Raw genomic sequence first — 468,401 nt, 5'->3', positions numbered from 1 at the left:
GCCGTGCCGGGCCGTGCTGTGCCGTGCCGTGCTGTGCCGTGCCGTGCTGTGCCGTGCCGTGCCGTGCCGTGCCGGGCCGTGCTGTGCCGGGCCGTGCCGTGCTGTGCCGGGCCGTGCTGTGCCGGGCCGTGCTGTGCCGGGCCGTGCCGTGCCGTGCCGGGCCGTGCCGTGCCGGGCTGTACCGTGCCGTGCCGTGCTGTGCCGTGCCGGGCTGTGCCGTGCCGTGCCGGGCTGTGCCGTGCTGTGCCGTGCCGTGCCGTGCTGGGCTGTGCCGTGCTGTGCCGTGCCGTGCCGTGCTGTGCCGTGCCGGGCTGTGCCGTGCCGTGCCGGGCTGTGCCGTGCCGTGCCGTGCGAGGGCGAGGAGCTGCGCTTTGGAGCAGGGAAAGCGTTGTCCGAGATGGTGCTGTTCGACAGGGCAAGTTTGGGCTGTGGGTGTCTTAAGTGCGAAGGTAGAAGCGGCATGGAAGCACGAGGAAGGCGGCTGTGGGGCGTTTGTGTCGCTGCTCCGAAAGTAATGCCTCCTGTTTTATTGCGTTGGCACAGTGCTAGAGGTGGATGTTGGTGAGATGGCAGCAGAGGCTTGAACCTTCCTCCCAATCAATACCCCTTGCCATGTTGTTGCTGTGGGGCAGATAGCAGCGGAGGAGCCCCTCTGTCTGGCTGAATGGTGTTGGATGTGGGAGTGCGAATGGAGGGAAGAGCTGGGTTTGAATTCCTCCGTGCAAGAACAGAAAGAACAAATGGCACTCGTTGATGCTTTTGAACATTTATGGAGTGGCTGTGAGCACAGGGAGGGCTGCAGGTGCTTTTCAGCAGCGGTGACAGTAGCTGTGTGTCCCCTCCCATGGCACAGACCTCCATGAGCTCAGCATGCAGCTCTGGTTCACCTGTTCACCCCTGGTGAAAATGCAGGGCTCAGGGTGGTGCGTGTTGAAAAGCAGCGTTTAGTAGCTGAGAATTTGCTCTATCCAGCAGTATTATTGTGCCCCTTGTTGTTTCCATGGCAATAAACAAAATGCCTTACTTCCTGAGCAACATACTCATTTCCTCTGTATACTGTTCACTAAGGCCACTCGCTTTTAGTATCTCAGGGCCTGTTTGAGCATCAAGCCCTCATACTGGGCATAGGGAACATCTGCATGTTCCTTTCAGGCCTCTCTAGGTTATGTGAGCAACCTGTGGGTGTGGAAAGTCCCATCCAGTTCTGGTGGGGCTCTGTGTCAGCCCAGTGCACACACCTAGTTCCACGTTGTTCTCAGGCTTTCAGGGGACAGGGCTGGGAACCCCCGGAGCGTGGGCTGTGGGTTGTGTCACAAGGTGTGGTGCACATGAGATATAAATGGTGAGTGGGGCTGTCAGCTCCCTGTCCTTGGAGCAGGTAGGTCTCGAAGGGGTATGTGGGGCTACGGGCTTCTTGTGTCCCTGCCTGTGGTGGGAGGGTGTAGGGGAAGGGAATGCATGGGGAAGGGGCAGCTTTCACCCTCTGTCTTTGAGGACAGTTTGAGGAGCCCTAGGAAAGCAGTGCTGAAGGATGATTTGTGTGCACTTTACTGGACTTCAGTAAAGCCTTTGCCACTCTCCTTCACAACATCCTTGTGAGAAGCTGGCTGCCCATGCTTTGGGTGGGTGTTCACTCTGCTGGGTGAAGCACTGGCTGGATGGCTGGGCCCAAAGAGTTGTGGTCAGTGGAGTTAAATCCAGTTGGCGGCCGGTCATGAGCAGCATCCCCCAGGGCTCGGTACTGGTGCCACTTCTAATTACCATCTTTGTCAGTGATCTTGATGAGGGGTTTGAGTGCAGCCTTGGTAAGTTTGCAGACAGCACCAAGTTCGGAGGGAGTGTCGATCTGCCAGACGGGAGAAAGGCACTGCAGAGGGACCTGCATAGACTGGATCAGTTGGCTGGGGTAGAGTGTATGAGTTTCAGTAGAGCCAATTGTGGGGTCCTGCATTTTGGTCACAACTCCAGATAACCCTACAGGCTTGGGGAGGAGCTGCTGGAAAGCTGCCTAATAGAAAGGGACCTTGGTGTGCTGATGGACAGTCAGCTGAATATGGGCCAGCAGTGTGCCCAGGTGGCCAAGAGGGCCAATGGCATCCTGGCTTGGATCAGGAATGGTGTGGTGAGCAGGACTAGGGAAGTCATCCTGCCCCTGTACTCGGCATTGGTGAGGCCTCACCTCAAGTACTGTGTTCAGTTTTGGGCACCTCAGTACAGAAAGGACATGGAGGTGCTGGAGCAGGTCCAAAGAAGGGCAGCAAGGAAGGGCTTGGAGAATGTGCCCCACAAGAAGAGACTGAAGAAACTGGGGCTATTTAGCCTGGGGTAGAGGAGGCTGAGGGGAGACCTTACTGGTCTCTTCAAATACCTGAAAGTTGGTTGCAGCAGAGCGGGGTTGGTCTCTTCTCACTGTTAACAGGTGACAGGATGAGGGGTAATGACCTCACATTGCACCAGGGAAGTTTAGGTTGGGTATCACGAAGAACTTCTTTACAGAAAGGGCTGTTAAGCTCTGGAATGTGGTGCCCAGGGAGGTTGAGTCACCATCCCTGGATGTGTTTAAAAACCGTCTGGCTGTGGTGCTCAGGGCCGTGATTTAGCAGAGGGCTGTTACGGTAGGATGGTGGGTTGTGGTTGGACTTGATCTTGAAGGTCTTTTCCAACCTGAGCAACACTGTGATTCCATGTGTATACTCTTCTGGTGAGGCAGCCTCATCCTGAGGACACAAGGTAAGTGAGTGTCTGGTGGTCTTTCTCTGAAGAACAACAGAGATCTACATGTGATTTAATGCTTGAGTGATCAGTTGCACCAGGACCAAGCCCAAAGCTGTCGGTGTTCCCAGAGGTGGGGTGAAACCCGGTGTGTGTGGTGCATCAGACAGGACCTGCCTGCCCTCATAGCACCTACCTGCAGCACCGCGCTGCCTGGGATCGCCTCCTGCAGGCAGGTCCTGTGCTGCAGAGCTGTGCCGGCACTGTGCAGTTCAGCCTTGCTTGAGAGGCTTTTCTGGAGCAGAAAATCACACTGGGCCATGTTCTTGTGGACGATGTTTGCGTGCGTGCAGTGTAAGCAGAACAGATTCGTTTTTTCTCTGCTTTTCCTATAGTTGCAGCCATTGGTAATTTTTCAAGGTGCTTTCATGCTATCCTCTGTGCAAGCCTGATTGTTTTCCAGTTAACTTGCTCCTTGCTCCCGAGTTTCTGTTGCATTTAGAAGTGTAAGCAGGTGCTTGCAGCCAACAGGCTGCGCTCTCCGCTCTGTGCTGGGAGTTTCTAGCTGTGCTTAATGCTGTGTGCTTTGCATTGCCTTGGGAACCTTGTGGGCTTTGTGTGACTCTGATGTCCTTTGGAGCGGTCCTTGTCTGATGGTCCTTGTCTGATGGCTGGGCTGCTGGTGGTGTCACTGCCTCCTGCAGCACTGCAGCTCTTTCGGAAGCATACCTGTGTGTTTTGGACTCTGTTAGTGTGCTTTTAGGTCATATTCGCTGAGACTTGTGCTGGAACTGGTAACTTGGGTGCCATCCCTTTACATCCAGTTGGGGTGCTTTTAAAGTCTGCTGGAATCTTTCTCTGCTTTCATCCAAAAGTGATTCAACATCTTAGAAAAGAGTCTGGAGAAAAATCATCTCTGCGGAAGTGAAGTGAATGTAGATGGCTGGAGGCAAATAGCTTCTGACGTGGCTCTCCCTGAGTGCTCTTAGGACAGCTTGTCAGCTTATCACAGCACAGAAGGACAGGCAGATATAATGGACCTCATGTTTTCACTTTTAGCTGCTTTCTATTGCCCTGGTTCAGGAGCTCCCTTGTAAGCACCTGAGGATTAGTGACTGCCCCATACAGATTGAGGTGCATGCAGTACAAAACGATGCAGCAGTCTGAGCAGCGCTGCTGTGCTTCTCAGTGTTTGCAGGCAGAGGCAGCAGAAGGTTTGCAGTGACAGCAGTAGAGACTGAAGCTTGAGGCCTCCCCTGCTGGGGGAAGGTGAACTGGTTAAGTTGGAGAATCCCCCCAGCAGCTCAGACATCACTTACATTTACTATTTTTATGGACCGTGAACTATTACATGATTTGGCTGAAAATATGTGGTGTATTTAGTGGTATTTGTCTTTGCTAATAGCTGACATTTTACAGTACTAATTTCTGTTAAATTCAAAGGCTGGGGTAATGCTGGACTCGCAGTGGTTAATTGCTAAGAAGTGTGAAAGGTTCTGAATTGTATTCTCATAGTGTTTGCTGCTGTACTGAGGATGAAACCAGTTTGCTCAAGGACAAAGTCTGCAGACAGTTAATAAAAGTGGGTGTAAGGAGGTGTATTATCTCTCCCTCCAGAGTTTTTTTAAGGCTGTGTGGCTGCAGCATAGTAGCTCTGCTGGGAGCTTAGTGAGCTTGTGGGGGTGCTGGGGCTTTTCCTCTTCCGTTTGCTTGCAGAGGGCTAAATGCTTTCAGTGTTTTTTGAAAAAGCCATGGAACCATTTCTATGAAAGAATCGATGAGCATCAGAGTCACGTGAACTTGCACAAGCAGATATGCAGCTTGTGAAGGAGTGAGCTTTATTTTCAAATAATTTGTTCTTGTTGTCTTATTCCTAGCCTTCCAGAGGAGAGACTGAAAGTGCTCGCCTGCCTGAACCAGCTGAGACAGACAGTGGACATCATGAAGGTAACAGCAGTGCTGTGTGGGCTCTTCTCCCAGTGCCCTGCTGGCACATGCAGCCATGTCTCTCTCCTTATCTCTTTCCCTTCCTTCCTGCTCAGTCCCAGCAGCTGGTGCTACCGCTGTGCTTTTCCCTTGCAGAGCAGGAAGCTCCAAGCCCTCCTCAATAGCTGGTGGTCTGAAAACCACGTTAACCAGAACAATTGTTAAGATCAGCAGTTAAGAGCTTGATGTGGGCACCTGGCGGTTGTGGGAGACTGGATAAGAAATGAGCTGCTGTTTGAAATGTGAGAAGCTCCCTTTTCACATCTTCTGTCTTGTAGAGCCTCTGCTTTTTGTGCTTTGCTACTTCAGCCTCTGGTCTCTGTTAACAGCTCGCCTTTCCCTTACACTGTTTGTGATGTCCAGCAGCTTCTCACAGCTGGAGAAGCTGTGTTGGCTTAACCCGATCCCAGGCTGCCCATCAGACAACACGGCTCTGTTGTCTGTGTGTCTGATGCAGCTCTACCAGTTTGGTGGCAGGGAGGAGAGAGAAGACAGAAAAGCCTTAATTACTTTAGCGTTTTACTGAGATACTTCAATTGTGAAATGGCTTCTTTATCTTCTATTTTGATGCAAGGATTAAATGTGTGTGTTCTCATCCCCAGTAAGTGACTGTGGTTACTTGGGTGTCTTCCAAACTGCATATCTAGAGGTGATTAAGGAGTGCTTCAGATTTCAGTTGTCTTGAGTTTTCGCTTCTGTTCTGTGAAGAAGGTTACAGTTACCATTTCCATTCTTTGATCTTTTGCTTGGATTTAAAAAAGAAAACATGCAGTGTCAAACCAAACGCCTCTTAGTGGATATCAAGATCAGTCCTGCACTGCATCCAGCCCTGGGTCCCCAGCACAAGATATGGACCTTTTGGGGAGGGTGTAGAGGGGGATACAGAGGTGCTCAGAGGGCTGAAGCACCTCTACCATTGAGACAGGTTGAGGGAGCTGGGGGTGATCAGCTTGGAGAAGAGAGGGCTCTGGGGAGACATTACAGTAGCCTTCCAGTATTTAAAGGGAGCTACAGGAGAGATGGGGAGGGACCCTTTGTGAGAGAGAGTAGTGACAGGATGAGGAATAGCATCCTTGAGCTAACAGAGAAGAGATCTAGATTAAATATTCAAAAGAAATTTTCACTCGGGGGGGGAGGGGGAACTGGAAGAAGTTGCTCAGAGAAGCTGTGGAGGTGTTCATGGGCAGGTTGGATCCCTGGGCAGCCCGACTGAGGGGATCCCTGCAAACAGTGTGTGTTGGAAGCAGATGGGCTTTAAAGTCCCTTCCAGCCCAGGCCATTCTGATTCTATGATCTCTGACACTGCAGTATTCTCCTTTAAGTGGAGGAGCAGATATCATTGATAAAGACAGCAGTTTTCTCAAGTGTTAAGAACTGGAATTGAACAGAAGAGATTCTAGAGGTTGTCTGGGATTGCTGTGCCTCTGAGGAGCACAGCTCTGTCTTCTCTGATGCCATGCCTAAGTAACTCTCCAGGATAAATCTGAAGTTAAACCAAATATGTCAATTTTAAAGGTCAAGCCAAGCACTCATTTATACCAGTACTGCCTCTCCCACCAAATCCCTCACCCTTCTCAATGTCCTTTACCTTAGCCCTGTTAACTTTCAAAGTCAAATAAACATTGATTGCATTATTGTTTGACTTTTGTAGGTTTTTAATGATCCAGTTCATGGGCACATTGAGATACACCCTCTTCTTGTTCGCATCATTGACACACCTCAATTTCAGCGCCTGCGATACATTAAGCAGCTGGGTGGCACCTACTTTGTTTTTCCAGGAGCCTCTCACAACCGCTTTGAACACTCATTAGGGTAAGCTGGTGTAGCCTTGTATGCATGTCTCTTTTGCATTTGAACATCTCTGAGATTGGTTCCACAGATGTGGAGTACCATCATTGCTGCCATTGAAGATTTGTGACAACTGTTGTCATGGCATTTTCTGTCACCTGAATCTTCCTCTCTTGCCTGTGTTATTGTGGACTTTTTAGTAAACAAAGGTAGACAGAAGAAGAAACCTGCAGGGTGGATCAGTGCTGTCCCCTCTTCTTTACCTTGTGGTAAGAATAATGGCAGTCAGAGACAGTGAGTGCTTTATGTTCTCCCTGGTCAAAATTTGAGTTTGAAAGCATGAAGTGAAGGGTGGTGAGACTGCTCCGAATGACATGTCAGACAACTGTAATCCCCTTAGATTGCCTAGCACAGATGATTTTAGTTGTAATGTTTGCATTTGTAGTTATGCAATCAGGGTCAAGTTGTCAGGCTGTTAGCAGTGCTATAAGTTAAAGAAACAGACTGTGGACATAAGAATTTCCAGGGTGTTGCTAAATCTGCGGAGCGTGAACAAGAAGAATGATACGTTTAAGCTTGTTTTGAAGGTATATCCTGAGGTGCAGAGGGGCTAAACTAGTCAATGTTTTCATTCAGGTCACCTGGCCAGCTTGCTTTTGTAGTGCTCAAATAGAGCACGGCTGACCACTGCCCACTGTGAAGCTAACAGAATGCAAAAGACTTGCAAAAGATTCACATTAGTGAGGGGAGCTTGAATTGATTGCATCTGATGAGCCTGAAAAGAGCAAAAACACAAGGAATGTAAACAAGCTCTCATATAAACAAACTTTCGAGCAAGAGTTTGAAAACTCCAATGGCAGCAGCAGCCTTTTCTTCCAAACAGTTCTGTTAATCCATACAGTTAAACCTGGGACAGTTATTCTCAACTCACTTTGGAGATTTCCACAGGTTTAAAATAGAGGAGGTGAACTTTGTGTATATTGGTAGAGTAGAAAAAAAATAAAAGCAGTCAATAAAGTTGTGTCCAGTGAAAGACAGAACAGCACACTGAGTTGGAATGGACCTTCAAAGGCCGCCTGGTGCAATGCCTGACCACGTCAGGGCTAACCAGAAGTTAAAGTAGGTAATAAGGAATTGTCCAAACGCCCCTTGAACATGGCCAGGCACAGGCCATCCACCACTTCACAAGGAGCCTGCTGACTGCCATCATGGTAAGCGAACATTTCCTAACACCTGCTCTGATCCTCTCCTGGCACAGCTGCTCCTGGGGACAGTGCTAGTCACCAGCCACAGGCAGATGTAGCCCCATTGCTGGCAGTCCTCAGAGCTTTGCCACAGAGACAGATCAGCACGCAGTGCAGCACAGACCTGTTTGTCACACAGCTGCACAGTCTGTCAAGGGATGCTGTGAGTGACAACCACTAAAGCCTCACTGAAATCCAGAGAAACTGCCTCCGCTGCCTTCCCTTCATCCACCACACGGGTGACTTTGTCATGGAGGGAGACCAAATAACTAAGGCAGGACTTTCTCCCTCATGATCACCTGCAGACTGTGCCTGATACCGGCTTTGTTCTCTAAGTGCCCTCAGTATCCCCCAGGACAGCCTTCTCCATCACTTCTCCCTGGACTGACAGGTCTGGAGGATCCTGGCTCTTCCCTCGTGTCCTTCTGGTGGATGGCTGTGACACTGGCTGCCTTTCACCACAGTCCCCACGGTCTCAAGACCTTTGGTAAATTGTTGGAGGATCCCAGCAATAACACCCCTGAGCTCCCTCACCCCTCTGGGCTCACTCCAGGCAGACCCTGCAGACTTGTACTGCTGCTAAAACCTGCTCTTGCTTTAAGATGTTCAGCAACCCTGAAGATAAATTGATAAAGGAAGTGAAATAATTACAATAAGCTGTTGTTAAAATCGGAATTCAAAAGAACAAAATGCTTTTGTGGCTGTTGTAGAGCTCTGGCTGGAAGTAGGAGAGTTATCTGTAAGCTATGATGCTTCAAGAATCACACTGCCAGTAATGTAATCTGCTCATGCAGGGATATCTGCCTGTTATGAAATACTGGAGCTGCTGATGCATCTTTGCCTCCTGTTGAGTGATGGGGCAGGGCTTGGTGGATCTGTGGGGGTGTTTGTTTTCCTGTGGGTTTGTGAGGCAGTATTGGCTACATGAAAACAAAAGTCTGCAAGGATTTCAAAATCAGAAGCTTTGCTTTAATTGAGAGGAGAATTGAAACTGGAACTGAAACCAAAGGCTGATGGTAACTTATTAATTTATGGGAAGGAGGAAGATGTAGAATCTGCTTAGTTAGCAGAATACTGTATTAGGGTGTTGTTCTTTCCAAATAAATTTGGGTGCAGCATCTCATACTTTCTTCTTTCAAATGTGTTGCTGTTGTCTAAAGCTCTATGACAGGAAATAGGTTTCCTGTGCTTATCTTACAGGTCAGGGCTTGAGTATCTGCGGTGTGCTGTGTTTCAGATGAAGGCTGTGACTTAAAGCAGCAAAACAGAATAGGTGAACTGCTCTTTTTCTGTTCAAGGTAAAATACTGTTGTATTCACTTCCTGTGTCTGTGGCTTTTTCTCTGCCACAGGGTGGGCTACCTTGCAGGATGTCTGGTTCGTGAACTGAAGGAGCGGCAACCAGAACTGGATATAACCCAGCGAGACATCCTCTGTGTGGAGATTGCTGGGCTTTGTCATGATTTGGGTGAGCAAGAGTTGAATGGTTTGTTTCTCTCTGAAAGCTGACCTGCAGGAAGAGGTTGCTGTGAGATCAGAATGTGTGAGCTCTCTCAGGCCGCTCATGGTCACTTTCCGAGATGGGAGCTGTCTGTTGCTGTTTGGTGCAGAGTATCTCTGTGGAGGCAAGTCAACCTGATGAGCGTGTTGCCACTTTTCACAGTTTTTCAGTGTTGTTTTCTTATGGTGTTTTAGAGTCTGTAGATGCGTTTTCCTCGTGGATGATGCTGAGATCAAATCAAACAGGAGAGAATCCAGGCCCTTAGTTTGCTCAAGATATTTCTGCTGGCAGCTGCATCTCAGATTAAACCCGCATCATCTTTATTTTTAAGGTCATGGGCCATTTTCACACATGTTTGATGGAAGATTTATTCCTCTTGCTCGTGAAGGTTTGAAGTGGAAGGTAGGTGCTTCAGTACTCCAGTAAAATGAAAGACTCAAATTTTTAAAGGGAAAGTTAATTCATCTGTAACAGTTGCTAGCACTTGTGAGCATGTAGTCATCATCTGGCCTTATTGAGTCATTTTGATGGCATAATTAAAGTTGTATCATGATCTTCTCATGATTTTTCTTGTTCTTTTTAAATGTCTGGAGAATATCTACCCCCTTAGTGTTGCTGTGAGCAGATACAGCCTCACCAGTGAAATAGAAAGAGGTGTGAGGGAGTGGTGGGGGCAGATGTTTGTCACCAGTGTTCCCTAAGGATCAGTACTGTGTCCAGTCTTATTGAACAACCATATGAAGAGATGGAGTCCATCCTCAGCAAGTTTGGTGATGATACAAAGCTGGGAAGAGTGTCTGATGCACCAGAATGTCGTGCTGCCGTTCAGCAAGAGCTTGGCAGGCTGAGAGCTGGGCAGGGAGAAATCTACAAGGGCAAATGTAGAGTCTTGCACTGGGGGAGGAATAACCACATATACCAGTACAGGATGGGGCAGCTGGAGAGGAGCTCTGCAGAGAAGGCTCTGGGTGTCCTGTGGGTAACAGTTCAGCCGTGAGCCAGCAGTGTGCCCTGGTGGCCAAGAAGGCCAGCGGTGCATTACAAAGAGCATGGCCAGCAGGGTGAGGGAGGTGGTCCTCCCCCTCTGCTCTGTCCTGCATAGGCCGCATCTGGAGCACCGTGCCCAGTTCTGGACTCCCCAGCTCAAAAGTAAACAGGGATCTCTTAGAGACAGACCAGCAGAAGGCCACAAAGATGATACAGGGCCTGGAGCATCTCCTGTGTGAGGGAAGGCTGGGAGCCCTGGGGCTGTTCAGCCTGGGGAAAAGAAGGTTGAAAGGGGATCCGATCAGTGCTTATAAATGTCTAAAGAGTGGGAGGCAATTGAATGAGGCTGGGCTCTTTTCAGTGGTGTATAGTGATAGGACAAGGAGTGCTTCCCAAAACAAGAACATAGGAAGTTTCATCCAAATGTATGGAAGAGCTTTGGTACAGAGTGCTGGCACAGGCTGTGCAGAGAGGTGCTGGAGTCTTCTCTGGAGATATCCAAACCTGCCTGGACACTTTCTGTGCAGCCTGCTCTGGGGAACCCGCTTTAGAGGTTGAGATTGAGGAGCTCCAGAGGTGCCTTCCAACCCCTATGATTCTGTGATCTCCACAGAAGTGCAAGTGCTATTGAGCTTTGATGCAATACCTTGAGGTACTTGTGTATGCATGTCCTCTTGCAGATCTCATTGTATGGCACTGGAAAATTAAATGGCTGGGTCTTGCAGTACCCATGGTCAGGTTCTGAAGAGGCAGAACTCAATGCAACTACACCCATCATTTTCAGAGCGTTTCTTGACACTATGCACTATGCACTGGTTTCCTGTTTGGGTAGATAAAAAATGATCAGAAAATGAGCCAAGTGTTACCCTTGCACATCGCTGGCAGCACACCAGGCATTGCTGCTGTGTTAGGAGAAAGCTGTGGCACTTCAGTAATGGTGCTTGGACTCAGTAATGTGATGTTTAGTTATCTTTTTTCATTTCTTCACAGCATGAAACTGCTTCTGTTGAAATGTTTGCGCACCTGATTGCATCCAATAAACTGGAAGAAGTCATGGAATCGTACGGTCTCATCCTGGAGGAAGACATGGTCTTCATTAAGGAGCAGATAGGAGGGCCTATAGATGAGACAGCTTGTGAGGAATCGGTGAGTTGCTGTATTGCTGCTGTGGTTGTTTGAACAAACACGTTGAATTTTTCTGAGAGTCAGTTTTACCAAGAGACTGGATCATTTTTCCATCTCTTCTGCTTTATTCTCTCTGTTTTTGGAGACTGTGTTTTTAATTGGCCAGGTGTAGAAAATGTGGAGATGGTTTATGTTAACAATCCAGTACCCGATAACAGAGCTGCCAGCTGGCAGATGTGAGGCAGATGTGATGACTGTAGCAGTCATCAAAGTGTATCCCAGTGACGCATACAGAGGTGCAGGGATAAGACTTGGAGAAATGCCTTGATTCAGGAGGCAAGGAAGAAGACATCGTAATTATTATTGTTTGCAACTCTATGAAAGAATCAGGCCCTCCCTCTTTTTCCTGCCCTTGTTTTCTCATCAAAGGTATCTGTCCACTTAATACTCTTATCAGTAGGAGATCTGTTGTGATCGTCTGGTCCCAAACAAGTCACCCATAAATGTTAGCACTTACCCATTATTTTCTGTTGCATTAGCACGTGGTGCTGCCAAATATACTATAGGCCTCTGAAGACAGAACACTCAGCATAACAGAGCTCAGTACAAGATCTTTGGGAAGGCAGTAGTCATTTACAAAGTCTGCAGATTGATTTTACCCACTTGCAGCGGCTCAAACACAGGTCTTGCTGTCTGCTGCTTCTAATGGTCTTGGGCCAAGTTCTTGCCTGTTCTCTGTTCCTTGTTTGGACTTTGTGCCTGTTTTCCAGCAGGATAACAGGAAAAGCAGTGTTACATGTGACAGCTGCCAACCTTCTTGACATCTTCCCAGTCTTCTGCCAGAAGTCATTTATGTTTTGCTTGTTTAGCAGAGCAGGGGCTCTTCTGCTGATGAGTGCCTGTGCTGTGACGCTGTCACCCCGCAGTCCTTCAGGTTCTGGCATAAATAACACATTCTTCCATCTTACTGCTGCCAGCTGCACTCCTGATCATCATCCCCATGACAGCTCTTTGTTGTCAGCCTGGGATGGTTTTATCCTTGATGTGCTCTCCTCCCACTGTTCACACCGGTTTCCCTTCTCCTTTGCATCCAAGTTAATACCTCTGTAATGCTAATGTTAGCATTAGATTCATATATCTCAAGTAATTTTCCCCCCAGAATTTCAAGGCAATGTTTATTTAACTGAAGAATGATTAAATGTTTAAGAGAAGTTTATGTGCAATTTGTATTTTATGTTCTGGCATTGATTTACTGTTTGCCTCCTGGCTGAGTCACTCCTCAGTTGTGGGTTAAGAGTTCAAGTCAGCTGTCAGAGCAGTCATTGTTTAACATACCTAAACAGTTGTTTTAAGTGATGTTGTAGAGCTGATTGCAGAAGACTGCAAGGGAGTGACTTGTGGGTTTAATTCATTCCCCTCGGGGTTAAATAATTCCAACCTCTTCCTTTTCTTGTTGCTACAGATTGTTTGCACTTCAAAGCTGCATGCTTCACGTTGGTAGAATAGGGAAGTAGATGTTCATAGCACGTGTGGATTTTGTTCTTCCTGGAATTCTAGGAATTCATCAGCTTAGTTGTTGTTCTGGGTTTGTAATGCACAGTGCAGCCTTTGAATCTCTTCTGTTGTCTTTGTGTTCTTTGTTACCTCAGTGTAAGATTTTTATCATAGCTAAAGTGGAAGTGCTTCAAAAGTAGTTCAAAAGTTGTGGGGTGTTCCAAAAGGAATGCCTCCAACTTATTTCTGTGGAAACTACAACAGATACAAAGAGCACAATAATACTGTTTGATAGGACAGATTTGCAGCTACAAAACACTGTTTTTCAGTGTACTCACCACCATTAGCTGTGCATTTTCAGCAGTGATGAACAGGAGCTGCATGCCAAACTTGTACAGATCTGCAGCAGCAGAGGTGACCCACTGAATAGGAGGCACTGCTTTTGGAGCAACCCTCTTACCATTGGTTTAACCATAGTTAAATTTCTTACTGTTTCTCCTTTTTCTTCTTGGCTCCTCTGTCGTTAGTGGCCCTACCGAGGACGACCAAAGGAGAAGAGTTTCCTATACGAGATAGTGGCAAACAAGAAAAACGGCATCGATGTGGACAAATGGGATTATTTTGCAAGGTATGGATCTTACAGCTTCTGCTCTTGTTCAATCACTACTGAAACAGCACTGCTTTACCTACAAGTGTGACCTCACTGTTAAGCACTCGCTGTGGAATATTTTCAGGGATTGCCACCATCTAGGGATCCAGAATAATTTTGATTATAGGCGCTTTATTAAATTCACTCGTGTTTGCGAAGCAGGAAACCAGAAGCATATCTGTACCCGTGATAAGGTAAGCAGTGTGTGTGAGCTGGGGGAGCGTCAGCAGCCACGTGTCTGCAAGGTGTGTGAGCAGGGGGGAAGCAAATGATTGTTTTCTGTGGTTGTTTTTGGTTCAGGAAGTTGGAAATTTATATGATATGTTCCACACTCGGAATTGCCTGCACCGACGAGCCTACCAGCATAAGGTTGGCAACATCATTGAAATAATGCAAGTATTACACTTCTTTTGTCTTGCACATCTTTTATTTTATTTTATATTTGGAATTGTAAATCCATTTGGAATCGTCACCAAATCAATAAGCTTTGACATGCAATGAAAGCCACTTGGCTGTGTAACCAAATTCCGGATGTTTTAAAGGTTCAAAATATGGGCCTGTTGGAGTGAGCCCAGCAGAGGGCCACGGGGATGCTCAGAGCATGCAGCACCTCTGCTGGGGGTGTGGGAGGTTGGCCGGTTCTCTCAGGAAAGGAAAGGATCTGGTAGACCTCACTGAGGCCTTTCAGTAGCTAGATGGGCCCCCAGGGAAGCTGGGGAGGAACTTTTCATCAGGGAGCTTTGTGATGGGACAAGAGATAACAGCTTTAGGCTGGAAGAGAGCAGACTTAGATATTTGGAAGAAATTCTTCATGCAGAGGCAGTGCTGCTCAGAGTTGTGGGTGCCACAACCCTCCAGGTGCCCAAAGCCATGACTGGGCCCTGGGCAGCCTGGAGCTGGAGGGGCTGTGAACCCCCCCCAAAAAAAAGGTGAAGGGACAGACAACAGCATCTTTCTGCATTAAATCCAATTAGAAGCAGATTACAAAAGCCCTGAAGGAGTTCTGGATGGGGATGTTGTTATGCTGTTTTAACTGCTGACAGCAGGAGCTGAATCTTTATCTGCACGTTAGAGATAGCTTGAGTGCTTAGAGGAGCAAGATTACTCACAGGTGGAAGTAATGAGTGGGCTTACTATGGCGTGGCTGAGGCTCATCTGTAAAGCTGCAGCAGGAGGAGTTCAGGACCAGCTTGGTTGCCTTCCTATGTTCCTACTTCGCTTGATACCTGTAGAAGTTTCCTGGTAACACCACTTCTCTTCGGAAGTATCCCCAGATGTTTTTTTAATACAGATCTTGGCTGCCAAGTAACTCTGTTGTGTTTGGAAAAAGCAACACAGAGGATTGCGTGGCACAAGGAGAACTGGGGGCTTTGGAAGAACTTACCTTTAGAAAATGTTTTTCCACTAGGACAAGATTTTGCACATATCTGGTGCTTCAGCTCTTCACAGCTTGGTGTTCTCTCAGTTAACTGCGTCTGTAAAAGGATGTGGTCTTCTGAGGGTGTCACTGCAGCTGGCTGACCATGTTAATGTCTTGCAGGGTCCTGCAGCCATCTGAGCGCTGTTAAACCCATAGTCTGAAGCAGAACAAAGCAGACTTCCACCTTTCTTGAAATAAAGTTCAGGTCTGATCTGGGCCTATTTTCAGAACATAAAAAAGGCTCTGTTCAAATGTGAAGTGACAGCACGGAGATGGGATGTGCTGCAGTGCAGCTCTGCTGCATGTTTAGGGCACAATTTGTCTTCTCTTTATAGTGTAACCAAAGTTATTTTTTGACTCTGAAGTATCACCTAGAAACATCTCATTGCTTAATTGTTTGTTTTGCTTCCATCTAGGATTACAGAAGCCTTTCAAAAAGCAGACCGTTTTTTTCAGATAGAAGGCTCTAAGGGGAAATTGTACCGGATCTCTACAGCGATGGAGGACATGGAAGCCTACACTAAGCTAACTGGTATGAGCTCTCAGAATTCCTTTTAGAGTTGAACAACATGAGTGCCTCTTAGGGTAGGACTCTTTGTACAAGGCGAGGAGATGTTTGCCTGCGACTAGGACCCTTCAAGTACTGCTTTTGTGCACAGGTGGTGGTTTAGACCTGGAGCATCCATTCAATCTCTGTGCTTTCACATCTTACTGGGAGAGAAAAACCTCCTAGTTGAAATTAATTTTATGGAGAGGGAGGAACACCAACTTCTGGTTTTCTGCATGCATTAAAGGCCAGGTCATTGTGCGGTCAAGCAGTCGTAGCTGTGCCCCAGTTTTGTTGTACTTGTCACAGATGGTTTGTGAGTTAGCTCAGAGCAATGCTGCGTCTCACTACATCAGGTAGAGGAGCACTGCATGTGCGTTGTGTGGAACTAACCCTGAGACAGATTTTGGAGGGCTCTGATAAGACCTAATTTAATTTGCTTGAGGCATCACAACCCTTCTCGCAAATGCAACAGAAGAAAACAGTACATAAATTAATTTATTCCTGGATGTTTCTAGTTTCTTTGGCAAGGTCTTGTAAACATTGTTCTTTGGGGTAAACAAAAGGAGTGGCAATCTGCTTAAAGACCTTTAGGGGAACTCCAGTGTGATTACATAGTGAAACAATTGAGATGAGACTTGTGATTGTTTCCTAGACAAACAGTCTGACTGCTGGCAGCCACTTCCCCCAGGTCTGGTTCAGCGCCGCCAGGAGGAAAAACTTGGAGAAATCATAAATTCCCAAAAAAACTGACTTGTGTTTTCTGTCACACAGTTCAGTCTTTTCATCACTTCTGTGTCTTGGTTTTGGCTGTCCCTCCTGACCTTCACTGCACGGCACACCAGCACTCCTTGTTGGTGGTCAGTGCTGGTCTTGAGCAGCAGCATGGGGAGTAGAGGCCAGTGTGGGCATGGCAAACCCTGATGCACTGAGGGGCTTGTGGCTGGAGTGGCTGCAGGACAGAGGATGCTTCAGTCCTTGCAGAACTACTGCTCTGTGCATTTAGCTGGTAAACTCATTTGTTTGTGTATTCTGTTTTCTTCTTGTTGTGATTACAAGCAGACTGGCAGTGTTCCCAAGGAGTGGCAGCTCTTGCTGTGCCTGGGAGCTGCTGCTCACGAGAGTTTCCAAAACATTCCTGAGTGGAATGGCAACTTTCCCAAGCCTCCACTATCAAACTTTGGCTGGCCACCAGAGGGGCTCAGGAATTCTTTCTTTGGCCTATGGGCAAGATGCTGGAGGCTGAGGGCGCTGTTGCAGAGGATCTGCTTGCTGTTATCTGTGTTAAGTTGAGGATCTTCTGTTGGTGACCTTTCATCTGCTGTGGCCACGTACAGCCTGATTAAGACTAAATTCTGTGTGGGTTAGGACCTGTCCCAGGGGCTGTGTGGTCTGTAGGAGCAGCAGTGCAGGAGCACCAGAGTCCTGTTGTAGCTGAGCTGTGACATCTGATGAGCTCAGAGCAAGGAGGGTGTCTGTCCCCTGCCTCTTACAGTCAGCAGCAGAGAGGAGCTAAACATCAGGCTGGGGTGTTCCTGATCCAGAGGGAGAGTTGGTCAGCAAGGAGAAGGATGGGGGGAGTATGTCAGCGTCAGATGTAACGGTGGAAGGGCATGTGTTTTCTCATCCTAAACCAAGATACTCCCTTCCCTGCATCCAGTGGAAGCTGGGGATTCTGTGAGGACAGCAGGCTTGTTTTCATTAGTCCATGGTGAGTGATGCTTCTGGGAAACTGTCCAGCTGCCATCTGGATCTTTGCTGACACTCAACCTCTTGTGAGGTTCTGCAGTAGCAGGTTCTCCAGCTTCTCTCCATGATGGATGAATTGAACCACCTTTTTGTAGCCTTCTGATCTTGACAGCAAATCCTAATTTTTGTAATGATGACACAGAAAGCAGTTCCTTGCTAATACTCTACACACGTATGTGTTCATGGCTTTCCTGTTTTCCCTGGGTTATCTCTCAAGCTGAAGAGACAGTCTGCTGTTCCTTGGAGGGAGTTTCACACTCCTATTAACCTTAGTAAAGGTGTTCTGGTCATCATGGTTCATAGTTTACCTGGTTGTTGTGGGGGGAGCTTCTTGCTGCATTAGGTGGGGTGTTGCAGAGTTGTACCTGCATGGATGCATGGCTGATTCTGGCTGGGGAATGCGAACAGATGCACAGAGTGCAGCTGTGTTGGCTGTGTGATGGGTGAGCAGCATCCAGATCCCAGCAGTTTCAGGACAGCCAAAATTAACCCTTCTGCTGTGAAGCCGTAGCAAAAGAAACCTGGGGATGTTTGAGATCATATTACAGGTGGTTTCTCAGCATCTACAATGTTCAACCATTCTCTCAAAGTGTCCCTTTTTCCTGGATTTTCAGTTTTTCCTATTGGTTTAAGCCTCTGTCTCTCTACGTGCGTTTTTCTGTCGTAATGGATTTTGACTGAAATCTCTACAACTCTGGCAGATAATATCTACCTGGAAATTCTGCACTCAAGTCGTCCAGAACTGAGAGAGGCACGAGAAATCTTGCATAAGATAGAACGGCGTGAATTGTACAAGTTTTTAGGAGAGACTCAACCCGAAGAACAGTGTGAAATTCCAAAGGTAATTCCCATCTCTGGGAGACTCTGAATCCTGTCCTTCTAAGAATGTTCTCTGAGTCACTGACCACCTTTTTCCTCTTTCTTTTTTTTTTTTTTTTTTGCTGTTGTTGTTGATAGTGATTAGTTTTGTTTTGTTTCTAAAGCTGAAACAATACTCTAAAAATCATAGAGCTACAGAATGTCTCAGATTGGAGGGGCCTTAGTGATCACTTCATGCCAACCCCCTGCCACAGGCAGCATTGCCAGCCACCAGACCAGGCTGCCCAGGATCCCACTCACCCTGGCCCTGAATGCCTCCAGAGATGGGGCATCCGCAACCTCCCAGGGCAACACATTCCAGCACCTCATCACCCTCTGAGTAAAATATTTCCCCAGAATCTAAATCTAATCTAAATCTTCCCTCTTTTAATTTAAAACCAGTCCTGTCACTATCAGAACACAAAAAATTTGGTCCCCCTCCTGCTCATAAGTTCCCTTCTAGCAATGGAAGGCCACGATGCCATCTCCCTGAAGCCCTCTCTTCCCCAAGTTAAACCAGCCCAACTCCCTCGGCCTGTCTTTATAGGAGATGTGCTCCAGCCTGCCGACCATCTTCATGGCCCTCCTTGGGACCTGTTCCAACAGCTCACGGCCCTTCTGTGCCAGAGGCCCCACAACTGAGCACGGTGTTCTGGATCTCTCGAGAGCAAAGCAGAGGGGACAACCTCCTCTGTTGATGCAAGCGCACACTGTTGGCTCATGTCGTGACTTTCTGTCCACTAGCACCCCCAAGTCTTTCTCTGCAGTGCTGCTCTCAATGAGTTCTTCTCCCAGACTGTGCACATACCTGGCAGTGCTTTGAACCAAGCGCAGTGCTCTGCACTTGGCCTTGTTGAACCTCATTAGGTTCTTGAGGCACCACTTCTTGAGCTTGTCCAGGTTCACTGGATGCTTTCTCTTTTGTCAGCTGCACCACTTGGCTCAGTGTCACCCACAGACTACTGAGGGTGCACTCAATCCCACTGTCTATGTTGTCAATAAAGATGTTGAAGAGCACCGGTCCCAGGATGGACCCCTGAGGGGCACCACTCATAATTTGTCTCTATTTGGATATAGAGCCATTGACCACAACCCTCTGTCTGTGACCATCCAACCAATTCCTTATCCATCAAACAGTCCAGCCTTCAAGTTCATCTCTGTCCAATTTAGAGATAAGGCTGTGGTGCAGGACCATGCCAAAGACCTTGCAGAAGTCCAGGTAGATGATATCAGCTGCCAAATAGGATCAGGAGTTCTCTCCCACCCATCCTTGTCCTTATGTTGCTGGGTTATGGAATATTTTAAAGAAAATTGGGAAGATTTTTATGTACAGACAGCCAGAAGAATAGAAAAAAGATAGAAAATCAGAAGTTGATTATTGCAGAAATGTTTGCAGAAGAAAAAACACTGCAGTGTGATGGGAGGCTGACTCACTGGTGGTGCTCTCATTGTTCCCAGCTGGGTTCTGCACTGGTCTGCACCACGTAGGGGTCACTCAAGAGGTTGGTGGGTAGGACTTGCTCTCAGTCTAAACCTAAACCTTTCCTTGGCTTCTGGAGTCACTGCAGGCTGCATGTACACATCATGGTAATCCCTGTTCCTCTCAGCAGTACTTCTGTATTTGCAATGGACAAATCTGCTGCTTGCTGCATTCCTTCCCTGCTGGACCTGTCTGCTCTGTGCTCAAAGCTTCTCTTTGCTCTCTCTGGAGTCTCAGGTGCTCCTGGGAAATCTTCATCAAATTTCACATCTTGTACTGGCCATTGCTAAGCAGGCAATGTTCTCTCTCCTGCACAGCCACAGCCTTTTAAAGAGAGCGCACACCTGTCCATAAATAACAGTTCACCACACCGTGTACGCTCAGCGTTAGTCCAGCTATTGGCAGGGAATGTTCTCCTGGCTCCAAAACCAGACGAGGCCCTTTGTGGGTTTCTGCTTTGGAGGTGGGAGCAGTTCCCTCTGAAGCTGACAACCTTGTTTTGCCTACTTTTCTGCACTGATTAGTGATGTTACTGATGCTGACTGTCTCTTCATTATGTTCTAGTGGTTTTTTTTTTCTAGTAAAAACTATGAGAGGGTGACAACCTGCAGCACTTAATTAAATATAAAAAGCTCAGTAAAGATATTTAGTATTCAGCTTTGGGGAGCTGAACTGCATAACGCATTTGTGCTAGCGAACAACTTGCTTGGAAGTTCTTTCTTTTCTTCTGAAACTTTCCATTTTCATGAAATATCCTGGCAGGGCTGTCCTTGCTTCCTGCTGCCAGGTGTAAAGTTCTTTGGATCTTTGTGTTTTGTTATGGTTGGTTTGGTTTTGTTTCTGGAATCTAGCAGCAGGGCTCTGGCTGTCTGAGGTATACAAGGGTTCTGATAGCCAGATTGCTGTAGGAAATCTGTAGGACTCGACCTGATGATGCAAATATGCAGTGAGAGCTGTTTTCTTTCTCAGGATGAATACGATGGCCTGGCAGGTGACATTGCTAACTCCAAGCCAGAAAAGGATCCTCCAAATGTGGAGCTGAAGGCTGAAGACTTCATAGTTGATGTAAGTGTCCTTCCAGAGCGAGCTTAGCACTAATCCTGCTCAGTTGCACACAGACATTGGTCTGTGTTGTCCCATAGGCTGAAGGTGTGGGGAGGTGGGCTCTTCTCTCCAGCCACACCGATGATGGTGTGTCAAACAGATGCTGACGCTGTTTAAACTTCATCAAGTTTTATTAAGTAATCAGTTGTTAATTACTCTTCTATTTGACTACTCTCATTTAAAGAAGTACTGTGAGCATCTGCTTGTATTTATTGTTAGAAAACAAATGACAGAAGTTAACGAACGTCCTTTTTATTTGTTTTGTGTGCAAGGTTGTTAATATGGATTATGGAATGAAAGATCAGAACCCCATCGATAATGTTCTCTTCTACTGCAAGGCTGATCCTTCCAAGGCCATCAAGATCAGTAAAGAACAGGTAGACTCTTATCCTCCTCAGTTTCACAGCTGACAGTGGGCGCCATCGTGGAGCTTCGTGGTGGTTCTGGCAGTTTTTGTGCATGAGAGTGGTGAAATCTGTGTCCTGCATGGACGGCTGGACTGGATGGTCTTGGAGGTCTTTTCTAACCTCAATGATTCTATAGTTCTGTGTGAAGTCCCGATGGCCTTTACATATGAACAGCCTTTCACTTGTTCTGAGGAAAATACAGTTTTTGGGTAAAACTCAAGGATTATAGGGAGGTGGTTCCTTATTGCTTTCAGTTTGTTTGAGAATGAGTTGCATGGACTCTTAAGTTCAAAGAAGGACTAAAGCTTATTTATTTGTGCTTTTTTTATTTATTCCAAAGGTTTCAAGGCTTTTACCCGGGACCTTTTCAGAGCAGGTTATCCGGGTTTACTGCAAGAGTCAGGATCCAGTCATTGTTTCTGCTGCAAAGCAGTATTTTGTTCAGTGGTGCATTAAGAGGAATTTCACCAAACCACAGGTAATGAATTTAGGTATTATTTTCTAGAAGTTCTTGTATTAAAAGTCTTGGGACTCAGACCTTGTCTCTGGGGCAGCGCTGCTTCCAGTAACCCAGCTTCTGTTTTCCTTGTGGGCCACATCTGGTTGTGCTCTGGTTTCACTGAAATGCTGACAGATTTCCACTGGTTTAACTCAAGTACTGGGACAGTCATGTTTAGTTAAAAATAGCTGACATCCACATGGATACTCACTGATGCAGGTTTCCTCATACAAAAGCTTGAAATGCCACAAGGATTGAAAGATCCAGAGATGTGATCAGATCAGTTTTTCCTATTCCTTTGCCTCTCTTTCTTCCCTGCTCATCAGCTATTCAATCACTGCTCCCACCGAATATCTGTGGTCAGTCCATTGAGTCTGAGAGTGCAAAATCCCCAGGGCAACACAATTACAAACCTGTACTCTTACGGCAACCATTGTGCAGGCTGAGTGCTTGGAAGGCCTTTCCTGTGCTGTGTCCCTTTCCTGCCACATCTCAGACATACAAGTTTCCAGCTCCAAGGCAGGAGGAGAGGCATGTTACTGCTTATCTGAAGTTTTGTTTTGTGCTGGGTCAGTGTCAGAACTAGCATGGCAATTAAAAGGGAAAGCCTGAAGCAGAACCTGGGTCCGCATGCCTTGCCTTGTGTTCCTCCTGCCAAAAGTGATGGAGAAGCCTGTAATAACTCTGACTGTAAAGTGATTCGTGATGTAGCTTCCCCATTGCATCTCCTTTGCAGGAAGGTTGATGTCTTTTTCTAATAAAATTACTGTGTGTTGATGCTTCCAGCATTATCCGTCATTGTAAGGAAGCAGTTATGACATTACCAAGTATGTTTTTCTCACTAGAATATGTAATGGAACCATTCCACTGTGTGTGTGAGGGGTCAGGCTGGAAGCCTGATGAGCTGGCAAATGCATTGCTGAATTTCTCTCCCAATTATTCACATTGGTTTTAGTCTAATTGTCACACCACGGGAAGGAACAGCCTTTCTTTGTTTCCTTGTTTGTTTGCTTTTCTTTTTTTGGGGTCTATTTTCCTTTCCCTGGGATCAAATCTCAAAGTGAAACCTGCAAGTTGCTTCAGAAGTGCAACATAAACACTTTGTTCTGTGACCCTCGCATTTCTGCTGTTCATTGCGTGTGTTAACATCCCTGACCTTGCATCTTCTTTCCTAGGTACAGCTGCAAATGTCATTCAAGGAAAGAGCTATGTTCTCTGCAATGGCAGATCAGGCAGTAGATTAGTGTTCTCCTGTGCTAGAGCTGCAGCTAGAGGCATGAACAGTTTTGTGTCAGGGTTCATTCATATGTGGTACTTCTGGTGTCTATCTCATGGGAGCAGTTACTTTCTGAAGGGCATTTTGCAAAGCCATTGGATAACGGGCTGCCTTTATCCTGCAGCCACATTTCTGTCATTCAGGGGTGTCCATCTGACTGCAGCGTGGCAGTCCCAGCTTATTTCTGCTTGTTCTGCCCTGTCCTTGCAGTGTTTAATCATGAGATTAATGTATGTGTCTGACAAGTGTGAGCACAATGCCTAGGCCATACTGGTTGCTGTATGGGATGTACCTTAAGGTGGTGAAGGCACCTCCAAGCAACTGCACTTGGTAGGTGCAAAGGTTTAAATGCGAGGCTGGGGAATTCAGAGCAAAAACTTAGTGTTATAGAAACTTACAATAATGTTTCCAAGCTGTGTACCAGTGCTCATAATAGGAGCCTTTTGAGCTTCCTGAATTTGCTGCTATCAGTTTAGGAAGAGGTGAACTATGAATAGTGAAGGTTTCTCACAAGCATGGGGAGTTGTTTCTCCCCGCCCTGGTTTCTACCACTGACTGACAGCAGTTTCCATCTCTGCAGTGCAGTGCCTTCCATACTCACTGATGTGCAGTGCCTGTGGGACCTTGTGTTTAGTTTTGCTCCATCTGGTGGCGAGCTGCTTTCCCCTGCTTTAGCACAGCGAGTGAAAATGAACACATTGTCACGAATGTTCTCTGACTTTCAATAACAGGATGGTGATGTGGTTGCCCCTCATCTAACTCCACTGAAACAAAGCTGGAATAACAGAAGCAGGGATGAATGCAAGACAGCTTCTGAACCCAGCTGCAAGCAGAAGCTTTCCTTCAATTAGTAACGCATCTCCTTTTGCACTGTCCACCCACCTGCTCAGAAGATGGGGAGCTCTGAGCAGCGGCTCTTTTAAAATGCAATCCAATATACTGTAAAAGAAAGAAAAAAAAAAGATAGAGCAATGCAGCAGTGCATTTTACAATACAGGATGCTTTTATGTGTGCACTCAGACTAAGTGCACGTTTGGGTTGAACTGCTACAGAGCTAACAGATAACCTGCTACGGCAAAGCAAGCTCAGTTCTCACTTATTTTTTGAATGTATCGGTGCTGCTGTAGCAGGAGGAGCTTCATTTTAAACAGAAAACAACCATTGATTGTAATGGCCAGAAGTGCAGTAGGTTTGTTACTGCTCCTTCCGGTCCTGATCCCTTCTGGAGACTATCGCAATGTTGCTGGAGCTGTTAGAAAAGCTTCTGTTTCTATTTTAAACTTTATGATTCCACCTCGTCTTATTTTCTGTAATGACCTTTTTATTAAAGATGGCTGTTCTGCTGTTCAGGAAGCTGACTGGATGCAGGCCTCTTGCTATGAAAGTGACCTCACGACTTGTATTGAAGTAGCACAGCCCTGCAGCGACACGCAGCATTTTACTGGTTTTGTAGCATTTGTGATACATTAAATGTAACTTTTGTTTTTTCTTTTTTTAAACTGCTACACTGAACTGTACAAACTCCTCGACAGCTCCATGTTTGGGGTGCTTGCAGGAAAGCAGAGCAGATGCTGCGTGTGGCGGTGCTTCTCCTTGCACCCAGCGCACACTGTTCTGCATTTCGCTGCACTGGGTGGTCAGGCTGGTCAGGAACCCTTCCATGACTGCATCCCGTCCCTGTTTTTCTGGTTCAGTGGTTGCTGCTCTGGTGCATTTTTTATCTCCCTTATAGACAATAAGGGCTCTTATAATCTCCACTGTGGACACTGCTGGTGCAAGCATCTGTCCCATCAAAAAGCAAACAAGGAAGACTTTGTTCCCTGTTTTACTCAGGTTTAAGGTGTTCTCTTTGAAGGCTGCTTTCATTAAATGAAGCTAACTAATAAAATATCACCCATCAAGCCTACAAAGTAAAGTGCTCTTTAATACTCAGAAATTGGAAAAGAGCTTTGGATCTTTGTATCTGAAGTGAGAAAAGAGAAGCCGAGTCTTAACAGCCCAGCTTTTGAAACAAGGGGTTGCCGCGTAAGAAGGTGTTGTCACTTCTCCTGTCTGATTGTTTCCTTGGTCTGGAAGCTGATGGCTGTGATGTAAGAAGGGCCACTCACCTGCTGTACAGATGTGGTCTGAAACAGCCAGAAATTGTTCTGCGCTCAGCTGCTTGTTGAACCTGTGTTTAATGGTGATGCAGCACCAACTCTGCTGTTGCTGGTAAGAGCATTTCACACCTGCAGTGTACCAGGTAACTGCTGGAAGGTGGAGGGACCTTTATAGAAGCTTTTGAAGTACTTGTTTTATGGTTCGGGGAATCACATTGTAGAGTGAAGGCATTTATCCCCATTATCTACGTGAAATCAAGCACTGTGCCATCATAACATAATTCTATCACTGTTCCTTGGGTTTGTTTTGATGCTGTTATAAAAGGTGCACTTTATATTTGGGAAAGGCTTTCAAATTTAAGCAAAAATGTTGTACATGGAACTTTAACACCTGGTAGTTGAGGCAGCGTTTCTTTTTCTCAGACATAATCTGAGCCTTTCTGTGATAAAAATAATAAACAGCGATTTTAATTGCAGTGTGTGAACTTTATTGAAAGCAGCAGTCTCACTGTGCAGGGCTTAACAGCCAAATGAACTTCTGAAGGTCCCTAGAAATGATTAGGGCAAGCTGGGAGGATTGAAGTCCTTGTGCGTGTTGGTCATTATGTGCAGGTGGAGCTGATGGCTGAAGCTCAGTGCTGCTCCATTCAAAAAGGCTTGGTCCTCCTTCCCAGCGCTTCCACTTCAAGCAGGGCAGTGTGGGGCTGTCAGGGATGCCTCGGTGTGGTCAGAGCAGAGGCTGCTGCTGCAGGGCAATGTAAAGGGAGGGCTGCAGAAGGCAGGTGAGCAGCCCAGGGAGAATGCAGAGCTGGTACACGTGGCGGCTGGTGGAGAAATGCAGGAAGGGCCAGCACTGATGGGAGATGTGTGAGGTGTGATCCTGGTATTAGACCAACTGGTTACTGGACACAGTGCTCACCGATGAGGATGAGCTCATTAAAGAAGTTCTGATTAGAGTTGTTCTGAACTGTCATGGAGCAGCTTCATCTGCAGCAGTCAGGATGTGCTCTCAGCTCACCTGCAGATGATATGAAGCTGAGATGCCTATGGCCCCTTTGTTCCCCTGCTGATCTGTTGAAGCTGGGACAAGTCACAGCCATCTTGTGGATCGTTCCAGGGGTCAGCAGTGGGTCCAGGCCTATATCACAGCCTTGCAAATGATCTGGTGCTGGGGCTGATTGTGCCCTGTGCCAGTGTGCTGAGGATCCCAAAGTGGGAGGAGTGCCTGATGGAGCTGAAGGCTGTGCAGCCCTTCAGAGGGACCTGGGCAGGCTGAGGAAATAACTTGATGGGCAGCTTGTGGATTTTAACAAGGGGAAGTACACACTCCTGCCTCTGGGGAGGAACAGTAGGAGGTACCAGGGCATGCAGGGAGCACCCAGCTGGAGAACCACTGCAGAAAAGACCCTGGTGAGACCACAGTGCCCAGGTGTGGGCTCCCCAGTAACACAGAAATGGAGCCAGGGAACAGCTGCCAGGCTGCTGGGAGCATCTTCCCTACAAGGAGAGCGCAGGGATGGTCTTCCTGCCAAAGAGAAGGCTCCAGGGGATCATATCGTTGTCAGTACATTGTGGAATAGCCTCAAATCGGTGGTAGAGCAGTTGCTTCTATTTCCTTTTGAGAGATGAACTGGAAACTCAGTCTGGGATCCCGCTGTAAGAAAAGGACAGGAGCAGGAAAAAGGTTGCTGGTCAAACAGCAGCCGGGCTGCAGGTGCTGCATGGTGTCCCTTCCCACTGCTGCACACCGAGAGCACAGGGATGGAGAATTAAGGCTTTGAGCTGCTGAAGGCAAACGTGCCCTTTGAAAAGTTCAATCAGAACATTTACGGCCAACCCCATCTACTCTGTTCTTAAGGCGTGTTTCATTTGGACTCCCATCCCTCCCAGCAGCACTCTGGGGCTGGTTGATGTGCACAGCAGCTGCTGCAGGATCCGTGTCACCTTCAGCCTGGAGCGGGTGAGGCAGGCAGGTCAGAGGGCGGCTGCACTTTGTTCCCTCTGTGCAGGTGGAACTTGGCGTGCTGTTGGATTCAGAAGCTCATGGGAGGCCTCTCCTTCCCAGCACTTCCTGTTGGAACACCGTGACACCACACAGTGTTTCCCCGCCCGCCGTCCCAGCAGACATAACGCGCACACAGTTGGCCTTTACCCTGCGCTCTTGGGGAAAGGTAGGGGAGGAGATGGTCTGTCTGAGCGCTCAGCAGCATCCCCAGCTTCTCCTTTAGCCCAGAGGGGAAGCAGTGAGCAGAGACTATCGTGTTTATCTCCTCCAAGGAGAATGGAGTCAGAGCAGGTGGAGCTGGCTCCCTCTGCAGGACCCTTCCATGTCCGAGCCCAGCCAGGCCCAGTCCTGCCAGCTGCAAGCAGAAGCTGATGGCATTGACTGGGGGATCCCAATAGGAGATGCCCCAATGTCCCCATGATGCCCATGTGTCGCGGTGGTGGTGATCTCCCAGTGTGGTTGTCCAGAGCTTTCCCTGCACAGGAGAACATGAAGCATGAGGGCACCGTGCTATGAGCCAAACGTATGAGTGGGCATTGGGGCAGGGCAAGGAGGGGCCTTGGTCTACAGGGGTAAGGGTTTGTGCAGAGGGGATAAACAGCTCTGCGCGACCAGGCCAAGCACAGGCAGCTGGAACCACAGCACGTCCTGCAGAACAGGGAAAAAAAACAGCTGTTGCCACCAAGTCCCAGCAGCTCTGGGCTGGTCAAGCTTTGCTAAAACCCATCACTCAGATTTGAGCCCATTAGAGCAACAGGAAGGTCTAAGCAATGGGCTGTTTTATTTCATGGGGATTCCGAACTCTTCACTTCTGTCTTTGGCCACAGGAGACCAAAGAGGCTGGTGAAGTCCAGTGCGTTTGTATACAGGGTGAAGTAAAGCAGTGCAGTTTGGTGATGGCTGGGATCCATGCTCCACCGAACATATGGGGTGACAGTGGGAGCTCCAGCCCCATGCCCAGCCACAACCCTCCCCTGAGAAAAGTAAAAGGAGTGTCAGACATCACAAAGGAGGTGTGCGGGGCCAAAGCAGGAAGGATTTGTGTGGTGGGGAAGGGCTGTGTGTTCTGCCTGAGTGCTTGGGGGGGAAGCTCTGTTTGGATGCACCAGAGGCCATCCCCCATTGCTCTGCTCTTTTGCACGAAGCTGAGGGCTCAGCTCTGGGCCCCTGCTCAGGGACTCTCACTGCTTTCTGTATATAGCTTCACGGCGATAAGGACAAGGCTCAGAGCACAGCTCTTCCCATTTATTGGTGGCCAGCAGCCTTTCACACACCAGCCCTGTTCCCACTGTCCCGAGGGCAGCAGCTGTTGGACAGGGCCTTCCAGGTTCTCCCTGCTCCCGGAGCACACATGGCTCCCGACTGGCACACCCTGCTGCAGGGGCAGCATCCCGCAGGGTTACATCCAGCACTGCCATTCCTGGTGCCTGCAGGACGGGGCCCAGTGGCGGTCGGCTCTGAGAACTGGAGCTTCAGCTGCATCCTGTGGTTGCGGTGTCAGTCCAGACCCCACAGCTCCAGGTCCTGGACGCAGAACTCCCCCCGCGGCGACAGGCTCTCATTATTGAAGGTCTCACAGGGGCAGCTCCCCCCGTGGTGCAGATCCCCATCCAGCCACAGCCCAAACTTGCCGCTGGGACACACACAGGCTGTGCTCAGTCAGGGCCCTCCTGCTGTGTCTGCTCAGCAATGTCAGCTCCGTGGCTGCCCCTACCTGCCTCCACCGACCATCAGCAGGTCCACATCTCCCTTCAGGAAGAAGCTGTTTCTGCCCGTCCACCTGAACACCTGTGGGGACAGCAGTCATGTCTGGCTGTCCCCGTCCTGCCCACATGAAGGGCCCTGCACCCGCTGGTCATGGCTGGAAGCCACAGAGTCCATAGGGAGGCCTGCACAAGGTGCAGGTGCCATTTTGCTGTTGTCCTGCCCCCTCTGGGGAATGGCTGCCACCCGCTGATGCAACCAGTCCCAGCAGGACACACAAACTCCATATTGGCTGCAAGTTGGGGCAGGCTGGCCTGGTGGCTTTGCTTGTGGACAGACCAGTGCAGCTGCGTTACTCTGCACCATTCCCCAGACCCTGCAGTACTTCAGGGTCCTTCCAGCAGGGCAGGCCATGGAGCACTGCTGGTCCCCAACTTCCCCTTTCCTCTGGCCTTGCAGATCCTACCTTCAGCTCCGGGGAGAAGGAGAAGAGGAATGTCTCCCCCGTGCCATAAAAGCATTTGCTCACGTGAATGGGGCTGGTGGAGAAGGCACCAAAGACCTGGCAAAGGGAGAGGAGAGAGATGCCAGCGTTACGGGGTGCGGAGCACGAACTGCACCAGGAGTCCCTGGCACATTCCCATCCAGTGAGCAACAAGGACAGAGCCAGGCGCAGGTAAATCCACTTCTGGTGGCTACCAGGAGACATGTCCCCGCCATACCTGTGCTTCAGTGTCACGGATGAGCAGCAGAGCTGGGGAGCTCAGCTGGTTGGTGCAGCGATACAGGGTCCTCAGGCTGAAGCCATCCCGCGCGGTGCAGTATAGCAGGCTCCAGGGCTGCTGCCGCAGACGGGTGGGCAGGTGGGTGCCCAGCTGGGGCAGAATGGGCTCTGAGGGGCTGGCAGGCAGCTCTCTGCTCAATGCTGCTGTTTGCAGGGAGGCCTGGCCTGGGCAGCAGCCCCTGCTTGTCCCCCAGCCCTGCTTCCCCACCCCTCCCTGCCCACCTGCAGCAGGAAAGCAGGGATGAACCCCACTGCCTTCACCCCTAGCACCCTCCCCACACAAAGCAGTCTTACCCTGTAGCATCTTCACCCATACACATGTGCCCTAATGGTGCCCCTGACTGTTCTCCCAACACCAGCCATGCTTCCCAGACAACTCCTAGGGCATTTGTTCCCAAGAAAGGATGTTCTGAGCATCCTTCCACCCTCCCAGCATCCTCCTGAGGCCTCCCCAAACATCCCCACCCTGAGCCCACCGGCTGGCTGCCTCTGCTCCCTGGGGATAGAGGGGATGTCACCCTCCAGTCTTACGCTGAACCAGTTCCTGGCATGCGAGGGCCCCTCACCTCCTCAATCTCCCTGTCCTGCAGGATGCTGCTTGGTGTGCTCAGCACCAGCCTGCACGGCTCCTCTGGGGCTGGAGGTGTCACTGGGGCTCCCTCCCAGCCCAGCTGCCCCTCGCTGTCTGGCTCTGTGCAGTCTATGGGCTGGTCTTCGTCCTGGTCAGGCTGGGGGTGGATGGAGGTGATTAGTCCCCTGGGACCCCACGGGGCAGCGTCCCCAAACCAGCACCATGTGGGACTCTCCCAGCCTGTGCAGTGGACAAGGGTGGGGTGAAGGGGCTCGAAGGCCGTGCAGACCTGGAGCCCCGGGGGTGGACAGTCAGCTGAGCCTCCTGCCCTGCTCCCAACACACACTCCATGGGGTGCCCTGGCTCCCTGCTAGGTAGTCCCACCATTGCACAGCTCAAGGGTGCGGGCTGCAATGGGAGGAGATGGGGAGAGGAGGAGGACATGGAGGCAGCAGAGGCTTCCACAGCCTACAAGCTCAGCCCCAGTGGAAGGGTTCACCGCAGTGAACCTCAGTGGCATTTTCCCCTGCCGGGGCAGTGCACACTAGGACACAGATGTACTTTGGGCCAGGGTGCAGCTGGTGACAAGCCTCAGCCATCCACAGCTGTGTGTGCAGCCCACAGCCCCGCTTGAATGTAGAAGGGCAGCAGGGCAGAAGCAAGCAGCTGTTCCCAACTCCCCACAGTGGGGTCAGGCAGGAAACACCCCAGGGGAGCAGCGGACAAGGGGGAGAGGTAGGAGTGGCCCTGCAATATCCAACCATGTGTCTCAGCCCCACACGAGCGCCCTCAGAGTCAGACCTACCAGGAGGTGGTAGTGGGCACGGAGTCCCCTCATCCCGTGTGCTCCCGGGTGCTGTGCTGTCGGGGACACCTCACCACCGCCCCAGGTTAATGTTCACCTGCTCTGGCCCCTCCCCAGCCCCTGGTGCCTCCACCAGCCCCAAGTGTGTCAGTGTGACGCAGGGTTGGGTGTGGAGCCTGCGGCCTCGTGGAGCTGGGATGAATGGGCGAGTGCCTGCTGCCTCCAGCCCAGTGGCTGTCACTGCCTCTGCACCCTGCCCACAACGTGGGCTCAACTGGCCACCAACAGCATGAGGATCCCTTGTTTTGGGATCAACAAACAGGTCGTGCTCTATGTTGCTCTTTGCAACACAACTGTTGCAATAGTTGTGTTGTGTCAACACTGCGCACCAGGGGTGGCACAGCTGCAGAGTGGCACAGGGCACTCTGCCCCACTGGGGGATGCACGGCCTTGGGCTGCACACAGTGGATGGGCAGCTGGGAGATGTGGTGCTCCATGAGAGCTGGGATTGATGGCTGCAGGAAGAGGGAAACGCTGGGCTGTGGTGTCCCTGCCCTTGGGGCTACTGTAGAACACTGAGGGACTGCAGTGAACCTGTGGTGCCTCCTGCTGCTGTCCCATACTCCCAAACAGCCAGCACCAAGTGGGCCTGTGCTGGTGGAAGGACTCTCCATTTATTCCAGTATCAGATGTGGCAGTTGAAGGCACAAGGCAGCACCCTGCATGGTAGCAAGATGGCATGATGGCTTCTTTCTGTCTGGCTGCACAGAGCCTGGTCCCACAGCACTCTATGGGGGGATTTCAGGGTTTGCTTCCTTACCCACTGCAGATCCATGGGTCCTGGCTGCTCTCAGCATCCATTGACCCCCCCCCAGGCTCTGTCAGCAGGAGTCCCATCTGAGTGTCCCAGCACTCCCCATGGCTGGCACTGGGTCACCATCAAGGAGCTGTGGACAGGAGGGCCTGGCAGCCTCAGCAGGCTCATCTGGCACCTTGTACCAGAAGCATCATTAAAGCTCAGGACCGGGCATCCTGTCTCTGCTTCCTCCCATAGAGTCCTTGTCTCTGTCCTTGCCTCTGGCCCCATCTCCTGCCCGGTTCCATGATAACACCAGCAACTTATTTTCTATTCTGGGGAAGGAAGGGAGCTGCAAAACGGGTGCTGTGTGGAGGGCACGTTTGCAATTACCTCTGTCTCTCCTCTCCATAACCACAGGACACCAGAGTCAGACCAGTTTGGTGCTGGCAGTCCCACACCTTCCTTGGTTACCCCACGGTGATGCCCATGGAGTGCCCTCCTTTGGGCAGTGACTGCTTCCTGAGCCGGGCTGTAAGCATCTGGGCAGACCAACCTGCAGCTCTGCTGTTCCCAGTGCCCTCCGGGTATTTCTCAGTAGCCACTCTTGCATTCCTGTTTGCCCTTTGGTGTTGCTCAGAGCCTGCTACTCACTTTGTAACTGACCCTGGCCATCAGCATGAGACTATTTTTTCTCCTTTAAAACACAATGTGCCCTGCACTTTCCCCTCCCTGTACAAAAGTAAAACAAACCCCGGGGTTCTCCCACAGCACAAATCACACCTTGAACGCCAGGTGATGGATTGTGCTCCTCCCTCCACTCCTGTTCCAGCACAGAGCACACAAGAGACACCTAAAACTTGCACAGTTTATTGTGCTCTTTGCCATGCCACACGGGGCAGCCCAGAGCAGCCCTGCCTACGTGACCCCCAGCCCAGGACTGCAGAGTGGGGTGGGCTGAGCTGGGCTCCCAGTAACACCCCCTGGGCAAAAGCGCTAATAGCAGTGCAGTAAGGCAAAAGTTTTAAGTGTTAAAAAAAAATGGAGTTGTTCGTAAAACCGCCTGGGGAAGGTCTGGGCACGTTGGTCTCTCCATTGCTCTGGGCCATACAGTTCTGTTTCCATGCTGACAAATTACCAGCCTTTCCACTTTTTTCTTGGGATGAGTGGGGAGCAGCGGCTGCTCCCTGCCCCGGCACTGCAGAAGGCCTTCAACACTGTGGTTAACAACTCCCAGTGCCACATGCAACCAGCAGAGCCCTGTGGATTCCCTCGGTGGGTCACATTCATGGGGTCAGCAGCAGCAGAAGCTCTAGAGGAAGGGTCTGAACACAAAGAAAGCAGCAGGGGAGCTGAGGGACGGCATGTTACAGAGCCCTCTACGCACAGCAACACAATGCCATCGCTGTATATGCAAAAGAGTCACACTGCAGAGTGACTATCCTGTGTGACTGTCCTGCTGTGAAACACCAGGAGCCCATCAACTCCACAACAGTGGAGTCCAAGGCACCTTATGAATTTGGTCTGTGGGGAGATTTTGACACCTCCTGGTCCCCAGCCCAGGCAGGCAGCTTGCTCATTTCATGTCTGAGCTGCTGCCCCAAGCTATCACAACAGTGTAGTGCAAGTCCTGCATTGCCAAGCTTTGTTAACGTACAGAAATAAGGAGCAGTAGGAGATTGCCTGCACAGTAGTGTTTCTTCTTCTGAGACCCTGTCATGCTTTTGTACAGCTCCTCACAGGGAAACATCCATTCAACAGGATAGAGCAGTTACCCACTACCCACACTGGAGCAGTATGAGATTACTTGCACAGTAGTGTTTCTTCCGCTGACACCCTGTTGTGGTTCTGTGCAGCTCCTCACAAGGGAGCATCCATCCCTCACAGGAGACCATTCATAAAGGGATGGAACAGTTACACACTACCCATCCTGCTCCTGCTTTCTCCTAGTTCCAGTACTCAGTAGAGGTGTGAGCACCAAGAGCTCCCACAGCAGCAGCTCCTCCTTCCAGCAGTTCATCCATGCTTGCTCACCTGCACGCATCAAAAACTGCCACTGTGTCTGAGCACGTGGTTCTTCCAGGATCTACAACAGCAGACAGCCTTCGGCACCACGTACCCAGACGTTGTCTTGTGTCAAACAGAAGCATTAGCAGTAAAAGCTGTGACAGGGGAATTTCCAGGAGAAGCAAACATTTCAAGAAGCAGTGATGTAAAGTAAACAGTTAATGGTCTGAGCAGCTCCTGGGCCAGAGACTGAGTCCTGTTTTTAGCTCCAGTGCATACTCCAGTTCCTGCTGGACTGCTCAGAGTTGATGGCTGAGGTTTCAGTGAAAAGCACAGCTGAAGGAAGAAGGGAGATTCTCCAGTGAAGGTTCTACTTGTAGCTCTCAGCCTGCACTGAGTCCATTGCTGCAGAAGGTACTCCCAGAAGAAGCTCAGCCCATTCTTTCAGTAGGTATCATCCCCAAAGCTAGACCTCATCCAGGGAACCTTCCCCACCCACCCAATATACACCAAGCTTCACACGTTCCTTAGAGTAGTCCATGGCCCAAGAAATGGTGGATTCAACCATTACTTCAAAACAAGCATGGCCTCTGTCCCATCTTGCCTCGTCAAATGGAGTCCATGAGTGAGGTAGTATTCCCGCCGGAGGAAGGCATAGAAGTAATCCGAAATGAGCAGGATCTGCAGAAGTGAGATCAGACACATCAGTGATGTGACAAATGGGGATGTGTTTGTCACAAAGGGGTTTATGAAGTTCTACTTAGAAAGAGTAAGAATCTTCCAGACAGCAGCAGAGATACCACAGCTTCAGAGGTTAGCCTCAGCAAACTGAGAAGTTTCAATAGCCCAGTGATCTACACCAGGCCAAATGCTGAAGGGAAGAACTGAAAGGTCAAGGCTATGGCTTCACAGAACAGTATCCAGGAGCATCATTAGGTAAGAGTGGCTCCATCACCTTCTGTCCCTCTGCTGTACTGTCCTCTCTGTGGGGCAGACAATCCTGCATATACTCACTAACAGCTGGCTGAACATGAGCCAGCAGCATGCCAAGGTGGACAAGTAAGCCAAGAGCATCCTGGCTTGTGTCAGAAATAATGCAACCAGCAGCAGTGGGAGGTGATCGATCCTCTGTACTCAGCTCTGGTGGGGCCACACCTGGAGTACTGGGCTCTTCGTTGGGCTCTTCACTACAAGGATACCCTGGAGAGTACCCAGAGAAGGGCAGCAAAACTGTGAGGAGTCTGGAGCAAAAGTGTTATGGGGAGCAGCTAAGGGAACTGAGACTGTTCAGTCTGCAGAAGAGGAGGTCTGCTTTATACTACGACTGACTACATGACATGCTCTATTAATACAGTTGATTTTGTTTTTGATTAAATATTTCTGCACATGTCATAATGGAAAAGGAAGGACCTGGGGTTGGCAGGGACGAAGGCTTGTTCTTTCTCACAAGCAAATCAGGAGAGAGACTTTTGCACTGCCTGCACTGACACAAAGCACAAGACCTTGCAGGACCTGCTATGATCTTCTCAGGTAGGAAATACAATCCTTTTAGGTCAAATGCCATGGAAATTTTACCATTCCTTTCATTCCTCAGCAGGACATATGGTTAGAGAGCTAATAAACCACTAGTTTCCTAAGAGCCCTTCTTACTAGCATCTCCATCTCCATCTTCCGGCTGGATGTGGCTCTGGACAGCCTGGTCTGGTGGTTGGCAACCCCACAGCAGTGGGTTGAAACTAGATGATCATTATGGTCCTTTTCAACCCAGGCCATTCTATGATTCTATGATCTCTTTTTTACAGAACAGAGGGTTTTACAGCAGTGTTCACTCCCATTTATCGAAGTGTTGGGGGATTTTCAGCCTCCAGCAAAACTGTTCCTTTAGTTTTAGAAGACATAAGAGACAAAGATAAACATGAATGGCTGAGGTACATAAAAAAATCAACTTTAAAATGAAGTGAACATTCTCTTCATCCACATGTCAAAATGTTTCAGGACATGGTGAGTATCTGCAGCCCTCAACAACTAGCAGAAAAGAGGAAGGGCTTGGAAGAGGTCATAGCAACTGGGTATATCAGACCTCATCCTCCAGGACTGCTAAGATCTGTTTTTCCTGAGGCCAGTGGAAGTCACACAACTGGAAGGACACAGCCTTGAGAGGAGGAGGGAGTGCCATGACCGAGGCCCTGCACGTGCCCAAAGCCCTTTCACCGGTGAAGTGAAAAACTGGTGCCTTGCCCCAGTGTTTGAGCAGTTCCCATCTGTCTCTTGTGGGGATCCACTGCTGTTGCCCTATGACATTTTCCATTTTCTCTTCTCCACTTTCTTCATCACAAGTGCTATTTACCCTGCCATACTGAAATGCTTTTCCTTTGCTATCAAGCACTGGATTGTGTAAATTGTAGCATAAGTTGGATTGCTAAGATGTAGTTTAAATACCACATGGGTTCTCTCCCAGTAGGGTGCAAGGTGAGGACTAGGCAGATTTCAGCCAAGACAGACAGAAGCAGGAAGCTGCTATGCAAGCTTATAAGGGGTGCAAAAAGAGGCACATCCTGCAGTATTATTCACTGGTTTCCCTCGTTCTACTCACCTGCCCTATGTTGAAGGTCAATGTGATGGCATAATAAAAATTGGAATTGGCACTTCCTGCAAAAATCCAGAGATGCCACAAAACAGGGAACAGGAGGGAGCAGGCAATGAGCATACATGACAGGATGAAGATGTTCCGAAGGACTGCAAAAGAAAAAAACCAAAGCTGTTAACATTATGCATTATTGAACCGCCAGGCTCATACAACAAGCATGGGCATTTCAGCTATCTGTGGTGAGGAGAGGCATTTGCCAACACACACTTCTCTCCAGCAAACTTTTACAGTTTGGACAATTCCCTGGGAAGCTTTTATAGGACATACAGTGTATTATTTTCTCTTTATAATAAACAATTCTGCCTTTGCTTGACTGTGGCCCCTTCATTTGTAGCTCTTTCCTTCTAGGTTCTGCACTTCCAAAGATCAACTCTTCCACCAAGGACTTTTGGTTTGTGTCTACATCACAGACAACATCTAGTAGTTTGGAGAAGGGCCTTTCCACCAGCATCAGGATTCAGAATACAGAGCATGCCATTCCCTAGCATCATCAAGCTGACCACCTAGAGATTAAGCAAATCCACAGACCACAAGAAAAAGACACACTGTCTCTGGAGATGGTAAGGAAATTAAAGCACCATCAAGGAGAACATTCATATAAGTCTGAGAAGCCCTTGGGAGGTGAAAGTGCGGCCAGGATCCATTAGCCTGCATGAGGATTTATGTATCAAATGGCCAAAAAACAAGCCCAATTTTGCTTAAAAGAGCTAGGACCTACTAAGCCAGAGATTTTGTTTCCTTTATAGCTTGCCCTGATGATTGTCTTGCTGTGCTTGGCTATAGCTCAGCCAACATTCCCAAAGTTAACAAAAAGAATCTGGATCATTCTGCAGCTGAAGGAAGCTGTCTGACACTCGATGAGCAGTGCCACAGCCAAAAGTGCTCACATCCATCTTTTTAAACTTCTTGTTCCACGGCTCTATTCACTCACCATGTTATAGATGACTGTTCCTCTCACTCTCATACTCCCCTTCTTCTGTACGCTTGGAACATGCAGCTCACTTAAGCTGAACTAGGATTTCCCAGAAGTGTGCCACCTCGTTTGGCTGCAACACACTCAGGGCTAACCTGAGGCTCCCTGTCCTAACTCATTACAGCTGCTTTGGCCTTAACTTTATTAGTCTGAAACCAATGGAGTAGGTGGTCTCCAAGTCAGACAATGCTGCACTTACTCCCTACTACTGATGCTACACAGAGGACAAGCATAAAACCCAACATACCCAAACTACTGTGGTCTCTTGACTCCTGATTATGTCTCCTGCCACCAGGCAGACTGGCTGCCTTACACCAACTCGACCCTGGTTTGAGAAGGCTGCAGTAAAAGCCCAGGGCAGGCTGACAGTGCTGGTGAAAGCTGTTTGTTTAAGCTGACTTTGGCAAGCAACACCAGGAAAACCCAATGCTTCCAGAAGAACTACACTTGGTGAGCTTGCAGCAGGTTCTACAGTCAGAGTCTGAAAATGATCAGGTAGCTCTGTGGTGACTTACAGAAATAAAGAGGTTTCTCGTTAAGCATTTAAAAAAAAAAAAAAAGAATTTAAAAAAAGGACAAATTAAACAGAAGAAATTCAGTTACTTTCACTTTAAGCAGATGCAAAGCAAAGAACTGCTGCAAAGTGTGGGGGCCTGGGGACTCATCAGATGCAGGAGCAGCACTAAAGTTACATACCCTTAGTTGGGCAGCATACAGGACTTTAAAATTTTCTTAGAAAAATATCTTAATTCAACTTAGTGAGAAGGAGAAGTTAATGCACAAGGAAAACTCCCTCTGTGACTTCCTTCAACCCTAGTCCCAAACATAAGTTAGAGAATTTATCACCAGCAATTGAGGTTTCCTCCACAGAGCCCAAAGAGGCTACAAGAACCTATGGGTTTGGATTTGGGTCAGTTGTGGCAGTTACTGGACAGACATCTTCCCATTCCAGAGGAGAAAGATCTAACACAAAGAACTTACACCTGTAAAGGTGGCTCCAGACTGGGAGGAAGGCCATGTACAGTGCAACATCTCCCACCGTGGGATAGGACTTGAAGATAGAAATGATTGCGAGCTGCACAAACATGAAGAACACAGGGTGTTCCCTGGAAGAGAAAGACAAAAGGGTTAAGAGGATGCAGTAGGTTCTCTGGAATGGAAATAAAGATCAGCAAGGGCACAAATATACTGTGGGTCAGGCTCTAAAGACTCTGTTACTCTGTTCTCTGCAAACAAGCCTCTCAGTGCTGGGTGGGACAGACTGAGCTGCTCTGCAGGGAAGCAACTGTTAGAAGCCTGTTAGAAAACTCAGTTTTCTAACAGAAAACTCAATTTTGGGGGAAAAGAGGGAAAGAGTGAAACTTCGAGAAATGAGGGAAAATTAAAAAAAAAACAAAACATTTTCATGCTCATAGATTTAAACTACAATGTAAGCTTTACAGCCACTGCACAACTGTGAGAATTAGAAAGCTAATGAAGAAATATACTTACTTTAGCTTTACTGCCAAGGGAATGGTGTAGAAGAACACATTGATTTGAAACACACATACAAAGAAAAGACTAAAGTGTTCAAACATCTCTGCAAAGAAGTACCAGAAAAGGCCAATATTGGGCGTGAGATCTGGAACGGAAAGGCTGAAATTGAACAGAAATGTTATTTTTAATTGGCTGTTCTCCATGTAACTGCTTCTGTAGCATTAATTGTTAGGTGGTACTGAGAGGGGGACCTAGACTTTAATGCACCAAAGAGGTGAAAATTTGGAGACAAAAGGGATTAGCCCTTTCCTATGCCCCAGCAGGACTTAAACCACTCCTGAGCAGACGTTACTCCAGAGATGAAAATTTCAGCAGGTCAGTAATCAATTTCATTTCTTATCTCCCTGGGGGAGAACATCTCCTATTTTCTCTGATCTTGCCGTTGCTTAATTATCAGAATCTGGCTAATGGCAGATCTTCTCCACACATACTGTTACTTTTCTTGTGTTGCCAGTAAAATCACAGATCACATATTCCTTAGGGCAGGGAGGAGGACATGAGTGTGATGCACACAAAACAAAATAAAAGTAGTAAGAATTCTTATACTTACATAAACCCGTAAACAGATGGGATAAAATCCCATGAGTTGAGGAGGAAGAAAGAGAGGCAGATGACCACCACCAGGCTGCACAGGTACAAGGCTGCATACTGCATGGTGAAGAGCCAGAAGCTTTTACTTTTTGGTTTTATTGGTATGAACTGACGCTGAAAACAAAACACAAGGAGGCAGATATTCCACATCAGTTGGAAAGCCACAAGAAAGCCTAGGAGTTCAGAACATCAATTGAAACTAATAGAAGAAAGCATCAAACACTGGCACTGCTGCACTGGGACCAGCAGCTTTCAAGTACAATCTGCTCTCCAATTAAGTCCCATTTCTAGAACTGTGCTTGAAACTCAAGTGGCTAAGCTGGCAGTTTCTGCTTACAATACCACAAATGAATCAAGTCTCAGGCATTCAATCCATGCACACTCTCACAGGTACAACCGATTTTAAATGCTTACAATATGGTATCACTGCCTGCTTTCTCTTCCATGAACCTTTATTGACTGAGATGACCAAGAGGTAGTGCTCCATGACCAATTGTCCTGTGATGTCAGCTCCCTACCATATAGGCTGCGCTCATGTTCTGCTGAAATTAGGGAAAGAGGAGAGCTGATGGGTTCCTAAGCACAAAAGAGCCACTGTAAAAGGCTGTTCCTTGAAGACAACTGCTACAGTCTAACCACCGCCACATACCCTGAAAGGTCAGCAACAAGCCCTTGTCACACAGTGTGACACCCTTGTATCTCACTCTAATAGGCCTAAGGTCCCAACTGCATTTATAAAGACAAGTATATACACAGAGCCAGTGCCTTGGGATCTGCTCAGCTTTCTCCAGCCCCAAGGCAGTGATGCCGCTTTTCCATTTGGCACTGGGGTTTGCAGTGGCAGAAGATGCACTGGCCAACTCTAATTGGCACGGGCTCTGTGGAAAGCATGCTTTGTTTCCTCAGTTAGAGTGCATTTAACACAATTTGTCGGAAAGATCTAAGCAAATTTACCAAGGATTTTTGGCAGGACAGATTGGAAAGGGCTGCAGAAACACAATTTAACTCTGTACAAAGAATTCACAAAACATCATTTACAAATCCACACAGTAGCCTGCTCCCCTTTAAAGTCAGTCTCAGATCACTCAGTCAAACACCAAAGCACTTGTTGCTGCCTGCAGACACAACATTTGTACTGTTCTAGTGCCATGAGGGAATGCAGCTCACACTAAATTTAGAAAAAAAATGGTAGCAACATATAAAATAAATGCTCCTGAAAATTAACTGACAGGAAAAGCAATGTTGGCTCTTCATCCTCAGCCCTGTTAATGGGGAGCAAGAACACACAAGGACAATAAGTAGAAAATTTCAGAGCTTGAGTTTTTTGAACACACAACTCTTCATTCAGATGCAGTGAGCCACATCAGAGGAAACTCCAGACCTAAAATCCTTGTTGCTATTCATGTGACATAAAGAGTAGCAAATATTTCAGGCAAGCTACAGGCAATCTGTAGACTACTTCCCACTTCCTTTTCTCTACACACAGGCATTCCCAGGACTTAAACCCTCAATGGTGTGAGGAGAGAGTTACTTTTTCTAAGGCTGTCCTCCCAACACAAAGAACTGTAGCTGCACACCTGCAGTAAGACAACAGACATCAACAGTTAGAAATCATCTACCTGCAGAAGGTAAAGGAGTGCTGGAGCAAACAAAGTGATGGGGTAGAGTGACTGGTATGTTGCTAAGGCCAGGAACACTGCACTGAGGAAGGCACTACCTACAAAGAGAACAAAATAAGTTTATTGGTAAGGGATATTTAACATAAACAAATATGCAGATAGGATCCAAATGGCTTGTAAATATCAGAACACCTCATGAAGGCTAGCAGAATGTGTGCTGGAGAGTGGACTTTTATCTGCATTTTGAAGAGACAATGATGTGTACCAGTAAGAACCACAGACTGGTTTGTATCTCCTATAATTCATACACAGAAAGAGATTTGTATTATTCAGTCTACATATAAGTCTATATTTAAGTTAAGTTGGCTGCTGTTTATCTGTGGGAATGCATTCATTAAGTCATATCTGCAAGAAACAGCTCCCTGGTGTGTGCCACTGAGCACGCTGGATGCCCTCATCACCAGAATGTGTCAGGGACCTCAGCAAAACACCATGGAAGAGTGCAATGAAAGTCCGCAGCTGAAGGAATGAAGGGACATTGGCCCTATTTTACAGATACCAGAACACATAGAGATGCAGAAAACACTGGCACAGGTTTCCCAAGTGGCCTTAAAACTAGTGGTGACTTTACAAAGGAAGGTTTTTATGAGGTGTGACAGGTGGAGCTAACTGCTGAATGCACTCATTGCCCAACTGCCAAAGCCAGAAACCAAGTCCAAAAGGCCCCAGGTACATAATAAAGAATACAAGCACCCAGTGCAGTAGCCTGGTTATAGCTTTCCCCCTTGGAACACTTTATGAAAGTTACCTGTAAAAATGTAGCCTGAAAAACAAGAACCCTGACGGAGTGTGTTCGGCTAATTGTCAGCATGTGCCCACTCACTGACATCAACACTCAGTAGCTTTTCTCTGCTTCCACCTTGCAGAAGTACAGCGTCACCTGGCAGTGAATTGCCTCCGCTCTACAGTTCCAGCTTTCTAGACACAAACCACCCAATTAATATTTTTAAATTATTTTTTAATTAAACTCAGTATTCTATTGTGAAATTCGGCATGCATCTAAAGATATTAGTCATAATCTGATATTCCCCCTTTGCTCAGCTTGAACACTAGAGGCTGCCACACTCCCACTGATGGAGGAAACACAGGGGACAGGAACTACAGGTCTGTATATGATGCAACTATTTGTCCTACAGTACCAGTGAACTAAAAATCAGGTTAACTAAGTGGATCCTGCACATTTGCTTCTGCAAATGGTTCTAAATGGAAACCCCTCCTGCCTCAATGACTTAATAACTGGAGGAAATCTCCCTTCTGGAAATACTCCTAATGACAATCTAGCAGTTTCCTCTGTGATGTCTGGTTCTGGGCACTTCTGGAGACCACAAAAGAGATCAGATCCACCTTTCATGTGATCCTAATGTACTCCTAAAACTTATGAGCCTAGTACAAATCACATATGCTAAAATACTCCAGCAGAGAAGGTTCACAAAAGAAACAGAAGCCTCACTTAACACGCTTGAACAAAATGAAAGAGCCATTCTGCCACAATCTATTCAATGGAGCTCCCATCAGTCTTTGGTTACTGTTTCCGTCTCCCCAAAGCTCAGTTAGCTGGTTTCAAACCAAGGTTACAATTGCAAATAGAAGCCAGGCAGTAACAACTTTTCAAATACAAGCTCATGGCATAGATGCTGCAGGTGCATATTCATAAGCAAAAGAAAGAGTAGCAGAGCATTACATGCTCCTGTGCACAGAGAGATTTCTTCATAAACAGAAAACCATGTGAAGTCATCCAGGAAATGGGATCAGCTTTTAGAGGAGAGACTCCTAGTTACACTGGGATGAAGGAAAGCTTTGACTTACAGCCCCTTGGGCCCTTGTGGCTTCAGGTAGAACTGAGACACTGCTCCCACCAGGACCTGATGTGTCCCCCTCTTACACCTGCAGTAATAATTTTTGTACAGTTCTACACTGATGGTATTTTCACCACTTTACAGAAAGACATAAATAAATCCTTTTTGTTGTGTTACCTCTTATTGTAGCCAGAATGAAGAATGCAATGACAGTATTGCTGATGGCGCAGGTGGACTTTGCCACGCAAGACATCACAGTGTAGGGGTTTAACAGATAGCTGAAAAGGGACAAAGCTCAAGTTACATTCAGATCATTCAAAGGAGGTAACTAAAGAGACACTGAAATAAAAACCAGATGCAGTTTGCAACTTCTTTTTGTCTATTTACATGCTATGGGTTCCTCTTACCACCAAAACAACTCAGGTGAACAGGTGGTTCTACCTGGAGCAAAACCCAGATCTCTGCAGTGCAGCCTGAGGCACAATGGCCACAAAGGGCACACTGCAAAAAAAGGAGATGGGAAGATTTCTAAAATGCCAAACTCTGTCTTACAAAATGACCACCAGAAACATTCCTTGCTTTTCATAAACACTTCATTTATCCAGCCAGACCCAGAAACAACCAGCTCTGAAACTTTCTGCTCTCACAGCTACTGGCTCTGAGGAATTAACAGAAGGAAGAAGAGAGCAGGGTGGACACAAATTCTTCCAGTGCATGATCAGGGATTTTCCCTCAAACCAACTGCACCCGTGCACTCCCACTCTGGCAGAGCAATCACACAGGCTCACTGTGGCACAACCAGAGCACAAAAGCTGCCAACCATGAGATCCGGCCCATTTTAACAGCAGTTATGGAAAGACAGCAAGCCCTGAAAGCCTTTACCTCCCAGAATGCAGCCACACTGTAAGGAAGCCAGCTTCTTCTGGGACTGGTTTACACTGATTTCCATTAGCTAGCTTCAAAGCCCAGAAATATGCTCTGTAGGCTCAGCGATACAATAAGCATGATAATGGGATGCTCCCCCTTGGTAACAACTACATCAGTTACATTAGCAAGTGGACAAGGCTGATGACTTCCTAATTACCCTCTTACATAAACCTTACTCCTACCTCTCTGAGTGCCAGCCTGTGTTTCTGTTCCTCTTTTTGCCTGTGTTCCCAAAGACAGACTGGCCACAGCAAGAGATGCTACTTAATGACAGCTTTCCTGTGCGACTTTGCAACAATCTTACGGACAAATACATAGCAACCTGCAGGTTACAAATGAGAAAGGCAAAACTCTACCTTCCTCACCCTGGAAAATTTACCATTTTACAACATTCACATAAGAAAAAACAACTTTTCTTATGGAAAACTTTCTCTGACAGAATAATTTAAGACAAGGATTTACTTAGGTCAAAGCACTAATGAAAAAAAAATCTTTTATATTATATATCTTGCTTGTATATTATGTTTTTTAATTGAAGCTTTCTGAGATCTGAACACATTTAAAATACAGAAGAATATCAAGACATGGCATCACTAATCTGACAGCCTAGAATGTCCTTGAATATTATACACAGTTTTGGGAAATGCAATTGAAACATTAGAAAACATTTTGTTTGAGTGCACCCAAACCCTCCTGACTGAAAAGACACCTGAAATATTTGACATAGAATGAATGCTGATTATATTAGTGTAGTGACAAAATAAATGTCAGTGTCATCTATGGAGGCACAAGGGTCTTCACACCGAATTACTGACCTCATGCTGTTGAGTGGACTGAGTAAATCTGTTTGCTGGCACCATACAGTCATAAAAGCATTCACTTTAAAATGAAGTATTTGTGAATTTTAAGTGGAATAGGAAATGCAAGAATTTATGAGAGGAAAAAAAAAACAACCTTCAGCAAACATGGAATTGGAAAAAAATATCCAAGGAGAGCAGAAGAATCAAAGCAGCCCACTGCAATCGGAAAGAAACAATACTTACACCAGTGCTACCTTGAGGGGGATGTAGTGCATTTCCATGGGTGTCCGGATGAGCTCAGCCACATCTGGTGCATATTTATCCAGCTCTATTAGGAGCTTTTGCTTTTTGAACTGAACAAGGGAGAATAACCAAAGACTGTCAGGTGAGGAAAGTAATGGTTTCTTATTACTTAGGATTTCCATTACTATAGAACATATATGACTTTGTAAACTCACTGCTCAACACACAAGCCCCAGTGGAAACAAGACAAATAACCAAGCCATCCTCATTATTTCAAAGATAGATATCTCTATGTCAAACCTCCTTTAGAGATCCCAAAGCTCTCTCTTTAATACACTTTGTCTTCTGATGCTCTCAATGGAGACAAAGGAGAAATCTGAATTATGAGCTTACTGAACTATGTCACAGTGAGACAAAAGGAGAGAGAGCACTGGCAATAAATTCTCAACAAGTGAAATAACTCACATGGGATTTTTACATGTCAGCAGTTCTATCGTGTTATCTCTTCAACATCAGAGGACAAAGAACAGGCACCGAACTGGATGGGAGACCACATAGTGTTGTGGAAAATGAAGCCTCCCTGTTCATGTTAGTGCTCTACCACTGCTCCTCTGGGAACACAAGGAGCACAGCACTGCTTACACAGTAAGAGAAAGCTGGGAGAAATCATTCACCCCCAAAAATATGTAAGAGAAAAACAGAAAAATAACTAAGTGAGCAAGTCATGTTTGGCACTGAACTTTCATCTCACTCTGAAGAATCACATATGCCTCCTCAGCATCCTTTGAAAGTTTGGTCCTTTACGCTTCTCCAGTCTGTCCATTAACTCATGCTGAGTGCAAACACAAGCCATTTTTATCCTGAAGGCAAGTTCAGGATAAAACATTCCATTTTCTAGCTACAAAATACATGGAAGATTGTGGCAGAGGTTGAAAAGGGGACTGCCAAGTCTCAACAAATCAATAGTTCAGCAATTAAATTCCACACACTTCAAACTGCCACAACAACCAAAGGTGAGTTTTCAGTACATTTTACACTCTCACAGCCCTCTTAGGTATCACAACCCTGGAGAAATCTGCATTTCATTGGATACTGTATTCTGAGGAATTGTTAAATTATTTTAATTCCTTTCAGATTAAAGAATTAATACTGCAGCACTCATTATTCACATACTGTGCAATAGCTATGGACACTAATTTGCTTCAGCATGTAATATGCACACAACAGAATTTAAAGTATTTTAGCTGGTTTACCACACTCAGTCCCTGTGTGGTTTTGGTTTTTTTTTTTATCAAACAGATGTGCTCAGATTTACTGCTAAGTAAGTAGATGTGCTTGGTGCAAGTTCTCTCTAGCACAAGATATTTGTACTTGTTTGAGAAGAGGACCAGCAACAATGGCAAGTCAGCTTACCACAACTTTGTTGTAGTCCTGGATGGCCAAGTAAAGGGCAACAGCTGTTAGTACATCAGTTATCTAAAAAAGCAAAGCAAAACACAACAACTGAATGGAGAAAAACATATTGGACGCTACTGCATACTTGAGTAAGGGCTTTGATCTGACTTGATTAATGGATAAAAAAGCTTTAAAAACACCAACTAGCTTGCTGATCTGTACACTGTATTCACACACCACCAATGAACACAGAAGCCATGGGATGTATCAGACATTAATAATTGCAGAACAAGAAAATGGGGAATTAAGGTGAAAGAAACGGCAGGGATAACAGAGAACTCACTGGTATTATCAGTGCACAGGCAACAACAGGGCAGTGCCCAGCTGGCTAAATCCACGTGCCATTAATCCAGAACAACAGTGCCTTGAGCTGCCCCACACTTCACAGGCAGCAGTACTGAAGTATTGGTGCAAGCACAACCCAGATGGCTGCTACCCCTGTTAGAGACCTGCCAGCAGGGAGCTGGGGAGAGAGGCTCCACCAGGTGGTATGTGCAGCCAGCTATATGATTTCTGTCCCTCTGAATTACACAGAACTCACAGATTAGCTTACAACAAGGGACATTTGGATTACTGAACCGTTTGTGTTCTCTTTACGGCCCTGGAGTTTGGCAGTGGGTTTTGACGAGAAACACGGCAATACAGGGATTGACCTGTAAGAGGTAAACTTTGAAATCTGAAACCAAATGTCAACGTTCTGTCCCATCAAGGGAACGTTTAACTAGCCAAGAAATAACAAACAAAAAAGGAAAAAAGAAAAAAAGAAAGAAATCGTAGAGCAAGGGAAAAGCCTGAACTTGGGGTTGTGCATGCAAAGCTGCCTTTATAATCAAACCATGAGGTCAGCAGGAATTTGGACTCCAGGGAGCCTGAAGATCCCTGATTCTTGCAGGAGTGAAAGGAAAGTCATGCTCATCATTTCACAGAATGGGACCCTTCAAGAGGAACTTTCCAGGAGCACTTACCATGAAGACCAATTCAGCATATTCAATCAGGAAGTGAAAGAGATATATTATCAGCGGGGTCTACGAGAGAGCAGAAGAGAAATCTGTGTCAAATAGTGCACATCCCCATTTGGAAAAAGCAACCAGCAATTCAAGGAGAAAAACAGAGTAGCACTGTGAGAGACTGCAAAAGGTAACCTTCCTCAACGCTGTTACTTTGGATAACAAAACCGAAGTGATAACCAAACCACAATTCACTGAATCTTTTTCTTTGCAAAGTTCTCAGTACATTTCATAAAAGCATTTCATAAAAGACACATCAATTTGGAAAATGACATTCTATTCCAACCTTGCCATTCTACCAGCACGGTGGTAGAACCACAACAGAACTACAAACAGAAAAGCCTCAGAAAGTGGGGTTTGTTTTTTGTTTTTTTTTCCTTCCTTGAGAATCTCTTTTTCTTTCAGGTTGTTTGCATGTCTCTTGAAAGCATTTCCTACACAGCTGGTCCCCCTGCTCAGCCTGTTGGTTAGGCAAATTACCTATAGAGTAAAAAGAAGCCATGGGAAAACAAAGCGGTGGTCCTGTTATTCTCATAGCCCTGTAAGGTAACTGCCTCTGGGCTTCTGAATTATTCCTTTGACAGAAAAGCTTAACCTGGAACGAAGGTATTACATTCACAGGGTAAAAAATTCAGGCTTTACTGTCAGAAAACATATTTCTTTTAAAATACTTTGAACATAACATGATGGTATAACTAAGCATTCATATATGCTTCATGGTCTGGGAGAAAATTGTTTCAGGAAGAATTTATTGAAAAGAAACAAATTTTCAGAGATGCCCAAAGTGTGAGACACACCAAGATGACGCTGCGTATAAGCCTACATTCGTATCAATAAGGCCATTCAAGGGCACAAAAACCTCTGGAGGAACAACGAGGTTTCCAAAATGAGGAACAAACACGCTGCATGACTGTGCTCTAACCCAAGATGCTGCTATTCAGCACAACTGCATTACAGCGGCCAGCAGCACTGTCTCTCCCCGCTCCTGCCTCTACTCACAGGAAATGTGGATGTGAACAAAGCATTTTATTTCTTAGAGATTTCCCCTATTCCGGACTCTCCTTATGCACTACAAGCACCACAGTGTCTATCATCCGCTCTCAACTAGTTGTTCTGAGGAATACGAGCTGCATTTCCTCGCTGGTCACTGTGTGGAACTCTCGCACAAACACAACTCTTCATTTTCTGAAATGTTTGGGACAAAACAAGTTCACCAACCTTTGCCAATCCACACGTAATAGGACTAAGAAATGTGCTGCTGGAATATCATGTTTAAAACAAAGCACTGCATACCAACCTCATGAAAAATAGCTCCAGAATATGGTGAGACCCCTAAATCCAGCAGAGCTAATCCTTCAACCACTGAAACACAAAACAAATCCACATTAGAATCCTGCAGTGCTGGAAGAGAAAAACATGTGGTGGCAATGAAACAATAGTTCTCAAAACACCCGAGCTCATAAAAATCTCACACAATCACCATCTGAATTGGAGACACAGAATCTCACACAAGCAGCTATCAGCCAGAATTGAATGCTCTCAAACATCCTGTCATTTGTTTCAGACAACTTGAGATGCTGTAGATGAAATGTTCTGCAGTTACCTGTATTTATGAATCACATGTATTTACTGATTTTAAGTCTCCTATCATGTGACACGTGGTATCTACAGTATCTACACTGGAGGAATAATTCTGACTGAAAACTTGGAAGAGTACAAGAGTTCAGGTGGAAGAGACCTACAGTTATCACTGAGTCCAACAGCCTGGTTCCTTGTGCTGGGCCCAGCAGGGAGGGGCTCACTGCCCCCAGCAGCCATGCAGCACTGCGCTCTGCACTTGCCACTAGAACAGTGCTGATGCAGCACTGGCATTTTGCTCTTGTTGAGTAGCACTGGCACAGCATCAACTCTGCAGCTCCCAGAGGCAGCAGGCCAGGGGTGGGCAAAATGTGGAGTGGACATCTCTGGGACACTGACCTCAGCTGAAAGGATATTGCACATTGTGTGATGCTACACACGGTGACAGGAGCTGGGGAAGGGAAAAAGGAGGGCTCTCATCAAGAAAATGTCTGTTCACCTGAACAGCCACTATGCACATTGAGCACCTGGTTCCCAAGATGTGGTTGAACTCAGCTTGCTGACGGAAATAGGGAACAAGGCACAGTGCTGGCTCCTGCTGCACCTACCGCCAGTGACAGGTCTGGAGGGTCCTGTCTCTCCCCTCATGTCCTTCTGGTGGATGGCTGTGACACTGGCTGCCTTTGGCCGCAGACCCCACCCTCACAGTATCTTTGGTGAACTGTTGGGATGAGTCCCATGACCTCCCTCAGCTCTCTGGGCTCACTCCTGGCCCCACGGACTTGTAAACATTCTGATACAAGTGCTCCCTTTTAGTCATCACAGATGGAAACCAATGTTTCCACAGCATTAAATGCCTCCACCTTTTCCATGCATACTCATTAAGTGACCATCTTCATCACGTATCAGTCCAGCATTTTCTTTAGATCTCCTCTTGCTGCTGATAAACATAAAAGCCTTTCAGTTGTCTGACACAACACCGGCCAACATCACCTCAAGCTGAGCTTTGTTCTTCCTCATTTTCTCTCTGCAGATGTGAACCGCAGCTCTGTATTCTCCCTGTGAAGCCAAACTTTTTCCCAGAGGTTGTGTACTTTCTCTTCCTGCCCTGTTCCAGGAGCCCCGTTCAGGCAGGCTGCTCCTGCTGCACCTCCCTGACTTGTCACACAGTGGGACTGCCTGCACCTGTGTTTTTAAAAGGTGGGACTTGAGGGGCACCCAGCTCTGGTCGGCACCTGGGCCCTCAAGAGTGGATTCTCAGGAGACACTGCTAACTAACTATGTGAGAAGCTCCATATACAGTGTGATTTGAACCATGCTGCCTTGTTACATGTAGAGGCCTCAAACGAACAAAACTAGATGGAGAAATGAAACAGATAACAGGAAGCAACCAGAGGCTTTTGAATCAGCAGTGTGCTCAAGAAGCAGATTCCACTTCTACCCTGAAGTTACCCTTCAGCCCAGGCCTCTTCCTGGCTGGAGGCACAGCCTGAAGCTCTAAAGTGGGATTTAGAAGGAATCCATTGCTGCAAGGGTATCCTGTGGGGCTGTGTTTTGAACCTGTGAAGCACCTTATTAATTATCAAATGCATTCATGCTTTCTGGCCTTTATTACACTGTGTGACTGTGTTCTGCCCCAAACCTGCAGTGATTGCACCTGCACGGTACCCAGGTATTATGTTCCCATAGAGCAATCTGTGCTTCGCAGCGGGCTCAGGTGCCACGATGAAGCATGTCACAGAGCAGCCCTGGTTACACCCCGTGTCTGTGCACAGGATCTGGACCCGGTGTCGGTAACAACGTGAGGCCACGAGCGAGCACAAAATGGAACACGAGCAGCAGTGCCGGAGCAGCGCGGCTCACGGCAGCACAGCGCCCGGGGTCACAGCGCGACGGGAGCGACTCGACACCGCCGCCGACGGCCCCTCACACCCCGGCGCAATGCGGACCGCCCTGCCCCGCTCCGAGCTCCGGGCCCCGCTTCCCGAGAGGCGCCCGCGGAGCCCGAGAGGCCTCGGCCCGTTGATCCGCCCTTGGAGCCCGGCGCGGGGCCTCACCTCGCTTCCAGGCGTTCAGCGGCGACGCCACCTCGACCCGCTCCGCGATGAAGGCGGCGAGGCTGGAGCGGTACAGCGCGGCGCGCACCGTCACGGCCGCCAGCACCGCCAGCACCAGCGGAGCCGCCATCCTCGCGGGCACACGCCGGCCCGACGCCGCCTGTAGTTCGCGGGCGGTGCCGGACAACGGGGCGGCAATGCGGCGGCACGGCCGGGCGGACTACGCGTCCCACAAGGAACCGCGACGCCGCCGCTCCCGACAGCGCCCGGGAACTACGGCGAGTCCGGGGAACCGCTGCTCGGCGCGCGGACGCTGCCCGGCCGGCTGTGCTGGGGCCGCTGAGCCGGGCGGGCCTTCGCCGGAGCTGTGCCAAACAGAACGTTGCTTCTGGCATAGCGATACCAGGCCGAGGAGATGCACCCGAGGAATCAATACCGACAAGCTGCGGCTCGTGGCCCAGCTTAAAGAACAGAAGATCTGCGTTCTGCTTGAGTAGCATCGGGAAACGTATTGGGGCGGATCGGTTCTGCGGGAGGAACGGCGGGCAGAGGGGGAGTTAAAGAGTGGGCCGGGAGTGCTCAGCCAGGAGGGAACGAGACGCTGTGCCGGGCAGTAGGAAAGAGGAGCTGCTATGTCGTTCTGGTCAGGTGTGTCTGCAGGAAGGAGGGTCAGGAGAGCGGCTGTGAGCTGTGAGCTGGGTGAGGGAGGCTCTGGTGTGAGAGTGATTGAGACGTACTACGTACAAAGGGAGCCTGGACCTGTGATCCCGTTACCCTGCGAGGGGCACGGCCACAGAAGGGTGAAGTGTTAGGCCTGGGTGGAGAAAGAAGTGTGGGGAGTTACGGGGAGTGATAATGCTGGGCCTCGGGAGAGGGGAGGAAAAGCCCCAGAAAATGTTCCCCTGGACAGCCAGGGGATGCAGAGATTCGTGTGAAAGGACATCAGAAGGGGAAGCTGGTCCTTGTCCTAGGGAATCTACTAGCAGATAAAGGTGCCCAAGAAGCACCCTTGCAGCCACAAGTCACAGTGAATCATTTCACACTTGAGATACTCTCTCCTCCAGAAAGATGGGGAGGCTCTTAAAGGGTTGGGAGCAAAGGAGTCTGAAGGAAGGTGGATACTCCCTGATGGAAGAGAGGTGCTGAATAAAAAAGTGATGAGGGAAATTGTAGCCATCCTTACATCCAGGAAGTCACTGGGGGGTTCAGATGATGCGTGGTGCTGTACTGCTAAAGTATGGGTGTATAGACATTTTTACAGTAGCCAAACAAGTCTGTGAGAGGTGTGTGGTTAGTAAAACATATTCATAAGAAAGCTCTTTGGAACCAACCCAGGGCCATTTTAAAGACCATTCCAAAGTGTTCAGGTCAACTTCATGCCCCTGGTGGACCATGGAATTCTGTGCCCCATGGCACCCCGTCATCATCAGTGTGGTGGGCTACCACCTATAATGGATGGATTTACTCAACAAGTTCAACTATACCGAAGCTTTGAAAAATCAAGTCAGTGTATTTTAAGGGGTTGCTCAGCCAAATTGCCAGCCCCTGCAGTGTAATCCAGTAATGATAATGATTAGAAAGGCTGATAAATTTTTCAGCCACACTTATAGTTTCGGAGCAGATGGGACTGGTAATGACCCAGTGGCGAGATTCAGAACAGCAGAGGAACCACAACCCAATGTTACTAACATTATGTGGGAGGAGAAAGACCTTGCAGAAAGGGAGAGGAGTCATCTGGATTACCCTATTGTAATTGTTAAGGAAATGAAAGATCTCTGACAGATGTTTGAGGTAGAAATGGGATATGGGGACCTGAATGCCTGGATAGAATGGGTAAAATGTACCATCCAGAGTCTCAGTCATAGCAAGTGTTATGCTTGCGGCTCGGGGCACCCAACTGCCCGGGTGGTACCTAAAGGAATCCCTGATGAACATAAAGTAAAGAACCAGATCACAGCCAGGTTTGAGTCTTCTCTATTTTGGTAGATAACTATTAATAAGAATGTAGCCTGGATCAATTATATTTACCATAATCAGCAGGGCTTCGTAAATTATAGAAGGGATTGCCTAACTATTAAGTGCCACTGGTAGGATGACATGGGAAAATAGGATAGTGTTAGACATGATGTTGGCTGAAAAGGGTCAAGTATGTGTAAATGATGGGCATTCACTATTTCACCTTTATACCCAATAATACAGCCCCAAATTGCACCATAGCCTGGGCACTTACTTCACTTACTAGGTGGTTCAGTAAATGGAAGGGAGTGCTGGTATCAGTACTTACATCTTTAATTGTAATAGCAGGAGTTCTGACAGCAGCCAGCTGTTGTATTATCCCCTGTGTTAGAGGGTTGGTCCAGCATTTAATCAAAACCATCCCATCTAAGCAGATGCTGTAGGGCTACCACTATATTCAGACAAGGCATAGGCTGTAAGGGAAGATGTAGGAGATGGTGGTGATTGGGATGATGTGTCTTCAAAAGAGACAATTGTGTAAACAGAAAGGGGGAACTGTGGGAAAGGGAATGTTGTTTTCTCAGAATGACACCAGAAAGAAGCTTGTGCAACCAAAGAGATGTACCTGAGGACTCATAATGCTGACAAGTTCCTGCTTGTGGCTGAGCTTAAAGAATAGAAGGTCTGCTGCATTCTTGAGTAACATCAGGAAATGTACTGGAGCAGATCTGTTCTGTAGGATGAATGGTAGTCAGAGGGCAGGGTTAACTACGAGAGGGTTATCTCAGTGTACCATAACAGGGAAAAGCTAAACACTAGTAGGAGGGGAACAGGGAGGAGGTAACCAAGCAGTAAACAGGGGTGGGACATGTAATAAGAAAATGAGAAGTATGGGATAGGCTGTAAGCCCTGGAGTGCTCAGCCAGTGAGGAAATGAGAACTTGTGCAGGGCAGTAGGAAATAGAAGCTGTTGTGTCTTTCCAATCAAGTGTGCCTGCCCTGTTGGTTATCTGCTCTTGCAATAGCGTAGAGTAAAATGTGATTGATAACAAATTCCACTTGAGTCTGGACTATTGGGCACCAGCATTTCTCACAGAGCCTCTGGCATGGAGCCTGCCCCAGCTCCTCATGGGGAAAGGCTGCTCCTGGCACCTGGTGCAGGTGCTCCGCTTCGCACCCTGTGCCCTGTACCCATTCCCTACCACCCACCTGGGAAGAGCCAGGAACTATCTCCTCCATGGTTGCCTCCAAGGGGTTGCTGTGCTGCCATGATGCCATCTCTCCTCCTGTTGTGACCATGTCTGAGCTCAGTGTGGTGTTGGTGGCCCTGCACTGAGCTCAGCCAGCTGTGCTGCAGAACATTGCACTGCACTTTCTGGGTTCACGATGGCAGTGGGTGGTTGTGGTATCAGCAGGATCATCAGTCTCCAGTGCTTACAACTTCCAGGCAGACTTTAGCACACTGCCTTCTCTGTTCATTCTTTGCTTTCCTCAGCCTGCATGGCGACTGTTTTGCTGTCCGCATCCATAGCAACATCTGCCTCCCTTTCACACAAACTCTCACAAAGCAGGTTCTACAACCCTTGGTCCAGAGTGATGAAGATTGGAAGGAAGACCTGTTCGTGTCTTAAAAAAATGACGAATAGAATGACAGCACACACTTCATATCATAATCTATCATTACAACATTACAACCCTTACTTTCCTGTAAGAAACATAATGGATTTACTGACACTATGAGGCTGCCACTGGGGAGAGTTTGTTAATGTCCAGGCCACAGTGTTTGCATTGGATCCATGCAACTTCTGCACCAGATGGAATGGAGAAGTCTGAATGTCTCGTGGACGTAGTTCCTAAAGGCCCCAGTAGCCCAGTGTACTCCATCCCTATGATTTGCTGGACTTAGATGGTTAACTCATGCACTTTCTGGACCAAGATCATTGCTCCAAGTTTTTCCAGCACTTAGAACAGACTTGTTGCCTTCATGCTGCAGAAGCAGCATCAGATGGCCCAAGGAGTGTTTCTTGCTGCTCTTCCCCACCCGCCCTGCTCTGGGGTGAAGCAGCACATCCATCTGCTGCTGCCTGTTCAAGGGGCTACTTAAGTATGGTCATATCTGCTGCCACAGGACAACAGATCTCCTTCTCAAACAATAAGGGGAACTTTAGAAATCAGCCTATCAAGTGGGACCTCTTCTGCTCTCAGGCCACTGTCTGAAAACAACACAGTTCTATTGAGGTGGTAAAACGAATTTCCTATTAGCACAAACATTAGCTGACCATGGGATTTGATGGCCGCAGGACTGACTGGGCTCTGCACCTCTTCTGATCAGTCAGAGTGGATTTGTTCAAGTTAAATTGTGCAGACATCTGTAAATAAGAAGACAGAAATGCTGATATTTTTTCCTGTAGCTGTTAATGCTGTCTTCAGCTTTCTGACCAGAAATGCTTTTTTGTCAGCACTTACTGCCCTCCAAGTGGCAGCTCTGTAATAGACAGCAGTTGCCTGAGAGCATGATTCTATTGAATAATTGGAGTACAGTTGTGTGGTTAAAGCTGCCCTGCTCTCTATGCTGGTTTTGCTGATGTGATCCATGCCATCTGCTTTCCAGCACCATCTGACCAGAAATGGGAACCCTGGGGAAATTCAGATAACCTCAGATGGCACCATGAATCATTTGTAAAATCATTCCACTGTGGTTTCTTTGTGTCTAATTGGTGTGCAAAAGCAAAAACAAGAACAGAAACAAGCAAACAAACAAAAACAACAAAACCAAACCAAACCCAGAACTTTCAGAAGAGCAATTTGTGACAAATGCAGCAGTTTTATCTGGGTGTGGGATTGCTCCGGTGTTTCTCCGGTGGGAGATCTGAGGTTAGCAGCAGAGGGAAGTTCACAGGCTAAACATACACGTTTGAGCCTCATCAAAGCATCAGATGCCTAAAACAAACATGTATGTACTAAATGCCAGAGTTGTGAAATCTGTTTGCAGGTTGACACTGATTTGGGGGTGAGATCAGGGACTTGAGGGAGTTGTGTTAAGTAAACACACACTGTGCAGCTGCCTTTTGTCTATCAGAAACTTTGGCAACTACTTTCAGCCAAATGATGCGGAGGAGGAGACCTCTAAAAGTCGTGGTGTTCTTGACAGGTTTATGAAGATCACAGAGTTGGGTAATGGGAAAGAAACCCAAAGTGGTGACGGGACTTCCCCCCACTGCCTACCCAGATGCCTCCAGCTTTTGTTGCCAAAGTACAGATCCAGATGGAGCCAACTCGAGAGCTGCTGCTGGAAACTTCCTTCTCTTCGTCCATTGCTTTGCCTACACAGGACACCCAAAGTGGTACTTAGCTGATAACGCAACCTGATGATGTTGCATCATAGGGGGACTTTCACAAAACACTCTGTTGAAGATTGGGCCAGTTCAGGGGTGATTCATCTTTGGTCCTGCACACAGTTGCTGGTTTGGGCACTTCTTCTCTGCCCCTCTGGCATTACGCAATGCTGACATTCTGCTGGGTAAACAAGCCACTCCTTTTCTAGGTTCACGGTATAAAACAGGTGTTACGATTCCTGCGGCAACCTACAGCCCTTCCTTGCAGCTCTCCCTGTCTGAATCAATCTCTTCCTACTTGTGTCCCCACAAGTCAGTGTACTGTTCTGACTGAGATCTCCTCACAGCTGTGTGCAGTGGTGTTAGCAGGTCAGGGCTGCTTCCTGTTCCTGTGGGATCCATTCCTCCCATCTCCATTCCCCAGAGCTACTTTTCCACAGTTTTTTATTTTCCCCATGCTGTCACGATCTGTTTAGTTCCAGACAAGCACTCCAACACTACACTGTGTTCTCCTCTCTTGTTCTTAGCAAAGACCTTACAGAACAAGAGTTGCATTGCAGTCATTACTGTTCCCTGGTGGTTTGGGCTTTCCTGCGAAGCCCACTCCAATGTTCTCTATCATAAATACCAGGATTCTTCATCAATAGACCACCTCAGCTGATTTGTCCTTTTCCAAGTTGTCTCATGTTGCATAACAACGCATGTTGGTTAAAACACCTGCCAGCTTTTGCTTTTACCACCTCCCAGTTCGATTTCATTTTCCTTTATGCAGGCTACACGAGTTCTCTTTATATCTGCTCTTCAGACCTTTGGATAAAAAGTGCTGTAAAAATGAAGAGTATTGAGATTTGGATGAATCACTCAGAGAAAAGTGCTTGCTTCGTTGATTCACTGTCTCAGAAAAGAGCATATTTTCCCATGCAGCATCATGGGTATATTGCAGCCATTCTGATTAGCAGAAGGCAGCATGGCCTCGTCTTTAATAGAGGTGAGAAGATGTCTGTACAAAAAGTGGACTCTGACTGTTCAGCTCTTCTTTGGCTTCAGGGAGAAAAACAAACAATTCAAGTTTCAGATTTCTCCAAGTGGTTTCCTATGCCAGGAACTTCCTGTACATAAAAGACAAATCTCTTTGTTGTAAGACAAGATCAGATGTCCTCAGTTCTCAGAAAGACTGTATTTCTGGTACCACGTTGAACATTTTCCAGAGTGAGATTTTAAGAAGTAACCAGAAGAGGAAAGCTGCAGTTCCTGCCAAAAAACTCAACCCAGCTCATCTTCTGGTGGAATTTCATTATTGATGCTGTGGAGAGGTGGGCTTGTCCAGAGCACCAAAAACTTGCTCTAGGCATCTCTCCTAGGTCGGAAAGGGCCACATTAATGATGGGAACTGAACACCAACCTTCCAGACAGCCAGAGTTAGGCAAGATGAATCTAAAGGACTTGACAAGGAAACGCTGTTCAGTTTGGGGCATTATTTAAACAAAGCACGAGCAACTACCCACCCTGACAGCGGCATCTCAGACAAGCAGGCTGTCTCATCAGCTGATGTGGGCTTTGCCATCATTCTAGTTGTCCTACTCAGGGTTGCACCACCCAGGTGCATAATGGGCTCCCAGCAACGACACCCTTCTTCTGGCTGAAATTCCTTGCTGAACTACAGGAATCACTGTTTGTGTCAGATAGGTGGAGGTCTGTGGGTTTGACTGTTGGATTCCCTTCTTACCCTGGTTATGAGGAATGACTTGAGCAGAAATAGGCAGGAGGTGGAGCAGCCAGCTCACCCCAGTCTTGTGGACCAGTGGCTATTTTTGGTCAATTGTGATATGCTCAGAAGCACTTCAGGTATGATGAACTCATAGGTCACTGGTGTAACAGCTCAGAGCACTTCCATAACAGCATTCTAGCAGTGCTTTACTTGCCCACAGGATTATTCATTGTGGGACTTCAGAATGGTCTGTAGCTGCCTCTGACAGAGCAGCTAAGAGCTACATTTATGGTCTGTAACACTAAGAGTCACATACGTGGTTTGTGACGGTCTGTGCTATGATCTCTAACACATACTGTGCTTGTCTTGAGCCAGAGGTGTGTGCAGATACCCTACTGCCATGGGACGTTGTCTGGACTGAAGAAAAGGAAAAGCAAAAGCGAGGAGAGGAGAAAATGTGTAGGATATGTGCAGTAACAGACTGACAATATATACTTGGAAATCAATGTGATTTTCTTCATTTGTAGGGAAGTCAATAGAAGAATCAAGGCAACATAATGGTATAATGGATGGAAAAGCAGTTGTTAAAACTAGATATCTGTTGTCCTTTGCCTTGCTCTCTAGACTACGGCAATGAAAACAGGCAGATGAGGGAACTCGAAGAAAGTGCTGTGCACATGAGAGATTGTCACCTTTTCCTGATAGCACTGTTAGGTACAATCAAACACACCCCCACCTGTGACCTGGCACAGACAGATGGGAAAGAAGCAAAAAGGGATCTGTACCTTATGAAGACCCTCTGCAAAACAGCCTTTGCACAGGCTGCTCCTCCCCCTCTTCCCTGTGTTTCTCTTCTGCTCTCACTTGATCATTCCCAGGCCATGTCACCAGCAGATGCAGCGGCTTTCAGCTCTGAGATGGGTGCAGCTGGTGTAGGTGTAGTTCACCTGTTCTGACTGCAGCAGTAGGTTGGAGCCCAAGGTTTGCTAGCTACTGTCAGCAAGGTTTGCATAATTCTTCATAGTTGTTCTGTCTCATTTCAGCTTTGGGAACAGTCCGTCCAGAAGGAATTTGTTAAGTGTTGGGAAAAGGAATGTCAAGTGTTTAAAATTTGGCTGTTTGCTGCATTAAGCTGTCTGTAACACTAGCTGATGAGGCTGGAGGCTCTTGTGGAGACACTTGCATCTCAACCTTCCTTGAGACGTGTTTTCATGGCAAGCTGCCTGAGATGTGTATTTCAGCCATGACCTGTCAAAGAGGCAGGGGTCAACATGTGAGCTGTATAGAAAGCAATGCACTGGAGTGAGTCCAGAGCAGCTAGTGCTGTGCTCCCAGGCTGTGTGTCTGGAGCAACGTCACATCCTCCAAAGCAGATGGAGCAGAGCCATCTGAGGTCTTGAGGCTTGGATACACTGGGCTTCATTGAGCTAGTCTATATGACTGCTGCTCCAGAGACTGTGTGAGTGCCAAATGACTGCACTGTAAACAATTACATTTGCACATAAATCCCAACAATTAAATATTTTATTTTAAACAAACACAGCTTGGGTTTTGAGTCCACAGACCTCAGCTCTACTGTCTCCCTGGCTAGGAAAGGCCTTGCTGGATAGGGGCCCATTTTACATATCATCTTTCAAAACCTTCACTTCACCTCTGCTTCAGTCTTGAAGTCTAAAGGAAAGTAACAAGGACAGAGCAGGACTCCTAGAACAGCAGGGGAGATACCAAACTCAGATACTCAGTTTCTTGTGGTTAAGGGAAATAAATAAATAAATAAGATACTTTTCCAGAGAGGAATTTCAGTGGGCCAAGGTACCACGTTACCAGGGTGTTCACACTGCCCAGGCTGGGGAGCATGGTCAGCAATGAGGAGCCTGTCAGTGAATGGATTTATTTCTGTCTGCCCTTCTTTGCATGGAGACACTGACTCAGTAAAGCCAGTGAGAAGCTGTCCAACAGAGGTGCTGCCCCAGCTGCCCAGCAGTTACTGCCCAGGTCACCTGCCCAGCACTCAGCAGGTCAGAACCACACTGACTGCTCCTTCTAAGTGTGCTATTGACAGAAGCCAAACTTAAGAGACTCAGGCTCTTCAAATTCTCAGACTGCAGCCAAAAATAAAAGCAACTTATACTTAATGATCCACCCCTGGCAAAGCTATATTTGGAACAAGGCTTGGTTAATGCATCATTGCTGTAATAGCAACCTAGAGCTGAGATTGACTGAAGCACTCAGTGTAGAGGCAGTAGTCCAAACACAACAGCCATACGTTGTCAGGAGCCCCAGGCTGAGGCAGAGTCCAGCTGTAGACAACTCAGTCCTTTACTTCAAGATTCGGGGCTCAAACCTTTCAAGACAAAGCTGCTCTTCAGGCCAGAACTGCCCACTCACAGAGCAGTGAGCAGCTGAGCTTCCTGAAGACACACAATGTCTTGCTATGGCTATAAGAAGAAGGAAGAAAAAAATGGTACAAAAAGAAATAAAGAGTGTGGATCCTATGGATGTAGGTGGGTATGAGAGGCAACTGTGCAGCTGTTGGAAAGGCTTTCCAGCAAAGCAGGGGCCCAGCGCAGCCTTTGCCCCTTTACCATCACCAGAGGTCCCATGTGCCCTGTAGCACTGCAGCACTGGACCCATCTCAACTGTGAGGTGATCTAAAATAACTCACTCAGGCTCATGGAGTTCTTGATCAGCTGTCACTTCAACATTTTTTTACATGGCCACTCTTACTGTATTTAGATAAGTCCATGAGTTGTCAGTGCCTTCCCCAACAACAGGATCACACATTTGGACACGGTGTTGGTTTCACTCTGGTGGTAGGTGAAGCTGTCTAATGAAACAGCAACGAAATGTGTTGATTCTCTCCCATCTCCCTGAGGATAATCACTTTGTGTTTGCTCTGCTGAAAGCATTCAGCACTTTGATTTCTGCATCTCTGTAACTTTAAAATAACAACAAGCCCAAAGGCAGTTAGTTCTAAAGGGGCAGCAAAATTACAGCCAGACCTGCAGTATTTCAGATGCTTCTCACACCTCACGTTGTCTGTGGATCTTCTAGATTCACTCACTTCGAGAGCAGGGACCCGATCCAAAGTATTGTTGGCTTTCATGCCCCATTATAACAAATGGCTGAGTTGGAATCCTGAGCCATTCAGGATTCAGAATGGCTGAATCCTGAGGATACAGACTGAGCCTTCCCAGCCAGCCCCCCTGCTTCCCTGCACGAGGACTCCCCCAGTGCCCCTTTGCAGCTGCTCCATGTCCCCCCACTGTGCTCCTTCTGGCTCAGGAGACAACCACAGCTGGGGCTGGAAAATGCTTTTTGCTTAAGACTTCAGACAGCAGCCCTTCCCTCTCCTTCACCCTCTTACCTTCCCTCTTCTTTCCCAAAGGCACATTTTGATTGATTGGTTCAAAGCTTTCCCATGGAGAGGTCAGTTTTGCAATGAAGCCTCTCTGAGAAATGGAAAAAAGGCATTACCCCTCTCTACAAACTGCACCTGCTTCCATCTGTGCTTATAAATTTCCAGTGGCTATATCATCATCATAGTATCATAGTCTCGTGCAGGTTGGAAGGGACCTTAGAGATCATCAAGTCCAACCCCCCGGGATTCGAGCCTCCTGTGTAGCAGAGCGGCACTTCTACCACTTGCGCCACAGGGAGGATTCCAACCCAGGGCCTCCAGTGTTGCAACGTGGCATTCCCACCACTTGCACCACCGGGGCACACTATATACCTGTCATAACCCTTCACATATTTTATGGCTAAAACATGCTTTGAATCTCTTTCACACTACAATACCACCAGACATGAGAGAGAAGCAAACGTTCTCTTTCAAAGCATCCCAAAGATGAGATACTTGCAAGGAGCACTGAGACAACTGAGCTTTTCTTTGCAAGGGAAGGCGGTGCCAAAATAATCCTGCCTGCCTTCTTTCATGCAGTTCAAACCTGGCGTATGTATGATGAGATTAATTGCACCCCTTGATTACCCTCCTTGCATGGAATGGTGTTTCTTGTACTGAAGTACTCCATTACATACACATTCACTCTGAAGCCCAAAACATGGGCACATATGAGAGCACAGGTTTTTGTATCTCTCCAACAGATGTTTTAGGTCAGACCTTTCGAAACCCGGTTGCTTTCTATTTGTATATCTATTAGTGTGAAAATCACACTTGAGAAACCCCCTCTCCTCCTTCCCCCCCCGTGTGGGTGGCTGCCAGGTGTGAGGGATTTGGGTGCAGAAATCTTTGGGCTCAGTGCTTTCTGCAGTTCCCAGGCTTGAGGGTCAGGCTAAAGTGCCCATTTCTTCCTGCAGTCTAGTGAACTGAAGGAAAAGGTGCTTTCTGCTTGTGGTCTGCAGATAACCGTGAGGGAACAGGTTGATTTGGGAAGAAGGACTCTGCTCTGCTCACCTCGTTCTTGCCCAGAGCTGGGCACAGACTGCTGCTCTTTGGGGTTCTTGGTCACCCGCAGTGTTCTGTTCCCACCATCAGCCCCATTTTTGTGCTCTCTGGGGACACAAACGCCTAGCGACGCTCCTCCTGCATGAGCAGGATGTGCGGGAAGCGCTGCGTTCCCCCCGGCAGGAGGGAGAGGGTGACGCGCATCCTCCGAGGACAGGAGAGGACTTCAGCTCTCTCTCCTTGTTCCGGCCAGCGCTGGGCTCTTTCCAGGGGCTGAGGGTGATGCTGCTGCCCGGGTGCAGGTTACTTCGGGAGCGTTCCCATCGTACCGGCACGGTGAGGCAGGGTCCCGTCACCCCGTGGGGTGGCTGGGAAGAAGAGGGGACAGCCGTTCGCAGGGAGAGGCTGGTCCGGGTGGACGGTGCCATTACGAGGCCCTGGGAACTGCTCTGGGCAGCGGGGATGAAGGCGGGGGGGGCTCAGAACCAGCGACCTCTGGTTCCCGTCCGTCCCCACCCGGCCCTCGGGGCTATCGCTGCCCCGCACCCAGCCTTCCTGCTGCGTGACTCTGAGCACCGCATCGCTGCCGGGTGCTGCACCCGCTGAGTGGCTCGCAGGAAGAGTCACTGCCCCGTGGCTGTTTTGTCCCGTGGGACGCGGCCCTTTGAAGTCCATGCCCGTCTGTCCCATGGTTATGTGAGTCGCTGCTGTGCACCCGGGGGGACCTGGGAGGAAACTCCAAAATCTTTCCCCTTCCCTCGTGCCCTCACTTGAGCCTCACCACAGAGCAGTGCCGGGCACGCAGCGCTGTGCTGCCTCTTGAGCGGAGCGACTCCTGGGCTGTCTGTCACACCTGGCAGCTCCGGAGTCTGAGCTCTGGGGAAACTATGGGGAACTTCTGTGAAGGCACAAATGCTGGAATTTTGCCTTGGTCTTAATGCAGCATTTCTGAGCCTGAACCAGGTGCCCTGTATCACAACCAAAAGCCTTATTTCCACCTTACACATGGGGGGGTGGGCTCTTCAGACTGGTTTTGCACCTGCTCATCATTGCCCCTTGTGCAACCCTTGGTGCCTGGGGCACAGCTGTGCTGCAATCACAGCCAGCTCTTGCATCACCTGCACGGTGGCCTTTGGCAGCGGAAGAGCAGGAAGTAAAGGGTGGTTTTTTCAACAACCTGAGTTACACAAAGAATCAAATTGAGGCAAAATGGGTTTTGTGGGAGAAGCAGTTCTGTAAGAGCCTTTTATCTAAGTGTGTGAAGGGTGAGAGGTGAAGAGGTTTGCAGACAGAACAGCATGAGCTCTCCAAAATGTGCTCTCCCTGCCAGCGCCCTGGTGTCATTGGCACCACTTGGGTGGGACTGGGGGAGAGTTCACTGTCATGTAAGCCCTGTGCACAGACCACCTGCAAGAGAAGAGCTGCCTGGGAGATGGTGCCAGGATGTGGGGATGGCAGCATGGGGATGGCTGCATCCAGCTGCCACGGACCGACCCCTGACAGCCCTGCTGCTCAGCTGAGCTCACAGGGCACAGGAATCTGCTGCTGCCAGCCCATGTTCAGCCACCCGCCCTGCCTAACTCCCTCCTGGCCCCCAGTCTTCCTTGGGCCCAAGACAACACTGGGCTTTGGCAGTGCATGCACAGGTGAGGACAGGAGAGCCGGGCGCTGTCTGTGAGCGCTTATCTACAACACAATGACACATGAAAGAAATGATGAGCCCATGGGCTGTGGCCCAGCAGGTCAGGGAAGGTCTGTCTGCTGACCTCAACAGTGTGTTTGTGTTTCTGACCTTACAAAACCCGTTCCCTCTGTGGTTAAAACCGCAGGTGGAAATGAGGAATAGGTGGGGAGCAGTGGTGCAGGAGGTGTGTGTGCTCTCAGGTGCCTCTGTGCAGCCCTGTGTGGCTGTGTCAGACATGCCTGGGGAGGAATTTACCCAAATCCATGAACCAAGCACATGGCCAGGCCCCTGCTGATGGAGTGAGTGGCTCATGCTCTGGCTGTGACTGCCAGGGCTGCTGTGTGGGCCTCGGGGGTTTTGGACCTGTTAGGGAGTTTGCCTAGAACAATTCAGCCCCCTGAGCCAAGACCTGGTCCTATCCAACATATTTCCCGCCGTTATCTCGATCCTCATCCTTAGGGGAGTTTTGATTTTAATCCTGGTAACTCAGAAATCAGTGAACACCGGAGGTGTGAGGAGCTGCAGGATGCTGGTTCCCACCTGGGCTGTGTGGGCAGCACTGTGAGGCATGGGGTGTGAGCCAGCCCCAGCGGGGACTGTGGTGGCACATGGGCTGTGAGGGGCTGCCACATGCCGGGCTGTCTGTGCAGTGCTGGGCCCTGAGCTGGCTTTGTCTATATTTAGTGCATTTTTCAGATAACCCTCTTGTGCTATTTTTGGGCCAAGTGCTGACTTAAGGCCCCTTCTTGCCCTTGTGCCTGGCTGCGTCATGGCTTCCAAGCCTCCCAGTTTTCAGCGTCCTCCAATATCCAGATGTTTAGAAAGGTGCTGAGAAGAAAATGAGCTTTTTGGGTTATTAGCACTGCAAAAATGAGAGAAAGTAATGTCCTAAACTCCTTTTCCTTCTTCCTTAGGCCCTGTAGGAGGACTGTGAGGGCCAGGATCCAGGCTCTGCAGGGCTGAGCAGGGACACGGGGACAGCTCTGCAGCACCCAGTGGAAGACAGACCCAACGCTGTCACCGCAGCACAATGCACCGCAGTGCTCAATGCACTGCAGGTTCAGCGCTCAGCCCCGGCATGGTGAACCTGTGAGAGCCAGGTGAGCTCTCAAGGCTGTGCCCTGCTGTGCCCTGAGCTCAGCCTGCAGCCAGAACATGGGCTGTGTGAGCCAGGGAGCCATGCTGCCTTCAGGGCTGCACATGTTCATTTAAAGATTCCTGTATGTGCCAGAGGTCTCAGGATGGTGCACAGATAGCACCTGCCCTCTGCTCCACAGCCCCATTGCCAGCACTGCTGTGACTTGCAGCTCTCTGCAGCCAGGTGCCAAGGTCAGAGGATTTTTTCAGGATGCTCAGGAACATGTTTTTCAGGTCCCTGAGGTGGGTGTGGGGAGAACAAGATGGTGGGAGCAGGGATGTGAGCATGTAAAATCTTGAGGAGGCAGCTGGGGATCTATTCCCATCATCTCAGCACAAAAACAGACTGTGGATTAAGGGAAGACTTTAGTGTTCCCTTCAATATAGCAGAAGCTGCTCGGGGCAGGACATTTATAGCTGCCCTTCCGTACCAGGAGCTCTCTTGGGTTTCAGAGCTGGGTGACAACAGGAACGTGGCTCTGAGCCTCCCCAATGCTCTGCCAGTAACAGGCAGAGATCTCCTGTCCCGGTGCCGCGTGGCTCTGTGGGTGGCTGTGCCACGAGGCTCCATGGGCTTCTCTCTATGCTGCCATACAGCCAAGGGGCTCAGTGAGGAGGAAAGTGTAAAGGAGGAGCCTGCTCTGGGATCTCCATCAGCACCCCAGATCCATCTCCCATTTTTTATACCTGGTTATGCCATCTTGATCATAAAGGGCATAAAGAACTGCTAAGTAGAATATCCAGACCAATGCAGCTCATGGCAGCTTGTGAAAAGCACCGCCTCATGGCTGCTCCCCCTTGTAGCCTCCTTTGTGCCCCTAACCCATGTGTGTTGCCACCGACAGCAGCACTCTGCAATGTCACAGGCTGAAGATAACATCAGTGCAGGTGAAGTCACTGCAAGGACAGACACCGGCGCAGACGAGGAGCCTGCAACCCAGGCTGAGCCTGGTGGGAGCCAGCCCTGACATCAGGAAGGCCCTGCAGGCTGAGCAATGCTGAACCCCAGGTGAGCTGGGACAGAGCCCCCGCCCTGAGCACAGCAGCGCCTGGAGCTGCTGACCTCCCAGACACAGCTATGTTCCCCACAGGGACGGCAGCTCGCAGCTCCAGTGTTGCCTTCCAGACAGGGAAATGTCAGCAGCACAGCTCCGGTTGCAGGCAGCCTGGCCTTCGTCCCCTCTGGTGCTGTGCAGTGACACAGAGCTGGGTGGCCTGACAGCTTCCCCTCATCCTTGTCCCCCCAGTTTTCTCCCCAGAAAGGACTAGGGAGGTTGGGAGGTGAATTTTCCAACCGCTTCCTGCCACTCAACATGATTTTTCAAGGCTGGAGGGAACATATTGTTTGCTTTCCCTCTGGGCCACCGCTGTTACAAAGCCACCTGTTATGGTTTTGCAATTTGGTTGGTGTTGGTATGTGGACATCAGAACACCATGCCTAATAATGGGAGTAAAGGGGACAAGTTTTTTTTTTCTGTGGACTGTCTTAAATGTTCATGTGGGGAGGGGCACCGGAAGGGAAGTGAGGAAGGGGACGGGGTTGCTGGACCGGCTCCCTGCGAGGAGACAACGTGGTCAGACCTTCCTGCCTTCCACAGCTCCATCGGTGAGATTGGGGACTTGGTATTCTCTTTGTTGAAACTCTCTTGTTGTTGTTCAGCGTTATTAGGTTATTAAACTGCCGTTCGTTCTCAGATCACCTTTTTTTTTTCTCCTTCATTTTTTGTTAGACATAATCGCAATCTCCCTTCCCTTCCCCTCTCCCTAAACGCACGTGGCCGGGCCGGGCCGCGCCGTGCCATACAGTGCCGCTAGAGAAAAGGGGGGGGACTTTTGTTCCTGCTCCCCCGGGTTTGTTCCCACTGTCCCGGAGTGAGCTCTAGAGAGAACTCCGTGACATCACCTTACCTGAGCACATGGCCATCAGACACCGTGACCTCACAGGCAGCCCCTGGATGAGGCACACACCCCAAAACCACCCTGGGGAGGATGACTGAGCACACCCCAGCAGCTCCCGTTTCCTCCTGTCCCCGAGCCAAGCCAGGAGCTGGTAGAAAACAAGATGTCAGTCAAAGAGGCACTGAGTCAGAGCACTCTGGCCGGGTCAGGCGAGGATGCTGGCAGGGTGCCCTGCAGGGGCTGGGCAGAGAAAATCAAAACTCCCCCGGGGGGGATCGTGCGTCCCACTCCTGCCTCACACACCTGCCTTGGGCAGCCCCCCTAAGTCCACGTGCTTTGCAGTCCTTGCTTCAAGGGGTGCTTGGCTTTGTTTGGCAGCCAGTTGGTGATTTTCTTGCACAAACAGTTATTTAGGGACAATTGACCCTAATTTGAAATAGAGTGCAAGTCTGCTTACTTGTTTTAATGAATGGAGAATGCCTCTACTGTGTTCATCTTTGCAAATAAAGTCTTTTTTATTATTATTTTCTTTTTTTCTTTTCAGAGAAGTGTAAATTTAACACCCAGATTTATGTCAAGTGAGGTCACCACCTGATGTTCAGCATTTTCTGAGTGCTCTTCATTGTTTGCTGTAGGTAAACTCCTTTGCTGCTGGAAGGCCGTGTTGGCTGCAGTTCCCAGCACCTCAGACTGTCTCAGTCCTGTGCCCTGGGTACAGCTTCCCCACATCCCCAGGTGCCGTGCTCAGGGCTGCTCCTTGGGGCTGCTGTGGCTGCAATCACTGGGGGTTCACAGCTGAGCAACTGGAGGTGTCCCCAGAGAAGGATCCATCCCCAGCCCTGAAACAGCCACACATTCCCAAATGGTCGGTTCCTTGCAGAGCTGAGCAGCCCCAGTGGAAACCTCCAGCACGGGCAGAGCGGGTGTCCCCATGCTCACCATAAGCTGAGGGAGCTGGCATTGTTCAGTCTGGAAATGAGAAGGCTCAGGGGGGACCTCATTGCTCTCTACAACTACCTAAAGGGAGGATGTGGCTGGTAGGGGGGGAGGGGTGGTGTCGGCCTCTGCTCCTGCATAACTAGTGACAGGACTGGAGGGAATGGCCTCAAGTTGCTCCAGGGGGGTTCAGGCTGGATGTTAGGAATAACGTCTTCTCCAAAGAGTGGTCAGGCAGCGGAACGGGCTGCACGAGGAGGTGGTGGAGTCACCGTCCCTGCAGTGTTGGGAACCATTCAGGAGTTGTACTGAGGGAGGTGGGTTGGCGGTAGGTGGATACCCCACACAGTCCGCCAGCCCGGCCTGCGCTCAGCACGGGGCCCCGGTGCTGCAGGCGGTGCTGAGACGGCTCAGAGGTCCTGCCACGCTCCTATTTCCCAGCGTCTCGTTTCTCCAGGAGCTGTGGATAGCTGGACCCAACGTTCTGCTTTGAACAAAGGCAGAGAAATGAGAGCCGCCGTGCTGCCCGCTGGCGTCAGCGCCGAAGCGGAGCACTTACGTTACATGCCGGCCGTGCTCCCCGCCAGCAGCTCCGGGTGCTGCAGCTCACGAGCAGCCGGTGAAGCCGCCCTGGCAGCCGTGCGGTTTGTAGCGGTCACCCAAACACGGCGCAGCCACTTGGGCAGCTCCGAGCGGCATCGCGCCATCACGGCCCGCGCTCAGCTCCGCACAGCCCCGCACAGCTCCGTACAGCTCCGTACAGCCCCGTACAGCTCCGCACAGCCCCGCACAGCCCCGCACAGCTCCGTACACCTCCGCACAGCTCCGCACAGCTTCCGCACAGCCCGCCGCCACAGCTCCGTACACCGACCTCCGCACAGCTCCGTACAGCCCCGCACAGCTCCGCACAGCTCCGTACAGCTCCGCACAGCTCCGTACAGCTCCGTACAGCTCCGCACAGCCCCGTACAGATCCGTACAGCCCCGTACAGCTCCGTACAGCCCGTACAGCCCCACAGCCCCCTCTCAGCCCCGCACAGCTCCGTACAGCCCCGCACAGCCCCGCACAGCTCCGTACACCTCCGTACAGCCCCGCACAGCCCCGCACAGCCCCGCACAGCTCCGTACAGCTCCGCACAGCCCCGCACAGCCCCGCACAGCTCCGTACACCTCCGCACAGCTCCGCACAGCCCCGCACAGCTCCGTACACCTCCGCACAGCTCCGTACAGCCCCGCACAGCTCCGCACAGCTCCGTACAGCTCCGCACAGCTCCGTACAGCTCCGTACAGCTCCGCACAGCCCGTCAGATCCGTACAGCCCCGTACAGCTCCGTACAGCCCCGTACAGCCCCGCACAGCCCCTCTCAGCCCCGCACAGCTCCGTACAGCCCCGCACAGCCCCGCACAGCTCCGTACAGCCCCGCACAGCTCCGTACAGCCCCGCACAGCTCCGTACAGCTCCGTACAGCCCCGTACAGATCCGTACAGCCCCGTACAGCTCCGTACAGCTCCGTACAGCCCCGCACAGCCCCGCACAGCCCCGCACAGCTCCGTACAGCCGCCGTTCCTGCGGGCGCTGCTGGCGGGACTGCCGCCGTAACGTTACTTAATGGAGAAGCGCGGGTTTGAACGAGTCGCCATTAAATTCCGCCCGCCGTCAGTCGGTGACGGGGCGTTGCGGCTCGCGGTGCCGTGAGTCCGGGCCGTGTCGCGTGACGCGGACACGCCGCCCCGTTAATGACTGTGCCCGGAACGCTCCATCCACGCGCGGACCGTTTCCTGCCTCCCGGCGCCACGTGACGGGCTCTGCACGGGATCCGCCCGCCCCGCTCCGTGCCGAGCGCGCAGGGGAAGGGCCCGGCACCGCCCAACGGCCCGGAGCGCTGCGGGCCGAGGGCTCCGGAGCAACACGGGTGTCCGACACCGCCGGTCCCCGCGGACACGGGGCACACGGACACGCGAACCTCCCACGTTCCGCCCCGCCCCCCGCGGCGCCGCCTCCCATTGGCCGAGGGGCGGGGGCGGGCGGGCCGCTTTGTGACGTCACGCTCAGCTGTCGGAAGGTCCCGATTAGTGCGGGGCAGCGGCGGGCGCGGGGCACAACGCGGAGCGACACCGGGACGGGCCTGACGGGCCGCTCCCAACACAACTCCGCGCCCGCCGGTGCCGCATCGCCGACAGCGACCGGTACCGATACCGGCAGGTGAGTGCGCGCTGCGGGGAACGGGGGGGGGGTCCGGGGTTTCCGGGAGCGGCGGGGCGTCGGGCGGTGCCGGCCGTAGGGCGGGGGGCTCCGGGCCGGGCCGTGCGGGGGCTTTGGACCGGGCCGGGCCGGGGCCGCCCCCCCCCCCCCCCGCGCTGTTGTTTGTTTCGGCTCCGCCGGATTAAGCCCCGCGCCTGCGCCCCGCTCCCATTGGCCGCGCCGGGTTGGAAGCTGCGGTGACGTCACTTCATTTCCATATGACATTGAGACGTCACCGGGCCGCATCCCCCCCGCAATGTCCTCCCGCGACCCCGCGCGGCCCGGCCCGGCACCGGCACCGCCCGGCGGTCACTGATACCGGCACGGCCCGGCGGTCACTGATACCGGCACCGCCCGGCGGTCACTGATACCGGCGGTCCCGGCGCCGTGTGGGCCGCGCGGGCTCAGCGGGGGGGGCGGTTGGTTTGGAAATGGCGGCTGTGCGGGCTGCCATCCCGGTGTGCCATCCCGGCAGCCCCGCTCTCGTTCCCGCGGCCTCACGCGTGGCGCCGCGTGTCCCGTTCCCGCGGGCTCCGTGCTGCTGTCACCGCCGCCCCCGGGACGCCCTCGTGCTGCGGGACGCGGCCTCGGCTGCGGTTCCGTTACGGGCACGGGCGTCGGTCGGTCGGGCGGGCGCTGCGCAGCTCCGGCAGCAGCCGCTGTTTTCTTTCTTTAACCCCGAAGAATAAATGCTGTTATTTTTAATCCTCCAAAATACCGCTCCGCTTCCTCCCGCTCCGCGCTGTCGCCGTTTCTGCTGCTCGTGTGGTCGGGTGCGACGGGAAGAGCGCGGGGGGAGCGTTTCCCTCGAGGATGAGCCCGTGCCGCCTCGTGGGCAGCGCTGGGGGTGCCCGGCTGTGGGCCCGGCCCTGCTCGGTGGCTGCGGGGCTGCGCGTGGGGCCGCCGGGAGCTGCGAGACGCGGGGTCACCCCGCAGGGCAGCGGGCGGCCGGGGGGGGAGGGGAGCGGGGCCGCCCCCGTGTCGCGGTGCCGGAGTGTTGTCTAATTTAGGTGAGGTGAGCCACAAATAGCGCTTCCCACGTGTGCTGGGACGCGCACCTGATCCGTACCGCTGCGCTGAGCGTCAGCAGCTCCCGCTGTGCCGGGACGGACGGCAGGGCTCGGCGGTGCCGCTTCCCGGCGCTGCTGTCCTCAAAGGGCGGAGCTGCCGGGGGTTTCCTCGCGGCCCTGGAGCTCGCTGGGCGCACAGCTGGGGCCGCTCCGTGTGGGCAGCGGGGACATCCCAGCCGTGGTCGGCGCCTGGGTGAGCCCGGGGGTGCGTCGCTCTTGTTTGCCTCCACGATGGTGAATCTATAATTTTATTGTTAGGATTCGATGCTCCAGGAAATGGGGCTGCCCGGTGCTTTGGTGATGAGCGCGTGGATGGGCGGTGCTGAGATGCCGTGCTTGTGGCCGAGGTCCCGGGGCACAGCGCTGCCGTGGCCGCGTCTCCGAGCGGGGAAGCTCCTCCGCTGCGCTTCAGTGCTGGCAGAGGGAACCCTCCCGGGATGATGGACGGGGGGGATCCCGTCTGCCGTCAGCGTGGGGGCTTTGCTGTTCTCTATGTCCAGCCACGGTGGCGTTTTCGTGTCCTTTTTTTGTCTCTGGACCAAATGCGTTTTCTGAGCGCGGTTAATGCTCTGCCCCTCGTGTCTGCCATCTGTCTGCTCTGAGGGCTCTGCAGCCATGAATGAAATCGGAGCGCTGGCCCCACGCTGAGCTGTGGGGCTCTTCCCCTGCAGGAAGCTGGAGCAGTAACGAGGTCCGGCTGGAGGAGGGCACAGCCCAGGGCAGAGGTGACACAGCCCTCGCCCTGCCTGGACTGTGGGCCGTGGTGTGCTTAATCCTGCTGCGTGTAGCCCTGGCTCTGCCCCTGTTCCCTCAGCTCGGGTGCACCAGGCACACATGGCAGTGAGTGGGTGTCTGCTGGGAGTGCCCACCCAGTGGGTGCAGTTGGGGTGGCTGTCTCTATGCGTGGCTGTGTGTGTGTGTGCCCTGCGGCGCTGGGTTTGGAGGCCTGGCTGGTACAGGTTTGGGGCATCATTGACAAGTAGCAGTGGTGGTGTGTGTGACATGGTCACCTCCCAGAGCCAGAGGGTGGCAATGAAATGCACGCAGGTGCTTGAGGAGAGCATCTCTGCAAATGACGCACAGAGAATCTAACAGTGACATCTTTCAGAATTAAGCCAGCCCAGAACAGGTTACAGCACTAGTGAGGCTTCTGGAGGTGAGAGTGCTCCCCTTGGAGCCCTTTTAGCCCTTGGAGCCCATCCCCAGCGAGTGCACATTTCTAACATGTCACGTGCAGCGCATCCTTTGCTGCAGCAGGGGCTGGGACCACCTTCCTGCTGTGCCCACTGGCACCATTCCTCTGGCCTGAATGCCCCTGTTCCCTTTTGCAGGCCTTTGCACTAAAGCCAAGTGAAGAACCTCATAACTGCACTGCACTCCCTGTAACTCAGCAAAGACTTCAGCAAAGCACTCCTGCCACAAGGAAGGACCTGCAGCAACAGAGCTCTGTGCCCTTCCTTGTCTGCCCATCCCCGCATTGAGGCGGGCACTTAGCAGCCGCTTTTCTCCTGTCCCACCTGACTGCTCCCCACCATGTTCCAGCGTCTCACCAGCCTCTTCTTCAGTGACAGCAGCGCACCAGAGGGCCTGGAGGAGCCCAAGCCCTTTGTCTCCGAGGAGGAGGAGGAGGATGGATGGCTCATAATCGAGCTTGGAGGTGAGAGAAGTAAGGTTTCACACAGCTGCTGAAGGGACTTGTCTCTCCAGTGCCGGGCAAGTGCTGTCAGGTGATGGCATAGCTTGCCCCGCAGTGGAGATGCTGCCCTGGGGCTCCCAGGCTCTTGGTGCCAGGATGGGACTCCTGCACAGTTCTGGGTCAGGAGGAGAATTGGGCTTTGGGGTGGTCCCACCTGCTCACTGGGTGGGGGGCAGAGCAGCGTGGCCTTGGCTAAGCCAAGGGCAGGTAGGGATGACAGCCACATCCCCTGCACTGTATTGGGACCGTGTTCTCACGGCCACCCCCCCTGCAGCCATCTTCAGCTCTGCAACACATTGGAGTCTTCTGAAGCCACCCAAGGGGGGAAATCTCCTCTCCAAAAGCCTTTGTGAGGGTTTATCTACCCAAGGCATGCCCTGCACGTTTGACAGGAGCAGGTGAGGTCTGCTGCTGTGATGTCACTGTGTCTGGGGAGCCCCTCCATGCTCTCTCCTCCAGGGCTGGCTGTGCCCCTCTGACAGCAGCCAGGCCGTATGCATTCCTTGTGCATGAGGGCTTCTCCAGCTCCATTATGATCATTGGGTTGCTATTGTAGGGTCGATGATTCAGCTGATTGCAATGATCATTTTGTGACCTCTTGCTTGCACAGGCACACACAAACAGCTGGCTGCACTGCAGGCCGTGGGCTGCTGCTCCTCACTGCCCACCACTGCAGCCTGCTCAGCAGGGCTCCAAGGCTGGCTGTTTTTCTAGGTGACTTTTGTTTTGTTTTTTAACTGAAGCAGCCAGGCCCTTGATGCACAGCCAGCACTTCCAGCAGGGAGCTTGCGTGGACCTGGCACCCCACTGCTAATCCCTGTCGGCACCACGGCTGCCTAAGCATTCCCCAACCAGCGAGGGATCAATATAGTTCAGTCCTATTTTGGAGCCCAGAGTTATGTAAAGCACTTCCAAACCAAAGACTCTTGGCTTCAGCCCTGGCCTCTGTGCTGTGGCAGATGAGTGCCTTACAGCCCGGCTCTCCCCCAGTGGCCTCCAGGTCTCTGACCCATGTAGCACAAAGTGCACCTGACTGCATGGTCCCACGGGACACATCTCCAGGGCTCCATGTGCAGGCTCCCAGCTGCAAGTCCCCAGCTGCTGTGGGCAGCCCCTGTGACATCCAGGGCCCTCATTGGGATGGATGGGGATAATTTAGCACGTGTGGCCCCGTGTCCTGGGAGCATGCTTGACCCTGGGGAGCAGCGCTGAGTCTAAGCTCTGTGTCTGCTATTGGCAAGCAGTCTGCAGCCTGCTACAGTCACAGCTGTTCCTTGCCTGCTGCCCACTGGCCTGAAGCAAGGTGCTCTCTGCCTGTGAGGCTAATTGTGGCCGGCCCTGTTCCCAGGCAGGAGGAGCAAACACCTGCCCTGTGCTTTGTATTTTTTCCAGGCTGTTTAGGCAGCACAGGCTCATGTTTGCCTCCGATTTCTCCTGCACCTTCACCCTGTCTATATAGTCTGCACTGAGCCCACCCCAAGCAGGGCATGGCCCTGGTGGCTGCGTGGCAGTGCAGGAGGAGGCAGCCAGCAGGTTGCAGTCAGAGGTGATGTGAAAACATCTGGTGGAGCTCTGATATTCCATGGGAAAGATTTTTTTCCAGGGAAGAGGTGTGCACTGTGTGTGTTTGGCTTCCCCGTGTGCACAGTGTAGTTTGCTGCCCTTCTTCAATGGTGCAGTTCAGGTGATCTAGGAAAGCTTGCAGACAAAAGCAAGGATTCTTGACTGATTGATTGATTTAGCCAAATTTCTTTCTCTGCTTCAAGAAAGAAAAGAATTTCTGCCAGGATCCCCAACTTTTGGTGAAACCCCCCAGCAGGACCCATTACAGGGTCAGCACACAGGGCACGGGGGCTCCCTGTGCCCATCTGCGGCGGCAGTGCCGTGGGTTCATCACACACTAATGATGCCCCTTTCTCTCCCCCCTTTCCCCACTGTACATGGTGTGTGTGTGTCCCCGCTGCGCCCCGCATGGCTCTGCACCCCGCTTGCTCCCCAGGCGGTGCTGCCTGCCCCGGTGCACAGCGGCGGGCAGGGGCCGGTGGCCACGGGTGCTCGGTGCGGCCCCATCCGGCACCACCACCTGCCTCGCCGCCGGCCCCGGTCCCAGCTCACACCGGCAGCCCCATGCCCACCCTGCCCAGCCCCTGCTTGATGGACGAGAGTTGGTTTGTCACCCCTCCCCCCTGTTTTACTGCAGAGGAGCCTGGCCCCGATGGCGTGGGCAGCAGCCCAATGGAGGACCTGCTCATCGAGCACCCCAGCATGTCTGTCTACGTCACCAGCACCCTCGAGCTGGATGCAGAGGGACCTCAGGACGATGCTGCCAGGTGAGCATGAGCTCAGGGACCAGGGTGGCCGTGCACAGCATGCAGCATTTTGCCCATGCTGCACACCCAGGGGGAGTGGGGTTAGTGGTTTTAAAAGGTAGATTTGGGTTGGCCTAGGGAAATATTTAATGCCAGAGGTGATGAGATGCTGGAACAGGTTGATCAGGGAAGTTGTGGATGCCCCGTTGTCATTGGAAGCATTGAAGGTCAGCTTTGAGCAACTTGGTCTGGTAAAGATGCCCGTGGTAGGGGACTGGGCATGATTTGCTTTGAAGGTCACTTCCAACCAGAGCCATCTTGTGAGTCAGTGACATCAGTGTCCCTGTGTCCTATCTGGCAGGGTGCCTTGGCCAGCGCCATGCAAGGACAGCAGCTTCCATGCCTGAAAGTATTCTGGCATGCACTAGGACCATGTTAAAATGACGGCAGGCATGGGACTGGCCACGTGAAACCCTTGCTAAGTGCTTGCTGCTGGGGAGGCACTGGCCTTGTCCTCATCCTCTCCTGCATATTGCACGTCACCCTATTGCCAGGCTGGGGAGTCTGCCAGGCTGGGCTTAAGCCTGGTGGCTTGCATAAGAACAGCATGAGCAAAGAAGCCTCACCAGGAGAGGGTGTCCCTGAGCACATCGCTGCTCCTGAGCCCCCATTTTCCCCATACAGGGGAATGTTGCAGCCTGCTGCCACCAGCTCTCTCTCCTGGCTCTTTGCTGGCTCTGGTCATGCTGCCACTGTGCATGGCAGTGGGTCAGGGTGCTTCCCCCCTTCACCCACCACATGTGGGTGCAGATGTTTCTTTCTGGCCCATATTCCAGTAAAACAGGGGATGTAGTTAAACAGAGATGCCATAATCTGCCACCTAACTAAGGTTCCAACCAGACCCAGACCCCTGCCATCCCCTTCCCTGGGAGCTGACAGGATGCAGCCCCTGGATCTGCCCTTCCCACATCTACAGTCTCTGTGCAACATGGGGAGCTCTGTCCTCTCCCCATGGCTGTCCCTCACAGTGCTCAGGAAAGCCCTGACTGTGACAGCCGGCCCAGCCCTGATGCTGCAGTGCTGGGCTGCTGCTGCCATGGCCCTGTGAGCCCTTCCCCATGTCAGGGAAGCATTCCTGGTGTCACGGCTTTGCTTTTCACCCAGCCTTACAAGGCAGGGTTGGAGAACCTGTTTGGCCGGGGTCGATGTCCCTCTTGGCCTGCTTCTTTTGCGAAGCCCCGCTGAGGGCTGCAGCGCCATCTCTGGAGGAACTTCGGTGCTGGTGGGTGAAGGAGGAGGGAGGCCAAAGGGAGCTGGGAACCGGCAAGGGAGAGGATCTGCTTAGGGAGCGGGATGGGCGCAATAGGGCCGTGGGCTGCGCTCGGCTCCCGCCCGCCGGGTTTGAGCGTTCCCCTCCCGCCCGGACCATCCCACAGCCCTCGCACGGACACCGGCGGGGATGGGCCCTGCGCGGAGCAGGGGCACGGGAGGGCGTGGGACGAGAGCCCCGGGCACCGCCGAGCTCTGACGGTGCCGTGTTCCCACAGGGAGGTGCCGGAGCCCCGTCTGGAGCGGCACGTGCCGCACCGCAGCGCGTCCCTGTCGGTGAAGGCCGCCGTCCTGGAGAAGGTCAGCCAGGCGCGGCGGGTGCAGCGGGCCAAGCAGCTGGCCGAGAAGCCGTGGCTCAGCCAGAAGGCGCTGCAGCGGCAGGACCGGGCCCGGCAACGTCCGCCCCGTCGGGCCCGGCAGCGCGCGGGGAGCTTCCTGCACCAGCCGTGCCAGCGCCACTGCAACTACTGACCTCGGCGCGGCGCCCGCCGGCGGGGCTCGTTCCCCCGCTCACAGCGGCCCCGGCGCCGCCGCCCCGCGCTCCTTCCGCCCCCCTCCCTCCCCCGGGCCGTCCCGGCGTCGCCTCGCGCGGTGCGGACGGGAGGAGCGGAGCCGCGCTGTGCGCCGTGCCGGCCGGTCACCCCGCAACACCCCGACACCCCCCGACACCCCGGAACGGCCCCTTAACGAAACCCGAGCTGATCCCCGTTGGTTGTGTCCCGAGGAGCTGTGACAGCAGTGCCTTTCTTGATGACATCCCGCCCCTCCAGGTGAACTGACCGCGATGTCACGAGTGGATTCCACGTAGCGGGGAACGGAACGGCGACCAGATTTGGTATCCGAGGGGAAAAACCAACACTGTAACCAACGCTTCCTCCTCCCGGCTGCCGGCAGAGCGGACTGCGGGCAGAGCTGCTGGCACCGCTGCGGGGCCCTCGGCTGCTCCGCACCGGCAAAACCAGCGACCCCAGCAGCCCCGATTCCTGCCCAGATTTCTTAATCGCGTTTTTAGCACAGTCATATGAACCCCCACTGCCATTTGTACAGACCGCCGGGCGGGGCTTCGCGTTTCGTATTTTTAAAGACAACCTTACCAGAAATCTCAGGAAACAAAGCACTGAGCCGGGAGCCGTCGTTGCGCCGCCGGGAGCTGAGAGCTGGGCAATGCAGCACCGCGGGGACGTCGGCGGATCCCCGCAGCCTCCGGAGAGCGCCGCGGCCACGAGCAGCCCCGAGTCCTGCGCTGTGTCAGCCAAGGAACGGCAGCCGCCCCCAGCAGCAGAGCAGAGAACGGACCCGCGCAGCCCCCCTGGGTGGTGGAAGCACGTTGGAGCCGGTGGCAGAGAACGTGAAGGGAGATGGAAGGATGGAAGCCAGCGGTCGCGGCACGAGGCCGAGCAGTGGGATGCAGGCCAGAGCTGTGCCGCACTGGGAGCCCTGTCTGACCTGCCGACGTCGCATTGCTGAGGGCAGCCATCTCCAGGCCTGGGCGATGCTCATCGATGCTGCTGCACTGGGGCTCCTCCTGGCACCCCGTGTTGGCCTGTCAGCATTGGGAACCCCTGGGATGGCAGCGTGGGAACTGCCTTTAGGCAATTGTTGTAGGCCCAGCCTCAGCCTGCTGCCCTTTTTTAAAGAGAGTAAAACGCACCCCCAGGCCCTCCTCCATGAGCAGCCTCCCAGACCCCTGACTGCAGACCGCAGGGTTTACTGTTAGCTCTGATGAGCGGTCCCAAAAGCACACGAAGAATGGAAACGTGTTTCAATTACCTTTATTCTAAGCCACACATTGGAGCCTTCCAGATTCAATTCTTCCAGGCCAGTTTCTCGTTCCAGTCCTGCTGGGCGCAGCGCTGGCTGCCATGCTGCTGGGATCCCAGTTCCCATTCCTAACAGGAACCCCCATTTCAAATTCTCTTTTCTAATGTCAGTAGCAGGCGGGGCTGAAGTTCTGAGGCAGAAAACAGGCAGTTGTGTTGTGCTGCTTTTCCTGCTGTTATGGTAAGAACGGAGTTGCAGAGCTTGTTCCCAAAGCAGAGTAGGAGCGAGCCAGGGGTCAGTGCCTCATCCTGCCCACCCTGGACACAGTCAAGATGCACAGTTGCATTTCTGTACCAGAGACTGATGGATGATTCCTTGACTTGAGGGGAAAGTTTACATCCTTTGGCTTCCTTGGCTTCACATGAAATGCCTTTTTATTTCTGAAGTGATCCCTGGTACAAACTGGGAGCACTGCTCTCGTAGGAATACAGCTACGGGTGCTGCTGAGGACGACAGAGTCTTTATTGGGCACCTTGGTGTGCTGAGGAGAGCTGGGTTTGACACCAGGTGCCACATCCTGCAATCCCGCTGTCTCCAGAGCTCTGGATGATGTCCCCATTGGTCACCAGGCTGTTCCCCGCCCCAACAATGCCTTCAGAGGAAGAATTTTTTCTCTAGCCCAAAGGCACACCAAGTTAACAATGCCAGCAATTCTGCCTCCCAGCCATCTTAACGTGCTGCAAGTTCTGCACATCTGAGCAGCCACCCGTCCCAACAGCCCCTGCAAGGAGCGCCCAAAGCCAAGGCTGGGGGTGCCACCTCCACCCCTCTGCAGCTCAGAGGTGCTGATGTGCTGAGGGCACCACGCAGCCCCTGGGCTGAATGCTGCCGCATGCACACTGCGTGTCTTGTGTCCGCTCAGCCACGTTGCCCCATAGGAGACCCCTCACCGTGTCAACACTGTCCTCTGCTTCCTGCTCCTCCTGGCACTGGGGCATCCACAGCCCCAGCTGAGCCCTCCCTGGTTCCCATCATCTGTTTCAAACAGCAAACACTGTTGCTCTGTCCCATTTTGGGGAAGAGACTGCAGAGTGTTCTGTTTTCCTTGCGTCTTTCCGTGCCAGTCTGAGACATCTGTCATCGTGCTGCTCCCAGCCAACACAGGAAAATAAGTGGAACTACTATCACCCTTTTTATCAAGAGTATCTTTATAAAAGGTTAATAAATTATTAACAGTGTTCTAACGAAGAGGTTAATCCAGAGTCGTAGCATCCTGTGGGCGAGTGGAGTGCACTTACTATGGTGAATAGGCTCCTGGGGCTCCCCCCTCTGATGATTGCATACTTGCTCACGTATTAATTAATACCTATTAATCACCAATTAACCCTGTTCACAGTGAGTATGGATTCACTTCTCGCACTTTGTGACCAACACTCCTGATGCTGTGGCAGAGACACGTTTGAACTGTGCTTTGCAGAAGACCCACGCTGCTCCTGTCCTGTCCAGCAGTGATCACCACAGCCGGCCTGATACCAAATCTCCTGCCCCACTGTAGTAAGATCAAGGAAAACCCTTCACACTGAGGTGACGAGCCTCCTTGAATCTTAAAACAAATGAAAGGTGCTTAAAAACTGAGAACTTTTTGGTGTGCAGAAATGTGCACCTGTAAATATTTTAACTCCTGGTTGGATGTTCAGTCGGTTGTTTTGGGGTTTTTAGTTTTTAGCTGTTTTGCATCCAGTCGTTCTGATTAGTGAGTAGCTGTGCGGTGCTCCCAGTGGGAAGGGGGGGAGCACAGAGCAGGGAGAGTTGTGGCTGCGTCCTGCTCGGGCAGTGGGGCGAGTTTATGGCTTCGTTTTGTTGTGCAGGGGGAAGCTACAGCGTGGGCAAACGGGTTGGCTGGGGCCCATCATGGGGTGCTCTTCTGGACACTTCCAATTGGATGTGGGTTCAGTCACTGCCCATGAGGCTGTAGTTACTCACCTGCACAGAGCCTGTAGGGCGGTGTGGGGACGGGCGGGCATGAGAGCGGCAGCCACATCCTTGTGTTGTGAGCATCATCCCTGATTCCCTTGTGTTTATCCCCACAATTCGCATCGTACTGCTGGAATGGAGCAGGCCTGTTCTGCTGTGAACAACCCAGCGCAGGCTGACACCTTGTGAAAGCCCCAAGGTTTGGGCAGCTGGTGAGGCACTGGGGAGCAGTGCTGGGGCAGGCTGACAAGGATTGCTTCTGCCACCCCGGCAGCTCAGCACAGCCACGTCCTGCTGCCTGGTTCTGGCTCTGGCTGGCACCGGGAGCCGTGAGGTGGGGCAGAGGGCTCTGAAGATTGCAGCCACTAATGTGCTTTCCAAAACAAGTGCCGTGAAGGTTCGCTGTAGGAAGAAAATGGTTCTTTCCGCAAGAGTCAGCTTTTCTATAATGGAGAAGGTTTCCCCCATAGCTCATCCCAAAGATCACATCCACAGGAGTACTCACTGTACCTCCAGGCGCGTTGCTAATGAGTAGGTAATTCTATGTTTACATCTTCTCCATTCAGCCCCACTGGGCAGAAAGAGGCGCAGCCGTCCTGTTCTGCTCAGAGCAAGAAAATGAAGAAAGCACATTGCAGCAAGACTTGGGACACAAATGGCACAGCTTAATGATTGCTCCCACAGAGGCTCAGCGTCAGCTCCAGTGCCTGGCAGCACCCAGACCTCCACAGAATGCTCGCGGTTAGAGCAGGCCTGCAGAGGTGTGCCTGGATTTCACTTTGGTTCCAGCTGCCGGTGGTTCAAAGTGGTGAATATTATCCCAGTGTAATCGAGGGCTCAGTCCTTGTTATGTTAATGTGACCACAGTGTCTTCCATGGCCTCGTGCCACATGTTGTCCGTGCACCAGGAGATGGCCTTTCTGCTTCTTAGAAGAGGTCAGTCTTTATTGAAAACTACAGCTCTGTCTTTGTAACATGAGGCTGAACAAACCGTGCAACTCTGTGGAGCAGCAAAATTGTCCCGTGCTGTATTCCTTCCATTCTTCCCTGCAGGCAGATGAGGTGATGGTGCCCACCCCATCCATTGCGCTGCACTGGGGGTGCTGCTTTTCCAGCTCAGAGTCACCAAAACGCTGTTAGAGCTGAGCGTACAAACCTGACAGCTTCAGCTCCACTGCAGCTGACAGCACAGCTCCTGCTGCTGCATCCCATTGCTGGTGCAGCGGGGCTGGGGTGAGCACGAGGAAATTGTATTCCCTTCAAATGGGGGGGAAAGAAACCAGCACCATAATTCCAGCTTGCAGCTTAAAACCAGCCACGGGGAGCTCCCACTCCTCCCCTCCTCCACCTTCCCCACTCACCTTTGTTGGAAGCTGATCGCAGGCGGGCCCAGGTCTTGCTAGATCTTTTCTTTAGCTCTGTTTCATCACAGTTACACTTTGGGAAGTGTAGGGGTGGTGGAACAGCGCAAGGCGTAACAATCACATAGTGTTTTTTTTCTTGTATCACAAATGTACCTGTATGGAGCAATGGGTCACTGCAATACTTTATTTATATGTATCCACCCTCCAACTCGGTATTCTGCTTGTAAGACTCACCCAAACTTACTGCACATCGCCGTGCTGTATGACTGTGTATGTGCCTTCCACCCTTTGCTCACGGTCTGTCATCTTATTTTTCCTTAAACAACTGCAGAACTTGAATAAATCAGCAAACGACAGTTAAAAGTCCTATGCAAGGGATGACTGGGAATTTCATTTTCAATACTCCTGTGTTTCTACGTTGCTTTAACAAGCAGGTGCTGGGACTTGCAGAGAAGCCTCACAGAAAGAACACCCTCAAAGCCCCATTTCGGCTGCTGAAGCTCCTGGGCAGCTTTGAGGTGCTCAGCCCCCCCCCAGCACAGCTCCTCACCACTCCATGTGTGGGGCTGAGCAGCCAGCGCTGCCCCGGGACAGTGCTCCACATCCAGCTTTGCCTTCCATGTCCTCTTCTAAAGAGAAAGCGCTGTGCGGGCTGAGCAGGATGCCTTACGCCTGTGCTCGGATGCTGAGCAGGTTGTGGAGCCACAGAGCCATGTGATGCGATGCCCACGGCCATGTCCTGCCGCAGGGCGACCCGCTGCCCAATGCCTTACACTGGTGAGATGACACCGACACCGTGATTTTGGAGACGAGAAAAATGAGCCCCACATTTTCTACATCACCTGTGCTGTAGGACTGAAAGAAAGCTTGTTCAAAACACTAATGGAATACGTCCTCTGTGTGCGTTAACGTGTTAAATCGATGTAAGCAGGGTTAGTAGGGGAAGGCTGTCTGCTTCCTGTAGGACTTTGTTTAAACGTTTGCCACGTGTCAACAGACTGAGGGACACGACTGCCTGGAATACGTTACGTAGTGTGCCTGTGTGTGTGTAACCTGGGTTTGGTTGTTAGACTATAATGCCGTCTTTTGACTGAAAAAAAAACCCCGACTAATATAAAGAAAAACCACAAGAAATAAAATATATATATATATTTAAAGTCTATTTGACGTGTATTCCTCTGAAACCTACGAGTGCAGCTGCTTACAGACTGACTGCACAATGCAGAAGGTTTTGGCTTTTGAAATGGGCTTTGAAAAATCAACGCTGTAACTATCAGACAAGTCAATGGAAAGCAGCGCCCTTCAAAGACAAGGATGAGAAGAGGTGGCACAGGCTGTCATTACAGAACTCTTCCCCCATTAGCAAACCCTAAAGCTTCATAGAGTAGTGTGAGGACAGTTGAGATAAGTTCCACTTTGAAGATGAAGCATTTCTATGGTGAGGGCTGCTGACCATGGCAGGGCGCTGCCCAGAGGAGCTCCATGCACACAGCTCCAGCTTCTGCTCTGGGACCCAAAGGGCTGAGCTCCTCTCCTCCATTCCTCCTCCACCCAGCATTCCCTGTCCCCGGCCATCCCGGTGACCCTCTAGCAGTCCCCCATCAAGTTATTAACAATTTTCTTGCATATTGTTGTGGAAACCAGGTGGCAATATTCCACACATGGCTTAACATGTGCCAAGGAAAGGGCAATGCTTGCTTCCTCCCTTACCCACCGTTTACACCTCCATTATCAGCACCCGCTGACCCTCCCTGCCCCAAACCAGGCTCTCTCAGCCCCAGGCTTCCCTTTCGCAGTGGGCACCAACACAAGGCCCCCCCACCCCTTCCCCAGCACACCCCTCCTTTCCCAGGGCTGCCATCCACCTCCCACTTTGTCCTGCCCACATCTCCCTGGACCACAACCCTGCCATCAGCTTCCCCTGTGGTGGTGCTTTCTGCAGTCCCAAGCGCACCCCTTTATTCCCCATGGAGGAAAAGATCCCCATAGATATTACAAGGAACCCTTGTGGGTGCAGTGCTGTGGTTGGTATGGCTGGAGCTAAGCTCGAAAGCAGATCTCTCACTCGTAGCACCAACACCTTCAGGCTCTGCAGGCTCTTTTCCTGCCCACAGAACAAGGACCTTTCCTGCAAACACCTTTCAGTTCTGTGAGCTTTGTACAGTTCCTCATCCCCCTTGAACTTCCCCTGACCTGACAGGCAGTGGCAGCAGCCAGGCCAGGCCCAGAGCATGGAGATGCCGCAGTGGGCATTGCCATGCTGATGGACAGGACAGGAACAGCAGCACTGCAGTACAGTCCCTCCACCTGCACTGGGGCAGTGGGACGTCTGACAGGCGTGGGGCAATTCTGCTTTGTCCTCAGCATCACCCCACAAAAGGAATGAAACCAACCTCATGAGCTGGATGATTAAAATGAGGTTAAGAAATGGTGAACTCTGGAAGTAGTAAAAATAGGTCGCCTCAAAAAGTCAGCTGGCTTCCAGTTGACTGCATGTGTATGTGTGTGTGAGTGAAATACACAAATAAATGCATAGAAATCCTACAGGAGATGATGCTTTCCCTGGCAGCTGACCTCAGGGCACTGCAGTGCAGGACAGGGCTGCGAGCAGCAGGGCAAGGCCAGGCCTTGGGGAGGAGGCAGCACTGCCACACCAGAACAGCTTCTCCGAGGCAAAGGAAGTGAGGAGCCGAGCTCTGATAGCCAAGGAGGAAGGGGAGACGTCAGCCTTGCTCAGTTACCTGTGCACAGATAGGTTATTTCTGCCATTACAAGAGGCAGCAGCTGCAGCTTATGCATTTTAAAAGACATAAAGACCCGCTGCAGCACAAAGCAAGCCACCATCTAGAAAGACTCGTTTCTCCATTCCTCCCCACAAGAGCTCCCCGGAACAAAGAGCTGACCTACTTTCCCTGGCAGCACACAAACCAGTGGCAGCCATGGCCATGCAGCCCCGCACAGACACCGCACAGACACCCCAGGCTGCTGCAAAAATTTGCTGCACTGCAAATAGGGATCTCTTCACACTGTTGATGCCACACTTCCTGCAGCTCCGTTCTCCTGCTGAGCACCTCTGGATTCCAGCTGGGTGCAGTCCGTGCATTCACTGCATACAGCCCCAGCTTGGAGGGTGGCCTTGGAATCCTTGTCTTGCTTCTCCACAACAGCTGCACTGCTTCATTCATCCGCAGCTCAACAAATTCCTTCCTGAAGCTCCATATAAGGAGCTGGTCGGCCCGGAGCTCCACATAATCCATCCGTGCTCCCCGTTTGGAACGATGCCACCGTTAATAATAATGCAACCCAAATTATAGGACAATAACATTTATTTAGAGCATGAGGGATTCCACATTGTACAAACCCATAAAGTCATTTTTGTGTCACTGGTCCATTTCTACAACAAATACATCCGATCTACTATATAATAATAAAATTATTTACATTTCCAAACAAAAACTGGGTCCGTTTATAACCCTCTCACTGCTATTCACATACAGTACTTAAACAACAGCACAACACGTTATTTTTATACCTAAAAATGACAACCCTGTATTCTAATTTGTTTATGAAAAGTGGAAACAAAGACATTTACAATTGCCTCCCCCCCCCTCCCCTTTCTTACAAACACATTAAGCTCAAGTGTTTAACCTGGACTTCATCCTCTCCATTCAGGGGGCTTTAAAAACAATTCTGTTTTTATATCTATTTATCTGGTCTTTAGAAAAACAAAAACCCACCCCCCAAAAGCATTTCTTGGGAGCGGAACAATATTAAAATGACTTACTGTACAGAATTTTATTTAAAAAAGAAAAATCACAGCTCAAAAATTGCTATTGGTAAATTCACACTCATTTACAAGTTTCATGTTTCCATGCAGTAATTTACTTGGATTTTCTTCTTTTTGACTGCATTGCACTGGCACTCGTTTCTGAAATCAAGAGAAGAAAAGAAGCATGGATGCTCAGTCGGTAACCATTCATGTGAGGTGCACAGATCGCTCTCCTACCATCCTAAAGTCACAGCGGGGAGGGATCGGGGACAACCCCTCACAACACACAATGCAGGCTGCACCCTGAGCACCGCCAGCACCTTCTGTGGCACAGCTGGGCGCAGCAGCACGGCCTTGAAAACAGCAGTTGTGCACCTTCAGCTCTCTAACGTGAGTCTCACACAGCTCACATCTCGCTCAGCCACTGCACGCAGCAGGGCTCCACAAACAGCCACTGCGCTGCACACAGCCTGCAGAAATCGGATCCAAGCACAGCACATGGAGATGGCGCTGCTGGGAAACCCAGGCTCTGATCTGAGCCTGCCATACACCTTGGGGACCTCACGGTCCCAGCCCTCAGAGAACCAGGCCACTAGAAAACAAGTCTCTTCAGTGCACATTATGAGTCACAGGGAAAACAGCTTATGCAGAAGGGCACAACGCGGTACCTCACCAGAACAACAGAAGCACTTGCAGAGGCAAGGCTACAGCGAAAGCGGGGGGTGTTTTTGGTGTTTTCAGTGCACTTACCAAGGCACTGCGTTTCCATTTCAGAACACAACAAAAAGTAAAAAAAACTGAGTAACAACTAAAGGCATCTGCATCTTCAGATGATTTAAATATGCAATTGGAAACATCAGCGATGTGTCTTTGGCTCTTGGCAGTATTTTCCAGTAAACTAGAAAAGCTCCATGGCCATTAAGCGCCGTATTACAAAAATATCCCAAGTTTCACAAACCCAAAGCTACAGTCAGCACTGAGGCAGCCCTTCCTGGCAGGGCGTTCTAACAGATGCAAACCCCAGCACAGCACCAGTTTCCAGACGTGGGACCATACCCTGCTGGGCAGTGCCGACTTCCAGCAGCTGCTCCCTGCTGCCTTCTGCTGCCCCCCCAGCAGAGCCCATCATCACAGCCTATCCTTGCCAATACTCTGTGGCTCATTTGCAGCACCCGGCCCCAAACCCTTTTTTCTCCCTGCTGTGCTCAAGTTTTCCCTAAATGCTACTTTTTTTTTTTTTTTTTTTGTTGTTGTTGTTGTTGTTGTTAAATAATGTCCTCAATCAGCATCCACTTTTGTTTATTTTTTTCCCCAACCCTGTACTCTCCTTAAGCCAGATTAACAACTTTCTTGGGACACAGATCACACACATCCAGGCGGAGGCCATGTACAAAACGTACAGGCTTCTTTGAGCTGTGTCGCCAATAAAGGCACAGCAGAGAGCAGGCACACAGCACACCTCTCCTCACCCCTCACACTCCATCTCACTTATCCTTCATCCCGTGCCCTTCCACAGAAGCGCCCTGTTTGCTCCAAAGCTCTGCAGCAGGCAATGGCTCACATGGAGACAAGGCAACAGCAGGGAGCAGCACACAGCAAGCCAGGCTGCTGCAACGCCCTCAGAACGATGGTGCTTCCACATACTGGTTTCAAAAACAACTATTTTATTTACAGAGATGAACAAACAGCACCGTCAGTACGAGGCCCCTACAAAAGTGCTGCTATTCTTTAAATTGAATGTTCTTTTGTGTTCCCGTGTTTTCAGAATTTGAAGTGCCTCTGGTTGTCATCTTTAGGTTCACTCATTACAGCACCTCAGACAGCCTCGAGCTCCCCAAGGTATCACCCAATCATTTCACATTTGCTTTGCATTTTCCAACCTTTTCTTCACATCGTGAAAGATAACTTAGCGTTACAATACAGACTGCTGCACAACCCTGCTATGAGAGGGAGCTCCAATTAAATCCAGCAGCCACAGAACTGCAGAACACAGAGGAACCTCCATGTGTTGTTGCAAGGTTACATACAGTTGGAAGACTCTCAGGCTCTCATAGATGCAAACATGCTTAACAGCAAACTTTGGTATCCTCAATATGGAAAATGGCTGCTGAATTCAACTTGGCTTCTTTTTACAATGATGATGTATTAATACCTCTGTGCTCTGCAAGTCATCATTAAAATATTGGTCGAACATTTCCTCATGCTGGTCTCTCTAACCCCTCACACAGCCTGTGTCCATCAGATCTGCTCTGACCCTTACACATCAGGAGCTGTCACTGCTACCTTCAGAACTGCAGAGCAGCACCATGGGTTGTGCATTTTGGTAACAAAAGTGCACACTTCACGACTGCTGTGTACCTTGTGCAAGGCTGCAGCCCACACGGAAGTAAGGCACGTGGTATCTGCCAGCAGCAGAGGCTGCTGCCTGTGATCTCAGGGTTTGGGTGTTCCTGGGAAGGACACCCAGGGGTGCACCCCTGTGTGCCGCAGGCTGCCAGCTGGGCAGCACTCTGTGTGCCTGCACACAGGCATTTGGCTTTGCAAAAGCTGACCGCATGCTTGGAATGACTGAAGTATTTTTCTCACGTCTGACAAGATTTCAGGGAAAAAGAAAAAAAAAAGATGCTTTTTAACTCAAGCACAGTCCACTAATGACACATTTCTGTAATGAGAATTTCAACTTCCCCTAGGCAAGCTTGCCAATTACTATGTTAATTAGTACTGCAGAAAACCTGTTCCACAAATGTAACAATAAGAAATCCATACAAGATTCACCGCCAGTACAGGTTTAGGTAAACACGTGAACAGCGACCTGCGTCTGAAACCATTGAAACTAGAGTTAGAAGCACATAACAGTTATAAACTGTAAACCAACCACAGTTACGAGCCAGTTATCAAAAGGGTTATTTGGGGAAGCACCTTACTTCCTGCCCCGTCCACAGAAATGATGGCTGTGCGTTTGTTTTACCTTTTGCAGTGCTGGATGAAGATGCTGGTCTGGAGGACCTCTTGCGCTGTCCATTCTCTACAGTTTCCTGTGAAGCGGCAGAATCCTCTGTTCTTGAATTTCTTCTACTTGGAGTTTTAGACTTTTCACAATTCTCTTTTGTCTCATTACTAATAAAGTGGGACAAAATATTTCTGATGAAGTGTAAGAAGAATTACGTTTTTCTATGCAACTCAGACAAGCTGAAGGATGGACCGACACAGGTACCAGTTCCGGACTATTAGCACTGAAGATATGAAATGCTAGAGATACCAGAAGTTTTATCAGATGAAGAATGACCTGAGTAAGTCAGAGTATAGTCCATTTCTATTAAAAATTATCAGAGGATACAGAATTGAGAAGTCCTCAAAGAGAATATTTTCAACATTAGAAGACCAAGAAATTAGATGCATTATAAATTGTCTGCTCTGTTTTCCACAGGTGCCACCATTACTGAAGTCTAGGAAAAGCAAACAAGTTACATTAGAGACTGCTATGATATGGGAATACAGAGTTGAAATTGTAGATGAACATAAGGAGGAATCATGAACCCTTAATTGCCAGCTTTTGTTTCCATTAAAAAGACTCAGCTGTCTGATCTACAGAATTTCTTTACATAATAAAAAGCATGAGGCTTATTTAAAACTTTTGAGAAGTTATATAGCATGCTTCTGTTATAAGAAGCAGTAATAGGCCATGGAAACAGTAGGCTGTGTGGGAATCCCTGTTTCTTGTTGCTGAGACAATAATTGGAGTGTAACGTGTTGTAATTAAACTCCACTTATGCTTTATTAGTATTTGCCCTGCAAACTCACCCTGACAACTGGGGCTTCTTTTTAAAGTATTAATGCCAGACAATTTCTGATGACTATGCAGCTCCTGAATATCAAGCTTAACTTCTGTGAATTAAAAGGCAAGCAATTAAGCACATAAATAAATCTACTGATAATAGAAAAGAAGAAAGAAAACTCCTTCCATGCCCTTCTGCTATTTGCAAGATTTCACAAAGGGATGCCTTAATCAGAGAACTGATGTGAAACACAAGGCAGACCTGTGCATTACAGAGGTGCTATTACAGTGTCAATATTTCAGAGGAAGTGCAACTTTAAGAGAAAGAAAAACTACTACAGAGATTCGCAGTTTTAAGTAACAGCTTGCTGAAACAAAACATGCTTTGCCAATGTAAGGAAAGACAGTCAAACACATTCTCAAGCAGGGAAACAGAGTAAAGGAGAAAACAGAAGCATGTGGATTGTCAGATACAAAATAAACACTGAAAGCAATTTCCCCACAGGTCAGCAGTATGGGCAACCAGGTCACAAAACTGGTCTTCCAGTAAGGAACCAGTAAGCAACGACAGCCAATTACTTCCAGGGCAATCTGGAGGTGCGTGTTGGCCAAATGGGCACCATCAGCTGAAGTTCACTTACTGGAGATAACAGCTGAACAGTTCAAATAAGTAACTATCAACTTGGATTGCTTCATAGGGACCAACAACTCCTGTGGTTGTCTAGAAGGAACTGCAGTTGGCCCAAGTAAAGGTATTTCTAGTGCTTCTGCATGCTGCAGGGCTCCTTCAAGGCATGTGTCATGTACCACAGCACCCTGAGGCTCAGAGCTGACCACCACGAATATTAGACATCACCAGGCTTTACCTTTCTCTGAACACTTTTCTTCCTTCCAGAAAAAAGCATCAGTACAGAAAAATCCAAACAGAACAGAACTTGAGATAATCTGACGTACTGAATGACAGCCCAAACATGGAGAATCCTCTCATCTGCCAACTGTCTCACCTTCAGCTTTTTAGAAAAACTCTTATCTTAAAAAAACCCATCAGCCTTTCAGTCTGTCCTTGAAACAACTCCAGAAAGGTCCCAGCCCACGTGAAGGTAAACAGAAGCAGCTATTTGATTCACAGTCTTTCCTGATATGACACAGTACACTGCTTTCCCTCTCTTACCTGCTTTATTTCCTGATGGACTGACAGCAAGCTGCACCATTAACCACGGCTTCTGGTACCACTTTGCTTTGAGCAGGGCAGCACCAAGACTATGGCCAGTCGTACCAGCAATTACCAAAGAAATATTACAGGTTTGACATCAGAGCTGCCTAAAGCAAGCGCAAGAGCTAGGTGGTTTTAGAATTAACAGAAACTGATCTTAAGATGGTGTTTTCTGACAGAACACAACCATTCAAAATTTACTCATTTAATTAGCAAAAGTCTTAACTAGGACAAGACAAAGCTTCTACCAGGCTTTCCTAATAGGTTTCAGCAAAGCATCAACAGGAGAACACAGAGGAAATCTGCAGAAAACAGTAAATAAAGCACATATAAACTGTGAGAAGAAAAAGAAAGCCTTTACAAAGTCCTACAAAAATTCCCAACAGCTGCTCTTCAGGCTTCAGGGGGTGCATTTTGAATCTGTTCTCGGGAAACACCGAATGCTGGATCCACCAAGACCCCTCTGGGATATGGAACTCAGGTCTGAGCAAACAGAAGGAAACACTGCCCAAAGCATGAAGGCAGACATGGGAGGAAGTTATCTGACATTTTGCATCTCAGTCACATTTTAGAACAGTTTCCTAGAAGAATTCCTGAGCAGGGAAGAAAAGGTTTGGCAAAGAAAGTGAATAACCACAGCAGAAGACTTTTTTTTCTTTCTTTTTTAATTTGTGCAATTGAAGCAAAGAGAAAAGGACTTCCTTGCATGAAAGCTGTATCTACTCTGAATCTATATAAACTATCTCCTTACCTTTGACCAGCAACTACTGGAGCATTTGTTTCAAGTTCTACAAGAGAAAAAGATAGTTTTTAGGTCTGCTGTAAAAGTACATACTTGCTAACAAGGCATGACTATCTCACAGTTCTCTCGTTATGCATTATGACTGACAATTAAGTGTCCCTGCTCTGTTGTTACTCTCAAAGCAAATCAATCTAACCCTTATCATCCTTCAGTGTTTGTGACAGTGGCTCTGCCTTTAAGATCAATTCATTGCTCCACATTCGCTATAATGCACACCAGGAACAAAGTCATGAAAAAAAGTAAGAGAACAACCCCAGTTTTGTTATGGAACATGAGATTCTTCAGTAAAAGTGTATGTTACTGTGCCCAAAAAACCTGCCTCCGTAAGAAAAATAGAATGAGTAAGAAAAAGTTGCTCTTTCTTCCTACCCAAGATATGAGTAGGCAAAATAGCCACAGCAAAAGTCAGTCAGACCAGTGCTTTTCTTTCCTGAGCAGGAACTGCACAACGTGGCTACACGTGTGCTGGTGTGAGGACACAGATGGAACCCTGGCAGGGTAAGCTCACACCTTGAAAAGGGAGATTTATGAAAGCAATTTAGTAAAATTTTTATCTTCCTCAAGCTTTACTTCTCATCACGTAACATATACCAAAATGATGGAAGTGGCACTTCTCATCTGCAAGTACATATCTATCTGTATTCCCCACTCATCTCAGGAATTACTTTCATAAAACAGTGCAGTATTGATGTATATGATAATAGATGGCAAAAAGTAACCTTTGGTTTGGAACTAGGTGGTCTTAAAGGTGTCTTCCAACCCAAAGCATTCTAGGATTCTATGATCTGCCACAGCTCCATCCTTGAAACAATGCAGAGAGTTCATTAAAAGCTTTGAATGGAAGAATAAATAAATGAATGAAAGGAATAGAGCTCTACAACTTATACTGCCAGCACCGCTTTGGGAAACATTTTCAGAAATGTCCTATGCAAAAGAAAAACCCCTGTTTGCTCCTAACAAAACCTGGAAGCTCAAACATATTGAGTGCATCACTACGAACCCAGCCTCTCACAATTGTGACTGAGATCTAAAAGCTGCCTCGGTGATTACTTCCTTGCTTTATTTATTCTCCTACTAGCACTCCAACGAGGCTTTGGAAACTTCTAAGGCACAATATATGAAATGAAGGAAAACAACCCCCCCAAATAAAAATAAAGAAAAAAACCCAATGCCAAACCAGCAAGCTTATTTATGATTTACCATTTTCAGTTAGAAACAGAATGAGCTTAGTTCACCTAAATTCTGCTTTCCCAAAGTAAAATTTACCTGTTCTTTGAACAGTACTTTCTGATGTGGCAACTGAACTTTTTTTCTGCGTTAAGTGTTGAGAGGATGCTAGAACAGAAGTGGAGGGGAAAAAACATTATTTTCAAAGGGAGTCACAAGATTGTTTTTGTTGTACAATTGGGCTGATTTACAAAACAAGGCATCTTCCAACTTACTGCATTTTTTACATTTACAGATAGAATTTTTGTAATCCATATCCTACTCTCTCCTCCCCACCCAAAAAAACCAACCAAACAAACAACTCCTCAGTTTAAAAACAATCAGCAGAAACCCCTCATGCACAAAACCCGTTTTCCAACCTACTCTAAGCAGGTTTTCACAAACCACATTAGGGATGCAGTTAAATACCATCAAGCATATTTTTAGAGGCAGTGTTTTGTCACTAGACCATGAAACTAAATGAAGACCTAAAAGAGGTCTCTGTTTTGCATCTCTCTCAGCTTCGCACTCATTTCAGCAGGAGTCTTGAGGAAAAACAGCATTATTGTTAATGAATGGATACCCTCATCTTCAATTAAAGCACAGAAGTGCAAACTGTGCTCCTAGAGGCTCCCAGGACATCCTTATTCAATATGATGATGTGACTTAATGTTGTTTTTCTTGTAAAAATAAGATAGTAAACCAATACCTGTTATGCAAATACCTTCCAGTCTTCCCTTGAGTGTGATCATGAACTTACCAAGAACACAGAGACATAAAAGTTCCAATTTAGATAAAGAATATTCATTCCATTTGTAAAAACACGTGTACATTCAGATGCCTACATCACTGTCCCAGATCTGAAGAGAATGTATGCACACTGCAGATGGAACAGTTTGCTTCAGACTTGAGAATGAATGAATTCCCACCCTTAATGCTGAAGTTAGGTGCATTCTCTACTTTTTTCTTATACACCACGAAGCAGCAAGAGCATTTGGAACATGCTGTCACTGCTTCCTGCTTTGAGATCACTGCACGGACTTGCATCACGCTGCTCCTGCCAAAGACTTTTTCTCCTAAGAAAGTGTGATTCCTTCTGTAAAGCTCAGAGGAAGCATTTCCCCCTTCTAGCAGTGTAAAGCCAAGGCAAACAACCATGGGGAAAATCTACGCTTCGACTGAAGCTCTTGTTTCCACTGATTTATGTGGGTTCAATTTTCCATGGTTTTGTCTTCTAAAAGATGAAATCCGTGTTTAAGTTGACAATATAAAGCACAATGGAGATTCAAATAGCTTGCTTTAAGAGCAACAGCTTATTTCCACATCGCCTCCAACAGGTTAAAATTGCCTCAAGAACAAGCAGTGATGTCATAAAGAAAGTCTGTCAAAGCTAAAAGTAGAATGATAAAGAAAACAGACTAAAAATGAGAAGACTTTCTGTTATTATACACAATTTACTCATAACTGCACTTTAAGTATATCTCTGAAATGAACATTTTCTTTTTTCCCTGTGCATATCTTTTCTTTCTTTGTTTTTGTTTTTTTTTTTCCTAGAGTTCAGCTATTTCCCTAGAAGACTAAGGTCCCCATAGAGGGAGCTTGTATTATTAGGATTAATACACAATATCAGAATTAAGTCTATATATTTAAATAAGTTATAAATGTAAGAGGTCTCTGCAACTGACCAGGAGGGGCAAGCTGGCAGGGCTCATTACCGAGCCTTAGATTTGATGGGGATGGGGGATGTACTACTGAGGAACAGAGAAGAGTCAGGGAACACTGTCACTTTAGGAGGCCGTGGGGGAACACCTCAGATTTGCCCCTGAGGTTTTTGTGAGGGCTCCTCCAAGAAGGCAACAAGGCCAACAGTCCGTCTGAGCCACCTCTGCGCAAACGCATGCAGCATGGGAAATAGGCAGGAGGGCATGGAAACTGTGGTGCAATTAGGAAGCTACTGCCTAACTGCTATCACTGAAATGTGCTGGGTTCATTCATACAACTGGAATACTATGATTGAGGGTGACAGGTCTTTTAGAAAAAATAGACAAGGCAGCAGGAGTAGAGGAGTTGCCCACTATGTGAAGAGGTGTGAAGAGCTGCCTCTGAGAAACAGTTGTGATCATGCAGAGAGCTGGTGGGTGAAAATATGGGACCGGACTAATAAAGGACATCTGATGGCCAAGTCTACTATGGGCACCTGATCAGATGGAACCTGTGGATGAGGCCTTCTCACTCCAGTTATGAGACATCGCACTCACAGGCTCTCATCCTGATGGGAGATTTCAACCACTCAGATGTCTGCTGGGAAAGCAACATGGCAGGCTGCAAACAATCCAGGAGACTCCTTGGTTGTGTTGATAATATAACTTCCTGGTCTAGGGACTGGACAGGCCAACCAGCACTGAAGTACTACTAGTTCTGGGGCTCACCAAAGCAGAAGAAATCATCAAAGGGGTTCAGACTGGAGGCAGCCTGCAATGTAGCTACCAAACTTTGGTTGAGTTCAGAATCTCAAAGGCCAGTCAAAGATTCTAGTCAGGATTGTGAACTACAGGAGAGTGGATTTCAGGTTGTTTAAGGAATTATTGGAAGAGATCCCATAGGAAACTGTCCTTAGGGACAAAGGAATAGAACAGAGATGGCAGCATTTTAAGGATACCCTTCTGTGAGCATAAGAGCTCTACTTCCTCCAGCATAAGAAATCAGGCAAAGGAGAAAGAAAATCAGTATGGCTGAGCAAAGGGGGGATGGTAAAATGGAAGGAAGAGGAAAAAAAAAAAAAAAGTACAAGCAGTGGAAGCGGAGATGGCCTGGGAAGAGCATAGGGATACTATCTGGATGTGCAGAGATGGCATCAGGAAGAATAAGGCATAGATGGAATTCAACTTGGCGAGAGATGTGAAAAATAACAAGAAAGGTCTTAAAAGACTGGAGATACACTGGTCTTACAAGACAATGGAGAGCTTACCCCTTCTGACAAATGAGAGGGAAGAGCTGGCTTCTTCAGACACAGAGAAGGCTGAGGTACTTAAAGAGTTCCTGGCCTTGGTCTTCGCTGCCAGTGAGGTTTCCTGAGCCTCTCACATCCCTGAACTTCTATGTAGGGGTCAGATGAGCAAAATCCCTCTCACTATATGACTGGAGCAAGTCTGAAACCACCACATAAAGCCGAATATGTACAATTCTATGGGGCTAGGCAACACACATCCTAGGGCTCTGAAGGAGCTGGCTGATGAAGTTGCTAAGTGTCTCTCTGTCGTATTTGAAAAGTCGTGGCTGTTATGCAAGGTTCCTGGTAACCAGAAAAAAGAAAACATCACTCCCATTTTTAATAAAAGGAGAAAAGAAGATCCAGAAAAATACAGACTGATGAGCTTTAAGTCCTTGGCTGGGAAGATCATGGAGCAGATCCATCCTAAGAGAGATGTTAAGGCACATACAAGCTGAGAAGGTGATCCGAGACAGCCAGGACAGCTTCATTAAGCACAGACTGCATCTGACCAATCTGGTTGCCTTCCATGATTGAGTGACATCATCAGTGGAAAAATGAAGGGCAGCAGACATTGTCTGCCTGGATTCCTGCAAGGCCTTCAACATGGACCCATGCTACATCCTTACCTCTAAATTACAGAGATAAGAAATTGAAGGCTGGACTATTTGGTGGATAAAGAATTGGTTGAATGGTCATAGCCAGATGTTTGTGGTCAATAGCCCTATGTCCAGGTGGAGGCCTCTGATGAGTGTGGGTGTCCTACACAGATTTGTCTTGGGACCAGTGCTCTTGAACATCTTCATCAATAATATAGATGATAAGATCAAGTGTACCCCCAAAAATTTGCAGATGGCATCATAGAAGGAAGAGACACCATTCCTTCTTCACAGGAGCATCTCTCCTACGAAGAAAGGTTGAGGGAGTTGGACTTGTTTAACTTGGAAAAGAGAAGACTCCACCAAGACCTCATTGTGGCCTTCCAGTACTTGAGGGGAGCTTATAAGCAGGAAGGGGAGAAACTTTTTACATGGTCTGATAGCGACAGAACAAGGGGGAATGTCTTTAAACTAAAAGAGAAGAAATTTAAGTTAGATGTTAGGAAAAAATTCTTTACTCAGAGGGTGGTGAGGCCCTGGCACTGCTGCCCAGAGAAACTGTGGATGCTCCATCCCTGGAGATGTTTAAGGCCAGGCTAGATGGAGCCCTGAGCAGTCTGATCTGGAGGGTGCCAAACAGCCTATGGCAGAGGGCTTGGAGCTCAATGTTTAAGGGACCTTTAAGGTCCTTTACAACCCAAACCACTCTATGATGTGCCAGTTTAAAAGATGTAAATGCATACAATTGTCATTGTTGCATCAGTCTTCCTCCCACTTCTAAGTTACATTAAGTCAGTACATGGAGATGCTGGAGCAGATACAAAGAAGGGCAACAAGGCTGGGAAAGGGCTTGGAGAATATGGCCTATGAGGAGGGACTGAAGGAACTGGGGCCATTTAGTTGGGGTAAAAGGAGGCTGAGGGGAGACTATTGCCCTCTTTCAATATGTGAAAGGTGAATGCAACAAGAGCGGGGTTGGTCTCTTCTCATTGGTAACAGGACAAAGGGAAACGGCCTCACATTGCACCAGGGTAAGTTTAGGCTGGCAATCAGGATGAAATTCTTTACAGAAAGGGTTGTAAACACTGGATAGGCTGCCCAGGGAGGTGGTTGAGTCACCATCCCTGGATGTGTTTAAAAACCATCTGGCTGTGGTGCTCAGGGACATGATTTAGCAGAGGGCTGTTAGAGTTAGGGTAGGATGGTGGGTTGTGGTTGGACTTGATTATCTTTAAGGTCTTTTCTAACCTGAGTGATTCTATGACTCTAAGTCATTCCTCTGTTATGTTCGCATGAAATACCACATACAAGCAGTAAATGAAAACAGACTGAAAACCTGAAATGTGGATCCTGGTGAAATACGAGTCTGCATATTATTCTAATATTAAATTAAAAAGTAACTGTCACCCTATAGTATCTGCATTTTATAATATTTATGGAAGAATGCAGCAAGGAAGTTTATGAAAGCAATCGCGCAGTTTCTATTTAAGAAGGGTGGCAGGAGACTTACCTGCATTTTGTAGCAGTTCCTGATGTGTTTCTGTTTTGTCCTCCACCAAGCCACCCCCAGTCTGCTCAGCTGGTAAGCTGCCATGGTTACTGCCATTTGTGCTTGGTGTTGCAGGTGCAAGCTCTGGGATTGCTGGAGTGGTTACCACTGACAGTGAACTTGTAGGAGTGCTTGTTGTTAAGCCTGGAGATACAGAAGCAGAAACAGCAGCAGCAGTGCTGACACTCATATTGCCAGGCCCAGAAGTGCTCTGTTTTGTATGACTGGGTGCTGGATGTGTCACAGTTTTATTGTCTAGTTCTGCTGGTGATTGCTCTGTTCCCGAGCTACTTGGGACAGATGTTTCTGGCCCCTGACCTTCTGCTTCTCCATCCAAGGTGTACTGCTCTTCCCCTTTCTCAAGGGAGCCAGTGACTTTCTTGCATGCTTTTGTCAGAAGGAGTTGGCCAATTTTGTCTACTTTTCCCTTTCCTTTACTAGAAGAAACAGGACTTCGTCTGTTCCCGGGTCCTGGACTACTAGTAAGAAGAGGTGAAACCACAGGTCCAGGCTGCGTGGCTGTAACGGGGCACTGGTCACTTGATCCACTGCTCTGAGAAGCAGCTTCTTCAGGGCTCGAGTCTTTTGCTGGCTGAGCAGGAAGATGTGAAGGAACATTTGAAGTAGTTGTAGCAGGAGATGGCAGCTGAACAGGGGGTGTCAAGGGATTAAGAACGAGTGGCCGGCTCGTGGGAATACTAGGAGCAGGGCTGCTAGAGGATGTGCTCGGAGGAGCAGGTGCAGAGGAAAACTTGATGTTCTGGGGTATATGTAAAGGGCCCACAACTGCAACTGATTGAGGCATTAGGCTAGAATTCGATGTCATGGGGGCTGTGGGAATTGTACTTGGTTGAGAGCCTTTCATAACCTGAATTATTGAGGAAGAGTTTATAAAAACAGGTGTAATGAACTGCGGCCGTGCATTAGACTGAGCTGCCGACTGTCCCTCGGAAACCATTACTTTGTTTCCTACGTTAGGCATTGTGACAACAGTAGACACTAATGCAGGTTGCAAGTGAGATGGCAATGGTGCTGATGTATTAGCAGAAGATGTAATGGGGTTTGAAGTTACAAAAACTGTTATCTGGTTGGGCGGTAAGGGAGTTGAAATAGAAGAACTGACAGGCCTTTGCATTACTGGAGTAACACTCTGCGTAACATTTGAGTTTATTTCTCCCGGTTCCTGAAGTCCTGGATTTGAACAGGGTTCATTACTTTGAGGCAAACTAAGTGAATTAGATGGCTCTTTGCTAGAGGATGCATCTTGCAGTGGAGGAATGACAGCTACCTTTTTTATCTCTTCCACAGTGGTGACTACTGGTGCCATTTCAAGACCAGTCAGTCCTGGGGGCTTAATGGTTACATTAGGAGCTCCAGAATTATCAAGAAGTTGACTTAAAGAAGTTGGTGCTTCCCTCATAGCCGGAGATACCATGGTTTTACTTTCCTCCAAAGCTGGAAGCTTACCCGTGTCTAAGGCCTGCCCATCCTTTTTTGACTGCTCCCCTGGAACCAGCATTTTTATTTCTGGAGTTGGGACACCTTTCAGTTCAATGCTGGGCTGGTCTTTGTTACCCTGGACAGTTTGTGCACTTTGACATTCATTATCTTGAGGAACACTGAGGCTCTCCTTATTGTCTTCAGGAAGGCCAGTCATAGCAGGTGCAGAAACTGCTGGACTCTGATTACTTAGCATGTTATTATTCTGAAAACTTGTAGTAACAGGTGTTGGCAAGGAAGCAGGACCAACCATTATATTCCTCTGCATATCTACATTCTGCAAGAGAGATGGATTCTGTGGAGTAGTCAACGATAATTTTGCTGCTTTTGAATTCTGTCTACCAGGACTTGGTGTTGTTTTCCTGCTGGATCCAGGACTGGACCTTCGACTATTGCTTGGACTTGCTCTCTTTGTTCCTCCAGCATTGGTTTGCTTTCCTGAATTAACAACAACACTTTCCAATTTGTGTGACTGTGGAGAAGCAAAACTGGACTGATTGTTAATTGTGAGATTTGATGGGGCTTGTCCAATAGCCTTCAAAGTAGTAGGATTAAGACCCTGCTGATCAAATCCTCTACTGAGATTAGGTCTGGGAGGTAAAGGAATATTAATTTGGGGAGGGAAAAGACCAGCTATAGAAGCATTGAGTCTCTCTGGAGACAGGCTTATTTCTGAGGGTTCTGTGCTAGGTGGGCGGTTATTAGGAGTCTGAGGATAGTATGGCCTTGGGCTTGCTCTGTTTGGGGTTTTAGGCCTTGATGTTTGTGATGGGGTAGCAACGTTAGGAAAATGGTGTGCAAGAGATCCAGGCAGAGAATTAGATTGCTGCTGAGGACTTGCGCCTGGGGTGGTTGAAAGCGGGGATGGTCCAGGTTTAGCTCCCGTCATCATTAATTGGTTCTGTGAAACTACTAAATGAGATGTCAAATTATTCTGAGCTCCTGATGCTGTGGGGCCTTCCGTTCCACCTCCTTCTGGAAGGGAAGATACGGATGAAACCTCTCCCAGAGGTGAGCTGGAAGGATTCTGTACATTATCTTGATAAACCATTTTTCTTGCATTACCTCCCAGAGAAGGATTGCCTGGCAAGGAAATCCTCTGTTTATCAGGAGACAGAGGCACAGATCCAGGGCCTTGTAGATTGACCATTACTGGCATGTTACCGCTCTGCTGCATGGGCATTCGTTGTGCATCTGGATTCAGAGGCCCTCGAGGTGGATGAACTCCTTGTGGTACAGGAAGCCTGACTGATTTGGAATCCTGCTGCATCATAAGCATCATCATCATCTGCTGCTGTTGCTGCGGTGTTTGTGGTGGTGCCTGAGCTTGCTGTGATGGCAGCTGTGGCTGCTGTTGCAGCTGCTGTGGCTGCTGTGTGTGTGGCATGAGTTGAGGTGGCATCTGCTGAAGTGGTCTTTGTTCCACCGGCTGAGAAGGATAACCTAAGAGGACACAGTGACATTCTGATCAAGAACAAAAATCAGAGAAAGCAGAATTTATGTAATGAATGGCATCAGATAGAAGCGGTAGGTAGGATAGCCAGTTTATCCTCTGTAACAGCCACATTAACTGAACAGGCTTTATAAACAAGGGTTTTTATATATTACATATATCATATATATTATAAAAAAAGGATTTCACTTAAAGTATTGTTAAGAATTATAAATGACCTGTGTGACACTGAATGGAAGGCCATACCAGCAACCAGCTACTACCCTGGCTTCACAACACCTCAAAAAGTCTCTACACCATTCCACAGGCTTGCTGCCACTTTCAAATTCAGAGTTAAACTTTCACAGATTAATCACCCTCAAAACAAACCTAAAAGACTGATAGACAAAAACTGGAAGGGTTCTGAAAAACCTGAGAACTACTGACTACTGGTCAGTTTTCAAGACACCAGACTGTGCTACTGCTAGAAGTGCAGACATCTATAAAATGTAACATTGCTAAGTAATTCTACAGTATTCAACATGATACCTGCAGTTGGGTGATACATGAGGATGCAACTGTCTATTCATTTAGAGCTAATTCAAAGAGCACAAATAGAGGAATCAATTATTCACAAGGAGAAAAAAAACCAAAAAACTTGGTCATAAACGTGCAAAAAAGTACTGCCACAAAGATCAGTAAAAGCTTTACTGTAGTGACAACATTTAACACTCACCTGGCGGCCTGCTTCCAAAGTCTGAAAGTTTAGGGCCTGAATTGTCTAAGTTGATTCCTTGATCTCCAGATGCTGATGACTGATCGCTCTCCTCCAGGCTGCCTGAACGCGGTTCTGAAGAGCTGAAAGAAAAATAATTGCTGTTTACATACAGCCGCAACATCAGTGTATGGATTCCACTTCCACAACCATTGTAGCACTTCTGGCTGACCCGCAAGTAACTCATGGAAACAGATCGCTGCCTCATGTACAGCAGATGCAAACACAGCCCAGGACTACCGATAGTCACTTCTGGGCCTTAAATACTACTCCTGAAAAGACAAGTTGCCTGGTGCTTTACTCACCTGAAGCGTTTGTTTCCTTCCTTTGTTTCTTCTTGAATCTGAGTTTTATAAGAGAATGCCAACAGATATTTCAAATTTATATACAAATAGCTCTCCTGGTGGATCTAAATAGGCTTTTCTCAAATACTGCTGTGCTGTCTGTACACATAAGTATCGTGTGTATATCCAGCGAACTTCAGAGACAGCACCATGCTCCCAGGGGAGCCCAGCTTAGGGTATCAGATCTCTATCCCTGTCACAGCACCAACGTATTGGCACATCAGGCGTTCAAAGCCATCCACCAGAGCACACAGCTCTGTGGGATGCAGACCTTGCTCCAGGAGACCCTGGGGGACATGTTAAAATTTCCAAAATTCAACAGCTAATGCTTCCACTGCATCACAACAGTAAGCTTTTTACAAGCATGCTTTCACAGCTAACCTGTGGTCAGAGGATGTTAAGATGAAGAAGAATGAAGAGCAAAAGACCTTAACGGCTTAATGGTTTCATGAATATACTGAGGCTGTATGGAGATATATGTAATAACAGCTCTCCATTTAAACTAAAGACATGAAAACAAGTCCACTGCCTGCAAGGAGAGGCAGAGTTCTATAGAAATGACGAGGAAAAAGAAATTCTCAACAAAACAAGAATCTGAATTATATAAAGGTTTACTTGACAGTAACAGCCAGCTTCTGGTATATGGACAGCTGGCAGCAAGAAACCCAGGCCTGTCCCAGCGTCCTATTAACCATTCAGTGCTCAGAAAGCAGGGAGTGGCTTAAAAGCCTCTGAATTTTCACTAGTCAATCGAGGAGGGTCAAGTATGGGTCAGGGAAAGGCTCTGCCCAGTGGGCAGCAGGCACAGCCCCAGTGTTGGAGCTCAAAGCGCTGGGACATAAGCATAGTGTTTGGGTGGTGCTGCGTGGAGCCAGGTGTGCTCCTTCCAACTGGGGATGTTCCACATTTCTGTGATTTCTTAAAAATGGGGATGGGGATTACAAAAGTTGCAGTTAGAATTCAGATAAAAAGCAGTTGCAGAGCATTAACACACAAACAGACTGAGCCTAGAAAGCTGCCTTTGTGCAAAATCAATTCTTCCAAAACATCTCCTGCCAGATGGGAGCCATCAGGTGAGCTGCAAAACAAAACCTCGCTAAACTGAACTGGAGTTTTGTTCTCTAGCAACCAGGAACAGCAATTACTGTAGGAACAACTGCTGCTACAGTTTCTGGGAAAGTTAAACACAAACTGAATTTCAAATGCAGCTGAACTTTACTGAGCCCATTTAACAACCACCAGTTATCTATGAAGCCCACCACACTCTGAATATGCGTAGCAAGCAAGACAGGGAGCCTGTGCCAGAGGGACAAACATTCCTTATTTGTTCTTCCCCCCTATTGCTCTCAGTGCAAAGACAAACCAGCTGCACAGTGTGGATTAGCAATTTTCTAAGGGAACTTGAGCTGTACCGCTGCGTTGCTGAGCATGGCTCTCAGGTGTGAATCTGCAGTCGGAGCACAAAGAGAATGTCTGAAGAGAAAAAAACAAAACCAAGCAGAAACAAAACAACATCTCACCAGCAAACAAATGAAAAGTAGAGCTGCAGACGCTGACATAAGAGCAACAGAAATATGCAGGGAAGGCAGTGCAAACTTTATAACAGCAAAAAGTACTCCGGGAGATCCTGGAGGAGCTCCACCTATCCATTTAGTGATATTCCCAGGCCACGCTGGGGCTGCATGACTATCAGCAAGAGCAATGAAAACAAAACTTCAGCAAGGCTTTTGCATAATGAATGCTAATAACAACAGAAGGACTGTGTGTTTTCCTTTGCTGTAAATGATCAGCACTGCCCACAAAGCACTGCTGGTAGTGCCATGGAACATGAACATTTTGATGCAAAGAAAAACATGCCATAGTTACTGTGCGAAAGGTACCTGGATAGCTTTAAAGTTTAGGAAAACAGACAGAAAAATACCTGTTTCAAGTCCCTTTGAAGGGTCTTATGTTTGAAAGCAGAAGGACTCATTCCATGGCACACCAACATTGTAAAATATGTGTATTTTGGCCACTTGGTTCTTATGCCATAATTTCTGATGTTTTAATTTGAAATCACCCAGCAGTTCAAGCTGATGGGCCATACCATGACCTGTATGCACAACTAAGTATGTATGTACTAAAAGTATCTGCCATTGCTCCTGAGCCTCTCAAACTGGCATGCTCTGCTTTGCCTTGCCTTCACCATTCAAAACCTCTACAACCTCAAAACGCATTTTACAACAGCCCTACGAGATTAAGGCAGTTAAGGACTGTCACAAAAGATCGCTTGCAATAGATAACACAGATCTGGATATTCCTGTGCTGTAAACTGGGGCAAATTTCTTCCATTCTTTTCTAACTGGGGAAAAAACCCACAGAAGTTTACCATGTAGATTCCTGCAGCCACAGGTTAGCTATAGAGTATATCTGTTTATCTACTATATCTGTTTATACCATTTTAGCTGAATAAAGGCACAGCAGCTGTAGTCTACCATCTGTGCTGGTATTAGTACACTGCCAACAGCAAAGGTTTACAGGACACCCAGCCAACAAAGAATATGTGAGTCAATGGGGAATTAAAAGATTCAATAATATATTTCCAACATACAGACACGATAATTTATCATCTCTCATCTATTATCTCATTGGCCTTCAAGGCTTTTCCTCCTAAGCTCTTCCAGGCTAGGAAGGCCAGCATTGCTTGGGCTTGTTATTCCCACACCCAGAGAGCACCAAGCTCTGACTCCTAGCTGCAACTTCAACTAAGAGAAAACCAGCTCAGTTCCAGGCAGAAACTCCATGGGATATACATGTAGCGCAGAAAACAACCCCCTTCAAAAATCTACACAACACGTTGTCATACAAAGGCTTATAATTCTTCCAAAGCACTTCTGAAAGTGCTTCCCAACCTCTGACTGTGACCATCAGATCGCTTGAGAATGGCAGCCTCCACTTCCAACACCAATGTCCCAGGAATCCACTGTCATCATGATAAAAAATTCTCATCTCTTTTGCCCAGTAAATGCAGCAAACATTGCTATTTAAAACAGAAGTATTACTTAACTAGGATGTCTGCATGTTCTTCTTGATCCTGAATGAACTATGCAGTGGCATGCTTGCCATGGAGATATCACTTGAGTGAAACTGCTAGCATATGAAATAATGCAGTTCTCACTATACACTTGCTGAAAACATGACAAGATGCCTGCAAGGCTTTCCCACGTCCTTTAAAATAGAAAAGCAGAGTAATATTAAACCTACTTTGTTTGTTCCAGTTGCTGATTAGTTTTCTTTTTCCTTGGAGGCTTCTTCTTTTTAGGCTTACTGGCATTCTGACTATTTGGTTTGTTGTTCACACCAAAGTGCCCTGCCGATATATCGCTTTGCAGAAGGTTAACCAAGAGTGGACTTGTGAGCGTGACATCTTTATTGACAGGAAAACCAGGATTCTGTCCACAGGGAATCTGATTCCCATTTGGCGTTCCACTAAACCCAGAATTGAACGGCAGCCCATGGCCAGAGAAGTGACTCCCCGAAGTGCTGTTGTTTCCTTGCATTGTTTGCATATGGGAAGGCACCATGTTTGACTGCTGCACGGGAACATCAGGTAACATCTGTGTCATGTTCACGTCATTATTTGCTGCAGTAGTAGTATCCCCAAGTTGCTGAGACATATGGGGTCCAGGCCCAGTAGGTCTTAAAACTTGCCCTTGTATTCCCATAACCTGAGAAGGGTTACCATTCACAGGGCCTTGCTGAGACATCATCTGCCCAGTGAACTGCACCATATTTCCTTGCATGTTTGGAGTTGGTCCTCTCATCAGTTGAGCTGGCCCCGACATAACACTGGACTGGTTTTGAGTATTAAAAGGCTGTTTATTTCCTTGCATTTGAGTGGTCATCATCTGTTCCATCATCGAGTTTGGCTGTAACAAGACCTGACCTTGAGGTCCCATCATCTGATTGTGTGTAGACATCATCTGCTGTCCCTGCTGGGAAATCATCTGTTTGGGTGGGGTCATCCTTTGGGGTGAGGGACCAAGATTTTGATTTTGTGGTGTTACCATCATTTGGCCTTGTGGCATGAGCTGAGTTCGAGAAAGTATCATCTGGTTCTGAGGGTTCATCGATCCCTGAGCCTGAATATTTACCATCTGTCCTTGAGAGGATACAATTTGCTGATGCATTCCCATAAGCTGAGACTGTGGTCCTTGTTGAGGCTGTCCCTGTATGTTGCCCATGTTAACTTGCGGCACTCCACTAGCACCAGCCTGCTGGTTGTTCATACCTCCATGAAGCCCCATTAAATTGGTCTGCATCATATTCGGTGGGCCATGTGGTGCTTGCATCTGATTTTGAGGAGGCCCAGATCCTTGGCCACCTTTAAAAACAATAAAAAAGAAAGTTGGTTAGAAACCGATGGGAGTGATGTAAATTCTCAAATGTGATGCTGAATAACTACTCCAAATTCACTTTCCTCCTTTCTCTAATGAACTGGAATGCTGGACATATTTGCAGTCCTGTTCTATGATTGATGTCACAGATAAACATTACCTGTCAAAACAAAAAAATCACCTTCATTGGTGCTTCACACATGGACCCCACTGCAGGAGGCTTTCATTCAACTTCCATTTCAGTCATTACCTGTATATAAGCCTAAAAATATTCCACAATAGCACCTAATTTCACAAAATCATTCCCAACTAAAAGAAGCTTCAAACCGTGAAGTCATTTTACAATGGGTAAAAAATAAATACACGTACAGTGGTGATGATGGACATAATTCAGATGCAATACTGATAACCAAATTGTTAAAATGAGATATCTGTGAACTGCAGATTTCTTTTTTCACAAAACTCTCTTTAAGCTGATTTCCAAAGCTTTCAAAGAAACTAATAACCTTTTCAAACAACAAGGTGCTTCTTTTCTTGTTTTCCCTAAGATAATGCCCTTCATTTTTTCAGGACAAGAAGTTTCTTTTGTGCTGTATTTTTATTACCCCTAGCCTCCAAATCCCGTTGCTAATTCTTTTTAGCTTCCAAGAAGATACTTCTGGATCCTAGAATGACAGTTCTAAGTAAAAGTACTCGAACTGTTTGAAAACCATTAACCTCCCCACCAACAACTGAGGAACAACACATTCCACACAGACCTGCGTGCTGCACATTTTGGCTGGTTTGTAGCTGTGGAGCTCCGCTGTTCACCGGTGTTCCCGGTGCTGTGGAAGGCACCTGACCTTGCATGAAGCTCTGGTTAGCTTGGCCCGCAGGGAACCCGGGAGGGAGGCGCTTGGGCATTCCTTAATACAAGAATTTTCTCATTAGAAAGTAGGGAAAGAAAGAAGAGAGAAAAATAAAAAGGAAAGAAAAAGCAATCTGTAATTGGATGGCAGTAGGAAGAATACCTTTGAGTTTGTACTGTCACACTTCTGGTTTAGGAAAAAAGCAATTTTTGCCAATACGTAAAACTCACTGAAAGCATACTAAGAATTCTTACCTGTGCAGTAGTTCTGCCTAACAAAGCACTAAGACTCCACTCAAAATGTAATTCTGCTTCTAGTCTAAGTAGAACACCAAGCCCAAAAAAGGGGAAAAGTTGGAATTTTCAGAAACTGGAATTTGAAGTACCATCATTTGCTGCTTTCTTCTCTACTGCAGCTCATCTCTCACCAGGTCCGTAACTTACTCCATGTAAGCAAATACAAAAATCTTGCATTTTGATGGCACTTCTCCTCTCAACAAGATGTGCCGCCATAACACACTGGGTAGACATTCCTTCGCCCTGCTGGTCTATGTACATACAGACTCAAAATGACTTCTGGGCTCACGGAGGGCTGAGTTGAAGAATCTTCAAGGTCATGAGACAGAACAGGGCCTCACTACCCACAAAAAGACTCAGCTGCAGCAAGTCCCAAGTTTATATACACAACCCTGCTATTCCTATTGCAAATATTCTGCCAGCTCTGCCTGGCACAACACCCACACTTTGACATATCACAACACCACTGCTGCCCTGTGACAAAGAGCAAAATCTGCACCACTCCTACTGAGATGAGCAGCAGCAGAAATGTCTTTAACAAAACCCACTTCCTTTAACTCACCATCAAATATATAGTACCATAGTACCTATTAGAAACACTATACTCCTGTATTTGCCTGATTCACTTCCACAGCCAGAATTTAACCTTGGCTCCCTCTATGGTTATAGCTTTCTTGCACACTTTAACTGTATTGCTTGTGTAAATTAATCTGGTTTTGTGTCTACAACTAATACTTCAGTGTAATTGAGTTCATAAGTAAAAAATTAGGTGTGTCTGTAAATATGGGACAAATATTTCAAACAACATCACAGGATTACAGTTCTAGTTCTGCAAAACTTAGGAAAAAGCTTGTAGGAATGCTTGAATTGAGAAAAGTGTTCAATCTGGCCTATTCTGATTTGCAAAATTAACCAGGTGAAAGAGTTGGAATGTATTCAATTTACACTAAACCTTTAAATGCAAAGTGGCTCAAAAATGGGAAGATCCCTAACTATGGCCTAATTAATGTCTAAATTGCAGGACTAAAGACTAAGTATGGACAGAAGTCAGGCAAAAACCACAGCAAATGGAAGGCACACATAGCTTTGTTTAAATCAACAGAATCCTGTCTTTTTAAAACACCTGAGGATACAGATTGCTGATTTTAGCAATAGGGCCTGGAGTGAGTCCAAATAATGTATTTTTATGGCTTATTTGGGTTGTTATTTTTAACAAAACAAAAGTAGGATTTTGTCTATAGTAGGTATAGTAAGTATGCAGAGATTATGCTATTTAGGTTAGGGTTACACTACCTAGAAGATGGTGACAGAGCATTGCAGCTGGAGAGACAGAACTGTAAGGAAATGTGACACTTCTCAAAATATTTGGCAGCTGGAGACAAGAAAGGAGGTAGCAAGCAAAAAAGCACTGGCAGGCCCTAAAAACCCTAAAGAAGGAGGAAAACCCTAAAACTGAGACAATTCAGATGAAACAAACTGAACCAAATTCAAATGACATCCACAACACAAACTGTGAAGATACAAGAAAACCTGCCTGTATCAGTTGGCCAAGGAATGGGTAGTCGTTACAGCTCATCTGAGCTGAATTGGATGTGCAATGTGACAACACAGGAAAATAGAATACATACTGAACTGTGTGTGTAGGTAGACAAAGAATATGGCCTAGACTTTACAAGTACAGAACAAAAAGATTTTAAAGACCCAGGCAAGAGCCTATGCACAGGTAACTGAGAGCAGCCATTCAGGAGAAAGACAAACAAATGGAGAGACTTGCTACAAGTCGGGCACAGCACCATAAAAGGCACAAGGAAAAAAGAAAAACAGGGACACAAAAGAGATCTGAAGATTCAGAAATGAAATTCTGCCATCGCTAGAGAAGCCTTTTGAGAGTAGTAAGGCAAAAATTTGAATGCAGAGATCCAAGCAGAAAACTAAAGACCACACAACCAAAGAGGAAGTTAAAGCATTCCTTGACTTTCTCATTTTAGAGCAGGGAATTCAATAGCATAGCAGTAACAGTGCTTCTAAAGCAAAGAAACCAATGACAAATAAAGACAGGGTCAAGAGGAAACATCCACAACTGAGAAGGGAAAATGTAAAATAATGCTTCGTTTCTGTAGCAGAAAACATAAGTGGTGACAGACTAAGCTGAAGGGAAAAAAACCATTCATTTGCTTTTATTGAACTCTCTCCCTTTCAAAACCAACAAATAATATCTTTGCCTATTCTGAACTTTCTGTAAGGCAATAGAAGAACTGCCAAGAGGATGACTAGGAGTCATAAGCAGCAGCTACATAAAATAATTTCCTTCTGCTGTGGACAAGAGTTCACTTCTAGATTACTAATGCAGCACGTCAGGTCACCGCTAGGTAGTAGAACTGAAGTAACACTGATGCTAATTCACCCATACTCACCTTATGTGTACACAACCTATGTCTTCATTTTGTCTCCGATAGGATTTTTTTAAAAAGGAACGGTAACATTAGTTCTAGCCATTTTATGTTCTTTCTTTTATTATAAAAGGCAGTCTTAGTACTTCTTACCTCCTAAGCCAGAGTGTAAACCTTGTGGACCTTGGTTTTGCTGCTGCATCACCATGAAGTTGGGAGGTACGTTCCCCTGCTGCACCATAGGATTACGACTAGGAGAACTGACAGTCTGCTGAAATCCCTGGGGAAGCGTGCTACTTTGGGGAGGCCTTGGTCCCATCTGCTGCTGCGTCTGGTTAACTGTTGGAGATGATGCAGGGGATCCCTGCTGGAAGGAGGAGGGAGAGGATGCAGGAGACTTGTTGGTCAAGTGGGGTTGTTGTAGTGGTGTAGGAACGCGCGAGGGCCCTCCCTGAAGGCTTTTCATTTGAGGAGCAGTAAACTGGCCAGGATTGCTCATTTGGGGAAAGTTTGTGTGAGCTTGGGAAGCTTGCTGGCTTCCGAAAGGATATGGAGGTGGAGGATGAGTAGGAGTTTGTACTGTGGCTAGAGATGGTCTTGCTTGAAGTTGCTGCTGCATTTGTCCAGGTAATGGGGCCTTTTTCCAACCCTGGTTTACTGTCAATGTACCCAGTGCTCCCTGGGTTGGAGGAGGCTGAAGTGCTCCTGAAGGAAGCTGGTTCCAGCCAGGGGGAACCGGAACCTGTGCTGGTGAAGTAAACGAAGGTCGAATACCCTGTTGTGGCTGCTGATGTGGCTGGGGAGGACGTGTCTGCAACTGTGTTTGTTGCTGTAGTTGCTGAAAGTTGGCTGAGTTCATTTGCCTGTTTACAGGAACTGATTGCATTGAATGGAGCTGTGGAGCTAAAGATCCAGATGGATGATTTTGCTGCTGGATATTTAGCCCAGATAAAAGTGGGTCCATTGCATCTATTAAAATAGCAAAGAAAAGTTAAAATAAAAGTAAATAACCTACTGTAGACAAAAACCACCACAAAACAACAAAGGGAAAATTGTTTGCTTGCATTTGCTCGTTCTGCTGAAGTTAAGGTCTAACCAATATTCAAACTCCAGTGCTCCAATTCCTCCAATAATGGACAGACAATACTTGGAAGACTTTCAAAGTGTCTGGGAATCCTGAGAAGCCAACTCTCATGAACTGATATAAAACAGGTAACTCCATTGCACTTGTTCCTACAAACATAAGCCTTCTACACACTTACTGGTAGAATAACAGACACGCTTGCTGGTATTATTCCTACCAGCTAAAGAAGTGGCAAAATGAGGAATTAACACAGTCCTACAGTCCTATTTGAAACATTTACTAAAAAATGCTGTCTAAAAACACTGCAAGCATCTAAAGGAAGCTGGTAAATGCCACCACCACAGTTTTATGGAGGGAGAACTAATAATCCCCTCTCTTGCCTACAGTCTCACAATTATGAAGAAAATACCTCAATTTATGGTTAAGCCCATCCCAGCAAGATCCCCAAATGTTAAGTTTCTAGTCTATCTATTCCTGTTTTAAAAACACCTGTCCTTTACTCTAGTGCACGTGCTTCCTACTGGAGACACCCTACTCATTCAACCATTTTTTTCTTTAAGAACTTTTTCTGTCCTAACAGTGTTACTGGCAAAGGGTACTACCGCCACTCAACACATCTGAAGAAAACACTAAGCAACCTGGTGCTTTTCAGATCACCATATTATCTGACAAATGTCACCACATTAACAGGGACAAGGAAGGCGGAAAAGCAACTCTCAGAAAAAACAAGGGAAAAACTCCAGGAAACTCTGGAGTTCATTTACAAGTACAGTCTCAAACTTGCATGCTTAAGAAAAACATTCCAGGTAGACCAGTGCTTTGGGTAATTTTTACCACCTGGCTGTGAGGAAGGTCGAGGTGTTCTTGGCTGCAGCTCTGTACTAGCACCACCTGCTACCATAGAGGACGGTACGCTTCCACTCTGGGACATCATAACGGCTGCAGCATTGCTCATTCTTATTAAACCTTAAAAATAATATTAACAATAACAATTAAAAAACAAACAAACAAACAAAAACAACCAAAAAAACCCCAGCATATTATGAAGTACTGCAATTTTTACATAGGAAAGTGTTGTTAAAAAAAAAAAAGCATTTAGACTTTACAAACAGTTCCCCTGAAATAACTGGAGGACGCAGATCTCTGCCTCAGAGCTTAGAATCTGGAATAAAACATGCAGGTTAAGGTTATACTGAAACAAAGCTTTTAACAACAAACCCTTAAAAGGCTGCAGGAAGAATCTAGGAATCTGCCTATTACCAACTACTTGAAGCTTTCCTCTCCCACCTGACTTGGCACCAAGTGTCAAGATTGTACCAAAGTTATGTGCTGTAAGAGAGAACAGTTCTGCTGTCTCTTTTATAAAGGCTGCTATCTTGTAAAATGGTTTATATTGCTGACCCAATGGTTAAATTGTTATATTTGTATTGTTGACCTGCAGGCAGGAAAGGAACCTCATGACCATCCCAGGGAAGATGAGCTTTCCAAGTCAAACTTTCCTGCTCTTTGCTATGCACCACAATTTACGATTTAGCTGTTGTTTAATCACATTTCTACACAGGTAAAATCTTTCCATTCATTCCCACCAACAGCCACAAATGTGCCTTAATTTAGATGTTGATCCCAATCCTTTAATTGCACGAAGTCCTATTTACTAAGATACTATTTAGTTTATCTCGCTTTCTGATTCAGCTATTAAAATACAGCGCTTTTCCTTCAACTTTTAATAAAATCTTACTTTTATAATGAAAAACTACCTACTATGCACAAACAAACCAAACATTCAATAAAACTCCGCCTCTTAAAGAAATCTAATTCTCCATGATCAGATCTCAGAAGGCCATCCAAAGATAAAGAGACTAACAGTAATGACAGTGCCCTGTCCTTCACTTCATCACAACAGATTTCATCTACAACAGCTTACCCTTCTGCTCTGATTCAAGGTTTACTCCAAATTCCATACAAATGCTGTGCCATAATCTTTGCATATTTTAAAGTGAAGTCACTCTATAAGATTAAAGTGATTTTACAGCCTCTAATAAAAAAATGATTAAAAAGCCAAAAAACCCACTGTAGCCAAATCACTCCAGAGTCAATACAGAAAATGCACCCAATGATTTACATGACGTGGGATTAGACAGTACAGAAACAACACACAGAAGTTTTATGGCAACCATAACTCTTTGAACAATAATTGCTGTGACCAGTGAAATTTCATGATACGTTGAATAAATTCAAGCTTTGTAAATCTAAATCATTCCCTTCAAAAGCAATTTACCTTGTCCCCCTTGCATGGGAAATCCAGTTTCCATTCGTACTGAGTTGTTTGCTCCCAGGGGCCCATTGATTCGGACATCTTGGCTTCTATTTTGAGCTAAAGCTAAGTTGATAGCACCTTCCCCTAGAAGTAATACAGAGGTTGGGGGAATTGAATGACGTACAGGAAAGCAGAATACAGACACCTTCAAAAGGACATTCACAAAATGTCAAGGAAGGAAGAACAAACTTTACCTACAACATGCACTTCATAAGTTATACAGAATACCCTCATCTTTATGTTTCAATTTTAAGAAAAGACAGCATCACGGCAAGCACTAAGTTCAATTAAACCTTCAATTTCATCCTCACTGTGCTCCTGAACAGCTGTCTGGGATGGATATTTCAGTCGTGAACTTCGCTGAAAATTTGTTTTAAAAAGCCTCATAGGAACCAATTGGGAACAGGGCACATTTTGCTAGTAACACTCTCAGGAACATTCCTCAGCAGGTTTTCCTGGTGCTTAAGGGATTTCCAGTGACTGTGTTTATTATTATTATTATTATACCTATTCTCAGAAGATCAAAAGCCTCGCAGTCCCTTTTCATCAAAATTATTCCCCAAATTGCTGAATTACAAGATTCGTAACATTAACAAAGTACACAAAATCACTTAAAATTTTAGTGTGTATTCATTATAATGTCCAGGAAAACAAATAAAGCATGAAATACCTTCGATCTGAACTGAGAGAATCCCCAAATCACGGAGCTGCTGGTTATTATTCTGAGCCAGAATGCGCAGCCGCTCCGCTGCTTCACGGGGTATGTTAAAGGTGACACGTACGCTGTTCCAGGGCTCTATTTTCTGCAGCTTTAACTTGTTGGATTCTTAAAAGATAGAAGGTGAGAGTTACTGCAAAGTCAATTTTCAAACAAGTACCATGAAGCAAATTGGTAAAAAAGCACACGTGAATCCCCCCCAAAACAGTGATTTGGCACTGAAAATGACCCATGGCTGCCCTCAGACACAGCTGAGTTCTCCAGCACAGATGAGACCACTGCATTACTTTCCAAAAATGAGCAAAATGAAAACTCCAAAGTTATAACTAATAAAATAGCAAACGCAAACACTCCATAACATCACTGAAAAAATGAAATATCCTGTGAAGAAACAACTTTGGAAAGACAGAACATGTATTGCAACAGATTTAATAGAACTGTTTGTGTAGTGAAAAATGTGAATACAAGAATGAAACCCTCGCATCCACTCTGCTAGACACTTGTGAGATGTTTTTTGTAGGCCAGCACCAACGAAGCCTTACTGGTATTCCATTCACTCCTACCACATTATTCAGTGATTCTGAACAGGGATGCTCAAACTGCTGCAGGAACCATACTGAACTTGTACTAAATATTTAGCTGCAGATCTTCTGTAAGCCTGTTCTATGTACGAGTGCTTCTACACAAATCAATCCTTTTAAAATTAACAGGTGGGAATAGGCGAAAAGATAAGCCAGCAATGTTGAAAAACATGGATCTGAAGTTGTATGACTGGACATAAGAAGGAACTTTTTCTCTAAGAGAGTGGTCAGGCACTGGAATGGCTGCCCAGGGAGGAGGTGGAGTCACCATCCCTGGCAGTGTTCAAGAAGCGTCTGGATAGGGAGCTAGGATATATGGTTTAGTAGTTTTCTGTAGGTATGGTAAAGGGAGGACGGTTGGACTAGATGATCTTGTAGGTCCTTCCCAACCTTGTGATTCTATGATTCTATGAAAACATTCCTACAAAATGCTGTTTGGGGTAAGAAAAGGCTAGATTCCTAATACAGAATTACAGGCTTCCAATGTCAAGCTTTTTGACAAGGAAGAACAGCAGACCTGTGGAAGCTTGCTTTGTGTTCCCTAAGAACACATCGCTTAACAGTGCCAGTAGCTCATCCCTATCTTGTCCCAACTACCTCACCAAAACCCTCCTGCTGCTTGTAATAACAGCAGCATCAGTTTGTCCTCTTTAGCAGGAGAGTTGACAGAAGTTGAAAACCCTCTCTGATACAGGTCTGTGTGGTGCTATATTGAATCTGACCGGCATTCCAACACTTCACATATAACAAACACATTATCAGTTTCAGTACTTCTACATGTTGGTATCTGAGCTCTCATTTTGCAGTCATCGAACCTGCCAAGTCTAAACCAATATGATTCATTAACCTGACATTTTCAATATCCTGTTTTCTTCTGAATCAGCTTAAATAACTCACCACTCCAATCATTTCAAACACGTTGATTTTTAAAAATTTGTTTTCTGCTTCCTCAGCTGAAGCTTGAATCAAGTTCATTAATCCTGCCCTTAACATTTATAATGAATGCAGCATACAGTTGCCTGTATGTAACAAAGGCAACTCCACACAGACACAGGTTGAATTTGCTCCCATCAAAGCACTGCACCAGTTACACCACTGCTAGCCACGTCACCTTAACTACCAACAGGATACAACTCAAACCAGCGGGAATTCTTCAGTAGATTTGCCTTATCACAGCTCTATAACTTCCCTTCAGAGCCCAACAACTAAAGCCGTCAATTCCAACTGACTATGACTGGAGAAAATGGAAAGCCAAGAACAAAGTGACCCAGAAATTTGACTTGTTTATTCAGAAGCCAGAAATTAGTTTTCTATAGAAATGAATAGAAATGGTACTCTGCACTATGAAGAAACAAGTAACGTTTTAAAATCTAATCCAGAAAATTCAGTTTCTTTAAACACAGACTGACTGCCTTTAAAAGGACAGCGGGTTCTTCTTTGTATTGTGACTTCAAAAGAACATGCAAAAAAAGCAGCATGATAGGACAGTGACCGCCAGTTCTCAGGAAAAGTTTGGTTCATATACAGCAGGAAGGAGGAAAGAGAGCTCATATTGGCAATGATGTGGCTTTTAGGCTGCATTATATCATAATAAGCCAAAGCAGAGCAGTGCTGCTGTGGTCCTGTACTTCGTGGTGCTGCTTGTGTATGCACCTGCTGCTGCGTTTAAGGCAACCCTCCTTGGTTTACCTGTTTCTGTAGCAGACTATACTAATAGCAAGCAGACACCTTGACTGTTCAGTAACATACATCAACCTCCTCCAATGATCAGTAGAAGGGCATTCCTGGGCTGACCAGTGGGGAGGAAGCAAATCACTGATGCACTGCCCCAAACCACCCCAACACTGCACCCATCCAGAAAGATTGTTTTTGAGTGAGAGAGACTACATAACGAAACAGCTATAGTTAATCATCACAAGTCCCTTTGCAAAGATGCTGAGACAGTGGACAGATGTTTTTTTTCCAAATCTAGATATGCTGATTAAAGACATTGCTGTTCCAATGGCCTGTGTTACTAGTGAACTAGGGAAGCCTGTCCACAGAGTGGGTACACAGGGTCATGTGAGAATGCTCCATTCTCCCCTCTTCAGAAAAAATCTGGTAGATGAGGTCAGTGCAGCAGCTAAGTGGCAATAATGACTTGAACAGGCCCAGTTATTTTGGAGTGAATCTACTCTCAACTGCAGTGGTTTAAATCGGATGGTTTTGATATTAAAAAGAACATCCTGTTTGGACAAGTTTGGTTTCACTTTCATACAGAAGAACAATATGTAATTGAGAGAAATGGAAGAGAAGAAAAAAAAAAAACAAGTAAAACACTGGAACAAAACTGGAATGAATGTGAATGCACTAATTAGATCAGTTTTAAACAAAGAAGTAACTGCAGAAACTTGTACTTAGTGCCCCCGAGAAGAACAGGACCCAGATGCACTAAGAACAAGCCAGTCAACCATCCAGTTAACTAGAAAATGGCAATATATTTCTTTTTACAAGCATTCTGATTATGTCATTAATTATTTTAAGGACAGCTGAAAAACAAGGAAGTAAATTACCCATGTGTAGAAGGCCAGGTACATTCTCCAATATAACACTCAGTTTCTGTTCAAAGTCTCTATCCCCTATATCTCCTTTAAAAGCTACAAAGATTGTGGAATCTTCAGGAGCAACCTCCTGTTTCAGTTCGTCTTCCTCCAGTCCTGAATCCAAATCCACCTCTAAGTCTTCCATAGCCGAGGAGTACAAGGATGCACATGTATCTCCCACGTTTGGTAGGTCGTCCAAAACCATTGTGTCCAACAAAGAGAGCCAGTCAGACGTTCAGAAGATACTTTGGAGGAAAAAAATAAATTACAATGTGTAAAGACACAACCAACTGCACTCAACAACGTGCAAAGAACACTGAGAAGAAACCTACCGGGTGACCCTGTGCTAGGGCCTGCGAGACAAACAGCGCGACTCCGAGCAGTGCGGCCATCGCAGCAGCCGAGCTGTTTGTCCACCAGAACAAACAGAAGTTGGTGGTTTCTTGACAGAATCCTTCCACATGTGAGTGGAGCAGTATTCCAGCTGACCTAAATGATAGAGAAAAAGGGAAGGGTAAATAAAATCAATTACTCTCATCTCCACATCATACAGAGGACAAACAGGAATCTACAACAACCCTGCAACGCTTGGCTGCCAGGAAACTGAGAGGCACTCAGCAGCACTTTAATTGCAGGGAGGCTGGGGGGGGAACCACCAAACATAATTGTAGGGATTGCAGATGCTTCATACAACAAAGCAGTAGGAAAGCCACAGCACCAGAAGATATCCAGCACTTAATGAGAATTTTACTCATCCAGAGAGCTCCTAAGCACACAATGCTTGTTTTGTGAAAGTTTAGGTGCTCTCAGCTGCTTACGCACATTACAACTTGAAACACACTGCCTCAATGCTAGCCAACAATTTCCCCATCTTCTAGTGGAATTAAATAAATCAAGTCATGTCTGATACTTCTCGCTCCAAGAAAACACAATAAGCTGCAATTACATTAGGATGTTACCCATGCAGAGGTGCAATCCAAGACAGAAGAGCAGCATTTATTGAGATTCACACTCCTCCACTTTGCCTGCAGCCATGACAGGGCAGCAGGACCCCACAAGTCAGCCAGACCCACACAGTGGTCTCACACCCAACACTCAGCAAATATTTCTTATGCAATTCCAAGCATCCACATCAAGAGTCAATACAGAAAGGGACCGGTTCCTGCCCACCACCGTGATTAACAAATCAAACCAACAGGTGATGCTGCCAAGACCTCGTAAGTCCCAAGCTGTTGGCATTCAGCATGGCCCAACAGAAGCACTCAGTTCAGGATGCTCCAATGGGATGCAGACCAGCTTCTTGGCAGAGGTTCAAGTTCCCAACACAAATTAAAACCACAAGTTGGAGATTAAAGGTGAACTGCGGATAGCAGCTGGGAAAAAAAAAAAAAAAAAAAAGCCTTTCTTCATACAGAAAATAACCACGTTAGAAAGGCGTACACAGGAACAGCCACCTAGCCCAGCACACTCCACCCTGCTGTGGTATCAGGCCTCTGCTCCGGAACACTGCTCACGTTTGGGATTGCAAACACAGGTGGTTTTGTAATCCATGTTCTTTTGCAGTCTGCACTGAAAGTAAAAATACTTCCCATGTATTTCCACAGTGCTGTCATACGATTACATTCTCTTTTTGTTCTCTAGACTCTTTCATCCTCAGCTCTGCAGTGAAATCACAGCTCTGAGCACTCAGCAGCTGCACTGAGTCAAACTCCAGCTCCACATCACGTGTCCAGGTAACAAGGATACAACTGATAACCATCTGCAGAAAAGTTGGTTTAATTGATTTTCACATGCAAAAGAATGGTGAGTGTCCTTGGCAGGGCTGGGCTGCTTCCCCTAACCACAGGTCATGCTACATACATAATTCATTACACATACTCTGACTTCTGGAAGGAAGGAGCTTGGAGCCCAACATCAGCAATAGCCTTAGGGACAACCACACCGGGGACTGAATGAGCGCCCTGTGAAAACCAAGCTTCATCTTCTGAAAATAACAAAACAAATACCTATAAAACAGGTATAACATTATCAGGAACAGAAATATTGGATCAATACACAAGGTTTTAAATGTTCAAAATACGTACAAATACTCAGAGGGGGATGTTCTACATTCGCTGAGAAGCATGAATATTTCCTACAGCCCCAAAGACGAAGGAAACGACCTTTCCTCTGTAAATAAATAACATTGTGTTTTTATTTTGAATGTTAGTGCCCAAAGTACCTGTGGCAGCTTTAGAGTCTCCTCTCAAACATGCAGTATGGCCTGCTCCTGTGCTCATGTAGGATTTATACCAACCACGACAGGAGGAAGTGATGATTTGTGAAATGTTCCTCTTTGGGCAGAACGCGGCCTGTCTTCCATCCCCAAACCAAATGAATCCCAGCTGCATCCCTCTTGCTAACAAATTCTGTAATCCCCTGGTTATAAGGTTGACTGCCATAAATCAGAAGCCAGCCCACAAGCACAATTAACAAGGATCTTCATTCAACACTCCTCCCTTAGCCTTTCCAGCCCCTATTCTCCTTCTCCTCCCCCCCCAAAAAAAGAATAAAACCAAAACCCTTCGGGTCTAAGCACACACAGTAAAGCCCCGGTCCTGCAGCGATGCTGGTAACTTCATGTAGCTGCCAGCAGGCCAGTACTGCAGCCCTCATGAGCAAGAGTCACACTGGAATCAATGTGCAGAACTGCAGAACAGCCTGAGCTGTGGCTGCCACAGCAGGCAGCCTGGGCCTACAGCAGGAGCCCACAGCACAGATCCAGTGCCACATGATGGGACAGTGCTTAGCAATCCTAGTGGGATCCCAGAAGAGGGGATCAGAGCAGATCAGAGCCAGCCTGCAGCTGCTAGCAGGGGCAGCTGAGTGCTGGGAAATGTTGGCACCAGCCCTGCCAGGTGGAAGCAGGACAAAATGAGCTGTGCCTCGATAGTCATGTACTGAGACAAGCTCAAATGATTCAAACTTATGGTTATACCCTCCTGTTAAGCAGAGCTTGAAGCCTTTATGTCTCTTTCTTCCTATCCCACTTTCACTGTGCAAGTCAGGTAAAGCACAGCAAGGCTTTGTCCAGTAAGTGGAAAGGGCAAGAGCAGTTCCTTCACAAGCATGGAAGAACCAGAAGGACGGATGGGCTGGTGTCCTTCACGAGCAGATGCCAGAAGCTGGCACAGAGCACAGCCCTCATCCACACAGCAGCAATTATTTAAAGCTGCTGAAACCAGGAACAAGAAGGAAAAAAAAAAATAAAAAAAATCAGTCCTGAAATGAGACTACAATCGAGTCCTTCAGGGAATCCGGAACTGACAGTGAGAAGAAAAAGGCTTCGACAGCAGCAAGTAGCAACATAATTTCCAAAGGACACACAACCCTCCCTACTTCTGCCTTCATTGAAGAATGTTGCTTAATGGGAATAAAAGGAAATTGGAAAAAAAAACAACCAACCAACAACCAACACATCCAGCATCCTTGACGCTTCCCCGATTCTTGACGTGCCTTCCAAGCCATTCTGTGATTCTACAATTCATTCCATGGTTCGTACACAAGGGGTCTATGGTGCAAACACCAAAATTACATACTTGTTTCCAGGCATTCTGATTCAAATGCAATATATCCTTCTGTTACCTTCCAACAGCTTCAGTTCTTCTTTGTCTTCATTGAATTCCAGGCTGGGAAATGGTGTGAAACAGTAACTCCCAAAAGTGGCATCCTGGAAGAAAGTCTCTGTGTTCCATAGACAAGGCTACAAAGTTACAAAAATACACAATGAACACCTCGGTTTTCAAACACAGCTTTACAGCAAATCCTGCCCTTGTCTATCTGCAAATAGGGCTTTTGACTCCACCCCAACATTAACAGCAAATACTCAGAGCGAGGATTTAGAAAAACTGACCTTGAGTCACAGGTAAAAAACCATTCACTGCACGCTCCTTTTGGCTGACAAATCAGAGCAAGTTTTATCCATACCAATGCCCCACATGTCCTCTTCCAATTCAAGATAAACCCTTCTGGAGGTAATTTGTTATGAGAGAAATAGAAAAGGAAATACAAAACAAGCACAACAACAATGCACTGCTACAGCTGTGAGCCGCCTCAGCCCAGGCAGACGCCTCCAGCTCAAGCTGACCCCCCACCAATGCACACCATGGGCCCACACAAGCACCTCAGCGGGATGTTTCTGCCACAGATGGCCAACAGAGCAAAACCAAAAGAGGGGTTTCATAGCAGTGTTGCAGTGACGTTCTTTGAGCACGCATCCTTCTTACACACCACCTGCCCATCCGTGTGGCAGCAGGTGAGGGAGCAAAACTCAGAAAAACAAAGCTGAAATTGGGTATTTTCTACCCAGAAAAGAGTAAAATCCCTTTAAAATCCCCCAGCATTGTGCTTGGTGTTTCTGATAGCCCAGCAGCCCCAGGGGAGGGATGCACTACCTACGTTACATCACATCACACATGCTTTGCAGCACCTTTCATTGCTACCGACCGCTCCTGGACCTCTGGTAACTTATTGTGTCTCTTCACATCCTAACTCAAGAAGCAGCGCAGGGCCAAGCAATGAATCTCAGTGGCTAAAACATGAGGATAACGCCGCTGGTTCCAGCTACACTGGTGATTACACTCATATAAATGCCACAATATCAAGCTGACAAACCAACCAAAATCTGAAATGAGAAATTTCAATACCATTCCCTGAACACAGGCCAAAACTCACAATGCAGATAAAGCAAATGTGTGCCAACTTCTCTCCCTTTTCACAGCAGGACACTCCCTGCAGTGCAGCCATGGGGCTGTGTGCTGTGTGCCACAAAGCAGATGGACCACAGACAGCGGCTGGGCTGCCCCAGTGGCTGCAGAGCAGAACAAGGTGCTTGGGAGGAGGATGTTGGATGCTGCTGCCTCTGTTCCCCTGAGCACTCAGCAATATCAAGTTTGGTTACAGAAAGTCACTCATTAGCATTAGAGCATTTCCTCCAGCTTTCCTTACAGTAAGTGATCTGACAGAGACCTTGGGAGTGTCCAGGCACTGAACAGGTACCTTCACAGACAGCAAAGAATCCATCCAGACAACCCCGTAAAGAGTTCAGTCAACATAAAAAGGACCAATTTGATCTGATGCTTGCTCAAATGTCAATGAAGCAAAGCCCACAAGAAGGCAGGCTCCATTCATCCTGATGCACGGCTTTCCTCTATTCCCGTATTTTTCCACTACACTTCCACAGCCTTCAGGCACAAAACAAGTAAAACCTGTGTTTTTCTGAAAGATGGAAAACCATGGATGGCTGCAACAAATGTGCACGTGCATTTTGATGCACGTTGCTTAGTGGAATGTTTGCATTTTTAAGGCTTTATGAAGCTGAAGTTCGTGAGCTGTGCTTAAACTCCACAGCTACAGCCATTCTGCTGTGGACACTTCTCCATCTGGGCAACTCAGCCATTCTTAATTCAGCAGAAGCCAACAGCCTCCATCACCAAGGCTGCTCTAAAAAGAAAACCCAGTGCTAACTCCAGAGCAAGCCAAGTAACCACGTGGAGAGATCCCCATGTGTAAGAGCTGAACAGGACCCCAGGAGGTTCCCAGCCCTGCGTGAGCCCACGCAGCACAGGCACTCCTTGTAGAAGCTGCAGACTGCACGGTGTAACTAACATCAGACATTAAGGATATTGCTATCTAGAAGTAATGTACCGCAGCCTGTAATAGATAAACACCATGACAGCACTGTGCAGTTGGTAACTGTTCATTAAGGCCCATCAATGCAATTGGCAAGTAAGTAAAATGAGAAGCTATTTAACCTTAGATGCATCTTGACAAGAAACCATTTGATCTCATCTCCTGAAGGCTGTGAGAAACCCCCTTGTTAAGTAGCAACCCAGTCAATGTGTGGTGGTGACGGGCTTCTTATCTCAGGTGGAACCAATCCCCACCAGCCAAAGCAGTCTGGGCCAACAAGCCCCACATGTGGCTTTTATCCCCAAAACCCTCGCTGATGTTCATAAATGCTGGTACAACAATCAAGTATTCCTGTGACTGTCAGTCCTGAACTGAACTCTGACTGGAACCTCCACCTCTTATATAGTGCAGTACTCTTCACCAGGCTCTTCTCTGTGCAGTGGAAGCCCATTACATTTCACTAAGATTTATAAAATCCCGAGACACTGTGAAGTATGAAGAAAAAAATTAAACATAATGTAAATGGCTTAAAAGTAACTCAGGTGCTCAGGAAGGAGAACGCTTGATCTGAAGAGAAAGAAAATGACCAAAATCATGAATGCCACATTAAGCAGGGATAGCTTTTGATGAAATCGAGGTTGTTCTGAGACTCTCCTGATATATAAAAGCTTGCAGTACATTCTGCACTCTCTAAAGCTTTTGGCAAAACGAAATCCTGGAAGTATTGTCACATGAAGAGCCACACTGTGGTCTCTATGGTAAAACAGATGCAAAAGAATTAGCAGTGTATTAGTGTGGGATGGACAGAGGGCCTGAAGAAAACCTCAGAAGGAACACCTTCCTATGCTGCACAGCTATTTCTTGTCCAGTGCTATTCTTCACCAGCAAGAATAATTCTCCATGCTTTCCTTGTACCTTACAGTAAGGAAGGAGGTTTATGGGTGTGCCTTGCAGGAGTGCAGGACACGGGTTTACATGTGATGCAGGCTCTGTAAGAAACTGCCCAGAGATGGAGCCCCATACCAGTTCCCATGTCTCGGAAGGTCACGTATATTTAACTATTAAAAGAGTAAAAACTACAAAACTAAAAGGACGCACACAGGACTTGGAGAACTTAGCAGCATGTATCTTTTGGTGAGAGTAACTGAATCATTCCTTTTCACAAAATGCAGACTTAAAATTCAGACTCTCACATACACAGCTCACATCTTCATAGTTTCATAGTTTCGTGCGGGTTTGGAAGGGACCTTAGAGATCATCGAGTCCAACCCCCCGGGATTCGAGCCTCTGTGTAGCAGAGCGGCACTTCTACCACTTGCAACACAGGGGATTCGAACCCAGGGCCTCTGGTGTTGCAAAGTGGCGTCTTTAACCACTGCGCCACCGGAGGCATACATCTTCTGTTCCAGTATCAGTTTATATAAGGACAAATCAATTTAGACAAGGCACAGCTCTTCTACTGTACTTTTTAATTGCTGTACAAATCTGACCCAAAGCCCTCTGCTCCCTGAAGCTGCAGAAGGGAGCAGCCCCCTCAGTCCCAGAACGATGGCTGTCACACTGAGCACCTCCCTTCCTCAGGTGAGCTCTGCCGCACACTGCTCCTCCTTCACTTCCCTAAATACATGAAGAGATATTTACTCTGACACGACATCAAGGTCCCCATACATAGACACCAGAATTCATCTCTTGTTCCTACTTTAAGGACATTACCACCAGACTTGGAAGTGCTGTTCCAAACGCAGGAGGCTTGTCAGCAGCACCAACTAACGACACAGGACACATTGCAAGGGCAACAAGCCCTGCTGGCAGATGGTTTTTACCTATGCTTTCAGACCTCTGCAAAGTTTCCTCTAGCTCCTCTCTGTGCAATCCAAAGCCCAGCCTTCCCCCACTCCTTTCCTTCTGATTAGGCCACAAATAATTCAGTGTCACACATCATCCCGAGGGAAGCCTTCAGCTACCAAGATGCACAATCTAAGCCATACACAGGCTGTGGGGGCTGAAATGTCACCTGTGTGGGGCAGCTGCTGCTGCAAAACAACTGATTCACTCCGAGGCCACCAAAAGTTTGCAAACAGGGCAGAGCAAGAGGCGGACAGAACACACAGCAACCACTGCCTCCATAAAGCAAACATGACAGAAGTTCCACCTGTCAGCCAGATGGAAAACCTCTCACCTGGAATACGGGGATGGACCTCCCCTGCCTCAGGTCTGTATATGTCTAGCATTATTTATCTTTCAATTTCTGCCCCTTTGCTTTCCCAATTCTAAGCATTCTTTCCCATAGCTTCTGCTCTGGCCAGAGTTAAGGAACAAGTTTGTCTGAACACAATTTCTGCTATGCAGACTCTCAGCTTTAAGCCCTGCTGTTCATCCAGTGGGAGCTCCCTGTACATCGTCGCATTTGTATTTCTCAATAGAGGCCACATGGTTTTGAAAGAGACACCAACACCAAGTTCCCTGCCCTTCAGAGGGGCACCAATGACCTGTAACAGCTCTATTTCCACTGCAATCCAACTGTTACAGCCACCTTCGCTCCTCAATGTCCTTGGCAGCAAACCTTCTGCCTTTGCAAAACTCTTAAACACACTGTATCTGTGTAGCTGCAACTCCAGTTTTCTTCCAAAAGCAATCAGTACAGTATTCAAAACTAAAAACATGCTGGAAACCCATTCAATGACCTAGTTATGAGTTTAAGACGTTTAACATCTGCTACAAAGGTACGCGATCTTTGGCAGTACCACAGCTAAGAACTGAGCGATAGTACAAATGTTCATCGGAACGCTATCGCCCCATGTTTCAAGCATTTAAGCAGCTGAAAAGTGAAAGCATTAATACTCAGTTTACAAACGCAGGTAGAGGCCTGGCTTTCTCATGTTCTTCCACACATTTCAAAAGAAGCAGCTATTTCTTTACTAGAACAGCATAACATTACTGCACACTGCCTGATGTAAGCAGCGAGACCCACAGAGCGGGCCGAGCAGCCCCCGACCCGGGGCACACAGCTCAGCACCGCTCCTCCCGCACCAGCCAGGGGAAAGAAAGGGAGGTCGGGCTTTCTGAAAGAAACCGAACTTGGAGAAAGGCCGGGACACACCGAGACTACAGGACCAGAAGATCGCTACGCTGGAGAGTTACAGAGAAATTCAAACAAAAGCTGGGGCTCAAAGAAACGTCAGCGCACCGTCACTGACATCTTCGTGACACCCGCCGAAGAACCGACCCCAGAAACAGCGCCCGAGCCGACAGCGGCTTCAGGCGGCTTTAGCGAGAGCCGCTTTCCTCCTCCCGGGGCTGCGCACCGCCGGCTGGGCCCGGCCCGAGAGCTCCGCAGGCCGCGGTGCGGCCGCAGCTGCGGGCGGAGCCCCGGGGCTCGGGCCGCGGCCCGAGAGGGGCCCGACGACGCGGCCCGGCCCGGGGCTCCCGTCCGAGGGCACCCCTCGAACGCTGCGGCCGAGCGCGGCCCGGCAACCCCCCCCCCCCGGCGGCGGCCCCGAGCACGGTGAGCGCTCGGGCGACTCCGCGCCGCGTCGGGCCGGCTCGTCCCGGCCCGCTCCGCTCCGGGCCGCCGCTTCCGCCCCGCCACCCCCGTCCCGCCCGTGCCGCCGAGAGGCCGCGGGCCGCCCCGCCCTCACCTGGTGCCGGTGTCGCCGCTCCGCCGCCGCCGTGACCCGCTCCGCGACCGCGCGGGGGAGGGCGAGGAGCGCCCGTGCGACCAGGGGCGAGCGGAGCCCGCGCCCCGTGACAGCGGGGGCGGGAGGTCGCGGTGGGCCCTGGGGCGCCCGGACACCCTCCGCAGGCCGCCGCTCCGCCTCCCGCCGCTCCGCCGCGCGCCACGTGACCTCCCGCCCCGCGCCGCCCGCGCCTGCGTCCGAGCGCGCTGCGCCGGGAGGGGGGATCCGCCGGGACGGGGGGTTCCGCCGTGCGGGACGGAGCTGCTCCGCGCTCCGCCGTCGCCGCCCCGCGGTCTCCGCTCTCCTTCATCGCCGCTCCGCGCCGAGCGGGCGCTGCCGGCGGCATCGCGCGGCCCCGGTCCCGGCCCGCGCACTGGGAGCCGCCTTCCGCGAGGCGTCCGCGGGGCCGCGGCGCCGTCCCTCCCGCGGCGCTGTCGGAACCGGGTCCGGCCGGGCCCGGGGGAGCGGCCGGCGCTGCCTGCGGGGCGCTCTGGGGAGCGGCCGCCATCTTTGCCGGGAGGCCCCGGCCGCGGGCGGTCCCCGGGCTGGCGCCGAACGCCGCCGAGTGAAGAAGCCGCTCTGAGGGCGCCCGAGCCCGGCACGGCCTGCGCCGTGTGCTGCAGGAGTCTCTGCAGACGTTCGAACCCGCCTGCGTGTCTTCCCGTGCCACCTGCTCTGGGAGCCTGCGTTCAAAGTCGGCCGGGTCCGGGGCAGCCCCCGGCGCTGCGGCTGTGTCAGCAGCGATACTCGGCTCCTGCCGCACGGCGGGAGCGAGGCCTGCGCTGCTGAGGGAAAGGTGTAACGGGATGGAGTCGTGCGGAACGGCACTAGAATGTGGGGATGCTTTTGAATAACGGAATGCTTTGGTCCCCGAGCAGAGAAGGGGCACACGGGGCTGTCTGGCAGGATTTAGCGTGCGGGGCACTGAGACCCGCAGGAGTTCACGTCATATCCTGCAAGGCTGAGTGCACGTGGGCAATGCCGAGCTCACACCGCCGCGGTGCCGCTGCAGAAACGTCACTTTTTCTTCTGCCGGTCGCCGCTTTCATTGAAGAGCACCCATGTTCCGCTGGTAAACAAAAGCAGCACGTGGCAGCTGCTGTGTAAGGCCACTACAATGACCAGGAGTCCCTTGTGAAAATCCAGTCTTTGGTCCTTTAAAAAACCGCACAGTTGGCACAGCAATGTGGGCAGGTCCTGCTGTGCTCCCTGGGGTGCACGGCCCCCAGCTCACTGCTGGGCACAGCCCCGATGGACCCACAGAACGGCACGACAAGAGGAAACCTCGGTTTGTTTGCAGAACGTGTGAAATGCAGCTGTCCCACTTGTCATTTGCTGCTAGAGCAACACGGAACAAAATAGGATTTCTTAAATGGATGTATGAATCCATTCCATGGGAAAGCAAACCACCACCGTTATTGGATGACTGATGCTTCTGCCAAGTAATTTTGGTGTGTGGAAAGCTGCGAGCAGGCTGTTTATGCAGCACTGGCAGCTCAGACACTCCCTGCTGAAGGACAAATTGCTCAGCAATTCTTTGCTAGGGGGTTCTTCTGCTCGTGCCTCTCTCCATGTATATCTGCCCCGGTGCCTGAGGTGTGGGAGCTCCCTGCACAGCCTTCGTGCTGCCTCTCCCCCAGCGGAGGCACACAGAGGTTTGGGAAGAAGCGTGGGGGCATGGAGTTGTGAAGAATGGGGCTGGGGGAGGCAGCAGAGGATGGGCACAGCCCACAGCATGGCTTGCAGTTGCGCTGGTGGTTTGGGATTCCAGCTGGGACATTAACTTGATGCTGGGATCAGCATGTGGCAGGCTAAGGTACATCTGTGTCCTAGAGCTCAATTCCAAGTCTGAAGCCTTGTGAATCTGAGTCCTGGGGAAGAAACCCTCCCAGACCCTGATAAGTTCCTCAGAAATGTCAGAAGGTGAGATGGGGAGTTTGCTTGCCGGGAGCTTTTCACATGAGGTGTTCTGGGGGCTTTGTATTACTCTGCTAATGTCTTTAGAGCTGGAAGCAAGAGGAAGCTGAAAGGCTTATTCAGTATCTGAAAAGTACCTGCCTTTCTTTCTCATCTCCATAATTTCTTCTGTACAAAGAGGCACTTCTTTACCCATATATGTTTAACTTTCTCCCCTTATCAGCTTGATCTTCCCCAGAACATATTCCCCTACCCCGCACACAGTCAGATCAGAATGCCCTTCTCAGAAATCCCCCTCCAAATCCCGCTGTTTGTCCTCACTAGAAATTAGTGCAGAATTCTTTTTATTTTTCCTTTCCTTGACTTTATATTATCTATGTTAACACAGGGTTAACCACAGCCAGCAATGACAAATAGAGCATTATTCTGCCCAGATTGAGATTTCAGGCAGTGCAGTATTGGTGCGTCTCATTAAGGTTTGCTCTGGTCACCCGAGTGCTGTAACCTTCTTATGTGGAGCAGGGAGGCTGTGTGCCACTCACTCCGGGTCTGCAAAAAGCCCTTCTTTCACCAGCAGCTCCCTGCCTTGCACATCCATTTAGAGCTTCATAACACCATTTCTGGTGACTTTTTATCTTGTACTTCTGAGCACTTGAAAAAGGCCAGGATTGGCACAAGCCTTGCATGGCCAAAATTAATCCCATTCTATCAAAGAGGTGGAAATAACTTTACCATGAGTGTGGTAAAGCTGGCCTCTGCACACCATGAATGGGACTACGGGGTTTTCAGGCCAGTCAGACAAGATTCTGGTTATACGTTCCTATATGGCAGTATTTTTAAAGGAAAAATGCTATATAGCAAAGGTGTCCTCATGGCTAGTTTTAGATTCCCTAAACTTAAATGTTGACTTGGATGGAATGATGTACCTTCTGATACTGGCATAGGGCTCACTTAGAGAGAAGACCTGCCGTGCTGTCCTTCTATCTACTTTTGATCCCAGTCTGTAGCTATCTAGGATTTGGTTTAACTGTGAGTGTGGTGACAGAGACGTGGGCAGATGACTGCATAGCTGGTAGGTAGGGTGGGGGTACTTGGCTGTTGGCATCTCCATGCCTTTGTGGAGGGCTCAGGCCAGTCCCTGTGGCCTGAAACCAGACTGGCAAGCAGCCGTGGTCACTCAGGATTTTGTGCTGGGCAGCAGGCTGCACTCCCGACCATCTGCATCTAAAGATGCTCTGGCCACTGGAGGGCCCTTCATGGGCAGCGTGCTTCGGCTCCCCAGCTCTACTGTGCCCTCTGCCCTGCACACTGGTTTATTTGGCTTCCATCAGATCCCTGCCTCTCTGGAAGCTGGATGTGCCTTCCAGAGCTCTCCCTTTTCTGGCAGCACACAGATAGATATCTATCACTGAAGTAGAGAAGATCTTTTCCAGGCTGCTGCTATGAAAGCACCCACGTGCTGCAAGTGCTCTTCCCTCTCCACCCAGTTTTTCCTAAAACCTTGCAAAATCGACAGTGTTTTTGATGCATAATATTGTTTTGTTGTTCACAAAAGAGAACAGGGTCTGGGGAACTTCAGGCAGAAGCCAACAGCACTGCACAGGGCAGGGCAAGATTCCCACCCCTAGGGATGAAGACCAGAGCCTCGTGCCCTGCCTATGGCTGCTCTGCCCCGCGGGACCCTTGCAGCCCCTAGCCCTGAGGCACACGAGGTCTGGGCAGCAGGGAGGCTCAGCTCACAGCCCTTACTCACACCAGGCACCACCAGCAGTGTGGCTCTGACCACCCTACGGAGCTCAGCAGCGTTTCCTTTGGGAGGAGCTAATGGGAGCAGCACAGGCTCCAGCCTGTCCACGTGTCCAGGCACTCAACAGGACAATGAAGCGAGCAGATCGGCGCTGCAACAGGGCGCAGAGCATCCTTGGCCCTGGATGCTGATTTCTGCTTTGTCTGGCCTTTACGTGCAGTGGTCTGGGCTTGCAACACACAGACAGAAGGATCTGCAGGTAGCAAAGCAGTGCTTCTTAACTGCAGTTGTGAATGGCATTGAACCTCAGAGAGCAATCTCTGTCTAACTGAGCTGACACTTAATGCCAGGCCCCATTTTCAGCTTACCTTAGTGTGAGAAACCGCGCATGTTAGTGGAGAGCAAAGCAAACAGGGACAGATACAAACAGATGGCTTTCAAGACCACAACAGTTGTATTTGTCAAAGGTATATCTTATTTTTTATTGCTATTTTTTGTTATTGTTATTATTATTTCCTTTATTGTTCTTCTCAGCCATCCTATAATTCATATTTCATGTTCTGAGGACCTCAGACACTTGGATGTATAAGTTTTGGGAGAGTTCTGCTTCAGAGTTGCTAGATGTCTGCAATAGCTGACTTGAAATCAGTGCAGACATTGTGCACCCGTGCCTCTAGAATATGGCCCTTTATTTCACAATGTCTGTCTCACTAGTACATATGGAAACATCAGGTGTTTATTGGTGCCATAAACTAAGTTTGATAGGTCTCATCACAACAGATTGACTTGCAGTACCAGAGACATGGGACCAATTAGCTTATCAAAGGTTTCAGTTCTGAATATAGCCGTGCAATGTGGGTGCCATTTTTAGAGAGAGGAAGTGGTGAACAATTCAAAGTACCTTCCAATTATTCTAAACAGTATTTTTTGCAACATAAGCCAGAGAGACAGTAGGGCACTTAGGAACGTGCTTTATTTAAAGGTTCTGAATAATTGCTCTGAAATCACACCTTGGGGCATATGAGCCTCTTTCAATTCAAAACCAGAGTCTTCAGCTCACAAATGAATACAGTTTCCGGCATTACAAGTGACTTTGTGAAAAGAATTGAAGGAATAAATAGAAATGTTCTTTCAAAGTGTTGTGCAGTATTCCATGCTAAGTACTGTAGCAACAATTATCTGATTGCTTTGAGCTGTGCTCATGCCATGCCATGTCTGAGGCACAGATCATTGCTGTCCTCTATCAGAAAGTCCCAAATTTCCACCCATGATTCAATGCACACAAACACACGCTCTCCTTGCTGTCTGGACCTGGAGAGGTCACCTAATGTTTTATGAATGTTCCAGCTTTGGGCAGTGCCATTTCTAGTGCCTGTGAGAGAAAAATGAATGAGCCAAGGTCCTTCTGGTGAGGACAGCCTGCTCTTGCCATAGGGGCAGTTTGGTGACAGAGGACACAACTTCCCAAAGGTAACACTGTAATTTCCTCATCTCTTGTCCGAGGCCACTGACACGGCCAGAAGTTGTGGATGCCCCATCCCTGCAGGCATTCAAGGCCAGGCTGGATGTGGCTCTGAGCAGCCTGGTCTGGTGGTTGGTGACCCTGCACATAGCAGGGGGTTGAAAGGAGATGTTCACCGTGGTACCTGGGCCATTCTATGATTCTGTGTTTCCTAACAGAAAGTGCTGTCAGCACTGATGTCTGCTTGTGGCTGCCTCCTGACTGGCCACATTTCAGCAAAGCAGAAAAGCACCCTTCTCCTTCCTCAGTGTAATGAGCAGGACTTACTGTAAGATACTTTGGGCTGCTAAGCCGGTAGGTGTCAGGAACAATTAGTCCAGTTCTCTCTGGTAGTTTCCTGACCACCTCCAAGTGCCCTGCATGCTCCCTGTGCCCTGTGGCAGCCTGTGTGGGCACAGCACTTACATGTGGACTGGTGTCTGCGAGGCTCCTTTGGAAGGAAGGCTGGGCCAGCTGTGTCACTGAGGGTCACACCAAGACAGCCACAGGCAGACACACGTGGAATTCATGCAGCAGCCATTGACCTATTTGCAATGTGGAGGAAATCACCACCGTGGAAGTGTGTCTGATTCCAGAATTTTCTAGGGCCAAGGGCTTCTCTCAAACTTGTTAGTTAAAAAAATAGAAGGAAGCATTCCAAAATGGATGGAATTAAATGGTGCAGCAAACAGATGTGGTGTTTTCTCCGTTCTCTTTCATACAAGAAACTCAGAGCTATTCTTATATTCTGTGTTTCTTGTTACAGACAGACAATTACCCCAATGGTTTTTGCTTTGCATTGGGCCCTTTCTCTGACTCTCCTCAGCTTTTCCATTAGGGCCGCTGGAGCTGAAATACAGGCGTGGATTTAGCAAGCAGAAAATCCTAAGCCTTTCTGTAGGGATTATACAATTTAGGCTTTCACAGCAGGTTGGGATAAGGCAGTGTAAGGAAAGCCCTGAATCTATCTAAACTGTTTCCAGTTTTCAGTTTGTGCTCCATGGGTTCTTACAAGCCTGCAGAGTACTTTGAAGATATCTCCAAAAAGTATCTAAGAAAAATAAGCCCATTCTCACTAAGCTTAAAATCACTGCAGAGGAGGCCAGAAAACTGTAAGAAAATTACTGGGGGTTCCACCAGTTGTTAAAAGTTGAAAACCATTGTTTCTCTTACAAAATGCATGGTGGAACAGCTTCTTCTGGGAACAAAAGCAGTGAATTTGGGGTCCATGTTTGCCAGTAAAGAGGCAGACTGGTTCAAAGTTGGACTCCAATGTGTCTGCACAGAGAACTGATTCAAAATACTTACTCCAAAATTCAAGGTTTGCAGTGATGTAAGAAAAGGAACTAACACAGGAGGCTGCATGCTGATAAAAACCATCCAGCCCAGACACAACATTAAAGGGTGCCCTGATATTCTAGCTACAGGCACCTTTAAACACGACATTAGGCTGCATTAATTACTGACTTACACAAGAATGAATTTGGGAAAGAAAAGGAGATGAAGATTAGAGTATTATCAGCAGCTGTTTTTTCCTGCCATTGTTTCCTTTGCTAATGTTGCTGCTCACTAAAATTAGGTAGTTGGCTAGAACTGGGCTTTTGAAAAGACTGAAATGAATGATAAGATGATGCCAAAAGAAAAACTCCCTGTGTTCCTCTGTGTTCCTATAACAATGACTGGGCTGCTTGCAGTTCAAATCATTTTAAAAGAAAAAGAAATCAGAGAGATGTTATGCTGGCACCATTAATGCCTCCCGTGTCATCCTGGGTAGGGAACGCAGGACATTTGCTCAGCAGTGTAGATGTGTGAGTGTGTATGTGTATGTGTGTGTATGCAGTGTCCCACCCTGAGGAACAGGAGGGGGCCATCCCAGAACATGCACATCACTTGGGTTGATCTGTCTAAAGCCTTGTTCAGTTATTAAGTTGTCTGAGAGTTGCTACAATATTGTGGCTCCAGCAGCATCCACACTTCTGGGGTCCTTCAGGCCGATGATGAAACTGTTGGTTCTCCTGGCCCCATGGACCAGGGAGAGCACTTTGACTTTATTCACTTTGTGGCCCCTGGCTACAAGACATTCAATATCTTCTTCAGGAAATTCACCTGTAGGGATTTTAAAAGAGGGGTTTGTAGCTGAAACCACTGCTGCCCTTGATGCAAAGCTCTGTCTTAACCCTGTTGAGATCTTCAGGGTGTATGAAACTGCCTGTGTCCCAGATTGGGTGAGCCAAGGCTGAGGATGTCCAGCCTTTACCACCCCGAGCACATCCTCAGCAGCAGAGGCTGCTCAGAGCTGGGCAATGCTCTGTGCAGGGGAGGAGAGGAGAAGATCCAGAATATCATTTAAATATGTGGAAAACTGTCCTCTCTGAAAAGGGAAAAAGACACTGCTGGCACCCATCCTACATCGAACAAAGGACGGTCCTTACTCTGAAGAGCTCCATTACAAATAACAGTATTAAAAGCCATTCATCAACATAAGATGCTAAGCAACTCAAAACAACACTAGCTGGCAAATGACAAACTTTGTCAATTAGAATATGATAAACCCTGGGCTGTTTGCCCTTCTGCTCTTATTTTGTTTATTTGGTGTGTTTTAATTTCCATATGAATAGGAGTGCCTGAGGATATGGAGCAGGGGAAACAGATGGACAAATCCAGCAGACACATAGAGAGACCACAATGATAAACATTGTAGATGAATCTTAACATCATCTTGTTGAGCTTTTGAAGTTCTGGACTTGTTTTAATTACATTTTAGTTTTCAAGCCCATGGGTCACACTTCACAGCCATTTTTACATTTTCCTTCTGAACAGGAAGGCTTAGAAAGTTTGCTATTTTTTGTGTGCAAAATAAGAACTAAATTTCACTTATGGTTCATTCTGGTAAGATAGGGATCTTTGTGAAGAACACCAAAGAGACTAAGAATTGCAGTAAGAAGGACAAGAGCTGACAGTGAAGTTACAACTGTATCAGCACTGATGCTGAGTTTCCAGCCTTGTCCGGCTCCTTGCCTGCTCTACATCTGCTGGGATCTGAGACTGGAAAGTGAAATAAAAGTATTTATGGCAGTAGTTATAAAGCATGTGAATATTTCCTCGCTTCTGGGACCTGTTTGAGTGAAGATATTATTGCAATATGTATATTTTTTTAATTTGGATGTCCACAGTGATGTAATATCAGATCAGCTGAAAGGTTTTCAGGAAAGGACAAAAGTGCTGCCTGGAGGTGGGCTGGGAACAGAGAAGCACCTAAAAGAATTTGGACAGGTGGTGGTGGGGAGGTGAGGGAACGCTCCCCAGATGACAGCGTGGCTCAGCATGGTCTCCAAGCCTTGAAGAAGCAAGGCTGCCACTTTCTGTCTGCCCCAAAACCTCTGCGCCTAACAAAGATCCTACAGCTCAGTGAGCTGTGCACTGGGCTGTCTCATTTCCACGGCAGTGTTCCAAGGAAGTGCTGCCACTCTCCTACACACACCAGGCTCGCAGGCTGCACCGCACCCTCTGCCCATACTCACTGTCAACCTGTAAAGTGTTAGACTGAAGCTGTGGGTGAAGACGACCAAGAGACAAACTTTCACTCAGATTCTTGTTGAATGCCAACACATTTACCAGGACCTGCAAGAGAATAAAAGATCCCAAATCATAAAAATGTAAAAAGAACAGGAAAAGTGAACTTCCTGAGCATCCTCCTTATTTGTGGCTCCAAGATCTGCAAATGCAGCAGGAAAAGAAGAACTTTTCGCCAAACTGCATGAACAAAGGCAGGTTTTCACAATGTGAAGAGCACCTTGAAATACAGCCTGTATGTTGTAGGAAAAGCTTTTTTTTTCCAGGCTCACATGGGCAATTTGTCACACAGTTCCTGCTAAATTAGGAGAGTTGTAAGTCTGGAACATGACATAATCTCTAAAAATGTATTTCTCTAGGCCACAATATCAGCATGCAACTTCTAACAAAGCATAAGGAAGAAATGGTTGGCTTTAATTTTGCCCTGGATTATGCCTTCCAAGAGATAAGGAAGACAGAAGCCAAATTTTTTTTTAATAGTGTGGTACTGTTGTTTAAATAGTGAAGCTACTGGCACTTGCTTCACTCAGTTACAAATTATGAGGAGCTCCCCAGTGTATAGTGAAATAATCTGGACATGCTAAAAGGCGTTTTTCATGCGGTAGAAAGAGCTCCCAGAGGCACACAGCCCAGAACATCAGGATGGAAAGCTTGTGCTGCAGGAGGGGATGCTGCTCAGTACTGAGTCCAGCAGCTGCATGAGGAGGTGGGCACCTGGACACAGCACTGACCTGAACGATGCCGCTCAAGGCTTTGTCCCCACCGTTAGCCCCCAGACTCAGGTACGTCCCACACATCCCCTCTGATGGCCTCACGATGGTGGGCAACAAGAAAGACAGGGGCCGTTTCCGAGGCTGAATGAGATTTTGCTGCAGAAAAGATGTACCAAAAACATTCATCAAGGAGCTGTGCAGGTTAACTACTTATTCCTTCCGCTGGAGCCAGCAGTTGCACCTGCACAGTTTTATAAGGCTGTTATTGTCACTGCTGTCATCTTGCTCTCTGAAGTTAACAGGACCCAGCCTGTTTCACGTCCTCAAAGCTCTTTTATAGAAGACATACAGAGCCATTTACCCACTCCTAGTGTACCAACACAGAAGACTGGGACAGTTTTGCAATATATGGCAACAAGATTCAACAAGGCAGAGCTAGATGCTACCAGGACCTGTCTGTTTGTTTCTTTGAAAGACCTGAAGATTTTTCTTCTACCATTTATTACTTTAAAATCTGCAGAGTAATGATTCATAATGAGTTATTAATTCAAGTCCCTAGAGGACAATTGTTCTAAAGTGCATCTGGGCTACAGGAAAAACAGTTCCCTGAGATACACAGCTGTGCTGTGCTGTTTGACAACACCGCATTACAGTGATAACTGATGCACATGAAGCCTCCCGCTTACTCTATTTCAGCAGCTCATGTAGTGAAAAGACAGGAGCTTTCTATAGACAGCTCTCTCTGAGTTACTAATAAGCCACCAAATAACCTCACCACTGTGGAGATGAGAATACAATTAATACGAATAATGCAGGCAGCTCAAACAAAGAATTTGTTGTGCTGTTCATTACCGGCCTGGGAATGGAGTGGTTCGTTGTTGTGTTTTGCCAGGAGAAGTCCAACATCTGGCTGTTTAGGAGTACTCCAGAGGGTGTCATTATTCCACTGCCAAATGGACGATTCAAAGAACTGAAAAGAAATGAGAAGAAATCCCATACAATTTTTCACTGTGTACACATCGAGGCCTTCAGTGATGTGATTTTCGGTCCTGTCTTGGCTTGACAGAAAGTCAGCCATGTTCTTTGAAGGTGTGCACAGTGGAAGTCTCTGTGTATTTAAGAACAGCACTGTAACCAGGTGGATGACAGAACATCAATCCCTCCTTGTGCTCAGGGATTCCCCCCAGGTGGTGGGTAGAGCTGGTAGAGCTGCACAGCATGGTTTAAACACCTTGGGGCCTTCCCAGCTCCCCCCCAGCTTCTCCACTCCTCCTGTTGCAGAACTAATGGCTGGAGCAGCCCCACAGGGGCTGTGAAGGGAGTGAAGCCCACGCTCCACCCAGCAGCACTCTGGGTCTGGCTCTGTGCTGCCCTGCTGAACCTTTCTTCTCTCTGCTCCCACCCTCTGAGTGCATTGTGAAGCCTTAGTCTTTACCTTAGGACTGCGACAATGAAGTCATCGGGTCCCATGACAAGAACCTGGCTGGCGGCAGGTCCGCTCTCCACAGAGAAGTGAGGCAGGCGGAGATCCGATGAGAAGGGCTGGGAATCATTTATCAGCTGGCGCAGGGAATCAGCTTCTGATTTACTTCAGCAGTGAGGAAGGGAAAGAGAAAAGGTGATGAGCGTAGGAAGCCGAATGTCTCTTGGTCTCCTGGTGGGGGATTCATTTACACAGCTGCAGGACTGCTCCCTGCAGAGCCTGGCACTGCGGGCAGGGAACCACCCCACTTAGCCAGTGGAAGGAGACAAGGCAGCCCTCCCACAGCCACCAACCTCCCAGGCTCTACCCATGGATGTGAACCCCACCCTGGAAGATGAGAGGTGTCAGCACTGGCTGAGAGCTGGTTCCCTGCATGCAGAGGAGGGTGAGACAAATCCAGCTCTACCCACCAGCTGAGATTAAACCTGGCTCTGCAGGAGGCTCGGCTGCAATCCCAGGCCTGGCACCTCCCATGCCTCTGGATGTGCTGCAAAGGCAGCTTGTCTGAGCCCCCAAGATGGAAAACTTAGAGAGGTCAGAAAAAGGGAGGAACCCTCCAGAAAAGCAGGACCTCTGTGTGAGGACATCGTGTGTTTCATCTCCACAGCCCTGTGCTATCAGCTGTGATCCTTGTGGGTGAGTGAGCCCAAGGACTGTGCTTCCCTCAGTAAAACAGAAATAGAAAAAACACAGGTTTCCTTGTGTGCAGGAAAGAGGAAATCCAGGAATGATACCCAAACCACACACCTTGTAACCACCAACGTGCCATCAGCCTCAGACCTACCTCAGCATCCCTTCTGCAGCATGAACAATGGACGCATCATCAGATGGGTCTCCCAAGTTGCTAGCTAGGCTCAGAGCTATTTTTAATGTCTAAATTGAACACACAAAGAAGGAAACACAGAACATCATTTAGGTGGTACTGGAAATATCACTTCTGATACACCAAACAGGAGGTACCTGCTCTGCCAGCATGTTGTCAAAAGCCTATGAACTCAAATATGGATATGGGGACCAGTGAGGGTCAGATTTTCATGGCAAAATGCAGGCAGAGGGAAGGCAAATGCATCAAGTAGCATTTGTATGCATTCTACCTTCCAGGTGGGGTTTTCCAGTTGTTTTAGCCCAGCTGTGGTTCAGCAGTATTGCCAGCTGGCAGATGGGATTACCAGCATGCTACTTTCTTTCTATTTCTGTTCCTGAATGGTCACCACAACAGAAGAGATGAGACCAAATCCCGGTGCAAAAATGGGTCCTGGGTTTGCTGTTATGTCTGGGATGGCACAAGACTGTCAGTTTTCAGGTCATGCCATTTTCATCCAAGTTTCAAAAGAGCTCATTTCCATTTTGATATGTGCCACTCCAGTATGTTCTCAGTATGTTCTCCAGTAGGAGAACAACCAGTCTTGAAAAGCCGTACTTTATCTTCTGATGTACAGTACAGAGCATGATTAACTTCTGGACAAGGTGGTGTTTCTATGAAAACATGACCACCATAGCATAGGTAGGATGTACAAGCAGTTTGGTGGCTTCCTTGAAACAAACAGAGCCGATGTCTAACCCACGGGCTCTGGTTAAAGACATTGTGGTCACTGCTGTTCCAGGGCTGACTTAGCACTGAATCTCAGCAATGTGATTAGCTTTGCATTCCTGAGAAGTCAGGATTATGTGTGTCCTGAAGTGAATGCCCTTCACCTAGAGGCTGCTGCTCCTCACCTGTGACATGTTAACTAGTGAGTGAAACTCTTCATCAGGTGTAAATGCAGAACAAAAGATTCATTTAAAGCTCCCTGAAGAGTACTCAAAATAACTCTTCTGAGTCACCCTTCTCACTCTCTTCATAGCTCTAGCAGCATGTAACACCCCCAGCTGCTGTATTTTTGCTAAGGCAGTAGCTTTCCTGTGCTGTGCAAGGTGCCCCCTCTACAAGAACCTCTGTAGCAGAAAAGGTGGAAGAAATCAGTGGAATGCCATTAGATGCTGTAGGGTCATTCTCACATACAGGAAGTTGGCAAAAACCACAGTCTGGTCTTCCGAAAAGGCTCTGCTTAAGCTAGAAAGAGCTCAGCTGGGCAGGGGGCTCCAGCATCGCACCTACCTGAGGCAGTAGCACAGCTCAGATTTACACCTTAGCAGTCTATTTGCTCATTCTCCTCTGGCAATCACCTACAAACATTTTTGTACAACCAAGGAATAAATGAATCATTCTCTAGCAGCACAACAAAGTCATCCAAATGCTGACCCTCCTCTTACCTCTGCAATCCAGTGCAAGACACTCCCCCTGGATGCTAGATTTGTGATGTTAAAGCCCTCGAGGATATTCAGTGCTGTGATCAGAGCAGGACCTGCATGTGGAGGTGGGGGACTCAAGACAAGATGACCTGTGAGGAGAAGAAACTTCCTGAACATGTCTGGTGCGTCAGTTGCAGTAGGGAATTGCAGGAAACTCCCTGAAAGGCTTTTCTGCAGATGCTGTTACACTGTCACCTCCTGTCAAGTGAAGTGCGTGACAGTGAGTCAGGCAGCGATATTTACCTCGATATGTTGTGTGCACAGGATTCCCCACTGTAACACTGTAATTGCTGAAGTCTTCCTCCACCAAGACTCCTCCGTAGTTTTGGACCTGAGTAGGAGAACAGAACTGAGAAAGCTGGGTTGAGGCTCCTGCTGGCCTGGGTGAGTAATCCCCACATTGTTAAGCAACTAACATGAGATTCCTGAGCCACGTTCTACAGAATCCCCTGAAAATGTGTACTTTCATGGCTTTGGCAGCTTGGCTCACCCTTCACCAGCACTGGAAAGCTATGCAGTTTATCTTCAACAGCCCACTCATCCCATGGCTGCCTGCAGAAGTTCTGCCGACCCACCGGGAGGTGACAAGCACTGCCTTGCAGCCTTTCTGCCCCTGGGTGGCAAGGATGAATACACTGAAGGTTATGGAGTATTGGAATGCTGCCAGGAAGGACACTGGGTGCAGCAGATCTCCACTAAGAGAAATCTTTAGCTCCCAATTTCCACCCTATTTTTGATTATTTCAGGTGATAAGGGAGGATTGCTGTACCATTGATCTTTCCATAAAACTTCTCTGGGCTGGTAATTTTCATGTGTGCAGTAAAGGTGGGTAATTCCATCCACTGCAGGTCCTCAGTTCTTGAATTACGATGGAGATGAGTTAGAGCCATCATAACAGCACTGTGCTGGTCTTAAAAACCCCCTGGCACAGGTACTGCTCTCAGTCAGTGCACAGGTGTTACTGCATTCAGAGCACTCCCTGCAGAGCAATACTCTGTATCTGTGCATTCCCACCTCATGATTGAAACCAAAGGGCTGCGTGCTTGAGTGATTTTTCCACCCCTCCCTTGGCTGAAACAATAAACACTGTGAAGCTGATGTGGGAAGCCAGCACTTTGCTCTGCAACCGAATCTAGAATAGCACACCTGATCCCAGAGCTTGCTGGGCTCTTTGTGCTGCAGCCCAGAGCTGGCACTTCCCTGCACCGCCGACCTGGGACATCTCCTATTCCTCATTCTCCACCTCTGCTGTCGTCCATGTGAGCCAACTGAAAAGGTATCCTAACACATAGTTCATATCTAAGAATTGAGCCAAATAAGTCCATCCCAGACTACTGAAAATACACTGAAGGAGCATCACTTGAACAACGGTGGCCAGGAGAAATGGTGCCACCTGCCACCCTTACTGCAGCTACCATAAAAGTAGACTTCCAGTACTGACTACATGAAAGGGTTCTTAGCATGCTAGTGAACATCTGTATAGCTGTCACTGTCGCCAGAGTGGGCTGGGTTGTTGTTTGCTTTGTTTTCCATTGCTATATTTTGAGATAACAACTAGCAGCAGGAGTAGCCAGCAGACATGGCCCACCTCAGCGATGGTCTCCTGGCTCAAGTTTCCGCTGTAGAAAGCTGAAGTCCCTTCTGCACCAACTAGCTCCAGGACAGCTGCGAGGTCCAGACGCCTCACAAACATGCCAGGCAACAAAGGCTGGCCATCTGGCAGGAAGGTCTCCCGAAACTTGTCAGAGTAGTTCAGGTCTTTAAGTTCACTCGCAGCTTTGGCTGTGGGAGAGAAGGAGAGGGGCAGGGGAGGGACATCCAGAAACCCCAGGATACACAAATGTGCAGGGAACCTGGGAACTTGCTGCTGCCTCTAGCCCTGTTTCCAAACCAGAGAGCCAAAATGCAAGGGATGGATCACACCTCCAATGCAACTGGGGTGGAAATCCAAAGAAACCCTGCCACCTTCCCACCGCCCTGACAAAGGGCTCTAGGTTTGCAGTCACTACGCACCTCTTGCAGACCCCTGCTTTGCCTCTCTCCCACTGCCACCCATTCCCAGCTCCAAAGCACTCTGATTTCCCATGTACAACCACCTAACCTGCCCCAAACCCTGCAAGAAGCCACCCTCACAGTGGGCTCCTTTGTTCTGTGTGCCACCTTGGCTCCCCAGCATGTGCTCACCCAAATCATGCGTGACATTAAATCCATCCCGGGCAACGGCAGCCACGAGGCCCAGCAGCTGTGACCAGGGGAGCCTGCAAAAGGAGAGCAGCCAAGGAACCATGTGCCCATGCGGGTGGTGGGGCAGACAGGCTTTCGGCAAGCTGGCCGAAACAAGCACGGGGCTTTTAGTGGTTTGTTTCTTTCCAGTAGGATTCATTCCTCCCCAGAGGAAAATATCAGTGCAAAGATGGGGAAATGGGCACCTCTGGAGCAAAATGTCACATCCCTTAGTGAGTTATTCAGTCTCTCTATTACTCTCACTGCTCTAGCAGGGCATCAAGCACAACTGCATTTCTCAGGATCCAGCTAAAGACAGAGCTGAGAACGTATGAAAATGCACAAAAATGTTATTCACACATTTCTGAGAACATGAATTGCCCATCTCATTGGAAAGCGTGTGGAAGAATTTCACCGTGCGGAAAATCTGGCCAAGCTGAATTATTTTGTTAAATAAAGCACCAAACCTTGGATGTGCTTTTCAGCTTGAACCTCCAAATGCCCGTTAGCTGATAGTTTTGACTGGTGGCTGAGGGCATGCTCTGATGGAGAGGGGCTGTGAGGGAGCCTGGGGTACAGCACATGCAAGGTGGGCTCTTACCTGCCATGCAGCTGGTGCGCCCGGTGCATGCCTTGTAGTGTGCCAGGCACCCCCACGAGCAAACCTGGCTGTAGAAAGGGAAGGGCAAAAGAGAAGAGGGAAATGCAAGACCCCTAGCTACAAGTCAAGGAGCTGTGATTAATGCTCACACAGAAAGTGTCTGGTCTTTAGGAGAGAGGAAGAGGTCTGTGGCAAGACACTAAAGCAGGAAAGAAGTCTTTGGAAGGAACGAGGAAACTTCAACCCCAGTGTCAATCCAATTTGGTCAGGAGAAATAATCCAACCCAATGACGTGGGATCTTGCTCCGTCATGGCACATTTGCCCATCCAGATCACCACTGCCAAAAGATGTTTCACTCCCTGCCCCAACAGGCCTCTCTGCTCCCCATGCCCTGCAGGCTCCAGGTCTTCTTGAGGTGATACAGGAGGGTTTCCCTTGGCTCCTCATGCTCACAGGGCCCTGAGGCTCCCACGGTGGCCTCCTGTCACTTCCCTGGGCCTCTCTCACACTGAGAGCCCCCATCCCGCCCAGCCCTGCTAGAGGGCTCCTCACCTTGGTGTCCTTCAGCAGATCACCATCCAACGGGACACCCAGCGGAGCCACCTCACGGAAGTCGATCACTTGGCTCTGGTTCTTCCGGATGTCATGGACCAGCATCACCCCACCCCTGTGTGAGAGTGGGGTCAGGCATGGCACCAGCTGTCCCCACTGCCACCGCTGCCATGAAGCCCATGCAAAGAGCAGACCCTCATCAGGGATGAAGCCGATCGGTGCCTGCCAGAATGGCCAGAGGGCCGCTGGCCCTGTTCCATCACCAGGCTGGACTGCATGGGATTTTCTTTCTAATCCTGGCTGGTTTGCAACAAAAGAGGGGGTTGCTTACAACAAAGCAACATCCTACCCAGCCTGGGGGAGCTGTGGAGTGGGTTTGTGCCATGTCCTGCACCTCCCATAGCTCAGGGACACCAGGAGGAGTGGGGAGATGGGGCCAGCTGGGCTGGAGGTCGGGCTTCAGGAAACTTAGGAAACACTTCTTTACAGAAAGGGCAGTTAAACACTGGAATGGGCTCCCCAGGTAGAAGGCTGAGTCAACGTCCCTGGATGTGTTTAAGAGCCGTTTGGATGTGGTGCTCAGGGATATGATTTAGCAGAGGGTTGTTAAGAGTTAGGGTACTATGGTTAGGTCACACTTGATGACCTTTAGGGTCTTTTCCAACCTGAGTAACTCTATGACCCTGCTGGGAGGGCGCAAGGGAGCAGCTGGCACCTACCCGCCGATGCCTGAGGTGTGGGGGTTCACCACTCCTGCACAGAGCACTGATGCGATGGCTGCGTCCACCGAGGAGCCCTGCTTGCTGAGCACCTCAACGCCCAGTGCTGTGCAGCGGGCAGCGTCCGTCACCACGGCTCCTCGCTGGAAGAGCTGCCAATAGAGAGAGGGTTGTGCCCAGCTCTGCACCCACGCGGAGCTGCAATTTGAATGCCTGGATGTGCAGCCAAGTCTGTCCTGCATGTCCAAAGCCAAAACAACCCAACGCATGCTGCAAAGCCACTGCTTTGTCTCACCTGAGGGTCTCCAAAGTAGATCTGCATGATCAAGGCCACCGTGACCCCTGTGGCGAAGGTGAGGCAGGCAGTGATAATGACGGTCAGCCCGTCCTGCCGGCAGCTGCAGTCTCCAGAGAAGGGGTCCTTGCTGGTCTGGCGCAGGGGAGATGCGTCCTGGCTGCCCATCTCTGAGGAGGACGAGGGCAGGCGCTGCAGGCGTGCGGACTTCAGGAAGGAGTCTGGGTCTTTGTGGGCAGCAAGGAGAAAACAAGGATTAGTGATTGAGCAACACGGGGCTCTTGTTGCAGTGTTTACCCAGCACTAGCGTTACACCAAGCCACATCCAGTAGAGCTATTACTTTCCCAATTGGTATGAGCTCTCAGTAGACTTTCTGGATCAGGTACCTCTCCGGGTTGTTTTGTTGTTCCTTTCCTTTAGCTGAAACCATCCCAAGATTACTTTCCTGGAGATTAAGAGGGGGAAAAGAACTGACCTTTTCCCCATTCATCATTCTTTAGGGGCAGACCCATGATTACTGCCCTGTTTGGATGGGTTCTAACACAGCACTGATTGCAAAGAGGTCTCAGAAATGCAGCAGAACTGAAGAGGACATTCCAACTCAGAAAAGCAGCAGCCATATCTGGAGCTATACTTCAGCACCTCAGCAAAACAGTCTCAGGCACAGGAAACACATCCACTGACTCTTGATTGAAGTGGGGGCAGAAAAGAGCAAACCTGCAAATAGGATCTGGAGATCCCCCGGCCCCGGCTGCAGGGAAGGCTCTGTGTGAGTCTCTCTGAGATCCAGCTGGGTGCTGAATGCCCAGCCTCACAGTGAACACCATGGGGAGGAGTTTTGCTGGGCAGCAAGCAAAGCTCAGGATGATCAGAAGGCCTGAGACATGCCTTGGCTCTCTGCTCACATTGGCTCTGAGGGGTTTGCTGGCCCAGCACCCTGGGCAGCCCAGCATTCCCAGCCCCACCAGGCACCGTACCGCCCCAAGCCAGGAGCTCCCAGGTGAGCAGGTCCAAGCAGGGAGGGCTGCAGCATGCAGTGATGTTCCTGGTGCGGGTGGTGGGGACGCCCTGCTGAGGGGTGTCACAGATGTCCCACAGGGCTTTGGGCAATTGCTCATCTTGCATGACCCCAGTGCTGTGCTTGGACAGCACAGCCATGATTCAGCTGCAGGCAGCTGGTCTGAGCACAGAATGCAAGTAGCATCCCAGCACCAACACGCATCCTCCTTGGCCCTCAGCCCCACCTGGCTGAAGCCATGAAGGGACATTTTTATGGTTGTAAGTGGGGAGCAGCACTGTGGGGACACGAGCCCACATCAGCCCTGGATGTGCCGTGGTGGAACAACAGAGGCCGGATCTGCTTGCAGGTGCACTCTGCAGTGAGGGACACTTCTGTCCTCTGAGATGGCTGTCCCTGTACCCACCAGCACTACAGGGGACAACTGTTGGCAAACCTTCCGTGCTGCAGAACCCAAAGGTCTGGATTCCTTGCCCTGGGGGCCTGGCAGACAATGTGATGTGAAGAAGCATGGATGGTTTTTGCAAGACACACACAATGCCAGATGAGTGTGAGGCTCCATGTGGCAGCACAGGTGATGCATGCAGCTCTTCCAGGCAGCACCTGGGGATGTGGTGAAGACCCACACCCAGCAGGACCCCCACACAGCCCACATGAATCTCCACTTGTGCCCCCCATGCAAAAGGACAGAGCTGGCACCGCTCCTGCCCTGCTGCCTGTGCCACCTTCACCTCACCACATCCAAAGGCAATGGTGTGCTGTGGGAAATAGGGTGGAAAAAGACAACAGAAACTGCACTCAGTGTTCACAGCACAACGAGGTCACAGACAAGGTGCAGGCAGAGCTGAGATCCATCTGCAGGCTACGGAACAGCCCAGGAGCAGCATGTGTTTGAGCTATGGGGCCATAGGTCAGGGTGGGAGCAGGCCCTGGGTATAGCACAGCCCAGTGGCAATGAACTGCGACCCGGGATGCACACAAGGAAGAACTCAGGGCTGTGGAAAGCACCTCGTGGTGGGGTCCTGGGGATGTCATGCAGCGATGGGCTCTGGTGCTTGCAGAAACATGAAATGAAGGAGAAAAAAAAAAACACACCACGACTCTGGACTATTGACAAGGAAGTAACAAATTAAAACAGGCAAAAGGTTTTCCACAAGCATCAAAAGAAACCTGACTTTATTAAAGCCATGCACCCGGCAGGGACGAGCGCCGGCTCCCTGCAAAGCCCCTCGCGCTCGCCGGGCAGCTCCGGCAGGAACGAGGAACGTGGGAGCGAGAGGAGAATGAACGACACGGAGCAGCGGCGGGACGGAGCCCCGCGGGACGAGGGGTGAACGTGGAGCAGCGCTGGGGAGCGATGGGGGCGGCCCCGGGGACACGGCGAACGGACGGACGGGCGGGGCGGACCGGCCGCCATCCAGCGCGGGGGACCCCGGGACGCGGCGGGGCCGGGAACATGCGGGGCCGGGGCCGGGCCGCCGCCCCTCACCCGTGTCCTGCTCGCCCAGGAACGCGTCCTCCTCCTTCCTGGCGCGGAGGCCGCTCTCGACAGCGCCGCCCGCCTCCTCCTCGGGCAGCCGCGGGAAGCTGGTGATGCTCATGTAATCCACGGGCGAGTAGGCGCCCAGCGCGCGCTGCCGGCCCCCCGCCGCCTCCTCCTCGGGCGCCGCCATCCCGCCCCAACGCCCCGCGCCGCCGGAACGGGCCGGGCCGCGCCGAAGCCTCCGCCGGGGCGGGGCCGGAACCGGGACGGGGCGGGAGCTGCTCGGCGTCAGAGCGCGGTGACGGCGGGCGCGGGGTTTGCGTTGTGCGGCAGCGCGACATTCCGCTCCCGCCCGGCAGCACGAGCGGCCCGCGGCGCTACCGGGAAATCACCGCGCCTCGAGGGAACGTGTCTGCGAGCGCAGCCTGCGCTGCTCGGAAAGCGGGACGGCACCTTCGGGAGGCACATGGAGAGCCTGAAACCTCAGCGGTGCGCTCCGGCCTCAACGGGCATCCCGGCCCTGTTTGAGAAAGCGACATCAGCAGAGCTCCCTGGCTGGACCAAACCCACCAATGGATTGGGTTTGGGTTCCACATCCATTCGTTCACCACGCTGTGCACCCAGTTGGAATCGCTGCAGAGCTTTGCCACCCCGACAGCAGCTGTCCCTGCTGGGGTCTGACAGCCCAGAAGAGAGACCACAAGAAACTTCTGTGCCAGGGCGTTTGCTCCTCTCCTCAGAATGAACTCAGGACAAGGAAAACTTTCCTTATGCTCCTTCCTGCCAGGGTCTGCTTGTAGATGAGAGCCAAAGCCTCGTTCCTACAGGGCCAAAGCAAGTGAGCCTCCCAGAGCCTGAGAGCAGCACAGCCTCCTCTGAGCAGTCAAGGGGAAAACACAAGGATGGGGCCTTATGCTTATGGAGTCACACACGTGACAGTTGCAGCTCCCACAGCACAACTCAGCTTTTTCTCCACATCGCAGCCCCGTGGCAGCACAGACTCCCAGCAGTTGTTGTTCAGTCACCAGCCCTGCAAGAAACCAAGAGCACAGAGCAAGTGCGCCCAGGCTTTAATGGACAGCACAGCTCATACAAGAGGCAACACTTGCTTTTATTACCCTGCTTATTAAAGCGTGGATGTGAGCATTGGCCACCACTTTCACTACAAATGCTGCTCTCTCCTGAGAGCACAGCAGTCAAGCCTGCAGCACAAGAGACTTAAGAAACCCAAAGAGTTGTTGTCTAAGATATTTATTAAAATCCAGACTCTTAAAGGAATCTCAGTTTCCAATATTCTGCAAAACCCCAAAGACCAGAGGATACAGAAGCTGCACAGCTGGTTATCCAGGTGACGTTTATTAGAGCATTTCAAGTATACAGTGATTTTCCCAATTGCTGCAAACAGATGCCAGTAGCAAAGAGTGACTAAGAAGTAGCAGGCAATGTAATCATCATGGGAAATTAATGCTATCAGAAGAAAAAGGAAGAGGAAAAAAAGAAGCAGACTGAAAGGTTGAGCAAGTTTGGGGATGGGGAGGAGCAAATGTAGTTCTTGTTTGAGACCATTTACTTAATTTGGCAACTCACACGTAGCAGAAGCTGCCTCCTATTGCACTGTTCCCTCAGCATCCCAAGGCCCTAAGTTACCCAGGGGTGTTTTTCTCCACTGAGTGCAGCCAGCATCATCCCCGTTAAGGGAAAGCCACCTGCAAAGGTGGGTCAGTTCTAGAGCCCAGCTCAGCAGCTGGACAAGGACAATTAGATCCCCAGCTTTGCACAATCACATGCAAGAACTGAGGTGATGCACTTCCACCAAGAAAGCAGCACAGCCTTCCACCAAGAGCACACTGAAACCATTGGCTCCTGGCTACAAGGCAGTGTTAGGTCAGGATTCCTGTTGGATAAATGGGCTGTCGTTTATAAAAACAAGAATCATGTGGCAGCTGGGCTGCAAAGTCCTCTGGCAAAAAACAAGGACTGTGCATCTCTCAGTCAGTACTTGTGAAATACAGGTCCTTAAAAATACTTCTAAAGCAGAAACTCCTCACCAAAGCATAAAAAGGGCATGGATAGGAAGGAACCGAGCTGTGGTGTGACCAACTCAGAGATCACCTCACAAACCAGAGGCTACGAATGCTACTGAATCTGCCCAATTCACATAGTTATACATTTAAGATATTAGCTGCCTTGATTGTGTTGGTCTCCTGCATTTATTAACAAAGAACAGCTGAAGCCAGTTGAACTAAAAAAAACAACTTATAAAACCAAACGAAGAAGTAGAATTCAAAGGGAGACCATTCCAAGGGCACCTGCTCAATTACAGCTCCTCGAGACCACTGAGCTCTGAGGTAAGCGCTGGCAATGTCATAGTCAGACCAGCAATATGCAGTGGTGTTTCCAAGCCTCCAGAACACGTCTTTTAAATTAAACGTTCATTAACAAAATTAATCAGTGAGTAAAACAAACTATGAGAAATTGTACCAACACAGTCTGTTTAATCAAATCAGGTCTGATTACTACAAAACATGTTGAGGGCAGCCACTGAACTCAGCTCCTGGCGCCACAGGGCCTTCCTCCCAGCAGCCTTGCAATTGTTTTTTAAAAATCCGTCTGCATAAAGGACAACAATGGAAGACATGTCAGAACATCATGACAGATTCCAAATACAGGGCATACGCACATTAAATTAATGGGTTCAATCTTCAGCATTCAGGAGTTTGATACAATTACTGGCTGGAGTTGTGGAAAGTTGAAAATCGGAACAGTCTTGAACTACTTCCAGGAATTCCAATGGCTTTTTAATAGTTCCAATAATTAACGGGTATATGAAACGGAGTTGGACTGGCTTCTCCAGCAGAAGAGGTGGGGCTTTTCCACGCTAATCAAAAGGAACTCGATGGCACTTCCCAGCCTTCCCACCAGTCTGCTAAAGGTGATGATTTATTAAAACCTTCTTGATTTACTGACGACTGATTTAACAGGCAAAAGCTGCAGACTGTGTCAATCATAGTGGATGGCAGTGTAGAAGATTATCCAAACAACCTGTAAAGAAAGGAAGAAAGGTTGTTTCTGTGCCTCTGGAGAGGGTTTGAACACTGACAACAAGCTTCATGCCTCTGATAGGGGCAGAATTCCAGCTCTGAGAGTCCATCAGAGAGGCATCGGGATCTCCACACATCACAAACAGTGCTGTTCATCTCACTTGGCTTCCAGACTCATTAACACAGCTACAATAAGTCCCACCACAGTCCCTGCAGCAATTTAGAAACACCACCACATCAAATCGTGACCTACGATTTGGAGTGATGGTAATCCTGCTTCCCATCAATCCTACTTAACAAATAATGTTAACACATCTCTCTCTCATGCTTTTCTTCCAGACCCCTCAGAAAGTTTACCAACACAATTCACAAACCCCCTTATAGAAAGCAAGAGATGTTACCAGAAACAGTGCAAAAGATGTCATGAATCCTTCCTTTGTTAGTTCCCAAGTCCCCCCATACTCTTCCTCATCTATCTGCTGGAAGCTGCTGAAGTAGAGGTACAGAACACCAGCATTGATCAGGCAGAATCTGGAAGAAAGATTAGGAGCTGTCATTTCCCATGGCACATCCAATACACCACACAGCAACATATGAAATATCAGCAGAGAAGGGATAAAAGGGAGCACTACCCCTACAGCTTCACACAGGCAGCTCAGTGTCTTCCTAACAAGAGCCCCTCCGTGTCAGTACATTGGATTTGGATGAGGTTCACCTCACAAGGCATAATGTACAGCAACTAAGGCTCAGCAGACAGTGCTCAGAAGCTGGAATTATCAGATCTGCAAATCCTGCAAGTTTTCTTCTGCTGCAGATCAGCAATAGTCCTGCTCCCAACACAGAATCCCATTCCCTTGCACACATTACTCGAATTTGAGGCTGACAAAAGGGAAGAGTGTTAGAAAACAATGGAGACAAAAAAAAAAAGTGGCCTCCCATTTGTTCTTAGACCAGTTTGGCCTTATATTACCCTGACTTCAGGCTGAGACAACCTGGCAAGTGACAAGTACACGTCCTGGAAAGAAAGCTGTAGGAAGGGCCACACTTGGAGGCACAGGTTCAAAGACCAGCAGCAAACTGCAAGCAGCTGCTCAACCACAGAGCACAGAGCAACTGCATGCACGATTCTAAAAGCTTCTGCTTTTAGTTTTCCAAGTGCTACATTGTTTTTATTTCTAACACGTAGCACACAGCTGGTACATGCACCTGAAGGCCCCTTGGGAACAAATGGATGACTAAGAACAAACAACGCTTCCCAGCTCCTCCTCATCTACTGCCAGGAGCACTTCAGATGTAACTGTCTGCACATAGCTGCTGGTAAAGCACTGCTGTCCTACAGCATTTCCATATGTTCAGTGTTTTTTAGAGGGCACAACAACACCCCATCCATCTCCTTGCCACGGATGGAGCAGATCACTTCATTTTCCTCAAGAAAAGCTCCAGGGCCGTGAGCTGTTTGTACAGAGGCCTGAATTAAGCCGAGATGTTCGCAAACAAGAGACTGCCCAGAACCAACACAGCTTTTCCTGTTGCTTCTTTGAAGTGCCCATTTACACAAACACAAATAGGACCCTTCACAAGTCAGCTGAGCCTTTTATGTGCTCCTGCCAGCCCTGCCTTCTTTATTAATGATAAATAAAAAAGAAAGTGTTAGCTTGAGGAGGGAGAAAGGAGAGAAAGGGGCTGATGGAGCTGTTACAGCTTGTTTGAGCTCCCTGACATACAGCAGCCTGGGACACAGTGCTGGGTTCAGGACGCAATGCAGACACAGGGCTGGCACCCGGCTGCATTTACAGCACAGGCTGCAAACAGACAAGAAGCCAAATCCAAACGTGGAAAGGTTGTGAGGCAGGAAAGGAAGGAGCCTTACATTGCGATCCCCACGAAGCCCTTCAGAGGCACCACCCCCCAGATGACTCCCAGGATGACCGCGATGATCTGTCGGAACCAGTAGATGACGTCCAAGAACTCGTCCTGCGGGGGGAAAGCAAAAGGCGCCTTGTGTTGTTTATGATCACACAGCGGCTGAGCCCGGCACGGTGCCTCCAGCCGGTACAGGCCGCTCCGTGACCGGCGGCAGCGGCTCACAGCGCCCACGGCCGCTCCCGGCAGCGCAACGGGGCAGCACGCGGGCAATGCAACGCAATGAATGCAACGCAATGAATGCAACGCAACGCAATGCAATGAATGCAACGCAATGAATGCAACGCAATGAATGCAACGCAATGAATGCAACGCAATGAATGCAACGCAATGAATGCAACGCAACGCAATGCAATGAATGCAATGTAATGCAATGAATGCAACGCAATGAATGCAATGCCGGCTGCGCGGCCTCCGCGGAACCGCCGTCCCCAACAGCGCGGAGCCGGATCCCGGTGTTGGCGGGACGGCGGAGCCCAGCGGCGCTGCCCCGGAGCCGCCCCCGCCCGCCGGGCCCGGCCGCACCTTGTCGTGCCACGCGGAGTCGCTGCGCAGCGCTTTGCCCCACACGGAGCCGCGCGGTCCGGCCCCGCCGCCGTCGGGCACCGCGTGCTGCTGCGCGTGCGGCGGCTCCTCCCTGCGCCGCGCGCCGCTCATCGTCCCGCACCGCGGCCCCGCACGGACCCGGAAGCGGCCGCCGCGCCGTCACTCACCCGCGCCGGGCAACCGCCAATCAGCGCTCCGCCGGGTGGCGCGTGACCACAGCGGGCGCCCCGCCCTCCTACGGCGAGAGAGAGGGGTCAAAAGGGGCGGGGCGGGGCTTCGCATCGGGGCGCGGCGTGAGCGGGAGGGCCGGAACCGAAGCGGCGGTCCGGCTGGGAACCGGCGGCGATCGCGGACCCGGCGGCGCTTCGAGCCGTGCGCGGGGCCTTCTGATGAGCCCTGCGGGGCGGGCGGGACGCTCCAGGGCTCCTTCCCGGCGGAGCGTGTGGAGCTGTGCGGGCTGGATGCCGCCCGGCAGCCAACTGCGGCACCGCGGAGCAGCGGGCATCCCGGGATCGTGGCTGTTTGCTGCTGGCGGACACAGCGCTGCAATAGCGCCCAACTCGCTGCTGACTGTGCAGCATCCCGCTGAGCTGCGCCGTCCCACGGCGCTCATCCCTTCCAGCTGCTGCCGTGTCATCCCAGTGCCCATTTTACACGGTACCTGTGGGTCCCAGCACCGCCCCAGCTGAGCCAGCCTCTGGCTGTGCGCTCTGGGGCTTTTGCCACCAGCTGAAGAGGCCGGTCCGAGTCACTGGACTCACATTGCGTTATATGAGGCTGATGTGTGACGGAAGGGGACTCGTGCTGTATCTGTATCTATGCTGTATCTCCCATAGGAACCTTCACATGTGAAACCTACCGTGACACAGTCCCTTGCCGAGGGCTGCTCTGCTTCCCTGAGGCTCCTCAGGCGTTTGGGCCTTCACCCTTCAATGAGAGGGCACTGAGCACAGTGGGGGCCATGTCTGACAGCAGGACTTTGGTCTGTGTCCTTGGTTTGCAAGGAGTCTCAGTGTCTCTGGCTCCGTGCTCCTGCTTGATGCCACTTTGCAGGGATGGAAGCGTTTGTGTGATGATGGGTCACTTGGATTGGGGAGCTGATCTAAAACTGACATGTTAAAAGACTGCCTGGTTTCACCCCAGCTCCATCCTGTGACCCACTGCCCCCAGAGAGAAAACAGAGTGAAATTCTAGCAGGAAAGAGCAAGGAAGAGGCAGAAGAAAGGTGAGAGAAGAAGATGTGGAGGTAGGAACAGGCTCCCTGCAGAGGGACACACTTTGGCAGGGGAGGAGGATGTACAAGGAGCTGGTGGCAATGTGAGAAGGTAAGGTGGGAAAGGGTGGAAGGGAGGGAGAGGAGCGTGTGCCGGGCATCCCAGCTGCAGCCCTTCGTGTGCATCCAACTGCACAGCGTGTGAGGAGCTGCCACATTCACTGCGGCTCCTGGAGCACAACGGCTGCTGGGAGTTGGGGCTGCCAGGTGCTGCACAAACCTCTGTGCTCAGTGCAGACACGTGGGAGCAGCACGGGGCTGCAGCTCCGCTCTCTGCCTCCTAAGATACGTTCTTTCCTTTTTCATTCCTTTCTTTTCTTTAAAAGGCAAACTGTTTCAGGAAGGCCCCACGTGGAGCTCAGGCTCGGCACAGACTCTGCACAGCCCCACAGCCGGGCAGCCCCAGGGCGGCGATTCCTACTGGGAGGGTGAGGGCTGCAGCTCGATGTAAACCACAACTCAAGTCAGCTCTTCGTCCCCCTCATCCCTCTGCAGGCTGAGTTCTGGCCACGGAGACCCAAGGCAAATCCCCCCGGGTCGCCGTCGAGGCCCCCACGAGCCTTGGGCTGGGGTCACCCCCGAGCGACCCACGTCCATCTCCCGGGACGCCGGCCACACTGGGGCCTCCCGGCCGTCCTTCCTTCTCTATACGGCCGACAGCGCGCCCCGCCGCCCCGGCCCCGCCGCATTCTTCTGCCTTGTATGGGCCGAGCCGGGCCGGGAGGGGCGGGACGAGGGGTCCGGCACCGCCCCGACCCCAGCCCGAGCCTAGGGCCGCGCCGCCGGCCGGGAGCGCAGAGCAGCGACTGCCGCACTCCGGCCCAGGTGAGAGCTCTGCGGGCTGCGGGGCGAGAGGGAGCCGGGCGACCCCGACGGAGCGGGCGGGAGGGATGCGAGGCAGCCCCGGGGGCAGCTCGGGAGGGGGCGGCGGGGCACAACCCACAACCGGGGGCACTGCCGAGATGCTGCAGCCTGGGGAAGGGGGGGGGGACGACGATGCTGCAGGGGGAGCCCCGCGCCCCTCACGGGAGAGGAGCGCCGCTCCGTCCCCGTCCCGCAGAGTTGTCCCCCGGGGGGAGGCGAGGAGCCGTCCCGAGCGCAGCTCTCGGCGGCTGCAGTGGCCTCGGCCGGGACCATCCGGCGCTGTCACCGGGCGCTGTTCGTTCCTGCCCGCAGCGTCTGCTTTCCCCCGGGTCTTACTGACGGCCGGAGCCCAAACCAGATGTACGCGTGATGCTCCGGAGATCTCCCACGGGACGCAGAGGAACTTATTCCAGGCAATGAGCTGTTGGAAGGCAAAAAAGCTTTATTTAGCTCTTTTTCCTCAGAGGCGGGGGAACTTTTTTGCCCATTAAGACTTTAGGTCCCCTTGATTTCCCCCGTTCCACTCCCCACATGCCTTTTTGGTACAAAATGTTACGGACGTGATAAAAGCCAGGGAGGTTCTTAGGCATGGGGAAAGCAGCGGCTGGGGCAGCATTCTTTGGAGCGGAACATCCTGAAGTGTCAACAACCGTTGCTGCTTACCAAAGATGGTCGGTTTCTTCAGTCACTTGAATTTTTTCCCTCGTCACTGGCAGGCTCTGCGCTGCTGTAGGAGGAGTTTGCCGTCGCCTCCCCCCAACGCTCTGAGGCCGGATTCCCCGCACAAGGTGAGCTCCTCCATGCCCTGGGAAGACGGCAGGGTGTGGGGCTGCGCAGCCTTCCTGCCCTGCGCTGCTGGGGTGCCCTCTGCTCCCACCCCTGGGCATGGCAGAAGGGCTGTGGGTGGTGTGGTTCCACATGCAGACAGTTTCTGCGTGGTTGAACATCTTGTGTGTGCAGCAAGGACTGGGGCTGGGGCATCCTGTTCTAGCAGCAGGGAAGAATGGGCAGCTCAGCTTCCAGCACACTCACCTTTCAGTAAAGGCTGTGTGTTCTGACTTGTTGCTGCTTGAAACAGACTCTCAAAGGGGCCATTGTTTATCCCCACGGGGCTGTACTCGGGAGCAGTGCAGGCTGTTTGAATTGCCCTTCCCCTGCCCTACACAGCCCAGAGCACCCAGAAGATGTGTGCTCTGTGTCTGAGTGCTGGGGTGTTGTGCAGACGATGTCCTTCCCTCCCACAAGCAGCCCTGCACGGTGGCAGAGCCATGCAGCACTCCCTGCAGTTGTATACCCAGCCTTGAAGGAGCCACCCTTTGCAGCACAGGAGTACCCAGCATCGTATTTGCACCACACTGAGCCACACTGCAGCTGGAAGGCTGAGGTCCCTGTGTCCCCTACATGTCAAGGCACCTGCTTCATGCCAGCCAGGCCATCCAGGAGCCCCTGCAGCTGCTCACCCAGCAGCAGCTCTTCTGGTTTATTATTTTTTAGTTGGGACAAAAGGCTGAAGTGATACATGAGATCTGGTGTTGGGCAGGAGGGGCTGGGAAGGGTCTCGTGCCCTGGCAGCATGGGGATGCCCCTTCACCTTGTCTGCCCCCCCAGCAAGGCCAGGAACTGCACTGGGGTGAAGCCACTTGCTTTTTACCAATGAGGAAACATATGGTGGCTTATTTTACTGATAACAGCCCGTCTTTGCTCTTTCTCTTTAAAACTGCAGCTATTTTCTATCATAACTTTTCAAGCCAGGCCTGCGGCTGTGTGGGGCTGCCTCTTTAGAGGGGAAGGTGTGAGCCCTGTGATGCAGGAGGCAGAAGGGCAAAGGTGAGCTGGTGGCTGCTTTCATGGCAGCGCTGAGCTCTGTGGTTCCACTGCTGGGGATGGGCAGGTCCTGGGCAAGTGCAGTCCTGGAGTGGGCCTTTCACTGGAGCAGGGCCCATCACTGTGGCTTTTCCTCTTGCTGCAGAAAAGCTGGACGCACAGCCCTGCAGCATGCAGGGTGTTAAAGCCCAGCACTGCCCAGACTGTTCTGGCACTGGGTTTTCTGAGCAGCCAGCATCTCACAGCCTGACCCTGGGGCTGCATGGTGCAGAGCTGCCATCGGACCCTCCAGTAGGGTGTACACTTCCTGGGTCAGCTGCACAGCGCTACTCCAGACAGAGGCGCCTTCTCTGCACCCAGCCTCAGAGTCTCCTTCTGAGCCACAGGCAGCTCCAAGAAGCAGAAATGAAATACTCAGGAACTGAGCTGCTCCCTGGGACCAAACACCTTCCCAGGGAGTTGTTTTTTTGTTTTTGTTTTTGTTTGGTTTTTTTTTTTTAATCAGTGGAATTTAACAGAAAAAAACACGTGCTGCCCAAATCACACTTAGTCCCTGCAGCAAGAACCATCGCAGGGGCCTCATGCCAAGCTGTGCTCTTGCTGGCTGGTCACAGCTGGGGCAGCATAAATATTTGGGTTGTATTAATGCATGTGATGAGAGCAAAACTCCTGCTTATTTCTTCTGCTAATAGCTCTGCTCGTTGCTCTCTGGCTGGGAGGCACAGTGCTGGCTGCGCCATGTTCTGCTGCAGAGCTTTTATTGCTGAGTCTGCCCTGGCACAGCAGAGCGGGGTGGTGGGTCACCTGAGCAACCTCACACAGCCTGGTGCCGCTGCTGCTGGGAGGGCCATGGGCAGGTGGGGTCAGGCAGGGGGTTCTTCTGGCACACAGCACAGTGCTGTTGTTGCTTTGCACTGCTTAATGCAGTGTGATGTGGCCCTCAACTGCTCTGTGTCCCCTGCCAGAGCAGGCAGAGCCCAGAGATGGCACTGCCACCAGGCACTGGGTGCACACTCTGCTCCTCTCCGCTGAGGAACTCATTCACAGTCTGTTAGCACTGCTCCCCATCCTGCAGCAGGCAGGGACTCTCTGTCCCTATTGGGAAGCTGAGTTATGGGGCTGCCTGTGAAGCAGTGGCCGTGGTGGAAGCACAAGGATCTGGGCAGTGCCGTGGCAGTGGGTTGACCTCAGCCAGGTTCTCTCTCAGCGCTGTGCTGAGTGGCAGCTGATGTCAGGAAGGTCCCTGTGTCAGCTGTCTCTGGTGGCAGCTTTGCTCATCTTCGCTCTTCAGGATTTGACAGAGCCCTAAGCATCCTCTTGCTGGGCAGTGCGGGTGGTGGGCAATGCTGCAGGGCCCTTTGTAAGGACTGGGAATGGGCCCCGGTGCCCACAGTGCGGGTCTATCAGACACTGACCTGGCCTGGAGGGCACCAAACAATAGCTGGAAGGCTCTGAAGGGGTTTTGGTAACACCTGCTCATCCCGGAGCTGTCTGCTCGCCCCACCTCAAGGCTGCGGCCGTCTTCAATGCCATCCCCACTGGGACACGGTCTGCCCCGGCTGAGCCCGCTGGGCGCTGTCCATCCGTCCGTCCGGTGGCAGAGCTCTTACTGCTGACCCCTCCCTGCCCCCTGCCTGGCTCTTCTCGTCTCCTTCCACTCTTTATATGTACCAACTACTCGTTCCTCTGCCCGCCGTTCCATGCCCGCTCCCCAGCACTCCCCGGCGGTGCCTTCACTCCCCACCACCCCCTGGGACTCTTCAATGGACACAGCCGGGTGCGGGCGGCTTGGAGCGGGGCGGAGGGGGCGGGGAGGCTGCGGCACGCGAAGAATGTGCCCACAGCGATAACCCCGGGCACCGGCAGAGCCTCGGCCCTGAGAGGCGGGGTCTACTCCAGCACAAGAAAGGAGTGATCGCGTTCACCCAGCGAGGGGCAGCCGTGGCGTGGGGGGGCTGCGTCAATACCCGAGGTGGCACCTGGGAGGCACCACTGGTGGAGCTGGGTTTGGGGCGGAGGGTGCAGCCTTGCAGCAAGTAGGTCTGGGGGCGGAGGGGGTGGGCGTGGGGACGGCCCTGCAACGAGCTGGGAAGGCAGGGAGCTCAGCAGAGCCCGGGTCTGCCCTGTGCCCACGTCCCACCCTGCGACCACATTATGCCACTATGGCCAAACTCGGTGACTGCCATGAAACCGAGTGATAGTGCTGGTGAGCAGCGTTTGTGCAGCAGCACAGGGAAGCTATGTCCCCTGCTCCCTGATGACAGCCCTGCCCTGCCTGCAGGTACCACCACAGCTGCCAACATGTCCAGCAAACGTGCCAAGGCCAAGACCACCAAGAAGCGCCCTCAGCGCGCCACGTCCAACGTGTTTGCCATGTTTGATCAGTCCCAGATTCAGGAATTCAAGGAGGCCTTCAACATGATTGATCAGAACAGGGATGGCTTCATTGACAAGGAGGACTTGCACGACATGCTGGCCTCCATGGGTGAGGACACCCTCCCCCGGTCCGCCCACATCCCCCAGTCCCATTTCCCCTCTCACCTCCTTAGGCAGCTGCTTGTGGGCCACAGGGACAGCGATTGGTGAGGGGTCCTGGTCACCGTGCAGTGAGCCCATTGCTGGGGTGGCACTGGGGCACAGTGTTCCTGCTTTGGGCCAGTTTGGTTCTGCAAAAACAGGAGAGACATCCTCTGGTGCACTGCTTGGCCTTGAAAGTGTGCTTGAGGAGGTGCCCGAGGTTCTGTTGCTCCTCCAGCTGCATTCACCAGTAAGGACAGGTCACTGCCTCTGCTGGAGCAGCTCTGCACAAGCAGCAGCTGGGGGCTGGAGTGCTGCCACCCCAACATGTCACCAGGACAAAGCCCTTTCATTGCTCACAGCCTGTGTGACTGGACAGACCTGTCCCGTGCCAGATCGCATGGCTGGGTCAGTGCAGGGAGGGGGCTCCCAACCCAGCACCCGCAGGCTCCTCCACAAGGGATGGAGCAGGATGCAGCTTCTTGCTGGCCACAGGGTCCCACATGGGAGATGGCTTCGAGCTGAGGGTGCTTGAGGTCTCTGTGATAGTAGGGGGCTACAGCAGGTGGGTGCTGGTGGGACCGGTGACAGCACTGAGCCCGTAGAGTAGGCTGACTGCTTGGGGAAGATGTGCACTTCCCAGGTGCTCTGACTCAGCACTGCTTGGCACAGGGGCTCTTGGGGATGAGATTGAGTCCAGCCGTGCAGCCATACTGCTCACCCAGAGCCTGCCCCTCCACTGCCCCTCTCTTGGCCCCTTGCCATGCTGGGAGATCTGTCAATCATTGATCTGGTGGCTGGACCTGTTCTGAAGGTCCCGCCTGGGAAAGAAAACACAAGAGGGTCATGCACTGAGTGCATCAGGGCTGTGGTTGGCAGAACCTTAGTGCTCTACTGGGAGCCATGCTTGGGACACAGTGACATGGAGAGAGACTGAGCAGGAGCAGTGGATGCTGTGGAAACCCATCCCTGTGTTCATGGCACATGAATGAAGGAGTCCCCATACACACCTCCTGTGGCAGTTGGTGCCTGGCAGGGCATGCAGCACTGGAGGCTGTCAGGGTGCTGCCCTGCAGCCCTGGGGAAGGCAGTGAGCTCCATCCCGGTCTGGTGTGTCAGCAGCAGGGGTCCATTCCCAGGGCAGCCTGAGGTAGCTGTCATCAGCTCAAGCACCGTTTGGGCAGGTAATGCCTAAAAAAAATGGCAGAATCTTTGAGGGTCTGTCATAGCTGAGTTCTGCAGGCAGGATGGGCACGGGGCTGGGCTTGGGAATGGGACCCACACACTGCCTGTGTCCGGCAGGAAAGAACCCAACGGATGAATACCTGGATGCCATGATGAATGAGGCTCCGGGCCCCATCAACTTCACCATGTTCCTCACAATGTTTGGTGAGAAGCTGAACGGCACTGATCCAGAAGATGTCATCAGGAATGCTTTTGCTTGCTTTGACGAAGAAGCAACAGGTACAGCTGGGGAGCACTGTGGGCAGCTCCGAGGCCGTGGGCAGGGCCGGGAGCAGGGCAGTGAGGGGGTCCCCACTCACGCTGCTCTCACATGCCGATGCTGTCCCTGCCATCCCCACAGGGTTCATTCACGAGGACCATCTGCGTGAACTGCTGACCACCATGGGGGACAGGTTCACTGACGAGGAGGTGGACGAGATGTACCGGGAGGCGCCCATCGACAAGAAGGGCAACTTCAACTACGTGGAGTTCACCCGCATCCTGAAGCACGGAGCCAAGGACAAGGACGATTAGAGCCGAGAGCTGCCCCCTGCCTCCCGCATGTGCCACCCGCGCCCCTCCCTCTCACTGCCCAGCCCCACTGCAGGCTCCCCCTGGCCGGGACGGCGCCCTGCTCCGTGCTGGTGCTTCCATCGCGTGCCCTCCTGCCCTCTCCCATTGCCCCGGGATCCCGGCCAGGCTCCCCCCCACGCGCTGCTTCTCACCCCGCTCAGCAGGAGGGTCCGGACGGGGGCGGGAAGCCCGGGGAGTGCTGGCCGGGGGGGTTCTGGCTGGCTCAAAGCAGTGCAATCCCTCTCCCAGAGGACCTAACACAGAAAGAAGCTCTCCCCTTTCCTCCCACACTCCCTTCCTTTAGGAAAGAAAGAAAGAAAAGAACACTTTGTTTCCTCCTCTTTGGCTGTTTTATGGCTTTAGAGCCTGTGATATAAGGGATTCAGAAAGCTGAAGCAGCCTATAAAGTCTGATGGGTGTGACAGCGGTGTGTTCTGTGCTTCCTCCCTGCCCGGTGCAGCCCTGGGCTTGGGGTTTGGATTAGGGCTGCTCGTGCCCCAGCTCGCCCCCTCCTCGCTGCCCTGCTGCAGCTCCTCCCGGAAGCAATTAATTTGGTATTGAAGCCAAATAATTCCTGACCCATCCGCAAAATCAGCTTAAACACCATTGACCGCCTTTGCCGATGAGAGCTGCACTTCAGGATGGGCAGAGGGATGGGTGCGGGGAGACGTTTGGATGCGGCACGGCACGCGCGGTACGGGCTGCGGGTTTGTGCTGCGGAGGATGCGGCCCCGCCGACAGCTGCGGGGCTGCGGGCATTTAAGGAACCTCGTAGTCCCGCGCTCGCAGGGCGGTCTCAGCTCCCTGCAGCCGCTCCGTGTCAGCCCTTCCCCGGCTCCTCGGGTGCCCGTCCCCGGCTCCTCGGGTGCCCGTCCCCGGCTCCGGCTGCTCATCCCGCAGAGCTGCAGCGCCGGGGTCGCGCCGTGCGGAGTTCCGCGGGGCTGCGCGGCTGCAGGTGTGTGTCAAAGCGCGCTGCACGAGGGAACGAGCGGCCGCTGGGAAGGAGGAGCTCAACTGCTGCTGAAATACAGAAAGAAAGAAGAAACAATCACATGCTCGGAATTAGGAGGGGAAAAATGTGGATTAAGGGAGAGTAGTGTCTGGCCATCGCCTCGATGAGAGTTCAGAGAAGGGCACCTGAGAGTCCGACAGCAAGGAATGGGGTTTGCTACAGCAGCTTGATTTAAACTGAGCGAAAGAGGAGCTAAGGGCACACGTGCAGTGGGAGCGCTGGTTACACGGAGCCGAGCAGCAGCTCCTGGGACCGAATCGGGTCCTTCGAGCTTTTCCCCTTCAGTCGCACCGCCTCCAGAGCCGCCCGCAGCTGCCGGCCGGGTTTCCAGAACCCGCAGTGCTCAGCGCCGGCGATGGGTCCGGTCCGCTTCAGTGCGGCCAGCTGGGCTCCCAAAGGCATCTCATCCCCTTTGGGCAGAGCTGCTTAAATACCAGCAAACCTGCGAACTATTTTCGTGTGCAGGTTCACGGGTTTTACTCATAAAAAAGCCCCAAACAAAAACAACAACCAAACAGAAAGAAACAAACGAATCTCCCGAAGCAGCTCTTTCAGAGATGTGCTGTTTCAGCCCCCCGACCCAAAACCGGGCAAAATGTCAGGACTGTTCGCTCGAGGCGGGGACACCGAGACAGGAATCCATCTTTCAGGGCCAACCTGAATCAGCCGCTTTCTTCCCTCCTCGCTGGGCCACACCGTCGCCATCCTCCTCGCTCATCAGATAAGACTGTTATCATTCCCGAGGAGCGCAGCGGCTCTGCCGCTCAGTTCGTGTCCGCCAGTCTCCTGACCGGGGGCTCTGCACAGATTCCGGTTCTCCAGCAGCCGCAGCCCGCGTCGCTCGCAGCTGTGCGTTCTGCCCGCGGCCGAGGCAGCGGTGGCACATGGCAGCCTCCCCATGGAGGTTTCTCCCAGGCCCCGACCTCTCCGCGCCGCGCTACCGGCGGATCCACGCCTTCCCCGCTTCCCCTCCTCCCCCCTGTTCCTCCCGCAGTTTCTGCTCAGGTGCGGGTACGGTTCGGGCAGGCAGCGTCCCGCAGGGCTCCCCCCATGAGCTCCTTCCCTTTCCATCCAAAAATACAACTTGCAAAGCGAGAGGAGGCGAAGGAAGGAGGGAGCGGCGCCCGAGCGGAGCCGGCAGCCCCGCGGCCCCATCGGTTCGCTGCAGCCCCTCCGGCACCGCCCGACCGATTGTTTTCCAAACGGCTGAAGTTTAACGGCATTATCATGTCAATGAGCCCGGAGAGGCAATGGGGGGGGGGGCTCTGCCCGGGCCGCGGGGCCGTTCCCGACCGCCCCGGCCTCGGGGTGCGGGGGTTGGGTCCCTCCCGGAGCCCCCCGGGCCGTGGGCGGCGGCGGGGCGCTGCGGGGCGGTAGCGTTACGGCGAGCGATTTGGGGCTGCGGGTTCACGGGGGAGACGTGGCGAACTTTGCGGCAGCGAAACGGCCGCTCGAAGCGGTTCTCGTTCGGCCGCCGCGGGACGTCGAGAGCGGCTGCGAGCGGGGATCGCGGCGGGGCCGCCCCGCGGAGCCGCGTGCGGGAGCGGTGTGCGGACCTCGTGCGGCCGCGCCGGGCTCCGGGGAGCGGCCCCACTGCCACGAGTGACGCCGGCGGCGGTACGGAAACGGGCCGCGCGGTGCCGGTGGGAGGGGGGGGATCCCGAGCGTCCCCCGAGTTAGTTTCCCACTTCACTCTCCCGCTCGGAACGCCCCCCCGGTTCCCTTCCTCCTCCCCCCCCCCCGGAACGGGAGCTCCGCGGCGCCGTATCCGATTTCCCACCCGCGTGAGTTAAAAGCGCCCGAACGCAGCGGCGGACGGTGCCGGGGCGGCCCGAGGCCCCCGGAGCCGCCACCCCCGGCCGCTCCCCTCTCGGGCTCCGCTCCCCGCCGCTCTCTCCCGCCCCGGGTCCCCTCCGGGCGGCTCCGCGGTGCCCGGGCCGTGGGAGGAGGCGGGTGGCAGCCCCGGGGAGCGCCGCGGGGACCGGCGGTCGTGCCGCGAGGAGCCCCGCGCCGTCCGAGGGAGGGGGCGGCCCCGGTCCGGCCGCGGCGGTGACAGCCGGGGGCGGGCGGGCGGGCCGGGGGCGGGGGGCCCGGCCCAAGTTCCTGCCTCCTTGGGAACAAAGGGAACTCTGTCTCGGCATCTGTCACCGCCGCGGCCCGCAAACTTTTTGGGGCGCCTCGGCCCCCTCGCCGCCGGCGCCGCCGCTGCGGGAGGGCTCCGACCGCGACCCCCGACCGCGGCCCGCGGCGCGACCCCGGCGCTGCCCATGCGAGGGCCCAGGCGGCGGCGGCGGCGGCCCGGGGGTAAGAGCGCGGCCGGAGCGGCACAAAACATGGAGTCCCGCGCGGGCCGCACGCGGGGCGGTGCGGGGCGGCGGGGCAGTGCGGGGCAGTGCGGGGCAGTGCGGGGCGGGGCGGCGCGGGCCCGCGGCGCGGCCTCGCTCCCTTTGTGCGGCCGGGCCGGGAGCCGCCCCCCCTCGGGCGGCGTGAAAAGTTTGTACGAGTGTCGGGCCGTGCGCGCCGGGGTTTGTTGGCGCTCGGCGCCGTTTGTCTGTGCGGCTCCAGTCGGGGCACTTTGTTGTTGGGGGCAGTTCGTTGTTCGGGGCCGGGGCGCGTTTGGTCGGTTTTTACTGCTTTTTGCGGTGGGGGGCTGGAGGTGGGAGTGGAGTTCGGGTCCCCGTTGTCTCTCCGCGCGGTTTCGGGTTTCCGTCCCTTTCCGAGCTCCAGCAGCGGGGCGGGTCCCGCCGCCCGCTTTGTGCCCTCCGGGGCCCGGTACCTGTTGCGGGCGGCGCCGCTCCCGGTCCCTCCCGGCGCGTTCCCCGCTGACAGCGGCCGGGCTCCGCCGCTCCCCCCCCCCCCCGGAGCCGCCCCCGTAACGATGCCGCCGGGTCCGCGGCCCGGCCCCCCCCCGCGCTCTCGTCCTCCATCGGCCTCGGGGAGCCGAGCCCGGTCTGGCCCGGCCGGAGCTCCGCAGGCCGTGTGCGCTCGGGCGGTCGGAGCCCCGTCTCTGCCGGTGCTCGCCCCGACGCGCGTGGTGCCGTTACACCCCCCAGGTTCGAAGCAGGACCGCGCCGCGGGCGGCCCCGCCATGTCGGACAGCGACTTCGGGGAGGACGACGGCGCCGCGGCTCTGGACCCGTCGCAGTCGAACAAAAGGAAGAGAAGGGGCAACCTGCCCAAGGAGTCCGTGCGGATCCTGCGGGAGTGGCTGTACGAGCACCGCTTCAACGCGTACCCCTCGGAGCAGGAGAAGCTCAGCCTCTCAGGGCAGACCAGCCTCTCCGTGCTGCAGGTACGGGAGCGTGCCCGGCCCGGGGGGGGGTACGGCACCGCGGGGCAGCCCCTCCCTGGGAGCTCCTGGAGCGGGGGCTGGCGGTGCCCTCGATGGGGCCGCGCAAAGCGGTGCCTCTGTCACTTCAGTGCCCGCAGGTGCTTCGGGCTTCCGTGCGCTCCCAGGATAGTCCTGTGCCCCCCGGGGCAGGGGCGCTCATCCCAGATGGACGCCGTGCCGTGCCGTGCCGTGCCGTGCCGTGCCGTGCCGTGCCGTGCCGGGGGCCCTGGCAGTGCTGGGAGCTCAGTGCCCAGCACACAGCAGTGGGACAGCTCGGCCCAGCGCTCCTCTCCCTGCTCCTCACCCTGCTGCTGGCCCAGGCACAGCTGCGTGGGCCGGGCACTGCCTGCCTGCTGTCTCCTGAGCTCACAAGGCAGACTTTATTTTCTCTTTTCCTTATCGGTTTGAACACCGGCAGAGCAGCAGGTCTGTGTCCAGCAGCTGGGGGGAGTCTAGGGCTGGGGCTGGCCGTGGGTTTGGGTCCTGTCCCTGGGGCCCCGGACTTGCCCGGCCAGGGGTTCTTGGGAGGTGCTGGCAGGGCTTTGGGGGGTTCCTTTCCCTGAAGCCCTGGGGGGGCCGGGCCCAGTGTGGTCTCTGGGTTTCCCCTCTGAGGTGACCCAGGGGCATGGCTGCAGCCAGGCTGGGCTATGGGGTGTTCTCCATAGGTGGGAGCAGTGGGGCCGAGCTGGTGCTGCACTCCCAGCGCCTGTTTGCACACACAGCAGCCCCAGCTCTGCAGATCGATGGCAGCTGTGTGGCCCCATGTCCTCTTTCAGGGTCAGTGAGCTCCTGGCAAGGTCCTGCCTGTCTTCTGCTCTTGGAGCATCCTCCCCAGGAGCGTGGAGCTGCTGCTCTTGTGGGAGTGCTGTTTAAAAGAGAAATAAAACAAAACTCATCCCGGTGGCATGAAAGCGGAGGAGCTGCAGCCTGTGCAGCCCTGAGCAGCTGAGTGCTGGAGTGTGGCTGCAGCAGCCCTGGGGCCGTGTGCCCGTCTGTGGCCAGCTTGTGTGCTGGGCTGTGCCACGTGCTGGGCTGCTGCCTGCTGGTGGCAGCTCTGTGCCATGGGGCTACGGGAGCACATCGGGGGCTGCTTATGGCCTGTGGGGGAAGAGAGCTTGTGAGGGAAGAAGGGGTGAGACTTGTGGATTGGAGGGTGTTAAATGCCAGATATTGTCTGAAAGACAACAAAAGGACTGAGATCTTGCTGTGATCGAAGTTGTGGTAAGTTCTCTTTCCCCAAGGAAATAATTTACAGAGCTGTTGATTTGGGAAAGATTCATCATTTTTTGGCCTGATTTATTCCCTTCTAATTGTTTTCTAGGAAATAGGCTTTTTTTTTTTTTTTTTTTTTTTTTTTTCCTTAAATGCAGCTTTTTAAATGAAGACCCTGAAACAATGTATGGCAGAAACCAAACACACGACTGCTGTACTTCCAAAAGGGCTTCCCGAGGTACAGCTGCAGAACCCTGCCCTGTTGCCATGCAGATGTTGGGAAGTGCCTTTGCAGCTCAGCCGCAGCCTCGCAGGCGGGCAGCAGGCACAGAGTCCAGGCAGGCACAGAGTCCAGCTGACGTACTGCTGAATTCCCTGCTGCCCACATGGGGCCGAGGCTGGAGCTCTGTGGGTCGGGGTGTTGGTACTGGAGATGCTGAGGACGATGCTCTGGCTGCCTGCGCACCACAATGCTCTGCAGGGCTGGGCTGCACTGCACACAGCGCCAGGATGGAGGTGCTGGGGGGAAGGGGCTGCTCAGGCTGGCAGCACGGGGCAGGAAGCAGCCGGTGCTGGGGTTTCCGCGTGCAGCTCCTACCAGGATGGCTTTGCTCCTCCAAGGGAGATGTGGGGTGGGGGAACGCCGCGGTAGCTGAGGGGGGCACAGAACCTCTCACTGACGGTGCTGTGCCCCTTTCTCCTCCCAGGTCTGCAACTGGTTTATCAACGCACGCCGCAGGCTCTTACCTGATATGCTGAGGAAGGACGGCAAAGACCCAAACCAGTTCACCATCTCACGGCGAGGGGGCAAAGCCAGCGATGTGACCCTGCCGCGGGGGGCTGCTGCCGGCTCCGGAGTGCTGGTGGTTCCTCCAGTGACAGCGGGGGCTGCCAAGGTGCTGCCAATATCCATGTGCCCGCAGGTACTGTGCCATCCCACCCAGGTGCTGGGTGGCAGCCTGACGGTGCTGGGTGCCCGCAGCCCTGAGCGAGAGAAGCAGCCCGGCCTGCAGCGAGCAGAGCCAGACCCCCACCCCAAAGCTCCACCAGGCACTGCTGGCAGCACCATGGCCCTGCTGGCACGTGCCGAGGCAGCCAGCCCCACCAGCGGACTGTTCAACACGCCGCCCCCCACACCCCCCGAGCTCTTCAGTGATGACTTCAGCAGTTTCCAGCTGCTGGTGGAGGTGGCGCTGCAGAAGGCGGCTGAGCTGGAATCACAGCGGCAGGGCGGGCAGCTGCCTCTCCTGCCTCAGACTGAATCGCCGGGCACCTCCATTGCCAAATAGCCCCTTGTCCAGGTCCTGCAGGGTGCCCCTTCCCGGGGGTGCCCGACCTCCAGCCTTCTGCCACACACGGGGCCTCTTTTCTCTGGCCTCAGGAGCCTGTGACCACCTGCACCCCCACACAGCTCATCTCAGAAGCAGACCTGTGCATCCCCATACCTCTGCTGGCCATTGGGGTGAGGAGAGGGGAGGAAGGGCTGTCCCACCCCATCCCAGGGAGATGCCTGCCGCCATGGAGCTCCTGCTGGGGACAGGACCCTGTGCAGGCGGGACCAGACCAATGCAGCAGAGACCTCTCCTTGCCGTGACCGATGGTCGCCGTGTGAAGCCACAGAACTCCCTCGGAAAACCTGCTGACTTCTTTTTCTTGTTCCTAGAAACAAGGGTCCAGCCCACACCACTTCTTCAGGGACAGGAAGAGAGTTTGTTAAGTTCGTCTCCATTTTAAGGACTGTGGATCTTTTTCCTCCCAGATGTCTCAGATCCTTTTTATACCTTTCTCCAGTTGCAGAGGGCTGTAGCAGAGCCCCATGCCGGCCAGGAGCCACGTCCTGCCTGGAGAAGGGCAGGGGACGGGCCAGCTGGAAACTTGAAGCCCGTGGCAAACATGGGACCTTCCTCTTCTGCCTTAGGGTGACAGATGCTGCCAGTAGAAATCTCGATGGTGCTGTTTAGCGGTTGTTGTCGTTTTTATTACTTTTGTCGCTGTTGGAACCTTCTCCCCTTCATTGTGATTTATGTTGTGGGGTTTTTGTTTTGTTGTTGCTTTTTTTTAATTTTAAATTTCTTCAACAAATGTTTCCACGATTTCCCCGCGTTTCCCTCATGTTCCTGCTGAAGATGTGCAGCTGTCCTGGAGCAGAGCGTGCTGCACAGCCTGAGCAGCACCGACTGCAGGCTGCTGTGGGGGGAGGACGCAAAGCCGACTGTGAAATGTTTGTATCCAACGTTTTTGTTCTTCATTAGTTTTGTTTTCAAATCACATTTGGAAAGAAGCGTGCCGGGCAGGCCATGGCGTTCTCTGCAGGTGCGCTGCTTGCAGCTGGATGCCGGTGAGATGCTTTGGGGGGAGGCAAGTCCTGCTGCTCCCCGCTACCTCCCCAGCCCTCCAGTGCGTGCTGGTGACATCCAGCAACCGCTGGTGCCTGGGGGAGCCCTAGCATGGCAGAGCTTGCTGGCGCTGGGGCTGTTTTGGGTCATGGGCAGCTCCTCCTGGGAACTGCTTTCTGTTCTGCAGTGAGAGCCTGGGCACTGCAGCGGTCCTGGGACTGAGCTATTGCTGTTTCACTGTAAACTGAAGTTAAATAGCCTATGTTATCTATCCTGAAAAACGCTAATTGTAGGTTATTAGCTTGATGTTAAGTTGCATGACTAGAGATAATGTCTACAGGACCTGGTACTCTGCAGCTAATGGAGCCTGGGGGGAGCACTGACTCGGGGGGCTGTTTTTTCCCCTCTTTTCTTGTTTAAAGGAAAGGTGATGGGAGGAAGGAGAGCTCCCAAGAGCTGACAGGCTGGGGATGGTTTGCCAGCAGTGCACTGCATCGGCAGAGTGCCCTTCTGCAGTGGGGGGCCAGGCATAACTGGTCCCCAGCCAGGCAGGGGCAGCAGTGCAGTGCTGTGGGGCTGATGCTCACCATACAGTTACAAGCATCGCCCTGCTCAGCTCCCCAGGCTCTGCTTCTGTCCAGCTTTTGCCTGTCCCTCCTTTTTGGGGAAAGCCGTGAACTTTAGGACTGCCTTCCTTATTTGTAGGTAGCCCTTCTCCCCAGTGCTGTCCCCCGTTGGCAAGGAGAGGCTTTTCCCTCACCTCCCCTTATTTTTGCCTCAGTCAAACCAAAGTGGGGACGAGCAGTGCTGCTGCACTGGGGGCAGGAGTGCTGCAGCTGTGCCCATGAGATGGATGGATATTGATGAACTGGTATTGCTGCCCTGGGGGTGGACCAGAAAGAATTTGAGGGGTTGGGGGGAGAGAGGTGGGATTTCTGGAATTAAAGTTTGGAGCAAAACAACTACTGTAAATACATTTTTGTTTGTTCTTCTGTTGTCAAATAAAAGGTTTTGTTTTGTTTCTTTTTTTAAATACGAGATCTGAGTCAGGCTGTGTTATGTCGCTCTTGCTCCTCCTGCACCTCATTACCCAACACGCCGACGCACTGCAGCACCAGCCCCCAGCTCCTGACACTCAGCCAAAGCAGCTTAAGAAGTTTAAGGACCACTGCTGGGTGAGGGGAAAAAGGGACCTGTGCCTGGCACCAGCCTGTACCTACCCTGGTCTGGTGGCCATTACCTGCCTGCTGCCACAGTGCTGGGTCATGATGTGTGCAAGCAGAAAGCTCCCTCCTGTGCCTGGCCTGCATCAGAAAAGTTGAACAGCAGCATTGTTAGATCTTTATTGAAGGGGAAAAATGATAAAAAGTCCATGTCTTGACCCTGCCAGATGTCATCTGAGTGATGTGCAGAGCAGCAGCCACAGCCTCACTCCTCCATGTGCAGCTGTGACAGACCCAAAGGTAGCATCAGCATCAGCACCAGAAGTGCTGCCCTGGGCACTGCGGCAGTTGGGTGCTGAGCAGGGCTTCCAGCCTCGGGCAGACACTGGCAGTGCACACAGTGGTACTCGTCTGCTGGCGGCTTTGAATGTGCACACCCTGCACCGCAGTGCTGATGGCTCCTGCTGCCCTTTTCTGTGCCCCAGGCCCTGGGCAGGGGGCACAGAAGGATGTAGGCCCCTAGTCCTCCTACAGAGCCTCACTCCTGCAGCTACTGCCCTTTAGCTACTCTGAGGAAAGGAACAGCAACAAATGACCCCACCTTGTGCCTTCCGCTGCTTTCTGTTCTTGGTGACAGGTGTGGGCTGAAGTACCCGGGTGGCAGGGAGGCAGTGAAGGACTGAGCTAGCACACAGCCAGGGTCACCTGCCCAGCATAGGGAAGACTGCACAGCAGTGAGGTCTCTGACAGGCTAAAACACAGCTGGTGCCCTCCCACCCAGCTCTGCCTGCCACTCCAGCAGCCCCAAGAGGCACCTCAGGCTCCTGAGCCCCAGGTGGGGCTCTGGGCACCCCTCTGGGCTTGGGCATGTTTTGGGCAGAGCCTCATGCACCTGCATTCAGCCCTGCAGGGATGGGGTCAGCAGACGTCAGCAGAGCTCAGGCTCAACACCTTCCCAATAAGATCACAGAATCACAGAATGACCCGGGTTGGAAGGGACCTCAAGGATCATGTAGTTCCAACCCCCCTGCCTGGCAGGGCCACCAAACATACACCTTTACTAGATCAGGTTGCCCAGGGCCCTGTCCAACCTGGCCCTGAACACCCCCAAGGACGGGGCATCCACAACCTCCCTGGGCAGCCCGTTCCAGGGCCTAACCACTCTGCTAGTAAACAACTTTCCCCCTAACATCCAACCTAAATCTTCCCTCCTTCAACTTGGATTCATTTCCCCTAGTCCTGCTATTGTCAGCCCTTTCCAAGAGTAAGATGATGGGAAGTCACAAGAGGCTGCTACCTGGCCCTAAGCACAGCCACATGGTCTGGCTCTGCTCCACTGCTTCCCATCACCTGCTTCTCTGGGAGCAGGGCAAGAAGCCACGAAAGCGAGCAGTAGAGATGGCAGTAAGCCTCACCTCTGTCCTGCAAGGCAAGAAGTGTGGATCTGTGCTCCTTGGGGGAGTCCAACCTCCTGGTCCCATCCACACTGTTCTCCATCTAGCTCAAAAAAGCCCCGTTAATGTGACGCTTTCACACCACACGTGACACCCCCACTGCCCTGAAAAGACACGTGGTGATGAAGCCTGGGCCACACACGCAGCCGAACGCAGCCCCACCCGTGGGGCAGAGCCTCGCCTGGAATGACGCTGTGAGCTCTGCCCCGCGCTCCCCTCGTGGAGGCCGCGCACCGTCACAGCTCCGCGGGGCGCCCGATTCGCCCGACTTCATTGACGGGCACCGCTGCTGTCAGGGGGATCCCGCGGCCATCCCGGCTGACACGGGCGTTATTTACAGGAAACCCACACGGCGGAGCGAACAGCCGGCGGCAAGTAACGCGACACAGCGCAGCCGACACGGGGCAGCCCTCGCTGTACAGCGGCTGCCGGAGACTCGCACCAGCTGCAGCACGAGGCCGGGAGAGAAACGCGACCCGCCGCACGGACGCGGCCGCTCCGTCACACACGGGCAGAGCTGAGCGGGAGAGTCCGCCGCAGCACCACAGCGGGGCCGGGACGGCGGCTGTGGGAGGAGGCTGAGGCCCGGCGGGCGGGAGCGCTTCCACCCGCGGCCCCCAGCAGCAGCAGCAGCAACACCCCGCTCCTCGGTCCGCGCCCCGCAGAGCTCGGAGCCGCCCGACACGAAGAAGCCGCCGGCCCGGGCCGGCTCTGCCCGTAGGCGCAGCGAGGAGCAGAGACGGCTCCGCGACCCTCCGCTGACGGCGGAAGTCCCGCCTTTCCCAGCGGCCTCAGCGGCAACCTGACAGGAAGTTCCTCCCCGGTTTCCTTAACGCCGCCCTCTGTGATTGGCTGCCGGACCAGCGGCCCCTCATCGGATTACCCGGAAGCAAACGGAGCACAGGAAACCCTCCCCTCGTCCGTTATGGGGGCAGCCATTTTGTCTTCACCGCCATTTTATGGCGGGAGCGGCCATTTTGTTCAACGTCACGCTGCTCTGTGATTGGCCGGCGGCCGTTCCTTCACACCCTGCACCCACGTGTTCTGAAGCTGCGTTGCCATTGGCCGCGCTCTTCCTTTGCGCCGGGAAGCGCTCGGACTTTGAGGTGGATGCATTGACAGACGGAGCCTGCAGGTAAAGAAATAGTTGTACGAAGGCTTGTACAGACGTGTATAAATGTTTTATTAATATATATTTCTATATATATGTTTATAGCTCTACATATATATGCATTTATCGAGCTGCAGAAGTTAAACGCAGAGCCCTCAGGGCCCTGGATGAGTGCAGTGCAAAGGGAGCAGCTGATGTGCCTGCAAGTGAGCGCGGGGCGGCCACTGCACAGCTACCGGTACCACAGGTACCACATACCCACTGGTACCACACAGCCACCGGTACCACACAGCTGTCAGTACCACATACCCACTGGTACCACACAGCTGTCAGTACCACATACCCACTGGTACCACACAGCTGTCAGTACCACATACCCACCGGTACCACACAGCTGTCAGTACCACATACCCACCGGTACCACACAGCCACCGGTACCACACAGCTGTCAGTACCACATACCCACCGGTACCACACAGCTGTCAGAACCACATACCCACCGGTACCACACAGCCATCAGTACCACACACCCGGCCCACCCCATGCCCACGTGTGCCTCCCAGCAGTGTGTGTTGAGGCTCAGCTGTGGGCCCACTCCTCCCTGGGTCATGACGCAGCTGACTGTGCCCAGGAAGCCAGAGCCTGCAGGCCCAGGGCACACGTACCCACTGAGGGGCAGAGGAAAAAGGCTGTCCCCACACGGTGTTCTCAGCACGGTGCTGCTGCACACCCATCCTGAGCAGCAGCCTTCCAGGCCACAGCCTCCCCCTGCAGCAGCCTCAGCTCTCTTGAGAAGCATTATATGTACATATATACAAACATCCCTTCCCCTCCTTTGTCTTCCCAGAGATCTCTAAAAATGCAGAAGCTTCCTGGCCTATCCCAGAAACCCAATGGTGTAATTGCCAGGTGAGTCTCTACTCATGAAGTTGAATTTAAGTAACTTTACAGCCAAACTGCAATGGAAATATAATCCCACTGTGTGACTATTAAGGCATCTCTAAGAGCACACGCATGCACCATGCTGGTCAGTACAGAACGTTCACTCAGACATCATTTAAGATTTCATTTTTATTTATTTTTTTGCCTTCTGGATCACCAACACCCTCGCTGAAACTTCTTTGGGATTCCACTCCCACCCCCATGAAAGTAGCAGACCATCTCCCAACTCATTCAAGCAAGTGAACAACAACAACAACAAAAAAAAATCCCCGGCAAGATCACTCAGAATGGGACCAAATGCTTATTTTGAGGGGGTGGCAAAGAATTGGGTGGTGACAGCTCTGGCTTCAAGAAGCCAAACCAAAAAGGAGGCCTACAAAGGGGAAAATGGGCTAAAAAATACTTAGCGATCCTTTCTCTACCCAAAGAGCAGGGAGATAAGGAAAAAATAGTCATCTGATTACACACAGGGTATATATTTTTACACACACTTTTACACACATCTAGATATAGTACATGTAAAAATATATGCTATACATATGCCCATCCTCATAAAGGTGCTTTTAATACACCATCTGCACTGTGTGTATGGGCACGTATACGTGTGTAGGAATTAAATGTACAGGTACTACTAAGTGTATATGTGCATATGTACACATACATACAGGCAGGCAGCCTACCTTTAGCCACCCCTGCCTTCCACTTTGTACAAAAACCCAGTCCTCCCACCCTGAAACACCAGCACACACACCCAGCCCTCCCCTGCCCCAGCCCGCTTTGAATCAGGTCCCTCAGTGGTCAGCAGCTTCTTTCTAACAAGCAACTCAGGGGATAGAATTTTGGGGGGGTGTGTGTGTGAGGAGGGGGCAGAGAAATAAAACTCAAAGTGAAGCATGTGTGGATCATGTCTGTAGTTGCTCTGCGGTCCTTCAGCTCCCCTCCTGTCCCTGGGGTAGGGCACTGCCAGCCAAGCACCATCCCTGCCCCCTTTGCCAGCTTATTGCACGTTTGCTTTCAGGCTGCATTTCAGCAACTCTGCATTACATTCCACAGATCCTGTCATCCTCTCACTTCGTTAAAACAGGAATACGAACCCAAGGCCCCGGTCCCTGCCCACCCATCCTCCCCCCACCCCCTATCCCCATCAAAAGAAGAACAAAAAAGAAAACCAAGGAAGGCTGCTTGCTAGCAGAGTGCAACAGTAGTACACACTGAATAGGTGTTCTCTTTAGGAGCTCTGTGGAAGAGAGGTTATTTCTAACACAGTAAACAAAGCCATGCAGGGGGGTAGGAGAAAGGGAGCAGAAAGGGGAAAAAATAAAGGATGAGGAAGAAGAACAGAACTAAGGAGGAAGAAGAACACAGCATGGCAAGTGCTCAAGGCTTCATGTTTTGTTGTCCTCTTCTTGTAAACAAGCTAATAATTCTCATTAGTTAGAACAAGTAAAAAGATTGAAGTTCCAAGTTGAGGGGCTGGAGGTTCCAGGAGTCTGTTCAGTCCATTCAGCAACACCACAGCCAGTGAGAAAACGAGGGGGATTTTTTTTTTCTTTTTACGTTTAAAATCTTCATTACTTAAAGCTGAGAGAAAAAGCCAACTCAGGAGCCCTTTGCAAGGATGGCTCATTGTCTCTAGACTGAATAAATCACACTAGTTTAGAGAGAACCTTTTTTTTTTTGTTGTTCCTTTTTAATGACTTATAAAACCCACACGGTTCCTTCCTCTGCCCCTTCGCTCAAAGGCGTGTCTGAGCCTCGGGGATGTAGATCTCGATGCTGTCTGCACTCTCCGTGGCTGAGTTCTGCCGGACAGAGGCAGCGCGCTTGGCTGCCATCAGACGCTTGCGAGCTTCCTGGCGCTGCTTGTCTGAATCAGAGGCTTTGTCCCGGTTCAGTTGGGATTTGGACTTTGCTGGCTTCTTTGGCACTGGAGGGGGTGGTTTCTTCTCTTCCTTTAGGGAGACAGTAAGGAAAAACCCAAACATAAAATAAAAATGCACATACACAAGTTTGCTCCCTGCTATGGTGGGGATGCTCAGGGCCTGAAGAGCTAAGAAACAAAGTTGTGAGTGACAGGTGCAGGAGGTAGGAACAGTTCCCAAGCAAGACACTCATCATAAAACAAGCTCTTTACTTCTTAAATAAATAAAAAAAACAAAACCATTTTGCATTTCGTGGTACAGACTGGGTTTTTTCCCTAGCTGCATCTGTGGCCGAGCTGTACGTTAGAGCACAGAAAGCAACACAAAGACTGAACATCACTGAAACTGAAAAATCCTACCCATAGCCATAGCATTCTTTTTTCCCCTCATATATGGGGTCATGCTGTGGTGGCCCTGAGATGCAGCCTTCCCTGAGTTTCCAAGAGGCTCCAGCAGATGCTTTTTATACCACCCAGACACCAGTACTTATGCAGTGCTTATAACACTAGAGGCCTCTGCATCACTGCTTTGAACGTACACCACTTGTTTCTCCCCGTCTTCCTCTTGTAAAAATTGCTTCCGCTATTACTCAAGAGGCTGTGAAAGCACGCATAGGGAGGAAGGCTGATTGATAAAGCAATCTCATTAGTACAAGTGTCAGAGCTATTATCACAGGCAGTTGGATTATATGGAGGGATTAAACTGCAGAAATAGAAGGCATCGAACATCCCAGGGATCTTCTGTTTGCAGACAGGAGCAGATGTCCTACCTGAAATGCCTGTGAAGTGCTCTCACCACTCTGAATTGCCCCACACTCACCTTTCTCTCCGGTGTCTCTGCCAATTGCCAGCTATTAGCCTTCAGGTGGTAGAGCTCATCAAATTTCATGCTGATGTCTTCAATGGACAACTGCAGGAGATCCCAAAACCCAGCTAGGTCCTGGGCTGTGGGTCTGGGATTGGCATTAGGGTTCTACAAGGGAAAGCATAAAAATACATCAGAAAGAATACGCCTCCTCAACAAGTAGAGCTGCCTGCACAGCTTATGTTTATTCCTTTCAAATGACTGAAGCTTCAGAAACCCTTAAGAAACTTCAGTCCTGTGTTAGGGTTCATCTACAAAGAGCACAGCTAGCAGGGTGAGGGAGGTGGCCCTGCTGAGGCCAAATCTGGAGTTCTGTGCTGCTTTGGGTGCCTCAGTTCACAAAAGACAAGAATCTCTTAGATGGAGTCCAGCAGAGGGCCATGAAGATCTCCAGGGCCTGAAGCATCTCTGTATGATATATGAGGAAAGGCTGATAGCGCTGGGGTTGTTCAGCCTGGGGAAGAGATGACTGAGGTGGGGGATCTTGTCACTGCTTACAAGTATCTAAAGTGAGGAACTCAAATGGGGTCAGGCTCTTTCTGTGCAGTGCAGTGACAGGATAAGGGGCAACAGGTGAGAACAGGAGCACAGGAAGCTGCCAACATAGACCTGCACTGCCCCAGGAAAGCACAGGATTAAATCTAACCAACTCAACACAATGCATCAAAGGAAAATTTCAGCACAGAGTGTTGCTGAGAGCCTGGCTGCTGCTGCTGCTCTTCTCTCAGCCATGTTCAGAGATCAGCAAGGAACATCCAGCACTTCACCTCCTTCTTTCTGAGCTTCTCTAAGCTTCTTGCAAATAAAGGGGAACACATCTTAAGAATTCTGCAAAATCCAGAAGCTTGAAGGGAAAGAGACAACCTCCAAATCCTGGATTCCCACCCATCCTCAGGTGAGCTCAGCAAGTGCAAACCCTTGGTGTTAATTTGAAGAGATCGGATTTAAGCCACGTTTTGTGATTAACCAGAGATAACTGTGTTGGGACAATTCTACCATCTGCGTTATCCACATGCAAAGTAAGCATCTTTAGAGAACAACGTGCTTTTCAAACACCCCCCAACTTGGCAAAAATCTGTGTTTCACCTCAAAAAACCCTTTAGAAGCAACAAAGTGGTTTCCAGGACACACAGCAGAATGGCTACATGGCGTATCAGACCTGAGAGACTCTGTAGCTGCCCTAATGGCAGTGTAGAAAACTTCTCTGTGCCACATGAGTACTAAAAGGAACTGCAAATATTCATCCCTGAGCAGAGCACAGCTGAGAACTGACTGCTCAGCCACCCACTGCTCACCTGCTACTTGAAAACAGCAGGAATCCAGCAGGACACAGTGGTCAGGTTGTAGGCTTCAGCTGCTCTGGCTCTGCTCTGTACCACTATCAGGTGTTATAGTGTAATAGTATTCCTGTTGTGCTGTTGAATCAGCTGTATTTACCTCCCAGAAAGAAGCAGGAATAAAACCAGACTCACCAAGTTTTGTTCACAGAGACCGTGGAATTGCTGGAACTTCTGTGACATTAGTAGCTGTGCACTGCCCACTGCACTCAGGACTTTTCCTAAGACTATTGGGGGTGAGAGAGAAAAGAAAGGACTCGGTTGAACAGATCGTCAATGCAGCAACAAACTCAGGCATTTCTGAAGCAAGAAACAATCATAAGCAGTTACACAGACCTGTTAAGAACTAACTACACTCAGGCATCAAAGCTACACTGAAACTACAGTCTGGTTGTCTTTGCCATCCATTATTGCTCCTTCTATCTAGAGCAGGTCAGAAGCAGAACAGCAGACCAAGGTCATGGCAGAAGAGCTTGCAGGAAGTACCTTGTGGCTGAAGATGACTCAAGCACCAGCCAGAGGAGTACATTATTTGCCCAGGGAGGTTGTGGATGTCCCATCCTTGGAGGTGTTCAAGACCAGGTTGGACGGGGCCTTGGGCAACCTGATCTAGTAAATGTGTATGTTTGGTGGCCCTGCTAGGCAGGGGGGTTGGAACTACATGATCCTTGAGGTCCCTTCCAACCTGGGTCATTCTGTGATTCTGTGATTAACTGGCACCTGCTCACAGATCATCATCTGCTCTTCTGCCCACGGACAAAGTAGAAGTGGCAAAGGACAGGAGAACAGTCTCCAATCTCCATTTACCAGAATGAGTTAAAATACTGTCAGGCAAGTGTTTTTAATCACAGTGCTTTTAAAATCCGGGGCTTTATGCTGCTCTTAGTGGGCTTCCAAGGAGCCTCTGAGTATAGCAACATTCTTCTGGTTGATAATAGAAAAGAACTAAATATGGGCTTTTCCCTTGCAAAGGCAGGGATGAGACTCAGGGTGCACACAAATACATCATGAGCACAGATGGAATGATCTGCTTTCTTTCCCCTGGCCTGCTGCAGCTCTCCCAGATCAGTTCTGAATGTTTATAGATTTGTGCTCAACTGGACAGTCATAAGCAGGGCTTTCTTTATACCCACCATGTTCTTAGTTATCAAACCTACTAAAAGACTGTTTTCAAGGTCACAGGTCCAACATCACACTAGTATGTGCCTCTTCATACCAAGGCACAGCTACCACAGGCAGAGCAAGGGCAACATGACATGCTCTATCCCTCTGAAGTGTGCAGAGCCGCAGCACTGCCTGTCCAGCTCAGGAGCCAGTGCAGCATTGCAGTGTGATACCATTAGAGTTGTACCCACTCCCAGCAGTGACAGTAAGCTGTAACTAGATCTCACCACCATTTCACCTTTCTTGGGTATTAACAGGCCCCAAATATTGTGCTACCAGCAGCCTAGTTACTTGGTTCTGTCATTCAGTACACACCTAAGTGTGATTACCATTGTAAGCAGCAGAGTATTTGCCAACTCATTTGAAAATAATGGAACAAGTCCAACTGTGATTGAGCCCAGTAAAATCAGGCACCCTCGTGTTTCTTGTGTATGTGACTTTGGTATACTTTGTGAATTCAGTGAGATGTTCCCCTGTGAAGAAACCTCCTCTTTCCTACGAAGACAAGCCAGGTCACACAGGCACGTGCTCATGGTGCCTTCTACCCCACCACCAAGTAAACCTTTCCTTGTATGTTAATTAAAACAGATTGGCCAGGAAGAAAGCTCTCACAGCCTCTCTGAAAGTAATCTAGTCAGACTTTTAGCTGCTTTGACTTCTCAGTGGATGATGGCAACTTCTGAAGTCTTCTCGACTGTATTATTTCTTACCCCATTTGCTAAAGCAAGTTGCCTTATCCCTTCCTGTCCTTCCCAAGGACAAACTGTCCCTTGTTGCATAGCTACCCCTCCAGATTCCACTGTCGCACTGTGGGCAATCAGCAATTTAACTACAGGAAGCTAATCCAGTGCTTTAATTCTTTCTCAGAGGAGGAGCTACTGGATTGCTCCAGCACTGTATCTAGAGGCTGGTGACACCTACCTTCTTCAGAGAGATTGTTCTCTTTGGTCTCCTGGTCCATCTGGCGGCACCAACCCTCTAACCGTTCTGTTTCTGCCTGCAGTAGCTTCAGAAACCAGTACCCGTCCCGCCGGCAGGCTCCTGGCTGTGTGGGTTCTGATGGCGAGGCAGATGATGACTCGAGCCAAGGGTCAGGAGGAGGGAGAGAGGAGGGCTCCAGGGCTGGGTCAGTGTTATCTCCATAGGAGAGGTTTCTCTTAATCTGTGAGGGCTTGGCTGGTTGCCTGGTACTGGTATCAACACCAACAGAGTTGTTGTGTTGGGGGCACTCAGCAACGCTTCTCTCAGATGATTTACAGCTAGAGTTATTGGGTTCCTGCATGTCAGAGTCTGTATCCTGTTTGGAGGACATACTGCGAGAGTGGCTGTTTCTAGAGAGATCAAACCCAAACATATTAAACAGCAGCATTCAACCTGTCTGCGTGCACACACTAACCATTAAAGACACTTGTTTTTATGCCTGCAGTTGAGCCTTCTCTTCACCTTCTCACACACAAACACACTACACATTCAGACAGACAGAATCGTAAGGTTGCCTGCTTACTGCAATAGGCCATTCAGATGAGAGGGCTGATGCATAATTCTAATTACATCTTGGACTATTTTGTTTCAAACTCCCATCGATTTGTCTGTTTGCAGCAGGTGTGTGCTGTGGAGGAATAGCTATCCATGGGCCCCCACACAACACCATTCGCATTGGAACAAAAAAGGGGAGGGAGGTGGTCTGAGCAGAAATGGGGGAAGAGCAATTTAGAAGAAAGGAGTAAGAACTACAAAAGCCTGAGTCTGTCACTTACCGCCACTCGTCTTCTACCTGAACCCCGATGGACTGGAATTTGGTGACTGGTGGAGGAGGCTCCTCTTTGACCACTGGCTGAAGGCAGTCAACCTTATTAAACAAAAGAAATACAGACAAAAACAGACACAAGAACTTGCTGCTAGAATTCACGTTAGTAGACAGGAGGGGTGCACACACACACACACACACACACACAGAGCATGCAGACACCACATACCAACTGCAGTGCTGTGCTAGGAGAGGTGCCTGGGAGAGTGCACTTGAGCATCAGGACTGTACCCCACTGGGCTGCTGCCAGGCACCTGCTCTGAGCGCACCCAGCTCTGCCATCTGCTGTTTGCATAGCACGGCTGGGGAAGGGCTGCATGTCCCCAGGGGAGCAGCTGCATGTGGCACCTGACATGGGCAAAGGCCATGAGCTTCACAATCCTATTAAGACTGACAGAAAAGCCCAGCTTCCTCTTCCCCAGGGACTGACACTCTCCACAGCCCTGGATAAAAGACTTAGAAGGTTTCAGGAAGGAAATCCAGGTGGTGGGCAGGTGGCACAGGAACCAGCTCAGGAAAAGAGGCATGATGTCAGCCTCCCAATGCAACTTTTCTTGCTCGTGGCCCTTAACACATGCTTTGCCCCACCAGTCACACAGAGAAGCCTTTGCTGTGCTGTGTACTTAACTGGCCATCTAATCCCAGTGTAAAGCCATGGAGAACTTGTTCAGCACACACACAGTGACCTGCAAAGCCCAGCTCCTGATCTAGACATGCCGAAGTGCCCACATTCCTGTCTGCAGTTTATAACTTGCAGCACTAACCCAGCAGTTTGGGCCAGAATCGCTGTTTTCAGGTGGCTCACAAGGTGTGCAATCACAGGTGACAGTATTTGCTGAATAAAGCACAGGTTTACGCTCCTCTGTGGGCTCTCATTTGTCTACAGCACAAACAACTCATTTCCATTAGTTTTCACAGAGTTAAATGCTTCCAGCAGGAACAGCAGCAACCTATTGGCACAGCCAGCCAGCCCAGGGGAGCAGAGGCCACCAAGAAGTGCCTGGAGCTCTGCAAGTCACACTGCAGCAGCCCACACTGCACAGATGGCAAGTAGGGGGGCCATCACTCAGAAGAAAGTTGTTCCAAGAACCACAGAGGGCAAGGAACAGACTGACGCTGAGGAGACTGAGCAGAGCACAGGATCAATGCAGGTTTAACAGCATCAGAACACCTCTTTAGAGAGACCCACTGATTTATGAAACGTTTCAAATTGAAATAACAGGTCTGTTACAGAAAGCTTCGGCCCTATCTCCACCCTGGGAACACAGAAGTTAATATAACAAGCTGTTCTAAGTGGGTTCAGATGTACACCTGGTCACACAAAACACACGTGCTAAATGGATGGGTTAAGGACATTCCTTAGGACACAAAGAACAACGAACTGGTCCATACTTGTATTCCTATAGATGACAGCTTCCTTTTGGGGATGTTTTCCACTTTAGGCTCCTCACTCGTCAGAGTCCCTTTGTCGCTTTTCAAAGTTGCATTTTTCTGTGGTAGTTCTGGAGTGTCTCTCGCTGGAGTCACGATGCTGCCCCTGGTAACGCTGGGTGTCCTGGTGCTGTCTAAGCTGTCTGAAGAGTTGCTTAGTCCTGACTGGCTGGTCACCTCGCTCTTGTGGTCCTGGCTGTCCAGGTAGGTGTCCTGCGCCGATTCAGTGCTGCTCTGCACAGTGACAGAGATGAACGGCTTTGATGTGGTCCGAGGTGGGACAGGAGGTGGAGTCTTTTTATATGCCACTAGGCATGATGAACCTGCAGCGATGGAGGTGGGGAGAACGGAGAACAGAAGAGGCGGACAGAGAGAGATACAGTAAAAGAAAGAAAAAGCAGGTCAGTCACAACATCCAAGAGGAGCCTCCAACCAGAAGCTGGACGCAGAAATGCAGAAACAGCCTACAGCCAGCAGCTCATACTGAGTAACCCACGCCACAGCATAATGGGAAGCGGAAGGCAGAGCTAGAGCCAGCTTGCAAGAGAAGTTAAAAGAAACACCATGATGTGTGAAAGGCCAGTAATGGAGAAGAGGTACAGAGAAGCCTCCCAGGACTGCTACGAGGTTTGGCAGATGTTAAGTCTCCACGCTGGGGAACTCTTTATGTCTATGCCCTAGGTTTTAGTGTCCTAGTATAGCCAAGTGTCTCAGCTCTTTGTCCCATCAGTTGACAACTTTCAGTATCTGGACCAGGGTGGTGTTTTTTCCTACAAAAATGGAAAGAAGCCATAAAATGTATTAGATGTTGATAGTAAGAATATAAAAATCTAGCTGCTGTACATTACAGGAAAACACATCACACCAGATCCAATAGCTTGGGAGAGGTGAGGCTGTGCTGCTCCGCATGGCAACAGGGATACACATACAGCCACTACATACATATATACGCACACAGGCTCACAATGTCAGACGAGAGTCCCCAAAAGACATCAGCAATGGCCTCACCAAGGTAGGTCCTCCCCCTCTGCCTGTCTCTGGATTTCAGGCTCGTTAGAGTCTGGGGACACAAGCCAGAGACTGAAGCCCTTCCCCAGCTGCAGTACAGACTGTCACACACAAACAGGGCCCTTGTGTTCTCAGTCCAAGAGCTGCCCTTACAAACCCTCTCGCCCTGCTCCCAGCCTGCATCCCCTACTCACTGGCTCAATGGGGATGCCATTCCTTAGTGATCACACAGTCACTGCCCCTGGACACGAGGACCCTGTGATCTGGCTCTGCTGCAGCCTCACCCCATCATGTGTGGAGCACAGAGCGTTCACCCAGGTCAGGACTTTCCTATGAACAGTACAGGCTGTGCTGGGCAGGGCAGAGCTTGCAAGCAGCCACCTCACTACACGCACCTGCACCCTTTCATTCCCTTACCCCTCTTCACCTCAGTTTTATTCCTCCCTCAGTCACCCAAAGCCAGCCCTTGTCCCATCTTTGGTCCAGCAAGTCTTAATTCATCCCAAACCATTCTTCCACTACACCTGGGTACCCGCATGGGAAGGGGCATTTCAGGGAACTGAGTCTCACAGCTCCTCCTTTTTTTCTCCCTAGAAATGTCCCTGTGTGCCACCATGTCCCCAGCAACGTGGCCATACTGCCAGCAGACAAACTGCTCAGCAATGCATTGTGCACCATGGGCTATTTACACACTCCACATTTACCTTTGTTAATGGCTAGAAGCTCCATTTCAAAGAAAGAGCTAAAAGAAAGGGTTTACAGAGGAGGAGACCCATGCTCCCAAAAGTGTCTGTGTAGCTAGAGCTGCAGTGGAGCGCTGTAATGGTCCCACTGCTGCAGGAGAATGGAACCTTTAGAGAAGCTCAGAAAGGTGAATCAGTACCAGTTCCATCCTGCCCCAGTGCGCAGACTGAGTATGGAGCAAGCAGTGACCTGGAGGCTCCAGAACAGAACCACTCCTGCCAGCTCACCCTGGCCCTCACACTCCCCTCTAATACAGATCCCTCCTGCAGCCACAAGGGCTGTCCAGCTGGGAAGCACACAGCTGAGAAATACCTGGACAAGGTACTTTGTGTGAGGACTGGGCCGTTTTTCAGCTTGACCTGCTCCTGCTGTTCCTTACGGTGACATGAGCTGTGTAAACTGCTCAGGACATCCCAGCCCTGCAGCTGCTGTATGTCCCGCCAGAACAAGAACATACTAGGCACTTGAAAAGCCACCCACAGTGATTTCCTAAAATGTCAGACAAGTGTGGCAACTTGTCGGGTTTACATGCCAAAACACAGCTACACATTCCTCAGCCAATGCTTGTTCAGTCACTTAAACAGCGCGCTGCTGTCCTGCCAGGGCACTGCCAGCTGCTGGCTGTAATGGCACCAGCATTCACTTCCATCCTTTGCAGGGCACAAGCTCACGCTCCAGGACGGCAGCAGGACATGCTCAAAGCAGCACCAGATCAGAACCATTTAGTATCTCCAAACAAGTCAACCTTGAAACTGGGATGCTGAGTTCAGCAGAGGTACCAGATTCAATGGCAGTACTTGCACAGGCTGCACTGCAGCATGGAGCCAGTCTCTGCCCACAGCAACTCAGCACTGTGCAGACATAGGAACCAGGTCAGAGCACCAGACACCACGTAACTGCTGCCTCTTTCCCCAAGTCCCTTGTTGCACATCTCCCAACACCTCCCTGAGTGCACTGCAGATCTGACCAAGTTAGAACTTCACTTGTTACAGATGTTCACCTGCTCAAACCTTCCAGGACAGGTTTTGGCTACACCTACCCACCCGGTACTGGATGGGTGAAGCACTTTTCATGTAAGCGTGGTCAGGAGCAGCTCTCCTGGGCAGGGAAAAGGAAGCCATGGAGCACCCCATGGGTAAGGAGTCTGCCTAGGCACCTCATCAAAGCTGTCCTGATACAGGAACACCATCTTAAATTGTTACACCAAGTCTTACACCCAGTCTGTACAGTTCAACCCAGCAGAGCATTGCAGGATCAGACTGAATGAGGCAAGAGGAAAAAGCCCCTTTACACAAAGTGGGCTACAGCACCAAACGCAGGATGCTCATGCTGCCACACCATCACTGCACCAGGAGCTGTGACAGCTGATAACAAGGACAAGCCAAAGCTGCCCAAAGGAGCAGTGGAGAAAACCTGCCCCCATGGCCTTCTTCTCCCTATATCACACGGCCTTTCTGTTCCTCCAGCACTGTGCCCAGCCCCAGCGCAACCCCACCAGCCAGCAGTGAGGCCTGGGGAAATCACGCCATGTGAGGCAGAGCTGATGGAACTGCTTTGGCACTTCTGCTGCTGTGTTTACCAGCAGCACAGCTCAGGTTTCCCAGCTGCTGTTTATGCCCACAGGGCTGTACTGTAATTAGGAAAGTAAATCAGCAGTGATCTGATATTGAATACTGCAGCTCGGCAAAACAAGGCAGGGGTGGTGTGTGAAAGAGCAGCACATCAGCAGGGACAGAAAAAGGCACATTTCCTAGGGAAGGCAGGCGGTGCTTAGGGTCAGTTGTACTTACAAGCAGTAACACTGTTTGCAGTGCTGCATATGCAGAGCAAAGCAGCAACTTCCCGTTCCAGGGGATGCTTTTGTGGTGTCCTGCTCAGCTGGAGAGCACAGATTTTGCTAAAAGGGAACCCCACTGTGCAACAACAAAATGCCCCCATTGACCAACGTGTGGCCAAAGAGCTGCCTGTGATTTCTTAAGAGTCTACAGCTCTAAAAGCCCATGCAAATGGATGGAATGCAGTAAGATCTGGAGCCTTGAAAAACAAAGAGTGCTTTGATGAGCGAAGTCACAAAGTAATCCCACCGAAGCCCTCTGCAATCATAATCAGGGACTTTTCACTGCAAAGCCAGAAACCACAACCAATCTAAACCTAACCTAAAATGGGCTTAAAAACCATTCAGGGTAAACCGACCAGTAACAGGCAGCCCTTCTCCCTCAGTGCAAATATGAAATGTCAGTGTTTCTTGTGTCCATGGGAAGAGATAAGAAGCCCTGAGGAAATCAAGTGCATTGTGCTATTTCTGTGGGGGAAACGTGACGAACCAACCAAGCGGGCAGCATGCCCTCATACCACCAGTCATCCCCAGCAGAGAGCAGCTCCTGATCCGATGCAGGTCACACACTGCATTTCTATTTCAGTTTGTGATGTAACGTGGAGCTGCAGCCCACGGGGGCAGTGGAGCAGGTACACATTTTACTCCACTGTCTGCCTGTTGTGTGCAGCACCACTGAAATTTGTGAACATCAACCAACACTGCAGAATAGGTGAAGCTTTGTTTAAGCCCCTAGCTCCGCAGCACCAGGCCCTTTCCACCTGTAGGATCTCCTACAGCTTATTTAAGTCATCAGAATTTACAACTGCTGTGGATGATTGATGGGCCAGGGGTGTGCTGTCTGTTTACAGCCATCTTTGCATAATTGTTTTTAGAAAGCAGCATGTTTCAAAATTAGCATCTTCCACACGGCATCACCTGCTGCTGGCAGGGCTTGGGCAACACCCACTGACTTGACTTCAGGCAAAAGAGCTTCACTTTCAGAGCGTTAACCTGGAGGGCTGCTCTGACCCTCGAGCCAGTGGAGCACACTGTGATCCTCACCCTCTCCTTCTGAACTGGGCAATTGCTTCTTGAAGGACTAAAGCACAGGAGTCAAAAAGGAATATTAAATCCAGCAACGCCTTGAGAGGCCCCTGTTCAAACATGAGCAAGCTGAACTTACCTGCAGAGTACCTGCAGCGCTGCCAAGATCACAGCCAAGGTATTTGGTTTTAGATTTAAACACTGTAATTGCTGTCTGGTGTGCGTCTAGCACAGAGTGCAATTATTTTGTTGCTCTGGTTGATTTAACATGGACAAGTAGTATTTCTTGTCATCCTCATGGCTTTAAAGACCTATTTAAGCCATCCTCAATTTGATTAAATTAAAAGCTCCAAGTCACAACCAGTTGTGAAGGTGAGGTGCATTAGCAGAGCTCAGACTGCTGACCTCCTCTGTGCCCTACACATCCTCCATGGAAAGACCTAAAGAAATGACACACCTTCCCCTTGCATAAGGCAACACTCCAAAATAATCTCTCCCAGTATGAGATAAACTCCTTTGCCTTTTAAATGAAAATAATGCAGCAGGAACAAGAACAGCCCTAAGCTGCACTTTGGTCACATGTCTCCAGGCCTCGTTTACGGGGCATATTTACAGGTAGCTTTTAACAGCAAATGATACCAGAACAGTCACATTCCAAACAACCTAACCTCCAAACTTCATGAACTTGCACAGCACAACACAGGACTGAAGCCCTAATGACCCACAGGATGCCTCGTTTGTAGGATGTCCGAGAAAAAATGAATCCCACTAACAGTTGCTACTGGAGACAACACAACTGGATGATAGTTCAGACAGAAGGGACCCCCACCTTTTCCTCACACCTACCTCTGAAGTGATCGCCTTCATAAGTATCAGTCCAGTGCTTTCTTTAGATCCCTTCTTGCTGCTGACATGCATAAAAGAGCCCTTTTTCCTTTCAGCAAAAATTGTGAGCTGATCTATTTCACCATCTTCCCAGCCAACACAGCCACCTGCTGTCACAGCTCCCACAAGGCCTCCTCTATTCTAAAACACGTCTAGGAAGGCACTTTTCCTTGCTGGCTCGCTTGGTACTTGCAACACAGAGTTATCTTTCATACGCTTTAGGAATATCCCAGACTTCTTTGTCACAGCAGTTTGTTGTTGGGGAGAGGATGAAGGCAACTGTTCCAGAAATTCCCCCAATTTAACTACAAAGTAGGTCAACTGTGCCATCACCTTGGGTAGGTGATCAGCAGCAGACACATACCACATTGCTTTGCAACGCACTGCCTTGCCTTAATCATTGCTACCCAGAAGTTCTCTCCTTGTATCATCCCTTATGGTGATGGCCATAACCTAGATCATTCCACCTCCACCACTGCCTGCTTTGCTGTTGTTCCCTAATAGCTGACAGCCCACTAGCCCAGCACCCCGGGCACGTGACTTGTCATTGATATCAGTTCTGGGGAAGGACCAGAGCTCATCATTCCTATCTCACACAGCACACATTAGTACATATGTCTTGGTACAAACTCAGTGCTCCTAACGATGTCCCCCTCTCACACCAATCCTGCTTTAAAGACTTCTCCATCACCCCTGCCAGATTATGAGCCAAGGAATTGTTTGCCCACTGAGACAGTTGGGCTCCACTCATTGATAAAGACAACTTGCCAGCTGAGGGTGAAGATGCTTACAGTGATTAATTCATCTACCCATGTTATTACCCAACAAGAAAATGTTTCCATCTAGACAAGGCAGGCAATCTTGCACAAGGATTTGCATCCCCTACTTTCAGCTTCACTAAACTTTGGTTAAACAAAACCATACTCCTGGAAAGCAAACTTAGTGACTGCTTTAGAGACTGCTTTAAAGAGGCTGCTTGTGGAAGCGCTACAGATTCATACTCCAATTTCCAGTTTTCCATTTTAATAGTAGTAAACTTTGAAAAAAGGAAAAAAATCTCATCTCCACACTACAGGGCAAAGTAAGTGCCTGACAGGGACCTGAGCTGCTGACAGCGATGATGGAGCTGTTGGGCCTGTAGAGCTTTGCAGCCCTTCTGCCCCCAACAGGACAGCTGCCTGCCCTTGCTGCGCTCCAGCCTGTGTTTCTTCCATGCAAACTGAATGTGCCTATCAAGACCTACGGTGTGACCAGCCCAGGCCCTCTGAAGCTCTCAGAAAATCAAAACCAACATCTTCAGTAGCCAGCCCCTCCAACTTTGCTCACTGTAACTGCTCTGGGCTTCTAACCATGCAGTTGCCAGGGAGGAAGCACCACCAAGTACACAATACACCTCCTGCTCAAGTCCATACACATAACACTCCGGCTGCACAAAGCATTGCATGTTGTTCTGAAGGAGGCCAAAGAAATCCAAGTTCTCATTCCCCTCCTGTCAACTTCCTCATCCTCGGCACCTGGGCAAAACACAGCTCTGCAAGTAGAGCAGCACGCCAAGCTGCTTGCTTGCACACATGCAATGACAGCCACAAAAAGGCGGCCACTGCCACACCGCTGTCTGTGCCATCGCTTCCCCCCTGACCATCAACACCGCCATTCTGAAGACAGATAATTGCTTTCTGGACAGACACAGTGACGCCTGGGGCTGGCGTGCACTGCCCCATCAATGCCAAAGGCACTGGGCATCCCTTCTAGCCAGTACTTGGACACAGTACCAGCTTCACCAGCACACCCAGCCTGATGTGACAGCATCACAACGCCAAGGAACACAGCTGGAGCAGGAACAGGGATGGAAGGTGGGTCTGCCGATCGGGGAACTGACTGTTTCCACCTTACATCGACAGCAGTAACTCACCTGTGAGATGAACGTGCATTAGATGAAGGTGCCCTTACTAACAGGGGCCGTTCTTCCCATGCATCACACAGGTTTTCCCCAGGAGCACCCACCATCACACCAGACACAACTGACCCACATCACTGCCTCCTGCTGCCCAGGGCCTGCAGTAGGCTTCTTACATTTCAGCCTGACATTTCTTTGCCAGAATAACAACCTACTTAACTTTAAGGCAAAAGAAACATCCACTTCTTTAAAGCCTAGCTATGAGTCAGCCAAAGCAGCTAACAGTTGTCTCCTCCTCATCACTAAGCAATAAGTGCTGCTATGCTTGTAAGTGCTTCAACATTACAAAGTCACATGCAAACAGATCTTTGCCTACTAGCTGGGAAAACAGTTGCTGGTCAAGCAAGCAGAGAAGCAGCACCTGCTGCTTCATGTTCAGTACCCATCTTGGTCACAGCATCCATGCATGTTTCCAGGGCTAAGCTGGCATATTTATTCACCTGCTGCCTGTTATTAAGACACAAGTGACTGCCTTGCATTTATTTGTCCATTGCTTGGTACAGGAAGTTTCTAAGTATTTTGGAAACAAAAGAACTGGACATACCAGCAGGAAAAGGGCCTTGAATGAAAGGGAGCAACTTCAAGTTAGTACAGCCACAGTAAGAACTCCTCCACATCATGCAAATACAAAACCCAAGGGCTGTCCTCAAATATCAGCTATGTATTTCTTGACTAATGGTACAGCCTTCATCCAAAATGTGACCGAGATGCCCCAAAAGTGAGAAGTATGAGTTCACAGTCAAGGGGGGCTGTGATGCTGGGCCAGGGGCCACACAAAGCGAAGCATGGACAGGCAGGAGGGCACAGTGCTGCCACTTGGGACTGCAGGGCACTTCAATGGCCACTTCTGATCGGATAACCAGGCCTAGTGTTCTGCAGAGGGAGATGGAAAGGTCACCCAGGGAAAGGAAGGCTGCGACCATTTGAGGAGCCTTGGATTCTTCAGTATACCAGGTTAGAGCATTTTGGAGATGCTCCTATTCAAACACTGTAGCAATACTCAGACAGAAGTTACAATAAACACTTATACACCGAAATCTGCTACACTGGGAGGGCACAGCAGCTTTTTCTCCTTCCCTTTCTTAAAAGGAAGCCTTTCAGAAGGTCACAGTTCTAAGGAGAAGCATCAGATGACACTGCCCAAGAATGGCAGGGTTTAAAAATACAGCATCTCCCACAGCTGGGCTTCTGACCCATCTGGTCATCTCCTCCTTTCAGGGCGCAGTTAATGTTACTGCAAGGACAACACATGCTGCAGAGAATGCAAGATAGACACTCCCAGACCCATCTGCAACAACTGTTACTGGAGCTTCTATTTGCATTCCAAGTGACACTAACTTCTCCCCACCCTCCCAAAGTCATTTCAGCACGGGTTTTTTAAAGCAAGAAAGAGCAGCCATATGCAGCTCCACCCTGCTGCACAGCCCTGCACTCAGCAAGCTCACCATCTGTATTGTGGACTCAGGCAGGTCTCCAACCCAGCTGGCAGAGAGCAGCATAAAGGAATATTTTTTATTTTCAAGCTGTTAATTCACTAATAAGCAGCAAAAGCCTTAAAAACTGTCACCAGAGCCCAGACAAACTCTTGTGCAGCAGCATGGGGTGACCAGGTACCCATGCTGCCAGCTGGTCTGATATGGGCTGGGCAGTGGACAACCCCATCTGATTCCTTCCGCTGCTCATTCTGCCCTGCCGTCATGGCTCCACCTGCACAGTCGGGTTGCCCTCCCCTACTTGGAATATTATGACCAGTTCCAGGCTCCCCAGTACAAAAATGACAGGGATCTCCTGGAAAGAGTCCAGCAGAGAGCCACAAAGATGATGAAGGGCCTGGAGCATCACTTGTATGAGGAAGGGCTGAGCAACCTATAACTGCAGACCCACCTTCCATCAACACATCTGGAGCCCTATGTCCCATAAGGAATGTTCTTCAGGAACAGTGCTCACTGTGGGCCCCATTCCTCCTTTCTTGAACAGGAATACTGCAGTGATCCAGAAATGATGATTCCTTCACTGAAGAGCTAGAAGAATGTTAGTGCAGACCTCCCACGACAGCTTTTATCTGGGGCAGCTTTGGCTGTATTTTTTGTAAAGAGACACTAAGGCAGCACACATTAATTAGGGGTACACATGTGAACCGGACACAAGTCATTAGCCAGTGCCACAATGTTGCAGGCTGTTTCCCTTCTCCACTGGGGATGTTAACCCAGCACTGTCAGTTACCTACTGCTGCAAGAGCAATTGATGCACCATGGAGTGTCAAGCTGCACTGATCAGCATCAGGCATTTAAAGGAGACACTGTTCTAATAAGAAATCAATGAACATCCTCTGTTCATCTACTGCTATAGCCACTTTAAGTGAAGCAAAAGTATTAGCATTAATCTTCAGCGTTTGAGAAAGCAGGTTTTATTAGTTTATCCTCCAAGCTAGCAGTTTCTAGAATATCCTGCAGAAGTAGGTCCCACAAGCTAATTATGCATCATATGAAATATTCCTTTCCATTTGCCATCCCTTAGCTTTATGTGATAGCACACCACCCTCAATCAGAGGATTGCATTACAGATGCTTTCAACTATGTCACTGCAGGAATCCAGGGAATCTTAACACCTCCAAGTCACACCCAGTGAAAAAACATATGGCTATAAACCCATACAGGACTGCTTGGTAACCCAAGTCTGCTCCTGTCCATGTCAAAGCTCGACAGCTCAGACTTATTTTAGCACTTACTGACCTCTCAAGCACCAAAAAAAAGTTATTCGGAAGCATTTATTCCCATGTCAAATGAGAAGCACTGCAAGCTTTGAAAGTACAGGCAGTAAGCTGTACTGTACACGTTGAGCACCAAGTGCAACAACCCAACTGCTTGTCTGCTAAGAGGGATTTATCCACTGGCACATTACCAACAGCACAGCGATCCTGCAGTACTTCCCATGCATCTCCTGTTTGGCTGAGTGAACACGCTCCAGTCCCACCATAAATCACAGAATCTTTAGAGTTGAAAGGGACCTTTAGAAGTCATCTAGCCCAGCTCCCCTGCAGCGCACAAGGACACCACAGTTCCATCAGGTTTCCCAGGGCCTGATCCAGGCTCACCTTAAAGTCTCCCAGGATGGGGCATCCACATCTCTGAACAACCTGCTCCAGCTCCTCACCACCCTCACTGTACAAGTCTCTTTCCTTGTATCTAACCTAAATCCACCTCTTTTGATCTTGAAACCTTCCCCCCTTGCTCTGTCTCCACAGACCCTGTGGAAGTCTATCCTCTTCTTCCCTGTTGTTCCCCTTTAGATACTGACAGGTTGCTCTCAGGTCACCTCACAGCCTTCTCTCCACACTGCACAGCCCCAGCTCTCTCAGCCTATCCTTATAGGAGAGGTGTTCCATCCCTGGGATTTTCTGTGGCCTTTCTCTGGATACTCTCCAGCAGCTCCATATCTCTGCTGTGCTGAGGACTCCACATCTGGACACTACTCCTGGTGGGGTCTCGCAGAGCAGAGGAGCAGGATGCCCCCATGTCTTGCTGACCACACCTCTTCACCCATCCCACTTGTGGTCCAGGACTTTTTGCAGCTGTGGGAGCATGGCAGAGTCACCCCTAGAGCTTTCGGGCACCCAAGCACATTGCCATTAGCTGGTGCAGGAAGTTGGGGGAACTGCAGCCACGTGTTGCCCCCACGCGCTGCAGTTTTTGCCATTCTGCCTTGGTCCCACCAGCAGCTTCAGAATCAGTGGGGATGGGTTACCATTATTTTAAGTGCACCACTTAAACACTGTTCACAGAAGAACCAGCCAAGAGGGTGCTAAGAGTGCTGATGGCAGCCAGCAGCTTGTCAGCAGACTGATAACTGGAACAGGGCTGCATTGATGACAGCAACATCCAGGCTCGTTTGCTCCCCTGGTATAAACACAATTGCTTGGGGATGGCTTCACTACCAGGAGCAGCAGTCCTACCTCAGACAGCAGACAGAGCAGGTAGGAATTGTCACCATCGCTGGAGAGGAACCCTGAGGCAAGAAGAGAATCAAATCCTCCATCGCTTTATTCAGACTCAAGACTTCCAGCACAGCATTCAGTTACGAGGTTCCAAATGTTACTCAGCCCAAGAATGGACTTGGTGGCACCCGCTCACACAAGATGAAATTCCAGCTGTTTTAGGCTATGGCAACTATTTGGTGATGCCACCAGAAAAGCAGCAGACGGTTTTGCCAGAACATTATGGAAAAAACTCCCCCCACACCCAGAGACTGGGAATTAATTCTTTGTAAGCTCCAAACAAACCACACCCTGTACCCACAGGGGCAGGGAAAGCAATGTGTCAGCAGACAAGCAGACAACAATGCAACAGTCTCTGCGCAAGGAAGATGGGGAAAGGCATCAGGATACATTTCTGCTTACCTACCCTGAGAGAAGTCCAAGCATTAGCCAGGAGGGTCTTCTTGCTCAGAAATATGCTGCCAGGCAGCCAGCACTCAAGATTTACATGGACAAAGCTATAATCATCTCAACAGGTTTGAATATTTAGATTCAACTGAAACTATTTCCTGCCTTAAGAACATACAAACTGAGATGTGGCAACGTTATGCTAATACTGAAGAATCAAAGTCAAAGTTGCTGGGAAACTTCTGACAGCTGAAGCACAGGACAAGCTTTACATGTTGAGAAAACTAGTCCATATTCTAATTCACAGTCCAATATGGCATTAGTTAAAAGATAAATAACACGAACACGTAGAAGAGGCTTCCTCTATAATCAGGCTGCTCCTTCACCATTAGCATTAAATTTGACAGCAATTAGCTGCTGCTCCAACCAGAACTGGCAATGCTGCACAACCCTCACCTGATCTGAAGAGACCATGTCATTCCTCAAAGCAGCAGCAGGCAATTAAGAAAATAATTCAACCTTCTAATCCTTTTGGATAAGCTATTAGAAAGGTTCTGAAAGCACAGCTGTTATCATCGCTTGGTTTTCAGCATGCTCCTTTATGAACTAACCCATGTTGCAACAAAGCTGAGCTGACTTGAGTTCTAACATCACTTCTGTCTCACTCTCTAGGCACAGAAGAGGCAGAGACGGCACGGAATGTCCCCTGACCTCACTTACGCTGTTCTCCTACAGGCCTAGAGTCCTCAGCTGTGATTTCCCAGGAATTTCAAGTATCACAAACACTCCCAGGACAACGCTCTGTTCTCCCACCCTTCCAAAGGGAGGAGATATCAGGACTAAACTTTCTGGAATGCTCTCTTCAGTAATCAAGGAGACAATGACACAAAGAAACCACTGTTCTAGGCTCCAAAATGAAAGAGCACAACAAACCTCGGGTACCAACTGAGTTTTCTCCAAGCACATCTGAGCTAATTCCAACCTAAACAGCTTCAAGCCATTGACAAGCTTTGCTTTTTACCAGAGGCTCCAAAGCCCCAGGTTCCCATTTGACAGCCTTGAAGAGTCCCTGCAATCTTTCAAGCCGAGAGCCCAGACCACTGCATTTCAGCCACAATTATGGGAAGCAGGAGGAAGGTCTGGAGTCATGCATGCAATACCCACATCAATATCAGCCTGGTCTTTTGGCTTGCAGAACTCACCAGAAAGCACTTTTAAGGCTTTTAACTAGAAAAAGGATGCAAAGGAGAGGCTAACAGTCCTACCACATCATTTTAACAGATTCAGTTACTAGGCAACAAATCTGAACAACACTTAGTTATGCTGCTTCTCACACCATCTTGTCTGCCATGGTATATTCAGGAGTTTGGTATTAGACATGATGACTCCCTGACCTCCAAGGGAGGGTCTGCAATAGAACCCAGTCTCAAGCAGAAGCGTTACATGTCAGTGCAGCACAACCAGCTGCTCTCAGGAACCTGCTCAGCTGCCTCACACTGCTTTCCTGTCTTGAAAGCTATATGCTGCAAGACATACGGGCTTCCCTACATTGCTTTTCCCAGTTCAAGCCCTGTTTTCTACTTGGGACTTCATTCCACTCAATTTCCACACCTTTCAACCCACTTCTCGCATAGCTCCAACAACAAAGCAAACACCATCCAGATCACACTCCCAGGAATCTTAGGGCTGTTCTTCAACACTCTTACTGCAGGGACTCCACCAGCAAGGCTGAAACATCAACTAGTAGATCAAAGAAAGCTTCCTCAAGTAAAGCTTCCAGCACTGGCACTCTGTTTTTCCTGGTCACAGCACCAAATGGAGAGGTTACTCTAGCTGGTCTGGAAGAAGGCAGCAAGCATTGGTTTAGAGTGGCTTAAGGAAGGTGATGTGAATGAACTTGAGTCTGACAGATGTGAAGTTGTTCCAGTGGAAGATCATTTACCAGAGATGTTTTTGGAAGAAGTCTCTCCCTTACTCAGCCTCAGCTATGTGACCTCATTGGCATTCCCCTGACTACCCAGAGCTGCACAAGCCTTCAGGGAAGGCTCTGAAAGAGTCCTCCAGCTGTTCTGTGAGAAGAGCTGTAAACAGATGTCAGCAGCTCTCCAGGGAGACTCATCAGAAGGATGGAATGGCCTCAAAAGTGTTCTATCCAAAATGCTCCTCTCTCCTATCCATCTTTAGCTTCCCCTTCTAGCATGCACACTGGTTTCGCAGAACTGTCTCAGCCATTTGCACCTGTCCCAGGCAGCAGAAACATCAGCAGGGTTTTCTCTTTGGTTGTGAAGCCCTGCTCCAAACACACACAGAAGCCTTTTGTCAATTACAAAACAACTTCAGCAATAGCAGAAATGGTACCAGGGCAAAAAACACAAGACCTGTGGTATTCAGTTTGACACAAGGTGCAAGTCAAGCACCAGAACTAACATCAGCAGCTACAGCCCTGCTTCTCATAGCAGGGATTTACCAAGTTTGAAGTTCTAGACAGTAGATATGGGTCTTTTTGCAGGGGCCTTCAGAGTCCCAATCATACAAACAGCTGTGTCACCAGCCCCTTGGAGAATACCAGAGATAATGGCAGGCAAGTGTTGGGACTTGTTCACAACAACTCTGTGGTTCCACCTGGCAAAGCTGGAGCATTCAGACAGCTGTTGGAATACAAAGGTAGAGACAACTCAATAGCGTACAGGCCAAGGAGTCTTCCTGCAAGAGTAGAGCAAGCTGCACAAACTGCTCCTTGTGGAGACTTCCTCACCAATCAAGGATGAAGATACCTACAAGAAAACCAGTGTGGATTTTCCTGGCTAAGGAGCCAGGTCTGCAGAAGTACTGAGTGTTGGCCTGACCTTGCTCTCACACAGACACCAAAGGGAGCACTGAGCAGCACAGTGAACAACCCCACCTCTCCATCTCCCTGAAAAGCAGAGACAGAGCAGACACTCTGAGGACTGCCCAAGGTTGGAGTTAGTTCTTGGCTATTTCCTCGCTCTTGGCCAGGGCACAATTATGGGACGAGAGAAAAATCACTGTATTTAATCAGCCACTTCAAGCCAGTTGTCAAACAGCAACACTGGCTGTAGGACAAAACTCACAGTAGCAGCTGCACTCTTCCAAGTGAAACACCAGTATCCTGATGTGTGCTTTCCCCTCAGCTCAGCCTTTGTCGTCTAGCTCAAAAGGATCTCTGAGCACAGAGCTATAATGTAGCTATTACAAGATAAGCCCCAGTATAGGATGGTACCATGTCAGGCTCTGAGGTTAGTCCAGCAAGTGCTTTCACCTCTAGTGTCCTTAGAAAACAAGATGTCATCACATAGCCACAGACCTAGAACATACTTTTTTATTTTGTAGGCACAGTAAGTTTGGGTCAAGGTGAGACACAAGTAACACCACTATGAGAGATGGGCACAGTGCGAGGGCAGAGGGAGGCTGCCATCATCTCAGGCTGAACCAGGACCAAACCCCAGCGCACTGCAGTGCTCCACATCCCCAGCACTCTGACACCATCCTTGAGTGGCTCAGGGTCACTCCTGAGGCCAGTGATATTAGACTGGGAAACACAAGAATCTGTCCCTTCTTCTACGTTTTCTTATAAAGCACCTTCAAAAACATTCACATTATTTAGGAAACAAAGCCACGCTTCCAGAGGAAGAGATACCAGACAAGTCCCCACCAGTCTCTTCCAAAGAGCAAAACAACTACAATGCTTCTGAAATGTATAGTCCTGTGCTAAGTAAAGAGACAGGATAACACCAAATATGTGTCCTTAGTTTTTAGGTGTCTCACATGAGTAGAAGACAGAAACTAATCTGATGACATGCTGGATACTTCCCCACTTGCTCAAGCCGTGGCTGTGATGTTAATCCCCAGCACATGAGATAGAGGTGTCCCTAAAACCAAGGAGGGCCCAAAAAGCTGCTCCTCTTCAGCAACCAACACATGAGGCTGCCTTGGGATCCGCTTTCTCCTACTCCCGCTGCACACAGGACTCCGCCTGTTTCATGTGGATCCCACATGGACCTTCTGCAGCAGCACCCAGCTGCAGAAGGATCATCCTCCTGCTGTCAGGGATGTGCTGAAATGCAGCCAGAAGAGCCCTGCCTGCACAACTGGCCACTCCCTGCTCATTAGGGCTGATAACACAACCAGACAAAGAGTGAATCCCAACTTCAGGCAGCACTGTAAAACTCAGCACTGTAAAACTGCTCAGTTTCTAGCCCAGACTTCCAGAAGACATAAGATACCTATGAGATGACAGCAGATGAGCTTCACCTCAACAAGCCCAAATTCCAAGAGGCTGAAAACAACGCTGCATTGAAGCACTGATGGGTGAAAAATTCAGCCCTCCCCTTACAGCAACAGAGATTCAGTTCTTCTATTTTTCTCATCTGTAACCAAGATGCACAGCATGGCTGTGGGAACAAAACAGTAACAAGTTATTTGGGATACCGCTTTGTAAACAGATGCAAGGCCAGTTATCTAATTGTGGGAACATGATGACGAGGTGGCTGCAACAGGGAGCAGCAGAGTATACGTAGGGATATTTAACTGCAAGCTTCCAGCAGATTGCATCATCTTCATCAGTAGATTTCCATCAGTGCAACATCAGCAACTTATGCTGCAAGACACCTGGAAGAGTTTGTGAAGAAACTCTGGGTACCACAGGACTGTCCTCTCCAACTGTAGACATACCTAGGAGGGCAGCTAGAAGAGGTAATTTTACAACAAACTGTTAATTACATCAATTGATGAGATATCTGACTCAACTGCTATAAAGTCCAGTGCAACCTGGGCCAGCTCCCTCAGCTGCTTCCCATCACAGGGATGCCTTATCCCTGGGGAAAGGGTGTAACGACAGAAGTGAGTCACCTTACACAGCAGGCCTCCATGCTGAGAGAACTGATGCCAGGACGTAGTCTTATTTCAACATGATTTGCCTACCTTAGCAGGCTTCTTACCAGGAAGTCATTATCTGAACACTTTTAAAAGCTGTAAACTGTTCATATGGGCACCAAGAAAGCAAAGCACCTGAGCAACATTAGAGAAAGCATCTGCCATATAAATTCCCATAGCAAGCACTAGTGTATGTGAGATGGACAGAAAGGCCAGGAACTGCACTTGTGAGACCTACAGAAGCACTGCATTAGATGGAGAGCACAATAGCAAACATGAGCTCAATCAAGCCACTCTGTCCACTGCAACAAGAGCAGCATGGCTGCACACGTAAAGGTCAGCAGCCAGAGCTCAAGGCTGGAAGACAAGCAGGGCTATAAAAACAGCCCAGAGGGTCAAAGCCCTTTTCTACCTACTCCCTTCTTACATTGCTACCTATTCCCCACCATGCTCAGCGACCTCTTAAAACATGTCCAGCCATCATGTGGTTACAGACAGCCATGTGACACAGGCCTACATGGCTTAACAGACAGTTGATCAGGTAGCAAAAAGGTAAACATCCACCTAATACGTGGCTTCTCTAGGCCAGGAAAGCAAGCAGACTGTGGGTAATCTGCAATACAATTATTAGTGTTCTGCTAATTTAAGTACCACTTTTGCTGACAAGATCAAACAACTGAAAAACAGCACGGCCTCTAAAAACCACATTCCTACAGGACACATGTCTCTGGTATGCTCGGTCTCTCCCCCAGGACTGCTCCGTGTAAGTGACAGCTTTGGAAATGCTTGCTGTTTAAAATTAAAGGAGAGAGTTCACATGCTGTGGCAATGCAGAAGGAAATAACCAGATCCAGCTCCGCCACATATTTCAAAGCACGCGAGTTCTGGGGATGCTGAGCTGCCCAGGCACAGCACCATTTCTGGAAGGCACAGTAAAATAAATCAATCACTGGAAGCTCCAGTAGCACCATCCACCAAATTAACAACTCTTGAATTAACCAACTGAAGTTTAAGGACCTTGACCTGACCGGTCCTTTCACTTGGCTTGCTTGTGCAGTGATGTTCAAGCCAGGGCATGACTTACAGGAAATGTTTGACACAGTAATACCCTGCACAGACATTGGATTTCTCATGTGATTAGAGTGCCACTTTCCTCAGGAAGCCACATTCCAGGACATTCCACTCTCTCCTTGTCCAGCCAGGTTCCAGGAGCAGCCACCCCCCTGCCTTCAGCGCACTCAGTACTGAGTGAGAGCACAGGAAGCTAACATTTAAAGCTAGAGATGAGCTTGGTTAGGCAGACTGTGCTGTTCTCAAACTCAGAATGTTATTAGAGCAAACTTTCATAAGTCTGACTAACTAAAGAACCTTTTTTGTTGTTTTAATCAGCTGTAGCCACCAGAATGAGCTCTCGCACATTAGAGACAAAAAGCTTCAGGACATTAATTTCTGACACTCCCTTTAGATCTCACATATAGCATATGTATGCTCTGTACAGTACTACTCATTTCTATTCGGTACATATGTGAGAGCAATGACACGGAACAATTGCGTCTGGAATTTCAAAGCTAACATGCAGTCTGACTTACCATCTGGGACAACCAACCCACTGCCTGTGAGGTCCCACTGCCATCGTGACCATCCAGGCCCTGAGCAGAGGGGGAAGTTGACCTGTCAGCTCCCTGAATGTGCCAGAGAAGGGAAAGGGGATAAACTGAACTCAGGAGTGAAACAGAAAGCACAGTGTGAAACTCTGGAGGGTGACTGCACTTCAAAGAGCCCACAAACACAGCTAAGCAAAAGCTTCTATATGAGGTTATGGCCTCCCACCGATCATCCTGTGCATCACAGTTCCACTTGGAGCTGGTGGGTTCCACAGAGTGTAAGAATATGGTGAGCAACGGATGCAAGGTAACAAATACAAACACTGTAGGGAAACATGGAGAGTTCAGCTACCACAGCACAGAGCACAGCTGGGATTACAGCACTCAGAGCAGGGACCTGGAGAACAGCACCCCACTTTCTGTGCCTTGGTGCCTGCTGGATTAAGAAGTACCAGCCCTGGTGCATCTACAAGCACCACACTTCCCTGAGACACCAGAGACATCAGACCTCCTAATGACAGATTCCTTACCATGGAAAATCACTCCTTTGTTCTGTCAAAGGGATTTTGCCATAAAGCCAGTTACAAAAACTACTCATACATCTTATTCAGAAGAGGAAAAAGAAAATGTAATTAAAGACTAAAGGTAAAGACAGAACCAAGTGCAAACTGCAGACACAAAGCTCACATATGTACAAGTTCCACTGCTGAGCATGCAAAATTTTGTAGATCCTGCCAGACTATTTCCTTCCTACATTCATGACTGTATAGATAGAAACCTTAGCTCTGATCCTCACCACCGCACACCACAAGGTAACAGCATCCTGTGGGACAAGCTAACCAAGCTGAGAACAGCCATCAGCACTCCCCAGTCACAGACTGACCTGCACATGACACGCTCTGTCACCACAGCCAGAATCTGTCACAGTCAATCAGAGCAGAGCTGAGCCCAGCATGAATCAGCTGCTGCACAGATGAACAGGCTCAGAGAACCTCAGTAGTGGAGACCAAACAGCACCTACTGTTCCTTCAAGTTAAGGCTACTAATAGCTTAAAGCAACCCTGTGCAGTAAGTAGACTAAATATACGACCACAGTTCTGTCAGTGCCACAGCAGGGCATGCACAGGTGTCTCCTGCATATATTCTCTCCAGGAAAATGACAAAGATTCGGAAAATCTGGACAAAGACTCAACAAGAGTTCCACAGCTCATGGGGATGGGTGCTGTGGGACGTTCTGCTGCCTGCAGCCAGGCCTGCAGGTTTTCAGACTTGTTTCCTTACTTATCCTTATTCTAGATCCACACCATCCTATCCTTACTCAGCACTGCACTGTGGTTTGGGCAGCAAGTCTTAAAAATAAATAAAGCAAATACCAGTGACACATAACTGATTCACATCCTTGAAGTGAGTAATTACAGGCTAGACCAGGAGAACTTGAAGACTGAAACAGCGCAGTACTACCCCTGCCTCCTTTATGCCTGCCCTGCACATGGCACTTTACTGCAAGCAGTGCTCAATGCAAGTGGTAGGAGTCCAGGTAAGAACAGACCTAAGCTCAGGAGTTATTTTCCTTCTGGTGAGGGACTGGGAAAAGACAGATAAGGATGTCAATGCGTTTTGCTTTTAAGCAGAGGGAAGGACTTATCTCACACCACTCACTGACCAGCTGTTAACAAGCAATGAAGAGACATCACAAAACGTAAGTCCTACCTTACCACTCCAAAGCACGATGGCCTAGCCCAGGGCTTGCAGATTTGCTTAAATGATTCCACTTTTAGCCATCTTCTGGAGAGCATCTGACAGCTCTGCATCATCTGCTTTTCTCTACAAGTTTGCTTTGAGCACAAATCCATACCTTGCCAACCCCCATCTCCATGGGAGATCCGCAGGTGCTCTGTTTGCCTTTGACCACTGCTGCTACAGGATCAGGAGCTCTAGCTTAGAAGACTCTATCAGAGATCACACAAGGTGACTTTTCATCTCCAGGCCCTGCCTCGCAGCATTATCTGTTGACTTGCAATCTGAACAAACACTTGGTGTCAGAACCCTTAACCAACTGCTGCTGAAACAATGCCTGAAAATTCAGTGCTAGAAAGATACCCAAACCTGTAGCAATTTTCACTATCTTTTAGACAGGAATGCCATTGTTCTTTAATACACGAGATATATTTTGCAGGGTTTTCTTTGCAAGAGATGCCAGTAGCCCGCTACTTCCTCTTAAGCCTGGAAACTGCTTATCATCCTGTCAGCAATCACCTTGGCAAGCATCTTTTTAAACTTATCTGAGTGGCAGAGAGGTGCCCTCATGCCTCCATTTCAGAGAGCACAGCGATTTGCAGAATGTTAACTTGCTTCTGGCCCTATCCTCAAGTGCTCCACCTACTCCTGCAGTACATCAGTTGGTTTACATGCCAACCAATCCAGCCCAAGGAGGGGTTTAACATTTGAGAAAACTGCAAGTACTGAGTAGAAAGGGTTTGGGACAGGAGGAGGAAATCACAGAATTCAAACAGGTTAAAATACCTGCAGCCCAAGGTGGTCAGCATAGACCTGCCACTGGGAGCAGAGGAGAGACTGCAGACCACAAAGAAGCCTGGAGCACTGGTGCCTGCCTTTCCTGCCAGCCCCTTGCTCTCCAAAGCAGCTCAATGCTGACCTAGTTTTCCTTTGGCGGTGTGACAGCAGCCATAGAGGAACCTATCAGAAAGTATGCAACACAGATTTGTCACTTGTGAGAGCTGCTCCTCTTTAGTCTGTTCCAGAGCAGGACAGAACCCTTTCCCACTGGCAGAAGTTACCTGTTGCATAGACAGGGAAAGAAGAGGTTCCAAGCCGGATCTGGAAGGATCACAACATCAGTTAGGTGCTTCATTTTTTTGAAAGATGGGAATACATAAGCAGCCTACATCACACGCTCCAAACTGGCTACATATAATGGATTATTGAGGACTCAGAGGTGGAATTTATCTAGCGGTCAGATTATCTGATGTATATTTGGTATTCAAGTGAGCCAGAAGTCATCACTGGCATAAGAACAAAGCAACTGAGACTATTAGATCATGAACTCATCCACAGGTAACTCCTTAGGGCAAAAACAAGTTTGGAGGATAAGGTACACCACGCACAGCCTTATTCTGGAGGAATAAGCCATTTCTTAGCCACTCAATCACACAATAGAGGAATGTGTAGGGATAGCTGCTTAGACAAGACCATGTGTAATGAAAGAACCAGTTTCCTGCTAGTAAGTGATCTATTCATAGCCTTTAATGGAAATCTCCAAATACTCTGGTATTAGCTGTTTTGCTGTATGTAAGGGAAACTGTCTTATCCTTCCCAGAGATGAGGTAGCTTTCCACACACACAACTGGAAGCACACTAAAAATACAGACTAGGCATAATTACAGATGAACTATTAACATTTTTTCCTCAATGACATCCCTCTGCCTGCAGACTTTGGTCTTGAACAATTTTCATCTTTGACTTTTTAAGCATCCATTCCCTCCTAGTTTGACACTCCCTCCAGATAAGGGTTTTTCTTTTTTAAGAGCCAGGTATCCTCAGTAAAGCTGCTCACAGCCAGCAGGTCAGACCTGACCTATGTCAGGTGAGAACAGCCCCTATCTTTTACAGCTGGTAACCCAGACAGCTAGTTGCAGCAAGATCAACCACTATGAATTAACATGAATTCAAATGCATTTGGCCCATTGGCCACAATCCTTTCCCTCCTACCCCCCCCCAGTAGGGCTCTTACAGGGTTCCTGTAACACTGAAGGACATTGCCTTTGTGCTCTAGCCTTTCATCTTAAAGGCCAGCAATTCAAAAAGTAAATGAGAAAAAGGCATCTGTCAGCGAAATGGTTGGAAAACAGTTTCAATCCCTTCAGGAAAACAGCCAGAAATTTCTCACGCTGAAAAAGTCAGCTTGTTTTAGCTTCCATCTTACATGAAATTGTATCCCTTTGGTCTAAACACAAGGGCTGCTTAAAGCAAGCAAAGCACAAGGGAGAAGATGTACTACTGTGCTTGCCAAGCAAGTACCGGCCCTGAGAGCTTACAGCCCAGCACAGCCCAAGGAACTGCAGGTGCAGTGCTCGAGGTCCCTGTGCACAGCAGCATGAGAGCACCCTGCTCTCATCCCAGGGCTCCACACACACCCCATGGGCAGGGAAATCCGCATCCCTCCTCCCTAACAGCAGAGCGACACAGAGAGAAAAGTTACAGGCAACGTGCTTCTGTGGCAGCTGGGACAAGGCCCCTTATTAAAGATGAAGAATAACTGAAAGCCATTAGCTATCTGCTTGCCAGGTCAAGCACCGAGTCCTGCTTTCCATTAACCAACAGGAGACTATTGAATATTTGAGGAGGTCATTACAGCCCAAGACAGTACATTGTGCCACGTGCTCAGCCTGACAGCTTGCAGCAAATGGATAAAGCTGGGGACAAACACATGGAGGACACTGTAGAAACCAGAACACATCCTCAAACGTTGTCTTAGCAGTGATGAGTCACGGCATTCCAGGAAATGAGATGCGAGTTCCCAGCCATGAAAGAAGTCTGATTCTCCACTACATTGCTGTCTGGAGCTCATGAGGACACACAGGTCAAATCCTGTCAGCCTTCATGATCTCCCTGCATACCTCGCAGCACCCTGCTACACCACAGCGCACTGAAGTAACGCCACGATGGAAGCTGCTGTCTCAGAAGTGATGGAAAGCTGCAGAGACCCTTAGAGAAGTCACTCCGACAGCACCATCAGCATTTCAGACTGATACCAGAGCAATGGAGATGAGCTTGGTGTACCTGTTACCCAGCCCAGGCCTACCATAGCACCACTGGAATGCAGCCAAGTGGGTACTTGGGTTTTGGCATCACAACCATTTGTTAACAGGGCTCAAGTGAAGAAGCGTTGAGATAGCTGGAGATTTTGGGCTTCCTGCCATGTTATCATAATTAAAGCATGCTCAACACAACAGACATACAGCTTGGAGAAAGCAGTTATGTTACCTCTTCCTTTGTGTCTCTCCTGAAGCAACAGCAGCCTGCCCTTGTTTAAAAGCTGTGTATCATTCCTGAGTCCTATTGAGCTCTCCTGTGCTCCCCTCCCACCTATTGACTACTGGGGTGAGGGTGAACGTTACTAACTGCCTCCCAGCCACTTCTCTGTGATGCCATAGCATGTGACATCACGATCGTCTCCATGGTGACAGAGCAACACAACGGAATCAGAGCAGGAGGAGGTCAATTAGAGCAAGAAAGCTCTTTTGTGGTTGGAGCCATAGTAATTGACAGAAATAAGAGAAGCTGTTAGAGAAGGCACGTCTTACCGACAAAGAAAATCTTGCTTTTAGTTTGCCAGGTGAACCTAAAACCCCCAAACCACGGCTATAAATACAAAGTCCTTGAGGACTGGGAGATTCATGATATCATTAGCACCTTTCCCAGTTTAAGAACACTGAGCACAGCCTGGCTCACAGATAGCATTTTCCCCCCTCTTCCCTCACATTGAGTCCTCCTTCCCATTGTAGCCAGCCCACACGCTTCAGAGGCTTCTCAGCTCGTTATTCCTCAGCAAATCTTCTCAAGTGCCTTTCAGCTTGTTATAATTAGCACACACATATGGGGGCAACACACAAAAGAAACCAACCCAAGGCTGCCAACCCATGCAGTGAATCACGGCAGCTAAGACTGCCTTCAAGAATGGCACAGACCTGGGATTTGAAATTACTGTGAAAGAGATTTGCACCTTCTAGGCATCCACGTTACCTTGCTTTCAACTTCCAAAGCAGTAAGAGACACACAGAACCAATCTCCACTACTTTAAGTGAAGGAGCCAAAACAATTTAAGTCAGGGAGGATTCCCTGACATCCCCACGCTCCCCTCTACAGCACATGCTGACCAGGAAAAACTTGCTCCAGATCTGGAGACTGGAGCAGCACAAAGCTATTGGGGAGCCCTTGAGGCAGAACAGCTGCTCAGAGCATTGGGCTTTAAGTCACAAGCACCTCTACTTGTCTATGAATTTGGCCAGCCACATTTCTCAGGTAGCCTAAACATTGCAGCAAGGTATAAACTTGGTTTACTTTCAGAGACAGTAAGCGTAAGGTGGAAGCTACAAGACAAAGTCATGCTATCTGAAGTGAGAACAGCTGCACCCAACACAGCAGCTAGAGCACAGCAGTACTGACCATGCTCACCACCAGCAGTGGCTAAGCCTTCAAGGGTAACACTGCACAGATCAGACCTAGTCTGTTCATGTGTGATTCAGTGGGAAGTAGAGGCCTGTCACCCTTGGCAGGAAAAACAGAGTGTGCAGTTCTAGCACTGGCTGGCTCGTGGCATGCAGAGGCTGGGCAGTCATCAGGATGGCAGCTGTTCTGTAATAAGAGGCACAGATGGCAAAAACTTCAGGTCACCTTAAAGTGATGCTGAAAAAAAATCATTGCACCATAAGAATTAGCATAAAAACATTTAACAGGTACCCTTAACAACTACAGCAGAAGCAGTTCTGAACTATAAATCCATGCTAGTGAGTGGCTGTACACAACTCTTATCAGCTCCTACCTCAGCCTGGCAATGTTACTTTGCGTGCAGAAGTCAGACCTGCGTCAGGGCCTCAACAGCAACCCATTTCACTGCCATTAAAACAAACTGTCCTGTGATGCTTCCAGGTCTCCTCTCAGTCACTGTCACTTGCAGACACCATTGGCTCAAGCTGCAGAGGAACAAGCACCCTCACACTTCCAGCTGCAGCTCAGCCTCTGAGGGACACCACATTTCACAAACTACTGCTTTACCAGAACAGCCACTTCAGTATGGCTTCAGTATTGCTGCCATACAACCTCAATCTGCAGAGCTGCAATCACATCTGCTGGCTGAGATTGTATGCCATCACCCATACCCAACCATGTTTGCTAGGAGATCAAGAGCTAGAAGAGAGCAGAATGTGTAATTTAGTGTGAGCCAGACCTTGCTGCTGGAAAGACATCACCTGCAATGGGGAAAAACCTGAGAGAAACAAACAATAACTCTGGACATAACCAGCCTCTGAAGTTATTTTGAGAGCTGCTTCTCCCAGCACCCTGAATATTCAAAGACCTCAAAACATGGGGCGGGGGAGAAAAAGAAAAATCAAAGGTAAGAAGAAAGCAGACAGCACTTCAAAGTTTGCTGCTGTCACAACACCAGCAGCCTAAATGGCTGGCCCCATTCTGTCCCGATGGGAGGAGAGGCTCAGCAGCCCAAGTAGGGCTCTACAGCACAAAGCACAGCTCTAAAGAGGTGACAGGTGACAGACACCACACATCTCTGATCCTTAAAGCTCCTTGTTGAACACACAAGACAGGTTCAGAAGGGATTCCCCTGTGCAGCCAGCAGCCCTCTCTCCAGCAGAGCCAACTGACCCAGTCAGAACAGTAGCTCCCAGTAGGGAGCTGCAGCTCCCACTGGACAGGGGAAGCTGCCCCAGCTCCTGGGTCTCCTACAAATGGACTGCAGTCACAAAGCCACGTCCTGCTGCAGCTCCAGCCCTGCTGACACAGCCACCTTGCCTGGGCACGGAGCATGCAGAGCAGCATGCAGAGCAGCACCGTGCATCCCCACAATTCTGGGGACAGCTAATGCAGCAACCACTCATGCCCTCACACTTGTGCACTCACTAGGAGACACCTGCAGCACAGCCACGAGCTGCTTCCAGGCACTAGGGTGCCCTGCCCCAACACCACACTGCTCAGCAGGGTGGACGCTTGCACTTAAAAGCCTGGCTCCCTTTTTATTTATAAAGCTGATGCCTTGCTTTGATTCAAGGAGCAGCTTCTGCAAGAGCAGAACTGCACCAGCCTGTGTCAGCAGCCTCCCCTCAGCAACACAAAGCTTCTTCAGCACTTGTCTCTAGTAAGCAAGTTAGCAGAACATGAAAAAACCTAATATGCAGCAAAACATCACTATTAGCAGGGGCTGCCTCCAGGATGCCCTAAAAGATTGCAGGGTGTCAGTGAGGTGCAAACATTGAAGCCTGGTGCCTCCTGCAAAGCCAAGGCCAACCTCAGCAGTGCTGTGGGCGAGGCAATAGGCTGCTGGTTACAGCTCTGCACTACCTGCTATCTGGGATTTCCAAGGCCTTGCTTTTGGCATGCTGCAAACTGAAGGGTCGCTAAAATTCAACACTTTTGGATCCCAGCAGCTACTCCGTCCAGCACCAGAGCTCTGGATGCACAAGCACTGCCTATCGCTCCTCCCAAGGGAACAGGAGAAGCAGCTGCTCAGGGATGAAGTTCCCTGCTCTGCATCACCAGCACCTTCTTCCCAAAGCTGCCTTCTCCCCAGGACACTCACCCCACACACTGTGTGGGGCTGGGGCATTATGCCAGCTACCAGGGAGCTTGTTTGCTCTGACCAGCACTGCTAAGAGGCTAAAACCCTCAGCCTGGGATTATTACTAGTGTGGCAGGCCAGGCAAGAAAGCAGTGAGAGCACAAAAACCTGGAAGAGTTCCTGGACAAAACTGCTGTGACTCGAGACCCCGTGTTTAGGCCAAGCTGAGAGACTGAGAAAAGCCTCAGGGTTCAAACAAGGAGACGAAGGCTTCCTAACAGAACAGGGACCAAAGCAACTTTGCAGGCAGCGGGGAGAGCGGCTGCACTGCAGCGTGCTGGCACCCAGGTTGCTCTGACGCACGGTGCCCTGGCAGCAGCAGCCCGGCAGCACAGCGGATCCTTGCCAGCAGCTTCAGAGGAGGGCTCACAAACCCCCACAGGGACAACTCTGCTGTGCCTGGGACACTTCCCTCAATCTTCAGACATCAGTAGCCACCTTATGAATAAGGCCTAAGAGAGATGGAATATCCACGCTGTAACTTCTCACTTCTGAGTCTGAATGGAACGCAACCATAGATAATCCCACCCTGGCGAGGAAGTTTGGGATCACCTGCAGCTCAACACCTCATGTGGGCTACGTTCAGTTCGAACCTCAACTGCTCCCAGAATGGAAAAAAACAATGCAAATAACTTCCTCAGAAGTTTGACAAACCTCCTGACAGCAGCTCCCACTGAAAACTGCCTTTTATCAATTTTTAAATACCTTTCACCAAGTGTCACCCTGCTCTGTGACAGCAGCAGCAGGAACTCATACTCAGCTTCTAATCTTGCCTTTAATTCCACACTCTGACAGGCTCAGAATTTACCAACACAACTAAGAATTTACCTTTGAAACACTTGTCACTGCAGTTTCTTGGTCAGCCTCAAACTGGAGACGCAACACAGTAACTTCAGCTCTGATCTCTTACAATTAGGCTTAAAAGAAAAGATGACTGAAATGAAGCCTGAACTTCTTAATGAAGAGCACTAAATAAGACGCACAAGACAGATAGTCAGCACGTCCTTCATGTGAACACTAGAGGTAATTTAAATTGATGTATCCGTACACTGTTTCTCTTTGAGCAGTTCTACCTGGTGGAACAAAGTACAGCCCATTTCTGGTAGTCTGCTGTGAAGAGACTTTGTAAAATCTTCTTTGCTGTTGCAACAAGAGGTGACAAGCTTAACCCCCGGGACCCCACATGGCAATGGGGATTATCAAGTTCTGCTAAGGGGGAGCAGCAGTGCGCAGGCTGCAACACTGCAACTCATGCAGGTGTCAGACATCCTTCCCGCATCCTGGTATGCATGCATGGGGATTTCATGTTGTGAGAACAAGCAAGGGGCCTGACAGCAGGCAACCAGAATCCTAACTCACTCCTGCACAAGTTGGAAGGACCTCCAGGGGAATTCTGCTTAACTCTGCTGGGTGGAGACAGGCAGGGTTGAGAGCATTTCCCTCCCCAGCCCTGTCCAGCAGTCAGCTGCTCAAGTTTCAGACCTTCAGTAAAGTCCAGCAGCTCAGAGAGCAACAACACAGCGCTGCATTCAAGTCCCTACACAAACTCACCAGCCCTGGGTTAATTTGTGCCATCCCCTGCTCGCATCTTTCAGGTCACTGTAGCAGGACACCCTGAGAAAAACTTCTCTACTCCATTTCTGCTCAGTAGCACCTGAAGGTGAGGACCATCACCCCAGGGCTGCTCCTTACCCACCCCACGCTGCAGTACAGAACAGCTGGTACTGCATTGGTTAAGGACACTTTACTTCCAACACTCCTGCATTGCTGCCCTCTCACCACACCACAAGGCACAGATCAGGAGCAGATAGGATCAGCACCTTTTGGGAGCTACACTGGAGGGACCAGAGTTCAGCACCGCTGTCCCAAGTCCTAGTACAGCCTTCACTTGATCCGACAGCCTGCACACTAATCTCCTTTCAAAGCAAACCACAATTATACTTAGTATTTCTTCCCTCCCTTTTAAAATCTGCTCTGACAGGAAACACACTGACAACTTTCCACTGCAGAAATTAAAGTGGATTTTTTTTTCCTTGAACAAGGCCACCCGCCTGCACAGCCTTAATCCCTTCAGCTCACATATATTACTGTAACTTGCCCTGCGCTGAATCCAATTAGACCTCCTCAATCCATTAAAAACATTTGAGGCTGTTGTGCAGGTTTCACGGAGCAGAAGCACCAGCCAAGCCCTTGCAAATAGGCACAGTGAGCACTGCAAGGCCCAGCGAGTAGATCTCTTCCAGCTACAAGAGCTCCAACAGCACCCATAAATGCAGGACACAATCACGAGTTGGATCTTGTGAGTGCTTGGCAGTTATTAGTTATCTATTACAAGCTTTCCCAATTCCACTGCTCTGGCAGCACACAGAGCTCAGAGCAAGCTCACGGAGCAGCAGGTCTCCATGCACAGCACAGTAGGTTGGAGCAGCAGGTGAAAAACCCTGAGCTAAGCAGTCAGAAGCATCCACGGACCTGATGTGTGTGTGTGTGTGCAAATCTGGCAGCTGAGCACCCAACTGCTGACACGCCCACAGCTGCTAAGGCCAAGGCAGCTCAGCCAGCAGCCGACTGCCTGCCCCACAGCCAGGGCCACACTGCAAACAGCCCATTGCGTCCTGCAGTGTGCCTTGGGCTCAGGAGCTGGGAGGGCTGCACAGCTCCAGTTCCCTCTCTCCATATTTTCACTGCTCTCCAGACATCAAATCTACCAACAATGACAGTCCTGATGGCCATGGTACAGATCCAGCAGTCATCTGACTCCCACCTCTAAGACAAGTCAGGTACCACCCTGAAGAGCTCTATAGTATCTTAACAAAGAACAAGCTCCCATGTTCTCCACACCTCCAACACCAGCCCAACACACATCACCTCACACTGACTACCACTGCAGAATACACACACACGTTATCTTGCAGATGAACCAAGCAGGCCAGATGCAAGCCCTGGCTGCAGGCACTTCCCCACAGGCTGACAGCAGCCTGACCTCCTCCCCAGTACCTGCTGCAGGAGCAGGCACCAAGCGGACCCTACAGAACCACGTCTGCCGATGGGCACAAGCTGGCAATCTGGCTCATTATCGTTCCACATGGTTGGGATTTATTTTTAGGATCCAGTGCTACAGTGTGGGATTTTGGTTTTTATTTTTAATCTCTTAACTGGGGAGTTACAGCCCGGGAGCCAGAGATCCCGATTTCAGTCCTGACTCAGATATACATTTCCCAGGGTCAAGGTCCATACTCTCACAGAATAAGCAACGTGGGTCCTACCAGACCACCCTGGAAATAATGCTTTTCTTTGAGCCTTTCAATAAAGGCTACAATAGAAACTAAGAGCTACAGTTACTCAGAGCTCTGGATGTGAAACCCCTCTCACCTGACACCACGCTGCTGCCACAGCTATTTTTGCTGCTGCGTTCAGAAGCACCCAGTGTAAGGCAGGAGCCCCGGAGCAGGGCACAGCGCCAAGCAGCCCAGCCTCGTCCCAGCCCAAAGTGGCACTTTCCAACAGAGAACGCCAGCCCAGCACGGTGCGGAGCATCAGCCTTCAGCAGCAACAGGCACGGAAAGCTTCAGCCGCCGGTAGCCAGACAATAACCGTCCCCAGCGGGAGGAAGAGCCCTACCAGCACCCTCAAAAGGGCTCAGCAGCACTTCAGGAAGCGTGAAACCCCCCAAAAAACCGCTATTTCGTTTCCTTCAGCACCGAGGGGCCGCCCGACGGGCCGAAGCAGCGATCCGGGACACCCAGGCGCTGACCCCCCGTGACCCCGGCGGGCTGACAGGCGCTCGGCCCGGCCCGATCCCCGGCGCTGCCGCCCCTCCCCGCCCTCCGCACCCCGGCTCCTGCGGGAAGCACAACAGCAAGCGGGACCCGGGGCCGCACGCCCCCCGCCCCCACGGAGAAGCGCCCGTCGCCCCCCGCCCAGCAGCAGCACGGCACGGCACGGCACGCCCGCGCAGCTGAGGCCGGCTCGGCCGGGAGCAGAACTCGGCCGCGGGCCCCGGAGCAGCGCAGAGCCAAGCGGGGGAGAAAGGAAGCGGGGCGCCCCGCAGAGCGGGCCGGGCGCGGCGGAGCCCCGGGGGCGGCGGCCGGGGCAGGGAGCGGCGGCAAGCGGAGCAGGCGGGGAGCGGCGGCCGCCGCGGAGCCATGCAGGGCCCGGCCCGGCCCCCCGCCCGCCCGCCCGCCCAGCCGCGCCCCGGGCACTCACATTGCTTCAGGAGCTCCAGACACAAAGCCATGGGAGACACAAAGGAGGGGCGGAGGGGACCGGAGAGACGGGGAGGCGCGGGGCGGGAGGGCGCTCGGCTCGGCCCGGCCCCACCGAGGGAACCGCGGGGCCGCTCGGCGCGGCAGAACGGGCCCGGCGGCGGGAGGAAGGGCGGGCGCCGGGCGGACAAGGGCTCAGAGCCGCCGCTCGCTGCTCCTGCGGCCGGCGAGACAAGGGAGGAGACGCGCGCCGCCAGCGCCGCACTCACCGCGCCCGCCCGCCGCTCCGGCTGCGCGCTACGGGCGGGGCCGGGCCTTAAAGCCGCGAACCGCCCCGCGCGTCACCGCCAGCGCCCCGCGCACGCGCGGCGGACCCGGCGGCGGCGCCCCCAGACCGGCCCGCCCCGCCCGCGGGCTGCTCTGAGCGCCGGAGCGGGCTGCGCTGGGGGAGCGGAGCGCCGCGCGGAGGACGGCGGGGGGAAACCGGCAGGGAAAGAGAAAGAGAAAGCGGCCGGGCTGCCGGTCGAGGCGTTGCGGTCGCCTCCAGCTGCTGCTCGCGGAGCGGGGCTGGCGTTCCCGTAGCCCCGGTGTGGAACTGTGTCCCTGTGCCGGAGCTCCGGGACTGACGCCGCCCCCAGCGCTGCTCCGTTCCCCGCAGGGTCTGCCCGCGCTACAACCACGGCACCCAAAGCCACGGGGCCTCTGCCCCCCACCGGGCGAAGGACGGAAGCTTCGAGCACAGCAGCAGGCGGGCAGAGCATGCCGGCGTCTCGCTCCGGTTTCACCTCTGCGTGCACATGGACAGAACTACTGCCTGCAGTCACTGCAGCTGATAGTAGCAAGCGGTGAGAAGGATGTGGCTTCTGAGCATGTTACTGCAAGGAAATGCTGGCAGCTGCCTTCCTTTCCTGCTGTGTACGGCCACTGGTGGCCCGGACTTCAGAGCCGTGCTCGCTTCCCGGCGTTAAGGCTGAGCCACTTCTGCCTGCCCTGCATCTGCTGGTGTGTGCACAGTGGGCAGCACCAAGGGCAGCCTCACTGCTGCAGAGGGACAGAGGTACTTTGGTGTGCAGATAGCAGCAGGGTTACAGCCATGGAGCAATATCAGGGACTTCCTGGGAAGAGGGAGCAGCTCGGGCTTGGTAGTGGATTTTCCGTAATGATGATGAAAAGGGATGAGAAATGAGCAGATAAATATGGAGAGAAACAGTTGTTAGAAATGTCTTTGTGACTTATGGCCATATGAGCCGATCATGGAACACTCGTACCCTCCCATATTCCTTACAAGCACTCCTGGAGCACGCACCATAAATCTTTCTCTGTGTGCACACACAAACAGACAACTCTCTCTCTCTCTAATCCCTTTCCTGCTGGTATGTCAGAGAAAGCTATTTCTGGAACGTGAAATCTAGGTCAAAAAGAAGGAGAAAACCTAAAAGCATCGAGAACAGTCCCTCTCATCAAAAACCTTATGGGGTGAGCCCTGGTTGGCACAATCAGCACGGGGCTGCTGGAGTGTCCCACTGCTCAGCACAGTCCTTCACACCCAGCCCGTGCTGTGTCCTGGCTGTGCTGCATTTCCCTTTGCAGCCACACTCTAGGATTTTCTCCAGAAGAGGAGAGTGCTGTGCTCCAGTTCAGGTTATGCTGGTGGCCTCTGGCCAGCTGAGGGAGGAGAGGGAGCACAGTGTGCCTGCCTACTTGAGAGCTGCAGAGGGGCAGGAAGGATGTTGGACCCTTCTCTCCCATCCTATCGCTACATAATTCTCCTGGAAGCCATGGTAACTCTTTCCATAGCGAAGCAGCCTTAGTGGGCCCACTCAGCTGCATGCTGTGGGCATTTTCTTGCTGTGCCCCTCCCTGCAAGAGCCCACATGCGGATGCTAGTACTGGGCTCTAGTACTGCCCCTCCCAGAGCAGGGTTCTTGGTTCAGCAGTGCTGCTGGGAACCATCTCACTAACTCAGAGATGAAGAAGACAAAGCAACAAGCAAAAGGCAATGCGAAGAGCTCGGAAGGGTGACTGTTCCATCATGCATCTGGGGGGCTGGCATTCCTTTTGTGGACTTGGCAAAGCTGCTGCCTGCAGATAGGCACAAAGTGTGTGCAACTCCGATGGCTGCTGCAGGAACAAGGCTTGTGCCTGGTTCTTGGGGGGGGGAAGGACTGGCCTTCCCTTGGCTCCTTCTGCTCTGGGTACTGCGATTCCCTTGCTGGGCTAGGCTCAAGGCTTGAAGTCTCTGCTCCACTAGAGTCGCTGCCATGGGGCCAGCAGAGAGGGAGAACTGGAGCTCACACTATCAGGGATGGCTTGTCTCAGGGATTTGTAGCTAAGACAGGTCAGCAGGAGGAGGAGGCAGAGCTGCATCCCCTGGCCTCCCTGAAAGAGCTGGTCACAGTGCAAGGAGCTGGGAAACAAGATAGGCTGATGAATCCCAGGGAAGAGTGTTGTTGTGAGCAAGGCTGATATTACACAAGGCATTGGAGAAGAGCTCGAGTAAGAACTGGTCTGGTACAAGCTTTCCCTGCTGCCACTGTGTCATTGCTTGGAGGTTGGGATTGGATCTTGCCTTATTTTGCTGTGCTTTGCTCACCTCTCTGCTTTCCCTTTTCCCCTGGACATCAAATTCCCAGGGCTCGTAGAGGGCGGTTTGGTATTACCAAGTGGTCTATTAATCACACAATTCCTAGTTAGAATTCTAACAAGAAGGCACTGGGGCTGGGAGCCTTCCATAATGCACAGGGGTGAGCAGGGCTGTCGGCAGAACGCCTGGCAATTAGTTGAATAGGGCTTCTGAGTCTCTTGCTTTGCAAGGCACATAGCTTTGTTTAAGGCTGATCAAGGGCAGCTCATCGTATGTCTTGTTGGCTGCCAAATGGGAGCTAATTGCCCTGTAATGTGGGAGCGACACCAGTTTGTGGGAGGCACAGAGCAGTTTGTCAGAGGGGTGACAGCTGTCAGGCCTCTCCCACCCGCAGAGCACAAGCAGGCTGCAAACCCCAGGGCTCACAGTCCTCTGTGACACAGAGCTTGCCACGCAGCCTCAGCTGCGGGCTGAATCCCCACAACACCTCTTAGTGCTGGGGTTCAAACCCTGCACATTCCTCAAAGATAGAGAAACCTGTGGGAGCTTTGGAGACCAGCTCTGCAGCACAGCAGCCACTAGTCACAGCCTCACTGATGCACATGGATGTTTGCAGGAGGAACTGAGATCAAGTGACTGATTAAAAACGTGACTGCTGCCCAGATATGCCTCCTGCCTTTCCTATCATACTTGCATATAAAAACAGACGCCCCTCTGGTGGTGCACTCCACCCCCTCCATCATATCTGCTTCCCTCTCCGAGTCCCTGCAGCTAATGCAAAGAGATGGAGGATGTTTTGGAAATCTGCAAATTTCTGCTGCTCGTATCACAGGTGGCACATGCAAGGTCCCTTGCTTGACCTGATCTTGTTTCCCAGCATTAGCCCGGACTCGTGGCAGTGCTGAGCTGTGCTGTTAGGAGGAGCAGGATGGGAATGGGTTGCACTTCTTGGCTGCTCATTCTCCCCACTGCTGACACAGGGCTCTGGCCCAGAGCTGGGCAGCATGCTCTCTGCTCTCCAGTGCCTCTGCCAGCTGTGTCTGTGTGGAGGCTCCTCTGACACTGCTCTGTGCCCCTGCAGATGGGTGCCAGTCCAGTTTGTGCTGGGATCAGCCTGCCCAGCAGGATCTGTCTGGATGTCCCTGTGGGTGACTGCTTGCTATTTGCCTTGTGTCTCCAGCAGCATGGTGCAGCCCTGCTGGGATACTGGCACCTGCTCCTCCTGCCTGCTCCAGAATGTGTCTGGAATCCCCATATCAAAGGCATCTCCTTTTCTAACCTGTGCTCACAAAAAGTTTTCCAAGAGTTACACAGCTTCCTTTCAGCCCACCATGGAGCTCTTGGCTCTAGCCAAAGAAACAAGCTGGATCTACAGCTTGAAACCATGTGCTCTGAGCAGCAAGGCTGACAGTGTGCTGCTGTTGTTGTCGCAGACAGGTGACATAACAGAAAGAATGCATCATGTGTGCTGGGTGGGCAGGATGGGAGCCCTCAGCTCCACTGTTGTGGACAATCCTCACCTCTGAGTGAGGTGATCTAAGTGAAGAAACACCTCCCCTGTAAGGATGGGCTGAGAGAGCTGTGCAGCATGGGGAAAAGAGGACTCTGGGGAGAGTTGAGAGTGGCATTGCAGTATCTAAAAGAGGACTCTGAAAAAGAAGGGGACAGGCTCTTTAGCAGGGTCTGTTGTGATAGGAAAGGTGGAAATGGTTTCAAACTAATAGAGAGAGGAGATTTAGATTGGATAGAAGGAAGAAAGTTTGTACAATAAGGGTGGTGAGACACTGGGACAGGTTGCACAGAGGGGTGGTGCATGCCTCATCCCCATAGGCATTCATAGGCTGGACAGGGCTCTGAGCACCTGATGGAGCTGTAGCTGTTCCTGTTCATTGCAGGGGAGTTGGACTAGATGACCTCTAAGGGTCTCTTAGAGTCTCAAAGTTCTTTACTAGAAGAGTGGTTAGGTCCTGGAACAGGCTGCCCAGTGAGGTTGTGGATGCCCCGTCCTTGGAGGTGTTCAAGACCAGGTTGGACGGGGCCCTGGGCAACCTGATCTAGTAAAGGCGTATGTTTGGTGGCCCTGCTAGGCAGGGGGGTTGGAACTACATGATCCTTGAGGTCCCTTCCAACCCAGGTAATTCTGTGATTCTGTGATTTTTCCAACTCAAATGATCCTATGATTCTATCTCTTCTCCTCTGGCCATATCACAGAACTAGGCTAATGCTGGGGCTGCATGGGAAGGTCTTGTCCTTCCTGTCTGTGACTGTGGGGCAAAATCACAATCCCTGATAGTCTGAATGGGGCAAAGTTACATAATACACATTTTTGCCCAGACCTGGTCCCCTAGAGCTATTTCTGTGTCTACTCTATGTGGGAGTGTGCAAAGGAAACTTGTGAGGAATGGCTGGGGGAACTGGGGTTGTTTAGTTTTAGGAAAAGGAGGCTGAGGGGAGATCTCCATCATATTTGGAAAGTTGTGGCTGTCAGGTGAAATCCCCAAGACTGGAAGAAGAGAAATATCACTCTCATTTTTGAGAAAAAAAGACCCAAGAAACTACAGGCTGCTGAGCCTCACATCTGTGCCTGGGAAGATTATGGAGCTGATCCTTCTGTAAGCTGTTTTAAGGTATATGCAAGCTGAGGAGGTGATCTGAGACAGCTAGCACATCTTCACCAAGGACAGACTGTGCTTGACCAACATGGTGGCCTTCTGTGATGGAATGATAGCATCAGTGGACAAATGAAGGGCAATTTATGTCATCTACCTGGACATGTGCAAGGTCTTTGGCATGGTCCTGCACCACGTCATGATCTCTAAATTGGACAAAGATGAATTTGAAGGCTGGCCTATTTGACGGATAAGGAATTGGTTGGATGATCATAGCCAGAGGGTTGTGGTCAATGGCTCATTTTCCAGGTGGAAACTGGTGATGAGTGGTGTCCCCAGAGGTCTGTCTTGGGACTGGTGCTCTTTAACATCTTCATCAGTGACACAGACAGTGGGATCGAGTGCACCACTCACCAAGTGGACAACACCAAGCTGAGTCATGTGGTTGATATGATAGAAGGAATAGATGCCATCTAAAAGGGCCCGGACGGGCTTGAAAAGTGGATTCATGAGAACCTAATGAGTTTCAACAGGGTTAAGTGCAGGGTGTTGCACTTGGGTCAGGGCAATACCAGATACGTGCACAATCTAGGAGGGTGCTCCTTGAGAGAAGCCCTGTGGAGGAGCTGAGGGTCCTGATGGATGAAAAGCCAGCAGTGGACATGATGGACATGAGCCAGCAGTGTGTGTCTGCAGCCCATAAAGCCAACAGACTCTCCAGAAAAGCCCCAACCCTGTAAGTGCTATAGCTGGATGGGGTTGTGGGCAACCTTATCTAGTGCCTGATATAGTGTGTGGCAACCCTGCCCATGGCAGATTGGTTGGAAGTAGATGATCTTCAAGGTCTCTTCCAACCTAAGCTGTTCTGTAATTCTATGATTTCATTATTCTCTACAGCTCCCTGAAAGGAGGTTTCAGTGAGGTACAGTCAGCCTCTTAAGTGATAAGTGACATGGAAGACATGAAGGAATAGCCTCAAGTTGTGTCAGGAGAGGCTTAGGTTAGAGGTAAGGAAGAGTTTCTTCCTGGAAAGACTGGTTGGGCATTGGAATAAACTGTCTGCAGAAGTGGCAGTCACCACGCCTGGAGATGTCTAAAAGATGTGTGGATGTGGTGCTTAGGTACGTGCTCTAGTGGTGGACTTGAAAAGTATTGGGTCATATTTGGACTTGATGATCTAACGGGTATTTCCCAATCTAGATGATTCTAGGTTGACTCTATGCTAAAGGATTTCATAGCAGAATCAAAAACCTTGTCGCTCCTCCATCACTAAGAGATGAGGGCAGATGCCTTCTGTCCTCCATCTACTGGCCCCAATTTCTGCCTCTGACTGAAACAGTGAAGGAGAGGAGGGTATGTTCAGACCCTTGAAAATGAATGCTGAGTTCCTGACATACACTTTTGCTCCCAAGAGATAGGTCAGTGCCCAGACCAGAGGAATGTTAATGACATGCAAAGTGGAGAGCATGAGAAAGATGAAAGCTATCAGCAGTGGAGACCCTCTGGCTGAAGGTTACCGCTGCACCTGCAGCCCCTCAGTACTTTAGCCACTGCTCCCACCCTGCAGTGTGGCAAGGCAGGCATCCCGCTTCATCACTCCCAGCTGGATTTGTCTTCCCTGAGCAAAGATGCTGAGCAATCCCTGACCTCTGCAGCCTGCACCAAATCTGCAACAAGAGCCTATCAGCCGTCTCAGCATCCATATGCAGAGACTTCAACTCAGCCATCCTGGAAGCATCCCTGCCTGCTCCCACTGGCATAGAGCAAGCTCAGAGATGCTCCCCCACAGAAACCTTCAATGACTGAGGCTGGAAGTGTCTGAGGGCAGTTGCCTGCACTCCCAGCACCTCAGGGCACTCAGAGCTCTATCCCCGCCGTGGCTGCGCCGGCACTCACTGTTGGTGGGCAGGGTCCTGCTGCCGCTGAGGCTGCCTGCTGGCGGGGGGGAGATGGAGCGGACGGAGCTGGTGTCCTCGTCCTGGGAGCAGCCCGCTTGGATGGCTCGGAGGTAGCTGTGGCTCCGGGAGCGGAAGTAACTGGGCAGGGGCAGGTCCAGCACCTCGGCGGCAGCTGACTCGGCCTCGCTGTAGGTAGAGTCGCAGACTGCCTCGTACTGCTCCCCCAGCTCCGGCTCTCTTGCCTGCATGAGAAGAGGGGCAGAATAATCACCCTCTGCCCAGGGCTGGGCCCCTTCCCCTCCATCCTGCAGCCTTCTCCACTCCCCTCTGAGCTGTGGCTCCGAAGAGGTTTTGCTCAGACACAAGCAGAGCAGTGCTGGCTGGCCCAGGTCCTGGCCAAGGGAAGAGGGGACCCTCCTTCTCGGCCAGAGGGTCCCCACGGGAGCAGAGACAACTTACCACCATAGAGCTGCAAAGCGCTGCCCTGTCTGTGATGGAGAGGCTGGGAGTACTGGGGGACAAAATCCCTTCCCAGACACCAACAACAGGGTTGTCTGCTGGCATGGGTGGAGGACCCCAAGCTCAGCTGTGAGACCCCACTGTGGCAGGTGTGCTCCCCAGTGGGGTGTTGCCTGGCCCTGCAGTGGGGCACAGGACTGGGATGTGTATCCATGCCCTGGGCCAGGCTGGCTGGCCCCGTGTTGGGCACCATGTTGCTGCAGCCCTGCTTGAGAGGAGAGGGCCAGGTGTGTGGGCTGAGGGCCAGCATGCTTTGTGCAGGGAAAGCTCCACTGTCTGCTCCCTGCTGCCTTTGCCTTCCCTGGCCCTGTCCTGTCCTCCGGGGACAGCAGCTGATTCAGCTTCAGCTCAGGACATTCACCTGGGTTCAAACAAAGCCAGCCTGAAACAAGCGTTTTGAAATACTGATGATAAGAGACACTGAGGATGGCTCTGTTGCCCACTTCCACCTCTCCTGGCCCTTTATTTTCTTGCTTCAGGGACACTACTTATGCCTGCTGCTGCCATCTGTAGCCTTTTCTGGGCTTCACAAGGTTTGGCTGAAAAAGTTCTTCACTTCCCCCTAGAACACCCTTAAACCCTCTGCCTGGCCTGGGGAAATCAAACTGTCCTGGTGTGCTGCAGTGCCCTGAGCTGGGCAATATTTCATCCTCCTCATCCCCTGGCCCTGGACGAGGGGACCCCACAGCTGCCTCACACCCTGCCAGGGTCCGGGGAGACCCCAGAAAGCTCCATGGAGAAGGAAGAGGGAACACCAGCGGGACGGTACCTGCTCTCCATGGGTAAATATCTGAGGGATAAGTGAGGGGGGTCCAAAGATCTGGAAGAAAGAGTTGAAGAAGGTTAAAGGCCAAGAAAGGGGTAGCCCTCACACAGACAGCCATTGCACAGGGACCACAGACGAGGGGAGCAGATGGCCCTTTCCTTGGGGCCTGCACTGCAGACACTTTGGTACAAACTTCAGAGCCCATAAGATGCCAAGCAAAATGCCACATGGGCTCCTTTGACAGTGGCACAAAAAATGGTACGGCAAAGCTCCACAGGACACCTCTGAGACGGAAAAGCTGCTGATGCATTTAACCTCCTGTATGCACCGTATATTAGTATATATATACACAGGGCACGCTTGGACACTGACAGCAGGAACACAGTGCTGGGGCAGCCTGGGCACACACATGGTGCCTGTGGCTATGGGATTAGGGCTGGTGTGGCTCCTGTCTTGTACCTCACGAAGCCCCAGAACCTCATGGTGGGGCCTGGAGCAGTGACAGCCCCTGCAGCTGCAGAGCTGGGTGGATGGCAGGCTGAGTGCTCTATGTCAGGGAGACCGTACTTTGCCCTGCCTGGGATCAGGCTGGCCACCTTGCTCCTGACTCCTCTGTCCCTACAGCAGGAAGAAGCCCCATAGAATCCATGCTCCCTTCTTTCCATAGCAAAGCCGTGGCACGTACTTGGCATCAGAACAGACACCTGACAGACTATGCACTCTCCCTGTGAGGAATCCCAGCTCCCCATCTCCTGGCAGCTCTCTACGTCCCCAGTCTACAGAGCTCATCCCAGGAGCTTTTTTTTTTTTCACAAGCTGAGCAAGATGACCGCTTCTGGGAAGAATCCAGGTTCAAATGCCAAATGTACTGCAGGCTCTGGGGGCTTCTGTATAGGGCACAGCTTGAAGAGTGCTTCAGAAAAGTTGGGGGTCAGCAGCCACTGGTCCTCTTGTATTAGAGGTAGATACTGATGCTGTCATCAGAAGAACCCAAATTTCCAGAGGCTTGCAAGGTGGAATTCAGCCAGCAGAAGGCCAGGCTTAAGTCAGTGCTACAGCGGTGAGCATTATGGGTCTGCAAGTCTGGGCCTGGAAAGGGGAACAACTGGGCAGCTCCTGTCACAGTGCGGACTGCCCAGCCTCTTGAGACATTTCAGGTACCTTTGTAGGGTACTTCTCTCAGCTACTGAATAGCACATATGGGCTGGGAGAGAGCATAGACTCAGCCCACCCCTGGCAGAGGCCTGAATTCAGACACAGATTTACATGCAAGGGAAAGGGATTCAATGGCCCCAACCTCTTTCTCTGTGCTCATAAACACCTTGTATATTGTCTGTGTACAAGACTGACCACAAGGAACATGCATGCCCCTGAGCAACACTTTTTGACTTTCCCCAAAGCTCTTCACAAACGGCTCCAGCCCTCTGCCACTAGTAGCTGCGTAAGGCAGCTATGGGGCCAAAGCAGACAGGTAGGGATGAATGTAGGCCCAGAGTCCTGCACACCTGGAGCGAGTGCCAGCACACATCTCTAGCCCTCCTATCCAGGCTCTACTTCCCCATGCCCAGCCTGCTTCATTAACTGCTGCCTCATTTTGCCTCCTTTCATCAGTGAGCACCAGCTGCATGTGAGAGACGAGCTGCAGCAGCACGGAAAGGGCATGTGTGTGCACGTGTTCCCACGCAGACACACATAACAGCGACAGGACATGGCAGAAGCTCAGGGTGGCAGTGACACAGCTGGGCAAAGCTTATGGAGCCACTGCTGCCCCAGGCACCTTCACTTGCATCCCAAAAGGAAGGGTCCCACCCCTGGGTGGAAATAAGCACGTGAGACCTGTGCAATTGCCTCATGCTGGCATGAGTGATTTCCTGGCCTGCCAGGCAGCTGCCTTATGGCCACCCAGGCCCCAGGCCCCTCCAGGCTCATCCCAAGGGGAGATGTGGCATGGGACAGGAACTTAAGTGCAGAGGCTGTGGTCGGGGTTTGCCGCCCACCCTCAGTGCCTCCATGGTATCCCTGGCTCTGCTTGTCCTTCCACCAGGCATGAGGACCAGGAATACCTGAGGGAGACATCCCCAGTTGGCAAGCCAGCATCCTGAATCACAGGCACCTTGTTCCTGGTCCAAGCTGCTTCCCAAGGGATGGGATACTCAGATCATAGCAGGACTGCTGCTCCCTCTGCAGGGTTCCTGGCAGTCGGCCACGAACCACCTGCCACCAGTGAGGCTGGCCTGGGCCCTTTGCTCACCCAGTGAGAGCGTAGAGCTTGTGACAGGAGTGGGCAGCCTTGCAGGCAGCTCCTGGGTGCTGTGCAGTGCAAGCCTGCGTGCAGAGGAGCCTTGAGCTCTGCCCACCACTGTGAAGCATGCAGGGCTCCAGGCTGCTGTACCCATGGCTATGGCTACAGTGCCCAGCAGTGCTGAGAGGAGGCAAAAGCCAGAGCAAAAGGAGTCCAGTGTGAATTAAGGAGCTGACTCTGACAAAGCTGGTAAAGCTTGCAGGGAACAGCATATCTGCTAATAGTGCAACTGGTGCCTTGTTTTTAAGGGATCACCCTCTACCAGTTTCCATTCATTCAGGCTGAGTGTGCAGGCTTCACTCTTTAGCACCTCACCTGGTTGATGCAACTGGACTCATTGACGCTGTCAGAGATCTGGTTGTATTCTTCCTCCCAGGTTGGGAACTTTGGAGGTAGGAGGATCTCGACAGAGTCCAGGCGGTCCAGGCTCCTGCCAGCAGAGAGAGAGGGTGTCAGGAGTTGCCCCAGGGAGCAGGAAGCACTGGGGCTGTGCTGGAGCTGCTGTCCCAGCCAGACCACACTGTGAGGCACAGGAACACACGGCAGCACAGAGCTGGTGCTGGGTACTAGGCACACTGCTTGGCTCTGGCTGCAGCTGCTGCAGGAGATGGAAGTGCCTTCTCCCCAAGCTGTCCCTTGAATTAAGCTGGTACAGTGTACATGCTAGGTTTGTTCAGCCCAGGAAGCACACAGGATCTGTGCCAGTCCCCAGAGTCACTGTCACAGTTACAGATCAGCTTCAGCACAGACTGACACTGAGGGCTGTGCTCACAGAGCCTGCTTGTTTGTTTGCTTGCTTGTTCCTGTAGAGGAACCCAAAGGTTTATCTGGGAGAAGCCCAGGGGAAGCCATGCCTGGACAGCAGCACTGCGGCACCAAAGGGGATTAGTATTTCAAAAGTAGCTTTTGCTACAGGCTGTGAGGGAAGATCAGTCCCAGACCTGGGGCTCAGTGGGGGTCTCTGCAGCAGCAGCAGAAGAGCAGGGCTGTTGGTGAGCCCAACCATGCTGAGACCACAGATACTGCCAAGAGCTGTGTGCATGGGGCTGGGAGTGATTGAGGAAGAGTGGGAGGCATGTGGGAGAGTAAGGAAGGGTGTGGGAAGGACCTGGCTTTCCCACTCTTCATTGCCACCACAAGACCCTGTGTGAAACTGGAGTCCTTGTCACAGATCAGGTGGGTGTGTGACAGCCTTGTATATTAGCTCAGTGCCATCTCTGATGTGTGCGTGGTCTGTGGGGGCTGCTGGGGCTCTGGAACAAGTAGCAGGGCACTGACAGGTGTGGTGAAGGGTGAACTGCAGTGGCTCTGCCAGTGAACAACCTGTGGTCTCCACAGAACAGTGTGAGAGTAAGTCCTGGGGGGGCTGTGGGGTGCAGGAAGGTGACGGGCTGTTTCCTGGCTGGGCAGAGCTGTGGGAAGGATAATGACATCTCCTGAGCCTCTGTTCAGGGCTGTGATGGACAGAGGAGTTGCCTCTTCTCCCAAGTGATGGTCGAGACACCTGGCCCTGCAGGGAACTGCTGCTGAGCTCAGCCACCCAGTGATCTCCTTGTGCCTGGCTTCACCCTGTGGTGAAGTCACAGAGCAGGCAGTGGGCTCTGAAGGAGCAAAAGTCTCCTCAGCAGGATGGGGACCGGTAGCTCTAGCTGAGGAGATCGTCACGATGGGGTGTTGGGCCACTGCTCTGATCCAGCTTCTGTCCCACCGGTGTGGCCCTGCACCAACCTGCATGGCCACAGCTCCAGAGAGATTTCTCCAGGGGGTGGGGGGGGGAGCCGGGGTGAGGGGGTGGTCAGCAGATGGCAGTCGTGCTCACGCTCCAGGCCAGCAGGGTGCTGGACCCCAGCAGCCCTGATGACGTTTCATGCTCTTATGGACATGACCTGAATGGACAATTGGCCCAAGACAGGAAGAACCTGAGTGTCAGTTATTTTTCATCACCATCTCCCACCAGAAAGCAGCATCTGGGCTGCAGCCTTATGACGAAGTGTCTCCAGGCTTTGTGATGCTTGTGGAGCAAAGCAGATGATAGTTGCAGCAGCATGTGGCCTGGGTGCCACGTGTCCTCAGCCATGCTGGCTAAGCATCTCTATGTTTAGATAGTATCCCTGGACTGAGATCTCCACACTCCCTTGGAGTAGCAGACCCTTAGCCAGAGAAAACCCACACAGCAGCACCAAAGGAGGGCCCTCCCCATCACCGAGGGACCTGGAGAGTGCTGTTTGCAGTTACCAGGATGAGGAGCTCTCTACCGTCCTCTGCCACATCTTCTCCTGTCATGCTCTGCCTGCCCCATGGCCAGCTGCAGCAGGTGTGAGAGAGCCCTGCTGGGCTCTGCTGCCCACGTGGGGTCTCTGTGCAGTGCTGCTGACCAAACCCTAAGGATGGCTTCCAGCGTGGCCCCCAGGGACACATGCAGAGCTCTTGGAAGAGCTCTGGAGTTACCTTTGGGTGGTGCTTTGCTCACTCAGGGACTGTTGGGTGGCCTTGAGGTAACTCTGCCTCCGAGCTGCAGTTTTTGGGGATGGTTTGGGGCTGGTTTCTGAGTCTTCACTATCATCATCCCCCATGGCTTTGATGTAGCTGCCACTCCGCATGCGCCGGCAGGGGATCTCACTGTCCTTGTCCCGAGACAGCGTGTTGTTCCACTCCCCCTGAGGCACCTGCAAGAGTAAAGGGAGCGTGAGCAGTGATGGACAGTATCTCTGGGACCAGAGGGACCCTGGGGATACAGGGGATTGGTGGCAAGGCCACTTGTAGTAGCCTCAGCTGGAGAATAGTGGGAATGGGCAACGCGATTCCTTTCCAACCCGCCCTTGCCAGCTCATGCCAGGCAGTCTTATCTTTGTCTGCCTCAATTGTAGCACATGTGCCTGCACACATTCACTTGATGACTGCTGCAGACCACCTTCACGCTGGACCATGCTTACACAGTTGATACAAGCTGCACAATGCCAGACACAATGAGAAGGGAAGAGCCTCACCAGATTCGCGCTGCACGTTAGGACATGAGTGGCACACATTTGTTTAACACAAAGCCCATGCTTACTTAAAGCACACGCACTGTTCAGGCCAAAGCCAGTAATAACTGCACAGACCAGGACCTATGGACCAGAGCCCAATCCTCCCTCCAAGGTTTGTAAGTTGAACAAGATTCTTAGTGCCTGAAATTCACTTTGGCAGCCAAGCCAGCCCCTCACAAGTCCTAGAGCAGGTAGGGCATGTAGGCTTTGTGCTGGTCTCTGCACAGAGATGAGCAGTACCTTGCAACAAAAGCATTTCTAACCTTACTAATTGTGGCAACTCCATCATCAATTTAAGGCAGACACAGTCTCTAGTTCTCTTAGTAGAGATGGTCAAGCTAATGCTTTCCATAAGGCCTGAAGTTCTGATCAGATCACCTAATACCACTGCCTGTCTGCCCTGAAAAGGGTTTGTGTAGGCTGCCAGTGGCACAGGCATGGCTCTGGACCAGCAGAAGAACCAAATGTCAGCCCAAGGCTGAACAAGGCAAGACCACATGCAGACAGGCCAAGAGAAAGATGGGGTAACTGGAGCTGACAGGAACAAGTCCTGTTTTTGTGGCTAGCTTGGTTTGTGGTTGGCCCTTGCGCAGTCCTTAAGATAAGAAGACATGGTCAAGGAGAAGAGGGTAATGAAGGGGGAAATGAAGCAATTGTTCCTACATGTTTTCCTCATCAGCAATCTGTTCTGCAGTTTTTTCCTATCAAGGAGGTGTATCAGTATGGGCTGTCTGTGCAAGAGGAGGGCAGGCCAGCCCAAGGACAGTAAGGGTATTCCTCAATAGAATCTGCTGTGGCTATCGGTACATCCAGCACCATGCAGAACTGCTCACTGCACTGCCTGCAGCTGTAACAGATCCAGAGAGTGATGGTGAGAGAAAGCCATGGACTGTGGGCTCTGAAAGAGATCTTCACTTAGAAACGTGCGAGGACCAGGACAACTCAAGGCTGCCCATCCTGCTGCAAGGAACCTGCTGGTTGGGGAGCACCAGTGGGAGCTGTGTGCTGAGCCAGCTCGTGCTGGTGAGAGCATCCACATTTACTTTGCTGACGGAGCTGTTGGATTTACCCAACTCCCTGAGGGGCTGTAGGATTAATCAGCCAGTGTTTATCTAGTGCTTTGGGAATGCAGCTGTGATCAGCTGGAGCTAAGTACCACTCTGTTCCAGCTCCCCTTCTTATTTGCAGTAGGTTGGTTCCGTGTGCTGCCTGCAGCTGCTGGGGTGCAGCATCATCCTGGGGCTGCTAGAGCTGCAGGTAGTGAATTCCTGTTCTGCCTGTGCAGGGTGTCAGGGTGTGGGCTCAGACCACACACAGCAGCCTTTCTTGCTCTGCTCTAATGAAGTCAGTTCAGTCCCTGCTCCCCAGCCAGCTGCTTACTGTGTCTGTGCAGAACCCTCACAACCTGTGGGATTCCACTGGTGATACAACTGCTATAACTCCAAAGGGGTTCCCTCATCATCAGCCTCTTCTGCTGGCTTCTTATGTATCCAGAGTGCACCAGTTAGGGCTGGCTGTGTACGAGAATGGCAGACAAACTTGGGGACAGGAAGGGTACCCCTAAGCCAGGAATGGTCTTAATGGGGGACACAGTGCGGAGAGCCAGAGGCATCACACTGCCTGTGGGTGAGCTCCAGGTGGGGACCAACATGTGTCCCACATGTGAGACACAGACCTTGCCAGGTCTCCCCAGTCCAGCTGTTGCTCCAGGGTTGCACAGCTCTTTCCCATCTTGCCTTCTGCCATCTTCCTGCTTAACAGTGGCTTCTGGGCTGGCTTGTGAGCTCAGGAACTTACAGAGGTATAACCCCATAGGCTTCTACAGAGTAAGAGAAGATTCCTTTCTCTCCTGTGCTTGGGCTCTGTCTGCCTAAGCACAGCTGCCTGCAATGAGTGGCCCCGAGGCCAGCCAGGAGAGGGCCTGCTGGATGAGTCCTTGCTGTGCAATAGAAATCTCTGGCAGTCCTGCATCACAGGGGCCCTGGGAAGCACTGTTGTACCGATTCAACTGCCCTGGTGTCAGGTCTGACTTGAGACTGGATTTTGCTGCCTGAGAATGGGCTGCAGCCTCCTGCCCCCACAGCTTTTGGCACAGTGAGCAGCTGGGGCAGAGGCAGACAGGGCTGGGAGCTCTGCTGCTGCAACTGGTCTGTACACTGTAAGCTGAGCAGCTGAGACCCTGGGCTCTGAACACAGCCCGTGTTTTAAAGGAAGGACAAAGATGCTGACGTTACACATTGGCCTGGCATGAAGAAACGCGAGGTTCCCTGTCAGCTGGTTTCTCCTGCTGTTTTTCCAAATGCAGGCTTTGTTCTGCCGGTCGTGGATTGGTTGGTGTGAAAGGTGTGGGAGCATGAGAGTGCCCGGGTCCACAGCCCTTGCAGGTGGCCACTGGCCACCGGGGCTTGGGATCCATCCTGTCCAGACAGCTGCACTGGGGGAAGAATGAACAGCGGAGGATCTGCCAGGCTTTGGGTGTAGGTCCCTCTGTCTGGTCTGCACAGTGCCCCTTAGCACAGCCACTTTTCTGCCACTGAGAGCTCCATTGGTGTTCTGTGTGGTACTGCATGCTGTAAAACAGAGTGCCTTCTGGCTCATCTGTCCTTGGTATCCAAGGACAAGGCCAAGTGTGGAGGGGACAGGAAAGAAGGTTCCACACAGGGATTTTTCCCTATAAGGCCATTCGTAGAAGGGAGTATGCGGCCAAGAAAAAAATTCCACCTCCTAGGTGAGAGCTGTGCTTTTTCTATAGCTTTGGGGTAGAGAGACCTACAGAGCAAGCAGTATTCCCATTCACATATAAGCCAGCTCAGACATGCAGCCCCACCCCGGGACATGAGGACATGCACCCAATGTGAGCGCACCCACCGAGGTCCCGCAGAGCTGGGTGCAGTGTGCAGGGATGCACTAGCCGTGCAGCCAGGCTGCAGTGCAAGAAGGAGCTTGCTGAGGGCACAGTGCTGCTCCCTCTGGAGCTGGTCCTCGTGGTGTCCTGAGGGCTACGTGTAGTATCAGACACATCCCCAAGAAGGAAAGCTGGAACCCAGGCCACCTGTGTCCTACCTGGCCTTTGAGGACGAGTGCTCTGTGGACAACCTGGCTGGGCTTCCTTCCCTCTGGGAAGTGTCATGGAGGTGGCTGGCACTCAGTGGGCTGCTCACCCTGACTTGCCAATTCATGTTTGGGGCCACTGGGGAACTGGGGAAGCTTTGGTGGGGTTTGGGAGTCAAACCTGGATGGAGCTCCAGGCTAACAGTGCTGGTGATGTGGCCCTGTCCCCTGGGAGCACTGAAGAGGCAGAGGCTGTGCTGCTGGTGCTGTCACCATGGCTCCCTTTCCACAGCTGAGAACAGCCATGATACAGCCATCTCTGCTTATTCTGGGAGACAATTATGAAAGAGAAATATCCAAGGCCTGGGCATGGCTGCAGCATCCCTGAGTGCCCCCTGGCTGCACTGAGGGACACAGAGGTGCCTGGGCAGCATGGATCCTCCCATTGCTCAGAAGTGAGCTGTCTGCAGTGGGAGCACTGCCTCCATTTGGAGGATCTGGGGGATCTGTTTTTCCTCATCCCACTTCTCATGTCCTTAGGTGAAAAGGGCATTTCTGCAGCAGAAGGGCTGACTGCCCTGCACTCCCCACATGTGGGCTCTGCAAGCAGATAGAAGCATCTGGTTCCTCACCACTGCAGGAATGGGAGCTGGCAGGGACCTGTCCTCTTCCAGGGGAACATTTCCTACACGCTGTCCACCAAATGCTGGAGGTGACTCCTCCACATCTGTCTTAGATCCCTTCCCAGGTCAAGAACTGGTTGCAACTGCCATCAGTGACCCCGAGGCTGCAGTCCTTTGCCCTGCCTGCTGGGTACAGCGTTGGCCACGATCTGTCAGGTTTTGGGGGTACACGGTGTTCATCTCCTGGACTTGGTGCCTGGTGTGGTGACTCTGTGTCCTGCCCAGCCTTGTGACAGGGGCTGCTGGCCCCATCTGATGGTTCCAGGAGGGTCAGGGAGGGGAGGGAGCTGGGCAAAAGCTTCCCCTCAAAACAAGATCCCTACCTGGCCGCTGCCTGCGTCGGTCGGCCCGGGGCTGAGGGGCTGGTCCCAGCTCCGTGGGGGCTCGCTCGGTGGCAGCGGGGCGGCACCCGTGTCCTCCCAGCCAAGCGGTGGGGCTGCCCAGCTGCTGGCCGGGCTCACGCCACCCAGCTGTGCCCACAGCCCTCCGTCAGGCTGTCAAGAAATGGAGGCTCATTACATGGGTGGGGAACAAACCAGCAGGACCTGTCATACTGGGCCTGGCACCACTGAGGGAGCAAGCACTGCACGGTGGCTTTGGGGTCTTGGCTCCTGGGGTCTCCTGTGCCGGGCCTGCTACCACAAACAGGGGGGATCTGCAGCTCTTAATGCTCCAAATGGAAAGAAGGAAAAGAAAAAGAAAAAGAAACCAGGCCAAGGACATGTCTCTGATGACATTTCTGGTACTGCAAGTCCCTCCATAATTTGATTTGCAGCAATGAACAGCCAGATATGAGCAACAGTTTGTGCTTCAATAATTCACGGCTCTTTACAGCTTGTAAGCCCGCTGGCTGCAGCCAGGAGAGCCGATGACACCTTTGCATTAGGAAAGAATGTTGGATTTACATCAAGTAACCCACCGGATCATCCCACCCCCTGCTTTCCCCATCCAGGCCTGGCTTATTTGTCTTCATTCTTCTCTCCTGGGCACAGCCAGGTTTATGTTGTTCAGGTGCAGCTTTATAAACCCCCAGTGCCGTGGCGCTCCCCATGATGGGCATTCAAGCCTGCGGCCCGCAGCATTAGCCATGCAGGCCCTGCCATGCAAGCCAGGAGGCTGGCACTGCTCTCCTCGCCGTGCAGCCCCACGGGGAGCAGCAGTGGGAGCCAAGCCCCGCTGAGCTGCAGGTCCTACCAGCACTCCAGAGAAGCTCTGCGGAGCGGGGCTGACAGGGCGCGCTGGCACATCCTTGCAACACATGGATATAAGGGGTTAACATCAGTTATTACTGGCATCCTTTGGGTTGTGTGATGGTGGCAGTGTTCGGCCATAGGCCGGGAGCCATCCTGCTCTGGTGGGACACAGCCAGCTGCCTGGGCACCCAGCAGAAGCAGTGCCTGATTGTTGGGTTTGCCCTGGCCACAGTGGCTGCAGGGTCTGAGCGGGCAGTGGGATGTGTTTGGTGTGTGGGGATCCAGCAAACTTTGGTCACAGCAGCAGGAGCTGTGGCTGCGGTGGAGTGGGGAGCAGGGGGCTGGAGGTTGCCCTTGTCATGGGCACCACATCTCCTGCTGGCACTGCGGTGGCCCAGCACGGGGCCTGGGGAAGCTTGGAGCAGCCTGACCCCATCAGTGCTGACCCCATCAGTGCTGCGTCTCTGCAGGTCTGTCCCTGAGCACAGCTGGGGCCTGGGGGAATTTACACTTGCGTCCCCCCAGCCCGATCTTGGCAATGTGACTTTGGGTGGCTGCTGTAGCATCTGCTGCTGTTTGATTAAGGCCCACCGGGCAATAGGGTGCCCACACAGAGGCTGCTTTCTTGTTTTCCTGCATGAAGCAAACCGTAACCCCTCGCTGCACCCACCTGCAGGTAGTGGTAGGCCAAGTCTTGATGGCAGGACTTGGATTTCAGCAAGGCTTTGTCGATTGTGGCTGAGGCCTTCTGGCACACTTCCCGAGCATGGCTAAGTGTCAGCGTGGACCAGGAGCCCCTCTTAATGTAGTTGGAGTCATTGTTAATGGGGATATTGGTGCAAGGGGTGACCTTGAGGTCATTATTGCTCTTGGAGGATTTCAGCATGTGCTCGCTGATGGTGTTGTAAGCATGCATGAAGTACTTGGGCTGGCTGTGGTCCGGCTGCCGGCCCAGTGTCATGAGGCCCATCGGGTTGCGGTAGCTGCAGGTGTCACTGTCTAAGTTGTCATCTGAGCTCCACCAGCCTGATATGTTGGATCTGGTCCTGCGCTTGGGCTCAGAAGTCTTTGCTCGATCTTTGCTCTTGCTCCTTCGGTTCTGCTTGGGGTCATCAGCCCCTTTTTTACCGTTCACGTTGCCTTTGGTGGGGCCCTCCAGAGACTGGGACTTGGCAAATAGTTTCTGGACGGAGTGGACAAGGTGCCGGATCCGTCCAGGGCTTTCACTCCGGTGTTTTGCATCGCTCCTCTGAAACTGGAGGGTGCTGAAGCCGTCTCTGTGGATGGGCAACTGTTTCTCAAACTGGTCAAGGAGGTTTGCAGGCAGGCGGTTGATTTTGGTGGCTTGGGCATGGCTTGGAAAAGGGTTCTCATCTGGGACCTCGAAGTGGGAGTTGTAATGGATGCGGGGGAAAGTGCTGCTGTTGGAGATCTGGTTGTTGAGTGGAAGGAGACAGTCACCGTGGAGGGTGTTCTGGGCTGGGAATCGGGGGTCCATGGTGAAGGAGTCAGTGGGGCTAAGGAGATATGGATTCCTGTCCTGGGGAGCATAAAGAGAGTCTTGAGGGGAGTCCAGGTTATCGGAGAGGTGACGGCTTCTGTTATCTCCTAAGCCCTTCATGGTCCCAGTGTTTTCTAGAGCATTGCTCAGAAATGCTGCGGCAGAGCCTTTGTGTGAGTGCCAGCCTTGCTCCCCTGCACTTCTCTGCACCTGGAGAAAGAGGAGAAATGCTCAGAGTGTGCCAAAGAGCTATTTGGGCAGCCCACTCCTTACTGTGGCTACCTTGTAAAAGCTGTCCCAGCTCTAAAAGCAAATGTCCCCAGGTCAAGGGATGGAAGAGAGAAACAGGACATGAGAGGGATCGTACAGCAGGAGGGGAGGAGAAGAGATGTGAGAACCGAGGGTTGGAGATAACAGGGCACAGAAGTAGAGGATATGTTTATTTTAATGGAGTCCCTTCCTCAGCCAGCATAACAAATGACATCAGGGTTACTGCCAGCAAATCACCGCTCCTGTCCCATTTGTTCAGGGGGCTGAAGCAAAACCTGCTGTCAGATACTACACATGGGCCTTGCCCAAGCCATGGGAAGCGAGGTGCTGAACGTCCAGTCCTGCTGCATTATGTTTAGTGTTTCTGTGGTTACTGGATCTCTGAAGGGAGCTGGCAGCCCTGCTCTATGTTGCTTGCAGCTGCACTAATGCAATATGATGTCTAACGTCTCCTCTCTGACAAGCACTGAGGTTTATGGCATGTTTTACCCTGGAGGAAAATGTTTCAGTAGCTCGGATGAGAGCAGAGGTGTTTTTAAGCACTCAGAGACTGACCTGAGAAGCTGCTTGCTGCTCAGTTGATCTTTTCTGCCCTGCTGCATTGCTCCTGATGGAGCTGTGCTGTCCTGGCTGGCTGTCTCTTGCTATGGTGTCCCTCTGTCACCATGGCCTACGCAGCAGGCACAAGCATCTGTGCGGGCTGGTGGAGGGGAGAGTCTCTGAGATTTGGCTGTAACTAATCTGCATAGCAGAAGGGAGCACCAAGGTGTACTGATCTCATCCTGCTTGTCTCTGATTGACTCCTGTCTGTGCAGGGCTATACAGGGGGATAAGACTAAGTCTTCTGGGGTAGCATAAGGAAAATCAATGATTACATTTTCCCTACTTAAAACCTCACAGAAATCACAGAGTGTATAAGCTAATTTTTGTTTCCTTTGATCTTTTAGTTTAGTTTCTTATTTTCAACTGAGTGTAGTTTGAAGACAACTAGAAAAAACTGAAGCATTACTGCAGGTGTGAAAATCCTGAGGGCTCTAGACACACTGCCCAAGCTGCAGAAAGCAAAGGGAAGAACTTCAAGGAGGAAGACCTGCCTGCTGTAGGTGAAGATCAAGTTTGAGACCATCTAAAGAACCTGAAGGTGCACAAGTCCATGGGACCCAACAAGATCCATCCACAGGTTCTGAGGGAACTGACAGATGAACTATCCATCATATCTGAAAGGTCATGGAAGTCTTGTGAAGTTCCAACTGATCAGAAAAGGGGAAACATAACCTCCATTTTCTAGAAGGAAAGCAATGGCAAAGCTCATGGAGCAGATCCTTCTGAAGACACTACTGAGGCACATGGAAAATAAAGAGAAGGTGATTGGTGGTAACCAGCATGGCTTCATCAAAGGCAAGTCATGCCTGACAAACTTGGTGGCCTTTTATGGTGGAGTTACAGTGTCAGTGGGATAGAGTAACTGATGTCATCTACCTGGACTTGTGCAAAGTGTGTGACACTGTCCCTCATGACATTCTGGTTGCTAAATGGGAGAAAAATGGATCTGATGAATGGAACACTTGCTGGATAAGGAACTGGATGGAAAGGAGAGGAGAAGAGAGGAGAGGAGAGGAGAGGAGAGGAGAGGAGAGGAGAGGAGAGGAGAGGATGAGGGAGAGGAGAGGAGAGGGAGAGGAGAGGAGAGGAGAGGAGAGGAGAGGAGAGGAGAGGAGAGAGGAAGGTAAAGGGGAAGGGGAAGGGGAAGGAAAGGATAAAGCCAGTCTGATTCTGTCCTGCTTGCCTTGGGCATCCCTTCACCTGATTGCCGGCTGCTCAGTGGGGCACAGCTTCCACTCTGGGCATGCATGGGTCTGGTGGAGTGGTCATGGTTCCCCATCTCACATCCCCTGTGAGCTGATTTCCCTTTAAGATGGATTAAAGCATTTTCCTTGCATTTCAATTACTCTCTGCAACTCTTGGCACTTCACTGAGACGCGATGAAGGGGAAGCAAAAGCTCAACAAGCCTCTCCCTTACCTTTTTATTTTTATTTTAAGTTTGGAAGGATGATAAAGCTGGAAATAAAATCTCCCAAATCCACGACCCTGCAGCTCACAGACTGAGCAAGGGTAGTCTGCCAGGACAGCTGCCTGGTCCCTGCTATGTCCCCCCACACGCCCAGCAGAATCTGACAGGGGAAGGCCCTACTTATGAGACACTCGTAACAGCTGCAAGGAGAGGATGCATCCCTGAGCCCAGGGGAAGCAGCGTGACCCATTACCTTCCTTCCCCTCAGCCTGTGCTTACTCTGTGTTCCCCTTCCCTTTCCAACTAATTTTGCTGATGCTCAGAGGTCTCTGATGTGCAGAAGCTGACTTGACATGTCTTATGGCAGCCTTGTGTGTCCCGAAGGGTTCTCCTTTGTCTCGGTCATGATTTGCAACAGCAGCACTGGAGTCACTGTCTGCATCCCATCTGCAGCTCCCAAGACTGAATAGTAGATGAGACTTCAAATAAGGCAGATGAGAGCCTTGCCTGAAGAAGCTTCCTGCTCAGCAGGGAGTCCTCTCCTCTCCTGGTAGAGCAATGCCAACTGCTCCCTCCTGTAGGGCTGAGCTCCTCTGCTGTGCTGGGAGATGGGGCTATGCTGGGGGCTGATTGATGGGGCTGGTGAGAGATGGTTTGCTGTGCTCCAGGGAGACTGAATCACATCTTCACTGTGAGCTGAAAAGCCTCTGCTGTTGTAAGAGATCCTTCACTGAGTGCAAATATTTGCTTGCCAGTCTCTTTTTAACAGCAAAGAGATTAGGCTGGCCTGGCCTGAGCTCCGGACAGAGCAGGGGATAAACAGAAGGGAGTGGATGGAGGAGCTGATTGCAGCGTGTATCCCAGTCATGCACACTTTTCCTATCTATCTGTCCTGCCCTCACTCCCACATGCCTGCCCAGATTCTGGCTGCTCACCCACCCAGCAGCCAGGCAGTGCTTGCTGAATTACTGTGACGTGAGTCCTTGCAATTATGGTTTGTAACTCCTAGCAGAAAGTGAGAGAGAAAATGTCAAAATGTCACCCCAGGAAGAAGCCCAAAGAGCTTCCCTGGAGATATCTGTCTATCTTTGCAACCCTGTAACACCTCTGAAGTTACTTCTATCCAGCCAGGATGCCTCTGGTGGCAGCTCCAGCCTGTGATGTCTTGTCTTGCCTGCCCTCCTCATGGAGCAGACACCTCCCTGCCCCTCATCCCTGGAGAATAACTCCATGTCCTTCTGGAGATGCCCCCCCAGACTGTGTGCTGTGTCTTCAAAAGGATGGCTGTCCAGTGGACACAGATTCATTTCCATCTCCCCATAGAAATTACTCCCTTGTTTCCCTGACGTGGAGAGGGCAGCAGAAGGTACTTGTTCTGACCACTGAAGACTCCATGTTACTTGCCTGTTCTGAACAGGCTCGAGCTCCGTGCATGAAACACCAAAGTCTGAGAGGCTCCTGTGCTCTCTGAGGGGACAGAGCACTCACCTCATACCAGCCATGTTAGGAACCACTGCTCTGACCAGCTGGGACTCTGTGATGTAATGGACTTTGGAAAACCAGCTGTTCCTTCCCTCCATGCCTCCACATGGTGGGAATTACAGCGGCAGAGCTTTCCAGACTTGTTCCCTGTGGAAACACCAAAGCCGTGCTCCCACCCCGCATGGCAGCCCTGGAGCCTTCATCCTTACTGAAGAGCAGAAGGAAGCCGCTGTGGTGGGTGGCTCCTGGGACCGCCTGGCTCTGCCACATTAACCAGTCACATCCTGACTTAAAACACAGTGTGCCACAAAATAAAAGCACCAGACATCCAACAACCAGACCTTGGCCCAGGTGGTGCCCACAAGCAGCTAGACACTAGGCTTCTTGGCTGGCATGTGGTGAAAACCACAGGCTTGTTTGGGTCAGGGACTTCTTCCATCATAACCTTTGAGGAAAGCTTAGCTTTTGAAGCAGGGCTGGTCATGAAGGATTACTCAGGCACAAGTCCTGCCCATGAACCAACCCCTGGTGGGCTGCAGGCACCTCAGAACCTCCTTGTGATGCCCTCTACCAATCAGCCCTGCCAGGGCCCCACACACCGTCATCTCCCACGTAAACTTCAGCTCAGCCATTCTAGCTGGCTGTGAACGCAGGGGTGGCTTTTATATATAGAAACCTGGCAGCGTGCTAATAGCTGGCTAGATAAGGAAGAAGTGATTTGCAACCTGCACAAGAAAAACGACTCCCCTCACCCTGCCTCAAGAAGCTTAAAAAATTGTATAGTGTGGTGTAGGTGACGTAGGTCTGCCTACACGGCTGATTTCAAATGTTCCCCGAATTAGCAGGAACACTTCATGTGGCATTCAGCGAGGGGGGCTGCTGGCCTCCAGGGCGTTGCATTAATGATGAGTCAAAGAGTTCAGAATCTAATCGCAGGGGATAAAAATAGCCGACTTCTACTCAGAACGATTAATTGCACAACAGACCTTCCTCCAGCCTCCTGCCTCTTGTTCCTCCCCAGGAGCTTCCCCTGGTGCCATGGGCTGAGCAGTGCTGTTTGCTGCAGGCCACCATGAAGGGCCAATGCCATGGCAGGGGCTTGGGGGCTGTGGTCTCCTTGCTCTCTTGGGTGTCAGTGCTGGGGCTGGCAGTGGATGCCCACTGTGGTGATGGGGAGCGGTAGAGTCTGGTTAAAGCCTTCCCAGAACAAGAAAGAACTTTTTCCTTGTATTCTACACAAACTTTGGTTGTTGTTTTACATCAGGAATTTTAGAACCTGTTTGATTGCCCCTAAATAAACATTTCTTAAAGTTTTCCAGATCTGCTCTGAAGAAGGAAATACAAAACATTAAGGAAGTCAAATGAGACAAACAAAGGGAAGGTGAGAAAGGGAGAGTTTTCAGGAAGAAAGCTGATGAAGGGGAGTGGGAGGACCAGGGAAGTGAGCAAAGGGCACTGTGGTTTGAAACCTCACTGTAGGTCTGTGCTCCCTTCCTCAGCTCTCTGTGCATGTGCTGGTTGTTGGTGGTGTGTGCTCCAATATGTCTGAAAGAGCAGCTAATAAGACAGCTTGGATAAAAATATCATTTCTTCTGTTCAGTCCTGCCGAAGTGGCCAGGTGGAGTGTGTCTGCATTTCCAAAGCCTTCCATGGAGCAGGCAGAGCACTCCACATGCCTGCCTTCCATCTAATAGTGTGTGCTGTGTCTCCCAGGGATGGATATTATCCATGACTGAAGTGAACATTTGTGGCACAGCACATGGCAGCCCACTCTGCATGGCTGTCCGTGTCACCATCCCACTGCAATCTACTGTCTACATCCTCCTGCCTCACTGTGCTGCCAAAGCCAGCAGCAGCCTGGCGATGGTGCAAGGAGGTGAGTGTGAGGTAGGGATGGCTGGCAGGACAAGGACAGGCTTCTTGCCCTAGATTATTTATGACATGGCAGTTATGGGGCGTGCTGTGTGGCGACTGCTGCTGCTGTGCCATCAGATCTCTGCAGCTGACAGAGATGTTGCTTTGTACCAGGGTAGGTGTTCCTGCTGCCTTCATGCCTGAAAGGAGCTAGTCAGGACCCCAGCTGCATTCCAGATGCAGGATGGAGGTGCTCTCTGACAGTGGCTCTGCTTTGTGCCTGAGACAAAGCGACTCATGGTGCATGAGGGCCTGTGGGGCAGGTGGGGAAAAGTCAGCAGCTCCCTCTGCCATTCTTTCTGGAGAACAGACCGAAACTTGTCTGCAGCCTCCTGCATGCTCAGAGCTGTGGGAACACTTCCTTTGTCTCAAACTAGGTCAGTGCAGAGGCGTGATGTTACTATAGCAATTGGTATTAGATTTCATAACTTTATTTAGTGATGGGTGTGATGAAGGATTCACTATGAGATGCAGGGAGGGTTGTCATTCAAATGCCCTCGGCAGCTCTCCTGCCTTGGCTTTCCCCTGCCACCACCCCTCCAACCACACGCACACAGCTGTCCCACCTGGCAGAGATGAAGAGCCCCAGAGGCTGCCCCCGGCCGTGCCGTACCTCTCACAGCTTGCTGGGTTTCAGGACTAGGCCAGATTCAGCATCCTGCGCACTGCGTTTCTCTCTGGCTCCAGAGCTGCCCCTCATGAAGACCTGCCAGGCAAAGAGAAAAGGGAAAATGTCCTCAGGTCACAAAGCACCACGGACTCTCCCTGCTGAATGTCCCAGCACAAAACCTGGTTATGTAAAGTCACCGCAACTCTGACTGACACCCGGGTTGTCAGCATTAATTCCTAGCAAAGGCACAAGGGAAGTACTAGAAGGCATCTTGCTAGGGAGGCAAAGGGATACCTGTATGGGAAGTGTGGAGGTGTGTTTCCTGTCCCTCAGCATCACAAACGACTGAAAGGATGGACTAGAAATCAGCTGGGTGGGGAGGAGACTATGCAAAATGCCTGGGCTCCCTGCCTGGAGGCACAGAGCTGGGGACAGCCCCTTTGTGGGGCTTTTCCTTCCCCACTCCTTTGTCTTAAAACAATCCTTCAAGGACCCCCCTTGCTGCCCACAGCTCTGCCTTTGTTTCTTAGCCAATCCAGAACCTCATTCGTTCCAGGACAGCAGAGATGGTTCTGCAACCCTCCTTGCCGCAGCCTTTGTTCTCCTCACTTTGCTCAGCATCCTATGAGAACACAACCTGGAAAGGAGGGAAGGACAGATGTGGGGATGAACACCTCCTCTGTGACAGCTGCTGCCTCTGATGCATTTAGCCATACAACTTCTAAAATCAGCATCTTATTCTCACCTATTGATGCCCATTACACTTGTGCTCAAGCAGATCACACTATTTCTTTCCCATCTGATCACTAGATGCTACTGTATTGCAGCTAAAAAGTTGTGGTTCCTTCCTTATGGTCATTCACCATCAGCTACATGGCAACTGGCTGAAAAGTAAACACTCCCTGTAAGAAAAGTAAATAAATAAAGGGAAAAATAACACTGCTTCTTAGTGTTCTCTAAAATCTATGTATCACAACACAGGTTGCATTGTTTTATCAGTGAGAGTAAAGGTTATTTGGGTCTTACATCAGTTAATTTCCAAAATGTGTGAGTGTGATTTCTGTTCTGCACTGAGAAGGTGCAGGTACAGTGCTGGGGCAGCTTGGGGCATTCAGCCTTTCCCTGCTGAGCACCAAGGGGCAGGAATAGCATGGGAACCCATAGCAAAGAGACAACCTTCCTGTGCTGGCATTTCTTCTCATTCCGAACTGGAGTGCTCCTAACACAGGAAGCACTTGAGTCACAAAAGACTGGATTCAATGGAAAGACAGAGTGCAGGTAGAAAGATAAGAATATTTGGTATTCCAGAAGCATTTGGAAACTCCTAGTGGATATCTCAACAGAGAAAAATCAGAATACAACCCTCCTAATCTGGTACAAATCCTCTCCCACTTCCCACCAGTTCCGTACCACCTGAGCCCACAAAAATGCGGAGGAAATTGTTATCAGAAAGTCAGTCATCCTGGGAGAGCCAAGGACACAGCTGTTACTTGTCATGCCCATCCCCAGAGGTCACCAGTCTTCTACACCAAAGCACCAGTTCTGACTTTTTAGCTGCTAATGGGTACTCAGCTGAGAAACCCAGAGACAGAAGTTCTATCCAGGAGCCTCAGGCGGATGCTTCTACCCAACCAAGGAGACCTTTGTTGTAGGTGCTCTTGAAGACAAGGCACAGTTCCATATCCAAAGCTCACACAATCACGAGATGTGAATGAGGTTGCAAGTTGCTGCCAACTGGCCACTGTTCCTAGTACTAAATATAATGCTGTGTGCGTGCAATAAAACTAGGTGTGACAGGTCTGCATACTTCAGGTGGCCACGCAGCAGTAATTGCATTGACACTACCTTCTTCACAGCTCTCCCCTCACAAGTAATTTCCAGTTACTGGTGAGTCGGGTTAGGTTGGAGACAGTAATCTAGACATACAGAGCCTGCAGTGGCCATCAGAACAGCCAGTATCTGTGGCTGGTGCCACCCACATCCATTCACAGCATCAGCATCCATGTGACCAGGATCCACCAGCAGTTATTGCTCTCCAGCCATCAGTATTGTTACAAAGGGTGGCACTGTATGTCACTAGAGCCACCATTGTCCATCATTAAAGTCACCAGCATATGATAGCAATATTATCATCATCCCTTGCTGCACAAGTAGGCACCACTGCTGCCCAGCACCCTGTAACACTGCCTAGTTGTGCTGCAAGTATCTGTTCTCAGGACTACCATCCCCTTTGTGTCTGTCACCAGCACTCTCAGTTTCCCAGCGTACTTGTAGGGATGGTGGTGACCCTGGGACCCATTGGTACATAGTAGCTGTAATGGGCAGGAAGAGCAGAGCCCATGCACCTTGCAGCTTTCTCAGAACAAAAGGTGAAAATGGTGGAAGTAGAATTTTGTTTTTCCTCTTTCTTTCTTTCTTTCTTTCTTTCTTTCTTTCTTTCTTTCTTTCTTTCTTTCTTTCTTTCTTTCTTTCTTTCTTTCTTTCTTTCTTTCTTTCTTCTTTCTTTCTTTCTTTCTTTCTTCCTTCCTTCCTTCTTTCTTCCTTCCTTCCTTCCTTCCTTCCTTCCTCCTTCCTTCCTTCTCCTTCCTTCCTTCCCCTTCCTTCCCTTCCTTCCTTCTTCCTTCCTTCCTTCCTTCCTTCCTTCCTTCCTTCCTTCCTTCCTTCCTCCTTCCTTCTCCTTCCTTCCTTCCTTCCTTCCTCTTCCTTCCTTTCCTTCCTTCCTTCCTTCTTCCTTCCTTCCTTCCTTTCCTTCCTTCCTTCCTTCCTTCCTTCCTTCCTTCCTTCCTTCCTTCCTATTTTTTTTTCCCCTTTTCTTCTCTGCAGCACTGCTTTGTCTTTGCATGTTACTGTTGGACTGAACAAGCAGTGCTATAATTACATTTAATTAATAACAGCATTGACACCCCGAGGAAATGTGAATGAACAATTGTGCCACCAGCACAATAACACTACACTGGATACATCCACCTCTATCATCCCCCTCTTTCTCACATTCTCAGGAGCAGCTTGCTCTCCATATCATGGCTGCTGCTTGGAGGGAGCAGGACTGAAGAAGCCTTGTGGAAGGAGACCTCCATGGTGGTGGTACCTTAGGCAAGAGGTCTCCAGACCGAGGGGGAATGCAAAGGCAGGTTGGGTCCCAGAGTTCCTGTTCTGTTGTTTGCTGAGATCTGCCTTGTTGATGAACAGATCTTCCTTCCCCATGGAGTTCAAGACAGTTTTGGTGACCTAAACCCTCAGGCATTCTGCAGACAAACCTTTCTGGAGAAATATGGTCACCTCCTGGTCTTTGCTTGGCCTCACTCCTTCTGCCATCCCCCTTCAGGGCTGCTCTCACTTCATCTCATCTAGAGTCACCCCCACAGCACCAAGATGGAGCAAATAGGCCTGTTGTTATCCAGAGCCTCCAGAGTCCCTCTTCAGTGTCTTCACAATCATCAACCAGGTCCCTCCAGGACTGGAGAATCTGCTTGTGTTAGAGGCTGCACCTTGTCAGCTGTGTGATGGTTGAGGACACCTCTCTCCACAGACACAGCCACGAGGTTCCGTCCTGCAAAGCTCTCCATTGGGGCTGCAGGCCCCGCCCGCCGCCGCCTGTCGCTCTGCAGCACCATGGAGAGCGGCACGGAGGGCAGCACCCATCGCGTCTCCTGCCGGCGGTGACAAGGGCTGCTGAACGCAGCACTCCCCTCTTTCTGCTGTTATCTCTAACTCCAGCGTCCGACTCCAAGATTTACAGACCGCGAGTTCAGGTACAGTCATTACAAACCTCTGGCCTGCTTTCCATTACAAGATATGCCGTAGCAGCTCTCTGTGCAATTCCAGGAACAAAAATATTGAAAACAAATAGATGTGTGTTCTTGCACCTTTAAGCCTATGGCCATTTATCTGGATAAAACAAGTAGATTGAAATCCTTTGTGTCTCCAAGAAAGACCTAAATTTCGTGTGAAGGATCCTTGAGGCCTGATCTAAGAGCTATTGCTTCCTCACAGGCAAGGAAAAATGTGGAGAAATGGTGCTGTGTAGAGGGTGGGAAGTGCAGATGAGATATGGGTGTTCATAAAGCAAGAGATCTGCAGCCAGTACTAAGGTGGGTCTGAAGGAGGTGAGAATGGAAAAATCTGTGTGTGAAAGCACCAGAGGAAACAATAGAGCAAGGGTGGGAAGAGCGACAACGTCCTGCTAAACCACAGGGAGAATGTTCCTTGCTCCAAACCCAGACAGCTGCGCTCTGCTGAAGGTCCCCACGCAGATGACTTGTCAGCAGAAGAGTTGTGTTGGGGTCATGGGAGGAAGTAAACAAGGTTACAGCACATACAGTATGTTCTTCCAGCTCTCCTAACAGGAAGATACCCTGAACAAGGACACAGAGACACTGAGCACTGAGAGTGCCTAAGATTTATGGAAATTGAAAAATTTGTTCTGCTGTAGCAGAAGATCCACCCATAATGACCACCGTCCTATAGGAGTGTAAAACTCTGACCCTGAATCCTCAGAGACATTAATTAAAAGGAACCTAAGAGATGTAGTAGAGACTCAGCAGCAATTTTCCTCTCCTGTTTTTTGTACAGAAAATACTGGCAAAGAACTGTATAAAGGTTTTGGAGCTTGTGAGGATGCAGCTGAGAAAAAGGAGAGAAAGATTCTGAGCAACTAAAATCTGTTTAACTTGAAGGATATATCACCCTCCCTTCCAATAAATTCCTCTATTGAATTTTGTTTAATTAATTTACTAAATTACCACATAACTGGAGTCTGCTCTGCATGGCAGGAGAAGCCTGGGCAAGCTTGCTGGGTGGAGGGGATCAATTCTTGGCATGAAAGCAACTTGGAGGTTCCTGGTGGCAAAATGGGAGATGAAGCAAAACTGAGGCACCCAGTAGGGGAATGGATACTCCCACAGAGGGGACCCATCCATCAGAGGCTGGGCAGCCATGACAGGGGGATTCCCTAATCTGCAGCACTAAGGCATCTCCCAGGCAGTTGCTGCTGGGAATGGTAGGACAAGCAGGGAAAGCTGCCCTGGAGAGTCTTCATGTCTCTGCAGGTATCCAGCAGGCAGCATGAGGGAGGAAGATGGGTCTGGTGTGGTGCAGCAGACCAGGAGATGCTGCTCACGACAAGAGATCTTCCTCTCAGGGGTTAGGGAGCAAGGAGGGAGTAGGACAGACTCGGTACAAGGTATGAAGCACTGAAGAAGGGAAGAAGGAGGGACTTATTCAGTGTGACATCATGATGTTGAGAAGCAAATAGTTCCAGACAGCAAGAGACTTGAAGGAATTCTTTAATTGCCATCACACTGAGGACAAGGAGCTTAGATAATGCACTCTGCTGACAGATGGGCACAAATTCAACCTAGTTGTGCTCCTGAAGTCTGGCTAGGAGAGTCGCACAATTGGAGTGCTAAAATCAGCAAATGTTAAAGTCAACACCTTTAGGAAAGAATGAGGGTGCAAAGAGGGACACTGAATGTCATAGTGCCGGTAAAGGGCAAGGTCAGCATTCAGCATTCTGAGTCATACCTACCTGTAAAGCACATGATTATAAATGCTCACAGATCTGTGTCCTAGCAGAAAAAGCAGGACGTGGCAAACATACGGAGCCTTTCACAACTCACTGGCTCACCTTCATGTGCCTGGTTGCCTGCTCTCTGTGATATGCATGGAAAAGAGGTTCCCTTGCTATGAGGAACTTAACTGGAGTGACCTGTGCTGAGAACTGCACGACTTCCAAGATGGAGTTTTATTTTTAACAAACAAGAGTGATTGAGCGTTACAAGGACTGCACTCACTGAGTTCAGCAGTGCAGTCTCCTCCATGGGCAAGAGTTTAAGTTACCTGGAAAGCTTTTGCTACGCTGTTTAGTTCAAACACAGTTCTGCACAGGCTGCATTTTTGGGCTAAGGCACAAAAGGGAGAGTTACAGGAGCTCAGGACCTCTGATTTTGTGCCCAATGTCTTCTGGGAGACAAACTAGATTTAAGATATACTGTTTTCTTAAATGAAAAGTATCACACATGCAGAACAGCATCAAATGCAATACTGGTACTGCTTTAGTCCCTTGGCTAGGAGGGGACAAATGCCAGACCCTCTAACTGGCCAGAAAAGACAGTGGGGAACTCCAGTTCCAGTTTTGTGTTGTGGAGAGGTTTGGGATCTTCTGCTCAGTGGTTCCAGTCTTTCACAGTCTGCAGGAATGCTCATTCCTGGGTCCTGTGGGAGAGGACAAAGACACACCAGTGATGCCCTGCGGGAGAATGAGATTTTGGGAGCCTCCCTTCTCCCAGGTGCTGCAAGATCTGTGAGCTTGAGATGCAAACTTAAGGCCAGCAGTGGCTTCCCTGCTTGGAGATACAACCAGCAGCATGAAAGATAGCCCATAGAGGGCTGGGAAATGCAAGGGTGCAGGTACAGTTTGGCTGAGGGGGTGGGAGGAGAAATACTAGGCTGCACTTGCTCATCCTGTTAGTCTCTCTCCTAGGAGACTGGCTCAGGTGACAGACAGGGCACTGCCCAGGTGGCCATCCTACAGACAGCACCTCAGTGCCAGCAGGATGCTCACAGCATCCCTTCATCTTTCCCATGCAGTGAATACTTTTTTTTTTTTTTTTTTTTCTGTCATTTTCAGAATGGAAAGAATCACAGAATCATAGAATGGCCTGGGTGGAAAAGGACCAAAATGATCATCCAGTTTCAACCCCTCTGCTATGTGAAGGGTCACCAACCAACAGACCAGGCTACCCAGAGCCACATCCAGCCTGGCCTTGAATGCCTCCAGGGATGGGGCATGCACATGTGTATGCATGGTTGCAAATGTCCTCTCTGTGGGTGTGGGCTGCATGTCAGCATCTCCTCACACCTGGAAATCAGAGCAGCTCTGCCCTTCACTTGTGGCTGCTGTGTGGCCTTGCAGTGCCCAGGGGTGGTTTGGCTGTCTTAGGGGCAGTGAGACTTCCACAGCCTGTGAACAGCATCAGAGCAGAGATCCTTATGGGGGGATCATGTGCACACTGGAATGGGAGAGTCCTTTGGGTGCCCCATGAAGGTGGTGCCTTGGACATCAGCTTTTTTCAGAGGTCCCAAGGACTGTTTTTTCCCCTCATGTGGGCAGAAACATCCACATCTATTTCAACCATTTTTTTTTTTCCTTTTGTAACTATCTTATGTTTGCCCTGTGATGTCTGCCTTATGGCGCTGGAGGCACTGCTGCCTCTGCACTGCTGCCCCAGCCCTCCACACACTGCCTGAGAACCACTGCAGCTCTAAAAGATGCTACCCGCTCTGACTACATCTGTTGCAGTGACTGTGTCACCTCTGCTCCAGCCTATCATCCTGCAACCATTGCCCTGGGGAGCTGTCACCCCAGGAAACATGTTCAGAGACAGGGTTTGATTCCAAGAAAATGATAAGTTGGGTGAAGGGAATGAATCATGCATGGCCAAGTGCTGTGGGAATCATTCCTCTGCCACCTCCACCTCCAGCTAAGCCACAGCCCCACGTCCACGCACATCCTGCTGGCAGGGTGCACGCGACTGTGTAGGATCCAGCAATGGATGGTATCATGCAGCCTCAGGAAAGCTATGGAAAAAGAAAATCTGAGTGGCAGAGAGATGTGTATTCCCCATAGGGGACAGCAGCAGACCTGCACAGCACTGCTGCCTGGCACAGGGCAGGGTCTGCCTGTCACAAATGCTCTGTGGAGGAGCACAAGGTGCCCACATCAACTCTGAGCGTGAACGGACAAACCACAGGTGTGCAGCTCCCAGGGACTGGGTGGGGGAACAGCATACACAGAAATTATTTGATTTCCAACTAAATTTAGGGAAAATGTGCTTCTTCCAGGTTTTCCTGCCATTATATCTTTGTTGGGTTTTCTGAAGCAACTTACACCAGGAAAGTGTTTTGGGATCTCCCTCCTTGTTCACCCCAGGTTTGGAGCTCCCCCAGGCTGCACATTTCTCCCAGAGGCCGCCCACCTCCTCTGCAGGTCCTCACCTGGATGCACAGTGGTGCCCTCAGCTGTAACATCTGTTACTTCATGGTTCATGAGTGTGATTTCTCTGTGCTCACAGACAGAAACCATGTGTTTGGGTGCTGATTGCTATTAGCCTCCCAGCCCCGGCTTCAGTACAAATACACAGATACTACTCCTCCCCTCACCTCTGTGTCACTACACTCCTGAGATCACCCTCCATCATATTCAACATCTGACTGGGTTGGATGCTGCCAGCCCTGAACCAGAGGTTTTGCTGTCACTATGGCTTGGTTAAAGAAGATGTGCCAACCTCAGGCTGCATTTTCTCTGGGGGGGGCTCTCCCCTCCTGTTCCTCATTCCCACCCACTCCCAGGGATGGCCACTCGCCCACCCTCTGTGAGTCACCTGCAAGTCTCCGCTTCCTTCTGTGGTGCCCTGGAACCAGAGCCCTAATTACAGGGCACAACTAGCGGAAACAAGCTTATTATTTACAACGCTAATGAAAATTAATCATGCCTCCCTCTCCCTTTCTTGTGGGAACAGTCATCCTGAAGAAAGCAGATTATAAAAGCATTAGTGGCAACTGCTGTGCCGGTTTGGGGCACTAAACAGGAGATGGTGAGTGGGCTGTGGGCATTGTCTGCAGGCCCCACGAAACACAAGGGTTAAGAGTACCCTGAAGCCTGATTGACACTTATTGTCCCCCTTCCCAGGCGTGCCTCCCCGCTGCTGCTGACTGAGGCTGCTGGCTGCAGCAGGGAGCAGATGGAGCCTACGGCCCCCAGTGCTAAGCCAGACATGCTGTAAAGCCCTTTGGTCCTGTTCCAGGTAGCTGCTGCTTTCTTGCATGCTGGAACCCCTTGGCAGCATCTCTGCCTGCAGACAGAGAGTGGTGTGGGAGCAGAGTCCCACTGGGGGACTCCTGAACACCTGGCCCAGGAGAGAGGCAGATGTCCACGCCACGCCATGGAGCCCTATAGGATCCATGTAGGCAAGCAGGTCTCAGGGCCCAGTGTCCCCACATTCCAGCCTGCTGTGCCACACAGACAGAAATACTGTGTGCAAAGTCAGAGGGAGGAAAACACGTCAAGGGGCAGTTCATACTGCACAGGTTTGGAAAAACAGGGCATCCTCTACCAGCTGGAGCCACTGGTTCTGAAGTGAGTGCTGCTGACCTCTTTTCTATGGCACAGAAATGGAACTCATTAAGTGCCCAAACCATCACCTTTACTTAAACCTTCACGAGAACTCAGGGGAAACTGAGGCACAGGACAGGGAAGGTTGGCCATAGAAGCAGAGAAAAAACCCACTTCTGAGCTCTGTCAGCTCACTGACGGCACAGCTGCAGGGGATGTAGAGTTGAATGCCCCAAGCACCGTGGTGACGGTGGAGCTGTTCTTTCTGCCCTCTGTGATCACCATGTACCCACTTTTCCAGGCTTTGAGATTTCCATGGCTGTAAACAGACTGCCTTCCCCAGGGATGCCCAGGCTGGGGATCAAGAGGAAGCCAAAAGAGGGGCACTGGAAGACCACCTCAAGATGTCCCCAGCCATCCTCAGGTCTGACTGCCTGGACCAGGATCTGGAATGGAGGGAGATGAGGTCCAGCTTCTGGAGCCAGGTTGGAGAAGGAGCCCTATGTGGACAAACCAGCCCCATACCTTCTGTAGGCTGCTGCAATAATTAATTGCTGCTTTGGAGAACAGAGAAAATGAGCATGAGGTCAAATCTCAATTTCCCAGCTGTGTATAACAAGTTTCTAGCAAGAAGCTGGAAAATAAATCTCCATCAGCCTAGTTATCACTTAATTAACATCACTAAGTGCAACGTGCATTCCCACACAAAACACAAAACTGTTGTTCATCAGCTATTGATGTACAACCAGACAGAGCCAGGACCAGGGCACAATGGTTGGGAATGGTTGGGATGGTTGTGACTAAGAAATCGGGAAAAGGTGCAAGGAGACCTGAGTGGATGAGTAAGGAGATCATGTGCAAGCTCCGCGGAAAGAAGAAAGTACATGATATGTGGAAAAAGGGTCTGACCACTTGGGAACAATACAAGAATGTAGTCAGGAACTGCAGAGATGCGACCAGGAAGGCCAAAGCCCACCTGGAGTTGAATCTAGCTAAGGAGATAAAGGATAGTAAAAAAGGCTTTTTTAAATACGTTAACAGCAAAAGGAAGGCTAGGGAGAATGTGGGCCCCATACTAAGTGAGGGGGGGCACTCTGGTAACGGGATGCTGAGAAGGCGGAAATACTGAACGCCTTCTTTGCTTCTGTCTTTAGTGAAAGGGATCTCCCTCAGGAATCCCGGACGGTTGATGAGAGAGTCCAGAGAATGGGAGATTTCCCTTTAGTCAGGGAAGAGGTGGTCCGTGAGTGCCTAGGAAACATTAAGGTCCATAAATCCATGGGACCTGATGGGGTGCATCCGTGGGTGCTGAGAGAGCTGGCAGAGGTTGTTGCTGAGCCGCTCTCTGTAATCTTTCAGAGGTCTTGGAGAACTGGGGAGGTGCCTGAAGACTGGAGGGTGGCCAGTGTCACTCCAGTCTTCAAAAAGGGCAAGAAGGAAGACCCGGGTAATTACAGGCAAGTCAGCCTCACCTCTGTCCCAGGGAAGGTGATGGAACAGCTTGTTCTGGATGCCATCTCCAGACAACTGGGTGATATGGAGGTTATCAGGAGTACCCAGCATGGGTTCACCAATGGGAGGTCGTGCTCGACCAACCTGGTGGCCTTTTATGAAGATGTCACTAGCTGGGTGGACAGGGGGAGGGCGGTAGATGTAGTCTACCTTGATTTCTGTAAGGCTTTTGATACTGTCCCCCATGACATCCTTATAACAAAGCTGAGGAAGTATGGGATAGATGAGTGGACAGTGAAGTGGGTTGAGAATTGGCTGACTGGCAGAGTGCAGAGGGTTGTCGCTGGTGGTGCAGAATCTGGCTGGAGGCCTGTAACTAGCGGCGTCCCCCAGGGGTCTGTACTGGGTCTGTTTTTTTTCAACATCTTCATCAACGACCTTGATGAGGGGATAGTGACCACCCTCAGCAAGTTTGTGAGACACGAAGTTGGGAGGATTGGCTGACACGCCTGAAGGCTGTGCTGCCATTCAGAGAGACCTGGACAGGCTGGATAGCTGGGCAGTAAGAAACCAGATGAGGTTTAACAAAAGCAAGTGTAGAGTCTTGCATCTGGGTAGAAATAATTGCATGCACCAGTACAGGATGGGGGAAGACCTCCTGGAGAGGAGCTCTGCTGAGAGGGACCTGGGCATCCTGGTGGACGACAGATTAACCATGAGCCAGCAGTGTGCCCTTGTAGCCAAAAAAGCCAATGGCATACTGGGGTGTATTAAAAAGAGCGTGTCCAGCAGGTCGAAGGAGGTGATCCTCCCCCTCTACTCTGCCCTGGTGAGGCCTCATCTGGAATATTGTGTCCAGTTCTGGGCTCCCCAGTACAAAAAAGACAGGGATCTCTTGGAGAGAGTCCAGCGGAGGGCCACGAAGATGGTGAAGGGCCTGGAGCATCTCCCCTATGAGGAGAGACTTAGGGAACTGGGTCTGTTTAGCGCTGAGAAAAGAAGGCTGAGAGGGGATTTGATACAGGTTTATAAATACCTGACGTGTGGGAGCCATAGTGGTGAGTCTGGTCTCTTTTCAGTAGTGCGTGGGGATAGGACTAGGGGTAATGGGATGAAAGTACAGCATAGGATGTTCCGCACGAATGTGCACAAGAACTTCTTTACGATGAGGGTGACAGAGCACTGGAACAGGCTGCCCATGGAGGTGGTGGAGTCTCCTTCTCTGGAGATATTTAAGACCCGCCTGGACGCCTATCTGTGTGACATGGTGTAGGGAGCCTGCTTTGGCAGGGGGGTTGGACTCGATGATCTCTAGAGGTCCCTTCCAACCCGTACAATTCTGTGATTCTGTGATTCTGTGAATTCTTTAGCCTGAAATTTCAGCCCAATGTGCTGGACTTGTCCAGCTCAGGCAGGAAAACTCTGCCTCATCTTCCCCTGAAAGGCAGTGGGCAGATGCCTGCTGGGCTCCTCACAGCTGGATGCTTTTGGGGAGTGTTTGCATGAATGAACAAAAGAAATGTGGTGAAATAAGTAGGGTCTGTCTTCTCTTGCGTATTTTGGAATAAATAAGAAAACGGGGCCGTGTAGGTGAAATTCATTCATCTGAACTGCCATTCAGTACAAGAATATCTCATTCTTTCCATGATGCTATCATGCTCAGCTGCCCATGAGCAAGTGTGGTGTTGGGAAGTGAAGGGCACTTGGCCATCACAGAAGGAGATGCTGGTAAAAATGACAATAAACATCCTGAATCTGTAATGGAAAGCAGACAATGATTCCAAAATCATACAGTTTTAATAAGACCTAAATTTCAGCAGACAAAGTCTCAGCACCCACTTGTCCTGGTTTTGGCTGGGACAGAGTTAAATTTTCTTCCTAGAGGTTGGTAGGATGCAGTGTGTTGCACTTTAGATGAAAATAACGTGGATAACTCAGAGATGTTCTAGTTGCTGCAGAGCAGCGCTTACACTGAGTCAAGGACATTTCAGCTTCTCACGCTGCCCTGCCAGCAAGGAGCTGGGGTACACAAGAAGCTGGGGGCAGACAGAACCAGGACAGTTGAGCCAAACTGGCCAAAGGGATACCCCTACCTGTATGGCATCATGCTGACCAATTAAACCGAGGGAAAGAAGGAGGAGGGGGCAATAGGGTTTGTCTTCCTGAGGAACCATTAGAAGTGATGTGCCCTGCTTTCCTGGAAATGGCTGAACACCTGCCTGCTGATGGAAGCAGGGAACAAATTCCTTCTATTGCTTTTCATGTGCACATAGCTTTTGCTTTACCTCGTACCTCTCCATCTCAGCTCCTGAGTTCTCACGCTTTTACCTTTCCATTCTCTCCCCCCTTCCACCTGGGCCATGCAAGCAAGCAGCTGCAGGGTGCTGAGCTGCCTGCTACAGTTAAACCACATCCCCAAGGAATGCGGGATGGTGGAGCAGGGCAACAACAGCACATGGCTGCTGGTGCTGCTGCCCGCCTGTCCCTGGGAGCTGGGCTAACTGAGCAGTGCAGGTGCCATCCCAGCACCCTGGCTTGGGGCAGCTGCCCAGCAGCAGCTCTGGGCTCATAGAACAGCCAGGCCAGCTGCTCTGAGCACAGACTTAGGAGGTTCCTTCCTCCCAGGACATGCACCTGTGTGGTGTGAAGAAGTCCAGATGCTAACTTGCACAATGATGAGCTTTAAGGTTCCTTCCAAGCCATTTTATGAGTTCTCTTGGGGTGGTTTAGGCTCTGGGTGCTTCTCAGAAATCTGTCCCACAAGTACCTTCCATCTTTATTCACCTCTGCTTGTCCCTGTATCAGACCAGACCCAAACCCTGTGAAGAGTGGGAGTCCAGACAACAGTGCTGTCCTACCATTTGGGCATGTCTTATCTCTAGCTCTTGGGGAGGGGTTTGCTTAGTAGAAATACCCTGGACCAGCTCTCCACGTGTGCTATTTAAGTCCCTTTTTCACATCTCTGTACAAACATGGGTTTTACGAGAAAAGCAGACTTAAACCAAATCCTTCTGAGGCAGAAACCAAAAACAGGACTCAGGAGACCAAACTGACCATCAAAGCTGGGAGGCTGGGATATGGCAGCACTGCCTGGCCAGTGGTAAGAGCAGCATCAAGACAGGGCCACTTCATATGGGATGGTCATACTGGGAAAAGAAAGGCCTGTTTCTAGGTGGGGATGATAGTGGGTTTGGAGAGGTCACATGAGGTCCTGCACCAGCCTCACACCAGTAAGATATCATCCCCTTTTCTGCCGAAGAGATGTCCAAAGCCATTCTGGCCTCAGACATACAGGGAGGGTTCACCTTTCCTCCTCTGTGCCAAGGCAGATGTTTCCACCAAGCTAGTAAAGAGCAAATTTGTTTGCTGTGCATGAGCTGGGCTCTGTGCAGCAGGCAAGGCTGCAATCCCCCTACCAGCTTGAGACACAGTTTGTGCCCAGTGAACCAGTGGCCAGCTGATGGGGCTGTGGGACACAGCTCACTGCCTGGGCCACATTGGGACCTGCATGCAGCCATGTGAGTTCCCTGGGCAGAACTGGGATGGAAAAATGGAGCTCCAGTTGGAAAGGTGTCCGCAGCAGCTGCTGATCTTGTAAACAGTGTGTTTAGCTTATTGTTCCCCCGGTCTCTGCCTGGTGTCTGGGGCTTGGACTTCTAACAAGGGTCCCCACGATCCTTGCACCCTAAGCACGCCTTTAATTCCTTTGTCCGTTGCTCAGCTACTCTTCTGTGCAGTGGGCATAGCAGACCTGTAAGGGAGCTGAACCCTCTGCTTTCTCCAGGTGTCCACTTCCTCTTTCCTTCACCCTGAACTTCAACTCAAGGCAACACTATCCCCACCCGGTGACCTAGCAAAGGAAAAACACATTGGCTGTTAGCATGAGCCCGAGTGGAAAAAGGAAAGAGACAAGATTAAAGAATCCATTTGCGCTCCTATCATCATCCTGCTTGGCACTTATCTTCAAAGCACTGTACAAACATTAACTAATTAATCCTCCTAGCACTCCTGGGAGGAAGGAATGTATTAACATGACTCTTATTTTAGATGCCAGATAAACATAAAGGATGGGCCAAGAGACACCAGACAGGCAAAATGGGCAGGTCATGACAGCTACCCCACTCTTCCTGTTGAACACTGCAGGCTTCGTGAGTCAGTGGAGATGTGTTCCAGGCAATGAGCTGGTGTGCTCACACACTGGAGGGTGGACAGAGAGTGGAGGAGATGGAGCACAGGGCAGAACAGACAGTGTTGCAGAAACATATGAGAGAGGAGCAGAGCTGGAGCAGAAAGAGAGGAAGAGGATGAGCCTTGCTGTCTGCATAGACATACTGCCATGAAGGCACATGCTGGAAGATGAAGAGCATAGGAGCTGCTCTGTGAGGAGAATCACAGAGTAACAGAATCATAGGGGTTGGAAGGTACCTGTGAAGCTCCCCAGTCCCACCTCCCTAAATCAGGTTCCCCAGAGCAGGTTGCACAGAAAAGCCTCCAGGTGGGTTTGGGTATCTCCAGAGGAGAATGTACCTCCTCTGCACAGCCTGTGCCAGGGCTTGGGCACCCTCATTGAAGAGAAGTTCTTCTTCATGTTCAGATGGAACCTCCCATGTTCCAGTTTGTGCCCATTGCCACTTTTCCTGTCTCTAAGCACCACTGAGAAGAGCCTGGCCCCATCTGTTTTCCTCCTACCTTATAGATTCTGATAAGCACTGATCAGATCCTCTCTCAACCTTCTTTTCCCCAGGCTGAACAGCCCCAGGGCTCCCAGCCTTCCCTCACACAGGAGATGCTCCAGGCCCTGTATCATCTTTGTGGTCCTCCACTGGGCTCTTTCTAGGAGATCCCTGTTATTTTTGAACTGGGGAGCCCAGAACTGGGCACAGTGCTCCAGATGTGGCCTCCCCAGGGCAGAGCAGAGGGGAGGAGCACCTCCCTCACCCTGCTGGCCATGCTCTGTGTAATGCACCGCTGGCCTTCTTGGCCACCAGGGCACACTGCTGGCTCACGGCTGAACTGTTACCCACAGGACACCCAGAGCCTTCTCTGCAGAGCTCCTCTCCAGCTGCCCCATCCTGTGCTGATACATGTGGTTATTCCTCCCCAAGTGCAAGACCCTATATCTGCCTTTGTAGGTTTCTCTCTGCCCAACTCTCAGTCTGCCCAGCTCTTGCTGAATGGCAGTACAGTCTTCTGGTGTATCCACTCCTGCCAGTTTTCTATCATCAGAAAACCTGCTAAGGCACAGTGGCCCTTTTGGCTGTCTGCTGGGAAGGGTCCCCCCTGCTTGCAGGGGATCTGACACCCCTACTGGCTTTTCCCACAGTGAGAGATGTCAAGAGCTCAGGGGCATATCCACAAACTGGGAAAAAGTAATGCAGAGCTCAATAGCACTCAAATTCACTTTTTCTTTTTTCTTTTCTTTTTCTTTTTTTCTTTTTTTCCCCAGTCAAAACAAACAAACAAACAAAAGAACAGCATTAATTTGGGATGAAGTAAAGGTTTTCACTGCCAGCTTTGGAGAAGTTTTATAAATCTCATAACATTGCACTAAAATGAAAGGAAAGCAGCAGTGCTGCCGAGGCATCCTGGAAGCAAGTATTGACATAAAGCATTTGGCCTTCAGACAGCAGTGGGTATCGGACCTGCTCAGTGTGGCGACTGAGCTCCTCCAATGGCCTTAACAAGAAAAAGCCATGATAAAAAAAAGGCTGAAAACTTCCACTTCTCCCAGCTCTCCTGCTGGTGTCACACAATGGCGGCCTCCTGTCCCTCCTGAATGGTGTGGTGCAGCGAGGCCTTGCAGGCCTGCAGGCTGGCATGGCATGGGGAGCCTGCCTCAAACCCTCTCCATGCCTGACGAATGCTGAACATTGTGGTCCTTTCAGTCTCTTCTGTCATGTATGTCTTCATGTGAACCCCCCCAACCCCCTGCCATCAGCACTGCCTCTTCTGCCATTTTGTAACAAACATCCTAATTATGGCACAATAGCTCTAATTGCAATTACCTCTCCTTATTGCTGCGATATATTCCAGCTGAAGCACGATCATCCTGGCTCTACGAACTCACAAAGCGACAACACAATATGGCCTCAGCGTTCAGGGGAAAATGGTACAGCTTTCTGAGCCCCTCCTGAGGGCAGTGGGTCAGCAGCTGCTATGCTGTCTGCCTCAGGAGGGTTCACGCTGCCCAGAGCACCCTCACACTGTTATATCTTACAGCCTGACCCCATTCCTGGCAAGAGTTTCTCCTCTTAATAACTGATAACTGATTATCTAAGTTATCTAAGTTGGGCCAGTTATCTTGAGTAATCTAAGGAGCCCATCATACTCTTAGCTGGTGGCTGTGGCTACTTTCACCTTCTAACTCTCACTCCCTGGCAGTCCTCTGCAGTGCTCCCAAGCTGTGCGGACCAAATACATTGGCTTTGTTCTTGTAATTCATGCTGACATGCTTTATCCTGCCTGGAACAAGACATATAGGTAAAATATCTTGGTGCTTATTGCTTTGGAAGGCATCTTCTGTCTCCTGTTCCTTAATGTCCTATCTGAAATACGGAGCCCAGAAAGAAATGCAGCTCCTCTTGCAGAGATTTTAAAGAGCCTTATAAAGGAAGAGATTCATTTCTCCATTTCTGTTGCACCACAAAGAGGAGAGACGCAAGCAGCCACTGGGTATAACAACCCTGCTCCATCCACACGGAGTTGCAGCACCTCACTTCAGTGCTCACCTGTGCTTCTGTATGACTTCCCAGCTTGAAAATCTCCAAATGTTGCACCATTTCTTTTGACCTTTAGCTGAATTCTTTCTTCTCTACTATTTACCCTATCAATAGACATTGCTGCATCTCCTTTCTTTCAGCAGCACAAAAACCCTGGCATCCTCTTAGGATTGGCCTTACTGGGAGTTTATGTTCGATACTCCCTCTACCTTGACCCCAAATCCTTCCTAGGATCACTGCATGCCAGAATCCCACTCTGTGGTTCTGTAAGGTGTGACCTGTAGTCAGTGCTCCTTGCAGCCATCTGTCAGAAACTATACTAGCTGCAGTGAAGCCTCTGTGTGAAATGATACACATCTGTCTGTAGAACCACACTGTGTTTGCCTCTGGAGCTGGGGGTGGGGGGGAAAGATCACTTGGGGGCAGCTGGTGTTGCTCCTCGTCCTTGGGGTCTCATCTCCTGGACTTCTCCAAACTTATAATTTCAGAGTATCCCGAGGGGTCAAGCAAAGGCCTGGCTGATTTCACAGGGGGTGTGTTCAGTTGGACTGGTCTGATTGCATCATTGTCTGCTCTGCCTACAATTATAGCTGCTATTTTTTTTTAATACATGGCAGCATACAAAGGCCAAAAACAGAGATGAGAGGATCTTCCCACTTGTCTGCCCACAGGTCTGGAAAGACACAGTCCATTTGCATAAGATCTTAAAGTCCTTTTACAGAACAGTTCTGGAGATGGCTGTGTCTAGTTCTGGGAGTTTTGCTTGGGTAAGGCTGGAAAAAAACCTGCTGCACAACAGATTTTGAAGATGGCCTGGGTCCATCTAACACAGACACAAAGGCACTTGGTAGAAAACTCAGGTTTTTTGTTTCTTTCTGGTTCTCCTGCATATAGAGGTGGGTTCCAGTACATTCAGTTCCCGCTCCTTCAGGAGGCCCTGCAGCAATCACACACTAATTTAAGGTGTCAGGTCAACTGCCAGCAGCCCAGAGAGCCTGCTATTTCTTCTACTAGTTGTCCTATAATATCCCCTCCTGTGGGATGGATCCCAGCCCTGCCTTGAGAGCTCTGCTCCATGAAGAGACTGTGCAAACACTCAGCAGCTGAGAGGACTGTAGGCAAGGGATCTCAGTGCCTTGTCTCACCTTCACATTTGCTGAGCCAGTGACAGAGTTGAGCTCTTCATCACTCAGACTCAAAGAGGCAGAGGATAAGAAAGGGAAGGAAGTAACCTTGGATTGGGACAGACTGCCCTCACCATGACCAGCTGACTGCTCTCCTTGCTCCAGACAGAGCTGACCCAAAGTTCAAAGACCAAAGCGATGGGTCAGAAGGACACTGCTCAGCTGGGACCAGCAGGGAGCTTGAAGACATCTGAGAGGTGCAGGCAGGCACATTTGGGGTTGTAAATATCCAGATGGAAGTCCCTAAGCAGTGGTACAAGGCATTAACAGCCAGTGCAATTGTCCTGGTTGAAATGCTTATCAGTTATGCAATGGTCCCAGAGCAACACCGTGCTAGGCTTCACTTACTGCTTCCTTGCTCTGGCCTTCCTTCATTGCTCCATCCCCTTTGCTTTGTGTGGATCTCTAAGTAATGAGGGTGGGAAAAAAGGGACAGAGCAGACTGAGCACTGCTAACCCCTGAGCTTTGCCTGAGCTGCCAGGTGCCAGCAGCAGCCTGCTGCAACTGCATGCCTTCCCCCACCGCCTGCCCTCCTGCAGGCGTATCAACTCCAGCTATGCTTTCTGCCCATGACCTCTGCATCTGCACTCTCCGGCTGTGACAATTCAAGCTCTTGATTTGCACACTGTGCTCATATGTTGAGGAAAAAAGACAGCATTTCTTACCATGATGTCTACCACAGGGGACTGCGTGCTACCTGCCCTGGAGGTACATCAACTGCCTGTTGGTGCAATCTGCAGCTCTGCTTCCAGCTCCCTCTGCTTGTTCATGTGGTTGCAGCATGAGATGGGGCAGCAGCTGCCCACACCCCATGGGGACATTGTGAGTACTCCGTGCCCTGCAAGCACAGCAGTTCGGCTGGGATTGAAGAAAGTGGGGTGGCAGTGGCAGAAAGGATGGGAACCACCCTCTCCTAATGTGGAGGTACCTTCTATAGTAAAATTTTGGGGCAATGCTGTATGGCTACATTATATATCAGTGCAAGCAGCAGCAGAGCTCTGTCCTGTGTGCAAGCCTTGTGCTTGGCAGAGGGACACAAAATTCCCCCCAAAAGCACTGAGGGATTTGCTTAGCTGTGCATGAGGGTCATTGTTTCCTCTCCATCCCCATGTTACAGCCCAGCACTTGGAAGTTTAGTCAGACTCTTGTGCCCTTCCCTTGCTACCCATAAGCAGAATGGCCTCAGCTCAAGAGATGGCCCTGCCCGAGGGCAGCGGTGTCAATGGGATGTGCACAGAGAGGGTTCTGGAGAGACAACAAAAGGCAGAACTTAAACTATCGTTGTGAAGTGCTCCAGTCTGTGCTCAACACGTTCAGCCATGGCTAAAAGGAAGGAGGGCAACCAAGCAAAGCACATCAAAATAGTCCAGAAGCAAAAAAAACAACCAACCAACCAAACAAAAAACCAAAAAAAAAAAAAAAACCAACAAAAAAACAGGCCAAGTTCCAGCCATTTGAGCACTGCTTACTCCAGGAGAGCACCTGGGGTGGGATCAATGGACCTCATCAGACTGTGGACTCCCACTGCTCCGGGAATACCACAGCTGCTGCCTCCCAGCCCCAAGCTCTCCAGCAGCAGCACATTGTCCCATTGGCAGGTGGTTGGTGTGCTTGGGAATGGGCGCTGTGTGCTCCACACTGTGCTGAGGCAGCAGCAGTGCAGAGGGCAAATGCGGCCTTCCCCCGCAGGTACCAATGGAGCAGCGCCTGTGGGAAAGCTGTCATGACTGACTGCAAATGTCCTGAAAGGCTCCAGAAGGACCTCATCTGACACCGTTGCCCTTCAGCATTACAAATCTCATTCTCGGTCATCTGTTTCCTTGTTTCTGAGATGTACAACAAGAAGGGACAGGCAGGCAGCTGCGCTGGACTGGTGTGCCCTGCAGACATCTGCAAGCAAGGCCAGCACAGTTAGCAACAGCTGACTGCCCTCTGCAAGATCATCACCTCCCCCCCACCAGCTCCCAGGGGTAAGGCGCTGGAAGAGCTGACAAGCTGCATCCTGCTGGGAGCACAGGCAGGCTGACATCGTGGCTGTGCCAGAGGGCTCTCCTTCATGAGGGCTCTCCTTCACAGCTGGGCAATGGGGAACTGGATGAGCTGAAGCTCAGACAGCATGGGAGTCTGAGGCGGGAGGGAAGCTCAGCTCTCTGGCCCCATATGCTGATCCTTTTGGGCAGCTGGTCCTCAGACACTGTGGCAGTGGTGGCTGCAGTCCTGGGAACACAACCCAAAGGAAGGAGGCCCTTGCTGTGAATATCACACAGGAGGGCAGGTAACCCCTGCCTCAGGAGCTGGGTGAGATGACATCTCTTTGGGTGCCTGGGAGCAGTCCCAGCAGCATGGCTGTTGCACTGTTTGTCGTGTCTAAATCTGAGCATCTAGCATCCATCTGGGAGCTCGTGGCAGGGCTATCTCCTCCACTCAGGCCATACCTGCCCCTGTGCCTGAGGCCTCAGACTTACCCCAGAGCAGAGCAATTCTGACATCCCATTCTTTGGACACAGCACATCTGCTCCTGAGCACAACAATGCTTGAACCATGCTCCTGTGGGCCTGATAATGATCTCCCTGGGCCAGGAGATCAGCCAGGTATTAAGTGAGGCTCTCAGACAAACCAGAGAACAACTTCAGAAGAATTTAAGATTTCCATATTTAATATTTATGGAGAGCCACAAAGACAAAGAGATATCAGAAGCAACCCTGGGCTTCCTGCAAACATGGCAAGGGCAATGCACGCTCTGAGACAAACCTGAGACATGAAATCCTCACAGAAAAAAAGAGATTATAAACCACAAAGGCCTTTTTGTCCAAACATTGCAGCAGATGTGTTCAAAATCCCCCCAGCACCACCTGCACAACTGGGATTCACAGCTACTTGCTCCTGTAAGCAATTCAAGTCCTGTGTCATCCCAGCATCTCCTTCCACTGCTGCTAAAGCTCCTTATGTCTTTTCGGTAGAAAAAACAAGGACTTCTACAGGAAACCTCCACAGCTTTTGTTCCCGGTTCAGCAGCTGATTTTTTCATCCTCAAATACAGGCAGCTCCTGACCAGTGTGTGTGAACTTCTCAGCTCACAGTATCAGTGTGGGCTCCAAGAGCTGCCACTCCAGGGCTACAGGCCCATGTGAAAACCCAGATTGATTTTCTGTATTTTAAGTAACAAAGCCATGGTCTACTGATTGCAGTGGCATTACAGCGTGCCAAACAGCCTGTAAAATCAGAGAGAAGCAAAAAGATCTCAGCATACAGTGTTTCCAGAATCATCAGTCTCTGCCTGTCTAGAAAGCCAAATGTGACGTCTGAGCATCTGACTTTGATTTTCTTGGTCTCCTATGTATGGAGACACACGTTGTTTCCTAAACACCTTCACAGCTTTCTGCCTTCTCTGAAGTTTGACAAAACGCACATGGCATGGGGCTACCCACAGGATGAACAGGCCTGCCTGTGTCAGAGAATGAAGAAGGCCAGGACTAACTCTGGACTCCCAACTCAGGTGCCTGCATGACAGATCTCTTGGGGAATGCAGCTTCCAGGCGTACCAGGGAGCTTCACACCTCCCACACCAACGACCCCTCACAGGACTCAGCCCTGCCAGCTCTGAGCGTGGGCAGCCCTCGCCATCAGCAGCCCTAATTCAGCTCACCTCCCCTTTGTGCACTGCACAGTCACATGCCCACGTGGAAGTTCATGCCCCTGCTCCCCACTCCTCATCCATATCCCAGACACTCTCAGTAGCAGAACCAGCAAGGTGCCAGGCTGGGCTGTCTGCATTGTGGTGCTCTCTCTCTCCTTCGGAGCGCATACGCACATTCATACATGCATGTACACACATGCTGACATGTACAAATACATGCAAACAAGCACAGTGCAGCTACTGACACAGTTCCAGGCTGCAACACAATGTGCTGGAGACACTGAAAGAACCCACAAGAAGGAAAAGCAAACGAGTGGCAGGCAGATGGGTTGATAAAACCCTCCAAGTGCCTCGGTTACAGCCACAAGCAGGGGAGAATCAGCACTGCACCACCAACCTCTGCAAGAATCTCCCCTCTGTATGTGCCAATGAACACAGGGGGCTTGCAGCAATATGGGCTGCTTTGAGGAACCTCATTCATGCTGGCGGATTAGCTACTTTTCTAACTCTGGCATCAGTTCCCTGCAAGAATCAGCAGCGTCCTGAGTGCTGGTCTGGGTGGTCTCTGTGCAGCCTGTCTGGAGTGGGGCAGCCTCTGCCTGCAGGAATGGAGCAGGAAGGGCACAGCTTCCTGCAGGGCTGCCTCCATCCCACTGACCTCATGCAGCGAGGGGGATCTGGGGACACGCTGTGTGAATCCCATTGGTTCTGGCACCAATTTTTCAACCAACTGCTTTGGAAGAGATTTGTATTGAGTGGTCATGCCTTCTTCCAGGCAATGCTTCGGTGCTGGCGGTCTTCCTTTCCAAAACCCAGTTAGGTCACTTCAACCTTTTAGAGCCTCAATTCCCCATCTGGAAAGCAAAGCTTATAATATTTCTTCTATCTGACTTACCACGATAGCTCATAAGCCATTTGGGACAGAAAGAGTCTGTGAATATGAATTTATGACTTGCACATTGGGGCCCTGGGCTCTCTAGAGGCTAATGCAATCATTTGTGCTGCGTCTAGTGAGGAGAAATGCAATGCTGAAGGTGTTTATTCCCGTATTCAGAGACAGGAATTCAGTAGGGGTGACATAAAGCATACTTCCAAGTATTCCACACCACTCCTATTTAACAAGCATGGTGGTCTCACCTTAGGCACCTGCAAGCACTGTTTTCCCTTCTGCTGATTTCTGAGTACAGACTTTGCCTCAAGGTCACAAAGACAGCACTGCTACGATGCTCTCTGCACCCCAAACCATTCCCGTGGTGCAATCATACTGTGGTGACAAACCTTGCCCACGTCTTTCTGTGGAATATGTAGAGGAAGTTTGGAGAATGAATGAGATAACCCGGAGATTGCACAAGATTTGTTATGGTGATATTGTCTGGTTTAGCAATGGGGATCGATACATGTTATTTTAAGGACCAAAATATTAGTTTAGCGGGAGGAACTGATGTCTGTTAGTTCATGAAAATTTTCTAGTTTAGCTTTGCTCGGTGTGTGAAGGCCCAACAGACTTATTTTGTGCTTCACAAGTGCCACAACAGACCACTTTTATCTGAATAGTATGTGCTGGGAGCCACCAGGTGCGAGGACTCTTCTTGGGTTTCATATAATTGTTCTGAGCTGTAGTGAACCATGAGAAAAAGTTGCTCACTTTGATATATCGAGCAATGGAGATTTATCAGACTGGGGAAAAACAGCTGAAAGTTGCTCGAAGGTCACTGTGAAGAAGCTGAAGATGAAATAAAGGGGATGAAGTAGGTGGTTGTACAGCTGCCAAAGGCCTGGATCATGCATGTTCAAAGGACATTATCATAAGTTAATGAGTTCTTGGAAAGGAATGAATATGTATGCCATTTCTGAGAAATGTATTGCATACGTATGCCTTAACTCCATGAATGTGGCACCCGAACTCTGAGAAGGCGCACTTGATTTGTCAGGTTGCCCAGTATTGTGAACACCACACTGGAGTTAGGAGTTTTCTTCCCAGACTTTCCAATGGGATGGTTCAGAGAAGGGTCACCAGCAGGGAAAGGGGGAAGATCCAGGTTGATCACATGGAAACAAGCATGAAATCTGCCCCCTCTGATTTTCCTGTGTATTACATCCCCATGTGTGTGGTGCATCCTTTTGTGTGCATGTGATCTAGATCTAGCCTGACCAGCCAGAGAGTGAACCAACGGTGCTGGGGCCAGACCCTGGAGGGCATGGAAGTACCAAGGATGCTCGTGAAGGGTACCAAGGATGCTCTGAGCCTCAGAAGTAGGATGGGGTTGTTTGTGTACCTATAACCCCACAGGTATCCACACAGGAACTGCCCTCATGTGTTTGGTGGTGCCTGTAGGCCATGAATCTGTCTCATCCTTGCTGATAACAATGGTAAGAAGTGACTCCTCACCTTGACCAGGTGACTGGAATCCATAGGACCTTCAATCCCTGGCCTTAAGCTACCCTGGGGAGTCCTTGAGCAGGAATAACACTTGAGCCAGGCTGGGTCAAGGATCCCATTAATAGCTTGTTTGCTCTGTGGTTTGTTCACATGCTGCACCTGAGTAAGTACAACTCAAAAGCATCATTGACAAAGCTGCAGCCGGGATGCAGGTCTGAAATAGGAGCCCTGAAAGCATGCCAGGAAAGCTGCTCTTTTGGCACCTAAAGCTCTGTATTAATGGTAAGATGATGATACATTGAGCCCTCTCCAGCCTTGTCTTTGAAACTATTTATCATCAGGGCATCTTATGCTGCAGACCATTAAGTGCAATGTACTGCCAGACAGGATGAGCCGATGTAACAGCAGAAGCATCTCCAGAGAGAAGTCAACATTGAGATGCCATAGGTCCCTAGCAGCCGAGTATCCCTGTAACCACATTCCACTTGCAGCTCTTTGCACACAGTGCTGTCCCTCCAGGAGCTGAGATGGCCACCCTGCTGTAGCTCATTACCCTGTAGTCTTTGGAAGATTTTTCATTCCTCATTCTGTCATATGACAGGGATGTCCCGCCCTTGCTTTGCAGTGCTTTAGAATCTATTCAGGATTCTGCAAGAAGCATTCAGTGAACTTGGAGGACAAATCCATGCCCTCATGCACAAATCTGTCCCCCCATCAGCCTGTAGGGCTGCCCTGTTTCAGGGCCAAGATACCACAGAGGCTGGCACAGCTTCCTTCTGTCCCTGTCTGTGCTGTCAGGGGAGGCTGCGAGGGTGAAAGCTGGCAGCAAAGCTCTGCACTCCTCTGTATGCTGCAGCCCTTCAGAAGGGTCCTGGGCATCAGTGCATGCTGACTTGCATCCACCAGCTGCTCATAGAGTGGGATTTAAAGCCGGTCTCTGAACAGCTGTTTATACTTATGGCATGAGAAGCCAGAGCACTGCCACACGGGTGACAACCAGTCATGGAGGTCAGGCTGTCAGTGCTGTGATGACTGAGCTGCCTGGGTCTGGGCTGGCACAACAGCCAGCCAGTGCTCAGAGGGTACACAGAGGAGATTTAGCCTAAGCGAGAAGCAACAAAATGAATGGGATGGACTTGGCACATTACAGGTGTGGCTACAGCCTTCACCTGCTCTGCAACATCAGCCTTGACCAGCTAATCACACAGGTCTTTCTGATCCACAGATCTCAAAGTCTTTTTGAGCCCTTGAGAAGGGACACCAGGGCAGGATGCCTCACTCTTTCCTTACCTCCTGTAGCTGCTGCAGGAAACTCTCGGGTTGCAATAGGGTACCAGGGCTGGTGGTAGATACAAACAAGGGCAGTTATTTCTGCAGTGGCACACTGGATGTAGCTCCTCTGGGGAAATGTGGTAAGCAGAGGCTGATCAGCACAAACTGCACCGTGAGTGAGCACCAGACCCACTGCACTCCCGCTGCTTAGAGACACATCTGTCTGCAGGACAGAGGTCAGGCTGAGCTGTGCTCACCTTGTTCACACCATGGCTACATCCCAGTCTGTATAAACTGTCACTGCAGCACCACTGAGCCCTGGGCTATAAATGTACTAAGATGTGCCCTCAAAATGATATGATCAGCTTAAAAAACAGTGTACATAAAACCACAGACTTTGAAACCCCCTCTATGCCAGCTGTTTGACCCATTGGAAGGCATGCTTGGAAGCATATTTTATTGTCACTAGGAGGATAAAATCTTCTTTTAGGAAAGGAGATGACTGAAATCGTCACCCTACTCCTGGTGCTGGGGCTTCCAGAGAAACCTGCTGTGCATGGGAGGCCACATTCCCATCTGAGCTGCCCAGTAGCAGCACCTGAGCAGAACCAGACAGTGGAAGGAAAACAGATGGTGTGTTTATTCTGCCAGCTGCCTTTAGTCCCATACAACTGTGATTATCTAACAACAGCTGCTAATGTCATGCATGGTCAAAAAAGGGAGTCAGAAGCACAAGGAGTGTGGAAGAAGGGAAGAGGAAAAGATGTGCTGTTGCTCACTGACAGAACAGCATCAGCTCAGTCACAGCACTCCCCACTATATCCTTCCCAGCTTCAGGGACCACTGCTGGAAGATACCACACTCCCCATCGGCCAAAAGGTTTTTTAAAGATCCCAGTGTTGGAAGTGGTGACAGTGGAGTGACACAGCAGAGGAGCCTGAGCCCTGGTTTGGCAGAACTTGTCTGAGAAGCGAGGTGAGCACAAGTACCCTGGAAACAGAATGTGGATTCAGTGCAATAGCACTCACTGGAAGTTCCAGTAGCCTTGAAGATGGTCTAGACCTGAGGACAGCACACAAGACACACTCCCTGGAGCCACATTAGACTTTGCAAAAAGTTTTTTCTGGGACTGTACCACTCATAGTGGTAACAACAGAGTGGCCTATGTGGGGTTAAGCCCATGCTGTCTGACTTGCAGCAACAACTGCAGGAAGAGCACAGTCAGACCCTCAGGTACTGTGAGCTGGAGAGAATAATGACATGCTTGTTTGCTTTCTACAAGGAAGCTGCAAATGCTTTTAGGGAGCCTACCAGTTATGTCAGAAGGGGAAAGGAACTGCGGGAAGGAAAGAAACAAAGTACATGTGGAGAGGGAGCATGTGAAGGACTCCCAGAGATGGATAGAGTCTGGAGGCTGGCGCTGCTGTTGGCTTCTCAAGGACATACGTTAGGGTTACAAGGCAGAAGCATTACTGCTGCCAGCTACTGGCTGTGCAACATGGAAGGATGTGTGTACTACATGCAGACCAAGACTACGGGTTATATATACACATCAAGGACCCCTGAAAGACTCTGTCAGAATAAAAGACATTGGTGCATCACTATGACCCTCCAGGATCAGCTCCCTGTTGGGTCTCCAACCAGAGAACCTCAGTTGTGAGCTAATGACTGCGGTGCAAACACTGATTTGATACAAAGAGCTTGAATCAATGACAGTGTCATTAATAAAGGGTGAGCTTACAAATATTGGTTGTGATCTTTATCCTCCTCTGCTCAGAACCCTCACTATGAAAAGGGAATCAACACCACTGAAAAGAGGGGGCAGGGGCAGCTCCCAGCTGACAGTGACCTGCTGGGAGTGGGGAAGGCTCTAATTCCCTACTAAGAGCAGCTCCAGGGACAACCTGCTGAACTTCAGAGCCATGGGCTCAGATGTACGAAGTCTAAATTTGCAAAGCCTTTGCAGTGGGGAGCTCAGAGACTTCTGTTTATTTTTGCAAACGTGATGAAAAATAAGCTGATTTAGCTGTAGTCTCTCTGCATTCACACCGGTGGCCAAACAACCACCTTGTTCCTTGGCTAGGATTATGCCTTTTTTTCCAGCGACCAACCTGGCTAATACAGAATGTATCCCCGGTTGTTTCATTAAGAACCAGTCTCCTGCCAGTTTCAGCATGAAGGAAAGTGAGCGTGGTGCTGCAGCTGCATGGCGTGCTGCAGGTGTTTACAAGCAGGCAGTAACTCCAAGGTTCTGGGGGGTCCAGCTCAGCCCTCCACCCTCTTTAGCAGCCTGAATTCTGCCATTTCTGCCATGAGAGAGGCTGCTGCCCGTGCTAGATGTGCAGCACAGGGGCGCTATGGTTGCAATTCTTCAGACCTAAAAATAACTGCTGCTTCTGTCTTGCAGCGCAAACCAGGCACCTTTTCATAGCGCCAGACCTGCTAATTGCTCTCACAGTCAAAAGGCTGTGAAGAGGAGACAGCAAATAGGTGTAAATTCCCAGTAATGAAGATTAAGCTGCAGAGCCGGGGGGGCCCTTGCAGAAGCCTCATGTTTTTGTTTGTGAAGAAACGCTGCCCGCACAAAGATTAAGCCTCAGCAAATTGTTTTTCAGGCTTCGGCAATGCTTCTGCCAACAACCAGCAAGACTCGGGGGTATCCCCAGACCAATGTGTGAATGCCTGCAGGACGCTCCTTCCCACCAAGCTGGAGCTTTGCTCAGTCTCTTGGCTCTCTCTAAGAGCCCCAGCCAATAGCGCTGCTGTCAGCCCCCAGCCCCATGGCCAAGCCGCTGAGAAGGAGAGCAGGGGCCGCTTGTCCCCAGGAGCCAACCTGTTTCCCCGACCCAGTTGCCAGATGCAGTTGGTCCTCGGCTGTCTGGGTGGCTGAAGACAGGGCACAGAGACCTGGTGTGGTGGCACAGCGGGTGCTGCACTCTGCTCACCCTGCTGAAGGTGCTGGAGCTGATGGATGGTGTGTGATATTTATTGTTTTTGCCATTAGGACTTTGTCATGTTAGAATAAATGGAGTGTGCTGTTCCTGTAGATAACTAAGTGGCATTATATTGCACAGCTAATCAACTCCTGTTTCAACCTCTCAGAAAATGTACTATTTTTTTTTTTCCTTGCTGTCTATGGGTAGGAATTTTATCTGCAATGATTACTGCCAGTGATTGCCTTCTCAGCTCTACAGCACGAGCCCACCCAGCTGTCATGTCAGCAGGACCCAGTGGGCCTCCTGGCCATAGACCATCCTGCAAGCAGCTCACCCAGCCCTTGCCACGGGCTGCGTATATATCAGCTGCAGCAAAGGAGGCAGTTATTAAGGAGGAAGGAGCCACTGAGGACTGTGCTTTCTTACAGTGTTTTCCCCCGAAATAGGATGAAAGACAAGAGCATCGTGTGGAAGCTCTTGGGGAGATAAGGAAACCATCACCTATGACCTTCGTAAGACCTCTTTCTTCAGCTCAATCTCCCTTGCTGTGTGCTGTAAAACATAAAGTCTAACAGAGAAGTGGGAGAAAGATGCCTGGCAACACGAGCAAATTATTATTTTCTAGCAAACATGTCAAACTGGTTCATCCAAGCACTCTGGGCATTGCCTGGCCATAGCCTGGGAGCAACTGAACTTTGCTGCTTCACTGACTTGCCCTTGAATGGGAACCAAGTGTTCTCAAGCACCTGACTGGGTGCCTGCGTGCTGCCTTCACCCCACTGGGCAGCTCTGAGCTGCTGTGGCTGCCTCTTGTCAGGATGAAAATATGCTCCTCATCACAAGAAATGTTCTGTCAATAACCTCTAACAAGCAGCTGCAGCGGCACAGGGAAGCATGGGGAAAGGCACTGGCAGTTTGTTCTCACTAAGATTCTGCATAGCCCGGGGGCACTGCAGCTGTTGGGCCATTACAGCACTCAGAAGTGGACTGAAATTTCGGCAGGCAAAGAGGGGCAACGTCTCAAGCTTGAGTTTCAGGCTTCCTCTCCTCTGACTGATGGCAGAATTTGGTGCTACCAAATTCGCAGTTTGCAATTGTTATAATTGACTTTGTTGTTGTATATAAGAAAAGTCTTCAAAATTCACCTCTCATGATCTGTTTGTGTGCCCCGGTCACTGGGAATTTACGTTCAGCCACCTGCAGGCATCTCCTCCTTCACAGGCCCTGCTTCCATGTGCATTTCCAGTAGGGCACTGGTGTGCCTTCCTTCCATCTCCACACTTTAGCATCTCTGCAATTTGTTTCTGAAACAATCCAGCCAGGCCCAGGTTTGCTATCCCATTTGGACTTCTGAGCCACTGGGTCTCCAGCAATGGTTACACAACCACGGCAGTTATGCCAAAACTTGTAATGCAGAAGGACAGAGACAAGATGCAAGAAGGCCGTGGTCACTGTGTGAGACCCTGGCAAGGTTCAAATTTCTCTCTACTGAGAAAAGGCGGAGGGAATAGACAGACATCTCAGAAATGCCATTTCCTATGTCTGCAGCTTAAAACCAATGTGTGCTTTACAATGAAAAGCAACTGCACATTCTTCAGTGCCTGGCATGAACCAGGCACCTGGGGCCTTTTTTCAGGCTGCTGTCTCATTCATGCAGCAAAAGGCTGCTCCTGGATGCTGCTGAGTTCCCAGACTCCCTGGGAATGGTGAGGCTATCAGCATCTCAGCACTGGTCAGCATCTGGCACAGGGAAAGATCTCAAAATTAGCCTGTGGACAGATATGCTTTGTGCTGTCCTCCTGTGCATTACTAAGACGATGTTCTTCCAGAGCACTGTCATGACTCACGGTGCTATATATATTTATATACATAAATTTGGAATCAAAGACCCATCCAGCCATTCAAAATCTGATTCCTGCATGACCATGTTTGTGAGTCCTCCTGCTGTTCTCACGTGTGCATTGCAGAGCAGAAGCATCTCCCAAGTCCCGCTTTGCCAGTGCTGAAAGAGGAAGGCTGAGATTTCCAAGGAGGATGATAAATTCTTGAAAATCTCTGCTGTCCTGGGGACAGTACAGTACTCAGGGTCCTTCCATAGGATGGCTGTTGCAAATGACCTGGGTGAGATGAAAGCAGGCTATGGAGACTGCCCAATGAAGGCTGGGTGCCCTCCCCCCGCCTAGGGCCACCTCCTCCTTCTCAGGATACAGCCTGGAAAATCAGCATCAAATTAAGCCCATAAGCTCACCTTCACCCTGACCTGACCTCTTGCTTGCAATTGTCAGGAGTCCACCGTGGAGCCTGAAAATGAGTTTTCCATCTCAGTGTCACTCCAGGATTGTCACTCAGAGATACTCTCCTGCCTCCTCTTTGCTCTGAATAGTGCCTAGGTGTAGTCAAGTGTCATATGCAGTGCAAGCAAGTGAATATGTTCCAGAGCGGCCACTTTATCTGAAGGTTTAATAGACGACTGAACTTTGGAGGCCTTGAGAACAGCCTGCTGGACCCCAGCACTGTTCCCTTAGGACAGACCAGGTTTTTCTGAATCTTTAATCCGCTCATCACCACTCAAGCTACTGGATACACCCAGGAAGGTCCTGAGCCATTCCCCCATTTTCACTCTTCTGCCAAAGACAAAATAACTGTATTTAAAAAAAAAAAACAAACAAAAAACCACAACTGATTTTCTCCTGCTGGTGGGGTATCCCAGCAGAGCACTAGAAATGTCAGCAGCCTTTTTTGGTCCCATAAGATCTTACAAGGACCCCTTAAGGAGAGGCAGATGCCAGCTAAGATGACCTCAGTCCCTTTGTGCCAGGTGCCAGGCCTTGTGGGCCCTCAGAAATCCCCTCCCAGCAGAAAAGCATCATGCTGCTGAGTGTTGGTTGATCTCTGCCTTGGTTTAATGACTGGGGATATAATCTTTGCCCACTGAAAGGAGCAGTTCCATTTGATCACTCCATTTTGAAGCTGATACATTTCAGCCAAACCCTCTCATTCTGACCCTTAATCATACTAATCATACTAATCTTTGTAGACACTTTGATCCATTTTCAGTGGATGGTCCTGCATGCTTTGTAGCCTTTGTGGGACAAAACGTCTTCTGAAGTGATAAACAATGCAAAAGGGGGAAAAGAAACATGGAAAAAGAAAAAAAATCTGTGATAGGAAGTCTGTGTTGAAGTTATACATAATATTCTGCCAGATACAATTTACCTTCTGATAGATACCACTGTAGCATATGGCCTATGTATAAAAGAGGGAAATGCAGAATTAGGAAAAGGCTGGGTGACCCCTTCCAATGTGTCCATATTTATTTAATTATTGGATGGGCTGCAGGTCCACCTACATCAGGACTTTGAAAGGACTTTCTTTTTCACTGCATTGTGCAAACAGGTCCAGAAGCATTTCTGCTCCAGGTGACTCCTGACTGGGATCCCAGAATTCCAGAACCATGGGGGTTGGGAGGGACCTCCAGAGATCATTGAGTCCAACCCCCTGACAAAGCAGGTTCCCTACACCAGGTCACACAGGTAGGTGTCATGGTGGGTCTTGAATGTCTCCATAGAAGTAGACTCCACAACCCCCTGGGCAGCCTGTCCCAGTGCTCCGTCACCCTCACCATAAAGAAATTCTTGCGCACATTTGTGTGGAACTTCCTATTCTCCAGTTTCTGTCCATTTCCCCTTGTCCTGTCTCCACCTTTGGCAGTTCAGGACATGCAGCCCTGCTCGTGTGAAAGCCCCTTGCTTCTCCAGTGCACAAAATGCTAAATGTGTAGCTAACTTTAAATGGGCTCAATTTATTTTGGAGCTTAAGAATATATTTAAAACAATATACCTGTTTACATGCTTTGCTGGCAGTGACCTGCAGAAGAGGGGCTAAATGTGACACAGTGGGTAGAGGTGGTGTGGGAGAGATTTGAAGTTGTACTGGAATTGCTGTGTAACTCCAACAGTCTATTCAAACAGAAATACCAACTAAACAAAAAGGAGCAAAACTCAATAACCTTTCTGTTAACACTCTGAAACCTTAATGCTAAATAAGCTGAGCTTCTTCTAACTAGTGACATGTGTGCTTGGCAAATTGTGCCGTTGTGGATGTCTCCAATGGGTGGATGAGAACTTAGTCCCTCTGGGATGATACTGCATACGCACCCTCAGGTACCCACACTGCTCCTCTCAGACAATGCAACGTACATCATCAGTGCTGCCGTTCGATGCCTTCTGCTTTCACTCCATCATTTTGCAGAGGCTGTTTTTGATGGTGGGCCATGGAGGGACCCCGGGCTTCCCAAGGAGGCTGTGACATGAGAATCTTGGGATAACTGTTCTCGTGGGTGCCTTCAATGGATTCATGGCTCAGCTCCTGACACTGCTGGGATTGCCATCACGAGGCTTGTTTGTTCCTCAGCATGCTGTTCACTGACTTTATTTTCCAGCCAAGAGAGCTTTGCAAATAATAGTAAGAAGGGATGAATGGAATGGTATGGGATGATTAACCAGGATTTTCAAAGGTGGGCCAGAAATCCATATTGCTGAGCACCACAATCACCTCACAAACAACTGACTGGGCACATTTGATCCTGTGTGGAGAGGGAGAATTTCCTGCAGCCATTTGCCCTTAACTGGATCAGTCGACAATAATTACCCACAGTACTGAACAGAGCAATGAAGCTGTGTTGTCACAGTCTCTCTCTCTCTATTTCTTTTCTTTTCATCAGGTTTCTGATCCTTACAGTAGAAACTCCCAGATTTATTCCTTCTCTCTGCATGCATTGCCACAACATTTGGGATCTGATGCTGCTATAATCTTTCTGGACTATAAAAACCAAGTAATGTCTTTCCATAGCATATGGTTCTCCCCTTACAACAACAGACACCAGAACTTTCAATTAAGTTTCTGGAAGCAGCGTTGAAATACACATGACTCATTTCAAAAGTGCACTAACAAGTGAAATGATCCCATTTTTTTTGCCAGATCTCTGCTCATCAGGAAACAAACAGTATCTGATGTCTTTCTTTCTTCATACATTGACGAAAACAACACCGTTCTCCGTCAGCACTGAGCCTAGTAGAAATTGTCCAGTTAAATATTATAATATTTGATAATAGCACTGCCAGCACGGAGCTGACTCATTTAATGTAATGTGCTGCTCCCTGAAGATTGCCTTTCAGCACAGCAAACAATTAGCTAGTTCATTCATCTCAGCTTGAGAATGGTAGATAGTTACAGGACCACGGGTCCTTTCCTAACTGGAGCTGATTTATCAACAGTCATAGTTGTTTCTCTTGTAATTCATCTTATGCTATTTACACACACACACACACACACACACACACACACTTCCTGGCCCCCTGCCACGTCTCTCTGACACGCTGCCTGCACGGACATCCCCGCACAGCTGCCTCCCACTCTCTCCCTCTATCTGTGGATCTCTGTGGCTGTCATTTCAGTGGGGCTGTGTCTCCCCTATCAGCCTCTCTCCTCCAGCCTTCCTGTCCCACCGGGAGTGAGAATATGATTCCCTTACCCCAGCCTGGATGTGCTCCCTGACGTTAGTTGTTGTGACAGCACTGTCTGTCAGCTTCAGATCTCCCTGCCCTCCTGGCCATTACCCCAGTGCATTTATGGCCAGTGCTCTGTCTGGGGTTGGCTCTGTGGGCCACTGCAAGCCATGGCCCCACTGCCAGCTTGGCATTCACTGGTGGCACTGCACACATGTGCAGCCCCGCTGTCCCTGCTGTGCAGCCATTGTGTGCTCAGGGATGGACCTGTGCTAACCTTCACTGCCTGGTCCTGATGAGGATGAAACTTGCAGCAGCCCACAAAGATCATCTGGAATTCCTATAAAGGGGCTTTGAGAGCTGGGGGTGGGCAGCAAGGCTCAATCCCCAAAGCATCCCTGCTCTGTGCAGCTCTCGCTCCTCAAAGCTGTCACTTTTCAGACTCTTTTCATGTTGCAGAGCGGCTGAGGCTGTCAGCAGGGCTGCCCCCAAGCACCCAGCACCCTACCCAGGGTTGTGCCTTGCAGCAGTGTGACCCTGGCTGCCATGTTGCACTGCTGCACTCAGATGCTGCTTGGGAGTGCGCTGCATTGGATGCTTATGCTCTCACAGGGAGAAAATGGCAGATCCTGGCAGCAAGCATTTCTTTATCTCACATTCTTGCAAGAGAGGGAGCTCCTGAGATTTTTATTTTTTTCCTATGAACCCAGGCTTCATCGAGAGATTTATTTTATTGTGTTCATAGCTGTAATTATTGCTAGTTGAAGATGGTGACCTCAGCACCCAGACTGAATATAGCAGTGAGTTCATCCGCAACATCTTTATAATTACTGCCCAAATGCATGCCATGGAAACCAGAAGTGGGGAGACCCAGGTAGGAAGAGGAAGGAACAAGGGGAGGACAAATACACCCACACAGTTTCCATTACTGCATTTGAGATTGGAGAGGGAATGAAAGAGCCCAGTGCAAAGCGGTGGGCTCCCCTGTTCCCATGGATATGCTGTGCTGCATGGGGGACGGAGCAGGGACACCTCAGTGTCACATATCTGTGGCCACGGTGAGGCTGGCAGCAGTGGGAGACAGACCTGCATATCTATCTCTATAGCCCCAGGCCATGAGAGACACCTTGAGGAGACAGCTGGAGATTTGCCCTGTTGTGAGAGGTCTGCTTTGGCTGTAGGTCACTTTGCAAATGGCTCTGGCTTGCTGCCTGTTACTGCCCTGGTTTTTCTGGAGCAGCTCCACAAGTCCCTCTTTGCAAGGGCAGATGCCCACACTTGGTCATGGCCAGCCCACTCCAGACCCAGCTACCCTCACGAGCAGTTGCATGGACCAGCTGTCCCAGTTTGCTGCAAAAGCACAATGTTTTTGACATGTCCCAGTACTGAGTGTACCCTTTTAAAAACACCAGTGAGCTTGGGGGAACAGGAATCTGAATGGTACCAACAGTTTGTGCTACTGCTACATTCTGCCACCTCCCTTGGGTCCAGGTGTGTGTGTGATGTGGCTGTATGCTCAGTGCTATTGGTCCTAGGACATGAGCATGGACACCTCACTCTTAGACTCTTTCCACCCAGACTCAGCCTAACTTTCCTGGAGCTCAGTAACAGGGCCAAGGACCTTCTGCCTGCCCCACTGGCTATCCCCCTTTCTCTCTCAGGCCCCCAGTATTTCTGTAAGTGTCTCTAGGAAGATGACACCAAAGTCAAAGCAAGACAACATCTTTCTACAGAGTGCCTGAACCAAGGGACAGCAGCTGCTGAGAGACTAAATCTAGTTGCTTAAATTAAACAGGTGAAGAACTTTGGTAAAACATGAGGGTAGAGATGTCGATCTGGGGAGTGTTTTGAAGAAGAGCATTTGGTTTGTTTTTAAGGGGAGATTCTTGTGTCAGCTGCTTTTCGTCTTTCCAGGATTAAATGCGGCAGTTTAAACATCAAAGCTCCATAAATTGTTAGAGAAAGAGCAAATGCAGCAGGATCAGATGGAGCACGAGGGGCTTCAGTTTTTATTAGATTAAACACTTGAAGTTGTTTGAGAGCTAGATTGAGAAGCAGCACTATTTCCTGTTTTGGTCCACACCAAATGCTGGCAGTCACATAAACCAGCCAAATCCCATTCACCCTATGCTGCACATTAGAAATACTGACCATTTGTGCTGGATAAATGGGAGGGAATTGATATCAGCTAAGAGACAATCTCCAGACCAGAGGAGAGACAGAATTAACCAGCTTATTATCATTATTTAATGCTTATATTGTAAGAACAGATGAATTATATGTTTGCTAGGCTCTGCATGCAAGGCTGTTATGAAGCTTAATTCATTAGCACTTGTAAAGTGACTTGAACTTGTGAGATGAAAGGTGTCCTCAGAGTGCCAAGTACTATTATGGCTCCAGTACTGTGGATCTTTAATAAGGATATTGAATGAGTCCTGTGAGCCAGCGCATTGCTTTTAACTTCCTTATGGCTGTTTTTACAAACACTGTCTTAGAGATATAAAAAACCAAAGAGTTAGAAGAAAAAAGATACAGTAGCAGTGCACACACTTGCCTGTTCCCTACCCCACAGGGAGCAAAACACAGCCATGGGCACTGCAACCAATGGGACCAGGTGACACCTCACCACTGCCCGGCTCCTGCAGATGGGTGTAGTTACAAAACTGCACTTTTGGACTGACTTGAGGCGCCAGGTCTGCCCACAAATGTCCTCACCTGTCTCATGGATATACCATCAACACTGCCACTGCAATTGAGAGCTGTGCCAGCTCTGGGGGAACCATGAGACAGAGAGAACTTCTTCATGGGAAGAACAAGTGATAGGACTTAAAATGTATCAGGGGAGGCTTAGCTTGGACATTAGGAAGAATTTCTTCATGGAGAGGATGACTGAGAATGACACCTGAAGAAGTGGTGGAGTCCTCATCCCTGGAGGTATTTAAGAGATGTGTGGATGTGGCACTAAGGGACATGATTTAGCAATGGGACTCAGTAGGTCAGGTTGATGGTTGAACTTTAAGACCTAGAAGGTCTATTCCAACATAGATGATTTTCTGATTCTAAGAGACATTCCTGTGGGAGTTGGGGACTGCCTGGGGTTTCTGCTTGCATGCAGGTTCCTGCCCAGGCTGACTAAGCAGCCATATGCCTGAGTTTGGCCAATGCAAAGGGAGTAACATTGGGAGCACATCCCCTGAAGTCCCTCTCCCCCATCCACTCATCCCTTAGAGCCTTATTCTTGCCTCCTCTGATAATGGGGTGAATGGAAGAGGTTTGATGTGTTGTGTGGACAAGCAGAACCTCAATGCCACCTGCCATGGCAGGAGTCATGTAGATACAGCCAGTCCTTCATCTCAGCTGTGCCTGTAAGCCCATGGAGGCCCCAGGGGAGGTGGTTTCCACCACGGAGGGGGTGATGGAGATGGCTCTTACAAAGCTCCCTGGGGACAGCCATCTAGCCATCCACTGCAGGCCTCACAAACACAAGTCAGAGAGCTATGTCACAGCAGAAATCTTAACAGCTCAGTTTGGTTCCTTCATACTCCTCCTGGCTTGCTTTTTGCCAATGCAAGCACTGTCAGCCCTCTTGCTCCCACCAGTGATCAGATTTATCTTAACTGACAGGCTTTCCTTCCCAGTGCACTGAGTGGACTTTCATGGACTCCCTCTGCTGAGATTTCATGACAATATCATTTCTTTGTTCCGTGCAGCCACTTGCTCCACGACAAAGCCATTATAACTCGGCCAAGGTCTATCAAGCCCAGGCACACAAAGCTGTACTAACTCTCCTTTGAAAGCCTGCTTCCCTCACATTCATCTTCCTGCAGCTACTGTTGATCATTCGTCAGTCAAGAAGCCATGGCCATGAATCTACAGAAATTTCTTCCCTGCCTTAGCAAGTTGGGAACATCTTTTCCTGCCTGTAGTGCAACCTACGGCACTTCTAATCGCTGCTGCATTTCCTATAAATTGCAGTGGGTCTTGAAAAGATGCTTTTAAAAATTTCCTTATTCCAAAGACAGCAGAAAGTGTTAATGAAGTGTGCCAACACAGCATGCCATCATATTGCAAGTAGCCTCCAAATGACCAGGAAAGAAACATCTTTCATTGAGGGAAAAATAAACCCTCTAAAGAGAAAGCAGTGACCTTCTCATCCACTTTTCTCTCTTCCTTCTTCAAATGTTGCTGCAACCAGCAAAACTCGCTCATTATCTACAGAGGCAGTTTCCATAAATTGCTCCATAAGGCACACAGTGCAGAAAGCATCTGGCTGGATCTGCTGCGCTGCTGCATGGTGGGGCATGCTGGGCAGCATGGAGCTGGGCTGAGCCTTGGCCTGCAAGCAGGTGCCTCTGCTTGGGCTGAAGTGGAGTAAAGGACTCATTGTTCTCCTTAATTATTCCAAAGCCTCTTTACTTGGAAGAAAATAAAATATTTATCAGAGACTTGTGGCTTTGGCAAAGGAGATTAAACTCAGATTAAATTTTTAAATGCATGTAAAATTTAATTGCCATTAGAATAGTTTATGTCTCCAAAAACTAAAAAGGCTTTTCTAGCTTGACCTTTGGAAAGCTGCCCCTTTCTGGTGTCCTCAGGGTTGCCAAGGGACCAGCCTGGCCTGGTGCCCCTGTGCCATCAGGCTCCCAGCCAAGTCTGCCAGTACCAACCAGCTTTTGTCTGGCAATGCTGCAGGCAGAGATGGAGCCCTTTTACTACGTCCAAAAAGGCAACTATGATACAGATGGGCACCAAGGAAGAGACAATGGAATCTGGGAGAAGACAGAACTGGTGGGCAGTGATGGGTTATGCCTGAGACAGGTGCCTGTCTCCAGCAGGTCTGGCATTCAGGCGCAGTCACACAGATCTGCTTCTGGCACCTGGCAGATATGGCAAGCCCTCATGGCTGCTCAAGAAGCCTTGTCCAGGTAGATGTCTCTAACTTCCCAGAGTTTCTGCATGTACAGAGGATCATCTTAGATCCATTCCTTCCTCAAGTCTGGTCTCTGCTCAGCCCCTGCCTTCCTCAACAAGGTGCCTGGAGCTGACTAAGTTACATGAGCTTCCTTCACATAACCCTTCCCCACCATGTTTCCAAAGATATTCTGACACATTGGTTGCTGCTGCTTTGTCCCAGTGTCACGGGGCAGGCTGAAAGGAGGCACTGAAAACCAGAGGAAGACTTTGAATGTTGGGCTTACACACAGCAAGAAAAGACATCAAGGTAAAGCTATCCTGCAGCTCCTGACCCTGCTGGGGTCAGCCAAATACAGAGCACAGACACAGCAGAGTAAACCTCTGAAATTCTTGAATCAGACCATATGAAACTCTGTGTCTTGCACAGCCCCTCACACTCTTTGTACCCAAATATCTTGCTAAGGACATGCTCAGAGAAGAAAGTAGGCACAGCGAACTGTGCTGGGAGTGGGGAAAGCACCTCCACAGAATGGCTGCAGGCTCTTGGTGCTACAGAGTGCCTCTGACCTGTGGAGCTCCCACCATGCCAAGGTACGAGACTTGCTGTCTACCCTTCTGATCATCCTCCAGACAGCTCAGAATCAAAGCACACAAGGACAGTGCAAGTGTCTACATGCTTAGGAGACAAGCAAGGCACACCCACAGCAACTGTACACACTGGGGAGAAACTGGTGGGCACATATCAAACCACAATGGCTAAATAGCTAATTATGCTTCACCAGTCTTGCAGAAAATCTGTTCTCTCTCCCTCATTCATGCTCATGCACTCTACTCACTCACTTTTTAAAGTGATGCATTATGTGAGGATAAAACCAAGGGATGGTCAAATGGTGTTATTCAAATGGATGAAGACCAATTGTCCTGCTCAGGGATTTTTACCTTCAGGCAGCAGTTCTGTCAGTGCTGTAGCTGTCTGGCTGCACTCAGCCCACATTCTGGGCTCATTTCACCCTGCCTATGTGTTTTAATACTCAGCACAGGCAGGAGATATCCAGGCTTCTGCTATTTACTCTTACTCTGTGCTGTACTTTTCCTGTTGATGCTGACAGCTTTGCAGGAGCTGAAACAATACTTTATTTTGCTCACATCCCTGGAGCAGAAAGTCAGAAGCACCAGGGAAAGAAAGCCAGGTCTGGAATGGCAAGAACAACTTACCAGCCTTAATTGCAAGAGGAACTCCTGTCATTGAGATCCATCCAATGACTTTTAAAACACATCATGTCTCCTCCTTGCTCTCTTCTGCTCCTCTACCTGCTCTTATGTTTCCAAATCTACACACGCTACTCCAATTCTCTGTTTTCCCCAGAGCATCAGTAATTTAATGGTTTCCTTTTTTGGGCCACCTTTGTCAATGCAAACAGAGGGTTTTTCATTTCAGGATTAATTTCCCCAACTCCACTCTTCCCAAAGGCTTACACAGACATTAAAGAGATCGCTCTTTGTTTTTCAGCAGGCAGAAAGCCTCTCCAGAGCTACCTGACTGAATTAAACAGAGACATCAAAAGAACCTGTCAAATTTGATGTGACCAGACAGTGGGAGAAAGTCAGAGCAGCACCAAAGCTGAGCAAAGAATTGGGATGCTGCTGTGGCAGATTTAGAAAAGGGACAAATTCTGTGGAGATTTTCCCCTTCAAGGGAAAAGAGGATGAAAGCGGAAGTGTTCAAACAGTCCTGAATGTGCAGGCTGGCACAGTGCAAGAGCAAGGCAGAGCTGTGTGGCCGATAGCCCCTGGCAAGGCACTTGCTGCCCAGATCCTGACCACAGCTCAGCTCCAGCTGGAGGCATTCAAATTGCTTCACTATCTAGTAAAACAGATCCCAGCTGGACCCAGAGGGTCAGTGCTGGTGCAGAGAGGAGTAGAGATGTGTTTGGTCCCTTGGAGGAGAGCTGCTCATAGAGATGGGTGCCGCGGGGCTCCCTGGCACCCTGGAGTGCTGCGCTTGCTGTGGCTGCCCCATGGACCTGCTCCTACTAAGCCAGCAAGGACTCCAATTCCATTTGGTCAACACAACTTCTAAGTTACAAAAACACTCTCAATTCCCTTCTTGGATCGAAGCTGCCCTCCTTGCCCACAGATAGGTTAGAGATGCAACATGAAGCTACAGTAAATCCGTAAGGCAAACAGCTTTGCTGTAAAATGTGACTTACGTTAATATTAATCAGGCAGGCTCTGATGTATAAGGTTGTTATGATAGAGATACTTCAGAGTGTTTCGATTAATTAGTACTTAATTAACTTTAATGTCATAAAAATGTCTACAAGCCATACAAGTTGGTCTGTATTTTGCCACTCATGGATCCCCACCTGTTTAGGCAGCTAATCCCAGACACTCTTGCTTAAAAGGAAGCTGCAAAGCACAATGCATTATTAACTCAACTTGCGTGGTCTTCTCATCATGTCTCATGAGATGATTTTTAATATCAAGCCTTCCAGGATTAAAGACAGGGAGATGCCAAGGATGAAAGCAAGAGTGTAACACGGTGGTGTTTCAAGTGACTCTCTGACTGTCTGAGATCACTGACAGCTGGTGAAAGCTGGAAAAGCCAATGTGTGAGGGGAGTGGAACAGCTGAGAGCTGAGGGCAGTGTGGGGTGCTTGCGTTTGAACAGTGGAAGCCAAGCCCTTCCTACAGACTGTTGTGCTGTCCAAAGATGTCCAATTGAAACTGGGGAGGTGCAGGAGGGATGCTGGTGCTTATTGGACAGCCTGAGCCTTCTCAGAGCAATGACCCTGAAGCAAAGCGTGTAATGAGGACTAAATCCTGGGTGAGGTCTCCCTCCTTCGTGAGAGCTGCAGGAATCTCAGGAAGGCAGAGTAGATTCTAACCAGAGCTTGAAAGTGTGAAGCTGAGGTGTCGTGACCTTCCTTAACTTCTTGTCCCTGGACAGCACGAGGGGCCATAGTCTGCAGCACCTGTGCAGAGCCACGTCCTGTCTGGCACAGCCAGAGGCATTCACTGTTTCATTGACAACCCACAAACCCTTGGCTTCCTAGTGAGGTGGTTGATGTTCTATGCCTGTGCTTGAGGAGCACTTGGACAATCCCATGTTACCTGCTTTAACTTTTGGTTAGCCCTGAGGTGGTCGGGCAGTTGGACCATGTGGCCTCTGAAGGTCACTTCCAACTGTTCTGTTCTGTTCTGTTCTGTTCTGTTCTGTTCTATTCTATTCTATTCTATTCTATTCTATTCTATTCTATGCTATGCTATGCTATGCTATGCTATGCTATGCTGTTCTATGCTATGATGTGCTATTTGTCATGCAGATCTCTGACACCACCACCCCAGGTGACAAGACAGTGAAATAAGAAAGAAGCCCAAGTCGTCATGCCTGCAGAGTAGTGGGATTGTGTCTAATCCTGCTGCCCACCCTTAGCTGCTCAGTCCTCTTCTGTTTGCTGTTGCTTGGGGCTGCAGTACTTTGGGGAAGGGCAGCTTTTGAACTGCATGCACATCTCTGAGAGAAAGGGTCACCAGCCCAGGAGGCAAACGACTTGGTAAGAGCAGGTGTGGAAATACAAGGCAGGCATCACCCGCCTCCAAAAGAGGGTAAGAACAAGATCCTTCAGGGGTACCAGCCTGACAAAATGTCAGAACAAACCTCAGAAATGGCGGCAGGAATTACAGAAAGTCTTTTTGTTGATGGGAACTCCCAAATTTACAGACTTTTTTTCTCCCAAGAGAAACTGCAACTGCATGGAGCTCACTGGCAGACAGGAAGAGGCAGTGAGAGCCAGGCTGTCTGCTAGACAGGCATGAAAACCCTGCCAGCATTGCTCTGGGGCACCCCATTATCACACATCACTCAGTTAACTTTATACTGAATGTAAAAGAGAAGCAACAGCTGGAGATGAAATCTAATTTTCTGAGGGAAATATGAGTGAAATAGAATGTAGCTGCTGTGTGAATTAATTTATCCTCTGTTAAGCATTTGTTAGTGCTCTGGCATGGCCTCTGTTGCATTATGATGGTAGGTGATGTGGCAGTGTTAACATAATTTCCTCCCTGTCCATTTTGGCACAGCCATGTCTGCAGTACAAAACAACACCAAGTTTTGCCACCATTGCTGCAAACTTGCAGATGTCTGAGGTAGTGAGTATTCAGAACCATGAAATGGCTTAGGTTGGAAGGGACCTTAAAGCTCATCCAGTTCCAGCCCTGCTGTGGACAAGGTTGTCACCCACCAGATTAGGCTGCCCAGGACCCAGTCCAACCTGCCCATGAATGTCTCCAGGGATTACAGTCACTTCCAGTAACTGGCTCATTTATGGGCGAATCCTTTGGCTTCTTGCAGCCATGCCTCTGGGAACTCCTGCAAGCTGCCTTCTCCATACGTTTGCAGTAAAGCTGCTTCCCACTTTCATGCTCAAAATACAAAGGTTCTCCTTGCTGTCTTCTCCCGTGGCTCTCATGCATCCTCCCAGGGACCAGGCAGATGTGGCCCCAACTCAGCAAGGAGCTGGAATGACCCCACCTTCCCCTACCATTCACAAAGTGCCCTTTGGTTCCTAAGTCACGTGTACTTATCAGAATGGTGAAGTCCCCACTTTGATCATCATGGAATATCTTCGGGACACTGGGCATGGCCAAGCTGCCTGCAATGGAAGCACCAGGCATGCAAGCTGGCTGAGTGCTTGGATGAGAGGCTACCGAACACTGGGGAGCATCCAGGGAGATTCAGGTGGATCTCTCCATGGTTCCTATGGATTCACACCAAAAATGGCACTGAGGGTTCACCTTGAGACTCTTCAAGCTGGGAAAGAGGACAAGCTGAGCCGTGAGTGCATGGCCAGCTACAGAGCAATCACGGACCAGAGATCTATAAGTGGTTGGGTGCTGATGCAAGATGGAGCTTAATGAAAACAGCATTTGTTTGCAGTTGTGACCCCAGCGGACAAAAAAGGTCCTAATCCTATTTTTAACACTGTGATTGTAAATGTGCCCTACAATCCCTACAATCTTTACAAGGAAAGAGACATTACACATAGAAAGGGTAAAAAAAACATTCAGTATAGAAGCCAAATTGATACAAGGACTGGAGAGGATGACTTACGGGCAGAGACTAAGGGAATTTAATTTGTATAACCTAGAAAGATGATGCCTGAGGGGGAACATGATAACACTATATAAATATCTAAAGGGCAGTTGTATGAAGAAGGGGAAAAAAAGTGACGCATGTACCAGCCGTGGGAGTGATGTGATGGACTGAAGAAGGGAACAGTTTCCCAAGGGAGCACAGTGGGCTGTTATAGCCTGGTGGGCAGAGAGCAGCACAGCGTGTTAGGGCTGGGAGGATTAGGAAGGAGCAGTCTGGTACAAGCAGCAAGGGAGGTGCCCATGGGATGGTGAAGGCTGCCCCGGCTGGGGATAGCAGGGTGGCATCTCCCCTGCAGACAACAGGTGACCGTGCGTGCTGAAGCTGTGTTAGCACAGAGTGCATTAGGAGTGCTTTACTTGTGGGATCAGGGCCCCCTCCTGCTCCCTTTGCTATCCATGCTATCTCAAAGGGAAGCAGGCACAGCAAAGCATCCAGATCCTCAGTGCTTTTTAGCACTGCACAGCAGAGCCTCTTCACAAAATGCTGTCATCAGGCTGAGCTCCTTCTGCCTAGCCATTAGAAGCCTCACCCAGGCAGCCTCATGTTGGGGGCTCTTTCTGGGTGTCCCTGGAGCAGATGATGCAAACACCCCATGCCTGGCTGCCTGAGAAGAACACAGCAACTGCAGTGGTCCCAAAATGGAGAAAGCAGCAAGGTACATTGATGCCTGTGTTCCTGCCCCTTTCCTCTCTCTTCCTTGCAAATGTGAGTTGCTTTTTACAATCCCATTTGCTTCTTCAAAAAACAGAAGAAAGAAAAAAGATTTTCTCTCTGCCGTTGCCATGTGAAAAACCCACACAAACAACAGGAAAAGCTGGCTACCTCTCTGCAGAACTCAGCACAGTGACTGCAGAGCAACTGTCACACAGGCAGCAGCCTAAAAAAACAGGGAGAAAAATAGATTTTTCCCTTCAGCCCTTTCAGACACATGACTTAGAGACTTATTATAGTAATAACAAGCCGAAGATTTTTCACAGGAGAGGCCAGTCTTCATGTATTTCTTCCTTACTTTGATGAAGTCCCTTCACCAATTTAAATGGGGCAGGTTCTGCTTCAGCTGCCCTTGCTAGAGCTGAACAGACACTCAGCAACAAACTTCTCTAGCATCAGGAATCTCTCAGACTTAGGTCCTTGCAGAGAGGGAAGCCCACGCCGTGGGGCAGAGCCTTGCAAGATGGTGTTCAGTTAAACCTACCATTAATTGCTCTCTACCTATTACAGCTAATTTGCTTGGCTCGAAGCCCTGAGCATTCTTTGCAAACCACTGGTTTGCCAAACAACCTGATGTGCAACACAAAAGTCGTGTGTGCTGGCAGCGCTGCCTGCCCTCCTCCTGCAAGCTGCTGGAGAACAAACAGGCGAGGCCTCACCATTCATCGCCACCCTGAGCGGAAGGGAAGCGGCCATGGCACACTACAGGAAGGCAAGAGCTCGAGTGGGGGATAAACCCTTTGGATGATGATCATTGTATTTGTTTATCTCCAGAAGACTTACAATATGAGCATGTTTTCATCTGCACATTTTCAAGTGCATCTGTAATTACCGAAGTTATGAGCTGTAGATGAATCTGAGACAGACACTCAATTGAAGCACAGTGCCCTTCAATTCCTGCCTGGCCAGCTGTGGGTTGTCATGGAGACTACCTCTGTCACCAGGCCTTCTAAATAACCCACACTGTCCAGGCCTTTCCTGTTTTGGTATGACTAGCATAGATTCATGCCAGCAGCATGGTTGGTAAATTCTGGATTTCCATCCCTAAAATCAGGAGCAGATCTATTCCAAGAACTGCTAACATAGGGCCAAGGTTGCTCTGAGCTAGACTTTTCCATCTGAGACTAAATGTGATGGTCTTTGGAAGGATCATCCCTACATCTTCCATCAGGAGAAGACCATAAACTCCTTTCCTGCTGTGCTGCCTGTTGTGCAAACATCTGTCAGGATTCCCGTGAGATGAGGGGTAGCTGGTGAAGAAAGTAGGGTGGATAGGCAGTGACTAGAAGGGATTTCAGCTCGGGAGACCCAGCAAGTCGGAAGTGCTCTGTTCATTGCTGTGGTCCTGTCTCAGGCTCCAGCCTACTTATTTTAGAATCATAGGATCATTTGAGTTGGAAGGGTTCCTTAAAGGTCATCTAGTCCAGCTCCTCTGCAATGAACGATAACACCTACAGCTCCACCAGGTGCTCAGAGCCCTGTGTCCAGCCTGACTATGAGTGTCTCTGGGGAGGAGGCATCTACCACCACTATGGGCAACCTGTGCCAATGCTTCATCACCCTTACTGTAAAAAAACTGCTTCCTTCTATCCAATTTAAATCTCTCTTTTAGTTTGAAATCATTTCTACTTTTCCTATCACAACAGATCCTGCTAAAGAGTCTGTCATCATCTTTTTTATAGTCCTCCTTTAGATACTACAAGGCTGCTCTCAGCTCTCCCCACAGCCTTCTCCTCTCCATGCTGCACAGCCTCAGCTCTCTCAGCCTGTCCTCATAGGAGTGGTGTTCTATCCCATGGATCATTTTTTTTATCAGCTTTTATCAGTAGTGGGGTTTGCTGTCACCCAAGTGCCAGCCTTGCACTTGGCTTTGTTGAACCTCACAAGGTTCTTGTGGACCAACAGCTGGAGCCTCTCTAGGGCTCACTGGTATGCCGTCCCTCAGATGTGTAAACTGCACCATTCAGCTTGGTGTCACCCACAAACTTGCTGTCAATCCCACTGCTGATGTCATTAATGAAGATATTAAAGAGCACTGGTCCCTATACTGACCCCTGAAGGACACCACTTGTCTCTAATCTCCATCTGGACATTATGACATTGAGCCTCTGGGTATGATCTTGCAACTGATTGCAACCATCAAATCTATATCTTTCTAATTTGGAGAGGATGTAGGGGACTGTGTCAAGGGCCCTACTGAAGACCAGACAGGCGACATCAGTGGCTCTTCCTTGTCCACTGATCCAATTACATCATCATAAAAGTCCACTAGGTGTGTCAGGCAGAATTTGCCCTTGGTGAAGCCTTGGCATAGTTTCCAGGAGGATCTGCTGGATCTTCCCCAGCACAGAGGTGAGGCTGACAGGTCAGTAGTTCCCTGGGTCATCCTTTCTACCCTTCTTAAAAATGGGTGTGATGTTGCCTTTTTTCCAATCACCAGGAACTTCACCTGACCAACATGATTTTTCAAACATTATCTAGAGTGACTTGGTGACTGCATCAGCCAGTTCCCTCATGACTCTGGGTGCATCTCATCAGGACCCATAGACTTATGGTTGATCAGGTTCCTCAGGTAGTTGCAAACCTTCTATGTTACTCCACCAGTCTTCACCTTCTGAAACATTCGCTCAAGGGCTGTGTGAAGAGGAGTTGCCAGTGAGGCAGAAAAGCTGTTGAGTACTTGAACCTTCTCCTTTTCTGTTCTTTCACAGAATCACACAATCACAGTATTGCAGGTGTTGGAAGGGACCTCAAGAGATCACTGAGTCCAACCCCCCTGCTAAAGCAGGTATCCCACAATAAGTTGCTCAGGTAAGCACCCAGATGGGTCTTGAATATCTCCATAGAAGGAGACTCCACAACCCCTCTGGGCAGCCTGTTCCAGTGCTCAGTAAAGAAAATCTGCATGTTATTACAGAACTTCCTGCACTGAAGTTTTAGGCCATCACTCCTGCTACACACCACTGAGAAGAGTCTGGCCTCATCTATTTACATCCCACCTCCCTTTAGGCATTTATAAACATTTATCAAATTCCCTCTCAGTCTCCTCACTAGAGAGGGTACACCCTCTAGGACTTTCCTTTTCCAGTTTACATACGTGTTGAAGCTTTTCTTGTTCTTTACACCTCTTGCTGAGCCCAGTTCCAGTTCCAGTAAGGCCTTGGCCTTCCTGACCCAATCCAAACACAGCCGAGCAATGTCCCTATACTTCCTCCAGGTTTCCTGTCCATGCTTCCTCTGTTTGTGCATTTTCTTCTTGCCCTCCAGTTTGACCAGCAGATCCCAGTTCAACTGTGCTGGTCTCTTGTCTTCCTTTTCAGACTTCCTACAGCCTGTAGCTGAAGAGCACTTGGGCCCTAAGGAAAGCTTCCTTAAAGATCTGACAGCTCTGCTCTGCTCCTTTGGACTTCAGGACAGACTCCTAGGGGGTTTTGTTGACTAACTCCCTGAAAAGATGGAAATTGGGTTTCCTAGAATTTAACACCCTGATTTTACTCTTTGCCTGTCCTATATCAGGAGTGCGAACTCCACCACTGCATGGTCACTACAGCCCATACAGCCTCCAATCCTGATGTTATCTGGCACTGAGTTAGAAGAATTTTTCGAGCTCTTGGCTATCCCATCCTTGTCATTATAACAAGAGGCAGAGTAGGGCAACTCTCGAGGGCATTGGTTCTCCCTGGCTCATGGTGCTCTTTCACATGGGGTGCAAACAGTGTCATCACAATCCCAATGACAACAGGTCTGGGAGGCCATGTGTGGGTAGGGTTGGCTGCATGCATGCATCTCTCAAAGGGACGTAGTTGGGGTCAGCACAGGTGGCATTTGTAATGTCTCTTGAGAGCAGCAGCCCCACAAGGCAGGGGATGCCTGGTGCTCTGCAGCCAGGGCAGCAGCCTTTCCCTAGCCACTGACTTGGGGCATGAATACCAGTCAGCCTCAGCCGTCCCCACTTCCTGCACTGGTTCCTGCTGGCCCTTCTGCACTGGCTTGCAGTAGCACTGCCATGCTCACTTTGCTCACAGCCTCCGAAGGCCTGGTGCAGGAGGGGCTGTGAGGTAGCGCACACTGTGTTCTGCTGAACAGCAGCCTCAGGCTGGCTCTATTTCCAGCACTCAGGGAAGGGGGAGAGCATTTCAATCCCTGGGCAAGGCAGAGAATTTATAGCCTAATGCTAAAAAGAACAACAGCGACAACAGAGAGACACCAGGGCAAGTTTCACTCTTCATTTAATCCTAATGGATCTATTGTAGAAAAGCAGTGGCTAGCACAAGCTCTGAACACATGTACATTTCCCCAGGCCACCCTCAGACACCATACCATCCAGGACTACACAGAATCACAGGCTGTTTTTTTATTGAAGGCACCCGGAGGTCCTCTGGTCCAAGCCCTTCCCCAGCAGGGCCACCCAGAGCAGGATGCACAGGACGTGGCACTTGCTGTCCTTCCTGCTCAGCCTGAGCAGGACTCCAGGGGAACAGCTGCTGCCATGCTTCCGTGGGGCCCATGGTGCCAGTGAGGGGACCAGCCCTCTCTCTTTGCCCAAGGAGTAAGCCCATGGACCTCCCCTCCCACCAGGCTCCTCAGCTCCCACTGGGGACAGAAAGCCACAGGAAGAGGTGCAGCTGAGACTGGAGCACACATGAGCTCACACCCCACTGCCAAAATGAACCTGCACCCATTTGGCACGCTTCCTTGAGGTCCATAGAATCACAGAATCACAAGGTTGGAAAGGGCCTACAAGATCATGTAGTCCAACTGTCCTCCCTTTTCCATATCAACAGAAAAACCACTAACCCATATCTCTAGCTCCTCATCCAGATGCCTCCTGAACACTGCCGGGGATGGTGACTCCACCACCTCCCTGGGCAGCCATTCCAGTGCCTGACCACTCTCTGAGAGAAAAAGTTCCTTCATATGTCCAGCCTAAACCTGATCTGATACAACTTGTGGCCATTTCCTCGGGTCCTGTTTGTTGTCTGGGAGAAGAGGCCAAGCTCCTCCTCATCACAACTGTCACCACTGTAGTAAAGGTGAGACAATTCCAAGCACCCTGCTGTTGAATAGATCTACCTTACCACCACCATGTGTCAGTGGTGGTGGTGCCAGTGGCAGTGACAGAAATGCATCACCTCTGACTGCAGAAGACAGACACTGGAAATAAGGAAGGGCAAAGGCAGCCAGAGGAGCCCTTCCAGGGGGACAAAGATGCAGACCAAATCCCTTCTGCAGGCAGTGTGCATTACAGGACAGGGCTCTGCCCACGTATCTCCCTGTCAGGAAATTTAAAACATGTTCTCAAGCCCTTGAGACTGTCCTGTCGCACAGCTCAGACAACAGACAGCTTTGGTGTGCATGGCTGAGGCCAGTGTGATGCTCACCTGGCTGAAACAGCTTGGAGAACACAAAGCTGGCCAAGAGCAGAATCTTCCCCATTCCAGCCCACGCAAGCTTTGGCTCAGTAGCACTGGTTACATATCTCCTGGAGTACTCTGACCCGAACACATCAAGGGTACTGGCAGAGGAATGCTGGCCCCCATCCAGGGGTCAGCAGAGACTGCTTTTATATCCTGAGCTTTGGCCAGTGCCACTGTCACTTCATATCACTGCAGAGCAAACAGGGTCAAGGAGAGAGCCCAGTGAAAAACATCCTGTATGTTTGCCCTACCACAGCCCAGCACAGTGCGGAACAGGGGTATAGCTCATCCCCACAGTCCTTCATTGCTCAGTCTGGGCAGAAGGAAACATCAAGCCTCACTTCCTACCTGATGCCTGCTGAGACCTGACCATTTTGTACCTTTCTTCACTTCATTCCTTTCATGGCTCAAGGACCCTCTGTCAGTTGAGCGCTAATCAAAACATATGCTGGCCCTTTCTGTCCCCAGACCCCGCCCAGATTGTGCAATTGAGCATGAAAAGGGGAGTGGTGAATGCAGGCAGACATTTACAGAGCTGTGGCCAGGACGGTCTATTTGAACATCTAATTAGATGAAAGCAAACCTCCCAAATGGCAAAGCTGTAGCCCTGTCACCATCCTCCCAAGACATCGGTCCATGCCAGGATTGCTGTCTGATTCTGATCTACATAATTTGCCATAATCTTTAGAACTGACTCAAGCAATGAGGTTCACTGCACAGCTCACAGGATTTAATCCACCACTCCAGCGGTGCTAACAAAGCTAATGGCATAGGCAAAGAAGGAACACATGTATAACTAGGAGGCAGAGAAAAAACATTAATTCGACCATATGCTTTTAACTCTACTCTTCCACCCTCACCCCAGTGTACTTTTGCAGCACTGGTGGACAGTAAACCTGGCTGTAAGAAAAAGCAAGGGAGGAACAATGTCCCCTTGAAGGTGTGGCTGTGTGCTCACACCTATGTGCACCATCAGCCCACAGAGCTGAGGGCAGAGCAGAGGTTTGCTAAGGCCAGAGAGATCAAGGGGACAACTGAATGGGGATTTTGCACAAGGGGAGGGAACAGCTCCTGGCTGAAGACTTGGCTCTTGCTCTCCTTTGAAGATATAGCCCAACTATGTGAACTTGAGATGCCTTGTATGCAGTGTTCTCAGTAGCACCCATGTAGCACTGACCCTTATTTTCACCACTGGTGATGTTGTGAGCTGTGTATCCCAGCCCACAGGCACAGGCTCCCTTGTGAGAAGCAGCTGGAATTCACCTCACCCACAGCTGAGCCCAAACAGCTGCAAGCAAGAAAAAAAAAAAGAGCAGGACATAAAGAACAAAGCTCACCTGGCCTGGAGAGAGCAGGGATGTGTCTGCAGGATGGGAAGAGGTCCCCATAAGGAGAGAGCTCCAAGCTGGGGGTTTGCTCTGCATGCAGCCAGGAGACAACCAAGGCAGAGATGCTGATTCTAGTGGCTGTAGGCACTGTTTTCCCAAAACAGGACTGTGCTGCCAATGCTGACCTCTTTCCTGGAGATGGAGCTTGTTCCCTTTGCCCATGAAGCCTGGCTAGTGCTTGCCCAGTCCTGGTGGCAGGAAGCAACCCCTGACACTGCTGTATGTAGTGTCAGTATGGAAAGGTGCTTTGCAGAGACAAAGGCATTCAGAGCCCAAATTAGCCGCACTGGGCTCAATCTGAGATTCTGACAGCAGATGCCAAATTTATTTCCAAGCGCACACTAGAAATGTCACCGGGCTGGTCGGAAGGAATTGGGTACATGCTCCCTTTTAAATAGAACCAAACATATGGGAGGAGGATGATTAGATTGCTTCCAAGCTGCCAAATTTCTTTGCTGCAGCTAAAAATCTTCCCCAAAATGTCCCAGCCCACAGTGTTTCTGAGCACTGAAGCCTGTACCGAGACTTTTCCATTGACAGTTGTGCTACAAGAAAGAAATCACCTCCTGCCAGTGAGGTCCCAGGTGGTCTCAGCTCTCAAAAGGCTTGCGGTCTCTTGCCTCTCCTTGCAAACCAGAGCAACTCTAACCCAGGAGAGCGACAGAGTTTGCTTATCTCTTTTGCTCCAGTGAAAAGCAGCACTGATCTCAGACCTCCCATAGCACAGATTTCCCTCCCATAGCACCTGCCTGTCCATGGCAGAGCCTCTCAAGGAGAAGCCATGTCTCTCTGTGCTGGCCCCCACATCCTTGCAGCTCTTGGCAGGGGTTTTCAGCTTCCCTCTTCCCAGTGCTCCAGGTGCTTGGACCACAAGGGATCCAGGGCCACATCCTGACTCTCCCAGGCAAAGGCACAGTGTTACTGCTTGGGGATGGGCTTCCCAGAGCCCAGAGGTGGCATTCAGACCCTGCAGATTCACACCCTGCCAGATGAGGTGAAAACCAGGCTGAGGGGAGAGGGTGGGTTGGGTGCTGTGGCTCATAAGTCAGCAGTGGAGTAGAGATGCCTCTCCCATGTGGGCTCATGGGCACTTTGAGCCAAGCAACAGCGGTGTGCTACCTGCAGTTGATCACCAGGTTCCCCTCAGTTTTGGGTGAAGTGATATAAGACACCATGTCCACTTTTCCAGGATGGAAGCAGGATCTGCAGTGCAAAGAGTAAAGAAGTGACAGTGTTCTGTCCATTATCACAGTCCCAGTGATGGGATGATCTTGGGATCCTTGCCCAACTGAGACTGAAAAGCACACAGATAACATTCCAGTGCCTTGCAGGGAGCTTCCTTCTCTCTACAGATAACACTGAAGGGGATATATGGTCAGCAATGGCTTTCCAGGTCTGGAGCTGAGGCCCTGTCACACCCAGCCTGCTTGAAATTCTGCCAGTCCAGAATGGTGGACAGTCATGAACAAGCACACACTGATCCTTCAAAACCTTCAAAACAGCTTCCACCAGCTGTCCTCATTTTCCCAGCAAGAAGGGCTCAGACCTGAGAGAACCAGGAGTGGAATCCCTGTTTCTGGTGCTGAACTAACCTATAGTCCTTCCAGGCTCCCTCTCCAGTGTCCCATTACCAAAGGATCCCCTTACTTCCCCTGCTAACACACTGATCTGCTGGATCACAGACATGAAATTTATGGTCTTTTATCTTCTTTTATCCCCTCTATAGCATTTTTCATGCCCAAGACTCCAAGGAAAGCACAGGGTGTAGCCAGAAATACTGTCTCTGTTCAGGAGACTGGGAAAATAAGGCATGTTGCAAGGAAGTAGCAGGCCCTAAACCTGAGGGCATCATCTCCATAGTCCGCAGGCAAAACCCTAGCCTCCAAGGCACACTATGTCAGAAGGCTGCAGCAGGGCTGTCATAAGTCCACCTGCAGTTTCTAGAGCCACAAAACAACCGAGAAATTGCTGTAAAGTGTCCAAGCCTGGAGGGTATGGGCAGGAGGACTGTTGAGCCCAAGCAGTAAAAGCAAAGTGGTGCAGCTGCTCCCAGCTCCGCTCAGCCCACATGCTGCTGAGTGGCAGGTGGGAGTTTTTTCTCTGCATTGCAAATCCCTGCTTATTTAAGTGCTGCAGAAACAACCACAATGGAGAGCAAAGCGGTCTGGGACATCACCGGCACTTTCTCCTGCCCAAGTCAGGTTCTTGGAGTGGCCCCAGGAAGGCCTGGCTTTATATATAAGGGTAAAGGTTCCCTAGAAGATAGCCTGGCTATGAACAGGAGCTGCCTATTCCCATTTTCCCATCCTTGTCTCTGGCACTGATTGCCCTGGCTGAGCTCTTTCTTCAAACCTGGAAGGGAGGAGAAGACAGAGGGAGGAAGGCTTCTGGGTCTGCAGAGGCTGGCTGGCAGCAGAATAAGAGCTATGAGAAATTGTGGGAGTTACATGGCCAAGTGCTCATGGCGCATGGCTGCAACCCTTTGGCAGCCTGGCTTAGGCCTGGGGAAAGGTGAAGCCACACGGATGCACAGATGATATGCAGCCCCTCTGCAAGAGCAGCTGGAGGTCCCAGGCTGGGAGAAAGTTGGACTGGGGACCAGCTTTCCTTTCTGTCCTTCTGGCATGTGAAGTTGGGCCAGCTGCTCATTTCCACCCAGTGTGAATGCCAGGCCTAAGCCCCAGAGTTGTGGGTACCACTCCCCCAGTGAAGTGATTGTATGCTCCAAACTGTAGAGGTTTACAGAGGATATTAGAGAACAGACCCACAGTCCTTACCCAGAAATGCATGGAAGTGATCATTACCAACAGCCACTTTCAAAAGCAAGTTTTCAGGCTGGGCTTATAGCACTACCTGTCGATGAATCTTTAGGGAATCCACAGCAAAAAAGTAAAAATATAAAAAATCCCTGCACTGGCTGCTGCTGGTTCCCTCATTGCCTAGTTTTGGGAAGCCAGCTTACTCCATTTATGCCACCAATATCCAAGTGGAGAGAAGCTGGTTTTGTACTTCTTAACACAGGTGCTGAGGGACCGAGTGCCTGGAAATTCAGGGAAAAGTGTCTGCAGACTCTTTGCAGGTGAGAAGCCTTTGGGGATTCAGCAGCACTACGCAACTTAGACTCAGTAAATGTGCTGGTGCCTTTCTACACAGAGACCATTTGGACCACAGACCTTCTAATGAGGAAGGATGAGGTCCTGGATTTTGTGCACCAAGGCTTCTGAGAAGAAGCACAGCCAGGATGTGCAGGTACAGGATGTGCCCAAGCCAGGTCTGCAGATCTGTCTGTCCACTCCCATTCCCTCTCACCACAGCCAGATGCCTCTTCACCTCTCAGAATTTAGTTTGTCTTTATAAAACAAACCACTCACCCATACACCTGTCTGCAAGTCCGTCTGTCTTTTTGCATTTTTTTCTCTGCACACATCTCAAATTGATTAGTTGTCTAGACTGCTGTTTATCAAGCAAGACAGCCCAGAATTATTGGGATCCTCACATAGTAGCTCCAGGAAGTGCCTGTGTTTTTCTTTAAAAAGAAGAAAGCGTGCTCTACTTCTGGTCCAAGCAGAAGCTGGGATGTGCAGAGGTGTGGACTCAGCACTGCTGGAGAACACCAACACCACATCGATCACACATGGTCTGTGGCAGTGGTTTTAGAATCCCAGCACTGCTGGTACAGAAGGCCCCCCCAGCCCCACCCCTGCCATGGGCTGGCTGCCCCTCAGCTTGAGATGGCCAGGGCCCAGCCGTGGCCTTGGGCACCTGCAGGGATGGGGCACCCACAGCTCTGAACAGCAGTGTTGGGGCTACACCACCTCTGGGTAAAGAACTTCCTCCTCACATATGGCCTAAATCTCCCCTTTTTTAGTTTAAAGCCATTCTCCCTTATCCTGTCACCATCTGCCTGTGTAAACAGTCAGTCACCAAGCTTTGCTTTTACACAGTCTTTAAGCTAGCAAGTTCCCAGAAGGAGTCTCCACCAGTGGCCTTCAAAGTACGAAAAACAAAATAATCTCAAAGACTCTTAACATATAAATGTAGAAGCTGACTTTCCAGGCAGCCCAAACCTCTCCCTCCGAAAGGACCCACATCAAGCTTGAGTCTGCTGTCTTAGCACCCCCAGATACAAAGGGAGAGCAAGGAGTGATGCGTGAAATTACCCAGAACAGACAGCAACCGTCCCAGGGGCCTCTGTGCACACACACACACGAGGCAGCGAAGGGATGGAGGTTTGTAAAGCAATACTTCTCCCTTTCAATTAATGCGAGTCATTTTTTTCTCACAATCAAGAAGCAGCAGAAGGGTCACTGCAGTGCAGTGCATGTCCCCAGTTCAAAATTCCCCGCAGGGAAACTCAGATGTAGAGTGAGAAAAAAGCCATAGTGAGACAAGGCAAGGCAAAAGCCTGAACATCTGCATCTTCTGGTACTTTCTGAAAGAACTATAAAAGCAGAAGACTCCTTTCTAAAGAAATGGTACGTGAACAACCTGAGCAGAAATTGCAAGAAAGTCCTTGCTTACGACATCCATGAGGAAAGTCCAGCAGAAGGATCCAGCTGCTCCCAGGCTGGTGCAGTGAGGGGTTTGGCCTCTTTGGCAGAGAGAACAGAGGGAGAAGAGCAGCTCCAGGTCCAGCTCTGTGACACCAACTCCAGGGGGAGGCACACAAAGTGAGCTGAGCTGGCAGTGGGCACACAGATCTGTCTCTTGCACAAGTAGAGGAACAAACAGGAACTGCAAACCCAGCCAGGACTGGCTTCATGGGGACACTCGTGTGCCAGGGAGATGTGCAAGGAGAGCTGGGCTTCTGTTTCCACTGCCACACAGCATGTGAGGACAGAGGCACCCAGAGGTGGCTGTACCAACAGAGCACTGCATGCCACTGCTGTGTGCCTCTGCCATGTGTCCTTCCCTGTGGGAAGGGCAGCTCTAGCAACAAAGAAATGCTGATTGCTCCTTCCTTCTGAGCACCACCAAACCACCACCTTTAGTGCACAGCTTCTTCTTGACCACACTATAAAGTGTGAAGGAAGCTGATCCAGCAGTGCTCACAATCAGGCTGTCCCAAGATCACTGTTGCATCCAGCAGTCCGTAATGCTCTGCATGTGTCCTGCCTGTTCCATGGAGCCAGGGATCAGGCTGTATGACAGGAGCTGGGAATGGCTCTGAGCCATCCAGCAATGCCTTGTGTCCTTGCTGAGCAAGCAAGTGCAGGAGGTGTAGAGCATTTGTGCAGGCTCTTGGTAAGGGAAAATGCCAGCACAGTAAACATCTTTCAGTCACACAGGCAGGGCAAGAGCACATCCCATGCACACATCCTTGGCCCTGACCCTAGAGCAAAACTCCGGGGCTTCCACCCTCTCTCATGCCCAGGTCAGAGAGGAGGAGATGGGCCTGTCTCTGATAATGATGCTTCTTCTCCAGCCCACCAGGCAGGACTGCAGTGACCTGTGAATGGGGGTCCCAGCTGACAAACCCTCCTTCAGCAGTGCTGTATGTTGGACAGCCTGTCACCTGGCCTTCACCTCCAGCAGCTCCCAGCAGTGCTTTGACACCAGTCATCTGCCTTCCAGTTCCTGAGGAACCACAGCAAGCCAGCAACCTCCTGGAAGAAACATTACTTTCAGTGCTGCTCCTTAGTGCCAGAGCAATAGGACGGTCTGGAGCCAGGAGATGGGCTGGATGTATACGGACTTTTTAAATCCCTCTCCTCCCAGTACTGAGGAGGGATAAAAAGAAGGAAAAAAAATAGCAAAATAAAGCAAACCCGACAACTCCAGTTTCTACTTTAATGAATAAATGAAATGCATCCCAAGAGGTAATTAAGTGCTTTGAACAAAACATGTGTCACCTACGTAAATAAAAGAGAACCCAGGGAGAAATCAAGCAACAGCAATTAAGGGAAAAGAGGTAGATGGGTGATTAGCAGGGGTTTGGAAGCAGGAAAGGCCCTGCTCCTATTGTTCAGTACTCTTCCTGCCAGGAACCAGGGCTGGTGCTGCCACTGTCTCATGGCAGAGGGGCAGTCCCAGCTATGTGCGCAGTGTGGAGGACTCCCAATGCCTAGAGGCAACCCCAGAGCTTTCTCCTACCTTGAGGATGTCATTCTTGCCCCCTGACCCACCTGCCCCTGTGACCTACAAGAACCGTGACTATTTGCTCTCAGGTCTCTGCTGTGGACTTGCCTTTCTCACCTCCTTCATGTTCCCCTGGCAATTCAGAGTATCACAGAATAGTCTGGAAGGGACCTCTGGAGCTCCCACAGCCCCAAGCCCTAAAGCAGGTTCCCCAGAGCAGGTAGTGCAGGACAGAGGCCAGGTGGGTTTGGATATCTCCAGAAGGGACTCCAGCACCTCTCTGCACAGCCTGTGCCAGGGCTCAGGCACCCTCACTATAGGGAAATTCTTCCTCATGTTCAGATGGAACACACACCATTCTGTGCCCATTGCCCCTCATTCTGTCACTGTATCCCAACGAAAAGAGCCTGGCCCCATCCAGTTGATTCCCACCATTAAATATTTATAAGTATTGATAAGATCCCCATTGCTGTGTCTCAGTCATCACCACGTGCTTGCCTTGTTGGATGGGTTTTGTTTGCGCATGTGCTATGCAGTAGGAATTTTACAGATGGTCTTTTTTGCTGTACAGAAGGGAATAAGGTTGTGCATGACCTGCTCCACATCCCAGCACAGCAGCCAGACTGGGTGCACAACCCATCCCTCAGGTAAATATGCCCACCCTCACCCTCAAAACTTCCTGAGGTCTCTGTATTGCCAGTCAAAAACCTGATATCAAACAGAAATCTCCAACGTATCTGCAATTTAGGCCTGTGGAAAATTGCATGCTTCTTCTTTCTGAATGATCCCAGAAGGCTACAAAGACACTACTTTATTGGCCTAGATGATGGGCAAAAAGATCTGCTATCGTGATGACCACTGGATTTTATGACCATCTTCCTTTGGGAGATCAAATTAAGACCCTTTGGATACTGAGCTGCTGCTGGAGCTGGTGTCACACCCCAGGACGCAGCAGCAGATTGATCCTGATGCAGAGGAGGCAGGTGATTAATCCTCCATAGGTCTGCCCTGCCTTTTTACTATTTCTCAAGTGTCTGCTACTTTCAGAATAAGTTCCTTCCCAATGGACCTTAGCAGCTGCAAAAACATTCCTTGAATCCAGAGCCCTGTCCTTGGCACAAGTTCATCTTTCTCCTTAGGGGAGAAATATAGGCTTTCCTGCAGAGAGGGCTGCAGAATTGGACGATCTCGCTCAGAAAATGTGAAATGGCATCCAGCTTTGCAGCACTGCACAGATGTGCAGAGCACGTTCCACGTGTCAAGGCAGTGCTTGGAGGCAGCCACAGTCTTTCCTTTCAGCAGCTTCCTTCTCTGCCCAGAGCAGATTCCATAGCAGCTCTCCTTGCTCCAGCACACCAGAGTCCTTGAGCCACCCCGTGCTCAGGCCATCTGTTTCCCCTGGCCACTGAGGCCACACCATCACCTTGCACGTCAGATCACACCCATGTGCCCCCTTACCCTGTCAGCAGCAACCTTCCTCCATCCCTGCCGCCTTGTGCCCAGGCTCTCCTCTTTCCTCATAGGGCAACAGCAACACGAGCAAAGAGAACTCCACAGCTTCCCCAGACCCACAAGCTCCTCTTGCCTTTCACCCCAAGGCCATTCTGCGGAATGAGACCGTGACCCCAGGGTTCTGCACTGCCCATGGTTCCCAGAGCACTCACAGTCTGAATGCTACTCTCCGAGGTGCTTCTTCTGCCAGGACACTGCTGTCAGGCGTGAGCTGGGGGATGGTGCTGGTCCATGCACTGGCTGTGGGGCTGGAAGAGCTGGGTGGCAGCTGTGAGACCGTGCCCACCACTCGCCTTGGGCTGAGGAAGGTAAAAACAAGACTGGAGTTATCCCCTGTCCTTTCTCCATTGCAAGAGAATTATCCTCCCCCCTTTCCCACACCCTGGGTCTTTTCAGGCCCACAAAGTGAGGGAGGCACCCAGCTAAGACACTCCTGCTCCACAGCAATCAGACCAAAGATGCATCACCACTTTTCAGGTTCAATACACACTTACAGCCAGACACTCATCTCCATCCCTTCCCAGCTCCCCGTGTGCCCCTGCCTTTCCTGGGAGCACACTCAGTAGTCAGGACCCAAAGGTCACTCAGGGTTGGGCTGGGAGAGCGCTCACAGGATGCTCCCCAAAGCAGAGGAAGAGGCAGAGGCAAGGAAGCAACTTGGCGGGTATGAGAGTCCATCTCTGACTTCTCCAGCCTCATTCCAAGCATGGCCATGAGCTCACTGAGAGAGAGCAGCCCACCATGGCAGTCCTGCCATCGAGGTCAAATTCTCAGATGTTACCCAAGCCCTTGTTCTGAGGTGTGAACCCTCCAGGTTTTACTGAAACAGACAGTACCATTCCCCTGACTCCAGGGTCTCCATGGCTGCCAGAGACCAAAGATTGGGCTTCAGCTTTATCAGAGTGCCTGAGAACATCAACAGACTCCATAATCCTGCTCCAAAGCAACCCTTCTTCCTTTAAGGCTGCTGGTGTGCTCAGACATTTCAAAACCGTCTACAGGAGAGATGAAGTTCAAGCCATGAAAACAGCCACATGTGCCATCAAGCCAAAGAGCAGAGCACCTTCCTGCTGCTTTCTGTCAGCCCAGCTCACTGTACCAGTGACATGCACATCTGTCCTCCCCATGCACTTTGAAAAGAGCAGCTTACACTCTGATCGGATTAGTGCAAGAAAACTGCATTGCATTAAACCCAAGGAGGGGACTGACTGCCCAGGCTTTAATCTGAGGGAAGCCTTCAAGATAAGAGCATTAATAAGAAGAGATAAAGCAGCCTTGGTGCAGAAATGATACAAACTGGTCCCTTGTTTGGGAAGTAGCACAGCAGAACTAACTGTGGGGTTCCCCTGGCACCTGAGAGCAACTCAACATGCAAGATCTGTCTCCCTGTGCCTGCAGCCCCCTCAGTGCATGAGATGAGCACTACAAAGGGCAGGGCACAGGAGAGAGGGCTGCTCCCTAGAGCTCCTATTTCATGCCAGGATCCTGACGTGCCAAGTGGGAAGAACTCTGCCCACAGTCCCTCATTCCAGAAAGGGGATCTCACACCTCTCAGCACTGACTCCACTTCAGCTCCAAGCTTGGACTGGATTCCCTCCTCTGGAAAGTCCTTTTTCTTCCTTCTCCTCCTTCAGAGGAATTCATATCCAGAGTCACCATCACCTGAGTGACTTCCAAACACCAGCACATGTCCTGTGGACCAGATAGGACCTTGACAGCTGCTACAGCAGAACACACAAGCTATTTACTCTCCACCTTGCTCCTCCTTTGGTAAAAGCCAAGCAGCTTTTCTTCCTTTAGCTTTGAAACATAATCCTGCATCTGCATCAGTTCAGCAAGAAGGAATAAAAAACAGCAGCCTGTATTAAGGCAGAGGTGGGCGATTAGCTCCCAGAGCTCTGCAGGACACACGTCATGGTGACATGGGACATGGTCAGCAGTGGATCTGCAGGGTAGATCCCCCCCTTGTGCCAGGGCAACCCAGATGGCACCCGGGGCTGACACCCATGGGGCAGAGGGGTCCTCCTGCCACAGGTTTTTGTAAACTTCACTGGAGTTTGTGAAGCTCCAGCTGAGTGCACAGCTTCACCGTGTTCCTGCGATGAGCAGAACCAGCCCTGCAGCTTGGTATAAGTAATTGAGGAAAGAACATTTGTAAGGCAGGAGACAGCTGGATTTAAAAGGTGAAGCCCAAAAAGCAAATGAAAAGAGAATCATCAGTGATGGATGGGAAAGCAGTACCCAAGTCCAGCACTTTCCTGAATGTACTCTTGAACAGCAGTGAGACAAGGAGAGCTGAGGTCAAACACTGACAAAGCCTGGGCAACCACAGGCATTTGCAGGATCTATTGCAGCTTGGGAGGCACAGCTAGCTGCTGAGCTCCACATTACCCAGCCCTGATGAAAGACCCTGCAACTAGCACTGATCTTGCAGCCCACACCTCGTCCTCTATCACTGGTCAGGGTGCCTTCAGGTGCTGTACTTATGCAGGTCTGCTCCATGTGCAGCTGAGCAGCATTGAGGTCTTTGGAGTCAGTGAGCTGTCTGCCCAGCACAGCCCCTCTTGTGTATCTCCTCCTGTGAGGAGCCACGTCTTGGCCCTGCCTCCCCAAAGCAGAAATCCACAAACATCTGGCATGTGCTTCTTGAGGGCATTCAGAGAGGCTGCACCACAGCACACTACAGAGGTCATTACTGCAGTTTGCTTTGCTAACTGCTGCTGATCTGCTAGCAGCAATTCCCCTTTTTGGGAAGGGGAGAGAAAGACATTTGAATGAAAAACAAAACCCCAACCAATTCAGTTCATAAGTCAGGAGAGAATTCGGAGCTCCTCTCCTTGCTTCAGGAGCCAGCAAAAATGGGCCACCCCTGCAGAAAGGAACTGTGATCAGCAGGAGGACTGGTTGGGAGCCTTGAAATCCCACCATGGTGGGGGGGAGTGGAGCTGCTGCCCAGTGGCTGCAGCAGGCTGACAGACTCGCTAAGCACAGAGCAGAGGGCTCTTGCCACAGTGGTATGGACAGGAAGGCCACAGGAAGGTGACGGCTCCATCTCCAGCAGCATCCCTCTCCTGTCACTTCACACATCCTTGCTTCACCACCACAGTTATTTGCGCCCAGGTCATCAGGAACTGCAAACTGCTCCAGCATCCTCCCCATCAAGCATCCAGCCGCCTCCACTCCACCTCTGCAGCCTTCCAGCACAGCCCAGGGACAAGTGTCCCCACATTCCACTTCTGCTTTTGCCAGGACCAAGTTAGTGCCCAAGAGATTTCAATTCTTGTTCTCTCAGTACCAAGCACTAAGCAGAGTACTGCTGTCCCAGATGCTTCCCAAGGCATTTAATTCCCCACCAATTCTATAGGCCAGCTGGGACTGTGAGCAGATGTGACTGTACTATCCCAAGCAGGCCACCTGCTACAGTGCAAAGCATAGATCTGCCTTGCAGTCTTGGTCTTCTTCAAAAGCCAGTTTGTTCCAGTGTTCTGGACAACCTAAAGTATCTGTAGGCCCCTGAGGGGGTCTCAAACCCAGAAGCATTTTCCAGCAAGGAAGGGGGTTCCCAGAGAAGCTCAAGAAGACAAATTCAACCCAGCCCCATCGCATCCCAATAGCTGGAGGTCAGTGGCACAAGGCTGTTCCACCACTGTACAGAGACGGATGGTACAGCCCTGCTCCCACCACTACATGTCTAGTAAAAAGTCCCTCCCCAGTACATTGCATGAAACCCACATCAAGGCACCGTGATGTACAGAGGGGTAACAGCTTGCCCAAGAGATCACAACTGGGGACCAACAGAAGACTCAGGAGTGGAGTTTGTGTCTCCCAGCTCCCAGAATCTTAACCTCTTTATTCAGCATACGATCAGGTTGGGACCCAGAGCAGACCCAAAGGCATCCAGCTCAGAGGGATGAGAGTTCTGATTAAGAATGTGCTCAATCTGTGCAGCACTATTCCCTGAAAAACACTCTGGTTCATCATCAGCACATTCTGGGCAGCAGGATGTACTGAACAGAGAACTACCAGACCACGATCCAGCCAACAAGCAGAGCTGCCGGGACCACAACGGCCAGGAGCTACACCCTGAGAGTAGCTGATATCTGCCAAAAAGGACTAAAAATTCATGCTGGAATAATAATGCTGAAGCTCAGTCCTCCAGCATGCAAATCCTGCAGGACCTGCACAGCAGGACACTCGTTCTGATGCAGCCAGTGCCTCCATTTTCAGGCAGATCTCCATGAGCCCACTGAGGAGATAAACTCATTCATCATCCCTAATCACAGGGAAACAGGAGCCCCCCACTCAGAGACAAAACCCATTAGAGATTTAAGTAATGAGAAGGTTGAGGCACAAGCAGCTCTCACTGTGCTTGGAGGAGCAATGCGGGTCAGGCACCTCCAAACTTAAGGAGCAAAATGCATGGGAATACCCAAGGTGAGACAGATCAGAGTTTGTTATAACACCGCACATACGAGGTCTCCAGGGAGAGGCACCACTGCTCCCTTCAGGGGCCTGGCTGGATCTGGGGGTTAATGAGCTTGAAAGGACAGAGGAGATGTACTTCAGCAATACTTGAACTCCAGAGGTACTTCAGCATCACACTGCAAAGTAAACACCCCATCAAATGTTCATCTGGCAGCTGTACTATAGTGCACAGGTTCATCCATTTCTGTTTCCAGCACACTCCTTCGAAATCAGGAGTAATTGTTTGCACCGCTGAGATTTATGATGGAAGCATCCAGCAAATCCTCACCCCTGTTAAACACCAACAGGAGGTGAGCAGTCCTGGAATCCCCATCCCACGCTGCCTGGGGGCTGCAACAGTGCCCTGGGCCCATGGCCAGGGAGTCTAGGGTGAGCAAAGCAACAGGGCAGCCAAAGGGGGAAATGAAAGGCATGAGCCATGTCTCCTCCTTCTCCCCAGCACGCAACTCTGAGTGCTGGAGAGAAAATCCCTATGTACCAGGCATAGATCTGTCCCCCAGCTCACACCCCATCGCCCGCAGCCCCCCAGGCCATGGCCAGGATCTCTACTGGGCCAGGGCTGCACGTGCTGGTGTGGGGAAGATGTGGCTGAGGGGGCTGCTGCGAAGCAGCTGCTGTGAGCTTTTGCTGCAGGGCACTACCATGGCTTGCCCAACTTGCCAGGCTGTTTCCTCCATCTGCTGAACCCAGCACGTTTATTTTTGTGTTTCCAAGTTTGATCAGATCGACTCTTCCACTTTCCCCTAATGAGTGCACTGAGCTGAAACAAACACAATCTGTCCACGGAGGACTGGGGAAGGATATCTGGGGGCACTGCAGAGGCCCCATGGGGAGACCAGGCTACCCTGGTGCAGGAGCAAGATGCTGTTCTGGCAGCTTACACAACCCGAGCTCTCCTCCCTTGACCACCTGCACAGCCTCCCCATCTACCTCGAGTCCAAAAATCCAAGGGTGAGGTCTCTATGGAGACAACTTCCTCCTCTGCTCTGATCTGCTCATCTCCCTGTGGCTTCACTTCTTTCCTTGCCCACTGTCCATGTGCATGGAGCATCTTTCCAGCTGACTGACCTGCAGCATTGCGGGTATGAGCCACAGGGCAGCAGACATCTGCTCTGGCTCTCAGAGATGACCTTGGCCACCCCAAGGACAGTGGGAGCCTGTTCACCCCCCTGGCTCCTCTGAGGCAAATGAGAGGCTCCAGTAGGAGGGATGTGTACATCCTGCCTGATGTGCATGTCTTACCCCTTGCTGCTCCTCCAGAGCAATGCTGGAAGCTGGCCCTGCTGTGCTGGGACACACCTGCTCCCTGCAGAAACTCACCCGCAGGATATATCCTTGGCTTGTAAGCTTTTCTCCTGACTGTTTCTCATACCTTGCAGTAAAGTGGGTTAGCTTGCATTCCCACATGGTGTGTGCAGAGGAGAGCTCAGCCATGCTGCTTTGGTGTGGAGAGCATCAGAGATCTAGGGCTGAATGTGGGGTCCCTTAGGAAACAGCGTGGCTGGGCTGCCGCACTGCCACTGAGCTGCATCCCGGCCCTGGTGCACAGAGCGCAGTCCCAGCAGGAAGATGGGGCAGAAGGACACTGGCTCTGCAGAGCTCTGTGGCAGGAACACCAAAGCTTGCTGCTGGGTCCTGCAGGTGGGGGCTGGCTGTCACCTGGCAAGCTGGGGGCTTCCTGGGCAGCAGCTGAGAGGCACGAAGCAGGTGGGCTCCTCTTGGCACCCATCAGGCCCAGAAAGGCCAGCTCAAGCAAGGAGAGGGCTCAGTGAGTGTGGGGCATGTGGGTGAGAAGCAACTTGTCCACTCCAGCTGGCCAGGGCTGGGTGTGCTCAGGGGCTCCCAAGCAGGCTCTCACCCCAGGAGCTGGGCACAGCCAGGCCACTGCCTGCACAGATCCGCCTCCAGGTACTTTGTGGCTCTGCTGTCTCTTACACCATTCCTTGGTCTGAGCTCATTTGGATGCCAAAGGCTCAGCAGTGCCACAGGCTCCTGTATAACTTTGGGAAGTGCCCCCTTCTGTCTCGAGGGCTTTCCTCTTGCCAACTGCAGTGCTTGACACAGGCAGGTTGTGCATGCACCCAGCTGGCAGCTGGGCCTGGGGCATGGCTTGTTTGTTGCACCAGGCACATGGGCTGCACATGCCTGCAGCATTAGCACTAAAATGTTTTCTGCATCTCCCATTGTGGCTGGGTGTGTGCCTGCTGCTTACCTCTTGGCCTTACACACCTGCTCATCCCACTGCTGGGGTTGCTGGGTTGTGCAGGGATGCGATCTCAGTGTGGGTGTCCAGACCCACCTCTAAGCCACAAACTCAGTGTAATGCGAGCCCCATGGAAGTTGAAAATGTTCCTGTCAAAGTTGCACTAAGGCAGGAGACAGGTTTCCCTTATCCTCCTTCCCAAACAAAACCCCCCAGCTCTCTGCTGTTACCACATTTAGAGATTCCTTTTCTCTAAAATAATACTCAGTGTGTGCTGTGAGAGGTTCTCTCTCGCCCTGCTTTAATAAAGATGGAAGATGAAAAGGCCAGGAGAAAAATTTGTTTGTGCAGCTCCTTGCTATCGTTCCCAGTTCTGTGCTCTCCATCCTTATTTCTTATTCTTCTTTCCAGGAGCTGCCTTTAACTCTTTGATAATAACCTCATCTCTCCCAAAAGCTGGCAGTGTCCTTTCTTGCTTGCACAGCCAGAAAAATGCCACACTTTGCCTTTGATGTCAAGATAATGCGTTGATGTAACATTATGTGCATGTGTGACAAATGCAAACAGCCAGCTTTCTGGCCCAGATTTGGTAATTTAGGGAGAAAAAGGAAAAGCTAAGGGGAAAAAAAAATCTTGAAAAGAGTTCTTCAATCCACTTCAGTCTCCTATAAATATTTCCTTTTGTTCCCTTCTTGGTGCAAAGGTCTGAGACAAGCTGGCTGTCCTTCACATGCACAAAGAGCTGTGCCTGGGGGCTCCACTGGGCTCAGCTGCCCCAGGGCCAGGACAGGCACATGGCAATGCCATTTTTGGCCCCATTAATGTGAACACCTTTCTTCCCCTTCCTAGGACTGTCTCTGTGGGTGCATAGAGGAAAGCTGAGATTCTGAAGCTTGGGGAGGCTGCAGGGCAGCCACAAAGGACCTCGTTACAGCAGGAGAAGCAGCTCAAAGCACAGAGTTTTGCCAAAAGCAGTTTGGAAACAGTCTGCATCTGCAGGATTGCCTTCTCCCTGGAGGCCCAGGTGAAGGACTGAGCCCAGCTGCCCAGCAGCCTGGCTTCCATCAAGCAGAGCCCCAGCAGAACCCTGTGCAGGAGCTGTGCTCAGCCAGAGGCAGCAGCTCCTTGGAGATGCTCCCCAGGGTAGGTGTCAGCAAGGTCTCCGTGCTGCTCCCTTCTCCCCAGACCTCCAGAAGGGTGTCCCTGGTCCTCATGAAGGGGACATGGTGGTTGGACACAGGAGACCCCTCTGGTACTGCTCCTGGAGCCTCCCCAGTCCCAGAGACATTGCCCAGCACAGATCCTTGGCTGGGTTCAATTTGGGGCCAGCACAGGCAGGAACCATCTGAGGAGGCAATCTGGGTGGTGGTACCTGCAGGCATGGGGAGTTTCTTTAGCTCTCAGTCTCAGTGCAGAGCTCACCCGTTCATCTCCATTCCTGAAAGCCCCTCCCCATTGCACACAGTTTGGCATCAGCTGCAGGAGAGGAACCCATGCAGCCATGCCAGGGGACCCACACATGAGCCAGACCTGCATGTGCTGCAGGCACATGAAAGTAAGGAGTTTTGACTCCACTGTCCCTTCATGCAGAATGGTTTTATTCAGAGCTGCTCCAAAATTGGGGTGTGAGACTTCTGAAGCCTCAGCACATATGTCTGCCCAGCCCTCCTGCCAAACCACTCTGCTTCTCCTCTTGCCTCTTGCTCTTACGCAGACCCTCAGCATCACAGTAGGGTAAGAAGATGCCCTCCTCCATACGCTCATCTCTTGCCCTCTCTGAATGCCCCAGACCATCCTCCCCTATTACTGGAAATATGAGAGAAGGATTGAGTTTATTTAAGCCAGAATCGCTCAGAGCACTGGAACTCTGCTCAGTCATTAACTGGTGAGTAAAGAGCGCTCAGTGAGTCATTGGTGCTATTATAAACACTTTTTTTCTAAAGGCTATAGAAATGCAGTAGGGAAGTGGTGTTCCTTGAAGTCACTGGCAGGAGCTGTTTTCCTCTAGCAAGATCCCTGCTCTGCACCTGGGATGGCTCTGTCCCCCTGACTCTGCAGGCTGTGCACCCGCACCCTTCCCACAGAGCCCTGCTTTGTGGCAGCTCCTTGTGTGAAGTCATTTATGAATGTGAATGCGTTCAGGGTAGGTCTGCTTTGCCCAGATAAACTGATGCTAAAAGCTCCAAGAGAAAGGAGTGGCTCAGTGACACCCATAAGGTGGTCAGTTCCCCACCCACAGTGCCAACGCTACTCCTCAGCCCCCTTTGCCTGCACAAAGCACCTCTCCTGCCTGGCACTGCTGCTCCCAGAGCTCCCAGAGCTGCTGCTGGGGCTGCCACATCAATTGCCTCATGCAGAGAGAAAGTGCAAAACCTCAGGAGAGGGAGGAGGAAGGTGTTGCACCATAGATACAGGAGACAGCCATTCTTGTGCAGCCAAAGGGGCTGCAGAAAGCCCTTCTGCTTTATCCTCTCCACTTGGCCCTGCCTGCTGGGGCAACCTCTGTGCCCTTCTGCCCTTCCCATGTCTTCCCCAGGCTCCAGTGCTAGACACTAAGATCTCTCTATTCAAAAGGATTACAAATTACTGTCTGATCCACTAATTAGGAGGGGAAGATGAGCTTCCAACCGTGATGCTCAGCAGCCATTTAGAAATTGCTCTGAAGGCTGGGAGCACACAGCAGCATGGAGCTGCATCTGTTTGGTGCCAACAAGGCCAGCCTTCCCCACCAGTCCGCTGCCTCACTCTGGCCTTTCTGCAGAGCTCATCTGGCTTTCCAGGACATCTCCAGGCTGTTTGGCTCATATCCTCGTTGCCATTACTTTATGTTCATTTAACAAAGTTAAAATCTGCTTAGTGGCGCCCATCGAAGGCTGAGGAGACAAACTGAACCTTCCTGCTGCTCCTGGAGAAGGTCAGGCTGGTGTCAGGCTGGAGCCGCCTGCAGAAGGATGCAGAACCCCCTGCCCTCCTGCTGCCAAATCACACTGGGGCATGGGGCATCTGCTCCCACACAAGTGCCTCAGGCTGCTCGTGCCTTTTTGGGAGGATCCCACCTTGTCTCCATCCCGATGTGACTGCTGGTGGCAGGGAGGTGGCTCTGACTGAGGGAGAACTGCAAGGAGAAAGCCTTGGCAGGCCCTTCTGCACTGTGCTGGGATTTCCTGAGAGCAATGGGGCAACACAGTACTTGTGTGTGCAACCAGGCCTGGCCATGCCACAGAGCGGACAGTTCCAGCCGTGAATGCAGGCAGTCCATTAGCATCTGTCTTGGGTGATGTTCATAATGTGTGTGGAGACTTTTCCGAAGGCTCTGAAGACAGTGGCTGGAACCCAGCCAACACTCCCAGCCAAGTGAGTACAGCAGAGATGACCCTGACCCTCTGCAAGCCTCTGCTGTCCCCAGTCAGGATCCCTGAGTGCCTGTTCCTCATGTAGCCCCTTATGGAAGTGAGCTCCTTCCTCCTGGGTGAGAAACTTGCTCCAGGGCAAACAGCAGATCAGCTGGGTCTAGGAACATCTCAGCAGATGCTCTAAAACTCTTGCCTTCCCAAAAGCTAACGCCATTGTGTGCCCCACAGGGCTGATCCCCATTCCCCAACACTGCACCATTTCTAAAACCCAGACTACCAATGAGGATACCACTACCAACTCAGCTACCTCCAGAAAAGCTCCAAGCGACAGGCAAAGACTTTCCATAGGGGAGAGAGAGCAGGCACACCTCAAAAGCATGACCCACATGCACCAAGCTTGCATGCACTTCTAAGGCCAGTGATGACAATGGACCTCTCCTTGCACTATCCCGAGGGTCCTTGAAGGCTGTGATGCTCCGCGACTACTTAGCATGGAAAATTGCCCCATGCACCTCTGCATGGGTGGAAAATGTCACAGCAATGCCTTTCTCACTCGTCTTTCCTTCTCCTGGTTATGTCACTCTGGGCTTGGAGATGACATGCACAGAAGTCCCAGCCATGGTCCACACTGTCTGCTGCAGCTGCTGGCAGTGGAATTATCTCCCACCAACCCTGAGCCTGAACGCCACACTGAAATGACATACCCACAGCATGGGGACCCCGGCAGAGCTGGTGAGTGCTGGACCTGAGCCCATCCCTATGATCCCTGTGGGGGAACTGAAAGCAGCTAGAGGTGTCTGCGCTGTGGGGAAGCCATGCACCTTCCCTGAAGTGGGGCAAAAGTGGCTGGATTTGATGAGTCTGAAATCATAGCCTCAAAGCAGGAGTTCCCAAATAGCAACTGCTCATCTTTTTTGCCATGGCCAATCCAGGAGGGACAACTGAGCAGAACACTCCAGGGCACAAATCAATAGCTGGGCACTTAGTGCCTCTGTTGTGGTCATTGTTCAATCAACATGCAAACAGTCAGAGACCACAGGGCCCTGAGCAGGAGTGAACCAGGCTGAACCACAGCAGCCCTTGGCTTCCTCTCCGCTGAAATGGAACGCAATGGGAACCCAGGGGAACTGCATGTCAGCAGGGGGACTGGGGAGATGCATACCAGGAGTCTGCACTTTTGGAGCTACCCTGGCAGGGCTTCCTGCGTATATTCAATAACAAAGGTGTCCAGGGGAAACACAGACGCAGTTTGGGATGTGTAGTTTGGGAAGGGTCCCCCTGGTCCACCCGTACAATTCTGGATCACAGTGGCCAGGCTGGTGTTTTGCAGCTTTGCCTGGCTCTGGCAGGCACTGAATTTGGCCACAGGTGCCAGCCAGCATCACCTCCCACCTCTCTTGGGGGTCAGCAGAGCTCTCCAAGATCAACAGCCCCAAAGCAGTGGAGAAAGGACGTGGCTGCCTGGACTGGGCAGCACATCTCAGAGCAGCACCAGGAGCAACTTGGCTGGGACTCGCTGCCAGGAAGCAGCTCACCTTCGCTGGGACAAGCGGGCATTGAAGTAGGGCTGCCTGGATCCCCTGGGCCACAGTGGCACAGAGCCTTCCTCAGCACAGAACAGTGCGTGTCAGCTAATTATATCAGCTCTGTCCCACAAAAAGGATCTGGAGACAGGTCGTCCTATTTACACGGCCCCCAACCTATTCCTTGCCCACAGTGGCTTCACATCCTTCAGTCCCGCTGGCCAGTGGAGGGGAGCAGAAAGGCACAGCCCGCTCCCTGGCCTGGACGTTTGCTGGCTGGTTTGGAGGGAGGCAAATGGCTGCATGGGACTGTGACAGAGATCCATGACCAGCAACCTGCTCCCATACCACCCTGCAGCCCAGCACTGGCTAACATAGGACCAGGAGCAATCTTGCAAGAATGCAGAGGACTGAGTGTCACATGGGGCATTCAGGGGAAGCATTCTGAGTAGTCCTGCAGTGTGAATTCAGAAGTGTGATAGTGCTTGTGGCTCAGGTAGATGTGTCCCACCTCGCACATGCTGCCTGCAGCCACACCTCCCGGTCCCACCAGACCAGGCTTTGGCAGTCCCCTCCCCACTGAGCACTTGTTTCCCTGTCAGCTCATCTCTGCTCCAGGAGGTCTTGTCACTGGCAGCCACAACTAGGCCAGGCTGGGTTATAGTGAATGGCACAAGACAAGTGCCCTTGAGGGTGGCTGGAACCATCAGGGGGAATGTGACATCTCAGGGCAGCACAGGGCTAGGCCACAAGCGCGAGCAGGGGAAGCAAACACCTCCCTGTCCTTGACTGGAGAGGAAGCTGAAGGAGAACACCAATTCCTGGGGTTACTGCTGCCCTTTGAGGGTGACAGGCTATAGGACAGGGCAGAGCCAAAGGTGCTCAGGGCTGGCTCTGGAGCAGCGCAGCAGAGGAGGACATCCCATCAGGTCAGGGGATCCCTTCCAAATCCTCTGGGGTCACCTCCCAGAAACTTCACCGTTCTCCAGAGTCCTGGTCCTGGTCCTGGCCACCAGCCACACAAAGGGCCTCTGGGTGCTCCATATGGTCAGCAGCCTACCCTCACACTGTGTGCGCTGACAGATGTGACCTTCCCAGGAGCTGGTCTTCAGGGACTTCTGCTGGGCTGCCCACGGCATATGCATAGCATTGCTGTGCTGTGCTGAGGCATGCAGAGGAGAGCTCTCTGCCAGCCTCATTCCAGGGCAGCCCAGGGACTGAGCATGGGTTGGGGATTGCCTGGCCCCTGCCATCAGCCTGATGGAGGGGCTGTGGGCCAAGAGCAGGTGGGGAAGCACTCTTCACCTGACGTTATTTTGGTTGCTAGGTGATCAAATCATCCATCTGCTTATGACAGCACGGGAGAGCAATGAGTCAGTCTGCTTCGTAGAAGACAACAAAGGGTTTTTCGACTCCAGCCCACCTCCAGCCTGCCCCCCAGCCCAGCCCTGCTTGCAGGATGCTCGGACGGATACACAGCCCTGCAGGGCACACCTCTGGCATAGCACTGTGGGCTCTCAGTCACAAGGCTGTGGGCATCTTCAGATGAGCTCCTGGTTAGCAGGTCCTCCACGGCATCTGAAGAACATGGCTGGACGATGGCAGGAGGGTTCTCCATAAATTACATCCAGAACCACTGAAAGGGATTAGATCAGCTTCAGTGGAAGCAGAGAGAGGTGTGCTGCGTGAGCTCGGAGGGCAGCCCAGATCCTGGCAGCAAAGCACGGCGTCCCAAGCACATTCCCCTGCTGCAGGCTCAGAAATGCCCATGGTGGGGATGTCGTTAACATCACACGTTGAGCAGCTGTGTTTGCCCACTATGGGAGCAGAACCTGGGGAAAGGCAGTGGGCTGCTTGGGGAGAACACTGCAGAAAGGAAACAGTTTGGGTGCGAAAAAAAGTTTTCATAAAGTGTTTGAAGTCTTTTGGAGGAGGAAGGTGGGGAGGGAGAAGAATAAAAGCCACTGCTTGTGTGTGCACATGTTAGAGAGAGAGAGCCTCCTTCCATGCTAAGCAGAAAATGTCCCCATTGCTCAGGTTTTGGAGAATGCTGAGACATGGAGAAGTTAAAGCATTGCCTACAACACATGTGCTGTGAGTCCAGTTTTCATTAAGAGAGCTCAGAACCATATGTAGCTGCTGCATGGCTTCTCTGCTGCCGACTGGTGTGCACTGAGCTTGGCACCAGCTGCTGGGTCCCTCAGAGCCCATTACGCCTGAAGGCTACCAGGGCAATGAATGACCCCTAGGAGAGGCAGGGGCCTTTGCAGAACATCCTCAGTGGCCACACCCTGTGGCTTTGCAACGGGGATGGAGCTGGGAATGCAGCCTGCAAGTTCCCTGCCTGGAAGAGCCCCAAAGGAGAAGCCCTAAAGCAGGGTGGGGAGCTATGTGCACAACAGGGATGGTGCAAAACTGTGAGCTGCCCATTTCAGGCTATCAACCTCCTACAACTGCAGATGAGCAACACAAAACAGCCTGCCTGCCACCTTCCTCCAGCCCTGCACAGCCAGTGCCAGGCTCAGCACCCACAGCATCCAGCACCTCAGAGCCCAGGCTGCTGGGAGCTGGGTTGGCAGCTCCCCCACCACTGTCACCCATGCAGCCTGCCCTCCCAGGTCCCCCAGCAGCTATCACAACTTTTTAGTGCAAAGAAACTCATTAATGAAGTGAAAAAAGAGGAGGAGGAGCAAGCTGAATGGTCTGTCCTAGGAGACAGCACAGCAAGGAGGAGCAGGAGAGTGCTCAGCGCTTATCTCAGGATAGGCAGCCACCAAGGAATGGCCATCTGGAAAATAACTGGGAGGAAAGGATGAGAGGACAGTGGGCAGGAAGCCTGCCAAGGGGGGCTGCAAGCAAAGGTGGAGGCCATAGGGGGTGGGCAGGAGGAGGGCAGGGAGGAGAGGCAGCCTCTAGAGCAGCACAGCCACCACCAATGCCCCATCAACAACAACCTCCACCAGGAGGTAGAGGGAGGCCTGCATAGCCCAAGTGCATCTCCCAGGGGATACCTATGGCTGTCTGCTCCCTGCCATTGCACTTGGCCTTCTGCTTCCTGCAGACATCATGCCTTGCCAGCTGCCCTGGCTTGGCATGCCTGCAGATCTCCAGCAGCAGTGCTGGTGGAAGGAGGAAGACAGTTTGGGCTGTGTAGGAAGGACATATTTTCTCTATTGCATTGGTTCTCAGTTTCCAATCTGTCTCTGCAAGGGCCTGGCTGCTGTCAGCAACACTGTGGGGTGGCTGGGGTGAGGGGCATAGTGCTCAGCAGCTTTGGCCACCAGGCACCGGACACCAGCCCCTGCCCTATGGTAGCAGCACCAGAGGCTGCCAGGGGCTGAGACTGATGAGAGGGGAAGGTTTCCATCCCCATCTTTTAGCTGCAAGCAGAGAAGGAGGGGAGAGATCATGATCTCAAGAACAGAGGTTGCATGGCCACTGGCAACACCAGAGCTGCTCCTCCAAGTGTCCCAGGCAGAGGCCATTTCCAAGCCTAAGGGAGCCCTGGTGCTCTGAAGCCTCCCATTCCCACATTGCACACAGCCCCTGCTGGGATGTGGCTCCCTATGGCTCAGAGCCTACAACCCTGAGGCAGCCACAGCCACCTCTGATCCTGCGCTGGAGGACAGCACATGCTGGGCTGCTGCCTCTTCAGCACACTGCCTTCAGGACTCAAGCAGGCAGACCTCTGGGACGAGGACAATAGAACATGAACTCCAGCACTTGGCCAAGCCCAGAAATGACTGAAGAGCTCATCAGGAGTTCAGACGTCCTATTCCTGCCCAGCCTGGCTCCCCCACACCTCACTGTGGAGAGCATGCAGATCTACAGCAGACATCGCCACCAGTCTGACGGAGACCAGTCCATGAAAGCCCATCAGTGATCCCCAGCAGGAGAAGGGAAGGGCCCTCTTCTTCTCAGCTGTGGGGGAAAGCTGTTGTGCTGTGGTAGGGCTGTCTGTCTGAACACTTCAAGTCACCAGCTCATGCAGAATGCTGCCCAGGAAGCACAACTCAGACTTACACCCAGCATGGAAATGGCTTTCCTACACTGGAGGCTTTTACCTGCAGCACACGGGGAATAGATATTCCCCGTGGAAATTGCACAAATGTTTATGAACCTAATGGCTGAAAACTCCTCTTTGCTCCAGCCTGCTGAAACACTCCTTGCATCGCTGCCGAAATGATTCACCCAACTTCTGCTTCTTTCAAAACCAGCAGCAGCAGCATCTTGCTGAGAGAAAAGGAGAGTGTTTTATGCCGAAGATGCTAAATGGGCCCCTTTTCATCAGGAGGAAAATTTCCTTCGTGTTCAGAACATGAAAATCTCTGGGCGAGAATCTCGTCTTTTCAAGTGCCCCCTCAGCCTCAGTACCCCAGGGCACTGCCATGGCATGGCAGAGTAGACACAGGAGGAGCTTTCCAGCCAACCTGGATGCTTCCCAGGGCCTTGCATGGATCCAAGAGGACCAGTATTCCTACAACTGGACCTGGCTGCAGCTCGGTGTGGCAGCACTGCACTGGTGCTGAGCAACACGTGCCCAAACTGCCTGCCTTGAGGATTTGCCTGAGTTCACCAGGGCCTCTTGTGGCAGGGGATGGTGCTGAGCCACATGAGAGCCACTCAAGGAGCTGACCCCTTGCTGCAGCTTGGCGTGGAAAGGATTAATAGGCCGAGGGAAATGGTGAGGGAATATCAACTTCATTCCTGCAGTGAAGAAACTGTGCCATTAAAATCCTCTCCTCTATGACACACACTGAGCCTATTTCAGTAATAGTTTGGCAGAGGAATAACATTACAGAGCCTATAAATATCTTGAGGGGTGCTGCTCTGCTGATGGAGCAACAGGATGTGGCCCCTGCCCAGCGGGGTGCTGGTCCTGGCTGCCTCCCCGGGAAGGCACAGCCATTGCAGAGCTGGCGGCTGCACAGCCCTGTTCTCGAGGGTGAAGGACATGAGGACAGAAGGAGGCACTATGGCAGGGCTGTCACCGGGGCAGCTGGGCACATCCCATGTGCAGGCCCAGAGGAGGGATGGGTCTGGGTGAGATATGTGGTGATGGAGATGGGGTGTAGGCTGTATGGGACCTGGAGATGCCGGAGGAGACAGCTGGATTAAGCAAAAGATGGAGGTAAGAATACAGTGGAAAGCATTAACACCCAGAAGGGGCTTGCAAAGAAAACCATGAGGCTCCCTATGTCTGCAGCTGGACTTTTGGATGACTTAGATAAGCCTGACAGGGGCAGTCAGCCCTTCCCTGTTGCTCTGGTGGGGGGGCAGAGGGGCTTCTCACAGCAGTAGGAGCAGCAGCTGAGGCACCTCAGGCACCAGCAATTCCCCTGAAATATCCCAGGCGCATTTGTCACATGTTTTTCCCAGTGACAGTAACTCACCTCCACTGCTCGCTCCCCTACCGAGGCCCTGAGATGACAAGAATCAAGCAAACACCCTGACATGTCTGAGAGGCTGACAAGAGAAAGGGAAGAAGCTCGGGAGGGTCCAAGTGCTCTGCCCATGCCAGGCAGCCACACAGTGTGGGGAATGGCCGCACTGCTGCTCTGCAACGCATTTGTCATCTTGCAAGGGAAATTGCATGGCTGGCTGCTGTCCTACCAGGCACACAAGCGGCTGAGGGATTTGGTTATTACGTACTTGATGTAAAGGAACTTTCATGGCAGTCATCATAGGCCTCATACTCCTCCTCCTGAGAGCAGGGTTAACTCAATGCTGAGTAGCTTCAATACTCCTTGCATGTTTTATGCACACACAGGGTGCCAGCTGCCTGCTCTGCCAAGTGCTAGCATCAGGCTCCAGAGCTCCTGGGTCCTTCCCAGAGAGTTCCCCCGCTTCTCAGGGCAGCTGATGGGCCTGGAGGGAAAGAGGTACCCAAGGGAAGGGTCCACGCTTCCCAGGGAATGCAGGAGTCAGACCCTGCGGACATGCCTCAACCATCCTGCAGCCAGCAGAGCATAGGTTTGTGGCTGCACATCACACATCCCCTCTGTTCTAAAAAGGCATAAAGGTTCTGGAACTGCAAAGATTGCCATAGCAGTCCTAGTAGTTGTAACATACTTCCTTCAAGCTGCTGGAAAGCTTTGCACAGAGCTGCAACAAACCAGGCCTCATTCAGGGGAAGCTCTCAAGAAAGGTAATTTTCCTGACAGCCCATGATCCAAACCCACCAGACATCCATTAGAGCCAGGAAAGGTTGACATCCATGGGAGCCTGAGCAAAAACAGGGCTGACAGCTCAGAGTCTGGCCTTGTTGAAGCTTCCCCTGCATAGTGCCTCTTTGAGCAAGAAGGGGCTTGAGATTCCCTTTTACTTGGGCACACAAAACCAGAGCAACCACACAAGGAGCCCACTGGAAATTGCTGGCAGTTGCAGAGTTCTTGTAGCCAGATAAAATCCACAGGGAGACCCAGCTAAGCCCCTGTACAAGAAATGGAAAGCAGTTCCAAGGTATAAAATATGGATGCATTCTGCAATAACCATTTTTATGCCACAGATAATGGGACACACCATCAAGTCCAAGACAAAAAAGACTGGTACAGACTGCAGCCTTGCTGTCACATAACCAGCTTCCAGCAGTACAAAGCACCTTCAACAGCTCCTTGTGACAAGGGCCTCCCTGGTGTCCCAACCCTATCACTAAGCAGAGGAGCTGAATCTTCACGTTCTGCATAAACCTGAAACATCCCCCAAATTACTAATCAAACTGACTCCCCAGTCAAAATAACATCCCACGGTTGTCCCAGCTTCCTCCAGCTATGGCCAATGGTACGCCTGCAACCCTTCCACCTTCAGTAGGTGTGGGTGAAAGTCCCCTCTCCAAATGCAGTGCCTCAAGGATGGGATGCTCAGCCTGACCCAGACTGCCAGCTGCAGCCTCAGCCCTGGTGTGAGGATCTGGGCTGGAAGATGTTAAGGAGAACAGCAACACCAAGCTCAGAGCTCAAAATCAGCACCTTGAATCACATCCAAAAGCAAATCAGAAGTCAGCACAGCTTCTGGCAAACAGGTGCTGCCTCGTCTGTGGCTGATGCTGCTCAGCTGATGGCTTCAGCTCCAGTCGTGGGCACCAAAAGTAGGGACAGGGGCAGCTGCAGGCACTGCGTCCTCCTGGGGACACTTCCCCATGTACCACTCCCCTCCTCTGAGGGGATGTTGTGGTACTGAGGCAAGCAGGCTGCCATCTGGATCCAGGGCTGTTCATATCTGATGACTGCAGCAACGGCTCAGTGCTTGGGTGAAGGCTGATTGTGGACAGATTACAGGGGACACAGCGTGTTCACTTCAATCCATGCTGCGTTGCTATTACCCAGACTGCAAATAAAGCCTCATTTTTCATGCAAAGATGCACAATGGTTAACATGAGCAAAGCTTGCCTGCGAGGCATGCAGGTATCAAATCAATTTCAAAATGGGTCTCCAATTACGACTGATGTTGATTTGATTTACATTTTTTTTCTGGCTTGCCAGATGTTTATGCTACAAGCACGAAATTCAGCCCAGTGCCACTGGACTGGAGTGAGGCTTATAGGAAGGCACAAAGGTCTCCTCCTACAGAATGGCACGTTTCCCTTGAATTGCTCTATTCCTTCACCACTCAGAGCTGTGCTTCAAACTGTTTGGGTATGTCATGTACACACAGAGGAGTGAGGGCGCTGAGCCTCTGCACAGATCAGACCCAGGCTTGCATACAGCAGCTGCCAAGCCCCAGGAGCAGGAGGGTGGCCCAGGCTGGGTGACAGCCTCCCATAGGAAGCCTCTGGGCTGCCTTGCCTTGTGCTTTACCCAAGGAGCAGCAGTTGGAGGAGGATTTGTGATTTTGTCTGTGAGAGTCCATTTTGTAGGTGGCACTCTGAGGCCCTGAGGGCTGCCAGGCCCTGCACACCACTGTGGGCCCATAGGGCCCAGCCAGGTGTTAGGGTGGGGGCTGGAGGGTCACTGAGGCACAGCCCCTGCCAACCTGTGATTGACACGATGACAACTGGGCTCCAAACCTCACTCCTGCCCGGCCCCTGCCCTGGACTGGTGATCCAAACTGCGTCATGGCAAAGGCCCATGAGAGTTGTTCAGTGGCACCTCTCTGCTGGGGGAAGGACCAGCACATGTGGGGACCCTCATCTGTCTCCCAGAGAGCTCACGCAAAGGCAGCGTGCCCTACCACCACCACAGGGCTGAACACGCTGTGGCTGGGAGCACAGTCAGGCCTGCCCACTGGCTGTGTGCTTCTGGAGCAGGGGCATGGCCTGGCAGCCCTGCTGCTCACTGAAGGAGGGGTTCCCGTCTCTGCCGCCCCTCCGTGCCTCATCCAGTGCCAAGCAGGAGCACCTCAGCCAGCACAGGAGAAACCTATCAGGCAGCAGAGGGTGAGGATCGCCCGCCTGCCCACCTGCATGGCACAGCGCGCCAGGCTCTGCCCCATACCTGGAAAAGCAGAGGGGACAGCTGGGGGCACCAGGGGAGGGAAGGTTCAGTTTGGCCTCTCCAATCCGCAGAAGGCATGCAGCCCTCCGGCAGCCATGCGGTACGATGGGGCTGGGCAAGTCCAAAGGCCAGGCACCTCTGCCAGCTGCCATCCCCAGCCCAAGGGGCAGCCCTGGCACACGGGTGCTCACAGGCTGCTCTCACCTCTCCTGCTTTCCTCATGCCTGCCTGCTCTCCCCGTCATGCCTGTGTGCTCCCCTGCACCCACCCGCAGCCTCCAGCACACACTGACACACACACACCCTTACAGCACACACGCCCCAAGCCATGCACATCACGACTAGTACACATGTGTGCACGCAGTGCACGCCGATGGAGCGGTGCACACGCATGCACCAGCATGCGATCACATGCCCACAAACACTCGGGCTGGTGCTGCTCCCACACACAAGCTCAATGCGGTTTGCATGCACGCGGAAACGAGGACACGCTCAGCTCTGCGTCTCGCAGACATGCAGGCTTGTTGTGGAGCTCACACCCCAGCACAAACGCACACGGTGGCTCCGCAGTGGCTCCCACACGCATGCACACACACAGACACACACAACACTCAGCCCGGGGTTCTCGCGCACACACACACACGCAAGTGCAATGTGTCTCCCAGGGCCGCAGTGACAGGGCCATGCCTTGCAGCAGCTGTGCACACCCCTGTGCAGCCGCGGAGCCCCGCACGCCGCACCCGGCGCTGCACACCTCGGCCTTCCCACGGCCCCGTGCTCGCCCTTCACCGACACCCGTGGGGTGCTGAGGGCCACGCCCCCGTGGGTACAGGATCTCTCACACACACACAAACACGAAACCCGTTTGCTCCGCAGACCCTTAACTCCTTGTTAGCCCGTCTCCGGCACCATCGAGCCCAGCTCAGCACCATCCGACTGGATGCCGGCACCGTCCGGCTCAGCGTCCTGCACCACCCACCCACCTGGCATCGTCCAGGCCGGGCTCTGCATCACCCAGCCCCGCGCCCGCCCCGTCGGGTCTCGCTCCCGCACCGTCCGGCCCGGCTCACACCCGGCTCCACCCGCTCCCTCGGCTCCGCACCCGCCCGTCGGGCCGACCCGGCGCCCCCGACCCGCGGCCGTGTACCGCCGCCCGCCCCGTCGGCCCGGCCCCGCCGCAGCCCCCGCCGCCCCCTCCGCCCGCTCACCTCGATCCGCGGCGGTGGGACGCGGAGCCCGGGCCGGAGCGGTCCCGCGGCGGGGCAGCGCCCGCCCCCCGCAGCGCCCCGGCGGCAGCGGGCCCGGCTCGGCTCGGCCCGGCCCGGCCCGGCCCGGCCCCTGGCCGGCCGCCGCTGCCCCACTGCCCGCGGCGCGGTCCGGCCGCCTCTCCTCTATGCGGAAGCTCCAGCGGCACCGAGGCGATGCCCATTCATTCAGCTTGTCCCCCGCAGCCCTCCCCTTCCGCCCCGCGCTCCCAGACTCCTGGATGGAGTCTAGCTGGTGATGCTGCAGCGGTACCCAGAGCCCCCGGAGAGTACAGTGCGGAGATGAGGGAGGGAGAGGAGGAGGAAGGAGAGCAGAAGGAGGGAAGAGGAAAAGAGAGAGAGGGAGCGGGAGAGAGCGAGAGATGGCTGCCCCCAAAACCAGAGCTGGATCTAGACAAGACTCTGGGATTTCCACAAGGAAATGAGGGCAGGGAGCAGAGCTGGGCCGGCACAGCCCCCTTCCGCTGGACGAGCACAGCAACGGTGCAGTGACCGGGGATGCTGTGACGGCCGCAAGGACAGGCTAAAGCTTGGGTAATGCGGGCAGCAGGCAGGGCCCCGTGCGAGGCTGGGACAGAGCCAGGGTTCCCCACAGAATGAAAGCACCCCTCCCTGAGACTGCTCTGACCCTAGCGGGGTGCCCACCTGCCTGGCCAGGAGCTTCAAGTGTGCCAAAGCCTGAGGGGCACCCACCCTTTCCGTGCTGCCAGTCCGGCATGCTGACAAGCAGGGAGGCTGTGTGCCTCCACCTGCATCTGCCTTTTCTTAGCCACACTCTGCCAGGGCCCCACCACCCCCAGCTCACCGAGAGCCCCTTGGAAAGCAGTGGTGTCCACGTGTCCTGAGCCTCAGCACCATGTCCTGCACCCCACATCGAAGTTTCTCAGTCTTTCCTAATCTGGGGCCTACTTAACCCTCTGACCATCTGCCACAGCATTTTCATTACAGCCCTGCACATATTGGGCTCAGTTCTCCACTTGCTTCTCTTCTGCCCGTGTCTCTGCTATCCTCATTACATGCACATTAGCTATGGTTTTGGAGCTGAGTGCTCACTCAGGAAGTGTGGGAGACCTGACTGGGCTGCCCCATGTGAGAGCCGGGTGTTCAGAGATCAGCTGGCCACCAACCCTGTACCTGCTGTGCACCTCAAAATCTTCAGCGCCGGGCCTGGGGGATAGCGTGGTACAAGGCTCATGGTTAGTTTCTTGTCACTTTACCCTTCGTGTCTTTGGCTTTCTGGGGAAAAAGGCTTCATTTTCCGAGGAAAACAGAAATATACATTTATTTATTTATTTATTTATTTATTTATTTATTTATTTATTTATTTGTTTTTCCTTCCTACAGCAGATTCAGCAAAAGTGCAGCTGCCTTCTCAGCCCTGAATACAGAATTCTGATCATCCCTAAGAGGAAATGGCCAAGTTGAGAGGAACAGGGAGCCCAAAGCACTCTCCATACCCTCTACAGGCTTTCTTGGCCCAGGCGGTTTCCTCCCCCAAGTTCCAGAGGTATCTGGCTCCCTTTGCAGAACAATGAAGGTGTGCATGCTCTGTGCACATCTACCAGCTTCATAATCTTGTTTTTCTTCCTAATGTGAAGTTTGGGAGGTTATTGGTCAGTAATGGAGACTGGGGCCAAGGCACGTGGGGGAGAAGGGAGAACAGAAGCTGAAGGAAGGGCTGACTTCAAAAAGCACCATGCTGCTGCAGAGGGAGAACACATTTCATCTCTGTCAAAGGCAAGAATGCTTCCAGCTCGTAGCAGATCTGCTCAGTCTGGGATATTTTAGCTTTGGGGGGCAATGCCATTTCCATCATCCTGCCTGTTCTGCAGTCCTCCCAAGTCACATCTCAGCCCCAAATGCCCAAGAGAAATAACAATCAAGGCATGAACAGTTCTATTTATTATTGTTTTTACCTGGTGTTTTGTCACTTCTCAAAAAGAAGCAAACACCACTCTGTGTCCTGAGCAATCCCCAGCAGTGTGCAGTGTCCAGAGCGACAGGGAGCAGCCCTGGGAGGTTGGCATGCCCTCTGCAGCTCAGCAGGGAGGAGGATATGGTGGGATAAGGAAGGAGACTGGGAGTACAGTGGAGCTGGGGAGAGAGTACAGAGAGGAATATCTGGGAAACAAACCTCACTTCTCAGGAACCAAGAGGGAACTTGGACTCTAACAAGAAAAGTGTGGCTGTAGAGGTTTTTCCGAATGGAGAAAAACAGCTCATGTTCCTGCTGGTATAGGAAAGAGTACAGAGAGCATAGAAATGGGGGACACAGAGCCAAGGCAGAAGGGAAGCAGCCTTTACAGGAAGGAGCGTGGTGAGAGCTCACGAGCCTGTTGTCAGGCTGGAGGAAGGAGTGTGCTGGGAATCAAGCTGAAATATTCTCAAGTCCAGCGTAGAATTCTAGCTGGAGGGATTAACGTAGAAGGCCTCATCTAGAAACACTCTATGGAGAGAATGTGCAGGATTTAGGCACAGCTGGAACAGGGGATGTCCAAGGGATGGAGCGCAGAGTGCACGGCCTCATCTGCTTGGAGAGAGCTGCAGTGAGAGGGGCTGGGCTCTGCTTTCCCTGTGCCAGAAATGGGGTGATGGGCTGAGCCCCCACCAGGAAATGTCAGCCAGGCTGGCTGGGCTTTTGGAAAGAAAAAGACAAGTCTGGCACAGCATGTTAGATCTGAAAATCACCATAGAGATAGTGGTTGGAGTTAGTGGGTGGTGGAGATTACCCAGAGCTAATGTGTGAAAGGAGAATAGAAAGGGCTGGAGGACACAAGGCTGTGGGCATCCAGCAGAAGAGGGAAATAGGCATAAGGAAGAGGCAGAGAATTGAAGATGAGAAAGGCAGGCACAAAAACCAGGGCAGGACATCAGAGAACCCCAGAAGAATCAGAGTTCTTAGCCTGCATGGCTAAGTGTGGAGGCCAGGAGAAAGAGGAAAGATGAGGAGTGAGCATAGCTCACCAGAGACCACCATGAGAAGCCTGCACACAGAGCCCCATGATGAGTAAGGGGGATAGAAGACAGAGAGAGTGTGACTGTGGGGTGAGGAGAAGGCCTGCAGGAGTGGGGACAGTGATTGGAGGCCATTGGATGTGGCACTGAGATGTTTGCACTGCATACATGATGGGCTGCAGCACTGCAGGAGTTTAGGGGGCAAGCAGAGCAGAGAAAGGATAGGGTATGAGGGGGCCGTCCCCGCAGAGAGGACAGGAAGGGATTGCTGCAAGAAACAGGGGGCTCCAGAAGAATCTCACCAAAGGAGAAGGGAGATTTGTTCTGCAGTAGAGAGGAGGAGGACAGGGCTGGCCAACCAGGGTCTCTTACATCCTTATGGAGGTAGCAGCAGGGTGCTATGTGGGAAGTCAGTCTGCTGGGAGGAGCAGAGTTATTTAGGGAGGAGAAGGCAGAACCAAAGCCAATGAGATCTGGTTTAATTCTCTTTGAGGACTCAGTGAGACTTGCACTGTGAGCAATGGACACATGGACTTAACAAGGGTGGAGAATGTGGGAGCAAAAGCCACCTTAGTGACACAAAAGCCCTTTCTGTTTCAAGTGCTACACTTCTGGAAGTTTAGATAGGGAATGACTGCAACTCACACTACAGTCAACTCTCTGCTGTTAAACATAAACAGTCCCTTTGGCAATTCAGCCTCTAAGGGTGACATAATTTGTTAAAGATGTCTCTGAACATTTCAGTCATAGTGGACACACATTCACTGCCAACATAAGAAATGACTCGGCTTAGCTCTGCACGGGGAGCAATCGATGCAGGGAGGGATGAGGAGGTCAGAGGAGGAGTGAGGTGGCTGTGTGGAGTGATGAATGTGCTGCTGAGCGTGCACAAAGCAATGCTGGAGCTGTTGAGTCTGTGGAACTATGAGAATAACAGCCAGAACTGCTTAGGAGCTAGAGGAATACAGGAGAAGCATCCCGTGAACCTGACCAGGCACAGCAAGGAAGCAGCAGGTCCTGTTAAGGTCCAGGTACCAGTGCTCTCAGATACAGGACATAAAAGGGGATGTACACCAAACACAGGGCAGATGGGCACCCTTGAAGCACAGGAGAGAGTTGTAGCTCCTCTACTGAGAACCTGCAGCCTACTGCAGCACAGACAGCTCAGGAGAACACTGAGGGGTGGGCTGTGAAAGTTCAGAGGCGTGCGCACAGCTGGGTTTGGTGCAGCCCTCTCCTGCCTCCCCACTAGGCTGAGCGCAGGCCTGCTTTGCTCGCATCTTCTATCAATGAATCACTGAGAAATTAACTCTTCTTTGTACTCCTTGCTGAACGAAAATGCTGGTGAGTAACAGCCTGGTTGCAACAACTCTACAGCTGAAAGCTGGAGCGTGGGACCCAGACATCGCAAAAACCAGCACTGACCCATGAGGGTCCCCTTTAATGTTCAGTCTGATATGAGGAGAAGCAGAGGCTTGTTTTCTAGGAGACAGAAAACAAAATGCAGGGAGCTGCATCTACCAGTGCTGCAGGGCTGGGCTGAGGGGCAGGCCCACAAAAAGCACTTCTGACTTGAACACAAAGAAGTTATGGCAGCATTGTTTGGAGCAGGCACGCACTCCCCAAAACTCGGTCCTTGTTTTTATATGCTTTCTACTCACAGAAAGTATCTCCCTGCCCCGACCTGTGGTGGCAGCAGCTCTCAGAGCATGCTCCCATCTAGGAGGAACGGTCCCTCGGAGCAGCACTGCTGCTCCTCATCACAAAACCCCCCATAACCAGGGAATGGTTAATTCCCCCTGATGTGACTCAGCTGGGGATCCAGAGAGTGCATTCTCTCCAAGGAAGGATGGAGCAGTAACCTCGTGGGCATCTACAACCAGATTAAGGATCTCTCACACTACCTGGAAAGCCAGAGGCCATCAGCACACCTGAGGAGAGACAGGTTCTGCAGAGACCACATTCATTGCCAGTAGCTGAGGGTAATAAAGCCTTCAGAGAGCATGCAAGAGAGGGCACACCAAGAGCTGGGGCCTAGGAGGGTAGAATAATGAAGTGGACAAAACTCAGTCACATTCTATCATTTGTAACGCACCAAGTCAATTCATTACACAATAAGACAAGCCATGAGCACAGTTGGACTGAGTGTATAAGGCCATATCTCATTATCTGAAGGGATGCCAGGGAAGAAGGCTGAGGAGTAATGGGATAAAACTGAGGGAAAGAGCTCAGAAATAAAGCTTAGGCGCTTACACAGAAGAGGAGCATCTGCAGTCCCATTAAGCCAGATAGGGTAGAGAATGAGGGACAGCCGGTCTCCTGCTGAGGAACAGAAGCTGCTGAAGATTGGGATCAGGGGCATCTCCCCCACAGGAAGGGCTGCAGCCTAAAGCACTTTATCAGCATTTAATGTCGTTCTCGGGAGCATTTGCTGTGAGCCACTTGAGGACAGAATGTGCCACAGCAACACGCCATCGCTCTGCTCCAGTGTGAGCGCGCATCTCTACGCAGGAAGTCATGGCTTGGGCACTAGGAAGTGACGGCACTGTTACACTCTTCCACAAGAGTTATTTTGTCTCTGCAAAGCTGAGTAATTGTGTTTGAGAAATGAGTCTGTACTGGGAAAGGTAGAGAGAAACGCATAAAGCACTCCTGGCCTGCATTGCATCCACTCAGGAGCCGAAGGGCAACTCTGCCTCTTTGGAAGGAAGGGGAGGGTTGGGGGGCGGGCAGTGGGCGGCAGGCCGGCTCTGCGGGGCTTTGCTCGGGAGGGTGCCCCTGCTGCTCCGAGCTCCAGGGGAGGTGCTGCACACAGCGCTGCTTTGCACAGAGCATGGTGAGTCAGTCAGATAATTTGAAGGAAGAATCGCTTCCAGAAAGGAAGGACAAGGAGGAAGCTGCTTGTTCTGTAAAGATGAGGCGAGGCCGGGGCGTCTGGATGACCGCGCCAGCACTGCTGTGCAAGCATCTCTCCGTGCTGTCTGCCTCCTGCTCCATTTTGCTCGCTTGGGCTCTGAGCTGCAGCTGCTCCCACTCACCGGTAGAGCCTGGGGCAAGTCTTCAGGCCAGCCAGGGCCGTGTAGCAGGGGCTCGGAGCCCGGATTTGGAGCAACACGTGGACCCTTGCATCAAATTTAACTCCCACTTCACTGCACGTTCACTCTCTGCTACTCCAGCAGTGCTGGGGCACAGTGGGCTCTGGGATGAGCTGCTCTGCTGCAGTTCTCACCTGTCTAATTGCTAACGACCACTGATGAATGCCCCTGCAACAAACAGCGAGGTGGTCCTCCCCAAGGCTTTAAACACAGCGCCGAATATCGGATGGACGCTGGGTACCTACATATCACAACTGAGATCATTCTCTAGATGCTTGTTGCCTGGCAGCCAAAGGCTTAGAAATGTCAATTTCTAATTAAAACCATGCACCTAAAATCCACACACCCTCCCCAAAACTCAGTATTTTTATACTCTGTTCTCAGCTCCAGTGGGCATGGTAATAGTTCTCAGCATGCAAACCACCAGGATCAAGCCACGTTTCTGCCAGGGAGGATGCAGGTGAGATATGTGCACCAGCTCAGCAGAAGAGCATTCAATTAAAAAAAAATAAAAAATAGATGTAACCTGGTAAGAAAAGAGATTTAGGATGTGACCTAGAAATAAAAATGAGGAAGGCTTCGCTGTAACACACAACAGGAGCAGAAAACCCAGCATCCAAGCCACACAGAGGATGGCAGCGCGATGTCACTTGGAGATTTCCATGCTGCGTGGAGGTGCTGGCAGCTTGGATTTATGGGGGTGGCATCTGCATCCCTCTCTCCTGGGTACCCTAATCATCCCCTGCGGCCCTGTGCTGCTGCCTGGTCAGCCATGGCTGAGAACTGGCTTTCTGGAAGGAAACAGAGACTAAACGCAGAGCTGCTGTGTGTGCTGCCCAGCTCGTGGGGTGTATAGGAACAGGAACGGTGCTGCAGGAGCCTGCTGGGGGCAGCAGGGATGGTAAGAGCAGGAACTGCCAGAGCAATCCACTCAGTGGAAAATTTCTTTTATTTTTGGACGAGAGCTTGAAGAACCTCTTTTTAGCATTTTTTTCTCGCAGAATAATTCTGGGTTTCTACTTCTAACTGACATTTGATTTCAACATCTGAGCTAGGGATAAAATGAATATTTTTGCAACCTGACTGAATTCAAACCAACATGCTTTGAAATGATGAAACTGTCATCTGCAGAGCAAAGCAGATGTGGGCAGGCAGCCACAGCCACGTTGGGTGCTGCAGGTTTTGTTGGTCTGGGTCAGGCTGGAGAGCCCTTTCCAGCCCTGTCCCATCCCTCTCATCTCAGGCCACAGCAGGCTTTGCCCAGGGAGGACTTGCTCTGTGCACTGGGCTCAGCGTGCACCTGCTGGGCAGTGGCTCTTGCTATTTGAGGATGTTTCACCATGATGAATAGGCCTCAGTACTAGGCTTATCTTTTCATCATGTTCCTTGCCTCTCCTCATGCTATATTCAGCTGATCTTGTAAGACGTTTGATTGGCAGGCCGTACCTAACACATTTTCTTTTAACTTTTGCAGTTACTTGCAAAATATGCTCTTAAAAGGACTCTGGAACCTTAATTTATTTCCTTTGAGTGGAGTAAGCGACCCTGAAATGGAGGCCAGAGTGAGATATTTCTTCTCATAGACGCACTCCAAAGAGCACTTCTCTTGTTTTCCTGAGGGTGGGTGTTAGGATTGAACATCACCTATGCCATAAAATCGTTCCCTCTGTTGCCTCCCCTCTAAGTGAGGCAAACACTCCCGGTGGTTAAGAGAGGGTCTCTTTATTTTCACATGGTTAGTAATAAAGCCTAATAAGTCATCATGGACAGACTGAAATCCCCTCTTCCTGGTTCAAATACACCACTGCATTACAAATAACATAGCAGCAGCAACTCAGCAGAAACCTCCTTCACTCTCTCCATCTTATTAGCACGAGGTGGCCCAGCAGTGCACATGGTGCTGCTGGTGAGCAGGAGGCTGCTGGCACACATGCTCACTGCTGGCTGTGCCAGCACTGCCCAGCACTGAGGGCAGCCCCAGAGAGGCTCCTGTTGCTGCCTTGTGCCTCTGCTGTGCTCGAGTGGCTGTGGACTGGGTTTGCTCCATTCTCATAGCCTGGCATCTTTGGGCCTTGCTAAAATACCCAGATCCCTTTGGATCCCATCTCCAGGTACTATTCTGGGTCAAAGCAAAGATAAAGCAGCCTTGTGTCAGTTCCCCTTTTCCAGGATGCTTATTTTGGAAAATGCAGCTGGAGAAAGAACCAGCTTTCACTTGGAGACACATCGAAACATGGCTTCCAGATTAGTGTCAGGTATGAGTTCCTAAAAGAAAAGTAGGATTTCCAGGGACTGAGCATCAGCAAATCCAACAAGTGGGATCCTTGAACTGTCACAGAGCAATTAGGTTAACACTGGCACAGAGGAAAGTCAAGAATCCCTGGGGAGGATTTTCTTTCAATGGATGGAAAGGCGTCCTTTGGGTGGGGGTGCCCAGTGTGGCAACTTTAGAGGTGTAGTATCAGCATCCCTTAAGCTGGGACCAACAGCTAAATCATCCAAAAAAGCCAACTATAAACTTCATAAAAACTGATAAAGCCTTTACAAAAGCCGAACAGAAATAGAAATAGCTGTGCTTTGTTTTTAAAATCACTTACAGCATGGACCATTATTAGTCTTAATTACCTCTCTGCAGCATGGAGATACCACTTTTTCACCCCCTCCCTGTATTTTTCAGATGCAGAAAGCACACAAGGCACATTTTAGAGGCGAAATAAAAAGGCCTTTGTGAAGTGCAGGGGAGGCTGCAGTGCCTTGGGAGCTGCCAGCCTCCCTGCTCCTCCAGCGAGCACAGAGCTGGGGCCACAGGGCACTGCTGCCTTCCTAGATTCAGCTCTGCACCCATGGGTGCCACTGTAGCACTGTGCTGGGGACTGCAGAGCTCTGGGGCAGACCCATCTCTCCTCTCCCTCCATCTCCCCTTCCCTTCCTGCTGAGGAGCCTGCTGCTGTTGGGAGAGGAGAGGCACAACCAGCATGTTATGTGCTTGGAGCATTACGGAGCATTTGCCTTTGTGTGCTGAGCATGGCCATGTTGGTAACGGGATCAGCCCCAGCACTGGAATGCATCCAGTCCGACTGTCTGAGGAGGAAAGAGATGGCAGAGGCACCATGCAAGACAAAACCCACCATTTCCCACCTCGGAGTCTTAATTGAAGTCTTACCCACCTTTTGCATAGGCAGATGGTAACAGGATGATGGGGAATGGTTTAAACTAAGAGAGGGGAGGTTTAGGTCAGATGTGAGGATGAAAGTTTTTACCCAGAAGCAGAGAGGCCCCGGTGCCTTCCATTCCAGCTATGCTGTGGTTTGTGATTCTATGAAATGAAATTGAAGGCAGAAAGGCAAGATCAGATGAGAGTTTTGGGGCAGGGGGTACCTGAGGTACTCCTTGCTGCAGGATTTTGCACATGCAAGAGTATATGGGAAAAGGATGAAATCAGAGAGCTGCTGGAGGGAGAAACCTGTGCAATGGGCACAAACTGGAATGAGGAGGAAATCCACTGTGAGGGTGCCCAAGCACTTCAGCTTGCCTTGGCTCCTGTTTCGTGTCCCCATCTGAGTCTTGTGTCAGGCTGAGCCTGGCAGCACTTTGCACAGGGGCACCAAGCTGGGTCTATGTGGCACAGCCCACGACCCACTTGCTCCTCCAAGGGCACCATGGCATTTTTAAGGGGCTTTTCTGAGGCTGAGGTCCCAGAGCTGCGGGGCAGCCACTCCAGCTTCAGATTATTCTGGAGCCTGAGTGCTATCAGAAGTGAGCCTGCTGGCATTATTTCATGGGCACAGAAATGGCCCCTGCCTTTCTTGAGGATGAAAGTGGCTGCATGCTGTTGTTGATCTACCACACTGAGGACATGTCCAAGCAATACAGCACAGCCCTATCTGTGTGCCAGCCAAGGAACCTGTGTGCTGCCCCTGGCAGACTTGTAACACTGCAGCACTCCCAGCCACTGGTACAGCCAGCGAGTTCTGGCACAACCTCACCAAGTGAAGAAAGAAATGTGTGCATTCCAAGATGGGCTTAAATAAAGTGGGTTACATCTTCCAGCCAGGATCACCTGCTCAGCATGCTATTAAAGTGCCCAGCTGACAGGGTGCAGGGCTTTCTCTGGCATGGAGGCCAGCAGCTGCAGCACTGCTCAGAGGGGAATGGAGTCAGAGGACGGCAGTGTGCAGTGATGTGGGAATATCACAGTGCAGAAGGAGGATCTCTGGGCAGCCAGAGAAGCAATGACTGGATTGATGCTATGTGGTTCACCTCGGGCTGCCTGCTGCTCCTTCACAGCATGTGGAGTGGGAAACACATCTTCTATCCAACATGGTGACAGTGTGTGACACACCAGACTGGTCAGCTCTGCTCTCTGGGAGCTCAGGATGTTCCTATGGTGACACTGCAGCCTCCCGAGGCAGCTAAGCCTCTCCATGTGCAAATGAGGAGCAGAATGAGGGCTGAGAGGGAAATCCAGAGGCTGACAATAATTCCCTCAGATGCTGTTCTCTAAAGATGCCTTCAGCCCATGGAGGATCCCAGCTCTCCCTACAGATCACTCACCCTGCAGTTCTGCACTGATCCTGTGCTGGCGGAGGCTCAGGGAGGACCAGCAGCCGCCACTCTGCTGCTGTCAGCCTGAACCCATTCAAAGAGCATCAGTTCCAAAGGAGAGGAGGATGCAGCAGTCTGTGCCCCTGCTGCAGCAGTGCAGGGTGTGGAGTGGTGGCTACAGCAGGTGCAGGCAGTGGGCCAGTGCTGCTGGCAGCCCTGCAGGAGCCCCACACACACCTCTATGGGCAATGAGGGGCAGAGTGAGGGGCTACGAGCCATGCGGGTCATGCACAGAAGCCTTTGCTCAACCTGCAGTCATCGTGTTCAAGAACCTGTTTAATGCCAGCTCAGGAGAAAACTGTCCAGTAAAGTGAGCAGTTATGGAACAAATGAAGTTTGGAAGACCAAAGTAAGAATGTTTGTTTCCTCCTCCTTTCTCATTTTGATTTATCTATTGTTCCCAGGGATACAAATTGCATTTCTTTACATGTCGGTCACTGGGCAGTGCTGTGCACTATGTGTTGGACTCACACTGGGGCAGAGGAGTCTGGCTTTTCTGCTCATCTATTTAAATTGCTGTATTTGTTTTATAGCATTCTGAATGACTTTAGCTTAGCTTTGATTGAAACATCTTATTTTCCAGATCAAAGTCTTTCTTTGTGTTTTAATGAAATACTTTGACACAACAGCTTTGTGTTAGTTTAAAATCATTATTTCATACACTGAAAACCTCTGGTCCTCTAATTAGTACACCGCGTGCTGCTCTTCCTGTCTTGTTCCAAGTGTCAAAACATTTCAGCACAGAACAGTTCTATTAGGATACATCAGCGCTGATTGTGATGCATCTCTCGATGATGCGATGATGCTGGACTACCACATCCGAGCAGCAAGTGATGCAGAACAGAGGGTTGGAGTAATTCTGCATGTAGATATTGTTTCTCCAGTGAAATCTGGAAAAATATTAGGACTTGGTAGGATGTGGTGGTGGGTCTGAACACCGCCTGCCTCCGGTTCATCTCTAAGTGTGGATGGAGTCCATAGGGAGAAAAATGCAGCTCTCAGGTGCAAGGGAGTTCACTGCATAGGAATGCCCTGTGCTCCATTTCCCATTCTGTTCCTCCCCTTTTCTGCTCTCGTTTATCCATTCTCAAAGTGATCTTTCCTTCTCTTCTTGCACTGACATCTGTATGCATCTCTTCTCCCCTCTCATCGAGGGACCAACATGTGCAATACAATGGGGAGATGTCAGTCGCCTTATCTTTCCTCATGAATGCAAGCATTATCCTGCTTTCATCATAGATTTGCAAATTATTTTAATTAAAAATGGCCCATTTCTCTATTTACTAGGGAAATTTAAGAAGTATATATATATGTATTCATAGAATCATAGAATGGCCTGGGTTGAATAGGACCTCAAAAGATCATCCAGTTTCAACCCTCCTGCTGTGTGCAGGGTTGCTGAGCACCAGGCCAGGCTGCTCAGAGCCACATCCAGCCTGGCTTTGACATTAAACCTATTTTAAAAATGAAATGTGGTTTGGGTGAATCTTGGAGTGGAAATTCTGTGCATCTCAGGGAGGAGGCTCAGTTTTAAGGAAAAAGAATTTCAGAAGTGAAAAAACCAACTGTGTACAGAAGTGTCTGTCCCTGCAGTGCTGAGATCCTCCTTCCCTTTGCACATCTCAGCTCACAGCTCAATATGATCGAGTTTGGCAGATTAGGAGCCAAAAGTCATTGGCTTTACTGCCCAGGGTCCATCTCATCCCTCCACAAGGCTCACACCAAAGGTACATCACTCACATTCCTGCAAACTGTGCATGTGCTCTCAGTGACTCTTATTTATTGCATGATAGATGAAGCATGAAAGCATCTTTAATGCTTTTCCATCTACTGATCAGCTACCATACCTGCTCCCTTCTCTGTTTATCTAGCCATGTGCTTGCCTGGCAGTTGTCTGCCTGAATCTGTCTAGCAAGTAATTCAGCTTCTTGTCAGCACACTGAGGTGTGTGCTTGTGCCACAGCCTCTCGTCTATGATGTACCAGGAGATTGCTGTACTGCGTATGTGAGCATGTGTATGAGAGACACAGTCTATGGATAAAAACACTCCATTTTATTCTTTATTTCTTTATTTCTTTATTCAGCTACAATCATATTCCTGGATAAGCCTGCAGCACAAAGACATCTGTAAGTGGCTCTGACAATCTCAGAATTAACAGCTGGGAGGGACAGAGACATTTCATGCTGCACACAGGCTCCTCATCTCACATACAGCTTGTTTAATTTCTCCTAGTTCAAATGGGCTTTGTCCAGCCAGCTGCTGTACAATCCAGGGCTGGACATCCCAGAGCTGAAGGAGGAGCAGATCATGAGAGAAGTGGTTGCTGGCATGGAGAGGTGGCAGGGAAGGACAGGGCATCTCCTGGGACCCAGGAAGAGAAAGCCATTGAAATGCAGCCTGCTGCTTGCCTCGTGTCGATGGTGGCAGGGCTGTGCAATGGTCTTGTGCACTGCTTTTTCTTTGGAGCTTCAGGAGGACAAAAGACTTTGTTCTGAGAAAGAAAATACGTTGAAGGCAATTGTAACATCAGAAATGTCAAATGCCTCCCAGTTGCTGGGCCTGCTCTGTAGGGACTGTGGGGCATGAGTAGGGAGGTGAGGACAGGAACGGGGCAGTGTCAGTTATTCACTCTTCCTCACAATGCAGGAGATGAGCCAGCAGGGGCTGTCACATATGCGTGTGCCCCGGTGGCGCAGGTGATAGGAATGCTGCATTGCAACACCGGGGCCCGGGTGTTCGAATCCCCCTGTGGTGCAAGTGGTAGAAGTGCCACCCTGCAGCACAGAGGCTCGAATCCCGGGGGTTGGACTCGATGATCTCTAAGGTCCCTTCCAACCCACACGAGATTATTACTATTACTATTACTATATGAACATGGAAAAGGAAGGGCCTGCCTGTACAAAGGTGCAAGCAAGTTGTGGACCTCCACAATGCATCATATTGGCAAAGAGGGACTAAAGCTTGGACAGGTCTAAAACACCGATCTGAGATGATGATGTGTGCATAACCTCAGAGCACTCCACAATGGGGTGGCTGGGAATTGCAGCTGGGACTCGTCAGCTTCTTGTGCTCCCTGCAAGCATCCTCGCTGGCCACAGCCTGTTAGAGCAAAGCTTGGAGATTTTCACTTCCTTCCTCAATTCCTTACACATGATTTTCTGCTCCTCTCTTCTGCATAGAAACTGCTCTTTTCATAAGAGTTGTTCAGCAAATTACAGTGCCTGTGGTCTGTGGGGATGCTGGGCACTGGGTGTCTGCCCTGCAGGGATAGCTGTGCTGCCTGTGCGCCTTCCTCAGCTGCGGGGAACAGCCAGATGCACAAAGCCATGATTTATTCACATGGTTTATTATGTAAAGTGAGGTTCTGGCTCATTTCTGTGTTTATTCATATACCACAGGTCAAAGGAGATTAATCCTTCTTGTGTCACACTGCATGGCAGTGCCTGCTAGTGTGTGGCAGGGGCTGGCTGGAGGGCACATGGGGCAAGGCTGCCCCACCCCCACAGAGCACCATGGTGTGCACATCAGGAAATATTCCTGCAAAGGGCCAGATGCCCCGGTGTGAAAGACAAGAAATACCATGCTGGGCTGCACAGGCAATTCTCAGCAGCTGACCTGTAACAGGGTCTGTAATGGTAGGACAGAGCGTAACAGTTTTAAACTAAAACAGTACATTTTAGACTAAGCACGGTAGGGAAGGAGCACAGAAAGGACAACAGGTTCTGGCACAAGGAAGCAATGAGTGATGGCCAAGCTGGGCTGCAGCGGGTAGAGGCAGAGGCTGCCAGTGCGGGGGGAGCAGGGTGGGCCTGGGCTCCTCCAGCACTGAGCCCCAGCAGCAGCTGTGCAGGTGGGCACTGACGAGACACCCATCCTCGGGCTGAGCCACAGGAATGTGCTGCTGCATCTCTTACCAAGCCTTGCCATCCCCCCCCCCTTTACTGTAGGATCTTGATGCTGCAACGTTTTCCATTCTCCCCTTCCTGATAACAGCAGCTTTTGGCAGAGCACATCATCCTGCTGCCAGGCAGCCATGGAAGCTGACAGATCCTTCATACCAAACTGTCTCAGCAAACTGACAGCCCCTTGGTAACTGTGAGGACCAACCACAGCTCTGGTACTGGGACAAGAAAATCCCCAAATGGGTGTTTGCAAGAAACCTTGTGGCACAGAACAGCACTGGAGATGGTGGGTGCGCTGTGTTGGCATTCTCCAGAGCCCAGGGTCAGTGGCCCCAGATTCTTCCTGGCCTCTCTGACCCCTTTGCCTCTGCTTTGTTCAGTCTTTAGTTAAGCACCAGCCAGGACTGTCCTAGGAAATCCTGCCCCAGAGGAACAAAGCCAGAGCGCAGTCCTGCACTGCCCATGTTTGCTCAGGGGAGTACATACAAATCAAGAGCTGGCCCTGGCTCTGATTGCTCCGTGCACCAGGAGCTGTGCTACCACCTTCCGTGTGGGAAACCAGACATCTTCAGATTTGTGGCTCCTCATGCCCGCACCAACACAGCAAAGCCTGACCTGTGGGCACCTCTCTCTCCTCCCCAAGGTGGTTGCTCTTCACCTTTTGGCAGCAAAAGCCCATCCTGGGCACACTTCTTTGCTCGGGCAGGAGCAGTGCCAATCCCCCAGCCCTGCATCTCTAGGGTGAGCTTCTCCCTCAAGGGCCCAAAACTACAGGAGACTCTGTGGTAACAGCAGGGGAGAGCACAGCTGCTGCTGCTCAGTGCCATTTGGGGCTTCTGGGGCTCTGGATGACATTACCCAGCTTCTGACAGCTGCCAACTGGGCCAGGCCTTCCTCCTGCCTCTGCAGTTATGTTTTCCAATGACCTCCCACAGCCAAGATGGGCACATTACGGTGTTCCAGGCTTGTTATTTACCTAGTATATCACTTTCATTAGTTCAGTTCATTAGACCTCACTCTTCACAGAACTTCTCCCAGGTCTGGTCGAAGTCTCTGCTGGTTTCCCTTAGGTCATGGTGTTCAACCTTTTGGCTTGCCTGTATGCACTGAATAAGTGTAATGGGATATTGGTGGGAAGGTTCAGCATCTACTGCCGTACCGCAAACATCCACCTCTGACGCTGTGGGCCAACACCATAAAACAGCCAAAAAGCAATGGCATGAATAAGGCTTGGCTGTGGAGTGACGGATATTTATCTCTACTAAGATAGGGCTTACAAAAGGGAGGGAGAGATGATCGAAGGTTTGAGTTGAATGCCTGATTGCAGCTCTGTACATTTCATTTGACAATTTGCAGGTCATGTCTTTATTTTGACTGAAAATCGAGTTGCAAATATACTGAAAAAAAATCATTTCTCCTCAGTCTTGAAGCCTCTTCTCACATTCCTCCATCACAATTGGAAGCAAGGTGCACACTTTTCCCATAATTTTCCCTTTCTTTTCCATAGGACTGCGTTCAGCCAGCGGATCAAAATGCAGAACATTATTTTCCATCACTTGAGCTGGTGCTGCTCCGTGCTGTCCCTGTGCTACACTGTCATCCCCAATGGCATAGGGTTGGTGCTGCGTGATGGGTGCCAGGCTGCTGCATGGTGTGCGCTGCCCCTCCGGAGCACTCCTCCTTTCCATCAGTGCTGAAGCAGCTTCTTCTCATCCCACCTGAGGCAACTCCATGCAGATGGAGGTCATCTGTTTCCCTTCACAGATGCTTCCCATTGGTCATTGCCTGTGGAGGTGAATGCTGCTCTGTGTAAACTCTGAGACAGCATGTCACACAATAATGGGATCACAGATCTGTTGGGATCAGAAGGGAGCTCCAACAATCTTTGTGCCCAACCCTGTAATGATCCTCTATTGGGTCAACAGTGCCAGCAGAATTCATGCTCCAGGAGCAAGCTTGGACAGTTTCTTTGGTGAGCAAATTCTAGTTGGATTGCAGTTAATTCTGTGTTTGTTTTTTTGTTTGTTTTTCTGGTGACTTTCTGAGCTTTCTGTGCCATATCTGAATTACTAAGAGATCTCCTCTCCTATCAGGGATCAGTTACCCTGCCCATACTGCCTCTTTAGATTTATAAGAGCCACAAACTCTTCTGTGCTCTGTGGATTTCTGCACCGCATTCAGAGTCATCTCTCAGCTGCTAAGGTTTTGTGCAGGGAGCATAACTCCTCAATTTTCTGTAATACCCTGTGATAGTTTGCTTCCTCTGCATGACTTAATTGAGAATATTAAAAACATTGTGTGCTTCGGAGCAGACTGTAAGAAATTGAGCTGCCTTTTGACAGTCTTCATTCTCCAGTTCAACCACAACTTGAAGAGAAACAAGAAAGCACCATTAGAATTATCCCTCCCATCTTTGCAAGATACCGTGTCTTGTGCCAGACTTTTAGTAGGTCTGTGCTTGCCCTGGGAGTGCTGAGCGCCTTGTTCTTGTGTGGATGGAATCTGCCTTTACATCCAGGGCTCGGAGACTCTAAGTTGCTATTGGTGTGGCTGAGGGAGATGTGTGATGTGTGATTGTCTTATTTCCTCACCTGGTGCCCCAATGGGATGAGCCAAGGACGGGGAGCTCCCAGGGTGTGCAAAGCCCACAGCAGTATGTGTGCTGTGAATAACTGGGGACTGGTGAAGAAGCACATAGAGCCCCCATCACTGGAACCATTACTGACTTACAGCTCAGCGCTGTGTGCAGCGAGCACAGCACATGGAGAGGGTTGACATCCACTGCAAACTACCATGGCTGAAGCTGAACCTGGAAAGCCTCCACCCTTGTTCTGCTCATGAAGGACCTCAGACCCTCTCATTTTGTAGCAAGAGGCATGTGCTGTCTTTTCCTTATGCTCCAGGACTCAGTAACCCTGTAGTCACTAGAAATGGTGACTTGTGATTGGTTGTGTCATGGTGTTACCACCAGCACAGGCTCCTCTCCTCTCCTCCTCATCCCCAAGGACGAAGCACAACAAGGAGCATACCTCTACTTCTTCCTGCTTTCTTTCTGAGGGAGGAAGGTGAGGTCCTGCCAGGGCACAGCACTCACCTCGTTCTGCCAGTAAAAATCAAGTCAGTTCAGTGACTAGCTGTTCTTAGCACTGAAAACTGACATCCTGGAGCACTGCAGAAGAGCAAAACTTGCTGCACAGGGCACTGCATGTGCACCTACACAAAGCACATAAAACACAGGGGAGAGATAACAAAGCAACCTGGAAGAGGTGCAAAGGTCCCAGGTAGCCGGAGGTTTTGGAGCTTTGTGGCTTTTCCCTACCTTGTTTGCTACAGAAGAGAATTGTGGTTCCCAGTTCTGTCAGCCCTGTTTTCAGGCTTCACTGGAGAGAGATGGATGCACCACAAGCAGAGGGGTGATTGTCATTGCATTGAGAGAGTAGAGAGGGGTGGTGGTTTCCAGAGGGGCAGGAGATCTAGGCCTGAATGGCCAGCAGAAAACACAAAACCTCACACCAGTCTCTCTCTTGATGTGTTTTAGTGTCACAAAGTCTGGAGATTAAAGCCAATCAAATGTTCACCTCTACTACATTCCTTTTTGCAAATGGCAGCAGATGAATATAAGGGACATTTGCAGTTGGGACTGGAAGGTAACTGAGCCAGGTGTACACCTGGGAGAAGAACTGTAGAGCTCTTAGACTTGAAGAGACTTGTGAGAGCTATCTAGCCCAACTGCCACGCAATCAACAGGGACACAACAGCTCCATCAGGTTGCCCAGTGCCTGGTCCAGCCTGGCCTTGAATGTCTCCTGGGATGGGGCATCCATATCTCTGTGCAACCTGTGACAGTGCCTCACCACCCTCACTGTAAAAGATTTTTTCCTTATATCTAACCTAAATCTACCCTCCCTGAGCTTGAAGCCATTTCCCCTTGTTCTATCATCACACATCCTGCTGAAGAGTCTGTCCCTTTCCTTCCTGTCACTCCCCTTTAGATACTGCAAGGCTGCTTTTAATTCTCCCCACAGCCTTCTCTTCTCCATCTGCACAGCCCCAGCTCTCAGCCTGTCCTTATAGGAGAGCTGTTCCATCCCTGGGATCATTTCTGTGGCCTTCCTCTGGACATACTCCAACAGCTCCATGTCTCTCCTGTACTGAGAACTCCACATCTGGATGCAGTACTTCAGGCGGCATCTCACAGCACAGAGCAGAGGGGCAGATCCACTCCCTTGCCCTGTTGGCCACGCTCCTTTTGATGCAGCCCAGGATACAGTTGGCTTTCTGGATTGAGAGGGCACGCTGCTGGCTCACATCCAGCTTCCCACCCACCACCACCCAGGTCATTTTCATCAGGGCTGCTTTCCATCCTTTGTATTGACAATGGGGGTTGCCTTGACCCAGGTGCAAGCTCTTGTACTTGGATTTGTTGAACTTCATGAGGTTCACCTGGGCCCACTGCTCAGTCTGTCTAGGTCTCTCAGAATGGCATCTCATCCTCCTGGTGTGTCAGCTGCACCCCACAGCTCGTAACCATCAGCAAACTTGCTGAGGGTGCATTCGACCATGTTGGTCTCTGAAAGAGATCTCTGGACATGACCAGAGGCGGCTCCCTTTCTGTCCTTTACATCTAAATTGGAGCCTTGAGGAGTTGAGAGGCCTTTAACCTCTGAAGGGGGTTGTCTTTTCTTTAAATAAATAAATAAATAAACAAAAAAACCCCAAGGAAGTGACTGTCCCGGTAGAACCCGTATCCAGTCTTGTTTGATTCTAACAGGCAATTTGCTTCTGCCTAGCAAGCAGCTTGGGAAATTAAAAAGGCAGTACCAGTCACAGACAAGAACTGATAGCAACAAGTAATCAGAAAGGCCGGGGAGACATAAAGCGGGCTGCAAGAAGCCAAGCACGTCCCTGGTGTAACATGGCTCTGGCAGGGACTGCATGTCTTGCAGCATTGTAAGTTGCAAACACAGCTTGTCCTTGGCAAGCAGCAGGCAGAAAATTAATCTGCTCATTTCTGCTAAGGCAACTTCTTGTTCCCTGATGAAAGGATGATGGGGCGACACTGCTCTCCATCCCCATCTTCCTCGGGGAGCAGAATGCTTTGGGTTGCACTTATTTTCTTCCATGCATATTGAGTTTTTATTCAGAATATTTTGTCTCAGCTACGGGATGATTCTGCTCTTGCCCTGTGCCTGTAGTTGTGGTGGCAAGAAAGCCCTGTGGTCACACTGCCAGGCTGTACCAGGGCCCTGCAGCAGTGACCTGATGGCTTGGGGGAGTGCTGCCCTATGCTGTGCTTGACTGATGCCCCTTAAGTCTCAGGCTGAGATCTCCAGCTAGAAAAGATCTTGGACCACCTGCTCTTTGTCCCAGCTTTCTTGACCTGGGAAAGACAGGCAAGCAATGACATATCCCAGCAGGGCTAGAGATAGTGCTGCAGGGCTGGAAGCTGCTGTCTACTGCAAGCAGGTAGAGAAACAAACATGGGCTGTGAGCATTAGTTGTGTTACACTGCAGGCCTGAAGGACCCAAGAGCCAGGAGCAGGTTTGTTGGGGTTAAAGAAGGGACAGGACCTTGATTCCTGAGCCACACTACACTTACAGGTGATCCTGGCCACCTTCCAATGGTTGTGCTCCTGCCTCTTCCCTTCCTCTTCCCTTCACCCATCAACTGTACCAGCACCTGCACCAGGACAGCAGAAAATAGGAGAACTGCCCGTGCAGAACTCCCAGCTTGTGCCTTCAAGTCCTGTCAGTGCAGACAGTGCTGCTGATAAAGGAATGAATCAGCACAGGGATGCATCCTGCTCCTGCCCTCACTACAGCACCAAAGGGAGATGGGAGGTGACTGGTGGACAAAGGATGCAGAGGAGTCGGGGTAGGGCACATTCTGCCCAATAGCCCAGGGGTTGCATGGCTGAGGCACATAGAGAAGGGCCCTGCACTGCATAGCAATGGTGGCATCAGGAGGCTGGAGCCAGCTGGCTCAGGGACTGTGCTGAATAATGGTACAGATTTCCTGAATGATTGCAGGACAGACTGGTACACCATGCAGAAACCAGCCAGATCTGATTTACAGATTGGGTTAGTGGAGGAGAGATAAGACAATCCACTTAGTGGTTTTGTTGAGCAGCGTTCAGCTAAACCAGATTAGGGGCAGATGCTCAGCTGGTGTAAAGTGGCACGGTGCTGTGGGAGCCCATCTTAAAACCCCAGTGTGCTTCCCTCCTGGTAATCTCTGGTCTCTAGGGGCAGTGCAACATGAGTACAAGAGCTGTAAACTGATATTGATACGGAGGGATGGATTTAATGGGAGATTTGGTGGCAGCATTATGCATGAATTTCTGCTTTGTCTCACTCTGGGCATCTCACACTCGACCTTCTGCGGAGGAAGGTAATGCACGAAATGCTGAAGCCCTTTTACAAATGCTGCCTCTGGCTTTGCTGAGGCCCTTTGCTTACAGTGTTTACTTGGGGCTATTCACACCCACAAAGACCACACTTTCTTCCAGTGCTGAAATGCTACGTCTGTCTCCCAGCTGGCTCTTCACCCACGTCTTCCGATCTCTCTCCTGAAACACTTTGCAACCTCATTTATTTATGTATTAACAATCTCATGTCTCCCAGAAGGAGAGCAGGACACATCTAGTACTGATTGGCTGAGTGTGCTGAGCACTGCCTTGGAAAAGCCCACCATTTGGCTCTCATACTGGTTCTTGGCTTATGAATATCTTACAGGCACCACACGTATCCCATTTTTCCAGCTGAATATACCAAGAGCATCCATTTTGATCCATCCAGCTTTTATTAGACTTTGCCTCTTATGGATGAAGAAAGTGAGGCTGAAGGCATAATTTATTGAGGATGTGACACAGTCAAGTAGAGCAGCGTAATAGAACAGCTGTGAGACTGTGAACCAAACACCTCTTTGCTGTGAGTGCATCCCTTCCCCACGTGTGTTCACCCTTGATCTACACAGCAGCAGATGGTGGCTGTGGGACCACAGCTCTGTGAGGAGCAAGCAGTTCTGCCTTTCTCTTTCCTTTGGCCCCTGGGACTGTGGAGGCTGACCCTTGTTTTGTGCTTTGTGCAGATGTTAACAGCCAAGATGGGGCTAAGTGGTGACAGCACCTTTCCAGACAAAGAGCTGCTTGTCCCCCAGTGGCAGGTGGGCACTATGGGAAACACATTGTACACCCCATGCTGACCATGTTTTCCCAAAGATCTCATCAGTTTTTCTCTGGTTACTGAGTCCATAGGATCACAGAATGGTTTGGGTTGGAAGAGGCCTTAAAGGTCATCTTGTTCCACAACCCTGCCATGGGCAGCTACATCTTCCTCTAGACCAGACCCCCTCCAACCTGCCATGGAATGCCTTCAGGGATGGAGCACCCATTGCTCCAGGCTGCAGTGCCAGGGCCACATGCCTCTGAGTAAAGAACTTCCTCCTCACATCTGACCTCATTCTCCCCTCTTTTGGTTTTAAACCATTTCTCCTTGTTAGTAAAGACTGTCTCCTTACCTTTCTCTTGGATTCCCCATAAGTACTGGAAGGCTGCACTGTGATCTTCCCAGAGTCCTCTCTTCTCCAGGCAGAGCACCCCCAGCTCCCTCAGCCTGTCTCCATAGCAGAGGTGCTCCAGCCCTCTGAGCATCTTCATGGCCTCCTCTGGACCTACTGCAGCAGCTCTGCATCTGTCTTGTGCCGGCAGCCCCAGGGCTGAGCACAGTGCTGCAGGTGGGGCCTTGCAGCGGCACATCAGTGTGGACAGTCCCCACCATAAACACTGACACGCTCCCAGGAGGATGTAGGACAGAATGGGAAGATCCTGTCTGTGCTCAGGTTCCAAACAGATACAGAGTAGAGCTGTCCTCAGCCACCTCTGGGCCCCACAGGTGACCCTGAGAAAGGCATCCAGCCCTTTACCTCTCCATCTCATGATTGCCCCTGGGCTGGGCTGCCTCCTTTCCCCTTCCTTCAGACTAGCTCCAAACCAACAGTGCCAGTCCCCCATGGCCCAGCACTGCATCACGTCACGCTGCTGTGCACAGCCCGTGTCGGGGCCACCTGTTCCCAGTGAGTCAGCCAGCGTGACACAGAGCTGCCAGCACTGCCAGCCAGCGGGCACACAGCTCTCACTGGTCTGGGAGCAGCTCTGGGAGCAGCGCCCTGAGCACTGCCCTGCTCACCAGCACCCGACAGAGGCTGCTGCAGCCACGGCCGCCTGCTCTGAGCGGGATTTGCTTCAGTGAATGAACGAGGCAGCTGATGAATATTCAGAATTGGCAAAGCAGATCACTTTCAGCTAAATTTGATCACAATACGGGATAAATTAAGCCACGGGATGAATGCATTTGAAATGAAGATTAAAAGAACGCACTGTACAAAGTCAGGAAAGTAGGTTTAGCCAAAACCTGACAATGTACACAAACAGATGAAAATAAAGTTCCTTTCACTGAGCAAATAATGAGGTCGGGATCAGCTTCTCACCAAGTTCCTATGGAAACGTCCTTTTTTTTTTTTTGTAATCCTTTTTAATTTAAAAATAAAGGGGGAGAGGAGGGGAGAATACCTGGGAAACGAAGGTCCAAGAATAGAGGGAGGTGCCCAACATGGGTAATAACTACTGAGAAACAGCCTTATACCTGGGAACCGGAGGGGAGAGGGAAGGCTCAGTGGGGTGCTCAAGAAGGGCCCCACCACTGGCCCAGGGTCCTGGGGTTGCTGAGCACCAGCCCCCACTGCCCAGCCTGGCCCAGGGGATGCTGGTGCCCATCTCCAGCTCTTTGCAGGTCCTGGTCAGACCAGCCTCCTCCAGCAGCTTAGAGAAGGGTAAAAGAAGGGGAAACATTTGGGCTTGTTGCAGGGCAGTGGGCGGCACAGACTCCAAGTGGGACAAATGACAAATGGAGGTGCATGCCTCATGCTTGCCTTTCGGAAAGATCTGGGTTATTGAAGGCCCCTAAAGCAAAGCAAAGGACAGTATGATAACTGCCTTGGCTTGGGGATTTGTAGAACTGAATGCAGAGGGATACTGAGAGCTCTGCTTGCCAGCAAGCAGCATCCCCCAGGGGATGGCTTCAGCCCCCTGAAGGCCTAAGGACAGGAGGGGGAAAAGCCCTGCGGGCAGCAGCAGACAAAAGAGGCAAAGGTCCTCTGGAACTTCCCAGGCCTGAAATCGGCCCTTCCTGCCCCACTCTCCTGTGGTCCCATGGTCCCTACCTGGGCTGCTGCAGCCCTGCTGCCCACAGGGACCAGCACCATTTGGTGCTGCAGCAACCAAGTGCTCAGCTGGCCTGGGCCATCTCCAGCCTCACCCTGCTGCACACAGTTCTAGGGAGCAAAGACAGGAAAGGTTTAGGGGAACCATGAGCAACAGCTCCAGAGCACAGCTCTATCCATCTCAGAAGACCTTGTGCATGACAGACTGCAAGCGCAGCACCTACTGCTGAAGGTCAGCAACCCCTGGGATGGAATGGGCTCAGCAGCATGGGGCAGGGACCTGGGGCCACTTGCCCCAAACTATGGCTTGGTTTCCTCTGCTCAGGGCCCCATATGGTTTGGAAATCCACCAGACCACGAGACCCCCTCTGGCAGATGGCCTCCTTCTCCTGGACCACACAGTTTGCAGGAGGAGAAAATTAAAGGGCTGTCTATCAGGCTGACACGAAGAAGTCTATTAGCAGCCCCTGGCAGGTGAGAGGAAAGCATTAGCATATGGAAAACGGGGGAGGAAAGGCAGCATGTCTGGGACTGTTATGACTGAGCAAGTAGGTGAAATCAGGCAGGTTATTAATAAATCCCCTGCACACATCCCCAGCTGTACTTGTGTGATATCTCAGGGGACAGGGCTGATCTTGGGTGCCAGGAGAGGCCCCACGCTGTGCACCAGAGCTGGTCATAGAGTGGCAGAGCAGACATCCAGGCCGGAGGGTAGGGCTCAGTTTGGTTTGGGTTGGGTCAGGGGCAGCCATGGCAGAAAGGATGATGGAATGGCTGTGCTCAGCCATCTGTTCTGCCTGAGGAGCTTGTGGTAGGGACAACACAGTTCCATCTCTGTCCTCCCATGTGCACCCAAGAGGGTGTTTATTGCAACATCACTGCCATGTGTAAGAGTTCTCCATGTGTGTTATCAGAAAGCCAGCAGCACTGCATCAGGAGCTGCACCAGGTGGGATCCCATGCCAGCCCTGGCGGGGAGGGCATAGATAGGAGGAGGAGGCAGAAGCCCATACATTCAGGTGAGGGTTTTGAGAAAAAGACTTAAAAATGGACTTAGATGGACACTTGAATGCCAGTGAGAGTAAGGGCTCTGCAGCACAGCCCCTCAAGAATGGGCTGCTGGATGCCACAATAACCAAAGCAGAAGGAGCTGTGCAACCTTCCCTGTATATCTGAGCCTACAGCAAGGAGTGCTGCGGTGGAGTGGTGGGGGCACTCAACCATCTCACCCCTCCTTGCCTTTCTCAGAGCATCCTAAGGATGCATCTGAAGGGCCAGGGGGACAGTTGAGCTCCCAGTGCAATACAGGATGCCACCTCTCAGTGCCCTTGCTGCTCTTGGTGCCACTGTCCCAGGAGCCATGGGCACAGTAGCACTGTGCATGTGTGCCCAGCCAGTGGTGTGCTCAACAAGGCTTCATGTTAGCAGCTGCAAAGCCACCCAGCAAGATTTCCTTTTGAGTGTTGCCTACATTCAAGCACCAAGCAGGAGCTGTATGTCAGGCTGCCTTCCCTCTCACCCTGTGAACCAAAGCTTCAGCCAGCAGCTCAGCTCCTGTGACCAACACCAGATTATCCCAGAGGAACTCCACCAGCATCCCTGAGACCTCTCCAGAGGTCCCTTCCAACCCCTACAATTCTGTGATTCTGTGTAAGGCTATGGATAAAGGACCATAGGGTCCAAAGGTCAGGCATGCTGAAGAGATTGCCACCAGGCTGCCTTCCACTGCTGCAGAGCCCCTACAGTGTAAGACTATTTATCTTCCCATGACATCTGATGAGTTGGACTGGAGAGAAGTTTGTTCATGCCAAGTGCTGCTCCTCCATTGCAGTGGAAGTGCCATCTGCAGGAGGGATCCTTCGTACAACCCAGCTCTCACAGAAGGGAGTGTGACCTGGTGCGTCACTGAGAGCAGGATGGAAGCCAGGTGTCCTGCTCTCTTTTGTCACATCTCAAAATGAGGAGCCACAGATCATCTGCAGTTGCAGTGTCATGCAGATGCTGCGTTGTCTGCTTTTGCAATTAGTGACAGACATTAAAACAAGAAGTACATTAATTACTGCTGGGTTGCAGCTCAGCTTCCATGTCTGTCACTTAGCAGAACTCAGACTTCATTGGTTGGACCTGATGATCTTTAAGGTCTTTTCCAACCTGAGCAGTTCTATGATTCTATGATTCAGTTGACTCCCACTGCTGGGAAATTCCCAAAGCCCCCACACTCAAATGGCAATGTGCCGGCAGTGTAGGCACTGACCTGGTTGTGCCAACTGCTCCATGCTAAGTACTGGCAGTGTGAGTACAAAGCAGGCTCCAGAAGATGACCAAAAGCAACGCCCTGGCCAGGGGTGATGCTGCTGTCTGCAGTACCTGTCTCTTGGGCCCTTTGCCACAGGCCACTGCACACCCAGAAGTCTTCTCTCCTTGTGCCTCTGTCCTGCTCCACTAGTGTGCCCCAGTGGCACAAGTGATAGGAATACCGCGTTGCAACACTGGAGACCCTGGGTTCGAATCCCCCCTGTGGTGCAAGTGGTAGAAGTGCCGCTCTGCTATGCAGGAGGCTCGAATCCCGGGGGTTGGACTCGATGATCTCTAAGGTCCCTTCCAACCCGCACGAGACTGTGATGATCTGTGCCCTGGGACACAGTCCAGCATGTCATGCTCTGTTAGGAAACACAGTGGTCCTGTTGCTGTACAGCAATGCATCATTCACTGTCAGCCAGGCTTTCTGTACTTAAACCCTCCTTTCCCAAGGAACGTCACTGTACCCAGGTATTTTGCCTGAGGCTAACGGTTTGGAGGAATAGCAGCTTTTGGTTCTTTCTCCCAAAAGAGTGTAAGGCTGGCAGCGCCTATGGGGCCTGTGAAGCCGAAAGTGGAGTTTGGACAAGTCATGCAGCCTTTCAGCTTTTGATCTCTCATAGAAGCAAGTTTACAGACCCTGGTGGGCCTGCACAATAAAACCTCTCTTTTGATCTTTTCAGTTTCACTGAATTGATGGTTATTGACAGACTGAGGCAGTTTCTTCGACATCGTCCTTAGTGCCTGAACAGCAGCAGGCAGCAGCCAGCGCCTACCACAGTCTTGTTCCTATTTTCATCTGCTGCAGTGGGACCAGAAATACAAGTCTCCTTTATATTCTTTTCCTCCAATCCCCACCTTCATTTGTAGAGGAATAAAAGGGTCATCTTGGGTCAGAGTTTCTACAATCTTCCGCAACAAGCAGCTACTTCCCAAATCCATGCCTCCCAAAACAAATAGATGCTTCAAACGTCAGTATTGTTTTGGCAGAGTAATTGGAGGTCCACCACAGGTCACCTCTCAGCCTGAAATCATTCTAGTCTGGTTTCACTGTAATTCTTCTTGACTGCCTGGCCTAGCTTAGATTTCTTCCTGCATCCTCTCAAGACCTCTCTAAGCACTCTGTCCAGCCTTACTGAAATGCAGTAGTACAATACAAAATGTTCATGATGCCAATCTTCGGGGAGAAGTCTAATGATATTTAATAATGACTGATGGTGCCTGAACTTCACAGCAGAGTTCTTTCTCAGAGTCCCTGTTGAAAGCAGTGTGGAAGAGCTTATCCCCACTGTGTCTAATTCCCTTGATTTGTCAGCACCAAGAGCAAACTATTGTGAACCATGTGGCATTTTGCTTATGAGAGAGAAAACATTGTTTAGTTGTGGATATTTTGTGTAAATGAGCGGTCAAAATATCCACTTTCTGTGTACTAAACCCCCAAACCATGTGGTTTTATTTGAATGAAGATCAGCAGGATTAGAGTTTTCAGACAGCAAACAGTATTACAAACACTCAGAGAAGACATCTGGAATCAGCAGGGCCAAACAGGCCAATAGAATTGAATGGGACATGGACTCAGTGAGCTTTGGCAACAGCCTCTGTGAGCATATGCATGAAAGAGCAAACAATTGCACTTCTATTATGGATTTATTAAGCACCCTTGGGATCTGCCTGAGTAGAGTTTCCATATTTGCCTATACTTTTTTGCTGTAGCCCATCCTGAAGCCAAAGGCATCAACAAGTTGCTTGAGTCTTTGAGAGGGGTTTAAGCCTTTAATTGAACCAGTTTACATCAACTCCATGTAAAGTACCAGAAGCTTCATTGGTAATGCTCCATAAAAACCTGAAAACTGTTCCTAAGATATTTATAATGCTTTTGGTGAATACCCCAACATACTAATCTGAAGGCTAGATTGCTCTGTTGATTAACACCTGTGGAAGGCTCACAGTTCGATGGGCTTTAAAGAGTCCGGTCTTTCTGGGCATCACCTATTTGAGATATAGGAGGTATAGACCTGACACCTGAGAGCCAAATGGTGTCTCAGACCTTGCAAATTCAGGAGCTTGGAGGTACTTTTTCACTGAATTTGAAGATGTAAACACCCCATGCCAGCATTATATCAATTGGCTGGGAGACTGTCCAGTGAGCACAGCATGGATATGTTTGTGTACAGCTCTACCCCATACAAAAGATTAGAATGACCACCCTGCAAACACCATGTTTTCAAAGAGGTATCTGCCAAACCTCTTCTGTTCTTTGCAATTGACAAGACTACAAGGTGGCATAGATACACCCGACACAAGCAGGTTAAACAGGGCTCTCCACTGTGATAACAAATACTAACTACCCAGGGCTCTGGTGTGATACCATACTCATTATCAAAGAATCATGGAGTATTCCAGGTTGGAAGCTGATTGACCAAGAGATAACAAGAGAGTAGGGAAGGACCAAACCAATCATCTCCCTTCTACAGCTAAAATCACAGCCTAAGCTTTGGGACAAACTTGAAGACCACTGCGGGAGTAGTCAGTGCCTAATAACAGCTTCATGCACTGACAAGGGGGGCTAATGAACTAACAGCTAATCATGGGCTTAACTCCTTACCAGAAAGACAGAAGGATGATTGTCATGTCCCAGTATAAATTCGGAAGTGAATAAACAAAATACCCTAATGAAGTTATAAATTCTGAACTCAGAGTTCTTGGCGTTGAAAGATATAAGTAATGAGCGTCTTTGGGCCAAAAGGCATTGCTGAGAAATGACAAAGAATCAGCGAGACACCCCTTTGTCAAGGACAGTCACCCTTAGGACTTTTTCATCATCTCCCAGACAGAATCTGCTCAATGAGTGCATCTTCCAGTCTCAGCCAGAGACAGATATAGGAGTTTCAAGTTGGAGAAAGATCAATCCTTTGGATGCTTCACCTGGTACCACTCAGAGGGCCAGGTCCATGACTGGGACATCCGCACAGAGACAGTGTTTTTGTTACAGCGAGTCTGACTTGCATGTGCAGGAGGGAGTCTGCCATACAAAAGATGGATGGTTCCACCAGCAAGCACAGCCTCCAGTGTCAGAAAGGCAGAATCCTTCCCCCCCCCACTGCACTGGGAAGTACAGGCATGGCACCAGGGTCTGCTGCACGAGCAATTCTGTTTCTCAGGAATCAGGTCAGAAATAATTTCAACCCCTGACAGCAAAACCACAGTCTGTCCTGCTGCCGTTACAGTAATTGCTTCTTGACTCCAGGAAGCCAAGTTCACCCCCGTAGCAGCTCTGTCCTACCTCCAGTAATGCACCCCTGGGGATCCATCAGATTGACTGATCTGGCAGTCAACTTCTGGCAGCAAATGTCTGAACCTTGCACTGCTATTCAGAGAGGTGAACAGAGGCTTTCAGACACCACCCAGTTCAAGAACACTGAGAGCTGCAGGTCCACCCTGTTCTACATTGAGGCGCAACACCATCTGACTATTGTGGGTTGACAACCTGCTGCCTCTCTTCAGCAGTAGCACCTCTTTTCCAAGAGACTGCTGAGAAAGATCTGCAGGTAGAAGGCATTAAACAAAGAGCTCGGTGGAGTAGAGTGCTCAGCACTCAGACCAGTGCTGCCTTTGGCAAGCTGTTCCACCACCCCGGCTCACTTCCAGCTGGGCAGTGCAGGACCCTGGAGAACACAGCAGTCGCTGGGGATGGGGTGGCAGCTTGCCCTCTCCTGGGAACACCGGGCACTCCTGTCAGAGAGCTACATCCTGGCAGCACACAGCAGCACCAAGAAGCAGAACAGTTGTCAGCAGCTTGGACAGCCTTGAGCACTGCACACACACAGTGCTGGCCAGGGCATCAGGTTTCTCTTCCGCCATTAACTAAAAGCACTATAAGAGTCCTGGCATCCACGTGGAAAACACTCGGGGACAGCAATGAGAAAACTTCTCATCAAGGCGGGGCTCTGCTGCTCAGCATTTGCTTCTGGGAGGCTTTGCCTTCAACTTTTGTTTCCCCTTGAGATAGCAAGTCTGTTATTTTCAATCTCTTCATGCTTATGGGGGGAGCAGATGACTTTCAGGCTTGGACTGCTCCCAGGGAAGTTAATTTGCACGCTTTACCTTGGCTCAGGCGGGCTGAAGAGCTGACAGTTTGGACCACAGAGGACAACGTCCAGCAGCAACAATAAGAGCAGGAAGATGCAATAAGGAACACCCAGGACAGACTAATACTGGTGAGCCCTCCCAGACAGCGCCTTTATGTCCCATTCTGATGCTGTTCGTAAACACTCACAACATGCCCACCTAATTCTTGTCACATTTCTTAGCCTGCAAAGCATCAGCTCTGAAAACACCTACTGGACTGCTGGCATGCCAGTTCCTTTGCCAAGATGTGCCATGGACAAATAGAGCTGTAACTAGTACTGGCAGTGTCAGGAGGGGCAAGCAGGAATTGGAGGTGAGCAAAAGCAGTGTTTCCTGCTTGCAAGGAAAGCAACCCTCCTCCCATAGCAGAGGGCACTGCTGGGCCAGGAGCACCTACGAACACATCAGCCCAACTCCCTCTGCTCTGGAGACCCACAAACAGGACTGGGCATCTGTACTGCATGGCACAAAGCTGCCAATATATCTCATGGAAACAGTGTAGAGGAAATGTGGTGGAAAGAGTCCCACTTTGGAACAGCAGCAGCACAACTGAATGCCAGCCCCAGCCCCCCGGCCACCAGCCCAGTGCCACTCTGGATGCTATAGTAGTGCTGGAGGTGGGCACACCATCACCACCAACTTGCACCCTTGCTGCTGCCTGTGTGCCACTGCTGGCGTTGCATCCCCATGGGGCATTCAGCATCCGCAGACAATGCCTCCTCAAAGCTGCTGTTATAGAGCATCAGGGCACAGCCACATGGGGCTGTGACTGCAGGAAGACAAGCGTGACCTTGTCCTATATTTTAAAGGCCACTTTTCATCTACAGAATCAGCCAAATGAGGGCAGCAGCAGGGGGGAGGAGGGATGAGCAATGCAATGCAGCCTCTGGGCAGAAAGGCAATGCCTTCCAGCTCAGCAGTACCTTCCTCTCCTGGCTGGCCCCATCTCTGCTCTCCTCCTCGCTTCCTTGGGAAGAAGGCACTTCCCAAACCCCAGCCCCCAAACTAGAAGGCTTGCTCAGATTTATACAATTCAAGAGTTTATAGGGAAAAAAAGGCTGCCTGCTGAGATGAAAGAACATGGGAGGTCAGAACAGGAGTGCTGAGGGGCCACAGCTGCTTCACTTTTAATCCCAGCAGAGGCAAAGCACTGCCATGAGCACAGGGACCGGCCAGCATCTGGCTTTGTGTACTGCAGACCTCTCTGTGAGCCCTTCCAGCAGTTTGTGTGCAGACACAAGAATATGCTGCAAGAGGTGTGTGGGCCTCTTCTCTGGGGTATGAAGGCAGGTGGAAAAGTGGATATTGCATTATCCTTTCCCCATTTTCTGTTTCCTTCCACACTGCCACCCTCACCTGAATTTTGATAGTGCCACAACTTGAGAAGCCTTTGTGCAGGTGCCCTTGTCACTGGGGATAGGGGAGTCAGAACTGGGTGATGGTGCTTGGCAGGGGGAGGATGAAACAATGAGGTGACACATGAGGCTGTGGCAGGTCTATGGACCGGACTCCAGAGATGCTCTCTGTGAGGCTTTTGCCTCTAGAAGCTGCCTGAATTAGAAGCAATTTCCAAAAGGATACTGTCCCCTCAGAGCCATCAGGGTCAGGCTTGGGCTCCACTTCCTTCAGGATGGATGTATGGCAGCAATTCATGAAGTAAGGGCTTGAACACGGCTGAATGTGGGAATGGAGGTTTGTTGCATAAGACATCAGCTCACTCCTAATGCCACTGACTGCACTGATTCATACATGGTATCATACCAGCCAAATTCCATTTGAATGACAACTACAAAGCAGTAGACAGATGTCAAAAGGCAGCCAGGTGGGAGAGAGGCATGAGGATAAGTGAGGCCCAAGGTGGTAAAATTAAACAAAAAATAAAGAGAGAAAAAAGAAACTTTGCTACAAAGTGGATAGATGGATAGAAGATCCATCTTCTCCATGTTTGGAAGGAGAGGTAGGGCAAGGAGTCCTGAGGGTTGTACTGACCCTCAGAGATACAGGAGAAGCTCCTCAATGGCCCTGCAGAGCAGCCTGAAGCTTTATAAAGCTCTATTTCTTTCCTCATTTCTGCCCTTCGAGTAGCAGCTGAGAAAACCAGAGTGAGTGGCAAAATGGGGCAGAGGAAGAAAAGCTCTATTGCTGCCACTGGAAGAATGAGACATCTACATAACTGCAAAGGCAGTTTTGTTGCTAATTGTTTTTACAAGGGGTTAGGCTGGGTTGAACATTAATATTAAAGTCTCAGTAAATTATGCATATTATGCATTGGCATGAGGCATCCCCCAGTGATGCTTCGTGCAGCTCCCTGCATCATTAGCCAGCTTCCCCCTCAGCACACTGGTCCCCACAGCAGCTCACAGAACTTGTGGCTGCATGTCCAATTAAGAAAACAATATCCAGAGCAAAAATTAGAAAAGCCAGGGGAGTTGATGCCTTCCTGCCAACAGAGTGCAGATTCCAGATGAGGGGCAGACAAACATCATCACCTTCCAGCAACGGTGATGCTGTAGCCCAAAGGCAGAATCCCTCTAACAGGTGGAGGGGAAAGGAAAAGGCCACTGCCCAGCCATATTCCTCCTCAGGACAGGCAGATCCTGAGCCCTAACCCAGATATATCTTTCCCATTGCAGGCTATATCTACTTTTCCCTACTTCCTTCCCACATCCCTCTCTCTCCCAGTCTTCTCTCACTGGATGCTTGATTCCTTGTATTCTGCTCCTGTCTCTTGTTACTGCTTGTATGAGCCAAAACTGTATCATCATATCATTATCAAGCTATGCACCTGATTTTCTGGTACACTGTGTCCTCACTGGGAGGCAGCTCCTTGCAGCTTAGTGCTGCATTCTGTACAAGCCAGGCAAATTGTGTTAGCAGCACTAACTCTTACCTGTCATCTGCTATGTGCTTTCATTTCCTGCCCAGCATCCCATGCATGACCCCCAAGCAGCTGCTTTGAGCCACAGCTCCCTGCCTGGGAGTTATTTCTGCCTGGTGCGATCTCCAGGCTCATGTGTCTGTGATAAGACACCACTGCAGATGCTGTGCCCAGTTTGCCATGGCTGTGTTGAGGAGCTTGCCAACTCCTCCTTCCTCTTCCAGTCATGGCTGTGATCCCTCCATGGCTGTGGCAGGAGCTTGGCTTTGTGTGCCTTCACTGTGATAGAGAGGCCATTGGCTGCTGTCTGGAGCTCCCCCAGCAGTTGCACATTTCTATATGAGCAGAAGAAATGGCAGGTGCTTGTGTTGCAGGCTTCCATTTCACAGTTGCCTGCCTGGTTTGCTGCAAGGAGTGTGATTTCAAGACTCTGCTCAGCCAGCACCCTGAGCCCCCAGTAGCTCTTCTGCTAGTTTTCTTCCATTTCCAAACTCTGCATCCTCATTTGCTCCACTGGATGTATATTTTTTTCTCTTAGCCTGACAATTAAGTAATAACCAGGAGAAACCATAGTTATACTTCTTTGCTGTGCTTGCCAGACCTCCCACCCTTAACCCTGGCATTGGTGTCCATGTCACTTTACTGCAACATTCCTGATAGGCTCTTGCAAGGGACCAGAACCAAGACACTCCATGTGGACAGCAAAACACTGAAGGAGTGTGCCATAGTATTGCTGGCATCAGGAGGCCACATCAGGGCCCTGGAACTCCCTCTTTGATTGACCCACAATAAGGACAGGCAGGGGCAGGATGGGCTCTGTGTTCAGGAGGAGCAGCTTCTCTTGGGTCGTGCTTGGCAGCACATGAGGAGGGAGCACACTGAGAGCCACAGCTTCTCCTCCACTGCTCACCCCTAATACCCACAGGCAAGTCAGTGCTGAGTGCTGCATTTTGAGCGCAGCCAAGAGTCGGTCCCTGACCTCAGGCTTCCAAATGCTTTATACAGAAGGAGATTCTGTGAAGGGTACCACAATGTGATTAAGTAGGAGAAAATGAAGGGAGTACAGAAATGTGTAGGAGTGAGACATCTAGAAGAACCTGTTTAGTTCAAGGCAAACAAATCAAGTTCAAGAAACAGCCCTCCTTTTCTGCCAGCTCCCATGAGCACAGCTACTAGTTTGGGACAACTGCACAACCCACCACCTCCACTCCTCCAGGGCCCTCTCACCTTTCCCTGGTCAACCAGATTTAAGCCATTTTCAGAGCCAAAGGTTGCAGATATATTACTATATTTACCTAATTATTTTTATCCAACTGTGTTTCAAATCTCTTTTCATATGTCTGATCTTTACAGCATCCTGCAACAAATCACTTCCCAGTTAAATCAGTTGTTGGGTGGAAGGATGCTTTCAAGGTCACCAAGCACTTCCAGCAGCTCTGTCTGCCCCAGATCCCATCTCTTCCCCTATGCCTTTCTGGTTTCCCAGACTTGGTGCTACCTGAGACTCAGACACACCTCAGCAACCACAAGCATCCCCCTGTCAGTGTCTTGCCACTGCAGAGAAGATGCATGGCCAGTAACACCCACTGGGGGCCCTGGGATCATGAGGAGGTTCTGTCTGAGTGAGAGACAGATGGACAGTTGCATAGAGGGTGAGCATTGGCAAGGCCATATGAGCTGCACCAGGCGATGTGTGGCCAGCTGAGGTCACAGGAGCTAGTGGAGGCAGCTGAGGGTTAGAGACACCCATAACTCCGAAGAGGATCCTCCTGAGAGTGTCTGTGCCAGTTGCCCAGCCTGGCACAGAGATAAGAGGGGCAGGAGAGCCTCGGTCCTGCCCCTTGGTGGAAGGGGATGTGAGTGTGCCCTAGCAGGAGGCTCCAATTGTCCTGACCATGGTCAGTGGAAAGGACCAGTCGATGCATGAAGGGCTACTGTGCATGGTGTGGGTGGAAAAGTGCAGCTCTTTCTTCCCGAGGAGACTATACTCTCTGCAAAAGCCCTTCTTACTTCTTTTTATAGAGCACAGCAATTAGGCACTCAACTCTTTTTTCCACATGTAGGAAGGGGACATTCATTGTTTCCCATTGTGCCAGCCAGGAGAGCCCGGCTGCTAAAAACACATGCAGCCATGGCTAAGAGCTTCTCCTGCACTGGGTGCCAGAGCCCCCACAGAGGTACTTAGGCACCATGGCTGAGGGGTGAGGCAGACATCAGGCCTTGAGCACCCAGCCTCAGCCCTCAGCCTGTGCCTACCTGCATGGCAGTGCCACTGCAGGGCTGAGTGTGTGTGGGTGCACTCACCACACTGTGCTGTGTTCCCTGGCACTACCAACCATCCAGAGGACAGACAGCTTTGCTGCACACACATGCTGCCTTGGCTGGGGCATGCAGCTGCAAAGAAGCAGGAGAAGCTGAGCACAGGAATGAAACGGGAAAGCAGCTACCAAGGTGGAGGGACACTTCCCACTAAATGCTAATCCCCTGCCCAGCCCCTGCACCATGCCAGGGTACTGACAGGAGAGCGCAGTCAGTGGGAGGTAACCTGCCCTGTGCTGCTGACATGATGCTCTCCCTCGGAGCAGTCCACAGCAGCTGGGGAAGGGCAGATGGGTGCTCTAAGGTCTCACATGTGAGCCAGGGTATGGGGTTATAGCACAGCAGTGTACAGAACATGATCTGATGTGGTCAACAGCATGAGGCTTACAGGACATTCTGTCAGCTCCACGCTCCTCTTTCATTAACACGCTTGTCAGGTGCTGTAGTGGCAGCACTTAGATGTGTAAGCATCCACCAGAGCAGAGCAGGGACAGTACATGCAGCTCAGCACCACCTCCTCCGCAGACCACATTGGCTACCACAGCCCCTTCTTCCAAGCATGTAACTCTCACTTTGAAGCTGTCAACCTCCATGATGCCATACAGTCTCTCAAGGCCCCTCTTACTGCCAGGCAAAGGCAGAAATTTTTCAAGGAAGCAATATATAAAACCCTAACATGGGCAGCCAAATGTTTTGATGGAATTGCTACTGAGGGCAAGAACATTCTTTGCATTCCCCTGAAAGTCACAGCTTTGGAGCCTGTCCCTGCAACTTGAATCTCTGCTCTCATCCAGGCTCAGGCTCGAGGTCTCCCTTTGGCCTAGGGATACAGGATATGCAAAGACTTTTCTAAGGTCAGAGCTGTTGCAGGCTCTGCCAGTGGGATGCACAAAGCCATGCACAAACCTGCCCTCATCAGCCTATGCCACATCAGTCAGAGGGATGCTGAGAACCTCGGGTCTTACCAAGGGGAGCTGCTGCATCAGATGCCAGCAAACGTGCCAGTATGAGGATGCTCAGCAACATTTTCTTCTCTGCCTGGCAACATCAATTTAGGCCTGTTCATCTGGTGCTAATGTTTAGAGATCCAGCAAAGCTGTTATCACAGCCTGATCTGCCATGCCTACAGTGCCAGAGCCCTCTCCTAAGCTGCAGCCTCCCAGCCCCAGGCTGGGTGGGGGTAACATCCTGCATACACACAGCACCTAGCACAGCAATGGCCTGGGGGTGGCACAGTCTGGAGACAATTATAACCTGAGGAAAAACACACAGCTTGGGGGAAAAAGCCATAAAACACACTCAGCTTTGTCTTCTCACTGAGCGAGACATTTGGTCCAAGCCAAGTGAAAGGAATTTACACTGAAACGGCCATGTCTTTCTGCAGCGAGGGTACAAGCATCCTGGAAGGGCTCCAAGGAGACAGAGATAACTGGTTGGAATCCATGCACAGTGCTCCTCCCACCCACTTCATCTGCAATGCCAGTCCTGTAGCTGCTGCACCTGCGGGTTGCTGGTCTCAAAACGTGGCACAGGCTAGAGAAGAAGTGAAGCCCCACAGAGACCATGCAAACTTAGCCAGCTGGGGTATGGCAATACGGGACCCCTGCACAGAGTGTTCGGGGAGCAGCTCTCTGGCAACAACCCTTGGGCAGTGTGCAGGGGACATGTGGTGCATGTACACAGAGCAGCTGGGCTCTGCTGTCAGTGCTAATGAGATATGTGCCCTCCCGAGCTTGACCTTTCTGTGAGCAGCTTGTCACTTGCCTGCGAGAAAATAAATGCCCAGAGAGAAAAATCTTTGGGAGAACATGCAGAGAGAAGAAACAAGCTGGGGGTCACTGGCTCCTGTCCATGGACAGAACAGATCCTCGCTCCAAGGTCAGAATGAAGTAGAGAAAGACAGGCCTGGCTCTCCTGCCTCTCACTGCAGTGAGCTGGTCTGATCTCCTTCAGGCTGCCCACTGCAGCCAAACACTGCATGCCACAAGATGCCAGCAGGCCACAGCACTGCTCCCCACACTGCCTGTGCAGGCACAGCCCCAGCAACACCCTGCCACGGGTAGGGATAGGGACCCTTCCCAGACTTTGCTGTGTGGAGGACAAGGCTGAGGGCAGCATCCAGCTCACTCAGTAGCCTCTGTCCCACTAAAATATGGCAGCTGCCCTCAATCAGCATTACGGCAGGGGAGCACAGCCAGCAGCATCTTCACCTGTCTCTGCTGCAAGAGCACAGAAAACGTGACAGATGTTTTCCAAGCAGGATCAGAAGGAAAACAGAACCCTTCCAGGAAAGGTCACCTCAGCAGCGAGCTCCTCCTCTGGTCCTTCACATTAGCTCCCCTCGCTTACAAGGACACGGGGTGAAAGATTATTTCCTGAAGCCTCCATTACCAATGTGGTAGCACACAGCAGCTGCATGGGGAACCGCTGTACAAGGAACAAGCCTGGGGCAGCACTACTGGCACTGAAGAGGTCTTTGCTACTGAGAAAAGGGGTGATTTAGCTGGCAGGACACAGGGAAGCGTTGTTTAGCACCAATGGGCAGCTCAGCTTTGCTGCATGACTCTCTCATTCCCCTTTTGCAAAGGATGAGGAGAAAAAATGATGAAAAAGCTCATGGGTTGAGATAAGAACAGGGAGATCACTCAGCATTTACCATCAAAAGCAAAAAACCTCAACAATAAGGGAGAATGATATAATTTATTGCTTACTGATAATAAACTAAAGCAGTGAGAACTAAAAACAAAATAAAACCACCTTCCTCCCATCTACTCTCTTCTAACTCCTCCTGAAGGGAATGGAAGTTGCAGCCAGTCTAGAACGCTCCATCATCTATTGCTCTTTCATCCTCAGTATCTTCCCCTACTCCAGGTGTGTCCCCCCCCATGGCTGCTTATCCTTCCTGGACCGATCCCACCTGGGCTTCCCACGTTCTGCAGCTCTCCAAGCATTGTTCCGCTGTGGCTCAGTCCCACGGGGCCCATCCTTCAGGCACTGCTCCAGCTCCCGCAGCCCCTCTGCTCCCTGCAGCTCTTCCCCAAGGGCTGCAGCTCCGGCCCAGGCCCCGCTCCTGCTCCGAGCCCACATCCACCATGGTTGCAAAGGGAGATCTGCTCCGTGTGGTGCCCGTGTGCTGCAGGGGGATGGCCTGCTCCACCACGGGCCTCTCTTGCGCCGCAGGGAGCTGCCGCTCTGTGCCCGGTGCACCTGACATCCTTCTGCACTGACCTTGGTGGCTGTAGGGCTGCTTGCCTTTCATCTCGCTCCTCTCTCCCAGCTGCTGTTGTGCAGCAGTTTTTGCCTTTCTTACACCTGCTCTCTCTGAGGCACTCAGTACCACTCCTGGCTCAGGTCTGGCCAGCACCAGGTCCCTGTTGGAGCTGTCTGGAGCTGGTTCTGATCTGACATGAGGCAGCTGCTGGGCTTTCCTCACAGAGGCCACCCTGCAGCCCCCTGCTACCAAAACCTTGCCACAGAAACCCTGAGCAGCCTCCTGTATCGCTGCTACCAGAAGGTGCTCACTCTATGGAAGACTGCATACATCAGGGCAAACACAGGCTTCAGTCTGCAAGACAGATGGGGTTTTCTTGCTTTTGCATCCATCTCCTCTGCAGTAGTCAAGGAACGCTTCTGGAGTCAGAACACTTGACTTCAATCTGCTAGAAATACAGAGCTGCTTGGTGCTGCACCTCAGACAGGTTGCCCTCTAGGTACATATTACCATGCAATAGCTCATTTTAGTAGCTCATCAAGCTGCAGCGGCTGGTAGAGTGCCCAAGTCATTTTCTCACCAGTACATTTCCAATTGATATCAAGTAGTAACTGCCAGATTCCAATCAGGTCCCTTACTGCAAAACCAGGACCTGCCACAGACACCCATGTCTCGAGCTATGCTCGAGCCACAGAACCCAATCCTCTCCCTTGTCCCAGCCTGACTGCAGTGCACCAAGGGAAGTGCTGCTGGAAGGATATTGCATGCAGTCCCAGCTCTGCTCCACAGCTGCCAGCCTGCCCAGTACTCAGAAGTGGAGTGGAGGAGAAACAGCTCTGTGCACAAACATAATACTGGTGAAGAACAGTGGTCAGGCAGCAGCTGAGCAGGAGTCTGTTCTTCAGCTCCACTAACTACAGAGCAGGGATAAAGATGCTGCTGCTTTAATTTCACGGATCCAAGACAGTCAAAGCTGCACAAGTCACTTCCCAGACACAGCCTGTGGCTGGATGCAGTAACCCTCTGCTTATGTGTTAGATAGAATGATTTCACTTGCAAGTTTCATTATTGAAACATCCTCAGAGCATTTGAGGCCTCGGTTGCCCTTACTCTTTATTCCACTGAATATTTCACACCTGCTTTGTGCTGGTGCTTAACAGCACACTCAGCGTGCATTCAGAGAAAGGAAGGCTGGCAGCCCATAGGCCCTGCATGGTGGCACAGCAGAGCCAGCCCAGAGGTGCTTTTAGTGAGCATGACAGGAACATGGAAAAAAAACCAAACCAACCCTTTTATTATTGGTAGAAGACAACAGCTGCAGTTTCCTTTTGGTACTGAAACACAGAGGAAACAGAATCAGTCATCTTAGAACTGGACTACAACTTCTGACATGGCAAGAAAATCTGGCCATTCTTCTGAAGCATGGATGAGTGCTTTGCTCTTGGAGATGCAAAAGAAGAGGGAGAAAATGTAAATTAAAGATATATTTTCTTCACAAATGCAAATAAATAAATACATAATAATAATAAAAAAAAATCCTTGCAGGGATCAGTGAATATTAAGGAAGGTGGAGGATCTTGCTAATGCAGACAGCTCCTGACCTGCCTGTGTCTGCTGGGGAATAAAGTGAATGAAAGCCCCCAAAGGAACATTAGATCAAACTGGTTATTGGCCTTGTTAAGAAACCAAGTCCACTAAATGAACACACTTAATGAGAGTGAACTTCCAGTAATGCTACACATGCACAGCCCTCCCCAGTGATCTCCTCCTAATGAAATAAAGCTACAAGAGGCCCCAAGTGGTCGCACACCACAGCTGGGTGATTGATTGTTTAATAGGTCCCTGCTGGATTGCAGACAGAAGGTCTCTCACAAGTTTGGGAGCCTCTCAGCGATGATCAGCAGAATCTCAAGTGATGAGAATTCCGCTGGACAAGAGGCTGTGCTCAGCACAACTGGAAGGACTCCCAGCCCTGCTGATGTGACGGCCACCAGCCCTGCCCTGCTGTACACAGGTTAACAGGCAGTGATGGGCAGCATGATCTGGATCATCATCCCATCGCACAGCTCTAGGCTCAGACTGCCTGCCAGCCAAGCTCCTGCAAGGTCAGTGAGGTGGCAAGTTGAGCCCTGCCTCCCACCAAGCGCTGAGCAGGATGCTTTCATCACGAGATGAGAACCACACCATTTCCAAACACGTGGATTTAGTCTGTTGGCAAGACTATTCAGTTCAAGAAATAAAAGGCATTTGCTCGTAAAGTAATCACATTATCTGGAGATATTCTACAGAAACACGACCCAAAAGCAACAGGCCACAGTAATCCTAACTCATTTTCTCACCAAAGATGATGCCTGGGACTGTCCACACACTCCTCCTCCCCACTTCCCTGCCATTCCCTGTCCCTCAGCAGCAGAGGGTTTTTTCCCCTCAGCAGGTACCCTTGGGGGACAGCCTGGTGGGCACACAGGTTTGCATGGAACAGCAGGCAGCGCTGGCTGTTCATTAATGCGAACACATTGATGTCATTAGATAAAATCCAAGAGAAAATCCTATTAAAGGAGTCATTCACCTTCCTGCGACTAATAACAGTCACCTCTGCTTGGAGACGTCACGGTGCACAGTCTGTTTTGTTGCTCTGCAGAGGCAGCAATGCTGGGCACCAGAGCAGGCAGCCCCTTCAGGACCAGCATGTGAAGGCCCCAGGAGGAGGTGAGCCATTGCCTTCTTGGTGGGCAGTCCAGCACAAACAAAGCTCTGTCTTAGCACCTTAGCTATGGAGAAAGGCTGGGGGAGCTGGGCTTGCTCAGCCTGGTGAAGAGAAGGTTCCGAGAGACCTCACTGTGGCCTGAAAGTATGCACTACAAGCTGGAAGTGTGGACACAACACTGCTGGGAGAACACCAACACTGTTTTGAATACACGTGATCTGTGACAATAGTCACGGTATCCCAGCACAGCTGGCCCCCCCAGCCCCAACCCTGCCATGGGCTGGCTGCCCTGGGCCCAGCTATGGCCTTGGGCACCTGCAGGGATGGGGCACCCACAGCTCTGGGCAGCAGTGCTGGGGCTGCACCGCCTCTGCATAAAGAATTTCCATTCACAGCTGACCTAAACCTCCTCTTTCAGTTTAAAGTCACTTCCCCTTGTCCTGTCACCATCTGCTCATATAAAAAGTTGCTCTCCCTCCTGTTAAGAAGCTTCTTTCAAGTACCAGACAATGAGTAATTCTGGCAAAAAGACAATAAGGAAATGTGCAAAGAGACATGGCAGGATTAGGGCAGAGCTCTGAGTGCCAGCTCACCAGCAGGTGGGGAAAACATTTGGGCATTACAGCTCTGGGAATGTCAAATTTGGGAAACTTCTCAGTGCTTCCAATACACGTCTTGTTTGACCCAGGAGGTGCAGAACAAAGGGATGGCCAATGGCCAGACAGGCCCCCAGCACAGCCATCACAGTGTCTGCAAAGGGGGCTGAGATGAGAAATTAGGTCATGGGACATCCTCACGTTGGTTCCTTCTAACCTTCATTCCTTGCCTGTCCAAAGGTGACACCTGACAGGCCTCCCAACAGCCCAAGACCAGCACAGCCTTCTCAGCCAGCTCCTGTGGGCCCTGTGTGCAGAGGTGAGCACAGCAGCAGGGCACACCAGCACAGCCCCAGGGGCAGCAAGGCACCACCATAGTGTGACCACACAACCCAGTACTGTAACAACGAATGGCAGCACCTTCCTTGTGGAACTGCAAAGCTCTGAACCAACTGAAACAGACCCAACGACTCCAAAGCAGCAGCTCTGACAGTCTGTGTATATGGATTTTTTCTCATATTGATTAACCCATTTAGACTTAGTTTATTTATTTGCAGTTAGGCTGCCTTGCAACTCATTTATGCTCTTAATGCAGCCCCTACAGAATCAATGCCTATTCTGCATTAATTACAGGCTCCAACACCGCTGTGCTGCTTGGAGCATCCTCCCAGCTGTGCTTCAGCTCCACTCTGTGGCTTGTACAGCACTTGCCTCAGCAGGATGGCTCTGGACTACTCCCAGTCTGCATGGAGGGAGCCACGCGTTCTCTGAGGAGGAGCAGAAATAACTATAGGGTAGGTGACCACACCATGAACGAGCAGCCATTCACAGCGCTTCCCTTTGATAGTAACAGGGCTGCAGAATAAACCACCGTCAGCTCTTCTGGACTACAAACAGTAGGATCCAAGAGAAGCGATTTCCTTTTTCAGAGGAAGGGATCAAGATGTTCTGCTTCATCTTTGTCCATTTTCCAGAAACTCAGTGCTAAGGCTCCATTCATAGCAGCTGGCATTATTTGTCCAGCTGACAAAGGTGCACCTTAGCAACAGCAGAAATGAATACTGCTCCTTACAGAGGTGCCATCTGCCCACAGCCTCCAGCTAATTGCTTCATTAATTAACTTAAGCAAGTATCTCATGTCTGTTATTTCTGAATTAAAAAAAAAAAAATTAGCAATACAAGACTAACAAACAATAGAAACATTTAATAGAAATAGAAGAGACTTGAGCTGAAACAAGACAGACATGACAGGTTAGTGCTGCTGGAAGAGACCAGGCAGAAATAACAAAAATGAAGCTCACCGTTAAGTGGTGTAAAGTGAAAGCAAGGAGCAGACCAGCACTGAGCAGTCAAGCAGTGGGACAAGAACCCCTCCACATGCCTGCACGGCATTAGCACTACACGACCTTGGTGCTGCTGAAGGACTCAAAGCATTGCTGTGGCAGGACTTAAAATACTGGTGACATGGCTGCCATGTAAAATCAACTGGACGTGCAGAACTACATTCTGGATGCTCACTGGTGACACAATGAAGTCATCAGCAGCAATCCCCCTGAAAACAGATAGGTACAGTCTACCTGCCCTTTTGACAATGTTAGCGAAGGAGGTGGATATTAAACAGAAGACTGCATGAGCTGGCAGGATGTTCTATTTCTCTTCCCAATGAAAGAAGGGTGTGCCATGTCACCGGGATGGCAGGACAGCTTTCTACATCCCATTTCACATCTTCTCATTTGCAAGACCGATGAAACTCTGGAAGCATCCCTCTTCAGGGTGGTGCAGAACAACAGAGGCCACCATACAGAATATGTATCAGCGAGACTCAGCTCTGGTTTGCCTAATGTTAAGCCAATGAAGGAAGTGAAAATTGAATGGTGGCTCCCAAGGCTGAATATAATCACACTGGGCTTTGCACTGTAGATATCATCTGCAGTGAATCTCTCAAGTACCCAGTGGTCAGCTCATGCCATTGTTAATTCTTAATGACCTTCACCCAGGACTGAACAGAATCCACATTCCAACACAATTTGCAATGAAAGCACATATCAGAGGACATGAACAATACCACTTTGCCTCACTGCAAAGCTCTGGCAGCTGGACAACTCACCACATACACACAAAGCCATCATACCTCATGCATCAGTGCCATTTCATTGCTGCCCAGCCTGACCCTAATTCATTGCTGAATCAGTGCTGCAAACACATCATCCGTTATACTTCATTAGTGTGCAGTAATCTGTATTTACAAACACACAAATCTCTCTGTTTTCAGATTACCATATCAGATTATCCAGCTATTTTAGCTGGAAGGAAGGGTAGTGTTATCACAGCCATAGGTGGCCTCAGGCTACATAAAGGCAAGAAGATATTAGCCATGACATGCTACAGCTTTCCATTTATGTCCTCCTTCCTGCTGAGTTCAACAAGAATAACAGCCCTCACCTCCTTCCCCTCCCAGACTTATGACCGTCTCCCCTTGCAAACATTAAATGTGTGTTGCTTCATATGTGCAGACTTCCCTCTCCCCCTTAAGTGTGCGACTGATCCATGGAGTTGAACTCTGAGCACTCAGTCTCGATCTGTATTTATCTGAAAGTTCCTTGTTTCACATGTACCAAATGGATGATGCCCCCCCAAAGGCCTACTTCTTCCTCACCTCTTTTGTGGGCCTAATTGGAGACATCTACTACAACCTCACAAAAAGCACAATGGAAGAACAATTACATTCTTGGTTCTTGGTTGCTAAAACTGCAGTTTATGACGGGAATCCGGCTGCTACATGTGTTAAACCTCAAAAACTAAACCTGATAATTAACTTCCAAAGACACACTCAAAGTAACCTACCCATCAAAGAAGCGGGAGCACTGCCAGGACAGTCTGCAAAGCACTGACACTGTTGGGCCAGACTGGTTTTCAGCCAGGAAAAGCACCAAGCACCATTCATCTTTTCCCACTCCAGACAGGACAGTCCCCACGCTCCATGCTAACTGAGCTTCTCAGTTACATCAGTAACTGGTGTTCTGCTTTAAAGCAGCAGAATCAGTCATTGGGTTGGTGCAAAGAACCAACCAAACAGGCACCTTTAATCAGATCTGGGATCGCCTGTTACAGACCATTTGTCCAAATGGCAATTGCAAAGACAGCACTCCCTGTGCACACAGGCAAGCAAAGAGCAAGACAAGATGAGCACAGTCACAGTGTAAAATATCTCAAGGATGTTAAGGTCAAGAAAGCACATAGAGTTAAGAACAAAACACACACCAAACTGCAGTGACCTTCCCTAAGGGCTCATTGTCTGCACTGCATCTGTTGAAAATGGACACACCAAGACACCAGAGTAATGGAGTTTGAAGCCCTTGAGGAAAGCGAAGAAACAGCATCAATGCAGCAACATGACAGCTTCTGGCGGCTGATTCCTGCAGTATGTTACTGATTATTTGGCAACACACAACCACATACTCCCTTCCCAGAACATGCTGCATTTGTGCCTTGCCATGTACTGCTCATTATGAGCTGCACTTGGGTATAACAGAACACACTGTGATGTTACTTCTGGGGATACTGGACATCCCAATGAGACAGGCCAGTGACACAGCACCATAAACTTCAGCTATATTATATATATACACATATATATATAAACAGAATTGTACAGATGTTTTCTGTACACGAGACCAAGATAAGAAGATTTATTTTAACTACAAAAGATTGACAAGCAGTGTTATCTTGTTAGATACACATACAAATATCTGAAGAAGTCTACCAGATGAGATGGTTAATGAGCAGGTTACAGGGCTAAAGCCCTGCACAGGTCCAAATGACGCCCACAGAGTTTTCCTACAACCTACCTTGGGGATGATGGGGAGAAAGAAGAGACTGTCTTTTGTGAAAGTACTTAAAGTTTCTGATTACAGCAAAACAGAAGGGAACAGTTCAGGTCTGACACTCATCTCATGCCAGTTCTCCTCTGCTTCAAAACCTGGATGACTGCTGTCCAGTATTGAATGTTACCAAACTGTTAATGTTCTTTTACATCATGCTAAGCAGAGCGTCAGCAGGAAGTACAAAAGGTTTCCACAGTATTAGAGGAAAAGATATTTCAGTATTAGTGGTATAAAATGGGATGAATTCTGCTGCAGCTTTGAGCAGAATGCCTCACTCCAGAGGCATCAAACAAGAGCAGCACCGGCTCCAGGCATGAGATGCACCACCTCCAGCCCAGCACAACAGATAAAACCAGAGCAAGGAGCTGTTCAGTACAGAAGAAGTTGTTGGTGACGGGGTAGAGGAAAAACAAGGTGTGCAGAGCCACATGGCTATGTTCAAACAGTTCCAACAATTCCGGTCATCTCATGTGGTAAAGAATTTTTTTGTTTTTTCCATGTCTGTCTTTACAGCAGCAAGAGAAATTAGTGACAGAATATGACTTAGGAAGCTGGAAAAGTTAAGAAGGGTATGGAGAAAAAGTGATTTTAGAACAGCCATTTGTTTCTCTGTGAGCACTTTGCTTAGTCTGTGAGCACACCCTCGGAAAGCTCCACCACTACAGGGGCACAGTCGTCAGGCTCTGCCTCAAAGTCCCACTTAAATTTCTTCGTTAGGTGAGCTTTGAATTTTTCAGCCTTTTTCCTTAAAGCTCCATCAACAGCAGCACTGCACGTGTAGGAAAAAAACACCTGAAAGAACAAAGTAGATGTCAGTGAGATTTGTGGCACATGCTGTGCAGCACCAACAGGACGTGGCAGGGAATGTTTCGAGACAGGTCCACCAGGAAAGGATGAGACTTCCTGGCAACTAGACCTGTTTGGGACAGCCTCAGCAGCACCTGCACATCCCCTCTCATCCCACAGCCATCCTGCCTTCAGTTGAGGTTACAAACATTAAGGCAATAACTCTGTTACATAGTAGTGCACACGCAATGAGACACATATTACAGAATTCTGAAATATGCTCAACTGTGAGCAAAAGATCCTTGTGTGAGCAGAAGGGAAAGAAAAGCTGCCAGCGGCCACTGAAGGCAACACAGCCACACTGAGGGCATCAGCTCCATCAGCCAACATGAAAAACAAAGGCAGATGAAATCCGAGGGCATGCAGGACTCAACTCAGGGGCCCCTGAACTGGGAGGACAACCAGCAAGACAAAGTGCTTGGAGAACTCCCACTGCATGGATGGAACAGCTGGCTGATGCATTCTTTGTGTGGAGTGCACAGAAGAGCAATGCGACCAATCCCCTGAGGAAGGAGAAGGCACTGCCCACCTCCATCAAATACCCCGGACATACCCTGGGCACACGACTAATCCTGCTGGCACCGAGTTTCTGCTGCTGAGATTTACCAACATAATTGCTTATGGTTTCTTATTTTTAAAATCACATTTTGCTTGGATTTAAAGTTTTGGTTTATTCATAGAATCATAGAATTACCCAGGTTGGAAAAGACCTTGAAGATCATCAAGTTCAACTGCAGCCTAACCAGTACCCTAACTCTAACAACCCTCTGCTAAATCATATCCCTGAGCACCACATCCAAATGGCTCTTAAACACATCCAGGGATGGAGATTCATCCACCTCCCTGGGGAGCCTATTCCAGTATTGCTGATCTATCAGCAGTTGCAGTGACTGGGAGTGACTTACAGGTTTGCCCTTGCCTGTCTCAGCACCAGCAGTGTATTTCTGCTGTTTGGACTGACCATAAATCCCATACAAACAACAACCTGATTTCAGGAAACCTTCACGTTTGCATAAAGCAGGCAGGAGCAGAAAGGCTTCTTATATGTTATCCATACCTTCAGCTCAGTAAGATTTAGCTGCAACTTCCCTGCAGGCTGAGCACACCATCCAAGCTGATCAGAAACCACCACCACTCTTTTACACCAAGCCACGTGTTTTTAAACGAATGGTATTTGGAGGGGAAAAAAACTGATCAACAAACAGACACCACTTTGCACTCGCTCAGCCCCTCTCGGAGATGTTCAGCTTCACACAGCTGAAAGCCCAGATCACTTTTAAAACAAACATGCTGGTTCCACCCAGTCACGTCAGTTGTCCCACTCCAGAACTCCAAACCTGCACCAATGGACCAGATCACGGTCAGTGCTATCTTCAAGGAAAACACAATAGAGAAGACTCAGGCCTCACTCTGTGCTGCAGCTGTCAACAGCCTCTCCCCTCAATACCTCACTTTGCTGGCACGTGCGTGCGGACCAACTCCAGTCCACGGTGCTTTAAATGCTTGATCTGCTGAAGGCAATAAATGCTCGATGTGCATTGGTAGATCAAGCTCATAGATGACAAGAGAGGTCATTTCTGTGTGAGCAACGCCAGGAAAAAGTAAAAGGAAATGTCAGTGTGCCCTCACGGAGGACACAGGCTCCCTATCTCTGGCAGACTCAACAGCAGCTTACTTCCTCTTGAAGCTTCTCTCTGTATCTGTTTCAATGCCCTGCATGCCCTGCATTCTGACTCCCATGGATCAAGAGAACGCACAGCCGTACCTGCAAGGTGCTGGTCAGAAAGTTGTCCTGGGAGACGATGTCCACAAAGAAATCAGACGGGATTTCATTCAACTGGTGGTACAGGACAAAGATGAGATTGGCATAAAGGTCCTGATACTTTGCAATGGCAGCTTCAGAACGGCACAGGATGTTTAACAGTCTTTTCCAGTGCTCAAATGCATCGTATACATTCCCAATCAGGAAGCAGATAAAAGCAAACTGCAACTCAGCTGCAGGTATTCAGAAAACAAAACAAAACAGGTAAACCGAGGTATAACCAAGGCACACATCCTCTAAAAAGCTCTGCAGATGACTGCATAAACTGTAGGTTTAGCTTGGGCATATAAACAACCTTCAGCCCTCTAAGTGACTCTGCAAATGGCGATCAATACTGCCAACACCGATTATTTCCTAATGCTCTGCTCTTCTCCCATCTGGAGAGAAAGCACAGTGTAACCGGGCAGGGCTCCTAATTGTGGCTGCCAGCTCTGCAGGGCGGTGCTGCTGGCACTGAGTGAGGAGCTACAGGAGCACCTGCAACACTCACAGGTGCACAGACCTGCACACAGCCACTGCCGGCGCCCTGCAGGCGTTCACCTCCTCCTGTACCACGGCTTGCAGGCGCTGCCCCCAGACGCAGGGATGAGAACAACGGAGGTTGTGAGCAACGAGTGTTTGTCTCTTTTTCAGAGCCAGGACTCAGCCTCGCCAGGCGCTTCTCACCAGCCAGAACCGGTGGCTCTGAAGATTGTTACCTGCACCCGATGCGATCACCTTCGCCTCCCCTCCAATCGCCCGCAGGAATTCTGATAACGAATGACTCGTGTAACACGACAGACCACGTGAAAAACAAACGCTCACAACTCAGCCCAGCCGGGCTCCCGGCCCCTCCACATTCAGCACCCGCCCCCCGGCACGGCCACGGCCGGAGCTCCGCCCGGGGCTGTCCCCGCCGCGCACTCACCGAGCAGGTCCTGCGGCCGCCCGGCGTAGCGCCGCGCGATGACGTTTTCCAGCGCGTAGCTGAGGTCCATGCAGTGCCTGGTGATCTCCTCCGGGCTGGCTCCCTCGGGGTACGTCCGCCGCGGCAGCTCGGTGAAGCGGATCTCGGTTCCGGCTCTGGGCCGCATCTCGGGCAGCCTGGCCACGCCCTCGGCGTAACTCCCGCACCCCGCGTCGTACGGCGGCAGCTTCTGCCCCGCGCGGTCCCGGCCGAGCCGCCCCTCCCGCACCGGCAGCACCTCGGAGAAGGCGCAGATCCGCCCGCTCTCCGGCCGCAGCCGCTCCACCGCCGCCTCGCCCACGAAGCTGCTGAGGGCGATCCACTTCTTCACGGTGTCGTACGGGTACGGCCCGAGGAACGCGTCCATGTCCCGCAGGTCCCTCCCGAGCGCCTCCTCCTCTCCCGGCGCGTCCCGCAGCTCCTCGCTGCCCGGCTCCCAGCGCAGGGCGCGCACCTGCCGGGGCCGCAGGCAGAGGAACAGCCCGGCCCGCGGTCCCGTCTCAGTGCCGCCGGCGGACCGGGCCGCGCTGCAGTGCACGAAGTGCACCCCGGGCGGAACCATCTTGACGCCGCGGAAGCGGGGCCCCACGGTCCAGCTGCTGTAGTCGATGCCGAACTCGGTGCCCTCGGGGACGCCCAGGACGATCACGGCGGCACCCTCGAAGAAGAGCCGCTTGGCCAGCTCCGGGTCGGCCCGCAGCCCCGCCATCATCGCGGCGGGCGGACAGGGCCGGAAACGCGCGGTCCTTCCTCCGCTCTGCGCCCGGGCCGCCCCATGCGCCGCGCACGAACGTTCCGGGCCGCAACTCGTTCCGCCTCCGCGCGGTCCCGGAGGCCGGGGAGCCCCGCTGCGCTGCGGCCGCTCGACGTGACGCCCCGACAGCCGAACCTCTGCTTCCGTCCGGTCTCCACACAGAAGCGGTCGCCCTCCGCCCCCATTAACCAACGGGTAATCCTTCACGATTAACAGTAACACGAAAGAGTAACCCTCAACCGCAACCCAAAGGGGGACCTTAGCCATGAACCAAAAGTGTAACCTTTAACGATAGCCCATATACTTAGCCTTAACACAAAAGGGTAACTGGTAGCCCAAACTGGTAACCCCAAGCCGTTCACTGTAACCCCAAATGAGTGAGCCTTCATCCTAACACAAAAGGAGAAACCTGAATGCTTAACGCTAACACAAAAGGGTAACCGTATCCATAGCCCAAAATATTAACCCGTACTCCTCAATTCTAACCAAAAAGGGTAACTCAACCCATCTCCCAAAAGGGTAACCCTTAGCCCTTAATACTAACCCTAAGCTGTAGCCCTCAAACATATCCCAAAAGGTAACACTTAATACCCAACCCTAACCAACAATGGTGACCCGCTTAACGCTGACACTAAATGGCAACCTCCAACCCCAAAGGGTGACCCTACAGCCCACGGCAGGACAGCCATGCAGCATCACCACCAACCACCACGTACAATACCTATGGGGGACAGCCCGCTATGCAGCCCCTGCATGGAGCCCCTGTCCCCATCTGCGCATCCTCTTTGGTGGGAAGGAGTCTGAAAAGGCCGCAGAGCTGGTTTAGCCTCAAACACATTTATTTCACTTTTATTGAATACAAGAACAGTGAGCACACACGCGTACACCACCGAGCACTGAAAAGGAGCATGACTGGAGGGGGGAGAAGAAGAATAAGGGAAAAGGGGAGTTAGTGAAGGAACAGCAGAGCACTGCAGTTGGTTGGTAAGGTGCTTTTCAAATATAAACATTATTGTTATTGTTACTGTTACTATCACTCATGCAATTGCAGGCCAGGTTTGGAATAAATCTGTGGGATCGGGTAAAAACAGGCACTCATGTCTCCCGCCCCTTGCAGCAGAAAGGCCCCTGGAAGAAAACACACCATGCTGAGCTGCCCCAGCCTGGCAGGTTGGTTTCATCCTATTTGTTTGTTGGTGCTTTTATTTATTGTCGTTTTCTAATTGAAATGCTGTCGCCCATTAAACAAGCTGTAAAAACCACAGAATGGGGTCCGCTCACTCCAAATATAACTCGTCTGAATCCACGCTCAGGTCAGCTCTAACTGTATAAGGCCACTAGTTTGAGCAGTAACCTTCCTTTTGATAACTGTGCAGGTGATGCCAAAAGCAGGTGCCTTAGCTTCAGAGTAGCAGCGGGTGGCTGTAAGAGTATGAAGGCCATGTGAGCTCCTCTGAGTATAAACCACAGTGTGCCGAGGAACAGTGAGCGCAGTGTGCGGGCCATTGCTAATAGGTGAGAATGTCTGGATGCCCTGCACAGGCACTGAGAGCAGGTCCTCTGTCACCCGGTGTCTCTGAAAGTACAACCGCAACTGACAGCTGCCTGGGGTGCATTTAAAAAGCAAAGAGAAAAGTAGCCTCTTTGCAGCTCCCTTCACTCTTTCTGGTTTGGGGTCTCATCTCTAAAAGCTGCAGGTCACAAGCAGCTGACCGCACTTGGACAGAAGCTGAGGGAGAGTCACCACCACCGACCCCTTCAGGGATGTGACAGCACTGCCATCAGCCAGCAGCTGTCCCCTGCCCCAGCAGCCTGTGCTCAGGTTTACCATGTTTGTAAGGGAAACCGATAAACCTGAAGGAGCACAGACTTCATGGGGACATCATAACGAGCAGCTGGTAAACCAAGGCTGACAGAGACCAGGACAAAAGAGCTGAGTGTGGTCTGCCGCAGCACCCTAACGGCTCAGGATCTTCCTTCTCACTGTCATCCTCAAATACATTGTGGAATTGGTTAAGTACACCTGTATCTGGGCACAGTCTGTATGAAGGGTGGGAGACTAAAGGCAAAATGGTGTAGAATTGTGGCCCCTTTTGTTTCTGCAGGAGCTATAATTATTAAAAAAATAAATAAAATAAAATAAAATAAAATAAAATAAAATAAAATAAAATAAAATAAAATAAAATAAAATAAAATAAAATAAAATGAAACCTGTTTTTTTTTCCTTTTCTTTCTGGTTTTGGTTCCAAGTCTATTCTAACCACCTGGTTCACAGTGCACCAGGCCCTGGGCTTAGCCTGTTATCCCCTTCCAAAGGCAGCCACAGAGGAGGCCTGTCTCTAAAGGCCAAGCTGTCAGGCTGTGGGGCAGGCAGCACCACTGACACCACCTTGACAAGTGCCTCCTTACGTAGAGGGCCTGGGCTCTGCTGCCCAGCCTTGTATACTTGGGATGCTCTTCCATGACAGTGCAACTTCTCCCGTCCATGCCTTTGGGCAGCACCTGGAGGCAAGGCTGGGGAAGGACTGCCTTCACCCTCCAGCACCACCACCAAACCTCAGTGCCTCAGACAGCCTTTCCATCATGCCCCGGGCAGCAGGAATGGGAGCAGGAACAACTGCTCTGCTTCCAACCCTTCCTACTACAAAACTCGAATAACCCCATTGCTGGGATCCAGAAACAATCCAAAGCAACCCAACTATCATCACAGCTCAGTGAGCTGGAGAGGAGCAATGAACCCTGCAGCTGTCACCTTGTTTCCAGCTGGTTCTGGTACCTTTGGGTGGGGGCCAGGGAGAGGACCCTTACCTAGGGCTGCACGAGGAGCATGAACCGATTCCAGCACCCTTCCAACTCACCACTGACAGACCACTTCCAAACAACCCACACAAAACAGCAAACCCAGACCTCCTGCTACCACGCGGATCAGCCAACAGGATGGCTCCCACCTCTCCCCCTCCCCTTCTCCCTCAAAACAGCAGTGGCTGATACCTTCTCCATTCTCTCCTTGCAGGACGAGGAGTCCTATTGTGATCTGAGAGACTCAAAGTACACCAACCAAAGTCAATCCAATAGTTAATAATTTTAAAATGGCATCATGTTTACCAGCACTGTTGAATCATTTCAATATTCTTCCCCTCCCCCCTCACCCCCCCTTGTTATATATAATAATATACATAACTTAAATGCACATCCATACGAAACCCCTACAGGCTGCATTTTTATAAATGAAAAACCATATGCATATCATTTGTTCTGTTTGAAATGAACTCCATCCTTAAATACCTTCAGAGAACAAGAGGTTAGACAAGTGCACAGAGAAGAAGGTAAAGAACAGAAGGGGAAGAGTTAACAGAACCACAAAAGATGCAAAAGAACCAGCATGGAATGAGGAGGAGGGCGAAACCACACTTCCAAATTGGAAAATAACTAAAGTAATAAACTCAATGTTTTTCTCTCTTCTTTCCAGAGGTGGGGAATGGTTTTGCTTCTGCCTGTGTTTGTTTTATGTCAGTTTGCTTATTTCTTGCTTTGTTGCAAAGCAGTTTTTGTTTCCATTCAATGTGCAACAAATGACCTCATGATTGTGTATCCTTTAATGTAACATGCAAGATGGTGGCTTATTGTTTTACTGTTATTAGTATGATTTTTAAACCTTATTTAATCACCAATCCAGCAAATTCTTCAATTTTTCTGCAAAGAGGGTTGGTTTTTTTTTGTTGGTGGTGTTGTTTGCTATTCATTTCCAGCATATAGCAGCAGTGCAAGGATGCATTTTGTTTCCTGTTTTTTATATATATATATATGTATGTATGTATATATATATATATATATTATATTTGCTATTCCTTTTTTAAAAATGTTTTGTCTCTAGCCATGAACATTGCAGCCAGGATGTCTATGTTTTGCTGACAAATCCAGCATGAAGGCTTCTTCTTCACTGTCCTCCAGGTCTGAATACAGATGCTGACTTCATGAACATGTTGGTCAAGATTCCTGTACAAGGCAGATGGAAATGACTGGTCACGGGGTGCTGTAACATTCTGACCATCACAGGGTTTCTGTTTGTTGAGAGCAATGGACAGTAAACTTGCAAACCCTTCAGGCCACTGTTTGTATTTCCTTACCAGAACCTCTGGCCATTAGCTGGACCTCTCAGTTCATTGAGCTGATGTTGGTGTTTGGGGAGATACCAGCAGATCACTGCTAAAGGCTTCTTTAATTTAAGCTATTCACTTAAAATCAGGTGACTTCCTAAGAAATACAGAAACATCTAGGCTCATTTATACTGTGTTAAAGGAGGTGAGAGCAGACAGATGAAACGGCCTGTCTGACCCTCCAATATGCAATAAAGCTTATCCAAGCTTAGAAGTTGCCTTTCAAAATCTTCATAGAGGATAAACAGACTTCATAAGAGATAAACACCAAATCCATTTCCAAGATGTCTCTCAAAATGCACCTGCAGTCTGGCTGGCTAAGGAGCTTCTCATACATGTAGTGCAGCTGCCTTCCAAACCTCCTTTCCCTTTTTCAGCATGCTCCTCTGCCCCTTAGCTGCTCTGATACAGAAGTGTATTGGGCTGTGCCATAGCTCTGCTGCAAAAAAGCTGCTGCGGTCTCTTATAGGGGAGCTCTCTTTAAATTGTTCAGAAGACCAGGAGGGGGAGTCCCCTGGGGTTCAGTCTTAGAGAGTAAAGGGGTCCAAGACAGCCTGTTGCTCTTCAAGAAGAAAGTCTTAAAGGCACAGGAGCAGACTGTCCCCCTGGGCTGCAAAATAACCAGCGGGGTAAAAGACCAGCGTGGATGAATAGGGAGCTATTCTTGAGGCTCTGAGAGAAAAAGAGAATCTACCTCCTGTGGAAGGAGGGATGGGCAACTCAAAAAGAATATAGAGAACTCGTTAAGATGTGTAGAGAGAAAATCAGAAAGGCAAAAGCTCAGCTTGAACTCATCCTGGCTGCTGGGTTATAAAGGAACAAGAAACCTTGGTGATTCTGTGATTGTATGGTTCTATAAAAGGGGTCAGAGCAAGGGGGTAAGAGTGGGGCATGACTCCTCAAGCCAGCTTTGCTCTGGAAAAGAGGATGTGTCTGCTCTGAGGCCTATGTGGGGAGGTGCAAATCCTGGGAATGGGTTTGCAAAACCTGCAGCCAAGTTTCTCAGTATGTCTGCATTATGGGTATCACCTCTTTCACTCCCTGCACAGAGTGGACAAGCAAGTCCTTCCTCTTTACATGCAAATGATTCTGACTCCTCAACAGAGCAAGACGCTGGCAGCCATGATTTGGTGACTGTGGTGCTGGCTTTCTAACAACCACCGCACAGCCATGCCTGCAGTCACAGTCACACTGGAAGCACTGGCCAAGAGCTGCCACTTCAAGAGCAGCCTGCAGTTGATGGGGTCAGTCCCAAACATTGATAATGGCCAGCTGCGGAAATGTGCGCTGGCCGTTTTGAGTAGGAAGGTGAGTAAAGCCCATGCAGTGTGGAAACACATGCTCTGCTTATGCAATCACATGGGGGACTGGGCCAGCGTCAGTGAAGAACCTTTGCAAGGGACTTTGCTGTGTTATTCCACACCATATGGAGAAAAGGGACATGCAGTGGCACTTGTACAGTTACATACATAGCAAACATAAATTGTACCTGATGACTTCTCCACCTACCTGAGGTTTCTTGTCCCTTTCCTCTGGAGAAGGTTCTGTTTCTCTGTATACCACAGCTTTGGTTACCAGCATGTCAGGATGCTGTAGTTTTGCCTCTTTGATGGCTAAAGCCAGTGCCTAGAAACCAGAATGATGAACCCATTCATTGCTACTTTCCTGAAGTGCTTTCCTGAAGCCAAACATTCCTGCTCTTTCACAGGCCAAGTAGGTGCTGATGGACACCACTCATTCTGAGATGAAACTGGGGTTTCCTGTGAGCACCACTGCATGCCCTGGGGACACAATAACTGCTCCTACCTGGTCCTGGTCCACATCTTCATCTCCCGTGATAATTATGCGCTTCTCTATCCTGGTCTCCGAAAATCCTCCTTTCACAGTCTGTGCAAGAAGAAACAGCACTCATTTGCACCCCCCAGGACCTGCCTCAGCCCCACACTTTGCAGGCTACAGGCTTCTGGGGCAAAAAGCCTAATTCAAGGCCTTGCCTGCAGCACGTGGTCACAGAATAGATAACAGAATTTATAAGCCATTAGCCTGCATGTGAGGGAGAGGAGACAGATGACGCCCAGAAAGTTGTTTCTGGAAGACATAGCTGCCCACCAGAGAAGAGATAACGCCAACCTAATCTTAGGAACTCCTTGAGTTATTTCATGTATGTCCCACTAAACCTGATGTAGTTAGAGCTAGCATGACGCAGGTAGGGCAGAAGTGGACAGGAGTATGAATGTGAGATGTGTAAGGAAAAGGGCCGGCAGCAGGTACTGAGCACCTCTCTTGCTTGCTCAAATCTCTCGCTGGATTATTTTATTTACGTGTATTTTATTTGGGAATGAAGTAGCCATGGGTGAAATCCACTGATGCAACTATCCCTCCTTAACCTTCTGTCATCTATCCCCCCTACTTTAAGCTGCTCCAGCTCTAATAAATCTGATAAACATGACTCCCATAGTTGAGATAAAGTGAGGTGCTCTGGCACAGACGTGAGGTACCTGGGAGCTGTGCTGTGGGATTTCTGGGCAGGGAGCATCTAGGCTCTGGCTCCAGATATGTCTGGGAACACATGCACCAGTTGCATGGACAGGGGAGTTGAACACATACTGGTGACAGTCTACTGCAGTCACTTCCATCCCTGCTGCTGCCTTCAGGGCACAGAGCTTCAGCAACATCAAGTTCCTTCTCAGCCCAATGACTCCCTTCCTTCCCAAGGCATGGAGGTGGGCATGGCACTCAGGCACAGTCCATGTGGATGGTACGCAAGTGATGAGCACCTGATGTCTGTCAAACACAGGTCAGCCGTGTCTGAAGTCCCCTGCAGTTGCATCTGGCTGAATGGGGTGGGTAGAACAGCTGGGCTGAACAAGGCACTGAGCCAGCTGATGATTCCCCAAAACTCAGCATACACTTTTTCAGCTTGTGAAGAGAAGAAAGGCATCTTCTTCTGTACTAGGCACAGCATAAATCCACCTTCCTCAAATTCCAGTGGCTTTCATCAGACCCTTCCCTAGCTGCCCAGTTTGAAGATGCTCTTACCTTGGTAACGTGGGTAGTGGTAGAAGTGGAGAGGGTTTCTGCAGTGGCACTGAATATGCTGGTGATCAATTCCTTCCCAGCAGAGCTGCTGCTGATCTGCATGACAGAGAAAAGCAGCTGGTCCCCAGGCCCTAAATTACCAGCACCTTTCCACTGGCACAGAACTACAAAGGGAGCAACTTTCTGCCTTGCACAACAGAGAGCACAGCAAGGAAAAAGATGCTGCACTGTGCTTCCAAGTGGACGTGTGCTATTTCAGGGCTGGCAATAGCTACCCCAAGCTCAGACCTACAGAAAAGCTCTCTCCACAGCGCAGAGATGATCTGACCACCTTGCCCAGCCCTGACTGCCAGCCCCAGCCCGGGGCTGACTCCCTCCAGTGCTCACTCACCGGTGACACAGAGCGAAGCTCTGTCATAGAGCCAGCCCCTTTCCCAGGCTTGGTGGTGTTATCCTGAAATCAGAACACACAGACATGTGAGCTTGAACACATCACACAGGTGAGCATAGCCAGAGGGCAGATCTGGAGCAGGGCAGGTCACCCTGGAGCCCTCACTTCCCCTCCCCACCCCTGCAGATCTATTTTGGTCTCCCTCCTCAGAGGAGGAGGCCCATGTGGGACAGCAGCAGCCCCAGCTCCCTGAGGGACCAGCCCAGCTTACTGAGGTTGTTGGTGTGGTCTCTGTGGTGACAGCACGAACAGAGGCTGATGCATCTCTGCTGCCAGGCATGCCTCCTTCCACCTGCCAGAGACAAAGGAAACCCAGTGAGTTTGGAAGTGCCTTTGAAGGGGTGCTTTGAAGGCATGGTGCTTTAAATCCTTACTGCCAGAGAAGCAATGCACACAGGCCCATTGCCCTCTGAAGACATCCCCACATGCTGACATGTGGCATATGGAGTAGGGGAATTATGTGCAGGGGCTGGGTGCAGTGGTGCCGGCATGAAAAAGTAAATGCAGGATATGTTCAGACAGGGTTTGGTTTGATGTTTTGGGGACTCTGGCAAGACAAGTGCAAGCAGAGAACCCCAGTGGCCTCACTCAGCCACTGGACCACACAGCACTGCTGCATGCAGAAAGGTTTTGCTGAATCAAGGCTCTGCAGAGCCACTGGGAGAAGGGCCATTGGACCCAGCTGTGTCACCTGGGCTGCTTCTGGGGTGCTGAACTGGTGAGCAATGGAGGCATCGTCGGTCTTCTTTGTGCCTGGCCCCGGGCTGACTGTTACAGCATCTGTTTTTGGGGCTGGTGACTGCAGAAAAAAACACAAGTCAGTCACTGCTCCAAACCGCCCTGCTTCCCAGGGTGCGATGAGATACAGCCCTACAGCAGTGCTCCTCCTGAGCCAGCCTGCATGAGCAGTTCCCGTGGAATCTTCTGCAAGTGCCACCTGTGTGTGATATCCAGCAAGTGTCACGCTGAGCCTCACCTGGACAACGAGCAGAGCCCAGGTCACTATCCTAGGCTAATGGCTACCACGCAAAGCACCCTGTATGACTGACATACCCTAAATTAGACCCAATACTCCATCCCCAGGCTTTTACAGAATCTTCTTTTGATAGATTCATGGATACATGTTTCTGTATCATGGGGACACAAGTGGGACACAATGAGCCTCTGCTTGTGGCACAGGCAAGGCTTGTGATGGTGGTTGTTCCTGTACTGTAATGTGGTTCGCCTATCTCCAGCTGGGTTGGGGGTTACTGAAAATGAAGAAAAAAAGAGAAACCCTGTATCATATTTCTGTGTACTCCATCAGTCCCCAACATCTGTGGTAACACCTGCATGTCAAATGGAGGCTAACTTGGGAAATGGAGAGAGATTTCCAGCAAGTCCACAGCATTTCTGAGTCAGCCATGGTCCCTGCCCAGCACTGGCCACACAGCACCACGGAGGCTATAAGCCAAGCCTGTGGCCCAGCAGCCCGCTGCACAGTGCCCCACAGAAGGCCTGGCTCAGGGGAAACTCACTTTCTTCTGTAGCTTTCTCCCAGATCCAGGGCAGGACGTGTGCTGCAGGCACGTCCAGGAGCACCCACCTGGCCAGGGCTGGGAGCTGTGGTCGGTGCTGACAGAGCTGAGCACACAGGAAACCCTGTGCCTGCACAGAGGCCATGACACATTTTGTCCGAGGTGGGGTTGGCCCTACTGTCCTGTCTCAGAGGCACGTGCTCCACTTCTGCTTGCAGTTTTCTTCTGTGCCACATGCAGTTTCCTCAGCCCTCCTGATAAGCACTCCTGGCCGGACTGACCTCCACCACCCTTGGGCTACTCCCACAAACTACTTTGTCAATCTCTCCCAAACAGGCACTACCAGACAGGTTAATTAGGAGCACGTTTCTCTTTGCACTCAAACTTCATGCAAAACACAGGGATGGGGCCATTGATTATAACACAGAACATGTCCTCCCAGCTTCCGATTTGCTGCAGTGACGCAAGGGGCAGGGTAGGCAGCCAGACACAGTGCATGAAGAGATGAAGATGACCTTCCTGGTTATCAGATTCACAAAACACAAGACAGCACCATGCACCTGCCAAACTGAAAGAACCATGCAAGACAGACAACAGCATGCATGACAGTAAAACAGTTAACACTGGACAGAAACCCAGGGCTGTATGAATACTAGCATGCTCTTCCAAACTGATGTGAGACTGCACATCAACAAGGCAACGCCAGGCACCAGGACAGAGAACATGGAGAGATGGTAGCACCAAAACAACCTTGGTAGAACAACTTCCCTGTGTACCTCTAGCTGGGAGATGTCTGGGCTGGGCTGGGCGACCTTCTCCCTAGCTCTGCCATCCTCTTCCAATCCAGGAACTACTCTGTCAGTTTGCTGGAAAGAAATCAGGCCTTCATCTTCCATCTCAGTCTTGTCCTTGTCCAGCTCAGGCAGGCTCCGGGAGATGTCCTCAAAGGCTGTCCCATGGAAGTCACTGATCACTGTAAAGTCCACCTCTGCTTCCAGGCTGGAGGTTGAACTGACCGTGATGCTGGAGCACTTGCGCTCGATGGCCAGGTGGTTGTCCTTCAGAAACACCGAGTCCTTCTCCTGGTCCTGCTCCTCATCACCAGTGTCACTCTCAGGAGCCCTGTGCCGAGGTGGCTTAACTTTCTCCTCGGTGCCCTCCCTCAAGCCTGCTCTCTGAATGAGACACAATGACGGAGAGACATGGAGACAGTGAGCACTGTGTGGCATGGCAGCGCTGGCTGTGCCAATGGAGGAGAGGGGAGGAAGAAGAGAAAAGGCAGCAGCAAACATCACAGAGTAGAGTCAAACACAACTCAAGCACGGAAACCAAAACCTTTCTGACAGCAGCGACTTTGCAGGGGTGTGGGGAGAAGGGTTATTCAATCCCATTTTGCCAAAAGCCTAGTGGTAATTAATCACTGAAAAAAAAAGGTCAGTCACACAGAAAAGCTTGGCCAGCTTAGAGGCACATCACCACACCTGGTGAAAGCAGATGTATGCAAAACAACAGTTCTGTTAAGAGACATTCAGAAACAGCTCAGACGCCAATGCTACCAAACGTCAGAAAAACCGAGCATGAGAAAAGTGTCCCATCAGCCAGGTAGGTTGGTGGAGAAGCGAAGGAGTGTGCCAATTGCACTGAGCTCAGCCCAAGCGGAGCATCCACGTGCGGCTGGCGGGGCAATGCCCCAGAAGAGGGCCAGGCACAGCACGCCCCCCCCACCTCCCAGCGCCCTCCAAAGGACTGGCTCCTAGGGATGCAGACTGTGTGTTCAGTCAGTGTAATTGACAGCACAATCAGAGCCGAGGGAAGACATCCCTGCACTAGCTGCTCCCCAGACATGGACATATCTCTCAACTCTGCCATCAGAGGGTGCATTCCCTTTGCCGTTTTGCTATGAAGTGATAGGAAATCAAAACCCATGCGTTTACTTGCTTTTGATTCTCTTTAGGAGATCAGCTCCTCTTTAGCTTCAGGATTAGCTCCAAGCCAGCTGATGCCATGGGAAGCCTAGCTCCTGGACTATGGTCCAAGCATTTGCAGCTAGAGCCATCCCCTGCAATGTGCCAGGCTCTGACAGCTCAGGCACCTTTTGTTTGCAGTGCTGGGAGGTTGAGAGGTATGAGAAACAGGGTGACAAACAAACTCAAGGGGAACACGCCTGCATACGTTTGTGTGTTCATGTACAAATACATTCATAACAGCTCTACAATGGGGAGAGGAGCTGGAAGCATATAGTCCTCAGCTGCTTAAGGTGAGCTATCACACTACGGCAAGAAGCAATTAGTAGAACAGCACTGAGACCTTTAAGACCACTGGAACAGCAGTCTTTAAATTCTCTTCTTTCATGGTAGATTTTAATGACGGGTCAGATAAATCCTTTTCTTCCCCACTTGGTTCCTGATATTTGCTCTGGATCAGAGAAAACAGTTAGTTTTAAGGAAATTAACTCTAAAGAAGCTGATCTAGTGCTTACAAGAGCAAAGAAAGCTATTTCATCATCCAGCCACCAGCTTGCCAAAGACAGGGTAGGATGGGTAAGGCTGATGAGCCAAGCAAGAAGGGATATCAACGTAATAAATGCAAGGGTGAAGCTGGAAGCGTGGGCACTGCTGCTTGGTGTGTGCGCATCTGTGATGGACTCGCAGCTCCTTAAGCCACCCCCCCCATCTCCCTCTCTTGTTCCTGGATATGAAGCTTGGGTGGCATTCTCCAAGTAGCCAAAATGTTGGGCAGAGGGGAGGTGTCACAAAACAAAAGCCAATGAACCAACTGGCCAGCAGGTCTGCATTCAGCAAATAAGCCTGACCACACACACACACACACACATACATAAAAGGACAGGGGATGCAAAGCAACTGTTCTCAGTCAATGGATGTGTGAGGTGCCACTGAACATGGTAAATAAAGAGCCACACAACATGCGCATGAACTTTCCATCCGGACAGTTCATTAGAAGTTACCACGGCTTCTGCCAGTGTGAGTTCACAGCCGGAGTCAGAGGAAGCCAGGTCAGCACTGTCTTCTCCTTCATGCTCCAGATCAACAAAAACACCTTCTTTCAGAGACAGGAGCTGTGAGGAATCTCCTGGACCGGCTCCTTGCCTGAAGGCAAAGGAGTCCACACTGGACAGAGATCCCACTGGAGCACCTGCCTTCACTGCAGGTGTGATGGGGGCTGTGTTCAAAGTTGTGTCCTGTGACAGATTCGTCTTTCCCTTTGCTTTTGCTGTTGTTTCAGTTTCAGATGCATGTACATGCTCTTGTCCTTCCTGGGCTGTCCATTGTTCAGATTCATTTTGCTCAAACATCTTAATCTTAGATGCCACCGAGGTTTTCTTGTAGCTGTCACCATCCTGCCAGCTACCCAGGAGTGGGGCTTCAGTGACACCTCTGTGCTCCTGGCGCACAGCTTCGGTTGCCGCAGTATACATCAATGGCCCAGACTCTCTCTTCTCTATTCCACTGCTCACTTGCACCTCTTCCCCACCTTCACACACAAAGGTTGAGAGCTGGTACAACTTGCTGCCTTGACACAAACCTGTTATAGAGGAGTGGGAATGCAAGACATCAGCATCTCCTGGAGACTGCAGTGACTGCTCCAGAGCAAGCTCACTGTTTCTAGCAGTTTCTCCTGCCATAGAGCTCCTGCCTTGCAGAGCTTGTCCGGCATTAAACTCCAAGTCACAGGCTGGCTCTTGTGCTTTGGTATCTGCAGTGTGAAGTACCCCTCCAGACTGAGGACCCTTTTGGGGCAGGTGTCCTATTATGGTCTCAGCTTTTTGTTCTGGTTCTTCTGCCTTGGGTGGCAGCTGTTCCATGCCTTCATCTCCTATCAGCTCTCCTGATGTGGGCTCTACGTTCTGGGAAAGCCCTTTTATCACAAGTTGTTCCTCCTGGCATACCTCTTCTGTATTTCTCAGGGTTCCCTTTGCTGCAGTAGGATCTGAGTTCTGGACCACTTCCCCTGTGACAGGATCTCTGAGCGGGATTGTCTCTGCTGCACTGCCCTTGCTTTGGTGTGGTCCTCTTGCAATAGCATTTGCATCTTGGTATGTTTTCTGTGTAGCAAAGTGCATGTCTTGTTTTTTTTTTACAGATTCAGGACTCACATCCCTGGGTATTTTCACCTCTGTTACAGGGCTTGTGTCCTCAAATGCTTCTTTACCTACTGCAGGGCTTGCCTCCTTGCACGCCACCTCTGCTGAGGGGTTCATATCCTCAGGTGTGCCCACACCTCTCACAAGGCTGGTATTCTGGGACAGGTCTTTGCCCTCGAGTTCCATTTCCTGGGCTGGCTCTGCAGGGCTCAGCTGCTGAGGAAGAATGCCAGGGGTGGGAGTGCTGGGTTCACCCTCCCCCAGCCCCACAGTGGCACGAGGGCAGCTCTGCTGAGGCACACCTGATAGGGGTAATTTTGTCTCTATCTCTTCCATCTGTAGTACAACTGTGGAGCTTTTCTCCTCCCTCTCACCAGATAGACTTCTTTCTGAGAGCTCCCACTCTTCTGTGGAGACTTCCAAACCCCACTGCTCTCCTGCAGTTGGGTTCTGTCCTGGGCTCTGTCTGGGGTCATCAGCCCTCTTGAGGGTACACGGCCTCAATCCTCTTACTGACCTTTGCAGATCCTTCTCATCTGACCCCTCCTCTTGGGAACACAGTGTACCTTTATCTTCCTCCAGTGTTTTGCAGCCAGTCAGACTCACTGATGCTTGCTCTTGCTGCACTGAAAAACCTTCCTCCTGCTCCAAGGGAGAATGTCCTGAAGGGCTTGTCTCATCACAGCCTGTCTCAGGCTGGTCTGGCACTACAGAAGGTTTTTCTGACACTGCTTTCTGTTGTGCATACACTGAGGAACTGCACTGGGACCTTTCTCCCAGACATGCTGTGGGCCCTGGTCCCTCCCCTGGCCTATTCACCACAGTTTCTTGCCTCACTGCTGAGCCGAGCTGTCCTCCTGCCTCTGTGAGCAGATGCATTTTATTGTCCTCCTCTCCCTCCAGATCTCCTAAATAAATGATCCTCTGTGTAGCAGAAGTCTCCGTGTTGTCATCACTAGACTTCACTTTAATTTTAATGACCTCTGTGGCTGCAGTTGGTGCTCTGGCATCCTGCTTCCTGAAGGATGCAGAAACAGGCTCCTCAGACACCATCATGTTTTCTCCATGGAGAGGGCCTGGCCCCAAAGTCTCAGCCCTTTGTCTCTCTTCAGGTTTCTGATGTGGCCTGGACAGACCTAGTTCACTCCTGGTTACCCCCTCAACCCTCTCTTTGGACTTCTCCTCTGCTCTCTCATGTGCCAAGCACTTTGCCTCTGTGCTGGGCTCCTCTCCAGTTTCCTTCTCATAGGTCTCATCCTCCCAGACAGACTCAAAGTCTTCAGGACTAGCAATCATTTTTGCTCTCTTCCAGGTATCCAGATGTTCATCTGCTGGTTGTTCCTGGCCTGCCACTTCCTTGGCTTTCCCTACTGCCATCTCCACTTTCGACATGCTCACACTCGTTTTCACCTCTGAAGTACCCGCACGTCTTTCTTCCTTCTTGACTCTCAGAGCTTTCTTTAGAGCTACCTCTTCCAGCCTAGTGGTTTCTCTCTCTATAAATACCCAATGCTCCGAGCCCTGCATTGCAATTGGAGCAAGAAGAGTTAGCATCAAACATACTTTACCTAACAGCTGGTGATTGCTTTCATGAGTCACAGACAGCTGTCCTGCCTTAGATGGAACTGATCAATTACTACTATTGTACATGCAAGGGTTGAGGCAGTCTCTATATGAAGCGCCTGGCAACTCGCTGATGAAAGGAAGGGACTGAAAAAATAAAAGGGGGGCTGGTGCCCTGAAGATGACAGTGTACTTCTATCCTCTGCAGGGCCTGCAACCACGTCCTGTTCTGATTGAAGGCTTACTGACATATCTGCTAAATCTGTGACTTCTTTGGAAATAAAGAAGTGGGAACAACAGACTGAGAGCTGTTAGGATGCTCTCTATGAAGCAAGAGAGCACAGTGAGTCATTTCAGACTCTGACCCCCCATTTTCCTACTGGCTCTGGCAGTTTTTGTGATAGCAAAGAGTGAGATTTTGCTGTAAGCAGTGGTCTTTATTTGACTACCTTTACTTTCACTTTCATCCACATGCCCTAATACTGCAGCAGACTGAGCAAGAAGTAGCGTGAGCAAGAAGAGAAGCCACCTCAAGAATCAGAAAGGCCCTTTCCCTTTCTTACTAGATGCCACTGCCCAAATTCACTCACAGAACCAATTATTTAGCAGAGGTTTCTGGTGAAGGTTTCAGCAGTTCAGAAAAGTAACCTGTACGAGATTACCTATAAATGTAAAAGCCTGTGGGCTTGGCAGCTGAGATAGCTGCAGGGACTGCAGCAAGGACCAGGTGAAGGCTACAGAGCATCCTGCAGCAAGGACACAGCGAGTCTGTGATACAACAAAATGCACCAGTGCTGCTGTGCAGAGGAGGATGCTAAGATCACTGTTTCTACACACACTCAGTACATTCATGTGTTGGTCCCACAAGATACCTGAAGATATCACAGGCTCCAAGGACAAAGTACTGTTAAAATTCAGCCACTTCTGGAACAGAAGGTTGAAAATAACCCAGAACGACAGAGCAGGAGGAAAACAGCAATGAGCATTTTTGTACTGATGAGGAAGCCCAGCAGCCTCCCCAGCCATCCTGGGGTACATGGCACACACATGAAGGGCAGAGCTGTGGGCACAGTACTGCAGAGCTTACCACAGGGCTCCTGTACCTATCCTAGGCTGGCTCAGTCCACAACATGGGATGCCCAAGGCACAGGCCTGCAGGACAGAGCCAGCACTGCTTCTGTAGGATGAGAAAGACTGACCTCCTGCACCACCACTGTGTACAGCAGCCTCAGAGGAGTGCAGCTAGTTGTGCTCTCCCTGTTCAAACTAGGAAAACCATGCTGTGCCAAGGAGAGCTGGACTGCCAATGCGTTATACAGGGAGTGTCAGGTTGAATGTTTGGAATCATTGCACCTGAAATGGAAACCTAATAACTGATAATGAACAAGGAAAAACAGAGGGCAGAGGGAAGCATAGAGAGAAGAGATAAGTTAAGGTCAGAGGAGAGAAAGAAGGGAGGATACATAAATGATAATAGAAAGGCTTCCACAGGGGGCTGATTAAAAAATCCCTGAATCATGAAGTGATACGAGTTGGAAGGGACATTAGAGACCATATATTTTCCACGGGCAGCTTTCACTAGATAAGATTGCCAAACACCCCATCCAACCTGGCCTTGAATATCGCCAGCACTGGGTTAATACACAGCCTCTCTGGGCAGCCTGTCCCAGTGTCTCACTGCTCTCACAGTAAATAATTTCCTCCTAACATGTCATCTAATTCTAACTTTTCTCAGTTTAAAACCGATGCCAAAGAAAAGCCTGTGGCTCCTGCCACACAGCATCTTTAGGCTGTGGCTCCAGCACCACCTGGGCCATCAATGGGCCTCACACTGGCTCCTTTCTCTCTTGGGCTCTGATTAGAGTTTATGGCTATTGCACAGCAACCATGAAAATCTGCCATGAGAACCACCAGGAGCTGTGCTTCAGCTGAGGCCCCACAGAGCTGTGAGCAAACACAGCACCCAGCTGGCCACTCTGTTTCATTTGTGGCCATGTGTACCCACCATGGCGGGCACTCTCCCTTAGGATCAGGTACTGCAGAGTGACCCCATGCCATACTTGCTGGCTGCATGCTCTGGGTGGGGTTCCCCTCCCCTGCCGTAGCCAGCAGCCCTGCACAGAAGCACCATAGGAGGCTGAGCCCTCTGTGGACCCATCCTCTGCCAGCTTCCTACATCAACACTTGCAGAAGCCTCCCTGGTATCACTCCTGAGTGTAACCTCTTTTCCAAAACACTGTCTACTCTCCAAGTCCTTTTCTCTACACCTGTGTCTCTCAGTGGGCTTCTCACGCTAATTTCATTCCCTTTCATTCCACAGAAGATGCAGCGGAGGTGGTCAGTGACTCCCAGGAGTATCTCCATATTTCATGGGTGTATTTCACCCCTGAAGCAACACTACCACTACCTCAACGGATGCCTTGATCCTGCCAGGATGCCCATGCCAGCTTCTGGCACTTTCTTGACACTAGGAATGCTTATGGGTGAGTAAGCCAGGGGACTGCTTACTTCTCTTCTGCTCCTGCACTGCAGCCTCACTGCTCAACCCCTTTTTTTGTTTGTTTGTTTTTGCAGCCAAGACATCAATGGATAAGGTATGAGCACAGGTATGCATCTCTTCAGTCTTCTCCTTCCCTTCTTCTGGTTGAAAATCACAGTCCTTCAGAGGGGAGCTTCTCTGGACAAAGATGATGAGCTTGGTCAGGCTCCTGCTCCGAGTTAAGGCTCTAATACAAGTGGATATCAAAGAGCCTTAAGTCTTCTGAAGCCTGAAACAACATGTTGATCCATAGCAGTACATCATACCACTCCAGATTAATCTCAAATCATCAGATTTGCTGGGATGAGTATGGCCTATTCCAGGGAAACACTGATTACTCTGTGGCATGCTTTGAACTCTCTGCTTCAGATGGCTCAAAGCCATCTCTGGCCACAGCCCTGGTTCCACAGCTTGGGGGTCTTCAGAGCTTGAGGGCTCCTGTGCATGTTCAGGGCAAATAACTGGATACATGGGCATGTCCTCCAGGAGAGCAGAGAACCTGGCAGGTCAGAGTGTGCCAAGGTAGAAGCTTAGTCTAAGAGGTGAAGACACTGGTCTGACCACAGAGCAATTTTGACATCCCAAGGGATGATTTTGCTCTCAAATCTTCTTCATCTACGCTAACAACTTCCTCCAGAGAACAGGAATACCTAGGAAGGACATTTTCACAGTGGCCTACACGTTACAAGAGAGGACAAACTGGGAGACAGCAAAGAAATGAAACAAGATAGAGCAGACACCTGATGTCTGCAGGCAAAACTCAAAACCTTGGAGGAGCCCAGGGCAGAGAGGTGGCTTTTTCCTTTGGCACTGTTTGATGTACTTGCCTTGTGGCTTTTTTTTTTTGGCTCCTCAGGGAGACCTGGCTCACCAGAAAGGAACACGTGAGCTTTACAAGAAGAAGAGAAGAATGAATGAACCAAGATCAACATGACATACCATCACCAAAGCTGAGGGGACTCCATTCACCTTCTAATCTAGCACCCCTCCCTCAGCAGGACAAGCAAAGTGGGGAGGGGGAAGAAGTGGCCGTGTGTAGGTGGTGGTTGACACCATGGGTTGCTGCCCAACCTCAGCAACTCCATGGACACCAAGGGACATTCGAGTTGAGCACGATGCCAACTTTGCAGGTGTGCTGATTTTTGTGCAGTCACCCTCAAGGGACCCTGAGTTCCACATGGAGACCATCAGTCATGTGTGGGCAAGATCCCATACATCAACAGAGAGAAATCTCATGCATGGAGAGAAATCTCAGGTGAGACCAGCTGGCTGCCCACACTTCAGTGTAGCCCTGGCACCCTGAGGGACCCTGCAGGGCAGAAGGCCTGAAGGCCTGCAGGCATGCATTAAGTGCTGTGTGTCCACCTCACTACTGTGATTTCTGCACTGGCCCTGTCCACCTGCCCCAGATTGAGGCTGCTCTTGCTCTGCTGCCTTTTTTAGTTGCACTCAGCACCCCAGCACTGCTGTGCACTACATTTTGTTGTGGGTGGGTCCAACCACATCAGAGGCAAGTTTCTAAGACTAGTTTTCTTCTACTCAGTATTATCCTATATCAGCTGTCCTGGGAAAGAGCTGCCATAATGTGAGATAAAACCCTGTATGCAAGCAGTGCTGGAAGTACACACAGAAACAAGGACTTCAAAGTAGAGTGATCCTGCTTTGTACAGGCACAAGTCTGATATTTTTGATGTATCCAGAGATGTCCTAATTCAAGGTGCCTGGGCCTAAGCAACTGTAACTGCAGCTGAAGACAGAGGAAAACACAAAAGACTGCTAAAGACAGTTTGTAGCTGGGTGTCTGTTGCACCTGGAGGAGATATTTGCAGAGCAACAGTGCCAAGGATCTCAGCTGTACCTCCTGGGACCTCTGGTACCAGCTCCAGCACAGACCTTCATGCAGAGCAGAGCCAACCCTGGGGGATACCCCACCACCACTGGCCACCAGGGCTTTACCAGCAGGTCTCCTAGGACCCTGTCTCACAGATCCAAAGCAACAGGCACGGGAACAGATTTCACCAACAGCCTTGACCCAGTGAAGGATCCTGGACCCACCCAGAAATGCCAGCAAACAGCTTCAACTCTGCTTGGAGAGGCTCTGAGGGGCACCAGGGGGAGGGCAAACTGTGTAAATCAGAGGTAAGAAAAGGGATGGTGATAACCTCAGGAGAAGAGACAAGGCTTTTCTGCGTGAAAGACTCCATGCTTAGGGAAACTCCATGCTCAGATGCAAAATCGTCTAAGGTGTCCTCTTCCATCCTCTGTCAGCACGGAAACCCCAGCACCCATGGGGAAAGAGAGAGAGACAGAAACAGACAGAGAGAGCACATGAGAAGGAAGGAAAGAATGAAGGGGTGGATGGACGAACAGAGATCACAGCTATGACAGCTCTAAATCCTCCATTTAGGTCTTTCTTTGCACATATATGCATCTGCTTGTAAAACAAATGCAGCGTGGAAACCCTTCTTCCTCTTTCCATATCGGTGCTTTGATGAGGGCTTGTGAGCTCTCTCAGCTCACCTCTGCCTTTGATGCAACGACAAGCCAGCCAGCCCCATAACTCCAGTTGTGCAGGCAACTCCTTGCAGTGCAGTGCCATGTTCTCATTTCTCAGTGAGACCACTTCAGGACAGAGCTGTGGCACAGGGGTACCCATGTGCATTGTTTGTGCAAGCTGCACAGCTCTCACGGAGAAGAGAATGCCAGTGTTTGGAGAACAAGCAGAGAGTGCCTGGTGCTCACAGCCCATTGATGCCCACAACTTGTGCTGCCAGGGTTGACCCAACTGACAGCCCAACCCCACACAGCAATCAGCTGCAGCACGTCCGCTCCCCTCCAGCAGTGAGGGTGGTCTGCACACCCCAGCCCTCCCATGCTGTGACCCAGGCACTTTCTATTCTCATTCAGGGCACAGGTACCACTGCAAAGCCAGCAGATAAAATGCCAGGATGAGAGGACATGAGTGCAAGATCCCACAATAGCACTGCTCACTCTCCTCCTGCTCCCATCAACAAGGTCTTGACAGCTGAGTGCACCATGGGGCACTTAAGCACAGGATCCTGGTCCCACATTCCTGGGAACACACCTTGGACAAGAACTGTAACAGATGCTGACAAGCAGCAGCTCTGATAGGGTAAGGGGTGAAGAAGGCCCCATATCATGGACTAACGAAGCCTCAGCCCAACTCACAGCCCCCAGAAAAGGAGAAGTTTGACCCCATGCAGTGTCTGGACACAAGGGGAGCTCACTACCAGCAGCATGAAAACAGTTAGCTCATTAACGAACTTAGAGATAACAGCCTGGCCATGGGTCTCTGTCTTTATCCAGTGTGCCCAACACACAATTCCCACCATGCTTTCCTCAGGGCTACAATGGAGACAGAGACCAGGAGCCCACCAGCTGATGAACACCTCCCTGTGAACAGTCTGATCCCCTCCATAAAAAAAGCAGCAGAACAAACCTCGCTGTCCTTTTCTGGGGTTCCCTTCGGAGTCTCCTCCTCATGCTTGGGTGAGGAAGAGGCTGGAGAGGAAGGCAGCCTCCTGTCCCGGTCCCTGTGAACCAGCTTGCTGTTGGGCTCCTTCAGGGTCCGTTTCAGCTCATTGATGCTGGCCTGATGCTTTAGCAAAACATCTTCTGGTTTGTCTAAAAACTTGGGGAAGGAGAAAGGAAGGTAACTATGATTAAAGCACTAGTCAAGGCCAAAAAGACAAGCAGAGACACTGGAGTGAGTCTGCTTTATACTGGGCTTGAATTTAGGGTCTCAAGAGCTAAATGAACAGTATATCTGAGCACCCCGGGCTGCAGTTCTCACTAAGACCATTGTGGGAAGCAATGCAGGGAGTGGCAGAACACCCACAATGGGCTTCTCTCTGTGAAGGGTACCACATCTCCCTAGGGCATCTCCAGCATGGCCTTGTGAGGATGAGATGAACCATCTGGGGGAAGAGAGAGGGGTCTCCTTGGGAACCAGCACAAGAAATAGAAGTAACCAGAACTCTGCTGCTCCCACACGCAAGGTACAAAGGGACCAAGAGCCTCTGCCCCAGCAGGGCAAGAAACCATCACCTGAGCATGAGCTTCCAGGAGTGACCCATTGGCATTTCTAACGGAGTGCCTTCAAAGTGGGTTTCTGCCAATGGGCAAGAGGTCAAGGGCTACTCAAAGATGACCAAGCTTGCAACAGCATGGACCAGCTTGAGCCCAGCAGCAGTCTGGGGTGGGGGTTGGGCCTGGCCTGCTCTAGAAAGAGGACAGCTCAGAGAGTTCAAGTGCATGGTGAGGTTTAGGTGTTAAAGCATCCTTTGTTGATGTTACAGGCACCAGGATAGTTCCTTTTGTTCTGCCACAGAGGTGGGCAAACTAGCTCAGAACAAGAACCTGACTTTCACTTCACACTCAAACCTGGTTTGAGGTTCGAAACAAATCAGCTAAATTATCTCCCCTCTCCCACAGTTCTCCTCAGCAAAATCCCAGAGACACAAAGGAGTCTCGTGGAAAGTCCAGACAAATTTCAGATCCTGAAGGCTCAGCAGAATTTATTTTAAACTCCCCGATCCATCTGCATGTGCTTCATGGTTTGCCCACCTCTATAGGCTCAGGGTAGTGCCAGGCGCACGGGGCTGCAGGAGCAGCACATGCACATGCAGCAGGAGTAAGCAATGAGGCAGACAGTGGGGGGACTGTGCTTGGCAAGGGGCTGCAGAGCAAGCTGCCAGCCTGCTGCACCAGTAGGGTTTGCCCCCGCTGTGCTGAGCAGGATGGCAATGGCTGTGCACTTGAAGCACAGCAAGCCCCAGCTCATGGCCACGTGGTTGAAGGTGCTAGCGCTTCCTTGGCCTCTGCTGACTAGTCCAGTGATGATTCAAACCCCAATGTGAGTGGAGGAGAAAATCCTCAGAGCACAGCTCTGAACTTTAGGCTGGGATAAATCAGCAGACCCAGGCTGAGGAGACCTCTGCTGGACGTTTCTGAGGGGAAGGAGGTACTGCAGACAAGGTTAAGTTGTGCAAGAGGAGAGCACAGACTCTCCCACCTGTGACAACACACCCTGGCCAGGCCAGCCACACTCAGCTGGGGGGCTGCTCCACGGCACTCCACTGGGCTGTGTGTCAGAGTGTGCCTCTGATGGGCTCAGGGACTCATTTGCTTCTGGCAGGGCAGAAAGGCAGCAAGGAGCTTCATGAAAGCAGGGCACGTGATGCAGTCCCCAGGTCAGGGAAGGCAAAAGCAGAGAGCAGGCCAGGGCACAGGGTCTCACAGGGAGGTGGAAGTGATAAGGCCAGCTTGCACCAGGTCTGTCTCTTCAGCGGAACGATTAAGGCCACAGGGTTGGACAAAGAGAAAACATGAGGAGAGGACATGGAGGAGTCAGTAACACGAGCAAAAGCCAGGTGTTCCCAGCAAGCCAAGGACCCGGCATAGCGGCCTGGCCAAGGTGCCTTGGGAGGGCTCTTGTTCACACATACAGTTAGGACTACCTTACTTAGTGGGATAGAAGATGCTGTGTGTGCTCTGGGGCAGATCCCCAGCTGTCTGCTCACTGGGAGTCTCTAGCAAGTCAACCTCCCCACCTTGGTGCATCTTGTATTCCAGTAAATAGGGTGACACACAGTGGTGCATTGAAAAGAATGGACAATATGATGCACCGATGAGAACTAAAATACTCCAGAGAGAGAATACCTCCTGCTTGTGCCTGGGGGTTGTTTCGTGCTCCGGCTGGCAGCAAAGAGAGGGTTAAAAGTAACCAGCAGAGTCAGTCGAGGGAAATTCTCACAAGCATCACAATTCAGTTGAATTTGGGCATGTACGCAGGCCCCTGCCCACAGTCAGGACTAGTATCAGCACAAAAGGACTGAATCCCCTGCTCAGTGCAGGCTGAGATGGACTGGGGTGCATCCCAAGCCAGTCCAGGGGTGGGCAGAGAGCAGAAGGGCATGGCTACAAGCCAGCAGGGTGCTAGGTATGGACATGTAGCTATGGGGCACCAATGGAACAGGGGCCCAGTATGCTCCCAGCAGCCAAGGAACTCTTACTTGCATGGTGGTGACTGTTGGCACACTTGGCCCTTTCCGGTACTGCACACCAGAGCTGAACTATCCCACAACCAGCCCTGACTGGGGACCAGCCAGGAGGCAACCTGGATGGTGCTGGGAGAACTGAAGCTGATTCTGGATAGGTCATGATTGCTCCATGCCTACTGGTGAGGCCAAGTCCCCAAGCTAGATGGGTCATAGCAAGCACCAGGGTTTGCCTCGTGGAGAAAGGGTTTCAGATGACTGTGCCCCAGTGTAATCCTTCCCACCCGTAGCCCAGCCCCAAGAGAGGAAGACAGAGCCCTGACGCCTGTGTCGCATTCCCCTGCTTATCTGCTCTGGTTATGAGCCAGCCCACCCATCTGCCCCCACGGTCTGCTGGCTGCCCATGAGGTCTGTACCTTCAGCTCCTTGATCTTCGTTGGGGTAGTCACCTCCTCATCCTCTGTCTCAGATCGTCTCCCACTGCCAAACTCACCATCCTCCTCCTGTTTCTCACCTTCTGCTCCAGTATCATGGTTCTCACTGACGGAGGCTGGGCGTGAGAACTCTGTGCATGCAGGGAGAGTCCAGGTCATGGGCAGTGAGCCACCACCCCTGGCCCTGCCTGCCCCAGCCCTCTGCCCCAGTCTGGCTTAGAGTCAATGGAGCCCCAAAAGGACCTGCAGCAGGGAATATGTCCTAGGGATTCTAGATGGTGATGATGACCCAAAGCTCAGAACTTTCTCACTCTTTGCACCACCCAGGCTTTCATACCTGCCCTGTGACCAGGCAGCTGCAGTCAGCCATACCTGTGTCCCTGGCGCTCATACAGTCTGAGGTACCACCTGGGGGGCAGAAGGACCCTCTGCCAGGGAAATCTGGTTAGAGACAGACTCTGGAAGTAACCCTGGCTGCCCTCCTCTCCAAAGCGGCCTTCTTGTTCCCCCCAGAGGACCAATCCCATTCCTCCTCCCCAGTGCGGAGCATACCTCCATCAAGGCTGCGAGACATGGTGTACCGTTTGCTGGAGGAACGCTCAAAGAAGGGGGCTGGGCGGTCAATGAGGGCACTGGCCTGCCGTGTCTGTGCCTGTGTCCGCCCGCTGTAGCGGAACTTAGAGCCCATCACCAAGAATCCCTTCGGGGGCGGCTCTGGAGATACCAGCCTGGGGATAGAAGGATGAGGTGCTGTCAGTGAGTCCCAGCTGTGCCCCCAAGCACCGGCCCCAGACACCAGCGTGCAAAGCAGAGCTGAGACAACAGTGAAGGAGTTGGGATGGCACCACTGCAGGGCTAAAGAAGTGACAGAGGGAATTCAGCACCATATGAAGTTTAGGGATGAACCAGCAAGTGGTTCCTGGCAGTGGTGCGTGGTGGAGCCAATGGAGCAGATATGGCTCCGCACATGGAAAAGACAAGCCAGTGCCTACCATGCATGGGGTACAGCAGGTCTGTGGCTGAGAGAGGAGCAGAACTCTTCCTTCCCTGCACACAAAAGGCAGAGTGGCTCGATGCAGGGCCATGAGGCAAGGGATGGACAGCCCCTGCTGCAGGTGACAGGACAGCCAGCTCCTTCCCAGGCATGGTGCAGGCACCCAGGGCAATGAAGAAGCTCCCCTTCCCCAAGTGAACATGCTGGGATAGGCCAGAGGCAGGAGCATACCTGCCTCCAGGTCCTGGAAAAGGGCTCCTCACCTGAAGAAGGTGTGATGCTCTATGCAGACCTTCCAGAGACGCTTGGCAGAGCGGTGGTTGGGCAGCTTGAAGCCAATGGTGCTCTCAAACTGCTCATACTTGGGGGAGATAGAGACATGCTGTTACAGGCAGATCCTGCCCAAGGGGATGTGATGGGATGGGACCTGACATGCCAAGACCTTCGGGTTCTCCTGGCAGGAGCTATGGCCATATAAAACATCTTCAAACCAGTGCTGCAAAGGCTCACACCCAGTCCCACAGGCTGCTGGAATCAAACCCTTACGTTTTTGGCCTAACCACCTTCCTCAGTTGTAAATGTATTTTCAGTGCGAGAGAAATTCCCTCAAGAAACAGAAAACTTTTACAGCTTATTTTGGTGTAAAGGAATCTCTCACTCCATCTCAGATGCACTGCCCACTGGGAAGAATTTGGGTGGAAATGAGTTCTCCTGTCAGTGCACGTAAAAGTAGAGACTGAAATGAAAGTCAGAAAGCACTGACACAAAAGAAAAGAAAATAATTCCAAACGTTTTAGGGGTTTTTTTGTGTGTGTGTGTTTGAAGTATGGAAGACAAATTATAAAAAGCCCATTCCTTGGACACCTCCCTGAGTCAACAGGCTCACAAGTTTCTGGCTTATGGTAAAAGGATTATGAGATGCCCTGAGATTTCTGAACTGCTGTGGCAAAGACATGAGAGGCAACGAGAGAGCAAGAGTGAAAATGGGAAGACATTTGCTCAGAGCCTCCGTTCACCACAGGAGCTGTGCTCCCTTGGCCAGTTGAGGCCATTACCTGGGGACTTAGAGGTTAAGGATGAAGCCAGATGAGGACCACCCTGCACAGCTGGCACCCTGCTGTGCCCCTGGGTCATGCTGTACCCATGGCACCCACCTCACCAGGGCGGATTTTGATGTAGAAATTACTCCTCTTGTAGGAAATTTTAAGGATCTTGGGCCAGGCAAAACGGTTGATTCTCAGGCGGTCCCTGTAGATGAGGAGGCCATTGGCACAGACTCCAAGCATGATGTCAATACCCTCTGAGTCCTGGAGGAGGCAAGAAGGAAAGGAAGAAACTGCTCAGCTGCCCAGTAAGAGTCAGTCCATCCAGGAGTACCACGCTCCCTCCTGCTTAGCATTCTGACTACTTGCAACCAGCTGCAGAGGTCACAGAATCACAGGATGTTTAAAGGTGGAAGGGACCTTTGGAGACCACCTGGTCCAACCGCTCTGCACAATCAAGGCCACCCACTGTAGGTTGTGCAGGACTATATCCAGACAGATTTTGAAAGTCTCCAAAGAGGAGACCCTGCAAACTCTCTGGGCAACCTGTGCCATACAGCATAAGTGCTTCCTGATGTTCAGAGGGAACTCTGTGTGTTTTCATTTCTGGCCATTGCCTCTGATCTTGTCAGTGTGTACCACTAAAAGGATTTTAACTACATCCTCTTTGAACCTCCCCTTCAGCTATTTATATACCTCACTGAGAACATCCCGAGCCTTTTCCAGGTTGAACAGTCCCAGCTCCCTCATCCTTTCCTCATATAGAAGGGGCTTCAAACCCTTCATCACTGTCATGGTCCTTTGTTGCATTTCATCCAGTAGTTCCATGTCCTTAGCATACTGGGGAGTCCAGAGCTAAACACAGCAGTCCAGGCACGACCTCACCAGTGCTGAGGAGAGGGAAAGGACTACCTCCCTCAACCTGCTGGCAATACTCTGCCCAACACAGCCCAGGATAGTGTTGGCAAAGTATTGCCACAAGGGCACATTGTTTATTCATTTCAACCTGCTATCTACCAGGAGTCCCTGGGCCTTTTCTGACAGGTTGCTTTCCAGCTGGATGCCCCCAGCATGTCCTGGTGTCCAGGCTTTTTCTTACCCCATGTGCAGGACTTCACACATACCCCAGTTGATCTAATAGTTTCAGACCTATTCTGCTCTTGTGCCCAAGGAGCACCCAAAGAAACTCACACATCGAATCTCTCCCGCACATCACTGAACCAACCACAGGAAACAGAGCTGCATCTACAGCAAGCCCCTAGCTGCCAGTTGTGTGCTGGCCATCACTCCCACAGCTCCCACAACACAGTACCTTGGCATGATGCAGGTCCACCCCATACATGGAGAGCTTCTTGGCATTCTCCAGGAAGTGGATCTCTGCTTCCCCAGGGGTCATGCCCCTGCAGAGAGACAGAGAAGGAGACACGTGGCCAGATGCCCAGCAGGGCACAGGCCAGCTCCTCAGTGTCTTCCCTCATTGCCAGCTGGGGCTCACCGATAGGTCTTGTGCAGCTCCATGATGCGCTCCTCCAGCTCACGTGTCTGGTTGGGGGCAAAGCGGAGCTCACTGACATAGTTTCCTACATGCTCCTCAGCATCGTAGTCACCCAGTTCAGCCTGCACAGCATAGGAGCCCAGCAGGGCGTGTGTGACGAAGGAGCAGGGCAGTCGCCCTGTGATGATATCTGCACGCAGCTGCAGGCATAAGTAGTATCTGGAAGAGGGAACAGAGAGTAAGGGTAGGGCAGAGGTGAGTGCCCTTAGAGCAATCTGTGACCCTGCATGTGAAGGACACCCACACTGCTTGGCTCCATGAGGGCACTGCCACCTCCCAGTGACACTTTCCCAGCCCGACTCTGTATGATTTACAGGTGCCATGCACAGAGAAAAGGCAGTGAGACCCTGACATCTACCATGTCTACCCAGCTGCTGTCCTGACTCAGCACTGTCCCTCCATGCACTGCTGCCCACTCCACTGGAAGCTGCCTTAGCAGCTGTGCCCATCACGGACACGCCGTGTGGGGGGGCTCCCAATAGCAAACCTCACCTTGTGATGTCCTCCGTGAGCTGAGCAGGGTCAGGAGGGTAAAACTTCACAGTGAAGGCGAAGTTCCAGGACCCACCTAGCGAGGGTAGGAAGCAGTAAGGGCGGGGCTTGTGAAGGCTGCTGGCAGACTGCACACAGCATCCAGGCATTTAATTAAAGTGTCCCAGGACTCCACCCAAGCCCAGTGCAGGGCAGGAACAGGGGAGCTCCAGAAGCTGCCAGGAGGAAGATGAACCCCTGAAAGCAGCTCCCAGTTGCTCTGGCGAGAAGGACCAATGTGACTGGGTCAAACAACCCCAAACAGCTGGGGAGAGAGAAGCACCACAACCTTGGGAGTCATCATCTCAGATTGCTTCATAACCAAACTCCCACTATCACAGCAAAAGCCATACACATCTCAGCAGGGTGACACCATGGGCAATGGCCCTTCTGCCTCACAAGTACATGGTCTGGCAAGGCAGCATCACAAAGACGCTCCTGCATCCTGGTACCCATCCAAGCAAGCTCACTCCCATGCCTCCCCCAGTCCCATCCTCCCCACTCAGGGCAGGAGGAAATGGCACAGAGGGAGTGATGAGGTCTGAGCCACTCTCTCCCATCTCTCCAGTGGCACAGATGGGTCCTTTGATGCTCACACCTGTCACAGGTAGAAGGGGAGGTTGACAGAGCTAACAGGCAAATGAATAAGCAATACCTCCTGGCCCCAACCCTGTGTCAGTGTCACACCTTGCAGGAACTGCACAGTGAGGACAGAGCAGTAAGGAGCAGCACACTGGGTACAGAATGAAGGGTGGTTGTGGGAATGGGGAGAAAGCAAGTTTCCCTCCTGCAGTAGCTGAATTCACATGGGGCCTAGTTTCCAGCCACTTCCAGCCCAGGCTTCCCATGCATGACACTCTGCAGCGTCAGGTGCCCAGGTGCATCCTGGCCTTGTCCCATGAGCTGCCTGGAACCCAGCGAGGGCAAAAAGTTACAAGCAGGAGCAAGAGCTCATCTCAACACAGAGCACCATCTGGGGCTGAGCTACCTGGGAGAACTCTAGGGCCCAGCACTTGTGGAGGAGTGGCCCTCTCCAGTTACTTACTGCGGATCTGTTTCTTGATCTCCTTGGAGGGGTCCAGCCAGTTCTGAAATGAGGGGACAGCATGTCAGGTAGTGGGATGCCCTGCTCAGCAGTGGGGTGGCTGCAGAGGGATCCCCCAGGCTCACCTTCTGGCTGTCAGAGTCGCAGAAGGTGAGGCCAAAGTAGTCCTTTTCCAGGAGGTTGAGATGTTCACATACCATGTCAAAGAGAACCTGGCCTCGGGCATGTTTCTGCAGGAGATATGGAAATGTTCACAGGGACTCAGCAGGCAAAGGCACCAGGAGAGGGTGGTGCCAAACCAGAGCAGGATTCCTCCAGCCCAGGAACCTCTTACCCATACTAAAGGGTTGGCACAAACACATCCCAAACCTCTTGGGAGATGATATTGCCTGAAAGACAAGCTCCTTCCCAACACTCTCCCCAGCTGCAAGTTTTGGCCAGGTCCTGAGGCACAGCAGGATGAAAGGAAAGCATGAGAAGTTTGAGCCACATGCTGTGATGGAAGGGCCCTTATTATCCAGTCCTTTGAACTCCCCTGTATATTTTTGCTTTATACCAGTGTCAGTGAGACAATAAGAACTGCTTATGGAGATGCTCATTTTTTTCTTCCATACACACAGCCTTCTTGCCCCAAAAGCTCTGAACCTCCTGTCTCTGAGGCACCCATTTCTTTGAGTATGTCCACCAAGCAACCTGACACTGGAGCCCAGAGCACCACTCACACAGAAAGTAGCACTGCTCCAGCATCCCACTGCTGACAGACCCCCAGCTCTGAATTCCTCCTGACCTCCAAATCCTTTTCAGGACTCAGCAGTAACCAACACCCTTTCTGTTATCCTCCCCTTCCTGCTGATCCAGACTTCCAAGGCAGGAGTTCAGTACGTAGCATCTCAAAAGGTACCACATCAGATGGTTTGACCTCTCTTTTTTATTTTTGCAGAATTAAACCTTAACAATACCTGTATGCAGGCACGGCAGAATTATCTCTATGGGGCCTAACAAAATGAAAGAAGAAATTCAGCACAGATCTTTCCATGCTAAACAATTCCTTCTTCTCTCTCCTATGCCCTAAATGACTTTTCCAGAGAGCAGAAGCTCTCTGTTTGCTGAGTCAACCCCATCCTTTGCACTGCAGCAGAAAAGTCAACCTTACCATGAATAAAGCCCCGCATGCCCCAGCACACTGCCAACATCGAGCACTGGGAACAAAACAAGACTAAAAACAAAGCCCAGTGGGAGCTGGGACTGTAAAGCTCTGCTTTTCCTAAGGCTTGTCTAGAACTATTGTTCTGATAATGAAGCAGCCAACCATTGTACAACCCAGCTTTCTGTTTGCATGCAGGTTTTGCTTGGAAAACACAAATGGGGCCTGGGGAAGGATGACACCAACTCATGCTGCTTCAGGGCTGACCAAAGTCACTTCTTTGTCCCACGAGCCCACTGCAGTCATGGCAAGTGCTCTGCTCCAGTTCGAGGGAGCTTTCATTTTTGTGAGGATCCATCTTTTCACAGTCACTAAGGCTTGCTGTGACAGACCTAACCACTGAAATGACAGTGAGTGCTGCAGGAGCTGAGACACCAAAGGCCAGCCTCCAGCCCCCAGCAGCTGCCTTGTAGCACTCACTTTTCCAGTGCAGCCACAGAGAGCAGAAAGCTACAATCCTTACATTCATTAATCCTGCACAGCTGAGACCTCATAGAACCAGGACCTGCATACAGATGCAGGCCTGCTACGCGCAGCCAGCTCACAAGCTGCTGTTAATTGTACTGGGAACAAGATGCCTTCACTCACTCATCAGCAGCAAGTGCAAAGGTTTCCCTGGCAAAGGCTTGAGGATTTCTGCTTCTGAACAGTCTCAGCTTTTACACTTTTACATAAAGTTTCTCAGAAACATCCCTCTCACCAGGAAGATGCTACACATCAGATAAGTGCTGCCCCCTTGTACCTGCAGGCAGGAGACAGCAGCAAGTGAGAGGGGCAGAAATCTGTTCTCCTAGCAAACACTCCTCCTCTGAGCAGGCTCACAGCCCCCTCCTCCACCAGCCCCCCCATTCCCCTACAGCAGGAACCAGTCCAAACTCTAGTCTTGATCTAATGCTGGGTGTCTCCTCACTGTGCTGATAGCAGCTCCAGCAGCCCAGTAGTGCATCCCAGCATAAGGAGGCCGTTGGTGGGCACCGGTCCATCTGTTCCTTCCTGTAGTGACAGCCACTACCAGGCAATCATGTGCCCACGCTGCATGTGTGTGATGGTGCACAAACAGTGAGCAGACCATGTGCCCAGAGCAGGGTGCCTGACTTGCTGTCCTGCCCACACACACAAGATTATCAACAGCACATGTGGATGACCTTTGTTTACTCACACTCACACGCACACGTACACACACTGCTGCCAGGCTTCTGCACACCTCCCAGACAGTCCCTGCACTGCCAGCTCCGTGGGGAGGAACAGCGAGGGATGAGAAGATAAAAACAGTGAGGATGGGGTGAGGTGCAGTTTGTAAAGCTGCCAAAATGTATGTGGGTCTGTGTGCACATGCAAACCCGTCTGGGGGAGCCATGTGTGCCTGCACATGTTGGCCTCTTCACATAAACACACACACATCCTTTGACTTGGCATGTGGGACAGCAAACATGCTGTGCTCCTGAGGTGTCAACAGATACACTAGCATATGTATGTGTCATGCACATATTTTCAGGCATATATTTTGAGGCAGAGCTTTATCTCCAACTATTAAGCTTCTGCTTTCTAGACACTGTTTTCGATAGCAACTAGCTAACAAATCTGGGCTCTCTGGGCTGAAATTGCCTGCTAGGGTCTTCCCAGACTTTTTCTTAGTTTTGAAATTCCAGCTTCAACAGTTATTTCTGTGGATCGTTTTGTCTGTATGAGAGGTACTATGAAGCTGTCCTTGGAAGAACCCTGATGTTGGGGACTTGCTCGAGACCAGCCTTGGGCTGACACATCTCCTGTTCAGTTCCAGCATACCTCCCCCAAGCACAGGACTCACCTCCACTTCACACTCATACTCAGAGGCGTCAAGCAGGGTCACTCTGCAGAGAGCACTTTTGACTTTCTTGTTGATTTTCTGGGGTGACTTCTGGGTTTTGCTGGGCGTTGTTTTGTCAGAGAGCCCATCTGTCTCACTGTAGTCCTTCTCCTCCATGTCTGTACCCTGGAGGGTGAGAAATGCACAGGGTCACCTGGTACCACTGTGAGATTGGAAGCCCTTGCTTCCGTCCCTTAGCAATGCAGTAGTCCATGCTACAAGCAGTTCCCCCATCCCACACTATTGGCATAGTCATGAATCAACTCTGGAAAAAGTATGCCTGTGAGTCTGGTGCACATTCAGCAGCTTAGACCTCCCCGCCCATGGAGCTGGGGCAGCTCTATGGCTGCTGGCAGCATTTGCAAGTGGTGTGGAGATGAGGCTCCCTGCCTGATGGTGGCCACTGGGGTGCACTTGTTGCTCCCAGCCTTGCTGAGGCATCTCAGTTTCTAGGATGCTTGGCTACCTGTTGACTTCTGCCTTTGGTGAGAGCATAAAGTTCATATGCTGAGCTGTACAGGCTTCTGATGTGCATGCCCCAGCTGCTGTACTCAGAACACAAAATGCCACTTGAGAAAGTGGCTGTGCAAAGCCTGCACCTTGATTTCTGGGCCACTGCCCTGCCACAGGGAGCATGCCTGACCCCTAGGGAAGGACAAGAGGCTGCAGAGCCACAGCACAGCAGAAAACAGCACTTACAAATAACGGGTCTCGCATATAACAGCTAGGGCTCCCTCCTCCCTGCAGGCAGCAGTTCATAGGCTGAGTGCACCAAGTGCCCTGTTCTGGTCTGACACCAAGAGCTGCTGGGAACAGCTGGAAGCCAAACTACCTTCCCTGACAGTCACCCAGAGCCTTTCCCTCCTGTCCCACAGCTCCTGCCCCTTGCTGAACTCACCGGCTCCGTGTGCTGGCTGTCAGGCTGTGCTCCAGGCTTCTCGTTGGCCTCAGCGTCCCGGCTGGCAGTGCCAGCAGCTGTGGCAGCACGGCCGTGTGTGGCTGCTTCCAGCTGCTGCTGCGGGGCCTCCTCCTGCACGTTCTTCACTTCCGAATCAGGACCCGTCTCTGTCGTCATGGCTTCTGGTCACCCTGCCCTGGCACTGCATGACAGACAGAACTCATCACACCTCCTGCCCAGCCCTGCGTGCACCATGGAGACATGGGCACAGAGGATGCTGTTCAGGGGCCCCTAATAAACTCATTAGAAAAAAACATACATATAATGCACAAATAACATATATTATAAAATCAACTAAAGGTTTTGGTTGTTGTTTTTTTTTTTTCTGGGAGGAAAAAACCAGGCTGAGTCAGGTCAAAACGCTGCATTCACAGAGCAAATTGCAAACGTGGGCAGCTTCACATGCTGCATCTGGGATGGCTGTTTCTCCTTCTGAACTTCCCAGCATGCTGCATTCATGTGTCCAGAATGGTCAGAGCCCCATGGTTGGCAGGAGCCCTGCCTCTGCATCCAGCTCCTGCTGTTGGCCCAATCATGATGCAAACACAAAGCTGGGGCCAGGAACACAGCAGAAGGGAGTTTCAGTGCTTACTGTCCTTCACTGTAGCACTGAGTTACAGATTTGTGAAACCTTTATATTGTCCTTGTCCTTCACACACAACACTTTGTAGCACAGTATCTCCTTCTCTCAGAAAAGCTGCAGTGAATGCAGGAAAGTGCAAACAAAGAGAACAAACCTGCTCCAGGCCAGGACACTGCTGACCAGGGGATGGCAAAGTCGCTTGATGACACTGCATCCCACCACTGACAGCCCCGTGGGTCCTACCCAGCCACATACTCTGCAGCATGTATGAGAAAGCAAGAGCCAGGTCAGAGCCACGACCCAGGACAGTAAGAAACAGACTGCTGCATCTGTGCTGGGCCCAGCTGGGAGCTGGGGCAGGGAAGGAGACAGGCAGGACGGGCTGGCTCTATGGCAAGGGAAACAGCCCAGCTCCACTCCTGCCAATTCCAAGTGCTCGGCTGAGGGCAGAAGACTTTGAAGGTCACTGCCAGTTAGTTTTTTCCGTGGAAGAAATGGGACAGAGGGCTGCTGCTCTTTAACTTCAGATTAAAATGTACATGCTCTCTGTATGAACCACTTCTAAGCACTTCTTTTAAGGGATCACTTGGGCCCCAAACCACCCTGAATTATTCACTTAAAGTTTCCAAACTTTCTTCCCCCCATGTCTACATGTTGAGCCCCAGGGAAACATCTCAGCTCTGCATGGGGTTTGTCCAGTGGTGGCAGGTGGCACCAAGCATTCCCGTCCAGCTCTGCCGGATACAGGTGTTACCCAGCTCCTTGGCATCATCAGACCACCAGCAACTGCAGCCCCTGTTGCAGGCCAGATCAAGGGCTCACCACGTACGAAGAACAAACTGGGCCCGTACCAGGGTTGGCCCATCAAGTCCATCCACAAGTCTGTTCCCACCCCAGCACTGTGAGCACCCGGGAGGGACAGCAGAGCCCCTCAGTGTTCCCAGGGTCAGAGCCCAACTACAAACCCCACAGAAGCTGAGGTCTCTCTGCAGCAGCAGATTGATGCTACTGGAGCTTATATGGCTGTGGCAGGTTGGGACAGAGCTGTCACTTGGAAGAGTATCACAGCAGGCATGTCTGCACCAGAGTCCATAACTACCAAGCTCTTGGAAGCTCTTCTCATGCAGCTGCAGCACCAACCAGTGCCTGAGGTGAGATCTCCCCAGCCCATGCAGTGCCACATTTCAGGAGCCCAGATGAATGCAGACCCACGACTGCTGCCAAGCCCCAGGGTCATGGCACAGCAGAAGGGGAACTTCCTGGAGGAAGGCAGGAGCAGGCACATAGCCACTCCACCTCTACGATCGATGGCTGCTTCATGCAGAACCCCCTCCACTGTACTTGTCCTGCACAGGGTGGGAACCACTGCCAGTGAAAGAGAGGGAAAGAGCTATGGGGGGTCCTGGAGGCACAGCACCACCCAGCTGAACCCTGCAGATGTGTGTGGCCCGGACACAGCCAGCACAGGTCAGGGCAGCCACGCAGTCACTGCTTCACTCCTGGGCACAGCCACAATGGACGCAGGGAGGACCCACAGGAGAGTTGGTGCCACATCCACACAGACAGCACCAGGAACCAGCAGGGTGAGGGATGCCCAGGGCTGGTTGAGCTCAGGGAGTGAGCCTTGGCCTGGCTCCTCTTGGTCTGTCAGCACCAAGGCCCTGAGGATGGTGAATCCAGCATGACACTGCCACCCTGCAAGGCCTGCACTCCATCACATGGCCCGTGCCTGCCGGAAGCCCAGCTATGGGAGGAGGCCTCCAGTGAGAGCAGGAGTGCCAGTGCACCAATCATTCCCACAGTGCTTGGATGTCCAGCATGCCAAGGCACCTCCAGAACTTGGTTAGAGGGGGAGCATCCCAGATGAGGCAGATGCCCCAGCTCTGTCCTGCATTACAGTTTGCCTTCCTGCCTGGCTTCCCCATCTCTGTCCATGCAAGTAAACATGGCCCTGGCTTCCAGCATATTGTTAGCAAGCAATTTCATTCTTTTCTTTCCCCAGGGAGCCCAATCAGTTCATTTTTCCCTGTGGTTTTTGCTGCAGCTCTCAAAAGCTTCAAAACCAGAGGGTGGTTATTGCTGGAGCATCTCTGTGAATTCAGCAGGAATTGTCAAAATTTTAAAGACAGAACACACTTCCAGACAGCAAGAAGCTGGTTGTGCAGAGTGCTGCCACCTCACTGCACTTCTCTGATGCAAAACCCAAGCTCCTGCCACCTCCCCTTTGTGGAAAGTTCAGCACCTCTGCAGAGACCAGATATGGAGAGCAACAGTAGGAGAAAGGCCACAGGTCTCAGCAAGCTGCCAAAGGGACCTGCTTCACTGACACACCACACACTGACAGGAGAGGTTTAGATCACAATTTCAGCCACACTGATTGAGGTCAGTGGAAATGCTGTCCCACTTTGTTTCTAAACAATACCTAGAGCAGGACAGGACTCCAACCTGCAGGGCAAACAGCCTCCATGCTGTCCCACCACTCTCATTCATTACACAGCACCTGGGATGAAGTTGTGCTACATGCAGAACCCGGCTGCCAAACTGGTCCACCACAGAGGCTGCTCTGTGATTTCCATTTCAAGAGAGGACCAAAGTCAGTCTACACTGGCAAGATTAACTCCACTTTTCCCTTTCTGGCAAACAGAACACCACACTCTGGCACTGCCCAGCCCCAACACTGGCTGCCAGCAGGTCCTGATTTCCTAGGGCGCTGCTGAGTCTAAGGCAAAAGTGTGACCATGGGCACACCGTGGGCATGGCACGGGCTGGCACTTAGTGGTGGCTGTGCCAGCAGCTTCCCTGAGCTCTTCCGGCACCAGGCTCTGCCAGGACTGCAGATCACGCTCCATCCAGTACAGGGAACATGCTGCCCTGTACATGCCCGCTGCCCACTCTCCCACTCCAGCAACTTATCCTGCCCTTCTCAACACAGCCTGGCTGCATTTGCTCCGTGAGTCCCCTTCTACTCTGTCCACTTCTGGCTGAAGGCTCTGCCCACTCACATGTTACTCCAGACCTCTTTGCTCTCCAGCTCTTGAGTCAAGCTGCTGGGATCACACGTGGGCCTGCACTGCCTATGCTCTCCCACCGTCTCCCTGATTCTCTTTTCCTTGGTGTTTTCCTATTCCTCCCCATCAAGCTGGTGTGTGGATTCACGGATTTCCCAGACACTCTGCCCCCACACTTCCACAGCGCATCACAGCTCAAGCCTCCGCAGTGTTCCCCTCCAAGAGCCTTCCCTTCCCTGCTGCCTCCAGACAAGCAGGTTTTCATCTGAGCCTGCTTTCTCCTCCTATTTCCCATTCACTCAGCGCTGTCAGATTTGCTTTTAAGGCTGAGCAATCCCCTTTGCTCCTGGGCTCAGCTTTCTTCCCCTAGCATCCCGCTGAGGATTCTGCCATGCAGCAGCTGGGACTGGATATTTCCCTGCAAAGCCCCCTGAGCTGAATACCTGAACACACCCCTGGTCAGTGTGCGCAGGCTGGTCAGAGCTGCACACCAACCCAAGGGAAATGTGGTTCTCTCTCACCACTGCATACAGCAGCTGCCAAGGGGCTCAGTGGGGCTGCCAGATAAAAACTACTGCCAAGCTGCAAGACAGACAGCAGTTGTGGGACAGGCAACGGCTGTGGGAACAACTGGGACACTGCTGACCACAACAGCACTGGTGGGGGGAGCCTTGTCTCCTAGCACTGCAGACAGCTGGATACTTGCAGAGCCCAAAGCAGCCCCACTTGAAGATGACTAGCCTGCTGCGCTGTGGTGGACTGCCTGCAGGCAGTGAGTCCTATGACATGCAATGCTGCTGCAGGACCTGCAGCAAGGCCAAAAAATCCTAGAGGCTGCCCTGCTGATACTTGGATGAGAAGATCAGAATCACAGAGTGCTCCCAGCTCCTGTAGAGTGAATATCACTGCTCCCTATGCGGGGTTGGCAGGGACAGAGATCTACACTGTCCCAGACAGACCCTCTCCCCCTGCCCAGGCTCTAGGACCTGCAACACACCCAGGCTGCTGCTCTGCTAGGCAGGTACTGCTGGTGAAAGCCCAGATGCTGCAGCTGCCTGGACCAGCTGGCCCCCCAAACAGCCCCAGTGCCACAGAGCATCCTGAGTGGTTCCTACCTTGGTGCAAGCTCCTCATCCTCATGCTGCCAGCACAGCTTCTCTCTGCTGGGCTGATGCCACACACAAGGCAGTGCTTTCTGCAGAGCAGCCGCTTCCTCAACTCCAACACCCCCGCACACTGATTGATGTGTACTGCAGCCGCAGTGGAGCTGGGAACTGGGCTGCCTTCCCACCTGCCCGCTGGTATCCCTCAGCTTCCCCCGCAGTGCTCAGGCTCCCACCTCACTGGGAGCTCTGTGCCCGAAACACAGCCCCTCACTGTGGCACAGACTCTGCATGGAAGACTACCAGCTCTATCTGCCTCTCGTTCAGCACTCAGTCTCTCACCTGCAAACATCTGACTCATCCTGGTCCAGGTACCAGAGGACAAGCTGCAATCCTTCCAGCATCCTTCTCAAACACATACCAGCAGGGAAGGAGCTTTGCCATTCAGCTGCTACACGGGGTTTTCAGCAAGGAGATAGATCCACTATACAGTGCAGCAATTCTCTGCATCGCCCAGGTCTCCTGAACAGTTCACGGGGCAGAAAACACCACACTGCCTCTGAAATCCAAGCACCCTGCTTGCAGAAAGTTCAACAGTCAGCTTGGAGATATACTGACTGCAAGAGCTGAACAGAAGCTCTTTCCTCACCCCTGTCCACACCAAAGTGCAGGGTGGGACATCCAGCAGTGCTCCACTAACGGCACACATGGCTCCTCATGCTACTTTGCTCACCAGGGAGGAACATCAGCATGGAGCCAAACACTGGCTGCACCGCAGAGGTGCAGAAGTACCTCATGGTACTTGAAAGCACAAAGTGCCTGAAAGCATCCACACAGCACAAACTAACATTGTCACAGCAGAGGGATGTATCCTGTCTTCAGTGAGCAGTGGTAAACTCTAGGGCACTGGTAGAGCCACTGTGGAACATTCTGGGTACTGCCCATGGCAGGCAGGCAGTGTGGGGGCTGCACTTGCCCCTGCCTTGCCTGAAGCACTAACTTCTGCAAGGAATGAGCAGCCCCAGGGTGAACCTGCAGCCCACTAGGAGCTGGATGGGGCTTAATGAAGCAACCATCTTGCTGAGTTCAGAGATGGGTGGCTTTCAGTGCCAGGTAGGTCACTGCCTGCTCTCACGCAGCACAGACTGCTGCAACAAGCAGAGATGTTTGTCAGGAGGAGCAGGGAGACACACATGACTGCAGAATCACAGCACATGGACCCAGCATCCCCTGCATGATGCAGCAGTTGGCTCCTGCCCTGCTTGGCTGCAGTGCACAGCCACACCAGACCACCCAACTGTCAGGTCTCACACTGGGGGGGGGTGTCACTTCTCAGCTACAGCTCTTCCAAGTTTGACCTTCTTGCTCCACTGCCTGGCAACCTAGGGCTGGCAGCAGTTGTCCAGGAAGAGGGGGGCAAAGGGGCAGACAGAGCCATCACTGGGCAATGTTTGCCAGGCACCAAGAGCAGTGGCCAAGCAGCTTGTGTGAAAGAGCAGTGCTCAGAGAGCACCCACCAGTTTGAACAAATGCTGATGAAAACTTCAGAGCACTCCAAGCCATCAGGAGCTCCCCCAGAAAGCACAAGTAAGACAAAGCCAGCAAACCCTGTGCGTGTGCTTGCTCTTAGGGAGCACACACCACCCAAAGGCAGAGGGAGAAACCCCCTCTCAGGACTGACTGCCCAGCTGCCCATCAGCAGGAGCTCCACGGACTGCCCACTGTGTGATACTCACAGCTCTCTACTGTCAGGACCACACACTCCTTCCTTAGAACTACCTGTCCCCAGCCAGGGACCAGGCTGCAGCCCTAAGGATAAGCCAGGCTGATGCTGGTAGATCAAGCAACCACTCACTCAGGTGACAGTGAAGCCTTCTGAAGGGAAGAATATGCCACATGGTTTTGATAGGCTAAAAAGGTGCAGGTGACAATATCTGCCTGCAGTATATCCTCTGCCCTGAATCAGCACCATTCTATTTGTGCCAAAACAACCATAATGCCACGACACACATGTGGATATCTGTATTGTGTGGAGGACACAGTACAAACATCTTTTATCTTGCCTGAAAAGACCCGTGAAAAAGGAGCTCATTTTTTGCCAAAAACATTCCTGGTGATGGAAATCATCTCTTCACTCTCTGATCAGGACCACAGCATGGCCCTGCAGTGGGTCCCACAAGCTCCCTGCCCAGGTTTGCACAGGATATGCTGGCAGGTTGGCTGGAAGCAGACACCAGGTCTACCAGCGCAGCATGGCTTCACATCCAAGCAGTTGCTACCCTGCTCTGTCATGCCTTCCTGTGTTGATCAGAGCTACGTTGCGCAGGGTCTCCTCCACCCTGCCATCAGTAGAGGACATCACAGACAACAGGGACTTACTGCCCAAAGCAGGTAATGCTGCTCAGGTGACCTGGCCAGAAGGACAGGTGGACCTAGCCCAAATCAAATACCGAAGTCTGCAGTTAAAGAGCACAGTAGGTGCCATGTACACACATGAGGGTCTCAAAGAGAGCTACAGGGCCTGCTGCAGGATGGACACCAGATGCAATGTGCATAGAGGATTCTGAAAAGCCACTGGGGCTTCAATGCCATACAGGTGGCAAGAGCATGCTTACAGCCATGCTGAAGGAAGTAGGAACCACTCCGAGCTTCTCATCCAGCAGGAGATGTTAGGACAGAGCGTGGACCTCTTCCCACACTTCTCTGAATAGCAAGTCCACAATTTCAGGCACACATCAGATGAGTGAGCATCTTCCCTAGGCCCCTTGGAAATGTGTACACATCAGCCCCACAGTCCTGTGGGTACCTCACTGCACTGCCTGGAGAGGCTGTGAAAGCTGACCTGGCCTTTCCCTGGCAGCATATGCACTTGAGAATGTGATCCCTGCCCCTGCCAACCCAGCAGGAAGGAGCCTTCTGTCACAGCTAAGCAGCTCAGCTAGCAGGACATGTTTCCCAACCCAGCCTGATCTGGTGTCACTCACCTCCAAGCATACGGTGGTGAAGTCATGGGACAGCAGCCACCTCAGAGCTCCCAAATAAAGGGGAAATGTGGAGGGCACAAAGGATTCAGGCTCCTCAAGACACAGAGCCAGAATCCTCCTCCAATGCCTGCTGTGGTTGCAGAGCCCCAGTACCAACTGTGGGACCAGGTGCACAGTGGGACTGCAGGTAAGAAGGAACAGGGAAGGGAAAGCACAGAAAGCAGGGGGACAAGTCAGGTCAGAACTGAGAGGAAACAAAACACAGACAGGAGGAGGAGGAAAAGAGGAGATGGCACAGACAAGGACAATGAGACCATAACCACGGCTCATACAGGACTTGACACATGATTGGAAGGACCTAATTTATTGTGTCACGCACACCACCCAATACAACAGCTGAACTGCCTGGCCATTAGCAGTGCTGCCCACAGCAGAGAGCTGTGCCAGCACTGTGCCACTGCCCTGGACCCACACCTTGGGACACCGAGTGGTTTGGTGCAGGCCAGGCAATACTGTGTAATGCCTTCACCATCTGATCCACCCTTAATGCCCCTGTGCCAGCTCTCCAGGGCAACCTGGAAAAAACAGCAAAATTACCTCAGTTCCTGGCAAGAAACAGTGCCCTCCAGCAGGGACAGGGAGGTGCCTGACCCCAGAGGTGCCAGGCAGAGAGGGACCTGTAGTGCCCAGCAACCCATTGCACATGTCAGGCTGGACATGCAGGACTAGCACTAAGACATGGCAAACCTTACAGGAGAGACACCCAAATCCCCCTAATGCTCTCATTGGTAAGGATTGCCCTAGGAAGGCCAGGGTGACTGCAGCCCCTTACTCTGCAAAAGGTAAAGGTCCTGCCAGCCCGCTCTCAGGGGAACACTCTATTCCCTGGCTCCTGGTGGTGACTACAGGATATCCTGGGCACTCGTGGCCAGACCCATGAGGAAAAGGCAGCTCAGTGCTCTGACAGCCTGTCCTCCCTGGGCTTAACACTGAGCTCCTCAAAGGGGAAGGTGAGAGGGAGCCCTGCAACAAGACATTGTTCCAACAGGAGTGAGCAACAGCATCCCTTCTAGTGCACAAACACCTGAGCCAGCAAACACCTGAGCCAGCAAATGGACTGAGAATACGAACCATGCCCCCACTGCTGAGAACAGATCAAAGTAGGGTTAGGACTCTAAAAATCCCAGAGCACCACCAAATAAGCCTCAATGATAAAAGACAAGCATGCAAAACATGATCTCCCCACCTATTAGCACTTGGTGAGTCCCAATCAGGCTCTCAGGAAGGCCAGAGTAGAGCCAGCTGTGATGCTGAAGGGCCTGAGAGAAGGGCAGGAGTAGCAGCTGCAGCCTGGCCACCGGTATAGACCCACTGCTCAAATGAGGAGTGGACATGCAAAAAAAAAAAAGGAGGAACGCTTGCTTAAGAACAAGGAAATATCATCCCAAGCTTCCCAGGTTGCTGCAGCAAAGGGGCCTCACAATCTGTGAATGTGCCCAGGCACAGAAGAAATGACCTTTTAGCAGATTTGGCCTCCTTCCAAAGCAAGGATGGCTCTGAGGTCTCGGAGATGTTCAAGCCTTGCAGGCAGTTATCAAAGATGAAAGACAAACATGTTAAAGAACAGAACAGACAATTGAATGGAGTGTGGAGAGAGAAAAGGAAAGGCAGCTTGGGATTGCAGCAAGGTGGGTAACAGAGCAGCACACATGCTTCCTGCACCTTACCTGCTCTGACCTGCAAAGGGGACATCAGGGGACACTGCAGGGCCTCAGGGCACATAGGGCTGCTCAGAAAAACAGCTGGTGCTGAGGGGCTTGCACCTCAGTCCTATTCCTTTGTACCACTGCCCTGGAGTGTGACCCAACCCACGCCACCCTTCATACACACCATCATGGTGCCCTGCAGCAGGGTCTGGGCTCCAGCCTGCCTTCTGCCACCCAGCAAATGCCAGACATGCTCACTGTGCCCCCAGGTACACAGGACAATACAGCACAAGGGCCCCAGGGCTAGGGTCATTAGTGACAGATCTGTGCACAACCAGGTCACCAAGCAGCCCAAACTGAATCCCAAGTAATGACTGTATTTCTGGCTGGCCTGATGGCAATGCACAATCTGCCCTGTGCTGAGTTTGTGCTTTGTAGCAGTTGCAAGATGACAGGCACCTATACCAGCCTGAGGCTGCAAGGACAATCATCCCCCTCCAATCTTCTCAGCCCTCCAGCCTCTGCTCCCCAAAACACTGAGCAGTTCCCACTGGCCTGGGGAACCCCCTTGTACCACACTCACTCACTTCTTCATTATCTTAGATGGTGTCCCAGTGCCTGGGATCCTCAAAGACCAGACCTGACACAAAGTTCCCCAGGAGATCTGATAGCTGGATTCCGGGTACCTGCTGGGGGGAGCACGTGTGGGGCCAACAGCTGAGACCCCACTTCACTAGACCAGGGTTTAGTTAGGCTTAGCACAGAGTGCCTTGGAGGTGACAACACAAGGGCTACCAGCCCTCCTTTCCTAGCCCCAGAAAGGACAGCTCAGAGCACTGGGAGAGCCCCAGCCCAGGTTCCAAACACAGGGAGTAGGAGCAGAGTAGCAGCTCTTTGGACTGGAGACAGGACCTGCTCAGCACTCTCATCTGTTCCCCATTGCTTCCCCAGGGGATAAGGATTCTACCTTTAGAGGCAAGCCCAGCCCTGCACAAGTCAAGAAGCATTCTTACATGGAATAGCTGGTTTTCAGGAACAGATATACCTCCACCCTCTCCCTTTTTATACCCTTCATCCACCCCTCATTTGACTTTCAGGAGCAATTAGCTCTGCCTGTGCTGCTTTCCATCTCTGCTTTATATTCAGGACAGAAAACAAAGGCACATAAATGCAGTGCCATAGCCACACAGTCAAACACAGTGACCGCCAGGAATTCAGGCCTGATTCCCAAAGCCACCATAATGCTGGCCCCCAGCATGCCCCCAGTGACCAGCACTGCAGTGCTTGCTTGTATTCTGGAGTCCCAAAATATACGTGTTGCTGGGATGAATTACAGCGGCTGTGGGGAAAAAAAAGTGTGACTTGGAAATTTCCATGCTCAAAGCCATTTAATGGATTATGTGAAAGCAGGACCAACAAGGTGTCAGCAACTTGAACAAGTCACAGGACTGAGCAGCAGCCAGAAATAGTAACCAGGAGCCTGGGCAACGTGGCATGGGAAGGGACAAAATTCAACTTCCAGAGATGGAAGACGAGGCTTATGGAGTTGAACCACCTTCCTTATGTCACTCCAAGTCTACCAAGCTAACAAAATGCTTCTGCATATTTGTAAGCAGCATTCATCTCTCCAGCCATCTGCCACAGAGCTAGGGAGAATCTCTTCTTTGACTTTTGAGAGGGCCCAGACACTACAGAATCTTAAACTGGATGCAAATGGAAAATCCCCCAACAACTTACAAAGCACTGCCACCAGACTTCAGCCTGCTGCAGGACATCTGCACCTTGTCTGTAAAGATCCCTCAGGTGTCCATAAAGAAATCTCATGCTGGTTATCACTAACTTGGACTCACATGTACTGAGGACGTGGTACTTGAGGCTCTGACCAACAGGACTGGACTGCAGGGCTGAGCCTTCTCAAAGGAATGGGTTTGTGGCAGTTCTGGAGATTCAGATTTCACTTTGAGGTTATCTGAGCCCGGAAGGGATGCAGAAAAATTCTGAGTAATTTTCTTGAAGCATGAAAATGGCACTTGTGAGCCATCCTTGAACTGGCCCTGAATACCTCAACGCATTTACAGGGATGTCCACACACACTCAAAGATCATCTGCATGCTGCAGACAAGCAGGAGAAACTCCAGCAGGAGAGGCTGCTTCTAGCAGGGCCTGCCTGTAAAGACAGGAACGCCACCTCCTTTTCCACCCCTGGTACAGTATGGGATTTCCTTCTCTTGGTTTTCAAATCCATTCTGTCCAATCTCACCATTTCAATCACCTCAGAACAGGGCAGCTCACAGCCGCCAGTTCCTACATCCCAGGATCAACTTGTAATGTGAATTCCAGAACGTGTGCACTCAGTGCAGATTCCAGGATCCCAGTTTTGGGGATTAGCAGTATCCCAGCATACACCCCATGAGGAAGGACACAACTGCATCTTCCACACTAGGGATGCGGAAGGGCAGGGGATGCATGTGACCACAGCCACGTGCTGGCAGGTGCAGCCAAGCAGGGAGCTGTGCTCTCAGGCTGGAATGCCAGCAACCAGATACGAGCTCCAGCACATTGAGGTGCCACAGCATGGAGCAGGAGAGGGCTGAGTTGCTCAGTGCTGACATACCTCACAGCCAGGCTTGCTGAAAAAATGCGAAAACATCTTGTCTTCCTCATCTCAAGATGCCCTTCTTCCAGACAATTGATTCCAGCCCTGTACCAGCCCATGGCTGTCTTGCAGCACCACTGTGACTCATCAGCACCCAAACCGCTGACTCACAGAGGTGAGGCTCCAGATGTCGCTGACGTGGAAGCTCTGATCTCTGCAGCCGCCTGCGCTCGCTCCCCCCAGCCCTGCTCACTTCAGCTCTGCTCCAGGCCTCGTGCTGCCTCCTCTGCCAGCCCCAGGGAAGTCACCACATCCTTTCAGCAGCAGCACAAACACTGCAGCAAAGAGATGCTTGAAGTGGACATTTAATCCCATTCAGCTCAACTCATGGAGCTGGTCCGTCTACACCAATCTGACAAGCCTTTAATAGTGTCCTTCAGTCCTTCTCCCTGCACATCAGCCTGCTTCAAAGCTTCATCCTCTGCACATTACAAAGGTATCTCCCATGTCTCACCCAAGCCTCCTTCCACAAAGCCACAGAGTGAGAGTCTGCTTCAGATGCCGTTCTGTTCTTAGCTGGACAGACCGCATTTTTCAGTCTTCCTTATTGCTTGCAGATTCTCCACTAGTCAGGATAGAAAGGCTCTGCTATTGCAGCACTGAGAGGTACTGTCTGGTGTGTAACCACACATGCAGAACAGTTATGCTAGGAGCTTTCTAAGACCCTTTATATACACCACACTTGTCTCAAGTCCTCTGTTTCTCACTATTTTCTGTCCCTCCTTCAGTTCAGTCACCAAGATGGATGTTCTAGCATCCAAGTTCCCCCAGACAATCACAGTCTTCTGATGTTCCCCCTTTACTGTAAGGCACTTTGCTTAGCACCATGAGCATTCTCCAACTCCCTGTTACCTAACTCAGTAACAAGTAAGAGCAAGTACCTTAGGTTACACACAACAGGCAGGATGAAAAGCCACTGTGTCCCATGGCCATTGCATCCTGCAGCCACCCTGCATGGCAGGACTCAGTTACTGCAGAAGAGACATAGCAATGGGGAACCTGAAGACTCACCCACCACCTGCCACTACTATCCAGTCCTCACTGGAACCATAAGGTGCAGACATCTCCCCTTCATCCACCCACTAGCCTTATACCATGCATCCATTCCCACCATAGCATGAACATGTAGTCTCATAGATATAGTGCCTGTAACCCACCCTTTCCCCATCACCTCCGAGACCTGCTCCCTCCCACCCCTTTGCCAAGAGCATTTTCAAAAGGAGATGTCAGAACAACACAGCATGATGCTCTTCTGCCCTACAGAGCAGCACACACTGCAAATATGATGGACAATACACTTTTCACTTCAAATATTGAGCAACCTCACACTGTCCAAATGGAGCTCTGCTGTCTTGTCCTGTTCATCAGACCAATGCTGGCCCACCACAACAAGAAGTCAGGAGGACCAGGCCCTACTACCACAGCTCCTATCTCTAGGTAGCAAAGAGAAATAAAGGCACGAACCTGGCTCTACAGGCAGTTACCACAAACTAACCACAAGAGAATGATCCTAGTGTAACTACAAGGATGGTTTTCCTGCAACTTCTGCCCCACTAGCAGTTAACAGGTCTACCTCAAAGCTTGGCTGGTGATGGAAGGCAGGAAGGTCTCATCAAGGTTGCCTGGAACATTCCCCCTCTGATGATAGGCAGAAGCCCGTCTGCCCGGTTGTTTTAAATCAGCATGATGCTTTGGCAACCATTGCAGACATGTAGGCAGGAGAAATGATTGCTTTCTAACACTGAAGATAGCCTGGCAAGCTTGGGTTGTTCAGGTGGCGTGCTCTGCAACTGCTAACCTGATCCTGAGTTCCTCGGAACAATGAAGATGTTGAGCTGGTAAAAATATGTCAAATCTGGGGCTGAAGAAGCTGCCGAGCACTGTGGTGAGCAGCAGACAGTAGCTTTTCATCCACAGGCCACATGATGGCCAAGGCTAGAGCTGCTGAGATATGCTCTGGATCAAGTAGGAAAAATACGAGGGTAAGAACAGGAGGAAGAGATGATTCTGCAAAATCTCTACAAGCTTTGTGTCTGCCTTAGTGAGATGAGCACAAGGCCCTCCATGCAGACCAGCTATGGGGAAGCTGGCCCACTCCAGACTAAGGGCTCTCAGCCTGTTGGAATGAGGCTGGTAAGCTGCTCTCATGCAGTGAGATTAGACTTCATTGACATGTATTGAAACTGTATTTGGGCAATTATGTATTATATTATGTCAGTTGTTGTGAAGAGCCTGGATATCTGCTTACTTGTCATGTGTTTGCAGTGCAGACATTTGACCCTGGAACACAAAGCTGTGCTTTCCCAACACATCTTACAGACAGAAAAGCGCCTCCCCTACACAAACCACACCACCCCTCCAATGGCATTGTCTTCTGGAGACGGGCAGCAGCCTCCCATAACAACCAAACCCCAGTTCCAGTGCCAATAAAACAGTCCATACATATTTCACCAAGCTGTCCTCAGAAAGCCTGGGTCAGCTCCCTCATGATGTGAAATCAGTGGCATCATGCCACACAGGACATGGGTCAAACACGAATAATGACAGAGTTAGGGCAAAAAGTGAAGAAGTCACTAAGTTCACAAAGAGAGAGCAGGAATACACAGCACAACAGCCTCGAGTTAATGGCACAATGGCAGCTTGGCCATGTTCCACAGCCTCTCTTCTGCCACCTGGCAGACTCTGCTTTGCTTTTAAAGATAACAAAAACAACACACAGTCCTTCTGGCATCAGAAACCTCAGGAAAGAATGCTGTGACCTGCATCATTTTCCCTGTGCCTCAGGAAAGCTCAGCAGCTCACCTGTCCAGCAGTATGTCCACCACCAGGCCGGTGGGACCACATTGCTCTGTGCCCAAGTCTGTCTGCATGCAAAAGCATCATTTTCTCCTTCCTGCTGTCCAGCTCCCACCCACACACAGCAGCAAACAGCTGTTTTTCAAGACCTAAGTCATTTTAAAATCAGGTTTCAGCCACCAGCTTCCCATCCTTTCAAGTGACACCTCCCAGCTGAATATGTAAGTTCAGGAATAAACTGCTGTAACACTTCTGGGTGGACAGGTTGGGAAGTCAAGAAATACTTTTCACACAGCCCCATCAGCATGTAAATGAAGTTCTCTCAGGTGGTGGTTCAGGAGAGAGCAGGATTCAGCTCTGCAAAACTACCACGCATTTCTCCAGATTAAGGAGCTACTTGAGACATCTAACAGCAAACTGAAAAACTGGGCACAGATTGAAACTTGTGATGCTTCTGCCACATCCCATGTTGCAGTTTGCTTCCCTCCCTCTCATAAGGCCACCTAACTTAGCCCAGGATGGGGTTGGCTTCCACCCAGGACTCAGACCTACAGTTTGGGACAGGACAAGTGCCCAGCCCATGTACAGCCCACTGCTAGACAAGCATCCCTGCAGCTGCTCTGCTGTTGGCGAATCCCTTACTCCCATGTTTCTCCTGCACCCCATGAGGCTTCTGGTAGTGGTGACAAGCAGAGCTTGCCCCATGGCCATTCAGCCCATGCTGACTGTTGGCATGTGACACCATCCCCACAGCCACGGCACACCATGTGTCATCACTAACAACCTGAATGTCACAGCACTGTGTACTGTGCAGACCACCAACAGCCTGCCTAGTATCCATAGCATATCTTCCCCTGCACCCACAGACCCCATTGTCCCCTCCAATCCCCATTCTCCTGACCCCTTGCAGCACCTTTTGCAGCTTGGCCAGCACAGCAGCAGTGACGTCACAGGCACACAGCTGCTGCCACCACAGCAGGGGCTGATGCTATTTCAGAGCTCTCCGATTTCACTGTTTCCCTCAGGCATCAGCTCCCCTCCCCCTGACGCCAGCAGCTCGTTAGCAAAAGTCGAAATGCCTCACTGTCATCAGCCTGCTGAAAAACCCCACTCGCTGCAAGGCAAGGCACTGCAAGGCAAAGCACTACACAGCGGCCTTCCTCCCTCTGCACTACACCCCGTGGAGCCACCCCAGCTCCCTCCCTGGGTGTCAGAGCCCCTCGGCAGGATGCTGGTGCTGACAGCTGTCCTGTCGACTGCTCTGACCAGTGAGTCAGTGCCCACGAACAAGAGCCGGGGGGAAGGGCTGTGCCACCCCAACATCGGAGCAGCCTGTGGCTGGTTTTCCGCAGCAGGGCAGTTCATGGCATACACTGGCTCTCCAGCACCCGTTCCCCTCCCACATGCAGATGGCCACACTGCTGCATCAGCACAAAGGCTTCCAGAGGGGCCCTGGGGCAACTGTGGCTTTCAACGCCCGCTGCAACACACTGGCTAGTTCAGCCAGTCTTCAGTGCTCTGAATGAACCGCTTTCAGGAGCCCCCATCAGAAAGCAGGTGGGATGCTGCACGCACCTTGCAATGCTCCACACCTGGCTCTGAGGACAGACTGAGGCACTGACCACCTGTGCCATGGAGCCAAGGGCTCTCTGTTCTGCACCTTTATGGGGACCCTGCAGCTCACTTCACACCTGGACTGGAGCACAGCCCCCTACAGCTTGGCAGCTCAGCAGCACAGCAGACACACTTGGTGCAGCAGAGTCCTGCACACACCAGAACCAGTAGACATACACACACCACCAGCAAACCCTGCATGTGATCCCTGTCTACAGGCTGCCTACATCCTGTCCTCTGCTCCAGGAGTGTGCATTGGGAGTGGAAGTTTAGTAAGGCTTCTTGCAAAATACAATATTACACAGTTTGCCTCCTCTGACACATCAGGCAGCTCTGCAGAGCCAGGAATGTGCCTCTTCCAGGCAAGCAAGTACCTTCCACAGCACACATCTGCACTGTCAGCAGAGTTCAGAGGAGACTCTAGGAGCAGGGATAAGAGGGTATTATGACACGGTGGTGCACCCAGGACATTCAACACTTTCAACAAAGGTCCAGCAAGATGTACCAGCTGTGGGCAGGGATCTCACAAGTGCTAGGGAAAAGGACAAAGGAAAAAGTAGGTTGCTTAACATTCAGCATGCAAAATCCTTCAATGCCATGTCACAGGCTGAAGAATCAGGATGCTTTGAAATAAAAAGTTTAAGCCACCGCCCAGAGTAACTTCTCTTTCCTCCAGCCCTGGAGGCAGCTGCTTCTTGCAGCATTTCAGGATCTCATTTAATCCAACTGTTGTTTCTAAGAAAGGATTCCCCAACTGTCCTACAAACATCTGGGCTTAGGAATAAACTGTAAGGAAAGGAGACCCACAGCAGTAACTTACCCAGACAAGCTTGCAAGTGCTCAGGGAGACAGCCGGCAGTGCTGGCATCTGCACAGGGCAGTTGCTGATGCCTACACAGGTTATCTGAACTACTGTAGCGCCCAGCCTTTCCTCTGCACATCCTTTCTCAACACGGCCACCACCTAAAGAGGACCAAGGGCACTCATGTTTCATCCCCTCAACCCATCACTGTCTCAGAAGGAAGACGCGCTCTCCCACCTCCCCCCAGTGTCTCGCAGTCAGTTCCCATCCTGACCAAAGGGCTGTGCCTGAGCTGCTGGTGCTGAGGCTTTGCAGCTCTCAAATCTTCTCCTTGTTTAGGTGCAAACTATCAGAATCACTGAGGTAGGTGGAAGCTCCAAACAAAAAAGCCATCACAGCATCAAAACAACTTCCCATCTCCACAGCCAGGGCATCAAAAATCTCAGACTGAGAAACCCCATATCCTATGGTAGTAATGCCCAGCTAGCTACACTGGGGTACCCAGCTCCCCGTGCAGAGCAGGGCAGCCAGTAGCACCTCCCGGTGTGTGCTGGATAGGATGCATGCAGAGCAGAAGCAGCCTGCAACAGCTTCAGAACCTGCAAAGCTCCACCTCTGGAGGTTGCCTAGCAACCAGCATCCCACAGGAGCCATCCTGCAGCAGCCACCTGCCTGTACACCCTGGCTCTGCTGCAGCAGCTTTAGCAGCAGGGGTGGGACTGGAAAACCATGCATATCCTTCACCCAGCTCTGCATCCACCTCTCCCTGATGCCCAACCATGTGCCCACATCATGGCCCCCAGTCCTGTGTTGTACCCCAAGGTCTAGAGGAAAAGGAGCAATGCTTTTAGACAAGCTTGACCTCCCATTTTACCTCCCACTCCAAGTCTAATTGCTGCCTTCACAAGCTGATTAATGCTGGATTCAGAAAGGGAAAAACAAATCTCTCTGCTCCATCTCAAGAAGCCAGCCTGGCTAGCTGGGAACCAGCACTTCCAATGGCACGATCTGTGCTCCCAAGGACACCAACCACGAGCTCCCCATGCACTCTGTCCAGCATCACCCTTTACAGGTTGGCTCCTCTCTCCCAGGTTCCAGGGCTACAAACACTGGGGAAACAGCCAGGCATAGCAAATCCTAACAACTTGCTCCCCTTCTACTGCATACCAGCTCTCAGCTGTGCCAACAAAGTAGGATTCACAGCCTGCCAGGTTGTCCCCATCCTTCACCACACCATGCTCTCATTTGCTGTTCAACAGATCACCTCTGCCCTTACCCCTAGTCTCAGTCAAGTTTTAATCAGCAACAAGCCCTGGAAGTGCAGCACTTCTCTTCCTGTTACATGCTGACCCACAGGGACAGAGACCTGCAGGCAGAAGAGGGGAGTGCTCTGCTCACTGTTGGGCAAATTTCCCTAAACGTCACAAAATTACTTTGCAGGAAAGAAAGTAATGTAAGTTCAAAGGAAGAAAAGCAGCAGTTCTCTAAGTGAAACGATAATCAGGACTTGGAGCACGAGGAAAGAACTGCTCTTGAAAACAGTTTTTTGACAGTACCTGCAATTCATGCTGCTGTTCAGCCTGTTTCTGAGTGAGGACAGATTAGCAGCTGGTTAGAAAGAGGAGCAGGAAATTGCTCTATTAACCATGGAAAATAAAGACAGGAAAATAGGCTTCCTGGGTTACCTTAAGCTGTCCCCACCACCAGTATCTGCAGCAGAGGTGTAGCCTCTCAGGAGCACAGACTACTCATCAAAGCCAGGGAGAAAACAAGCTTTTCCTTGACTTGGCACATGGAAACATGATTAATCTTAAGCTCTATGAAGAATCAATGTATCTGCAAATGCTTTGACCTAAAATTATTCTAAAAGAAATGAAAGGTTTTCAAGAGCTCCGATTAACTCTGCATTGACAGCTGACTTGATGAGCTCAGGCTATCGGCACAGCATGAGACAGAAGGCCCTTTTGTTAAAGGAGCCCAAGTCACAATGGGTGGGTGAGTCTCCAGTCTGCCCTCTTGAAGTACCTTCCCTTCTGCTACAGACCCCAGCCCCTCACCAATGGAACATTTTCACCGAAGCGATTAAGAGTATCTCCAGTTCATGACTTATTCTACATTTTAACACGTGGGAAGGAGATGTTCTGTGAAACATGAATTATTACTAATATAGTTTTCTCAAAAATAAAATTAAAAAAAAAAAATTGCTTCCTTGAATGCAGGTTTTAGAAAAGGCCCACAGGCTTGTCCTGAGGCACCAGGAGGGCCACGGCAGACACCACAGCAATGCTGCTCTACAGAGGTCCATGCCACACACCTTAACACACCCAGCAGCTTACACACCACAGGCTGCTCCAGCTAGAGACTGAGCTGCTGACACCTCCCCAGGCACTGATTTAATCTTGTCCTGAGACTGCAAACAATGCCACTGCTGAGGATGATTCTGCGATTCATCCTGCTTGTTTTGTATTATTCCCAAAATACAAAGCCTTACATTTATTTATTTATTTTTCCCCATTCAGCTGAAAGACAAAGTTCAACTTAGCCTACACCCAGGCAGGCTTCCCACACAGCAGTCACTGCTGGGTGATTGCCCCTCTGCTGCCCTGCCCAGCTGCACCTGCAGAGTCCTGGTAGGACACCAAGTTCATGGCATCACTTAACCCTTTTCATTGCTAGCACCTCTTTTCTACCTTCTACACACAGTCAGATGCCAACTCTTCCTAAGAAGCACTGGCCCCATTCAGTGAGGTTACTGCAAATGCTCCCCCCAGTTCAGGGGAGTTGCAGAGGGAAAGCTTGCACAGGAGAAAGTGAGCACCCAGCTTCCAGAGTAAGGAGCGGAGGCTTCCTAGGTGGAAGGGGTATCAATCACAAAATCAAGCATAGATACAGTCCTGGAGGGACACACCAAGACTCTTGGTTCCCATTGCAGAATACAGCAGCCTTGCTGCCCCTCCGAGTACCCAGCCAGGTTTCAGCCTGAGGGAATCTATCACCCCAGCAGGGCCCCTTAGGAATGAGAGAGACAACTTCTGGTAAGCAAATACTGCTTGTTTTCTGTTGCTCTCCCCCAAGCCCTTCCATTTTACTTCTCGGACAATCTCTAGCCGTTTTTTTTCTTCACAGTTTAATCTCTCTCTAGCTCCCAGAGCATGTATACTTAGTGACTGCAGATGCTCCTCTTGCTTTGATGTGTCTTGAATTCTCCCCCAAGGCAGGTGTCAGGCATTCAGGGAACTTGGACAATTAAATGACAACAAAAGGAAGGGCTGGAGAGGTTAAAAAAAAAAAAAAAAGGAGAAAAAGAAAAGGTGGAGGCAGGGGGGAACCAAATTAAGCCTCTCCCCACCACACCCACAAAGTCTCATCAAGGGCAGAGCTCTCAGTGAAAGGGATACCAGTTCTTCCTGGTGTCACGCAGCAGAGGAAGGAGAGTCATAGTGCACAGTGAGGGCAGTCAGGGCACAAAACCATGCACGCGGAGCTGGAGGTTGTCGCAGGCAGATGTGAGCTCGGGCAGCAGGACCCGGCTGCCTATGCCTGGGGTTGCAGCTGAGCTCACCCTGCTGCAGGGAAATACCGCGTAGTGAGAAATTAATGATTTACTACTGAAGCAATTAACAAAGAGATTAAAGTTTACACAATGCAGAAAGAATCCGAGTCAAGAAATGGGGAAAACTATTCCCCTGATCTGGCAAGTAGAGAATTATTTTCAAAATAGCACAGAGGTCTCACGGCTCAGCTAACGCTGGTTGGGTCCAGATGCAAGCTGTGCAGAACTGAGGTGAGCTCTCGTCTGCCCCCAGCGTCCAGGACAGCACAATCACAGAACACACTTTTTGCAGTCCGTCCAGGCACAACGTGCTGCCAAGAACAGCCGCGCTCTGGCATTGCAGCAGGACCATGAGGGTGTTGTGGACTGAGGCTGGTGGGGTTCTTGTCCTTCAGCTCAGCTGGGCACTGCTGCAATGAAGACAAAGGGAGTAAAGGCAACAACAGCTCCCTCGGGGACCTGCACTGCCCCAGGCTGCAGACAAGCAGCCTCAGCCAGGTCCAGCCCAGCCCCTTCCATCCCATGCGGCCCAGCCTGGCTGGCAGGAGGCATCCATGGCGTACAGACACCCATCAGCCCTTGACAGAGCAGGCCCAACCTGCTGGGGAGTCACCCTCCAGGGGTTTCTGCCACCAGCCCCCCCAGGACCCTCTGGGAAGATGTGGGTGCACACACCACCCACAGTGCCCTCTGCGACAACTCCTGGAGCAGCACCTGGGCTGTCACCAGCACAGCACGACAGGCCGCCATGGCCCCGCTCACCACACACACAGTGCTACAGTGCCAGCACCACTTCCATCTCCCCAGCGGCTGAACCCTCTGTTTCCATGGCAACTCCAGACACAGCCCCTGGCACTCACAGCTGAGCCACCCTGTGCTGGAAGCAGCAGCAGCATGCACCTGTAACAGGATGCCAGCCCCCTCCCTTGCCCTCTTCATCACAAAGGCAGTGTTTAATCATAGCCTCGTGGTGAGGATCCAGCACTGTCCCACTACCTGCCCATGGGGCCTGCTGCATTTCCTGGGCACTCAGCTGGAAGAAGCAAGGCCTGCAGAGCAGCTGCTTGATGGACGCATGTCCACGGCCAGGAGAACAGCACCAGACTCAACAGCCCCTGGCCACCACATGCATGTGGGAGCAGGACAAGGCCCTTATGTGACACTGCTGGGGAGGAGACCCAATGTTCCTTCCCATCCCACATGCTTGGCCACCTTTCTGGTTCTGAAGGCTTCTCACCACAACACAACCTCCCTCCGGTGCACTGTCAGTTTCCCCACCACCAAACCATGTGTCCTGCCGCTACTGTAGGGGGCAAAGGACACAAACTAAGCACCAGGGTGTCATATGTCTCAGTGGAGAGCTGACTTTTTCCAGGCCCACCAAGGACCCTCCTGGCAGGCTGAGAAAAGCCCCAAAAGCCCTTGGCTACTACAAAAGGAGCATCTCCCAGATGGGCAGGGGGGAAACAGTGGGACACAGGTAAGCCCCAGCATCCCCAGCATGCAGCAAGCCTGCAGCTGAGCCCATCAGACTCATATAAGCACAGCAACCCCAAGCAGCTCTTTCAGAGCCCACTTGCCTAACTTCAAGCAGCTTCAGCAACCTGTTTTTCTGGTAGCGTCCACTCCTGTGAGCAAGTCCTGCAGATCCAAACATCACACTGCATCTACTGGGATATTGCCTACAGTGTTTTATCTCTGAGTCCCGATAGACACACACTGCTGAAACTGCAGCCACAGGTGACAAGTCCTCCTCTAGAGGGATTTAGGAATGGAAAGCTCTTTTTTTCCAGTGCAGTGCAGGTGGGATCATCAGTTCAGCAGGGCAGAAGCCCAGCCTAGCCCTTCACACTCATGGCCAAAGGCAGTGATGAAGGTGCTACATAGCTCAGGAGTTGAGAGCTCTCAGTCACCCTAAGACCTGCCAGGTCTTCAGGGGCAAGCACAAGACCATCAGAGCAGCAAAGGTGCATCTTCAAAGGAAAGCCACAGCTCCTGACACTCAAGCAGGCCTCACTGAATTTACACCCAAAGGTGGGGAAAGATTATAGCCCCAGCACACATCTTAGAGAAACTTTTAACAGCTGAGCAGAGACAGAGAGAAGATCAGCAGTGGGCATTCACCCCAGATATAAGGCAACAGGGGAGAAGCTAGGCTCCTAACCGAGATGATATAGAAGATGTTAGAAGTATCAGTCAAAGCAAGCAGAGTGCTTGGCCAGCAGCCATCATTTCCCAAGATGAGTCTGAGGTATCTGGCAAGCATTCTCACCAGCCTTCAGGGCATGCATTGCCACATACCACAAACCAATTTGCTCAGACAACACCAAAGCAGCCGGGATGACACAGAGTAATCTTCATTGACCAAGGCACGTATGCCAGGGACGACGGAGCCCAAATCTAGAATAAAATGCACCAGCAGCCTTGAGCCAGGATGGTGGATCAGGCACAGTGCTGCCCCAGCACCACTGCCCAGTAGTGAGGGCTCCCTGCACCCAGCCCGCACCCCAGGCCACCACAGGGGACATGGCAGGCACAGCCCTGGCCAGTATCCCATCACTGCATGAGGCAAAGACTAGGGAAGAAAGAGAAGCTTCATCTTCCTGCCTACTCTGGAAAGCAGACCAAGAGAAAATCACAGGCAAAAGGTGGTAAACGCAACATCCAGAGCCAGTTCTTGTAGGAAGGAGCTAATCTGTCCTGGGGCACAGAGAAGGGTCCTCAGCAGCTGCTCTGTGCTCATCTGTGATTAGCTTCCACTAGAAACTGCCTGAAATCAGAATTACAGGGCTACATCATCCCCAGAGCTGCTACAAGAGTGCAGCAGCAGATCAGTTCTGCTTTAACATGCATTTTCTCCAAGCTGCTGGTGGATCTATGCCTTGCAGAGCCAACCAGGACATCTGTTGACAAAGCACAATTGAAAAAGGGAAACAAGAAACACAGCATACCAAGATCTGGGCCACCAATCTCCTGCTGAACCTGGGACACCAAGGTTACTAGCAAAGGCATCGCTGGGTGCCAGGAGTCACCACAGTGCTCTCTTGCAGTTCCTGGTGTAGCATCCAGTGCAGAGAAGCAGCAGAGGGGTTTTTCTCCTGCTTCCCATTGCCATCACCCCATCCAGTCCAGGTCTGGAGCAGCTAGTTAGTTTATATGAGCAGTTCCTTCCAGTAAAGCTATGAGACCATCCCAATGCTGGAATACCAGTTTTGTAACAAGAGGGGTAGAAACGCAGTCCCAACTTGAGTGCTTGTTTGCATGTGACTCTGCGTCATCACGTGCCTCAGTCTCCTTCAGGAATGGGGTGGGTGCCAGGCTCATAGACCACTGCTGACATGGGAGCATTTGGCTGCTGCATGATGCCTGTCAGGAAGATTTGCTCCTGCACTGCAGAGGTGAGTCCCTGCTGTATGACAGAGCTGCTGGGGGTCACCTGCAGAGCCATTCCCTCCTTGCTATGATAATATTTTCCCTCTCTTCCTCAGGAGAAGAGTGTTTCTTTCCCATCCTGAGTAGTTCATGTCTGCTCTGCACAGCACCCTCTGCTTTGGCTCTGTATTTAAGGCTGTCCCTGAGAAATGTCAGGAAGCCACACGGACATCCCCCTTCTCACTGCACTTCTACTCCTCTAGTTCCAAAACCAGAGTTTCCAACAGCCAAATGGCTCTTCAGCACACAGAAACCCTGTTCTTGCTTTCCCTTTAGACACGCACCCCAGAACTTGAGTAGATCTGGACTGTCAAAGAAGTTCTGCAGTCTCTTACTTAGCCCATAAAAAATAACAAACAGCTCTGTTCAGAGCCAAGTACATCTCCAGCCCCAAGAAGCACGCCTGAAGCTCTCAGCAAGGATGTGGATCACCTGCCTGCATCCTGAGCATTTTCAGCTTCAAGTGGTCAGGAGCCAAACTCAATGGGCTTGCACCCTCTTGGAGAAGGCCTGAGCCATGAGGCCTACACTCTTTCAGGTGTCCCAAGAATAATTCTGTGACTCAGAACTATCCTCTGTCCTCTCTTGTCTTCCACTCCAAGCTGGCTCACTGGGACAGACTTCATGGCAGCCACACCCTGTCCCTCCTGAAGGCCTGTGACCTGTGCTTGGACCACAGATCCCTGTTTCACAAAACTCAGTGGCACATTTTATGGTTTGCAAACACACCACCTTCTCAAGAAGACTGGGAAGAATAAAAGCACATAGAAACATAGTGTGCGATTCCCCCAAAACAGCTTTGTCAGCAAGCAAAGAGTCAGACAGCTGGTAGGAACCCTTCTGTTGGCAAAGGGGCTGTTGCCTAGCGCCTAAAATAGGAAAAATCCCAACACATTAGGAAAACCATAGGAATCCCAGTTACAACAGCTCTGCTCTTCAGCAGTAGCAGGCCAGATTTCCAGTTATCACAGTGGGGTTTCTAGCAAAGAACCAGCTACCATACAAGCCTCCTTCATATTGCGTCATGACTTCTGATCATCCGCCATCAGCTACTGCAACCCATTCTATGCTACAAAACTTACTCAGCCTACATGGGATCTAGAAAGGAGAATAAAGGCTTTCAGGATAAACTCACGCTGCTTCCAGGGGCTGATCTCAGCACTCTGTTCAGGTACAATTCAGAATCTGCAAAGGAGAAATTGGATTTGGTTAAAAATAACAAAAATAGTAATCTTCCCAGGAATGATGATGAGCACACGGATGGGCAGCAGCAAGGTGTTTGTCGCAAGATGGTGCCCAGACTGCTTAAGCACTGCATTTAGACTCCATACAAATCTACTTGCCGGAGATTTTCTGCTACAGATTACTTTATAGGAGCTTTATTCTCAAAGAGACTGATGTGAAAACAGTACCTCCAAAAGCAGCAGGTCTGCTCACTGCATGTGTTCAGAGCCAGCTTTGCCAATTTTAAGCAAAAAAAAAAAAAAAAAAAAAAAAAAAAAAAAAGCAAATATTTACTAAAGGCAGTACTGCAGAACCTCTGAGAAGTGAAGCAGATAGACTTTTGGCTTGCACAGCCAATTGCTACCCAAGTTCTCATTTCAGGGCCATCTGTGCCACATTATTGTCTTCTGTCCCTCTGTGTCATCTGCATGGCCCCTCTGATAATGATAGCCCTGACTTGGGGCACAAAGGGCAACATCTGGTCTGCAGGACCTTTATCCCAGGCAGTGACACACACGACACGAGGAGCCAGCCTGGCTCACCCATCCATGGAGCGGCAGGTTTGGCACACACATTGTAAAATGAGCAGTTTTAAAAGGAAGTTATCTCAGAACTGGATCCTGTAACAGAACTTCCAGAACCACTTTTTAGATGGCAACTATAGGTACTGAAGGAGAGAAAAAAAAAAAAAAGAAATAAAATAAAGAATACCTTCATGTGCCCAGGGAAGAACTGCAGTTCAATGAATACTACAATTACATGAAAGAGGAAGCGAAGTCCTATAGCCCAACAGGGATACCTCCGGCTTTTTTTACAATGTTTAACTTATACATTCAACACACACAGGCAATCCTCTCACAAGGATAAATGCAAAGCAGGCAGGATAACCTGCTTATGCAAAACTCAACCACTCCGTAAACATAAACAAAACCAATCCAAACCAAAAATCCTTTGAACATTCAATGTCAAGGACTCCCACCTCACTTAATTCACATTTCACATGGATGCAGTGAAACCCTTGCACTTCCCACAAGCAAACATCAGCTGCACATAGCCCTACACAGCTTGCTCTTCATGGAGATGCCAAGAACAGGCTTTGGCTCCACAGGAGTGACACAGATCCACAGCAACTTTCTCAAAAGCTTGCTCGGGGCACAAAAGCCATTCTGCTTCCATTTGGATGGAGTCCCCAAGCAGCACAGCAACAAGAGATGACACGCAGCAATGACAGCATCTCTTCTCACACTGTCAGTCTGCAGCAACTAGGCCAGAAACTGCAGTTGGCTCAGGCCCATGCCCTCACCAACAAGGACAGGACCTTGTGCCACCCACGAGCCCTGATGCAGTAAGCTAGGCGCATCACACCTCCAGGGAAACAACAATGCCTTTAGGGTGGGAAAAAATCATGCCCCAAGATGATCTGCACAAGAACTGCAGGGAAGAGAAAGATGGGAGTTCCAGCCCCCCTGTAATGCTGTGTCCCTGCCCCAGCTCTCTGCCACTGTCCTCAGAAGGGAAAGCACAGACTCCTGTGGTTGAGGGCTCTTGTGCTGATGCTGTCACACTGGCCATGCTCCATACACTCTGCCCACTGGGAACAGAGCTGGGATGCAGCACAGAGCCTGTGGCTATATCAGCTGCCCTCCTCGCCCTCCATAACTGCATGGCAATCACAGCCTGGCCACATGCTGCATTGTGCACAGGCTCACCATGAAGTCATAAGGCCAGCTCGTGCTAGCTATGCCCCAACATCAGCAGCTGGCCCAGGGCAGTACCGCCCTGACCACAGGCCCCACGCTCCCCACTCCCATATCCACGGTCCAGGGGATGCCACCTGAGTGCCAAGGCTACTGCCACAGATGTCATTACACACACACACCTCAGTCCCACACCAGACTTCTACACCCGCCTCCTCAGGCAGACGCTGCCTAGGCCAGCAGACCAGATGGAGAAGCTGAGCAGCAGTGCTGTCCCATCTTCTGACAGCAGCTGGGCACAGCAGGCTGGGCTGAGCAGGCTTGAAGTCCACAGCTCATGTTCCCTTTGCGAGAAGGCTACACAAACACACAGGGATCTGTGGAGCTTCCCAGCAACTCCCCTCATAGGGATGAGCCCCCATGGCCCTGCTCCTCCTCTGCTGAGCCCAAAGATTTTTTGGGTCCCCATACTGCTCCCAACCTCACACACTCAGCTCTTTCCAACCCAGCTCAAGAGATCAGAGCAGAGGCAGGCAGACACACAAAAGCAGCCTGATTTTGTCCAGCCTGAGGAATGAGCATCCATCAGCAGTCTGTGATACAGGGCTCACCATGTCCCTACAGAAGGGAGGATGGAGGAGGTGGTCAGTGAGCGCAAGGCAGTGACACTCAGCATTCCCCCACTACCTGCCTGTGTTACACCACCAGTACATACTGCCAAACAAAGCCACCATGCTCTGGAGCCGACACAGACCAGCCTTCCTTCCTGTCTGCTGCTACATGAAGCAGCTTTCACCAAAGCCGGCTGCATTTCAGCAGGGAGACACTTTGGAACTGGAGCTACTGCATCAATTAACATCATATTAATGACGTGCTCTGAGAACACAGGCATCTGGGAGCAAGACCCTCCCCCATCCCTGCTAGCTTCCAGCTTCTCATAACAGTCCTGCTAGCAAAAATGCATGCTAGATTGCACTGCAAGCTTTTGCCATGCAGCTCTCCTCAGCACAAGGCTGCTGTGTGCACCATCTCAGCTGCAGACAAGCGCTTGAGGCTGAAAACATTCCAGAATGACCCACATTGTCACAAACCCCATAGCAATTATCCAGTCTGACCCTGACAGGGTAAGCACAAGTACTGGCTGTCAAAGCAGGCACTGGGACATCAACCACAAACAGGAGGCTGGATCAGCCAGGCAAACACTACAGCCCTTGCAAGGGGCAGATCTGAGCCAGCAATGCTGGCAGGCGCACCTACTCACAGGGGTTAGGAGGAAGCTGTATGTCAAGCCCAGCTTGCTCGAATCTAGGCCAATGCATTGCAAGAACTCCGATCAGTCCAACAAAGGTCAAGAAAGGCGACAAGGATTCATGCTGTCCCTTTTGCTTGTCCAGGAACATAAATATGGCAGAGCAGTGAAGCAGCCCCAGGGCAGCTTACTGAAGAATGAAGACCTGAGTAGAGCTCCAGCCATGTACAGCTGCACCCCACTCTAGCTCACCCCACATCAGCTCTGGTGCACCAAGAGGGAACAGCCCGGCCAGTTCTCAGCAGATGACTGCACCACAACACCACAGCCATCTCTTGCCTCGCATGTTATCCTGCCCGTGGCATGCTAGGCAGCGCGTGGCAGGGGGTAAGGCTGAGCTTCAGAGCTCTTGCACCAATGTAGAAGGGCCAGGGAGAGTTATAGCTACAGTGGAATCTGCCATCAGAACACAGCAGGGGCAGCTGCATTTTCTCTACCTTTACATTCTTTACTTCTGGTTGTCATCCTAAAGCCAGCTGTGGTTCTTACAGACATACAATGCACTAGCATACATGTCCAACCCACTAGTTTTATGGTTTTGTTGCCTTCTTTTACATTTAAATAAAATACATATATATATATATACACACATAAAGTTTTGTTACTTATATACATTAACTATAGCATATCTTTTGTATGTGGCCCAAGACAACTTCCCTTCACTTCGTGTGGCCCAGGCAAGCCCAAGGGTTGAGCACCCATGCCAGACCAAGGTAACCAACAAAGAGATCCTCATCTTTTGGGTCCCTGAAGAAAAGTCCCAGTAAATTTGCAAAGGTAACAGCCCCTGATTCACATAGGCATGCATATACCCAGAGACAGATTAGACGTCAAAGGTTATTTCTGTTGCTCTACCATTACTCTGCAAAAACATCACATATGAGGACTTGCAATAAATCTCTCCTAAAAGGCAGAACTACAGCAAATTCAGGATGGAAGCTTCCTGCCCTAAAGCTAAACCATTAACATCGGGTTTGTACTCCTGATAAGATTTCCATGGTTCATAGCAAGTGACAGACCAAGTGGTCTGACCACCCATCATCAGGCCTTTGCACAGCATCATTAACCCACTTTGAGAATTCTGCCACTCCCCTCTGGTCCCTGGCAAAGAGGAGACCCAATATTTCATCAGGTACCATACCATCTAATGCTCAGCAGGAGCTCCTGCCAGCAGAGACACAGCCAAATCAATAGTCCATCTATTAAGATTTAATTGCTTCTCTGAAACACAAGGGCACTGCATCCCTGCTAGGGAGAAACATTTGCAGGACTTCGCCCAGGGCTGCAGCCCTTCATGTTTGCCCACATGGATGCCAGTTCTGAAGTGCTCCGGGCTGAGCATGGGAGTGGTGAGACAGGCCAACCCCCCCCAGCAGCAGCCTGCCAGGGCAGGCACCTAGAGCTGCCTCGGGGATCACCACTGCAAGCACAATGACAAGCACAATGAGCTGATTACAAAGGGAAAATGTCATGTAAAAAACACAATCAGATTCCAGTCTCTTCTGCCCATAACAAAATGGCTCATGAAATGGCTCGTTCTTTTCTGCCACAAAAATGTGTTTCCCTTCAGAACCCTGATATGAGTAGGAAAAAAAAAAAAAAAAAAAGCAAAAAAAAAAAAGCTAAAAATATCTTCTGAAAGATACCATGACAGCAACAGATTCACAGGCAAATGAGGTGGGAAGAGGGCTATGAATGTGATAAAATCCTGTTTAATTTCTCCCCAGCCCCCTAAAAATCCACGGAAGGCAGAACTGATACTTTTTCCTTTGTGCAAAAGAAGACTCCACCCTGTGTTTTCCTCTCCATCTGATACACGACGAAGGATACCAGCACACATTTATGCTCAGTCACCAGTCGGCAAGTGGGGCACAGGCAGTGAGATACTGGAACAGGAGAGGAAGGAGTCAGGTGGGTGGAACCTGGCAGAAATGCCATACTTTAAATCCCCATTCACTATCTGCTCACACATGAGATGCATTTTACACTAACAAAGCATCTAGTGCCAGATTTAACTGTGCCTCTGATAGCCTGGATGGAAAGGAGCGTCTGTCTTCTGGACCAGAATGGTAAACTGGCAAGATGAAGCTCAACATAATTACCACTGGGTCCAATTTCAGCTGGTGGGCAGAGGCCTGGCTTCTGAAATGAGAACAGATCCGATACTAAAGTGGTACCACATTTCATCTCCACAAAGAGGCCAAGTGCCCAAATGAAAATGCTGACCTGCTGGAAACTGCAGATCTGCGGCTTCAGCCCAATTTGTCTCGTGGTTTGAGCACAATGGGGTCAACCCAGCCTCTGCTTCTCTGTGATCACACCAGACCCATCAGCTACTGCATGGGGCAGATCCAGCCTGAGACACCAGCTGAGTCCACGTGACAGCACAGTGCCCTTTGGAGGACAAAACACAGACCATCAGTAAAAGATGGAAAGGAACAGCTCTTCCAAACTATTGTTTTCTGAGTTTTAAGGCTCTGCCTATTACCCCCACCCTCTCAGATAGCAAATCTGGGAGGTGTGCATGAGTATGTACATGTACATGCATACACTATGTGCAAGGCACTACTTCTCAGCTTCAATTCAAAGCACCTTCTGCTGTGTACTGGGACAAGAGGACAAAATTACCAGAGAGGGCCCTAAGACGACACTCCCTTTTCATACAGTCCCACGTTCCCCTGTCTGGTTCAAGGAGAGCAAACCTTGGCTTCTGCCTCAGTTGCATAACAGCTCGGCCCAACAGCTCTTGGCACAACCATTCACCTCCTTGGCAAAAAGAAGGGGAGGGTGGAGCAACTGTCATCCAAGACAGGGGACACTCACAGGGCAGGAAAGCTGCAGTAGATACAACTGCCCAAATCTTCTCTTCTGTTTCTTTGATGCTCAGAGAGCTGGAGGACCTCTCCTACAAAGACAGACTGAGGGAACTGGCCTTGTTCAGTCTGGAGAAGAGAGGGCTGTGGGGAAAACTTATGACGCCATTCAGTATTTAAATGAAGGTTCTGAACAGGAGGGAGAGTAACCTTTTACACAGGCAGATGGTGACAGGACAAGGGGGAATGGCTTTAAACTGAAAGAGGGGAGATCTAGGCCATATGTGAGGAGGAAGTTCTCCACCCAGAGGCGGTGTGGCCCCAGCACTGCTGCCCAGAGCTGTGGGTGCCCCATCCCTGCAGGTCCACAGCTGGGCCTTGGGCAGCCTGAGCTGGGGGGCAGCCAGCCCATAGCAGGGGTGGGGCTTCCATCCCAGCAATACTGGGATTCTGTATATTAGTGCTCACTGAGGTCTTAGACAAACCACCAGCTTCCACCCAAGGGCTGAGAGGAAAGATGGATCCGGAGACCCAAGGAAATGCTCACCAAAGACAACCCCTTCCCAACGTTGTTCAACCTCCTGTAATCCAGACAAAATGATGCGTGAGAGAAAGCATTCATTTGGCAGGCTATGCCACTGTGAGTTACTATCACTTAAATTAGCAGAGCCAAATGGCCCAAAGCAGATGAATTCACAATACCAGAGCGGGGTCTCAAGGCCTATCAGTCTCCACCAATGCCACCACTTCAGCCAGACTCAAAGCACACAAGCCAGCAGCAGGCCTGAGTCCAAGCTCAAACCCCAGCATGGCTGCAGCGCAGGCCAGCCCCTTCACCTCGCACTGCCAAACCTCACGGGTCTTCCAGCACAATCACCACAGCTGTGACAAATCCAAACCTGCTGACTCAGTGCCATCTGACTTCTCTAATGAGAACAACAAGCCACAAAGCCATCGCTGTCACAGCCCCAACACAAGCACATTTTATGTGCCGTATGAGAGTCACATATCTGTAATTGCACAAGTCTTTCCATGCAGGAGCTTCCAACCACCAGGCTTGGGAATCTCCATCATTTTGTGTTTCTTTTTTTGCATATACTCTCAAAACAGAGCTTCAGAATAGACTCAGGCCTCCAAAGTGACAGGCACCGCATGAAAGTCTACGATATAGCTAAACACAGGCCTTCCAGACGCCCACACTGATCTGCCACCAAGCCTAAGCCCATACTCAACCCATCTACTCGCACACACTGCACCATCAGTATCCCAGCTGTCGCTCAGGCAGTGTATCACTGTGCCCAAAGCAGTGGGGAAATGTAATTTCCTAGCTGAACAAAACTAAAGCATGCAAAGCCTGTGAGAACAGACAGGAAACCCAGAGCAATCCTGAACACAGCCAAGCCCACCTCCTGCACTTTAACCAACAGGCCTTTCTCCACTGACTTCCATCATTTAGAAATCATGATTATCTACAGGAAACTTTATTATTTATTTATTTTTTATGAACAAAATTAGCTGGGAATCCAGCTGGTCTGTCCATCTATGAAAACCTCCTCTAGTTATGCATGACTATTCTGCAGCACTAGAGCAAGGAGCAGATATTTTAGTCACTTACGGGACTGTTGAAAGCAGAAAGAAGAAAAGGTTACTGTGTAAATCAAGGTGATCTAATTGCTCAGAGCCAAAAAGAGAAATCAGCTGCCTTGGGGAGGAAAACTGATTCTGAACATTTTCTCCATTCCATATCACAGTGATACCCACAGCCTTCTTCAGCCAACCCAGCCCCCCTCCTGGCTATCCATCACACTTGGGCTCCTCACAAGGCTGTTGTCACAACCAGGGCCCTGCTACACGCAGCAGTGTCTGCTTTAATGGTCCCACTACCATCTGAAGTTGCTGTTAAAGCAATAAACATGGCACAGTGGTTGCAAGGAGATGCTCACCGCTCCCAGCAGTGGCTACAAGCAGAGGAGGCAGCTCACATCCACTGGGGAAACATACAGGTTGATTATTCAACAGTCAGTTCGGGGATTGTTCACGCATAAGGGATTAGTTGGAAGAAAGAGGTTGATTCTGGACCTTCCATGTACCACAATAACCAGGGTCTGGCACAATTCGCAGAACACACCCTGTGAACCTGGGGCCCTCACTGACAGCAGGGCTCTCAGCATCCGGAGCAGCCTGCAGACAGGCTCCATGCTGCCCAACCAAAAACCAAAAAGTACAATTAAAGGGTAATTGTCTTCTTGTCAGGATCACCTCTCAAATCCAGCCTTCCCTAAGCTCCAAACTTGCTTGAAGGCAACACGGGCATGCAGGCTGCTGAAGACCATGAGTGCAGATCCCCAGCCATGGCAGCCAGAGGACACCCACAAGCACACAATGGGCAGTGGAGGAAGCAGAGAACTACAAGGCATCTCCGAGGGCACAACACGTTTCCCACACCTCCAGCTCTTTGGATGCAAGAGCCCTTTTGGACAAACCCAATGTGAGAAGACCACGGGGGGGAAAGCAACTGGGAGCAGGCTGGTCGCTAGGTGCGCTGAGAAAGCCACACCTCTCAGGGCATGTCAGCAAGGAGAGCTCATCAGGAGTCATCTCACACCGCCTGCAGCCCAATAACAGAGCTCTTCCACCGCCCGCTCCTGCAGCGAATGCTCCACCACACGTACCGACCATTGTTTGTCCGCAGAAGGGTCCCCACTGCAACGCATGGCTGGGCACGGAGCGGAACAATACTACTGCAGCAGCAGCAGCAGCAGAAAGAGTGATCCATACGGAAAGTGATGATAGAGGGGACACGCGGAGCCCTAATACGATCACCCAGGTAACCGGTCTGTGGAGAAAACGCTGAGCTTGAGGATACCTCCAGAGCCCACCTCCTGCCATATGACGATACTCCAAAAATAACCACAGAAATATGCGAGGACCCGGTCCAAGTTGTTCCTGGCACTCTGCACATTCTCCCTCTAATGTAAATCGTCTCCCTGCAATCACAGCCCCGCGGTTAAACGCAGTTACCGCAAGCCGCAGCGCCGGGCGGGCCGCGGGGCCGGCGGATCCCAGGGCTGTGCTGGGCTGTGCTGGGCTGTGCTGTGCTGGGCTGTGCTGGTCCGGCTGCACGGCCGGCTGCTGCTTCACCGCGCCCCTCGCTCGGCTGTGGCTGGCAACGCCGCGCTCCCCAGATACGCGGCGGTGAGAAGCGCTGTTCGCCGCTCCCGCCGCACCGAGCAAGGCAGACCGGGCGGGGAGAGCCGCAGTCGCTTCTCTGCGGCCCGGCGAAGCGGCCCTGCCCTGCCCCGCCCCGCCCCACACCGCGCCGCCCCGCCCGCCGCCGAACGCACCTCGGGCCGCCTGGCTCCGGCCGTGCCCCGCGCGGGCGCTCACCTGGGCCCGCTCCGCCACCGACCTCATCCGGGGTGCGGCCCCGCGCCGCAGCGACCGCCGCCAGCCGCCAGCCGCCAGCCCGCCGTGCGGCGGGAGCGCAGCGCGGGGCGGGACGCGGCGCTGCGGAGGGAGCGGCTCCGCGCCGCCGCGCTCCCGCCCTCGCCCCGCCCGCTGGGAGCCGCCCCCGGCCGGGACGCTCGGCTCAGCGCTGCGGAAGCCCCACGCCGCGCAGCGCACCGGCCGCGGGGGCTCGGCCCTGCCCGCAGCCTCCAACAGAACTGCCGCTGGGTGCGGGGGGAGGAGCCGCGCTCCCGAGTGAGCTCCGGCGGCTCCTGCCGGCGCGGCGCTGCCTCAACCCCGCTGCCTCAACCCCGCCCGGTGCGGCTCAGCCCGCGCGGCTGCGGCCCCCTGCCCGCCCGCGTCACTTCGGGTCCTCCGGAGCCCGCCGGGGCTGCAGCCCGGAGCTGCGCGTCCCCGCTCGGCGGAGAAGCTCGGCCTCCCCCGGACAGGAAGTCTGGGACGAGCGCTGCGGCTCCCAGGGGCGTGACCGCTCGCGGAGCTCGTTGCGGGGCCTGGCACGGCCCAGCCGCCTGCTCTTACCGCGGGCAGCGCTCGTGCGGAGCGCGGTGCGGCTGCGGGGCAGCCCGGGGTCCGCCCGAGCCCCGCACTTGGGGTGCCCGTCGAGCAGCGTCCTCCGGGAGCTGCGGCCCCGCATAGCGGGAACCCCTCGGGGATAAACCAGCGCACCAGAGCCGGGCGTGAGGCGGTAACATTCACTTACAAACAGAAGGCATGTCCTCCGGTTGTGCAGATTCCCTTTACAGAGTCTCTGCCGTTGGCCCGCTGTCGCCGTGCCGTGCCTGCGGGTGCCGCTCAGCGGGTGCCACACCTCGCTGCTGCAGTGCTGTGCTGCTAAAAAAGACACGGTCTGGGCGCAGTCATGAGAACAGCTGCTGACTGTTTTCACCTGTCAGGTCACCCAGTGGAGCAGTGCTGAAGATGTGGAAAATCCAGTCCTTATGGAGACTTGGCCGTACTGCCCTTTGCCCCCGAAATGAGGAAAAGAGCTTAATTTGCAGCATATTGGCCATCATCATGTGACGGCCCTCTTCTTTTTGTTTAATAACAAAGACGCCTTTTTGCATCCTTGTCAGATCCCTGCTCCATGATGGCAGCAGTGGAGATACCTGCTCTGGTGTCCCACAGATAACAGATGGGGCAGAGGGAAGGTATGGTATACAAAACAAGAAAATATGGGAATTCAGAGTGACCAGCACTTCTTCAATTATTGACATAAATAAACACCTCCAGAAGTCAGCTTTTTTATCAGGAAGAGCTGTTACAGCAAGCAGCTGTTACACAGCCAGGTGGAACTGCACGTTGGCTGCTGGAGAGCTTGACTGCCCAGTGTCTCCTATGTGACATGATGTGGAGGAAAAAGACAGCAGGTACCACTCCCTACCTGGGCAGCAGGTCGTGCTTTTGCCACCAAAGGGAGATCTGGTGGCCACATTCTCATGGTCTGGCAGAGTCAGCTTGGAACAACAGTGACAGTGCAAAGAAATGAGTGCTGGTACAAATTGAAAGGGCTTGCAGTCATGTAATGGTTCAGTGTTAGGACAGGCCTCCATGAGAACCTCTGTGGTTTTTTTGCATTGTTATTTATTTGGTTGGTTCTTATTCCAGCAAGTTTTCTTAGTACAGATAATAGCCGCAGGGTGTCCTGCCTGCCTCCATTGAACAGAAAGCAAGGAGGGTTATCAGGTGTGTCAGTGTTCCCCTTGAGGATACTTCTATGCTCTTTGTTGCGACATTGTTTTTAATGACTCCTATTTTATTCAGAGTTGGTGTCCCTGACAGAAACAGTAACTGTTAGCACTTAACGCCTTCCGCCAGCAGAACCGACTATGAATTAGCCCTCGCCACATCAATGTCAGGGAAGTGCTCTTCTGGTTATTAATAATCATTGCAAAGTATTCATCATCAGATCTGCAGCAGAAGTTGAAGTGAGGTTGTGTTTGCTCTCACTTCCAAGGCAGAGGTGAGCCTAGGAAATCCTGGCCTGAGCTGCTGCTGGATCTGATGCTCTTCAATAACAGCCTTTCGCTGCTCTCACTTGTTTATGCGGGGCGTGAAAAGGCCCTTTGTGCCCCCTGGGGAGCCAGCTGCCAGCTGGGAGCAGTGAGACTCTCCCTGTGTGCTCCTCGTTTCCTTCCCCCTTGCAAGGCTGTGCCTTCCATGAGGTGCGGGAGTTGCACGAGGGCTTGCAGGAATAGTCAGCCCAGCTGGAAATGGAACATGGATCCTGGTGCTGGGCTCCAAGGTACTTTCTGGATGATGGGAATGCGCTGGTGACCTTCCAACAGCTCCAGACAAGCACTTCCATGCAAAGAGAACACATCCAGCTCTTGGTTGCTCATGCAAGGCCACATGATCCATTTTCCTCCAGGCTGACTGAATGGGACTCAGAGCTTGCAGAAGTCCCTGGGTCTAAGAGGTCATCAGAGAAATTAGGCCAAGCCCTCACATCCCTATTTGTCCAGAGCCCTGATGTTTTAGGGATACGCAGCCTGCGTTCTGCTTCCCAAACAACATGGCCTAGTACCAAAATGCCATCACTGCCTGCTGACCTTTGGATATTTGAGTGCAGCTCCAGGTAATTGTGCACATTACTGATAACTGAGAGTAAAAGCAACAGGAGATGCATTTCAAAAATGTAACTAGTAAGTTTCATGGCCCACCTAATCTTTGTGACACATCCCAGTGCAACACCTTGCAGACATAAGAGGGCTGCAGTGGAAAGAACTGTAGCACCTCTGGGAGGCAGGGAAGAAGGAATATTGCCTACTTTCCAGGCAAGAAACCTACCAACCAGGGCAGGATACAGGTTGCTCTGGAGCAGAGCTATAACATGCAAAATAACCCAGGAAAGCACTTTTGTTACAGCCATCTCAGCAGGCCTGTGGGGTAGGTGTGGTCCACAGTGAATCAGTGGTGGGCTCAGGAGAGACAAATGAAGAGACATTTAACAAATGTAACAATATTTGCAATCAGTCACTCCTTTCTGTGAGCCATAAGGGGAAAGAGAAAGGGTTGAGCAGGATTTGCTTCCAGCTGCAGCCCCAGCCCATTGGGCATGTTTCCCCATGCAGGTTAGAGCTCTCTCATTTGCTCATGGGCTTTCTGCACAGACCAACTGTACACAATCGTGGGTCACAAACATCTGGACAGCCTCAGTTCCATCCTGTTACGAGCCTTGCAAGGCTGAGGCTTTATCCTAGATACCGTAAGATGGGATATCCTGTGTTTTTCTGTTCTAATGCTGCCAGGAAATTATCCGTTCTCCTGAGGGGAGACCCTGGCATGGGTCTGACATACTCTGATTAAAAGGGAGGTTCTGACAGCTTAATCAACAGTCAGCTTGAGGATGGCAGGGGTTGAGTACAACATGTCTGATGCCAACCTGCCCACCAAGAGCAACAGTTGTGGCCAACCCACCAGAAACCCACTGCACCAAGGACAGAGGAAACAGAAAGATGCAGAACAAGGCACAAACTGGGGAATACACATGGTCTTGTTTTCTTCCTTGATGCAAACATCACTCTGCTGACTTCACTGCTCTGAGGCAGAAGAGGTTGACATGGTAATACCTCCCAATTAAATATCTTGTCCTCTCACTTGGCAGGAGCATCTCCTGGCTGCCCTAGATAGATAGGTTGGCTGTGTACTAAACTGCTGTGCTCTGGGGAGCCACAGAGGAGGGTGCAGTATGAATTACTGCACTGCAGTAGGAGTGCTGACTTTGGGGGACTGCCCCAGCAGAAAATGCTATTTCTGTCCAAGAAACTGACTTCCTAAGCTATTACTTATCAGTGCAGACATTTTGAGCAAATATTAAGAATCATAGACATGAAGGGGACATAAAAAAACTAAAACTAAAAGGAGAAAAACAACCAAACACAATGTTCTGGATTTCATATTTCCATGTTACCATTTAAAAGTCCTAGTGTCCCAGCTCCTATAGCCAGATGGCTGCATTGCAATGTTAGTTTCTAGCATCTGTTGATACAAAAGTAGATTGAAGTATGAAAGCTGGAAAGTCGGAAAATAGATCAAGAGAGGGTCAAGAAGTGGTCTCTCTAACTGGAAAAGGAGCCACACAACATGGGTCCCTTAAAGCCATCCAGCCTGGTGTCTCCATGAGGCCTGGGTCTGGTGGCTGAGCAGAGGTGTCCATGGGAAGCTAAGGAGTGGTAGTTAATGGACCACTGTCCTGAGAAAGCTAGTGACCTCTTCCATATGAACAGCATCTCAGCTGTAATTTGAATCAGTCCGATTTCCAGCCACCAAATCTTCCTGGACAAGGTGAGCCCATCAGGAGGGACTGGCAAGGAAGGAGGGACGGTGGCATGGCTGTCTATGTTAGGAAGTGTTTTGATGTTGTAGAGCTCAGTGCTGAGAATGATAAAGTTGAGTTCTTATGGGTAAGGATCAGGAGGAAGGGCAGTAAGGATGACATTCTGGGGATCTGTTATAGACCACCCAACCAAGCTGTCACCCTGTGCTGTAAGATGAGCTATTAGGGAAGAACATCCTGGCTTAATAGGAAACCTTTGGGACCCACTCAAGGGTGCCGAAGGATATAATTACCAAGTTGCTTTCCATTTTTTATCAGCAGTATTGGTCAATTGACCACAAAAACTGGCCACAAATGATTGGAGACTTGCTAATGTGCTGCTCATCTACAAGAAGGGTTGGAAGGAAGATCTGGAGAACTACAGGTCTGTCATCCTCACCTTGGTATCAGGGGTGGGGGGGGAGGGGGGCAATGGAGCAGGTTATATTTAGTGTGATCATGCAGCATGTGCAGGGCAATAAGGGGATCAGGCTCAGACAACATAGCTTCATGAAAAGCAGGTCCTGCTTGACCAGCCTGATCTTCTGCAACAAGATGACCTTCCTGGTGAAGAGGGAAAGGCTGTTGAGGTAGTCTGCCTAGATTTCAGCAAAGCCTTTTTCTCTCTCTCCCACAGAATACTCCTGTGGAAGCTGACAGCCTGGAAAGGTGTACTCTTCACTGGGTAAAGAACTGGCTGGGTGCTGGGCCCAGAGGGGTGGTGAATGGAGTTATATCAAACTGGTGACTTGTCATGAGTGGTGTTTCCCAGGGATGTCAGTAGTGGGGATGCCCTGTTTAATATTGTGAATAATGATTGGAATGAGAGGACTGAGTGCATCTTCAGTAAGTTTGCAGAATACACCAAGATGATGGGAAATGTTGTCCTGTCAGAGGGTAGGAAGACCTTGCAGAGGCATCTGGATAGGCTGGATATATGAAACCCATGGAATGAAATCCAACATGACCAACTGCTGGGTCCTGCACTTTGGTCACAACAACCGCAGGCAGTGCTACAGGCCTGGGGCAGAGTGGCTGGTGAACTGTGTAGAGAAAGAGTATCTAGAGGCTGACAGCTGGCTGGACGTGAGTCAGCCATGTGCCCAGGTGGCCATCTTGGCTTGTGTGAGAAATAGTTCAGCCAGCAGTAGCAGGAGGTAATTGTCCCTCTGTACTCAGCATTGGTGAGTTACTGCACTCATTGTTGGGCACCTCACTACAAGAAAGACATGGAGGCCCTGCCTGGAGCACTCTCAGAGAAGGGCAATGAAGCTGTGAAGGGTCTGGGGCACAAATGTTATGGGTGGTGGCTGTAGGAGTTGGGATTGTTCAGTCTGGAGGAAACTCAGGGGAGATCTGAAAGGAGGTTGTAGTGAGATGGGGGTTGGCCCTGTTTTCCAGGTAGTTAGTGATATAATGAGAGGTAAAGGCCTTAAGTTGCATCCAGAGAGTGTTCGGGTTGGATATTAGGAAAAAATTATTTTTCAAAGTAGTGGTCAGGCATTGACACAGGCTGCCCAGGTGGAGGAATCATCATCCCTTCAAGATGAGGCCCTTGGGGGCACGGTTTAGCAGGCATGGTGGTGATGGTTGGATGGTTGGATTAGATGATCTTAGTGCTCTTTTCCAACCTTAATGCTTCTGTGCATCTGAGTAATGACTTCTCTGTTACAGACATGCCTCCCCTCACACTGGTGCCTGCAACCCCCAATTGCATTTCTGGGCGTTCTTTTGTAGATACTCAGTGAGCAGAAATTCTTCAGTCTCCCACTTCTAAGTAGGTTCTTATGACCCGAACTGCACTTGCAAACCCTATTTTGAGTCTCTTTCAACAAGATAATTTCAGTGAACATTTGTAATTTAAGACACGTTTTGGATTCTGCTCCATACAGAAATGCTACAGGATTGGTGCAGGAAGAGAGACACTTTCTTTATCGAGTATTCTCAGGACTCTGTGCTCCAAACTTGGGCTGAAGCTGGCCAAGAGGTGGGCACAGCTCTGTTCCCTACCAGTGCAGAATTCTCATAGGGATGTGGGTCACAGGGAACAGAGGTTTCCTTCCAGTGCCTTCACAGCAAATAGCACACCCCTTGTTACTGACAGAATCTTCCTAAGCCACTTCCAAACGAAGAGTCCATTAAAACATTTCCCTCAAGCATAATGACATAAACCCACCAACACTGCATGACATTACCATGAAAGCTGTGCTGCAAGGACTTTCTAAGGACAGTAAAAGGTGGTCTTAGACCTGGGATAAATTTTGTCATATAACATCTTGAGTTAGAAGGGACTCACAAGGACCATCAAATATGGATCCTCCATATAGAATCAGAATATGACAAGAGTTGAATAGTTTGAAAAACCCCCAGTGAAACCACATTTGGTCCTAAAGTGTCTAGGCTGAGGACTAAGATGTTGGCAAAAATGCTCATGGGTTTACATGCAGGATTCACTTGTATTGCATTTCTGGCCAAATATCCCAGCACACATGCCAGAAATTCACCAGAGACACCATATTCATCAGCTGCACTCTCACAGCTGGCCATAGATGGGACAGCAGGCACCAAAGGAAGAGATTCCAAGAGTTTTTGAGAGAAAGGAAGGAGATTATTTCAAAATAATCTACAGCTGTGCTGTCTGCTCTCATCTAGAGACCATCCAAACCTCCTCATCCTGAACCTGGATCAGAGTGAGCAGAGTGGATGCTGCTAGGTCCTGCTCTTGGCCAGTGGGAAGCTGGAAAATAGACGTTGAAGGGCAGCAGGGAAGGTAACTGATGAGTTGTTTTCCCCTTGAACCAAGCCAGACCTTCCACAATGACTTTATGGAGGCCTGTAAGGTCTCTTTGTCATGGTGTTTTGCCTTCTCCCCCACCTACCCTGAAGGCGGGTGCCTTCCAGCACTCACACATGATGCTGAGGTGAGGATCAGCCCATGTTCATGTTTTACACTCAGTGAAAGCCCAAGGATGAGTAGGGCTGCAGAGGAACCAGGTGCCATGTGTATGTGTAAGATCTTGCCATGTCCTCTGCTGAACAGGAGTGAATCAGCGCCTCTGGGTCTCTTTCCTTCCTAACTCACTTCTCACTGGAGCACAAGCAGCCTCTGTGCACTGAATGATGCTGAATGCCTACTGCATTTGGTCCATCTCCAAGGGAAACTATCTATATCCTGTGATGAGTGTTCCCAACATCTAATGGAGGGAAAGCTGTGGTGCCTGGGACCAGGAGCAGCAGTATGCTGGGAAGAGAACTGGATTAGCCCATACCTCTGGCTCTGCTGGGTGGGAAACTGCTCTCAGCAAAAGCCTGAGCTCCACTTGCAGCCCTGGTTGCACACCCATAGCGCAGGTGCAGGTGTTGATGGTGGTTGAGGCCACACAGGTGGCTGCCATGTGGTTGTGCCAGTTCTGCCCAGCAGTGGGGGTGTGTGACAGTGGTGAGAACCCCATAGCCCCCCAGAGGCAAAGAAGGGCTCCTGCTTCCCTGCAGGCTGTGCTGGCTGCCATCAGGGCAGCAGGATGGCCCTGGCCACAGCAGCGTGGGGAGTGTCCAGACAACAGAGAGCCCCACCAACTGGCAAATGTGTGTATCCCTATCCTTAGGAAATATGTTGCCTTCTCACTGCTGGGGCCTCCTTCTCTCTAGGGGTCTCTCAGCTTGGTTCTGCTTTCCTCTCCTGAGAGGGGAACATGAGTCTCTGCCGAGGGCCAGGGCAAAAGCTGCACCAGTGCAACTGCTTTGGGCAGTGTTGTTGTGTTAGTAGCTGCAGCCCTCCCACACCTCCAGGAATAGTGGGGGCCCTGCTTGCTACTCTCTCCAAGTGTCTCTGCCTCAGATCACTCCTGCCCTGCAGCACATGGCTTGCTCACAGACGGTCTAAAGCCCTGGTTCACAGCAGACAACCAGCTGGGGGGTAACCTCAGAACTGAGCACCAGCACTGAAGAACTGAACCTAAACCTGCATGGAGACGCTGGTCAGGGTGCTACCTCCCTTCAGTGATGCCCCATTCGCTGCTGAGCCTTCTGGCCCAGGTAGCGGCAGCTCTTCCCATGTGTTGTCAGGTCTTCAGCAAGGCTCTGGTGGGGACACAGGGCTTTTGGCCTTGAATCCACAAATGCACCCTGAGAGGAGCACCCTTTCAGGTGATGCCTGCCCTGAGAAGAAGGAACAAAACAGCACTCAGCTGAGCTGGTGAGAGAAGTTGAGGCTGAGGAAGAAAATCTTGTTTTGTCCCAAACTCCTGCCTCCCACAGGCCCACAGTGAACATCCTCACTGCAGCCACAGGTCTCAGCCCCTGCATAGAACCACATAGCATATAGCATAACTGGGTTGGAGGGGATCCCAAAGCCCAGTGAGCCCCCCCATCCTCCACTGTGGACAACACCTCCAGGTATGGGGCAATGCTGCAAAATGCAGCTGCAAAGACACTTCCAGTGCTACCACTGTAAATTTCCTTGTCTGGGGAGTCCTGGCAGCAGCAAATAAGCAGTGTCCCAGACCTATTATTGCTTATCATATGCAGGGTTGCAGATAGTATTTGGAAAATAAAAGTATCTTCACAGTCAAACCCTGCCAGGGAGTTCAGCTGGGGCCTCTCTCGGTGGAGGATTGGGTTTGGCTGTGGAGTTCCCTTTTGCTCACATGGCTGAGACTCCTCAGCCTCTGCCATCTGTGGCTCATGCTGGTGAATGGTGCCAGAAATGGGAGGAGGGAGCAGACCCAGAGAACATGGCAAGGCTTTCTTGGGCTTCAGGGCTGCCACAGGCTCTCCAGCCCTACAGAGCTGATCTCAGGCTATAGGAGCAGGAGTTTATCAGGTAAGGAGTGGAGACAAGGAGTTTTTGTGTTGTCTGCTGGTTCCTCCCTGAAGCACACTGCCAGCAGCAGTGATGGGGCTAATCCACCCCTGCAAAGTCAACACGTGGGGTATGTCAGGAGCAGTCACACCAGATAAAGCAGCGTCCCCTCCTCATCCCTTGTGACATACCTTGCACCATCAGCCTAGCAGGATCCTGACACAGGGCATCATGATCCTAGACATATGCACTCGCATTTCCCTGTCTTGGAAAGGATGAGTGGTCTGGTTCCTTGAGGACTGGGTATGGTGAAGTAATGGTTAACGGCTGTCACAAGTGGGCAGCACAGAGTGCTGCTGGGTTCAGTGACTCCCACTCAGTGGAGTCAAAGAATCAAATTTCTGAACATCCCAACAAAAGCTGAAACTGAGGATGTTTTGCCTAAGACCTGGATTAGACAGAAATGCCAATGCAGAAATGCCAGTGCTTTCCCCTTCAAATAAACTAGTTGGAATGTCTTGTTGGAGCACAGGTGGATTCATCTTCCCACCTTGGCTTCAGAGGTTTGCACATGGAATCACAAAATCATAGATTCACAGATGTCCTGAGTTAGAGGGGGCCCACAAGGATCACTGAATCCAACTCCTGGTTTCTCACAGCCCCACATGAGATGCAACCCTATGTCTGAAAGTGTTGTCCAAAAACTCTTCCAACTCTTGGACCTGATGCTGTGAACGTTGCCCTGAGGAGTCTGTTCCAGTGCTCTATATAGAAGCTTTTTCAAGCTGTGATGGCAGGAGCACCGATGCCAGCCCTGCCCACACAGCAGGGTCAGCTGCCCAGGCACCACTCCAGTGGTCCACATTGATCCAGCTGCACACACTGATTCCTCTGGTTGACGAATCACCTTGTGGCCAGAGAAGACCTAGACAAATCAGGCTAATGTATTTCTCCCTGGCACCTTTTGTCCATCCATCAGTGCTGGACACAATGCTCATCAGCTCCATTGACCCTGCGGATACTTTGATTTATTTGGGCAAAAGAGACAGGTTAAGGGCTAATGGTGCTAATGGATAGCAGACAGTGAGCTGTGTTAAGGACTGCTCTGCAGTGCAGAGGTCTGGAGGTCTGGAGCAGACAGGAAAACTATCTTCTCTTTGCTGCTAAACTTGTAGAACTATGCCTTACAAAGGCTCTGCAGACCCAACTGTGGCATTGTAATGCAAGCTCCCTGACAGCATCCCCACCATGGAGCCATACAAGCTCTGTCCATGTATCCTGCTGAGCCTTCAGGCCATAAATACTGGATTAGATATGTGGGCTGTCCACTTCTAAAAGGAATGGTTACACCTTGATATCATGGTGCCTCAGCAGGTTACATGGCTCAGGGCCAGACTTCAGGACCCTGGGATCTAGATCCAGGACTGTGGGATCCCGTGTGCCCACTTGGAGCTGACATATGGGACAGCACATCTTATGGAAAAAGCACCTTGCAGGCATCCTAAAAAAATGCCACTCAAACTGTCAGACCTTCAGCACAAATCCACACTGCTACTGCAGCAGAGCCAGGTGCTGCCTCCTGGCCACTGCAAGGACAAAAGCCACGGGTTGCAAAGTGAGAACAGGACCTGTTTTCCAAAGCCAAGGTGCTGCTTTAACCTCCAAGTGGAGAAATTCCTTCGAAAACCCGCGTTAGCCCTAGTGCTCATCATCCATGTAAACAGCTGCAGAACTTGGGTATCCTCTAATTGTGTGAGCTCTTTGCAGCTATAATTGACAAAATACATCTGAGCTGATCGTTTCTATCAGGAAAAGATTTTAGGGCTCAAATTAGTATTATGATCTCTTACCAAACGCTGATAACAGTGCTTCCCAGGTCAGCTTTAATCCATGACAAGACTCTGAGCAGCAACTGAGCAGATCCCTGCAATCACACTTTTAGCCCAGGTGCTGCAGCTTGGGAGCAGTGCAGAGGAACTGAAATTAGGTAGAAAATCATTTCCAACCAGCCTTGCTAAATTGCTGTGAAATTTTAACTGTTCAGATGCAAAGCCTGTGTGCCAGTTTGCTTTTCCAAAATGGCAGAAAAAATGGATACTCTAACACACACGTCAGAAGATGTTCACCACTTGGGGTGGAGGGGCACACACTGAGCCATGCTGCTGCCCACCAAAGGGCAGATCCAATTGCTCTGCTCCATAGGCTGAGGGTCACCGTGTGCTGACCATCTGTGAATAGATATCAGTGAGATCCAAACAAGACTGAGAAATATTCTGCACCTTTGCACCATTAATAGCAGAATCTGCCCCTCTTCCTTTTTAATACGTGTAGTTCTGGGCAAGAATATAGTTAGAGAGTAATAACAGTAACCCATGTACACGTTTTCTCTGTCATTAGAAGAGAGCTGATGGCTACAGCTGTCCAGCGGCTCCCAGCACCTGATGCCTTAGCATCAGCTGCCAGCACACTGTGGCAGAGTGTACATTCACTGGTAAGGACATAGAGGTTCCACTGGGTACTGAGGCATCTGCAAAGTGGGCACCAGTTCTGCCTGGTGTGGAGAGAAGTGTACCAGATACCAGCCAGCTCTTTGGGTACTTATTAAAGAAGGGATTAAAGAAAACATTGAAAGGCTGTCGGCTTGCCAGGAGGAAAGCTTTGGAAAGATAACCATTATCCAGCACCCAACAGGGAGCCATAGAACCATAGAAACATTAAGGTTGGAAAAGACCTCTAAGCACATCAAGTCCAACCATAAACCCCTACCATGCTCACTAAACACGTCCCTCGGTTCCACATCCGCACATTCCTTGAGCAGCTCCACGGATGGTGACTCCATCACCTCCCTCAGCAGCCATCCTGCTCCAGTGCTCCATCACTCTTTCTGAGAAATTCTTCCATGGTGTCACGCTCAGGGTTATGTGTACTATGATCCTCAACACTCCTTTGAGATGCCAGGCATATTGATGCTGGATGAAAGGCAGCTCTTTAGGAGGGGCAGGAATGTTCTGGGCAGCGAGTTGGCTGGGCTGACTAACGGAGCTTCAGATTAGATTTGATGGGAGAAGAAGGTGTATTTCTAAGTGACAGAGAAGAGCTTGAAGGAAAGAGATGTCCTGTGAAGCTGGAAGATATTTGTGTCCACCTGGACAATCAATATTAATTGATGTTGGTGGGCTGCAAGATTACAAAATAAAGAGGCAGAGCTCTGAGAAGCTGAGCATCCAAATGATCCTCAGTAGAGGAGAGAGAGGTGATAAGTGTTGGCAGCCATGTGTGCCACATGTTCCCACCCAAAATCTGCCCTCCAGTCCAAGGGACATGAAGGGGCATGGGCTGGGGACAGAACTGCATCCCAGCCTTGGTGTTTTCACAACAGATTCCCTCATATCTATGGGGAGGTGACCCACAGAGTGGGACTTTCTGCTTCTCCATCTTGAGAAACTGCCAGGCCAGGCAGATGAGCTGCTGCAGCTGGATCTAAGCCCAGTTCAATGGGCCCTGTGTGCACTGGTCTGATCCCTGAGGAATGTTCACATATACTGATGTGTGGGAAGTGGAGTCATATTGTCATTACACCTCCAGGTCACATGGCTTGGGTCTCTTAATTGACAGCCAGCTGAATGTGAGCCAGCAGTGTTCCCAGGTGGCCAAGAAGGCCAATGGCATCCTGGCTTGTGTCAGAACTCATGTTGCCAGAAAGAGCAGGAGGTGATCGGACCCCCTGTACCCAGCTCTGCTGAGGCTGCATCTCAAGTTGTGTGCTCTATTGGGCCCCTCATTACAAGAAATATATTGAGGCCCAGAAGCACGTTCAGAGAAGGGCAATTAATCTGTGAGTGGTCTGAAGCACATGTGTTATGGCGAGCAGCTGGGAGAACTGACATGGTTCAGTCTGGAGGAGGCTCAGGGGAGACTTCATTGCTCTCCACAACTCCCTGAAAGGAGGCTGTGGTGAGGTGGGAGTCAGCCTCTGCTCCCAGGTAACTTGTGGTAGAATGAGAGGTAATGGCTTTAGTTGCACTAGGGGAGGTTCAGGTTGAATATTAGGAAAGATTTCTTCTCTGAAGAAGGTTTGGCATTGTCACAGGCTGCTCAGGGAGGTGGTGGAGTCATCATCTCTGGAAAGATATGGCCCTTAGGGACATGGTTTAGTGGGCCTGGTAGTGATGGGCTGCTGGTTGGACTGGGTGATCTTAGTGTTTTTTTTCAACATTAAGGTTCTATGATTTTATGATTCTATGATTCTTGGGGAAGGGAACAGTAAAGGGGTCCAGAGAGCATAGAGTTCAGTGATACATTCCCTAGTGAGCATGGGATCTGTTTCAGCCTGGGCTGGGCAACAACAGTGAAAACCACAGGAAATCCCACTCTTCACACTGATAACAGCACCAAGCTTGTAAGGTCTGCTGAAAAGATCATGTCAGCCCCCAAATACAACTCTGCTTCTACAAGTCAGCACCCAGAGGAGCAGTAAAATACCGAGATGGCCCTTGTGGGTACATACAGAGCCAGAACAACCTCTGGGCTACATCTGAGGGGTGCTGGGTGGAGCCCAGCTCTGACACCCAGCTGCAGAGCTTGTATTACCCTAGCAAAGCCATTGCTCCTAGCATACCTAAAACCAGCACTAAGGACCATGGGACGGCACCCCAAGGCAACACTTCTCACAGTGCACCACCTCCACCAGGTGCTCCGTTTCACCGCCTCTTTGCTCTGCCCTGCCCTGCCCTCGTGCTGTTCACTTGGCTGGGAGGTTCCCAGGCTGATCAACAGGGACTGACAGGCAGAGGCGCCCTGCAGACCCAGCTGAACCCCCGCACGTGGCTGCAGACCCGGCCTTTTCTTCTTCTGGGGATGAGAACGGGGAGCGTTCGACCCGTCTCCAGGCGAGAATCACCCTCGCTCTCTCCACGCACCATCGCACACATTGTGCGTTCTGTAATCCACGCTCAGCTGACGACAGCCGGGCAGAACAGAAGGCGTGGGGAGCGCTCAGCCGTGCATACTGAGTGGGCTCGCTGGTAACAGCCAGCACCCTGAGCGTGACCGTCATGAATGCGGGGCCAGGACAGGATGCAGCTCCCTGGCTCAGCTCCTGTCCTGGATGGAGTCAGGAAAGCAATTCAAATGGAAATGCCTCGCTGCTGAACTAAATAGCCAATGTGAGAAGGAGTAAGAATAGAGAGAGCCTAGAAAGGAGGAGTGCAGCTGCAGGGCTGGAAAGAACAGAGAGCAGGAGGGGTTCTGCGGCAGGGAGGGATGGCACAAAACAGGAGGACTGACCGAGGGCAGAAGGATGACAGTGCGGTGGAGGGACAGATCAGAAAGTGGAGAACTGTAGGTACAGTTATGGAGAAGATTTTCATACTCGATGGTGCAGCTCACCAAAACAGCTTCCACCTCTTCCCACCGGTAAAGACCTCCTTCTCTGGCAGTAGGAGGGTGAGCACTTCCTCAGGAAGAGCCCCAGCTGCCTCCTGCTGTGTCTACACAGCTGTGGGTGCCTGGAGGTGGCTCTTTCCTGCTGCCTGATAGTCCCAAAAGGCAAGGGGGACTGCCTGCAGGGGGCTGCTCCTCTGCATGCTGTACTGGAGCAGCGAAATCCTTTAGTCTTTGTGGCGTGACCCAAGGAAAACCTTCCTGCAGTTTTCATACCTACCAGAAATTTCCATGGAAGCAAATTAGCCCAAATACTCCACAAAGCATCCTTTGCAGACCTAAGAAAAATGATTACTAATCACTTCATGACAATTTTTAGTGTTTCAGAAAGCTGTTCTTGTGTCCTTGCTCAGGTTTTGTCCTGTAGTACCTGGACAGATTCAATGTGTTTGTCTTCTTGCAGCTCATGTTTTCCAAACTTCTGACCAGTCCTGTAGCATCCCATGTGTCCTTTTCTTGTTTGCTAACTCTTTTCCTTTTGATGACCAGCACAAAACGCAGCAGGACACTCCTCTGGCTGACTTCACCTCTGGGGCAAGCAGAGCAGCATGGTGACCATCCCTGACCTGGGAGGGACACTCAGCTTACACGGCACTGCATGTTCCTGCCTTGCTCACAGAAGCAGCACACTGTGAATCAACAGAACCTGCAGAAACTCCCTAGTGATAGGGCTGCCCTTCAGCCAGTGAGTTTCTGCTTGCTATTTATGCATTGCATTTTTCCTGCTTTATATTTGTGCTCATCAAATTGCATTTTATAAATTTCATGCAATTACAGAGTGATTGAGATCTGGTTTGTTGTTGTTGTTGTTTTTAATTAATTCATTTATTTTAATTGTGATTGCATCCTTCAAAACAGTTGCAGCCCTTTGCTCTTATTTATCATTTTGGTATTTTATAAGCACAACCACTCTTCAATGTGCCCGGTGGCTAATGAGAACCTGATGTGGGACAAGCCCTCCCAGGGCCTCTCTTAACAAGTTTTCCAAGTCTGAGAGCATCTGAGAATCCTCCGCTCCCACAGCTCAGAAAAGTTTCAAATGCACTCCATGCTCTCAGTTTCCTGAGGAGCAGATCCCATGGGACAGTACAAAAACCCAGTGAACCCAACTGGCCACTTCCGCTACTGATGATGGAAACTGGGTTGCTTTAATGAGCTGCGTTCTTAGTAAGTCTTCATTGGATATATTTTCCTTGAGATGCTTAACGAGCAGTTGCACAATAATTCCATTCTGTATCACTTTAGGCATCAAAGTTCCCTTTCTCCCTTTTTGATGCCACATGCTAAGTTTTGTCCTCCTCCTGTCCTCAGGGACCTCACACATAACACCATCTGTTTTCTGAGATAATTGCTAATGGGGTCAGACATTACTGCAGCTTGTTTCTTATGCACTCCAGGGTAAATTTTATCATATCCTGTCAATTTCAAGATGTCCATGCTTTATGCTTCATTATTCTTTCATTTTTTTCCTAGTCTCTTGTTGATGGAAGTACTTTGGTCATAGTTAATGCTTCTGTAAACATTTAAAATATGAAAGATGTTGGGCAATTCAGCCTTCTCAACTATCATCTAGTATTTGCTTTACTGTCTGGCTTCAGAGTGGACCTAAATTTCCCTGTTTATACAGATTTTCTTCTTCTAGGTTTATAGATCCAGGCAGAACTGATTTTCTGCCTTAGACTGTTTGATTTTGTCTCTCCATAGATGTCTTTTACTTTATATTCATCTTTATAAATGCATCCTTGTATAATGCTTCTACCCTAATCCTTTTCCCATCCTGAACAGGTTCTTCCTTCTTTAATGACTTACTCAGCCAGTGTGGTCCTACCAAATCCCTGTGATGTTCAGTTGCCAGGTGACATTCCCAGGTCTTCCATTTTGTCCCCCTCTCTGCTGGGTTTTGCATCTATCCCACTCATACCTCGGGATATCTGCACCACACTCTGTACTTCAGCCCTGCTAAGGCCCATGAATCATCTATCCAGCTAGATGACAGCTGTTGCCCCTCCCTTGTCCACTAATACAATCACTTCATCATCCAGAAGGCCACTAGACTAGTCAGGCATGAGCTGCCTTCGGTAAAGCCATGTTGGTTGTTCCAAATTACCTCCTTGCCATCCATATGCCCTAGCACAACTTCAAGGAGGATCTGTTCCATGATCTTTCCAGGCATGGAGGTTCCAGGGAGCTGGTGCAGTGCTCTGGGTCTGGGGAGTGGATGGGATCATGAGTAGTTCTGTTAGGATTCAGCTAGACGTAGGGCTTGAGACTCATCTGCATAGACTGCAGAGACCCAAGGAATGAGTTCTTTGCCTGTCTCTTGGAGGGCTGCAGTGTGGGTGGGAGCTCCAAAGCTGTCAGTGTTAGCGCCTGCTCTTTTTGCGGTGATGCTTCTTTGTTGCTGTATTTTTTTTTTCTAACGTGATCGCACCAGCACAACAACACTGAAGAGGCTTTTTGACAGTGCTTCCTGCTCACACTTAAGGCTCTCCACCCCCTCAATGCAGATGGATTTAGGCTGTAAGGGAATGAGCACGATGCCTGGGAGGAATCCCTGGATGTGCTACACTCTGCCTGTCAGCTACAGCCCTGAAATGCCCCGATCCCTGCTGGGGCTGCCTTTGCTGGGCACAAAAGCGCAGCAGAGGTTTCCACATGGTTCTTTTGTCCACAACATCACAAGAAAGGATCCTTTTCAGCTCCTGACCCTTCTGTTCTTGCTGCTCATCAAAACTGATGCACAGCCTGAAGCCCTGGTGCTGGTTGGTTGGCACTGCTACATCCACATGGTGGTCCTGGCTCTTGTGCTTGGCTGTGCAGCAATAGCCCAATACAGAGGAACTTCTCCAGTGGTACTGAACTTCCTCTGGGGATACTCAGAGATCGCCTGTGTCAATAAGGCACCCCTGTGTACTAAACTGTGAGTGTGCTCCAGCAACTGGGGTACAGAAGGCTGTGAGGTATAAGTGTAGCTCTGCTGTTTATTAGGCACACAGGAAAGTGCTTCTCCTGCAACACAGAACTGAGGGCTGATCTCCCACAGCCAAACCTTCTGGCACCTGGGCACAGTGTGGGAGGCTTCTCAAATGGAGCTGGACATATTTCCTGCTTCCCTGGAAATGAATAGGGAAAAAATGGGACAGCAGCAACCCTGTTCCCACTGCACTGCTCTCATCCTACATGCCATGAGTGGCTGCTATCTGGGGATCTGCTGCCAGATGGAGTGGGGAGATCTCCCCTGGGATCTGGAGAACAGTACTGTCTCCTGCAGGCCCTTAAGAAGGCTGCATCGAGCTAACGATGACATCAGATATCTGATGGCCCAGCCTGGATCTCCTCAGGTTTTGGCTCTTGATTTCTGTGGTACTCGAGGCTGGATGTACAGCTGAGCTGTGCAGCTCCCACCTGCTTCCCTGCTGCATAAGTCAGGAGGAAAGCAGTTTGCTCAGCGGCTGAAAGTCCTGTGAGTCATTCTTTCTGCAGGCACCTCTTCTGATCCACTGAAGGCATCTGTAATGTGCAGGGCAGAAAGAGTAAAGTCCATCTTCAGGGTATCTGGGCCACATGGAGAGAGGTGACATTGCAAGGATGGACAGATGTTAGATGGCATGTCAGACTTCACAGGACTCACTCTTTTGCTGTAGTCCCACACCCTTCACTTCCCCATTTTGCTGCCAGCTTGCAGGATGAGAGGCTGACACTGCAAGCCCCTCCTAGCCCAGAGAGCTCCTGTGTGTGGATATGGCTGTCTGGTCTGGCTGATGGTGTATCACCTGCCAACCATCAGGTCTGGCTCAACGGGATAGGGAACAGAGATACAGATTAGAGGATAGTTTAGGACAGGAGAAACAGATTCCTTTGCTCTGTGACCATCCTCCCTATACTCCATCTGAAAACTCAGTAGCCACCTCTCTTCCATGTCTAACACAGGCATGAGTATAAAAGCAACACATGACAAATAGAATCTAACAGGCCATGGGAGCTAGGGAATTCAGGAGAGGGTCCTTGTCATCTTTGCAGACATCATTTCTCTTCTTGTTTTGCCTTAGTAGCTTGTACTTCTACTGTTATTCATCTGTCTCTGCTTCAACTCTTGATCTTCAAGGATCTCTTGATCCTTGAAGGCTATTTTAGTAGTGTTAGCCTGTCCTCTCTGCCTCCTTTCTTTCTGCCCTTTCTGTTTATTCTTGTGTACTTGTGTTCATCAGCATCATCTGCACATATTTGACATTTACAAATGGGTCTTACAAGCTTTAGCTTTTCAAAGTAGAGTTTTTTTTTTGTTGTTGTATTTCTCATTCTTTCCCCTAGATTTTATTGCTGAGTATGATGTAATATGGAATAGGATAGCCCCCGGGTCAGTTTAGGAAATAGCGAGAAACATATTGGGATGGTGACAGATGAGAAACACTCAAAAACAGCTTGTCTAACCTTTCCCTTGAAGTTCCATAGGAAACACATTTCCTTCTTTTTAGCTAGACCTGGTTCTGCTGTGCCTGTGTTGGACCCTCCACCCTCAGCACCAGGCTGAGACAAAGGCAGCAGCTGGGACAGTGGGACACCTCACTGGGGCCAAGAAAAGATATGACTTATTTAGAAAGCCTGGAGCTCCTCCACCATGCTTCTCTGTTACCAGGCCCACCAGTGCTGAGGGCAGGAAGGGAAAGGAGGACTGGGGAGGAACCATCCAAAGCCCTGGATAGTGTCCCACAGCACCTTCACAGTGTGATGAGAGCCACAGGCTGCAGCCACCTCATGTGGAGCAATGTCAGCAGCAGTTCGATGCTGTCTGCTTTGGGTCACTGCTCCCACATGCACCCAGGCACTGCAAAGCATTCCTTAAGCTGTCATCAACTCCCGTGTGCTGGGAAAACACTGCTAGCAGGAACTTGGAGGTTGGAGGCTGCCAGCCATGCAGGACAGGGCTCAGATTGCCCAGCCTGGAGTGGATGACACCTCACTGAAAGGGGCTGACCTCTGGTCCCCAGCATGTTGCAGCAGCACTGTTCATCTTGAGTGTGCCTTGATTCCGGAAGCTACTGATGAATAGGGACAAAGCATCTGCAGACACTCAGCTTGAGGACTGAAGACATTTGCCACTAGAGACAGCCCTATCTATGTGCAGCTACTGGAAGCCTGAACCAGCCTCAGCATGGCTCTCTTTCCCTGCCTTGAATCTGGTTCCATTTTCTCTGTACCCCAGAGCTGCTCGCTGACATTGCAGAAAGATATTCTGCTTATAACTCCAGGGCTAACTTTCACAACCTGCCCTGCCAGCGCAATGCAAGAGATCTTCCATGACATGGAGTGCCCACTGCCCCTGGCTAAAAGCAAGCCTCCCTGACCACCCTGCTCTCTGCATAATCCCCTCACATGGGCAGCAGAATGAAAGCCTCAAATAACCTGCAGGAAACAGCAGCCTGTCATTGTTGTTTGTCATGTGCGGTCCAGGTTCTCCTACACATCAGCAGCACAAACCACAGGCAGCATCTCAACTGTGTGGTTGTGCCTCATATAACCCACGTGCCTGCTGCTTTACAGCATGAGTCTGAGGGTATGAATTAGTCTGTGACATTTCAATAGCTACTACACCAGCTTTGCAATTTTAGGAACTTTGTTACTACCTTTCAACCCTTCTCAAAGCTCGGTGAGAAGGCCAATCATTGCAACAGAAGTGGGCATTACTGCCTGCTATGCTTTGGATAGTAAGTGTATAAATGCTCACAGGGCTGCTGGGGCTTCGGCAAATCAACATTTTCCAGAACCCACATTCTTACAGCAGGCAGATCCAGACAGTCCTGAGTCCCAGATGCAACAGGGTTACCTCCTGGGCACCTTACTAAGCTCCGTAGTGCAGACCAGGGTACCTCCCCATGCCTTCCTCTTCACCTCCACTGCTGCCAAGGGCTATGCAAACTCACTGAATCCAGTGCTGCATTTCTGCTCACGTGTATGCCAAGCAGCTGGGAGCCCCTGCATACTTGACTGCCCCTCCCTCCTTTCTGATAGTCCACCAGCCTGCCCTGGGTCTGTCTGGCCATCATTCACCGCAGCATGTGCCATGATTATAGTGAGGGAAAAGAAAGCAGCACAGATGGCACAAGGAAAACATGGAAAAGCCGATATGACCCGAACACTTGGGAGAGCTGAGCAGAGCAGGAGGTGCAGGTCCAGGCACTCGAGGGGCTGAGAGAGGAATGGTCTCCAGCAAGGAGAGCTGTCCCATCCCCACAGCACACACCCTACCTGTATATCCCCAGCCTCTTCGATGAGTCTGGCTCTGTGAAAACCACTGTAGTAGAGCCAAGAGTTTTATTATTCTAGCATTTGCTGTAAATATGAACATATAGCCAGGTCTGCTTGGCGCTGAAAGCCTCTGGTCTGATCCATGGCTTAGCCAAATCTCTTCTGCAGTCTGTGCATTGATCTTTCATCAGTACAACAGCACAGGAGACGTCACAGAATCACAGAATCACAGAATTGTAGGGGTTGGAAGGGACCTCTAGAGATCATCGAGTCCAACTCCCCTGCCAAAGCAGGCTCCCTACACCATGTCACACAGATAGGCGTCCAGGCGGGTCTTAAATATCTCCAGAGAAGGAGACTCCACCACCTCCCTGGGCAGCCTGTTCCAGTGCTCTGTCACCCTCACTGTAAAGAAGTTATTCTGCACATCCGTGCGGAACATCCTATGCTGTACTTTCATCCCATTACCCCTAGTCCTATCCCCATGCACTACTGAAAAGAGACCAGACTCACCACTATGGCTCCCACACCTCAGGTATTTATAAACCTGGATCAAGTCTCTGCCCTCCATCTTAAATACCAATGGAAAACACCTTATCTGACCTGTGTATACACTGTGTGCTCACAGGCCACAGTTCTTTCCCTTTCTAGGACATGCTGTATGTGCCTGGTGATGGCCTGGGCAATGTCACGGTCATAAAAATGGAGGCAGAACAGTGCAGCACCCTCAGCATAAAGCTGCATCCTACTTAGAGAGGGCAAAATCTGGCAGGAAAATACAGCATTACACAAATGGATGTGACATTTGGAACACAGCCGTGTTCAGGCAGCTTTCAAAACTGTCAGAAAACAAGGGGAGGTGGTAAATACAAGACTAGAATGAGAGTCCATAGAAATAAAGAGAAGAGAAAAGGATACGGGAGGGAAACTGAGATCCAGGCGTCAGCTGTCAGGCTGTTTCTCTGCAATACAAAATGCAATTTTCTGCTGAAATAGAGACTGGTAGTACGGCTGCAAGGTGTAGTGCCAGACCTGAGGAGCACATGGCTGAAGGTTACATGTGTCCATTTGTCCCTTTGGCATTTTGTCACATTTTTTATTATACTTGTGAGACTTTTTCCCCATAAACTCCTCCCTTACTCCATGGGTGTGGTGGGACTCGTGGTGTTCTGCTACTCAGAAAAAACCAAAGAGAGGGAGTTGACCTTTGTGCGAGGGAGCAGAAAGAATGCAGAGCTCTGCCATCAGATAAATAAAAAGGTAGTCAAGAGTATGTAGGTAAGGGCAAGTGGGCACACTAAGATGTAATTGTGGGTGTCACTCACAGACCATCGGATCAGGAAGAAAAAAAGGTGAAGGCCTCAGACAGCTTTGGTCATCTGAAAGAAGCCTGTTCGCAAGCTCTGATGCTCATGGTGGACTTCAACCACTGAAATATCTGCTGGCGGGGTACAAACGATCTAGAAGGTTTCTGAAGTGCAGATGACAACTTCCTGAGATCAAGTAGCCAGTGAGGGAAAATTCTCTGATGGATCTAATTTCTATCAACAAGAAAGAACTGGCTGAGGACGTGAGAGCTGAGTGCATCCTTGGCTGCAGTGACAATGAGATGGCAGAGTTCAGCATCCTGAAGGTAACAGAATCACTAACCTAGACTCAAAATATGACTTCCATCTTAAGGAATCTGCTTGGAAGGATCCAAAGAATGCAGTCCTGGAGTGGAACAGGATCCAGGAAAAGGATCCAGAGGCTGATTTCCAAGGATCAGCTCCTCCAAGCTCAAGAACAGTCTGCCCTGTCAAGCAGAGAATCATGCAAAGACAACATGGGACCTGAACAAAGCACTCCTGACAAGCCCAAGCATAAGGAATTCTGGGGGACATGGAAGCGGGGAAGACAGTGCAAGAGGAATGAACAGATAAACCCACAATTGCTGAGGAATCTGTCTGATGTCATTCACTGCAAGGCCATAGCAAAGATTATCTTCGAATGGTTTTGGCTATTTGGATTGGTTTCTGAAGATTGGAAGAAAGAAAATGTCACCCCTACCTTTAAGAATGGAAAGAAAGAGGATCCAGGGAACTACATACTTGTCTGCTTCACACTGATTCCTGGGAAGGACAAAATCTTTCTTGAACTCATTTCCATTTAAGCCAGGTTTGAAGGGGAAGGGGATGAAACCAGGCTTGCTAGAGTTGAGCCTAAGGGCAGCATGGTTGGGGGTGAAACCAATATCCCACCTTCTTTTTGCCTGAGCTCAGTCTGAGCCTTTGGTCAGTTCTGACAAAACAATCCACTTCTACAGTCAGAGGAGACTGCTCGTAGGGCTCCAACTCTCACAGATCCCCACATCAGGGTCTAGGCCTTCAAAGCCATGACTTATTTTAAGCTGAGTTGATTAGGACCTTTTTCATTCTTCACTACATTTCCAAGTCTTCAGTTATAAAGTTGAAGACCACAAGCATCAGAGTGGCTCTAACTAAGGGAAAATCCTCAGGAAGTTGGCAGGTATTTTCCATTCCAGCAACATAACCCTGGAGAAAAAACAACAAACATCTTCAGTGGGAAACACTGCTCCTTTACCTCACTTTTCAAGAGCTTTGTCTCCACTCAGCCAAAGCTGATTCACCCAGCCCTGGTTTTGAGAGGTGAAGCAGTGATAAACGACCTCTTCTGAGCAAAGCCACCAGGATCTGAGCTGGTGCTTGCACTTGCCCTGAGCAGCAGCACATCCAGAGAAGACAGTGTATCAAATCAGTCAGGCAGGTCAAGTCTGAACAATTCCTTTTGGCAGTATCCCATCAATCTGAATAGCGATCACAACTTCCTTGCTAATTGCCTGCATTAAAAATTATTGTGAATCAGTCAGCCAGTTGAAGTGTTGGGTTTGATGTGGAAGAGGGGTATGTTGTGCACATAAACATCTCCAGTGTCAAAATTAACAACTAATAACCCCAAACTGATGTTTTCCATTTTGGGGGCCCCCATGCTCAGGAGGAAACCGTTATCTCTCCCAGTGCCAAAGAAAACACCCTGGACAAGTAGGATACAACTCAGTGTGTACTGAGAATCCACATGCATATGAGCTTCTGTGTTAACACCAGTTCATTAAATGGCCCCAAAGGGGTATATGCTGAGGTCAGTGCTCCACCTCAGATGGCAGTGACTACAGCCCACTGCGTGACAATGCTCTGTGTAGGGGTCATTTCAGCTCTGCACAGCACATACATTGTGATGACTTGATGAACATGCCCTGTGCTCCATGCTGGTAGAACCCTCTGCTCTAAGCAGTATGATGAAGAGGAACGAAGACCCAAAGCCATTTTGACTTTTATTGAATGAATTCCATTCTAAATCAGTAAAACACTGGAAGATTGGGATGGTCTTTTTGGTAGTGAAATGGGGTTAAAATGCTGTAGGAGGTGCACAGAGTTACAGAGAACATAACAGCTCTTTGAAACAGCTGGGCTGATGAGGTGGTATTCATTAAGGAGCCTGAAAGTACTAATTGCTCTTAAAAGCTCTGTGTTCTTGCTTCCTCTGCTTTCACTGGCAATAACTTTGCCATTTGCACTTGTGTTTGTGCTTGTTCTCTAGCAATTGATTGTTATGGTGCTCGTAACTGATGAGACCTTATTTCTGGAGCCCTCTGTTTTCTCTCTGGAGCACCTGATGATGGCCAGTGCCAGTGTCAGTTTCTGGGCTCTCCAGATCTAGTTTCTTGGGAAACTGAATTTGTGCTTGAACACTGGGGAACTTTATCAGTACTCTTCCAAATGATGCCAGCACCCACTCCTGCTCCTTGGGAGAAGGGAGCTTGCCTTGCACCCAGCTGAGATCAATGGATGCTGGCAGAGAGGAGGGACTTTTCCATTTGAAGAACCTGCTGCTAAAGGCAGGGGGTTAAGAAAACACTCCACTTTCATATCCCCAGGCTGCTCTTCAGTACATTTCTGTACCTCCTTCCTGGGTGTCTGGCAGGAAATTTTCACCACAGATGTACTAATGGGCAGATAGATGCTTGTCCCACACAGACTCAGTAGTCCTCCGAAGGGAAATTGTGCCTTGGAAAAAACAAGGTTGGGTGATAGCATCCATCAGCCTTCCCTCCTTCCCACGAGGGCTGTGATGAGTGCTAGCTTCAGGCAGAATGCTCTGTGCTCCAAGATCACCCTTCATCATCTCTGAGTCCCCCTGTCCAGTGCCCACAGGGCATCTCCACAAATGCCCTGCTTCTGGGGCCAGGGTGCAGCAGCCCAGCGCAGCACAAGGCTCAGAGCTCTTTGGGCCCCAGTTCCTCATCCCATCCAACACAGAACTCAGCTGTGATTCCTGACCTTCTGCTCCCAGAGGATAGACACTGTGCAAGGGTGAAGCATCCCCATGGGGCAGCCTGCTGCAGGTTGCAGTGGGGCAGAGCTGCTCAGTGGGGCAGAGGGATCCTCTCTGTTCCTGAGTCACCACCAGCAGCTGAAGGTGACAAAATGGAGGCACTGGAGAGACCACCAGAAACAGGTGAAAAGAAGCTGGTGTGAATTCTGTGTAGAGCACAAAGCTGCAGATGAGCCAAAATCGGAAGGTAGAATTACACTGACAACAAAGGCTAGGTCTGAGACAAATGGATGAGATAAATGGCCTCACGGAGCTGTCAGACAAATTGGAGGTGACCCACAGCCCCCAGGAAGCCAGGCAGCTGCTTTCCACCTTGCACATCTAGCCTCATTGGGGAAAGCAAGGCAAAAGTTTAGTGATTTGCCCAATGCAAGATGGGGTGCCTTGAGCCTCACATCAGGCTTTCCCCACTCAATTGTTTCTTCTTTTCTGATGCATCCCGTGGGATGCCATGTCTGACTATGACCATCAGCCACGCTGCAGCAAAGCACACATCTCTACCTGCTCAAGCACTGTGCTAGCACCTGCTAGATGATGAGGAAGATAACCAGTGCGGGGCCCAGATACATGCTTGATAAGCAAATCCTAATCACGAAGATGTGGTTTGCTTCACATTCCTTCTTACTGAATCTGGAGAGATTAGCACCAGCCACATAAGAGAACCACCAAGGCACTTCCTAGCAGCCTTGTTCAGCTTGGCCACAAGCTAACCTCCAGCCAAGATGGTTTCTGAAAGCCAAGGCAGCTCTCTGCAGCACCCTCTGAAAAGAACTGCTGAAGGAGGGTCAGAAAGGAAGCTGCTCAAGGTGCTTTTTACATGAAGAATGGCTTTCCATCAGCAATATCTCTGAGCTCTGACACCTGTATCTCTGTCTGTCTTACTCTGGAGTGCTGCCAGTGGGTTGACATCTACACAGTTCTCCAAAGTGTGCCAGGCTTTCAGAGAGCAAAGGGAAAGGCCCCAAAGGGAAAGACCCTACCCTAGGTGCTTGTGGGGTCCCTGCTGGTTCTGGTTTGGAGTGGGAAGGCACAGGATGGTCAGGTTCTCTTGGAGGCACGACTGTGGGGCTGAGATAAAAGGCAACCCTGGACACTGAGAACACACTGTTCGGGCTCTGAAAACAGAGGCTCCTTTCCCAGTGGTGCTGCGCTTAGCTTGCTGGACTCTGCAGATTTTCTAGCCTACCCACGTGCTGGTAAGGTGGAGAGACACTTTGATTTGGATGAAAGCTGAGATTCTGACCATTTGCAGGAGGAAGCAGGACTGCTGCTTGTAGTGTAGTGGTGACCCATTCGGATGGCAGGGCAGCAATCCCAGCCAGGCCCCAGCAGCAGGGCTCACCTAGGGAACAGCCCACAGCACTGCTTCACAGCAGGGAAGGCTGTGCCTGGGCTGGGGCTAATCTGTTGTGGGATTTCATACCAAAGTGGTAGGCCGTGGGCTACCCACTTTCTCTTGGGGGAAGGCAGTGGGCCTCCTGCTTGCACAGGACCTGGAGGCATATGAAGTCCCCCCGGAACACAGAGGGGACCCTTGGGTAACCTCTTCATCAGATCAACACTGCAGCTGCTACTTGGGCCCTGCAGTTGTACCCTTGGCTTCTAAACGAAATTGAGAAGCTCTTCTAGCACAACAGTCAGACAACAAATACTACTCTTTCTTCTCTCATTTTATTTTACACTGGCAGACCCCATCACTACCCAGAACTTGAAACAGTGGCAAAGCAGTGGGATAGTTGGAAGGGAAACCACACCAGGGTAAACTCCTGTTCTGCTTCTGCTCCCTTGTTTTTTGTCCTGACCTACAGGAAACACTACAAGACAAAAACAGCACATCTGCACCTTACTACTTACAGCTATGGCATATGGATGTGGGTAAGGAAGGGAGGCTGCAGCCACAGAGAAGTGATGCTGGCTCAAAGCTCCATGGATGCTCATTTGGATAAGTGTAGAGCAATCTGCAGTGAAATGCACCTGCCAATGATCCTCCCCTTGGCAGCATATCCAACAATTATCGACTGACCTCATCGCATCCCTTCTCTGACCATTTTTAATTTTTTTCTCGTACTGATATTCTTCCAGAAACAGCCATTTATGTCACTGCATGGCACCTGGCACAGGAGAGTCTTTTCAGGTCTTATTGCAGCACGGAGGGAAAAATATCTCTCTTCAAAAGGGGATGAATTCAAGAGAGATGAGGAGGTGGAAGAGGCAGAGGTAAGGCAAGCAGCATGGTAGCTCAGCCATGGGAAGCAATGCATGAGGCGCAGTGGCAGAGGATGAATGATCAGGCACATATTTGGAGGCTATCAGCATGCACACATAATGAAAGCCAATCAGACGCATATGACAGATTGTAAAGCTTCTGTGTGTTGTTTAAAAACCCACGTTTTCAGCTTATCTGCCTTTATAGAGCATCTCAATAACACAGTTTTACTCTGGCTGAGAAATCACAGGCATCCCGCCCACACCATGCAAAGTGTGACATTTCCAATCACATCATTTTCCCTTTCATTTTTAACAGAAAAAAAGAAAAGAAAAAAAAAAACAACTCTCAATATGACATATCATTTACCAGTACAGACAGATGTGGTTTCATCTACAGCTGCCAGAGCATGACTGCAACAGCTCCAGATGAGCAGGCTGAGAGGATGTCCTACACCAGCTTCCAGAGTTGATTGTAAGTTCATCAAACCAGCTACTGAAGTGAATTAGTGATATTATAATTTGTGCTGTGTCTTCATGCAAGCAAAGAACCAGGTGCCATCTTTCTTGAGCTCTTATTTGGGAAAGGAGAAGTAACATTTATTGTTACAATAGAGACGTAGCAGAATTAGGGAATCAAATGCAGCATTACCAGGATTTGGAAGGGCAAGGTTCACGTGAGCCTTAATGTAGAGTAGTGGGTGTTTCTTGGGTTTGTTGCACGCCCAAAGATTTTGCCCTGTTACAGTACCATAGTTGTTCTTTCCAGTTACGTGTTGCTGCCATCCCCCTGCCTGCCTACCCTTGTCCACCGCTCCCTCTAAGCAACAGGTATCAAGCACTGGAAATTGAAGGGGCAGTGAGTAGTGACATGATGGAGGAGCTGCCTAAAAGGGAGCCTAAGGCAAGGCGGCCACCCCCACGCCTTGAGACTTCCCCATATGCAGACCGGACCCGTGCCATCCGGAGGTGTGCTGCCTTCCTAGGGCCCAGGTCAGGGACATAACCAGAAAACCAGAAAACCAGAAAAAGCTGTAGCCCTTTATATTAAAGACTGTTTTGAAGTTGAAGAGCTTGGGGTTGGGAATGACAAAGTTGAGTGTCTGTGGGTAAGGATCAGGGGGAAGGCCTGCAGGGGTGACATCTTGCTGGGGGTCTGTTATAGACCGCCTAATCAGGATGAAGAGATGGATGAGGTGTTCTATGAGCAGCTTATGGAAGTTGCATGTTCACCAGCACTCATTCTCTTGGGAGACTTCAACTTCCCTGATCTATGTTGGGAATATAATATGGCACAGAGGAAGCAGTCCAAGAGGTTTCCAGAGTGTGTGGAAGATGCTTCCTTGCACAGCTGGTACGAGAGCCTTCAAGGGTGGTGCCCCGCTAGACCTGCTCTTCACTAACAGTGAAGGACTGGTGGGTGATGTTAAGGCTGGGGAATTTCTTGGGCAGAGGGACCACAAAATCCTAGAATTCTCAGTTCTTGGAGATGTCAGAAGGGTGACCAGCAAAACTGCTCTCTTGAACTTCCAGAGGGCGGACTTCGATCTGCTCAGGACACTTGTAGCATGGGCCCCTTGGGAACTTCTCCTTAAGGGTGAAGGAATCCAAGAAGCCTGGATGCTCCCCAAGATGGAAATCTTAAAGGCACAAGAACAGGCTGTCCCTGAATGCCGTAAGGTGACCTGTAGAGGAAGAAAACCGGAGTGGATGAACTGGGATCTATTGTTGAGACTCAGGAAGAAAAAGAGAGTCTATGTCCTCTGGAAGCAGGGACAGGCTGCTTAGAGAGATTACAAGGAAGTTGCTAAGGTATGCAGGGAGGAAGTTAGGAAGGCAAAAGCCCGACGTGAATTTTGATTGGCCACGACAGTAAAAGAGAATAAGAAATATTTTTACAAATATATCAGTAGTAAGAGGAGAACCAGGGAAAATGTCCGCCCCTGAGTTGATGCAGCAGGGAATGTGACCACTGAGGATAAGGGGAAGGCTGAGGTCCTCAACGCCTTCTTTACATCTGCCTTTAATGGGCAGAACAGTTATCCTCAGGGCACTTTATGCCCTGATCTGAAAGTCTGGGATGGAACACAGAAATCTGTTTTGTGCAATTTGTTCACAAGCAGCTACACTTTGGTTAGAGCAGCATCCTGCAGCACAACCCACATAACTGCTTTGTCTGGGGAGAAAAGTGCTTCGCACCTTGTTAAAGTGTTTGCAATGCCAGCTGAGGCAGCAGTGTGAGACCTCTCTTTCTTTCACGCACTCTTTTGTGCTACAAACCCTGAAAACACGTGGAAAGACACCAATCCAAAGCTCTGATGACAGCATTCTCACTAATTTCAGCTTAGACTGGATTTGATCCCTGCGCAGAATGGCATTTTGGAGGGCAACTGATCAAAGAATGGTCAAAAACACAGTATTTACATGAAGGGCTTGTCAGGAACGATGCCCAAACTAAATGTGCACTGTGCCATCCATTTAGGCTGGGAGAGGCAGGAGAGGGGGGCCTGTCTGAGGCAACTCCCACACTGCCAGCTCACGAGTGCTCTTCAAGGTGGGAGCAGCACCATGCTTCCATGAGAAGATGAGGAGTATGAGGAGCATCCTCCTCTGGCAAATCAGGAGAGAAGCTGAGGTAGCCATGGCCAGGGGAAAGGGAAGGCAGAGAAAGACAACACCTCTCTGCCCAATCCCTGTCCCCACCACAGCTGACACCAGTGGCACCCACTGCCCCGTTGTTAAGACAAAGCCACCGTTAGGACAAAGAGGCTGCTTCCCAGAATGGGCAAAAGCCCAAGGAAAGCATCCAGAAATGAAGAAGCACCATGGGCTCCAGGAGACCCCCACTGTGTCTACCTCCTGCAGCCGTGCTTGCAGGGAGGGCTACAGGGCAGTAATTACAGATGCCGCAGGCACTGTTGCAGTGGTTTTGGCTCAGTCTGGCGAGGAGTCTGCATCCACAGCCCCTGTGGATCCTGCAGACAGGCTGGGAAGGAAAGGGTGGGCAACTCCTTCTCTGCACAAACTAGAGGTGCTTCTCTGGCCAATGCAAGAGTCATTGACACTGGAGGATAATGTTTAAATATTGTGTTAGATATGGCCTAGAGAGCCACTACAGGGAAAATCAATATTTGGCCAAAATACGGATCTGATGAAGGTTGGGTTTGTCAGATCTCGAATTTATATGTAAAGAACAAAACCTCTTTTCAAAGGAGAAATCAGAATATGCTGCCTGTTGGATACAATAAATCAGCCTGTTATTAGTAAAAAGAAAAAGGCCCGGACCAGGAAGGAGAGGAATTAGAAAAAGGAACTAATCAATGGGACCCTCCTGAGAATCTCCCCCCAATATAACCCCAGTGTAGCACAAAGGGAGACAGGCACTGCCCCAGTAAGAGGAAATGGTAAAGCACACAGGGACATTTCACAGAAAAGGGGGGAATGCTGGGCTCAGGAGAGAATTAAAACAATGTAAAAGGGACATAAAAATTTCTCCTTTCCCAGACACTAGCTGTACCAGCACCTCGGTGTACCCCTTATGGGAGGTCCCACTGGGACAAGGACAAATATGCTATGTAAACTCCCCACTCACTAGTGGAGAAATTAGAAATTTTAAGAAGGAAATGAAATCTTTAATTGAAGATCCTATAAGAGTAGCAGAACAATTAGATCAATTTCTGGGGCTTTCAAAACTTTGGTCCCACCAGGAGCCCCTGGTAAATATAAAAGTGGGACCTGAGGGGGAAGAAGTTGTGGTTTTAGTTGATACTGGGACAGCTCGTTCATCACTGGCCCATAAGGTGTCAGGACTCAAATTAACAAATGAGGCCTTAAAGATAACTGGGGTAGAGAGAACCGGGATGACAGTACCACTTTTTGAGAATACTGTATTAAAACTAGGGGATAAAGATGAAATTGGGAATCAAGAAAAACATGAAATAAGGCCATAAA

At 50.5% G+C, this 468,401-nt stretch overlaps 12 protein-coding genes and 3 long non-coding RNA genes across 48 annotated transcripts in view; 5 read left to right on the top strand and 10 right to left on the bottom strand.

The window, feature by feature from the left end:
* SAMHD1 (SAM and HD domain containing deoxynucleoside triphosphate triphosphohydrolase 1) overlaps nucleotides 1-25,400 on the top strand; it is a 26,617-nt gene extending 1,217 nt beyond the window's left edge. The window contains exons 3-16 of the mRNA XM_015881226.2: nucleotides 4,590-4,659; nucleotides 6,350-6,510; nucleotides 9,082-9,197; nucleotides 9,562-9,632; nucleotides 11,208-11,363; nucleotides 13,364-13,464; nucleotides 13,571-13,679; nucleotides 13,786-13,877; nucleotides 15,322-15,437; nucleotides 17,903-18,042; nucleotides 20,509-20,604; nucleotides 20,916-21,020; nucleotides 21,391-21,528; nucleotides 23,557-25,400. Coding sequence (XP_015736712.1) covers nucleotides 4,590-4,659; nucleotides 6,350-6,510; nucleotides 9,082-9,197; nucleotides 9,562-9,632; nucleotides 11,208-11,363; nucleotides 13,364-13,464; nucleotides 13,571-13,679; nucleotides 13,786-13,877; nucleotides 15,322-15,437; nucleotides 17,903-18,042; nucleotides 20,509-20,604; nucleotides 20,916-21,020; nucleotides 21,391-21,528; nucleotides 23,557-23,676 — 1,591 coding nt within the window. The 3' untranslated portion in view covers nucleotides 23,677-25,400. The remainder of the gene's footprint in view (nucleotides 1-4,589; nucleotides 4,660-6,349; nucleotides 6,511-9,081; nucleotides 9,198-9,561; nucleotides 9,633-11,207; nucleotides 11,364-13,363; nucleotides 13,465-13,570; nucleotides 13,680-13,785; nucleotides 13,878-15,321; nucleotides 15,438-17,902; nucleotides 18,043-20,508; nucleotides 20,605-20,915; nucleotides 21,021-21,390; nucleotides 21,529-23,556) is intronic.
* Nucleotides 25,401-28,159: 2,759 nt separating this feature from the next.
* On the bottom strand, nucleotides 28,160-32,317 carry TLDC2 (TBC/LysM-associated domain containing 2). 3 transcript variants are annotated; one of them, XM_015881230.2, is made up of 6 exons: nucleotides 30,794-32,317; nucleotides 29,984-30,145; nucleotides 29,356-29,508; nucleotides 29,100-29,195; nucleotides 28,644-28,717; nucleotides 28,160-28,562 (listed from the first exon to the last, which is right to left on the bottom strand). In XM_015881230.2, exons 1-6 carry the CDS (start codon nucleotides 30,824-30,826, stop codon nucleotides 28,427-28,429), a joined length of 654 nt encoding a protein of 217 aa, XP_015736716.1. In that variant the 5' UTR covers nucleotides 30,827-32,317; the 3' UTR covers nucleotides 28,160-28,426. The 3 variants fall into 3 exon arrangements, with proteins under 3 accessions (XP_015736716.1, XP_015736718.1, XP_015736715.1); XM_015881232.2 differs by having other exon boundaries at nucleotides 29,356-29,472; XM_015881229.2 differs by lacking the exon at nucleotides 30,794-32,317 and having other exon boundaries at nucleotides 29,356-30,101.
* A 128-nt stretch (nucleotides 32,318-32,445) lies between these two features.
* PIGU (phosphatidylinositol glycan anchor biosynthesis class U) lies at nucleotides 32,446-51,081 on the bottom strand. Its single transcript, XM_015881227.2, has 12 exons — nucleotides 50,886-51,081; nucleotides 48,548-48,612; nucleotides 47,209-47,268; nucleotides 46,202-46,264; nucleotides 44,789-44,898; nucleotides 42,996-43,096; nucleotides 40,963-41,060; nucleotides 39,303-39,457; nucleotides 38,708-38,851; nucleotides 38,198-38,322; nucleotides 36,190-36,332; nucleotides 32,446-34,277 (listed from the first exon to the last, which is right to left on the bottom strand). The coding sequence occupies exons 1-12, from the start codon at nucleotides 51,013-51,015 to the stop codon at nucleotides 34,164-34,166; spliced, it is 1,308 nt and encodes a 435-aa protein (XP_015736713.1). The 5' UTR covers nucleotides 51,016-51,081; the 3' UTR covers nucleotides 32,446-34,163.
* Nucleotides 51,082-67,499: 16,418 nt separating this feature from the next.
* LOC107322826 lies at nucleotides 67,500-68,807 on the bottom strand. The gene is made up of 2 exons (XR_001559061.1): nucleotides 68,505-68,807; nucleotides 67,500-68,429 (listed from the first exon to the last, which is right to left on the bottom strand). It is a non-coding gene; the product is annotated as an uncharacterized LOC107322826 (long non-coding RNA).
* A 614-nt stretch (nucleotides 68,808-69,421) lies between these two features.
* Nucleotides 69,422-82,851, top strand: TP53INP2 (tumor protein p53 inducible nuclear protein 2). Of its 2 annotated transcripts, none has more exons than XM_015881254.2 (4): nucleotides 69,422-70,147; nucleotides 72,588-72,913; nucleotides 75,153-75,282; nucleotides 76,809-82,851. In XM_015881254.2, exons 2-4 carry the CDS (start codon nucleotides 72,790-72,792, stop codon nucleotides 77,059-77,061), a joined length of 507 nt encoding a protein of 168 aa, XP_015736740.1. In that variant the 5' UTR covers nucleotides 69,422-70,147; nucleotides 72,588-72,789; the 3' UTR covers nucleotides 77,062-82,851. The 2 variants fall into 2 exon arrangements, with proteins under 2 accessions (XP_015736740.1, XP_015736739.1); XM_015881253.2 differs by having other exon boundaries at nucleotides 74,952-75,282.
* Nucleotides 82,852-84,997: 2,146 nt separating this feature from the next.
* NCOA6 (nuclear receptor coactivator 6) lies at nucleotides 84,998-126,337 on the bottom strand. Of its 6 annotated transcripts, none has more exons than XM_015881250.1 (15): nucleotides 126,143-126,337; nucleotides 117,167-117,323; nucleotides 116,805-117,079; nucleotides 113,624-113,779; nucleotides 112,915-113,037; nucleotides 111,474-111,602; nucleotides 109,706-110,521; nucleotides 106,777-106,923; nucleotides 104,886-106,005; nucleotides 101,260-101,381; nucleotides 97,553-100,534; nucleotides 92,515-92,583; nucleotides 91,198-91,234; nucleotides 88,427-88,575; nucleotides 84,998-85,617 (listed from the first exon to the last, which is right to left on the bottom strand). In XM_015881250.1, the coding sequence occupies exons 3-15, from the start codon at nucleotides 117,037-117,039 to the stop codon at nucleotides 85,571-85,573; spliced, it is 6,132 nt and encodes a 2,043-aa protein (XP_015736736.1). In that variant the 5' UTR covers nucleotides 117,040-117,079; nucleotides 117,167-117,323; nucleotides 126,143-126,337; the 3' UTR covers nucleotides 84,998-85,570. The 6 variants fall into 6 exon arrangements, with proteins under 6 accessions (XP_015736736.1, XP_015736735.1, XP_015736737.1 ...); XM_015881249.2 differs by adding an exon at nucleotides 120,459-120,576 and having other exon boundaries at nucleotides 84,998-88,575; nucleotides 126,143-126,324; XM_015881251.1 differs by having other exon boundaries at nucleotides 84,998-88,904.
* A 4,462-nt stretch (nucleotides 126,338-130,799) lies between these two features.
* Nucleotides 130,800-146,520, bottom strand: GGT7 (gamma-glutamyltransferase 7). Its single transcript, XM_015881325.1, has 15 exons — nucleotides 146,307-146,520; nucleotides 143,799-144,025; nucleotides 143,504-143,655; nucleotides 142,785-142,899; nucleotides 142,232-142,299; nucleotides 141,592-141,665; nucleotides 140,996-141,189; nucleotides 139,651-139,738; nucleotides 139,369-139,496; nucleotides 137,900-137,988; nucleotides 137,068-137,220; nucleotides 136,485-136,602; nucleotides 135,651-135,788; nucleotides 134,868-134,967; nucleotides 130,800-133,452 (listed from the first exon to the last, which is right to left on the bottom strand). The coding sequence occupies exons 1-15, from the start codon at nucleotides 146,488-146,490 to the stop codon at nucleotides 133,289-133,291; spliced, it is 1,992 nt and encodes a 663-aa protein (XP_015736811.1). The 5' UTR covers nucleotides 146,491-146,520; the 3' UTR covers nucleotides 130,800-133,288.
* Nucleotides 146,521-147,636: 1,116 nt separating this feature from the next.
* RAB5IF (RAB5 interacting factor) lies at nucleotides 147,637-151,969 on the bottom strand. Of its 2 annotated transcripts, XM_015881245.1 has the most exons (4): nucleotides 151,790-151,966; nucleotides 151,212-151,315; nucleotides 149,743-149,872; nucleotides 147,637-149,342 (listed from the first exon to the last, which is right to left on the bottom strand). In XM_015881245.1, the coding sequence occupies exons 1-4, from the start codon at nucleotides 151,919-151,921 to the stop codon at nucleotides 149,301-149,303; spliced, it is 408 nt and encodes a 135-aa protein (XP_015736731.1). In that variant the 5' UTR covers nucleotides 151,922-151,966; the 3' UTR covers nucleotides 147,637-149,300. The 2 variants fall into 2 exon arrangements, with proteins under 2 accessions (XP_015736731.1, XP_032304483.1); XM_032448592.1 differs by lacking the exon at nucleotides 147,637-149,342 and having other exon boundaries at nucleotides 149,680-149,872; nucleotides 151,790-151,969.
* A 1,811-nt stretch (nucleotides 151,970-153,780) lies between these two features.
* Nucleotides 153,781-160,221, top strand: MYL9 (myosin light chain 9). Its single transcript, XM_015881246.2, has 5 exons — nucleotides 153,781-153,908; nucleotides 154,664-154,735; nucleotides 158,053-158,256; nucleotides 159,591-159,752; nucleotides 159,874-160,221. The coding sequence occupies exons 3-5, from the start codon at nucleotides 158,073-158,075 to the stop codon at nucleotides 160,044-160,046; spliced, it is 519 nt and encodes a 172-aa protein (XP_015736732.1). The 5' UTR covers nucleotides 153,781-153,908; nucleotides 154,664-154,735; nucleotides 158,053-158,072; the 3' UTR covers nucleotides 160,047-160,221.
* Nucleotides 160,222-163,187: 2,966 nt separating this feature from the next.
* TGIF2 (TGFB induced factor homeobox 2) lies at nucleotides 163,188-169,014 on the top strand. The gene is made up of 3 exons (XM_015881244.2): nucleotides 163,188-163,401; nucleotides 164,151-164,389; nucleotides 166,348-169,014. Exons 1-3 carry the CDS (start codon nucleotides 163,365-163,367, stop codon nucleotides 166,927-166,929), a joined length of 858 nt encoding a protein of 285 aa, XP_015736730.1. The 5' UTR covers nucleotides 163,188-163,364; the 3' UTR covers nucleotides 166,930-169,014.
* Nucleotides 168,109-170,669, bottom strand: LOC107322806. Its single transcript, XR_001559057.2, has 3 exons — nucleotides 170,555-170,669; nucleotides 169,217-169,280; nucleotides 168,109-168,220 (listed from the first exon to the last, which is right to left on the bottom strand). It is a non-coding gene; the product is annotated as an uncharacterized LOC107322806 (long non-coding RNA).
* A 707-nt stretch (nucleotides 170,670-171,376) lies between these two features.
* LOC116654283 lies at nucleotides 171,377-172,917 on the top strand. Its single transcript, XR_004309400.1, has 2 exons — nucleotides 171,377-171,728; nucleotides 172,552-172,917. It is a non-coding gene; the product is annotated as an uncharacterized LOC116654283 (long non-coding RNA).
* DLGAP4 (DLG associated protein 4) lies at nucleotides 172,761-319,164 on the bottom strand. 8 transcript variants are annotated; one of them, XM_015881237.2, is made up of 15 exons: nucleotides 319,081-319,164; nucleotides 297,824-298,176; nucleotides 238,503-238,595; nucleotides 231,381-232,421; nucleotides 229,841-230,011; nucleotides 225,206-225,423; nucleotides 223,073-223,187; nucleotides 220,459-220,509; nucleotides 219,169-219,412; nucleotides 181,133-181,494; nucleotides 179,691-179,782; nucleotides 178,855-179,264; nucleotides 176,905-176,996; nucleotides 175,388-175,540; nucleotides 172,761-174,598 (listed from the first exon to the last, which is right to left on the bottom strand). In XM_015881237.2, the coding sequence occupies exons 4-15, from the start codon at nucleotides 232,329-232,331 to the stop codon at nucleotides 174,383-174,385; spliced, it is 3,075 nt and encodes a 1,024-aa protein (XP_015736723.1). In that variant the 5' UTR covers nucleotides 232,332-232,421; nucleotides 238,503-238,595; nucleotides 297,824-298,176; nucleotides 319,081-319,164; the 3' UTR covers nucleotides 172,761-174,382. The 8 variants fall into 8 exon arrangements, with proteins under 8 accessions (XP_015736723.1, XP_015736722.1, XP_015736725.1 ...); XM_015881236.2 differs by having other exon boundaries at nucleotides 298,030-298,176; XM_015881239.2 differs by lacking the exon at nucleotides 229,841-230,011 and adding an exon at nucleotides 230,712-230,765 and having other exon boundaries at nucleotides 298,030-298,176; nucleotides 319,081-319,157.
* Nucleotides 319,165-331,843: 12,679 nt separating this feature from the next.
* Nucleotides 331,844-369,327, bottom strand: AAR2 (AAR2 splicing factor). 2 transcript variants are annotated; one of them, XM_015881273.2, is made up of 3 exons: nucleotides 368,511-369,327; nucleotides 367,547-367,776; nucleotides 331,844-332,284 (listed from the first exon to the last, which is right to left on the bottom strand). In XM_015881273.2, the coding sequence occupies exons 1-3, from the start codon at nucleotides 369,259-369,261 to the stop codon at nucleotides 332,099-332,101; spliced, it is 1,167 nt and encodes a 388-aa protein (XP_015736759.1). In that variant the 5' UTR covers nucleotides 369,262-369,327; the 3' UTR covers nucleotides 331,844-332,098. The 2 variants fall into 2 exon arrangements, with proteins under 2 accessions (XP_015736759.1, XP_015736760.1); XM_015881274.2 differs by lacking the exon at nucleotides 331,844-332,284 and adding an exon at nucleotides 362,241-365,727 and having other exon boundaries at nucleotides 368,511-369,323.
* A 794-nt stretch (nucleotides 369,328-370,121) lies between these two features.
* Nucleotides 370,122-437,070, bottom strand: EPB41L1 (erythrocyte membrane protein band 4.1 like 1). 17 transcript variants are annotated; one of them, XM_015881255.2, is made up of 26 exons: nucleotides 436,969-437,070; nucleotides 427,674-427,723; nucleotides 402,242-402,443; nucleotides 401,305-401,469; nucleotides 398,419-398,523; nucleotides 398,294-398,336; nucleotides 397,210-397,285; nucleotides 396,658-396,876; nucleotides 396,475-396,562; nucleotides 395,274-395,426; nucleotides 394,383-394,480; nucleotides 393,678-393,853; nucleotides 393,108-393,256; nucleotides 392,354-392,389; nucleotides 390,132-390,323; nucleotides 388,834-388,932; nucleotides 381,433-384,090; nucleotides 380,775-380,882; nucleotides 379,244-379,642; nucleotides 377,642-377,749; nucleotides 377,162-377,242; nucleotides 376,891-376,953; nucleotides 376,500-376,595; nucleotides 375,267-375,347; nucleotides 374,970-375,086; nucleotides 370,122-373,299 (listed from the first exon to the last, which is right to left on the bottom strand). In XM_015881255.2, the coding sequence occupies exons 3-26, from the start codon at nucleotides 402,416-402,418 to the stop codon at nucleotides 373,291-373,293; spliced, it is 5,496 nt and encodes a 1,831-aa protein (XP_015736741.1). In that variant the 5' UTR covers nucleotides 402,419-402,443; nucleotides 427,674-427,723; nucleotides 436,969-437,070; the 3' UTR covers nucleotides 370,122-373,290. The 17 variants fall into 17 exon arrangements, with proteins under 17 accessions (XP_015736741.1, XP_015736742.1, XP_015736743.1 ...); XM_015881256.2 differs by having other exon boundaries at nucleotides 436,926-437,057; XM_015881257.2 differs by lacking the exon at nucleotides 436,969-437,070 and adding an exon at nucleotides 432,995-433,133.
* Nucleotides 437,071-468,401: the final 31,331 nt, after the last annotated feature.

This window comes from Coturnix japonica, chromosome 20, assembly GCF_001577835.2.
Source record: "Coturnix japonica isolate 7356 chromosome 20, Coturnix japonica 2.1, whole genome shotgun sequence".
Classification (NCBI taxonomy): Eukaryota; Metazoa; Chordata; class Aves; order Galliformes; family Phasianidae; genus Coturnix; species Coturnix japonica.
The sequence above is the reverse complement of the archived record's forward strand: the minus strand, read 5'-3'. Positions and strand labels throughout refer to the sequence as shown.

What these genes read in the sequence shown, in the direction of transcription:
- TLDC2 (XM_015881229.2), bottom strand. Translation starts at nt 29,721, where the DNA reads ATGCTACAGGGTAAGACTGCTTTGTGTGGGGAGGGTGCTAGGGGTGAA. An exon ending in TCCGTGACACTGAAGCACAG is followed by an intron (nt 29,196 to 29,355) that starts GTATGGCGGGGA and finishes TCCCTTTGCCAG; the next exon opens with GTCTTTGGTGCCTTCTCCAC. An exon ending in CCTTCTCCCCGGAGCTGAAG is followed by an intron (nt 28,718 to 29,099) that starts GTAGGATCTGCA and finishes CTGTCCCCACAG; the next exon opens with GTGTTCAGGTGGACGGGCAG.
- PIGU (XM_015881227.2), bottom strand. Translation starts at nt 51,015, where the DNA reads ATGGCGGCTCCGCTGGTGCTGGCGGTGCTGGCGGCCGTGACGGTGCGC. An exon ending in AGGACTACAACAAAGTTGTG is followed by an intron (nt 44,899 to 46,201) that starts GTAAGCTGACTT and finishes TCCCTTGTTCAG; the next exon opens with TTCAAAAAGCAAAAGCTCCT. An exon ending in CCCCTCAAGGTAGCACTGGT is followed by an intron (nt 43,097 to 44,788) that starts GTAAGTATTGTT and finishes GTCCCTTTTCAG; the next exon opens with CTATCTGTTAAACCCCTACA.
- TP53INP2 (XM_015881253.2), top strand. Translation starts at nt 72,790, where the DNA reads ATGTTCCAGCGTCTCACCAGCCTCTTCTTCAGTGACAGCAGCGCACCA. An exon ending in GCTCATAATCGAGCTTGGAG is followed by an intron (nt 72,914 to 74,951) that starts GTGAGAGAAGTA and finishes CTTGCTCCCCAG; the next exon opens with GCGGTGCTGCCTGCCCCGGT. An exon ending in CCTCAGGACGATGCTGCCAG is followed by an intron (nt 75,283 to 76,808) that starts GTGAGCATGAGC and finishes GTGTTCCCACAG; the next exon opens with GGAGGTGCCGGAGCCCCGTC.
- NCOA6 (XM_015881248.1), bottom strand. Translation starts at nt 117,039, where the DNA reads ATGGTTTTGGACGACCTACCAAACGTGGGAGATACATGTGCATCCTTG. An exon ending in TCGACCTTCCTCACAGCCAG is followed by an intron (nt 110,522 to 111,473) that starts GTGGTAAAAATT and finishes CTATTTTAATAG; the next exon opens with ATGCAATGGACCCACTTTTA. An exon ending in CTTTGGAAGCAGGCCGCCAG is followed by an intron (nt 100,535 to 101,259) that starts GTGAGTGTTAAA and finishes GTGTCCTCTTAG; the next exon opens with GTTATCCTTCTCAGCCGGTG.
- GGT7 (XM_015881325.1), bottom strand. Translation starts at nt 146,490, where the DNA reads ATGGCGGCGCCCGAGGAGGAGGCGGCGGGGGGCCGGCAGCGCGCGCTG. An exon ending in GCGCACCAGCTGCATGGCAG is followed by an intron (nt 141,666 to 142,231) that starts GTAAGAGCCCAC and finishes CTCCTTTTGCAG; the next exon opens with GCTCCCCTGGTCACAGCTGC. An exon ending in GCTGCAGAAGGGATGCTGAG is followed by an intron (nt 137,221 to 137,899) that starts GTAGGTCTGAGG and finishes TCACTGCTGAAG; the next exon opens with TAAATCAGAAGCTGATTCCC.
- RAB5IF (XM_032448592.1), bottom strand. Translation starts at nt 151,921, where the DNA reads ATGAGCGGCGCGCGGCGCAGGGAGGAGCCGCCGCACGCGCAGCAGCAC. An exon ending in ACTCCGCGTGGCACGACAAG is followed by an intron (nt 151,316 to 151,789) that starts GTGCGGCCGGGC and finishes TTCCCCCCGCAG; the next exon opens with GACGAGTTCTTGGACGTCAT. An exon ending in GGCTTCGTGGGGATCGCAAT is followed by an intron (nt 149,873 to 151,211) that starts GTAAGGCTCCTT and finishes TCTTTCTTCCAG; the next exon opens with ATTCTGCCTGATCAATGCTG.
- MYL9 (XM_015881246.2), top strand. Translation starts at nt 158,073, where the DNA reads ATGTCCAGCAAACGTGCCAAGGCCAAGACCACCAAGAAGCGCCCTCAG. An exon ending in CGACATGCTGGCCTCCATGG is followed by an intron (nt 158,257 to 159,590) that starts GTGAGGACACCC and finishes TGTGTCCGGCAG; the next exon opens with GAAAGAACCCAACGGATGAA. An exon ending in CTTTGACGAAGAAGCAACAG is followed by an intron (nt 159,753 to 159,873) that starts GTACAGCTGGGG and finishes CCATCCCCACAG; the next exon opens with GGTTCATTCACGAGGACCAT.
- TGIF2 (XM_015881244.2), top strand. Translation starts at nt 163,365, where the DNA reads ATGCGAGGGCCCAGGCGGCGGCGGCGGCGGCCCGGGG. An exon ending in GCGGCGGCGGCGGCCCGGGG is followed by an intron (nt 163,402 to 164,150) that starts GTAAGAGCGCGG and finishes TACACCCCCCAG; the next exon opens with GTTCGAAGCAGGACCGCGCC. An exon ending in CCAGCCTCTCCGTGCTGCAG is followed by an intron (nt 164,390 to 166,347) that starts GTACGGGAGCGT and finishes TTCTCCTCCCAG; the next exon opens with GTCTGCAACTGGTTTATCAA.
- DLGAP4 (XM_015881237.2), bottom strand. Translation starts at nt 232,331, where the DNA reads ATGAAGGGCTTAGGAGATAACAGAAGCCGTCACCTCTCCGATAACCTG. An exon ending in GAGCAAAGCACCACCCAAAG is followed by an intron (nt 223,188 to 225,205) that starts GTAACTCCAGAG and finishes CTCTGCTGGCAG; the next exon opens with GAGCCTGGACCGCCTGGACT. An exon ending in GTCTCTGTGAACAAAACTTG is followed by an intron (nt 175,541 to 176,904) that starts GTGAGTCTGGTT and finishes TTTCCCTTGTAG; the next exon opens with AACCCTAATGCCAATCCCAG.
- AAR2 (XM_015881273.2), bottom strand. Translation starts at nt 369,261, where the DNA reads ATGATGGCGGGGCTGCGGGCCGACCCGGAGCTGGCCAAGCGGCTCTTC. An exon ending in GCGGCCGCAGGACCTGCTCG is followed by an intron (nt 367,777 to 368,510) that starts GTGAGTGCGCGG and finishes GAATACCTGCAG; the next exon opens with CTGAGTTGCAGTTTGCTTTT. An exon ending in TTCTGACCAGCACCTTGCAG is followed by an intron (nt 332,285 to 367,546) that starts GTACGGCTGTGC and finishes TTTCTTTCTCAG; the next exon opens with AACAAAGTCTTTTGTCCTCC.
- EPB41L1 (XM_015881255.2), bottom strand. Translation starts at nt 402,418, where the DNA reads ATGACGACAGAGACGGGTCCTGATTCGGAAGTGAAGAACGTGCAGGAG. An exon ending in CCACTACCCACGTTACCAAG is followed by an intron (nt 375,348 to 376,499) that starts GTAAGAGCATCT and finishes CTTCTTGCACAG; the next exon opens with ACTGTGAAAGGAGGATTTTC. An exon ending in AAGATGTGGACCAGGACCAG is followed by an intron (nt 375,087 to 375,266) that starts GTAGGAGCAGTT and finishes TCTGGTTTCTAG; the next exon opens with GCACTGGCTTTAGCCATCAA.